The sequence below is a fragment of the Balaenoptera musculus genome, chromosome 19 (genome assembly GCF_009873245.2).
Source record: "Balaenoptera musculus isolate JJ_BM4_2016_0621 chromosome 19, mBalMus1.pri.v3, whole genome shotgun sequence".
Classification (NCBI taxonomy): Eukaryota; Metazoa; Chordata; class Mammalia; order Artiodactyla; family Balaenopteridae; genus Balaenoptera; species Balaenoptera musculus.
In genome coordinates, this window is record NC_045803.1 from 14,111,031 (window position 1) to 14,598,617 (window position 487,587).

Here is a 487,587-nt window from a genome sequence, read left to right on the forward strand (position 1 = left end):
GACAGTATGCATGGAATATTGCCAACCAGGGAAGCTCACCTGAGTTTATAGGGGCTTTATTATATGTTTCATCTCAGCCTCCAGGTCAACTGATTGAGTGAGGCATCCTAAACCACATTGTTGGTCTTCCTGGAGTGGCTTGCCCCCATTATAGACTATGTGGATGTGGCCAGTCCCCACCAAATCATATTTGCAGGCTGTCCAGTATGACCCAAGGTCCCCAGGCAAACAAGGTTAGTCCTGTCACACATAATATTCCAAGGGTCCCGAGATTACATCCCAGAAGCAGAGAGCAAAGACCATACATTTGGACAAGTCTATGGGAGGAGGTACTTTGAAGTGCACGGCTCTAGGTCATTATTTCTGAAATGAACGTGCATGCAGACAAGCTGGGGAGCTTGTGTTTAGTGCAGGTGGATTCATTGGGTATATGCAGGGTCCAAGCTGCCAAGTGACACTGATGGTGCTTGTCCTGGGGACCACATTTTAGATTTGCATACATGCACAGGCCATTCAGGTGAAGCAGGCAGACATCCAAAGAGATGGAGTGGCAAGTCCAGCCTTCAAGCTCTCCCTTCTCCCATAGGTGGGCTGGCCGACAAGGCACTGACAATATATATCATCTAATTATCCAACTTCTAGATGCCAACCAGTCCATCCTGGATCATTTCTCTTCTGTGCCTGTGCCCATTCGGCAGTGGAGAAACAATGTCTCCTTTGAGGTGAGTCTCTGAGAGGGGTGAGGGGAAAGGATGGTGGAGCCTACGATGAACTATTGTTGCATAACAAATTGCCGCAAAATTTAGTGGCTTGATATGAACAGCAGTCATTTTCTCACCTCTCATGGGTTCTAGAGTAGGGCTCTGCTGGCAGTTTCTAGTTCTGGTCTCTCATGTGGTTGCATTAGACACAGGCTGGAGCTGAAGGCATGTTGGGGTGTGAGTGTGTATACAGCAGCTGGTGGCTGGCCAAGCAGCTCTTGGTTTAGTCTCAGAGCTTGGCCGTGGGATCTCTCTGCTTGGTCTAGCTTGGGCTTCCTCACAGCATGGTGGCTTCAGGGCAGTCAGACTGCTTCTTGGTGGCTCAGGGTTCCACCATGAGGCTTCTGGAGAAACCAGCAGAAGCTGCATTGCCTTTCTGACCCAGCCTTGGGAGTCACTTAGCAAAAGTCACTCAGCATCACTTCCACCACACTCTTGGTTACAAGGAAACCCCTCCAGACTCAAGGGGACGGGAAGTAGACTCCACCCCTGGAAGAGGAGTGTCGTGATTCTAGAAGTACATGTGGAACTAGAAGTACCTGTGGAGACATTGTCGCAGCCATCTATGGAAAATACCACCTGTCAGAAGGCCCCCAACTCAGTGTTTGAAGGCACAATGAGACTTACCTCTTTTCCTTCCTACAGGTCAACCATGTGTTCTCCAACTTCAAGAAGGGCGTCTGCTTTGTGTCTTGTGAACACTGGGTCCAGGACATGGAGTTCTTGTCTGAACATTATGGAGTCTCTCTGCCCAACTCCAGTGTGATTGTGCGGGTCCGTCTGTCCTAGTCGTGGACTGTCCTTGCAAAACTACCTGACCGTACCTCCCAGGAGCTGGGCACATTGGCTGGGCCATCTCAATAATCAAGGGCTTGTAGCTCCCTGGCATCCTGGGATCTCCTGGGTCCAGTCGAGGGTCTAGATTCTTCTGCATGGGGCTGCAGAAGGGTGACAGTTATGGGCCATGTCAGGAAATTGTTGTCCACCTCTGGGAACAAATGTGACTGCCCACAGAAAATTCAGGAAGAAATTGAGCTTCTGATAGAAGGCAAGTGACTTGCCCAGCTCAGAGGGGTCTGAACCCCAGCACTGTGCCACCCCGTGGAGAGGTTGGTGTTAGTGGGGATGCAGTTGCCATTTCCCTAGAGAAGTAGACTTCTGTTGCGGACTCTGTCTCTGCATGGGATGGGGAGGTCAAGGGCTATGGGGATCCCCCTTGGATGATGGCCAACCTTTCTTGACCCTTTCACCCAGGGAGCATAATGATAATAATAACATTAGTAATAACAGTGCCCTCCCCCATCCCAGGCACTTTGCTGCTCATCTTAGGAGCACTATTTCATCAACTCTTCTCAACTCCCCCTTGATGCAGGCCTTGCTACCATCCCAGTTTACAAAATGAGAAAAAAAGCTTGGGGAGGGCAGCAGCCTGCCCAAAGTCACAGAGCTGAACCCCGGTCCACAGGGTGGAGACTCCTGAGCCCGCCTCTAACCTGCTGTGAGGGGCATCTGATCACGGCAGTGACTGGAGGAAGACAGTCTCAGCCAGGAGCTGGCTCTCCGGGGGCAGGTGGAGGCAGGTGCCCTGAGCCCCAGGCCCTTCTCCACCAGCAGTCCGTAAACTTGGCATGGAGCCTAGAGGAACCGTTAGCATCAGTTCTGAAGCCAAGACTGCCAGGTCTCAAACCTTAGCTGGGACAAACCAAACACTCCATATCTGCCCCCTCCCTCCAATGCCACTCCCCACCCCCAACCACTGTCCAGGGAAGGCACACGCTTTGGGTTACGTTCTCCTTTTTCTACATATGTTTGTCTCACAATTATTATATAGCATTTTTTTTATGTGTTCTTAAGTTTTATGGAAATGATATATTGTACTCATCAACCCAAAGCTTCATGTTTGCCCTGAGGATGTGCTTTTGGATTAGTCCATATTGTTACCTGGAGATCTTGTCCTCTTGTGTGTCAATACTTAACTCTTCTTTAATGCCCTTCAATAAAGTTTTATAAATTTTTTCATAAAATATTGTATATCTTTTGTTGGATTTATTCTGAGCCACCTTAAGATTTTGTAAATCGAATTTTAAAAAATTTTTAATAAAAAATATTCTTAAATTGTAAAATGTCACATTTAACCATCTTAACCATTTTCGAGTTTAATAATGTTAAGTACATTCACATTGTTGTGCAACCCATCTCCAGAACTCTTTTCACCTCGCACAGTGGAAACTCTGGACCCGTTAATCAATAACTCTGCATTCCCTCCACCTCAACCCCCAGCAACCACCATTCTACCTGGTCTCAATGAATTTCCCTATTGTAGGAACCTCCTATAGGTGGAATCATACAATTTTTGTCTTTTTGTGTCTGGCTTATTTCTCTTAGCATAATGTCCTCAAAGTCCATGTTGCAGCATGTATCAGAATTTCTTTCCTTTCTGAGGCCGAATAATATTCCACTGTGTGTAAACACCACATTCTGTTTATCCTGTTACCTGTTAAGGGACACGTGGGTTACTGCCACCTATGGCTGTTGTGAAAATTTATGTGAATATGGGTGTAAAAATATCTCTTCAAGACTCTGCTTTCAATTCTTTTGGGTATTTATCGAGAAGCAGAATTGCTGGATCATTTATGGAATTTAATTTTTTTTAACTTTGAAACAAGCTCACTTTTTTTTTTATGTTTGTGTTTTAAGTTTTTATTGAAGTATAATGTGCACACAGAAAAGTGTAACCCGAGCCCATCTATAAACAGCCACTGACTGAGAAATCAGACACGGCCTCTTGTGCCTTCAGGGTAACTGCTGTCCTGACTTTTAGCATCACTGATGGCATCTTTCCTGAGGTATTTTAAACAGAATCACATGGCACTTACTCCTTTGCATTGGTTTATTTCCCTTAACCTTAGGCTTCTAAAGTCCATCCTTGTTTTTGCAAGTGGCTGTAGCTTGTTTCTTCTCTTTGCTGAATACTCTTGATTTATTCATCTGCTGTGGGTGGACATTGGTTCATTTTTGGTTTGAGTCTCTGATCGATAAAGCTGCAGTGAACATTCTAGTATCTATCTTTTTTTAAAAAAATTATTTATTTTTGGCTGCTTTGGGTCTGGCTTTGGCAGGCTTTCTCTAGTTGTGGCGAGCGGGGTCTACTCTTTGTTGCGGTGCTCGGGCTTCTCATTGCAGTGGCTTCTCTTGTTGCGGAGCACGGCTCTAGGTGCACGGGCTTCAGTGGTTGTGGCACACAGGCTCAGTAGTTGTGGCTTGAGGTCTCTAGATCACAGGCTCAGTAGTTGTGGCGCACGGTCTTAGTTGCTCTGTGGCATGTGCAATCTTCCCCAACTAAGGATCAAACCCGTGTCCCCTGCATTGGCAGGTGGATTCTTAACCACTGCGCCACTGGGGAAGTCCTCTAGTATCTATCTTTATGTGCACACATTTCTCATACCTGGGAGTACAACTGCGCATGTGAAAATTAACAAAGAGAAACCTCGCTAAATTGGAGTCAGGGGGACTTCCCTGGCAGTCCAGTGGGTAAGACTCTGCACTCCCAATGCAGTGGGCCCAGTTTGATCCCTGGTCAGGGAACTATATCCCACATGCATGCTGCAGCTAAGAGTGCGCATGCCACCATTAAAGATCCCATGTGCTGCAACTAAGACCTGGCACAGCCAAAATAAATAAGTAATACATTTAAAAAATAAAAATAAAATAAAATGGAGTTGGGAGGCCAGAAAGGAGAGCTGTCACACAGGTACCCCTCCATGTCAGATCCCATAAGGAAGAGACCTACCTTGCATCTCTGGCAGGAAGTGACACTACTTTACTACAGCCAGCAGGAGGAAGAAAGATTTTCTCCTTGCCTGGCAACAGCTCAGCCAATGAGAGACTGTCACAACTCAGCCAATGAAAAAGCCTCTATACTTAGAACATCTCCTTTCCTCCAATGGACTTTTTGTTTATAACAGTCCCTCCAAACATGCCCTCTCCTCTATAAAAGAATTCTCTCTCCTTTGCTTTAGAGGACTTGCATGTGATTCACCATATTTTCATATCCCAAACTGCAATTCTTCACTGCTTCTGAATAACTTTGTTTTCCTAGTTAAATAACTGGCTGTTTTATTGTTTTAGATGAATACATGTCATGGTGTAGGTATATATTCAGCTCTAGTAGGTGCTGCCAAACAATTTTCCAATGTGATAGTACCATGTCGTCACTCCCACAGGTAAGAGAGCTCCAATTAATTGCACCTGTAGATGAAAATGCAAAAAAGCCAAACTGAGGATTATAACCCAGGAAGCAGATTCTCACAAAGCTCTGAGAACTCTTCTGCCTTTTAGAAGTCAAAGGTACAGTCGTACACATTTTCTAGACAAAGCATTACACATCAATGTAACATACTGATATTTTACATAAAGTTCACCAAGGGTACCTAGTCCAGGTAAGAATGTACAAAGCAAGCAGCTACTCACCATGACCCCCTACAGAGCTGGGAAAGAACGCTATTTTTTAGAAGTTACATTACCAGCATCAGAAGAAAAAAAATTGACCTTTCGGTTGAGCAAGCACTTTGGGGAGCTCTGATTGTGTGTAATGCATATACACATCCCACATTAGGGAGGCAGGAGGCCTAAAAAACCACAGAGACAATTTTATGTTTAATTTTTTCTTTTCCTGCCTCAAAATATAGATTTTATTTCATCATTTTCCCCCTTTTGATCATTAATATTCCAATAGAAAGCATTAGGTGATCAAATATTTGGCCTCTGATGCCATGGTGGTTGCTTACCTGCCCTGGATCCATCATGTCCTTTGCTGCCAGTCTTTTTTTTTTTTTTTAAATACTAGTTCTGTTTATCGGTAATATTTTAACTCATTTTATTTTATTTTATTTTATTTATTTATTTATTTTAAATTTTATTTATTTATGGCTGTGTTGGGTCTTCGTTTCTGTGCGAGGGCTTTCTCCAGTTGCGGCAAGTGGGGGCCACTCTTCATCGCGGTGCGCGGGCCTCTCACTATCGCGGCCTCTCTTGTTGTGGAGCACAGGCTCCAGACGCGCAGGCTCAGCAATCGTGGCTCACGGGCCCAGTTGCTCCGCGGCATGTGGGATCTTTCCAGACCAGGGCTCGAACCCGTGTGCCCTGCATTGGCAGGCAGATTCTCAACCACTGCGCCACCAGGGAAGCCCTGCTGCCAGTCTTAACAGCCCAGTTCTTCTTTTCCTTTTAGGGGTTATGCTAGTAGAATGCTTCACAAGGACTGATAGTTTTATCAGTCAGTTCCAATAGGACTTATGCCAATTTTACCCTGTATGTGCATTGTGCATGCCCTTTTATATAGAACAATAGATATGATCAATAGTTTCAAGTCATTTAGACATCATTATTTTCGTTGGAGTTTTGAATATATATACATTGAGATGTACAAGAGATTATTACTCTATAAATGATATAGAACACAATCGCCAGAACCAATAACAGTAACAAAGTCAGAAGTAGAGATTTAAGCCATGAATGCCCAAAACTGAACCATTTACCAATGATTTCATTTAGACTAGAAAGTGGGTTCTTCAATGTAGAAATTTTTATTTTGTATGAGAGTCATTAGATGGGTATATTAGAGGACTCATCTGATATGAAAGTACAACATTGTCTGGATTCTAGCACACTTCCTCCTACAAAGCAGTTTTAAAAATCAAGAGCTACTTGCTTTTGCAACATCACAGTCTCATCCCAGAAACTTCAGAATTGTATAAATTAATTGAATGTAGTAGACTTGGAGCTATATCCTGATGGGGAAACTTTTTGTAGATTACAGGAACATCTGAAAAGTCAATGATGAGAATTATGAGGGGCTTCTATTGGCCTTATTGACAGAGGAATTTAATGACAAATCCAACGATCATTTAAATTGCCCCCAGTAGTAATACTTTGTGATAGCATTACTAAAGGGTTTTGGGGCAAAAACATGGCTAGAAATAAAAAAACAACTTTTAAAGCACTTTTCTTTTTTATAGCTACTTTATTTATTTATTTTATTTTATTTTTGGCTGTGTTGGGTCTTCGGTTCATGCGAGGGCTTTCTCTAGTTGAGGCAAGTGGGGGCCACTCTTCATCTCGGTGCGGGGACCGCTCTTCATCGCGGTGCGCGGGCCTTTCACTGTCGCGGCCCCTCCCGTCGCGGGGCACAGGCTCCAGACGCGCAGGCTCAGTAGTTGTGGCTCACGGGCCCAGCTGCTCCGTGGCATGTGGGATCTTCCCAGACCAGGGCTCGAACCCGTGTCCCCTGCATTGGCAGGCAGATTCTCAACCACTGCGCCACCAGGGAAGCCCAAAAAAACAACTTTTAATTTTGATTTCAAGACAGACTTTTGGTAACAGTACATTTGAACTGGTAGGATGGGTCTTTCAGGCCTGGCCCAGACTCTTGGGTCAGCTGTTTGCTACTGCTGTTGTCATCTTCTCTTCCTAACTTGGTGATGCCTGTCTTAGTTGAAGTCAGGTGCTAGAAACAGCCATCAAAGTCCATTCAGGTGGAGAATGAGAGATGTGAATCCTTGAATTAATGTGTCTCAGTTTGGCTGTGCATGGATTAGTTAATAATATCTGAAAAGTTTCTTTCCATCATGGCTGCAAAGAATCTTTTATTTGATGTCCTTTCCAATAAGCAAAATCCCTGGGTTATAATCCATGATCCTTTCCACCTCCTGGGAGCTCTTTGTAAAAGTAGATCCCAATTTTTTTAAAGATTTAATTATTATTTATTTTATTTATTTATTTTTTAATGTATTTTTGGCTGCATTGGGTCTTAGTTGTGGCACACAGGATCTTCATTGAGGCATGTGGGATCTATCGCTGCAGCACGCGGGCTCTTCATTGCGGTGCGCGGGTTTCTCTCTAGTTGGTGCATGCGGGTTTTCTCTTCTCTAGTTGTGGTGCACAGGCTCCTGGGTGTGTGGGCTCTGTACTTTGTGGCTCGCGGGCTCTAGTTGAGGTGTGTGAGCTCAATAGTTGTGGCACACGGGCGTAGCTGCCCCACTGCATGTGGGATCTTAGTTCCCCAACCAGGGATCGAAACTGTGTTCCCTGCATTGTCAGGCGGATTCTTTACCACTGGACCACCAGGGAAGTCCCCCAATTTTTTTTAAGTATGTCAATAAGGCCTGCCAATAATGTAATATGTTTCCTTTGAACTATCATGGGTGAAAGTTTCCAAAATATTGTTTTCCCCATAAAACCGTTTTCTCAGATGCCCAGTGGGGTAAAGAATGTACATGCTGGAGTATCGGCAAATTGGGCTTCAATAGACACTGTAAGTTTTGTTTTGTTTTGTTTTGTTTTATCATATCTAAACCATATTTGTGTGGTGGGATCAAAATACCTCCTTTTTGTTGCCATATCTGTTTCTCTTCATTAGTGGTGATTTCTTGAACCTGTAGAAAGAAATCTTTTACTGGATTAGCAGGGTTAATGGAGAAGAGTGGACATTTTCAAGGCTGGACAGGATGAATGTTTAAAGCTAACTGTTTGGCTGCAGCATCAGCAAGCTGATTCCTTTTAGCTTCCATAGTGTCAGATTTGGAATGCCCTGGTGTTTTAATAATTGCTAACTGCTTTGGCAGTTATATAGCAATTAGTAACTCGGCATCCTGTTTTCTATCTTTTTTATAGGTTGCCCTGAAGTTGTTAAAAGCCTCATTGTTTTCATGGCATTCCAAAGTTGTGTACCACTACAAAAGCATAGTAACTGTCAGTATAAGTATTTGTTACCTGGTCTTTAACTAATTGACATCCTAGAGTTAAGGAAATTAATTTGGCATGTTGTGCTGACTTTGTTTCTGGTAAATAAGAGCTTTCAATTATGTCCACTGTGGGCGTTATTGTATATCCAGCTCGGTAATGTCCCTGCTCATCCCTTAAGTACGACCCATCTGTAAAATCTAATTACATCAGCATTATCAACAGGGACTTCTTGTAAGTCATTCCTGGGAGCGAGAATATAATCTGTTAACAAAATGCAATCATGATTTTTTTCTTGCTGTGATGCTGGAAGCAAAGTTGCAAGATTAATGTTATTACATCAAACCAGGGTAATATTGGGAATTCCCAGGGAATTCCCTGATTAGGACTTGGTGCTTTCACTGCCGGGCACCCAGGTTCGATCCCTGGTCAGGAACTAAAAGTCTGTCACGGCGCAGCCAAAAAAAAAAAAAAGAAGAAAAGGAAAAGGAAAACCAGGGTAGTATTAGGTGCAGAAAGCAACAATACTTCATAAGAAGTTAGTTGGCTTATAGAATTGTGCTGGGTGTGCTGAGAGTTTAGAAGAGACTCAACTGATGGTGAGACAGTTAAAGGAGACCCTATTACCACTTCCTCAGAAGCCTTCCATAAAAGTCATTCCTGGGACTTCCCTGGTGGTGCAGTGGTTAAGAATCCGCCTGCCAATGCAGGGGACATGGGTTCCATCCCTGATCCGGGAAGATCCCACATGCCGCAGAGCAACTAAGCCGGAGTGCCACAACTACTGAAACCCACCCGCCTAGAGCCGTGCTCCACAACAAGAGAAGCCACCACAGTGAGAAGCACACGCACCGCAACGAAGAGTAGCCCCCGCTCGCGGCAACTAGAGAAAGCCCGCACGCAGCAATAGAAGACCCAACGCAGCCAAAAATAAACAAATAAAAATAAATAAGAGAGTCATTTCTGAAATAACCATCATACAAAGTGAAAGTCCCTTTGCTACCAAGTCTAATTTAGTTTTGTAGTGTAAAAGCAACTCATCTACAAGCATGTTTGTAAAAGCATCAGAGTAAGACAATAACTGTCTATGAATGACAAAAGACTTAAAAAGCATGGTTGAAGACCGATTACAATGCAATTGTCAAGGAAATCTGGCTGTTTCCGTGACATACAACATTTTAAGATAATAACTAGGATTATGACTGACCACATAACAGGATATTTCAAATTTTAGGAACTTCATATAATTTCTAGAACATTTGTATTGATAAACGTCCGACAACGTCTTCCGTGTGGCATTCGGTTCCATATTAACCCCCCAGTCTAAATACAGTCTGATGGAGGGGGTATCTAGAGAATACGGGGGGTGGGGGGGGGGGAAAGGGCTGGCTTGTAAATTAGTGCAAGGTGAAGGGAGGAGGGGGCACGACAGTGAGAAGGGAGGGGCAGGCAGAGACTGGGAGACAGGTAAGGTGGGGCAGGGGGAGGGGCAGGGGGAGGGGCAGGGGTGTGGGTGGTGCTGGGTGTTAGGGAGGGGCAGGCCTATAAAAAGGGCAGACTTAGAGATGGGGGCACATGAAACAAGGTGAAGGCCAGCCTTCCAGGAGCACTGGCCGAGATGCAGGGTAGGACTCCAAGGGGTCAGTGAGGCCACAGAAGGGGTTGGCTGCAGGGAGCTGCAGTGGTCCCCTGGCAAGGACGGGCTGGGAGTCTGGGGACTTGAGGATGGGGCCGGGGGTGGTGAGGACGGGGAGGCGGCTGACGGGCTTTGGGGGGTGACAGTCTTGGGGTGTAGCTGGCAGGGGCGGGCTGTCATGGCTGCAGGTCTCTGACGTTTTGACACTGGCTCTCCCACAGTGGCAGCCGAGCCTGGAGAGGAGACCATGGGTGCCTCGGCTTCCAGGAACTGGCTAGTCGGTGTTTCCGCGCTGGAGCCTGAACCCGAGGAGGCGCTGGGTCTGGGCCAGCTGCCCACGGAGCTGCTCGAGATGGTGCTGAGCCACGTGCCCCCTCACGTGCTGCTCGGGCGCTGCCGCCGGGTGTGCCGGCGCTGGCGCGACCTGGTGGACTGCCAGGCCCTGTGGTTGAACATCCTGGCCCGAGACCACGCCGCCCTGTGGCCCGTCCTCCGCACCTGCCTGCCCCCCGCCGACGACCCCAGGCCCTGCGTCCTGGGTCGCTTCTGCGAGCTCCGACCCATAGGACGCAACCTCCTCCGGAACCCCAAGGGCGAAGGTGGGGAGCCCAGGAAAGGGGTCCTCCTCGAGGGAGCAGGTGGGAGGGGCCGGATGCGGGGGGCGCTTGGACTCCGTGGGTGGCGTGGAACTGGATCCCAAGGGAGGAGCGGGAGGTGCAGGTCCCCGCGGGAAACCCCAGGGGACTTATCCCTGGGTGGGTGGGATGGCAAGGAACGTGGGGAAAAACCGTTTTCATTTAACAGAAGGTTTCCTGAAATGGACGGTGCTGAGCAGTGAAGACGGCTGGGCGGCGGAGGAGGAAAACTCGGAGGTCATACCTAGTGCCTATATGCTAACCAGCTTCCTGTCTGCCTACAGGTGAATGTCCCTATTCCCCAAGGGCGGTTGTTGAGTACTTGCCTGGTCCTCATTGACCTTTCTCCCTCTTTCCTAGGGGGTATCACAAGAAGCAAGTGTTGGACCTGGAGAAGGAGGGTTTCTGGCCAGAACTCCTGGACAGTGGAAAGATTGAGATTTGTGTCTCTGACTGGTGAGTGTGATGATAAAAACAGCCCATTTTTTTAATTAATTAATTAATTAATTTATTTATTTATTTATTTATTTATTTATGGCTGCGTTGGGTCTTCGTTGCTGCACGTGGGTTTTTCTCTAGTTGTGGAGAGCAGGGGTTACTCTTCGTTGTGGTTCTCTGGCTTCTCATTGCTGTGGCTTCTCTTGTTGCGGAGCACGGGCTCTAGGGCACAGGCTCAGTATTTGTGGCGCACGGGCTTAGTTGCTCCGTGGCATGTGGGATCTTCCCCGACCAGGAATCGAACCCATGTCCCCTGTATTGGCAGGTGGATTCTTAACCACTGCGCCACCAGGGAAGTCCCTGGGTGACTTTATTTAGGCCTCCTAACAGCCCCTTAGGATAAAGCAGGTAGGGAAATGAGACTTAACCACCATCATAACTTTGGTACTTAGCAGAGTACATTCCCTGAACCCATCCCTTAACCCCCAAAGGGACCTGGATTGGAAGATGCCAGTTTGGATCCTATACAGAGGACTTGGGCCCAACTAAGTCTTGTCTGTGAATGAGATGCCCCTTGGTTTAGGAGGAGGCAAGATAGGAGAGTTGGCTAAAGGTCAGATTCTGGAGCCAGAACCTCTCAGGTTCAAACCCTGGCTTCCCAGCTTTGTGGCCTTGGGCAAGTCACAGTGTGCCTCAGTTTCCCTATCTTTATAAGGTAGGGTTATATGTCAAACACAAAGCCAGTGCTTTGAAGTTTGAGCTGTTTCAGTACCCTTCATGATCCTTGATCCTGTGGGAAAATTATTTTTGGAACCTCAAACTGAGAAGTTCGGAATGGGGAGGTGATTTTTCCCTGGTGGCACAGCTAAGACTTGGCAGGGCCTGGCATTAGACTCATACTTGTCTGACCCTTGTGCTCTGTAGTGATGGTCTTGAAACTGGGGTCCATGAGCACCTTCCAGGGGATACAGGACCCAGATGATTTTAAGCAAGGTAAAATCCAAGTCTTCTACAGTTTTATGTTCCTTGTTCTAAAACAACTCACTACAGTTCACATCGATAGTGGGAGCATCATATAGTTATCCTTTCCCAATTCCTATCTCACAATCCTTCTTCAGTTTTACAGAAAATGAAAGTCCCTCACTGTGTTGCGTGGTACCCAGATGTAAAGACTACTTGAGAGACAGGAAAAGTGACCATTTAAAATTTTGGCCTTACCACATTCACTTTCAATCAAGGCACCGTAAACTTCCTCCCTCTGCAAATCCATATCTTTAGGAGGTGTATTTCCAATCAACTTTTGTTTTTAATTTAATCCTTTATCAAACTATTGTAGCATGGTTGTGTGGCTTTGAGCAATGGTGTACCAGTTGATTGTAATAATCAGTGACTCCCCAGTTTTGTCATACATCACCCAAAATATCTATAACTCCCAATATCTGGGTCACACTCTATACCAATTAAATAGAGTGTCTAGGCTGAGAGAGCCAGGCATCAACATCTGTGAGAAGTTTAGAGCCAACTATGAAGTTAAAGGGCACAGTGTCAAGACCACCTTCCAACTGCCAGTTTGGAGGATTCCCAAAGCCACCCTCAGGCTCAGTAATTGACTAGAAAGACAGAACTGAATGGAAACTATTATACAATTAGTTTATTACATGGAAAATATGCAGATTAAAATTAGCCAAGGGGACGATCACAGGGCAGCATCCAGGGGATACCAGACTTCCATTGCCCTCTCCGCATGGGGTCAGGACACATGACTGTCCTGGCCTCCCTGGGTGACAGTACCCATGGAATATTGCCAACCAGGGAAGCTCACCTGAGTTTATAGGGGCTTTATCCTGTGTTTCATCTCAGCCTCCAGGTCAACTGATATTGCGTGAGGCATCCTAAGTCACATTGTTGGTCTTCCTGCTGTGGTTTGCTCCCATTATAGACTATCTATGTGGATGTGGCCAGCCCCCACCAAATCATATTGGCAGGCTATTCAATGTGACGCAAGGTCCCCAGGTGAACAAAGATACTCCCGTCAGACATAACAGTCCAAGGGTCCAGAGATTACCTCCCAGTAGTGGACAGCAAAGACGTTACCTTTGGACAGGTCTAAATGCTTTTCTATAAGGTATCATTTCAAGATTCCAGATGAGTCCAATCTGCAGCAATGTCTGGGAATCGCTAGTAGGAAATAATTTAATCCAAAAGAAAAAATGTTAATGCTTAGAGTTTTATGGTCACAGGAAAAATTTTAAATTTCTAATTATATTCTTTGAGTGTGTGTGTGGGCGGGGGGGGGGTTGGCACAAACAGTATGAAAGGTAAGTGAGAAGAATTTAAAAATATATTAGTACTACATTAGGACAAAATTCTGTGGGAGAAGTAGAATGGACATCTAAGTCCAAGAAGTGGAGTGATGTGAAATCTCTGTAAAAGGAGATACTTACTTGTTTGTGTATTTATACCACCTATTACTCTTGTTTTTAAATTTTTAATTTCTAACATCAAAAATGCACGTCTTGGTGTGCAACTCAGTGAATTATTACGAGGTGAATACATTCGCTAAATCAAGAACAGAATGTTGCCAGCAAACCCCACCCTCAGCATCCCTCATGCACCATTCCCCATCACTTTCAACCCAAGGGTAGCGCCATCCTGAATTCTGTTACCATAGATCAGTCTTGTCCATTTTGGTACTTAATACATATTGAGTCATACAGTATATAGTTTGTATCTGGCTTCTTTCAATCAATAACACATTTGTAAATTCATCCATAATTGTATGTAGCTGCAGTTAGTTTACTTTCATGGCTTTATAATATTCCATTACATGAATATACCGTAATCTATCCATTTACCGTTGAAGGACATTGGATGTTGTGTCTTTGAATATTGCTGGATAGCCCATCACCAATTTATCTAGATTCCTCTGGATGCTTGTAAATGGCTGATAAGAAAATTGTATCTTAAAACATCACAGTTGTACACATTGGAAATGACATCTTTTGCCACCAGTGAAATATAGAATGAGAAATAATATGGGAGGAGGTACCCTGAAGAGCACGGCTTTAGGTCATTACTTCTGAAATGAATGTGCATGCAGACCAGCTGGGGAGAGAGTTTAGTGCAGACGGATTAATTGGGTATGCGGAGGGGCCAAACTCCTAAGTGACACTAATGGTGTCAGTCCCGGGGATCACAAAACTATTTTGTACTTGCATACATGGGAAGGCCATTCACGTGAAGCAGGCAGACCCCCAAAGAGATGGGAAGGCAAGTCCAGCCTTCAAGGTCTCCCTTCTCCCACAGGCGGAAGGACCAACAAAGAACTGACTGTATATATCAGCTAACTGTCCGACTTCTAGATGCCAACCAGGCCATCCTGGATCATTTCTCTCCTTTGCCTTTTCCCATCTGGAAGTGGAGAAACAGCGTCTCTCCTCGGGTGAGTCTCTGGGGTGTGGGAAAGGACAGTGAGGCTTATGATAATCTATTGCTGCATAAAAAATTGCCCTCAAATATAGTGGCTTAATAGCATCAGAACTCATTTTATCACCTCTCGTGGTTTCTATAAGTAGGGCTCTGCTGGGTGCTTCTGGCTCCATTCTCTCATGTAGTTGCCTTCAGACACTGGCTGGGGCCAAAGGGCAGGGCAGGATGTGAGTGTGTATACGGCTGGTGGCTGGCCAAGCATCTCTTGGTTTAGTCTCAGAGCTTGGCCATGGGATCTCTCTGCTTGGTCTAGTTTGGGCTTCCTCACAGCATGGCAGCTTTAGGGCAGTCAGCTGCTTCTTGGTGGCTCAAGCCTCCACCATGAGGCTTCTGGAGAAACCAGCAGAAGCTGCATTGCCTTTCTGACCCAGCCTTGGAAGTCACTCAGCAAAAGTCACTCAGCGTCATTTCCACCACACTCTTGGTTACAAGGAAACCTGCCCAGATTCAAGGGAACAGGAATTAGACCCTATCCTTGGATAAGGAGTGGCATGATTCTAGAAGTACCTGTGGAGACATTGTCACAGCCATCTATGGAAAATACCACCTACCTGAGGACCCCAATTCAGCTTTTGAGAGGAAGCCTATGTCACATTGAAGCTTATCTCTTTTCCTTCCTACAGGTCAGCCACGTGTTCTCCAACCTCAAGAAGGGCGTTCGCTTTGTGTCTTTTGAATGCTGCACCTGGGACTTGGAATTCAGAAATGAGCAGTATGGAATCTCTGTGACGAATTCCAGTGTCATCGTGCAGGTCTGTGTGTCCTAGTCGAGGGCTGTCCTTGAAAACTACCTGACCGTGCCTCCCAGGAGCTGGGCCCATTGGCAGGGCCATCTCAGTAATCAAGGGCTTGTAGCTCCCTGACATCCTGGGATCTCCTGGATCCGGTTGAAGTTTCTACTGGGCCCTGTCTTCAGATTCTGGAAGCTACTATAAGAAAGTTCCTCCATCAGATTTACCGGCTGCTGCTGCTCTAAGCAGCCCCTGTTCTACTGAGTGGAGACGCAGTGATGAGCACAGGGAAACACTGGATCATGAGAGGACTTCTCACCTTCCACCCACACCAGGCCCTCTGTTTCAGCCCCAGTGCCCTCTACCCTTGTCTCCTAGAAGCTCATTCCTATGGCTGAGAAAATTCCAGCCCCCACGGGTGGTGAACTTAACCCCATGGCGTTTCAAGACTGGGATCAGGACTCAGAGCTGAAAGTCAAACTACCTCAAAAAAATGTATGGGGACAGAGGGTTCTGCCCACCCTGTGAAAAATCAAGTGGTCCCCTGAGTCCAGCCTTACCCTGAATTGTATGGTGTATAAAATTATTTTGTTATTTTGAAATTCTTTTCAAGCATGGAAAGAATAAATCAGGAATATATCGGCCAATCATAGGTAATAAAGGTATTATTTTGCCAATAGTGTCTCATGTCTTTTTAATAGAAATACAATGTTACAGCCTTGGTGACTACTTGGTAAGGAGTTGTCCCAGTTGAGGAGGGAAAACTGTACAGAAGAAAACACAATAGAAGGTGTTCTCCAGTCAAGAGAATGGAAGTGTTAGCACCCTGTTTCCCAAGCCCTAAGGAAATCATGGAGTCAAAGATGATCAATTAGGGTTAAAAGCATTAGGCAGGTGGTGGATGTGGGTACAGTGACACCACATTTGTGACATTCTAGTCATGATGAGGGTGAGAGAGAACCAAGCAATAGCAGGATCCGGCTGTCCCCACCCCAGTCCAGGGGTCGTGGCTAGCCTCACTGCTGCAGGATCCCTAAGGAGTTCCAGTCTCCTGATGTAATGCAGATGAAACCTGCTGCTGCCTTTGATGTAACTACCCTGAACTGCCCCACCCACCTGCAGTATAAGCATGGGACACACCCACTGGGGACAGTGTTTTGCCAGTATCATCAAAAGGGGAGTGTGACAGGTTGAAACAGACCTAAGGATCATGACCACATGTAGTGTGTGGTCCTGGTTCAGACAATTTAGCTCTGTAGGATATTTTTAGGTCAACTGGAGGAATTTGGATATGAGGAATATGAGACGGCATTTACAGGAAGGGAAAGGTGGAGACAATTGGCTCAACAAAAAAAGCAACCATATAATTTAATTTGGATGAATATATATTTCTATTTATATTGTACATATGTGCATATATGTAGGTATGTGTATATATATATGGCAAATTTAAATTATATACATATATATGTATATATATCCTTATATTTGTATTCTGGATTGCATTCTGGATATATATATATTCAGACAAATAAGAATATGAGCTAAATTTTTACAGGGTTACTGCAATGGTGCTCAAGTGGTGAAGATTTTTATACCTATTGATTTTGCTTATCTGAATTTCTCATTTCCTATGTGTGTGTAGAAATACTATGTTATAGACAAATGTAAAGCATCCTCCAATGCAATTTCCCTTCCTTTCCAGAAATAACCACATTTAGAAGGCACCTTTGCTGACAGGGTTTTTATTTTGTTATAGAGAATTCTAAATATAAGCAAATGTAGAGAGAAGAGTATTGTATGCTGCATGTATCTATTACCCAGAATCAATTATCAACTTATGGTCAGTCTTCAATCCAATCCCCCATCAATTCTCTCCTCTTCTATATATATATATATATATATTTAATATATTTTTATTTTGACACAATCCCAAACTTATAGAGAAGTTGTAGGAATGGAACATAGAACTTTTTTTTCCCCTGTGAAACACTGATTACCTTTCCAACTTGATGTGCCATCAACATCACAGCAAAATCCTTTCATGTGTATTTTCTACAAGTATGGACATTCTCCTACATAAATAAAATACAACCATTGGCATCATGATGGTCACATTGATTAAATAACTGCCTGATGAAATAACAGAAAGGATTAACAGACCTTGGCCTATCTGCCTAGAAAGGTCTGTTTTTGGCAATAGAGATCCTGAATGATACAATAAAACAGTTAGGCTTACTTGATATTTTCAGTATATTATATCAAAAAACAAAACAAAACAAAATAGGATAGACAGTGTTTTCAAGTGAACATGGGACATTGTCTAGGATAGACCACATACTGGGACACAAAACAAGCCTCAACAAATTTAAGAGAATAGAAATTATTTTAAACATCTTTTCAGGCCACAACAGCATGAAACTAGAAATCAACCACAGGAAAAATAATGACTCCATGGAGGCTAAACAACATGCTACTAAAAAATCAATGGGTCAACAATGAAATCAAAGAGGAAATTAAAAAATACCTTGAGATAAATGACAATGAAAACACAACCATACAAAATCTACAGGATGCAGCAAAAGCAGTTCATAGTGAAACAGGCCTTCCTCAAAAAACAAATAAACAAAAAAACTCAAGTAAACAACCTACATTACCACCTAAAGGAATTAGAAAAAGAAGAATAAAGAAAACCTAAACTCATCACGAGGAAGGAAATAATAAAGATCAAAGAGGAAATAAATAAACTACACTTTAGAAAATTTTTTTTAAAAATTAATAAAACTGGGACTTCCTTGGTGGCGCGGTGGTTAAGAATCTGCCTGCCGATGCAGGGCACAGGGGTTCGATTCCTGGTCTGGGAAGATCCCACATGCCGCAGAGCAACTAAGCCCGTGCGCCACAACTACTGAGCCTGTGCTCTAGAGCCTGCAAGCAACAACTACTGAAGCCCACGTGCCTAGAGCCTGTGCTCCGCAACAGGAGAAGCCACCACAATGAGAAGCCCGCACACCGCAGTGAAGAGTAGCCCCGGCTTGCCACAACTAGAGAAAGCCCATGTGCAGCAGCAAAGATCCAATGCAGCCAAAAATAAATAAATAAATTAATTAATTAATTTAAAAAAATTAATAAAACCAAGAGCTGGTTTTTTGAAAGGGTAAATGAAATTGACAAAACTCTGGCCAGCTCACCAAGAAGAAAAGAAAGAGGACTTAAATAAACAATATAAGAATTGAAAGAGGAGAAATGGGAATTACCTGGTGGTCCAGTGGTTAGGACTCTGAGCTTCCACTACAGGAGACACAAGTTCGACCTCTAGATGGGGAACTAAGATCCCACATGTGGGCAGCACAGCCAAAAAAAAATAATAATAAAGGAAAAAAAAGAAAAGAAAGAGGAGAAATAACAACTGATATTGCAGAAATACAAAAAACCATAAGAGAATACTATGAACAGTCATATGCCAACAAATTGGATAACCTAGAAGAAATGGACAAGTTTCTAGAAACATACAACCCAGCAAAACTGAATCACGAAGAAATAGATAATTTGAACAAATCTATCACTAGAAGTGAAATAGACTCTGTAATTTAAAAATTCCCTACAAACAAAAGTCCAGGACCGGATGGCTTCACTGGGGAATTCTACCAAACATACAAAGAAGAACTTATACCAATCCTTCTCAAACTCTTCCAAAAGACTGAAGAGGTGGGAACACTCCCAGAGTCATTCTATGAAGCCATCATCACCCTGATACCAAAACCAGACAAAGACACTACCAAAAAAGAAAATTACAGGCCAATATCTTTGATAAATATAGATGCAATATACATTTCAAGGACCTAATAAGAGTTATAACTTCAAGCTCTCTCAGAGGAATACTTTTATTCTCTTGGGGTCAGAATTTTGAAGAGGTGTTTTATCAAGCTGACTTTCTCTAGAATGTCAAAAGAACTCCCTCCGGGCCATTTAAAAGTTAAGTGCTCACAAGCATTGGCTTTGTTCCAATTGTACATGATGCCAGCCAGAGTTCCAGTGAGTGGCTGTTCATCCAGGAGCTTTCCTCCTACATGAAAACACACAAGACATTGGCTAGGAGGAGGAATCCACGATAGTTCTCCCCTGGGTGGCACTGTCCTGTGCATGGCTTCCCAATAGCACTCCCATTACTGTGACACCAAAATGCACCCATAACTTTCCCAAAAGGCTCCTGGGGTGCCTTGTACACCCTCCTCTTCTGGGAGCTATTACTCTCTAATCATTATCTTCTGGGTGGTAAGCCCTTTTGGAACCCAATTATATTTGGTTTCCTTCTTAATCAGAGTACCTCATGGGATGTAATTCCAAGAATTAACAGAGACTGTCTCTGAGGAGGAAATTAAAGAATGGAGAAGAAAATTTGCTTGTCAGTATCTGCCCTTTAATCTTACTTGAAGATTTTAAACTATTTTTAAACCACTTTTTGAACTCAAGATTGGGTCATAATCAATTTTAATAATCTCATTATCAAAGAGATTCCCATAGCTTAAACATTACATCAAAAAATAATGTATTGCCAAGGGCAGAAGGGTGTGGTTTCTAAGATTTGCTTCAAATTGCCTGGGGGAGCAAGTGGGTGGGAGTAGAGATGAAACCAGATCGGTGGGGAGTTAACTGTTGGCGCTCCTTACACTATTCCACTTTGGGATATGTTAGAAAACAACAATAGTAAAAATTTTTTTGACAGTGTACATATTGCAAAGAAATTTGGCCCGTATAATAGTCAATCCATCTCTCAGAATTCAGGGCCTCCCTTCCCAGACTGCTTCTGGCCCCATTTTCCCTTCCCTGCTCTATTTCGCAGAGCACTGATCACCTTCTAACACACTACACAACTTTCATGTCACGTCCACTGCTCATCATGGCCCATGTGAATTACAGTCTGATTTAATGCTTATTCCATTTTTTTAAAAAAACTGTTTTATTCTCTTCTATATTTGTGGAGAGGATTTGGGGGGATTGGTAGGGAATTTTTTTTTCTTCGCCGATCCCAGTGGCATGTGGGATCTTAGTTCCCTGACGAGGGATCGAGCCCGTGCCCCCTGTAATGGAAGCAGAGTCTTAACCACCGGACCGCCAGGGAAGTCCCAGGGGATTTTATTTTTAATAATTTCCCAACAGTATATAATTTGCTTACTATGCCTCCTGTTCACCATGTCTCTCCCCCTAGAAGGTAAGTTCCATGTGGGCAAGAATCCACGTCTAGTTTTACTTGCTGATATTGAAAATTATATGGGTAGCTCCCCTTTTATTTTTCTTGCATAGAGTTGGTATAGAGGTTAAAAGCAAGGATTCTTGAGCCAGCCTGGCTAAGTTCAAATCCCAGCTCTGTCACCTACTAGCTGTGTGAGCTTGGGTAGGTCACTTGGCCTCACTTGTGAAGCGGGGACACAGCCATACCTACGTCAAGGGGTTGCTACCCTGACTGGTAGTAAAAGACTCCATGAAGGTTGACTGGGGTTATTACTGGTTACAACACTCATTTAGGGAGTCAGATAGAAATGCATCTGGCTCCTGCTGGAGCCTGTTTTCTCCTGTGCAATGATCTCCAAAATGCTGGGTCCTTAAATGTGATCATTTTTACAGGAGCTAATGGATATGAGGCCTCCTGCCTTACTGAAATAGCAGCAGTTGTTCAGCACCAAGGGCCTTACAGCCTGGTTAGGGACACTCCAAGGGGCCACTGGTGTGCACAAAGAGCGACAGACTCTGACTCCCGGCGGCCCCTACTCTGGGAGGTTTGGTTGGGCAGTTCCCTCTCAGTCCAAATACAGCCTGAAGGAGGCGGGTTTCTGGAGAATACAGGAGGTGGGCACAGGAGGGGCTGGCTAGTAAGTGGGGGCAAGGCAGAGGGAGGAGGGGACATGACAGTAAGAAAGGAGGGGCGGGCAGAGACTGTGGAGTCAGAAGGAGCATGGGAGGGGGAGGTGGCCGGCAGTGGTGTTGGGTATTAAGAAGGGAGGGGCGGGCGCATAAAAAGGGCAGAGGTAGCGATGGGGGCCCATGACGCTAGATGAAGGCTTGCCTGCGAGGAGCACTGGCTGAGATGCAGGGTAGGACTCGGGGGTCTGCAAGGTTGCAGAGGAGGTTGGCTGCCGGGGGCTGTGATGCAAATGGTAGAGAGGGGCTTAGATCGCCTGCTGGCAAGGACGGGTTGGGAGTTTGGGGTCGTGAGGATGGGGCTGGGGGTGGTGAGGGTAGGGAGGTGGCTGAGTGGGCTTAGGAGGTGACAGTCTTGGGGTGTGGCTGGCAGGGCCGGGGCTGGTAGAAGCTGCAGCTCCCTGATGTCTTGAGACTGGCTCTCCAGCAGAGGCAGCCGGGCCTGGCAAGGAGACCATGTGCGCCTCAGCCTCCAAGGGCCTGCCCACCAGGGTCCCCACTCTGGACCCCCAACCCAAGGAGGCGCTGGGTCTGGGCCAACTGCCCACGGAGCTGCTCGAGGTGGTGCTGAGCCACGTGCCCTCACGTGCTGCTCAGGCGCTGCCGCCGGGTGTGCCCGCGCTGGCGCGCCCTGGTGGACTGCCAGGCCCTGTGGCTGAACATCCTGGCCCGAGACCACGCCGCCCTGTGGCCCATCATCAGCACCTACCTGCCCCCCGCCGACGACCCCAGGCCCTGCGTCCTGGGCCGCTTCTGTGAGCGCAGACCCATAGGACGCAACCTCCTCCGGAACCCCAAGGGCGAAGGTGGGGAGCCCAGGAAAGGGGTCCTCATGGGAGCTGGTGGGAAGGTGCTGAGGGGCAGGCACAGGAAAGCCGAGAGGCATGTCCCTGGGCGAGTGGGCTGGCGAGGAACTTGGTCACAAACCTTTTTTATTTAACAGAAGCCTTCCTGAAATGGACCGTGCTGAGTGGAGGAGATGCCTGGGGGGGCAGAGGAAAACTGGGAGGTCACGCCCAGGGCCTATAGGCAGAGCAGCTTCTTGTCTTCCTACAGGTGAATGTCCCTCTTCCCCAAGGGCCAGGGCGGTGGTGAGTACTTGCCTGGCCTCTTGACCTTTCTCCCTCTTTCCTAGGTGGTGTCACAAAAAGGAAGTGTTGGACCTGGAGGAGGAGGGTCTGTGGCCAGAACTCCTGGACAGTGGGAAGATGGAGATTTGTGTCTCTGACTGGTGAGTGTGATGATAAAACAGCCCTTTTGCAGACAGCTGACATTGGCATGGGTGACTTTATTTAGACCTCCTAACAACCCCTTAGGATAAAGCAGGTAGGGAAATGAGACTTAACCACCATCAGAGCTTTAGTACTTAGCAGAGTACATTCCCTGAACCCATCCCCTAACCCCCAAAGGGACCTGGATTGGAAGATGCCTGGTTGGATCCTATACAGAGGACTTGGGCCCAATTCCGTCTTGTCTGTGAATGAGATGCCCCTTGGTTTAGGAGGAGGCAAGATAGGAGAGTTTGGCTAAAGGTCAGATTCTGGAGCCAGAACCTCCCAAGTTCAAACCCTGGCTTCCCAGCTTTGTGGCCTTGGGCAAGTCACAGTGTGCCTCAGTTTCCCTATCTTTGTAAGACTGGGTTATATGTCAGGTACCTAGCCAGTGCTTTGAAATGTGAGCTCTTTCAACACCTTTCATGACCCTTGATCCTGTGGGAGAGTGTGTTTTGAAACATCAAATTGCGAAGTTCAGAAAGGGGAGGTGACTTCCCCTGGTGGCACAGCTAGGGCTTGGCAGGACCTGGAATGAGGCTCATACTTGTCTGACTCCAGAGCTTGTGTTCTGTAGTGATGGTCTTGAAACTGGGGTCCATGAAGACCTTCCAAGGGATACATGACCCAGATGATTTTAAGGGAGGCAAATTCCAAATTCTCTACGCTTTTATGTTCCCTGTTCTACAATTACTCAGCTACAGATCACATCAATAGTGGGAACATCATATAGCTATGCTTTCGTAATTCCTATCTCTCGGTCCTTCTCCAGTTTTACAGAAATAGCCCTTCACTATAGTGTATGGTCCCCAGATGTAAAGACTTCTGGGGAGACAGGCGAGGTGACCATTTGAAATTTTGGCCTTACCACATTCACTTTCAAGGCACCGTAATTTTCCCACTTCCTCATGTGCATCTCATCAGCAGATGTGTTACGGAGCCCAAGCTCGGTCTGCTTGCCACAGAACAGGCCAGTATATCTGGAGACGCATTGTTGGAACAGGAATAACGATTTTAATTGGAAAGCTAGAAGACCGAGAAGATGACAGACTAAAGTCTCAAAAAACCATCTTCCCTCAGTCCGAATCTGGGCTCCTTTTATCCACAAGAAGGGGAGGGGCCCACTGTGGCGCCAACTAATGGCTGAGCAGGGGCTGCTATAGCTCATGCCTGCCCCGCCTCTATTACAGATGTATTTACAACTAACTTCTGTTTTTAATTTATTCATTCATCCAACTACTGTAGCGTGTTTGTGTTGCTTCGAGCAATGGTGTACCTTTTGTTTGTGATAATCAGTAACTCTCACATTTTGCCAGGCATCACCCAGGAACACTGAAAACTCCCAATGCCTGGGTCACACTCCATACCCATTAAATCGGAGTGTCTGGGGTGAGAGAGCCAGGCATTAACATCTGTGAGAAGTTTAGAGCCAACTGCAAGGTTAGGGGGCACAATTCCAAGACCACCCTCAGGCTCAGTAATTGACTAGAAAGGCAAAACGGAATGAAAACTCTTATACAATTAGTTGATTACAGGGAACAGGTACAGATTAGAATTAGTCAAGGGGAAGATCATGGGGCAGCAACCAGGGGAAGTATCCAACAGCAGACTTCCATTGCCCTCTTCCCTTAGAGTCAGGACACATGACTGTCCTGGCATCCATGGGTGACAGCACGCATGGAATATTGCCAACCAGGGAAGCTCACCTGAGTTTTTGCTGGGGCTTTATCATGGTCAACTGATACGGCATACTGCATCCTAAGTCATACTGTTGGTCTTCCTGGAGTGGCTCACCCCCATTATGTGACTATCTAGGTGTATGTGGCCAGCCCCCACCAAATCCTATTGGCAGGCTATTTGTGTGTGTGTGACTGTGTGTGTGTGTGTGTGTGTGTGTGATTGGCACAGAACAGTGTGAAAGGTAAGTCATAAGAACATAAAAATGTATTAATACTAAATTAGGACAAAATACTGTGGGAGAAGTAGAATGGACATCTGATTCTAAGAAGTGGGGTGATGTGAAAGGTAGTTGTTTGTGTACTTATACAGCCCATTACTCTTAAGTTTTTAAATTTTAATTTCTAACCTCAAAAATTTATCCATCTACATTGGACGTTGTTTCTTTGAATGTTGCTGGATATCCCATCACCAATTTATTTAGATGCCCCTGGGTCCTTCTACATGGCTGATAAGAAAATTGTATCTTAAAACATGAACACTGTACACATTGGAAATGACATCTTTTGCCACCATTGAAACATAGAATGAGAAATAATACGACGGGAGGAGGTACCCTGAAGAGCACGGCTCTAGGTCATTACTTCTGAACTGAATGTGCATGCAGACCAGCTGGGGAGCGTGTTTCGTGCAGGTGGATTCGGCTGGATATGCAGAGGGGTCAAGCTCCCAAGTGACACTGATGGTGCTAGTTCCCAGGACTCCAGCACCATTTTGGGTTTGCATACATGGGAAAGCCATGCAGGTGAAGCAGGCAAACCCCCAAAGAGATCGGGCGACGAATCCAGCCTTCAAGGTCTCCCTTCACCCACAGGTGGACAGACCAACAGTACACTGACAGTTTGTATCGGCTGATTGTCCAACGTCTAGATGCCAGCCAGGCCGTCCTGTATCATTGCTCTCCTTTGCCTTTTCCCATCCCCCGGTGTAGAAACAGTTTCTCCTTTGAGGTGAGTCTCTGACAGGGGGGTGGGAAAGGACAGTGGGGCCTCTGTTGATCTATTGCTGCATAACAAACCGCCCCCAAAATTAGTGGCTTAATATCAACAATACTCATTTTCTCACCTCTCGTGGGTTCTATGAGTAGGGCTCTGCTGGGAGTCTCTGGCTCTGGTCTCTCATGTAGTTGCATTTCAGACACAGGCTGGAGCTGAAGGCATGTTGGGGTGTGAGTGTATATACAGCAGCTGGTGGCTGGCCAAGCACCTCTTGGTTTAGTCTCAGAGCTTAGCCTTGGGATCTCTCTGCTTGGTCTAGTTTGTGCTTCCTCACAACATGGCGGCTTTAGGGCAATCAGACTGCTTCTTGGTGGCTCAAGCCTCCACCATGAGGCTTCTGGAGAAACCAGCAGAAGTGGCATTGCCTTTCTGACCCAGCCTTGGAAGTCACTTGGCAAAATCACTCATCATCACTTCCACCACACTCTTGGTTACAAGGAAACCTGCCCAGATTCAAGGGGACGGGAATTAGACTCCAGCCCTGGGTGAGGAGTGGCGTGATTCTAGAAGTGCATATGGAACTGGAGACATTGTTGCAGCCATCTATGGAAAATACACCTGTCAGAAGGCCCCCAACTCAGCTTTTGAGGGGAAGGCCATGGCACAATGAGACTTACCTCTTTTTCTGCCTACAGGCCAGCCATGTGTTCTCCAACCTCAGGAAGGGTGTCCGCTTTGTGTCTTTTGAACACTGGGTCCGGGATATTGATCTCTGTTCTCAGCAGTACGTAGTCTATCTGTTCAACTCCAGTGTGATTGTGCGGGTCCGTCTGTCCTAGTCGTGGGCTGTCCTTGTAAAACGACCTGACCGTGCCTTTCAGAAGCTAGGCCCCTTGGCAGGGCCATCTCAGTAATCAAGGGCTTGTAGCTCCCTGACATCCTGGGATCTCATGAATCCAGTCGAAGTTCCTACTGGGCCCTGTCTTCAGGTTCTGGAAGCTACTAGGAGAAAGTTCCTCCATCAGATTTACCAGCTGCTGCCGCTCTAAGGCAGCCCCTGTTCTACTGAGTGGAGACGCAGGGGTGAGCACGGCGAAATGCTGGATCGAGAGTGGGCTCCTCACCTCCCCCCATGCCAGGCCCCTCTGGCTCGGCCCCAGTGCCCTCTGCCCTTGCCTCCTCCTGTTTCTGCATCAGAGGCTTTATTGGTCCCTTCCAGGAAGCCCTCTCCTCCTGTCTGAACTGGAACCTTATCCCTATGGCTGAGAAAATTCCAGGCCCCAACCTTCTGTGATTTCAAGACTGGGACCAGGACTCAGAGCTGAAAGTTAAACTAGCTCAAAACATGTTTGGAGACAGGTTTCTGCCCACCCTGTGAACAATGAAGCGGTCCCCCGAGCCCAACCCTACCCTGAATTGTATGGGGTATATAATTATTTTGTTATTATGAAATTCTTTTTAAACATGGAGAGAATAAATGAGCAATATATCTGCCGATCATAGGTAATAAATGTATTATTTTGCCAAAAGTGTCTCAGCTCTTTTTAATAGAAATACAATGTTACAGCCTTGGTGACTACTTGGTAAGGAGTTGTCCCAGTTGAGGAGGGAAAACTGTACAGAAGAAAACACAATAGAAGGTGTTCTCCAGTCAAGAGAATGGAAGTGTTAGCACCCTGTTTCCCAAGCCCTAAGGAAATCATGGAGTCAAAGATGATCAATTAGGGTTAAAAGCATTAGGCAGGTGGTGGATGTGGGTACAGTGTCACAGTGACACCACATTGGTGACATTCTAGTCATGATGAGGGTGAGAGAGGACCATGCAATGGCGGGATCCGGCTGTCCCCACCCCAGTCCAGGGGTCGTGGCTAGCCTCACTGCTGCAGGATCCCTAAGGAGTTCCAGTCTCCTGATGTAATGTAGATGAAGCCTGCTGCTGCCTTTGATGTAACTCCCCTGAACTGCCCCACCCACGTGGCAGGGAGACACAGCTAGAGGGGTTAGTGTTTTTCCAGTATCATCAAAAGGGGAGTGTGACAGGTTGAAACAGACCTAAGAGTCATGACCACATGTAGTGTGTGGTCCTGGAGTAGATACTGGGTTGGACACTTCAATTCTGGAGTGATTTGGATAATTTTAGGTCAACTGGAGAGATTTGGATAGGAGGAATATGAGACAGGCATTTACAGGGAGGGAAAGATGGAGACATTTGCCTGAAGAAACAGCCTTATAATTTAATTTTCGCATATATACTCCTACGTGTTGTACTGTACATATATGCGTATTTGTAGGTGTGTGTACATATATGCCGAGTTAAACTTATACATATATTTATTTAGATACATATATTTCCTTGTATTTGTATTCTGGATTACCTTCTGGATATATCTATTCATAATAAGAATATGAACTAACGCGTTACAGGGTTACTGCAATGGTGAACAGTGGATAGAGGTGATTTTTGTACCTCCTATTTTGCTTATCTGAATTTCTCATCTTCTGCGTGTGTGTGTGTGTAGAAACACAATGTTATAGACAAATACAAAGCGGCCTCCAGTGCAATTTCCCTTCCTTTCCAGAAATAACCACATTTAGAAGACATCTTTGCTGACAGGGTTTTTAAATTTTGTTTTGGAGAATTCTATATATAAGTAAATATAGAGAGAAAAGTATTGTAATCTCCATGTATCTATTACCCAGAAACAGTTTTCAACTTATGGCCAGTCCTCAATCCACACCCCCATCAGTTGTCCCCTCTTCTATATGTTTTTTTAATGTATTTTTAAATATATTTTTATTTTGACAGAATCTCAAACTTAAAGATACATTTTAGTTATAGCACATAGAGCTTTTCCCCCCTGAAACATTTAGTACATTTCCAACTTGATGCACCATCAACATCACTGCAAAATCCTTTCATGTGTATTTTCTACAGATATGGACATTCTTCTACATAACTACAATTGGAATAATGAAGGTCACATTGATAAAATAACAGAAAGGCTTAACATATCTTGTCTCTCTTCTTTGAAAAGCCTGTTTGCAAGGTGGGCTGGAATCTGGGAACTTGAATTTTGGAAGTTGTCCCACCATTTCCTAACTGATAAGAAGGCTCATTGTTCTTAGACTGTGCAAACACTGTGGTTTCTGCTCAACACCTGCTTTCATATGGGGAGCCTGGAATTTTGGTACATGCCAGGCAGAGAGGGTCCTCTGTGTCCAGGGCCCAGTGAAACCCTAGGGTGCTGGGTCCCTCATGAGATTCCCTGGACATCACACACATGTGACTGCATTTTTATTGCTGGGAGAAGAGAACATTCTGCGTGACCCCCCCAGGGAAGGGAGAGGACAGAAGGAAGAGGCACATGGATTCTTCCAGTCTCTGCTTGTGTGTTTTTCCCTTAGGATCCACCGTGCATCCTTACTGCACCCCTGGAGTGAGTCCAACTATATGCTGAGTCCCCCAAGTCCTGGCAAATATCCAACCATGGGGGTAATCTTGGGGCCACACAAACATGTGCACAGTTGTGGCAGGGGTGGCACTGCTAGAAGGATCCTAGCTATCTAAATTATGGTTACCCTGTTTGGGGGAAAGGGAGGGGGTGGGGAATGGTGAAACCCCAGGGCCTGGTGGCCATGGAGTTGCTCATGGTTTGAAACAGCTGAGCTGCTCTCTGTTTGAAACCGAGTCCCCCTAAAACTGTAACCCCTACCAAGTCTGTGATTAACCTCTCTACCCAAAACTTTAGTCCTTTTCTTGTTCCACTCCTGTTCCCCTCAAGACTGAGGAGTATCAAAGAAAAGGGGGGATTGAAACTGAGGAGGACCCCACAGGGCCCTCCCGAGTAAAAAGTCTTTCCAAGGCCCCCGTTTCTTGTTTGTAGGGAAAAGGCTTCAGCTTCCTAGACCTTCCCTGATTTCTGATGAAAGAAATTTTCACATATTGAGGTCTGGGGAAGACATTGTGGCTTATACATGATGTAACTCAAATTTTATGCTAACTAAAACAGCCTGTTTACGACCTATCAAAAATACATTGTACATCTGCTTTAATTATTAAAGAAAAAGGTGCATTGATCAGAAGTAAAAATGTCCATATTAAGAATAAAGATTAAATGCCTCCCTTCCTAGGATGCCAATGCTGGTACTGCTTCCATGATAAGACTCCCTTGCCAAGGCCATACTGACTCACTGTGTACATGTTGATCTTTTTCTTCTCTTTTCTCTTTTCTTTTTTTTTTTTTAAACCTTGAAGGAATGTATCCCTGACTTGTTTGGTGTTCTTTGTTCTGACAAGTTATTAAACCGTGTTGAAAACCATGCTTCTCTGGAGCAGTTCCCCAGAGTTATCTAAGAGGGCATCTCCCAAGCTATAGTCCTCAGTTTGGCTCAAATAAACTCTTTTCTATTCCTATTATAGATTGTTTATTGACTATTTTTGTCAACAGTTCCAAAGGGCAGATTCAAACAGTTACTAACTAGGGAAGTGAGGGAATGCAGAATGAAAGGAAAAGGAGTCAAGGAACAATAATGCAGGGAAAAAAACAGAGTCCTACTTCCTCCTCAAGGGATATACATAACAATCTCATACATATTTTTGAGTTCTTCTGCAGGAACTAAAGCCCCCATGCAGGCAGAGGATGGCAACTACATACTGAGACCCCAGACTTGTCAGAACCAGAAGACTGATGATTGAGATTCCTTGGACACCACCCTGTTACCTCACCACCAGCCAATCAGAAGAAAGTCATACACCCTGCAGCTCTCAGCCCAAATGTTACCTTTAAAAAACTCTTCCCTGAAAACCTCAAGGAATTCAAGTCTTTTGAGCATGGGCTGCCTGTTCTCCTTGTTTGGCCCTTGCAGTAAATCTCTCTGTGCTCCAAACTTTGATGTTTCCGTTTGTTTGGCCTCACTGTGTGTCAAGCTCATGAACTTGGGTTCAAAAACATGTTGTGAGAGGTAGAAGTTACCTATGCAATTAAAACAATAGGTCCAACCCCTGGGGAGTTGGCGCACAGGACCCCCTGGCTAACTTTGGCCCGGAAGTGAAGACGATAATGCAGCCTGATGATGCCTTTGATTTTTCCCACTTTCCTCCAGGTGGGAGTTTGGGGTGGGTCAAAGACAATAAACATTAGTTTGTAGTTGCTCCCTATTCTAGGTGGGAAGAGAAAAGGGCCAGACTTCCCAAAGATGGGTTTTAGGTGAACTAAAAAGTTTAAAAGTTTGCATTGTTCTCTCCTCTCCAAGTAGAAGGAAAATAGGTTAAAAGCCATTCCCAAGACTGGATCGAAGCTTTAGATAAGCCAGAGGAAAAAGAAGAAAGAAAACATTCCAGCTCTTAGGCCTGGAGGCTGCAGCAACCCTACCTATTCAGGTGGCCATGATGTTAACCCCGAATGCTGAACTTACTTCTAGGGATTTGAGTAAACTTCCAAGGAGGAAAAGAAAAAGGGAAATCTACAATACAATATTACCTCTCAATTATATCTCAAAGGAAAAGGGATATTTGTATTTTCTGGGTATTTCATCTGCATGTATGATTTAAAAAAATCAATGATCAATGTATACATATATATACATACATATGTATTTTATATATATATATATATATAAAATACGTATGTATTTTATACACATACACAATAGTTTGTTTTCTCTGTATTACTGTTACCAAAAGCTCAGCCTCTCTGTATACCAGTGACGAATCGAATCTCCGAGACAGAGTTTTGGGTGAAGTAGAAAAGAATAGCTTTATTGCTTTGCCAGGCAAAGGGGGCCACAGCGGGCTTCTGCCTCGAAAAACTGTGTCCCAACCTGGGAGGATTTGAGGAGGGGTTTTATAACAATGATTCAAAGGTGGGGTCTCTGAAAAGATTAGGGTGTGTGTAGGACCTGCACTCCTTCAGTCTCATCTCTCAGGTGTTCGGTCTTCTAATCTTTCTTTTTTTCAAAAAAACATTTATTTATTTGGCTGCACTGGGTGTTAGTTGCGGCATGCATGCGGGATCTTTTCTTTAGTTGCCAGGGATGGAACCCAGGCCCCCGCACTGGGAGTGCAGAATCTCAACCACTGGACCACCAGGGAAGTCCTGGTCTTGTAATCTTGATGAGCTTCTCTGGTCCCTTCAATCTCGCCTCAGGTGATTTCTTGGCTGCTCCTCCCCTCATTAGCAACTGTCCCTCTGGAACTCAGGGAAGGTCATGAAGGCTGGAGTCTTGCTTACAAGAAACGGGGACAAAAGGGCCGCACTCGGTTTCATTATGACATATTGACAGCTTTTAAAAGACGTTTCTGGCTGGGGAGAGACCACCCCTCCCAGGGCTGGCCGATTCTTCTCAGTAGCAAAGAACCCAGCCTGAGCCTCCCTTTGATATGCTAATGAGCCAATCCAGAGCCACACCTCCTCTATCTGGCCCCTGTATCCCAGGAGGCAATACAGGTATACCTCATTCTTCTTCCTTTTTTTTTTTTTTTTAATATTTGCATGGTACTGATACTTAAGACAAGTTTTTTTGTGTGTGTTTTTTAAAAATTTATTTATTTTTGGCTGCGTTAAGTCTTCGTTGCTGCGCACGGGCTTTCTCTAGTTGCAGCTAGCGGGACTACTCTTTGTTGTGGTGTGCAGGCTTCTCACTGTGGTGGCTTCTCTTGTTGCAGAGCACAGGCTCTAGGCGCGCGGGCTTCAGTAGTTGTGGCACGTGGGCTCAGTAGTTGTGGCACATGGGTTTTGTCGCTCTGTGGCACGTGGGATCTTCCTGGACCAGGGCTCGAACCTGTGTCACCTGAATTGGCAGGCAGATTCTTAACCACTGCACCACAAGGGAAGTCCCAAGAGCCAATCTTGTAAGCAGGTCCTTCTAAAGATAGAAACCCCAGGCCAGCTGTGTTGACTCTTTTCTTCACAGTTCCGCATTCAGTTCTATGTGAATGTAGCCACAGCCCCAAATCTCTTCTAGTTGCTGTTCTAAAATATGAGGAACTTCCTTTTTTATCTCTCTGACTCTTTGAGCAGCCCAACCCTCTCTCCCTTGACTAAAGGGTCGCAACCTTCAGGCCAGCTGAATCAATAGCTTGAGTGTGATGCCAACATCGTCCATATGATGTTTGCATCTGGGTTGCCTTCTACTGTCTCATGGAGACATTGTATGGAAGCTTTTGAGAAGTGGTCTGAATGACAAGAGCACAGAGTGTTAGCTTGTCCAACTTTACTAGGTGGTGAGTGTCTGGAGCCTTGTTATCTCAGACTACAGGCCACAGGCAGAGAAGAATCCCTTAGTAGAGTCCAGTTCCTTCCATCTCTACTTACAAACTGGCCAGTTCCTGCCTGAGCTCATCTCTCTTATAAGGATATTGCAAAAAGCAAAAATGGGCAGTATACACACCAACAATACTTTGAGTTTTCCAACCAGTTCCCTAGGGCTACAAGCTCAGGTGAACAATGGGCTGCTAACCTCATTGTCAAAGAAGAGAGTTCTACAAAATGTTTTCTCCTGGCACAATAAAGGTCACCGGTCCTCATCCTACAATAGCCAGCCTTTGCCACCTGCTGCATGATCACTAAGACAATGCCACATGTCTTAGAGATTTATTTTCTACATCAGCATTCCACTTCTGGTATCAATTTCTATATTAATTAAGATGCAGCCTAGGCTGTTGTAACAGACTTGAACACACAGTATCTACAACAACATGGAAGCTCATATCTTATTTAATAATTTATAGGTTGGTGGGCGGTCTGGGGCAGGTAGATGGCTCTTATCCTTGACTTATCATTTCTACCATCTTCAACATGTGTCTTCCATCTCCAGATCCAAGAAAGCTGCTAAAATTGCTCTGTCCCAACCAGTAGGTAAGGGGAGAAGGGGAAGTATGGGAAATTGGGTTTGTTTTCAAGGAGATGAGCTAGAAGTCACATACGATAGCTCTACTCATATCTCATATCCCATTGGCCTGAACTTAGTCACATGGCCACATCTAGCTGCAAAGGAGACTGGGAAAAGTAGTTTGTGGCTGGGTGGCCAGCTAAAACTTGGGGGCTTTTAATAGTAAAAGGAAGAAAGGGAAAATGGAGGGCCTCCCTGGTGGCGCAGTGGTTAAGAATTCGCCTGCCAATGCAGGGGACACGGGTTCGAGCCCTGGTCCAGGACGATCCCACATGCCGCGGAGCAACTAAGCCCGTGCGCCACAACTACTGAGCCTGTGCGCCTAGAGCCCGTGCTCCGCAACAAGAGAAGCCACCGCAATGAGAAGCCCACACACCACAACGAAGAGTAGCCCCCACTCGCCACAACTAGAGAAAGCCCGCGCACAGCAACGAAGACCCAACACAGCCAATAAATAAATAAAATTAAAAAAAAAAAAGAAAGAAAGGGAAAATGGATATGAGGAAACTGATGAAGTCAGCAGTCTCTGTCATGGACCATGTGAGATTAACTACTTGATGTCCTCCAATGTCCATTCTGCCCTTGATATCTCTGATCACAAGGCTTCCTAAAATAAAAGCTATATTTCCCAGCTTCCCTTGCAGCCAAGTGTGGCCATGTGACTAAGTGCCAGCTGGTGGAATGTAGGGAAAGTGATGGGAAACTTCTAAGATATGACTTTAGGGTGGGGGGCAGCATGCCCTTTCTATACTTTCTTCAGCATTCCTGCTTCTCGGAAAGTAGATGCAATGGCTGTAGTTACATCGCGGGTCATGAGGACAAGAGCCGCATCCTAATTAATGTTGGCAGAATGAGAAGCCAGAAGCAGCTTAGATACTAGAGCCACCATGCCCAACCTGCACAGCCTACTCCTGAATCTTCCCTTAGAGAGAAATAAACTTATATCTTTTTTTTGTGAACATCTTTATTGGAGTATAATTGCTTTACAATGGTGTGTTAGTTTCTGCTTTATAACAAAGTGAATCAGTTGTACATATACATATGTTCCCATATCTCTTCCCTCTTGCGTCTCCCTCCCTCCCACCCTCCCTATCCCACCCCTCTAGGTGGTCCCAAAGCACCGAGCTGATCTCCTTGTGCTATGCGGCTGCTTCCCACTAGCTAGCTATTTTACGTTTGGTAGTGTATATATGTCCATGCCACTCTCTCACTTTGTCACAGCTTCCCCTTCCCCTTCCCCATATCCTCAAGTCCATTCTCTAGTAGGTCTGTGTCTTTATTCCTGTCTTGCCCCTAGGTTCTTCATGACCTTTTCTTTTTTTTCCTTAGATTCCATATATATGTTTTAGCATATGGTATTTGTTTTTCTCTTTCTGACTTACTTCACTCTGTATGACAGACTCTAGGTCCATCCACCTCACTACATATAACTCAATTTCGTTTCTTTTATGGCTGAGTAATATTCCATTGTATATATGTGTCACATCTTCTTTATCCATTCATCTGTCGATGGACACTTAGGTTGTTTCCATGTCCTGGCTATTGTAAATAGAGCTGCAATGAACATTTTGGTACATGACTCTTTTTGAATTCTGGTTTTCTCAGGGTATATGCCCAGTAGTGGGATTGCTGGGTCGTATGGTAGTTCTATTTTTAGCTTTGTAAGGAACCTCCATACTGTTCTCCATAGTGGCTGTATCAATTTACATTCCCACCAACAGTGCAAGAGGGTTCCCTTTTCTCCACACCCGCTCCAGCATTTATTGTTTGTAGATTTTTTGATGATGGCCATTCTGACCGGTGTGAGATGATATCTCATTGTAGTTTTGATTTGCATCTCTCTAATGATTAATGATGTTGAGCAGTCTTTCATGTGTTTGTTGGCAATCTGTATATCTTCTTTGGAGAAATGTCTATTTAGGTCTTCTGCCCATTTTTGGATTGGGTTTTTTGTTGTTTCGATATTGAGCTGCATGAGCTTCTTGTAAATTTTGGAGATTAATCCTTTGTCAGTTGCTTCATTTGCAAATATTTTCTCCCATTCTGAGGGTTGTCTTTTTGTCTTGTTTATGGTTTCCTTTGCTGTGCAAAAGCTTTTAAGTTTCATTAGGTCCCATTTGAAAATAAACTTATATCTTGTTTAAGTTACTATGATTTCGAGTGTCTATTTTACACAGCCAAACCCAAATTCTAATGAACACAGAGAATGTCATATTTTCATATTCATCTTTTGCAACTTGTTTTTTTCACTCAACATTACAGTTCTTACATGTATCCATATGGATTTATGTGTATCTAATTCATTAAAAATTGTTTTTTTTTGTTTTTTTTTTTTATAAATTTTATAGCTACTTTATTTATTTATTTATTTATTTTTTGGCTGTGCTGGGTCTTCGGTTCGTGCGAGGGCTTTCTCTAGTTGCGGCAAGTGGGGACCACTGTTCATCGCGGTGCGGGGACCGCTCTTCATCGCGGTGCGCGGGCCTTTCACTATCGCGGCCCCTCCCGTTGCGGGGCACAGGCTCCAGATGCGCATGCTCAGTAGTTGTGGCTCACGGGCCCAGCTGCTCCGTGGCATGTGGGATCTTCCCAGACCAGGGCTCGAACCCGTGTCCCCTGCATTAGCAGGCAGATTCTCAACCACTGCGCCACCAGGGAAGCCCTAAAAATTGTTTTTACATGGTTCCCTCAGGAGTTGTTTCCCTGAGACTCTTTATTTTACTGTGGTAAAATAAACATAGCATGAACCATTTTTAAGCATACAATTCTGTGGCATTAGGTACATTCACAATGTTGTACAACCACCAATATCCATTCCAGAATTTTTTTATCATCTCAAATAGATATTTTGTACCCATTAAACAATAACTCCCCGTTCTTCCTCCCCACCCCCAGCCCCTGGTAACCTCTATCCTACTTTCTGTCTCTATAAAATTGCCTATTCCAGTCACCTCATAAAAGTGGAATCTTACAATATTTGTCCTTTTGTGTCTGGTCTCATTCATTCATCTTAACTACTCTATGACATAGCATCTGTCTCCCTGTTGAGGTCATCTTTGTCATCCTTTAATGAAGTCTCATAATTTACTCCAAAATGAACTTGAACATCTTTCCTTGGCATTTGGGCTATGCACCTTACTTTTCTGTTGTATAAGAGAATGGAATCTTTTTTAAGAATTATATTTTCTAATTGGTCATTGTTATTATTAGAGGAGTCTTAATGATATTTTTGTATGTTGATCTTTAATCCAGCAGACGGGCTGAAATTTCGTTTTTGTTCTTTACAGGGAATTTTTCTAATTAACTTGGATATTTTTAAGGTTTCCAGTGGGGTCCTTATATCACGCTGATGCTTCCCTTTTATCTCTAGTTGGTCACAAAGGTTTTGTTATAAATGAGTGTTGAACTCCATCTAATGTTTCATCTCCCTTAATTTGATAATATGATGTGTCACATTAGTAGATTTAAAAATTTATTTTTTGATGTGAAATTTTCATAGGTAGGAAAGTGGACTGGTTGCTATGATATGCCACCCAAATCCCCTCTTCAGGATGGAGGAATTCTTTCCACCAGCTGTCAGGGGTGTTGGCAGCTGATGGCTTAGAGCTGAGCGTCTTTCTGGGCAATGCCCTCAGCTGAAGAGAACCATCTCGCTCAAGCTTATGTCCCTTTCCTAGGAGCAGCCCATATTCCATGTCTGGTCAATGAGGGGACAAAAGCCTGGCTCCAGGGACTTCCCTGGTGGCCCAGTGGGTAAGATTCCACGCTCCCAATGCAGGGGGCCCGGGTTCGATCCCTGGTCGGGGAACTAGATCCCACATGTGCAACTAAACACGCCACAACAAAGATCGTGCGCAGCCAAAATTAATTAATTAATACATTAAAAAAAAAAAAAAGCCTGACTCCATGCCTCAATTAGGGACAACCCAGAAGGCCATCCACTCCAGTTTCCCTGTAGGATGGACTGAGGCCCTGCTGCAACCACGTCAACTTCTCCCTGTGCGTTTCCTGCCTCCTCTCTTCCTTATAAATGTTGCCCCAGAGAGCTCTTCCCAGAAACCAGCTGTTTGGACTGCAAATCTCTACCTCAAAGTCTGTTTCCTAGGAAACCCTACGTGTCAAAAATGTGGATGTTATGTGTGTTTATTTTTTATTTATTTATTTATTTATTTGTTTGTTTTTGGCTGTGTTGGGTCTTCGTTGCTGCGCATGGGCTTTCTCTAGTTGCGGCGAGCAAGGGCTACTCTTTGTTGCTGTGCACGTGTTTCTCATTGCGGTGGCTTCTCTTGTTGCGGAGCACCGGCTCTAGGCGCACAGGCTTCAGTAGTTGTGGCTCGAGGGCTCTAGAGCGCAGGCTCAGTAGTTGTGGTGCACAGGCTTAGTTGCTCCGTGGCATGTGGGATCTTCCTGGAGCAGGGCTCGAACCTGTGTTCCCTGCATTGGCAGGCGGATTCTTAACCACTGCGCCGCCAGGGAAGTCCCATGTGTGTTTATTTTTAAACAAAAATAAAATAAATATTTATGTGTCCACCAACTAAGTTCTGGAATAGAACATTGCCAGTGCCTTAGAAGCCCCTTGTGGGTCCTTCCCCGTCTTTCCCCTTCCAGCTTACTCAGAGATCATCAACATCTTGATTTTTGGTAATAATCTCTTGGTATGTGTGTGTGTGTGTGTGTGTGTGTGTTTAGTGTTTTGTATCTATGTATTTCATATATATATATATTTGCTTTTGAATTATACAGCATGTATTCTGTGACCTGCTTCTTTCATTCAGCAACGAAGTGGGATTCACCCATTTTGATGAAATAGCTATCGCTTGTTAATTTTGTTCATTATGTGAATAAACTACAATATGTGCGTCTCTTCCACTCTTGACAGACATGCGTGTTGTCTCCAGTTTGGGGACTATTATTACTCACTGCTGCAATGAACGTTCTCGTACATGCCTCTGGGGTCATGGGCACAAGTGTCTCTAGGGCAGGGTTTCTCACCCTCAGCACTACTGCCGTTTTGGCCTGGCTGATCCTTGGCCGTAAGGGGCTGTCCTGGGGTTCGTAGAACACTTAGCAGCATCCTTATTTTAACATTTAAACAATCATAAAAAATTTCAATCTGGGACTTCCCTGGTGGTCCAGTGGTTAAGAATCCACCTACCGGGCTTCCCTGGTGGCACAGTGGTTGAGAGTCTGCCTGCCAATGCAGGGGACACGGGTTCGATCCCTGGTCCGGGAAGATCCCACATGCCGCGGAGCGGCTGGGCCCGTGCGCCACAGCTACTGAGCCTGCGCGTCTGGAGCCTGTGCTCCGCAACAGGAGAGGCCGCGATAGTGAGAGGCCCGCGCACCGCGATGAAGAGTGGACCCCGCTTGCCACGACTGGAAAAAGCCCTCGAACAGAAACGAAGACCCAACACAGCCATAAATTAAATAAATAAATAAATAAATAAATAAATAAATAAATAAATAAATAAATAAATAAAAGAATCCACCTACCAATGCAGGGGACACGGGTTCGAGCCCTGGTCGGGGAACTAAGATCCCACACGCCACGGGGCAACTAAGCCCACGTGCTCTGGAGCCCTTCAAAATACATACAAAATCGGCCCCATCTCTGCCACCAGCTGGCTGTGGTCCCGGGCAGGATTACCTCTCACCTCAGTTATGATTCATCTGGTTCGGAGACAGCAGGACCCAGAAAGGTGCTCCGCACATAGTAGGCGCTGCATGTGGTAGGTGCTCATGGCCAGGCTGACTCATTTGCCTCCTCACCCCCTCTTGGCTGGGCTGTGAATTCACTTGGCCAGCGTCCTGCCACCCTTCCACTGTCCCCCTCCAGCGCCCCCCCAAGAGCCTGATCTCTGATCTTCCTCCACGTCGGCCCCTTGCATCCCCTCCTCCAGGCCATGGGGCCTCTGGGGTTTTTAAGAATTTGAACCTAGGGAATTCCCTGGCGGTCCAGTGGTTAGGACTCAGCGTTTTCACTGCCGTGGCCCGGGTTCAATCCCTGGTCAGGGAACTAAGATCCCGCAAGCCACATGGCACTGCCAAAACAAAAACAAAAACAAAAACAATTTGAGCTCAGCTGCTCCCCCCACACCCAGGGTGGTTAATTCCAGGCTGGTTGTACCCTTGCCACACTCCCATTCCGTTGACATAATAGTGAGAGTTGATCCATGCCAGGGACAATCTCCAAATCTCTGATCTCCAATCCCTGTGGGACCTTCTAAGACATCCCTGTTCATCTCCGGGTCACAGCCCTGACTTCAGCCTGGCCAGGAGCAGAGCCAGGCAAAGCGATGCTACACGATGCCATTAACACATTGGACATCATTTAGCTATCTCCAGGGGTTATGGCCAGGCCCAACAGTGAGACTTAGGAAAGAATGCAGAATAGAGCTGGGCAGTGGACAGACCAGCTGATGCCAATCCGGATGTGAACAACCCGTCTAGTGCCGCAGACTTCCTCTGATTTCACTGGCTGTGAAATGGCACACATGGCAGGTAATGGTACACCCCGACCTGGGATGCAACCCAGGGGACAAGAACTTGGTAGCCTGTGAAGCCGCTTTGTTTTGGTAACTATTTATAAAGGGCCCCGTGGGTTTTTTCATAACCAGCAAGTCAGAGCTCCTGTTCCAGTCCCAAATTCCTGGCCAAGAATCAACCTCACCTCACTAGTAAAATTTTCCTTAAGAGTGTCTTTTAATGCCCAGTTAGTTGTAAGAAGGCTTACAATCAGAGAAAGTCAGGTGAACCCACAGAATTAATACTTTTGTGTTATGTTTAAGAATCATCTAGGATATTTGGTATTTAATATATTTGAAATGTTTAAGAGAATTTGGCATAGGAGAAAATGTGACCAGTGTGTCCTGTAAATGTAAGTCTTCCAACTTAAGTGTGTAATTGAGTAATATATTATTTTAGACTTGTAATTTGTCACTGAAACGTGAAAGGGAATTTTTCAAACAGAGTAAATGGTACTAGAATATTTAAAAGATCTTGACACTATTGTAATTTATTGTAAGAGTTAAGTACTTGGGAAGGTTTCGCTTTTTAGAAGCTTCTGTTGGGTGTCCAAAGAAAATTAAACAGTTAAGGACTTCCCTGGTGGCACAGTGGTTGAGAATCTGCCTGCCAGTGCAGGCGACACGGGTTCGAGCCCTGGTCTGGGAAGATCCCACATGCCGCGGAGCAACTGGGCCCGTGAGCCACAACTACTGAGCCTGCGCGTCTGGAGCCTGTGCTCTGCAACAGGAGAGGCCGCGATAGTCAGAGGCCCGCGCACCGCGATGAAGAGTGGCCCCCGCTTGCCACAACTAGAGAAAGCCCTCACACAGAAACGAAGACCCAACACAGCCAAAAGTAAATAAATAAATTAATTAAAAAAAAAAATAAGTTGGGGTTTTATTAAGCCACACTGACGAAAGGCTTTGGATTTGACTGTATAGAAACAGGTCCTGCTCAGGGACTTCCCTGGCGGTCCAGTGGTTAAGAGTCCGCCTTCCAATGCAGGGGACTCAGGTTCAATCCCTGGTTGGGGAACTAGAATCCCACATGCTGCAGGGCAACTAAGCCCACGCGCCACAATGAAGAGCCCGCATGTCGCAACTAAAACCCGACGCAGCCAAATAAATATTAAAAAAAGAAAGAAAGAAGAAAAAGAAACAGATCCTGCTCAGAACAAAGAGTGCCAGCCTATCTGCTTGTTCAGAGCCAATACCGTGGACAGTCTTGAGGAAAGACCACGTCAGTGGGCCGCTGTGGTGGGTGCTCTCCCATCCCATCACTGGTCCTGAATCAACGGCCATCCCGAAACTGGTTCCACCCCCACCCAAAACCTCAGCAGCTCTGAGGCAATAACTCTGACTCTTTACATTGGCAAATAAAAATCATACTCCCAACAGGAAAGAAGAATACACATTGGAACAGCCATCGTAAAGAAGCAAATTCAAACCCATGGTGTCAGCACATTTGTTACATGTGTCAGTACAAGTAATTAGTTTTATAATCATTATAATATCACACAATTGCCTCATCTATTCGTTAAGGTATTTACAACATTTGCAAAGATCTGATATTAGATTTGTGAAGGGTTTAAGTGATTGCATTTGGAAGGAGTGTTTAATTGGTTAGGGAATTCTGATATAGAAGAATAACTGCTTAACGATTTTATCAAAGAACAAAGATTAGTTAGTATTCCTGTTTACACGCAAGCCCCATGGTTGTTGGCAAATCCAGCAGCATGGATAAATGGCTGTTTGCATACATTACTGGTGAGTAATGGGTAATTCTGCAGTAGCTAAGAAAATTTTATGCACATACTTTTTCGTAAGTATCACTTTTTTATTGAGATAGAATTCACGTAACAAAACAATTAATCATTTTAAAGTGTTTGAGTCTGTGGTTTCTAGTATATTTACAATCTTGTGCAATCATCACCACTACCTAATTCCAGAACATTATCATCTCCCCGTTCTCTGCAATTCCTCCAGCCCTTGGCAACCGCTAGTCTACTTTCTGCCTCTGTAAATTTGCCTATTCTGGTCATTTCCATGTAAATGGAATCAGTACAGCATGTGGCCTTCTGTGTCTGGCTGCTTTAACTTATCAACATGATTTCAAGGTTCATCCATGTGGTCACATGTATCCATACTTCATTTCTTTTTCTGGCTCAGTAATCCCATTTCAATAATTCCATTGCATGGAAATATCACATTATGCTTATCTATTCATTAATTAATGGACACTTGGGTTGTTTCCATCTTTTGGCTATCATGAATAATCTTGCTATGAACACTTGTGTACAAGTTTTTGTGTGGAGATAAGTTTTTCTTTCTCTACAGTATATACCTAGGAGTGGAATTGCGGGTTTTATGGGAACTCTTAAGTTCAACTTTTTGAGGAACTGTCAGATTGTTGTCCAAAGCAGCTACACCATTTTATGTTTTCACCAGCAGCAGTGTATGAGGGTTCCGATTTACCCGCACCCTCAACAACACTTGTCATTGTTCCTTTTTAAAGTTACAACCATGCACATATCTTGTGACCCAGCAGTTCCACTTTTAGAAATATACACATACTATGACGACACACACTGTATATGACAGCACTGTTGGTAACAACAAAATATTAGAAATACCCTATATTTCCATCATTAAAGGATGAGAGTAAAACATGGGGTACCCCCATACATAAAAGTAAATAAATAAGGAAGCTCTCTATGTAATGATATGGAAAGATCATCAAAGTATATTAAATGAGGGGAGGTGGGGGAGGGATGGATTGGGAGTTTGGGATTAGCAGATGCCAACGATTATATATAGAATGGATAAACAACAAGGTCCTATTGTAGAGCACAGAGAACTATATTCAATATCCTGTAATACACCATAAAGGAAAAGAATTTTTTTAATATATATTATACGGTAAAAGCAAAGTGTCAAACAGGGAGTATATGGTATGTTATTGTTTATTTGAAGAGCGTGTGTGTCTGCATTATTCCTTGTACATGTATAGAAAATCTCTGCGAGAACATGTCTGAATCGAGGGGAAAACTGGGGTAGCTGAGGGCAGTGGTAGAAGAGAGATTAGCCCTAGAAACCTTTTTTATACTTTTAAATTTTTATACCGTGTAAATATATTATCCAATTCAAAATAAATACAATGAGAAACTTTGAAACACTGAAAGCTAAACAAAACAGATCTGTAGGCCTGATAGAAGCTGGAGGTGACTTCTGCGTCATCCAGTTTGACCTTCATGCCACAAGGAAAATGACAACACAGTGAGACAACAAAGTGACCTGCCTTGGGTCACTCAGTAATCATCGGTGTCACCAGGAGATAAAGTCTGACCCAGAGCCCACCGTCTTAGCACCTTAGAGGTTATGATACACTCCCATTTCTATAAAGTAATGGAATAAAAAAGGAAATCAACTGACAGTACAAAGGGATGGGAGAGGAGACTGGATTCATTTCCTGTTGCTGCTGTAACGAATTACCATAAACTCAATGGCTTAACACAACAAAAGTTATTCTTTTACAGTTCTGGAGGTTAGAAGTCTGTAAAATATTTTGTGCCACATTCCGCAATATTCACGGGTCCCAAGGATTAGGGCACGGATATGTTCAGGGGGTCTTTATTCAGCCTACTACAGAGACCACCCACATGTAAGAGATTCCCACACTTTTCTGGTAGACAAACCTGGTAGAGGCTTGGGGACATGAATCAGAGTGAAGAGGTCATCGCATTCAGGACAGGACTGCAGGGAAGAGGGAGCCCAGCATGACCCGGGTTGTAGGGAGTAGGCAGGAGTGAGAAAAAATGGCCAAGGCAGGCTCAGATGATAGTTTTTCCACGCTTCCGTCACCCTCTCCTCCCCCCTTCCCCAGGGCACAGGCCACCCAACATTCATGGGCAGGAAAACAAGAATCTCAGGGCGCTTCGCTAAAGAGATCCAGCTCTCTGCCAGCCTGAGGCGGTAACTAGGCTAGGTGTCAGCTTCTGGAAAAAGCTAGTCCTATTTTGGCGCTTGTGGAGGAGGGGAGGGGCAGCCGGAAGTGGGGCTTCTGGTCTCTCATCATCCACATGTGAGGCCAGCCCGGCAGCAAGCCCCACACCCAGACACAAAGCTCCCATTCACCCTGAGACCTGGCGGGAAAACAGCCCAACATTTACAACAGGAAGCACAGTCCCATCACCTACCAGACACCAGCTTTGCTCCTCAGTTGAGAATGGCAAGGAACAAGCTAGATCATCAGACAGGAAAAGAAAACCAGCCCCGAGCAAGACAGAACCCAAAGGAAATCACCAATTCAAGACCCAGTCAAGGGGACTTCCCTGGTGGCGCAGTGGTTAAGAATCTGCCTGCCAATGCAGGGGACATGGGTTCGATCCTTGGCCCAGGAAGATCCCACATGCTGTGGGGCAACTAAGCCCATGTGCCACAACTACTGAAGCCTGCACACCTAGACGCCGTGCTCTGCAACAAGAGAAGCCACTGCAATGAGAAGCCCACGCACTGCAATGAAGAGTAGCCCCTGCTCTCTGCAACTAAAGTCTGTGAGCAGCAACAAAGACCCAACACAGCCATAAATAAATAAATTTATTTTAAAAAAAGACCCAGTCAAGGTGCACGAACTGTATCTGATTGTTATGTCTCTTTGGTCTCCTTTTTGGTTTTTCATATTGACTTTTTTGAAAAGTCCTGGCCAGTTATGTATATCCCGCGTGTTCAATACTGATTGCTTTCTCATTACTAAACGTAGGTTTAAATTTTTTTTTTAAGAATTCTGCTTAAAAAAAAACAAAAAAAAAACAAAAACAAAAAAAAGAATTCTGCTTAGGCAATTTTGTATACTTCCTATGGTGGTGTCACATCAAGAGACACTTGATGTCATGCTGTCCCACTACTGAGGATATTATTTGATCACTTGGTTAAGAGGGTGTCTGCCAAAACCTACCACCCCTCACTAGGTAGGTACATTTTTTCCCCTAGTGAATAAGTCATCTGCTGGGTAATAATTCTGGACTGTTCTCCAACAACCTTTTACAAATGGTTTTAACATCCTTTGATAATCCAATTATTTTCTTGGGAATACCCTGAGTTTTTTCTCATTTATCTCTAATAAACCAGTATTATGTGTTGAAATAAATCGTTTAGTGCCTGTAAACCTACATAATCTATGTAGCCTGCACCTGGTTCACAGCAGGTGCTTAATAATGCTATCAATTAAAAAAAAGAAAAGAAAAAAAACAAACTAGGGGACTTCCCTGGTGGCGCAGTGGTTGAGAATCCGCCTGCCGATGCAGGGGACACGGGTTCGAGCCCTGATCCGGGAAGATCCCACATGCCGCAGAGCAACTAAGCCCGTGTGCCGCAACTACTGAGCCTGCACTCTAGAGCCCGTGCTCTGAAGCAAGAGAAGCCGCCGTAATGAGAAGCCCGCGCACCGCAACGAAGAGTAGCCCCCTCTCACCGCAACTAGAGAAAGCCAGCGTGCAGCAACAAAGACCCAACGCAGCCAAAAATGAATAAATAAATAAATAAATTTATTTAAAAAAAAAAACTAGGGAATTCCCTGGAGGTCCAGTGGTTCGGACTCTTCACTTCCACTGCACCGGGCCTGGGTTCCATCCCTGGTCGGGGAACTAAGACCCCACAGGCTGTGCAGTGAGGCCCAATAAATAAATACATAAATAAATAAGTAACAACTTAAAAACATTGTTATAGTTTCTTACCCACAAACTTTCTTCATAAATTAGGCCCCAATCTCTTCAAGCAATAAGACCTGACTGAACTGACATCAGGTATTCATAACTATTCCACTAAGTATTTCTTTCTACACACGATTTAACGCAGAAATATCACGTGATCATGGAATGCTGCCCTGATCCTACTGGGAATACTGCAGAATGCTGTATATATGTTATATGCATTCTACTGCCTTCTAAATTTGAAAAATAAAAAATAAAAAATCCAGAATTCAAACCATCTAGTCCTAGGCCTTTCAGATAAGGGACTGTGTGTGGATTGATACTAAAAACGCTACCAATAATACACCAATTTTACAACCCGCCACAGAAAATGCTTCGAAAGGCAGATGGTACAAATAATGAGAGCTGAACGTTTACTGGGCACTGCAGTCACGGACCTCACGCCGTCCTCACGATGACGTTGTGGTGCCTTTCTGAGGCTTCCGGCAGAGGGGACCTGAGGAACCGAGGCTTAAACCCTTTCCTGTGTGACCACCAAGCAAGTGACTTGCACCTCGTGCAAAGCCTACATATCTCTGGGCCTCAGTTTCTCAGGAGAGGTGTCCATGGAATAATGCATATAAAGCATTTAGCATAGTTGATAGGGACAGAGTAAAGGGATAAAGTAGGTGATTAGTTAATCCCACTAGGGGATTTTAAGTAGAGAAAAAAGTATGGGAGACCCCTGTAAGTTAATGATCACTCAACAAAGCATGTTTGCGTAACCACAAAACCAAGCAGCCTTGCTTAGCAACAAAACCATGCAACAGAAGCATGAGACATGCCCCCAAACAACAAAACGATGGTGGCATGAGACCCATGTCTTGCCCAGTGAGCACAGTAGGTTAATGATTCCTAGGACATGCTCCTCTGGGCACACTGAAAACAAAAGTATAAGGAAAGGGTGACATTATACTGAAACCTGAGATGATTTACCATTTTTTTAGCATACATTACCGCCTTTTTGCTCATTTCCATTGCGCCATGACAGTCCCGGCTTGACCACGTAGGGACAAGAAAACTCCCCCACCTGACATGGAGGAGGAGCTGATGATGGAAGCTCGCCATCTACTCAAGAATGAGGAAGAAGGTGGTCTTCTCCCCCTCTCCACTTTTCCTTTCATTATAAAACTGTAGCCCACTAAGTTCTCCAGGCGTGGCACTCCCTTGCCCACCAGCTTGTAGGCCTCACAAGCGTGCTATACTAATAATGTAAACTCTTCTCTTATCTTTCACTCTGCCTCTCCCTGAAGTCTCTCTGCCGGGAGACAGAGGAACCTACACTCTACTAAGTACAGAGACATGTTCTCTCGGTTTCAGAGTGCCTCCGATGAGTGAGCGCTGGGGTAACTGGGACTGGTGACGATTTCCTAGGTTGTGGGAGGCCTGGAGTTCAGAAGACTGGCTCTGGGGTGGCTAAGACCAGTCCTTGAGGGTCCTTGTGCAATCCGAAAAAAACTGTGGAGGGCCAAGGGCAGAGGTCAAGAGAGAAATGGGTCTTGGCCCCATCCTTACTGTGAACCTCGGATTAATTACCTTGTCTGCAATTTAGGGGAGGGGGCAGCTTTCTGATGTAGGAGCGCCCAGGTTGTGGCCCCAGAGAAGTATGTGTGGCAGAGAGGCTCAACTTAAGAACAAGCCTGGGCTTCTGGGACACTATCCTAGGGACACAATGTAAATTCGAGAGAATCCCTGTGGATAGAAACTTCCATCCAAGTGTTTCACACCAGGCCCAGGGTCGAAGTCACAGCTCGGCCATTTACTAGAAGTTGACAGATGGTGGGAGAGATGTGAATGGCGGAGGCGGTTGTAGGCAGGTGGCGGGAATAAGAAGGAAAGACAGGATTTGGGGGTGGGGGTGGGGGCAGCTTGGACCATTCCCACGGCGGGAGGCTCCCCGGGAGGTGGGACTCGCCCACTGGAGGTGCCTGCGCTAAGCGCCGGGGAACCCGGGTTTCAGATCGCGGGGCGCCTGGGCAGCAGGTAACCACGTGGAGAAAATGTAGACTCTCCGAGGAGCGGGCCCTGAGATGCGCGAGGGCGGGGGCTGGGTCCCCTCCCCGCCAGCCTTGCGGCAGCTGGGCCCTCCTCCCGGCGCCTACAGCCTCCCAGACCCCGCCCCTCCCTCGCTCCGGCTTCGCGCAGCCGCCCGCCCGCGGGATCTCACAGCCGTCCGCCCCGGAGAGGACCGACTGCCCAGAGCGCGGGTCCCGGGGCTCCCTGGGCGGGGCCGTTCCCGGGGAGCCCCCCGACTGCCTCTCAGAGCAGGGTGGGGAAGGGGATCCTAGCCCGCCGCCGCCTCCGAGCAGGCCGCCAGGTGAGCGCCGGGACAGGTAGGGACCCAGGTCGGGACCGGTGTCCCGTCCCCACTCGCGGCTGAGGCGCCCCGGGAAGGATTTCCGCCCCAGGCCCTGCCCGGAGGGGCGTGTCCCAAGGGTCCTGCGCCCTAGTGCCCCTTCCCGGCCTGCCCCAGCCAGCTTCTGCCCCTTTAAGTCCAGAGTTACACAATCGCACGTTTGAAAGACCCAGATCGTTCGGAAAGGGCTTTGCAAAAAGCAGCCCTCTAAAGCCCTCGCCTCTCCGCTCGGCTGCTGGCCCGTGGAGGCCACCATTAAATAAATCCCCCTCCAAAACGTACCCGACCAACACGTGTTCGCTGCAGCTGGTGAAAGGCCAGACCACTTTTTACCAATTCTGGTTTTTGTTTCCTCTGACTGGCAGAAAAATCTGTGAATCAGAAGATCTTAGAGCGCCGTTTCTCGATTTAGCAACTTGGGCACAGTATGTTTTTAGCTGCGGCCGCTCCACCCAATTTCAATTTTGTTCTAAGTTAACTTTTGCAGTGTTCAGTAATATTTGTTAACGCTCCGTATCTTGCTCCTTCAACTTTAGACAGCAGCTGTTTACCCCCTATTTTGAATATTACCAATATTCAAATTTACAATATTACCAACCTACTTTTAAAATAAATAATAACAACTTTTTAAATGTCCCAGTAACACAAGAACAAAAGACAAACAGGACAAAGCTTTGCATGAAATATCAATCGTTTGAACAGCGCACCCTCCCCCGCAGCCAATTTTAAAACTGTGTAATTAAATTACTTTTCAGAAATGGCAAAAGTAACTTGTGATCCGTGGTGCATGGTTTTAAACCTTTCTCTGCTTTTTATTACTCTGGTAGTTACTTCCAAATTTTTAAAGCAAATTCTTCCATTGTTATTTCTTAGTTTATCAACTTTGAGACAATGTCTGTTAATCCTTTGCTAAAAATAGATGGAGACAGCTTTCATCATCTCCATGGTTTCCCTCCTTCCTATATAATCATGACAGTCCTTTTAGTTTCTCTATTGGCACTTTTGTAACAAAAAATAATTTTTGTAAACTTTTGTTTTCTTGTTCCATTAAATATATCTATATATAACTATATATATATTTGTTATATATATATATATATGTATATAATCTGTTGACTCCCATTTTTGTATGGCCTGGCTGAGGAATCTACTTTAAAAAATATATATATTTTTAATTTATTTGTTTGGTTGCACTGGGTCTTAGTTGCGGCTTGCGAGCTCCTTAGTTGTGGCATGCGAACTCTTAGTTGAGGCATGCATGTGGGATCTAGTTCCCTGACCAGGGATCGAACCCGGCCCCCTGCATTGAGAGCATGGAGTCTTAACCACTGTGCCACCAGGGAAGTCCCTAAAATATTTTTAATAAAGTTTTTATATTTATTTAAATGCTAATTTTTCAATCAAGTTATGCATATGGTTCACAAATCAAATAGAAAAGAGTCTGCCTTATTTTTTTCCTTTGATAAAAGAAATATAATCCCTTTAAGAAAAATGGAAAAGGCAGGGGCAGTGTTTTAGATTAAAAGATATTAGAGAGACATGCGCACCCCCAGCAGTGTGTGAGCCCCATCTTTGTTAGGAAGATACAGCTCCAGAAGACCTTGGGACAACTGGAAAAAGTGTTCATGGAGTGAAGATTAGATGGTAGAATGGATTTCTCTTAGTGGGTTAAGTGTTAGTATAGACTTATAGAGGGTCCTTATTCTTTCTTAGAAGATGCATGTTTAATAGTTCATCAAAAGAGACATTGTAAATCAACTATACTCCAATAAAAAATAATTTAAAAAATAAAACAAAATTTAAAAAACAAACAAAAACCCCTGTGGATCCCTGCAGCTACCCAAAGTCATCTTGCCTTGGCAACAGTAGCTAGTCCTCTGGAGTCACAACATACCAAGATAGAAAATGTAAAATGCAATTCAAATAAAATGCCACATGGTTCAAGGCCATCAAAAAACAAAAACAAAAACAAAAACAAAAAAACAAAAACAAAAACAAAAACAAAAAAAACAGTTCATCAAAAGAGAGGGAGGGAGAGAAAGCCAATATGGCAAAATATGGAACACATTGAGATATTCGTTTTAACTATTTTTTTCAACTTTTCTGTATGGTGGTGACATTTTTATGGTAAAATTTGACGTAAATAAAGTAAGACAGTTTAGAAACTCAGAGATGAAGGCGTGCACAGTGGCACAAACCCTGGAGTCCTCCACCCCAAGGTTCAAATCCCCGACCTGCCACCTTGCTTGTCAGGTGACCTTGGGTCAGTTGCTTCCCTCCTCCAAGCCTCAGTTTCCCCAGCTGAAAAATAGCGCCTGCCTCATGGGGTTGTTGATGAGCCTTCTGTGAGATCTTGTAAAGCACTTTCCACATGCCTAGAGCAGTTAGTGTGCAGTTAACAGTAGCTGTTAGTATTTTGTGAAGGATTTTTCTTAACTACCATGGTCTGCTCAGCTGGGAATAACTACTCATATCATCACTGCTCTTGGGCCCTTCTACTCCTTTTTTTTTCTGGAGATAGATTTTGAACTTGCCATTTTCTTTCTTTTCTCTTTTTTTTAATTTAATTTATTTATTTTTGGCTGCGTTGGGTCTTCACTGCTGCACACGGGTTTTCTCTAGTTGTGGCGAGCGGGCGCTACCCTTTGTTGCGGTGTGCGGGCTTCTCATTGCCGTGGCTTCTCTTGTTTCAGAGCTCGGGCTCTAGGCGCGTGGGCTTCGGTAGTTGTGGCTCGCGGGCTCTAGAGCTCAGGCTCAGTAGTTGTGGCGCACGGGCTTATTTGCTCCGCGGCATGTGGGATCTTCCCAGACCAGGGCTCGAACCCGTGTGCCCTGCATTGGCAGGCGAATTCTTAACCACTGCGCCACCAGGGAAGTCCCAACCTTGGCATTTTCTTTTGCCTTTTTAAAATTCACTGAATGGCTCTGACCTTGCCATTGGTGCAGTTTCATGTCCTGCTGTGTTTCGTTACTCCTTAAGCACAGATCCCCTTAGCCCACATTCCTCCAGTCATGGTTTCAATGGCTGCGTGATTCTGACATAGGATGGACTTAAGTGCTAATCATAGTCACGACGTTCACAATGGCAGCTAACACTTGTCGAGGGCCAGGCCTTGATCTCACTGAATTTCCCCATCACCATGGGAAGTGAGAGTTACTACAAGTCCACAGTGTCTTAGCCAAAACTTTTGAGGCCCAATGCATTTGGGAAGTGAATATGAGGCAAGCCATAAGGAACCATCCTGTACATTACATAAGATTCCTAGTGGGGCTGGAGAGTAATCAAACACACTGATATTGCTTCAGTGAAATGCAAGTTCATATCATAAATAAAACCTTCCATCAGTTCCAGGCAGCTCTGCCACCAGATGGGTCTGTGAAAGACTTGGTTTGCAGAGCTTTTGGATTTAGGGATTGTGGACAGGAGATGTGGACCTGCACATTTCCCATTTTCCAGAGGGGAAATCTACGCTTAAGAGAGGGAAAGCCATATGCCCAAATTCACGAAGTTTGAATTAGGGCTGGGGCTAACCCAGGGCTGACTGAATGTGTAACTGGCAACATTTCACCTCTCCCCAGTGCCACCTCCTCTGCAGGCTGTCACCAGCAGTTCCCAAAACCAATGTCCCCGGCTAGCCCTGTGATGCCCCAGAAATGTCAGGGCTGCCCCCAGGGAATGAGACGATGCACGTAAAGAATTTCTCAGGATGCCTTACACAAAGAAAGCATCGACAAATGTGAACTATTATTTGCACTAAGATGCAGTATGACTGTTTCCTTCTTTGACTTAAATAATCATGGTGTTCACTGATAGCACTAATAATTGTTAAATTGGAAAATATAACACTCATACAGAAAAGCACATAAAATATACATGTACAGTTTAACAAATAATTATAAAGTATATAACCAGCACCCAGGTCAACAAGGAGAACATTACCAGCCCCCAGATGCTTCTCTGGTTAGTAGCCCTCTCCATCTCCACAGAGGGAACCAGCGCCCTGACTTTTATAATGCTTGTCTCCCTGCTTGTTTTTTTTAATATGGTGTTAGTACCTTTTAATATGTGTGTACATCCATAAGTAGTATTGATTAGTTTAGCTTGTTTGTAGACTTTCTAAGAGTAGAACCACTGGTGTGAATATATAATTTATCATCTAAACCAGGGAATTTTGGAAGTGATAAGGGTCACTATTAACAATGACCCTAATTACCGTGGGACACTAGGTGTAGACAGGACTGCCCCAGGCCACCCAGCTGTCTGGTTGTCCTGGGACTCGCACTCTGGGTGACTTGTTGTGTCTGGCAACTTCACCCAAAATTATGCTTTTGAGGTCCATTTGTGTTGTTGTGTTTACTTGTCGTTAACTCTTTTTTATTGCTACTTAGTATCCCATTCTGTGACGGCCTTAATTTGTTTATACGCCCTACAGCGGATGGGCACCTGGGTCATTTCCAGGCTGGAGCTGTTAGGAGCAATGCTGTCGTGAATATCCTAGTATGTGTTTCCTGGCTCTGGGGTCGAATTGCTGGGTCATGGAGAAGGCACATTTCTAACTTCAGTAAAAAATGCCTTGGGACTTTCCTGGTGGCGCAGTGGTTAAGAATCCGCCTGCCAATGCAGGGGACACAGGTTCGAGCCCTGGTCCGGGAAGATCCCACATGCCGCGGAGCAACTAAGCCCGTGCGCCACAACTACTGAGCCTGTGCTCTAGAGCCCACGAGCCACAACTACTGAGCCCACGTGCTGCAACTACTGAAACCCGCGCGCCTAGAGCCCGTGCTCCACAACAAATTCCCTGGCAGTACAGTGATTAAGACTCTGCACTTCCACTGCAGGCGGGGCAGGTTCAATCCCTGATGGGGAACTAAGATCCCACATGCGCTGTGATGCGGCCACATAATAAATTAATTAATTAATTAATTAAAAAATGCCCAACTAGTTTCCAAAGTGGTTCCACCAGTTTTTACTCTCGTCAGGTGTGTATGGGAGTTCTCACTGGTGGCATTTTAAGTAAATTATGGTGACATTGCACTAGTTGGCTGGTTGGTTGGTTGATTTTAATACGCATGATGTTTATGACATTTAAACTAGAATATACCAGAATCAGAAGTAACTTTGCCTCCCATTTCACCCATGCTGTGGCCCAGAAGACAGTTGAATAACTGAGAGGGTGATGACAGTTGAAAATGACAGAGAAATAGGGAAATTCAGTGTCGTCTATTACTGTCTGCTATGAAAGATGGTGTTTAGCTCACTGTGTATTTGCTCCACTAATTTTTAATAATTGTACTTTTTAAAAGATCATTTCTTATTTACCTTTGTAACCTTAAATTTTATGCTTCACTTGTATTTCTTATTCTGGCAACTTTTGATTCCCATGATACTAAGTGAGTGAGAGAAGCGTCTTGGCTTCCCCTCTTCCCACCTTTTCCTTTCCCATCTTTTGTCAGTTGTACACTTGCTTTCACACTGTCAAGGTTGATTACTTCTACAGTCTGTTCTGTTACCCTATTTAAGTCTTACATGCTTTTTTTTTTTTTTTTTTTTTTTTTAATGCTATTCTTTTCTGCTTACATTCTTTTTATTTATGTATGTATGTATGGCTGTGTTGGGTCTTCGTTTCTGTGCGAGGGCTTTCTCTAGTTGTGGCAAGCGGGGGCCACTCTTCATCGCGGTGCGCGGGCCACTCTTCATCGCGGTGCGCGGGCCTCTCACCATCGCGGCCTCTCGTTGCCGAGCACAGGCTCCAGACGCGCAGGCTCAGTAGTTGTGGCTCACGGGCCGAGTTGCTCCGCGGCATGTGGGATCTTCCCAGACCAGGGCTCGAACCCGTGTCCCCTGCATTGGCAGGCAGATTCTCAACCACTGCGCCACCAGGGAAGCCCAAGTCTTACATGCTTTAACTGTAAAGTTTGCCGGGTTTGGGTTTTTTTGGACAGCTTTATTGAGGTGCAGTTTACATACCATAAAATTCAGCCCTTTTAAGTGTACAATTCAGTGATTTAGTGAATTTACAGAGTTTTGCAGCCATCACCACAGTTTTAGAGCATTTCTATCACCTCCAAAATATCCCTTGTGCCTATTTGTGACCACTTCCTGTTCCCATGTCCAGTCCCAGGCAACTACTAATCTTTCTGTATGTCTTTTCCGGACATTTCATATGAATCCATCATACAATATGTGGTCTTTTGTGTCTGGCGCTTTCACTTAGCATACTGTTTGGGGGTTCATTCTCATATTGTAGCATGTACCAGTACTTCATTCCTTTTATTGTTGAACAGTATTCCACTGTATGACTATACCACATTTTGTTTATCCATTCACTAGTTGATGGACATTTTGGATTGTTTCCAAAGATATAATGCTGCTATGCACTTTTGCAATCAAGTCTTTGCATGGACGTATGTTTTCATTTCTCTTGGGTAGATAGCCTAATAGTAGAATTGCTGGGTTTCATGGTAAGTTTATGTTTAACTTTTTTTTTTAATGTTCAACTTTTAGAGAAACTGTTTTCCAAAGAGGCTGTACCATTTTACATTCCCACCAGCAGTGTGTGAGGGTTCCAGTTTCTCCCTGTCCTTGCCAATCTTTTGGACAATAGCCATTCTAGTGGGCATGAAGTGGCATCACATTGTGATTTCAAATTGCATTTCCTTAATGACTAATGATGTTGAGCATCTTTTCATGTGCTTATTAGTCATTTTTATTTCTTCTTCAGTGAAATGTCTATTCAAATCTTTCGTCAGTTTTTAAATTGGATTGTCTTATTATTGAATTTTAAGTGTTCTTTATATATTCTAGATACAAGTCTTTTATCAAATATATGGTATGCAAATATTTTCTGCTAATCTATAGCTTGTCTTTTCATTTTCTTAATGGTGTCTTTTGAAGTACAAAAGTTTAAAATTTTGATGATGTTTAATTAATCCATTTTTTCTTTTATGAATCATACTTTTGGTATTGTATCTAAGAAATCTTTGCCTAACCCAAGATCATGAGATTTTTCTCCTGTCTTCTTCTAAAAATGTTATAGTTTTAACTCTTACATTTAGGTCTCTGATTCATTTTGAGTTGATGTTTGTGTATGGTGTGAGGTAAACGCCTAAATTCATCTTTTTGCATGTAGATTTCCTAGCACAATGCAAAGGATTGTCTTTTTTTGAAAAGACAATCTTTATGTTAAGAGACCAGATCTTAAATGTTCTCACCAAAAAAGGAAATAATTATGTGAAGTGATAAAGGCGTTGCTAATGCTACAGTGGTAATCATATTACAATATATAAATGTATCAAATCAACAGGCTGGAGAATTCCCTGGCTGTCCAGTGGTTAGGACTCCTTGCTTCCACTGCCGGGGGTCCAGGTTCAATCCCTGGTCAGGGAACTAAGATCCCACAAGCCACGTGCTGCGGCCAAAAAAAAAAAAAGGCTGTACATCTTAAATTTACACAATATTAATTATATCTTAAAAAAACAAAAACAATATTTTTCCCATGAAAACCAATAAACAGAGCTAGTATAAGGAGAATGCCCTTAGCCTCCAGGTCAAATGGATTCCTTTTTCTTGTACTTTATCAAATGGATATAACATGGATATGGTTTAGTGTATATCATATTTGTGCCATGACTTTCTTAAACAGTTTTTTGTTTTTCCTGCAGTTTTTTTTTAATAGCTTTACTTTTTCTCTTTTGAGAGAAGGATTTTCCTGTTTTTAACTCATTCCATCTATTTCTTGGAATTTTTTTTTCTTCTTGAAGACAGTCTTCCTTTTTTTTTTCTTTTTAAAGACATTCTTCCTTTTTTAGTATCCTGTTCTTGTTTTGCTTTGAATTTCTTCTCAAATCTATGTGTACTCAGGACCAGCTACATAATTTGCAGGGCCCAGTACAAAATGAAAATGTGGGCCCCTTGTTCAAAAACGATTAAGAATTTCAGGTTGGCAGTAGCAGACCATTAAACAAGCATGGAGCCCTTCTAAGTACAACTCCACAGGTCACACACCCATGAAGCCTGAAGCCGGCCCTGAGTGTACTAATTAGGGTTTTTCTTTTCCTTTACATTCTTTTGGCCCTCTGAACTGTCTCTGTTACCTCTGGGGTCAGTTCACTTTTGCTCTGCACGCTTATCTTTTTTTTTTTTTAATTAATTAATTAATTAATTAATTATTTGGCTGCGTAAGGTCTTTGTTGCTGTGCGCGGCTTTCTCTAGTTGCGGTGAGCGGGGCTACTCTTCGTTGCGGTGTATGGGCGTCTCATTGCGGTGGCTTCTCTTGTTGAGGAGCATGGGCTCTAAGCGCGCAAGCTTCAGTAGTTGTGGCACACGGGCTCAATAGTTGTGGCTTGCAGGCTCAGTAGTTGTGGCGCACGGGCTTAGTTGCTCCATGGCATGTGGGATCTTCAGGAACCAGGGCTTCAACCCGTGTCCGCTGCATTGGCAGGTGGATTCTTAACCACTGCGCCACCAGGGAAGCCCTGCATGTTTATCTTACTGGTTCTTTTTCAGGCTGCTGGTTTTCTTTAAGCATCTGGTGACCCCTGCTTGTCCAATCACATTTTCAAACAAACAAGGGGCTGGATGACTTATTTAAGTAACTGGTATGAAATTTGGGGCTTTCGTAAATATGGTCCTGCTTTCCCACTGGCCTCTTTGTCCAGCTGAAGGTATGACTGAGAACCCTGTGTTTGGAGGCAGCACTTGTCAGTGATAACTTGGGGGAAACCAAGCTGCTGGGAGCTCACTCCCAGATGCCAGAGTGGGGAAGGCTATCCTCAGGAACACCAGCAGCCTGGGCACTTCCTGGATGCTTCATGCAATTTTTTCAAAGAACAGTCATCCAGTACTGTTTTGTTTTTCCTGTATGTGAATGTTGGGCAGCTTGAGATCTGTGTGGCAAAGCATGGGGGAGGAAGGTGAAGGAACAGGGAGCCAATAGGCACAGGTTTTCAAAGATGGACTAACCTCTGTCCTCGCTCTGCCCTCTCGACTCCTGACCTGCACTTCTACCACAGCCTGGGCCCCTCTGGATCCTCAACTCTGGGTCCAGAGCCTCTGGGGGTCCTTGAGGCTCCATTGTCCCCACCTTGAGTTCTGTCCTAGCCCCTACACTTCTTTCTGCTTTCTGTCTTGCAGAAATTTATCGACATTTCTTTCTTGGTGATGGTCTCCCTCCTGTTCACTTTGCTTTTTAATTTCTTTGCTGTACGTAGGGAGGATGCCCTTTGAGAGGGAGACCAGACTGCCCAGATTCCCATCGCCACTCCACTTCTGACTGCTGTGTGACCTTTTGTGCATCATTTCACCTCTCTGGGCCTCAATTTCCTCATGGTGTGAAGATCAACTGGGATAATACAGAAGCCACAAAAGGCTACCCCCAATCAGTTCCTGGGTCTGCACATCTGTCTCACCTGGCCCACACTGTCCTTTTTTTTTTTTTTTCTTTAAATGCACTGCTAACATTTAAAAATTAGGTGATTTCACATAAAAACAGGGATTTCCAATCACTTGACAAACTGGAAAATGTAGCCAAACTGGGCCCACCTTCCTACTGGGCAGTAAATCAGCCAGAGTGAGCACTGCCACAGCCTCCAGGCTGGGCTCTTCTCTCTGGTTTGCTTCCACCAAGTTGGTCTCACTTTGGATACTTCCTGTCTCTTGTAGGCATTTGAACTTGGGATTCCTGGGATTCTGTTTTGAGAGCATCTAGCACAGAACCAGCTATTATTATTATGAGGCCAGCCGGGGGCTTGAATCCAGCCCTTGCTCTGATCACCAGGCCCTGCTACCCAAGGCTTGCATTCACCCAGAAAGGGTACCGTTTTTAAAAAATCTACCTAAAAGCTCTTACAGGCCAGTAGAGGCTCTGATTATCAATAGCTCAGTCTGCCTTCTTGAACGAGAAGACACACCAAATCTTTGTACATGCAGATAATTCTAAAGCAAAGAATTTTCGATCTTGTTTTATTGATGATTTTTCTGTAACCATTTGTCGCAGGTTAGAAACAACACTGGCACCACAGTTCAAGAGTAAAGAGTTAAAATTCATAAGGGAGAGGGTAATTCCCTGGCAGTCCAGGGGTTAGGACTGCGCACTTCCACTCCTGAGGGCGCGGGTTCAGTCCCTGGTCGGGGAGCTAAGATCCCACAAGCCGCAAGGTGCGGCCAAAAAAAAAAAAAATTAATAAAGGAGGATGTCAGGTAGAGGAAAATCTCCCCGGGGCAGGAAAAGGAAGCCATTCTGTCTAAAATTGAAAAGATTCACAATACAAGGTGCTGACAACTGCAACTCTCATGCATGGTTGATGGGATCACAAATGGCACGATCATGCTGAAAAAACGATTGGGCATGTTCTTGTAAAGTGAGATGCACACTTACCATGTGATCCAAGAACTCCACTCCTACATAGTTATTCATGAGAAGTGAAAACCTATGTCCACACAAACACTTGTATGTGAATGTTCATAGAAGCTTTTTCGTTTTTTAATTTAATTAATTAATTTATTTATTTTTGGCTGTGTTGGGTCTTCGTTTCTGCGCGAGGGCTTTCTCTAGTTGCGGCAAGCGGGGGCCACTCTTCATCGCGGTGCGCGGGCCTCTCACTATCGCGGTCTCTCTTGTTGCGGAGCGCAAGCTCCAGACGCGCAGGCTCAGTAGTTGTGGCTCACAGGCCCAGCTGCTCCGCGGCATGTGAGATCTTCCCAGACCACGGCTCGAACCCGTGTCCCCTGCATTGGCAGGCAGATTCTCAAACACTGTGCCACCAGGGAAGCCCCATAGAAGCTTTATTCATAATAGCCTCAAGCTGGAAACAACCCAAATGTCCATCATGGTGGGTGGGTAAACAGATCGTGGTTTAATCTGTTCAATGGAATACTACTCGGCGATAAAAAGGAGTGAACTACTGATTGATACATGCAACGATGTGGCTGAATCACAGAATGTTATGCGGAAGGAAAGAAGGCACAGGGGCACATTCTATAGTTATCAGTCAGGGTCCAATCAGGAGACTGGAACCACACAGGAATTTGAAGGGAGAATGTTTAATATACAGAATTATTAATTATAGCAGAGGATTCGAGTTAGAGGGATTAGCTGCTAAGAAATAAGAGAATGCTAAAGAATATAGAAATAGCAAATACAAGGAGCAGCCACTACCCCTAAGATCTAAGACAGACAGCTTGAGGAGGATGCCAGTCCCAGGCTGTCCGTGGCAGCCGCAGAATCCCTGCTGTTTTTGGAGAACACTTGGAGGTGACCCACTAAAGGGCAAAAGAATCCCTTTGGTGCTGCACCTGTAGAGCTTGCTGGAAATCCACCCTCTGGAACTTGCCAGAAGTCAGTCCTCTAGGATGCTAGGGAAAGCAGTTCCCAAGGAAGTATCTCACCAGAGGCACTCAGCTAGGAAACCAGCTGAGGTGGGTGCCAGGGGAGGGTGCTGGCTGAGGGATACTGCTGACTGCCAGACACCGGAGAAGCATGCGTGTACCCTTGGGAACGGGGCAGGAGAAGCTGCCTGTCCCGGCAGTCTGGAAGTGGGAAGCAAAACCCCTTCCTCTGTACGACAGACTCTAGGTCCATGCACCTCACTGCAAATAACACATATAAATGGAATCTAAAAAAAAAAAAATGGTACTGATGAACCTAGTGGCAGGGCAGGAATAAATACGCAGACATAGAGAATGGACTTGAGGACACTGGGTGGGGGGAGGGGGAAGCTGGGGCGAAGTGAGAGAGTGGCATGGACATATATACACTACCAATGTAAAATAGACAGCTAGTGGGAAGCAGCCGCATAGCACAGGGAGATCAGTTTGGTGCTTTGCGACCGCCTAGAGGGGTGGGATAGGGAGGGTGGGATGGAGGCTCAAGAGGGAGGGGATACGGAGATATATGTATGCATGTGGCTGATTCACTTTGCTGTACAGCAGAAACTAACACAGCACTTCCTCCTGCAATGCCTCTCTGGCTCCCTCTACTGGAAAAACTTAACATGTCAGCCGGCAAAGGGAAAAGATTTACATGCCCAGATTCCAATTTCTCAACTTGGAGCTGTGAGGAAGTAAATTAATAACTGGCACACCATATGATTCCATTTATATGAAATTCTAGAAGAGAAAACTCGAATTTATAGTGACAGAAAGCAGATTAGTGGCGGGGATGGAGGTGGGGCTTAACTGGGAAGGGGTAAACCTTTTAGAGTGAAAGAAATATCCCACATCTTGGCTGTGGGCATGGTTGTACAGTTGTACACAGTTGTTAGAACACAAATTGTGCACTTGAAGTATGTGCATCTTATTGGATGTAATTTATACATCCATGAAGGTAATTTTTTTAAAAAGGTACCCAGTCTAGGAAACAGGGCTCCCTGTGTGCAAATAGAAATGGAACATGTACGTGTACACACACAGCAGAAATGCACCACGAATCCCACCACCAAGATTCCCCAGCTTATGCAGGTGCATATCTCTCCATGGGGTGTTATTGGAAGTAGTTTCTGGCTTTGGCTTGGTGGTTTGCTCATGCATTCTCCCTGAGGAGTTCAAGTTCAACATGGGTGCCCTGGGTAGTTGGCAGAGTTTTGAAAGGGTGATGAGGTAGATGTGTGCCCACCCCCCTCTCCCATTTCCCTTCTCCCCAAGGGGGATCCACAGAGGGCATCTCACTAGGTCCCTGATTCTTTCAGGTTATCAAATCCTCATCCAAAGAGCGAAAGCCTATAGCTCTTTTATGACCATTGAGTCTTATTCCTTGAGTCCCAGGCATGGCTTAGGGATATTTGTCTTTCACTGCTCACATCCATCCTTTGAGGTAGAACAATAGTTATCCCCATGTTACAGACAAGAAAACTGAGGCTCAGAGGCCAGCAACATGCCTAAGTGATGGCCTGCCCAAGAAGAGGAAGAACCAGGGTTTGAACGTTGATTGTCTGCCTCCATAGTGGGAGCTCCTGACCATCAGCTATCCTGCTGGGAGCAGCAGCCCAGGAAACCTTCAGTTGCTCCCTGCCCTCGGCAGAGGGTCCTAATAGGCTTTACAGACACTGAATCTTTTTTTATTTTAATTAATTTATTTTATTTTTGGCTGTGTTGGGTCTTTGTTGCTGCGCGTGGGCTTTCTCTAGTTGCGGCTAATGGGGGCTACTCTTCGTTGCGGTGCGTGGGCTTCTCATTGCGGTGGCTTCTCTTATTGCAGAGCATGGCCTCTAGGCGCGCGGGCTTCAGTAATTGCGGCACGCGGGCTCGCTAGTTGTGGCTCATGGGCTCTAGAGCGCAGCCTCAGTAGTTGTGGCATCCGAGGCATGTGGGATCTTCCTGGACCAGGGCTCAAACCTGTGTCCCCTACGCTGACAGGTGGATTCTTAACCACTGTACTACCAGGGAAGCCTGGACACTGAATCTTTGACAGTTGGGTCTTTTCTACCCCCATGATTGTATTCTGAAAAAATTCAACGAGACAGAAAAGCTAATTCAAGCATCCAGAAAAGCTGATTTTTTTTTTTTTTTTTTTTTTTTTTGCCACGCTGCACAGCTTGTGGGATCTTAGTTCCCTGACCAGGAATGGAACCCACGCCCTCAGCAGTGAGAGCTCCGAGTCCTAACACTGGACCGCCAGGAAATTCCCAAAGCTGAAATAATTATACAGTGAATAAACACTGACTCCTAAGAAAGGGAGACAAGGGCAATACCCACGTATTTTTTTAGACCGATACTGAAGTATTACCATTCACAGTAACTGTTCAGTCTTCCAAATTCATAAAACAAAAGTTAACGACATGATATTTCAAGTACCAAAGTGTACCAGGGTTTGATCCCTGGTAGGGGAACTAAGATCCCACATGCTGCGCCGGGTGGCCAAAAAAAAGAGAGAGAGAGAGAAGGACAATTCCATCATCGTGATTTGTACAACAACAAAGAAAATAAAGTGTTTACTTTTATGTGGCAAAAAGCATTAAAAAAAAAAAAAAGAGTAGCTACTCAGGGAAAAGTATGCGCTAGCAGGAGACCACGTGGAGACGGAGAAATGCTGGGGAGCCCCCAGCTGTTTGAGTCCCCACTTCCGGTGCTCGACAGAGGCTTGATGAGCCTTCAGGTGACCCAGCGCCAGCCCCTGCCTGAGGACCACTGCATGAGAGCCGCTGAGAACTGCTTGGCTGAGCACAGTCAGTCCCCAGAGCCATAAAAAATAATCATAAAATAACGGTTATTATAAGTATATGCCACCAAACCATGGCAGTGGTATCACCACTGAATCACGGAGGTATTTTTGTGCAAAATTTTCCATCACTATAAAAAGACCCTACTTGATTGGAGGAACCACTGAGGAGAGAGAGAAGCTACCTCTTAATACTCTCATGGGGTCCTTAATTTAAAAATAATCCTATCGTGCTCACTTTGGCAGCACATATACTAAAATTGGAACGATAGAGAGAAGATTAGCATGGCCCCTGCACAAGGATGACAAGCAAATCTGTGAAGCGTTCCATATTTTAAAATAATAGTAATAATAATAATCCTATCTTTTGTTTGATAACACTGGGGAGAGCTTTTTGGACATCTTTTGGTTCTTTTCCACGGACTACCGTCTCTGTTTTTATTGTTGTTATCGTTTCTAGTAAACCTTTTCTAGAAAGTACACAAACTGTACAGCCTGATGAATTTTTACAAACGAACGCACATGTAACCAGCCCTCAGATCAAGAAACAGGAAGAAAGAAAAAAAAAAAAACCTTTCTAAATGTTTCTAAAGGCAAAGTTCCTCTGCCCAGATGGAACTTTTTTTAAACTTATTGAAGTAGAGTTGATTTACAATGTTGTGTTAATTTCTGCTGTACAGCAAAGTGACTCAGTTATACATATATACATATACATTCATTTTTATATTCTTTTCCATTATGGTTTATCACAGGATATTGAATATACTTCCCTGTGCTATACAGTAGGACCTTGTGTTTTATTCATTCTATAATATTTATAATAGTTTGCATCTGCTAATCCCAAACTCTCAGTCCATCCCTCCCCTACCCCCCTCCCTCTTGGCAACCAACCACAAGTCTGTTCTCTATGTCTGTGAGTCTGTTTCTGTTTCACAGATCAGTTCATTTGTGTCATATTTTAGTTCCACATATAAATGATATCATATGGTATTTGTCTTTTTCTGATTTGCTTCACTTCGTATGATAAGCTCCAGGTCCATCCATGTTGCTGCAAATGACATTATTTCATTCTTTTTCATGGCTGGGTAGTATTCCATGGTATATATGGACCACATCTTCTTTATCCATTCCAGATGGAACTTTTAATGCTGACTGGAATTCTCTTGGCCACCCTTTGTGAGTGGTACCTGTCCCCTGAAATACAGGTCACTGAGCATCGTTACGTTTAGCAAGTGCTGCATAACAGACCAATCAAAATGCAATGACTTAAAACAGTAACCATTTCTTTATCATTCTGATGTCTCTGGGGATTGACTGGGCTCAGCTAAGCAGTTCTCAGGGGCTCTCGTGCAGGTGCCGTCAGGCAGTGGTTGGGACTCGGTCATCTGAGGGCTCATTCACTCCTCTGTGTAGCACCTTGGCTGGGGACACCCAAGCAGCTGGGGCTCCCAAGCATGTCTGTCTCCCTGTGTATCTCCAATGTGACGACTTCAGGGCAGCCAGACTTACGTGGTGACTCAGGCGGTGGTGTGCTGGAGCTGGCTCGCACCGGATCCTGGGAGCACATTGTGGACAGCTCTTTCCAACTCCAAAGTCCAGGGACGTCGTGTTGGTAGCTTGCTGTCAGCCATGGAAGGTGTATTCACACCACAGAAGTCAGCATATGCTACACACCCAGACTCTTTTCTTTCTTTCCCCTACAGAGCCAGTTGTTAAACGTTTAGGAGCACACCACTGGACTCACAGCTCCCCATGCATGCATCCCCAGAGAGTCAGGTAGAGGCTGTATCCTCCTTCCTGACCCAGCCTCTGAAGTCCCTTAGCAATGTCACTTCTGCAATGCTCTGAAAGGCAAAGCAGTCCCAAAGGCCTGCCCATGTCAAGGGGAGGGCTGTGGACGCCACCCCTTAATGGAGAATGGTCAGTTCCTGGAAAAGAGCACGTCAGTTTGGATACGTTGTTATAACCATCTGGGGAAGATGTCTGCCATGCATCACAGGTCCCTGGAAACCGAATATCAGTAGCATGCCCCAGTCACTGTGACAACCAATACAATATCCTCCCCACCAAACACACACACACACACACACACACTCCCAAACACCCTAGCAGCAGGCAGTGCCGTGCCATTCTGACCCAGCCAGTAGTTGGCATTCAGCCGTGTTGGACGTGTTGGCTACAAGGCACCTCGTGGGCCTCAGGAGAGCATCACACACAAGCATTTTGAATACCCAGGGCTCGTATGGTACATCACTTGAAGGTCCTTGCCCCTCAGTGAAGTCTGGCTGCCCTTGTTGTGTGAGGGGACCACCCCCAGCTCCAGGGATCCCCTCTTTGCCAGTGATCGGCACATTCCTAAAGAGAGCCGACCCAGGGAACTACACTCTGGTGAGTTTCACATCCATACCGGGCAAGCTGGTGGATTCGCTTGTAAATTGCAGCTAATTATTAATGCAGCTAATAACCACCTGGGGCAAAGCACACCCTAGTCTCTAAAGCGTGTCTCCACAACTTCAGTTCTCTGTTGTGGAGGTGAAGGGGAATTGGGCTTTGTGCCACGTCCACGGACCACTGGCTTGATAGGGCCTTAATCCTTAACAAGACCTTAATCAGTTTATTTCAAAATAGTAGCAGCTGACATGAATGGAGCACTTACTGGCATTAGATAATATAACAAGCATTAGATCACTGAAGCCTCTTAACCCAGGGCAACCTCCAAGGATTGTTTTGGCCATTAAAACACGATGATGGGATTCAGTGCGATGATCCAGCTTAAATGCTCAGCACGGGTGGTTTAGTAAGGGCTCAGTAAATGTCACCAGATGAAAATATTGTAGCTAAATGGTTGCTCGCCATCTTTTTATAGTGTGTAATAATAATAGCAACTAACATAATTTAGTCTCTAATATTATATCAATACCACTTTTATTTATGAGACACCAGCGATTATTTAAGCGCTTTACAAATATTAATTCGTTTCATCTCACAATAACCCTATGAAGTGGGTAAGGTTAACATCCTCGTTTTCAGAAGAGGACACTGAGGCATAAAAAGGTGAAGTGATTTGCTCTTGAGGCAAGAGGCTTAGCTGGGACTCAAACCCAGGCTGGCTGGACCCAGGCATGAGCATTTCATCACTAAGCTCTTCTGCCTTGATGGGGAAATGAAATGAGTTTCTCACTAGGTCTTGAGTTAATCACTGAGTTCTTGTTAAATAAAGGTGTTTCACCTTGCTATGCCTCAGTTTGCTCATCTGTGAAGTGGGTTTCTTTAGGGAAGAATAAAGTAAGGAAATGGGAAGGAGGAGTAGGTGATGGTCATGAGGCCCTGAAATTGTAAATAATGTGGCCAGGGACGGTCTCATGGAGAAGTTGACATTTGAGCAAAGATTGAAGGGAATGTGGAGGTGAGCAAAGAAATGCTCTGGTTCCAGGTGGAGGAAACAGCCTGTGCAAAGGTCCTGAGGTGTGGAGGCCAGTGTGGCTGGGGGCAGAGTGAGTGAGGGGGAGATGAGGGCAGGGAGGTGATGGGTACAGATCGTGTGGGGCTTGTGGGCTGCATTGAGGACCTTGCCCTGACCCTGAGTGAGGTGGAGCCACAGAAGGGCTCTAAGCAGGGCAGGGACAGGACCTGACTCAGGTGTTCACACCTGACAGCTGGGGAAAGGAGCAGGGAGACAGTAATGGTCCAGGTGAGAGGTGATGAGAGTAGATGAGATCCCAAAGGGAGTACTCATCGAGAATACAGGAGGTTCAAAGACTCAGCCCTGGGACTTCCCTAGTGGCACAGTGGTTAAGAATCTGCCTGCCAATGCAGGGGACACAGGTTCGATCCCTAGTCTGGGAAGATCCCACATGCTACGGAGCAACTAAACCCGCACGCCACAACTACTGAGCCCCCGTGCCACAACTACTGAAGCCCACGCACCTAGAGCCTGTGCTCCGCAATAAGAGAAGCCACCTCAATGAGAAGCCCATGCACCCCAACAAAGAGTAGCTGAGTAGCCCCCGCTTGCCGCAACTAGAGAAAGCCCATGCACAGCGACAAAGACCCAATGCAGTCAAAAATAAATAAATTTATTTTTTTAAAAAAAGACCGATCCCTGACACTGAAATCAGAGGGAGGAGGAAGGAACAGCTGAGGAGATTGACTAGGAGCCACAGGCAGACGGGAGGGGTCCAGAGGGATGTGCCGGCCCAGAGCCAAGTGAGAAGAGAGTCACCTCACTGTGTCAGGTGCTGTTGACAGGTCAAGCAAGGTGAGGATTGAACAGTGACTACTGGCTCAGCACCAAGGGGGCGGGGTCATTGGTGACCTTGACATTTCAGGGTAGAGAAGGAGGGCAAAGTCTGATTAGAGGAGGTTTGAGAGAGAATATCAGTAGAAAATATGGAGGCAGTGAGTGTGACAACTTTTTGGAGATTTACTATAAAGAGGAGCAAAGAAATGGGGTCAGAGCTGGAAGGGGAGGTGGAGTCAAGAGGAGTTTCATTTGTTTTCAAATGAGAGATGACTCTGTGTGAGCTGACAGGAATGATCCAGTGCAGAGGGGGAAGCTGAAGGTGCAGCAGAGAGAGCGGAGAACTGTGAGACGGTGAGCTGGGGTGGGAGCAGTCACGGTGGGAAAGCACAGGGCAGGGAGGTGGTACATGGGGCGGAGGGGGTCTATGGACGTTCACTTCCCATCGATTTTATTTTTTCTGCAAAATAAGAAGCAAGGAGGGAATTCCCTGGTGGTCCAGTGGCTAGGACTCCGTGCTTCCACTGCAGGGAGCATGGGTTCTATCCCTGGTAGGGGAACTAAGATCCCCCATGCTGCGCGGTGCGGCCAAAAAAAAAAAATAAGAAGCAAAGAGAGAGTGAAAAGGTGGAAGGAAGTGTGATGTGTTGGGGATAGGGGAGAAGGTGTGAAATAGTTATCTACAGAGAGGAAGAGCAAGAGGATAAGAGAAATGTAATCTTGTTGCCAGGCAGCACTGTGGGTACGCTTGAGCGTCAAGTGCACAAACTTGAAGTGAGACCAGCCAGTGGAGTTGTGTGTTGTTCTTCAGCGGCCTTAAACTGTGTGGGTACAGGCACTGGCAGGTGGAGGGCTGGATTTAACCGGGTCATGCGTAGGAGGAAGCCAGAGGAGGCAAGGGTGTATGCAAAGAATGTTTTAAATGATTAACCAAGGAATTTAAGCTGGATAAGGAAGAACTGAGGACTTGAGGGGGTGTGGGGCAGTGAAAAAGAGGTAGGGACAAAGGACAGGAGATCACAGTGGGTTGGAAGGACGGTGGGGGGTGGAGGTCTAGGGCACTGGAGGGAGAGAGCTGGAAAGAGAGGAGGTGACGCGTGGAGAGTGAGAAGCCTGAGACTGAGGCTCTGAAGAGGCTGTGGTTACTGAGACAAGGTGTAGGTGCGACCACGGGGTGGAGGAGCCGGAAGAACAGCTGGTCAGGGAACAAGAGAGGCCTGGTGGCAGAAGGAAGGAGCGTCATCCTGGATATGGAAATCACCAAGAATGTTGATAAGAGCAGCCTGAGTGGCAGTGAGCCTGGAGCTAAAATCATGGAGAAGTGAGGAGTAGTCATCTGGGTCAGCAGATAATGATGACAAGGTGACAAACGATCTAGCCTGATGATGAGATTCATAGCTGCGGCGTTTGGGGGAGGATGGAGGGAGAACGGTCTGGAAACAGCACCAAGGAGCAAGGAGATTTACCCACTTGGAAGGCCCACAGGACAGCTGGGTTCTGGTTAGAGCAAGAAGGTGACAAGAATCTTCAGCGAAGAGATTGAGGAAATAGATTTTGCTGAAGGACAGGTCCTGGATTCCAAAGGCCCGAGAGTTGGGACAGGTTGGGGGATGGGGTGGAAATGGTTTCCTCCTCGGTGGATTTTTCTCATGGGCCTTCAGTGTGCATATGGTCATATGTAAAGTGCTTAGCCAGACACAGGTGCACCGGCCAGAGACAGAAGCCGTGGTTAGCAGTCCTGGTGGGGTCGTGATCAGGCCAGGGGTTTGTTGCTTGAGGGGGAAAGGTGGGGAGAAACCGGTCCCCGTCCAGAGCCAAGTGGCAGGAAATAGATGCTGGATTTTCTTGGTTATGGCAGTCCCCCGGTCGCCGTGTACCTGGTGAGGTCACGGTCAACTCGCAGGGGACTTGAGTCCTGGAAGGAGAGGTGGAGGGAGGCCGGGCTGCCCTGACCTGCCGACCCCTCTCGACCTGCAGGACTCTGGCGGCCGGAGATGGGCGCCCGGCCTTCGCGGCGGCGGCTGCCCGCGGACCCGCCCATAGCCTTGGACGCGCTGCCGCCGGAACTGCTCGTGCAGGTGCTGAGCCACGTGCCACCGCGCGCGTTAGTGACGCGCTGCCGCCCAGTGTGCCGCGCCTGGCGCGACGTGGTGGACGGGCCCACCGTGTGGCTGCTGCAGCTGGCCCGCGACCGCAGCGCGGAGGGCCGCGCACTCTACGCGGTGGCCCAGCGCTGCCCGCCCAACAGCGAGGACGAGGAGGAGTTCCCGCTCCGCGCCCTGGCGCGCTACTGCCTGCGAGCGCCCCTCGGCCGCAACCTCATCTTCAACTCCTGCGGAGAGCGTGGGTGCCGGGGGTCAGGGCCTAGCAGCAGGGGCGGGAAAAAAGAGACCAAAGGGATGTGTGGCCTGGAGGCCCAGGCGACGTGGAGTGAGTGGGCGTGGCCAGGATGAAGCAGACAGGGGCGGGGCCGGGAGCCAGGGGACGTGGTCGAGGCTCTTGGGAAACTGGGTGGGAGGAGCCAGGGGCTGTGGGCAGTATGGCGAGCCAAGATGGCTGGGCGAGACAGAGAAGAAGGATGCAGGAGACTGGGCCGTGGCAGAGGTGAAGCTATGTTTGAACTGTAGATTCGGTGGGCGCGGTTAAAGGGGGAGGAGCCAGGGGAGGCCTGGGAGAAGCCGATTGGGTGCTGGCAGGGGCGGAGCTTGCATAGAAATATAAGGTATTGCGAGGCTGTGGGGAGGGGAACTGAGTGAGTGGGCGGGGCCAAGGTAGGAGGGGCCCGGAAGCGGTGGTGTAAGGAGCCCGGGGCGGGGCCAGAATTGAATCCCAGTAGTTTGAGAGTGAAGGGAGGCAGAACAGGGGGCGGGGCCGAGAGAGGCTGCGGGGAAGCTGAGTGGATGGGCAGGGCTGAGTGACGCCGTCGTGGGGTGGGACCACGAATACAGCCTGCTGGGAGGGAGGAGCTGGTGGGCGGAGCAAGTTAGGTGGTGGCGGGCTCTCTGCGGGGCGAGCTGGCGGGCGAATCCCTGGTGTTCAACCCTTTTATATCTCACAGAGGGCTTCAGAGGCTGGGAGGTGGAGCACGGCGGGAATGGCTGGGCTGTGGAAAAGAACCTAATACTGGTGCCGGGCGCTCCTTCCCAGACCTGCTTCGTGACTTCTTTCGAGTGAGTGGCCCTTGATCCCTGGTGCGAGGGAGGGGGACCCTACCCTACCGTCCTCATCCTCACCCTCACCCACTTTCAGCGTCTCCTTCCCACATTCATTTATTCAGTCAGTCAATCAGCTAATATTTGTTGAGGGCCTACCAGGTACCAGGCACTGTTTTACATGCCAGAGATACAAGGAAAATTCAGAAAGATCAGGAACCTGCTCTTTTTTCATTTGCATTTTAGATGTAGGGTTGGGGAAGCCATTAAACGCATAAACAGTAAAATAAAAACAACAACATAATAAACATTTAGAGGGCTTACTCTATGCCAGATGCTTTACATGTAAATTTTTTAATCCTGGCAACAACCCTATGACACAAATACCATTATTATCTCCACTTTCTAATAGGAAACTGAGGCATAGAGGGTAACTAACATCTAGTAAATGGTGGAGCTGGGATTCGAACCCAGGTAGTCTGACTTCAGAGCTTCTGACGGTGATAAATGCTATGAAGACATAAAAACAGTTTGATTGGCTGATTCTCTTTATCCTCATACCCCATACCCATTTTCCTTGTGCCCTCCCCCCACAGTCAACCATTCTCATGGCATCTAGCTTTCTAGTAGTTACCAGTATATTAGGGGTGACGGGATATCTCATTGCTATTTTAATTTGCATGTTTCAGTTTACTAATAATTAAACATCTCTTCATGTGCTTGTTAGCTTTTTGGATTCCCTCTTTTGTAAATTGCCTGTTCATATTTTCTATTAAGGTTGATATCTTATTCTCGTTGATATACAAGAATTTCTTGTATATTCTAGATGTCAGTCCCTTGTCCATCCTGGACATTACAGAAATCCCCCACTCTACCATCTGCATTAACTATGTCCATGGTGTTATTTGGTATTTACATATGATCAAATTCATCTTTTTGCTTTAGAATTTGTTTTCTGAAATTTTGTTTAAAAAATCCTTCCCTACCCTTAGATCCTAACAGTGTTCTCTTATACTCTCTTCTAGTAACCTCATAGTTTTATCTTTTACATTTAGATCTTTAATCCACCTTGAATGTGATGTTCGGTAAGGATCCAGTTTTCTTTTTATCCCCCTCCTTATATTGAGTCAGCTTTCCCAGCACCATCTACTAAAGAATCCTTCCCTTCCCCCATGGAATGGCGGTGCCACCTCTATCATTTATGAAGTTCCCATACAAACCTAGGTCTGTCCTTGAGCACTCTCTTCAGTTCTGGTCCATTTATCAGTTCTTCTGATAAATCACTATTTCTGTTATTATGGCACATTGAAATTCGAGGAGAAGGACTGTTTACAAACGTGCAGGCAGAACACAAGAGATACTACAGGACCCTAGGCTAGTAACAGTGGGGGGAAGGGACATTACCACCCGTAGGCCTGGCAGGGGTAAGGGGAGGAAGCAATTACCGAAACATGAAGACAGAGAAGGCTGGGAGGAGAGAGCACTGTGGAGAGGGCCCTTTCGTTGAGAAATACAACAGTCCCACGATGATCCCTTGGGAGAGAGCCAGGAGAATTAAATACCCTGATTTCACTCTCTTCTCCCTTCTGTCTGCTGCTGGAGCTTCCCATTGGCTGACCCAACAGGAAGTAGAGGGTAAGGGAGACCCTTCCATACAGGCAACACAACCTTAGACCATGGGCCTCTTGGTGCTTGAGGAGACCCCAGAATTCTCTGCTCAGATGTCTAGTATGTGGGCTTCCATTTGTATTCATGTCCCAGTCCCCACAGATATTAGGGGCAGGCCTGCATACAGTCAGCCTCCTGGAGCCCACAGCAGAGTGAAGGGTGGAGGGGATCTGAGAGGCCAGCGGGGTTGCACAGCCCGTCATACATCTTGTCTGGTAGAGCAACCCTGATGGGCTGCTTTAGACAGGGTAGTCAGGGGAGGCTTCTGGGAGGAGGTGATTTCTGGGCTGTGACTTGAATGATGGGACTCTCTACCCCCCCACCCGTCCTATCATCCCCCCTTCCTAGATGGTGCTTCAAGAGGCAGCTTGTGGACTTGGTGATGGAGGGTGTGTGGCAGGAGCTGCTCGACAGCTCCCAGATCGAGATCTGTGTGGCCGACTGGTGAGTGGAGAACCCCCCGTGGTGGCAGCAGTTCTGCAGAAGGGAGTCATTCCACACCCCCATCAACCCCACGGGCTGGCACTGCTACTGTGCCCCCTTCATAGTGAGGCTGACAGAGGGGAAGCGATGCTCTCATAGTAGCAGAGCCAGGGAGGGGCAGAGCTTTGGTGAGCCCAGAGCCCCCAGATTCCTACACCCTCAAGCTCCTCCCCAAGGTTGTGGTTCCTCCCCAGAATACAATTACCCTCCCCACGCCCCTCCATATACACCTGACCCAAAGCCTCCTGAATCTGCCCCCAGGAGCACCCAGGCTCTTCCCCCAGGCTGGTTCCACCCCAGGGGCACCTAGGCTCCTCCCCCTAGGTTCCCAGGCCTGACCTCATCAAAGTGCAGGGAGGCCAGACCTCAGTCTCCCTCCCCAACCCAGAGACCTGAGCGGGTGGTGAGGCTATCAAGGCTAACTGCCACCTGGCAGGTGGGGTGCCCGGGAGAACTGCGGCTGCATCTACCGGCTCCGGGTCCGCCTCCTGGACATGTATGAAAACGAAGTGGTCAAGTTCTCGGCATCACCCAGCCCGGTCCTTCAGTGGACTGAAAGAGGCTGCCGACAGGTGGGTCCAGACTACCTTCCCTGACCCAAAGGCACACCCACCTCTCACCCTGCTCAAATTCTGCTCTCAGCACTGCTGGGTATCTATAACAACAGCTAGCAATCATTGAGCCCTTATTACAGGCCTGCCCAAGAGTTTCACCCATTAATTCATTTCATTAGCACAATGGCCTCGTTGTTCAACAGACATTTTTGAGCACCTACTGTGTGCCTGCCATACTCTAGTTGCTAGAAATGCAGCAGTGAACCAAAGTCCTTGCTCCATCCCCATTCTAGAGTTGGGGAAACTGAGGCATGGGAGGTTAGGTGACTGGCCCAAAGTCACCCTAAAGCGTGCAGGGCCTGATTCAACCCCAGGCTGGCTCCTGAGCCTAAACTGTCATGGTCATCATACCTCACTTATCAAAGTAACCTTTTAGGTGGTCTTTTGGTTTCCATTCCTGATCTCCTCCCACCCACCCCCAACCCAATACACAGACTCAGCATCCAGAAAGCTCCTATTAAAAAGTGAGTTGGGGCTTCCCTGGTGGCGCAGTGGTTAAGAATCTGCCTGCCAATGCAGAGGACACAGGTTTGAGCCCCGGTCTGGGAAGATCCCACATGCCGCGGAGCAACTAAGCCCGTGCGCCACAACTACTGAGCCTGCACTCTAGAGCCCGCGCTCCGCAGCAAGAGAAGCCACCGCAATGAGAAGCCCGAGCACTGCAACAAAGAGTAGCCCTCGCTCGCCACAACTGGAGAAAGTCTGCGTGCAGCAACAAAGACCCAACACAGCCAAAAATAATAAATAAATTTATTTTTTTTTAAAAAGTGAGTCAGACCACGGATCTCACCTGCTTGTAACCCTCCCGTGGCTACATCTCAGAGCAAAAGCCAATATCCTATAATGCAGCTATAAAAAGGAGTGAAGTACAGATTCACACTTCAACATGGGTGAGCCTTGGAAACTGCTAAGTGAAAGAGGCCAGACACAAAAGGCCACATATTGTATGATTGCATTTACATGAAATTTCCAGAATAAGCAAAGCCATAGAGACAGAAAGCAGATAGATTAGTGGTTGTCCGAGGACAGGGGGAGGGAGGAATTGGAAGTGACAGCTAATGGATTCGAGGTTTTTTTCCTGGGGTGATGAAAATGTTCCAGAATTAGATAGTGGTGATGATTGCATAACATTACGAATACACACACACACATACACAAACCACTGAATTGTACAGTTTTAAATGGTACATTTTATGTTAGGTGAATTTTAGCTCAATTTAAAAAATTAAAGAAGATTATAAAGCCAGAAGCCAGGGACTTCCCTGGCAGTCCAGTGGTTAAGACTCCACGCTTCCACTGCAGGGGGCGCCGGTTCAATCCCTGGTCAGGGGAACCAAGATCCCACATGCCGAGTGACGCGGCCAAAAAAAAAAAAGCCAGAAGCCAAAGTCCTTCTGTGGCCGATCTCAAAGGCCCCACACGATCTGCCTGCTACCTCCCTGACCCCATCTCTTACTTCTCCCCTCACTCTGCTCCAGGCACACTGCCACCTCAGGGCCTTTGCACTGACTGTTCCTCTGTCTGGAATACTCCAGTTCCCCACTTGGCTCCCCCGCCCCATCAGGTCTCTGTCATCTCAGTGGGGCCCTTGCTTTACAATCCCACCCTCCTACAGTATTTCCTCCGTCCTTTCCCCCATCTGTCTTCAGTGTCACAGTCTAGACTCTCAGCTTCTCCAGGATAGGATCTTTTGGCTGCTTTCTTCACGGCTATACCCCCAGCGCCTGGAGCAGGGCCAGGTACCTACTTGGTGTTGGGGAATATCTGTTGAGGTTGCAGAGGAAGAGAAGTCCATGGAACCTCACTCCCTCACTTTTCTTACTTGCACAGGTTTCCCACGTCTTTACCAACTTCGGCAAGGGCATCCGCTACGTGTCTTTTGAGCAGTATGGAAGAGACACACGTTCCTGGGTGGGGCACTATGGTGCCCTCGTGACCCACTCCAGCGTGAGGGTCAGGATCCGCCTGTCCTAGCTAACCAGCCTGATCCAGCCTTCCGGGACAGACTGCCATCTGCCAGACACCGTCATCAATCAAGGTCGGCTTTGCAGCCAGGAGCCGGAGGATGCCCGGGGACAGTGGGGTTCCCGTGTAGCCTGTTCCCGGAATGTTTCCAGTGAACCCCACTTGCTGCTGCTTCAGTGTGGTGGCCCCCATGCTATTCGAGAAACCAGGGATCCAACCAGGCTGGTCACTTGCTTCCCCAGCTTCCCAGGGGGAGTGTCAAAGAGTTAACTCAGAGACCTGTATTTTACTTGCAAATTTTTTTCTCACATGTGTGGATATCAGTTGACAGACTGAGTCAAAAAACAAAGGCCAAACCAGGATTTCAAATAGAGGAAAGCTGCTGACAATCTTGGCCAAGGACTCTTGTCAGCATGTTTTGGGGGCAAGGTGATTGCTGACAGGGAGCAGAGGTCCTTGAGGGGACCAACAGCACCCTCAAAGGGAACTCTTCCTGTTGTTTTGGGGAGTCTCTGGGATTCAGCAGTGGGGCCCGTGCAACCTCCTCCAGCACCGCGCCCATCAGCACGTCCCCTCTGGGCCAGACTGGTGCCATTTCTTTCAGAATTTCTGAGGCCAGTTCTGCGCTGACCCCCAAACTGTACCCTCCACCCCCACCTCCTGCCCCTGCCTCAGGGGCAGCTCGCCTCCTGTCAGGCGACAGCCTCCTTTTCTCCACACTTGAGCCCGCTTGGAGATGGACCCCAGGAGCAAGGCATGCTGTGAAGGAAAGCTCTCCTTTCCCCAGCTGAGCGCAGCCAACAAGCTCGCTCAATAAAATCGGTGCTAAGCATGAGGTGACGGGGGATTTTTGTCTGTAATCGATGCACTCGTTTGCCCCTAGCTCTGATCCTAAAAGGCCTTGTGGGATGTTTCCAATCGTGAGAACTTCAGGTGTGCTAAGTGCCGCGCAAGAAACAGAGGTGGGCTTTGAGAACCCAGAGACAGGCTACAAGGGCTCACCCAACAGCTCCTGTGCCCGATCTCAGCTGTTCTCCCAGCAGCTCTCACGGAGACACTGTCATCACTGCCATTTAGTCCAGACAGAAACGGGCTCAGGGTTTAAAAGGCCTGCCCAGCGTCACCTGGCCAGGAAACAGGGGAAGCCGGACTTACACCAGACATTGGGCTCCAAAGCCTGATGATATAAGCTCAGCTCCCAAATTTTAAAACCTAACATGGCCAAGCACATGATCGGGTGAGGTCAGCATCACTCTCAGTGCCATTTTCCAAGGGAGGAAACTGAAGCCAGAGGGGGAGGCAAATATACCCAGAGTCACAGAACAAGGAAGAGGTGGAGGCAGGATTTGAACCCAGGTGTGTGTGAGTCTGAGAATAACAGAGAAGAGCAGCACACACCATTCAATCCTTGCAACACCCCTTCGTGGCCAACATTACAATTACTGCCACTTTTCAGATGAGGAAGCTTGACAGCAGGGCTTTCGTGCCCAGGCCTGCAGCCTGCAGGAAGTGGAACTGGGCCTCAGTGCTGCCCACCTCACTCCAAAGCTTAAAACAGAGTGGCCATCGCATGTGTTATACACATAAAGCATCCAGTTTAATCTTCACCAAACCCAACAAAGGTGATACTGCAAGTGGAGCTATTTTTTTCTGCAGGAGGAAACAGGCCAGAGGGCATGTCGGTGCCCAAGACCACACAGAGGTCAAATACCATGCAAATACCACAGGGTTGGGGGGGGGGGGGGCGTGTCTGTGTTTATTGCAACCCCTTCCCAGTAGATGGCAGTACAGCGTCTTGTCCCAGCAGAAGAAGTCCCTGGTGCCAACATGGAAACCAAGGGTGTTGGGAGAGGGGCGCCTTTTTTCTGATTCACACCCAGGACCACTATGGGTTAAGGGTGGTCCTGATGGAAGAGGCGGCCAGGCTTTGAACCACAACCAGCTACTTCTAGAGTTGTACTAGCTTCCCAAGGACACTGCAGGGGCCCCGAGGGGAAGGTTCTTGTTCTGCGGTGAACACCCACCCGCCGTGTCCCGTGGGAGGTGGGGAGTCACTTCTTCTTCTGCACGTGGCCACAGTCGTACTTGCCCCGCACGATGGTGAGCTTGACGCCAGGCAGGTCCTGCGTGCGGCCGCCCTGCACGAGCACGACGTGGTGCTCCTGCAGGCTGTGGCCCTCTCCGGGGATGAAGCAGACGGCCTCCCGACCGGTGCTGAGCCGCACGCGGCAGCATTTGCGGTTGGCCGAGTTGGGCTTCTTGGGCTTGCGGATGAACGTGCGCAGGACCACGCCCTTCAGCTGCGGCCGGCCCTCCATGGGGCCCACTTTCGGAGGCGGATGCTTCGGAGGTCCCCGGCGGTGCATCTGGTTCAGGGTGGCCATGGGACGCGTGGCCCAAGGCCGCGGGGCCAGGGCTAGGCCTGGAGAGACACAACCGGGAGGGCCAGTTGGGGGGCGGGTGGCGGCGGTTATTATCCCAGCGAACAGATAATAGCATCAGCCACTCCGCTCTGCTGTTCTCGGCATCGTTCCAAGCACTTCGCCAGGCTGCATTTGTTTACGGCTAGGGGTACTCACGGCTGAGAGTAATATAACGTTTATGGAGTAACCACCACGTGTCAGGTTCTATTTTAAGCATTTTCTATGAATTAACTCATTTTATTCTGCAAAGAAGACATTAATTTTAATGCTGTTTAAACAACAGTAAACGCAAACAGGCTCCCACTGTGTCCTGTACTGGTCTATGCATCGTACCTACGTTAATTCATGCTGCTCCACAGCGACCCCACGGGGTATCCCTGGGAGCTGTCACTCCTCCTCCTCCCGTCACACCCACTCCTATCCCGGTGAGCAGATCCTGTCAACTGAACCTTCACAACCGATCAGAATCCCTCTTCTCCCTCCGCCACGGCATCCACCCTGGTCCTGTCCACCCCTGTCTCCCACTGGACTCTCCTGTACTCCTTCCTCCTCCTCCCAGGTCTCCCGACTCCTACTGTCTGCTCCCCACTCGAAGCCACAGGGACCCTATGGACACCTGGGTCAGATCACATCCCTCCCCTGCTCAGAGCCCTCTTGTGGCTCCATCTCAGTGAGGGTAAGAGCCAAATCCCACGAGGCCCCACATGGTCTGCGAACTATTTCTCTGACCTCATCTCCTCACTCGCCCCCTCGTTCTCCCTGCTCCAGCCTCAGCCCGTGTCCACAAACAGATCAACAGAAAGGAGGGCAGTGTGGCTGCAGTGCAGTGAGAGGAAAGGCAGGCGGGGGAAAAGGGCAGGAATATGGTTCTAAGGTAGATGACAGGATGTGCTCATAGACAGAAAATAGGACATAAAAAGACTCAAACAACTGGATTCTCTTCAACAAACATTCATTGAGCACCTACTGTGTCTTGGCCCCAATCGCTAATGGAGACACAGCGGTGACTGAGACAACCCTGGGCCATGTCCTCTTGGAGCTCCCAGGCCAGAGCTGTGAGGTGCATCCTCTCTCTGTGTCACTAGCACGAATGCCCTCTTGACACCCAAACGTCACACTCCCCTCTAGATTCAGGGCAGGTCCTGGCCCTACGGTTCATTTCCATGTGTCCTTATGCCTCAAGTTACAGCAGAATCCTCAGAGAGGATGAGACATTCCTAGAAGTCTCTTCCTACTGGTCTGCCCTTGAGCAAGACTGTTCACCTCTCAGTGCCTCAGTGTCCTCATCTGTATGGTGGGCACCACAGTCAGGTCTCCCTCCTGAGCACCGTGTGTGAGAGGCTTCCATGAAATATGCATGTCAAGCCAGCCCAGATTCCCCAAGCAGGGCACAGATCTGTCTTGTCCAGTCCTGTGACCCTTGGTGAATAAAGGTCTGCAGAGTGACTGAGTAGAATATTTCTCATAAGGGCATGGCCCAAAAGAATCATTTGATGTTCGTGCAAGAAATAGGTTCATAAATAAAGTGTCCCTCTCAGTGCCTGGTATGCACTAGGCTCTTGAAAAACATCAGTTGGGGACTTCCCTGGCGGTCCAGTGGTTAAGACTCCATGCTTCCACTGCAAGGGTGCAAGGGGCGCGGGTTTGATCCCTGATCAGGGAACTAAGATCCCACAAGCCGTGTGGCTCGGCCAAAAAAAAAAGGAAAAGAAAACGTCAGTTGAATGAATGACTTCAAAGTCTTGCTTGGATGTCTCACCCATGGGAAGTATTTAACATTATTTGCTGAAAAAAATAATTGACCCAAACTCCTGATACCCACCTGACGCCTAGCAGTCCTCAATGCTACTTCCTACCTCTTGCCCTTGCAACCCCAGCTCCGCCAAAACCCATCGTGTATCCATCCCTGATTTAAAACTCTGATTCCCTCGGGGCTATGGCAGAGGGACACAAGTCCCAGGGGAAATAACCCTCACGCTGCCTCGTCTCTGCAGCCCAAGCCCCCCACTTACCATGATTTAGGGACGTGCTGAGGCCACGGAGAAGGCCGGACCAGGACATCCCGCCGCCTGCAGCGTCCCTGTGTTAGGGGATAAGAGACTCAGCAAGCAGGAGGAGGGGAAAGTGGCCATAGTCGGGGGAGGGTCCAAATCCTCCCCATCCCGCTCTCGGAGCCTTCAGGTTAAATCTAAGGAATTTCCTCTCACTGTATAACCACAACCCCTAACGCTGCTAACAGAAAATCCCTCCGTAAATTTAGTCTTGCTCTGAATAGGCTCTCGCAACCGCCCCCGCTCACAAACAGAAGGAAACCAGAAACTGAGGGGAGGCCCGAGAAGTTTGGAGGACCCGAGAACTCTGTCGACCTTACCGATCCTAGCCGGGTCCACAGACACGCCGAATCCGGCCTCTAGCGCGGTCTGGGGATTATCCCGGCAGGGATTGGCTGGTTCTGCCTCTCGCGTACACTGAAGGGGCGGGGAACAGACGACGATTGGGCAACGACAGTGTCAATCTCGGTCAACTGTTCTCGCTGATCTTTGTTTTTTGCGGCATGAGAGGGGGCTCACCCCTTCCAGGCTCTGATTGGCTAGTCCCGAGAATAGCTGCTTTGCAATTAGTCTAAACGCGTAGTGGGCGGGACGAAGAGGGCGGGACGGAGAGTGCGTGACTCTTTGTCCCCCTTCCAAGATGGCTGCGTCCACAGTGCGGCGCTTGTGGCCTCTGGTGGCTGCTCGGAGCCTGCGGCTCCGGGGAGGCTGCGTTTGCAACCAGAGCCCAAGGAGAAGTTTCGCTACGGAGAGACGAGACAGGAACCTCCTGTACGAGCACGCGCGTGAGGGCTACAGCGCGCTCCCTCAGCTGGACATGGAGCCGCTGTGCGCATACCCGGAAGAGGCCGCGCGCGCCCTGGAGCTCCGCAAGGGGGAGCTGCGGTCGGAGGATCTGCCCGCGATCGTGAGTGCGCTTGCGCCGGCCGGTGGTTGCGAGGCCGGGCCGCTCTGTCTATTGGCTGTTCGTTTTACAGACGAAATGGGCTTGCAAGAAACTCTCCAACAGGGGGCGGTCTTATCGCAGGAATTTTAGTTCCTTCCCAAGTTTAGCTAACGTGTTGTGCTTGGCACCTAACTACGTGCCAGTTAGCCAGAGTGCTAAGGCCCTACTGTCTAGTTACCCATGATGCTCCTGTCCCATAAAGCGTGCTGGGTACCCACTCTGCGTTAGGAACTTACTGTCTGCCAGTGTCCTCTGTGCTTAGACCTCATGCCACGCTTATCCTAAGGCCACGAAGGAAAATGGGGGACAGGGGTGTGAATCAGCGGCGGGGGGTGTGAATCAGCGGTGGGAGGGGGGTTGCCTCTTGCCTCTGGAGAGTGAGAGGTAGAGTTGTGCACCTACCCCACAGGTAGCGGGCAGTTAAATAGTGTTATTTAATGAATGAATGTGCTTTTGAACAGATATGTAGGGAGCGCCCCTGTTATGTTCCAGATGTTGAGAATAAGGCAGTGAATAATAATAATAATAATAGTAATAAAGCTAACACTTACATAATACTACATGCTGGGGAACTAGAACCAGGGTCACTGTATTTCTAGACCCTGCTGGGGTGCTGAGGATGATGGGGACCCCAAATCCTCCCAGCCCTCTCTTGGTCCCCCCTACCATCCTATTTTAAGTGCTTTATACAGATGAGTCTCATTTAAATTTCACGACAACTCTATGAGGTGGGTACCATTATTTCTCCTATTTTATCAGAGGGGAAATTAAGGCTCAGAGAAGTTAATTAAAAAAGAAAAAATAGGAACTTACCTGGTGGTGCAGTGGTTAAGAATCCGCCTGCCAGTGCAGGCGACACGGGTACAAGCCCCGGTCCGGGAAGATCCCACATGCCGCAGAGCAACAAATCCCGTGCACCACAACTACTAAGCCTGTGCTCTAGAGCCGACGAGCCACAACTACTGAGCCCGTGTGCCACAACTAGTGAAGCCCACGTGCCTAGAGCCCGAACACCGCAACAAGGGAAGCCACCGCAATGAGAAGCCCGCGCACTGCAAGGAAGAGTAGCCCCCGCTCGCCACAACTTAGAGGAAGCCTGTGCGCAGCAAGGAAGACCCAATGCAGCCAAAAATAAATTAAAAATTAATTAATTTTTCAAAAAAGAAAAAGAAAAAATATATGACAGTTCCTCAAAAAATTAAACATAGAATTACCATGTATTTCAGCAATTCCACGTCTGGGTATATACCCAAAAAGAACTGAAAGAAGGTACTTAGATATTTGTATGCCCACGTTTATAGCTGCGTTAGTCACAGTAGCCAAAAGGTGGAAGCAACCCAAGGGTCCACTGATGGATAAATGGATAAACAAAATGTGGTAAATACATACAATGGAATAACATTCAGCCTTAAAAAGGAAGGAAATTCTGACACATGCTACAACATGGATGCACTTTAAAGACGTTATGCTAAGTGAAATTTGCCAGTCACAAAAGGGCAAATACTGTGTGATTCCAGTTGTATGAGGCACCTGGAGCAAATTCACAGAGACAGAATGTAGAATGGTGGTTGCCAGGGGCAGGAGGAGGGGAGAAAGTTTAATGGGTACAGAGTTTCAGTTTGGGAATGTAAAAATGTTCCAGAGATGGGTAGTTATGATAGCACGATGATATGAATGTACTTAATGCCACTGAACTGTACACTTTTTAAAAAATTTTTATTGGAGTAGTTGATTTACAATATTGTGTTAGTTTCTGCTATACAGCAAAGTGAATCAATTATACATATACATATATCCACTCTTTTTTGGATTTTTTTCCATATAGGTCATTACAGAATATTGAGTGGAGTTCCCTGTGCTATACATTAGGTCCTTATTAGTTATCTCTTTTTTTTCTTAATAAATTTATTTATTTATTTATTTATGGCTGAGTTGGATCTTCATTGCTGCCTGTGGGCTTTCTCTAGTTGTGGTGAGCAGGGGCTACTCTCCGTTGTGGTGCACGGGCTCCTCACTGCAGTGGCTTCTCTTGTTGTGGAGCACGGGCTCTAGGTGCGCGGGCTTCAGTAGTTGTGGCGCTTGGGCTCCAGAAAGTAGGCTCATTAGTTGTGGTGCACGGGCTTAGTTGCTCTGCAGCATGTGGGATCTTCCCGAACCAGGGATCGAACCTGTGTCCCCTGCATTGGCAGGCGGATTCTTAACCACGGTGCCACCAGGGAAGCCCTAGTTATCTATTTTATATAGTGTGTATAGGTCAGTCCCAATCTCCCAATTTGTCCCTCCCCCCCGAACTGTACACTTAAAAAATGGTTAAAGGACTTCCCTGGTGGTGCAGTGGTTAAGAATCCGCCTGCCAATGCAGGGGACATGGGTTCCAGCCCTGGTCCGGGAAGATCCCACACACCGCAGAGCAACTAAGCCCGTGTGCCACAACTACTAAGCCTGCACTCTAGAGCCCGCGAGCCACAACTACTGAGCCCACATGCCACAATTACTGAAGCCCATGCACCTAGAGCTCGTGCTCCACAACAAGAGAAGCCACCGCTATGAGAAGCCCACGCACCACAATGAAGAGTAGCCCCCGCTCGCCGCAACTAGAGAAAGCCCGTGTGCAACAATGAAGACCCAATGCAGCCAAAAATAAATAAATAAAATAAATAAATTTTTTTAATACTTTTTAACTTTTTTAAATGGTACGTTTTATGTATATTTTACCTCAATTTACTGAAGTGCTGGTTTAGAGACCCTAAGTTAAATTTATAACTCACAAATGGATCACATTCCAAAGCTTGAAAAACACTTCCTTAGGGCATAAGTATGGAGAAGGATATGGCGTGTGGCTTGTCAGGCAGTAGCAAGGCATGCAGTTTGTTCCTAGGGGCACTGGGGGCCTAGGGTGCTCTCAGGCAGGACAGGATTATATAAGAACTCTGGCTGGATTGGAGAAGATGAGCCTGAAGGCCAGGAGGCTGGCACAGGGCTTCTGGTGGGAGATGACGGGATCTGGGGTGGGGCAGGAGTGGGGAGATGAGGGAAGGACAGATCTGACGGGTGTTCATGAGGCAGAAAGGTCAGGACGTGGTACCTGGCTGCGGGGCTGGGGTGGAGGGTGGGCGTTAGTGGGGCTGTCCCTGAGGAGGAGGAGGAGCAGATGTGGGGGAGATACTTTTCGCAGAGTCACTGTTGCACACGGTGAGCCGTGAGGTGTCCAGGAGACATCCAGGGGGAGACATCAAGTGGGTAACAAACCATCCTGTGATCGCCCTCTCTCCGCTTCTGGTTTCCTCTCTCCCTTCCAGGGAGGTAGGACAGTGTTGCTTGCACCATTTTGTCCAAGGGAAAACTGCAACCAGAGAGGACAGAGGGCTTTGCTCGGGGATCTGGGCTCGCAGAGGGACTCCACAGCAGTAGGTGTGCCCAAAGAGTGAGAGCTGGAGGGGGCCAGGTCTCTCCCGCCCCTCCTGACCCCCCTGGGCTGGTGAGTGCAGGTATAGCTGCCGTGGCCGCCCCATAGGACACAGGCTGTTTTGCTCTCACGTGAGAGTCAAGAGGTAAGTGCTGTGCAGCTCCACATCCCCCAGCGCCCAGGTAGCCCCCGCTCACGCAACTAGAGCAAGCCCGCATGCAACAATGAAGACCCTTTGAAGACCCAGTGAAGACCTTTCATCTTCTTGCTCTGCATCCCTTAGGGGGTTGTCCTGTTCACCTCTCCTCAGGGTCCGTTGTCCAGTCCAAAGGGAGTGAGAAAGTCCAGTATGGGGGCTTATCTTTAAGGAGGCAACTCAAGAGTGACACCTATCACTTCAACTCATGTCCCTTGGTCAATCTTGGGCCCACAGACACATGTAGCTGCCCGGGAGGCTGGGAGCGTGTCTTAATTCTGGGCAGCTGCGTGCCCGGCTAAACATCAGGGGGTTCAAGTACTGAAGGGAAGGAGGGGAGAATGGCTACTGGGGGACAGTGAGTGGTCTCTACCTCACCCCACTGCTGGTCCAGGGGGCCGAGGGGACGAGGCTCCAGCCAGAAGGGGCAGGGGACAGTGGCCGCTTCACATCTTTCCCTCCTGTGTCCACCCCCAGATCGCGACATGGCAGGAGCTGAGGCAGCTGCGGGAGCAGATCCGGAGCCTGGAGGAGGAGAAGGGGGCCGTGGCTGAGGCAGTGCGGGCCCTGCTGGTGAGCGCGGGGGTCCTGGGTGGGTGGGGGTGTGGTAGTAGGATGCCTCTGGCTGCAGGTAACGGGAAACCCAATTTACGGAACGTGAAGGATGTGGACATTCATTATGTCACACAACAAGCCACCCAGGGCCAGGCATCCCTGGGGCTGATGAATTAGCAGCTCTCCCCAGCATCCCTAACCCTCTCTCTCCACCTGCAACTTCACCTTGTTGATTTGACCTCAGTTGCCCCCTCAGGGTCCCAGGGTGGCTGCCGTAGTACAGCGTCTCCTGGCATGTCTCTGCCAGAGGCAGAAAACAGGACTTCTCTTTCTTGAGTGCCTTTTCCAAGAGCAGGGAGACCTTTCCTGAAGCATCCAGTAGAGTCCCCTCATGTCTCAGGGGCCCAGACACCCCACAGCCACACCAGTCAATGGCAAGAGGCAACCTTGGCTGGGCCCACACTCCCTGAACTGCAGGCTGCCCAGGGGAGGGTGAACTGAGTCAGGGGTCTCTGGCTAGAAGGAGGAAGGAGGGCAAATGGTCTTGGGTTAGACAGCCAACAGCATCTGCCACAGAGGGCTGAAAAACAATCATCATCATAATAGCAGACATGTACGTAACCGTCGCTGCCTGCCAGGCACTGTTCTAGGGGCTTTCCTTACTCTTAATCGTCACAGCTCTGTGAGACAGGAACAATACAAACCCGGTTCTACAGCTGAGGAAACCGAGACCTCAAGAGGTTAAAATGTGCCTGTCTCACAGCTAGGAAGCAGGAGAGGTGGGATTGGCACCCAGGCATTTGGGCAGCTTTTCACCACTCTCCCAACCCTAACTACATCTCCCAGTGACCTGCTGTGTCTTGCCAGGCCCTGGGCTACATGTGTCACAGGCGAGCAGCCAGTGAAAGCAGCAAAGTTGATCACAGTTCATGTTCAGTGAGCACTAGCTCATCTTCTCAGGAAGCCAGGCAACAGCCCTCCTAAGGAGCTCCTGTTATCAGCCCGTTTCACAGACCAGGATACCAAGGCTCAGAGAAGGGAAGGGATTTGCCCAAGGGCGCACAGCTGGTAGGCACCCAACATTCAGACCCAGATCTGCCTGATTCCCTCTGGTGCTCAGGACCACAGAAGGTTCAGAGTATCACAGACCCTTGGCCTCAGGCCTCCAAATGCATGCTCACAGACTTTACCATTCCGAGCCTCAGTTTTCTCATCTGTAAAACGGGGATCACATTGATGCGCAAAACTCATGGAGTGGGTTATGAAGAAATAGGATCATATGAGAGTCCTCTGCACATGGCGAGGCATGAGGCAGCACTCAATAAATGGAGCTGCAGGCATGATTACTATTATGTTATCTTGCCTCCTCCCAGCTTTACTGACAGAGAAACTGAGGCACAGAGTGGAGGAGGGTCCAGCCAGGCACTGGCAGAGCAAGGAATTCAGATCCCCTGGCCCTGACCTTTCACCCCTCCTCCCCATCCCCAACTTCATCAACCTGATCACCCCCTCCTTCTCTTTTCTACCAGGTAAATCAGGACAACAATCAAGTGCAGCAGGTACTACAGGGAGTTGATATCCTGTCCCTGGTGAGGGGTGGGCAGCAAAGATACCATTATCAGCCATGAAGTCTCCATTGTATGTGATAGAAAACATAACTCAAATGGGAGTAAGGAAAATAACAACAACAGGCTCTATTGATTCATGAAACTAAAAAGACTGGCTTCAGGTACTGCTGGATCCAGGTCCTGGCCCATATTTGCTTCTGCTTCCTTCTTATTCCCAGACCAGCTTTCTCCCCTTGGGGCAAGGGCAGGCAGGGTCTGGTGCAAAGAGGACCATTTTCCTGACAGCTCCAGACACAACCCTGGGTCTGATTCTCATGAGTTCGTCTTGGGTCATGTGCCTGTCTTTAAGCCAATCACTATGGTCAAGGCAATGGAATGTTCTAGTAGACCAGGCCAGAGTCATGTCCCTGTGGACATGCCCTGTGGTGGTGAGGGGAGGTTCCTGAAAGGAAATTCAAGATGTTGAGCCAAAACAAGAAGCAGCAAACATCCACCACAGAGGTTGTGCTAGCCGGGATCAAGGTCAAACTGGTTGAGGGACCCCACCCGCTCCTGGGCTCACCCTGCCTGCCCCACTCCCAGGACCCCCAATATCAGAGTCTGCGGGCACGTGGCCGGGAGATCCGGAAGCAGCTCATGCTCCTGTACCCCAAGGAGGCCCAGCTCGAGGAGCAGTTCTACCTGCGGGCGCTGAGGCTGCCCAACCAGACCCACCCAGACGTGGTGAGCGTCGCGCTGGGCAGCGGCGGAGGCCAGGGGTCCACCTAGTGCCACCTTCCCAGTGACACCCACTGTTTCCCTGCAGCCCGTCGGGGACGAAAGCCAGGCCCGAGTGCTCCATGTGGTTGGAGACAAGCCAGGTGGACCACAGCCCAGGCCAGGGGACCCCAGGCTGGGGGCGGGGGCTCCTGGGGTCTGGGACCATGGCTGGAGCCTATAGAGCCCCAGGGCTTTCTCATTTCTCACCCTGTCTCGTATGCGTGTGTGTGTGTGTGTGTGTGTGTGTGTGTGTACACGCACACATGTATCTGTCTTTTTCTTCCTCCCCCCTCTCTTTTCCTCTCTCTCCTTTTCTCTCCCTCCCTCTGTCCTCCTCTCCTTCCGCTCTCTCTAATCCTTTCTCTCTGTCCCTGTTCCCTGTCTCTCCTCCCCCTCTTACCCCATCGCTTTTCATCCGTATATAGCTTTCTCCTTCCAACCCCGGGGCCACCTGGAAATAGCTGAGAAACTCGACATCATCCGTCAGAAGTGAGCCCCCTCCCAGCCCCCAACGCCCAGCCCTCCCAACCAACAGCTGGCTGCCGGCTCCGCCTCATGGAGCTCAGCATGGGGTGTGGAACTGCCAGGGCCTTGCCCGGCATGAATGTTTGATGCCCGGTCCCCCGCCTAGCAGCTGGCCTTCTGCCCCGGGGTGCTTGAGTCCCCCTCTTCCCCCACCAGCCCTGGCCCACGTGCCCCCGCCTGTCTGCCCATCTGTCTCCCAGGCGTCTGTCCCACGTGTCTGGCCACCGCTCCTATTACCTGCGCGGGGCTGGGGCCCTCCTGCAGCACGGCCTGGTCAACTTCACACTCAACAAGCTCGTCCACCGGGTATGGGCCTGGATGGGAGGGTTGCCTGGAGGGGGTGGCATTGAAGCTGAGCTCCGAAGGCTCAGGGTGGAGAGGAGGGGGTGACCTCTGCTCCAGTCACTGTTTTCAGAGCTTTACATGTATTATTGACATATTTAATTCTTAGGACAACTTTATGAGGTGAGTGCTATTATTATCCCCTTTAAAGATGGAGGAGGGGGTACCTAGCCAGGGTCTCCCAGCTAGCGTGTGGAGCCGCACCTGTAACCACTGCCCCTCACTGCCTGCTTGCAGTGTACAGGGAGTGTTGGGGAAATACAGCATCCGTTGAAACTGGAGGGGTCGGCAAGGGCTGAATGCAGGGGATGTTGGCGCCGGGGAGCCACGGAAGGCTTTCAGCAGGGGAGGGACATGGTCAGATCTAAGTGGTATATCCAAGTGAGGAAACCAGGAGGCACCAGCAGAGGGGGCCCCAGTGACAGGGGCCCAGGACCCTGGGTCCAGCTCCAAGCCCACTGCTCAGGCCTGCCTCGATTTCCTCTGAAGTGAAATGGACTTCGGAGTGACACGGGGGAGCCGTTGGCCCACCCTGCAGCGTCCTTTCTTCGGGCCTGAGCTTGGGGTCTGGTGGGGGTCCTGGCTGTGCTCCTCACCCCTCCCGTCCCCCCTCACAGGGCTTCACCCCCATGACGGTGCCAGACCTTCTCCGAGGAGCTGTGTTTGTGAGTGAGGACTCTCGGTTCCCCACGCCCAGCCGTGTGTCAGGCCCCATTCTGAGGGCTCCAGGTGGAGAGACCAGCCTGTCTCCCCCGAGGAACCTGCCCTGGGGCTGGGTTGAGGGGGTCAAGCCGTAACAGGGAGCTCAGGGTGATTCCAGATGCTTTTAGGGGAGGAGCAGGGGTTGTGACTGCACAGTGGGGGCCACCCAGGTTACCTGTCCCCTGACCTCTGTGGCCTGGCCTCCTCCCCAGGAAGGCTGTGGGATGACACCAAATGCCAAACCATCCCAAATTTACAATATCGACCCCTCCCGCTTTGAAGACCTTAACCTGGCCGGGACAGCAGAGGTGGGACTTGCAGGTGAGTTCTTACCTGGGGGCAAGAGTGGGGTGAGGACACCTCCAGTGTCCTCAGAGCAGGAGGGGATCGAAAGGGGACAGCCAGGAGCCTCCTGGGGGTGATGGCTGCACGCCCAGGATATCTCAGCGACCCCAGGGCCTACGTTTACAGTTGTGTAGGTTGTTTACTGCACAGTGGTACGGTGAGGATCCAGCCACATGTCCTGACTTGAGGTTGCGTCTGCTAGAGGGGACATCTTTTCTAATTCTCACAAAGGTTTCCTATGGCTGGATGGATGGTGGCCTTGGCTGACCCATTCTGTACCCCTCTCCTCCCAGGCTACTTCATGGACCACTCCGTGGCCTTCAGGGACCTGCCAATCAGGTGATGCCCAGTTCCTTTAGACCTTGTCCCCACCAGTGACATTGCCTCTCCTCTCCCTGACCCCACCTACCCTGCTCCCCCCAGGATGGTTTGTTCCAGCACCTGCTACCGGGCGGAAACAGACACGGGGAAGGAGCCGTGGGGGCTGTATCGAGTGCACCACTTCACCAAGGTTGGCATAGCTAGGACTGGCAACAGCCCAGCGCCCCAGCCCGTCAAGCCCAACAGCCTAGCGCCTCCTGACTCCTGTGCCCCCCGCCCTGCCCCAGGTGGAGATGTTTGGGGTGACAGGCCCTGGGCTGGAGCAGAGCTCGCAGCTGCTGGAGGAGTTCCTGTCCCTTCAGATGGAGATCTTGACAGAGCTGGGCTTGCACTTCCGGTGCGGGGAGGGGCGGGGGGCTGAGGTGGGTGGCAGAGGGTGGGGTGAGGGAGGAGGGAGGGAAGGGCTGGCTAGGTGCTCCCGCATCTTGAAAATCTTCACCACCTCTTCTCCCTCTGCCCTCTTTTGCCTGTGTTACGATTATATATAGGATGTCCGTGTACCTATCAATCTATAAAATCCCGTATAGGATCATAATGGCAGCATAAGTTGCGCAGGGCACTCCAGTGTCAAGACCAGGCCCCTTCCCTCCTGTTGCTCCCCATCCCTAGGGTGCTGCCTGGTCTGGGTGGTCCAAGACGGCTTTTCACCCTCCAGGGGGGCGGGCACACCCCTTCCCTTTAAGGGGGTGACTGGACGTCACAAGCCCCACCTCCTCTCACACCCTGTCAGTCACACGGAGCTTTCAAGAGAAGCTGAGAAGTGTGGACTTTTATCTGGGTGACCCATTACAAAATCTGAGGGTGCTGCTGTTATAGAAGGAAGAACGGCCATGGTGAACAGCCCGGAGGCTCGGCCACCTCTTCCCCTTTGCCACTGTCATCTCATTTATCACTTGCATTTCCCTCTTTTTGGCTACCTCCTCTTCCATCACCTCCCCTTCCCCCTCCTCCCCCTCCTCCTCCACCACCTCTCAGCCGCTGGCCTTTGCCATGTCTTTCTTCTGGGCTGCAGGGTCCTGGACATGCCCACCCAGGAGCTGGGCCTGCCCGCCTACCGCAAGTTTGACATCGAGGCCTGGATGCCGGGCCGAGGCCGCTTTGGCGAGGTGAGCCCCCTGCCCGGCGGGGCCACAGGGTGGGAAAGGACCCCACCGCCGCCGCCGGCCCATCCTCTCAGCCTACCCCACCCCTATGCCCAGGTCACCAGTGCTTCCAACTGCACGGACTTCCAGAGCCGCCGCCTCCACGTCATGGTCCAGACGGAGGCCGGGGAGCTGCAGTTCGCCCACACGGTGAGCTGCACACCCTCGCCCACCCTCCCCAGTGCCCCCGCGCCCCGGGCCCACCACCTCAGCCCCTCCCTGGGCCGGCCGGCCGCTGGTTCTGAGCGTGCCCCTCTCCCAGGTGAACGCCACAGCCTGTGCTGTCCCCCGCCTCCTCATCGCCCTCCTGGAGAGCAATCAGCAAAAGGTGAGGGGGCAGCGGGAGGATCTCACGCAGGGAGGCGGAGGCTGCAGGGCTGGCAGGGCAGCGGCCTGAGGCCTGCTCTCTCCCCAGGACGGCTCGGTGCTCGTGCCTCCTGTCCTCCAGCCCTACCTCAGCACCGATCGGATCACGACCCCCACCCACGTGCCTCTCCAGTACATCGGCCCCAACCAGCCCCAGAAGCCCAGGCTCCCGGGCCAGCCTGCCTCGAGCTGAGGACTCATCCTCGTTGGCCAGTAGGGTTGTCGCTGCTTCCTGGAGCTTGGGGTCGCTGGACCCCTGGGACCTGTTGTCCTGAGCCATCCCGACATTTGCCTTCATGTCAGCTCCCCGCCTGGGCCCCTGGACTGCAGAGTCCACCACTCTGATGCCCCTACTTCCTCGGGATCAGTCAGTGACCCTGTTGTCGTTGGAGCTCCCAGCCTGCGCTGGGAAGCAGTGGTTCCTCCAAAGGGACTTGGAGGTTCTAGGGATGGGGGAAGGAGAGGGAGAGGAGGCCTCCGTCCCTCCTTCCTTCTTCCCGCCCTCAGTGCTTAAGAGAAAGTCCGCCAATAAATGGTCGGAACAAAGGCATTTGTGGGTCTGTGAGTTAGGGAGGCGGCCTGGCCAACTTGCTAGGGATGCTGGGCTATTGCTCAGAGATGCTGAATCCTCAAGGGGTCTGTGGCTGCAGGGACCATGCCAGAAGTGTCCAGCATCCCCAGAGCACGTGGAGGTAGCTTGGGGGGCACCGAGGGAACTGAGAGGATGCCGAGGCCTCTCCCCTGACTCTGGGACAAGTGGCAGCTCACGTCCAACCTCCCCCGTCGTTCCCCAGCTCCAGGTGGGGTCCAGGAAGCAGCCCAAACTCGGTGAAGCCAGAACTCGCTCCTCCCCTAAGTGCCCTGTCTCAGTACCTGGAACTGCTCTCCCAGCTCCTCAGGCCGCAGCCCTGAGAGTCATCCTCGACTGTTCTCTCCTCTCCACATCCACATCCACATCCACATCCACATCCACATCGCGTCCTTCAGCAAACCCTGGCGGCTCCTCCTTCAAAATATTTCCAGAACCTGCCTTTGCCCTCTCGTCCCTGGCCCCTCGCTGGGCCTGTCCACTGCTATCTCCCATTTGGAGAGTCGCGGCAGTCTCTTGGCCGTCTTCCTGCTCCCTGTCCCCCACACAAAGCTAGAGGGACCCTGTGGACACCTGCGTTGGGTCACATCCCTCCCTGCTCAGAGCCCTCGTGTGGCTCCATCTCAGGGGAAAGGACAAGCTGTCACCATGGTCCATGGGGCCCCATGTGACCTGCCCCCCACCTTCCTCTTCAACCAGCCTCTTCCCTGTCATGCTCTGGCCACCCCCCAACCTGCCTTCCTGTTCTCACTCTCAGACTTATTCCCAACTCAGGCCTCTGCACTTGCTAGACCGCTCCCTGGCTACTCTTCCCCTAGATCTTGTGTGATTGCTTGCATTTTGTCACTCAGGCCTTAGCCCAGATGTCACCTCCTCCGAGAGGACTTCCCTGACCAGCCTGGCCAAAGTAAAAACCCCAGCACTCAGCATCTACGCCACTGTGCTGTGATGCACCGCAGCCTCCTTCCTTGAGTATTGTCTGTTTCCCCCTTCTCAAATGTCTGCTCCAAGAGGCCAGGGGAGTTTTTGTTTTTTGTTTTTTGTTTTTTTAACATCTTTATTGTTGGAATATAATTGCTTTACAATGGTGTGTTAGTTTCTGCTTTATAACAAAGTGAATCAGTTATATATATACATATGTTCCCATATCTCTTCCCTCTTGCGTCTCCCTCCCTCCCACCCTCCCTATCCCACCCCTGTAGGTGGTCACAAAGCACCAAGCTGATTTCCCTGTGCTATGCGGCTGCTTCCCACTAGCTAGCTATTTTACGTTTGGTAGTGTATATATGTCCATGCCACTCTCTCATTTTGTCACAGCTTACCCTTCCCCCTCCCCATATCCTCAAGTCCATTCTCTAGTAGGTCTGTGTCTTTATTCCCGTCTTGCCACTAGGTTCTTCATGACCTTTTTTTTTTTCTCTTAGATTCCATATACATGTGTTAGCATACTGTATTTGTTTTTCTCTTTCTGACTTACTTCACTCTGTATGACAGACTCTAGGTCCATCCACCTCACTACAAATAACTCCATTTCGTTTCTTTTTATGGTTGAGTAATATTCCATTGTATATATGTGCCACATCTTCTTTATCCATTCATCTGTTGATGGACACTTAGGTTGCTTCCATGTCCTGAGGCCAGGGAAGTTTGCCAGTAGCCCCATTCACTGTTGTAGCCCCAGAGTCTAGAAGAGGACTGGGCATGTAATGGGTGCTCAATAAAAATGACTGGGACGAAGGAGCTCGGACCTGTGTAGTTCGCAGTGCCAGGCACTGCCCAAGCTAACATATGTGCATTAACTTATTTAATCTTCCCCATCAAGCTGTGGAGTAGGTTGTCACCAGCCCTATTTCACAAGTGAGGAACAGGTCTTAGATTAAGCAGTTGTCCCAGGGCTGCGCAGCTGGTAGTGGAGGAGCTGGGACTCAGGTGGGGCCCAGATACAGCTCAGAGGAAGTAGATTTATGAGACCCATTTTGCAGAGGAGAAAATGGGCCAAGGAAGGAAAGGAGTTGCCTGAGGTTGGTCTGTAAGCGGCTGCCTCTGGATTCAAACCCAGGTCCTGCCTCCCAGTGGGGCCCTAAGCTCATAGACCCTGTTTACCTGGGTAGAGAATCCCCCACCCTCCGCGCTGGAGCTCAGGGCCCGGAGGCTGGAGGGGAGGGTGCAGGGACTGGGCCCCCATGAATAATTGAGGGTCTCAGACGGGTCTCCGCCCCGCAGCTGTTGCCCTCCCTCTGGCGGGGAGGGGGGGTGGTGACGTCACTTCCTCCCGTGGGGGCCACTGGGGGCGCGGGTTATAAGGAGCTGCCTCCCCGGCCGCACGGTGCCGAGGACCCTGGTCCGGACGCCCCACCATGCAGCGCCGCGAGCCCACCGTGCCGCTCTTGTTGCTGCTGCCTCCTCTGCTGGCGCTGCTGCTGGGGGCGGGTGAGCGCCTGAGACCAGGGCGACCCCACCGGCCAGCCTGGGGAGCGGGGGACTCGGGTGACCGGGGGCGGGGACGGTGCACCCAGCGGGGCCAGACTAGAGCTTTCATGGGCTGGGCTTCCAGGTGGAGACGGCGCACCTGGCAGGGGGGCTGGGGGAGGGGACTTGTGGGTACCGGGACGACCTCGGAGCTGGAATCAGCACCCGGGACAGCGCCGGGAGTACGAGCCCAGCACCCCTGTCCTTCCTCCACAGCCACCGCGGCTCCCCTGGCACCGAGACCCTCCAAGGAGGAGGTGAGGACTGCGGCCCTCTTGCCCTGCTTCATCTCCCTGGGGCCCTGGCCCCCCCTGCCCAGCCCCCTCCACGATATTTTGTCTCCCCTTCAACCCTCCCACTGCTCTCATGCCCCCCATCTGCCCTACCCTCAACCTCCCCTCTGACCCTTCACCCCCAGCTGACCCGCTGTCTGGCAGAGGTGGTCACAGAAGTGCTGATGCTGGGCCAGGCCAAGCAAGGCCCCTGCATGGCTCTCCTCCACAAAGGTAAGGAGGGCCCAGGCCCCAGTTCCTCTTAGGAGCTCCCACCCCACCAGGGCTGCCTGGAGGAAGGGGTGTCCTCTTCTCATCCTAGAGCCATTGTCTGGGCTGGCACGGCATTGTCAAGTGTGTCCAGACTGAAGGAGCCTGGCCCCCAGCCCCACCCTCGGGGCTCCCTGCAAGGGTACAGGATGGGGGCAGAGAGTGTCTCCCAGCACCCGACTCTCCCCTCCCAGGTCTGGGCAGTGCCCCTGTGGGGCCCCGGGCAGCCCCAGCACTCCTCTAGGGCTGTTTTCTGATCAGCTGCACAGAGAACATCCTCTCTTTCCACTAGAAACGTGTGAGACAGAGTCCTGTGGCTGTGGGTCCACTGAAGAGAAAGGCCTCCTGGTTGGGGATTTTAAAAAGCCAGAGGCTGGGAAGACAAGGTCCAGCCAGGAGGTGAGGGACGAGGAAGAGGAGGCAGCAGAAAGGACCCACGAGTCCCAAGTGCGGGAACAGGCCATGCGCGAGCAGCTCCACAGCCGGCTCCGCCAGGAGGACCACAGAGAGGAGGAGGAGGAAAAGAAGAGGGGGCCCGTGGAGACCTCTGAGGGCCTGTGGAAGCGGCGTCTAGAAGGTGGCAGGGCCCCCCAGAAGCGGGTGGCAGAGCAGGCCAGCGATGAGGAGACAGCGCAGTTCGAGGCAGAGGAGAAGGGGGTGCAGGTGCTGGGCAGGGGCCACAGCCTGTGGCAGGGGGCCGAGGCGGGTGGAGAGGGGCACGAGGACGGCCGCCACCTCCACCAGCCAGAAGCTGAGCCCAAGCAGGAGAAGAGAGAGGCTTCGGACAGGGAGGTGAGTGGAGGAGGCAATGGGGGAGTGGGGTGGACCAGATGTCAGTGGACTTCCTGCCAAACAGCCACCGGTGTTGGGCCACAAACAGCAAGATCCACCGCAAATGGGCCGTAGTGACCAGGACTGACATGAGGACAAGGTGGCAACATCCAAGCAGGGCCTTTACTTGACCAAGAGGGCTTCCATACTTCCTTCCATTACAGTAACCAAGAAGGCCACCATGACCACACAGAAGTGCCCGAGTTAGCCACCATCGCTGGGCTGTGACCAGCAAGTTGGCCACCATGAAAAGTAGCTGCCGCGCCTGGTTCACTGGGCTATAGATGGACACCACTGCTGGGTCATGGGAAGTAAAGATGTCACCATGATCGGTGGCAGTTACCGAAATGGCCATCACCTCACAAATGGGTCACAGCATCCCGGCTGAGCGCCTTTGCTAGTCCCCTGTCTGCCGCTGTTGGCTATGGCAGACTCCGTAGGCCTCGCCGCTGGCCATGTTAGCCGACGCGACTCTTCCAGGGTTGCAGCAACCAGCAGGGCGACCATCGTGGCCCGCGGTGACCAGGATGACCACGGCTGGCTGCCACTGTGTGAACTGACCTGGCCCACATTCATGGGCAACCACTGAGGTGTCCTGCCTTTGAAGGTGGGTGCTGAGCACCCCATTTCTGATCCCACCAGGAGCATGATGTGGAGAGGCTGGCGCACAGGAGAGAGGAGCTGAAGAAGGCGACGGAGATGCTGCGAGAGGAGCTCAGGAGGGCGGGCTGACCCCTGGCCTCGTGTCCTCCTTCCCCACACACCCTGCGGCCTAGGACTGTTGACCCCCAAACCCTTCCAGTCCGTCACCCCACTCTGCTCCCCAACCTGCAGGAGTAGGGAGAAGGGTGTGCCTTGAAACCAGGCCTGAGGGGCCAAGTCTGAGCTGGGTAGAGGGGCTGGGCTCAGACTGACTCAGGAAACAGCCCTGACACCCGTCTAACCCACTCCAACCCTCCCGAGTGAATAAAGCACAAAGAAAACCACCAAGGCTTATCGTGTAGCACTTGATTTTAGAGGGACGGGAGCTGAGGAGTGGACGGGAGGCCTGGGAAGGCGACTGTTGATCTAGTCACTGGTTGTCAGAACTGGGATTTTTTATTAAATTGGAAACTCTATTCACAATTAAGTCAGATGGGGTCGTCAGGGAGCGGTTTCGAGGCTGGGGTGGGAGGTAGCTGGTTTGGGCTCCGGCCACTGTGGACCACGATGTCGTCATATTCATCCTGGGGGCAGAGGGGGCCAGGCAGAGGGGCTCAGGCGGCTGCCACCTTGCCCGCTGCCCAAGTTCTCCCACCCACCCTGAGAACCGGGTGCTGCCTTGAAGCCCAAGTTCCCCGCTCCCAGTTCAACTTCCCTGCTCCTAGTTCTCTAAGCACCACTTTCCAGGTCACCTGTGTTCTCCCAGCGCTACTGCGTGGGCTCCGGTCCTGCTGCCTCTCCAGCCCTTCAGCCGCCGCAGCCTGAGGTCTCCCCCTCCGCCCCTTCCCTCTGCCTCTACCCAAATTCCTCAACCCCCACCGTTCAGCGACAACCCCTGCCCCCAGCAGTGTCTCTGCTGCCTGGGTTCTCCAATGAAGCCTCCTCACTGCTGGCTTAGGTCTTTCCCCACCGCTGCCAGTGTTTGAATCACTGCTGCCCAAGGCCATCTTACCACAGCCTAAATTCTCCAGCTCTTGCTCCCACAAAACAACTCCCCACGCTGCCGCCCTCTGCTGCCGATGTTTACCAACAACTAGGACCAAGGTCTTTTCTCTACCTCTGCCACTGCCTTAATTTCTCAACCGCCACTGCCTGAGTTCTCCCCGCCACCCCTGTCTGATATCACTTTCACTGCTGCCTGAGTTCTCTAATCACAGCAACCCAATGTCAGTCTCAACGTGCTGCCTAATTTCTCTTCTCCGCCTTCCACCTGGCCGTTTACCCTGACCCCCAAGCTGGGCCGCCCAGTCTCTCCTCCTGACTCACTCCCTCGTCCCCGCTGTCGCTGTCGCTACTGCTGCTGCAGGGGCCGGGCTTGTCCTCGTCCTCAGGCTCAGGGGCTCCGTGTGCACGGAGGAGGCGGGCGAGGATGGGGTTGGGCCGGAGCGTGGCGCTGCCGAGTGGGGTGCGGCCACCATACATGCGGGTGGCGGGGTTGGCACCGGCCTTCAGGAGAAGCTCCAGCACATCGGCTGCCTGGGCCTCCACTGCCAAGTGCAAAGGGCTCCGGCCACATGTGGGCTCCTGTGGGGTGCAGCAGAGAGGTTAGAGGAGACCCTGCCCCGCTCAGGGATGATCCCCACCCTGCCACGCCTTCTCCCCAGGGCGGCTCACCGGTTTATTGAGGTCAGCTCCGGCCTCCCAGAGCAGTCGGACCATCTCCGCGTCTTTGTGGATGACAGCCACATGGAGTGGGGTGTGGCCTGGGGACAGAGTGACCTATGTCAGACGATGGGGGGGGCCTGGGCCCCCAATGCCACGATCCTAGGGGAGGGTTTTGTGGCCTGAGGGTGATGGAGTTTGGGGTCTGGCTCCTGAATGCCTGGGTATATCAAAGAGGCTCCTGCATCCCAACTGCCTAAGTCTCAGGTGGTCTGGAACTTGCTGGCAGTGCCAATGCCTGGGTTGTGGGATGTCTGGGGCCTATGAGTGAAGAGCCCAGGGGCTTTAGACAGGAGGCCTGGATCTTGGGGCTAGGAGACCTGAGTCTCTGGTCTTACTTCACAAAGAACCAGGACCCCAAATTCCTGGGTCCTGAGTAGTTGAAGGGCCTATGACCTTGGGGGGTGGGGTGGGCCCTGAACACTGGGTCCTGCCCTTCCACCTGTGGAGGGGCCTGGTCCCAAGTAGTTGGGTGGGCTTAGAGACGGGGGAGCTGAGACTCAGATGCTAGGGCCCTGGGTAGACAAGGTCTATTTTCCCATGAGGCCTGGCTGAGGAGGGCTGTCCCTGAACTCCAGTGTCAACCTCTGGGAACCTGGGCTGCCAGAGTTTCACAGAGGGCTTGGCGCTTGAGTTCCCTTGTCCTGGGTGGGCTGGGGCTTGTGGTTCTCAGTAAGCTGGGGCCCGAGCAGGAGTCCTTGGTCCTGATGCCTGGGTTCCCTAAAGCCTCGGTATTATTTCCCAAGGGGCCAGGCTTTGAGTCTGGAGAGCCGAGCCCAGAGCCAGGCACGCTTCCCCTGCCTGGGAGCCCGGCGCTTCCCGGGGGCAGAGGACCCTCACCCTCATAGTTTTCAGCCTCCAGTTGCAGCTTCCAATCCTCTTCACTCTCGTCCTCTTCCTTCCCCAGGTCAGGTTCAGGGTACAAGGCAACAGAGGTGTGGTTGGTGTCAGGGGTGTGGTCAGAGCCCTGAGCGAGGTAGGTGTTGGGGGCTCCCCTGGGGCACTGGGGGCGGGGCTGGAGCAGCACACGAGCGCAGGCGTGTGCCCCGACGCGGCAGGCCAGGTGCAGCGCTGTGTGGCCCCCACGCTCCGCCACCAGCAAGCTGGCACCCGCCGCATACAGCTTCTCCACCGTGGATGCCTCTTCCAGGATGGCTGCCAGATGCAGGGCTGTCTGCAGGAGCACAAGGCAGGGGTTAGGGGTCACACAGAGAAGCCTGGCCCCCAAGCCCTACAGTGTCTACGGGTGGCTCACCTGGCCCAGGTCATTCTGCAGGTACAGGTACTCAGTACCAGCCGCGAAGCCTAGGAGGAAATCCAGGAAGGGCTCGTGCTGATGAATCACAGCCAAGTGCAGTGCCCTGAGGACAAGGACGGGGTCAGAAGGCAGAGGTCTAGTACTCTTATTTTGGTTTGCTTGGGTGTTTTTTTGTTTTGTTTTTCTTTTTGGTTTGTTTGTTTGTTTTACTTCTTATGAGGTCAAGTACTCTTGCATGCATTCATTCAACAAACATGGAGCACCTACTGTGTGCTAGGCATTAGGACCACAGTTCTGGAACCAGCTGTCAGGAATCTGGGAGGGTCAGGTCAGAGTTAATTCAGCAAATTTGCTTAATCAATGTTTTGTTTTGTTTTGGTTTGGTTTGGTTTGGGGTTTTTTTGGCCGCACCGCACGGCGTGTGGGATCTTAATTCCCTGACCAGAGATCGAACCCAAGCCCCCTGCAGTGGAAGCGTGGAGTCTTAATCACTGGACCAGCAGGGAAGTCCCCAATGTTTATTAAGTAGGACTTCTACTCCCTCCCAAGATGAAGTAACATGGACCGGATTTCACTACCATCTCCAACCAACCAAAAAAAATCAGACATAATACAGTATATGAAACAACAGTTCTCAAGATACTGGACATCATGCAATGAATGACAGCAATTCTAGGGAAATAGGCAGCACACTCGATGAGCCCTTCAGTTGACTGCCACAGCTTTCTGTCTTGAGAGTTTCCAAGCCATGATGCAGAGAGGGGGAACGCAGGCAGATTCGCCTGAGGTGAGGAGACAGAGCTGAGTCTCAGGAGAGCAAGGCAGCTGGAGTCACAGGACAGGGAACCAGAGAGGAGACAGCTGCCCAGAGATCGCAGAGGGGCCTCTTGAGTATTTAGAAGAATACTGGTCAGTGCAAGGGTGTAAGGAAACTACCCCAGTCTGGGGGAAAACCATCCAAAAGGATTAGAGAGATATGCCCAGTGCCCACACAGGGCCGGGACTAGGACAAACCCACAGTTCATAGGATATTGGGTAGACTACTCCGGAAGGTCTTACTTCATCAGTAATGGGGAATAATGAGCCCCAGATTAGGTGGGTGCTCAGGACCCACCTAACAAATCATAAAAGCAAAACCCCAAAGGATCAAACTACTTACAAGTGATTTAACTGCATCCCAGAACAATATTTAAGAGTATTTATAGGAATACAAAGCTAGCTAGCCTAACAAGGTAAAAATTACAATGTCTGGCATCTCATCAAAGATTAGCAAGCATACAAAGAAGCAGGAAATCATGATCCATTATGAGAATAATCAATCAGTTGACGCTGACCCAGAAATGACTCAGATGGCAGAATGAGCAAACGAGAACGTTCCAACTGTATCTGATACATTCAACAAGTTAAGTAGAGACGTGGATAATAAAAGAAAAAGACTCAGACTGAACTCCTAGAGATGAAAACTACAGCACCTGAAATGAAAAATACACTGGATGGAATTAACGACAGATTACACATTACCAAAAAAAAAGATTAGCAAACCTGAGGACTTCACAATAGCAACTATCCAGAATGGAACACAAAGAGAAACACTTAAAAATGGAAAGAACATCAGTGAGTCATGGGGCAACTTCAAGCAGCCCAACGTATCTGTGACAAGTTCCTAAAGGAGCAGGGGGATAGAACAAATATTTGAAGAAATAACGTCTAGAAATTTTTCCAAATTTGGTGGAAACTATAAACCCACAGCTCCAAGAAGCTCTATGACTCCCAAGAACAAGAAATATGAAGAAAACTATACCGAGGCCCAACATGAAAAACCTGTTCAAAAATCAACAATTAAGATAAATATCTTCAAAGCAGCCAGAGGAAAAGATACCTTAAGTATAAAGGAATAAAAATAAGCACGACAGCAGATTTCACAAAGGAAATAATACAAGAGAACACAACAGAGCCACATCTTTAAAGTTCTCAAAGACAGACTGTCAACCTAGAATTCTTTAACCCGGCAAAAATATCTTTCAAAAATGGAGACAAAATACAGCTGCTTTCAACTATACAGAAGCCGAAGGAACTCATCACCAGCAGACCCACATCACAAGAAATGTTCAAGGAAACCTGTAAGCAAAAGGAAAATGACATCAAATGAAAATACGGATCTACACAACAGAATAAAGAACACTGAAAACAGTAACTATACGGGTAAGTACATAAGATTTTCTTTCTTAATATGTAAATCTCTTTAGAAGATAATTTTTTTAAAAGAATTGACTGTTTAAGCAAAAATAATAACAATGTCCGGTGGAGTTTATAATACATGTATAAGTGAAATGTATGCCTGCAATACAATAAAGGCCAGGAAGAGACAAATGGAAATATACTATTCTAAGGTTCTTTTATGCTATGAGAAGCGGCATCATATCACTTGAAGGCAGACCATAATAAGTTAAAGTGGTACACTATAAGCCCTAAAGCAGCAGTCAGCAAATTTTTCTGTAAAGGGACGGATAAATAATTCAAGCTTAGTGGATGACATGGTCTCTCTTTCACCTACTCAGCTCTCCTGTCAGGATGCAAAAGCAGCCATTGGCGATATGTAAATGAATGGGCATGGCTGGATTCCAACAGAACTTACTTTATGGAGTCTGCAATTTGGATTTCATATAATTTTCACTTGCAATGAAATGTTATTCTTCTTTTGATTTTCTTCCAACCTTTTAAAAATGTAAAAACCATTCTTAGCTCACAGCCTTACAAAAGCAGGTAGCTGGCTGGATGTTGCCTGTCTTTGTTGGAAAAGACCATAGTTTGCCAACCTGTCTTTCAGAGCAACCACTAAAATAAAAAACAAAGAGTTAAAGGTAATAAGCCGGGCTTCCCTGGTGGCGCAGTGGTTGAGAATCTGCCTACCAATGCAGGGGACACAGGTTCGACCCCTGGTCCGGGAAGATCCCACATGCTGCAGAGCAACTAAGCCCGTGCGCCACAACTACTGAAGCCCGCACACCTAGAGCCCGTATTCTGCAACAAGAGAAGCCACCACAATGAGAAGCCCGCACACTGCAACAAAGCGTAGCCCCCACTTGCCGCAACTAGAGAAAGCCCGCCCGCGGCAACGAAGACCCAACGCAGCCAAAAAATAATAAATAAACAAATAAGACAGCATACATGAAAGCCCCTAACATTGGCTAGCATAAAAAACAGATACTCAATGAAAAACAAGTTTAAAAAAAAAAAAGAAAGCAGGAGTGAGTATTTTAATATCAGAGTAGATTTCAGAGCAAGGAATATTACCACGGATAGAGAAGATTATTTCCTAATGATAAAGAGGTCAATTAAGAAAGAAGACATAATAATCCTAAACATTTGTGCCCCTAATAACAGAGCGTCAAATTACACGAAGGAAAACCTGATAGAACAACAAGGAAATTCACAAATCCACAATTATTGTTGAAGATTTCAATACCCCTCTCTCAATAATTGATAGAACAAGCAGACAGAAATCATCAGCAAGGATATAGTAGACCTGAACAACAGAAGAACCAAAGAAACCAATGCAACCTCTAACTGACATTTGGAGAACACTACAACAACAGTAGCAGAATACACATTCTTTTCCGGTGCACACACAATGGAATTAAACTAAAAACCAATAAAAGGAAGATATTTGGACTATCTGGAAACTAAATAACATACTTCTAAATAATCCACCAGCCAAAGGAGAAATCAAAAGAGAAATTAGAAAGTATACTGAATTAAGTGAAAATAAAAACACAGCACATCAGAATTTGTGAGATACTGCTAAAGCACTACTCTGGGAAATTTACATGAAACACCTATACTAGAAAAAAAGAAAGGCCTCAAATCAATGACCTCAGCTTCCACCTTAAGAAACTAGAAAAAGAAGAACAAATTAAACCTAAAGTAAGCAGAAGAAAGTAAATAATGAAAGTCAGAACAGAGATAAACAAAATAGAAAGCAAAAAAAAAAAACCTATAGAGAAAATAAATGAAACCACAGCTGGTTCTTTGAGAAGATCGGTGTTTCTTGAGTGCCTCCTATGGGCCAGGCACTGTCCTGTCACTGGGGATACAACAGTAAACAGAACACACAAAAACCCCAGGTACATTCCCTCAGTTGGGCCTTTACGACATTGTTCCTTCTACCTGGAATGCTCTCCCCAGATAATCTACTTGTCTCACTTTCCTACTTTATAATATTCTCCAAAGAACTTACTATCTTCTGACATACCATTTTTCTTATTTTTTTTTTCATTTTTCCATCTTTGTTTCTTCCTATCTTTCTTCTCTCTCTCTCTCTTACTTTGTGTCTATGTGGTTTTCTGTTTCTTTCTTTCCTTCTCTCTACCTTTCTTTTTCGTTCCTCCCACCCTTCCTCCCTTCCTTTGTGTAAGTCTGTCTGCCCTTCCATCTATATACCCCCACTAGAACGTAGGCTCCACAAGTCATAAATTTTTGTGCTTTCTTCACTGCCTTATCACCAGCACCCAAAACAGGGCCTGAAACGTTGTCGGTGTTGGATAAATATTTGTTTAACAGATGAATCCCTGCTGTCATGGAGTTTACATTTTCTGTTTGAATGTAAGATTTGAAGATTAGTGCTCAGAAGGTGGGATCTTAGAGTCAAAAGCCAAGTATTAATTTCGGAAATCAAAATCTAAAGCGCCTAAGTTAGGAGCTAAGGATCAAAGATCATATTTAGAGGTCAGATGTCAGGAGGAGCCTGCCTGAACTTCAGTTCTAACATAGGTCTCAGGACCGCGGTCAGGAAGGTCAAATCGAGCCTTGGATGTGGAATCAATCAATGAATGTGGAGCTCTGAGAACCAGAGTTCCAGAAAGGAAGGGGTTAGGATCAAAATTAGATTGGAAATTGATTTATCAAAGGTTAGACTTGGGGGTTAGAGGTCAGGGCAAGCATTAGAAGACAGATTTAGGATTGAGAGGTTGGGAAGTCAGGATCAGAGACTAATAGGGAGTCAGATGTGGGATTTTAGGGCCCGGTGTGGCAGCCTAAGGTTCACTCACGTGTCGCCATCCTCAGTGACGTAGCCAAAGACGAGGGGCGCCCACGACAGCCCCGGGCCCAGCTCCGAGCCTAGCCCCGGTCCTCCGGGGGCCGCCGCGTCCGGACCCAGAGAGCCCAGGCCACTGTCGCACCATTCGTCGGCATCTGCAGCTTTCCCCAAGCACGCGACCCCGGCCATGGCCCCCAAAGCCTCAGGGGACCCCAGCGGCCGCCCGCCAGTCGCTGGGCTCTGCCTGGAATTCTAGCGCTTCCGCCCTGGGGGGAATTCCCCAACACTCCCCCCTGACTCATCCAATCAGAGTGGGTTAAATAGTAAACGCCCCGCCCCCATACCACACCGTGACCAATCAGAGTATTCAGATGCACTGCGACTCTCTACCCTTTCCCACTCTTTCCGCGCGCCCTTTACCAACATGGCTGCGGGAGCGGGGCACTCTGGGATTCGTAGTCCAGCCCTCGCGTGTCTTCCTTACGGCAGAGGGGCTCGCTCCGGGCGTTGTTGGCGGCCGCGATGGCTCCTGGGAGTTGTAGTTCTTTGCCCTGTCTCGGCCCCCTCCTGTTTCCGGTGCCGTCACGGGGCAGAGCAGTCGGTGACAGTACCGAGGGCCCCCGCCCCGCGCCCATGGCTGAGCCGGATCGTGAGTCGGGGGCCCTGGTGGGAGGGTCGGGCCGCGCCGGGGCCTGGCTGAGGGCTGCAGGCCCCGGGGCCCGAGGGCGGGCGTGGTGGGGCAGGAGATGGGGGCTGCATGGAGGGGAATGGGATTCAGGGGCCGTTGCAAAGTGATCCATATTGCTAGATTGGTGGGTTTCTGGGTCGCGAGGTTTTAAGGGTCCGTTTGCCACGTCCTCCAGGTTACTAATGATCGCGTCTTTCTCTCACCTTAGTTGCTAAGGACCCTCGTTGCTAGGGACTTAGAATGCCGCGGTCCCGGTTGCTAAGGGTACCTGGTTGTTAGTGGGAACTGTAGGATGCTAGGGGACCCCTGGTGTCCCCTCCTATCTCTTCCTTCCTCTCCTAAACCTACCATCCTACCCTCCCTGCCCCCCACCACCCAACACCTGTTCCAGGCGGAGTATCTCTTCTTTTCTTCTCTCTTCCTTTCTACGCTTCCCTCTGCTTGTAAACCTAACCCTTCCCGCACACACTCACACACTACTGCGTCCTTCCTAACTCCTCCTAAGTCTTCCCCCATACCCTGTATGCTTTACTTTCTTTTCCCTCTCCTAAACCTTCCCATCCCAGCCTCTTTGTCCCTCACTAACCACCTGTCCTCCCAGCACTCCCCACTCTGATAAGATCTGCTTTTCCCCATTCCCTCCCTCCATCTACTCCATTTTTACACTTCCACCCCAATATAACTAGGTTGGTGGGTCTTCTTGACCCCCTCTGCCCCCCGCTGCTTTGAAACCCTTCATTCCCCCTTAACCACTCCCTTCACCATAACCACATCTGCTCCCCCTCCTCCCCCAGCCTCTGACCCTCTGGAGACCCAGGCAGGGAAGGTGCAGGAGGCTCAGGTGAGATGGGGGGAAGGGTGGAGGGAAGGAGAGAGATGGACTTCCAACACCCCACACGGGGGGAGGTGGCAGAGGGGAGACAGTTACCCCAGGGCCCTCAGCTCACTGCCCCTGTCCCTCACCCCACCTCCTGGTTCATCCTCCCGGGGAATGGTGGATTCTGGGGACTGTCAGAGAAGGGTGTGCAGCCTCAACCCCAGGCCTGCCCTTCCAAACTTTCCTTTCTCCTTGCCCTCCCCGCGCCCCCCATCCCTTCTGAACCTCATTTGCACTGGACATGGAAGAGCTTTGGTCCCTGAACTCACAGATCTCACGGACAAGTAACTAGACAATGACCCTACGGGGTGATAATGAAAGTAGCTCAGGGCGCTTTGGGAGGCCAGAGTAAACTTTGTGGGGTCACACAGATTCCAGCCAATCCCTTCCCTGGAGGAATCCACAGGCTGATCTAGGAGTCAGACTGAGACACAGCACATGGCAGTTAGTGTAGAGTGATTTAGAATTTTCTTAGGCAAGGTGAGAAATGGTGTCCCAGGCAGAGGGTACAGCTTGTGCAAACACTGAGGGGCATGAAAGAATGTGATGTGTTTAGTAATCAGGTGGCTGGGGAGGTCAGCTAATTATATTCATGGTTAGCATTTATTGAGTACTTACTCCAGCCGGGTACTCTGCTTAGTGTTTGATGTGCCTCATCTCGTTTCATCTTCCCAGCATCCCTGTTGGGGGGCAAGGTCTACTGTAGCCATTTTATAGATGAGGAATTGGAAACAGAGTTGTTCAGTAACTTGTCCACTGTCCCTTGGCTAGAAGGGCAGCGACGGGTTTGCGACCCACGGCACCCGGCACATTGCCTCCCGGACGCTTCGCTGGAAGCGGGCTCACAGAGGCCCCACCAGCACCTCCAGCTCCCCCTCAGGCCGTGTTGCTCCCACGTGCTCAGCAGGGCCCTGAAATCCTTCCACAGAGCCTCACTGTCTGCAACCTGAAAGCGTGCCAGCCCACCCACAGACGCGAGTTCACAGTTCAGATGTAGGCCAGTGCAGAAGCTGTGATGAGAGCACGCCACAGATGCACGGCAGAGCCACACCGAGGGGATAAGAGCTTCCTGTCAGGCCGGGCTTCTCCCTCGCCTGGCTCCCAAAGCACGACCACTGTCAGGGAAAAAGGTTTAATGTGAAAAAGCGATCCTCAGTCCCAAAGAGAGAGATTCAAGGATGTAAATTGCAGCATTGTCTCATACAGAAAAACTGGAAACAGCCCAAACGGCTATCAGTTGATAAGTTAAATGAACTATGGTGCATCCTTACAATGCAACACTATGTAGCCGGTGGGTCTATGATATATTGTTTTGCGGAAAATGCAGGGTGCAGCATCGTACCGTGGTGTGACCCATTTCTGGGGAAATAATGAGTTTTACCCGCAGAGACAAAATCTGGAGTAATTACCATTGTACTGTTAATAATAGTGGTTAGCTTGAAGGCGGGGAACGGGTTGGGGGCTGTGGGTGAGGGAATCATGAGGCAAGTGCCCCCAAGTTATACATTGTCTAACGGTCAAAGTTTTTGGGCAGCTTACACAATCCGAAAGTAATGAAAAGTTTTAACTATGTTTGGAAGGGAGGTTTCTATTCAAAAAGGCTTGGAACCAGAGTTGTGAGTGATGGAGAGGGGTAGTTGGAGGAGTTTTAAACAGGAGAGCGAATTGGTTAGATTTTTTTTTTTTTTTTGGCTGCACCACTCAGCTTGCGGGATCTTAGTTCCCAACCAGGGATTGAACCCAGGCCCTTGGCAGTAAGATCGCGTAGTCCTGACCACTGGACTGCCAGGGAGTTCCCCAGAATTGCATTTCTACGAGGTCCATTGCAGGGCCCAGGCCTGGTCTAGCACACCGCACAGCAGGTGTCCATTTGTTCAGCGGTGGATAGTTCTGGAACTCCCGCCAAGTGCCAGACCCTGTTCTTGGTGCTGGGCATCCAGCGGTGACGACGAAAAATCCCAGCCTTCTTGGAGCTGACATCACGGTAGACTCCATAGATGTTCGTGATCAGATGATTAGACTGGAGAAGCCCCAGAGAAGGGCCTCTGAAGTGGAGGGGAGAGGGCCGACCGAGGCAGGCCGTCACACAGAGGGCGGTAGAGTAGGTCGGAGGTGAAGACTGAGGCTGGGAGCCTAGGGGGCAGGTCGGGGCAGGACCCCTGGGAGGACAGGCTGGACCCCGTGGAGCCCTGGAGAGGGGACGTGTTACGGCAGGAGGGCAGGGGAGGGAGGCAGGAGGCGTCTGGCAGACCGGGGGCTGGAAGCCACACTGAGATGGGGCCCAGGAGGAGGAGCAGGTTTGGGGGAGATGCTGAGGCCAGTTTGGGACGCGGTGGGAGTGAGGGACCGGGGGTCACTTAGAAGGAGGCATCCAGGAGGCTGCGGGAACCCTGGATCTGGGGGACAGGCCAGTGGCGTGGATGAGGCCGACCAGGGAAGGTGGACAGAGGAAGTAGGGAGGGCCCAGGACAGAGTCCCAGACCCTCAATTTGGGAGTCTGGCTGAGGGGAGGAGTCGATAAAGGAGATGGAAGGGTTGGAAAGGTGGAGTGGGGGGCTTCAGGCCGGAGGGCTGACGGCCGCAGGGTGAGGACCGAGACGTTACTCACAGGAGTGACTTAGGTGAGGAGGGCTGCAGGGCTGCTGGCCAGGGCAGGGGACAAGAGGGGTTGTGAGGCGAGGCCGTGGACGCTGGGAGGTGAGGAGAGCAATGGCCAGTGCTTCCTGAGCAATCACCGCCACACACCCGCCCCAGGGCTGATCTGAGCACCTCCCAGAGGTGAACTCACTTCATCTCACAGTAGCCCTCTGAGGTGAGTGTCCTCTGAGCTCCATTTCTAAGAGGAGGAGCTCGAAGACTCAGAAAAGCAAAGTCACCCACTGGAGACTGTGCTCCCTGCGAGTCGCAGAGCTGGGTTTCCCAGCACAGGCAGCCTGTCCCAGAGCCCACACACTGGCCCCCAGCGCTGTCCCCTCCACCCCTCACTTCCTCGGGCCCAGCTCCCAGCCAGAGCCTTTTCCCCAAACCCGGGTGTCACCCCCCCCTTCCCTCCCTCCCTAACCTCACTTCTGGGGCCTGATCACCCCACCCCCACCCCTTCCAGGACTCAGATTCAGACACTGAGGGAGGAGCGGCTGGCGGAGAAGGAGAGAGTGAGTATCTTCCTTGGGAGCACGGTTCTGGGGGGCGGTTTAGGGCAGGGATCTGGGTGCTCACCTCCGCCAGGGGTGACATTCAAGGTATGTGATAACAGACGCAGCGCCAGCGCCTGGAGGCCCCTGACCAGGCCAGGCATTGAGCTCTTAGTCGTGGGAAGGCGGCGGGGCCCCAGGGCTGGGCAGGGGCACTCGGGGCCTCTGGGCACCCTGACTGAGCACCCACGCACGCAGCTGCTGTCTCTCTTCTTTTTGGCCAGTGGACTTCCTGCGGAATTTCTTCTCCCAGACACTGGGCCTGGGCACCCAGAAGGAGCGTCTGCTGGACGAGTTAACCCTGGAAGGGGTGACCCGCTACATGCAGAGTGAGCGCTGTGAGTCCTCTGCCTGCACTGGGCCCCTTCCCTTCTCCTGGCCCCGAGTGGCTTAGCCCCAGCCATTCACAACTTTCATCTGCAAGTCACAAGAACCTCAACTCAAACTGGCTTACGCCAAAAAGGGAGTGTGTTCACTCTGTAACGAAAACCCTGCTTTAATCATGGCTGGATTCAGCGGCTTCCATGCTGTCGTCAAAAATCTGAACCCTCTCTGGTGCAGCTCTTCTCTGTGTTGGGGTCAAGGTTGCTCCTGGCAGTGGCAAATACAAGTTCCACCAGCCTAATGGCTCCCACTGAAGAGAGCATCTTTCTCCCAGTAGTTCAGGCAAAAGAGCAGAGATCGACTCCAATTGGCCCAGGTTGGGTCACATTCCTACCCCTGAACCAATCACCGTGTCTCTGATTGGCCAGGCCTGTTTGACAGAATGAAGATGCTAATAATAGTAATTGCCTTATAGGGTTATGAGGGGGTTACATAAATTCATAGATGTAAATGCCTGGAACCGGGCCTGGAACAGAGCAAGAGCTGCGTAAGTGTTCCCTGTGACGATTATGACAGGAGGCTTGTTTCAGGTGTGGTGTAGAGGTGCCTCTTTACGGGGTCACCATGTAATTTATATTTCTTGCCACGAGTTGAGGTCACCAGAGTCTGAGAAACCGAGCCCTCGGCAGTCCTCGACTAGAACAATCCACTCTTTGAGGGTCCTGAACAGCCTTTTGTTGAGGACGTCTTCTCCGGTTTCCCTGTCCTCCAGCCGCTGCCATCTCTCCTGGGGCAGCCAGGCCGGCCGTCGTGAGCCTCCCTCTCCCAGGGCAGGCCAGGCAGCTGTCTGCAGCCATCTCTTGGCTTGGGTGGGCCCCCAAGAGAACGAAGGCAGTGGCATCAAAGCTCTCATTCCTTCTGTCCTCCTGCACCTGGATTTTAGGATAATTGACTCATGAGGGCGCCTATGAGGGGATAATAATAAATAATAACAATGGGGACTTGCATGGCGGTCCGTTGGTTAAGACTTCGCCTTCCAATGCAGGGGGGTATGTATGGGTTCGATCCCTGGTTGGGGAGCTGAGATCCTGCATGCCTCACGGCCAAAAAACCAAAACATAAAACAGAAGCAATATTGTAACAAATTCAATAAAGACTTTAAAAATGGTCCACACCAAAAAAAACCTTAAAAAAAAAAATAATAACAATGAATTGCGCTCTCGCTGTTTGCCAGGCACTTGACAGGCGTCCCCGCCTTTGATCTTCACATGATACCTGTGAGGAGTGATCTGGACAGAGGAGGAAACTGGGGCGCAGGGAGGCTGTGACCTGGTACAGGGTCACACTTCTGGCAACAGGCAGAATCAGGGCTCGACGGCAGGCCGCCTGAATCCAGGGCGCACACTCCCTTCCACATGGCCCCTGCTGGGTCCACTGGGCCTAGTCCAATGGCATCCCGAGACGAAGCCAAGGGCTGTGGCTGTAGCAGGCCTCAGCCTTTGTCACCCTTGCTGTCCTCCTTTGCATAGAACACCCCAGAGGCGCCCGGTTTACAGGCGCCTCACACCCGTGTCTGTCCATCAGCTGATGGGCAGATGCCAAGGGTGCTGCGTGGCAGGGCTGCCAGCCAGCCAGCCAGCCACTGAAGAGGCAGCTGGGCTATTTCTGCACAGCCCCACGTCCTTGTGAAGTGATGCCACCCCTACCACGCCTCCCCATCTTCTTTTCTGAAAGCTGGTGACAATGGGGGAGCAAAGCACTTATAGGTATACGAATCATGGGGCTAAAGAAGTTGAGTACGAGTGACTTGAAGAATCATCAGTGCTGGGCACTGATCTAAGCTTCACAGGGATGAATTCATTCTCTCAGCAGCCCTGCGAGGTCGGTACTGTGATTATGCCCATTTTACAGAGCAGGAAGCTAAAGCCCAGAGTGGTGATCTGAACTAAGACGCGCCCGCTGGTGTGCAGAAGAACTAGGATTGGAAGCCCTTTTCCACTCTGCTGCTCACTGGGCATGGGCTGAGAGTGGCCAGTCTTTGGTCTTCACCTGAAAATTACCAGACTTCCAGTGGCTGACGTGCATTTGATTATGGAGGGAAGGAATAGGATGAAGGAATGTGTATCATACGCTAGAAATAGATGGCCATCCAAGACTGTGTCCAAAAGATGAGGGGTGGCCAGAGATTTTTTCACAATAACCTGCAGCTCTTCCGGGGGAACCCCCCACCCCACCCCTCTCACTAAGATCTCATGCATTTTTGTCTAGATCTAGCTAGGAGAAATTTCTCTCCAAGTGGCCTTTTCTTGAATCTTACTACATTGGTATAATTTCCTTTTTTTAAATATAAATTTATTTATTTATTTTGGCTACGTTGGGTCTTCGTTGCTACGCGTGGGCTTTCTCTACTTGCGGTTTGTTGCAGTGCTCATGAGAACATTGTGGTGGCTTCTCTCGTTGGGGAGCACAGGCTCTAGGCACGCGGGCTTCAGTAGTTGTGGCACGCGGGCAGTAGTTGTAGCTCGCGAGCTCTAGAGTGCAGGCTCAGTAGTTGTAGCGCACAGGCTTAGTTGCTCCGTGACATGTGGGATCTTCCCAGACCAGGGCTCGGACCCGTGTCCCCTGCATTGGCAGGCGGATTCTTAACCACTGTGCCACCAGGGAAGTCCCCATTGGTATAATTTCAAACAGTGGGTTCTTTGACCCCATGCTGGCTCTTCCATCAGTCACCTGTGTGACCCCTTCCCCTACCTGAGCCTCAGTTTCCTCATCTATAAAGTGGGATGTTAACACCTCCCTCCTTGAGATGGTTGGGAGAGCCATTCAGGGATCTGAAGTGCTTGCCCCAGGGCCAGGCACAGAGTAAACGGCTTCAGAGACTGTGATGGGTGGTATTATTTACGGGTAAGAAAGGGAAGGGGAAACTTTGGTCTTTTAATGTAATCATTACATCCAGTCTGTGATGATATATTTGATTATTAGACAGCAGTGCCACTAATAATTTTTTAAGTTGTCAGAAGTTCATTGTAAACATCAGTTCAGTACTTAGTTTATGGCAAAGACAACTGTCTTAAGACAAATGGCTCATATTTTGGTGCAGTGTTTGATGTTCAAAACAAAATGTTACAACAATAAACGAATGTAAACTGAAAAAAAAAACAAACAAAGAAAACCACGCTGCATAAACTCTTCTCCTCCAGGTCGCAGGGTTATCTGTTTGGTGGGAGCTGGAATCTCCACTTGTAAGTGCCCCCCTCCCCCAAGAGAACTCCCTGGTTGGGGGAGCCCCTTCGAGGAGCTGGGGAGGAGCCGTATGGGGGCCCTTGCCTGGGAGGGTCAGTGTGGTAGGGAAGGGGCCAAGGTCCCTCATCGATTGATTGCCCGCTGCCACTCCTCCCCCAGCCGCGGGCATCCCTGACTTCCGCTCCCCAAACACGGGCCTCTACGCCAACCTGGAGAAATACCATCTTCCCTACCCGGAGGCCATCTTTGAGATTAGCTACTTCAAGGTACGTGTCCCGCAGGGAGGAACGTCTGTAATGGGGGTGGGGGGGTGGAGGCGTGGCCGCCTCTGTCCAGCTCTCATCTCACCTGCCCTCCGGCTCTCTCTCCCACAGAAACATCCAGAGCCCTTCTTTGCCCTCGCCAAGGAACTCTATCCTGGGCAGTTCAAGGTGAGCTCTCTTTTGTGGAGGCGGGGACAGGAAAGGTTGGGGGCCAGCAGGCATGGGAAAGCCCCTCCAGGGCCCTTCAGACAAATATCCTATAGCCAATAAACACACGGGCTCTGGGGAAGTTCACTGGTGGCCTAGTGGTTAGGATTCCGGGCTTTCACTGCCGTGGCCCGGGTTCAATCCCTGCTTGGGGAACTGAGATCCTGCAAGCCGTGTGGCACCATCCAAAAAAATATATATATATATGTACATGGGCTCCGGGCCCAGACTGCCTGGGTCCAAGTCCTGGTCCCCCATTTCCTGCTCTTGTGTCCTTGAGCCTCAGTTTTCCCTTATGTAAAATGAAGCTGATAATAATCCATGAGAAAGGGTTGTCGTGAGGCTTAAATGAGTTAACGATACATGTAAGAGCCCAGACTCCAGAGCCAGTCCTCTCTGTGCAAACCCCAACTCCACAACCTGGGTGACTTTGGCAAGACAGTCACCCTCTCTGTGCCTCAGTTCCCTCACCTGTGAAATGGGGATAACGAAGGTGCGTACCTCACGAGGTCGGTGTGACGATTCCGTGAGGGAAAACAGGCGTGGTGCCCAGGACAGTTCCCGGCACACGGCGGTGCGCGGCCAGTGTCCTCTGTCTTCATCGGCACTGCCATGATTGCTCCCCTCCAGCCCACCATCTGCCACTACTTCATCCGCCTGCTGAAGGAGAAGGGGCTGCTCCTGCGCTGCTACACGCAGGTAGGCGGGACCGCGGGCATCCTGGGAGGAGGAGCGCGGGCTGGAGGGGCCCAAGAGCTCAGGCCACGGCTTCTCTGTCACGTGACCTGCAGGGACTCACGTCCCCTCTCTCAGCCTCAGTTTCCCTTTCGATAAAACAGAGGCCAGAACAGCTTCGCCCTCTCAGGCCTGTGGTGACGTGGCAGTGACCTCCCTCAGGGCCATCCCAGGAGTACTTCTCTGAGCAGACTCTATTGGCACCATAGATTTCGTATTTGGCAGGGCTTTCCAGCAGATGACTCCAAACTGAGTTGGTCTAATATGATCAGTACACCTGACAGTTTTCCGGCTGGTGGCTGTAAACTCTTAAGGAAGGGGCACTATTTTTTTGTGTGTGTGGGGCACCTTTTAAAAATATATGTATTTATTTATTTATTTGGTTGTGCTGGGTCTTAGTTGTGGCAGGCGGGCTCCTTAGTTGCAGCTTGCTGGCTTATTAGTTACGGCACACTGGCTCCTTAGTTGTGGCATGCGTGTGGGATCTAGTTCCCCAACCAGGGATCGAACCCCGGCCCCCTGCATTGGGAGTGTGGAGTCTTAACCACTGCACCACCGGGGAAGTCCTGGGACACCCTTTTATAATTTGCACAAAGGCCTGTGCGTACCGTGGGACCATGGCTCATACATGTCAGGTGCTTGGCTGAGGGCCTCGCCCAGGTGTCCTCAGGGAAGGACAGCTCACATTGTTGGCTTCCTAGTTGGTGAGCCTTTTAGGGTCTCGCACCCCTAATAGTGAAAAATGTTTGCACCTCTACCTTTGTTTCATAAATACGTATTGAAATTACATGATGTACTATAGGCCTGATACCATGCCTGCTCTAATTCATACCTCAGAACCCAAAATTATAAAATAGAGAGAGAACACATGGGTAGAAATAGGTGTTCTATTATTTTCTTCCTGCGCCCGGCTATCTGGAGCCTGCAGCCTCAGAAGTGGCCACCAGGGGGAGGATGAATTCTTTGTAGGTCCAGAACTCTCAAGTGGGGTACGTGCTCCCACCCAGGGCTGGCGCTCCCACCCACGGCTGGCGGGGGAGGGGATGGCCTCCTCCTTCCAGGAGGAGCCCCAGCTCAGAATAAACCTGACCTTTCTTCCCAGAGAGTCAGTTTTTTCCATGAGATGTGACTCAGACTTGATACGAACAGCACACCTGAAGCCAAATGCCTTCATGAAATCCTCACCATAGCCCTGCTGGCAAACCTGTTTGTAAGCTTCTGTCCCAATGTTTAGTGAGTGCCAACCCAGTGCCAGGCCCTGCAGGCAGTGAACGGAGGGAGCAGACATCCCTGCCCTCCTGGAACTGACAGTGTAGTGTGGGGAGAGACAACGGACGAGATGGGTGAGTTGCGTATCTGCTCTGATGCTGAGGGGTCTCTGGAGCGCAGCTGAGCAGGAAAGGGGAATCAAGCTCCGTGTGTGCGGCGTCGGGGGCTGCGGTAGTGAACAGGATGTCATGGAAGGCCTCACTGAGAAGCAGGACATTTAAACAGAGACCTGTAGGAGGGGAGGGGGGGAGCCATGGGATCACCTGTGGGGGGAGAGTGCATTCCAGGCAAAGGGAACAGCCAGTCCAGAGGTCCTGAGGGGAGACTGCATTTGGTGTGTTCAAGAAGCTAGATCTGGACTTCCCTGTGGTCCAGCGGTTAAGACTCCACGCTCTCAATGCAGGGGGCCCAGGTTCGATCCCTGGTCAGGGAACTAGATCCCACATGCCACAGCTAAGACCCGGCACAGCCGAATAAATAAATATTTAAAAAAAGAAAGAAGAAGAAGAAGAAGCAGCTGGATCTGAGTGAGCAAGGAGGACAGTAGTAGGAGAAGATGGAGGAGACGAGGTCAGGGAGGTGACAGGGGTGGACCATGTGGGGGCTTGGGGGCCACAGGGAGGGCTTTGTCCTTTCCCCTGAGTGAGATGGAACCACAGGAGGGATCTGAGCAGGGCAGGGACGTGACCTGTCCCAGATGTTCACAGGGTCCCTCTGGCTGCGTGAGGGGGGCAGACTGTGGGAGCAGTGGGGGGCGGGTACCAAGACCAGGGAGGAAGCTGCAGTGATGGTCCAAGCAGGAGAGGATGGAGGCTGGGCCAGGGAGGGGGCTGTTTAAGGGGAGAAGTGGGCGGCTTAGGAACCCGTTTTGAAGGTGGAGCCGGCAGGACTTGCCAATGGGTTGAATGTGAAACGATTCATGAGAGAAGGAAAGGAGTCAGGGATGACTGGCCCCCTCTCAGCCTGAGCACCTGCTGCCTTTTATTGAGATGGTGGGACGTGCAGGCGTGGGGGGCAGAGGAGGAGCTTGGCTGAAGGCATGTCGAGGTTGAGATGCCCATTAGACAACCACGTGGGGACATAGGCAGACAGCTGGACACAGGAGTCTGGACTCGAGCTGGAGAGCAGCAGATAGACGATGTTTAAACCCTCCAGACAGGATGAGATCACAGGGGTCCCAGCACGAGAAGCCCAGGCCCAGGACCAAGTGGCTCATCGGGGCTGCTCAGAGGGCTTGCTTCCCAGCTCTGTCTGAGGCAGAACCCCCTGCCCCAACCACGAAAGCACACCAGCTGTAGGCTATTTTTAGACGAAAGCCAACACCAATGCGTTGTGAGGTCAGCGTGAAATGTGGTGGCATTTCCCCCCAGTTGCAATTCTTCATGTGTGGATTTAAGCACGCATACATATTCAGAATGGCACATTACGTAACATAGACAAAGGTGGAAAAAATTTTTCCAGTCTCACGTTTCATGAAACCTTTTTTTTCTTTTTCAAACTCATCACCCTCTTCTTTAACCTCAGCCACTTTTTGAGTCACTGACCCAGTTTTCTGGAACACACTGTCTTCACGTCTTTCTGAATTGTGACGATGCAGCACTTTCGAAGCCACGCGCGATGCTATTTTTATCTCAAGACACAAGTATCCATTCAAACATGAGAACAGTTGTCGCCTTCATTCATGTCACTGTGATCTCCTCAGCAAACCAGCTTATCGCTCTTTTAAATCTATATCTATGGCATTTACATCATATATAGGGTTTGTACTTGGCTTTCTTTCATTCAAGCCCTGTCTGGAAGATCCTTCCATATCCGCACTCACATAGCAGCTTCATGCTTTTTTTTTTTTTGGCTGCGTTGGGTCTTCGTTGCTGCAGGTGGGCTTTCTCTAGTTGCGGCGAGCGGGGGCTACTCTTCGTTGCAGTGCGCATGAGAACATTGTGGTGGCTTCTCTTGTTGTGGAGCATGGGCTCTAGGCGCGCGGGCTTCAGTAGTTGTGGCTCGCAGGCTCTAGAGTGCAGGCCCAGTAGTTGTGGCACACGGGCTTAGTTGCTCTGTGGCATATGGGATCTTCCCAGACTAGGGCTCGAACCCATGTCCCCTGCATTGGCAGGTGGATTCTTAACCACTGCACCACCAGGGAAGTCCCAGCTTCATCCTTTTTAAAAGCATGTCAGAGATGTGATGTCTTGAAACCAGAAGTGAGCCAAGGTTTAAAATTCAAGAGATTGCAGATGACAACCCAGGCGTCAGGCTCCTCTTGAAAATCGGGAAGAGCTGGCTGAACCTGGGTGGCTTTCTGGGGGGGAAAGTCGTTGGCTGGAGCTGAGTGGCTGCTGCCCACCTTGCCCAGGGCCCGCCTCCTCACCAATGCCCTCTTTCCTGCCTGATGCTGAGGCCAGACGTCAGTTGCTGTGTGTTGCCATGCATTCATTGCTGCTTGGCCTTTATAGCGAACCTCTTGGGCCAAATTCCCCAGCCCCAGCTCCCCTCCCTGGGGGCCACTGCTGCTGCCTACTTCTTGGGTCTCCTTTGAAGATATTCCATACTTAGGCAAGCAAATACACAAATTCATATATTGATTTTTTAACATCCTGTACACACTGCCTTTGTGCTTTGGGCCTTCTAACATCTTGGAGAGATCCTTTTATACCAGTACATACGGGTTGACCGCATTCATTTTTGTTTGTGGTTTCTCCATCAAAAGTGGCATCAGGGGCCTTCCCTGGTGGCACAGTGGTTGAGAATCTGCCTGCCAATGCAGGGGACGCGGGTTTGAGCCCTGGTCTGGGAGGATCCCACATGCCGCGGAGCAACTAAGCCCGTGCACCACAACTACTGAGCCTGCACGTCTGGAGCCTGTGCTCCGCAACAAGAGAGGCCACGATAGTGAGAGGCCAGCGCACTGCGATGAAGAGCGATGAAGAGTGGCCCCCGCTTGCCACAACTAGAGAAAGCCCTCACACAGAAACGAAGACCAACACAGCCATAAATAAAATAAATAAATAAAATTTAAAAAAAGAAAAAAGAAAATGCTCCCTATTAAAAAAAAAAAAAAAAAAATGTGGCATCAGGGCTTCCCTGGTGGCGCAGTGGTTGAGAATCTGCCTGCCAATGCAGGGGACACGGGTTCGAGCCCTGGTCTGGGAGGATCCCACATGCCGCAGAGCAACTGGGCCCGTGAGCCACAATTACTGAGCCTGCGCTCCGCAACAAGAGAGGCCGCGATAATGAGAGGCCCACGCATCGCAATGAAGAGTGGCCCCCACTTGCCACAACTAGAGAAAGCCCTCGCACAGAAACAAAGACCCAACACAGCCATAAATAAATAAATAAACAAATAAATAAATAAATTTTTTTTAAAAAAAAAAAAAAAAAAGAAGTGGCATCAAGGGAATTCCCTGGTGGTCCAGTGGTTAGGACTCTGTGCTTTCACTGCTGAGAGCATGGGTTCGACCCCTGGCCAGGGAACTAAGGTCCCGCAAGCCGCACAGCATGGCAAAAAAAAAAAAAAGTGACATCAAAGGGTAGCACAGAAGCATGTAGGTAGACCTTTGACTTGCCATTTAGTTGTTTGCATGCACACTGCTTACTTACGTGTCAGGGAGCTGGTAGACTAAGTCAAGAAACAAAGGCAAAACTAGCATTTCTAGTAAAGGGGGGAGAGGGAAAGCCACAGAGATTCTGGGAACAGTGACTCTTGTCTGCATGTTTTGGGGATAAACTGATGGCTGGCTGGGAGCAGAGAGGGCAGTTGGGGCTGTCTGCCCTTGAAAGGGAACCCTTTCAGTTGTTCACGGAGCCTCCAGGAAACCTCGTCGGGTCAGCTGTGGGCTGCATATGCCCGGCCATCTCTGTAACATCTGCCGGTGTCCTCCAGCAGCACCTGCCTCAGCAGCATTCCTCGTGCGCAAGCAAAAGATGCTCCAGAGGGGCTGGAGAAAGCGCAAATGTCTATGTGGAAGAGAAGAATATTCTTGCCTGTTGAATAAGGAAATTATCTTTGTCTGAAAAGACTACAAGTTAATATACTATCTATGCAGCAGACCATAGTAAGGTTAAGTAGGAAAACAGTGTGATGAAAACCCAAAAAACCCTCCTGATTCATTGATTTATGTTAATGCCTGGCCAGGGCTGCCACAGACAGCTGTGCAGGTTGGGTACTGCACAAGGATGCCATATCTGAGGGGGCTGCGTTTACAGTGGAGACACTGGAGATTAGTACGTTTATTTCACCAAATTTCTGGCAGGTGCCACTAGAGTGTGTGGTTCTAACAAAACACATTTGCAGCAAAACAGAAGCAAAGTGGCCCAAATTTGCCAGGGCTGGTTGGTGGCAGTGGGTCTGGGCTCATAGACATTTGAGTTTGGGCCCCTGCCTTTACGTGTCCATGACTTACCTTTTCAGAGGCACCATCAGGATGAACAGAAGAGTTTTAGGCACACCCTGCCCCCTTGCTTCTCCCTCCCTCCCTTCTCCCCTGTCCCACTTGCTTTTCTCAGCCGCAACTCCTGGCTCTGCCTCCTGCCCCCTGGGGGGTGTGGTTCGCTCCTGACCCTCTCTCCTCCATCTCTCCCTCCAGAACATAGACACCCTGGAGCGAGTGGCGGGGCTGGAGGCCGAGGACCTGGTGGAGGCCCACGGCACCTTCTACACGTCTCACTGCATCAGCCCCGTCTGCCGGCAGGAGTACACGCTAAGCTGGATGAAAGGTGAGGGGCTGGAGGTGATTATCCCCGAGGGCAGGCCTCCCGTCCCCCGTCTTCTTCCCAGCGCCAGGGACAGGGTCTCCACGCGCGGATAACGGTAGCCCCCAGAGATTTGAGGTGGCAGCGGGGGTTCATTTCTCCCGACACCACCTCACAGCCAGGTTATGACGGATGCAGACTCCGGACACAGAGACGTGGGTTAGCAGACAGGCCTCCACGTGGTCATACAACCTGTTCTGTGAGGTCCTGAAACCCTAGCTCTTTGTCCTTTGGGTGCTCTGACCCCGTCTTACATGAGGGGCTCATCCAGGCAAGCGCAACTACACTCTAAGAAGAGCAGAAGTATCTGAGAGAACTTTCTGGGGTGTGGGGAATGTTCCATATCTGCACGGTCCAACACGGCAGCCACTTGCTGTGTGGGGCTATTGAGCTCTTAAAATGTGGCTAATGTGACCGAGGAACTGAATTTTTAACTTTCTTCAATTTGTATTAATTAAAATTTAAAAGCCACATGTGGCTCTAACCAGCATACTGGACGGCACTGCCCCAGAGGCACAGGATTCAACCAGCCCATCAGCTGGATGCAGGCGAGCAGAGGCCGTGGCGTGTGAAGCTGGGCACAGCCTTGGTTAGGAACGAAGACGGGTGGGTGGGGTGGGGGGGCTGTCCTTAAGGATGCAAACTCCAGCGCTTGCTAAAGTCATGTCCCTGTTCATGCATGGGCGGAGTGTCCAAAAAGAGAAGGAGGAGAAAAAAAAATCCAGCCAATCCACATTTCTTGAATGCCAGTGAGAGCCAATTTCTGACATCCATTGTGCTAATTGAGAAGCCACTTATTTCATCCATGGAAACCCATTTCTGACATTCTTTATGCTGATTTCACAAAGCCTGTGGTGTCCGTGTGTGATAAGGACAGCTGCAGCGCTGATAGTAGGGCCTCTGGCGTGTGGCCCTTCTGACCACGTGCCAGCTGACCGCCCCTGGGGTGAGGATTCCTGAATAGCCCAAGTGCACGCAGCTGGGGGTGATGTACAATTAACATTACCCCACTGTTTCTCTTACAGCAGTAGCACAAGCATCACCCGCAAAATGTCATGTACTGTCAATGCAAAAATATTTTCAAGTAAATGACAGACCTTAAAGCAGTGCTCTGTAAATATTTGTTGAAGGAATGAGTGAATAGTTGAATGAACAAGCCAGGATTCTGTGGGTTGCAAGTGACAGAATGCTTTCAAGCTTCCTTAATCAATAAGCAATGAGGAGGAGGATTGTCATAAGCATGGGGTGTGCGTGGGGGTAGGGGTGGGTCTGTCACAGAGCCCAAGAGTGGGAAGCACCTGCACCTAAGGTTTTGTCCCCGTCCCAGCATCATCTGCATAATTCTTCCCTGGCACCTACCAGGCCTCTCTGACCCACGATGAAGTAGGGCTGCCCTCAAAGACCCACTGGACGAGCTTCACTCCCAAGTCCAGATTCCCCAGGTCGGGGGTTGGTGGAACCCAGCGGCCCCTTTTAGGGGCGAGTGTCTGCTCATTTGTTTGTTCATTTAATAGCTCTAGGCTGGTGCTGGGAGCCACCCCAGGAGTCTTGGGGGCGGGGAAGGGACAGCTGTCTAAGAAGGGAGGTCCTTCCTGAGCAGGGCAAACACCCCAGGAGGCCCACCCGGAGACTGAGGTGTGTTTGTGTTGACAGTGAAGGAAGGGTGGGGTGGGCAGGCAGGCTGCAGCCCCAGCCCAAGGCCTCTTACCTCCTCCTCTCCCTCCCTGTTCCCCACGCCCAGAGAAGATCTTCTCCGAGGCGACTCCCAAGTGTGAGAAATGTCGGAGCGTGGTGAAGCCCGGTGAGCCTCGGGGCCAGGGACCAACCGAGGTAGACTCAGGCTGGGACCCCCTCAGCCACTAACCCCTTCCCAAGAAGGCCACGCTCCCTATCCATCCATCCACCCCGGTCACCCTCTCTCCCTGACCAGTGCCCGGAGTCTGCCCCAGGGAGAGTGGGTACCATAGCCCCTAGCCTGTCCCCAGTGCTCCACACTCCCGCCCCAGCCCTGGGGTCCGCCTTCTCTTCCTGCCTGTTCTCTCTCTCCCTCCCTGTCTCTGCCCCCCTGCTTTTTCACTGTCTCTATCTCTCCCTGTGTCTGTCTGTCCATCTGTCTCCACCTCAGATATCGTGTTCTTCGGCGAGAACCTCCCAGCGCGTTTCTTTTCCTGCCTGCAGTCAGTAAGTGTACCCGCCGCGCCCCCCATCTCGGTCCACACGGGGGCAGCCGGGGTCCTGCCCTGGGGAAGGTGGCTTCCGCAAGTAGCTGCGGGTGGGCTTGCGGCGGGGGACGGGGGCCGGCAGCCCAGCCTCACTGTCCGCTCCCCCTTCACAGGACTTCCTGAAGGTGGACCTCCTCATCATTATGGGCACCTCCCTGCAGGTGCAGCCCTTCGCATCCCTTATCAGCAAGTAGGTTGGGGGTCAGGGCCATGGGGGGCTGCTGGGCACTGGGGGAGCCGGGACAGGCCCTCACCTCTCAGCTCGCCCTCCACCAGGGCGCCCCTCTCCACGCCACGCCTGCTCATCAACAAGGAGAAGACTGGCCAGGTGAGTGCTTTTAGTCACACCCTGCCACCCCTGCACAGGGGCCCCACATTGCCTCCCCCCGGCCTCCTCGGGAACCAGGGGACAGGTCTCTGGGGAATCCCGATACTTTGGACCCCTCGGCTCAGACCTAAGGATTCTGGAATCCACAGGGGTCAGGTTCCAGACTGCCCTGACTATAGGATTCCACAGGCCTCTGTGTCATTCACCCTTTTTTTAAATTATTTATTTATTTATTATTTATTTTTGGCTGCGTTGGGTCTTTGTTGCTGCACATGGGCTTTCTTTAGTTGCGGTGAGCGGGGGCTGCTCTTTGTTGCGGTGCACGGGCTTCTCATTGCAGTGTCTTCTCTTGTTGTGGAGCACAGGCTCTAGGCGAGCGGGCTCAGTAGTTGTGGCTCGCCGGCTGTAGAGCACAGGCTCAGTAGTTGTGGCGCACGGGCTTAGTTGCTCCACGGCATGTGGGATTTTCCTGGACCAGGGCTCGAACCCGTGTCCCCTGCATTGGCAGGCGGATTCTTAACCACTGCACCGCCAGGGAAGTCCCTCATTCACCTTTTGAACGAGTGACAGAACCCCAGGTCAAAGCGACTTAAGCCAAAACAAGAATGTCGTGCTTCCCGTGACTGAAGAGTCCGGGCTAGCTGGCCCCTGGGCCTGCAGCAGTGCTGTCAGGAGTTACCCGCTCCCTCTCTCGGCTCTCTTTTCCTGAAGTAGCTTCACTCCCAGGCAGGGGCTCCCTCCTGGGGACAGATGTTTCTCCAACAGGCAAAAAACGTACGGTGTGCCAGATGCCGTGCTTAGCATTTCCTCTGTATTAACCCGCTGACAGTACAACCCTAGGAGTGGGTTTGATGATCACCCCCACTCTACAGAGAAAGAAACTGACGTTCAGAGAGGCCAGGCCACTTGAGCAAAGTCACAGAGCTGGGATTCCAACCCAAGCCACCTGGCTCCAGGGTCTGTGCTCCTAGCTCCCCCCGACTCCACCCCCTTCCCCACAGACTGACCCTTTCCTCGGGATGATGATGGGCCTCGGAGGAGGCATGGACTTCGACTCCAAGAAGGCCTACAGGTGAGGCCCCCCGCGGCAGTGGGGGGGCAGTGGAGCCTTCAAGGGACAGGGCCAAGGTGGGAGCAAGGGCACGAAGGCACAGGACAGGGCAGAGCCGGCAGGGCCCTGGTACAAGCCTGGGAGCTCTGACTCTCACCCGCCCACAGGGACGTGGCCTGGCTGGGTGACTGCGACCAGGGCTGCCTGGCCCTTGCCGACCTCCTCGGATGGAAGGTGAGGAGCCTGGGCCACCCCAGCCCACCCTAAGCCCAGTCCCTGGACCCCCGTCCCACAGGTCCTCTGACCTTATGATGCGTGATGACCTCTGACCTCTGTGAACTTTGCCCCCTGCAGAAGGAGCTGGAGGACCTTGTCCGGAAGGAGCATGCCAGCATAGATGCCCAGTCGGGGTCGGGGACTCCCAACCCCACCACTTCAGCTTCCTCCAGGGAGTCTCCACCTCCTGCCAAGGAGGAGGCCAGGACCACGGAGGGAGAGAAACCCCAGTGACAGACGCATCTCCCAGGCAGGACGCCCAGCTTTGGGACAGCTGAGCCCCAGCCAGGCCTGGCCCCCTCTAACTTACAGCTCTTTTCTGGGGAGCTCAGAACATTTCCTCAACCTACTAACTACTCCCTCCCAAAACTGGGGTCCCAGCACCCCTGACCCCAGCGAATCTCTAACATTCTTAGGGGCTGAGGCTTGGGCAGCCAGTCTCTAAGAGCCCGCAGCCCCTAATCACCCCTAGGGCCAAGGATCAGCCTAACTGCTCAGGGGGCCAGGGGTACCTCCAAACTGCTAACTGTCCCAGGACGAGAGCCCCAGGGCCCCCATGCTCTCTACTGTTCCCAGGGGCTTGGGGCCAAGTAGACGAAGTCTAACCTACCCTGGGTGGGGAGGTGCGCCCTCCAAACATAACTCACACCCAGTGGGGGGATCCAAGCCTCAAGGCCTCCCAGGTCTCTGCCTACAACTCCCAAAGTGGGTGCTAGGCCCCCTCACTCGGGACCCGCTTCCCAGGCGGGGGTGGGCAGATGGTGTCGCTTATTAGAGACAAATTAAAAACAATAAACAACTAACCATCAGCTGTCTGGCCTCGCTGTTCTTTCCTGTGGGCCCACAGGGAAGCTGCCGGAGGAAGGGGGTTAGACCTTGGGCCGCTAAGGAGACAAGAACATCCACAGGCTCTTATGAGAAAGAGTGAAGGGTGCCGAGAGGGGACTCCTGGGGCCGTGGGAGCCTCACGGTTCTTACCCCTGGACTCCCAGACTGCCAGGGTCCCTTCCTCCAAAGCCCGGTTACCTAAGGCCTGAGCCCCCGGAAAGAGGGAGGAGGGTCGATTTCAAATACCCCCAGCCCCGCCTCTTCCCCCTGCCCTGCTCAGCTTCCTCTCTCTGCGAGGAACACTTTCACTTCCTGCTACTCCAGGCCTCCCCTCGGAGAACAGGTAGGGGCCCCCAGGGACTGAACAGCTGGCATCATCACCCGCCCACTGACCCACTGCCTCCCTGTGGTATCAGGCAGCTGCCGCCATCCCACCCTGCCCAGCACCACCCATCTCCTTCTCCCCTTCTCATGGGACCCAGGCAAGCATCTGTCTCCCTCCCCCCACCCCTCCTGACTGCTCTCCCCTGGCCAGGGCACCTGCTCTCTGTCCCCCACTTCCTAATACCCTGGGCTTCTGGTCAGTGGGCTGATTGATTTGTTTAGCTGTTTATTTTCCATCCCCTATACCCCCCCCAAGAAGAATGGAAGCCCCTGGGAGCAGGGGCCTATTCTGCCCATCACCCTTTTCCCCAGGCACCCTTTCACCCTAATCTGGGCCTGTACTCAATAAATATTTGTTGGATGTATGGGCGCACGGATGGATGGATGGATGCATGGATGGACCTAGGACTCCTACTCCTGGGACTGCTGCAGGGAAAATATTTTAGAATGCCCACCTTAACTGATAACCCACTGTAGGACTCTCTACCTGGTTAAAAGGGTTGGGGTCCGATGGATAGAGGGACAGATGTGTGATAAAGCAAAAAGAATAACAGTAGAATCTAGGTAGTGGGTATATGGATGTTCCCTGTAAAACTATTTCAGTTTTTCTGAATGTTTGAAATCTCTCATAATAAAACGTTGGGAGAAAATATTTGAGGGCTCCTCTGTGGTCTGGGAAGGGAGGGAGAGGAAATGTTGTATAACATTTGTCACAGTTACAGAGTGCCTGCTATGGGCAGAGCCCTTTTCCGGGCACTGTATTTTGACAAGGGTTGTTAGTTAGCTGGTCCACATTCATAAGGCTGCACCGGATGTTATAATCTGAAATATTACCCTACCGCTTGGTAAATAGCTGTCATTTTGAGTCATCTTCCTCCCCCACTACGTCAAGACTCAAGACTCCTGGGATCCCCAGATCGCCCCACCATCCAGCAAATAAAGAATTAATACCTGGCACAGCAAGGGGTCTCAAGTCCATTCTGATTGGTCAAGGCCTCTGCCATGTGGGTTGTAAATAGACTTATCTTCCTCCCTGCCAGAGGCCAGACCATGGCTCACTGGCCTTCTGCATCCTGAGGATGATGGCACAGCCAGAGGACAAGGCCTCAGCAGGCCCCACCGATGGGGAGAGGTGAGGACTGCTGGGGCTGTCTCCAACTCCTGCCCCTGAATTCAGAAGCCCCTTCCATCCAGTTCCCACCCGCCACAGGACCCAGAACCCCATCTCTGACCCTTTGCCCCTGGGCTTCCCCTTCCTGTACCTTTGACCCCATCTCAGTGTCCAACTGCCTTCCTCTGTGCCCTGGTCTCCTGGTCCCTGCGTGTCCCAGACTAATCCCATCACAGGCGAATGGAGCAGGTGAGACCCCCTTAAGGGTCCTTGGGACCCCAGAGCCACTCCTTCGCCTTCAGAGGACATGGGGGGTGTGGCAGATCCCAGAGCTGGATGCCCAGGATGCAAAAGCCCTTCTGGAGCTGTGGCCACCAGGGGTAAGTGCTCACAGCCGGGGACCCTCTCTGACCCTCCCCATGACACTCTGAATCAGTTCGGACTCTGCTGGTTGCTAGTGACAAACACAACGCAGACCAGGCAAACTGAAAGGCTACTTATTGATTCAAATGACTGAAAGGCCCAGAAGTAAAAGTAATTTCAGGAATCTCTGGATCCTGAACATCAGACAATGTATACATTTCTCTTCATTCCACTTCTTGGCTTTGTTTTTTGTGTTTCTGTTTTTCCCTTTTTTTGTTTGTTTTTGTTTTTGTTTTTGTTTTGCCACAAGGCTTGTAGGGTCTTAGTTCCCTGACCAGGGGTTGAACCTGGGCCCTCAGCAGTGAAAGCGCAGAATCCTAACCATTGGACCGCCAGGGAGTTCCCTTGGCTTTGCTTTAAACTGCAGGGAATTCTAAATATTTGGGTATGCAAGTAAACACTTGTTCTATAATAGCTTAGATAAATAGGCATTTTTCTTTCTAACATAACCAGAAAGGTAGCTGCAGGCTCCAGTTCTGCTCCTCGGGTGACATCAAGGCCATCTTCTCTGCAATTCTCCTGGACTTCCCTCATGGTCATCCAGTGGCTGCCCCAGACCCAAGCACATGTGTGCATTCCAGGCAGGAGGAAGGAGGAAAGGAGGCACCAGTTGCATTTTTTTCTTTTACTAGGAAAAACAAAAGCCTTCACAATTGATTCAGAATATACGGATAAGGCCCAGGTAGCAACATTTTTAAAAGCTCACCTGGGAGTTATACAGAGGTGAGAACCACTGACTACATCAATTATTATCCATCTTCTATGGCTGGGCCTATTAATGCCCTGAATAAAGCTGGAGTTCTGCAAGGAATAGGGAATAGATCTGGATAAAGCAACTAACAGGTATACCACAGTTTCCTCCTCAGGGGGCTTTCTCTTTGTAGTGAGAGAGATGGCTGGCCCCAGCTCAGGGCCACATCTCACCAGCTTAGCAACCCCAGTGTAAAAAGAGGCCTCTTTCCAAAGAGCTCCAGCAAAAATCCTGTGGAAGATTTCTGTTGGCTGAGCTTGGTTCACGTGCCCATCTCTGAACCAATCACAGTGGTCAGAGAACACTGTCAATCCTATTGGCTAGGTCAGGTCATGGACCCACCCCTAGGGCTTGATGGAGAGTTAGTCACCCACAGGACCTAGAGTAGAGAGTGGAGTAGAGAGTTTTCTAAATGAAATTTGAGGTGTGGAGCCCAAAATAAGGGCAATGGATGCTAGGCAGGCACAAATCCTCTTCAAGCTGAACTTTGCCTCCATTCCCCCAGAGTTTCCTGGTCATAGGACATGATCCCAGACAGGTCCTTGTGTTGAGGACAGGACCTTCACCAGGGGAAATCAACACCTACCAGATCCAGAAGCTTCCTGGAGGTGAGGAGCCTATATCCCCAAGTTTCCAGTCCACAGCAAATTTATCACCAAGATTGGTCAGTTTTAATTCTAAAATATCTCCTGAATCTTCCCAATCCTCTCTACCTCCATCACCCTAATCCTAGCCACCATCACCTCTTGCCCAGACAATTTCAGTAGTCTCCTCTCTGGTCTCCCTGCTCCCACCCTTTTCTTCCATTCTGAACAGAGCAGCCAGAGTGATATTTTCAAACATCAATCAGATGTTATACATTCCTGCCCTAAACCCTGCAAAGGACATGCAACATCTTTAGATAAACATTAAACTCCTTACAGCCCATCATGGCCTATAAGGTGATGAATGATTAGCTCCTGCCCACCTCTCCATCTACAGCCCTTCATTCTCTCTACTCTAGACACACTGTTTTCTCTGTTCCTTGAGCATGCTAAATGTGTCCCAACTTCAGGGCCTTTGTATTTGTTTTTCCCGCATGAATGCCCTTCCTTGAATGGTTAGTTTAGTCTCCATCCTTTAGGCCTCTGTAGAAATGTAATCTTCCTTGACCACCACAGCTAATGAGAGCCCTGGTCACTTTCAATCACTCCATTTCATTCATAGCACTCAATACATTATACACTTATCTTTATTTGTTTACTCATTCATTTTTGTCTCCCTGCACTAAAAGGTAAACTACAGGAAGACAGAGAATGTATCTGCCTTTTGACAACTGTATCCCCAGTGCCTGAAAATGAATAGGTGCTCAATAAATATTTGTCTAATGAATGAATCCTATTTGGTGGCATAAGTGGAATGCAAGCATAAAGTCACAGGAGAAGATAGGGACTGCAAGGGTAGACATTTCCCTGTTCTGAAGGTTCTTGGGTGGACCTGCAGGACTGGGGAAGAGAGAGTCCCAGGGAAAAGAAGCTGCTGCCCCTCAAGTTGTCTAACTTGTTCCTCCTTGCCCTCTCCCCCCAGGTGTGTCTCTGGAGTCCTCTAACCTCTGCATGTCAGACCTGCCCCATCTCCTGGCCTTCCTATCAGCCAGCAGGTACAGGTCATCCTTCGAAAGGGCTAAGGGGGATCCTTCCCTATGATACCTCACCCATATTGTGACTCCTCATTTTTTTTCAGGGATGTTTTGCCCAGAACACTGCTCTTGCCCCCTCCCACTCTAGGGCCTGGAGACCAAAACACAGGTGAGGCATGATTCTCTAATGGAGGAAGAGGCCACCTTTCCACCTCCTTAGTCCAGGAGGATGGTACTTGAGGGACCAAACTACAGGGTTCGAGGGAGGATAAGGCTGGGGTTTGAGAAAGTTGGGGGGGGGTGGTGCTCGACTCCTGGGCCTGATTGTGCCAGGGACCTTGGTGCCAGGGACCAAGTCTCAGTTCTTCCAGTAACGAAGCTGGGCACTAAGTCTCCAAGGCTGGCCCCTTGGACACCTGGGACACCTCACTTCTGCTGGCCCCCAGGTCCTCTGCAGATTGGCAGCATCCAACTCAACACCTCAGGGAGGATGTACTTTGCGGTGAACAAGCTCTACCTGGAGACCCACAGAGGGTGGGAGATGGAGCAGACGCCCCCAGAGACAACTCCAGAGACTGCCGACAGACATGGTCCAGGTTAGATGAGCAGGGCCCTGGGCCCCTGAGGGATGAAGGAGCTGCCGCCGCTGTTTTGTGGAACTCAACCCTCTCTCCCCATCAGCCCCCAGGAACCCAGCCCCTCACCAGGTCTCCTGGGTGGAAGGCCCACTCAGCCCAGAAGTACACCATCCTAGGCCAGCTCTGGCCAGCCCGGTGGAAGAGAAGGAGGAAGAGGAGAAGGAGAAGGACGACTACAAAGACGAGGAAGAGGGAGCTGAGGATGCGCTCACGCAGCACATCCGGGCTCTAGCCGGGGCCCGGAGCAGCTACGTGGCCAGGCAGTTCCGGGGCTTTCGGGTGCGCCTCGCCTCAGAGGCTGAAGGTCCCCACAGGCCTGGGGACCCAGCCACAGAGCTGCTTCAGGATATGCGGCATCTCCTTGCTGACCTCCAAGATCGCTTAGCAAAGGACCCCGATGTCAGGGCTGTCTTTGAGAGCAGGGCGCCCGGGGCCCCCCAGAAGCACGAGGATCTAGGTAATGAGGAGGGCTGAGAGGGAACTTAAGGCCACTCTCCCAACCCGCACAGGTTCACGTTTGCCATCTCTTGGCCCTACATAGGTGTTCACACCCAACTTCCTTCTCTCCGTCTGCGTGCACATCTGTTTCCTTTTCTACTCACGCGCCCTTTCCTACATGTAGTAATACCTATTCTGTTCACCACTGCTCCATCTCACACATGTGTGACAGCCATACTCTCTCTCCCACGCGCTCGTTCACACCCAGGCTCCTTCTTCCACACGTGCTCACACCTAAGTCTACACAAGTGGGTGGCCACAGGCTAGGAAGGTGTTGCGGTTGGCGAGGGTGGGTCGCTGGAGAGAGAGGGTAGGCGTGGGTCAGCCCGGCGACCCTTCCTTCACCCGTCTCAACCCCTGCAGGCCCCGCGGTGGAGGCGGCCCTGTGCCGGGCGGTGCTGGCGCCTCTGAAGCCGGCCCTGTGGACTCGACTCCGCACGCTCCGCGCCCCAGCTCTGCGGCAACTGCGGCGGCGACAGATAGCCCTGCGGGCGGAGGCGGGGCCTCCGGGAGCTCAAGGGGCGGGGCATGAGAGGCGGGGCCCCGTCCCCACCCTGCGAAGCCGCATCCACGCGCGCTTGGCGCGCCTCCACTCAGCCTGCGCCCCGCGCCGCAAGGTGTCGCTCCTGCTGGCGGTGTGCAGTGACGTCTACGAGGGCCTGGCTCGGGACGAAAACCGAGGTAAAGGAGGAGTCTTGAGTCTACCTGAATGTGGAGTGGCTTGAGGGTTACGGGAGCCAGGTAGGAGGCTCCTGTGCACACGTCGAGGGGAAGATGGCATGCTCTAGCAGGAGGCGTCTACGCGGGCCGGGGGAATCCAGTAAGGGGCGTTTGCATGCCCGGCAAAGTGGAAGGGCAGCTAGCCCTCGCGGTCCTGGGGATCGGATGGAAGGTGCCTGCACGCCCCGTCCGCCCCAGAGCCTGTCCTCCGGCTCCCCTAGAGCCCCTGGGGGCCGACGCCTTCCTGCCAGCGCTAACAGAGGAACTAATCTGGAGTCCGGACATTGGGGAGACGCAGCTGGACGTGGAGTTTCTCATGGAGCTCTTGGATCCGGACGAGCTACGGGGAGAGGGTGACGCCCCAGCCCCAGAACGACGGGACCCAAGAGGGGGCGCCCTAGGCCGCCCGCCTGCAGCGGGAGGGAAGGCGGGCAACCTGCAGGGGGCCTGCAGGCGGCCAGGGAACCTGAGGGGGCTGCGCTGACCTCCCCTTCTTGCCCCTAGCCGGGTACTACCTGACCACGTGGTTTGGGGCCCTGTACCACATTGCCCACTACCAGCCCGACACGGGCCGCGCGCCCCAGGGGCTCAGCTCTGAGGCCCGGGCCTCCTTGCGCCAGTGGCACCGCAGGCGGACGCTGCATAGACAGAGCCCCATCGAAACCCAGGTGATCGCCCCTCTGGACTGCGGGTGGAGGGGAGGGCTGGATCTGTTGCCTTTCTGACCCAGGCTCCTGCCTCTCCCCACAGGCCAAGCTGCCCTTTGAGGAACCATGGGCAATAGAGTTTGTGCAAGAGGCCAATGATGATTAGAATCTCAAACCCTTCTGCTCCGCAAACAAGATTCGGGAGGCACCTAGGGCAGCACCAACTTCTGACCCCTGTAGTTTAGACTGGAGGCAGCAAGAAGGAGGGGTTCCCAGGAAAAGGAACCGGGTCTGAGGGAAGACCTCTGAGCCTTTGCATTGGCTGTCCCTGCTTCCTGGAATGCCATTCCCGAATATCCACACTGCTCCTTCCCTCCCTTCCTTCAGGTCTTTAGGCAGATGTCACCTTCTCAGTGAGGCTCTCTTCCAGACACCCCTGTCTAAAACCACAGCTTCTCTGGCTTGACCCTCTCTGTGGTAAACAGAATAATGCCCCCCCAAGATGTTCACCTCCTAATCTCCATAATCTGTGAATATGTTACCTTACGTGGTAAAAGGGACTTTACAGATGTGATTAAATTAAGGATCTTGGACTTCTCTGGTGGTCCAGGGGTTAAGACTCCGCGCTTCCACTGCGGGGGCTGCAGGTTCGATTCCTAGTGGTGGAAGTTCCGCATACCGTGGGGTGCGGCCAAAAAAAAAAAAAAAATTAAGGGTCTTGCGATGGGAAGATTACCCTGGATTCAGGTGGGCCCGATGTAATCCCCAGGGTCCTTATAAGCGGGAGGCAGTGGGGTCAGAGTCAGAGGAAGAGATATGATGATGCAAGCAGAGGTCGGAGTGATGTGTCCAGGAGCCAAACAATGTAGGCCTCCTCTAAAAGCTGAAAAAGACAAGGAATGGATTTTCCCCTGGAACCTCCAGAAGGAACTCAGCTTTCGATTTTGTTTTATTTTAATTAAAGTATAGTTAATTTACAATGTTGTGTTAGTTTCAAGTGTACAGCAAAGTGATTCAGTTATGTATATATATATTCTTTTTCAGATTCCTTTCCATTATAGGTTATTACAAGATATTGAGTATAGTTCCCTGGGCTATACAGTAGATCCTTGTTGTTTACCTATTTTATGTATAGTAATGTGTATATATTAATCCCAGACTCCTAATTTATCTCTCCCTCCCTACCTCTGCTATCCCTTTTGGTAACCATTAGTTTGTTTTCTATGTCTGTGAGTCTATTTCTGTATTGTAAATAAGTTCATTTGCATTTTTTTTTTTTTGGATTCCACATATAAGTGATACCATATGACATTTGTCTTTCTCTGTCTGACTTACTTCACTTAATATGATAATCTCTAGGTCCACTCAAGTTCAGCCTTTGATTTTAGACCCTAAGACATATTTTGGACATCTGACCTTTAGAACTGCAATAGATAATAAATGTGTGTTTTTTTAAGCCACTAAGTTTGTGGTAATTTGTTACAGAAGCCATAGGAAACACTCCCTTACCCTGATCTTTATTTTTTTCCATAGAAGCTTTCACTTCCAATCATTCCATATAATATACTTATTTACTGTGTTAATTGTCCATAATCTTCTCCCTCCCCTTAGGACAGTGCTGTCCAATAGAAATAGAAATAGAATACAAGCTACACTTGTAATTCTAAATACTCTCATAGCTACATTTAAAAATAACTGAAAAGAAACAAGTGAATTTAACTTTAATAACATATCTGATTTAACCCATTATATCACTTCAACATGTAATCAATATTTTTTTTTTTTTTTTTTTAAGGAGCACTAGTTTTTTTTTAAATTAATTAATTAATTAATTTATTTATTTATTTTTGCTGTGTTGGGTCTTCGTTGCTGTGCGAGGGCTTTCTCCAGTTGCGGCAAGTGGGGGCCACTCCTCATCGCGGTGCGCGGGCCCCTCACTATCGCGGCCTCTCCGGCTGCGGAGCACAGGCTCCAAATGCGCAGGCTCAGTAGTTGTGGCTCACGGGCCTAGCCGCTCCGCGGCATGTGGGATCCTCCCAGACCAGGGCTCGAACCCATGTCCCCCGCATTGGCAGGCAGATCCTCAACCACTGCGCCACCTGGGAAGCCCAATATTTTTGAATTATTGAGATATTTAACATTCTTTTTGTGTGTATCCTAAATCTTCAAATTCCAGTGTGTTTTACACTGCAACACATCTCAAGTGCTCAATAGCCACTCAGGGCCTGTAGCTACTATTTTTAGACAGTGAGTACAGCCTTAGAACGTCAGCTCCAGGAGGCTAGGGATCTCTGTTTTGTTCATAGCTGTATCCTCAGTGCCTAGACAAATGCCTGGCACACAGTAGGTGTTCAATAAATACTTGCTGAATGATTCAATGAACAAATTTTCTGTGGTAGGCTGAAAATGGCTCCCCGCAAAGATATCCGTGTCCTAATCTCTGGAATCCATGAATGTTACCTTATTTGGAAAGGGGTCTTTGCAGATGTTATCAAATTAAGGATTTTTTTTTAAAAATTTTATTTATTTATGGCTGTGTTGGGTCTTCGTTTCTGTTCAAGGGCTTTCTCCAGTTGCGGCGAGCGGGGGGCCACTCTTCATCGCGGTGCGCGGGCCTCTCACTGTAGCGGCCTCTCTTGTTGCGGAGCACAGGCTCCAGACGCGCAGGCTCAGTAATTGTGGCTCACGGGCCTAGTTGCTCCGCGGCATGTGGGATCTTCCCAGACCAGGGCTCGAACCCGCGTCCCCTGCATTGACAGGCAGACTCCCAACCACTGCGCCACCAGGGAAGCCCAAGGATTTTTTTTTTTTTGCACGCCCTGAGGCTTGCGGGATCTTAGCTCCCAGACCAGGGATTGAACCTGGGCCCACGGCAGTGAAAGCGCTGGGTCCTATCCACTGGACCGCCAGGGAAGTCCCAAATTAACGATTAAAATGGAGGGATTATCCTGGAATATCGAGGGGGGCTCTAAATGCAACCACATGTGTCCTTATAAAAGGAAGGCAAAGGAAGACTTGACACAAACAGGAGAAGGCAATATAAAGGCAGAGCAGAGAGAGGACTGAAAATGTTGGCCTTGCAGATTGGAGTGACGTGGCCACAAGCCAAGGAACACTTTCCAGAAGCTGGAAGAGGCAAGGAACGGAGCTTCCAGAACAAGTGTGGCCCAGCTGACACCTTGATTTCAGCCCAGTGATACTGATGTCTAATTTCTGGCCTCTGGAACTGGAAGAGAATAAATTTCTGTTGTTTTAAGCCACCGAGTTCGTAGTCATTCGTTACACCAGCCCCAGGAAACTTACAGAGTCTCAGCACTATTAATGAAAAGGCAAAGTAAGAGTAGAATTAATACTCAACTCAACCTCATTCCAGCAACAAGGACATTCATCTACTAGAAAAATAGGAAAATCCCTCTTAATCCATCTAATGAAGAGATGCATTGCCATTAAAATTTTACATTTTATAATGATCAAAATGCTGTAATTTTAGATGTCAACTGAAAAATGTCCCAGGGAATAGAGTTTTTTCACAATTGTTTTTGAAAGCCAAGAACCTTGAGGATGGCTGCGTTGGGCAGTGAAGCAGGAAGCAGGGATTGGAGAGACTGCAGGATACAGTCTCTGATCTTATGTTCATACAGCACCGAGGGGGGTGGCCAGACCCCAGGAGATGGGAGGGGTCATCTCTTGTAAGAAGGAGCTGACCTCCAGGGCAAGCAGGGCATCAAGAATTTCATTGATTTATTATGTGTTTATGTATGTATGTATGTACGTATGTATTTATTTATTTTTAAATTGTAGCAGAAACATAATTTATGCTCTTACCTTTTTTTAATTCTTATTTATTTATTTTTGGCTGTATTGGTTCCTCGTTGCTGCGGGCGGACTTTCTCTAGTTGGGGCGAGCAAGGACTAGTCTTCGTTGTGGTGCGCGGGCTTCTCACTGCGGTGGCTTCTCTTGTTGCGGAGCACGGGCCCTAGAGCACGCAGGCTTCAGTAGTTGTGGGTCGCGGGCTTAGTTGCTCCGCAACCTGTGGGATCTTCCCAGACCAGGGCTCGAACCCATGTTCCCTGCATTGGCAGGCGGATTCTTAACCACTGCGCCACCAGGGAAGTCCCTACACTTTTTTCTTTTCTTGTTTGTTTTTGTTTTTTGGCCATGCCGCATGTGGTATCTTAGTTCCCCGACCAGGGATGCGACCTGTACCCACTGCACTGGAAGCTCAGAGTCAACCACTGGACCACCAGGGAAGTCCCCCATCTTACTTATTTTTAAGTGTGCAGTTCAGTAGTATTAACTATATTCACATTGTTGTGTAACAGATCTCTGGAACGTTTTCATCTTTTAAATCTGAAACTACCCATCGAACACAGCTCCTATTTCCCCTTCCCCCCAGCACCAGGCAACCACCCTTCTAATTTCTGTTCCCATGATTTTGACAACTCTAGATATCTCATGTAAGTGAAATCATACAGCATTTGTCTCTTGGTGACCTGGTTTATTCACTAAGCATAAAGTCCTCAAGCCTCATCCATGTTGTAGCATAGGACAGGATTTCCATCTTTTAAACTTTTCTTTTTTTTCTTTCTTTCTGGCTGTACCACGCGGCATGCGGGATCTTAGTTCCCCGACCAGGGATCGAACCCATGTCCCTGGTAGTGGAAGCGTGGAGTCATAATTGCTGGACCACCAGAGAAGTCCCCCATCTTTTAAAAGACTGAATAACATTCCATTGTTTGTATATACCACATTTTGTTTATCTAGTCATCCTTCTGTGGACAATTGGGTTGCTTCCACCTCTTGACTATTGTGAGTAATACTGCAATGAACAAGAGGGTGCAAATATCTTTTTTGAAATCTTGCTTACATTTCTTTTGGATATATACCCAAAAGTAGCATAGCCAGATCATATGGTAATTCTATGTTTAATTTTTTACAACAGTTTTTAATTCAATTAAAATTAATTTTTTAACAGTTTATCTCTAGGCTGTTTTCCTTAACAGCTGCACCACTTTACAATCCCACCAAGAATGCACAAGGGTTCTGATTTCTCTACATCCTTGCCAACACTTATTTTCTCTTTTTTGGAGAGTAGCCATTCTAATGGGTGTGAGGTGATATCTCATTGTAGTTTTGGCTTGCATTTTCCTAATGATTAGTGATGTTAGGCATCTTTTCATATACTTGGGGCCATTTGTACATCTTCTTTGGAGAAATGTTTATTCAAGCCTTTTGCCCATAATTAAATTGAGTTATTTGTTTTGCTGTTGTTGTTGAGTTGTAGAAGCTCTTGATATCCTGCATGAGTATGTCTTGTGGACAGCCCCACTTGCTGGATTTGTCTGATGTTCCTTCACGATTAGATTCCAGTCCTGCAGTTAAATGAAGAATACTGTGTAGGTGATGCTGGATCCTTCTCAGTACCTCCCATCAGGCCCCCCATGATCTGTGATGCTAAGTTTGCCCGTTGAGTTAAGGGGTATATTAGTTTGATTGGGCTGCTGTAACAGAATGCCACAGACTGGGTGGTTAAAGAACAGAGATTTGTTTTCTCATGGATCTGGAGGCTGGAAGTCTATTAAGGTGTCAGTAGGGCTGATTTCATTCTGAGGCCTCTCTCCTTGGCTTGGAGATGCCCATTTTCTCCCTTTGCTTCATATGGTCTTTCTTTTGTGTGTGTCTGTGTCCTAATCTCCTCTTCGTATAAGGACACCACTCACGTTGCATCAGGGCCTGCCCATATGATTTCATTTTCACTTAATCACCTCTTAAAGGCTCTTTCTCCAAATATAGTCACATTCTGAGGCACTGGGGGTTAGGACTTCAACATATGAGTTTGGTGGGGGCACACAGTTCAGCCCATAATAGGAAGTGACTGTCAGATCTCTTCCCATTTGAATTATGATGTTGTCCGTGGGTGGTACATTGAGACCCTGTGAATAACCTGTCCCCCAACAACTTTTTTACCCAATGCTTTCAGCACCTCTTTTTGATCCTTGCTGAATCATTGGATTTATTTGTACTATTATATTCTATTCATGGCCGTTTTCCACTTCCTGGAGTAAAATGACGTTTCCTGTATAAATAAATGTGTTGAATTTTTTAAAAAAAACAGTGAATCGATTTAAAGAAAATGATTAAGTAGCTAAGCGTACAGGTGATGCGTGGATACGAGGCAAAGTATGGGAAAGTGAAACCAAATGGCTGATGTTTGGGGTATCACTGGTTTAGGGCTTTGGCTACACTTTGGAGCTCTGGGCATCGTGCTGGATGCCTCCTCTCGGGCTCCCACTCCCACGGTGTCCCAAACTGGCCACAGCATCTCCCTGAAACCCATTCCTCCTTCTAGTCCCCATCTCAGGTGGCCCCCCGATCCCCTGGTCCCTAGGCCAGCCAGAGCCTGAGCCTCGTCCTGCACCCTTCCTCTCCCCACTCCCTCCCACCCCATCCTCCCTTTCCACAGCCCCATCCTGGTCCAGCCCCAGCCTCCCTCTGCCTCCTGGCTCCCAGTCCTGGGGATCCTCTCCAATACCCACCCACGTGGCAGCCAGAAGGAAATTGTAAAAATAGATCTCAGAGGTCTACCTCTCAGGCCAGAAATTAGGTTTGCAAGAAACACTATTTTATTTTTTATTTAGAGAGATACACATTCCATAGGCAGAATGAGGGCCGTCTCAGAAAGTGAGAGCAACCCTGGGAGACACACATTCCATAGACAGAATGTGGACCGTCTCAGGTGGCTTGGTGGGGTGGGTAGTTGGTTTTTATAGGCTGGGTAATTTCATATGCTAATGAGTAGGAGGAACATTCTAACTATTTGGGGGACGTGGCAGGGGTTTCCACAAATTGGGCCACTGCCCACTTTTTGGCCTTTTATGGTCAGCCTCAGAACTGTCATGGCACCTGTGGGTGTGTCTTTTAGCATACGCTGATGTATTACAATGAGCATATAATGAGGCTCAAGGTTTATGGGAAGTCAAATCTTCTGCCATCTTGGGCCTAGTTGATTCTAACTAGTTTTTGTTGTTTTCTCAAACGGCTGCGTCATTCTTTTAACGGTTGTGCCCTGCCCCCGTCCCTCCTGCCTCACCTGGAACGTCTTCCCCAGATGCGTGCTTGTCTGACTCCCTTGTGTTTTGCAGGGCTTTGCTCAACTATCACCTTTTCTATGACTTCTCAAAAAGTACAGGCTCCCTTCCTGTTTTATTGTTAATCTTGTTAGGGAGCCGTTGACCAAAACTGCCCAGCTTGGTCAGGCAGGATGATAAATGCTTGCCTGAGTTGTCTCACAACAGAAGGTCCTAGTAAAGAACGAGGTGCTGCCACTGAAAACTAACTGGGAGAATTCGGGAGGGGCTGAAGGAGGTAGGACATGCCACCCACAGTATCTCTTGTAAAACCAGCCCAGAAAAGTTCGGGAGGGGCCAAAAGGTGGAGGGAAGAGATGATATATCCTGCCAACCTCCCAGAAACCCTCACGCTGGAATCCATCTTGGCTGAGTGATGTGCGTGCCACCAGGAAGGACCCTGAGTCACAACGATTGGCCAGGGACAACCCGGAAACTAACCCTATTATAAAACCAGAGACTGTGAGCCACATGGCAGAGCAGTTCTCCTGGGTTCCCTAACCCTGCTGCTCTCCACCCAGGTGCCCCTCTCCAATAAAGTCTTTTGCTTTGTCAGCGTGTGTTTCTCCTCAGACAATTCACCTCCGAGTATTAGACAAGAGCCCTCTCTTGGGCCCTGAAAGGGGTCCCCCTTCCTGCAACAATCTGATACTGTATATCAATGGTTTTCAACAGCAACTTGTTAAAAATGCAATTCTAGAAATAAACCCTGGCATGTATGGTCAAATGATTTTCGACAAGTGTGTCCATATCATTCAATGGGGAAAGGACAGTCTTTTCAACGAATGGTATTGGGAAAACTGGATGGATATCCACGTGCAAAAGAATGATGTTGGACCCTTATCTAACACCCTATATAAAGATTAACCTAAAATGGATCAAAGACCTAAATGTCAAAACTATAAAACTCTTAGAAGAAAACATAGGGGAAAAGCTTCATGACATTGGATTTGGCAATAATTTCTTGGGTGTGATGCCGAAAGAACGGGCAACAAAAGAAAAAAGTTAATTGGACTACATCAAAATTTAAAAGTGTGCATGAAAGGAAACAATCAACAGTGTAACATCAACCCACGGAATGGGAGAAAATATCTGCAAATCATAAAGGGTCAATGTCCAGAATACATATAGAATTCCTAAAACTCAGCAACAACAAAAACCCCACAAAAATCCAATTTTATTTGTTTGTTTGTTTATTTATTTATTGGCCACGCTGCGTGGCTTGCGGGATCTTAGTTTCCTGACCAGGGATCGAACCTGGACCCGGCACCCCCAGCTCTTCCCTGGGCAGTGGAAGCACGGAGATCCTAACCACTGGACTGCCAGGGAATTCCCTACAATCCAATTTTTAAATGGGCAAAGGACTTAAATAGATATTTCTCCAAAAAAGATATGCAAGTGGCTGATAGGCACATGAAAAGATAATAGACGTCACTAATCATTAGGGAAATGCAAATCAAAACCACTGTGAGCCACTATTTCACGCCCATTAAGGGACAATGTATGTTTCGCCTGTTTATTCTCTGGCTCCCCTCACCCCCCAGCATAGATAATAGCTAATGCTTAGTGGCTTGCATGCCTGTTGGCGGAGGTCATCAAGAGGACACACGTGACTGCCAGTTGACCTGAGAGCTGGGCCCGGGCAATCAGAGGCTCCTCACCCGCTCCCCTGTCCTTGGAATGTACACTGCCCACTGTTCCCACAGTGGGAGCTGTGCCAAAGACACAGCCTTGGGAGAGTAGGGTTTTGTTGAGACCATCTCGACGGTATGTGTGACTGAGCCCAGTTAAGGCCTCTGTATATAAACTTTGAAGATTCTGGCAGGTGGGTAAGGAGATCTACTTATCTTGTGGCTGCCCAAGATGAGCCTCGTATGAACCTTCCCTTGCTTCTTAAACCTGCCGTCTACCAATCTGGACATGCCTCTTTCCTGGGTCTCTCCTTGCCCTCTGTGTACAAGGGCCAGTTTGCGAACCAACGATGCCACAACCTTAGGAGGTAAAGATTGCATTATCAGCGCCCCCTTTTTACAGAATAAGACTCAGATAAGGGGTCTTGCCAAGGCCACATAGCTAGGAAATGGCAGAGCCAGGATTTGGACCAGGCCATCTTGGCTCCTCAGCACGTGTGTGGTCCCAACCTAGAAAACCAAATCATCTGGGCTGAGAGAAGATAAGTCAAGCATCAGCTCCCCGAGGGTGGGAATTTTGTGTGCCTTGTTCATTGCTGAATCCCCAGTGCCTAGAACAGGGTCCGGCACAAAGCACTACCCAGTAAATATTTGTCAAATGAAGGAATAAATGAATTAAAATAAATACTAAATTTTCAACTGGTTTGTTGTTGTTGTTAATAGTAATAGTAGTTGGACAACGTGGTACAACTACTTTGGAAAATAACTTTTCTTTAAAAGTTAAATATATAGGGCTTCCCTGGTGGCGCAGTGGGTGAGAATCTGCCTGCCAATGCAGGGGACACGGGTTCGAGCCCTGGTCTGGGAGGATCCCACATGCCGCGGAGCAACTAGGCCCATGAGCCACAATTACTAAGCCTGCACGTCTGGAGCCTGTGCTCCGCAACAAGAGAGGCCGCGATAGTGAGAGGCCCGCGCACAGCGATGAAGAGTGGCCCCCACTTGCCGCAACTAGAGAAAGCCCTCGCACAGAAACGAAGACCCAACACAGTCATAAATAAATAAATAAATAAATAAAAATTTATTAAAAAAAAAAAAGAGTTAAATATATACCTATCACATGATCCAGGCATTCCAATCCTAGGTATATACACTAAAAAAATGAACACATATCCACACAAAGACTTGTACCTTGATGTTCATAGCACCTTTATTTGTATAATTGCCAAAAACTGCAAACAACACATATGTCCATCAGTGAGTGACTTGATAAACAAATTGTGGTGACCTGATAAACTATTCCACACAATGGAACACCACTCAGAAATAAAAAGAATGAATTATTGTTAAACATGTATGAATCTCAAAATAATTATATTGAATGAAAAAAGCCAGACATGAGAGTACATACTATATAATTTCATTCTAGAAAATGCAAACTAACCAACAGTGATAGAAAGCAGATTAGTGGTTGTCTGGGGATGTGTGTGTGGAGGCATGAGGGATGAAGCGTTTATCAAGAGGCAGGGGGAAATTTGGAGATGATGGATATATTCATTACCTTTTTAGTCATTATCTTCTTTTTTTTTTGATGTTCCTGAGAATATACATTTTATTTATTTATTTATTTTTAATTTTTAAATTTTTTTCATGGTTAAGCCATTCATTCTTCTTTTTAAAATGTATTTATTTATTTTAATTAAAAAAAAATGTTTGGGGGGCCGTACTGTGTGTCTTGCGGGATCTTAGTTCCCTGACCAGGGATCAAACCTGCGCACCCTTGCAATGGAAGCACGGAGTCTTAACCACTGGACTGCCAGGGAAGTTCCCTCTTTTTATTTTTTTAATTTTTAAATTTTTTTTTTATTAATTTATTTTATTTGTAATTTATTTTTGGCTGCGTTGGGTCTTCATTGCTGTGTGCGGGCTTCTTCTAGTTGCAGCGAGCGGGGGCTACTTTTCATTGCAGTGCGTGGGCTTCTCATGGCAGTGGCTTCTCTTGTTGCGGAGCACGGGCTCCAGGCGCGCGGGCTTCAGTAGCTGTGGCACACGGGCTCAGTAGTTGTGGCTCGCGGGCTCTAGAACGCAGGCTCAGTAGTTGTGGCGCACGGGCTTGGTTGCTCCGCGGCATGTGGGATCTTCCCGGACCAGGGATCGAACACGTGTCCCCAGGGATCTTAGTTCCCTGACCAGGGATCAAACCTGCACACCCTTGCAATGGAAGCGCGAGTCTTAACCACTGGACTGCCAGGGAAGTCCCCTCTTTTTATTTTTTAAATTGAAGTATAGTTGATTTACAACATCATGTTAGTTTCAGGTGTACAGCACAGTGATTCCGTTATATATTCTTTTTCAGATTCTCTTTTTTAAAATTTTTTAAAAATTAATTTTTTATTGAAGTATAGTTGATTTACAATGTTGTGTTAGTTTCAGGTGTACAGCAAAGCGATTCATATATATCTATATATATATTTTTTCAGATTCTTTTCTCAAATAGGTTATTATGAACTACTGAGTATAGTTCCTTGTACTATACAGTAGGTGTCCTTGTTCCTTTTGGTCATCACCTTGATTGTGATGGCAGTTTCACAGGTTTATACATAAGTCAAAACTCATCAACAGTATTCTTTAAATATGTATGGTTTCTTGAATGTCAGGCATATCTCAATAAATCTTGGGGAAAAATAAGCCACAACTGTGTAATGCAACTGAGAACTTTTCCTCTACCACACTGGCTTCACCCATTGACCCTAAAGGCATCTGAGTTTTCAATCTGAGGCCCAATAGACCATGAAGCTATTTCCGCCTGGAGCCCTGAAGAGGCTTTAAAAAAAGAAAAGAAAAGAAAGCTGGCCTATTTCTGCTTTGGGGCCTGTCACATTTCTCTCCTGAGACCCTGAGCCCACAGGGGACCAATTTCTTGACTAGGGAAGAAAAAAATGAGAATACGCACAGGAAAAAAAAGAAGCCCAGCAGATGGGAACATGGCTAGCTATCCAACTCACAAGTAGGCAGGAGGAGGGTGGATATGGGGGGAGGGTGGCTGTAGTTCTCCCAGGAAGCAGGGAGAAAGTCACTGCTGAGAGTGACAACGAGGAAGACGCTGTTAGAGGTTTGAGGAGAAGATCTGATACATCATCTGGGAGAGTCAAGGGACCAGGGGCAGAGGCAAAATTTGTTAGACAGCATTCCAAGTCGGTGGGTATGAATTTAAGGCGAGAGCAGTTAGCATGATTGTGTATTTTTTTTCCATCCACATTCATCTGCACAGATGCAGGCATGCGATAGATGGAGCCTTAGATTTAACAAGGATTGTGGTTTTGCCAGATGAGTAGGGTGGAGAGGGGGAAGTGTGTAGAGAATGTGTGTAAGGAGGCGATTATAGTGGTTTGTCAAGGAATTTAATCTGTGAAGGTATGAGGGGGTGGAGGGGTCATGGAAACATAGTAGGGCTAATGGATTATCGGAGTTGAGCTTCTGAAGGGAGTGAACTAGAAAGACAGGTGATCAGTAGAGCGCAAGATGCACGAAACTGAGGTTCTAAAGAGGCTGTAGTGATTGAGACAAGGTCTAGGTGTGACCATGGGAGGGACACATAATACTGTACATCAACTATAATTTTTTTAAAAAGTGTTTTTTCAAAAGGCTACAAGCCAGGGGAATCCCCACCTCCATCTGGACGGGCTTGCTGTAGGTGTTTGAGAGCAGTTATGCACACTCGTGACACTGATGGGGATGGCTGGTCCTGGGAGGCCATGGAACAGGCCTGTGTCAAAGGGAGAGGGAGAAGAGATGCTCCTTAAAAAAGAAGCATCTCATAGTGGATAGAGGACCAAAAGGAGCTGGGGATGTTGGCCACCACTATGAACCCTGCAGTTGGGGTGGTTTTGAATCATGAGGAGTTTTGACCCCTCAGCCCATCCTATGGGCTCTACTTTCAAAACAGATCCATAACCTGTTCACTTCAATCCCTCCACGGCCCCCATCCTGACCCCATCCACCTTCTCCAGCCCATTCCCATTGAATTAGCCTCCTGTCTTCCTGCTCCCACCCCACCTCCCACAGTCTGTTTCCCACATCCACAGCACGCAGCCACAGGGCTCCTGTGAACACCTGAGCCAGATCAGGGCCCTCTCCTGCTCGGAACCCTCCTGTGGCCTCACCTCAGAGTAAAAGTAAAAGTCCTCCCCTCCCCATGGCCCAGGAGGACCCTCACAGACTGCCCTCTCCCCCTTTTCTGATGTCATCACTTACCATTTACCCCTCCCTTCCTCTACGCCAGCCACAAAGGTCTCTAGCAATTCCTGGAACACACCAGGCACATTTCACCGCAGGGCCTTTGCACTGGATGTTCCTTCTGCTTGGAATGCTCTTCCCCCAGTATCCACATGACCTCCTCTCTCTCCTATTCAGACCTTTGCTAAAATGTCACCTTCTCAGTGAGGCTTCCCCTGAATATCCTTTTGAGCAGAGCAAACTGCCCTCATGTACTCCTCATCCTCCTTCCCTGTTTTATTATCTTCATAGCAGTTATCACCTCTGATACATATTGTACTGATGTATTGTGCATCTTTCACTAGAATGGAACCTCCGGAAGGAGGGAATTTTTTCTTATCTGGTTCACCATTTTTATCCCAGATGCCCCAAAGAGTGTTAGTTCAATAAACATCAGATGAATGAGTGACTGACCCCAGGGTAGGTCCTTAGAGGGGTGAAAACATACCCACTTTTGGCCCCCAAAGAGCCCAGATTCTAGTGAGGAGACAAAAATTAAATAACTGGTTGTTTTCACATGGCAATAAGAGCAAAGAGGGAGATAAATGGGAAGCCATGATTGTAACTGTGTATGGCGACTAACTAGGCTGGGGTGCTCAGGAGGTGACATTTGAGCCAAGGCCTCTCAAATGAGGAGCAAAGATCTGGGAGAAGGGTGTTTTAGACAGAGGGAACAGCCAGTGCAGAGTCAGGAATGAGCTCTGGGTATCTGATAAACAGAAGGAAAACCAGTGTTCGTGCCATGTAGAGGACAAGTGGAAAGGGTTAGGCATGGATTTGGATGGGCCCACAAGGGTTGGATTATGCCACGGGGGCCCTAAAGAGGGGAGGACTTGTTCTTTCAGATGCTGCCCAGCTGTGGTGAATTTCAGTTGGTCCTTCCCCTCTCTGAGCCTCAGTTTCTGAAATGGAGGTAGACCTGAGGTCCCCTCTGCTTCCAGACATTCTCAGCACTTCTCAAGACCACCCAGCGTTGCAGGTGCTATTACCAACCTCCTACCGGATGAGGAAACAGAGGCCCCAGAATGCTAAATCACTTTCCCAAAGCCACAGAGTAAGTAGGTGCACCGTCCATATTTGAACGCTGGCAGTCTGACCCTAGGACTCATGCTCTTACCCTCCAAGGGATATTGCAGACCCCATCACTGTTAACAGGCACTGCAGTGCACTGGGTATGTGTCTTTGGTGGCAGACAAATCCTGCTATATGCCACTTACAAGCGGTGGGATCCCGGGTAGGTCGCTAGCGTCCCCTGAGCCCATTTCCCCGTCTGTACAATGTGCACCCCAACATTTACCTCAACCAACAGAACACTTGGCTGACCAGGAGGAATGAGGCGTGATTCCCAAACAACTGTGCGACTTTCTGTGAGGGATGGGGGGCGGGTATTGAGGGGCTGGGGATGTTTGGGGAAAAGGGACGCGGAGTCTTCCCGTTCCCTTTTTGCGTTGTTTCCTCCATTCAACCGCAGAGCAACTCTCGATCTCCCCCCCCTACCCCCCCCCAATTTTTTTTTCCCCGGGCTGGAAAGAGGTCGTGGTCCCTTTAAGTCCCGCCCCTCCCTCCCCCAAAACTTCCCAGTGTCTGCTCTCTTTTCGATCTCGGACGGCCGGCCAGGCTCGCCGCCGAACTGGTAGGGGCTGGGGGCGAGGGGTCAGGGAGGAGTGAGGGGGGATCCCAGGGAGGCGCCGCCCGGGGCCCGCGACCGCGGCCCGTGTGCAAGGGGTGGGGGAGGGGCGGAAGCCGGGAGCGCGGGTGTGCAGCTAACGCGGCAGCCCGGTCGCCAGCCGTGGGCGCGCTCGGGCGGCCGAGCTGCCTGGAACGTGCCGCGCGGGGGACGGTTCCGTCGCGCCCCGTCGGCGCGCGCCGGCGCGAGGGGCGTCCGGGCCGGGCGCGGGGGCGGGGAGGGGAGGGGCCCCTCTCTCCCCCTCCCCCCACCACATTCCTCTGACGTCTGGACCTCGCGACCCCGCCCTTCAGTCGGAGCCGCACCGCCTTAATTCCGTCGCACTGATCACGTGTTGGAGGCGCTGCGCCGTCCCCCATCTCCGTTCGGCCGGCTCTTTCGGATCTTTTCGGGGTGATTGGGAGCTGATTTACATCTCCACCAGCCCACCCCAACTTTCGTATCTCCTCAAACCCGCGTACCTACCAGGCCGGTCCCACTCTCTTAGTGCCACTGACCCCATTTCAAACTTAGTTTCCACTAGGACCCCTATTTCGGGAACCCCCTTTCACCCGAGTGGAAAGGTTCCAGAGCATCTTTGGTGGGCGTCCCCCGCATTTCCCACGTCTGTCTCCTCGCTTTCTAAGCGCAGCGTCCCCTCCTTCTCTCCCCCCTCCCCCCCCCAGCAGGCAGCCCCATAAGGTTAAAGCCCTTAGGGCGGGATCCTAGGTCACCCCCCCAGCCCCGCCCCCAGGTTCCGGCTGTTGGGCGTCGTTGCACCCTAGAGACTTGGGAAGGTGTTCTCTGCGGGGTGGCCCTACCCGCCTCGGAGAAAACAAGGCCCGCCAGACGCTCAGAATACCCTAAGTACTCCCCTTTGCAGAGTGCTGGCACTGTGCCGGGTGCTGTACCTGGCGCTTGGTAGGGTGGCCAGCTTCACTAAGGCCGAGGCAGAGACCACCGCTCCCTTGCTCACACAAGCACTTCCATGCTACGGAAAAAGACAGCCACCAAACTGTGACGACCCAGAGTAGTAAGGGCTGTCGCGTGAGAACCATTGGCCTGAGCGATCAGGGGTTATTATGGGGGAAGCCGAGATTCTGGGCTGGTAGGGACAAGGAACGCTTCTCAGAGTGAGCAGAGCACGAACAAGAGAAATTTATTCTTTAGCTCCGGCAGGAGGGATAGTGGAGAAAGTGTTCTAGGTGGAAGGGCCTGCTCGGGCCAAAGATCCAGAGGTGCGCGAAAGATCCTTCCCTTTCTGCAAATTGAAAGGAGTTATTTGTGGTTGAATTTAGTGGTAGAGTGGTGAAAGGACGCCGGGGAACTGGACTGGGTCATAAGATAGTCGGCAACAGCAAATGGTTTTATACTGAAGGAAAGGGTCAGATTGGGTTCAAAAATTTTTTCTCTGGCGTTGTGAAGGTTAGAGATGGAGAAGAATAGAATATAGTGATGGGGACAGAGCTGCACTGGCAGTTGCCCTTCTAACTTAGTTTGCCCTTGCGGGGCTGCTTACAGCAGTAAATAAAGACTCAGGGTACTTCAGGCCTTCCCTCCTTTAGAGGGTCGCCCCGCCTCCAGAGGCGCCTGAAAGCGATTCGCGCATGCGTCCTCTCCTCCGATCCTTTCCTAGACTGCGCCAAAGAGCGCCTACGGGTCAGGGATGGGCTCTCCTTTTTCACCCAATCAGGGGCCACCAGTGGTCCTACCGTCTGGTGAGAGGACTCTTTCCACTCTCAACTGACTAATCGGGCGTCTTGCAGAAGATGGACACCTGCAGTAGCCACTGGAGAGAGGCAAAAGGGAGGGGCCTCCTTGGTTCCTTGCGGAGAGGCGCGGGAAAGGTAGTCGCTGTGACGGAAGACTAAGGGCTTTCGGTTTGATGGATTAGCGAGAAGACCAATGAAAGTGGGAAGGAGGCGGGGCTTTTGGGGAGAGTGGGGACCGCCGCTCCTATCAGGTGCTCCTAACGAGGCCAGGCAGTGTCAGAAATCTGACCAATCAAGTTGGAGTTTATTTTAAGGCGGCGGGGTCGCAGAAAAGACTGGCAGAAAGCGCTCGCCTATAAGGAGTGCCCCAGACAAACAAGGGCGGGCACTCCTGCAGAACGGCGTGGGCTTTATCCAATAGGTGCGCAAGGCGTATGGAGGCTTCCCCTCCCCCAGCGGCGGGACCAGTGGCTCCCCCTATCGGGTGGGGGCGGCGGGTGACGGGCGTGTCCCTCCCCCAATGAGAGGCGGGGGGAGGCGGGTTCTGGGCCGCCATGTCGCGGAGGCTGCTGCCCCGGGCGGAGAAGCGGCGTCGGAGGCTGGAGCAGAGGCAGCAGCCGGACGAGCAGCGGAGGCGGTCCGGAGCGATGGTGAAGATGGCGGCGGCGGGCGGCGGAGGCGGCGGTGGCCGCTACTACGGCGGCGGCAGTGAGGGCGGCCGGGCCCCTAAACGGCTCAAGACTGACAACGCTGGCGACCAGCATGGAGGCGGCGGCGGCGGTGGAGGAGCCGGGGCGGCGGGCGGTGGCGGCGGGGTGAGGCCAGGGCCCTAAGCGCCGGAGACGGCCGGGAAGGGAGGAAAAATTTCTCACGTTGAGGGCCTTTATTTTGGGGGGGGGGGTGCTGTGCGCACGCGCCCAGGCCCTCGCGCCGTTGACGGGGTGGGGGAGGGGCAGGCGTTGGGGAAACGGCGGGGTTTGCGCGAGGACAGGCGCTTGCGCGTGCGCGCTCTACAGAGCGGGGTGTGGGGGCGGAGGAAACTGCTCGCGCTGCAGGTGGCGCAGTGCGCAGGCGCCGCGGGCTGGCTTGTGGGGGCCGGGCACGCGGTCGGGCCGATTTTTTCTTTATCATTTTCTTTTCTGGCCCCATGCGCAGGCGCACTTCTCCTGCCCGGGCCTTGTGGGCGGTTGCGGGGGGGGGGCACCGCGTGAGCGGGGAATGGGTGGGCGGTAGCCTTTTCTGTGCCTGAGTGGGGTATTCTGCCTGATCGCTTTTTGATGTTTGTAGCGTCATGGTTTGTCTTAGTACAGAAATTGATTTCTTTGAGGATATTCCCCCAGACCAGAATATCTGTCTAATTTTTGTGGGCATTAAAAACCGGAAGAAAGTGTTGTGAGAGGTCTTTTTAGCCGTTTGGAAGTTGACCAAGCTCTGGAGTTATCACAAGTTTGCTTACATTTTTGAGGGTTAACTGGGTGCGGTAGGTTTGATGAACCAAAATGTTCCCTGAGGGGTGGGCACTTTGTAAGGGGTTCAGCCTCTTCAGTCTTCTCCGCAAAGACAACCAATTGTTACTCCTGGCTTGGAGCCCATTCCCTCCTCCTTGGAAGTTCCTGAAGCCCTGTCCTGTTCAGCCATTTGCAGAGTTTTCCATGGTTTAGCGGTGCTCTGTAGCCGTGATTTACTAGCATTTAAACCGTGCCAGGCCTTGTTGCACGCATTTGAAAGGTATCTTAATTGAATTCTTAATACTCCTCTGTGAGGTAAGGGATGGGCTTACTGTTCTCCATTTACAGAGGCGAGGTAAATTTCTTTAGGTCTTGTAGCTAGTCTGAGGAGAGGCAAGGATTAGAACTCAGGGCTGTGGAACTCCAAATCGCTGAGCTGGTAACCATCAGGCGGGTGTGGCTCCTGTGGTTTGTGTGGTTCATTCCTGAAATAGATTCCAATTCTGCCCGTGTTACATGGGCTTCTGCTTGGTGGTTCTCACATGGGAGGCTGGGCCCAGAGCCCAGGAGAGATGAAGAAAGTTACTTTGCTTTTTCTTGATTCCCAGACGCTGTTGTCTGTGGGTGGAAAGATACTTCCCCTGGGAAGGGAACTGTCTTGATTTTTAGTGGTACAGGTTGGATCTTCTCTTCTTTTGAAGATTACTCTCTTTTTCATTAGTCTGACCTAGGTAGTATTTTCCAATACAGATTTTGGTGAGAGAGTAAAGACTAGAGGCAGTCAGGACTGGCCTGGATGCCACGGTGTCTGAGGCGCCTGCTGGACCTGGGGATGAGTGGTGGGGAACAGCAGTGCTTGGCTGTGTGGTGATGGTAGGTTCCTCCACTAGGGGAGGGGCAGAAAAATTTGGGTGAATGCAGAGGGAATGTCCTGGTTCAGGCTGCAGCAGAAAATTGAGTTCCCTTTCCAAGCCACTCTTTTCCCACATTTCTTTGACCAGTGGGAAGAGACTGGTGCTGGGAAGACTGTAAGATGGGACTTGGGACTTGTCTGGTCCTGCATTTTGCCTTCGTCAGAAACTACAGTAAGAGCCATTAGGCATGTGGCCATACACTCAGGTCTTCTGCTCTGCTGGCCCAGAATCCTTGTGGGGTGATTGGTTGAATTGCAGCCCCTAGTTGCCTGCCCTGTATGTCTTTCCTGGGTGACACACTCAAATGTTTTATCTGTTTGAGTCCCCAGTGGCACGGAAGTCAGTAATCCACTGTCTTGTACAGCAGAAAGTGAAGTCTTGTTTTTGCTTCCTTTCTCAGGAGAACTACGATGACCCGCACAAAACCCCCGCCTCCCCAGTTGTCCACATCAGGGGCCTGATTGACGGCGTGGTGGAAGCTGACCTTGTGGAGGCCTTGCAGGAGTTTGGACCCATCAGGTACTCAGCTCAGAGGCCAGGGGTTGGGCGTTCAGATGAGTCAACTCCTTGGTGTCCTGTGTGTCACCGGGTTTCTGGTTAGAAGTAACTTGGCCATTTCGGTCCAGGTTCCTTTAGCTAGGTCCTGGGGCTCCATTACTCCTGGGCTTAGCCATTGTACTTAGGATAAGTTACAGCAAGTTCCGTGTTTTTCTCTCCTTCCTTTAGCTAGGTCCTGGGGCTCCATTACTCCTGGGGTTAGCCATTGTACTTTGGATAAGTTACAGCAAGTTCCGTGTTTTTCCCTCCTTCCTTTTTTTTTCTCATTCCTTTTTTTTCTCTCTCTCTGCCTGGTAATTTTGGCACATGGTGAGTAATGGGAATAGAGGAGTGAACATCACTGTCTTGATTCCTCCCAGACAGTTGCCTAGCCAGAGTGGTCAACACTGTGATAGGGGAAACCCAGCCGTCTGTGGGAGGCATCTGACTCGATCAGGTGAGGGGTTGGGAAGGAAGGCTTCCCAGAGAAGCTGATGCCAAAGCCGCACACACCTCTTTTGCTTGTCGTGCCACTTATGGCAAGGGGGTGTTCACGTCAAGAAACCATGACGGGCACAGAGGAGTCCAGAGGCCAGGGAGGAGTCGGATCACAGATAACTGAGGTCGTCCTCTGACTCTTGTCTCCATCCCCCTGAGAGGATTGCAACGTGTGTTCTCTTTGCCAGTTATGTGGTGGTAATGCCTAAAAAGAGACAAGCATTGGTGGAATTTGAAGATGTGTTGGGGGCTTGCAACGCCGTGAACTACGCAGCCGACAACCAGATCTACATTGCGGGCCACCCAGCTTTTGTCAATTACTCTACCAGCCAGAAAATCTCCCGCCCCGGGGACTCGGATGACTCCAGGAGCGTCAACAGTGTGCTTCTCTTTACCATCTTGAACCCCATCTATTCGATTACCACGGTGCGTGCCAGTGGTTATTCGTTTAGGCTCTTCTATGGAATCTCCCTCCTGCCTTTTCTTCCTGTCTTCTCCCATGAGCCAGACTGACCTGCTAGTGTTCCTTCATCTTGCCTGTCTTTGGTTTTTACAGGATGTTCTTTATACTATCTGTAACCCTTGTGGTCCTGTCCAGAGAATTGTCATTTTCCGGAAGAATGGAGTCCAGGCTATGGTGGAATATCCTTTGCTAGGAAATGGGTGTTCCTTGAGATGGGAGCTCACAGGGCTCGGTCGGAGTCCATCTTTTCAACCAGCACGTGTCTCCTGAACACCTGCCATGTGCCAGATGCCTTCATAGAGCCCATGGTCTCATGGAAGGGATGGTTAATAAACAATCGCACCTAAATAGTTGGCCCTTGAACAGCTCAGATTTGAACTCTGTGGGTCCACTTAAGGTGAATCTCACTCACTAAATGTATACTACAGTATTATGCCATCTGTGGTTGGTTAAATACATGGATTTTCAATTGCACAGGGAGTTGGTGCTCCTAAAACACCCACACACACATGTTCAAGGGTTGTGTAATGTGAAAGTATGGGGTTTAAAGTGTGAAGGGAAAGAAGAGTGTGCCATGAGATACAAGAGGAAAGAATTTACAGGGGTTCTGGGAAAGTCTCTGAGAAGGTGCTATCCTTATTTCCATGTAGAGGTGGGAACTGATATTCAGGCCGAGGACACCACCTCTGCAAAGGTCCTCAGGTGGGCAGGAGCTTAGCGTTGGAGAAAGCGAGCAACCTGACAACTGAAGAGTAGCTGACGAGGGGGAGAGAGTTCCTTAGGACATTGGAAGAAGTTACAGCGTCCCAGGCAGTGGGGTGAAGCTTGGGTCGGTGTAGTGGGAAGTCACTGATGGGTTTGCAGGGCAGGAGTATAATCTAGTTAACGTTTCAGAGATCGTTCAGGCTTAGGGCGCGTAGAAGCAGGGGGAGGATGAGGCCGAGGAAGAAGGTGGCTCGGCCTGGGACGCTGGCAGAGAAGGTTGTTGCGGTGGGGCCGGGCGGGGGGAGTGCAGGTCTCAGAGGCGCTCTGGCCGTGTCTGCGCATTTGGGGCAGCACTCCAGCTGCGTCCGTACACGTGGCTGGTGGCTGTGGGCAGTGAACTAACCCCAGAGCCCGCTTGGAGCAGTCTTCGGGGTGCTGCTTGTCCTCCCTCTCTGGCGCAACTTGAAGCTCTTTTCAGAGAGCTCTTGGGATGGGACTTTCCCTTAACTGTACTCACATTTGACTCTGTGCAGAGTGCCCAGCGGGCCAAGGCCTCACTCAATGGGGCTGACATCTACTCAGGCTGTTGCACTCTGAAGATTGAATATGCGAAGGTAGGTCTGGGAAATGGCTGCCGCTTGTCAGCTTCCTAGGTGAGCCTGGAGCCTGGCTGACCTCAAGCTTTTTTTGTTCCTGCAGCCTACACGCTTAAACGTGTTCAAGAATGATCAGGATACTTGGGACTACACAAACCCCAACCTCAGTGGACAAGGTAATCCTGACGGCAGCTTTGTTTTAAACATACCCGCCTTGCCTTCACTTGACTAGCGCACTTCATAGACCTGGACTCAGGGTTATGTAATGCCATTGGGCTCCTGTGGACATGGGAGGGCCTTGGGGGTCAGCTCTTGGAAGATACACTCCAGTGGGAGGGGGTGAATGAGGGGCCTCTGTAGGTCCTAGCTGCTGCTTGTGGCCCTTTGATGCAGCAGAGGATGCAGGGTCAAGGCAGAGGCCTGGGTGGGGTGGGGAGCAGGGCCTCACTGAGCACAGGCCACGGCAATGGCTTACAAACCAGTAGCAGCTCCCAAACGGATTCTGCTGCTTTTCTTCTAGGAGCGTGCTTAGGGTCACTGACCCCATTCTCACTGGGCCAGGAGTGGTCCTCTTGCTCTCCACTATTGACAGGGTCTGCTTCTGGGGGGACAGATTGGGGATGTGATGAGGGCTCCCAGGCCCTCGCAGCAGAGCCTTTGAGCAAGTTGACCTTGTGGAGGTGAGACACCCTGGATTGGAGCAGGGCGGACACGCCTCACCTCACTTGTAGAGGGGATGCAACATCTCTGCAGGGGGCCCAAATGGACAACCCCCTTCCTAGAGTCTGTCAAGAATGGTTTGCCTTGGATAGGAGGGAGAGGTGGAGCCTTGCCTTTGAAAAACAGCGGCGCCCTCTCAGCAAGACCATCCATCTCTGTTTCTGTCTTGGTCTGATACGTCGGACTAGGCCGTGGGCTGAGGGAGGTGGCTGGTGGCTGACATCTCACAGGCCCTGGGAGGCCAGAGGCCCCTGTTCCTAGGCAGGCCTGTCTTGTTCGCCCTTGCAGCTGGGAAGCCGTGGGCCGGGTGGGCTAGGCTCTTCCCCAGGACCCTCACAATGGGCGCTGTGGGGCTCGCTGCCCCCTCCAGAGGTCAGAGACAAATTGGTGACCGAGTGAATGTACCAGAGCGGGCAATGGCATTACATGACTGCTAACAGAAACACGGCAACCAACCATTTCTTCTCCAAGGAACATAAATAGAAGATGTGCAGACCGGCAGGGGCTAGTGGCAGGGGCTGGCTGTGCATTGGTTTTGATGCCTCTCAGCTTTGGCCGCCCCCAGGCTGGGGGTCAAAAACGAGAGCTGTTGAGGTGACCTGGAGTGAGGGAGGTGCTTCGCCACCCCCTCGGGAACCAGACTTCAGCGGCTCTGCCTCTGCACATTGCTCACCAACACACAGGGTAGAAACCACTAGCTCTTCCTGGAGAGAACAGAACATGCAGCCTCCACCACGTCCCCAGAAACAGCCGCAGACTTGAGCTCACTACATCAAGAACACCACACCGCGCTCCAAGGAACAGCTACAAGCACAGAGGCAGACAGAGACAAAGAAAGAGACGCAACATGGCAGCAGACATTGCTTTTTTACTAAACATTAAAAAAATGTCAAAATCCAAGCAAACTTGAACCCGAAAATGTACACAGAAGTAGGAAACACAGAGAACAGCTCTCCCAGCCAGCCAGCGGCGCTCTTTTCGGAGAACGTTTCATAGACTGAAGTAGATTCCATGGGCCTCCAAGACAATAGGATCCTCTCCATTCCTCGCCACGTGGGTTTGGTTTTTTTTGTTTTTCGTTTTTTAAGTCCTTTGGTTTGGGGAGGGCCTTTTTTTTTTTTCTGTTTTGATATTTTTATTTTTTCTGCAGTCATCGGCTGCCAACATAATCTGCACCAACTGGAGATCAGAAACCAAAAAAAAAACAAAAACAAACTTAAACCACAACAGCAGCAAAAAATCAAAAAAACCAAAACAGACCTAAAACCAAACAGCCAAACAGCTCAGAGGTACACAGTTACCTGCTGGCGGGTAACTGGGAGTGCTCCCAAGGCCAAAAGCGCGGGCATAGTGGGGCCACTGGCACACCTCATAACCAGGAGACACGCACACGGAACGCTACACAGCCAGAAGCACCGCACTGCAGCACACAATGTGAGGAGGTGACAACATGGAGGGACACTACCCACTTCATACACCTTTATTTGCCACTTTTCTGATATCTTCTGAGGACAGAACATCTGTGAGCCATTTTTGATTTAATCAAAACATTGACTTTTAAAACAATTCTTTAAAAAAAAGTTGTGTCGGATGTGTACCGTAACTTGTATTTATGACTGTAAAACCATGTGATGCAGGGTCGCAGTGTATGTTTGATGGGACGCCATCTTTCAGAACTGTGCTAACTCACTGTTGAAGCGTCCAATGGTAAGAGAAAATACAGATTTGTTTTTTGTGACAAATGGACATTGTACTCTGTACTTCTGCTGTAAGTAGCCCTTTTCCATCTTTGTAATGACTGTTGGAAAACAAAACCCAGGCCGGGTGGCAGGAAAGGGCAGTGGTCCCGAGCCCTGGGTTTTTGGAGTCAACCAGGCCTGGGTTCAAGTCCCAGCTTGGCCACTAACTTGCTTTGTGACCTTGGGCCAAAGTGTATTATAACTGCTCAGTTAAAAGTTAAGTGCTCATTTTCCTTATCTGTAAAATGGGGCTAAAATAGTACCTACCTCATAGGGTTGTTGTGAGGAATTTAAGAAACGGTGATGTCTGTTTGTAAAGTACTTAGCACAGTGTTTGCCACTCAAGTGCTGAGTTAACGGTAGCGATTATGAACTGCAGCTGGGGTTGGGGCGGGGTGGAACTGCGCCATTGTCTGAGACTGTTTATGCCTTGTACATGACTGCTCATTTGAACTGATGTTGATGTCGCCCTGTTTGTCCTCTCCTACAGTCCCTTTTCTTGGGGTGGATGTGACTAGAGGGGAGGGTGACCGGTACCAAGATTGAGAAAATCTTCTCTCTAGAGAGTGGGCCCTAGCGCTCTTAGACCCTTGGGGCTTTGTGGGCCCAATTTTATTTTTCTACCCTTCCATGGGTTATTTTCTGGCTCTTAACTCCTCTCCCTTCATTGGGAGTTATTTTAGAAATCTGTTCCCGGCCCCCATATCAGCTTCCATAGTGGCTGCAACTTCCCCAGAGGGCCCAAGAGCTGGGCTTCCTGCCAGATCTCGGGAAGGTGAGAGGCCCGGAACCCGGCTTCATCCTTCACGGATAAAGGAAGGCAGCCTGCTTGGAGTGGGCGGCGGGAGGGACAGTGGGCTCCAGCCTTGAGGCTTGGGCTTCGTGCCCACCCTGGGTCCGGCCACAGGAAGGAGGCCCCAGTAACCCTTGTGAGGAAGGAAAGGCCACTGCCCAGGCCCTCAGGAGCCGAGGGACGCTGAGATCAGCCTCTGTAGTCAGGAGGGAGGGAGCTACCCCTTTTTCCAAGTTAGGTTCTAACTGTTCTCTCTGTCTGCAGGTGACCCTGGCAGCAACCCTAACAAACGCCAGAGGCAGCCCCCTCTCCTGGGAGATCACCCCGCAGAATATGGTGAGGGCAGGGGGTTCCCCTCCGTGGACTCCCGTGGCTCATGTGCCCCTGCCCGCCGCCCGACGCGCAAATTCTCACCCGTCCTCCCTCTCTTTCCTTCCCACCCCCCAGGAGGGCCCCACGGTGGGTACCACAGCCATTACCATGATGAGGGCTACGGGCCCCCCCCACCTCACTACGAAGGGAGAAGGATGGGCCCACCAGTGGGGGGTCACCGCCGGGGCCCAAGTCGCTACGGCCCCCAGTATGGTCACCCCCCACCCCCTCCCCCACCACCCGAGTATGGCCCCCACGCCGACAGCCCTGTGCTCATGGTCTATGGCTTGGATCAGTCTAAGATGAACTGTGACCGGGTCTTCAATGTCTTCTGCTTGTATGGCAATGTGGAGAAGGTGAGCTTCCGCTAGGTCCACTGCTTTCCTTATAGACCTGGCAGCCCCAGGGGAGGCCCCGACCTTTTGGCCCCCTAGTGAGCAAAGAAGGGGGAAGGAGCCTCTTTAGGAGCAAGCAGGTCCAGAGAGGGTAACTTGTTTAATCAGGTGACACTGCAGATGGATTTTATTTGGTCCTCATGCTATGTGGGTGGTTTATTTTTTTATTTTTCTTTTTTTTAAATTTTCAGTGTTATTTTTTTTGGAAAAAAACAAGACTTTATCACACGAAAGTGTTAGTACTTAATATTACGTAAATATTACGGTGTATAAAATTTACCCATCACAGTTAAAGATCATTATGTAAGGATTTTCTCTGGAACACTTCAGATGCTATGGCAACACTGAGCCTTCCTGCCTTGCCTGGGAGAACGGTCGGCTGGGGCTGTCTGGTGACTGCCCACCTCAGACTGGGTCATTTCTTCTGTCAAACCCATCTGGGTCCTGGAAGCCTTTGAGTTTACAGCCCCTGGCCTGGCCCATTAACATTAACAGCTAATAACGTGTCAAGCGTTTTTTTGGTACCACTGTTAAAAGTGCTTTAAATGTTGTAAGTTGTTCATTCTCACGAGAATCCGTAATGAGGCAAGCAGGGGAAGTGAAAGCATGGGGGGCAAATAACTTGCCCAGGTTCACATACCTGTATGTGGAAGCAGGACTCAGAGCTGACACTACTGTTTTTAGTGTTTTTATAACATAACCCCCATAGTCATGACTCAATATCTGTACATATGTCTGTTGATGGAAGTAGCTGCTTTTTTTTCTCCCACCATTCCTGCTTTTCTGTTGTGCTTCGTTAAATGACCCACTCATGGGTCGGGTCCTGAGGTTAGGGAAAGACTGCCTAGTCTCTGCTGCCTAACTTGGGCTGAGCACTTGCTGTGGGCCAGACACGCTTCTTTGTTCTCCTGACTCCTCACAAGTGAGGAAATGGAAGCCTCGATCCAGAGCAGGCGTTGACTTCCTTCTAACTGACTTGGAAGGGACAGGAGAAGGGTCTCTGACAGCTGGGCGGTGGTGCTGATCACGACTGCTTTCCTCAAGGTGAAATTCATGAAAAGCAAGCCGGGGGCCGCCATGGTGGAGATGGCGGATGGCTATGCTGTGGACCGGGCCATTACTCACCTCAACAACAACTTCATGTTTGGGCAGAAGCTGAATGTCTGGTAGGTACCCAGGCTCCTCGGGCTTGGGGAGCATTGGAGAGGGACTGAGGAGAGAAGGGAGGGGGAATGGGGCCCACTCTGGACAGAGGTCAGAGGAGCACAGAGAAGCCAAGTGCTTATCCAGGCTGGAGTTGGGCATGCAGGTGTGTTCCCAGATGTTCTTCTGAAGCAGTGGGCGAAAGTGTGTCGGCCTCTCCTCAGCTGTGGAGCAGTGCCCTCTGAGACATACATTGCTGTCGGACAGGAAGGAGGCCACAGGAGAAGGTGGGGGACAACTTGAGGTCTGACACAGGGCTCCCCTTCACTCCTGCAGTGTCTCCAAACAACCAGCCATCATGCCCGGTCAGTCATATGGGCTAGAAGATGGGTCCTGCAGTTACAAAGACTTCAGTGAGTCAAGGAACAATCGGTTCTCCACTCCAGAGCAGGCAGCCAAGAACCGCATCCAGCACCCTAGCAACGTGCTACACTTTTTCAATGCCCCTCTGGAGGTGACTGAGGAGAATTTCTTTGAGGTGGGTGCCGTGGACTTGGTCCTTCAGCATAGCCGTCTGAGGAGGCCATTCATTTTTGTATTTTAACAAATACCTATTGAGCTGCTCTGCTGGGCTCTGGGCTGGGTGCTAGGGACATAGCAGGGACCAAGAAAGGCTCAGAATGGCACCAGACTTCCAGCAACAGTGGAGTTTACCATGCTTCTTGTATTTTTGGCAAGTCAGAGTGGCTGCTCATTTGCCTTGAAAGATTCCTCCCTGTCTGGATGACGGACTGGTGATTGGCGTCCAATCTCGAAACATCCACACTGTCATGCCGTCTGGGGCCTAGATGACATTAGAAGGGAGGGTCCCATTATGGTGCTATCAGAGGGAACCGGGGCAGCTTTGGGGAAGGGTGGAAGTCTGACTGTGGAGTTGGACTTTGGGCCTTACTGTGGCCTGAGGTGTTGCTATTCGGTTTAGCGAACATTTACCTAGTGCCAGAACACACCCAAATAACAGCTGAAGATGGGAAATTTAAAAAGCAGTTTCCCGGTTTTAGGCAACAAAATAGTTAAGAGCAGTGTTTCTCAACCTTTGGGGGGATTACAGGGACACCTTAGAGTGTGTGATAAAAGCTTAGAAACTCTTTTGTCCAGAAAAATCCAAGTGTTCAGCTGTGGTGTGCTTGAATTCCACCATGTGGCACTCCTTGTGTTTCTAAGTCTGTCTGTTCTTTGTTTTTGTTTTGGCCACGCCGCATGCGGGATCTTAGTTCCCTGACCAGGGATCAGACCCATGCCCCCTGCAGTGGAAGCGTGGAGTCTTAACCACTGGACCGCCGGGGAAGTCCTTTGAGTCTGTTTTCTGTTTCTGTTGCAGATCTGCGATGAGCTGGGAGTGAAGCGGCCGTCTTCTGTGAAAGTATTCTCAGGCAAAAGTGAGTGAGCTGCCCCACCTCCTCCCCCATTCCTTGACTGTAGCTGGGCAGCTCCCTGGCTCCTGCTCAGTCAGCCTAAAACCTTTGTTTTTCCCGTCAGGTGAACGCAGCTCCTCTGGGCTGCTGGAGTGGGAATCCAAGAGCGATGCCCTGGAGACTCTGGGCTTCCTGAACCATTATCAGATGAAAAACCCAAGTGAGTGTCTGTGGGTCCTGCGGTCATCCATCCCCCTTGTGGCTTAATGGGTTGGCTCGCTTCGGGCCAGAGCCATCCTTCCTGCCATCAAGATAGGGCCCCAGGGATTTCCTTATGGTCACTGACACAGGCAGGTGGGACCTGGTGGCCAGGAGAGCAGCCTGATGTTTCATGCGGGAGGGCCAGCCTAGCTGCTTGCTGCCGCCCGCTCTGCCAGCTTGGGAGTTGCTCAGGCTTGTCCTCCAGGGAGCTGCCATTCTCTGTGCATCAGAGGCTGGCTCAGTACCCAGGAAAAGGGGCTGTAACAGCCAGCAGGTAAAATTTGCCCACCCAGTTCCTGGGCAGGCCTGTTGTTGTGCGCCAGCTGAAAAGCTGGGAATGGGATCCTCCATGGAATTGAAGGAAGAGAAGGAGAAATGCCTTGTGTGTTAGGCTTGTTTTTGAGTCTCAAAAGTGGCAGTGAAGAGTTAGACCCTTGCAGTTGAATTGCAGAAAATGAGAGATGTGTGCAAAACCAGGGGAACCCTGGGTGGGGGGAGCATCCAGAGAGGGGCCCAGTTACACCTCTGTCCTTTCTTTTGCAGATGGGCCGTACCCTTACACCCTGAAGTTGTGTTTCTCCACTGCTCAGCACGCTTCCTAATTAGGTGCCTATGGAGAGTCCCATCTGAGCAGGAAAACATTTCTTTCCTTTATGCTGGTTTTTTTGTTTGTTTTGTTTTGCAGATGTTCCTGTATTCCTTTTTTTTAATGCTAGGTTAGTAGAGGCTTAACCATAAAGGAAACGCTGGAAGTCTAAAGGGGGAGGGGAAGGGGAACTGATATCTCCCAAGATTAACCTTCACTTTTTAAAAATTATTGTACATGTGATTTTTTTTTTTTTTTCCTGTTCATACATTTGTGCTGCCCGTGTACTCTTGGCACATTTCAATAAAATTGTTTGGAAAATAAACGTAGCACTTTCTGGGATTCTGGGGTGTGTCTGCTTCCCTCACACTCAGTCTTCTGAAGAGGGGCAGGCCGGCCAGGACACAGCTGCAGCCCCTCCAGAGGGGCAGACCCAGCCCTGAGGAGCAGTGTGGGCCAGAGCTGCAGATTGGGAGATGATGAAAGGGTCTTGAAAATCTGGGAGACCTGGTGGCATCCTTCATGGGCTCTACCCAAGCAAGCTGGATCTAGTTGAGTCTTTTTTTTTTTTTTTAAGTAAATAGTTGAAAAAATTTAAAAATTGAAGAGATTTTAAAAAGAAGAAAGCCTTAATCTTACAAAGTAAACACCTGCCTTTCTTTAAGGTTGGAAAGTGAAACCTCAGATAAAAGTGAAAGTCATCTCCCCACTCCCCTTGGAAGCAATTTTTTTTTTTTCCATAAGGAAAGTTCTCCTATTTGGATATGTGTCTTAACAGAAAATGCTTTGTACTGTAAGATGTTCTCATATCACATGCAGGGCAACCTCATTATCTTTAGTCTTACACAGTATCTTGTGTGGATATGTCATAATTTACTTGGTTCTGAAGGTAGTTTCCAATTTGCTACTGCAAACAGTACTACTATGCATCTTCCTACAAATGTTAACCCAACTTCCTTGATACTGATCTGGAGGTAAATTCCTAGCAGTGGAATTGCTGGATTAAAGGATACATTCAATTGCAACTTGATAGATATTCCCCAGTCTTGGTGGGTGGGAACTGGTGCTTATGGTTGGGACTGGGCCATATGGGTGGAGGGCAGACGATAACCTGGAAGGCCTTGAGCCGCCTTTTAAGAACCTTGACTCATACTGGAGGGAAGAGATCCTGCAGAGAGGAGCAAGTCAAAAAGTCCAGTTCCTTGTGTGCGCTTGAAAAAACCCACTTTGTAATCTCCTGTAGAGTTTTTAAACATTAACATCTACTGAAGTCGAATGGCATTTATCAAAGTTTCATCAGGGAAAGCTTCAAACCTCTAGACAAGGAGAAACTACAGTGACCTTGCAGCCGTAACTTAAAAATCTAGGATTATTTTAAGCTAATCAAGGGGGGTAAAAAGTAAATTTCCCCATTTTGTCTGCCAGCACCCAGTCTTCATCCCATGTTAGTAGTTATGAGTCTCCTAGATATTCTATGCATATATTGTTTTTTATGAATGTACAGCCATCTATAACCATCTTTTTATAGCAACCTAAATGTTCTACATCTTTAAATTTTTTTCTCTCACATCTTGGTATCTGTGTAGTGGTTCCAGAGTTCTCCATTGTGTAGGTGACCAAACATTCTCTGTTTTCCAAAAGAGCCTTACCATCTGACACATTAAGAAGGCAAAATAGGACTTAACCTGGTGATCCTGTGGTTAAGACTCAACCCTTCCCTTGCAGGGGGCACAGGTTTGATCCCTGGTCTGGGAAGTTCTACATGCATGCAGTGTGCAGTGCGGCCAAAAAGAAACAAAAAAAAAGTCAAAGTAGGGCTTCATTGGTGGCACAGTGGTTAAGAATCCACCTGCCAATGCAGGGGACACGGGTTCCAGCCCTGGTCCGGGAAGATCCCACGTGCCGGGGAGCAACTAAGTCCGTGGGCCACAACTACTGAGCCTGCGCTCTAGAGCCTGCGAACCACAACTGCTGAAGCCCACGCGCCTGGAGCCCGTGCTCTGCAACAAGAGAAGCCACCGCAATGAGAAGCCCGCACACTGCAACGAAGACCCAACACAGACAAAAAATTAAATAAATTAAAAAAAAAGAAAGCCAAGTATTCATTACAACCCCATTTGCCAGAGACAGAGACCTTGAACTAATGACTTCTCCCCAGCCGGTTTCCTCTGCATACAACATAAAATAGTACAACCCTGCAGTGGTGTGGCAATTCAGATTATATAGTCAGCGCTTAATGTTGGCCGGCCTATATTCCCATTCCCTCACATGGATAAATTCAGTAGTAACTTTCTTCTTTTATTTTTTAAAATTTATTATTTTTTAATTTATTTTGGGCTGCGTTGGGTCTTCGTTGCTGCTCGCGGGCTTTCTCTAGTTGCGGCGAGTAGGCTTCTCATTGTGGTGGCTTCTCTTGTTGTAGAGCACTGGCTCTAGGTGCGCAGGCTTCAGTAGCTGTGGCTCGCTGGCTCTAGAGTGCAGGCTCAGTAGTTATGGCCCACGGGCTTAGTTGCTCCGCAGCATGTGGGATCTTCCCGAACCAGGGCTGGAACCCATGTCCCTCGCATTGGCAGGCGGAATCTTAACCACTGTGCCACTAGGGAAGCCCCCTGTGTTTTTTTTTTAGTTAATATGGTACAAATACATGATTGCAAACTTGCAGAGCTGCAGTTATTCTGCCATTATGCCCTTGGACATTCATCTGTCTTCAGTTTCTCCACCATTATGAAACAGCTGTGGTGAATTCTGTACAGAATGTCCAACAGCAGTGTGAACCATTTTCTTAGTCCGGGAATCTACTGGTCCAAAGTTTCCATGACCGAATCACTCTAATGGCCGGCGAACCTGGAAGGCTGTTTCCGGTTGCCCTTGGTAAAGATGGCGAGAAGAGGACCGTCACCGGGGTCAGGCTGCGGCTTCGATGCCCTCACCAAACATGGCGGCCTTTTGTGCCCGCCCCCTTCGCTTCCTCCTGTTGGTTTACTCCAGCGAATCAGTAGCAATGGCGGCGGTGAGAGCGGCTTCTCGGAGACTACGCAACTTGCTGACCCGGCGTGAGTTACCTCTTGACCTTTGGGGGTCCGTTGAGCTGTCGTGCTGTTATAGCGACAGTCGGACGGGGAGGCCTATCCCGGGTCTCGCAGGGTCCGAGCCCCTTATTAAACTCAGGGGTCCATGTGCCCCCATCCAAACGGCCTGTGTCTTACAATCGGGTCGCTGACAGCTCAGTGTTCCCAACCTGGAGTCAGTACCACGATCACGGGTCTGAAGTGGTCCTCATACTGAGGCCACTGATAAAGTGCACCCTAATCTTAAAGTCTGTATTTCCCTAAACCAAGGTCTCTAACAGGCCTGTGTTCCCCAATCTAGTGTCACTGGGATGTGTGCCCTCTGCTCTTGAAGGTGCTGTGCCCCCAATCTGGGGTCATCAATGGCTCTTCCTTCCTTCATCTCCCCAGGATTGACAGCCCGCACCAACCTGGGTCTCAGCCTTAACCTTCATCCCATGAGTTCCTTTGCACAAGATGGGGCCTCCAAAGCAGCCCCCGAGGAAGCCCCAGGCCACAGCTATGAGTCCCTTCGGGTGACATCTGCCCAGAAACACATTCTGCACGTGCAGCTAAACCGGCCGGAGAAGAGAAACGCCATGAACAAGGCTTTTTGGAGGTCCGGCCTGCAGATTCTGGAGGCCTGCCTGCAGGAGGAGGCAGGGGCTAAGGGACTGGGCAGGGGTGGGCCTGAGGGCAGGGGATTCCCACGCCAGACATAGCCCTTCCCCCTTTCCCCCACAGCGAGATGGTGGTGTGCTTCAACAAGATTGCAGAAGATTCCGACTGTCGTGCTGTGGTGATCTCTGGCGCAGGAAAAATGTTCACTTCAGGTACCAGGTGCTCTCCACACCCAACCCTGCCAGTCTCCCCTGCTCCTGGGAATAGAGTAATGCTTCATAATTAGTGTTTTAAGCAGCTTCTAACTTCCACTTTGATCATTTTCAAATACAGAAATTAGTCCATGGGACTTCCCTGGCGGTCCAGTGGTTAAGACTCCGCGCTTCCACTCCAGGAGGCATGGGTTCATCCCTGGTCAGGGAACTAGGACCCTATATGCCACACGGTGCGGCAAAAACAAAAGAAAAGAAATTAGTCCAACAGAACATGACAGGATCATCGGCTCTAAAGTCAGGGTTTTCATCCTGAATCTGTGGCCTTGATCAAGGCCTTTAATCACCCAGAATCTGTTTTTTTTTATGTCAGTAAAGCGTGTTGTAATCATTACATGCTTTCTGGGAATTCCCTGACAGTCCAGTGGTTAGGACTCAGCACTTTCACTGCAGGGGCCCGGGTTCAATCCCTGGTCGGGGAACTAAGATCCTGCAAGCTGCGAGTGGTGCGGCCAAAAAAAAAAATTGCATGCTTTCATGCAATTAATTACTCAATCCACATGAACTGATTTCCAGTTACATGTCTGTTAGATCTTTTGATTGTCCCACAGGTCTATTCTTCAGATTGGATAATTTCCATTGACCAGATTCATCGACTCCTTTGTCATCTCTGTTCTGCTGTTAAGCCCATCCAATGATTTTTTAAAATTTCAGATACAGGCATACCTCAGAGATATTGTGGGTTCAGTTCTAGACTACCACAATAAAGCGCATATAGCAATAAAGCAAGTCACATGAACTTTTTGGTTTCCCAGTGCATATAAAAGTTACATTTACACTATACTGTAGTCTATTAAGTGTGCAGTAGCATTATGTCTAAAACAAAAAGTACATACCTTAATTAAAAGATAATTTATTGCTAAAAAATGCTAACCATTTGACAATGCAGGGTTGCCAGAAACCTTCAATGTGTAAAAAACACAGTATCTGTGGGACTTCCCTGGTGGTTCAGTGGTTAAGATTCCCTGCTTCCAATGCAGGGATGCACGGGGCATGGGTTCGCTACCTGGTCAGGGAACTAAGATCCCACATGCTGTGTGGTGCAGCCAAAAAATCAAAAGAAAAAACAGTATCTGTGAAGCGCAGTAAAATGAGGTATGCCTGTATTGTAGTTTGCAGTTCTCAAATTTCCATTTGGTTCTTTTTTATATTTTCCATTTCTCTGCTAAAGTTTCATATCTTTTTGTTTGTCACAATCGTATTTTTAAAAAAATATTTGTTTATCTTTGGCTGCGTCGGTTCTTAGTTGCTCACTCGGGATCTTCATTGCCGCGTGCAGGCTTCTCTCTACTTGTGGCCCGCATGCTCAGTAGTTGTGGCACGCGGGTTTAGTTGCCCCTCGGCATGTGGGATCTTAGTTCCCCAACCAGGGATCAAACGTGCGTCCCCTGCATTGAAAGGCAGATTCTTAACCACTGGACCACCAGTGATGTCCCACAATCATATTTTTCTTTGCATCACTGACTGTAGTTACAGTGGCTGTTTTAAAATCCTTGTCTCCTAATTCCAACATCTGGGTCGCCTTGGCGTCAATCTCTGTTTCTTATCTTTTCTCTTGAAAAAAAATGGGTCTCATTTTCCTGTTTCTTTGTTTTCGGAGTAAGGTTAGATTGTATCCTGGATATTGGACTATGGGAGAAAATGATGTGGAAATTCAGGATCCTATTACATAATTCCAGAGTGTTGAGTTTCCTGTTTTAGCAGCTAAGTTGGAGTCAGTGTTTAAATCTCTTTGCTGGGCTGCCTGCCTGCTTCATGGGTCAACAAGAGATTTGGGCAGAGCTTATACACAGAACCTGGGGCTCCCCTCTCTGGCTCTCTGCTTTCTGGAATTTCCCCCCCTCACTTTCTGTCAGCTGAGGTCACCCTGGGCTCTGTTTGTCCTTTGGTCCTTCAAGCACAACTTCAGCCTGCCCTCAGGTTAACTTTTTTAAAAACAGGAAACTTGGCCAGTCACTTCTTCCAGAGTCTGCCTGGTGCCTTCAGGTAATTGGATCTTGTCCAACAAGGGCACATAGTTGGCACCTGTAGGAGGGTCCATACCAGAAGTGGAGGGTCACATACACTGATTTCTGCACAGGGCCCAGCCTAGTGCTGGGGTCCCAGTGGTGACTGAGGCAGCCCCAGGGCCCTGCCCTCATGGAGTTCCCAATTCAGTGGGGAAGACAGACAGTAAACAATGTATTTCTTTTTTTTTTTTTTTAATTTGCTTTAAAATATTTTATTGGAATCCTTTTGATAAGACCAAGTAAAGGCCACCTAAATGATTTTGGCCCCCAAATTTCTAGGCAGTCCCCTCTCCCCACCCCAGGAGGTTGACAGCTGCTCACACAGGTTAAGGCAGGAAAGATGTGAAGTTCCAAGGGTCTGTCCAACACCAGGTAGAGGACACCCTTTGTGTCAGCAAAATTCACAGTACCCAGGTAGAAGGCGCGCTGCTCTCCACTTCTTATCACAGCCTGTTAATGAAGTGGCAGGAACCATTACCGGGGCATCGCAGCTATCCCAACAGCACTTCTTCAAGAGGAGAATTCCAAACCTTAGGCCTTCAGTCACCAGGCTAGCCCTGAATCTCTGTGAAGGGGCACTGCCCTGGCTGGACTTCCAAAAGCTCTCCTGCTCTATTCAAGAATGGACGTCTTAAACGCCCTCGAGGCGCTCAGGAGCCTCCTTCAAGAATCAGGGGCCTGGGAAGAAACCAATGAGTCAGCAGAAGCCAGGGCGACTCCAGACGAGTGCCCCCTGCCCTGAGCTGGGTCAGTTCCAAGCAGTGGCATCACAGAGACATCAGACACTCTAGTCTGTAACGGTAGTTCATCCTGCTCAGGCAATGTATTTCTTTCTGTTTCGTCTGTTAACATCTCCGCGTGTCATGTCCATTGTTTTCTTTCTACAACTCTCTCTGTTCTCCTTCATTCCTTTGTTCATCCATTCAACATTCCAGCGCCAGCCCCCTTGCTGGGTGCCGCGGACCTCGAAACAGAGAGCAGCCCCTGTGTCTGAGCCCTGTCCTTCGTGGAGTGCAGGATGAGGGTTCACGTGTAGCCGTGCCAGGCCTGGGGTCCTCATCTTTCAGCTCACGGCTGATTGTGGCCGTCTCGTCCCATTTTCGATCTGAAGGCCAGAAAGAAGAAACTCAACTATTAGCAGTTTCAATGATAGAATGAAACTACTAATTTAAAAAAAAAAGAAAAAAAGAACTAGCCCACACTTATTTACATTTGCGGAGTGTCTCTGAGCACTTTACACGTATTAATTCTCACCACGACCCTGTGAGACAGGCTCAGTCCCCATCCCCATTTGATAGGTGAGGAAACTGAGACCCACAGAGAGGAAGAAACTTGCCCAGTTCTCACTGCTGGGATTTTTGAACATGGGCTGCCTTGCTGCAGAATCCTTGCTCTTCACGGCTAAGTGACTATGGCCCACGTGTCTGACAGGCTGGTTCAAAGTATGCCTAGCCGGAGGAGCCTGCCACCTCCCACCCCTGCCATCTCCACACACCTTCACCTCTCTGTGGTCTCATCTGAAGAAAAGGGAGATGCTCTGAGCCCCCACCTCATCAGGTTGCCGTGAGGATGAAACGAGTTAATAGGCACAAAACATTAATTCATGTGGAACTTTTATTAATGTAGCTGTTATTATTATTTTTTAAAATAAATTTATTTCTTTTTGGCTGCGTTGGGTCTTCGTTGCTGTGCGTGGGGTTTCTCTAGTTGCGGCGAGCGGGGGCTACTCTTGCGTTGCGGTGCACGGGCTTCTCGTTGCGGTGGCTTCTTTTGTTGCGGAGCATGGGCTCTAGGCGCGCAGGCTTCAGTAGTTGTGGCACACAGGCTCAGTAGTTGCGGCTCGCGGGCTCTAGAGCGCAGGCTCAGTAGTCGTGGCGCACGGGCTTAGTTGCTCCGCGGCATGTGGGATCTTCCCAGACCAGGGCTCGAACCCGTGTCCCCTGCATTTGCAGGCAGGTTCTTAACCACTGCGCCACCAGGGAAGTCCCTGTAGCTGTTATTATTGATGATTATAAATAATGTAATTGTGATGATGAAGGAGATCTGAAACATTTAGAGGTTCCCAGGGAACGAGACCTCTCTGGAATGACTTCTGACTCTGGAGGGGGACACCTTGTACCGTGGTCTGGGGCCCTTTATTCCAAGGGGTTGCAGACACCCGCGTCTGCAGATCCAGGTAGGGCGGATAAACCAGCAAAACCAGCGGGAGGAGGTGTGGCCAGGTGCCAAGCTGGGCTTGTTCTGGGGGTAAGCGTGGCTCCCACTGAGTCATACAAGCTGTGCAGGCCTAGTGGGAAGCTGGCAGATGCCTGCAGGCTGGTGCAGGCGGTCTGGCCTCGGCTGAGACGGAGTATATAATAATAGTAACTGTTGTGATGCCATTGCGTGCCAGGCATCGCTCAAAGCACCTCTGGGCTCTGTCGCTTGAATCCTTGCAGCCCCATCAGCTCTTGGGAGGATTTTAGGCTCATTTTACAAAGCAGAAACCCAAGACCCAAAGGATGGAGTGACCTGGCCAGGGTCGCACAGAGGAGTTCTGTCTTACCCATATTTAACTTGCACAAATTCAGCTCTACCCTGAGTCAACACTCCTCTATTCTCGTTCATTTAAACAAACTGTGGCGGCAACAGAGCCTCAGAGAGTCAGGGGTGTGGCTGAAGGTGGGAGTGATTTTTCAGGTTCGTCAAATAGCATTGTTCAGAGGGCAGGCAAAAGCATGAGAATGATTCACCTCGGGAAGAAGAAAATTCTGCTCAGAACCATCCCGTAGCTCCACCTCACTCAGAATCAAAGCCAAAGTCCTCCTCTTGGCCCACAAGGCCCCACAGAGTCTGCCTCTGTCACCTCTCTGACATTGGCTCTTCCTACTTTCCCCCTTGCTCACTCCACTCCACTACGCTGGCCTCAGTGGTCCTCACGCAGACACCGGGGGCATTCCTACCGCAGGGCCTTTGCACTGGCTGTTCCTGACACGTAGAACTCTCTTATCGCAGATATCCCTACAGCTCCCTCCCTCTGGTCCTTCAGATCTTTATTTATATGTCGCTTTTTCAGTAAGAGGGTCCCTGACCACCCTAGTTAATACTGCAAGAGCCCTCACTGTGCATGTGCACACACACACGCTCCATTCCACTTCCCTCCTTTAATTTTCTTTTAGTACTTATTGCCACCTGACAAAATGTATCTTCCTACCTGTTTGTTTCCCATAGAAGGGCAGCTCCATGGGGGCAGAGATTGTTGTCTGTATTGTTCACTTATTGAGCACCTGCTGTGTACTAGGCCCTGGTAGGCACTGGGGATACAGTGGTGGGCAAAAAGCCAGACTCCTTGGGGGTGGGGAGGTGGGGAAGACAAACTCCTCGGCTCATGGAGCTCACATCCTAGAAAGGGAGACAGGCACTAAACGAGATAAGCATACAATTATAACAAGAAGGCAGTGCGGGAGATACGGCAGAGAAAGGAGGTGAAGGGTGACAGGCTGCTATTTAGCCAGGGTGGCCAGAGGGAGCCTCTCTGAGGAGGTGACCTTTGAGCTGTGGCCTGAACGGTGTGATGGAGCGGGCCTTCTGATCGCTGGGGAAGGGCTGTTCTAGGCAGCGGCAGGAACAGGCACAGAGGCCCTGGGAAGCGAATGTGTTGTGTTGTTGGAACAGCTGATGGAGGCCTGCGTGCCCAGTGGAATAGGTTGGAAATGATGCTTGTGCAGGGCTGGTAAGGTCTTGGCAAAAGACCTGGCATTTCATTCTAAGTAAGACGGATGGGGGGCGTCGGGGAGAAGAGAGGGCCCTGAGGCGATCACAAGTGCCCTCTGGCCACGTGTGGGGAACAGGCTGTGGAGGCAGGTCAGTGGAGGAAAGGTCAGACTTGGGATTGTCTTAAAGTTGGAGCCACAAAAATTTCTCCATTTCCGAGCTTCCCGTCTCAGGAAACATTACCACCTCTGACGCACTTGCTCATGCCCAAAACCTTGACCTCCAGGCCATCTGGCATCACAGTGAAGAGCATGGCCCCTGGAGCCAGCTGCTTAGTTCTGGGTTTGAAATCGCAGCTCCACTGCTCACAAGCCAGTGTGACCTTGGGCATGTGATTTAACCTCCCCATGCCTCAGTTTCTCCCCCAGGAAAATGGAGGTAGTAATAGGACCTACCTCAGAGGGTCATTGTGAGGCTAAAGTGAGCAAAGACTCGATATACGTTAGCTTGCCTTGACTTCACACCCCAAACGCAGTCCCTCCTGTGTGAGTTGCTGTCTCCACTGTGGTGGTTTGCCTGGCCTCTGAACTCTAGTCAGGGCAATGGGTTGGGCCTGGGCGGCTAGGTGAGCCTCCTCATATCTCCCCACCAGGTATCGACTTCGTGGACATGGCTTCAGGCCTCCTTCAGCCCGCAGGAGGCGACGTGGCCCGCATCAGCTGGCACCTCCACAGCCTCCTCAGCAGATACCAAGAGACCTTCAGCGTCATCGAGAAGGTGACTCTGGGAGGCTAGCAGGGCATGCCCCCTGCCTGCCGCTCCTGGACCAGCCTTGACCCTGCCCCTCCTGTCCCCTTCCAGTGCCCTAAGCCGGTGATTGGAGCCATCCATGGGGGCTGCATTGGTGCAGGTGAGTCTGCAGCCACCCACCCAGATCTGTTGCTAGTTAGACTTTGGCCCAAGGTGCAACGCCACGGTCTGGGGGCGGGGGGGGTGGGGGGAGGGGAGCAGTCCTGTGGTTGTTTAGTGTCCCTGGCCTCTACTTCCCAGGAGTGGATCTTATCACTGCCTGTGACGTCCGGTACTGTACCCAGGATGCTTCCTTCCAGGTGAAGGTGAGCCATCTTCCCGAGCTTCTGCTTCCTTGGGCCCTGCTTAGAGCTGGGAAATGAGTGGCAGAGACAGGTCAGAGCAGGGGTAGAGCAGGGACAGAGCAAGCTAAGGGGGTGGGAGTGAGTCTAGATGGCTTCATGGAAGAGTTAGTTAGAACTGAACCTTAAAAAGTAACCCTTGGGACTTCCCTGGTGGCCCAATGGTTAAGACTCCGCACTTCCAATGCAGGGGGCGCCTGTTTGATCCCTGGTCAGGGAACTAAGATCCCACGTGCCACAGGAGCAAAAAAAAAAAAAGAAAAAAAAGTAACACTTGGCCAGGGAGGAAGTCAAGGGTAGGTCATGCAGTCAGTGTGAGGTCAGGAGTGAGTAAAGTTGTCAGGGAGGGGTTGAGGCTGGGGGCGCTGCTGGCGTCAGTGCTGGAGGGGGCTGGAGGCACGATGGAGCTCGTGCATGGAGGGGGGCAGGGCAGGGATAAGCAAGGCTTCCGTCTGGAGATAGATGCAGCTGACCTCAAAGAATTGGGAGGGCAGAGGAATTGGAAGGTGGGCTGTATTCTAGAGTGAAGGAACCTATATGGCCAAAAGTATGTGGTTGGGAATGAAACGGGGTGTTTGGAATGGGAGTCTCTGAGGTGGGGGTGGGGTGGGACCTCTGCAGTAAATGCAGAGTTTCATTGGCATTGAGGTTGCATGGGGGACAGTAGTGGGCAGAAACCAAGCACGGACAGGATTGCTCCCCCCAGGAGGTGGACCTAGGTTTGGCAGCGGATGTGGGAACCCTGCAGCGACTTCCCAGAGTCATCGGGAACCAGAGGTGGGTGAGAGGAGCCTGGGGAAGGGGACGGCAGGACATCTCCTAGACCTGGGATGACTGCCACCCCCGACACGCTCTGCCTTCTTGCAGCCTGGTCAACGAGCTGGCCTTCACTGCCCGCAAGATGATGGCTGACGAGGCCCTGGAGAGTGGGCTGGTCAGGTAGGGGCCGAGGCCTGTGCTGGGTAAGAGCTCAGGGGCAGCCAGACCTGGGTGGGGCTCTCTGGATCCCCGTGTACCTTAACTCATGGATTCCAGGTGGCCTCCTCTCTCTGGGTGCTCTGGAGTCTACTGCCCTGCTCTGATTGGTCCATTTCACTGCGGTATCTTCTGTTTTCTACTGTGATTGGCTACTTCTTCATCCATGGGAGGGAGAGGAGAGCTCTTCTCAGACCGCCGACTCCAAATTCCTTTCATCCTCAGCCGGGTCTTCCCAGACAAGGAGGTCATGCTTGATGCGGCCTTCGCCCTGGCAGCCGAGATTTCCAGCAAGAGCCCCGTGGCGGTGCAGAGCACCAAGATCAACCTGCTCTACTCCCGCGACCATTCGGTGACAGACAGCCTCAACTTCATGGTGAGACTCTCCGTCTGACCAATCACATCCCTTCTCTGATCCCAGAGCAACCAATCAGGGCACAGCGGCCCCTTGCAGGCCTTGTCCTCTGATTGGTGCGCTGCTATCTCCCATTTTGTCGTTGGTCCAATTAAAATCTTCCCGTATCCTTTCCATTCCCCGCCGCTGTCTTCATCCAGAAATCCTGGAACATGAGCATGCTGCAGACAGAGGACGTCGTTAAGTCTCTCCAGGCCTTAATGGAGAAGAAGGAACTGAAGACCATCACCTTCTCCAAGCTCTGAGAGGCCCTTCGTCCCAGGTCCTGGCCCAGGGTCTAGCTTTGTCCCATCTCATGCCTGCGCTTCCTCATTCACAGAGAGGGAGGATTAGTGAAGACGGTCCCCCTCGCTGTCTTCTTGGCCAGTCTCCCAGTTTATAACTTTATGACACAGATTTACTCATGCCTTGTCTTCGCCCCACGAACAATAAAGCAATATAAAGAACCCGGTGTCCTTATTGGAGAGAGAGGCAAGGCAGAAAGGGGGTTAACATGATCATCCTGGGGGCTCCAAGGACCACGGTTGTGCTGAAAGTTGGGGATAGAGATATGACCAATGGGAATGGGAGCCATGCAGGTGATGACCATTCAGAGTGGCAGTGGGCAGGCCAGGGCTGGTAGCAAGTCATGTGAAAGGCCACAGACGGTCTTCCTGCCTGCTCCAGGCTTGAGGGCGGCATTTCCCCTGCCTGGCCCCCACTCACTGCACAGCATAGTAGGTTCCGGTGCTGGAGTCTGGCTAGGGTTCTACTGCTACCCAATCTTGGGTCAACTGCCTCACTTCTCTAAGCTCTGAGTTCTCTTTTCCATATGTAATCCCAACCTCCTGGGGAATTCCCTGGCGGTCCAGTGGTTAGGGCTTTCACTGCGGTGGCCCGGGTTCAATCCCCTGTGGGGGAACGAAGATCCCGCAAGCCACATGGCGTGGCCAAAAAAATAAAAAATAAACCAACGTCCTGGATTTATGTTTGGAATGAGGGCAAGAGACCAAGCATTTATTTACAAGGTATTATTTTCCTTTTTTTCTTTTTTTTTTGGCCATGCCGTGCGGCTTGTGGGAGACTTGTGGGATCTTAGTTTCCCCGACCAGGGATGGAACCCAGTGCCACGGCAGTGAAAGCACAGAGTCCTAACCACTGGACCACCAGGGAAGTCCCCAAGCATTAATTTAGTGTCTCCTATATGCCACGTCCTGTTATGAATATTTATTAACTTAGTAATTCCTTTCAAGGGCCCTATGAGGTTGATACTATTAATATTCCCTATTTAACAGATGGGCAAATGGGCAAACTGAGGTTAAAGCACTGACACAAGATCAAACAGCGAAGAAGTGGCAGAGAAAGGAGTTTAACCCAGAACCTCAGGCTCCAGAAGTCAGTGATCTAAACCACTACATATACAATATAACGTACATACTAGAGGCATGCAGCAATAAATTTAGGTCCTTGAACAGTTCCTGGGAGTATCAAGAGTGCCCAGTTCCTCCTTGCTTTTTCACTTGTTTCCATTGCCCATCTGTCCTGGGCCACTCCTTTTAGCCTTACCCTGCCCAACCCTCCTGGCCTCACCCTCCCTCTGACAACAAAGGGTCAGCCAGGTTTTTATGGGCTCTGATAAGGCCCTTGAAGGGCCAAAGTTCGCCAGCACTTCCTCTTTGCAGAAGGGCCTAGAGGAGGCGGTCCTGAGCTGAGTACCCCAGGCCTGGCCCAGAAGATCTGGGTTCCGGTTGGTTACCAGTGAGGCTGGTAAGAGAAGGGAGACTGGGGGTGCCCTAGAAGATGTGTGCCTAGGATGCCCAGAAGAGGGACCCCGTGGACCCTGCCCTGCCAGCCACTCCCTTATCCTCAGGTATAAGAGCCACCCACCAGCCGCTATCTGCCACCATTCGCTACTCCTGCAGCTCTCCTCACCGTAGAAGCCACCAGCCCAGCCTCTCAAGATGGCCTTTGTTCCTGCACCAGGCTACCAGCCCGCCTACAACCCGGTGAGAGACCCTGGTCCCTGGCTTAGCTCCACCCTGACCTCCACGCACCAATTCACCCTCACCCTGATCCTCAGGGGCGCCCACCCGGCCGTTGTGGGTCTGATTTACCCAGTACTGACCCTGGGGCTTGACTGACTCCCACCCTGATAGACTATTTACATCCATCCCCAGCTCTCAGCCCTCTTCATCTTCACGCTGATCCCTCACCCCTTGGTTTCCTCTCCCTTGCTTAAGGGAGGGGGGCTGGAGGGGCTTCTGACTGAGTAGTAAGGGCTGCAATAGGCAGATGGCCTTTGAGGCCCCTCACCTGGCCCCTTCTGCAGACGCTGCCCTACCACAGGCCCATCCCAGGCAGTCTCAGCGTTGGAATGTCCATTTACATCCAAGGAGTGGCTAGCGAGCATATGAAGAGGTAAGACCCTCCCCCATGCCAGGCTAGGCTGGGAGGGGGCTACAAACAGGGGGCTTCCAACCCAGGTGCAGGAGGCCTATTTCCCTTCCTCCCCGCCGGCTGAGAAGAGGGCTCTATGCCACTGCACCTGATGGGCAAAGAACAGCTCTGGTCTGGGGAGTCCAGGGCTTGGTGATCAGATCAGGAGGGGGGCTGGGAGGTGTTAGGGAGACTCACCATGACAGGTGGCCCCAGAGTTGGGACACTGGATTGGAATTGATGGGTATGACAGCATGAATTAAGATCACAGGCTCAGAGCTGGTCCACCTGAGTTCATGTCCCAGCTCTGTCATTTACCAACCGTGTGACTGGGAAAGCTCTGTGTGCTTTAGTTTGTCATCTGTAAAATGGGTTTTGAGGATTCAATATGTTAAACATATAGTCGTATAGTCAGCACTACAATAACTCTTAGCTTTTTGTTTTCTTTAATTTTTTAGATTTATTTTTGGTTGCATTGGGTCTTCGTTCCATGCGGGCTTTCTTTAGTTGAGGCGAGCGGTGGCGGGAGGGCTACTCTTTGTTGCGGTGCTCAGGCTTCTCACTGCGGTGGCTTCTCTTGTTGCGGAGCATGGGCTCTAGGTGCGTGGGCTTCAGTAGTTGTGGCACGCGGGCTCAGTAGTTGTGGTGCACGGGCTTAGTTGCTCCGCGGCATGTGGGATCTTCCCGGACCAGGGTTCAAACCTGTGTCCTCTGCATTGGCAGGAGGATTCTTAACCACTGCACCACCAGGGAAGTCCACTTAGCTTTTTTATGGCTTTAAAATGGTGATGATAAAAAAAAAATGGTGATGATAATTGAATGATGTCATAGGACTGTTGTTTCTTTGTTCATTGTTTCTGTGTCCACCGAGTACCCACTCTGTGCCTAGGCGCTGGGGCCTGAGAACTCAACAGGACAAAGATCCCTGTCCTCATGGAGCTGACATCCTAGTAGAGGAGACAGATAAAAAATAAATAAGTCAGATATATAATAAGTCAGATGGCGATAAATGCTATGGAGACAAATGAGGAGGGAAGGGAGATGGGGAGCAGATGTGGGGTAGGGGTTGTGTGGCATTGTCTCTTTAAATAAGGTGGCCAGGGAAAGGTTCCTGGGAAGGGAATTTTTTAGCAAAGACCTGAAGGCAGTGAGGGAGGGAGCCTGGGGTGTATCTGAGGGAAGAGCATTCCAAGCAGAAAGAACAGCCAGTGCAAAGGTCCTGAGGCAGGTGTGTGCCTGCCCCCTTGGAATAATTTGGGGGATGCTGGTGTGAAGGGAGCTGTGGAAAGTACTCCGATTTGCATTTTCACAGGGTCCCTCTGGCTGCATGTGGGGAATGGCCTTCAGGAGCCAGGGAGGGGGCAGAGAGACCTGAACCGATAGATACCGGGCTGGGGTAAATGCAGGAGTCCCAGTAGCAGTCTTATTTGAAGCTGGGTCAGGGAAGGGGGTCTCATAAGGAAAGGGAGTGAGCAAAGGGGTAGCGGTGGGAATCTGCCCCTTGGAGTGCAGGGGCACGATCTCCCCCTCCAGTCTTGGGTCAATAGTGCGCTGGCATGTGCGGCCAGGGGAACAGCCCTTCGTGTCCCACCAGGTTCTTCGTGAACTTCGAGGTGGGGCAGGGCCCAGAGGCAGACATCGCCTTCCACTTCAACCCCCGCTTTGACGGCTGGGATAAGGTGGTCTTAAACACGAGGCAGAACGGCAACTGGGGCAACGAGGAGAAGAAAAGGAGCATGCCCTTCAGCAAGGGCGCCGCCTTCGAGCTGGTGTTCATGGTCTTGGCCGATCACTACAAGGTCGGAGCCTCATCCCTCCCTCCCTCCTTCCCTTCCTTCCTCCCTCCCTGCCTTTCTGCCTTGCCCTGATCCCTCCCTCTCTCCCTTTCTTTCTTCTTTCTTCCTCTCTCCCTTCCCCCTCCCTCCTCCCTTCCTACCTCACTTTTCTATTCTTTTCCTCCTCTCCTGCCTCTCTTTTTCTCATTCCCATTCCTCCACCTCGGAGAGCCTTCTAATGTGTTTCACACATAACCTCTTGCTCCCGTGTTCTTGCGAGGTATGTATTTTGGCCCTTTCTTATCAGGAAGTCTAAACACACACAGAAGCACAGAGTCCTGGGAAGCCCTCCTCCCCTGGGCCAGCACCGAGCTGTCCACTCCAGGTTCCTCTGCTCCTGTCTCTACCTCCCACTTCCCCTCCGGTTATTTAGAAGCAAATCCCAGCTATCATATAATTTCATTCATAAATTGAATGGAGTTCTCTCCATCCCCTGCCTGCCACTCCCCATAAATGACACACATCAGACACCCTGTGCACATCCGTCCCAGCCTGACCCGTGGGAGAAGTCTTCTGGGAGGATAACCTACCTGGACGTTATCTGCCCTCATGTGGACACCAGATATCTAACCTCATCACCAAGGTTAACATCAGGGCTTGAGCTCGGACAGACATGGGTTCAAGTCTGGGCTTTGCCTCTCCCCAGCATGTGACCTTGAACTGGTCACTCTACCACCTGGAACCTCTGCTTTCTTGAACAACAGGGACAGTGTTTTGTCCTCCCTCACGGAGCTGTTGAGCCAATCACCATGTTGATGCCAGCAGGTAAAGCGCTTAGCATGTAGAAAGCTCTCAGTCCTGGGGAGCTGGGTCTCGGCTGTGCCCATTGCTTAGCACTATAAATAGAACCGTGATGGCTTACAGTACTCTTGAGATGTGATGACAAGGCAAGGCTCTACATGGGATTTCCACAGTGCCTTTGACATGCCTTCCCAACAGTCCCAGAGCGAGATCCCATTTTACAGATGCAGAAACAAAGACTCAGAGAAGTGAGTGACTTACCTAAGGTCACACAGCCAAGACATGTCAGAGCTGGACCTGACACCCAATCATTTGGTACCAAAACCAGGACTCCAATTCAGTTATCTCCCAATCTCCATCCTCAGGCTAAATTCTCTAGTCTCGTCCGCCCACCAATCTGTGAGCTGACTTTTGACCTCAGCTTGACCTCTGACCGGTGGACTCAAGATTCCTGACTCTGAGGCTGTCCCAGCTCACCCTCAAAACTTGTGACCCCAAGTTAAAAATCTCCCTGTTTCCTGCTTCCTGTTTTCTACCTTCCAGGGTCAGAGGTGCCACCTCTGACCTGACCCCTGCCCTCCAGGTGGTGGTAAATGGGAATCCCTTCTATGAGTTTGGGCACCGGATCCCACTACAGATGGTCACCCACCTGCATGTGGATGGCGACCTGCAGCTTCAATCAATCAACTTCATCGGAGGCCAGCCCGCCCCAAACCAGGTGTGTGGTGTGTCCCTCTCTTGTTTGCTTGCTTTCTTCCTTAATTCGTCCCTACATTCACTTATTTCCTGAGCACCTGCTCTGTGCCAGACCCTTTTTTTTTTTAATTAATTTTTTTAATTTATTTTTTTTAGCTGTGTTGGGTCTTTGTTTCTGTGCGAGGGCTTTCTCTAGTTGTGGCAAGCGGGTGCCACTCTTCATCACGGTGCGCGGCCCTCTCACTGTCGCGGCCTCTCTTGTTGAGGAGCACAGGCTCCAGACATGCAGGCTCAGTAATTGTGGCTCACGGGCCTAGTTGCTCCGCGGCATGTGGGATCTTCCCAGACCAGGGCTCGAACCCGTGTCCCCTGCATTGGCAGGCAGATTCTCAACCACTGCGCCACCAGGGAAGCCCTGTGCCAGACCCTTTGCCAGGTGATGCCACAGACCCAGCGGCAACCAAGACAGTCTAGTAGTGGCCGCAAGTCGTCAGTGCGGGGGTGGGGCACATACAGGAGGTTTGGAGAGTCTTTTTTTTTTTTAAGGTATTTGCACCATTTTCTACACCATCATTTTATTTTATTTATTTATTTAATTATTTTGGCTGCGCCACGTGGCTTGCAGGATCCTAGTTCCCCGACCAGGGATTGAACCCTGGCCCTTGGCAGTGAAAGCGCAGAGTCCCAACCACTGGACGGCCAGGGAAGTCCCTGGAAAGCCTTAGGAAGGGCTTTCTGGAGGAGAAGTAGGTGTGTAAGCTGAGTCAGAAAGTGAAGATAGGGAGGGACAAAAACCACAGGAGTAGCAAACATGTTTCTGAGAAGTTGCCTAACGTCATTAGTCAGCTGGGAAATTCACTGACAATCACAAGGAGCTACCACTACACACCCACCAGAAGGGCTATAACGAGAAAGGCACATAGTACCAATGTCTGGTGAGGCTGTGGACTGGCCGACACTCCCATACCTCGGGAAATAACTGGGCAGCCTCTACGGAAGCTGAACAGACACACACCCAGTGACCAAGAAACCCCACTACCAGGTCCACGGTGAACAACTGGCCAAGACACAAGCACTAGAACCCCACAGCAACACTACTTGGAGAAGCCCAAACTTCAGAAACCTGGCATGTCCTTCAGCTGAGGGCTCTACCCTTCCCAACCTGTAAGTCCCCCAGCCCCTCCAAGGGGAAAGTACTCTGATGATCATCAGCCCCATTCTACAGATGTGGGAACTGAGGCACGGAGTGCTTCAGTAACTTGCCCAAGGTCATGGAGCTTGTAAGCGGCAGAGGCACGGATCAAACCACTCCTCTGCCTCCCTGATGAGGAAACGCTGGGAATGTCTTCATCCCTAAGGTGGCCTTGGGCCTATGGGTGTTCATTTTACTCTTGTGCTCCATCAGTGTATTTTATTTTATTATTTATTTACTTACTTACTTATGGCCGCACTGCATGGCTTGCGGAATCTTAGTTCCCTGACCAGGGATCGAACCCCGGGCCCCCACAATGAGAGTGCCAAGTCCTAACCACTGGACCACCAGGGAATTCCCTCATCAATGTATTTTAAAAAGAAAAACAACATGGGAATTCCCTGGCGGTCCAGTGGTTAGGACGCCTCACTTTCACTGCTGAGGGCCCGGGTTCAATCCCTGATCAGGGAACTAAGATCCTGCAAAACGCGCAATGCAGCCAGAATAAAAAGAAAAACAACAATGAAGCAATTTTTAAAGGACCTTCAGGATAGCTGGCTTAAAACGGAAGTCGAGGCAGAAATGAGTGCATCAGAAACAGAGAGAAAGAGTGAATAAAAATTGTTTGGTGGGGAAAGGAACCACTGGTGAGGAGGTGAGGACGAGAGAGAGGAACAGAGACAGAGACTGTGAGTAAGAGAGGCTGAGAAACAGAAACAGACACACACAGACTGAAAGAACTGAGACAGACAAGGGAGGGACAGGAACTTGGCTGGTTAAAGCGCCCCTAGTTGCCCCAGGGGTGCGCATGTAGAGTGAGGGGCAAATCATGGCTGGAGATGAGGTGAGCAGGGTGTTGTGTGGGCCTGGGGGTGTGTAATGAGGGTGCACACTTTATCGTGTGGCTCCTGGATTGAGCGGGAGGAGAGGAGTGGATGAGGGTCCTGGGTCAGCAGGAAGCCAGGACAGGGGTGGGTACAAAAACAGAATTTACCAGCCTTGTCCTAAAGGAGTGGGCTGAGGTTCGCTGTGCACTGGAGATCCCTAAACACGCGAGTTCCTCTCCATGAGTGAGCCATCTGGGTGCTACCCTTTGACCCCGAGTTCCCTTGGATGGTGGTGGTAGGCTGCCCTGGGGCGGGCATCCTTGACACCCTCCAGGACCTAGTTTAGGGTCCCCCTCATTGCCTCCTTCTCTTTCTGTGCCCACAGGTGCCCATGCCTAATCCGGTGTACCCAGTAAGTACCTGCTCGTGGGTGATGGACTTCCCCTTGAGGTGGGGTTCAGTGGCTGAGGAGGTCCTAGGGCAGCCAAAGGACCCCCAGCCTCTCTCCATTCATGCCTTCCGTCCATCTGTGTAGGGTCCGGGGCAGTACTACCAAGAGCCAAGTAACCTCCCAGTAAGTGGGAGGGTTGTGTGGCCATTTGGGGGTGGGTGGCAAGAATTGGAGGGTGGTCAGAGAGACTGGATCCCCAGTTGTACTAATCCAGCACCTAGAGCTACGCCTGCATGTAGTAGGTGGGCCTAATATTTGCTGAATATTATAGAATAATAACTCTTCCTCACTTCACAGACCATGGAGGGACCCCCAACCTTCAACCCGGTAAGGTCTCTGGTGGGAGTTTAGGGTTCTGTGGTGGGCAGTTTGTGGGGAAGCAGGAACTGGTGGTGGGTCAGGGGTCCTGAACCATGGGGAGCCCTGAGAAGGTAGGAAATAGAGTGGGCAGAGGGTGTTTGGGGCGGGAGGTGGGTGGGGAGAGGGTGAAGTTGGTGGTCAGAGGGGGTGGAGGTTGGGGGTTAGGGACATTTCCCAGGACAAGTGAGAGCCCCTCTCTGAAAATTTGTCCTTGCCTCTGGCTTCTGGGGACCTGAGAGATGATGGGACACCATGTTCTCTTCCCACAGCCTGTGCCATTTAATGGGAGACTGCAAGGGGGGCTTACAGCCCGAAGAACCATTATTGTCAAGGGCTACGTACCCCCCACAGCCAAGAGGTATGGAGTCTAGATTGAGGTGTGAATCCTTGGTCCTCCACATCCCTCAGTCCTAGGAGTCTGAGCCCTCAGCCTCCTCCTCCATTGGAGACCTGGGAATCCAGTCCCCAGTCCCCTCCTTCCTTGGGGAGCAAAGCGCTCCCCCACCTCCTCCCCACCCATCTTACTCCTACCTTTCTCTCTGCCCCCAGCTTTGTCATCAACTTCAAGGTGGGATCCTCGGGGGACCTGGCTCTGCACATTAACCCCCGGCTGAATGAGGGCACCGTGGTTCGGAACAGCTTTCTGAATGGCTTGTGGGGAGCCGAGGAAAGGAAGGTCTCCTACAACCCGTTTGGTCCTGGACAGTTCTTTGATGTGAGTCTGGGGTCTCTTTCCCTGCTTCCCTCCAAAGCCTCTGTCCTGGCCCTGGCCTCACGCCCGCCCCTCTCTCTGCAGCTGTCCATTCGCTGTGGCATGGATCGCTTCAAGGTGTACGCCAACGGCCAGCACCTCTTCGACTTCTCCCATCGCCTTTCGGCCTTCCAGAGGGTGGACATGGTGGAGATCCAGGGTGATGTCACCTTGTCCTATGTCCAGATCTGATCTATTCCTGGGGCCATAACCCTTGGGAACACAGAGGAAGATCCTGTAAGACTCCTTTCTAAGCCCCTAATAAAATGTCTGAGGGTGTCTTGTGAATGTACATGACCCCATTCGCCTCCCTCACTGTTCCTTCCTTCTTGGTTCAATCATGCACTGTCCATTCAGCCATCCAATCATCTGTCCATCCATCCTCTCATCATAATAAATCTAGGGCTTTATGTGTATGAACCTATTCACTCCTCACAATGCCAGGAGGTAGGAACTATTATTATTTTCCATCTGTAAATGATGAGGAGACAGGCAAAGAAAAATAAAGCTGTTGCCCAAGGTCACAGAGTCCATAAATGGCAGAACCAGGATCCAAATCGAGGTGGTCTGGCTCCCAAGGCTACGTGCTCAGCCACTATACAGCCTGTTGTCCCATCCACCCTGCATCCATCCAACCAAAATTCCATATACCCATTCAACATCCAACCATCTAGCCACTCACCAATCCATCTATCCGTCTGTTTGTCCAGCCATCTTTTCATCCATCCCTTCATCCATCCACCCATCCATTCATCCTTCCATCCATCTATCTCGTCATCCATCAATCTTTCCAAACATTCATCCAAGCATATGTTCATCCATCCATCTAAACATTCAACAATCCATCCACTCTACCTCTCCATTTTAGCTGTTTGTTCATCCATTCATCATTCAGCCATTCACCCATCCATCTGACCATCCATCCATTCAGACATCTAACTACTTATTTATTAGTCCATATGTCTATTCACTCAGCCATCCTTACGTCCAAATTTCATTCATCCTTTCATCTCTTCACTCCCTCCTTCATTTGTCCATGCAGTTCTCTGCCTTCCAGCACATCCATCCATCCATCCATTTGTCCATTTTTTATCTATCCAGTCATCCATTCTTCTCTTCATGATCTATTCCTCCATCCATTTCCAATTATTTATCCATCCATTTATCTCTTCATCTGTCCACTAACCATGTGTCATTCATTCAAACATCCTTTTATCATCATCTTTGTGTTGATTTAATAATTTGTTCATTTATTTACACTTTCATGCATCCATTTATTCACTCTTATTCATTCACTCACTCGCTTGTTCACATATCCAGTCATTTGTCACTGTCTGTTCAATTACTCATTCAGTTTATTGTCTCATTCATTCACCTAGTCTAGTTCTTAAACAGTCCTACATTGCAATCCCCTGGGGAGCTTTTAAGAAATATTGATACCTGACCCCAACCCAGACCATGATTAGGTTAAACCACAAAAATGCCATTTTTGTAGGTTAAAAGTGGTTAAATATCAATAATTTCATATGTTCTAGCCTAGTAAATCTGTAGTGGGTCCTGGGCATCAATATTTTCATTGAGTTCTCCAAATGATTCTATGGATTTGTCAAACATTGATCAAAGATGTTCTGGGGGCCCTCAGACCCTGGATGGCTGCTGAGGAGGTCAGGAAGGGAGGAGGGCTGCCCTGGGCAGCCTCCAGTCTGAGGCAGTCTTCTCCTTCTGGGCTCCCTCCTCCCTTACTTAACAGTCACTGCCCAGGGATGGCTGTCATGAGATACATCAGTCACGAGCCTAGAGGGGCACAGGGAGAGGGTCCCCCAGAGAGCTGGAGAGGTCATGTTTAGTTTTCTATCACTGCTGCAATATGTTTGAAGAAATAATGGCTGAAAACTTACCCAATTTTATGAAAGACATTAGTTTCTAGATCCAAGAAGCTCAATGAACTGCAAGTAGGATAAATACAAAGAGATCCATACCGAGACCCATCATAGTTGAACTGCTGGAAGAAAACAAACAAAAAAAAAAGACAAAGAAAAATTTGAAAGCTATAAGTGAAAAACAACTCTTCATGTATAGGGGAAAGCAGTACGATTCACAGCTAAATTTTCATAGAAACAATGAAGGCCAGAAGGCAGTTGAATGATTTATTCAAAGTGCTAAACAAAAGAAAACTGTCAGTAATTCTATACTCAACAAAACTATATTTAAAAACTGAAGGCAAACGTTAAGAAGAAAAAAAAAACCAACAAAAAACTGAAGGCAAAAGAAAAATATTCTGAGATAGACAAAAACTGAGAATTCATTGCTAGCAGACTTCCCTGTAGGGAATACTAAGGAAGTCCTTCACACTGAAAGAAAATGACATCAAATCCACAGGAAGAAATAAAGAATCCTAGAAATTATGAATATGTGGATAAATATTTTTCAAAATTATTTAAATAAAATTTCTTTTATTTTTTCTTCTATTTTCTTTAAAAATGTGATTGTAGAAGTGAAAATTATAACACTATATTGTAGAGTGTATAACATATATGAATGTGATATATATAACAACAATAGCACAAAATAAGGTGGGAAATGGAGATATTTTGGAGCAATGCTGCTATATTTTACTGGAATTAAATCTGTATTAACATAAAGTTGACTGTGATCATTTACAATGTATATTGTCATCCCTAGAGTGACCATTTAAAAACCAGCTTTCAAAATATACAGTTTAAAAAAAAACAACAGAGGAATTTAAATGGTATACTAAAAATTGTTTAACACAAAGGCAGGTAGTGAAGGACTAACAGAGTAAAAACAAATAGCAAGATGGCAGCCATGAAGCCAACTATATCAATCACAACATCAAGTGTGAATGAAATAAACATTCCAACCAAAAGTCAGAGATCGGGGCTTCCCTGGTGACGAAGTAGTTAAGAATCCGCCTGCCAGTGCAGGGGACATGGGTTCGAGCCCTGGTCCGGGAAGATCCCACATGCCGCGGAGCAGCTAAGCCCGTGCGCCACAACTACTGAGCCTGTGCTCTAGAGCCCGCATGCCACAAATACTGAAGCCCACACGCCTAGAGCCTGTGCCCCGCAACAAGAGAAGCCACTGCAGTGAGAAGTTGGCACACCGCAACTAGAGAAAGCCCACGCGCAGCAACAGAGACCCAACGCAGCCAAAAAAAAAAAAAAAAAAAAAAAAAAAAAGTCAGAGATCGTCCGTGGTGGTCAGCTTCCAAACTGGCCTCCAATGATATTCACACCCTTGTGTGAACCCCTCCCAAATGATACCAGGGTTGGTATGTGTGACTACATTTCATCAATAGAATATGGCAGAACTGATAGTATGTCACTTCTCAAACTGGGATATAAGAGACACTACAGCTTCTGTCTTGGCTTGCTCTCTTGCTCTCCCATTTCTCAATGACTCCCCCGGGAGGAGTCAGTAACTTCTTGAACGGTCCCACGTAAGTGTTCATGTGACAAGAAACTGAAAACTCCTGCCAACATCCATGTGTGTGAGCCCTCTTAGAAGAAGCTCCTCCAATCCCAGTCAAGCCTTTAGAGCAGGGGTTGCAGACATTTTCTATAATGGTCACATAGTAAATATGTTAGGCATTGTGGGTGACCCAGTCTCTGTTGCAGCTCCCGAACTCCACGGGTGAAGCACAAAAGCAGCCAGTAGGCTATACATAAATGAAAGAGCATGGCTGTGTCCCAATAAAACTTTATTTATGGACACTGAAATTTGAATTTCGCATCATTTGAAGTGTTAAGGAATGTTATTCTTCTTTTCATTTTTTTTCAGCTATTTTAAAATGTGAAAAACATTCTTAGGTTGTGAGCCTTACTAAAACAGGTAATGGGTGGCTTTAACCAACAGCCATAGTTTGCCAAAACTTCTTTCGGGTGCTAGCAACTTCACTTATAGTTTGACTGTAACTGCTTGAAAACTCAGCACCACAACCTAGTTAAGCCACTCCTAGGTTCCTAACTTCAGCAACTGTAAGACAATAAATATGTGTTATTTTATGATGTTACTGGGATAATTTGTTATGAAGCTACAGAGAATAATACATTTTCAGCCTGGATAAGAAAACAAGACCCAAGTATATGCTATCTACAAAAGACACACTTTAGATCTAAGACATAAATAAGTTGAAGGTAAAAGGATGAGAAAAGAAGTACTATGCAATCAGTAACCATAAGAGAGTAGAAGGACAAAATTAGTGTCAGACACAATAGATGTTAAAAGAAATTTTACTAGAGACAAAGGACGTTTCATCATGATAAAAGGGTCAATACATCAAATATACACATCAAACTATGCACATATATTGCTAAGTGACAAAAAAGAGGTGAGTAGGTGAAAGATGCTCAATTTTATGCAAGGAGGGAAAAAAATTGCATATACATGTGTTTAGAAGTGCAGAGAGTTTTGGAAAGATACACAAGAAATAAAGACACGGGTAACAGAAGTTTGCTCTTATAAAGGAGGACTTTCACATACATATTTTATATATTTATAGTTTTTTTATTTTGAAATGACTAACACAGAAAGTTGTAAGTACAGTACAAACATTTTTTTCCCTACACTCATTTGAGAATAAGTTGCCAACATGCTTCCTAATCACCTTCAAATACTTTATTGTGTATTTCTACAAACGAGAACATCCTCTTGCATGTCCACTGTAAGGCAACAGTGAGAATCAGGAAATTAACAGATGGATAACAGATTAAACAGATGGATAACTACCGTAATTAACAGATTAATAGATGGATAACTACCATAATTAACAGATTAACAGATGGATAACTACCATCTATTCCGAGACCCCAACCACCTTTACCAGTTGTGCCAACAACTATATTTTCCACTGCATACTTTGAAATTTGTACTGTAGGTATATCTTTAAATTAATACATATATTTTAAAAATTATATATATTAAAAATTATATATATATTAAAAGTGATAGTATATATATATAATTCCTTTAACAGGCAAATAAAAATAAAAATAAACATAATGAGCCCTGGGACCAGGGGAATTCAGACTTTCCTGGGTCCTCCAGTGGGAGAGGGTGTCCTTCATTCCACGACCCACCCAGAGATACACTCTCAAGGGCCGGGCATGGGGGTGAGGTGGCTTCAGCCGAAGGGTCTCAAGGGGCAGAAAAACGGGTCCAGAAAAAGCTCAAGTCCCGCGGCAGGGTTTGGTCTTCCCACCACCCTGGCTGTTTCAGGTTCAGTCGGCAAGCAGCCCCACTTGCTGAGCCTCCGTGGTTTTTTTTTTTAAGTATTTGTTTATTTATTTATTTTTGGCTGTGTTGGGTCTTCGTTTCTGTGCGAGGGCTTTCTCCAGTTGCGGCAAGTGGGGGCCACTCTTCATCGCGGTGCGCGGGCCTCTCACTATCGCAGCCTCTCTTGTTGCGGAGCACAGGCTCCAGACGCGCAGGCTCAGTAATTGTGGCTCACAAGCCCAGCTGCTCCGCGGCACGTGGGATCCTCCTGGATCAGGGCTCGAACCCGTGTCCCCTGCATTGGCAGGCAGATTCTAAACCACTGCACCACCAGGGAAGCCCTGAGCCTCCGTTTTTAAACCGCAACTTCTGCAGCGGCCCAAGGGAAGGGGGGAGATCTGTCTGTCACACTTTGGCCGGAGTCCGGGCCGGAAGCCTGAGGTACATCCGCCAGGGGTGCGGATCCGGACTTTCCGAGACCCGGGCCCAAACCCGGGCTGCTGGCACGCTGCCCGCCGCCCCCCCCCCACCCCCCCACCCCCCGGCTCCATCCGCAGCTGCGAACCACGGCAGCTGCGAGCCCCTCGCTGAGGGTGCGAGGCTGGGGGCGCTCGCTTGGTCCCGGCTCCCCCGCCAACCACAGCTATTCAAGGGCGACCCGGCGACCCAGCGACCCCCAGAAACCAGAAAATCCCCACCTGGCGGTCGGGGGTGACTGGGCGTCTGTATATACCCAACTCCCCCTACCCCCTAGAATCTCGGGGAGGGCCGGGGTCTCGGGGCCGTCGGGCGAGCCCAGATGGACGAAGTATGTGAACACGCTCGACGGCAGCCGGGACACAGGAGCCCGGCCGTTCGCGTTCCCCGTCTTCTCCGCGGGGAGGCTGCAGCTTCAGTGCGTGTCTGCCCCGGGGCGCGACCGTCGGAGGCCTGTCCTGACTCCTGAACAGATGGGAGGCAGGCGAGGCCCGGATCTGCCTCCAAGCCCCATCCCGCGCCACCCGTCTACAGGTGCCAGTAGGTAGGTGAAACCGGTGAGAGGCAAGAAGAGGGACATCGGCGCAGGTAGCCTGAGATTCACGCACCTGGGGTCTCCAAGGGACCTGTTTGCAGACGTACCGATTGGGGGGTCCCTTACACCCAGGGAGCGGGCGCCAAGGGATGGCTTGGGCCCCTGCAACTTCCCTAAAGTCGCCCCCCACCGCATTACCATCTGGCTGCTTCGCAAAGTGCTGCAGGGGGGCAAGCCAAAGCCCCACCCCCGCCAGATCGTGACACTTCTCAGGCCTCCAGGGACACAAAGTGCCCTCGGAGATCCAGGCCAGGACCCGCCCCGGCCACGCAATCGCTGTGTGACCCTTAGTCAGTGACTTCACCTCCCTGAGCCTGCTATCCTCGTCTATGTGAAGGAGACACAGACACACAGGAGGCGCACAGATGAGAAGCTAAGACTTTATTTGCCACCCAAGACCCCTGCACCCCGTCCTCACCCGCCCTCCTGGGAAGGCTCAGAAGATCTCCACCAACTCCAGCTGCACGTCCCCGCCCACCTCCACAACGAACGCGCGCTCTGGTGGGAGCCGGTAGATGAAGTGGTGGTATTCCGAGTCCCCGACCACAACCTGCAGGGGCGAGGAGACAGGGTTTAGGGTTCCCGAGGCGACTGCGGGGTCATTCCCGACTCGTACCCACGCTGCGTGACCTCGGCACCCACGCAACCCCGCATTAAGGAAAAGGGCTACTCTTGATTCTAAGCCCTTGCCGTGAGGATTCAATGAGTTCATTGTTGGCACGGGAGTGCTTTTTAAGCTTTGGCGGTGGATGTGGTCTCCGCGGTGCCCGCGTCCACCGCCTCACTGTGACGCACAGATTGAAAGTGGAGAACGGCCTGGGTGGTGGAGGGTCTACAGCGACCACTCCCTGCTGGGACTTATTTTGGGTCCTGTCTCCCAACCCATCCATTCCCCTGCCCCAGAGCCGCTACGTCAGACACCAGTGGACAGGGAATAGGGTCCGGGATGTCCACGCCTCCCCGCTGGACACCCACCCTTTGGGCTCTTGCTCTCGCGTCCTTGCCACCGCCATACGCCTGCCCTCAGTGCGCTTGCGCCACGGGAGGTGAGGGACTGGGGACGCCCTGCCCAGCCTTGGCCGCGCCTTTGCTCCCCACCTCCGCCAAGGGCCTTCCTGGCCTTGCCAAGGGAAGAGACCCGGGTGTTGGCGGCCACCCCTGTGGCAGAGACGCACCTTGAAGCCTTTTCTGCTGGCGATGAGGAGCAGGGAGAAGGGATGCCCACGATGGAAGGGAATGCTTAAGCCACGCTCCTCCGACCCCCAGGCACCACACTCCAGGGTGTTGAAGACCACCGAGGATTCATCCAGCCGGGGGTTGAAATGCAGGACGGTCTCACTCTCCGGCTCGTCACTGCACAGCAGGTTTATGTAGAACCTGGTATGTGGCGGATGGGAGGGGGCGTCGGAGAGAGGACTTACCGATTGCCAGAGCACATCCAAGTTTACAGGGACCTGAGAGCCACACGCCAGTGAAGGAGGGGTGGTGGACTGGGGGCCAAGGAGCCCAGATCCCAGGACATCCAGAAACCAACTGGGGACCTGGACACACATCCACCTAGGCGAGGGGCACTGGACTACGGCCTGGGTCCCCCTCATTTCCAGAGTCTGGGAGTTGCCAAGGAGTCATGGTCCTGAAGACCAGGGTGCTCCTGGTTCCCAAGTGTTCTCCTGTTCCCAACCAGAGTGCTCCTGATCCCCCAATGCCCAGAGGGCTGGGGACAACACCAGGGACCCCAGTATTCCCAGGCACCGTAGATTCCCAGAAATCCTGACGCTCCCGACCCAGGAAGTCATAGGTTTGATTGCTGAGGCCTCCCAGGTGCCCAGGGCACCTCTGACTCACAGGCTGTTTTTCCACAGTTGCTTCAGACTCAGACTGGAAGTCATAGGATTATAAGTAAGAACCTTGGATTGCCCTGGATCCCCCAGATTCTTAGAAGGATGCAGGGACCCCAGGTACACTGTCCTGGGACAAATGAGTGAAGACATCAGATTCCAGAAGGTGGGAAATAGCCTGGGGATTCCAAGATCCTGGTGGGCAAAGTTGGCCTGGGGCTTCGTTCTCTGGGCTGTAAGAAGTCGGGTCAGCTGAGCCTGGAGACCTCCCACCCCTTACTGCTGAGGCTTGGGGGTCTCACCTGTCAGCCCTGGTGTGCACAACACCACGAACAATCATCATGGTGCCGACTCCGAAGCCCTCGGGCACCAAGGTCCTGTAAGGCACATTCTGTAGCAGCAGGAGTGCGGGGGCCAAAGTGGATCAGGGAGGCAGAGGAGAGAGACAGATGGGTCAGCGCCGGGGAGAACATGACCAGGACCCAGACCAGCAGAATCAGAGAGCAGAAAGGGCACAGAGGCAAAGGAAAGAGAGCCAGGCGTAGGGAAAGGGTTGGAGAGCGGAACACAAAGAATCAACAGGAAGATATTCAGAGAGGTAGAAAGTAAGGGGGAAACACCAAGGGGGAGATGGGAGCATGGGATGGATTGGGTCAACCCAGAAGCAACAGCCCAGAACGTCATAGCACGCCCGAACACCCACTTTCTCCTTGAAACAGGAGACCTCAGCCAAGCCCCAGCCGCTACCCCATTCCGGTGCAGCCTTCGGTCCAAAACCTCCCCACCTCCACACCCCCGAAGCACTCACATATCTCCCTGCCATGGTTGGAACAGCGGACAGGCAGTGGTGGTGGTGGGTATGGCTGCTGGGACCTTAAGTAAAAGCAGGGCGTGGCTGGCCCTGATGACTCACCATCACCCCTTTCCACACCCACCACCCACACCTGGCACAGACCCTGGCCCTGGGGCCATGCTGGCCAGCACCCTCCTTCTAGGGCCTCTGACACCCCTGCAATCCCTGAGTATTCCCAGGTGTACGGTCCCTCTCCTCTGAGCTAATAATGATAGGAACAGTTAACAATAATAATAACATTATAGGGACTTCCCTGGCAGTGCAGTGGTTAAGAATCCACCTGCCAGGGGAGTGCACACAGGTTCGATCCCTGGTCCAGGAAGATCCCACATGCCTCAGGGCAACTAAGCTCGTGCACCACAACTACTGAGCCTCCGCTCTAGAGTCTGCGAGCCACAACTACTGAGCCTGCGTGCCACAGCTACTGAGCCCGAGTGCCACAACTATTGAAGCCCGCAGGCCTAGAGCCCGTGCTGTGCAACAAGAGAAGCCACTGCAATGAGAAACCCGTGCTCGCCACAGCTAGAGAAAGCCTGTGTGCAGCAACGAAGACCCAACACAGCCAAAAATAAATAAATACATTTATTAAAAAAAAAACACATCAGAGAAGGCTCATTGAGCCACCATCCCTCCAGCCTTACCTTCCTGGTGCCTGGCGGAGAGAAAACACTCTCATGCCCATTTCATCATGGAAAACTCGAGTCCTGAGAGGCTAAGCTGTGGGCTGCAACTCTGGACCCTCTCTCCCAGGTTGGGACCTGCTGACTAGGGCTAAGGATGTGTCTGCACTGAAATTCCAGTTTATGCTTCTGTAATATAATAATAACCATGGCAACAACAATAATAATAGAAAAGGGAGCTCAGAGGGGCAGGATATTTTGCCTGATGGTCAAGGCTGTCTCCTTGGTGCCTAGTGCAGTGCCTGGCACACATAAGTGCTCTGTTAATATGGATGAAAGAAGGAATAAAAGATAACACAGCTGCCATTAACGAAGCCTCCGGCCTTTTTAGCATGTGCGAGAGACCACTGATCTCAGACAGGCCACTGAAGGAGGGCCATTGATCCCCCTTATTTGACAGATAAGGAAACTGAGGCTCAGAAATGAGAAGCAGTTTGCCCAAAAAACACAGCTGTGCAGAACCATGGGGACTGTGTCTCTGGCTTCCTTGATCTCTGGAAGTTTCTCTCTGGTTTATTCTGTCTCCAGGATGCCCTAGTCTCTCTGACTCTCTGTCTCTCTGGCTGTCCTGTGTCTCTGTCCCCCCGCCCCCCGACGTGTTCCTGTTTCTCTCCTTTGAGTCTCTCTCCCTCCTCCTCCCAGAACCCTTCCTCTCTCCCATCCGATGTTCAGGACAAGGGGGCGGGGAAGGAGGGGTGTCCTAGGACCCTCCCCCCAACCAGACCAAGGAAGAGAAAAAAGTGGGACCCTCCACCCAGGCCCATTTCCACTCCCCACAGCCCAAAACTCCAGAAGAGGAATCCAGGTATGAAGGGTGGGGTCAGAGGGAGAATGCTGAAAGAGGGTTCTGGAAGACAGGGAACAGGCAGGTGGGGGAGCTGGGCAGAAGCCCCTCCTAGCAGCCCCCTCTCCGTTTCCACCGCCCTACTCCCCGCACCCCACCCCCATTGGCGCCCCACCCGGCAGAGGGAGAAGAGGCCTGGGGCAGAGCCAGGAACGGAAACTCTGGGTGGAGACAAGCAGACTCAGAACCTGAGCCACAGCCTCGCGGGCGGCCCAGCCTCCCTCCAGGCCCCTGACCACGCAGCTAGGGCAGTTGGAGGAGCCAGGGCCTCGGACAGGGAGGCTGGGCAGCTGCATTTAGGCCTTTCGTTGGGGGCTGCAGGCACCCCCATTTGCAGAGGAGAAAGCAGGCTTAGAGAGGGCCAGCCTCTCACCAAGGCCTCACAGCAAGGACGGGCCAGGGCCTGGGCTGGAGCCGCTCTGTGTGCCAAGGGCACCTCATCGGGACTTTCAATAGAGAGGACAGTGGAGTCTGAGGTGGTACCACCAACATCTACTCGGGTGGAGAGTTTCCCAGGATGGTGGACTCCATTACTCTGATCACTAAGGGTGTCCCTTTTCTATACCTCATTCTGTATATTGCTGTGTATCCCACTAGCTCATCTTTTCCCTGCTTTCCTCATTGTGGTGGGATATTTCTCCACATGCTTCCGCCCTGCAAGTCCTGACTTGACCTGGATGTTTGGCCAAATGTTTGCATTCAGTCTGTTGCCAGTTTGATTGCTAGTTCTTTTCTCAGAAGTCACATATGGGCATCCTGGCTGGATTCTTATTCATTTGTGTTGATTATCTTCGATCAGTTCTGGAATAATATGCTTAGGAGCATTTTTGTTTCACCTCTAAATAAGTGGTGGATGTCCTTATTTCCCAATACTCTTTTTGTTTTCTGGAGCTGTAGGTCACGCTCGTAAATCATCCAGGTTTTAGCAGAACACTTCCATGAGCCCTGACAATACACAGACCTGGGCAACCACCACCCCAATCAAGTTTTAGCCCCTGAAACAGCCAGTCCCCCTCCGCCTGCCCCAGGAAACACTGTCACTCCTCAGCATTGAAGAGCCACCAAGTTCATTTGCCATGAAAACAAAGAGAGGGCTGCCCAGCGGGCGGAGTTGGCTGGCTTTCCCCTCCTTCAGAAGTAACTGGGGCGAAGAGTACTAAGTGTACCACGGTGTTTGTAGGAATTGAAAATCCCAGGCTCTGTCCATGGCAGCTTCTTGGAGACTTTGGGTTGGTTTTCATATACAGTGAAGATAATTCAGGGGCTGGATTGGTTTTGTAAATTCGTTTACCAATGAGGAAAATGACATGTTTTAAAAATCTGACCTTTTTTTTTGGCCCTGCTGTGCTTGACTTGTGGGATCTGTTTCCCCTGATGAGGAATTGAACCCGGGCCCTCAGCAATGAAAGCACCGAGTCCTGACCACCGGACCACCAGGGAATTCCCCCAAATGTGACCTTTTTCTGAAGCTAGGAAGTCCACTGGAAACCTTACAGTTTTATTTATAAATATAGTAAATTGTATCAACCCAATCACTTGCTAAGGAGAAGCAGTTGCTGTCATATTTGGTTCCATTGATAAACTGAGTTCATTAAACCCCTTTAAACATTGTAATCAGAATGTGGGATTTTGACATGTTGAGTTTTAAGTATTTCCACTGTCTCTGCAAGTCCTAAGTAACCTTGTACATTTCCATCTTGCGCTGTGAGAACACTGATTTGCTGTTTCTCCTCCTCTTCTGCCTTCCTTTCCTCCTTCCGCTGAGCACTTGGGCGCTCCAGCTGTTATGCTGGTGAGTAAGTGCTGCCTCTGGGGGGTGGGGGGCCCACAGGGTAGGGTGAGGGGGCTGAGGGGGCGCCCCTCCCCCAGGGCTGGGTCAGCTGGGGTGTCAGAGGGAGCCGGGGAGGAGGGCGCTCAGCAGAGGCTGGCCCTCAGGAGGGGGGCGAGGAGGGCGGCGGGACAGAGGGGAGTGCAGCCCCGACGTGGGAGGAGGTGTCTGGGCAGGGGTGAGGGTCCCTGAGAGGTCCTGGAGCCCAGCGGGGACGGGGTCTTCCCCGGGGGCAGGAAATGCCATGTGGGTGTCAGCGATGGAAGGAAGCCCAGAGCTGCTCTCTCCCTGTCAGAGGAGGGACGTATAGATGTGCACCAAAGAAATGGGCCGTGAAGCCTGTGACATCGGACTGGAAATGGAGGTGTCCGTGTGAGCTAATAATTACATGATTAAATTTATGTTAGTATTTTTAGGTGTGATTTGTACTGTGGTTATATAGGAGAATTATGCTTCAAAAATGCACACTGAAGGGACTTCCCTGGTGGTCCAGTTTAAGACCCCGTGCTCCCAATGCAGGGGGCCCGGGTTTGATACCTGGTCAGGGAACTAGATCCCCCCTGCTGCAACGAAGACCTGGTGCAGCCAAAAAAATTTAAAAAAAACTGCACACTGAAGTATTTAGGGGTGAAGTGTCATGATGTCTGCAACTTGCCTTCCAATGGCTCCCAGAGAGAAATGGCAGGTGTGGGAAATAGGACGCACCTGGGAGCCTAGATGACGTCTCTGCAGGTGTTCGTTGTCCTCTTCTTTTAACTTTTCTGTAAGTGTGAACATTTTCAAAATGGTGGGGGAATAAATCAAACTTGGGGTTCTGATGTTACAGAATCCGGGCTTACCGTGGTTCCCAAAAAGAGCATCCTCTCCAACATCCCTACCCCCCAGATGAGGCCTTGGAAAGCAGTGAAGACAAGAAGAACCTCCCTGGAGGCAGAACCAGAACCAGTCTTTGATCTTCATGTCCAGTGGGCTTGACCTTTGCTATGGACCAGTGTCTGCTGCACGTTGCCCTGTTTCCCGTTTCCTGAATAAGAATGCCTTCACCTTAGTTTATTGGGTGTCTAGGGCCAGCCTTGGCTGGGCGTGACAAAGAGGACTGTGTGTGTCTTCCACCAAAATCCTGGCCTCTGGGCTGGACACAGTAACCAGATGGGCGCTTAGGGTTGTCTCCGTTGGAAGAGGAGGTGAGTGGTCTGGGGAGGGGAGGAAGAGGACAGATGAATGTTATTGTAGACAAAGGGGTGGCCTGTGACAGGGAGCACCAGCTGACCACCCAACACCCACTGCCACTTTCTTTCTTAATCAGACTCCTGACTCAGTCCAGGACGGCCATGTGGCTGTTGCATTTCCCCGGGTTCCAGTTACTTTTGTTGTGAAGCCAATTACCCAACGCTTTGCGGCTTAAAACAGCCATTGTGTGTGTGTGGGCTCATGGCTTCTGTAGGTCAAGGGTTCGGACAGGGCACAGAGGGAATGGCTTGTCTTAAGGTTCCATGGTATCTGGGCAACCTCTGTTACTACGGGGCTGGGATCATCTGGGTGACCTGCACACAGCCTTCCTAGGAAGCCTGTGCATCTTCAGAGTAGCCAGACCTCCTTCACGGCAGCTCAGGGCTCCAAAAGCCAGTGCCCTTTCAGCTCACCAGATGAAAGCTGCCTCCTCTTTTCTAACCTGCTCTGGGAAGTCATGCCAAATCTCTTCAGGCTACATTCTATTTGTTATGAGTGAACAACTGAGGTTGGCCTGCATTTAAGCCTCCACCTCATGGTAGCAGAAGTGCCAAAGAATTGGTGGAGGTATTTTTGGTATTAATTTCATACTTTTGTTTTTTTTTTTATGATTTAATTTAATTTTTATTTTTTTGGCTGTGTTGGGTCTTCGTTGCGGTGCGCGGGCTTCTCATTGCACTGCGGTGGCTTCTCTTGTTGCGGAGCACGGGCTCTAGGTGCGTGGGCTTCAGTAGTTGCAGCACGCGGGCTCAGTAGTTGTAGCTCGCGGGTTTAGTTGCCCCACGGCATGTGGGGTCTTCCCGGACCAGGGATCGAACCTGTGTCTCCTGCACTGGCAGGCGGATTCTTAACCACTGCGCCACCAGGGAAGTCCCTTGTTATTTTATTTTATTTTTTTCAAGAAATATTAGCTATTTTTACTGTTGCTCTTGAAGATTCTCAGAAGACAAACATGACCCCATTCCCAATTTATTTTTAAGAATTTATTTCCAGACAACACATGGATTTAGCAGGGAAAGAAATGAATGCTATTAGAGTTATTTCCTGTATTTTAATTTTTTTCCACTGCCCACAGGTGTGCCTCAAGTTTTAAAAGCAGAATGAAGAGCAGAAGCCACACAAGGACCCCCCATATGAGTTTCTCGTTGTCTTAGTTCAGGCTGCTATACCAAAAATACCATAGACTGGATGGCTTAACGGCAAACATTTTGTACAGTTCTGGAGGCTGGCAAGTCTAAGATCAAAGTGCCTACAGACTCGGTGTCTAGTAAGGGCCTGTTTCCTAGTTCATAGGTGGCCATCCTCTCACTTTGTCCTCACAGGGCAGAAAGGGTAAGGGAGCTCTTTGGGGTCTCTTTTATAACAGCATTAATCCCATTCATGAGGGCTCCACGCTCATGACCTAATCACCTCCCAAAGGCCTCACCTCCTAATATCATCACATTGGGGGTTAGATAGCATATAGATGGGTCTTGTTTTTGTATCCATTCAGCAAGCCTGTGTCTTTTCGTTGGAGCATTTAGTCCATTCACGTTTAAGGTGATTATTGATATGTATGTTCCTATGACCATTTTCTTAATTGTTTTGGGTTTGTTTTGTAGGTCCTTTTCTTCTCTTGTGTTTCCCACTTAGAGAAGTTCCTTTAGCATTTGTTGTAGAGCTGGTTTGGTGGTGCTGAATTCTCTTAGCTTTTGCTTGTCTGTAAAGCTTTTGATTTCTCCATCAAATCTAAATGAGATCCTTGCTGGGTAGAGTAATCTTGGTTGTAGTTTCTTCCCTTTCATCACTTTAAGTATATCATGCCACTCCCTTCTGGCTTGTAGAGTTTCTGCTGAGAAATCAGCTGTTAACCTTATGGGAGTTCCCTTGTATGTTATTTGTCATTTTTCCCTTGCTGCTTTCAATAATTTTTCTTTGTCTCTAATTTTTGCCAATTTGATTACTATGTGTCTCGGTGTGTTTCTCCTTGGATTTATCCTGTATGGGGCTCGCTGCGCTTCCTGGACTTGGGTGGCTATTTCCTTTCCCATGTTAGGGAAGTTTTCGACTATAATCTCTTCAAATATTTTCTCGGGTCCTTTCTCTCTCTCTTCTCCTTCTGGGACCCCTATAATGCGAATGTTGTTGCGTTTAATGTTGTCCCAGAGGTCTCTTAGGGTGTCTTCATTTCTTTTCATTCTTTTTTCTTTATTCTGTTCCGCAGCCGTGAATTCCACCATTCTGTCTTCCAGGTCACTTACCCGTTCTTCTGCCTCAGTTATGCTTCTATTGATTCCTTCTAGTGTTGTTTTCATTTCAGTTATTATATTGTTCATCTCTGTTTGTTTGTTCTTTAATTCTTCTAGGTCTTTGTTAAACATTTCTTGCATCTTCTCGATCTTTGCCTCCATTCTTTTTCCGAGGTCCTGGATCATCTTCACTATCATTATTCTGAATTCTTTTTCTGGAAGGTTGCCTATCTCCACTTCATTTAGTTGTTTTTCTGGGGTTTTATCTTGTTCCTTCATCTGGTATATAGCCCTCTGCCTTTTCATCTTGTCTATCTTTCTGTGAATGTCCCCTTGTTATTTTTTAATCAAAGTTATTCATGCACATAGTCTACAGATTCAAATCGTGGGTAAACAACATCTTTCCTCCCACCCATCTGTCCACTTCTCCAGCCCAACATAGCTCTTTTAAAAAGAATGATTAGGGCTTCCCTGGTGGCGCAGTGGTTAGGAATCCGCCTGCCAATGCAGGAGACACGGGTTCGTGCCCCGGTCCGGGAAGATCCCACATGCCGCGCAGCGGCTAAGCCCCTGAGCCACAACTACTGAGCCTGCCCGTCTGGAGCCTGTGCTCCGCAACGGGAGAGGCCGCGACAGTGAGAGGCCCGCGCACCGCGATGAAGAGTGGCCCCCGCTTGCCACAACTGGAGAAAGCCCTCGCACAGAAACGAAGACCCAACACAGCCAAAAATAAATAAATTAATTAATTAATTTAAAAAAAAAGAAAAAAAAGAATGATTATTATTATTTTGGCCTCGTCGTGCATGCCGGATCTTAGTTCCCCAACCAGGGATCAAACCCGTGCCCCCTGCAGTGGAAGTGCAGAGTCTTAACCACTGGACCAGCAGGGAAGTCCCCTGGTTGGTGTATTTTAAAACCACTACATCCACTTCCCTTTGCAACCACAGGTAGCTAAATGCATGTAAGTGGATATTCTGTGTGGGGCTTCTGGAAAATTCTTTGCAGGAAACTGACCCAGCAGCAGAAGAGCCATTTGACCCTCCACCTTCCTCGTCCTTCCTGTCTGAAACATACCATGATCAGAAATCTTGGTCAGGAAGTAAAACCTGTACCTGCAGACAGAATAATGTTCGTCGTGACCCAGAGGTTGTACTGAGTCCTTTTTCTCTCCAAGTTTAATATGGCCAAAAATATACATGCATAACATTTAAAGACACAGTTTTACAAAGCTTGGGGTGAAAGAACAGTAGTTTTCTCCCCACCCACCTCCTCATTTCCCCTTCAGGAGAGGCAAAGCAATTTTAGCTGGATCTTTCCCTCCATAGCTGTAAATAATCTACTTATTGCTACTTCTGGATCTTTCTGTTGGGGCATTATGTATTGAGACTCCCACTTAACAGGAAGAGGATGCAGCTTTCTTTCATTTCCTCACCTCCTCCCTCTCACTGTGTACATGTGCCCCCTTACTATTTACCAAGAGACTTACAAAGTCATTTTGGTTAGATCAGTGGTCAGTGTTTACATTCCTGTGACTCTGTTGGCACCATTCACCAGCCAGCCATGTGGTGTATCCGTGAAGGGTTCTCCTTTTTGCATATCTTTATGTTTTTCCTGGAGATAATGATCATCCTATTTTGTATTTGTTTCATTTTCTCTTATGAAAACGTACTCATATGTACTTCTTATGAACTGGAATCCTGAGTTCTCTGTCCCTTGACAAAATCTCTCAATACATTCAGATGCACCCAACTTTCTATTCGTTTCACTTTCGTGGAGATTTTGCCCCTAGCTGTCCTTTACGCCAGCCCTCCCTTTCCTTCCCAATGGAAAGGTGGTTGAAGCCCCCAGGTAGTTGTCTCTGTGTACAGCTGTCACCTCTCAGCCTCCCATTTTTTGTTGTTTTTTAATTCAAGACCCATTTATTCTCTAGTTCAGCCCACATGGAGACACCCTCCTTGAAAAGGTGTTAGATCCTTCCATTCACTTTAAGACCTTGTGCTGAAAACACGTGTTCCAAGGTTTCAACTATGAGATCCACATTCTTAAAGCACTAATTCTTAAACCTCATCTAGATCTCTCCCCTTGGATGGGGGCAGATGACCCAAACACAGCGAAGAACAGCTCAGGACTGTGGGCTCTGCTCGCCCAGAAGACCTTGTAGCTTCCCTGACCACCCGGCTGGAGCCAGGATTAGGGCCCTAAGACGAAGGGCGTCTGGTGGGTTACCGCCACCGCAGATGAGACACGCTTCCTTCGGGCGCCTTCCTGCCACCACTGCCCCCAACTCCTGTCCTCTTCACTAGGCTGGCTGTCACCTTTAGTTTCCCTGGAGTTTGGGGATTCCAGACGGTCTCTGCTCACACTTCTTCTGTATCCCGCCTGCTGCCTCAGCACTGCTGATCCCCACCAGGGGGGAAAAGCACACAGAACTGCTTTGCAACACACCAACGTTCCACACAAAAGTTATTTTATAAGCCTGCAGGTTCTTTTTTATCAGAGGACATTCCCAAGGCCGTGACTTGCCCCGGCTCCCCACTGCCCTTGCCAGTCCACTGGAGGGCCGTGGCCGAGGTGCTGAGTTGGCACACCCCCTGGCTCCACTCCGGCGCGCTCTCCTGGAGAACTGAGGGCGGTGCCCTGGGCGCATCAGCAGGATCTGTCCCGAAGCCAGTCCTAGAGTGACAAGAGCCACACCTGCAGGTCTCTTCCACTGACCAGCGCACAGGACCGAGCTGGGCGCACCGACCTTGGTCCGGACTGTGTCGGCTGGTCATTCTTGCCGAGGTTCACAGGCCAACAGCCGCTGTCCTCCCTTCCCTGCTCATCACCGCACCAGCGGCTCACTCCTACCTGCTGCCGTCACACGCCTGGCAACCTCGTGTTCCGGGGCCAGCCGAGAACTGAGACCCCAGCAGGCCCCTTAGTTCCCAATAGGCAAACTCCGCATCAAACTACTGCTGTCTAGCCGTGTTCTCGAGGCTTCAGAGCCGGGAAAGTGCGGAGAGCACAGCAAGCTGCGGAGCCCCCAGGCCCGGACCCGCGATGCTCCGCGAAGGCGCCGGAACCTCGCTGCATGCCACCCCCCAAAACAAGCGGCCTCTGCGCCCACCTGTCTCGCGGACCTGGGCGCACCTCCGGCCACCGCGGCCCAGGACGGAGGCGCGGGGCTCAGCCGGCCGGCGGCGGGCGCTGGGGCGGGCGGGGACCCGGGCTCCAGCCCCGAGGCAGCGTGGACCCGCCGGGCCCACCTCCGTTCCCGCTGCCCGGAAAGCCTGCCTCCCATTTTTTGTCCCACCTCCAGAAGCACCTGGTGCCATGGATTCCCGAGCTGTTTGGTGGTTCTGAATTCAATGAGTTTCTTCTATAGTTTTCCAACTCCAGCCTAGGATTCAATGTCTGGGGTTTACTAAGAGGTTACCACATATCCAGTACCTAAATTTGTCTTCGCTCTCCTTTTCTTTGTCCCTGAGGGTTTACAACTTTTAAAAATCCTTTAAAACATAGTGGTTAAGGTCCAGAGGCCTGGGATCATGTTTTTGGCGCTGCATTCCCTGACTACGTGATCTGAAGACAGTTGCTTTTCTCGTTATGTCAGTAAAACAGGGGTGACAGCAGTCCCTACCCCATAGACTCAATTAGATGACAGTGAGAAACTAAAGGGTGAATGTTGCTCAAGTGCCTAGAGCTGTGTGACACACACCAGGATATGCCATTTGCATGGGAGTAGCTGCTGCTAGTGGGTTTAGGAAGGGAGCCACATTCAAGTGACACATTCTCCAAGCTTGATGTGTCAGCCATACATTCAGATGACATTTTTGCCTGACCAAACTTGATCTAGTATTTTGTCTAGCTGAGTTCCTTTCCTATTTTTCTTGCCTAGCAGGGCTACAGATAATTCAAATGACACAAAGGGTCCACACATCTTCTGTCTTGCCTGACTTTGTTTTTTGTTTTTTAATTAATTACTTAATTAATTAATTTCTTTATTTTGGGCTGTGTTGGGTCCTTATTGCTATGCGCGGGCTTTCTCAAGTAGCAGCGAGCGGGGGCTACTCTTCGTTGCGGTGCACGGGCTTCTCATTGCAGTGGCTTCTCTTGCTGTGGAGCACGGGCTCTAGGCACGTGGGCTTCAGTAGTTGTGGCTCAGGGGCTCTAGAGCACAGGCTCAGTAGTTGTGGCGCACGGGCTTAGTTGCTCCTCGGCATGTGGGATCTTCCCGGACCAGGGCTCGAACCTGTGTTCCCTGCATTGGTAGGCGGATTCTTAACCACTGCACCGCCAGGGAAGTCCCTGTATACACATTTAAATGTTTTCCGTGATCCTGGAGCCCTCATAAGGAAATAAACGCAAAGAAACAGCTAAACCTTCAAGCTAAGAACAATAAAAGCAATTGTGGAAAAGTAACTAATATGTGGGGAGGCTAAAGGAAGATAAGAATTGTTTTAACAAGGCCTGTTTTCATTGAACTCTCTAGGTCTCAGCTTGCTGATAAAAATGTTACTTTCCTTGGGTACAAGTAGGGTGTCTTTCACGTAGCAGTTTTTATCTCCTGTTTTCAGGAGAAAAGGGGAGATTAGAATGCCCTTCCTGTATTTGCTGCTTTTCAAGTGCTTTTAGCTCAAAATAATCCTCAGGCCAAAGGGGCATATTCTGTTGGTGGTGGTGGTGTTTAATATTTATTTATTTAGGCTGTGCCAGGTCTTCACTGTGGCATGCGGGATCTTCGTTGCAGCATGCAAACTCTTAGTTGTGGCCTGCGGGATCTGGTTCCCTGACCAGGGATCGAACCCAGGCCCCCTGCATTGGGAGAGTGGGGTCTTACCCACTGGACCACCAAGGAAGTCCCAAAGGGTAATATTTTGGGTGGCATATTTGTCACCCTTCAACACACACACACACATATTTACATCCATCTTTCTTTCTCTTTTATGTGTATATAATACTCATCATTCACAGAGGGCAAGTAGGACTCCACTCATACAAGGTACCCGGAACAGTCAAATTCGCAGAGACAGGAAGTAGCATGGTGGTGGCCAGGGGGTGTGGACAGGGGAACAGGGAGCCAGTGTTTAGTGGGGACAGGTTTCAGTTGGGGAAGGTGAAACAGTTCTGGGGATGGATGGTGGTGAGGGTTGCACAACAATGTGAATGTACTTGAGCTCACTGAACTGTACATTTAACACAGGGTTATAATGGTAAATTCCATGGTTTTCTATTTTAACACAAATTTTAAAAACTTTTTAAAATAATCCTCTCCAGAAAAACCCCAACTCATGCAATCATTACTTCAAACGGATACTTCCATTTCCAGTCCGATGTCACAGGCTTCACGGCCCATTTCTTTGGTGCACATCTATACGTCCCTCCTCTGACAGGGAGAGAGCAGCTCTGGACTTCCTTCCATCGCTGACACCCACATGGCATTTCCTGCCCCCGGAGACGCCCCCCGCCCCCGCTGGGCTCCAGCACCTCTCAGGGACCCTCACCCCTGCCCAGACACCTCCTCCCACGTCGGGGCTGCGCTCCCCTCTGTCCCGCCGCCCTCCTCGCCCCCCTCCTGAGGGCCAGCCTCTGCTGAACGCCCTCCTCCCCGGCTCCCTCTGACACCCCAGCTGACCCAGCCCTGGGGGAGGGGCGCCCCCTCAGCCCCCTCACCCCACCCTGCGGGCCCCCCACCCCCCAGAGGCAGCACTTACTCACCAGCATAACAGCTGGAGCACCCAGGTGCTCAGAGGAAGGAGGAAAGGAAGGCAGATGAGGAGGACTGGAATTGGAAGTATCCGTTTGAAGTAATGATTGCATGAGTTGGGGTTTTTCTGGAGAGGATTATTTTAAAAAGTTTTTAAAAATTGTGTTAAAATAGAAAACCATGGAATTTACCATTATAACCCTGTGTTAAATGTACAGTTCAGTGAGCTCAAGTACATTCACATTGTTGTGCAACCCTCACCACCATCCATCCCCAGAACTGTTTCACCTTCCCCAACTGAAACCTGTCCCCACTAAACACTGGCTCCCTGTTCCCCTGTCCACACCCCCTGGCCACCACCATGCTACTTCCTGTCTCTGCGAATTTGACTGTTCCGGGTACCTTGTATGAGTGGAGTCCTACTTGCCCTCTGTGAATGATGAGTATTATATACACATAAAAGAGAAAGAAAGATGGATGTAAATATGTGTGTGTGTGTGTTGAAGGGTGACAAATATGCCACCCAAAATATTACCCTTTGGGACTTCCTTGGTGGTCCAGTGGGTAAGACCCCACTCTCCCAATGCAGGGGGCCTGGGTTCGATCCCTGGTCAGGGAACCAGATCCCGCAGGCCACAACTAAGAGTTTGCATGCTGCAACGAAGATCCCGCATGCCACAGTGAAGACCTGGCACAGCCTAAATAAATAAATATTAAACACCACCACCACCAACAGAATATGCCCCTTTGGCCTGAGGATTATTTTGAGCTAAAAGCACTTGAAAAGCAGCAAATACAGGAAGGGCATTCTAATCTCCCCTTTTCTCCTGAAAACAGGAGATAAAAACTGCTACGTGAAAGACACCCTACTTGTACCCAAGGAAAGTAACATTTTTATCAGCAAGCTGAGACCTAGAGAGTTCAATGAAAACAGGCCTTGTTAAAACAATTCTTATCTTCCTTTAGCCTCCCCACATATTAGTTACTTTTCCACAATTGCTTTTATTGTTCTTAGCTTGAAGGTTTAGCTGTTTCTTTGCGTTTATTTCCTTATGAGGGCTCCAGGATCACGGAAAACATTTAAATGTGTATACAGGGACTTCCCTGGCGGTGCAGTGGTTAAGAATCCGCCTACCAATGCAGGGAACACAGGTTCGAGCCCTGGTCCGGGAAGATCCCACATGCCGAGGAGCAACTAAGCCCGTGCGCCACAACTACTGAGCCTGTGCTCTAGAGCCCCTGAGCCACAACTACTGAAGCCCACGTGCCTAGAGCCCGTGCTCCACAGCAAGAGAAGCCACTGCAATGAGAAGCCCGTGCACCGCAACGAAGAGTAGCCCCCGCTCGCTGCTACTTGAGAAAGCCCGCGCATAGCAATAAGGACCCAACACAGCCCAAAATAAAGAAATTAATTAATTAAGTAATTAATTAAAAAACAAAAAACAAAGTCAGGCAAGACAGAAGATGTGTGGACCCTTTGTGTCATTTGAATTATCTGTAGCCCTGCTAGGCAAGAAAAATAGGAAAGGAACTCAGCTAGACAAAATACTAGATCAAGTTTGGTCAGGCAAAAATGTCATCTGAATGTATGGCTGACACATCAAGCTTGGAGAATGTGTCACTTGAATGTGGCTCCCTTCCTAAACCCACTAGCAGCAGCTACTCCCATGCAAATGGCATATCCTGGTGTGTGTCACACAGCTCTAGGCACTTGAGCAACATTCACCCTTTAGTTTCTCACTGTCATCTAATTGAGTCTATGGGGTAGGGACTGCTGTCACCCCTGTTTTACTGACATAACGAGAAAAGCAACTGTCTTCAGATCACGTAGTCAGGGAATGCAGCGCCAAAAACATGATCCCAGGCCTCTGGACCTTAACCACTATGTTTTAAAGGATTTTTAAAAGTTGTAAACCCTCAGGGACAAAGAAAAGGAGAGCGAAGACAAATTTAGGTACTGGATATGTGGTAACCTCTTAGTAAACCCCAGACATTGAATCCTAGGCTGGAGTTGGAAAACTATAGAAGAAACTCATTGAATTCAGAACCACCAAACAGCTCGGGAATCCATGGCACCAGGTGCTTCTGGAGGTGGGACAAAAAATGGGAGGCAGGCTTTCCGGGCAGCGGGAACGGAGGTGGGCCCGGCGGGTCCACGCTGCCTCGGGGCTGGAGCCCGGGTCCCCGCCCGCCCCAGCGCCCGCCGCCGGCCGGCTGAGCCCCGCGCCTCCGTCCTGGGCCGCGGTGGCCGGAGGTGCGCCCAGGTCCGCGAGACAGGTGGGCGCAGAGGCCGCTTGTTTTGGGGGGTGGCATGCAGCGAGGTTCCGGCGCCTTCGCGGAGCATCGCGGGTCCGGGCCTGGGGGCTCCGCAGCTTGCTGTGCTCTCCGCACTTTCCCGGCTCTGAAGCCTCGAGAACACGGCTAGACAGCAGTAGTTTGATGCGGAGTTTGCCTATTGGGAACTAAGGGGCCTGCTGGGGTCTCAGTTCTCGGCTGGCCCCGGAACACGAGGTTGCCAGGCGTGTGACGGCAGCAGGTAGGAGTGAGCCGCTGGTGCGGTGATGAGCAGGGAAGGGAGGACAGCGGCTGTTGGCCTGTGAACCTCGGCAAGAATGACCAGCCGACACAGTCCGGACCAAGGTCGGTGCGCCCAGCTCGGTCCTGTGCGCTGGTCAGTGGAAGAGACCTGCAGGTGTGGCTCTTGTCACTCTAGGACTGGCTTCGGGACAGATCCTGCTGATGCGCCCAGGGCACCGCCCTCAGTTCTCCAGGAGAGCGCGCCGGAGTGGAGCCAGGGGGTGTGCCAACTCAGCACCTCGGCCACGGCCCTCCAGTGGACTGGCAAGGGCAGTGGGGAGCCGGGGCAAGTCACGGCCTTGGGAATGTCCTCTGATAAAAAAGAACCTGCAGGCTTATAAAATAACTTTTGTGTGGAACGTTGGTGTGTTGCAAAGCAGTTCTGTGTGCTTTTCCCCCCTGGTGGGGATCAGCAGTGCTGAGGCAGCAGGCGGGATACAGAAGAAGTGTGAGCAGAGACCGTCTGGAATCCCCAAACTCCAGGGAAACTAAAGGTGACAGCCAGCCTAGTGAAGAGGACAGGAGTTGGGGGCAGTGGTGGCAGGAAGGCGCCCGAAGGAAGCGTGTCTCATCTGCGGTGGCGGTAACCCACCAGACGCCCTTCGTCTTAGGGCCCTAATCCTGGCTCCAGCCGGGTGGTCAGGGAAGCTACAAGGTCTTCTGGGCGAGCAGAGCCCACAGTCCTGAGCTGTTCTTCGCTGTGTTTGGGTCATCTGCCCCCATCCAAGGGGAGAGATCTAGATGAGGTTTAAGAATTAGTGCTTTAAGAATGTGGATCTCATAGTTGAAACCTTGGAACACGTGTTTTCAGCACAAGGTCTTAAAGTGAATGGAAGGATCTAACACCTTTTCAAGGAGGGTGTCTCCATGTGGGCTGAACTAGAGAATAAATGGGTCTTGAATTAAAAAACAACAAAAATGGGAGGCTGAGAGGTGACAGCTGTACACAGAGACAACTACCTGGGGGCTTCAACCACCTTTCCATTGGGAAGGAAAGGGAGGGCTGGCGTAAAGGACAGCTAGGGGCAAAATCTCCACGAAAGTGAAACGAATAGAAAGTTGGGTGCATCTGAATGTATTGAGAGATTTTGTCAAGGGACAGAGAACTCAGGATTCCAGTTCATAAGAAGTACATATGAGTACGTTTTCATAAGAGAAAATGAAACAAATACAAAATAGGATGATCATTATCTCCAGGAAAAACATAAAGATATGCAAAAAGGAGAACCCTTCACGGATACACCACATGGCTGGCTGGTGAATGGTGCCAACAGAGTCACAGGAATGTAAACACTGACCACTGATCTAACCAAAATGACTTTGTAAGTCTCTTGGTAAATAGTAAGGGGGCACATGTACACAGTGAGAGGGAGGAGGTGAGGAAATGAAAGAAAGCTGCATCCTCTTCCTGTTAAGTGGGAGTCTCAATACATAATGCCCCAACAGAAAGATCCAGAAGTAGCAATAAGTAGATTATTTACAGCTATGGAGGGAAAGATCCAGCTAAAATTGCTTTGCCTCTCCTGAAGGGGAAATGAGGAGGTGGGTGGGGAGAAAACTACTGTTCTTTCACCCCAAGCTTTGTAAAACTGTGTCTTTAAATGTTATGCATGTATATTTTTGGCCATATTAAACTTGGAGAGAAAAAGGACTCAGTACAACCTCTGGGTCACGACGAACATTATTCTGTCTGCAGGTACAGGTTTTACTTCCTGACCAAGATTTCTGATCATGGTATGTTTCAGACAGGAAGGACGAGGAAGGTGGAGGGTCAAATGGCTCTTCTGCTGCTGGGTCAGTTTCCTGCAAAGAATTTTCCAGAAGCCCCACACAGAATATCCACTTACATGCATTTAGCTACCTGTGGTTGCAAAGGGAAGTGGATGTAGTGGTTTTAAAATACACCAACCAGGGGACTTCCCTGCTGGTCCAGTGGTTAAGACTCTGCACTTCCACTGCAGGGGGCACGGGTTTGATCCCTGGTTGGGGAACTAAGATCCGGCATGCACGACGAGGCCAAAATAATAATAATCATTCTTTTTTTTCTTTTTTTTTAAATTAATTAATTAATTTATTTATTTTTGGCTGTGTTGGGTCTTCGTTTCTGTGCGAGGGCTTTCTCCAGTTGTGGCAAGCGGGGGCCACTCTTCATCGCGGTGCGCGGGCCTCTCACTGTCGCGGCCTCTCCCGTTGCGGAGCACAGGCTCCAGACGGGCAGGCTCAGTAGTTGTGGCTCAGGGGCTTAGCCGCTGCGCGGCATGTGGGATCTTCCCGGACCGGGGCACGAACCCGTGTCTCCTGCATTGGCAGGCGGATTCCTAACCACTGCGCCACCAGGGAAGCCCTAATCATTCTTTTTAAAAGAGCTATGTTGGGCTGGAGAAGTGGACAGATGGGTGGGAGGAAAGATGTTGTTTACCCACGATTTGAATCTGTAGACTATGTGCATGAATAACTTTGATTAAAAAATAACAAGGGGACATTCACAGAAAGATAGACAAGATGAAAAGGCAGAGGGCTATATACCAGATGAAGGAACAAGATAAAACCCCAGAAAAACAACTAAATGAAGTGGAGATAGGCAACCTTCCAGAAAAAGAATTCAGAATAATGATAGTGAAGATGATCCAGGACCTCGGAAAAAGAATGGAGGCAAAGATCGAGAAGATGCAAGAAATGTTTAACAAAGACCTAGAAGAATTAAAGAACAAACAAACAGAGATGAACAATATAATAACTGAAATGAAAACAACACTAGAAGGAATCAATAGAAGCATAACTGAGGCAGAAGAACGGGTAAGTGACCTGGAAGACAGAATGGTGGAATTCACGGCTGCGGAACAGAATAAAGAAAAAAGAATGAAAAGAAATGAAGACACCCTAAGAGACCTCTGGGACAACATTAAACGCAACAACATTCGCATTATAGGGGTCCCAGAAGGAGAAGAGAGAGAGAAAGGACCCGAGAAAATATTTGAAGAGATTATAGTCGAAAACTTCCCTAACATGGGAAAGGAAATAGCCACCCAAGTCCAGGAAGCGCAGCGAGCCCCATACAGGATAAATCCAAGGAGAAACACACCGAGACACATAGTAATCAAATTGGCAAAAATTAGAGACAAAGAAAAATTATTGAAAGCAGCAAGGGAAAAATGACAAATAACATACAAGGGAACTCCCATAAGGTTAACAGCTGATTTCTCAGCAGAAACTCTACAAGCCAGAAGGGAGTGGCATGATATACTTAAAGTGATGAAAGGGAAGAAACTACAACCAAGATTACTCTACCCAGCAAGGATCTCATTTAGATTTGATGGAGAAATCAAAAGCTTTACAGACAAGCAAAAGCTAAGAGAATTCAGCACCACCAAACCAGCTCTACAACAAATGCTAAAGGAACTTCTCTAAGTGGGAAACACAAGAGAAGAAAAGGACCTACAAAAACAAACCCAAAACAATTAAGAAAATGGTCATAGGAACATACATATCAATAATCACCTTAAACGTGAATGGACTAAATGCTCCAACGAAAAGACACAGGCTTGCTGAATGGATACAAAAACAAGACCCATCTATATGCTATCTAACCCCCAATGTGATGATATTAGGAGGTGAGGCCTTTGGGAGGTGATTAGGTCATGAGCGTGGAGCCCTCATGAATGGGATTAATGCTGTTATAAAAGAGACCCCAAAGAGCTCCCTTACCCTTTCTGCCCTGTGAGGACAAAGTGAGAGGATGGCCACCTATGAACTAGGAAACAGGCCCTTACTAGACACCGAGTCTGTAGGCACTTTGATCTTAGACTTGCCAGCCTCCAGAACTGTACAAAATGTTTGCCGTTTAAGCCATCCAGTCTATGGTATTTTTGGTATAGCAGCCTGAACTAAGACAACGAGAAACTCATATGGGGGGTCCTTGTGTGGCTTCTGCTCTTCATTCTGCTTTTAAAACTTGAGGCACACCTGTGGGCAGTGGAAAAAAATTAAAATACAGGAAATAACTCTAATAGCATTCATTTCTTTCCCTGCTAAATCCATGTGTTGTCTGGAAATAAATTCTTAAAAATAAATTGGGAATGGGGTCATGTTTGTCTTCTGAGAATCTTCAAGAGCAACAGTAAAAATAGCTAATATTTCTTGAAAAAAATAAAATAAAATAACAAGGGACTTCCCTGGTGGCGCAGTGGTTAAGAATCCGCCTGCCAGTGCAGGAGACACAGGTTCGATCCCTGGTCCGGGAAGACCCCACATGCCGTGGGGCAACTAAACCCGCGAGCTACAACTACTGAGCCCGCGTGCTGCAACTACTGAAGCCCGCGCACCTAGAGCCCGTGCTCCGCAACAAGAGAAGCCACCGCAGTGCAATGAGAAGCCCGCGCACCGCAACGAAGACCCAACACAGCCAAAAAAATTAAAATTAAATTAAATCATAAAAAAAAATAACAAAAGTATGAAATTAATACCAAAAATACCTCCACCAATTCTTTGGCACTTCTGCTACCATGAGGTGGAGGCTTAAATGCAGGCCAACCTCAGTTGTTCACTCATAACAAATAGAATGTAGCCTGAAGAGATTTGGCATGACTTCCCAGAGCAGGTTAGAAAAGAGGAGGCAGCTTTCATCTGGTGAGCTGAAAGGGCACTGGCTTTTGGAGCCCTGAGCTGCCGTGAAGGAGGTCTGGCTACTCTGAAGATGCACAGGCTTCCTAGGAAGGCTGTGTGCAGGTCACCCAGATGATCCCAGCCCCGTAGTAACAGAGGTTGCCCAGATACCATGGAACCTTAAGACAAGCCATTCCCTCTGTGCCCTGTCCGAACCCTTGACCTACAGAAGCCATGAGCCCACACACACACAATGGCTGTTTTAAGCCGCAAAGCGTTGGGGTAATTGGCTTCACAACAAAAGTAACTGGAACCCGGGGAAATGCAACAGCCACATGGCCGTCCTGGACTGAGTCAGGAGTCTGATTAAGAAAGAAAGTGGCAGTGGGTGTTGGGTGGTCAGCTGGTGCTCCCTGTCACAGGCCACCCCTTTGTCTACAATAACATTCATCTGTCCTCTTCCTCCCCTCCCCAGACCACTCACCTCCTCTTCCAACGGAGACAACCCTAAGCGCCCATCTGGTTACTGTGTCCAGCCCAGAGGCCAGGATTTTGGTGGAAGACACACACAGTCCTCTTTGTCACGCCCAGCCAAGGCTGGCCCTAGACACCCAATAAACTAAGGTGAAGGCATTCTTATTCAGGAAACGGGAAACAGGGCAACGTGCAGCAGACACTGGTCCATAGCAAAGGTCAAGCCCACTGGACATGAAGATCAAAGACTGGTTCTGGTTCTGCCTCCAGGGAGGTTCTTCTTGTCTTCACTGCTTTCCAAGGCCTCATCTGGGGGGTAGGGATGTTGGAGAGGATGCTCTTTTTGGGAACCACGGTAGCCCGGATTCTGTAACATCAGAACCCCAAGTTTGATTTATTCCCCCACCATTTTGAAAATGTTCACACTTACAGAAAAGTTAAAAGAAGAGGACAACGAACACCTGCAGAGACGTCATCTAGGCTCCCAGGTGCGTCCTATTTCCCACATCTGCCATTTCTCTCTGGGAGCCATTGGAAGGCAAGTTGCAGACATCATGACACTTCACCCCTAAATACTTCAGTGTGCAGTTTTTTTTAAATTTTTTTGGCTGCACCAGGTCTTCGTTGCAGCAGGGGGGATCTAGTTCCCTGACCAGGTATCAAACCCGGGCCCCCTGCATTGGGAGCACGGGGTCTTAAACTGGACCACCAGGGAAGTCCCTTCAGTGTGCATTTTTGAAGCATAATTCTCCTATATAACCACAGTACAAATCACACCTAAAAATACTAACATAAATTTAATCATGTAATTATTAGCTCACACGGACACCTCCATTTCCAGTCCGATGTCACAGGCTTCACGGCCCATTTCTTTGGTGCACATCTATACGTCCCTCCTCTGACAGGGAGAGAGCAGCTCTGGGCTTCCTTCCATCGCTGACACCCACATGGCATTTCCTGCCCCCGGGGAAGCCCCCCGTCCCCGCTGGGCTCCAGGACCTCTCAGGGACCCTCACCCCTGCCCAGACACCTCCTCCCACGTCGGGGCTGCACTCCCCTCTGTCCCGCCGCCCTCCTCGCCCCCCTCCTGAGGGCCAGCCTCTGCTGAGCGCCCTCCTCCCCGGCTCCCTCTGACACCCCAGCTGACCCAGCCCTGGGGGAGGGGCGCCCCCTCAGCCCCCTCACCCTACCCTGTGGGCCCCCCACCCCCCAGAGGCAGCACTTACTCACCAGCATAACAGCTGGAGCGCCCAAGTGCTCAGCGGAAGGAGGAAAGGAAGGCAGAAGAGGAGGAGAAACAGCAAATCAGTGTTCTCACAGCGCAAGATGGAAATGTACAAGGTTACTTAGGACTTGCAGAGACAGTGGAAATACTTAAAACTCAACATGTCAAAATCCCACATTCTGATTACAATGTTTAAAGGGGTTTAATGAACTCAGTTTATCAATGGAACCAAATATGACAGCAACTGCTTCTCCTTAGCAAGTGATTGGGTTGATACAATTTACTATATTTATAAATAAAACTGTAAGGTTTCCAGTGGACTTCCTAGCTTCAGAAAAAGGTCACATTTGGGGGAATTCCCTGGTGGTCCGGTGGTCAGGACTCGGTGCTTTCATTGCCGAGGGCCCGGGTTCAATTCCTCATCAGGGGAAACAGATCCCACAAGTCAAGCACAGCAGGGCCAAAAAAAAAGGTCAGATTTTTAAAACATGTCATTTTCCTCATTGGTAAATGAATTTACAAAACCAATCCAGCCCCTGAATTATCTTCACTGTATATGAAAACCAACCCAAAGTCTCCAAGAAGCTGCCATGGACAGAGCCTGGGATTTTCAATTCCTACAAACACCGTGGTACACTTAGTACTCTTCGCCCCAGTTACTTCTGAAGGAGGGGAAAGCCAGCCAACTCCGCCCGCTGGGCAGCCCTCTCTTTGTTTTCATGGCAAATGAACTTGGTGGCTCTTCAATGCTGAGGAGTGACAGTGTTTCCTGGGGCAGGCGGAGGGGGACTGGCTGTTTCAGGGGCTAAAACTTGATTGGGGTGGTGGTTGCCCAGGTCTGTATATTGTCAGGGCTCATGGTAGTGTTCTGCTAAAACCTGGATGATTTACGAGCGTGACCTACAGCTCCAGAAAACAAAAAGAGTATTGGGAAATAAGGACATCCACCACTTATTTAGAGGTGAAACAAAAATGCTCCTAAGCATATTATTCCAGAACTGATCGAAGATAATCAACACAAATGAATAAGAATCCAGCCAGGATGCCCATATGTGACTTCTGAGAAAAGAACTAGCAATCAAACTGGCAACAGACTGAATGCAAACATTTGGCCAAACATCCAGGTCAAGTCAGGACTTGCAGGGCGGAAGCATGTGGAGAAATATCCCACCACAATGAGGAAATCAGGGAAAAGATGAGCTAGTGGGATACACAGCAATATACAGAATGAGGTATAGAAAAGGGACACCCTTAGTGATCAGAGTAATGGAGTCCACCATCCTGGGAAACTCTCCACCCGAGTAGATGTTGGTGGTACCACCTCAGACTCCACTGTCCTCTCTATTGAAAGTCCCGATGAGGTGCCCTTGGCACACAGAGCGGCTCCAGCCCAGGCCCTGGCCCGTCCTTGCTGTGAGGCCTTGGTGAGAGGCTGGCCCTCTCTAAGCCTGCTTTCTCCTCTGCAAATGGGGGTGCCTGCAGCCCCCAACGAAAGGCCTAAATGCAGCTGCCCAGCCTCCCTGTCCGAGGCCCTGGCTCCTCCAACTGCCCTAGCTGCGTGGTCAGGGGCCTGGAGGGAGGCTGGGCCGCCCGCGAGGCTGTGGCTCAGGTTCTGAGTCTGCTTGTCTCCACCCAGAGTTTCCGTTCCTGGCTCTGCCCCAGGCCTCTTCTCCCTCTGCCGGCTGGGGCGCCAATGGGGGTGGGGTGCGGGGAGTAGGGCGGTGGAAACGGAGAGGGGGCTGCTAGGAGGGGCTTCTGCCCAGCTCCCCCACCTGCCCGTTCCCTGTCTTCCAGAACCCTCTTTCAGCATTCTCCCTCTGACCCCACCCTTCATACCTGGATTCCTCTTCTGGAGTTTTGGGCTGTGGGGAGTGGAAATGGGCCTGGGTGGAGGGTCCCACTTTTTTCTCTTCCTTGGTCTGGCTGGGGGGAGGGTCCTAGGACACCCCTCCTTCCCCACCCCCTTGTCCTGAACATCGGATGGGAGAGAGGAAGGGTTCTGGGAGGAGGAGGGAGAGAGACTCGAAGGAGAGAAACAGGAACACGTCGGGGGGCGGGGGGACAGAGACACAGGACAGCCAGAGAGACAGAGAGTCAGAGAGACTAGGGCATCCTGGAGACAGAATAAACCAGAGAGAAACTTCCAGAGATCAAGGAAGCCAGAGACACAGTCCCCGTGGTTCTGCACAGCTGTGTTTTTTGGGCAAACTGCTTCTCATTTCTGAGCCTCAGTTTCCTTATCTGTCAAATAAGGGGGATCAATGGCCCTCCTTCAGTGGCCTGTCTGAGATCAGTGGTCTCTCGCACATGCTAAAAAGGCCGGAGGCTTCGTTAATGGCAGCTGTGTTATCTTTTATTCCTTCTTTCATCCATATTAACAGAGCACTTATGTGTGCCAGGCACTGCACTAGGCACCAAGGAGACAGCCTTGACCATCAGGCAAAATATCCTGCCCCTCTGAGCTCCCTTTTCTATTATTATTGTTGTTGCCATGGTTATTATTATATTACAGAAGCATAAACTGGAATTTCAGTGCAGACACATCCTTAGCCCTAGTCAGCAGGTCCCAACCTGGGAGAGAGGGTCCAGAGTTGCAGCCCACAGCTTAGCCTCTCAGGACTCGAGTTTTCCATGATGAAATGGGCATGAGAGTGTTTTCTCTCCGCCAGGCACCAGGAAGGTAAGGCTGGAGGGATGGTGGCTCAATGAGCCTTCTCTGATGTGATTTTTTTTAAATAAATGTATTTATTTATTTTTGGCTGTGTTGGGTCTTCGTTGCTGCACACAGGCTTTCTCTAGCTGTGGCGAGCACGGGTTTCTCATTGCAGTGGCTTCTCTTGTTGCACAGCACGGGCTCTAGGCCTGCGGGCTTCAATAGTTGTGGCACTCAGGCTCAGTAGCTGTGGCACGCAGGCTCAGTAGTTGTGGCTCGCAGACTCTAGAGCGCAGGCTCAGTAGTTGTGGTGCACGAGCTTAGTTGCTCTGAGGCATGTGGGATCTTCCTGGACCAGGGATCGAACCTGTGTCCTCTCCCTTGGCAGGTGGATTCTTAACCACTGCACTGCCAGGGAAGTCCCTATAATGTTATTATTATTGTTATTGTTAACTGTTCCTATCATTATTAGCTCAGAGGAGAGGGACCGTACACCTGGGAATACTCAGGGATTGTAGGGGTGTCAGAGGCCCTAGAAGGAGGGTGCTGGCCAGCATGGCCCCAGGGCCAGGGTCTGTGCCAGGTGTGGGTGGTGGGTGTGGAAAGGGGTGATGGTGAGTCACCAGGGCCAGCCACGCCCTGCTTTTACTTAAGGTCCCAGCAGCCATACCCACCACCACCACTGCCTGTCCGCTGTTCCAACCATGGCAGGGAGATATGTGAGTGCTTCGGGGGTGTGGAGGTGGGGAGGTTTTGGACCGAAGGCTGCACCGGAATGGGGTAGCGGCTGGGGTTTGGCTGAGGTCTCCTGTTTCAAGGAGAAAGTGGGTGTTCGGGCGTGCTATGACGTTCTGGGCTGTTGCTTCTGGGTTGACCCAATCCATCCCATGCTCCCATCTCCCCCTTGGTGTTTCCCCCTTACTTTCTACCTCTCTGAATATCTTCCTGTTGATTCTTTGTGTTCCGCTCTCCAACCCTTTCCCTACGCCTGGCTCTCTTTCCTTTGCCTCTGTGCCCTTTCTGCTCTCTGATTCTGCTGGTCTGGGTCCTGGTCATGTTCTCCCCGGCGCTGACCCATCTGTCTCTCTCCTCTGCCTCCCTGATCCACTTTGGCCCCCGCACTCCTGCTGCTGCAGAATGTGCCTTACAGGACCTCGCTGCCCGATGGCTTCGGAGTCGGCACCGTGATGCTTGTTCGTGGTGTTGTCCCCAGAGGGGCTGACAGGTGAGACCCCAAGCCTCAGCGGTAAGGGGTGGGAGGTCTCCAGGCTCAGCTGACCTCACTTCTTATAGCCCAGAGAACGAAGCCCCAGGCCAACTTTGCCCACCAGGATCTTGGAATCCCCAGGCTATTTCCCACCTTCTGGAATCTGATGTCTTCACTCATTTGTCCCAGGACAGTGTACCTGGGGTCCCTGCATCCTTCTAAGAATCTGGGGGATCCAGGGCAATCCAAGGTTCTTACTTATAATCCTATGACTTCCAGTCTGAGTCTGAAGCAACTGTGGAAAAACAGCCTGTGAGTCAGAGGTGCCCTGGGCACCTGGGAGGCCTCAGCAATCAAACCTATGACTTCCTGGGTCGGGAGCGTCAGGATTTCTGGGAATCTACGGTGCCTGGGAATACTGGGGTCCCTGGTGTTGTCCCCAGCCCTCTGGGCACTGGGGGATCAGGAGCACTCTGGTTGGGAACAGGAGAACACTTGGGAACCAGGAGCACCCTGGTCTTCAGGACCATGACTCCTTGGCAACTCCCAGACTCTGGAAATGAGGGGGACCCAGGCCGTAGTCCAGTGCCCCTCGCCTAGGTGGATGTGGGTCTAGGTCCCCAGTTGGTTTCTGGATGTCCTGGAATCTGGGCTCCTTGGCCCCCAGTCCACCACCCCTCCTTCACTGGCGTGTGGCTCTCAGGTCCCTGTAAACTTGGATGTGCTCTGGCAATCGGTAAGTCCTCTCTCCGACGCCCCCTCCCATCCGCCACCTACCAGGTTCTACATAAACCTGCTGTGCAATGACGAGCCGGAGAGTGAGACCGTCCTGCATTTCAACCCCCGGCTGGATGAATCCACGGTGGTCTTCAACACCCTGAAGTGTGGCGAGTGGGGCCCAGAGGAGCGTGGCTTAGGCATTCCCTTCCAGCGTGGGCAGCAATTCCACCTGCTCCTCGTCGCCAGCAGAAAAGGCTTCAAGGTGCGTCTCTGCCACAGGGGTGGCCGCCAACACCCAGGTCTCTTCCCTTGGCAAGGCCAGGAAGGCCCTTGGCGGAGGTGGGGAGCAAAGGCACGGCCAAGGCTGGGCAGGGCGTCCCCAGTCCCTCACCTCCCGTGGCGCAAGCGCACTAGAGGGCAGGCATATGGCGGTGGCAAGGACGCGAGAGCAAGAGCCCAAAGGGTGGGTGTCCAGCGGGGAGGCGTGGACATCCCGGACCCTATTCCCTGTCCACTGGCGTCTGACGTAGCGGCTCTGGGGCAGGGGAATGGATGGGTTGGGAGACAGGACCCAAAATAAGTCCCAGCAGGGAGTGGTCGCTGTAGACCCTCCACCACCCAGGCCGTTCTCCACTTTCAATCTGTGCGTCACAGTGAGGCGGTGGACGCGGGCCCCGTGGAGACCACATCCACCGCCAAAGCTTAAAAAGCACTCCCGTGCCAACAATGAACTCATTGAATCCTCACGGCAAGGGCTTAGAATCAAGAGTAGCCCTTTTCCTTAATGCGGGGTTGCGTGGGTGCCGAGGTCACGCAGCGTGGGTACGAGTCGGGAATGACCCCGCAGTCGCCTCGGGAACCCTAAACCCTGTCTCCTCGCCCCTGCAGGTTGTGGTCGGGGACTCGGAATACCACCACTTCGTTTACCGGCTCCCACCAGAGCGCGCGCGCTTGTTGGAGATGGGCGGGGACGTGCAGCTGGAGTTGGTGGAGATCTTCTGAGCCTTCCCAGGAGGGCGGGTGAGGACGGGGTGCAGGGGTCTTGGGTGGCAAATAAAGTCTTAGCTTCTCATCTGTGCGCCTCCTGTGTGTCTGTGTCTCCTTCACATAGGCGAAGATAGCAGGCTCAGGGAGGTGAAGTCACTGACTAAGGGTCACACAGCGATTTCGTGGCTGGGGCGGGTCCTGGCCTGGATCTCCGAGGGCACTTTGTGTCCCTGGAGGCCTGAGGAGGGTCACGATCTGGCGGGGGTGGGGCTTTGGCTTGCCCCCCTGCAGCACTTTGCGAAGCAGCCAGGTGGTAATGAGGTGGGGGGCGACTTTAGGGAAGTTGCAGGGGCCCAAGCCATCCCTTGGCGCCTGCTCCCTGGGTGTAAGGGACCCCCCAATCGGTACGTCTGCAAACAGGTCCCTTGGAGACCCCAGCCTCGTGGAGAAGATGCGTGAATCTCCGGCTCCCCGCGCCGATGCCCGAGGCTTCATCCCTCTCCCCCGCTTCCCCGGCCTCCCGGCGCCTGCAGACAGGTGGCGCAGGGAGGGGCTTGGAAGCCAATCTGGGCGTCGCCGCCCTCTTATCTGTCCCCGAGTTGGGACCGGCCCCGCCAGTTCGCGCCCCGAGGCAGACGCGTACTGCAGCGACACGGGACGCGAAGGGCCGTGCTCCTGTGACCCCGCTGCTGTCTAAAGCGCCGTTCTCACACTTCTTCCTCCTCGGCTCACTCAACTGCCCTGCGACCCCGGCCCTACCCGAGGGATTCTGGAGGGGGAACGGGGAGCGGGGTACATACAGAAGCCCAGTCAGCCCTGAGTACCAGGTGGGGATTTTCTGGTTTCAGGGGGGTGGTTGGGTTGTCCCTAAAAGGCCACTCGTGGGAGAGGAGCCCAGACCACGGGAGCGCCCCCGAATCCCGCACCCACAAGGCACTCGCATCGGCTGTGGTTCTCAGCAGCGGACGGAGAGGGGGTTGGAGGGCGCGTGCCAGCAGCGCACCACGTGTTGGAAAGTCCGGAGCCGCGCCCCTGCCGGATGTTTCTCGGCCTGGAACCTTGTGAAACCAGTGACATGTTGCCCCCTCCTGGCCGCTGCCAACATTGCAATCTTGGCAATCGGTGCAGGAGCAGGGGCCTGTTTTCCTTGGTTTCACCTTAAAGAGAGGTGGAAAATCCTGTGGGACCACCAAGCCTGGGCGCCAGTTCGAGCCCTTTCAGGACCTGAGCTTTTTCTGCACTTTGCAAACCGCCTATAGCTACCTTTCCCCATGCCGGCCTTTCTGAATATGTTTCTGGGGGGCTGTGGAATGAGGGGTCCCCTGCGGAGATCTGAGAAAATCTGGCATCCCTTGGGACTCCAGGGCTCATTGTTAAATGAATTAATTTTTATTTTATGTGTGTTTTCATGTAGTTATTGAACATTAAAATATGTTTGTAAAGATAACATACTATACGGTTCGAATTTCAAAACATACAGTGGAAAGTAAGGCACTATTGGCACAATCACAAAGGGGGTTGGATTCTGCCGTTTAGATGGTAATGATTCATCAGTGTTAATTTCCTGGCTTTCACCTCTGTCTTATCGTGTATATAGTGGAGAATGTTCTTATTTATACAAAATACAAACCATTTGGAGGTAAAGAGGCAACATGATGGCAACTTATTCATAAATCGTTCAAGAAAAAACTGAAGTTTATATTGTACTTAAATTCTTTTGTCATTTCAAGAAATATATATATATATACATTATATCACATATGTATGATATGATCTTATATGTAGAATTCCCTAAAGATTCTCCCCCCCCCCCATTGCTAAAACTTGAATGAATGAATTCAGGAAAGTAGCAGGACACGTAGTCAACACACAAAAATCAGCTGCATTTTCCTACACTGAGACTTTGTTTTTGTAACGGAGATATATATATATATATATACTGCTTCATTCATTTTGCTGGCTTCCCAGGGCTCCACTGCAAGGAGTAACACAACTAAAGTCACTTGAACCCGCTGGATGTCTACTGGTGTCACAATCATCTCCTACATACAAACTACACTTCAGTGAGTTTCCTTGGACCTACCTACATTAGCCCAAAGCTTTTACCTTTTTTATAATCTCCACTGTGATTAGAAAATATATGCTTAAAAAAAAAAGTAGGAAAATATATGCACACTTATTGTACGGTTTTGAATAAGAATTTTAAAATCACCCATAATTTTACCACTCTGAAATAATCACTCAATATATTAGTGTGTTTCTTTCTAGTCATTTTTCTATAATAATTTATCTACATTGTACATTTTGGGGAAAATTGGAATATATATATTTATATACCTATTTAGCTAACATTTCCTGTGTCCCTACTATGTGTTAGTTACTGTGCTAACCATTTGTTCAATCCTTAAAATGACTCTCTGAGATACTTTCTTTTTCATTTATAGAAAGACAATATTTTTTATTTAAAAATTTTTAAAAATTTTTTTATTGAAGTATAGTTGATTTACAGTGTTGTGTTAATCACTACCGTACAGCAAAGTGATTCAGTTGTGTGTATATATATATACATATATATACACACACATTCCCTATTTATTTATTTATTTATTTATTTATTTATTTGGGGCTGCACTGGGTCTTTGTTGCTGAGCGCGGGCTTTCTTTAGTTGCGGCGAGCGGGGGCTACTCTTTGTTGTGGTGCGCGGGCTTCTCATTGCGGTGGCTTCTCTTGTTGCGAAGCATGGGCTCTAGGTGCGTGGGCTTCAGTAGTTGTGGCATGAGGGCTCAGTAGTTGTGTCACGCGGGTTTAGTTGCTCCGCGGCATGTGGGATCTTCCTGGACCAGGGATCGAACCCATGTCCCCCGCAGTGGCAGGTGGATTCTTAACCACTGCGTCACCAGGGAAGCCCCCCATTTTAATTAGATTGTTTGTTTTCTTATTATTGAGTTATGAGTTCTTTATATTTTCTGGATATAGTCCTTTGCCAAATATATGTATTGTGAATTTGTAATATGTATTCTCCTCTATGTAAACACAGACTAAAAACAAAAGACTAATTTTTTTTCATTTTTTAAACTGTGCCTTTCTCAGAGCAGAAGTGTTTAATTGATGAATTCCACCATATCAGGTTTTTTTTTTTTTTTTTCTGTTATGGTGTGTGCCTTTGTGTCTTATTTAAGAAATCTTTGGAAATACCCTAGCGGTCCAGTCGTTAGGACTCGGCACTTTCACTGCCAAGGTCCAGGCCCAATCCCTGGTGCAGGAACTAAGATGCTGCAAGCCTCTCATCATGGCCAAAAAGAAAAAGAAAAAAGAAAGAAAGAAATTTTTGTCTACCTAGGGTCACAATTTTAAAAATGTTTCTTTCTAGCTGTTTTATAGTTTTAGCACATATGCTTGGGTCTATGATCTATTTTTAGTTAATTTTTTGTACGGTGTGATGTAAGGGTTGCGGTTCACTTCTTACCATATGGCTTCTAGCTATTTCAGCACGACTTGTTGAAAAGATTGTCTTTTCTCCCATTGAATTACCTTGGCTATTTTGTCAAAAATTAATTGACCATATATGTGTATGTTTATTTCTGGCCTCACTAGTCTTCTGACTCCTTGGTCTTTTTGTTTACTTTTATGCCAATATGACACTCCTGATTTCTGTAGTTTTATAGTAAGTCAAAAATCACATAGTGGGGAAGTTCCCTGATGGCCTAGGGGTTAGAATTCTAGGCTTTCACTATTGTGGCCTGGGCTCAATCCCCAGTCGGGGAACTGAGATCCCACAAGCTGCGAGATGTGACCAAAAAATAAATTAATTAATTAATTTTTGGGACTTCCCTGGTGGACCAGTGGGTAAGACTCTGCGCTCCCAATGCAGGGGGCCTGAGTTCGATCCCTGGTCTGGGAACTAGATCCCACATGCATGCCGCAACTAAGACCCGTTGCAGCCTAAATAAATAAATATTTAAAAAAAAAAATCACATAGTGGGCTTCCCTGGTGGCGCAGTGGTTAAGAATCCGCCTGACAATGCAGGGGACATGGGTTCGAGCCCTGGTCCGTGAATATCCTACATGCCTCGGAGCAACTAAGCCCGTGCGTCACAACTACTGAGCCTGCGCTAGAGCCCGCAAGCCACACTACTGAAGCCCACGTGCCACAACTCCTGAAGCCTGCACGCCTAGAGCCCGTGCTCTGCAACAAGAGAAGCCACCGCAATGAGAAGCCCGCGCACCACAACGAAGAGTAGCCTCTGCTAGCCACAACTAGAGAAAGCCCGCGTGCAGCGACAAAGACCCAACGCAGCCAAAAATAAATAAATAAAATAAGATCTATTTTTTTAAAAAAGTCTATAAAAAGAAAATCACATAGTATAAGTCTTGCAACATTGTTCTTTTCAAAATTACTTTGATTGTTGTAGGTCTTTTTTGTTTTCATACACATTTAAAAATTTTTATCAACGTTTTTTAAATTAATTAATTAATTTATTATAATTTTTTTAAAAATTTATTTATTTATTTATTTTTGGCTGCGTTGGGTCTTCGTCACTGCACGCGGGCTTTCTCTAGTTGCGGTGAGCGGGGCTACTCTTCGCTGCGGTGCGCGGTCTTCTCATTGTGGTGGCTTCTCTTGTTGCAGAGCACGGGCTCTAGGCACGCGGGCTTCAGTAGTTGTGGCATTCGGGCTCAGTAGTTGTGGCTTGTGGGTTCTAGAGCGCAGGCTCAGTAGTTGTGGCGCACGGGCTTAGTTCCCCTGCAGCATGTGGGATCATAGCTCTCCGACCAGGGATTGAACCTGTGTCCCCCACATTGGGAGGCAGATTCTTTACCACTAGACCACCAGGGAAGTCCCTTGGAGACTGTTTTTAAGGAACTCACTCTAAGACACAGGGCGATTTAAATATATGTGTCTTTAAGTTAAACTCCAGGGGCCATCAGTTGGCCTAAGCTGGAATACACACTTCCAGAAGAGTCAGCCAGCATCTGATCAAAAGCCAAATAGGCAATTACCTCAAGGGCTTCAACTATCTTTGAGAAACACCAGACTTCACTAATTAGCATGATGAATGTTAGAAATGGCTTTTCATTTGCGTATTGAGTGGCTTATTAATAATTAACATAGTGGGTGTTAAAAATGGCCTGTTATTGATGAAATTGGTAGCTTGCAGTGTTGACTAAAGTATTTTAGACACTTTCCACCCTTGTTTGAATAGCGTATAAGAATCTAGTAAACTTTCATCATTTTCCGTAAGGTGAAAAAAGAAACCTACAGATTAAAAGCGATTTAAGAGGCATGTCCATCAATTTCAGTGAATCTACCTTATTTGGGTCCTGATCCAAATAAACTACTAATAATTTTATTACATTTATGAGGCAATTGGAAATGTGAATATTTGATGATATTAAGGAATTATTGTTAATTTTCTTGGTGTGACAATGGTATTCAGGTTATGGTTTTCTTTAAGAGTTTTTAATCTTAGAGAAATACATTGAAATATTTACTAAGGAAATGAAATGATGTCTGGGATTTGCTTCAAAATTATACAAGAGGGGTGGGGCAGAAGTGAAGCTGGATTTGAGTTAAAAATTGTTGAGTCTGGCTGATGAAGATACGAGGGTTCATTATATCCTTCAGTCTGCTTTTGTTTATGTTTTAAATTTTCTGTAACAAAAAGTACCTTTTAGAGAACAGTATCATACTGTGGGTATTCTTTTGAGGCTTGCTTTTTCACTGAACATTATGTTTCTAAGAGTCACCCATGCTGTATCTGCAGTTCATCCAATTTTCACTTCTGTGTAGTCTTCCCTTGTATGAATATGGCACTATTTTCTCATTTTGCTGACAAAAGATATTTGAGATGTTTTCAGGTTTTTGCTATTACAAACCATGCTGCTATGAACGTTTTTGAACATGTCTCCTGGGATACATGTCACATGCGTTTCTTTAGGATACGTATACCTGGGAGTGGAATTGCTGGGTTATAGCATAGGCATTTACTGAGTAATGCCAAATTGTCTTCTAAAGTGTTTGTACCAAGTTACACCTCTCCATCAGCACTTCTGTTGCTCCACATCCCTGCCAACACTTGGTATTTTCAGACTTCTTAACTTTCTTCCTCATCTAGTGGGATAATGGTATTTCATATGGTTCTAATTAGCATTTCCTTAGCATATGCATATTAGCATATGCTTATTGGCCATGCTGCTTATTCGGCAACTGCTTATTCATGTTTTTGCCCGTTTTCTATTGAGTCAACTTGTTTATTTACAGGGGCTCTTTGTATATTCTGAATACTGACCTTTTGAGAAGCAGTATAGTATAATCAGTAAGCCAGACCACCAGATTCAAATCCTGAGTGTGCAAAGTTGTGAGAGCATGGGCACAACACCACACTTCCCTGTATCTCAGTTTCCTCATCTGTAAAATGGGGTCACTATAAACCTTACCTTTTGCCATGGGCTGAATGTTTGTACCCCTCCCCACCAATTCATATGTTGAAGCCCTAACCCCCAATGTGGTGGTAGTTAGAGGTGGGGGCCTTTGGGAGGTAATTAGGTTTAGATGAGATCATAAGGGTGGGGGTCCCCATGATGGAATTAGTGCCCTGATAAGAAGAGGAAGAGAGGGAATTCTCTGGTGGACCAGTGGTTAGGACTCAGCACTTTCACTTCCGGGGTCTGGGTTCAATCCCTGGTCGGGGAATTAAGATCCCACAAAAAAGAAAAACAAAAAGCAAAAAACAGATGGGACATAGAATTAAATATAGTGAAAAACTATAGATCTTCCAAATGAAAAAAAATAAATAAAAAAGAAGAGGAAGAGACACCAGAGCTCTCTCTCTGCCATGGAAAGATACACCAAGAAGATGGCCGTTTGCAAGCCTGGAAGAGAGCTCTCAGCGGAACCCGACCATGCTGACACCCTGATCTGGGACTCCCAGGCTCCAGAACTGAGAAATAATCATCTGTTGTTTGAGCCCCCAGTCTGTGGTCTTTGCTATAGCTGCCAGATCATATTTATGATCTCTTGTGCACAGTCACAGCAAGTGCTCGGTAAATAGTAAGCATTTGTTATTATATGTGTAACAAATATCTGCTCTCTATGGTGGGTCTTTTCATTTTCATGATAACATTTAAATTTGGCTCAAGTGCAGCCTTAACTTGGTGAAACAGGAACACTCTACTTTGCTGGTTAAGTAAGGAAGCCGGAGTAGAAGCCGAGTAACTGGCACCAGACCCCTTACTCCATGACAGTGAAGGATTCCTTACTCCACAGGGAATTGATGTCCTCGACATTCCGGCTAGCGCACCACTGCAGAAATCATGCCAACTGAATTAGGAAGGTTTCTTTTGGTTGCTAGTGACATATATAAATAAATAAATAAATAAATAAATAAATAAGTAAGTAAGTAAGTAAGTAAATAAAATAAAATAAAATAAAATAAAATAAAATAAAAAATGGGAAAAAGAGAGGAGCAGAATTATTGACTCCGTTAACGTAAAAGTCTGGTTTTGAGCACACCCGATTGAGGGGTTGTCTGCTCTCAGGGATCTTGTCCCTGGCTCTGCTTCCCTCAGCGTTGTCCTCACTCTCAGGCAGGGTCTCCTGACTACGTGGCCAAGGTAGAGCTTAGCCACTCGGGACTTACATCCCGTCCGCTTAGTGGCCTCAGGGAAATAGAAGCCCTGTCCTGACTCCCAGGTACTGAACAAGGGGTGTGACCGAGGGGCGTGACCAGGGGCTGAGGTGCTCTGATTGGCTGTTCTGAGTCACATGCACTTCCCTGGAGCTGGAGGGAGGGGCCAGCCCTACCAGAGCCACAGGGCTTGAGAATAAGGGACCCGTGGGTCCCCAAAACATAATGGGGGTGCTGATTCCAGAAAGAGGTCGGCGGTGCTGGGCTCACAAAGCATCTACTCCAGTAACATCAATGCGTTCTTCTTACCTTGGCTGGGGAAAGCATATTTGGGACTCCGGATTCAAGGAGCGATGTGGGGAGTGATAATCAAGAGAACACTTGCTTGTGGGATGTGAGCAGAGCCCTGAAGCATGGCAGCCGGCAAGGAGCTAGGAAGAGCAGCAGCCTGGAGGGGCCTTGCAGGAGGGGCCGGGGAAGGGGCAGGAAGGAGGCCAGGGCATCTGACAGGATTTTTACATCATTGCAAGATGTCACTCAGGTTTTATTAAAAACTTCCTCCTACTGTTAGTGGTACTTTGGGGCAAATAAAGGGGAGAGGGCTGTGACCTCGCGGGGTGAGAACATGGAGAACAGATAATGGGATGGTGGAAGTGACTGTGGAAATGGCAGAGACAGCAGCCAGAGCCGGTGGTGATAGGTGACCATAGATGGGATCGCAGGACGTAGTCATGACATAGAACGTTCATTGAGCAACTACTGTGTGTCGGGCACTGTTCTGAACATGTCCCACATATCAACTCATATGTTTCTCACAACAACACCCAGAGGTAGGTCTTATTATTATCCCCATTGTAAAGATGAGGAAACTGAGGCACAGAGAGGATAAGTGACTTGCCCACGACACACAGTTCTAAGTGGCAGATCTGAGATTTGAACCCAGGCCCTCTGACTCCTAACCCTGTCGCCTGCCTCACGTGGAGGGTTGGTCTCTGCAATTCTATAGGAAGAAAACCTGTTTATAACCTCCTTTTTGTGGCCACACAGCCGGGAGTCACAGACAATATCTGTTGGTCCATCTGGGGGGAAAGATCCCAGAGGGCTGAGTGACATCTAGTATCACAGAGGAGACAAGGCTCTGCTGGGGCAGGAGACCCCCCTGCTGAGTGTGGAAGGGCTGTGGGGATGAAAACTGGTGCGTTTCGGCCACTTGAAACCTATTTCTCCCATTTCTTCCAATGGCTCTGAGGTAGGAGATAGATAGGCCCCAGACTCAGCAGCTGCAGCTGGTCTCCTGCTGATGTTTTAAGATGGGATACCAACGGGAGCATTGGGCCCTGATTGGGTGCATTCTTGTGGATTTCCCAGCCCAACACATGCGCAGAGAAGGCCCTCAGTCTAGGGGAAGGACAAAAGGAGGGAGAAGATGCCAGCTGGAATCCATCTTGGCTGAGAGATGGGCGCCCACCCCAGGATAAAATATGGAGATGATTGGCCAGAAAAACAACCCAGAAAACTCCCCCTATATGAGTGACCTAAGCCACCCCTATTGCTTGCAACTCACTCTGAGTTTGCCTGTGTGCTCTGCCACGTGTACTTTGTTTCTTCAATGTGTACTTTCCTCCATTTTAGACAATCCTCTTTTAAACACCCACCCCCCACTCTCAGGGAGGAAACTGAGCCTCTCCTACTCTGTATCCCCCTGACCAATCCCAAATCCTACCTCTCTATGCTCTTTTATCCGCACCGGTACCCCAGGATGAAAAGGCTAGTCCTGCTGAGGTAACCCATAGTGGGACTTCCTATCACCCAGGATCAGGGAGAATATGCCCTCTTAGAGAAGTGGCAAATGGCGAAGGCACAATCAGAGTACATGTGCCCTTCTTCTGACTTAGTCCAATGTGAACAAAGGCTGGGATGATTTTCTGGAGACCCTAGTAGATTTACTGAAGGATTTCAACCCCTAACCCTGGACTTTGATTTAACTTGGAAGGATGTCCAAATAGTACTATCTACCAGCTGTACCCAAGAGGAGAAACACAGGATTTAGACAGCAGTCCAGGGGCACGCTGATCAGCTCACCAGGGACCAACCTCACATTTATGATGTGGGTGAGGACGCAGTCCCAAATCAGGAGCCCACTTGGGATTATAATTCCCTGGGAGGGAATGAAGGCCAGGAACCACATGGTCCAATGCCTATTAGAAGGAATGAGGGAGACTTCCCTGGTGGTCCAGTGGTTAAGACTCCGTGCTCCCAATGCAGGGGGCACGGGTTCAATCCCTGGTCAGGGAACTAGATCCCGCATGCCGCAACTAAGACCCAGCGCAGACAAATAAATAAATAAATATTAAAAAAAAAAAAAAAAAAGAAGAAGGAATGAGAAAGTGCATCAGAAAGCCAGTTAACTATGAAAAGGTCAGGGAAGTGACCCAAGAGAAAGAAGAAAACCCAACTCTCTTTCAGGGACGGCTTGTGGAGGCTTTTAGAAAATTTACTAACATAGACCCCTCCACTCCCGAGGGTCAAGCTCTGCTGGGACAACATTTTGTCAGTCTGCCCCAGATATTAGGTGAGAACTCCAAAAGTTACAATTAGGCCCACAAACCCCTATGCACCAACGCTTAGAGGTGACCTTTAGGGTATTTAATAATCGAGATCAAATTCAGGAGGAGGAAAGAACTCAATGTGAGAAAAGGCAGGTCAAGGCTCAAGCTAAACAGGTAACAGTTGCTGTCAGCCATGCCTGGCAACCTCAGGGCAACCCAAAGGGGACAAGGAGTTTCAACCATCAGTCTCGAGGTAAAACCAACAAGAGGGAATGCTTCAAATATAAGTCAACTGGCCACTGGGCCTGTAAATGCCAGGAGCGCCCCCAGGCCATGCCCAGTCTGCAAAGAGACCGGTCTCTGGAGATGGGAGTGCCCTCAGTCCTGAAGGGGAAGGGGGGCTCCTGCTCCAGATGACCATGCTGGACAACTGAGGCGGTCCCGGGGATTCTGGCGGCTCCCCCATAGCCCCTCATGAGCTGTCTATCTCTGTCGAGGAGCCCCAGGTAGTCCTTGATGTGGCAGGTAAGAAGATCAATTTTTTAAATTGATACGGGAGCCACTTATTCTGTCTTGATTTCTCATGCTGGGCCTCTTTCCTCTAAAAGTTGCACAGTAACTGGTGTTGACAGAAAGCCTTGAACGCATTACTTCCCTGGGCCTCTCACTTGCCAGTTTGAACAGTGTTTGATCTCACATGCCTTTCTAGTTGTTCCTGAGTGTCCTACCCTACTACTGGGGAGAGACCTTCTGGGCTCCCTTGGGGCTATATTAGAGTTAAGGGTGGGCCTAGGGCAGCCCTTTATCTTGACCCTGGCTAAGGCAGATCAATGGGAAGAGCAAGGGCCTACTCTCAGGCTGATCTTCAGCTCTTGCCTTTTTAATCTGCTTGTTAAGTTTGCTTTTTCCGGGTTACAGCAATTCAAGATGATGGTGATGCAGGGATTCCATCCACTCCCTGAAACCAGTCCTGCCGGAATAACAGCAGAAGTTGCCCTGGGGCCCCTAACAAGGCAAGGTAAGAGTTCCGTGGCCCCAATTAGGTAGGGTCTATGAACCCAATGTCAGCCTGAAGAAGCTACAGAAGATGAACCATTGGTCTTCATCCTCCCAATAAGATTTTTTTGGGTCCACGTCTCTCAGGAGGGATCTGAGGTAGGAGATAGACAGGCCCCTGGATGAGCAGCTGCAGCTGGTCTCCTGCTGCTTCGAGGTGGGATACCAGCGGAGGTATTGGGCCCTGATTGGGCGCATTCTTGTGGATTTCCCAGCCCAAAACATGTGCAGAAAAGGCCCTCAGTCTAGGGGAAGGGCAAAAGGAGGGAGAAGATGCCAGCTGGAATCCATCTTGGCTGAGAGATTGGTGCCCACACCAGGACCAAATATGGAAATGATTGGTCAGAAGAAAAACCTGGAAAAGTGCCCCTATAAAAGCAACCTAAGCTGCGCCTATTGTGTGCAACCTCTGTTGCTCTGCCACGTGTACTTTGCTTCTAATAAACACTTTTATCTTTTTCATAATCTTTGTCTCTTTGCTGAATTCTTTCTTCAAAGAAGACAAGAACCAAGGTCCTTCTTCCAGCCGCTCCCCCACCAGAATCAGCTCCAGCATCCTTTTGGGGAAATACTATTCTACCGAACCCTGAGCCACAGGTGGGCAGGATTGGGTGTCATGGTCACTGGTGGGCCTTGCCCCAGCCCAGGGCAGGTAGGTGCAGAGCAGCCCCTCCATGGTCAGCTCTGCCTGGGGCGACCAGGCTGAGGTCTGCCTTGTCAGGGAGGGGAGAGATGGGGGTCCCACTTTGGGTGACTGAGGAGTTACAGGGACAGGGAGAAAAATGGAGAGGGACAGACAGTGAGGCATCCACAAGACAAATACAGAGAGAAAAAGAGACACAGGAAGAGATATAAAGAGAGAGATGGAGGGACTTCCCAGGCGGTCCAGTGGTTAAGACTCCACGCTTCCAATGCAGAGGGTGTGGGTTCGATCCCTGGTCGGGAACTAAGATCCCACATGCCGCGCAGCACAGCCAAAAAAAAAAAAAAAAGAGAGAGAGAGAGATGGAGACAGCGGGAGATACAGAGAGAGACACAGATACAGATAAACAAAAAATGGAGAAAGACAAAAGGAGACGAGAGAGATGGATAGAGACAGTGAGGTCAAGATAGAGAAGAGAGATAACAATGGCAGGCAGAGAGAGAAACTGTCAGATGGAGAGACAGAGAGAGAGAGATACAGCAGTAAAGATGCCTCCCTCCAGGATAAAGCAGGCTGTAAAAAAGGCAGATCAAAGGCACTAAAAAAAAAAAAAAAGATGCCTCCCTCCCCATCCCGGCCCTCCTCAACCCCACAGAGGGAGGCCTGCAGGGACAAGCTGGCAGAGATGCACCGCCCACACTGACCTCCTTCTAGGCACTCCCACAGCAGCAGCCGGTCCTCCTTCAGCTCTGCCCACGTTCCCTCCTGCTGCTGGCCAAGCCCATTAAGCTGCTACCCTGGCCACAACTGAAGGCCCCACGCCCTGAGGAGGAAAACACTGAAGAAGCATCCTTGCTCCCTGGCACCCCAAACCATCAATTAGTATTAACGAGGGAAGGTTCCTCTCTGCCTAAAGACCCCCATCTGGGCTCAGATGGAGGCGAGGCCCCACCCCCATGACTCAGGAGGTTAAAGGGCCTGGAGCCGGCCTGTGAGCCCACAGTGTCCGGATGGCGTGTGGCAGCAGGAGAGACCATGCAGCTGGTGAACGAGGAGGCAGGGCCTGGAACCAAGGGCCCAAAGCCCTTTCGGGGCCAGAACTACAAAGCAATCCGAGCAGCCTGCCTGGATGAGGGGATCCTGTTCCGAGATCCCTACTTCCCTGCTGGCCCTGATGCCCTTGGCTATGACCAGCTGGGGCCCGACTCGGAGAAGGCCAAAGGGGTGGAATGGAAGAGGCCCCATGTAATGTGTGGATGGGGCCCTGGACTCCTGGGTCTGAGGAAGGAGGTGTCACTGTGGGACCAGCTCAGAGCAGGTTCCGCAGTCCTGGGTCAAGGGAGGCCCAGGGAAGACAAACGGCCGCCCACAGGTTTTACAAGCCTCTCATGGGGTTGGAGGTGCTCATTACTCCAGAGCCGCGAGGGCAGGACGGGGCCCAGGCTTCTGACCCCCCAGCTGCTCCTTCCCTCCCCTTCCCGTCTGAGGTCTAGATTCCCCCATCTCCCCCAGGAGTTTTGCGCTGAGCCCCGGTTCATCTGTGAGGACATGAGCCGAACAGACATGTGTCAAGGGAGTCTGGGTGAGACCACTGAACCCATGCTGAGCCCCCAGATCTGGCAGGTCGCAGTGGGGACCCTGACAGCTCCGCCCTCAGCCTCCCCCTGCCCTGTCCCTGCCCCTCCCTCTGCCTCTCAGGCTCTCCTCTCCTGGTGCCTCGGTCTCCCTCTTTCCACCCTCCCCCAATCGCAGCCTTTCCTGCCAGGTGACTGCTGGTTTCTTGCAGCTGCTGCCTCCGTCACTCTGTACCCACGACTCCTGTCCCAGGTGGTCCTCCCGGGACAGAGCTTCCAAGATGGCTATGCAGGCGTCTTCCACTTCCAGGTAAAGCTCGGTTCCTCTGTTCATGCCTCAGTTTCCCCCAGGGTGACATGGATTTCATAGTTGACACTGTCCCCTTGGGGCTGTAATTCCCGGACTGGTACAGCAGGGTCAGGCGTCAGAGGTTGGGGCCCAGCAGGGTTGGAGGTGGGAAGCCAAGCCCAGGCCCCTCCCCTTCTCCCACCAGCTCTGGCAGTTTGGCTGCTGGGTAGACGTCATGGTGGACGACAGGCTGCCTGTGCGTGAGGGGAAGCTGATGTCCGTGCGTTCGGATCAGCGGAAGGAGTTCTGGGTCCCACTCCTGGAAAAGGCCTACGCCAAGTAAGGACCCCGATGCCACCAGCGGCAACCCCAAGTCCCAGCCAGCGGGCCCCAAGCCACAGGGGACGCCTGGAGTCCCCGGACTTCTGGGATCCTCCAGACAACCCGCCAAAGATCTCAAACCAAGGTACAGCCCACAGGACCCTCATGTCATACCATCGCCTGAGGACCTCCAAATCATAAACACCTCCCTGATTTTTTTTTTTTCTTGGGGCCGTGCCTTGTGGCATGCGGGATCTTAGTTCCCTGACCAGGGATCGAACCCATGCCCCCTGCATTGGGAGCACAGAGTCTTAACCACTGGACCACCAGGGAAGTCCCCCTCCATTGATATTTCACACAAAATATTCCTAGATACCCACTGAACACTCTTAATTCTGAAGGAGACTGAAATCTCGTTATCAGGCCCCGGAGTCACCAAATCTAAGCAATCCCCTTGGGGGACCTGTAATCTCAGACAATCTCTCCTGATCCCTTGAGAAACCCAAGACACCTCCAAAATATTGGATGTCATCCCTGGAACCCTTAAATCTTCGCTTTTCCCCATTCTGCAGCTCTGAAATCCCTGACAAACCCCATAGGGATCACCCCCCAAAGCAGACATCTCCCACAGACTCAAAGTGTCAGACACAGCCCCCAGGATGCCCAGAATTCTGACAGAGCTCTTCTGTGACCCCCAGATCACGCAGTCCTGGTGGCCCCAGGAGCCACCAGCCCAATTTCCCAGGGCTTCCCAAGTGCACCCTCCTTAAGCGTCTGCAAATTTGGGGGATAGCCCTTGGGACCTCACAGCCTGAGACAGAGGCCTCCCACATTCCCATGGTTGCCCAAGATACTCGCCCATGCCTCAGACACCCCACCCCAGACCTGCTCCCACAGGCTCCATGGCTCCTATGAGGTGATGCGAGACGGCCACATGAATGAGGCTTTCGTGGACTTCACAGGCGGTGTGGGTGAGGTGCTCTACCTGAGGCAGGACACTCTAGGCCTCTTCTCTACCCTGTGCCATGCCCTGGCCAAGGAGTCCCTCGTGGGAGCCACTGCCCTGGTGAGAGAGTCAGACTCCCATGAAGACCCCCGCCAGGACCAGAGTGCAGTCACAGCTAGAGAGGGGTGGTGTCCTGTGTCTTTCTCCCCTCTGCTTTCACTGTTGGCTTATTGTCTCTCACAAATCTAATGCCAGCAAGTCAAAAGGACATTTATTTGCTCTCATGACTAATGAAGCTTCAGGCACAGCTGGATCCAGGTGCTTAGTGGATGTTGTGAATGTGTTTTTCTATTCTTGCTTCTGGGTTAGATTCACTCACAGGCAGGCTTTCCTCTCATGGGCACAAAATTGGGCCCCACAGCTGCAGGTTCCTCCTACTGCCCCCGGGGGATGTGTGTGTGTGAAAAAAAAAGTGCCTCTTTCTGAGAATTTCAACAAAAGTCTCAGGACTGATTTTTCATGGGCTCAGCTTGGGTCATATGTCCATCTGTGACCCAATCACATATTCATTCACTGAGTCAGTCTAACTCATTCGTTCATTCATTTATTTAATCCTCTACTCAGTTACTGAGTGTCTTTTGCGTTTCTCCACCTCTTTTCCTCTCTGTTCTGTATCTCTCTTTGTCCCCGTGTCTCTATGTCTCTCCTCTTTATTTATTTATGTTTTTAGTAAATTTTTTAAAAAAATAAATTTATTTATTTATTTATATTTTTTATTTTTGGCTGCGTTGGGTCTTCGTTGCTGCACATGGGCTTTCTCTAGTTGCGGCGAGTGGGGACTACTCTTTGTTGTGGTGCGCGGGCTTCTCATTGTGGTGGTTTCTCTTGTTGAGGAGCACGGGCTCTAGGTGCACGGGCTTCAGTAGTTGTGGCTCGCGGGCTCTAGAGCGCAAGCTCAGTAGTTGTGGCACACGGGCTTAGTTGCTCCGTGGCATGTGGGATCTTCCCGGACCAGGGCTCGAACCCATGTCCCCTGCGTTGGCAGGCGGATTCTTAACCACTGCGCCACCAGGGAAGTCCCATGTCTCTCCTCTTTAAATCTGTTTTGGTCTCTTGTCTCCATCTGCCTCTCTCTCCTTCTCTTGCCTTCACTCGCCAAATCCCAGCCCCTCTCGGAGCCTGGTGCCATTCAGTTAGGTGCTCTGGGTGACTCCTGCTTTGGTGAAAGGAGGTGGGGATGCAGAGGGGAGCCCTGTCCCCCGCTATGGCTCACTGTCCTGTCCTCTTCCCAGAGTGATCGGGGCAAGTACCGTACAGAAGATGGGCTGGTGAAGGGACACGCATATTCAGTCACAGGCACACACAAGGTGAGGAACCCCCAGGGTGGGCTGGCAGGGGGTGTCCAAGCACCAAACCCCCACTGACCACGTCTCCCTTAGGTGTCACTGGGCTTCACCAACATGCATCTGCTGCGGCTGCGGAGCCCACGGGGCCGAGTGGAGTGGCCTGGGGCCTGGAGTGACAGGTGGGATGGATCTGGGGTGGGTGGGTGGCTCGGTCCCACCTGCCCACCCCTTACACCTCGGTCTCCCCAGCTGCCCACGCTGGGACGCGCTCCCCGCTGAGTGGCGAGATGCCTTGCTGGTGAAAAAGGAGGATGGCGAGTTCTGGTGAGTGGGGCAGGGTCCCTGGTCTGCTTCGGGGAGGGGTGCCAGGCCAGCGGGGTCAGGGAGGGGGCAAGTCCCGCTTGAAGGGACATGGGAGAAGTTCATGGGGGTGGGTCCTAATGGGGAGAAACTGTCCATATCTGTGGTAATTCGGGAGTTGGGTTCTACTTCGGGGAGTCAAATTAGAATTAGCAGTAACATTAGGGAACTTGGAAGCATAGTAATCTTTGGAGGGTTGAAGGGGGATGGGTAATATTTAGGGCAATTGAGGGAGGCTTGGTGACATTGGGGCATTTCTTGAGATTTGGCAGTATTGAGGGGCTGAAGGATACTTACTGGTAATAGAGAATCTGAGGGTCTTGATATTTGGGGGTTGAAGGCAATTTGACAATATTTGGGGGGAGTTTGTAGATCTTGGCTATTTGTAGGGCATTTCTGAGGACTTGGAGAAATCTGAGGGAGCTGGAGGGCTCTAATTTGAGGGTCATTTCTGGAGACATGTATTATTTGGGGGACTGAAGTGTACTTGGCGACATTTAAGGAATTTAGGGGCTTTGTGACTTGGGGGGTCATGAGCTATTTGGGGTGGGGGCCGGGCCAGGGTCTGACTGCCGGCCACCGTCCAGGATGGAGCTGCAGGACTTCCTCTGCCACTTCGCCACCGTCCAGGTCTGCTCGCTGAGCCCTGAGGTGCTGGTCCCCAGCCTGGCTGGAGGCGGCAGGCACATCCACACCTTCCAAGGCCGCTGGGTACACGGCTTCAACTCTGGCGGGGGCCAGCCTGGTGCCGGTGAGGCCTGGAGGGGCCCCTGAAGGCAAGCAAGGGGGGCCGTGGCACGCTGGGTAACCCTGTTTCTTTGTCCTTTACTAGAAACCTTCTGGACTCACCCCCAGTTCCGGCTGACGCTGCTGGAGCCTGATGATGAGGAGGAGGAGGAGGAGGAGGGGCCCTGGGAGGGCTGGGGGGCAGCAGGGTTGCGGGGCCCCGCACTGGGGGGGACGCACCCCCAAATGCACTGTGCTCCTGTCACTCATCCAGCGCAACCGGCAGCGCCTGAGGGCCCAGGGCCTCACGTACCTGACCATGGGCTTCCACGTGTTCCAGGTGGGACCCCGGGCTGGAAGAGGCAATGGGGGAACACAGAGGCATGGAGGTGCAGGAGGCCAAAGACGGGATCCGAGTAGGTAGAGGATGGGGGCTGTGGGTCAGAGTCAGGAGACAGCTGAGGCAATTGGAGGTGGGGGTCAAGGAGAGACTGAAGGGCTAGGGAGGGCGCAGAGGGAGAGGCTGGGGGTCAGAAGGGTAGAGGGGTGAGGGGTCAGAAAGGAGACAGAGAAAGGGCTGGAGGAAAGGCTGAGGATCAGGGAGGGGACCGAGGAGCAGAGGGCACAGATGGGAGGGAGGGGGTCCAGGAGGGGCTGGGTCAGGGACTAAGGGGCAGGGGCTTTAGAAGGGGTGGGATGGGAGGAAAAGAGAGGGGGGGGTGTGGAGAGACCAGGAGCAGGGGCACTCTGAGGGGCGGCTGCCTCCGCCTGGCCCTGACTCCCCCCTGCTCTTCCTTCTTGCAGATCCCAGAGGAGGTGGGTATCAGATAGGACCCCAGATTCCATCCACCTCTGAGCCAGCCCCAGCGGCTGGGACAACCTGGCGGCCTGGGACGCGCTTGGGGTGATGGGCGACCAGTGGGTTTGGACAGGGCGGTGTGGAGGATGCAGTGGGTCGGAGGCTGGGTGGGGTGAACTTGGACGGCGGTGGTCACGCCGCCCTGCCCCCCAGCTGCAGGGCCTGTGGGACTCCCTGCGCAGTCGGTCGCGCGCTCTTGCGGGGCCTGCCGCGCGCCGACCGCTCGCCCTTCTGTGCCCGCCGCGACGTGAGCCGCTGCTGCCGCCTGCGCCCCGGCCACTATCTGGTGGTAGCCAGCGCCGCCCGCGCCAGCGACGAGGCCGACTTCACGCTGCGCGTGTTCTCCGAGCGCCGCCACGCCGCAGTGTGAGCCGGGATCCCCTGCCCCGCCCCGGGATCCCCTGCCCCGCGCCTGGGTCAGCTCAGCGCCCCCAGGATCCCGCCTAGACCCCACCCGAGCCTCAGCTGAGACCCCGCGCGGCCCATATCCCCAGCCACGCGGTGAGCAGTCCCCTCCCCCATCTCCCGTCTGTAATTTGCAGGGAGATAGATGATGTGATCAGCGCCGACCTGCGTGCCCTCATGGTGAGGCGCTGCTCTGGGAAGGGGGTGCGAGGGTGTGTGTGTGTGCTGGGGGGCGGGGGTCCTCTTGGCCAGAACGAAACACCCCCTACCCCACAGGTCCCCTACATTCCCCTGGAGCTAGAGATGGAGCAGCTGTTTCACGAGCTGACAGGAGAGGTAAGGAGATGGGGCAGGCTAAGGGGGTCCCTCCCCTCCACTCCTCTCCCCTCCTCTCCCCTCCCCTCCCCACGCCATGTACCCCTCCCTCCCTCTCTCCCTCATCCTAGACATCTCATTTTGCTTTGGTTTCTCAGTCTGTCTGTGCTTAAATCTCATGAGCTTCTTTTCTCAAAATGCTCACAGCTCTTCCCTGCCTCAGGGCCTTTGCTCAGTCTATACCCTCCCCCTGGACTGCTTTCTCTCCCTTCACAACCCCTGCCAGGCTAAGGCCTTGTCTTTCCAACGTGCCCTGACCCTCCCCCAGGCTGGTCAGCTGCTTGCCCTCTGTGGGCTCCCGAAGCCCAGTGCTTCCCCATTGCAGCCCTGACCACTCTGGGGACAGGTCTCACTCCCTTCTGGGACCAGGAGCTCTGAGAGGGCAGGCCTGGGCCTCTCTCAGTCCCTGCTGTTTCCCAGCACCACCCAGCATGCTGTCTGGGCGGCCCCGGGCTGTTTGTTGAACGACTGCCTGAGTGCAGCCTCACAACCGGCTCTCTCCTTACCAGGAGGAAGAACTCAATGCCCCTCAGCTCCAGACCTTATTAAGCATTGGAGCCTGGTGAGTTGGGGACCAAGAGTGGACTCCACAGAGCCCCCATGTGTGTTAATCCACGATGCTTCTGGGAGTCAGGCCATGGGAACCCTGGGCTCAGCCTGCTGGCGTCTCCCCTGTAGCCAGACCTGTGGCTTCTGTGATAGGACCCGTGGCCAAGGCCATGGCCACTTATAAGCCCATCTTCCTCTACGGAAGTGTAACTGTCCTGAGCACAGACCCAGACCCCCGTGCCTGGGTTCAAGTCCCAGCTCTACTAGTTTCCAGCAGTCACATGGCTTTCTGCACCTCAGTTTCAGAAAGGATTATTGGGGATAACAATAATCCCTAGCACTTACAATGATGGCCAGTATGCAGGAAGTGCCTTTTTTTTTTTTCCTGTAGCCAGGGCCCATGCACGGACTCCCAGAGGAATCGGGCTCAGGACCTGTGAGCAGCTGCTGCAGCGTTTTGGGGTATATGACGGGGGCATTGCCTGGGTAGGGAGGATGGTCTCCGCTTCCCTTCTGGGGACATTGACCTTAACCAGATGCCGCATCCCCAGTATGGGCGAAGCCTCGATCTGTACCACTTCCAGCAGCTCTGGGGCCACCTCCTGGAGTGGCAGGTAAGATGGGGGCTGGGCAGGGCACCTCCTTCTGGAGGGAGAGGCACCTTTACTACATGGGCATGGGTGCTCTGTGGGCTAGCAGGGCCCCAGGGGAGAAGGGGAACTTGACCACACCATGCCAACCTGGAGGCATCTGGCTGGGATATCCCTGCCCCATACACCCCTTTGTTGTCCCTCTAGGGGCACTGAATAGCTCAAGGATCAAGAGCAGACTTGGATCCTGGGTTGGAATCCCAGCTCCCAGCTCAGGCCCTTTCTGGCTGTGTGACCTGAGGGGCCTTTGCTTGTCTACCACTGGGAGGCGATAATTCCCCACCCCCCTCCCGGCTCTGGATCCCTGTGAGGAGGAGATGGTCCCAGGCCTCCCCACACTGCAAGTGGTAAGCCACTGTTCACTGAGCCCTCACTAAGCCCTTTGTGGGTAGAATCTCACCTTGTCCTCACAACAACCCTGTTACTGCTGGTACTGTTATTCCCAATTTACCGATTGGGAAACAGACACCCAAAGTGGTTAAGCTGCTTGCACAGGGCAGCCAGGAAGAAAGGGAGGTGGGTGGGAACTCAGGCTGTCTGGCTCTGAGACCCCCTTTCAGCCTTCTTCAGGGTGCTCAGGGGCCTGGGTGTGGGACTGACCAATACCTCCCTGCCCAGGCCACATTTGACAAGTTCGATGAGGACGCCTCTGGAACCATGAACTCCTATGAACTGAGGCTGGCCCTGAACGCAGCGGGTATGGACAGAGGTCCTGCGGGATCCTGGGGACGGATCTGCTCCCCCTCCTCCCCTGTACTCCTCCCCTGCCATCCACAAAGCCCACACCTTAGTTGCCCACTCTTGGCAGGAACTGGGTGACCCTGAGAGAGCCCCAAAGGGGAGAATCCTCTGCGTGGGGGGAGGAGGGCACTGAGGGAGGGAGTGCGGCCCTCCTGGGAGGGGAAGCGGGGGTCGGGAGCTGGTGTCTGAGAGGCCCCAGCCCCCAGGACCTCATGGTAGAATGTCCTGGACTCCTGGACTTCTTGGGTGGCCCTGGGCGCCTGGAGCCTCCATTTCCCTCTCTGTAAAATGGCTAATACACAGGGTGGCCAGGAGAAGCCTGTGGAATGGAGCCCACAGGGTTTAGTGCTGGAGAATGCAGCGTCCATGACTGCGTGCCAGAGTGCCCAAAGGAAGGCTCCCACCGAAAGGCTGAGTTCTTCCAGGAGACGTAGAACAACCCCATTCCATTTGTGTGGGAGCACAAAAATCCTAGCCAATGAACAGAGGCAGAGAGCAACTTCTTCCCTGGGCTATGCAGTTAGAAAAGTGCGTGTGATCTGTCCCCCACCCCACCTTGCGCAGACGGGGTGTGGTCTGGGATCAGACACAGAACTCCCAGACCCCCCACCCCACCCCAGGGCTCATCTGCCACAGCAAAGGGAAGGGTGAGACATGGGGAGATGGGGGGCTGGGGGTGATGTGACCCAGAGTCTGAGAGGCAGGGGGAGACCCTGAGGGGGGAAGTCTAAGGTCCAGGGAGGTGCAGGAAAAGAAAGGAACTCAAGACACGGGGGAGATGGAGTCAGAGAGAAGACTGGGAGATGTGAGCCTGAGAAACAAGAGTCCCAGGTAGGCAGAAGCAGAGGCGAGAGAGGGTAGGGGAAGGTGGAAGGCTGTACTGTTCACGCGGTATGCCCGAGTGCCTGGTACAAGCCTGGTGTTTGTTAGTCTAGGCAGAGGAGCGCTCTAATGGGCTGACGTGCTGATGGTACAGACACACGACAAGCAGAACGTCTAGGGCAGATGGTGAGAGGTCCTACGGTGGCAAAAGGAAACAGGCCATGGTGCTGGGACCCGCAGCGGGTGAGGTGTGGGTTGAGACATGGCGGTCAGGGAAGGCCTCACTTGGGTGATGTGTGAACAGAGACCGGAAGGAGGGGGGAGTGAGCCTTGGGGACTCTGGGGAAGAGCGGTCCAGATGGGGAAAGTCAGTGTAAAGGCCCTGAGGAGGCTGGTGTGGAGGCAGCGGAGTGAACGAGGGGCCCAGTGATGGAGATGAGGACAGGGGGCCAGTGTGGCTGGAGCCAAGTGGGGAGGGGGAGGTGGTCAGAGAGGAGATGGGTGGAGGAAGACAGGAGAGCCCCACGAGGCCTTGGGAGGCCAGCTCTTTAAAATTTTTTAAATATGTATGAGAGGGAGGAGGGAGAGGCAAATCCAGGGTCAGGGACTTGTGTGTGAGCCTGGAGCTGACAGGCAAGGGAAAGGTGGTGTGTATGGTGGATGGAATACCAGGGAGCGGGCCAGCTGGAAGCAAGGTCTGGAGACCCGGGCAGTCCCGGGCTGGGGGGACGGACAGGAGAAAGAACCTGCTCCGATCCAACCCTATCCTCTGCTCCACAAAACCCCCCTGAGCCCCGCTCTGCTCCAGGCCCTGTGCTGGCTGATGCTGGGGATTCAGTGGTGACCAGAAGCCCTTCCCGGACCTCACCCACCACTCACTTCCCTGCCCAGTGCAGGCGCAGCCAGAGCCACCAAAGACAGTGACAGCCCAGAGGGCTCAGGGCAGGCATGTGGAGGCCTAGAGGGGTCAGGGCAGGGATGTGAGCTGTGGGACCCCAGAGGAGGAGCTTGACGCTGCTTGCTGGGGGCTGAGTATCTGAGAGGACTTCCTGAAGGAGGCGTGTATCAGAGTAGGAACACTCCGGGCTGAGAGAGGACATGGTGTTCTGGGCAGAGGGAACATCAAGTGCAAAGAAGGCAAGGCAAAGCCCAAGGTCAAGTAGAGAAGAGGGAGGAGGGGAGCTGGAGATGAGGTGCAGACTGTGCAGGCCACCAGGTGGCTGGGGACAACGGGGGCCCTGGGGAGGGGTAACCAGGAGGTCATGGTCACTAGGGCCCAGTAACCTAGGTAAGGGGTTTTACAAGGACTGGCTTTTAAAAGCTTCTGTTGAACGATTCCTCATCGGAGGTGATTTCTGAACTCCAGAAATCGCCCCTGATATGGAGCATCAAGAAATTGACTCCATACGGGGCTGACAAAAATGCTTTGCTGCACAGAAATATTCTCTAGTGTCTATTAGCAGAAATCCGGCAGAGTTTAAAGGAATAATAATACAATAGTTATGATGTGCCAGACACTGTCCTAAGCTCTCTACATATAATATCTTCACACGACCTTATAGGGTCAGGGCTCTCATAGTCCCCACTTGACAGATAAGGAAACTGAAGCCCAGAGAAGTGAAGGGAGTTGCCCGGGGCCTCACGGCTGGGATGAGGCAGAGCTGGGACTAGAGAGGTGGGACCAGGCCCCCCTGGTGTCTGCCTTCCCTGGGGAGTCGGAGGGGGGGGTATGACCCTGAGTTGGGGCTCCCGGGGCAGCCCAGGCTCAGAGGTGGCCTCCCCCAGGCTTCCACCTGAACAACCAGCTGACCCAGGCCCTCACTAGCCGCTACCAGGACAGCCGTCTGCGCGTGGACCTCGGGCACTTCGCGTCCTGCATGGCCCAGCTCATCTCCATCTTCCGTGAGTGCCATCCCTGGCACTGGTGGGACAGAGGGAGCATGTCTCCACGGTAGGGGGACCAGGGAGGTGGGCGCTCACCCTGCCCCTGACAGGCCACTGCAGCCAGCACCTGGATGGGGGCGAGGGGGTCGTCTGCCTGACCCACAGACAGGTGAGCCTGGGCTGCAGGGAGGGGTGGCACGGGAGTGTCAGGAGTCCCCGGCCTCATGCCTGCTGTTTCCTCTCGCCCACTGGATGGAGGCGGCCACCTTCTAGGACCCCAGCGGGGGAGCCCTGCCTTTCCCTTCTCCCAGCCCGGACCAGGGTTTCCTCCACAGGGAGGGGGCTGATGCCCTGACGTTAAGCCGTGATTCAGAGCGTGGCCTTGGGAGCCAGCCTGCCTGGAGCTGACTTCTGGCTCCACCACTCACCAGCTGGGTGACACCGGGCAAGTCACTGCACCTCTCTGGTAAACGGGCATGGTAACAGCACCTTTCTCGTGCAGGCTGCACGAGTTAGCCCACGTTACATGCTTAGAACAGTGCCTGGCCTGGAGTGGGTCCCCAACAGCACTCCTACTTGCACACACTCATGGGAACAGGGATTGGGGCACTCCCACGCCCCACCTCGCTCTGGGAAGAGGTGCTCTATCATCGCTCTCCTAAGAGGTGGAGAAGAGATAGAAAAACAGAGGACACTGTAGGAATCCTTCTTAAAAATATTACATGTTTTATTATCCTGTCCCCAGAAGGGTGGTTTATCCAGAAACCGAGAAAAAAATAATCAATCGGAATAAACTCAAAAAAAAGGGGGGGGGGAGGTGGTGGAGCGAAACCATCCACTAACAGGCAGCTAGGCCAGCAGCCCACCCTCCACCTCGGGGGGGTCCCCAGAGACCCACGCCGACGGCAGACATCAGAGAAATCAGTAAGGGGCTCGGGGAGGGGAGCAAATCAGCTATGTCTTCATTATGAGAGCAAGAGGCGGCGAAGATATGCTGCTAGGTGAATATATATTTATATAATAAATCCGTAAGTTAATAAAGTAAATAGTAATTCTCTGAAAGGTTTTTTTTCATAGTTTTTTTTTTTTTTGTGGATTTTTGTGTGTTTTTTTTTGTGTTTTGTGTGTGTGTGTGTGTTTTTTTTTTCTTTTTTTTTTTTTGCAGGTGGAGGGGGGTCCTTAGAAAATCTGAGAGATATGCAGGTCCAGACAAAGCAAGGTGGGGGCTGGCTGGGGGTGAGGGTGGGAGGCTGGTCTGCCCAACCCCACTCCTGGTGCAGAAGAGGGGGGACTGAGCTGAACCCCCTCATATCCTGGCGATGCCAAGTGAGGGGAGGGGACGGGGGAGCAGGGAGCAGGCTGGTCCTCTTTCCTGCCGGGCGGCTGTGGCACCCTCTGTGGGGCCCATTGCAGGCCCGGGCGGTTCCTGGACAAGGCACGTCGGGCTTTGGCCTGGATGTGGGAGGCCTTGAAGGGACCTCAGGGGAGAAGAAATGGACCGGGGAGGGGGGGGGTGGTGAGGGGTGGGCCTTTCTAGGGCTTGGAGGGGGCCTGTTTTGCTGTGAGGATCCACTGTCCCCTCCACAGAGTTAAAAAAACAAAACAAAACAACACATCATATATATTTACCAGACCAGAAGCGCTGACCCCGGAAGCCTCCCTCACCCCCGTCCAGGGGGAGGGGAGACCCTCCTGGCGCACCGACAACGAGAGAGGAGAGAGCCTGCCCCAGCCCCTCCCTGCCCACCCCGCTCCCGCCCAGGAAGGACTGACAGAGAGTGCTTTGCATAGATACAGAGTCAGAGGAGTGGGGCCAGGGGGTGCTCTTGCAGCGGGGAGGGGGGCAGAAGAGCTCCCCCAGCCCCTCCTGGAGGCTGTGAGGAGGGGTGTTTGGTCAGGGTTTCTCCGGTGGGGGCCTCACAGGTCGCTCTCGCCGTACAGGGCTGTGGAGAAGGACTTGTAGTCGAGGGCCCCGGGCACGGCATCAGGGCCCTGGTACGGGGCCATGCGGGCGATGCAGTACTCGGCCTGGTCGGGGGGCAGCTCTCTCCGCAGCTCCTCGGCTGTGATGAAGTTCTGGGGGCGGCAGGGCGGGAATCTGGGTCACCCCCGACACGGGCGCTGGCCCACCTGGCCCCTCACGCCCAGACCTGGCCGCGAGGGCCCCTCCGCGCCGGCCGCTGGGTGCCTCCCAGGTGTCTTGCTCACCTTGTCCCCGGCCAGGACCTTGAAGGAGGCGATGACCTGGTCGGCCGTGTCCGTGTCGGTGGTCTCCCTCGACATGAAGTCGATGAAGGCTTGGAAGGTCACAAGGCCGCTGTGGTTGGGGTCAACCACGCTCATGATGCGGTTGAACTCGGCATCGCCCTGTGAGGGGGGTGGGCGGGGGACAGGCGGCCTTTCAGCGGGGCAGGGCGGCCGGGCCGGCCCGGTGGCTAGAACCGGGTCAGGAGAGCAGTGCCCGACCCCAGCGCACACGACAGGCGTCATCAGCCTGCCTCCAAGGGTCTTGGCTCCCCGGCCGGCTGCCCCATCTGCCCCGGACCTGGGCCGCGCACCCGCTGCGCCTCCCCTCCCGCGTTTTTGGGAAGTGGGGAGTTGGGGAGTGGATCTAACAGGTCTACTGCTCCTCAGCCCTGGCTCGGAAGTTAGCTCCGGAGGGCGAGGAAGAAAGAAAGAGAGAAAGAGAAAGAGAAGGGGAGAGAGCTGGAGGCCTGACCTCCTCTCTCCGGAGACTTCCAGGAAAGGAGGTGGGAGGCTCAGGGAGTCATCGGAGGGACCCCAACCAGCAGATGCAGCAGAGGAGGAGGAGGGAGGCCAGGCCGCGCTGCTCTGGTGGAGGAGTGTCCCCGAGGACGCGGACATTCTGGAGGCGGCGAGGAGGGTGAGGGGGAGGGGGAGGGGCGGAGGAGGAGGGGGGAGGGGCGGAGGAGGGGAGGAGAGGCGCAGCAGCAAGGGCAGGCAGAGGCGGCGTACCAGGCTGTATCCCGTGGAGATAAGCAGAGCCCTGAAGTCATCGGAGTCCATGCTGCCTGTCTGCTTCTGCTCGAGGACGCAGGGACAGCAGAGGAGACCGGGCCCAGAGCAGGCAAGAGGGGCCGCCCCGTGTGCACAGCGGGGAAACAGGACAGTGGCAGGGAGCAGGGGAGACAGAGGCGGCCCCGAGAGACCAGGTAAGGGGGAAGGTGTCCGGAGAGACACAGGGCAGGGAGGAGGCAAGAGAGCCCGTGAAATGGCACACATGATGGCAAGGGGTGGGATGGCCAGAGGGAGGGGAGACAGAGAGAAGGAGAGAGAGAAAGAGAAGAGCAGTTAATGCCACAGTCCGCTGGGCCCAGGGGGCGCGTACCTGCCGGTCATTCTCCACGTCGTAGCCCAGGCTGATGAGGCAGGCCTTGAACTCCTCTGGCCCCAGCGCCCCGCCGTGGTCCTGCCGGCGTCCGAAGGCAGGTGTGCACAAGGGGCGGTGTGGAGACCAGGCCGGCACGGAGGCGGGGAGAGGGGCCCGGGTCACATGCAGACGGCGGGGGAAGGGGACACACGGGGGAGGGAAACACAGAGTTAGAGGTGACGTGGACAAGGTGATGGCCAGGGCGGGGCAGGTGGAGGGGCGTGGGTGGCCTGGAGGGCAGTCAGAGGCCTCCTCCCAGCTCCTCTGGGCCAGAGCAGGGGTGGGAGCTGAGAGGTGCAGGATTGAGGCTTGAGTCCCAGGACTCCTGGGAGGGAAGAGGGGAGCTCTCCTCACCTCCAGAATTTGGGGTGGGAGAAAGGGAATTGCACCCCCTCCTGCTGGGCCCCTGCCTAACGCCCAGAGCACATGCTACCCACAGAAAGCAGGCAGATGACACATCAGGCCCGGCAGGGCCCGGGGCAAACTGGTGCTCAGGGCCCCTCTAAAGGGGCTGCCAGACCAAATCTGACTTTTAAGGACACTGTGTGTATGTGTGGATCAGATTCCTGAGTCAGGTCTCAAATCCCTGGTGTGCTGGGACCTGTCTGTTCAGGGTTGCATCGGCAGGTGGGCGAGGATGCATAGCCCCGGGGGCAGGGCTTGGGACTCCCCTTTCTCTTCCTGAGGGAAGCTGCCCACGCTGTGGGTCGAGGTGATGCACCTCTGCACCCCCTTCAGTGGCTGGGGCCCTGCCGCCCCCTGTGAGTGGCCTCTGATTCTCAGCAACTGTGATGTGAACAAACGGACAGATGCAAAGACGGAGGGGGCAAGGTGGGAGGTGACAGTGGGGAGGGAAGACACCAAGGGGCAGAGGGAGCGGCTCACCTTGTCGAAGTGATTGAAGGACGCCCGGAACTCCTGCATCTGCTCTTGGCTGATGCCCTTGGCATCGCGGGTGAGGATCTGGTTCTCGACCTCGTTGATGGTGCGGGCGATGGTGGTGAGCAGCTGCTCCCAGCCCACGCGGATGTGCTGCGGGAGGAATGAGGGCGTGAGTGTGGGCTGGGCCGGCAGGTGGGGATGCTGGGACCACCGCAGCTGTAGCTGAGGGGGGCTCGGAACTGGCTTCTCCTTGTGCGGGGGTGTGTGTGGCCTGGAGTCAGGCTCGCCCTAACTTCCCCCCAAATGCCAACCCAGCCCCACACTCTCCCGTGGGGCTCATGTGCACAGGGACACAGGCACGGTGCCCGCCTATTGCCTCTGCCAACCAGCGGGGTTCACGTCACACCGGTGTATGTCCCAGTGACGGATGCAGCAGACAGCTGGGTCCTGATACCTGTGCCAGGATCCACAGGGAAACTTTGCAGAGACATGCTGGGCAATGTTTAACCAGCTTTCTGGGGAAACAGCCCTTCCCCCCTTTTATTTGGTGGTATCTTCCGATTTGCATGGTCTAATAAGCGCTGTCACCGCGGACCATTTCAAGCTACCGATAGGATGGCAACCAGCCCTGATGCTGTAACCTGGCGGCAGCGAGCCAGGGCATGGGATTCCCGCACATGCTGGCTGGATCTGCGTCCTCAAGTGAGGATGAAAGGGCTGAGGCCACACTGGGGGGCGGGTGCTGCCTGCCCTCCCAGCTCTCCAGGGGGTTGGGATAAGGCAGCCGGGCCCTGCGTGGGCTGCCACAGGGCACCCCCCCAAGCCCAGGGCAGGCGGGGCGGGGGCGGGGCGGGGCGGGGCGGGGCGCGGGCTCGCCTCCATGGTGTAGTTGGTGTGCTTGTTGTCGAAGATGAGCGCCTCCTGGATGAGCTGGTGCTGCTGCTCCAGCAGGTCCAGGCTCGGCTTGTAGTCCACGATGCTGCGCTCGTACTGCTTCAGGTGGCTCAGCTGGTCCTCCAGAGTCCCGTTCATCTCGATGGAGATGCGCCCGATCTCCTGCACAGAGGGCGGTGCTACTGGGGCGTGGGACTGGCGGGCCCTCGGCCACGACCAGCCACCCACCGGGAGGAGGTCTGTCGCCGGCCGCCCCAATGCCAGGGCGCCTCCCGCCCGGGGCCTCTGCCCAGGGGTCCCCTCCGGCCCACCCTCCAGGGTAACAGCAGCCACGATGCAGTTTCTGCACCAACGCTCCACAGGGCTAACCTCACTGCTTCCCCCCCTTGACTCCCTGTGAGGCCCAAGACTGGGACAGGCCTATTCCGCAGAGGTGGAAACTGAGGCCCAAAGGGGGTAACGTATCACATTAAGAGGCAGAGCCAGGATCGGAACCCAGGCCTGGCGACTTCAGAACCCGTGCTCCTGGGCACGAGCACCCCACGCCTCGCCTCCCACGGCAACCAAGCCGTGCAGGGGGCACTGAGCCCCGCGGCCAACCTGCCCGGTCCTCTCTCGGGCTGCCGTGAGTTTCAGTGAGGCCACTTTGGTCAGTGGGGTGCCTAGTACACAGTGAGCACTCGGTAAGTGGTGGCCCGAGTCGCAGTTGGCATGGTTACAAGCCTTCCCGTGGCTGGGTCACGAGGGCAGAGTGAGGGTGCGGTGAGGGTCTGAGCTCGGACCACCTTGATCACAGCTACACCACAGTGCTTGTGATGGGGCTGGCATAGGGCGGTGCCCAAAAGTGTCTGTTGAGGGAATGCAATAATGGTCTTCCTCATCCTTTTAGGGATGAGAAAACTGAGCCACAGAGGTTAAATTGTGCGTGACTCCCCGATCATTAAGTCAAGGGGAGAGTCGAGACTCGAACCCATCTCTACCTGACCCCTTAGCACAGCTTCCCTCTGGATGGTGCTGCCATTTCCATGAATATGTTATCGGCGCTCCTAATCCCACGAGGCCACGAGAGCTGGGTCCCCGATCCACCAGGCCCCCAAGTGCACCGGCCCCGCGGAGCACTGGGCCCTCCCACCAGGGGTGAGCAGCCTCCCGTTCAGTGGGGGCTCTTCCTCAACTCTGCCCGGAGAGTCTCCTGCGCCCAGCAGGGCTGGGGCGACTCGCCCTCACCTCCATCTTAGTCTGGATCCAGGGCCCCACGATGTTGGCCTGGCTGGCGAACTGGCGGCGGAGGTGCTCGTTGGACTGCTGTTTGCTCTGCTCCTCCAGGAGGGCGTGGTCCCGCTTGGGCACCAGCTGCTGCACCTGGGGAAGGGGACGCAGGCAGGAGCAGTCAGGGCGGCGGCCCCCTCGCCTGGCTGGTCCTGCCCCGGCCCTGCCGGCGGGTGGGTGCCGCCTACCTTCTCCCACTTGGAGTTGATGATCTGGGGGGTGACGGTGGTGTAGGGGTTGCTGCCTGACAGCTTGATGTGGTTGCTCTCGGCGATCCTCTGGGCCTCCTTGTGGATGGCCAGGATGGCCTCCCGTTCCCTGTCAGCGTCCGGCAGTGTTGACTTGAACTGGTCGTGGGCTGAGATCAGGCCCTGGGGGCGGGAAGAGAAGGGGTGAGGGCGCAGCCCAGCCCCGTGGAGGCCCCACGAGCCACGAGCGGGGCGGGAGGGGAAGGGGCGGACCTCGATCTCCTCGATGGTGTGGACAATGAACATGTCCTGGAGGTCCTCCATGGCGCTCTCCATCCAGTTGTTGAAGGGGGCTGCCCGCTTGGCGTACTCCAGGTGCAGCTGGTCGATGGTCTCCAGCTGCTTCTCCGTTTTCTGGTGCGTGTTGGGAGGGACAGGGACAGAGGAGGGAGGTCAGTCAGCTAGCAGGAGGCGTGTACGGTGGGGAGGGGCCCGGGGGCACCAGGGGGTCAGGGGAAGACCCCTGCTCTGAGGGCAACGAGGCATAGACCTCGGCGGGTGGCATCGCCCCCTCCTCACCTCCAGGGCTTCCCTGCGACTGTGGGTCAGAGAGCCAAGGGCGTCCCACTGGTCGCAGATCTTCTGGCAGCGGGTGTTGACGTTGTGGGAGTCGTAGTAATCCAGCTCGCTGTGGGCCGGGCAGAGGGTGATGAGACCCAGCAGGGGCAGTCAGGGTGTGCTGGACCCACCCGCCCCCAGGTGTCCCAGGCCCTGGTACCAGGGGATATCAATACTTAAGCACATCAGTCATCAATCACCCCTCTGGCCCGGGGCAGGAGGAATTGGGGGGAGAGGATAACAGAGCTTGCTGTCACTGTAAGCTGACGAAGGGCTCCCAGAGTGTGGCCCTCGACCATGCCTGTAGGCTGGCGAAATCTCAGTTGCCCAACCAGGGGTCGAACACAGACCCCCCAGCAGTGGGAGCACAGAGTCCTAACCACTGGACCACCAGGGAAGTCCCCGGGATTGCTTTTTCCATTTAAAGAAAGTCTAGCAGAGCGCACTGGTTACAGCATAAGGCTCTGGAGCCAAGTTCCTTAGGTGTGAATTCCAGCTCTCCGATTTTGAACTTGTGTGACCCTGGGCGAATGAACTCCCTCTGGATCCCTCGGTTTTCTCACCTCTGAAATGGGGGTGGGGTTATCATGGAGACCAAGTTACTGAACTCATGTGAACTGCCCAGAGCAGTCCTTTGCACCCAGTACGTAAAAGTAGCAACAGTTACCCATTAAAGGTTGTGTATTTACTTTAATGGGTATTAAGAAAAAAATGTACAACTAGCCTGCAATCTCATTGTACGCAACTAACAATATATTCAAGAAAAAAAAAGTGAGCTGATTAGGGAATGGGTATGATTATTGCAATGACTGAGGTTGGAAACACTAAGCTGATACCGTAGTTCCCGGCCCCCTGCCCCTTATTCCCTCTCTTCAGCCCCAGCATTCCTGCCTCCTGGGGTCCACACTTGGATACGCTTAGCAGCAGGCTCCTAGGGAGTCAGTGCACAGGGCTGGGGGAACAACTATGGGGAGGAACACGACATGGGAACCAGGACACAGGGATTGTGTCGCCTGCCTGGTGAGCCAGACGGGCAGGCAGGATACAGGGGCCGGGGGAGGGGAGCAGGCAAGGGCTGGAGGAGGAGCCAGGCTGTGCTTCACACAGGGACCAGGCGGCCCAGGCTCCAGTCCTATCTCACTCCCTAGCTGTGTGACCTTGGGCAGGCCCCTTGGCCTCTCTGTGCCTCAGTTCCCATTCTGTAACACAGGATCGCTGGGGGATTAAATGACTCAGACTCATCTTCGGGGGAATGGACAGCACCCCAAACAGCCCTCCCTTTCTCCTCCAGGGCTACTGTACAGAAAGCTGCCTCAGGGACCGCCTGTTTCCCGGCTCAGGGTAATGGGTTTCACATGGCTGTTCCCAGTGCCTGAGAAGTGGGCTGGCCTAGGATTTCCTCCAAGTCTGTTTCCCACCGGCTTCCAGGAGCTCGCCTGTCAATGGGGGGTGGGGGTGGGGACCTGCCCATGTCCCACCCCACAACCCCTGAGGGTGGTGGACGTCTGCGTCTGTGACCTCACTCTCCTCGGCCTGGGCAGGCCAGGTACAGGGGCTCGATCCTAGGGGAGCTGCAGGACCCCAAGGGGTGCCCCCAAAAGTGCTCAATGGGGACGCCGTGTCCCTGGTACTGTGAAGGCCCAGTGGTACTTCTGCCTCTGGGTGAGCAAATGGGGAGCCCCCAGAGCAGGTGGGCAGCGTGGAGGGCGTGAGTCAGGGAGGAAGCCAGCCCTGCCCGGCGTGGGGCTCCACCAGGCATCACTGCTAGGCCCCAGCCTTGCAGGAACAAGAACTTTGCGGGTGACTGTGACAGGGTAGGGGGTGTCTGTGGAAAGGGCAGATCCAGCCAAGGATCCTATTTTTGAGCAGACGGCTATTTTGGGAGCCCTGCCGCCCTCCAGGGCCTGTGGATTTTCCATGAAGTAATGGCCTGGGCCTCCCACTCCCTGGGCCCTGCTTGCTGCTGGCCGCTGTGCTGGTGGAATAAGGCCCCCTTTCACTGGCTCTGGAGGCTCAGTGTACTAATTGTGTGCACAAGTTTATCTGACTGGGGTGGGGAAGGGAGGGCAGAGAACCGACTGCCTGGAAGCTCTTACAATAAGTGTATTCTGAGCAGGAGAGGGAAGGGGCCGGGCAGAACAATGGGCTCTCTGTGCAGCCAGATTCCCTCAGGGAGCAGCGGGTGGGAGCGGTGGGGGCTAGGCCGCCCACCACATCAGGGGGCCAGGGGGTCTCCTTGGTGTGGCAGGCAGAGGAGGGGGAGCCCCAGGGACCCCAACAGCCTGAGGAATCAGGACAAGGGGTCAGAGACCTCCCTTCTGCTGGAGAATCTAGATCCCACTGTTTCTCATCTAGGGTAAAGACAAGGTGGGCAAAAGGCATCATCCTGTAAGGCTCTTCCCTGGCATCTGAAAGGAGGGTGAGAGGGTGGAAAGGGCTGGGGGACCCCATTCCACCACTGCCCCACCGCTGCTCTGGACTGGGTGCTGGAGGGGAAGCAGGTGACGGGGGACCACGAGCCCACACGTACTTGAGCTCCTGGGCGATAGCGGCGATCTGCTCCACGCGGTCCTGGTGTGCGGCCAGGTCGCTCTCGAAGGCCTCGTGCTTGCGGATGAGGGCTTTGATGTCCGACAGGGTGGCCGTCTCATAGTCCCGGTGCTTCAGCATGGCCTCCTTCCCTGGGGTGGGGCGGAGGGCAGGGGGTGCTTCGTCAACAGTGCCAGAGGGATGTCCAGCCAGAGTGATGTCCAACCAGAGGGAGGGAGACTGGGTGTGGACCCCACGCCCTGCCTTGCCGAGGATGGTGCCATGAAAGCTAGAAACTTCCAGAACCTTTTTCCTTGCCCTTTGCAGGAACCTCTACGCCCAACTAGATCCTGGATGGAGCTGGGAGACACTGTGGGGCTGGTGGGCTTGAGACATATCCCAATTCAAGCTGTGGGTTCTAAACTTAGTATCCTTTATTGGTAGACGGTAAGAATTTGGATTGTGCTACCAGGGCTGGAAATGTGGACACCCATCTGCGGACCGCTGTGATCTGGAGAAGCAGCTGGCGTTGCAGCCGTGCCTCAGCAGTGGGGGGAAGGGGAAGTCTGAGTCAGGGCTCTTCCAGGAGCCTGACCCCTGGCACTTGGGCGCCAGGCCCCCTCGGGGTGGGAGTCCTATCACACATCTGTTGCTCCACACTATCCTAAGGGCTTTCCATGTGCAGCGAGGCAGGGCCCACTGTCAGGCCCTTTGAAGGAAGGGAGGAACACTGCTATTAGTCCTGGAGCCTGGCTAATTATACACCCCAGGACAGAAGCTCAAGTGAGCCCTGCAAGCACAGTTAAGGGTACTGCAAAGAACCAAGGGGGAAACGCTGGCCGGGAAAGGTGGCTGGGACCCCCAACCCCTAAAGCTACCTCAGGCTACCCCTGGAGCGGCAGCTCAGAGACCCCCTCCTCAGCTGGCACCAAAAAATCCAACCAACACCTGCCTGCCTAGGGCAGGGGATGGCAGACAGCTCCTCCCCACCTGCTCTTCCTCTGTAAATGCGGCCAGTGCCAGCCCGAGGGTAAAACCTCAATGAGGTGACGCTGAGAAGGCCGAGTACCAGCCAGTCCCGTCTGCACCTCAGCCACCCCGTGGACAGGGTCCGGCACTGGCGGACAGGAGGTGGCAGCCTGGGACACTGACTGCACTGGCCCTGCCACTCCAGCCCCCAGGCAGCAGGCTCAACCACAAAGGCAAGCCTGCAATTCCCTTCTCCAAATTGCCTTCTCCCAAGGGTGGGAACCAGAAATAGTAGGTTACCACTTTTCTGCCTCAGCAGAGTTTCAGCAAGGGAGCTGCCAGGGGTGTGCTGGGAAGAATCGGGAGGAGGGGGCCACGGCCACGGCTGCCTGGGATCCAGGCCAAGGGGCAGCCAGGCCGAGGCGGGGGATGGGGGCTCATTTTTGCTTTCTCCCCAATCTAAGACCCTGTGAGAAGCATCCACATGGGCGCTCACTCCTGCAGGCTGTAGGGATGGTGAGGGGGCACAGAGTGATGGTGGCTCAACCCGCCCTCTGCCCCCCAACCCCCCACAGGGGTGTAGAGGGGTCGGGAGGCCGGTCTGTCCTCCTGTTTTGCATAATTGGGTGGTTCAGAGGACAGAGGCTTCAGGTCTTGGGAATGAGAGTGGACAGGCCTGCCGGGGGACTCCGGGCTAATGCAACGGGCAGGGCCAGATGCCAAAGTGCCTGTGGGGAGGTAGGGGTGGGGCAGGGGCGTGTGGAGGCCACTGAACCAGTTGGGCCCTGGCTGAAGACTGGGCCAACTTCTCCTAAATGCCTTCGGGTGAAAGCCGGCCAGAGTGGTTCCCAGGGAAGGAGGTCCGGTGGGCCGTCACACCCACACCCCTCGGCCTCAGGAGACCATCTTCTCAGGGCCTCTTGGAGCCCCAGGAGAGAGGCTGAAGGGCTGATAAGAGGCCCCCAGAAGGGAAATCCCCAGGGACGACACTCAGAGCCTAAGAGAGGATGATGGAGCTACAACCCGTGGATAATGACAGGAGACAGCTCAGCCCAAGCGTGGGACACGGGTGCTGATAAATCCACTTACACATCCAAGGGCCCTTGGACAAGAGAGATGTCAAAATCTGCAGTTCCCTGGGCAGGGACCTCACCTACCTGGAAATTGCTGAGCACAGCGAAGAGGCTCAAGAGGTGTTTGTTGAATGAATGAAGAACAAACGAATAAACTAAATGCCAACACCCCCTCCCTCAGGTCTGGGGGGCAGAACCCACGGGCGCCATTTCTGTGAGGCAGAGGGAGGTGTCTGCATCCCTGGCCCAGGCGACCTTTTCCTCGCCTCGCCTTCTGGCTTCTCCTCCTCTGCGTTCCTTCCCTGGCAGAGGAGGGATCAGGGTATTGCTCTGGATCGGGAAGCTGCTGTTGGAGAGCAGCGGCCTAAGCTAATGTGAGGAGGGCATTAGCAGGGCTGCAGCTAGGGACACAGGTGACACAGGCCCAGGTCTGCGGATCCTGCAGAGTTGCGTGTCCGCATGCCGGCAAGGGTGGGGCAGGCTCCGTATGGGTGCCTCTGGGTGGGTCTCAGCAACTGACCAGGGTTGGGGCTGCCTGCCAAATAGCTGGGTGGGTGGGGCCAGAGGAGCCCCCAGGGGCTCAGTGAGGATCTCACAGGGACCTGGGAGGCTGGGAGGGATGAAAAACCATACTGAGCAGTGCAAGGAAGTGTGAGACCAGCTGGGCAGTGGTGGCAGGAGGGCCAGGGCAGGGAGGGCAGGAGGCAGTCAGAAGTGGGAGGGTGGGAGTCCAGTGGAAGGCGCTCGGCTTTCCCAGGCGCTGGCCGTTTCCTGAAAGCTTTTGGGCCCCTGGGATCCGGAATCTCAGCCGTGGTGTGGGTCCCGAATGAGGGCCAGGGACGTGATGGAATTCCACATCCCGAGCCAAGGGAACAGGCAGCTGCAGAGCTGCCGAGAAACCGGAGTCACCGCTGCCCTTGTGGGAGAGGGCCCTCAGGGGAGGCACCGGGACAGGGCAGAGGTGAGAAAGAGCTCCCACGGCGGGCCACACCGAAGGGTGCGTGGCTGGTGGTCAGCGAGCAGCAGGTGCAAGTCGGGCAGCGGGGCCAGGAGGCGGCTCCCTGGCCCGCCCTAAGGACCGTGCTCAGGATCACAGACCAGCCAGCACTGGCTCTTCAGTGTGAAGTCCACAGTCTCAAAGGGTGCAGGGCATGGAAGGCAGGCTGTGTGAACCCAGGCTGCCAGAGAGGGGAGAGCATACCCCCACGCCCACCCTGGCCCGGAGGGGCGCCATACTCAGGGGAGACGTGGCAGAGTGGCAGGGACAGGGGCCACGTCCCTGTGCAGCTGGCACAGGGTCCAGTGACCCAGGAAGGAGTCCACCTGTAAGTAATCTCTGAGGCCAGGGCAGATTGGGCGGACCTGGCCCCAAACTGTTCCTTGCTGCCTGGGGCTGGATGAACCCAAAGCGGCATTTGTGACATGCATGTTCCCAGGCAGCAGGAAAGGGGGCCTGACAAACAGACGCTATGCAGGCAGGAGGGGCTCTGTGTGTGTGTGTGTGTGTGTCTGTGTGTGCGTACACGTGTGTGTGTCTCCGACAGACAAGAAAGGAGGGAGGGAGCTGGGAGGGTCATACCGTCGGTCCAGGCCTCGTGGATGGAGGCCTTCTGCCGGAACTTCTCTGCCAGGTGGTCGAGCCGCTCCAACCTGCGGATCTCATTCAGCAGCCACTCCTCGTAGCCCTTCTCGGCCTGCTCCAGGTGCTGCCAGCCGTTGTTGATGTCCTGTGGGGGCAGGAGAGGGCAGGGCTACCACGGGGAGCTGGGGCACCCAGCAGGGCAATGCCTCCCTGAAGGATGACGGGAAGGCAGCAGACATGGGCCGGGGTCACACCTCTCCCCGGCTTCGCTGTACCTGCGTGCCTGGACAGGGCCCAGCACATGGCAGGTGCGGTCAACACTTCTGGAGTAAATGAATGAGTGAAAATGAACGAATGTCATACGGGGCATTGGGAGTCAGAAGGTGACTGTCCAGTGAATACTGTCCCTCCCCTGAGAAGGGGCCTCAAGCACTGGAGGTCCTGGAGTCACAGCCAAATGAGGGTCCAAATTCAAACAATTCCACACAAACTATGGTGTGGTTTGGGGATGGGTGTAAAACTCTGCGGCGTGATGGGGGGAGAAGGAACACAGTAAAGCGTCCAGTGCATGCCCCACCGCACTCTGCACCCCGAAAGCTGTGCATTCTAGTTAAGAAAGACCACGCTGGGGAGATAAGCCTGTGGGTGGTGAGGAGCTGCCCCTCGCCCCTCACAGGGAATCTGCAGCTCCGCACACCTCCTGGGCCCTGGCCCACCCTCAGCCCTCCGGCACTCACCGAGACCATCTTGCCCTCGGAGGGCATGAAGGCGGGCCGGTTGCTGAGGCGCAGCTTGGTCTGCAGCGTGTTGAAGTTGATCTCCAGCTGGCACTTCTCCTGCACCTTGGGCGGCTTATGGACGCGCCGGTAGTCACGGAAGTCCTCCAGCTTCTGCTGCATCTCCTGGATGGTCTTCTGGGGCACGCGGTCCTCCAGCCAGGGGATGGTGCGCCGGATCCACTCCAGGAGCTGTGGGCCCACAGGAAGCTGTGGTGGCCTTCGCAGGGGCCCCTCCGAGCACAGACAGGGCCGCCCCCGGCTCATGGGCACGTGGGACCTGGATGTCCGAGGGCCCCACCTTGGGGAATCACCCCTGCTCCCCAGCTCGACTTCTCCATGATTCCCGATGGGAATCCCACGACCAGGAATTCTGGGAACGCATGCCCCCTCTGAACCGCGGGGCTGTCCTCTGGCTCCTTCCTGCTCCTGCCTTTGCTCTTGGTCTTCCTCCCCTCATCTAAGCGGGGCAGCCTCAATTCAGACGCCCCTCCTGGACGGCCGCCCCCATCGCGCCCCCATGAGAGCCCGCTGTCGCCGTCTGCACGGAGCTCCACGCTGAGAGCCTCACTGCGTCCTGGCCACTGACGGCAAGCGCCTCAAGGGCAGGGCTGGCTGCACGCCTGGCTCACTCTGGGGTGGTCAGTGCCAGGCACGGGGCCTGGGACATAGAAAATTAGAAAGTACAACTGAAAAAGAAAGTGACCTGTATGAGCCACTCATGTCTTCGATGGAGTGAGACCAGGGTACAAACAAGCAAACAAACTGGACATTCTAGAACAATCCTAGGAGAGGAAAATCGATTATTGTCCAGCATAGATAGGCCCGGGGAAGCGGTTCCCAAATGCCAACCTCTGGCAGGATGAGAAAACCAAGGACAAAGGTCTCCGTGTGTTGACATCTTGGCGCATGATGCCAACTGCCCTCTCTTGGGAAGGGCTGGGATTCTAAGATATAACCTTTAACCTTTCCTAGGTGTTAGAAATGATGGTGGGAACAGACGGTAGCTTTTTCTTTTAAAAATATCCTTAACTTGGCAAAATAAAAAGTTCACCACTCTAGGTGGGCTGGCAAATACTTTCCTAAATTTTCCTGGTCTGTGAAATCTCAAAGTCTGGGAACCACTGGTCTAGAAGAGCAGTCAAACTACTCCTCTTGGGGAGCTTAGATGTTTTTATTTTTTTAATATGGAAATTTTAAAAATGAAGGGGAGAATCTAGAAGAGATGTACTAAACACCCACATTCCCAACTGACGGTCCGGGTTCAGGTTCTGGAGCAGGGCTGCCTGGGTTTGAACCTCCGTCCCACCAGCCGCATGATGGTGGGTTTGTGCCTGACCCTCTCTGGGCCTGTTTCCTCACTTGGAAAAGGGGGTAATAGGAGTTCCCTCCTAACAGGGCTGTTGTGGAGATGGTAGATCCTGTTCGTGAAGTGCTTGCACAGGGGCCTGCCATGACAAACTGCTGTCCTGTCACCATATCAGCTCTCGGGTCTCCCTCCATCCTACGGAATCAAGTCTCTCCACGGGTGGGGCATGGGAACAGGAATTTTTAAAAAGCTCCCCAGCTGATTCTAATGCAGCCAGGTGTTCAGAAAACTCTGTCCTTGAGTACCTCTGTAGAAACCCAAGCTCGAGACCCCAGGAGCCAGCCAGCATAGTGACACAGCAGTCTGACCCCTTAGCCTTGTAAAATCAACCCGCAAGGTCACATACTGGCTTGGTCAAACTCCACAGCCTATATAACCTTACGACCTTTTCTAGAAAGTCTCGCTGCCATCCCTGCCCTCCCCTCTGCAGATGTCACATGACCTTTGGCAGAGCGTTAACAAGAGGTGACCTGATCTTTCAGCTCTGGCGGAGCCACCAGGGCAGGGGGGAGTGACACACTCACATCGCTGGCCAGCCTCTCATAATCTTCCATCAGGTGTTCATTCTCCTGGTTGACAGCCAGCACCTTGCAAATCCGGTTGGCGGCAGTCTCAGCCTGGGGCAGGGGAGGGGAAAGCACACAGTCAGGGCTGCCTGGGGGCTGCTGACCCTCCCTCCTGACAGGCACGTCCCCTGAAAGCTGGCTCATCCACGGCCCACACAGAAGTCCCCGAGGAGGGAAGGAGAGGAAGCACAGCTTCAGCAAGATGGGGCCCTGAGTGGCTGTGTCCCGACAGGCCTTTCCGGGGTCCCCAGAGCTTACTGCTGAGGCCCCCGCCAGGGGAGCTGGGCCTGGGGGCTCTCTCGACTTGGACCGTGGAGGTGCTGAAGGGGACTAGGGAGCCGTACGCCCACCCACTGTGGGGGAAATGGGACTCACAGGCCCTCCAAGAGGAGGGTTGGGTGAGGCTGGGTAGGGTCCTCCGTTAGGCCAAGGACCCTCCCCTTGGCTGGGAAGGGAGACTGCGGGGGAGGCCGAGCGCCAGAGCTGTGGCGGCGGGCAGAGGGAGGGGTGCTGGCGCCCCCCAGAGAAGTCTGGTGGTCAGTGCGCAGGCAGAGCATGCCTGGCCCCTTCCTAATCCTCCCCTCGAGGAGGCTGCTGACGGCTCAGAGGGCGGAAGTCACGATCCACAGGGCGGAGGGGAGCCAGGGCTTCGGAGAGTAGGGGGCGGTGCAGACAGTGACTAGTCTCTGCCCAGAACTACAGGACTATGTCCTGCTTTGTCCTGCTGGGGGGAAAATGCAAGGACAGGAGAAGGAGGGTGAGGGATGCCACACAGAGACCAGGTACCTTTCAGGAAGCACAGAAAGGGTCCAAGAAGAAGAGTTGAAACGGCAACAGAACAGGAACAGAAATAGTGAGGAGGGTCTACAGAGTGGTGGGGAAGGAAAACAGAGAGGCTTGGGGATGGCTCCAGACCTGGCTAGCTGCAGGCACTGATGCCCAGCCTCCCCCTTCCACACGCTGCTTCCGGGACAGGTGGGGAGGTGAGTGGGGGGCCAGCTGAGGGTGGTGTGTACACACACACACACACACGCACACACACCCTGCTTCATGCTGCAGGACACAGGCCAACGGCCACAGGCAGTGCTCCTCAGAGGTGAGGCTCACAAGGGCCTCGGCCAACGAACACCCAGCCCCTAGTGAGTGCAGGAAGCAGAGCCAAGATCGCAGCTTGTGGGGGAGTCGCGGAGGTGAGTCCCTGACCCTAAATCCGGAGAGACAGCCGGCACCCCAAGCTCAGCTCCACCGTGCTGTGCAGGCCCGCGAAGGTGCGGGCTGCTGGTCAGAAGTATCTGGGTTCACCGCTGACTTCCTGGCACCCAGCTCGGGGCTCGGCGTGTTTGAGGTACTCAAGAGTTGATGAATGAATGCGTGAGCAAAGGAACAAGGAGCAAATGCTTTAGTGACTAGAAATAAACTATCAGGAGAGAACGGGCAAACTTGGCGCTAGGGCGAGGGTTGCCCTTGCATTCATGAAACAAAACAAAACCCAGAGAGCGCTCTTTTAAGAGACTGGATTGAACCTCTGGGGAAAAGACAGCCACAACAATAAAAGCATTACAAGGATGTCCTGGGAAGTAAACACGGGCCGGGGGGAGCTGGGCTCGTAGCTGGAGAGGCCTGGATCCTGCAAGTCCCTCGGTGACGGGCAGCTCCCAATAGGCTGGCTTTTATTTCCTCCCTCACGAGAGGGGCCCAGCTGCCTCAGAGACTCCCAAATGCTCTGACCTGGGCTTTCCTGCCAGCATCCCCTCCCACAGATGCCTCAAGGCCTCCGGTCCCCCGCACCAGAGCTCAGCTCTAAGCACGAGGGGGCAGTTTGGGCAGAGAGAAGATACTCCCTCGAGGGCAGTGCGGTGGGCAGTGAGGCTGGCCTGGGGCCCGCGGAGGGGTGAGGCCAACACACACGTGCTGTTGGTTGGGGTTTGTGGCGAGGGATCTCCTATCACCGCCCGCCCCCACCCTGCCTTCCCGCTAGGGTGAGGGGTCCCCTCCACTCTCCCTGCCTGTGCCCCGCCACAGAACACTCCAAACACGAGCTCCGACCACCTGCCGGGCCGCGGGCGGGGCGCTTAAGGGGCCAGGCACCGTCCTGAGCCCTTCACCCGCACGAGCTCGCTTCACGCTCAGGACAGCCCTGAGACGGGCACTAGCCCGCTCCGCGTTTTCCACGTGGGAGAACGGAGGGGGAGGGACTTAGCCGAGGTCACACTGCTGAGAGGCGGCCCGAGCAGACGGCCCGTGGGAAGGCCCCCACTGGCCTTGAGGCTCTGAAGGAGGCAGCAAAGTCGCCGCCCCGTGACTTCAGGGTCCTCCTCTTGTAAGTGGGGATGACGGCACCCACCCCTCCCGGGGGTGTGCAGGGCACTCGCAGAGCCTGTGCGCGTGGAGTCCTGGGAGGAGTCCCTAGCACGCAGTAAGTGCTCAGTGAGAGCTCATTTCTTCTTGTTCTCCTCCCTGCCCAACTGCCAGCTGTGACACAAGATCAAGCTGCTGGGAATACACCGCTGGCCAAGACCAGACACCCAGGAGGCAAGTGGGGGGGACAGAGCCGGCCAGGCCTCCACGTGGGGGCAGCTGGGCACCGTCCCGCGGAAGCAGAGGGCTCCTGACAGGCGCGGCGGGGGCACGTGAGGTCAGCCAGGCTCGGGGAGGGCCGCCACCGCGAGCAGACACCTCTGACGGCCCTACCTGTGTCCGCGGGGCTGCTGGGGACGGCGGCCTGGCGATCTGGGTCAGCAGGAGCAGGCTCAGAGCCTTTCCTGGGGCCTTGGGGAGGGGACGGAGCTGCAGAGCGGGGCAGGAAAGCCAATGCTCCGGGCGAAGGCACAGCCAGGGCAGCAGGCAGGTGGCCGGCACGGGTCACGGAAAGAAAGGGCGGGGCGGCCGAGCAGAGGAGCACAGGCCCAAGCTGCGCTCTGCCATCTAAGGTGAGGCTGGGATTCAACTGCCTTGTCTGAGAAACCGGGATGCCACCGCCCATCTCACAGTGTGGGCTGTATTCACAGAGAGACTACCTGCGGCGTCTCGACACTGGGCCAGCACCAGCTCAGGGTGGCAATGGAGGCCCACAGTCACAAGAACCTGCCAGACTGGGTCGGTCCTCAGGCCGCAGCCCGGGCAGGGGGACGTGGGGGCGGAGGGGTGGCGAGGGCGAGTCTCCAGCCACAGCAGTGAGGGTGCTCCCGCCCCAGCTCACCTTTTGAGCCCCCGAGAAAGCGTGGTAGAAGCAGGACACGTAAGTCATGATGGCTTTCTCATCTGGCCTCAGAGTGCCTACAATATCTGCGCAGAGAGAGAGAAAGAGAGAGAGAGGCAGGAGAGAGTGAAAGATGCAGGAAGGGCGGCCGAGGCCCGAGGCTCATGCGGGAGGAATAGCGCTTGCTCGGGACTGGAAGCCAGACCCTGGCTCCGGCCTGGGTGGGCATGTCTTGCCGAGGTTTTGTAGAGGGGAAGGGGGAGGGTCCGAATAAGATGGATTCCTTTTTGAACCAGGCCTGAGTTTGTGAAACACTAGCTAGGAAGCCTTGTTTGGGGCTGGAAGGATCAGGTGTTATTTGATCTTCCTGGAAACATAAGGAAGATCATGTCCGGTGTGACCACCTACCACCTTAGCATAAACCCCTAATGGTCTCCTGAGCCCCCAGAATAAAACCCAAACTCCGGATCCCAGACTACAATGGTCCTACATGGCCTGGCCCTGTCACGTTCTCCGACCTCATTTTCCTCCCCTCTCCTACTCTTCTCCAGCCATTCCTTGAATAAGCCGCGCTTATTTACACCTCAGGGCCTTTGCACTTGCTCCCCCCTCTACCTGGAACACTTTTCCTGCAGCTCTTCACCGGGCAGCTCCTGCTCATCTCGCCTCCCCTGACAGCCCCAGCGAAGCAGCCCCCATGCTTCCCTGTCCCACCATCCTGTCCCATGCTCTCGACTGCACTTATCCCATGAAATTACTCTATCTGTGGACACGCCTGTTGTCTGCCTTGCCCACTAGAATGTAAGCTCCATGAGAGCAGGGACCGTGCCTGACTCAGTCACTGACTGTATCCTCAGTGCCTGGAACACAGCCTGGCACAGGTCAGGCCCTCGATAGACAGTGTGGGCAAAGACTAAATGGGCGGAGGTGCCAAGGAGCCGGGGGGTGGCTTCCAGTCGGAGAGAGGCCGCTGCCGTCTGCAAGAGAAATGAGGTGAGCACGGGAGGCGAGAGGCAGCAGCGGCATTGGGCAGTGGCAGCGAGGTGGGCCTGCCTGGCCCTGCCCGGTACCTTCTGCGCTCCCGAAAAGGCATGGTAGAAGCTGGACACATAGGTCATTATGGCCTTCTCGTCGGGCCGGGCCGTGTTCACGATGTCTGCAAGTGAACAACAAGGGTTAAACCGCCCAAGCAGGGGCGGGTGGGGCGGGGGCGGTCACCCACTGGATCCATAGGCTCCCAAGGCCACAGCCATCCTGGCAGAAGGACCCTCAGAGCTGATTCCACGGCCCTTGGCGACTCCAGTGGGCTTGGCTTGGCCACACCCTTGGCCCCTCCATCCCCCAGGGTCGCTGGAAAGGCCAAGCCTGTGGGAAATGGATTAAAACGAGGCCACTTCCTCTCTCTGAGAATGGCCTCAAGGGGCTGCTAGACGGTCAACCCCAAAGGCCACCAGAGGCCAGATGCATGGGTCCTGGCTGGGGGTGGTACATGGCTGGGAAAAGGAGCAAAGCCGGAAAAGGAAAAAAACACTCCACTTTGGTGGGCTCCAGGCTCCGAGGCTGCAGCAGGCAGGGAAGGCAGAGGCCTTGGTTATTTGCAGGAGTCAACGCTCCTGGCGACCTCCCTCGCCCCTCCGGAGGGAGGGGTGGGATCAGTCAGGAAGGGCTTTGGCAGGGCACCTGGGCCCAGCCCGAGAGGCAGCCCCTGAGAGCTGATCCTCTTCAAGGACCTCTTCCCCACCATCTCCATCCCTGGCTGCTCAGGCTGCGCCTGCTCTGGCTCCCTGGGTGACACCACTGTCCCCAGTTGACGCTGATTCATTCAGGCGCTCTGGCTGGCTCCGCCAGCTCCCTGAGGTTACCGCAAGACATGCCCACCAAACAGGGTGCTGACTGAACAAAAGGGATGTACTTACCCTCTGCATCCAACATCTTGGGGATGTCTAGGTATTTCTCAGCCACTTCAAAGGCATTGTTCAGGTTGGTGACGGGGTCGTCCTGGGGGAGGGAGGTGAGGGAAGGAGGAGAAACTTGGTCGGGGGCGGGAGGCACAGCAGAAGGAACAAGGGCTGGCCCGGAAGGGAGGGATCTCGGGAAGGGCTAGGACTGGAAAGCGTCCTTCGGGCAGATCTCAGCCACCTGTGCTGCTGCAGGGAGCGGAGAGGGGAGGGGGGACACCCGGGTAAAGTCAATGCCTCCCCAAAGGAATGCCTCTGGAAATCTTTGTGGGGCAAACTGTGGACCCTTTCTCCAGAGACAATGAGGGCGTGCTCTTTTCTTAGAATTCCCATCCATCCCCAGACCCCATATGAAGACCCCTGCCCTGAAACCAGACACTGTGGTCCAGACCTGAGAGAGCACTGGACGTGGGGGGTGGGGTAGGGAGGGAACGGAGAGCATCCACGTTCTAACCTCCCTACTCTGACTGCCCCGCTGCTTACAGGATGAAAGGCACTTCACCCTGACCCTCCCTCACGTGCCTTCACCTAGCCTTTCCAGCTAGAGCCCAGTACGATTACTCACTGCGGCTTGAACGGGCTAAGTGCAGGCCTGTTCCTCCCCTACCTGGGATGCCCGCTCTCTGGCCCTCGGCTGCCTCCTCCGCAGAGGCCCTGCCCCCGCCGGGCCAGCTCAGGTGTGCCTTCCTTCCTCTGGAGCATTTGTCCGGCCCCATCCCCCCTCCACCCCCATGCAGCCTGAGCACATGCACAGGGCCCTGTGCGGCTGGTTAGCTCTGGATGCAACTGTCCTGCCTTCCCCGCGAGGCTGGCAGCTCCTAGAGGGCAGAGCCTGGGTCTTACACGCTCTGTACAGGCGAAATAGAACAGGACCCCGCACGGGACAGGGCTGCCGGCGGTGATGGTTTAGAATTCTTTACCCCTCCCCAAATGCTTCCAGAATCTAGAGGGTTAAGGAAGGGCGACTATAAGGCACGGCCGGCCAGGCGCTACAATAACCCCAGGTAGCTGCGATGCCCAAGGAGGGAGAAGGGCAGTCCCCAGGGGAGCAAAGGAGGCGAGAATCAGCCACCAAGCCTGGCGTCTGCTGACAGCTGGCACAAGGCCCTCCCAGTCTGCCCATCTGAGCACAGAGTCCAGCTTCGGACGCCAGCACAAGGCCCTCCCAGTCTGCCCATCTGAGCACAGAGTCCAGCTTCGGACGCCAGCACAAGGCCCTCCCAGTCTGCCCATCTGAGCACAGAGTCCAGCTTCGGACGCCAGCACAAGGCCCTCCCAGTCTGCCCATCTGAGCACAGAGTCCAGCTTCGGACGCCAGCAACAGATGGGCTTGCGGGCGGTGGCCCGGAGTCAGGGTCAGACTCGGGGTGTCTGTGGGTCACTGAGGGGAGCAGGAGACGCATACCTTTCTCAGCTTGTCATACTCAATCAGCTCTGGTCTGTGCCGGTGGATCAGGGCATTGAAGGCAAGACCGTCCTTCCAGCTGGGGATGGAAAGGCCAAGGTTATGAGTAGAGCCCCCACCGTCATGGGAGGGCTGCAGGCTGTGGGCACCCACAGGAATGGTTAACTCCCACTCAGTGAGGTGGTTTAGAGCGTGTGCCTGGCACTGCAGGCAGACGGCGTGGCCGGCTGGCCGTGAACCTGGCTGCCGGAGCCAGACCATCTGAGGGAAATCCCAGCCCTTCCACTCACTGTCAGTGTGACCTTGGGCAAGTCCCATAATCTCCTGCTACCTCAGTTGCCACATCTGTAAAATGGGGTTAATACAGTACCTACACTTCACTGGGCTGTTGTGAGGATGAAAGGAGTAAATACGTGAGGCTTTGGCCGATACCTGACAAATGACAAGTGCTTTGACTGCTCGTTCCCAGGGTGGCTGTGACCTGCTGAGCGCTGTCCCTGCGAGGCCCCACTGAGCTGTGCAGGCCACCGCAGGCCCTCTGCACCTTGGCTGACCTGACCCGTGCGCTGGCTAAATGCCGGGATGTGGCTTGGCAAGAGGGGCTCTGTTCAGAGGAAAGTGATAGCTGGTCACAGCCCATACTGGTCACACTGGCTCTTTCATGGGTCAAGGTTAATGACACCTCCTTAGAAAGCCCCCCCCCCGCCCCCGACTGTGGTACTCTTCCCGTTACTTTCTATCACCTTATCCTACTTTGTCGTCTTTCTATGACTCCTCTCACTACCCGAAGTTACGTTGTTGGTTTCTTCACGCCTTTGTGAACTACTGGTTCCCCTGCTGCGGTGTTACCTTCCAAGGGTGGGGACTTTATTTTGGTGCTGCTGTATTCCCACTCTTGGCATGGAGTAGGCACTCCACAGACACTTAGTGATTGAATAAATAAATGAGTAAGAAATGCACAGGGACTTCCCTGGTGGCACAGTGGTTAAGAATCCGCCTTCCAATGCAGGGGACGCGGGTTCGATCCCTGGTCAGGGAACTAAGACCCCACATGCCTCAGAGCAACTGAGCCTGCAGGCCACAGCTACTGAGCCCACGCTCCACAAGGAAAGATCCCACGTGTGGCAACTAAGACCCAATGCAGCCAAAAAAAGAAAAAGAAATGCACAGAGGACCGCCAGCTGGTGGCAGGAAAAGGAAGGAAACACACAGAGGAGCTCAAGGGAGGGACCAAATGCTCTTAATGGCAGAGCACAATGGTCCCCAACGTCCAGTGCCAGGGCTCCAGGGAGCCTGAGGACACAGCAGGACCTCTGTGGATCCCATGAAGCCCCGTTCTTCATTCCTGCGTGTGCCCTCTCCCTGGTTCATCCACCCCAGGAGAACACCAGAGGCTTAGAGAGGTGAGGTCACAGAGTCACGCCAGATCTGACCTCGGGGCCACCCCCAAAGCCTGCACTCCTAACTCCCGGGCCATGCCACGCTCCCAGATCTCGTGTGGCACTGACCACACTCACCTCATGGACACACTCATTTCCCGCTCTCAACCGAGGAAGAACAGGCTCGTGCAGGCGAGTCTTGTTCCTCTAGTGGACACGGTACATTTTCCCCAACACTAAATTCACTAGCAACCGTAAAGGACGGCAGGTCCCTCTTGAGAGGTCAAAACAAAGGAAGAGCTTTGTTGTTGCTTCTGAGTTACCTTGCTTGGGGAAAAAGAAGATTCTAGAGGGCCTGCCAGAGTGCCGGGCCTTAATGCCTTTAGCCTGGGACGGCGAGGTGACTGCTGCCTCCCCCAGGGGACGCAGGGACCTTCCCAGGGGCTCACGGGGGCCAGTGGCAGGGGGAGGGGCTCCTGAGAGCTGGCACCTCACAGACCATGACAACACCACAGGAAAAGAGAGAGGGTGGGCGGACAGCATGTCAGGTCCCGGGAAGCAGAGTGGGAATGATGCGGGCCGGGGTGCTTCAGCCGGCGCTCACCTGATGTGGAAGTTCTGCACGTTGACGTTCTTGTACGGGGCCGTCTTTCTCTGGCACCAGAGAAGGAGCCCCTCCTTGGCAGAGGTCTCTGCAAAACACATGAGGACGGTGAGCACCGGCCCAAAACAAAACGCTCAGAAGCCAGGCCCGGGGGACTGCACTTTCGGCTCAGGCATGAGGGTCACACAGAACCTGGGGGAGAGGCCCTCGGACAGAGCAGCAGCAGCGCCCCTTCCAGACGCGGGCGGGCGCCTGCTGATCCTAACGGCACGCCAGGCCCCGAGGAGCGGTCACCTGCCTGGGGTCACCCCACAAGTGGCAGTGACAGGCCAGGGTGAGCGCCTGAACCTGCGCCATGTTTCTGACCCCAAAGCCTGTGCCTTTAGCTGGCAGGACACACTGCCAAGCAAGCCCCTGAGGCGGGGCTTGGCCTCTTCTGAACAAGGGGCATAAGCGCCAGGCCTGCCCACCCAGGGTCTCCAGATCTGGCCGCGGCTTCGAGGAGGCGGGGAGGGAGGGCCCCGGGAGGTCCCTCCGCTCCCCGTGGACGGCTCTGACTGTCCTCAACGCACAGGGAGTGCTACAAGGGCAGGGAGCACATCTGTCTGGTCACTGCTGTGGCCTGTCACCAGGAGCCCCCTCTGCATGCTGGCCCTGTGGCTTTTCTCATCCTGTGGTGGCCTGGACCAACCCCAGGTCCATGGGGGCCAAGGTCCGAGGGTGGGAGGTTGAGTGGAAACATAGGTGCTGACGCCCAGGAGAACGAGGCCAGGCCTGACTCTATCACTAGTTTGCTACTTGACTGTAAAATGGGGCCAATCATGCCCACTTGACAAGGGTGGTGTGAGGGTCCACTGAGACGGGTGGCTGCAGGGGGGACCCTTCACCTGCAGCCTGGGCCAGCACCTCTACTAACCACCCCCAGGCAGGGCATGTGAGTGATGTCTGAACACAGGAAAGAGCCTCAAACCATGAAGACAAAAAGCCCGAAATCCTAACTAAGTCCCCCCCAACTCGGGTGGAACCAGGGTGGGGAGGAAAGGCTGTTCTTTGCCCGTGAGCAGGTCCTTGGCTCTCACCTTCCACAGAGATGTCCTGGATGGCGAACCTGAGGATGATGGTCCAGATCATTCCCAGGGTCATCTTTGCGTTGCCGTCCACAATCTCTGCACACAGGGAAAGGGGGCAGAGGGCAAGAGGCCTGTTAAAACCAGAGTGGGACTCCCCAGGCGGCCCCCGGCCCTGTCTAGAGATTAACTCCGATCATCTGACAGAGCTGCCTAGGCCTGTCCTCCACCGCCTTCCCTGGGAGAAGATGTCCCCTGGACACTCCGCGAAGTGCTGTCCCTAAGGCCTTCTGCTGCTTGGCACCTTCGGCCTTCCATCCCCGTGTATTCTCGGCCACGCAGGCCTCTTCCTCTCTGGGCAGCTCATTCTCTTGACCCAGCCCAATGGACTGCTCCCCGCTGAGCCTCGTCCCAGGTGTTGGGCCTCCGTTTCCAGGCCCCACCACACCTCATGGGCATGCCTCTTGAGAGTCTGCCCACTTCCTTCAAATCCCACTGCCGCCACCTTCGTCCGAGCCACCGTCATCTCCCTCAGATCCTCACGTGCTGCCTCCTCCATCCCCACTGCGATCCACCCCACGCAGCAGGCAGGGTGGTCACTGGGACAGGTGGACTGGATTTGTGTCGGTCGCCTGCTTTGTGTTCTGGAGTCTGGCTTACAAGGCCTGCCCTGCGTGACTCCCGCCTCCCTCCCCAGCATTCTCCAGCTCTGTCCTCTCGACAAGCCAGCTCTCTCTTGCTTTAAGGATCTCACACCTTCTGGCCTGCCACAAAGCACACGCCTCGACCCTTTCCTCAGATGTCCGGTCCTTCCCAGTCTCTAAGGCTCTGCTTATATGTCACCTCCCGAGAATGGCTTCCCTGACCGTCCCGGTGCCTCTCTCCCCAGCACCCTGCTCTTCCCCTCACACAATGATATGTACTGGTTTGTCTACTTGTTCACTGTCTGCCTTCGTGATCACCTCTGCACCCCCAGCACCTGGACCCGGCCCTTGAGAAAGACACGGTGCTGCAGGAAGGGGAGAGCGGGTAGCACAAGGTCCAGCTGATAAGTGCCTGCTTTCTTAACTAACCGAAAACCAGCCACTCTCCCAAACTTCTGGGAGTGAAAGAGAAGGGTTTGGACCACACGTTCTTCAGCTTCAGCAACTCAAGAGAAAAATCACTTCTGCAACACTCAGGCACCGTGTGTCTGCAGCCAGGTGAGGGAGGTGCGTGCAAGCGGCCTCTTCCTGGGGCCCATGGGCCCGATGCGCCTTTGGCGGTCCTCTCAGGCCTGCCACCCCCGCGCCTCTCACACACCGGACGCGGGAGAGAGGGTGCGGAGAACGGAGGGACACTTCAAGAGAGCTTGCTCACCGGCCTCAAGAACAGAAAACTCTAGGTGGGCTTGATCTGGGAAGGAGGCACGATGGTCCCGCAGAGGATGGGGCCCAGCCTTCCCTGAGGACATGCTTGCTAGGAAAGGGTGGGTGCTCTTTTAGCCACTGGAGAGGCTCCCCACAGCGAAGCCATGGGCTGACGGCCGAGGGCAGCTCTCGGCTTGAGGGTTTCAGGAGAGGAGATATGCGTAGCCGGCCGCCTGGAAGCAGGGGAAGGACACGTTGTCTGTCCAGCCCTCTCCCAGGGCTAAGAACCCCACGGGTGGAAACAAGGCCGAGCCTTCCCAGCGTAGGGTGAGGGCGGTGATTCATTCAGGAAATCTATGCTGCGTTCCTCCCGAGGGCCAGGCACCCCAAAGCTGGGGACGGACACAAGCTGGAGAGGAGGCCGCAGCGCCCATACCCAGCCGGTGCCATGAGCAAGTTGGTCATGGAGGACTCAGAGAGTCCCTGTGAGGGGAGGAAGACGGCCGCTCTCATGACACATCCACCAGCTGCTTCTTGGACCTGCAGCTGTGCCTCCGAGTCCCGACCCCTCTCACAACCCCCACGGGGAAGCCATGTTCCTGCAACTGCCTAGATGGTGTGGAGGGACAGGGGGCCGGGGGCGGGCGGGGACTGGGGCGCTCAGGTATCCCAAAGCCCTCGGAACGGCTCCAGTCGGCTGCCCTCCAGAGGCCCGATGGCCACGGGGATTGGGAGTGAAGCAGCTTGGGCATGAACGGAAAACATTTTTAGACTGAGTTTTTCTCCAGATGAAAACTGATGACTGCCACGGGTCTCTCCTCTAACCCCTTCTGTATTTACAGGCTAGCATTTGAGCAAAATAAATGCAGCTGTGAGAAGCAGAAGGCTGGAGGGGAGCCAGGAGGAAAGATCCATGCAAGAACAGAAAATCTCAGGGCCTGATTGAGTTCAGGGTTTTGATTTTTTTTTTTTTTTAAACAAACACCAACCACCTCAACCGTGGCATGCGAGGCTTGGCAGCCCTCCCTGGAGAGGTCCCGGGTTGGGGCAGAGCCTTGGAATGCGGGATGTGCATTCTGGCCTGGAGTCTTGGCCAAATTCTCGGAGCCCTGTCATTAGCAGCAATTAGTTTTCTTTGTTTTTCTAAAAGCTGGGACAACATGGATATGGGGGTGTAGGAAACCCTACTCTGACTAATGACCAGAACTGGGAGCCCAGGCCGATGGGGAGCTTCTGGGCTCTGTCAGGCCTCGCCTGGTCTCCAAAGGCGTCTGTGAGACAAGAGCCTGCACTGAGGGAGGGAGGGCATGCCGTTGCTCTAGGGAGGGCTCGGAGACAAGGGTCACAGCTCCAGGTACCCGCACGGGGCCCAGAGGATCCTGGGTATCCTGTCAAGAGGCCACAGTCTCCCAAGCTGTGCAGCCAGCGAAGTCTGCTCGCTGACCTTTGGACTTACACTCCCTGCCCCAGAGCCCTGACACCGGGCCTCAAGCGCCCTCCCCTACTCTGAGCCCTCCTGCCTGCAGACACCAGACAGGGCCTAAGGGCGAAGGTGCTGCTGGCTCAGAGAGACGCCGTGTCCCTCAGGCCCGGCACCAGGAGGGCGAGTGAGGGTGTCCGGGGTCCAAGTCAAAGCCATTCCTCCCCCTGTGCCCCTCATGACCGGGTGAGCTGGATTTCCTGGTCTTGGGCTGGATTATTCTTTGGGGTAAGGGAGGGAGGTCTGTGGGCCCGGCATCACATCAAGGGCAGTCACTGTGGTCGCTGCTCGGTGTATCTGGGCTTTAAGCACCCCCAAGTGCTCTCTCTGCCATCAACACAGCTTCTGTTCCCAAGGCAGAGGTCGGGCCCCATCCGAGCTCACCTTCCGCCCCGATGGAGACCAGCTTGACTCCTTTGCTGGCGATGAAGTCCAGTGCCTTGTTCACATTGTTGATTTTGTGCACTCTCATCTTGCCCCGCTCCGGCTTAGGTAACCGCTCCCCTGAGGGCCGAACACCGAGAAAGAGAGGGAGAGGAGCTTCAGGGCCCCCGCTGCTCCCCGGAACAGGCCCAGGCCGGCGCAGTGCCGCTGCTGCAGCCGGTAAAGGCCTCGCTCTTCCCCGAGCAGCAATGGGACGGCGGCGGCGGGGGGGGGGCAGCATCCCGTGGGCACCCGCAGGAGGGGGGCCTCACCTGAAATGACCTCCAGGAGGAGCATGAGCTTGAGCCCGTCTCGGAAGTCCTCGTCAATGTTCTCGATCTGCGTGCCGGCCTTCCTCAGGTGGGAGTTGCACCAGGCTGTGAAGGTCTGGGGAAGCGGAGAAGAGCATGGCTTGGAGGGTCGGCGTGGCCGTCAGGGCTCTCTAGCAAAAGGGCCGGGTCACAGCCCTGACCCCGCGACAGCACGGCTGCCACGGGGCCCTTGCTCAGGGCCAGGTCCTGGGCCCCACCTTTTATCAACACTGACACTGTTTCCGGTCTTTACAGTGAGCCAGGCAGGTCGATGTGAGGACACTGAGGCTCAGGGCGGTTAGCAGACTACCACTTGTTAGCCGGGTGACAAGCGGCCGAGCGTGGACTGGAAACCACGTCTGCCAGCCTCAGAGCAAGTGCTGGCCCCACCACACCCTGAGTGGGCCCACTGCACGCGTCGGGCAAAGGTGCTGACGGAGCCGGGCCCTGAGCATGGAAACAAGCAGCAGGGGTCCAGCTCCCGCAGACACGTTCTTCTGGACAGACACACCAGCCCTCCATCCCCCTGGGCGGGCAGAGCAGACCACAGGTCCCACGGCCCTGGCTCCTTCCACCTGTCCCTCCCCTCAGGCAGGGGCAGCAGTTTCCCCATCACTGGCACAGAGATGACTTGGGACAGGAAAGCAGTTGGAAAACAAGCCTCCTGTAAATTCAAGGTTTGCTCAAGTCAGTCTCTCTTCGAACCACCAGTAGCCCAGCAGCAACACCTCCCCCAGAGGCCGGGCGCACAGATCCTCCGAGCCCTGTGGCACCCCTACCTATGCTGTTTCCCTCGAGGCCAGACACCCTCTATTCCCTGGAGAACATCCCACGCCCCACCCTTCCACATCTTAAAATCCAGTGTATCTCAGAGGGGGCTGGAAGGCAAGTGGGAGGCAGGCACCCACCCCCACCAGGGTCAGGCAACCACATCTGAGGACGAACTGCCGGAGGATCACAGGGCACGCGGGTGCTGGAAGGCGAAGGGGCCTCTTCAGGTGGAGAGGCCCGTGGACAAGAAGCCCAATCCCCAACCAGAGCACAGAATGCCCGAGTACGTAACCAGCACTCAGCCCCCTGCTGGCTGGGGCCCGTTATCAGACTTCAGCGCCAGGGATGCACGTCACATCAGTTAAGGTGCACGTGCCCAGACGCCTTCCGGGGAGACAGGCCCCCGCGGCAAGACCTGGGAAAAACCCGACGCCTGTTTCTCACGGGAGCCCCCCGCTCTGCCCTCGTCAATCCGCAGGGCCCGGCGTGGAGGTGGGCCCACAGCCAGGAACGCGCCAGAGCCCATGTGCACCCGGCTGCCGGCAGAGGCCGTGTGGGGCTGGGGGGCTTCCAAGGAGCCTCTGGCCAAGCACCATGTGTTCTGACAACCGTCGCCAGCCCTGCTCATTCAGAGACTCAACACAAGGCCCCTCCCAGACAAAGAAGCTGCCTGATCAATACGCTGCACCACAGGTACAAGGTTTCCTTCCAAACCCGAAGCGGGGGGAGGGCTGCGAACGGGCAGGGCACCCCGCCCGCCTCCCGCCAACACGAAGAAGAGTTCTTCCACCTCGGAGACAGACACCCGCATGAGGCCGTCTCCTCAGCGACGGGCCCCTGTGCCCCGCTTCCGCCTCGCCTCAACCCGCACCCACCCATCCCACAGAATCAGTCCCAAGTGCGGCTCCTCCCGACGCCCCCACTGACTTGCTTGCCCCACCCCGACTCTGACTCGGATGCCCCCTCCTCGTGCAGATCTAGCACAGCACCATTCTCTCCGCTTCTGCCTCCTCACAAGCATGAGCTACTTTGGGCTCTGGCCAGGAGCAGGTTCTCAGCAAGGCATCCGCCTTCCCCCCCCTCACTTCCCACGCTCCTTCCCCTCTGCAGCTCTCAATTCAGACAGACCAGGGCTACACCACTCGTGTGGGCAGGGTACCCAACCTTCCTAACGTCAGCTTCTTCATCTGCAACCTGGCGATGAAGACACCACCTGGGTCACGGTCAGTGTGAGGGTTTGAAGCGGCAATGCCTGTAGAGCACGTGGCAGGTGCTCATAAGCGGCAGCAGCTCTCCGCACAGCCCGTGCTTCCCGGGATCTCCTCCTCTCCCGACACCTGGCCCGCCTCTTCCACTGAGTGCCTTCTCCGTCCCCTGCCTGCCCCCGCCACCGCGCTCAACCCTTGGCATCTCTCTGACAGCATTCTCCAGTCATTTTGGGTCTTATTGGATGTTACGTGCATGTGTGCGTGCTCCCAGGGAGTAGGAAGTAAGTCTCACATCGCACATGCATTTAGAATGCCCAAAGCACAGCAGCCTCGGCGGTGGGCGGCGGGCGGGCGGGGAACTCGGCCACCCTGTAAAGCAGAGGGCAGCAGCAGGCCAGGCTGGGGCAGGAAGTGGCAGGGGATGCTGGGCCTCTGCTGGTGCATGTGCCTGAAAGATGCTGCGGGGCAGCAAAGTGGCCCATCACATCCCGTGGCCGAGGACGCAAGAGGGCAGCTCCCAGAGGGCGAGCGCCCTGGTGCTGTGGTGCTGCTGGGCCGAGATCTAGGCGCCTGGGCTGCAGGCAGAGCTGGGCACGTTATCTGAATGGCAACACTCTCTGCTTCGGCCTGCCTGGGTTACACCTGGGGTAACCCTTCAGGGTTTGAATGCCAGCCCCTCGGCTTACTTCTGTGTTTCCAACCAAGTGACTTGGCCTACTTCCACCTCAGCTTCCTTCTCTGTAGGATGGACTTACCAGAATCTACCTCCTGTATTTGCTGTAGGATTAAATGGGGGTGGGGGGGGGGAATGCTTTAAAACATCTGGCACAGAGCTTGGCATCAAGTGCCAGATGAACTGAGCATGCGCACACATGCGAACACAGCCACCCCGGCTGCTTCCCACTCCATTCCCAGGAAGGATGAGAGCCCGTCTCTCTGCAAAGGCCCTTACTCCACGGCCATGGTGTGGAGTGGTAACAAGATACAGCACACCCTCTCACTCCAACCTGTGGAGGCTCTGAACGAACCTCACCTCACTGGGTTCAGGCAGTCTGTCCTCAGAAGGTCACGACACCGTCCACCCTGCAAACATGCGTCCCATCTCTGCACCTTTGCTCATCTTCTCTGGGCAGGAAACAAGAGCTCTGGCTTGGGGCTCACACAGACCTGTATTCCAACCTTGCCTCGGCCACTGAGGCCACCTGCCGGCGGGGTAACCTTGGGCAAGCAATGAGCCTCAAGTTCCTTGTTGGTGAAATGGAGGCCATAATCTCCCCTCTTAAATGAGGATTAAATAAAACAATGCAAGTAAATCACTTATGACTGTGCCTGGCACAGATTAAGTATTCAGAGTTATACAAATCTCAGGGAAAGGACTATTTTTAAATAAATGGTAACTCTGCCCTGTACTTCTGTCTCCCTGGCTGGAAACAGGCAGAGCCCCAAGCAGAATACAGAGCAGGTGCTTAGGGGAGAATATCCACTGGCCTGGCCTCGGTGGTGAGGAAAAGCCTGTGGGTATTCTCCTGAACCTGACACATGATGGGAACCCCGCCGACAGGCCTCCCATCCTCACTCCACGGCCTGCGTGGCCCTGATTCCTCCTCCTGGAAGACGAGGAGCATCTACTGACACCGGAGGCTCGCAGGGTCCTGGGCTCGGGGCAAGGGGAGCAAGGAGTCACGAGGCCCTCCTCGGGAACGAGCCCACCATGCGCAGCCCCTGCTCCACGCGGCATGACTGGTGAGTAGGAGCTGGAGTTCCAATGGAACATGAAAAATTCATAGCTTCTTCTACTTGGTTACAAAAATAACATTCTGCTTACTCACTCCCTCTCCCTACCCAGTTTAGACTGAGCTGTGTGGGGTGGGTAGCGTGGAGGGTGGCTGCTATAGATGGACGTCTCGTGGGCCCACTGTACCCCCGCCACCATGCAGATCTGTCAGAGCACGAGCTACAGAGCCCGACTGCCCGAGCGTGGCAGGCCCCACTGGCTCCGCGACGCCCAGGTCACTGTGGGGCAGGACATATCCACTCCCTCGACAAGGGAGGGTTTGCTGCATGCCGAGCCAGGGCCAGGCCTGGTGCTGAATCCACAGTAGTGAGCAAAGCAGACCCAGGCTGCACTCTGAGGAGCTCCCGCTCTGATGAGGAAGAGGATCGATCTCATTAACCAAGCAACTACTCAACTACAGAAGAGACACCCTTAGGAAAAGTGGTAACAGTAACAACCACAGCAGATACTTCTATAAGCTAACCATGTGCCGGGCACTGTTCTAGGCACTTCGTCACACGTTAACATCTCTCATCTGCAAAGCTACTTTGTGAGGTAGTTGCTATTTCTGGCCCATTTTACAGACGAGGGAACCGAGGGTCTGAGAGGCGACGTGACTTGCCCGCAGGTAGTCACGCACCTGGAAAGTTGCAGAGCTAGATTTAAAGCCAGGTACTCTGGCTCCAGCAGCCACACTCTGAGGTATCATCCTGCATTTGTCCTCCTCTCTCCCACCCCCAGAGAGGGAGCTGAAGAGAGCGTTTAGGATGCTAGGGAACAGCTCCTGATCTACTGGCCGGGCAGACACGGGGAAGTTTCCCTATGGAGAATAAGTAAGATGAAAATAAGGGAGACTTTCCAGATAATGGGAACAGCATGTGCAAAGGCCCTGTGGCAGCGAGAACACAGCCCGGCTGGAGAGAGTAAGGAAGGGAGTGAGGGAGAGCAGGCTGTGTCATGAGGCTGGCAGGGCCACCCTCATGGGGCGGCTGCTGTGTGGGGACTGACCCAAAGGGGGCAAGGGTCAATGTGTGATGACCAGGGAAAAAAAAGAGGGTAAGGAGCCTCTATGAGAAACTTGGCAGGAGGAGGAAGGCAGAGGAGCCGTGCTGGAAATGCCAACACTTGTAACCAAGCAAGGCAAACTCAAGGTTTCGATTTCATCTGGGAGGGTCCGGAGCTACTGGCCCTCTGTGAGAGAAGGGAAAGGCAAAAAGCATCTCAAGCTCGTCTGGGTTTTATTGTCAAGGTCATTTTCCAGGGGCAGTACTGATTCTGAGCGGTGGCCGTGTCCCCAGCACCTCACCTAAGAGGCGCTCGATGCAATCACCGGGCTGACAAATCCTGACTTGGAGGCCCGATTAGGCACTGGGCATGGGAGGAAGCAAAACAGACACAGGATTTACATTCTGATGGCGGCGGGGGTGGGGTGGCCAGTAACTGCTAATTGCTAGTTCTTACCATTCACACATAGCAAGTCTTTAAAACCTCCAACCCCAAGGTCATGTGAGATATTATCATCTCCATTTTACAGATGAGGAAACTGAGGCAGGGAAAAGTTAAGTGACTTGCCCAAGGTCACACAGCTATTAACACAAATATGGGGCGGCCACTCATTCCTCTGAGGGGAATGCTACCTACGGGCCTGGCAAAGCAGAGCCCGCAGAACCGAGTCAAGAAGGGCCCCGCCCAGCCTCAGTCCCCAAACTGGAGCTGAGCTCACAAAGCGAGGCAGGCAGGGCTGTTTCCCTAAAAGCCTGCCTGCTTCTTAAAGGGTGGCCTGAGCCCAGTGTGCGAGGCCAATGCTGGCCTGCCATCCTGTGAAGGGAGCTTGCACCCAGCCCTTGACCTATCTAGGGAGGAAGGATGTGGACTCGTCTGCCTTTGAGAACACACGTGAAAAAAAACCACAAAGAGCCTTCAAAACTTGCCTCTGCACACTGGCAGCCTGTTAAAGATTCTTCTCTGGTTGTTAAAATAGCACAGGGTGTAGGGGGGAGGCGGGGTGGAAGAAGAGAGGACGAGCTTGTTGGTTTGTTTGGGATCCAGTCACCACTCCCTGTGCCGAGGCCCGAGGCCCATGCACTGGGGAACGCAAGCCTCAGAGGACACCCCCCCCCCCCCAGCTGTTTCTGCTTTGTCACTGTGTGTTGGGGGAGGGGGAGAAGGCCTAGCATCGTTGGTCATAAAGTCCTTCCTGTGTCACAGGGACCCCTCCCAGTTGCCAGGATGTGGGGTGGCTGTGTGAATGAATGATGGATATTGTTTGGGAGGTGAACTAAACGGCCAGGAATGTGGCAGCAGTGGGCTTTAATGAGCTATTCATCGATGACTCCCTCCCCCAACCCAAAGAGGTAAATTAAACCCTCTTGACTCTGGGCAGTCACCAAGTAAGAAACAAACATTCGAAAGACATGGGGCAACCCAGTGGTATTCCAGCGGGCAGAGTGATGCCAAGGGCAAGAAGGAAGGATCCTGGTGGGATGTGGCTAGCCCAGCTGAAAAAACTTTCCTTCCCTTTTCTTCTTACCGACTACGTGTCACAAAACATGTTCTTAGTACTGAAGGGGGTGGCGTGGAGGGAAATGTCAGTTGGAAGCTGGAATTCCACTAAACCCACACTAAAGGGAGTCTTTTACAAAGTCAGTTTGGACCTAGAAACGGGCTCACCTGAGACCTCAGGCTGGGGCAAGCGTGCTGGCTCTGATTATTAGCACTGGCGAAGGAGAGCTCCTGGACCAGGGTCGGGGGCTGCGCTATTTCTACCCGCCAGCAGATGCTCACATGTGGATTCCATTGACTCCACACTGGACAAGACTTCAGGAAAAACCGTTCGCTGTCTCGTGCTGCACCCCCCGCCTTCCGCTGTGTATACCGCCCACCCCCTTAGCAGAACATCACAGGCCAGCAGCCTGACCCAGAAGGACCAGCTGCATATCTTTGCCCCAGGACCAGGGCTGGCTGGAAGAACTGGCCACAGCAAACTCCCCCAGGGCACTCGGAGGCAAGTCGGGGTTCCTTAGGGAGCTGGGAGTTTTCAAACCTCGTCTCTGCAATACCGTGTTGGGTTTGCCGCTCCGCTGGGGCGTTGGCCGCTTTGAGGGGGAGGGCGCCGTCCCGCCTCCTGAACTCCCACCTTGCCTGGTGTGGCCTCTGACGCTGCCCCATGGTTCCTGCTTCACAGGACCTCAGGAAGGGTGTCCGGGGCTTGGACACAGGTGAGGGACAGCTATTTATTCCTAGGGTAGGCACCCACCCTTCTTATCACCCATCTGCCAGCTACTGCCAGGCTTCAGGCAAGGCCTGGCCCCAGTGGGGCATCTTCTCAGTTCCTGAAAGCAGAGACTGCTCCCCTGGCCCCTGGGCTTCATCACCAACTATAAAGGTGCTTTCAGGATCCGATGGCTAAGGCTTCCGGAATCTGGGTTACCAGCGGCCCAGGCAAACAGGCGATTGCCCTGGCAACATCTGCATGGATCCATCCAGGAAGTCCGCGAAGCCTCTGGAACGGTTTTGAGATTATACACGTGAGTGCTATTTTGAAGATCCACTGCCTTTACCAGATCCTGAAGATAAAAACCAGGGACCAGGCTGAGAGAAGAGAAAATGATCCGGCCATGGTGACATGACCACAGTTTAGACGGGTGCAGCAACATGGGACTCAGCCAGCCCTGCCAGCATGGGCCGGCGGCACAGCAGCACAGGGACACGCTGGCTGCCCGTCCAGGACCCAGCTCCATACCCAGCCAGGGGCAGAGCGGGTGTGCTGTGTGTGCCTGCCCCGTGACAACAGAACCTAATCTGAAAGCAATTACAGGGAAATACGGAATGCTTCTTTCTTATGTCCTGGCCTGCTGTTGCCTTATTCGGAGTTTTCTCGGCCTACATGAAAAAGCTGACTTCCCAGTCGGAGGAGAGGTATAAATACCGCAGAGTGGAGTAGCGAGCATTCCAAAGGTCCTGCGTGTCCATCCAGAAACCAGCTCTTTCCCCCACGTCCCCTCCCAGTAGCCAACATTCCTGCGTCAGCCAATCCCCTGCGAGGCACCAGAAAGCGTGTATGTTATTGCTGCAACAGGCTGATTCTGGAGTGTAGTCCCTTCTTCCCGAGAAACGCTGGTCTAAGACTTTCTTCTAGCTCTTTACAGCCTGCTTAGTTCTCATCACTCAGGGTTTCCCTCATGCCATCATCCCAGGGTGCCTTCCCTGACCCTGCTATCTCCACCATGCTGTCACTTCCCTCTGCTTTGTTTTATTCACTGCACTTATTGCTATCAGAAATGAGGTTCTTTGTCCATAACCAGTCTCCCTCCCATGTGTAACATAAGCTCTATGAGAGCAGGGTCCTGTTTGCTGCAGGACCCACTGCCTGGAACGGTGCGCCTTGCACACAGTAGGTGCTCAGTAAATCCTAGAATGAATGGAATAGGGTTGGTGCTTCTCACGGCCAGCCATTTAGGACTTCTCATGGTTTCCAATCCCATTTTATACTGGTGAGGGTCCCTCCTTAGGGATAAGCCTATTTTGCTTTCAGGAGTTCACAGAAATAATCCTAGAGCTGTAGACGTTCGAAAAACAAGCCAGGGAAGACAATGCCCTCGGCGTGCCACTCCAACGGAAGAGAGGAGCCCTCAGCAACCCTCTTCGCTCAGGCATCTGAGGCCACTGGACTTGCAGAGACCCTGGTTCATGGGGGTCGGGTCTGGGCCTAGACAGGGGCGGAGCAGTAGGTGGGCTAGAAGGAGGCAGTTTGAGGAGCTGACAGACATGTCAAGACATCAATCTGCCAGGGTCTACAAGGGTGAGGAGAGGACAACATGGCACAGTGCTCCAGAGCGAGGGCTCTCGAGTCTGAACAAACGTGGGTCCGAACCCTCGCTCTGCCACGCATTGTGTGTGGCTGCAGAAAATGAACTTCACCTCTCTAAGCTTCAAGTTCCTCCCCTGTAAAATGAGGGCAACAGACATGACGGGTGTGGGCACTCAACAGGATAACACAGAGAAAGCACTGCACACAGCCTGGCAGACAGTGAGCACTCAACAGAGGTTCCATTCATTACTGTATTATCCCTATTCCGGAAGGTGCCGTCGTTGGTAGCAGCACTGCAGTTGTTGAAGCCACACCTCCACCCTAGGATTCGCCAAGTTGACGGGCTGCTTTCTGGTGGCTGACATAAAGCGGTCTTCCCCCAAACCTCCCCTCGCCTTTGCCTGGCCTCTTGACTACCAAATGAGTAAAGGAATATAATGATCAGATCCGGTCCTTCCTGCTTCCAGAGATCCTTCAAATCCTGGCTTTACAACAGAATTACCCAGGCACTTTTCTGGTTCATTTGCATTTTCTCTCTCTAATATTTACTGCTTTAAGCCATTAAGCTTTGAAAAGGCAATTTGTTATGCAGCAGTAGATAACTAATACAACATAGAAGTAGAGTAGCTGGATCACAGGCGTGCAGGTACTCTTCTTAATCATGTTCATAGTTTGGAAAATCGAATTTTTAATTGAATTATAATTCACATACCATAGAATTCACCCCTTTAAAGTATAAACATCAGTGAGTTTTAGCATGAGACTGAAAAACTATCACCACTACCTGACTCCAGAAAATTTTCATCACCCCAGAGCTGTCAGCAGTAACTCCCCATTTCTCCTCCTCCTCCCCCCAAGCCAGCCCATGACAACCACTAATCTACTTTCTGTCTCTATGAATTCGCCTAATCTGGACACTTCATATGAATGGAATCATACAATATGTGGCCTTTTCTGTCTGGCTTCTTTCATTCAGCATGTTTTCAAGGTTCATCCACAGTGTAGTACATTCCTTTTTGACTGAAGATTCCATTGTATGGACATACCACATTTTGCTTATCCATTCATAAGTTGATGGACATTTGGGTTATTTCTACCTTTGCTATTATATATATCTGCTATTATGAGTAATGCTGCTGACACAACGTTTAAGCACAAATTTTTGTGTAGATATATATTTCTAGTTCTCTTAGGGATATACCCAGAAGTGTAATTGCTGGGTCATATGGTAAGTCTATGTTTAATCATTTGAGGAACTGCCAGACTGTTTTCCAAACAGGCTGCACCACTTTACATTCCCACCAGCAATGTATGATAATTCCAATTTCTCCACATTCTTGCTAACACTTGTTATTATCTGGCTTTTTGATTATAGTCACCCTAGTGGTTGTGAGGCGGTATCTCATTGTGGTTTTGATTTGCATTTCCCTAATGACTAATGATGTTGGGCATCTTTTCATGTACCATTTTCTAATTGTATATCTTCTTTGGAGAAATGTCTATTCTAGTCCTTTGCCCATTTTTAACTGGTTTATTTATCTTTTCATTATTGCATTGTAGGACTTCTTATATATTCTGGACAATTGACCCTTATCAGATGTATAATTTGCAAATATTATCTCCCATTCTGAGGGATGTCTTTTCACTTTCTTAATAGTGTCCTTTGAAGCAAAAAGTTTTTTTTAATTTTGGAGAGTACAGTTTATCTATTTTTCTTTGGTTGCTTATGGTTTTGGTTTCATATCTAATAAACCACTGCCTAACCCAAGGTCATGAAGATTTATGCCTATGTTTTCTTCTGGGTTTTATGGTTTTAGCTCCTACATTTAGGTCTTTGATCCAGTTGGAGGTACTTTTTTGTATATGGTATGAGGAAGGGGTCCAATTCCATTCTTTGCATGTGGATATCCAGTTGTTTCAGCACTATTTACTGGGAAGGCTATTCTTTCTCCAATGCATATGTCTTGGACCCTTGTTGAAAAACAGAGGACAATAAATGTATGGGACCAGAAAGCTTCTTAAAAATGCCTGAACTTCACCCCAGGCCAAATGAATCAGATTTCCTGGGGGTGGGTCCCGGAATAATGATATTTTACAAATGCTCTAACATGAAGCCAGGGTTGAGTCTAACGTGAAGCCAGGGTTGAGAACCACCACTCAAATCTGACCCTTTGTTCTAAAAATGAGGGATCTGAAGCCCAGGCAGAACCGGGGAGCCTTGCCACTGCATTTGTTAGACTGGACTAGACTCTTGGAGCTAAAAGAAACCCCAGAGAAGCAGGGTACAGGCAGCCCAGGGTAGGGAGGTGTCCCAGTCTGAGCTTGTGTCTGTTCTCAAATGGACCTTTCCAGAGCCATCTCACACACGGAAAACCAACCAACCAACCAACGAACCAACCAACCCAGAGCTACTGAGATTACACTCCAAAGAACTGGGTCCTCCCTGAGGGCGAAGAGCCTGCCCTCCCCACACAGAATCCATAGGGAGATAAGGGTCTCAACCACAGGCAGGTGGGGCCCACAGGGTAGACGCAGGAGGCAGTGCTCCGCTTTCAAAGGAGGGCTTTTCAGCAGGAAGAGGAGATGGGTGAGGCCTACCTTGAAATTAGCTACCTTTAAAAGAGAAAACTTCCACTCCCAAAAGGCAGTTTTAAAATTAGGGCAGCAGCAGAGGTTGGGGCCCTACCCTCCGCCCCTCCTCTGGCCCCATCTGGCATTTTGCTGTGAAACAATCAGGCACAGGGGGCCCTTCACCTGGAGAACAGGGAGGCTGAGCTACAAAAACCCCATTTATTTTCAATGGTTTACAGCTGAGCTCGGGTTTCGGGCTTGGGAGGGGAGATTAAAGATCGTCTGGTTTAAACTTTGATCCTTCAAAAAGATAGCCGAGTGAGCCAATTCTGGCCTCGAGACTGTGTGGCCTGGAATCCTAACAGGTGCCTAAGAGGACTGGTCTTTAGAATCACGTCTTAGCCTGGACAAATCCGCCCATGGACTGGCTCATCCAGATAACAGGTGTTTGACATTTGAGGAGAAGAAGTCAGAGGGGGCGCTGTGCTCCTTCCACCCTGGGCCACGGTGGCCCACCCCAGGAACTCCCGAACAGAATCTAGAGGTGCAAAGAGTGCCACAGGCCAGGGGCGCCTGAAGGCAGGGCAAACATTCCCATCACCCCCGCCGCCTTCTAGCAGACAGCTTGTTTTCTACAGCAATTTACATGATCCACAAACTAGGCCTTGTTGGCGGAAGGGCAAGCAACTGTGCCGGCCCTGGAGTGATCTCTAACAGTGGTGAGGGTTTCGCCTTTGACAACTGAAACTCCTCCTCGGTGACCCTTTTCCTTTTTCCTGTTTTTGGGACGTTCTGATTCATCGGTCTGCCGGTCAGGTCAGAAGCCTTCTCCTGCTCCAGTGAAAAGCAGGGGTGAGCGACATGGCTAGGGTGGAGTGGGTTGGGCCGGAAATCTTTGCTCTTGACATAACCAGGGGGAACCAGAGCCTGGGCCAGCGCTCACAGACATGCACTGCTTTCTATATACTCTGTCCCACTGGCTTCCCACTCTCAGAGCCTGGGCCTAAGAGGATCCCTTTGAGAAGCAGGGAGAGTGTGGAGACTGAGTGAATACAGGGCGTTTATCTGCACGATCAATTCCCCTCATCTCTGAGTGGACCAGCACTGGCAGGGGGCCTGAGGAGGTGCTGGGTGCTTGTCAGCAGGCCTGCTTTTTGCTGAGGCTCATACTGGATGAGAGTGTGAATGAATCCATCGGTCAATCTGGGAGGTGCCTCAGACCAGAAATTCCAGGCTTGGAGTTTAAAGTTTGCCAAGAGGCAACTGGAGGTGTTCAGAGTTATCCACTCTTGCCATCAGCCTTGCGTAAGCCGGTGCTGGCTCTACTTCCTGGCGTGGCACTAGAATGGTGCTTGGAGTGGGTGGGGGGAAGGCATCATTTCTGTGGGTTAAGAAATCAGTCTGGATTTGGAGTCTCTCTTTTTTCCCTTTACCATCGCCACTCCATCTTAGACCCCTTGGACACATGAGATGGACAATATGAACAGTGTCTTAGGATTTAAAAAAAGAAAAACCAAAATAAGGTTCTATAGCCAAAGGGTAATTATAGGATTGGGAGGAACCAGTAAAGAGAGACTGAAACCTCTGACTCATAACTGCTCTATTAAAAATGGTGAAACCATTTGCCCTGGCAGAGTGACAGCACTAGACTCTCACCCTGGCTCGCCCAACCTACAGGCCTTCCTGGAGCTGGTACTAAGGCCCGGCCAAACCACACAGCAGTCATAAGGGGCGGCTGTCTCCAGGAGCAGTGTGATGTCAGAGGACAAAGGGGCCCCTGCTGTGCTCTCGCAGAGCTGACTCCTGGCCCTGTAACAGCAGAGGAGTGGCTTGTTCTGCATGCGTGTGGGTGTGGGGGGGTGGGTGGGGGAGGAAAGGGAATGAGGTGCCACTGGGAAGTTGTGGGTTCAGTTTTCCAGGGAGGGACTCCGAGTACCAGCTCAATCTGCCCCATTAAAGCTACTAAGGGGCTGAGCCTCAAAGGAAAACAGCAGAGGTGTTTTTATGATTGGGTGGGGTATACCCTGACATGATTGTACAAATGACCCACATTTACTGATCACTTACTATGTACCAGGATTTGTTCTGAGTGCTCTACATTTTACAGATAAGCCATCTGCCTGTGGTCACACAGCTGGTAGGTGTCAGAGCCGGGGCCCACATCGTCTCCTAACCAACCTCAAGTCTGGCCAAGGCTACTTTGTGTTTCTGGTTCTCACTCTGTCAGGCCCCCTGTGAGGCACCTCACATAGTTTCTCTCATTTGAAGGAAGACACAGAAGCAAGCAGGTCCCGGAGACCCTCCCCCAATTCCACCAGCCACCAGGGCCACCAGCGCCACCCAGAGTGGCAGGCTTAGTGCTGAGCTGCAGGGTGAGTCATGGGAGAGGGAGGGCAAGTCAGGTGACCCAACGAGAATCAGAGCTATGCTGAGGTGGCCTGGTTACCTTGACATTCCTGAGATTCTGCCAAGGTAAAAAGTAACCCGAGGAGTTTGCCTTATATGGGCACAATGACAGATTTCGACTCGACAACATGTTAACTGACCCCGTATCAAATCCGTTCCCGGACTGCATAGGAGACACCCGATAAAGCTGCTCTGATAGTATAGGAAAAAACAATTTATGACGGGCTAGTGCCGATGACTCATAAAACAAAGGCGCAGCCCAACTGCCATTGTGTGCCTTTTAGGGAAGGGGGTGGAAAGGTTGGTGGCTCTCAGGCCAAGTGGCTCTATCACTCTCTTCCCAACACGTGGTAGGGGAGACCTGGCTTCAGCCCCTCCCTCTGTCCACAGGGCCTGGCTCAAGGCGGGGCCCGGAGGAAATCGATTTCAGGCTGGAGCAGAACGGCAAGTCCTGCCTGTGCTCAGAGAGCCCCAGCCGCCTGCTTTCTCCCAGAGGAGCCCAAAAGAGGAGAGCTAGGGGACAAAATGGTTAGGTCCGGGCTTCCCTGGTGGCGCAGTGGTTGAGAATCTGCCTGCCAATGCAGGGGACACGGGTTCGAGCCCTGGTCTGGGAAGATCCCACATGCCGTGGAGCAACTAGGCCCGTGAGCCACAATTACTGAGCCTGCGTGTCTGGAGCCTGTGCTCCGCAACAAGAGAGGCCATGACAGTGAGAGGCCCGCGCACCACGATGAAGAGTGGCCCCCGCTTGCTGCAACTGGAGAAAGCCCTCGCACAGAAACGAAGACCCAACACAGCCATAAATAAATAAATAAATAAATAAATAAATAAATAAATAAAAATGGTTAGGTCCGAGTGCCCTGACACTGCATGAGAACCAGAGAAGCCGACTGGAACTCAGGATTCCAGAGCCGTCCCAGCCTGGGCTCAGCATGCTGGCATCAGATCCCTCCTCCCCGGCATCCCCAGCCCCCACTAGGGGGAGACTCACTGCCCTGAGGCTCTCCCAAACTTCATTCACTCATTTCAATTACAAAATGTACTGGGCAGCCACCACCTGCTGCCATATTCTGAGCACTGGGATTAAACAAACATCCCTGCCCTCATGAAGCTTACAATCTAGTGGAGGAGATGATACATAAGAGGATAATGGGACTTCCCTGGTGGTGCAGTGGTTAAGAATCCGCCTGCCAATGCAGGGGACACGGGTTCAAGCCCTGGTCCGAGAAGATCCCACATGCCGCGGAGCAACTAAGCCCGTGTGCCACAACTACTGAAGCCCGTGCTCTGCAACGAGAAGCCTGCACACAGAAACGAAGAGTAGGCCCCGCTCGCTGCAACTAGAGAAAGCCCGCACGCAGCAACAAAGACTCAATGTAGGGCTTCCCTGGTGGCGCAGTGGTTGAGAGTCTGCCTGCCGGTGCAGGGGACACGGGTTCGCGCCCTGGTCTGGGAGGATCCCACATGCCGCGGAGCAACTAAGCCCGTGAGCCACAATTACTGAGCCTGCGCGTCTGGAGCCTGTGCTCCGCAACAAGAGAGGCCGCGACAGTGAGAGGCCCGCGCACCGCGATGAAGAGTGGCCCCCACTCGCCGCAACTAGAGAAAGCCCACGCACAGAAATGAAGACCCAACACAGCCAAAAATATATAAATAAATAAATAAAAATTAAAAAAAAAAAAAAAGACCCAATGTAGCCAAAAATAAATAAATAAATAATTTTAAAAAGAGAGAAGATAATTAGACAGTCGTGGTGCAGTAAAACAGGGTTATGCAAGCGAGAGTAACCGGAGGAGGGGGACAGCCGGGGAGGGAATCAAGTTCAGCCAGTCAAGGAAGACCTCTCTGTGGAGGTGCTATTTGAGTCTGAACCAACAGAAAGGGCAAACCAGTTGCCAGTAGGAGGAAGATCATTCCAGGAGGAGAGACCCCGGGTGGGAAAGGCCTCATGGGTGTGGCCGGAGCAGAGGGAGCCTAGAGGAGGAGCGGGAGCCTTACAGGCCCTGGGGAGGAAGGGGGGGGGGAGTTTGGGTCTTATTCTAAGAGTGGCAGGAAGCTCTTGTGGGGGGAGTAGTAGCATGACTAGATTTATGGGGTGGGAAGACCCCCTGGTGGCTGTGGGGATGGCAGGGTTACAGCAGTGAGGATGGAGAGAACCCTGAAGGCAGAGCCGCTAGGACGCGCTGTCCTTTGTCACAGCCCCCTCCTCCACAGAACCAGGAGGTGACCGTTATCCCACACAGCACGAAGCTGCATCCAACGTGCAGACGCAGGCCCCCCCCCCCACCCCGGCCCCAGCCATCTTCTTTAGAAACACACAGGCCCCAGGGTGAACCACAAAGGGACAGTGGAATGCCTCTTTCAGCAGAGAAGTGGACGTGATATCAAGGAGTGGTTTTCAAACAGCATTCTGAAAAGAGCTCTGCCGCGAGGGGTGCCAGGGGAGACAGAGGCTGCCCCCTACTCACATTTAACTTCAGCAGCTATTTAATCGATTTTATAATATGGCAGATCCACGTGAGCTTCAACTTGAAAGACAGCTGTGCCACTGAAAAATGTCACTGCTTTAAATCTTAAATCCCCCGTGCAAAATCTATTCCAAATGGCTGTAGCCCCTTCCACAGTAGCCCCTACATCCCACCAGATCGAAGGGAGGACGGGACTCCGCCAGGCCAAGCGATGGAAGGGGAAAGAGAAGTCTCTCTGGTTCCACTGACGCGAAAGCCCGTCAGTCTCCTCGCCTGCTAAAGCCTTTGGTCCTCTCTGCTCCGTGGGGGGCAGGCGGCTGGAGGAAGGCGGACACCGCATGTGCTGCCCTTTCCGTCTGAGATGGCCGGGGCCTGCTCCCTTCTGGAAGGCGGGGCAACAAACAAAGGGAAGATAAGAAGGCCTGTATCCCAAAGTGCCCCCAGCGTCTGGCCTGCTGCCCACAGATGGAACCTGCTGGAGAGAACCAGAGAAAGGCAACAGGAATTCACAGCAGAGCGGCCAAAGCAGGCAGCCGTTCCCCTGGCGGGAGCAGACCCTTGCCGTGAGTTTCTAACTTCCACAGCATCCTCTCCTCTTGGACAAGCACACAAAGAAAAAAGGAAGAGCTAAAGGCGGAGAGAACGAGAAATCCTCTGTTTACTTAACTAAATGTCTATGAAGGTGAAACTGGCCTTCAGGTAGCTTCCCACCTCCTGGAGGAACTGAGATTCAGGATGAGTAAAGAGAATCACGACCAAGAGTCTACGGAGATGTACAGAACCTGACGTTCTGTCCTGGAGGAGTGCACGGTCCGGCTGGAGAGGGACGCTGGTAAGCCAGTCACTGCAGAGCAGTGCGATCCGAGGACAGCAGAGGTCAGGTGACACCTGATCCGGGCCGTGAAAGAGGAGCACTATTCTGATAGGTGGTGACCTGGGAAGAAGGTTGTTCCACGTGGTGGGAACATCAAGAAGAAAAAAACATAAATGTGCAAGAAATGTTTGGGGAACCCCTAAGGGAAAGTGGCAGGAGATGGTGTCAGCTGGGGCCAGAAGGTAGAAAGGCCGAGGAACTCAGAACTTGTTCTCTGGGTGTCGGAAGGTTCCTCAGAGTGACCTGCTTAGATATGGGTCTCAGAAAGATAATGTTCGTGGAGCCACTGAGATGAGCTAGGGGACTGGAGCGAAGCCAGTCAGGAGGCTGCCGCGGGAGACCTGGACATGGTATAACAGGGGTGATGATGAAGGACGCAACATCAGAGCACTTCCTGTGTGCCTGGCATGGAGCAAAGGGCACACAGTATTAACTCACCGAAGTCTCACCACAGGCCCTGGAGGCAGACATTACCCTCACAGAGTGGTTAAGACATTTCCCCGCAGTCACGCAGCTCAAGGTAGCGAATGGCAGCACTGCAGTTTACACCCAGGCAGTCTGACTTTAGAATCTGCTCTTTTAAGCACTTACTACGTGGTCCTGCGTGAGGACAACGGCAGTAGCAAAGGAAAGGAGGAGGGTAAGGATTCTGAGAGACAGTTGAGAGAAAGAAATAAGTAAAATTTGGTGCCCGTGACGGGGTGAGGAGTCAGAAGATGATTTCAGTGTTTCTGGCTTGGATGTCGGACCCGGGTACAGTGAACCCGGGGAGAGGGGCTCGAGAATGAGTCTGGTTTGAGACACGCCGAGAGTGAAGTACATGCTGCACGACCAGCTGGTGTGCAGAAACTTACGTCTAAGATTCGGCAGAAAGGTCATTTGTTCGCACGTGCATTCATTCAGTCACTCATTCAAACATTTCCTGACCCTCTCCTAGGGTCAGGCGTGGCGCTGGTGCTGGGGATACAAAGAGAAATAAGATAGGGTTCCTCCACGAAAGACCTCAAGTCTAACAGGGGACAGAGACTTGCTGGCAGACAACTGCACCAGAGTGTGAGAAGGGCGTCAGGACTAGAGACGCGGAGTCATCCACACTGGTGTGGGACTTAAGGCCAGGGGAAGGTGGGAGATAAAATCCTCCTGGGAAAAGGATGTTGTGAGATGTCCCCATTTCAGAGGTGGGAAGAGGGAAAGGATTCAGAGACAGAGGATGAGATGGTGGAGAAGCAGAGAAGGTGATGTCAAGGAAGGCAAAGGGGAGAACTTTTTTTTTCTTAAGGCATGCTCAAAAGCATCCAGTACAGTGGCGTGCTGTTCCATCAAAGACACAGACACCCATATCCATTAGAGAAACACACGGAAGCATTCATGGGTGATGTCTGGGGTTGTCTTTAAAACAGTCTGAGGGGGGAGTGTGTTGGGAGAAGCCGATGAAACAAGTTTGGCAAAATTTTGGTAATTGTTGATGCTGGGTGATGGGTACATAAGGATTCCCTCCACTTTTGTATATGTTCATAAATCTGTTGGGGGGGTGTTTTTTTTTTTGAAAGGACCATGCACTGCAGAGAGGTTGAGAAGAGACGGCAGGGACCACTGCCTGCATCCCCAGCACCTAATACAGCGCCTGGCACTTAGGAGGCGCCAAGCACATCCAGATTAGGCAGTGCTGCGCTCACACCCTCAGGGATGGTAATTAGCCAGTCTCTGGAGACCTCTGAGAGGTCAGACTCAGGGGAGCTGCTGGGGCTGAGAAGTAATTGGGAAGTGAGGAAATGGAATCAGCCAGCAGAGGCTTACACATTTTTTAAATGCACCAAGGCCAATAGCCAAGCACATTTCTTCTCCCCAGTACAGAACCCAGCTGGTGGACCATCCAGCACCACTCTACTTTCCTACAGGAGAGAGACAGGCCGGGCTGCTCCGAGGTGAACTTCTCCCCCACCCCACGCCCACCCCCAGCTTCAGATTCCCACCAAGTTCCCCGTGTTCCTCTCCTCTCATTATCTGGCAAAGGCTGCTGGGCAAACGGGCCCTTTTCAAAGGCATATCGGAGTACACCTCACTATCGTCAAACGAACAAGCCATCTCTTTCCAGCTTTTCTCCTCTCCTGCAGAACAAAGTTGCATTTAAAAGGAGAAACAGTCTCAGGTTTTGTCTGCCGAACAGAGAGAAGGTCCCAGGGGCCTGATTCGGAACACAGAGCGGCTGATTCCCCGGCATCGCTCACACCGACAGCGAAGGAGGTGTGGAGGGACGTGGCAGACCAAGCCCAAGGCCAAGCCTGACAGCAGAGACAGGGCGGCTGTGTCGTTCTGGGTCCCATGGCCCAGAGAGTGCCGAGGAGCTATCGAATTCTGCTCAACCACACCGTGTAGCCTCTATCTTTCTCTAGATTTTCCACGGTACTGACTTCTCTGCCAATGCCCCATAAATAACAATGGCCACCAAAGATAGCCCAGGCTGCGCTTCCTTCCCTGGTACCGCACATCTCCAAGCTCAGCTCAGGACATGGAGACGAGTGGGCTGCCCCAGAACACGGTACCATAGTAAGCTGGGTTTCAGGAAGGTGGCCAGCCAGTTAAACCACAGGGCTATGTTTTTATGTTTGTAGCTATCTCTAGAAACAAAACACTTTATTGTCTCTTATTATACTAAGTTAATTTGCAATAGGTAGCAATCTCTGTATAAAAGAGATAAGTTTAAAAAAAGGAAAATTTAAAAAGGTCTCTCCCTGTGTTTAGCCTTGTGTCTCATTTTTTTGAGGGCAGGGGCCTTCTCTCGCGTTGCACCCCTGATGCTTGGACCAGTGCCTGGCACACGACACATGGACACCTAGCTTGGTATTTGCACAAAAAGGGATGAATTTTGCCCTAACAATGTTTTCCCCACTCTCCAGGTGACAGTGATGTCTCCCCTCCCTTCCGCACTTGAAAAGCGTCCTGTCTGTGGCTGGTAACTGGCAGGCACTGATGCAGAACTCCGTCAGGACAGCTGGCTGACCCACTGGGTCTGGAAGTGTCCTGGAGGAGGACGTCTTATAACCTTCCGGAGCACACAGCTTACCGCAGGGCCAGCTTTTAGTTGGGACTCAACTGGCCTGCAGAGTGACAGTGCCTTCTTTCTCAAGAGAAACTGAGGGTGATCAATCTTTGCCCCTAACACCAAGCTGTTCCACAGGAGGCACTCAAATAAGTGGGTGAACAGATGGGTGGCAGGTCCATTCCACCTGCCTGATCGGCTTGCTATTAATCCATTCATTCCATAAATATATATTTATTGGAGCACCTGTATTTGTCAGACATTGTTCTACATGCTAGGGACATAGCAGTGGACAAAAGAGACTCCGTCTCTACTCTCATGGCCCTCACAGCGCTGGGGGGGGTGGAGAGATCAAAGGATGGTTAGAGTTAAAAGGAGAAGTGGAGGTGAAAGGTGTGCCCCTAAGACAGCGACCTAGCCTAGGCTGGAGGGGTTGAGTACGACTTCCTCACCAACAGTGGGGAAGATCTAAAGAATTAGCAGGAGCTGGGTGGGGATTTGGCAAGGGAAAGAGGATTGCACGGGTAGGAAAGAGCATGGAGCAGAGAAGCAGCTGGTGTGCCTGGAGCACAGTGATACAATGGGAGGGGGAGAGAGATGAAGCTGGAGAGGAAAGAACAGATCCTGCAGGGCCCAGTGGGCTTCCAGATTTGGGATATGGATCAAGATTTCAAGCAGGCTATTATCTGGCTCCCATGTGGAGAATGGATGGGAGGGGTCCGGGGGCTGTTGCTCAAGCTTCAGCGTCAGTGCCTGGGCCACACTGGTTATGCTGCTGCACAGGGACAATGAGGCTGCTTCAGGGGAGCCGGTGGGACCTCAGGGCTTCCTGAGATGAAAAGCAGAGCAGAAGGGCTGCCTGTTTACCTTCCACATCCGGCCCCAGAGGCCCTGCCGGGGTGGAAGGCTTCCCAGAGGGAAGGACACATGGGGCGCTCTGCAGGACACAGTCATCTAGCCTCCTCTGAGGGCCGGCGGGGCCCGCTCTGGCCCACTTGCAGGACACTGCTGTACAAAGCATTCGGCCCCCCCTGGCTTAGCTTTCTCGCCCAGAGTCTGCCCCTCAACCACAGGGGCTCCGTCCTCCACCCTGGGTCTGAGACAGTCGGGGATGAGCAAGAGATTGCTGCCTCTTTCTAGGAACCTTACTTCCAGGCCCCCTTAAATGCTTAATGCCTCCATATCTAGCAGTTGAACTTGTTGGATCTCAGGGTCAATCTTCAAAGAGCAGCTGGCTTCAACTTAGACACCATAAGACAGCTCTATTATCTTACTTCTCTGGCTGCAGTTTCCTAATTGAAGAAAGGTTCCCTGGTCCCCCACTCCCCCAACCAATCACTCCAACTGGGACTCCAGATCCCACAGGATGAGACCTCAGAAAGACTCCATCCCAACCGCCCACCCCAGCAGACAGAGTAAGAATGAAAAGAGCCACCAGGTACTGATCTCTGCAACTCGGCAGACACGCCCCACCCCATCTCCTTACTGAATCCTGACCCTGAGGTAAATACATTATTGGTCCCATTTTGTAGACGAGGAAGCAGAGGCTTCCTTGCCCAAGGTCCCCCAGGCAGTAAGTATAGGGCCAGGTGCAGCATTTGAGCCACTCTGGCTTCATGGCCTTGTGTTTATGAGAAGCCAAGTCTACAGCCTCCAATGCAGGAGAGCTGGGGAACACACACGGACCCAGCTTCGGCCTCTGCTTGGCCCGGCCGTACACCGCAGGACCCCCTGCGTCCAGGCCTTGCTCTCTCTCTCTGCTACGAAGCCTCTTGACTGAGTGAAGAGTTGGGCCCATCCAGCTGACCCTTCATCACAAAACCCTCTGGTAGCGGCTGCAACCTCCGCACCTCATTAGCCAAAGTGCGCACAACAGCAAGACAGACTTGAGCCCTTTATGGCTGGAGGCCTCCACTGTCAGCTAGAAGGAAAAGGAACGCAGCTGGAGATGTTCACAAAGATCCTCCCTCTTAAGAGATATTTCTAGGCTTATTAAAAAGCAACAAAGTTGAGAAGGCGACACCCCAGCCAGGTTGGCTGTACCCTCACCATATGCTTTTCAGACCGGGATTAATTCTTTGGCTGGTTTCAGACCTTCAGTTTCAAAAATATCTAGTTTGTGCTTGTCTACAAAGGAATGTAGCTGGGCACCTCCCACCAGGAACACAGAAAACAACTCCTACTGCCATCACCTGTTCTTTGAGGCCAGGCCATATATAGGCAGACTGCACCCGCAAGGTTTGGCCAGAGAGCTAAGTCACTCCCCAGCTCTACACCACCACTTAGACAGGTTTTCCCAGACATGTGGGTCAGTCAAACGCTTGTCTCCAACCTAAGACGTTGTGGTAGAGATGAAATGCACAGCTCTAGGCTACTGAAGCAGGGATATCACCACCTCTGTCCTCTTGCCATACCCCATCCTGCAGGACCCAAGGCGTAGGTGTTTTGATGCCATTATATGCCTGGAGTCCAAGCATCACCAGGAGCCCTTGAATCTTACTACCAGGGGTATATAAAGTCAGAGAGAAGAGAACCAATCACTCAGCCCTGACATGGGAGAAATAACCCAAAAGGAGAAGAGCATGGTTTGATTCTTGGTTCTGTCATTTATTGGCTGAGTGACCCTGAGCAAATCACATAACCTCTCTGAATCTCAGTCTCCTCATCCATAAGGTGGGGATAAACACAAGTTGTTTTTTTTTTGGAAGCATTGTGTGCCTTGCAGGATCTTAGTTCCACGACCAGAGATCGAACCCATGCCCTCAGCAGTGAAAGCCCCGAGTCCTAACCACTGGACTGCGAGGGTCCCAAGGAATATATTTTATTTATTTATTTATTTTAATTAAAAAAATTTTTTTTAAATTAATTTACTAATTTTTGGCTGCGTTGGGTCTTCTCTGCCTCGCATGGGGTTTCTCTAGTTGCGGCGAGCAGGGGCTACTCTTTGTTGCAGTGAGCGGGCTTCTTCTCATGGCGGTGGCTTCTCTTGTTGCGGAGCATGGGCTCTAGGCACGTGGGCTTCAGTAGTTGTGGCATGCAGGCTTCAGTAGTTGTGGCTCACGGGCTCTAGAGCGCAGGCTCAGTAGTTGTGGCGCATGGGCTTAGTTGCTCCGCAGCATGTGGGATCTTCCCGGACCAGGGCTCGAACCCATGTCCCCTGCATTGGCAGGCGGATTCTTAACCACTGCGCCACCAGGGAAGTCCCTCAAGGAATATATTTTAAAGTGCTACATGCTTTACGAGCTATCGCGGGATCTGTCCCAGCATCAGAAAAGGACATACTTCCATGGAGTTCCACTTGATGGAGAGCCCCATGAGGGCAGGGATGGTTCTGTTTTGGTTTTTTTTTTTTTTTTTAAAGTAAGACTCTCTCTCTTTTTTTTAAAATTAATTAATTATTTTTAAATTTTTGGCTGTGTTGGGTCTTCGTTTCTGTGCGAGGACTTTCTCTAGTTGCGGCGAGTGGGGGCCACTCTTCATCGCGGTGCGCGGGCCTCTCACTGTCGCGGCCTCTCTTGTTGCGGAGCACAGGCTCCAGACGCGCAGGCTCAGTAGTTGTGGCTCACGGGCCCAGTTGCTCCGTGGCATGTGGGATCTTCCCAGACCAGGGCTCGAACCTGTGTCCCCTGCATTGGCAGGCAGATTCTCAACCACTGCGCTACCAGGGAAGCCCGTTTTTTTTTTTTTTTCCACAATTACATACCCAGTGCCTAAAACAGTGACTGGCCTGAAGTAAATATTTGTGGAATCAATGTTTTCTCATTCATTTGGGAGAAAATCTAAGATCCTCACTGGAGGCATGTTCTGGCTGCTGTCACCTTTCTGATCTCACCTCACACCACCCTTCCCACTCGGCCCCAGGCACCCTGGTCTCATTCTCTCCTCCCACGCTTCTCAGCTTCTCAGGTCCCCCTGCCCGGGACACTCTTCTCCCAGGGTGGCTCCTGCCCAATGTATGGCAAGTTCCCCACTGTGCCCTCTTAAAGGGCCCTGCTCTTTTCCTTCAAAACATGGATCACAATTTGGAACACTATATATTTGGGGTTTTTGTTGTTTTTGCTGCTGTTTAATGCCTATCTTCCCCACTGGGCCGTAAGCTCTATGAGGACAAAAAGGACTATTTTGTTCACATCTCTTTACCCAGTATCTTGTTTATGGCACATACTGGATAAATGCTCAGTAATTGCTGAATGGATGGACAACGCCATCTTCTTCATCAATTGTGCTGGGATCAATTATTTAAAAGTGGTGAGAGGGCTTCTCTTCCTTATCAGTCTGTTGCCCGACCTCTCCTCCCCTCCATAATTAATTTCCTTCCTCCTCCATTCATTCCAAATCCACCAAAAAGGACACAGATCAAAAAAACAGAACCTCCTGTAACAAACACCCCTGGGTGGTCCATATGGCTAGCAGCGAAGCCCACTTATGAGAACTCCTACCGATTTGGTCTCTACCCTAACGCACCTCGGGCGGCCGATCTGTGGTGAGCTGGAAACTTTCTCAGCCCAGTCACTATGGTACAGTGAGAGCCCTGCTAGAATAACGTGATAGGCCAGGCGGGGTGATTGAAGTCTTCTCCACCCAGCTCTTTTCCTGGGTGGAAAGCCCTTTCCCTTGCGGAGAGAGTTTCCATCCACCAGAGAGGCAGTGAGCAATGCAAAGCATTACAACCATTTTTCCTCCAGCTATTTCTAGGCACACAAATAACATCTCAGGACTCAAGGCCAGCTTGAGAAAACAATTGAGCCAGGAAATACTCAAACCAGCAAGGAGGCAACGGAGCCCAAAAAAATTAAAGTTGAGGGCAATGCCTTTAAGGGGAGTTTCCTGGCTTTTCCCAGACAGACAGATCCAAATGCAAAGTTTGATAAGGATCTTTCTCTGTGGGGCCATTAATCCAATAAACAGGGAACTTAATTAGAGCTTAGGAAAAAAACTGCATGAATTTTTCAGGGATAAGTGTCTTTTTTTTCTTTTTTTCCAAAAGTTAACAAATTTATTGCACACCTAGTAGATCCCGTTTTTCTGAAATCCATCAACTCTCTCATCAGTGATTAGTGCTGTGTTCTGGCTTTTCTGTCTACACAGACCTTAGAACTGATCTCTTTCACAAGACCTGGACTGCCAATATCTTTCAGAAGTCAAATTTAGCTGAACAATCCTAAATGAGTATTTCTGCACAACTGCCACTTGGGTGCAAAATTTGAACTAGCAGTTAATTTTGAAGGCTGGCATTGTTCACCAGGTTATTGTGTGTGCAGAATAGCTGCCTTTGTATGGAAGTTGTTTGGGGCCTTCTAAAACAAAAACAAATGAAAAAAACTTACCACTATTTCTGTTCACAGAAACGTGGAGCCAGATCCTAAAAATACGTATATGGTGAGAGGAATTTTGAGGAGCCAACTCTTTTATCTACAGTAATGGGAAAAAGGAAAGAGTCCGGAGATGGAAAACCAGCTAGGGCAAGCCCTTTTTACCACCATTCATTTCAACCACCGTTTATCAGAGCTGTCACCAAGGAGCAAAAGAAAATGGATTTTCTCCCTCCCAGTAAGAGGATTAAGCAGCAGCAATCCAGTCAAGAGGAAAGAAGAAACTAAAGGAGGGTCAGAGACAAAATCAAGACCATGCAAATGTTCAAGGTCAGAGGTCACAAATGGGTAGCTTTGGGGACCAAATAGGCCCCATTTTGTATGGCCTGCAGATTTGGGGTTTTTTAAACTGAATTAATTGCCCCATAAAACTCTGGATTTCCAAATTTCTGGAAAATAAAGTCCCAGGCCCACAATCAGCGGAAGCTGAGTAGTGGCTGCCCCTGTCCCCACCCAGGCTACTTTACTGGTTTTTGTCACCTGCCCTACGATAAGCCAAGACAGCAGTCTCTCCGCTCCAGAAGAAAACCAGGAGCACTCACACCCATTCCAGCAAGGCCCAAATGACAGGGCCACCCACCCGGAGTGACAAGCTACATGCCAGGACAGAGCCAGCCCTGTCCTCACTATTCGTGAAAGAGGACTGAGGGCAGGGCTGCCCCAGCTCAGCTTCCAGCCTCCTTTGACCCTCCCTCCTGGATCCCACCATCTCCTATGCGCCCACATACAGCCTGAAACCCCAGGTCGGGGTAGAGGGTGTTATGTGGTCCCCAACTCCCCCGAGTGGAAACATTAAATTTCCTGGGGGACCTAGAAGACATGTTTTCCAGGCACTCTATCCAAATGATGGGGCTGGGAGGCTGAGATGGGACAAATGGAAAAGAAAGGAATGGTCAGGAAAACGTTAGGAACACCAGATATATCAGCTCCGAGGGGCCCTGGAGGAACGACCCCCTTTAGCTGTCAACAGTTTCCAATGGGTGCTAAGAGTGAACAGCTCTTGCCACGAAAGATCAGAAAAGCACTAAAGTTTTATACATTGGAGATTTTTGGCTGGGCTGCAACTATTACCTCTCCTCCCTTCCCTCAACTCTTGCTTTAAGATACCCAATGAGCAAGTAAGCCAGCATTCCAAGAGACGATTTCCACGGTGTCCCCAAAGAACAAAATCCCGGGGCTACGCCCATGGGGTGTCAGTGCTGGTACTGTCACCAGCCCCTCAAAAAGCAGTACTAACCTCACCAACTTCCTGAGGCCACGTGGGGCTCAGCTTCCTAGTAGTTACCACAAAACCGTGGCTCTCAGTGCACAAGGCAGCTCCGGAATGGAGGAGCAACTCGAGCAATCCACGGGCAACCATCTCCCCAGGCAATGGTTGTGGCACCTGCCACCACCCCCACCACCATCTCCACCAGCTCCTCCCCACCTGCCCCCTATACACACTCCGTCTTAGCAAAAACAGCAGGTCGGCGGCTTCTAGACCAGGCCCCTGTTCACCCACTCCAGACCAGACTGGGCCACTGAAGCTTTTCCCACACAGAAATTCTAGAGACGCCATTGATGGGGGACACCTGCAAACTCTGGTTTCCTTGGCTAGGAGATGCATCCTTCTTGCCTAGGTCTGTCAGCCCTTTCCAGCAATGTGTCCTAAGCCAGGATAGTTCCAGGAAAAGCTGGATCCCAAGGCGACTCCTCAGCCCTGGGGAACTTATGAAACTGCACACCAAGAACCAAACACGCGGGATTCAGCCGGCGGTGGATTTCTTAGAGAGGTAGCCTGAACACCTGAGCTCCTAGTCACATATGGCTCGTTGGGAAGATCCTTTCTGAACCCAGGGAGGCAATGTCAATGGGCCTATTTAAGTTAGACTGCAAACTCATTCAACCTATCGTCCACCTTCCCCTCCAGAATGGAACTGCTGTGAGGACAGGAGCTAGGCTGGTTTTCTTTCCCGCTGTATCTCTAAATCTAACCCTGTGAATGTCTGGGTAAATGTCAGCCGAGTGAGGGGAAAAAAAAAAAAAGAGCACTAACAGATCACAGGATGTGAACCACAGGATGCTTATGGCTCTCTTATTCAATCCTCAAACTTCCTTTTGAAGCTGTTAGGATGTTTTTTAAGGAGGGGAGGGTGCAGTGGGGCACTCTAAACTGTATCCTGATCCTGCATTAGCATTTCAGAAGTTTCAGCAAGAGACTGAACTGTGCAAAGCATGAAATGAGACACTGCATTTCAACCCCATCTGAGTGAATCACCCGTGGGTTATTTGGAATTCTAAGGAACAGGCACCTCAGAAGACATAACCCTCCTTAGCCAGGCCTAGATCTCCTTATGATTGCCTTCTGCCTTATAAATAGTAAGTCAGCTTGCATACTTGGCATTAATGTCTTCACGCGGGGCTGGTTTGAGTTTATTTTTGTTGCTTTCATTTTAAGACTGTGTTTATGCCTCTCTGTTAGACTTCCAGCCAGAAGAAGAATGACAAGATGCAAAGTTTGTCCTTTTTTTCAGAGATGCTCCAGACGCTTCCTGGAGGCACATGGGAAGGTTAACAACTCATAGATGCCAACTCGCTGGCATTGGGTGGTTTTCCAAAATGATTTTTGTGGAAGAGACAGGAACATTAACCTAGTCCTGTGCCTCCATTTCCACACTTCTTAGCAACGGACTCGCGTCCTGAGAAAAGCAGTAGTGAGCATTTACCTGGTGCCTAACTCCCTGCCTTGTGGGCCACAAATCCCAGACTGTAAGAGCCAGTTACCCAAGAAAGCACTAAATGAGGAATGGCTCAGAAAAGGCTGTGTCTGAAAAAGCAACAGCATTTTGAGGAGCAAAAATAGTAACAGAGAATTTGTTTAAACTTGGAAAAACAAGTAAAGTTGAACCTAGCTAAGAATATTTCAAAGACCCCCACTTGTGATTTCTCTCCTGCCCAGATTTTCAACTGACTTCCCTTAGAGACAACTAAACACACACACACACACACACACACACACTTTTCTAATCCCACCAACCCTCCTCCTCCCCCAAGGCCAGGCTTGGTGGTGACAGCTTCAAACAATGACATCACCCCAGGTTTGCCTCTTTGGCAGGGTCACCAATATTGTTTGCAGTGAATTTCCTGTAAAGGCTCTTAAGGCAGGAAACTAGTCCTGTGCCTTGAGTCCTCCGCCTGTTCTAAGCCATCCTGTCAAGTCAAAACAAAGGCTTTTTGTGTTTTTTCCTTAAAAAAAATAAAATAAAACTTCCCTGCCCTTTTAATGAGCACCTTAATTATAGCAAAAGAATTAGATATATTTATGGATGACCTCATGCCTGCAGATAATTAGTGATTTGAAAGACCTGGCACATCCCTAGACCTGGTTCCTTCTCCTTCATCCCCTCCCCGAAGCGTTCAGGTTAATTACTAAGCTTGACCTTCCAAAACAAGTAGGTCTGGCTCAGCAGAGAGGGGCTTGTCCCTCCTTCTCCATGGAGAGAATGGAGAATGGAAACTGAGTCGGGACAGGGTTGATTTGTCCAGGATAACGATGTAAGAGGGGTGACAGGTTTCTGGGGCTCTAAGTGTTGACAAGTTTTAATTAACGCCAGGGCTAATTTAACCCTGGCACCGTTGATGGGGAAGAAAACTGCTCATCTCAGAGGCAAAAAGTGTCTGGATTTGCAGAGTCCCAGTTGCGATGGAGGGGAGGTGTCTCCGAGCGGACTCTCAGGTTGTGCTTCACGTCCCCTGAGGCGCGGCAGGTGCGGCTGACCCTCGGCTGTTACTTTCCACACAGCTTTTGTGTGCGAGAGGGGTGTCAACCACCTGATTCAGAAAGCGCAAACCAGGTGGCCCTCCCGCAGGGTCCCGCCTGCTGCGGACAATGGGCAGCTCCAGAAAATGGGCCCCCCCACCCCCCCACCAGTCAGTTGTCCTTCCCGTTGTCGTAACATTTTCCAAATTCGCTTCGGGCCTGCGCCCTGTTAGGGGAGAGGCTGGGAGGTGGACATTCTCCTCATTCTTTTGCCTTATTAGGTTGTGGATTTGATTGCTTTTGGGGGGGACAGGGGCTAAGTTGAGGAATGGCATCAGGAAGTGACCTCGGGGAGGGGGCAGGAGGCCGGCGGAAAAGAGGATGGAGCCGCAGGCGTGAGAAGCGCTGGGGAAGGAGGCAGCATGGCTCCGCAAAGCCTTCTGGAAGGCCCCATATTCTGGGCCAGCAGCTAAGCACAGGCTCCTGCACACCCCTAGGCCCTGTCTCACAGCATTTCTGGGCAGTTATTTTGAGGGTTATCAGTGGGAGGCCGTTCTTCTTTCTACATCATTACCACTTGAGAGAAGGCGGCCTGGCTCGAGGCTGTGGGTTGTTTCTAACTTGAGTTGATAAGGACTTTTTTTTTTTTTTTGCTCTGGGGGAAGGGGACAGGGAAAGAAGCGGACGTGAGGAAGAGTCCCTCGGCTGACTCCAAACTTAGTAACAAGCTGAATTGCTCACAAAAAAGCCACTGCCTACGGCTCATCCAGACACAAAACTGTTTAGGGCTTGCAGCTCAGAAACAAGAAGCCACGTCCCGGCTAATGAGGCCCAGACGGACCCAGAGGCTGGGGAGAGGGCTTCGTCATGTCACCTGCATCTCACATTCGGGTTGCCACTTGACAGTGGATGCTGCTTTGAAGCCGCTGGCCGGGTTTAGGGTTCAGAGCTCTCTGGGGGAGGACTTTAGGAAATGGGGTATACATTTTGGTTTTCCACTGAGCTGCACATTTCAGCAGACCCTTTCAACTCCTTTAAAGAGGAGACGCAAGCAGCAGACCCCACCTGGATGCAGGATGGTGAGCTGCTGAAAGGATTTTGAGAAGCTGCATTTACTGAGCACTGACAACGTGCCACGCACTGGGCCAAGTGCTTCATACACACTATTTCTCTTGTTTAATCTTAGAATCATCCTGTGAGGTAGGATGATGGCCCTTTTCAAAGGAGGACAACGAGGCTTAACCCCTGTCACCTGCCCACAGTCACGCAGCCAGCAGGTGGAGGAGATGGGTGCGGAACCCAGTTCTGTCTCCCTCTAAAGGCTGTGATCTGACCATCTCCCCACCCCACACCTCTCACTACCTCCTGGTTCTGTGGCCAGAAGCGCCCTCCCACAGGAGCTTCAGCGCTCTCAACACCCCCTCCCGGGTTGCAGCTGCTTGAGCCAGGAGACAGCCTGGATCCCAGTGACAACTGAGCCGTCTCCTATCGTCTGGTGGGCAGGCTGGGTGCTATCGGCTCACCCACCGGCTGAGCAGGCATCTCCTCCCAGAGCCTGGGTTCATGCAACAAACATTCTGATCCTGAATATTCTTCAACGTCTCCCCCAGAAACCTCTCCCAAAGTGTGGGTAGAGCAATGCATTCCCCAACTGCAACTAGTGAGCCACGGGTTCTCTCCTGGAAGAAAGTCCACCTCCCTCCCATCTCTGCCTTTCAAAAGCAGGGAAAGAGGCACCTCTTAAGGATTAAGGCAGACCCTGACTGGAAGCCATAACAAGCTGGAAAAGGCAACAGAAACTGGCTGTACTCATATCCTGCAGCTCTTAATGGCAGAAGCACTGCTTCAGTGCCCAAGCTACACAGACTGGCTCATTCCAGGCGACACCTGCAACCCCACCAAATCCTTCCATGGCAAACCTACTGATCCCGGGCAGTCTAAGAGATGGAGGCCAGGTTCTACTGGATGATTTCAGATTTGCATGAGCTGTGCTGTCACGGCTCTCAAGCATCCTCTGAAGGGAGAAAAAGCCCAAACTGAAACCATACAAAGAAAGAGGCACGGGCCAGCTACCCCAACCTTATCTCATGGTGGGGCCAGAGTGCAACTCCAGTATGTCAATTTTGGGAAAGCAAATCAAGGGCACTAGAGTATTTGAGTCACACATTTGGTCATGAGCATCCGAATGAGGAGGTTTCTTTTTTTTTTTAAACAGACTTGAGTATTTCTTGGGATGGGAACTCTTAAGTTCCACGAGCCAGTCTAAGGCATTTATTTAAAGAAAAGAATAGCACCTGGAAGCTGCGCTTGGCAGGCAAGAATAAACTCTCAGGACAGAACACTTGGAGGCTACCCTCATCCAGGGATAGCGTGTTTACTGTGGCACACCAAACCTGCCAGCCTGCCGGGACTCAACCCCATCCATTTCCACGATCAACACAGAATCGCCATTCCCAGCTTTGAGTGTCATCTAGACTGGAAGGCAGTGGCAAGCATCACATACCCAGAGGGGCCGTAAGGCACAGGTTTGAAGAAACCCTTGGACGTAAGAAGGGGGTCTCTCTCTGCTCCTCTTTTTCTGAAGCCTGCACTTATTCTAAAGGGACCATCAGCAAGCTGAAAGCAAATGCCTCACAAGGATTAGTCAGAGCAGCTGCCCACCTGGGGAAGGGTCTGGCCTGCCCCCTAGAGCCCTGAAAGCGACAGGACCTGCGAATGGATACGGATTCAGAACCTGGGGTCCTCCAATTCAGAAGTTCCAAGGCATGGCTAAGACATACTGAACATGGTGCCTCAACTGGGAAACTCCCCATAGACAATACTCTCTGAGGGAAGGAAGTGGTAGGACTGCTCATGAGAGGCAGCTAAGGAACCTGTTCAAACTGCACATGCGGGATGGGATCCCCCTAACACTTGCCCCCAGAAACCTGCCCGCGGCCACACTCACCTCCTTTACGAAAGTTTCCATGACTGACCCCACCTGCCCTTATTCACCCCCTTTCCTCTCCTGGGACACAGATAGAGTGCGGTGGGCTTGTCCGTGGGCCGCTTAGTGTCCTCCTGAGGTCTCATGTGGCTCTGCTCTCTCCCCAGCTACACCACAAGCTCCTTGAGAGCATGGGCCGGGTCTCCGGTTTCTCTCATACCCCCAAAGGCTCAGTGCGGAGCTCCGCTCTGCAGAGGGGCCCAGCGAGGGCTGTCGTCTGGCCCTGGCGGTCATGTTTCTACCTGAGTGCTGGACTCCAGGGCCCACGAAGCCCCTACTCATGTTACACAAGATGCTGGTTGGTATAAAAAGCAGAACCACTTTGGTCAGTGGCCCCTAATTCTGCTACCCAAGTGACGACTGCTGAAGTCTTTCAAGAGACCTTCCAAGTCTCTCCGGTGTGGTGCAAAGAGACAGCTTCCCCCCCACCCCACCCCCACAAGAAAGCCTTTTCTATCCGCAGGAACAGCTTGGAGCAGGTTCAGCTCAACATAAATGCATAATAAGCCACCCACCGTGGAAACTTACAGCTGTCTCCCAAACGTGGGGTAGGACTCAATATAATCGGACACATTTTCCACTCGCCATAGACTTTCTTCCCACTCTGAATCAGTTTCATAAAGGGGAAGTTTTATTTTTATATTTAAGGAGGTAAGGATAACAACACACACACATCTCCCCTCCTATACAGCTACTTAAAAGATTTAACAAGTTCACATGGGTATGCTGCCAGGAAAATGGAAACCTCACCATCTTCTTTCCAGCTGAAGCAGCTGGGCTGGCCGGGCCATTACAGGACACCTTCATACTCATTCGCTCCTTTGCATTCTGTCAGAAGGCATGATTTTTGCTGTTGAATTGCATCTAGGGCAGGGCAGAGAGAACCCCAGCCCATGTTCACAACAGACACTTTATGATCCGTGAACTTCGCTTCTTGCTGGGTGCAGTGTGTGCAGTCAGAAGTGCCCACTGAATAGCTCCGAGCTCTGTCACCGTTCCTCCCTTCCTGAGTAAAAGCCACACAACTAGTTTGACAAGGTGTGCCTTCCAACCTAGAGCCATGGGCCAAATGAAATCTACCACGTTCCTGGACTGGCTTCCAGCGGGAGACAGAAAGCTGAATGCCTCAGAAGGAATCAGCCTGCACATCTGTCTTTCTGAACTAGAACCACCCTAGCTACAGCCCCACCTGACCAAAGGAAACGAGGCGGAAATACTGAATAAACGGAAGAGATTTACAGAGAAAGGGGGACCTAGAAGAGCCAGTTTAAAAAATCAGGCTTCCGGGCTTGCCACTTCAAAGAGGGAGACACAACATTTACCAAAGATGCTTTGTAAATCAAGCAGCCTCCTGATGGGACTGAAGGGAGCTGGAATTTGTTCATGGGGTAGAAGTTAAGCTAAGAGAGAGACTACAAAGCCATATGAGTACACAGTGCCATAAAACTCCAGATTCAGAAGTTACCAACACTTTAATCAAACACAGGTGTCTTCTGCAGCAGTGATCACAGAGATAATTGAAGCTTTTGTTCGGTTTAATGTTCTACAGTCCTGGGGTTCCCACTTTAGAAGTCAGTTCTGGTCTGGCCTGTCCAGCGGGCCTGAGGGGAAAGGGTTGTAGGGCCAGAGTTCTGGAAGCATGAGGTTCCTGGCCTACTGGAGTCTAAGAAGAACTGAATTTGCAGACCTGGGCCTCATCACCACTTCCAACAACAAACCTCTAAGAGGCCTGGCTGCGCCCATGTTTTCTACATGCCCTGCTCTGACCACTCTGACCCTTCTGCTCCACAGGGCCTCCACACTTTCATTCCCGCTTCTTGGAACGGCCTTCTCCCAGTGCGTTCTTGGCTCCCTCTTTCTCATCCCCTAGGGAACAGCTAAAATGTCATGTCTTCAGAGATCTTCCTCTTGATCTAAAGTACCTGCACTGCCCTCCTCCCCTCAGCGACCTCTCCCCAGGCCATTCCCAATCACTAGACTCTAGTGTAGTGTAGAAATGAGAGCGCAGGCTTGAAAGGTTCAAATCCTGGCACTGTCACTTAGGCAAGTGACTTCAACTTCGACGGATCCATTTCTGCACCTGTCCTGTAAAGGTAACAACACCTACCTACCTCACAGGATTACATGAGTCAATCCACGTAAAGCTCTTAGAATAGTGTCTAGCACAGAATCATATGCTAGCTGTTATTATTATTATTAAATTCATAGTGCATAATCCCATCTGAAATTACCTTGTTTTATTTACATGCTTGCTCTCTGTCTCCCCCACCAGCCTGTGAGTAGATCAAGAACATAAATGAGGACTTCCCTGGTGGCGCAGTGGTTAAGAATCTGCCTGCCAATGCAGGGGACATGGGTTCAAGCCCTGGTCCAGGAGGATCCCACATGCCACAGAGCAACTAAGCCTGTGCGCCACAACTACTGATCCTGTGCTCTAGAGTCCGCGAGCCACAACTACTGAAGCCCGCGTGCCTGGAGCCCGTGCTCTGCAACAAGAGAAGCCACTGCAATGAGAAGCTGGCACGCAGCAACGAAGACCCAATGCAGCCAAAAATTAAAAAAATAAAATAAAAAAAAGAACGTAAATGAGTTGGAAGATGGTTTGCATTTGGTCAGCTGATTTCCTTGGTGGCCACTGGCCAATCCCAAAGTGGGGAGCTAGGCTCCCCAAAGACCCTCAACTGCCCACACTCTGACATAACTGAACCCACAAGGCCTGAACTGCTACTCACAAGTCTCATGTTTAAACTATGCTTGGAATGTTCGATAGGAACATACACTTATTTTTAGGCAAGAAAGTTGTCTCCTAAGCTAACCCTGTGGCCCTGGAGCTGGCCGTATTTGGCAAGGCCTGCCTTGTGGCTGTTTATTAAAGAGGCCCAGAACTTTCTCAAGTCTAAGGTAGCTGCGAAGAGAACTCAATGAGCTGGGAGTCTTGTATTTTTATGGTCAAAGCTTGTTCCCTTTGAATCTCTGGGGTGTTTCTGTGCAGCGGGTAGGAGCCGAGGGCCGCTCCCTGACCTTCCACAGCTTTGGGCCATGCTCCATCAACCACAGTCATCCCTAAAATGGTTCACTGCTTTCAGTGGATTGAATTCTCTTCCGTGGGTTGTCCCTGAGTCAGTGAGTCAGTGAGTTAATGAAAGTTACAAAAGGAAAGGGAAAATTCGTGTCCCCAAACGGTTAAGAAGGTTCCCCCACCCCAACTGGTCTAGGTATTTCCTCTCACTCCACCAGCAGACACAGTGCTGGGCGACTCTACAGGCCTGACATCTCTGAAAAAGACATCTCGATACAGACCTTTCTGTCTTACAGAAAGTCAAATCCTACCAGACTTGGCAGTGAAGCTCAAACGATGCCCCCACCCACACCCCGTCCTGCAAAGAAAAAACTGCCTGACGATCCTGGTGATGTTTACGGGCTGGACACCTTCCAGGATTGGTTAGCAGACAGCCTGTAAGAAGGGGTGATTCATCAGACTGCCCTTGAACTAGCCTGGCAAGCCAGCTGCTTCCAGACATTTTGAATTTTGAAATGGAGCTTATTTCATAGGCCAGAACTGGAAGATCATACCAGCCTATAAAATTAAAAAAACAAAAAACAAAACACAAAACTGACTCTTCCAAACATAATCCATGCCAGCAGCAGCCAAAGAAGCATTTAATATTTTCATCAGACACAGAGTTTAATGTAAAGATACTCATTTCCTTAAAGTGGGGGGGGGGGCGGGAAGGGGGGATGATAGGGAGAAAAAGGTTTATTTATTGTCAGAGTTGGAGTAGGAAGGATGTGGATTTTTAAAAAAATGTTATCACGGAATGAACTGTGCTTGGGATTTGCTGGAAACTTTAGAGTTCTTTTTAGTTTGTCAGTGTTTGCGAAAACAGGGAAAAGATGCAGGCACATTTTGCCCTGCTATTAAGAAGTCACATAGCTGAAATTCCAACTCTAAATGCCTAGAGAAATAGCACACATCCCAGCCACAAAGCCAACGGCGGCTTTCATGGTGTGCTCTTGTTCTTCTCTCCCTCTCTCTCTCTCTCTCTCTCTCTCTCTCTTGCGCAAATACACACCCCCTCATCGATAAAACAATAAAACGGGCTGGCCTGACTCCTGCGCCAGGGAACAGAGGCCCCTCGTCCCCCTCCCCAGCGTGGCCACCACTCACGTGGATATCTTCTGCGAGACTGGCTGGCAGCAGCCTATTTCTGCCCAGCAGCCCAACATTCCACCACTGGTGCTGCCTCTAGTACGGCGCCGCATCCCCAAAACAGTAAGCAACTCAGTTTCCACGGCGACATCAACTAAATACCTTTTACCCACACCCTGATTTAGACTGATCATAGAGCACTGATGCGTTGATGGTTGCACACGCGCATACCGAGGCCGGTGACACTGGTGACACTGACCGAAGCCGGCTTCCAGCACTGCCCCTCGGGGCTTGGTAAAGGGAAGCCTGTCTTTTCAAGAACGCAAGCTGAAGACCCACAAACCCTCCTGGAGTGACACCCCCTCAAGCAACCTCCCAGCGTGGTGGCTGGTTGTTCAATCCCTTTCAAGCTTCCTCCTGTGATGTTTCTCCTAACCTCAAACTGGCCTTCTCTGCCATTGAAATGAAGTGTATATTAAAAAAAGAAAGAAAGGAAAAAGAAGAAATGCATTTCTTTGGCTTCCTGCAGTGCCCCCATCCTGGATGGCTGCTAATTAAGACATTCTTGGAGCTGGAATCAGAGTCCTTACTGGTCAGGAGGTAAGATATGGAAACCCTTCATCCTGGGCTCTTCGGAGATTAAAAAACCAAATGCGTTCCCTTCACATGTGGAGAACAAGGAGGAAGGCGTACTGCCTGCCTTCCGCACTGCCTCCCATCCACCTAGACTGTGGCTTCCACCCACTCTCAACAGCCATCAGGGAGGGCGAAAAAGATGAAAAGAAAAACCCACTAGAAAGCCAGTAACAAGACATCACTCAGCCCCACATCTTTGGGGGGAAAACTTTAAAAAGCATAAAACAAACCACAATGTCTTCTTTATTCCTGCCCAAAGCTGAAGACACAAATGCTGTTGTATTGATGGTGTTCTAGCATCCCATTCAATCATTTCAGCACTGTCAATGATATTTCCCGAGATGACTTCACTGTGTTCTGCGGAGTTGTAACTGCCCCTTCCAACTACTTCTGCCCCATGTCTATAGTTCCATAGGAGACAAAGAATCTGTTCTGCTCTGATATCTGGAAGCAAAACATTTAAATCAGCCCTTCTTAACTTGGCAGGAGGGCACTGCTTTCCTTTCTGAATCTAGGACGCAAACCCAGACAGGGTAGCAGGGTGGTTTATTCATGGGAGCAGCCAAACTTTAAGTGTACAAGCGTTAGAAAGCTGGAGCCTTAAAAAGAAAAAGCGATGTGAGTAGCAAGGGATAAACCCACAATTCTTGTATTTAGAACATGGCCCTAGCTACTTAAAAAAAAAACCAGAACCCAAGAAATCTTAACATTTGAATGCAGAGATAAACCCAGTGCCATCCACTCCTGCTCAAGGGTAGTACAGTGGGACGCTGGGCAAGCAGGATGGGCTGTGTGTTCCTGGGTAAGTCACTCTGCCCCGCCATTCGCGGAATGTTTCAGGGTCAAGTGAGATAAAGTTTTTTCCAAGTGCGGCACGCACACATGGGAGATTTTAAGGGTTACCCACACTCTCCATTAAACCTTGAACAACAGCGAGAAGGTTATTCCCCTTGATTCTCTTGAAAACCTTCTGATCAAAGAGAAAGTCTCTGTTTGGTACGCTGGGTCTCTAACACCTCACCAACACTTGCCAATCTCCTTTCAACAACAAAGGGAGCATGCCTCAGGCCCAGAGCCTGCAGCAGGAATAGTGCCTAGCTAGAACTTAACAGCACTGTTTTGTTTTCAGCCTGTTTACTTTTGCAGTTTCCTTCTATTTACGGCCAGGGAAGCTAGGTTTTCCATTTGCAATACTCATATAAATTTCCCCTTTAAAACTTAAGTTAAAAAAGGCAGGGACTTACCTGGTGGCGCAGTGGTTAAGAATCCGCCTGCCAATGCAGGGGACATGGGTTCGAGCCCTGGTCCGGGAAGATCCCACATGCCGCGGAGCAACTAAGCCTGTGCACCAGAACTACTGAGACTGCGCTCTAGAGCCCGCGAGCCACAACTACTGAGCCCACATGCTGCAACTACTGAGACTGCGTGCTGCAACTACTGAAGCCCGTGCACCTAGAGCCCGTGCTCCGCACAGCAATGAGAAGCCCATGCTCACTGCCGCTAGAGAAAGCCCACACACAGCAACAAAGACCCAATGCAGCCAATAAATAAATAATTTATTTTTTTAAAAGGGCAAATTGACTTGAAAGAATATTATTAAGTATATAAAAGCAAAAGTGGCTAAGGAAAAATCACAAATGACTGAAGTTTAGGAAATACGGAGACAAGCGTGGGTTGGGGGTGAGGAGGGCTGCTCTGGCTGGAGAACCACTGTCCCTTCTGGAAACACAGGATGGTCCCTCGCTCTTGGGGAGATGGGGCTCATCCCACTCCAGGAAGGCAGGAGCCAGTACAGAAACAGGTGGCAAATAGCAAATCCCAAGTCAGCTCTATTCACTCACTTTTAGATACCACTTCAGTAAATTACATCTAAGAAAAAAGGCCACTGGCCTCTTCCGGAGTAACTCCTGCTCGGAGTAAAGAGAAGGCAACCAAGTTACACCAACCAGCTTTTAAAGACTTTCCGTGGACATTCCAAGTTAATGCATCTGTTGTTTACGAGGGAAAGGGGAGGGGGAGGGACATGAAAGAACAACACAACCAAAAAAGGCACAACACCAAGACAAATGTCTCTGGGATTTTTATAATCCCAGGGAGACCACTTCTTGGACAAAACTTCCCAAGCACTGATAAAGGTCACTCTTGCCAGTTAAATGTATGCAGAGTTTTCACTTTCTGGAGGAGGCGGGATCCTCCTCCCAGCAGCGGGTTAATTTTTCCTCCCAATAAGATCACTCTTTAAAGGGAGGCTGGAATTTTAAATGATTCTGTTTCTCTTAACTCACTGAACCCTACACTCCCTGATACCTGGGTTACTGACTAAAATGTAACTCATAAACCTTCCTGAAGAAAAGCAAGTGTTACTTGTGCCACTTTCAGACACTTTATAACAACTTCTGGCGTCTAGACAGGCAACACTGTAAAACTAAGTTTCCTTATAATTGCGCTTGATGCTTTGATGTTTCAAAGTTTAACCTCATCCTAAAGGAGACTGATTTTGAGCTCTCAAACTACCCAGGACATAAAGGCTTCTTTCAAACCTCCCTGGATGACAGGATTTGTAGCTGCTCAAGTAGAAGCTTCCACCCACCTTTTAGTAGGTCAGTGTTTCAATTACCACTGCCATTGAATTACCAACTTGCTATCACTTGCCTCCTATTTCCATGAAAAAAGAAAAGGGGGGGAAGGGAGACTTAAACAAGGTAACGTGAGTGCGTTTGCTATTCTGTAAAATAAATAGGTAAATAAAGGCAGCGGAAGGGAACTGACCATGACTGATGAAAACACAGACATCACTAAGTGAAGGAAATAAGGATAAAGCTGGGGAAACCATTGATCTAGAATATACCAAATGCCAGACAAGAGATAAACATGTTGATAATTCAGCCATTCAGAAAACCTGAATGAGCAAGTGATACCAGAGCAAACAGCTGTTCCTTATTTTTGCCCTTTCCGTCTCCCCTCCCCCAAAAATAAGAGCAAAGGAATTTTTTTTTTTTAAAGAACAACCCTAAGATCTGGTCAAAGGCTTGTACAATTCCCAGCACACTATAAATCAATATGGCAAAAGCCAAAAGCGTTCATCTCAACAGTCTCAGAAATTCCTTGAGCCTTCCCCAAATCAGTTCCTTTCTGGCTCCATTCTCTTCGCTGTCATCTGCTAGACCAGCACTGCCAAATAACTTGTACTACTCACTCAGTTAACGCTGTAGAAGGGTGCTGTCTGGCCAAAGTCAGCCGTGACTGGAATATATGTTTAAGCGGCAGAACTCCCCACCCCAGAGGCTTAAGATTGGAATCCAGACTTGTCCCTGCTCCCCTGACATCTGATTAAGAGGACATTTTGAGAGTGCAAGCCTACATTTTAACTGACCTCCCGGACTGCATCTCAGGAGTTTAATAGCACCAGCAGCACCTGGATATTAAAACCCCACCCTCATTTCCAGGGTTGTTTTCCTCCAACACTTTCACCAAACTTTTCCCACAAGGCATCCCACTCTAGGCCAGGCAATCGGCTGCCATTAAAGGAGACCATTTAGCACCAGTTCCAACTGGAGAGTGAGTCAGCTCCCGGCTGCCAAAGCAGCCTCCTTGTTGGTCTCAGGGAGGGTGTTTCAAAAGGCAGAGGGCAATCCTGGGCCCACGCCCTGGAGCGCAAGGAATCAGATGAAGCAACAGGCGCCACTCCATGGCACCAACCGGATTTCAACTCTCAGCTGAGTGAGTGTGAGTGAGTACAAGGGGCGCTGTACTCCCAGGCCATCCTCCCACATCTCATCTCTTCCGCAGTCATCAGAAAAGCCCTGTTCTTAAAACACATGGGGGGGGGGAGGACAGAGGCTAGCAGCTGATAGCTTCCCCTACCCCTCTCCCAAGAAGGCAAACAGGATACCTGCTGCCCTCACATATTTACAGTCTTTAATTCTAGATGACAATTGAGTTTAGGTTTTTTGGTTTTTGTTTTTGTTTTTGGTATGTAACTTATTCAGTTTTTAAAACTGCTAAGGATCTGCTAGTCTTAGCCAGATCCTAACAGGGAAGCAATTAGAGTAATGGAACAAAATAACAGATGGCTACTTTGAGGTCTCTATCATCAGCCTAAGGAAAAAAAAAAAAAACAACAAACCCTACTTGGAGAAAAACAAGACACCATCAGAACTTTCAAATAATTAACTCAAATCTAATAGAGCCCGAGCCAAAGGTCAGGGTCTAAACACTGAGGCCCTGTAAGCAGTGATGTTTCAATGAACAGGCAACCTTAGCAAAGGAGGCAATTCCTCTTGCTGTGATGAGAAGTTCTAGATCAGCTATCAGGTGACGTCACCTGTCCAGCAGAACAGGGCGGGCAGGGCTACCCAGGCCCCTTTCAGAAACTGGGAGAGAGAACTCTGGCCCAGAGCTATAATTGCTCAAGAATTTGCTCAAAGGCCAGACCAGTCCTTCCCCCACACCCCTGGAGAAAACACATAGAGACTTCCCAGATCAGAACTGTTGCATAAGCTACTTATCAGGTAATGCCTTGGTTACAAGGGTCCTTAGAAGGGCTTCAGGTAGAAGTGAGAACCACCAGGAATCACACGCACCCTGACTTGGGCCAAACCTTGCTTAATTCCTAGAAGAATTCAATTCCACACGCTTTAAGGGCCTACAGCTATCCTGGATAATGATTTTTAGGGTATGAGAGTACGCACAGGACACTCACAGTACTGCCACTCTCCCTGTGACCAGTGGCTCAGCCTTGGAGGGGCAAGAAGGGCAATCTGTCATTCACTAAAGTGACACTGCAGCGCAGAAAAACCCAGCCAGCCTGTCTGGGGGGAATGGGGGTGGGGGGTTCCTCTTAGAAGGAAGACAACAGCACAAACTTGTGTATATATTCCTTTCCATTACTCCTTCTCCCACTTCAGAAAGGATCCCCACCCCATAATAGGTAGGTGCACAGCAGTGAAGCGATATTCCCCCCAAAGTACAGCTATGTGTAAATATTTGTCGCAGTTGTATAAAGCAGGACACACTAGAATCTGCCCCTTATTGAGAATCTAAAACATTTAGTATTAGAGGGGCTGTGAGCCACCCTTTCCCTGAACCTTGCCTGGTCCTTGTGGAAGGGAGGAGGGAGGATGATACAACAGCAGCAAGGCCTAGGGGTTCCGGTGAGTCCCCTAGGGGGTCCCGCCCAGGCCTGAATGGTGCCTCAGCCTCACCCAGCGTGCAAGGGAGACTATAACCACGGAGGAGCACACACCCTAACTCCCAGAAGGGAGTGGAAGTGAGCTAGCAAAGGGAGTCACCCTGGGAGTCGTAGAAGTCAGGAAGGGAGGAAAAGGGAAGGTCCCCACTCCCACCACCTGAGTAAAAATGTTCCGAAGCTCATTCTCCCCAAGCACCTGGAGCTGGAGAAGACAGATCCCAGACATGCTCAAAGACAACCCTGTGGCCCCCTGTTCCCCTCCCAACTTTCCAAGTCTCTTGGCAACTCTTAACCTTTTCCAGCCCGGCACTGCCTCCGGCAATAAATTGCAGTTGAGACTGCAGGCTAGGTCTCTCCCCTTAAAAAGAATTTTATGTCAGATTATCTCAACCTGCCCACCCGGAGGTAGGTGGGGCAACAGATAAGGACACCACCATCAAGCCGCCACCCACCCCCCCCAACTACTGATGAGGAAATTCAAGCAGAGGTTGGTAATTTACCCAAGGTCATGCCAGGCTCCACCCCAGGCTGCCTGGAACAGCTGCTCCCTTCACCCTTTCCCCTCCAACCCGGGCTGCCTGCACAGAGCCCCCAAAGCACCAACTCACACCCTCAAGAGGCTTCCAGCCACACTTGCCACTCAAGCCCCTTGCCTGAGTTGGCCCCCATGATCCTGAGGAAGCTCCACCAAAGCTACCCTCCCGAAGTCCCAACACCACACACATCTGTCCTTGTAGAATCACAGAAGGGACCCCTTCGACCCCTCCTCATTTCACAGATGACAGAACTGCCCTGAGATCAAGGGTCTTGCTCCAGGCCACAGAGCTGACAACAAACCTAGGAAGAAAATTCCGATCTCCGGAACATATTAAACGCCTCTAAGTGCAAGTACTTCCCACCCTCTTCACACACAACACTTTTAAACAGCCCCCTCCCAACACACACACCCACTCAACACCCTCCTTTCTTTAGCTCTTGCTGCACACACTCAAACCCTCTCTTCTATCAGCTTGGAGCTCTCCCCTCTCAACCACCCTGGATTACACACACACACACACACACACACACACACACACACACACACACACACACACACACCCCACCTTCTCTGGGCCTCCCACTCCTTCTGATCTCCCTTTCCCCACCGTGGGTCCCCCCCACCCCGCAAATTGCTTCAACACCCCAACGTGCCACCTGAAAACAGACCCTGCTTTAGAAAGAGCTCTTCACCACCACCCCCAAAAGACACAATTCTTCTGGACACTCTCACCTCTTCCTCCCCAAACAATTTATTCTCCCTTCACAACACACACACTCTCTCCAGTCCCGGGACTGCATGTCCAGAAGCCCCCACCCCCAGATTCCTTTCTCAGCCTATCCATCACACACTCCCTTTCTAATGAGACTTTCATTACTACTCTAACCTCCCTCCCACCATCCGCCATTCCGCTCATTCTCTCCCGCCATCCTCACCTTGTCCAGGCTACCTTAGCCTCCGGCGCCGCCAACCCTTTGCTGAGCTTTGTCTACGTTCCATCAGTTCTTCAGAACCCCTCCTCAAAACACTCCAGATACTCTCTGTATCCCCCCTTCGGCCTCTCCTCATCAGTGAGGTCTCGGCCTCATCAATTCCTCTTCTTCTTCCTATCTCCCAATCTTCTCCTCTTCCCTGTAGAACAGCACACCCCAAATAAAACTCACCCCCTTCAAAACCTCTTATTCACAGCTCCCTAACTTCTCCCTTCAGACCCGGAGTCCCGGAACTCCTTAGCAGCCCTCCCCGTCCTCACCCCCCAAGCTCCGGGTCCTTTCACACCCACTTCTTTCCTCAGCCCCTCTCCTCCTTCCATCTCCCCAGTCTCCCCAGTCCTCCCACTACTCTTCAGACTTCATAATCCCTTCCTTGGTACCCCTACTCCATCTTCAGACTTCCAGAATCTTCATCCCCTTTAGAAGTCCCCCAACCCGGGGCTCCCTCAATTCCAACCCTCTTCAGAGGATTCTGCAATCAAAATAACCCCCTCCATACTGGAGCTCTTCAGACTCCCCCGATGCCTAATTCTATCCTGACCCACAAATTCCGGACTCCCCCGTTTCCCTCTGAACACCCCCAGTCCATCCTGACCCTCCAGTCCCGCCTCAGACCCCATTCCATGTTAGAGTCTCCAATCATCTCGCCGGTTTCCCCCAATTCCCCGCCCAGACCCTCCAATTCCTTCATCGGGCTCCCTGATTCCTTGTTTTTGATTTCCATATTCCCTGTTCGGCCGCCAATTATTTTTTCAGACTCCCAGTTCCTTGCTCAAGTTCTGCAACTCCTCTTCAGGACTCTAAACCCCTTCCCAGACCCGCCGGTTTATTCCCAGGACGCCCAGTTCTCACCACAGACCCTCCAATTCCGTCTCAGGACCTCCCAGCCCCTTTCCGGCCCCCAGCCTCCCTCGGAAGCCCCCCTCCAGCCCGTTCGGCCCGCGGGCCGCGCACCTTGCGCTGCTGCTTCTCCCAGGCCGGGTCCAGCAGCAGGTCCCGGTCCCAGTCGTCCTCCTGGGCCATGTAGTCGCCCATGCTACCCCCGCCGCCGGCGCCATTGCTCCCGCTGCTGGGGCCGTATTGGTACGACTGGTTCGCCGCGTGGTAGTCCACCATTCCGCTGCCTCTCCCGAGCCCGTCCGCTCCCGCCTCTGCTCCCGCCCCTCTGCCCGAGCCGCCGCCGCCGCCGCCGCTGCCGCCGCCGCTTCAGCTGCTTCAGCCCGCCCTCCGCTGACGCCTGCGCACTGCTCGCTGCGCCTGCGCACCGCGCCGCCGCCGCCGCCCTCTCTCGCGCGCGCGCCTCCTATGCCAAAACGCACTGAAACCCCGCCTCGGGGAGCTCGGAGCCTGCGCAGAGTGCACCTCCCCTCGGCCCTTCAGCTCATGGACGAGCCGCGCCCCTTCTCCCGCGTGAGCGCGCGCGGCCTCTGCGTGTGGGCGGGGCCAGAGCATGGATGATTCGTAAGGCGGGTCTCGACATCAGGCTTGAACCTGCTGAGGCGTGGCTTGTATTCCCATTCAGTAACAGAAATTTAACAAATATTTATTAAGCGCCTACTGTGTGCGTTGCCAGGAAACAAGATAGACAAAACTCCCTGGCCTCATGGAACTACCTTCTAGTGAAGGGAGACAACAAACAAAATTTTAAGTACATATATATTGAAAGGGGTAAGTGTTATGGAGAAAAATCAAGCAGAGCTGGAACGTAAACGAAGTACTCAGGGTAGCCTTTGCGGAGAAGGAGAACATTTGAACAAACATCTGGGGGATTCACGAAATGAACATGGGAGTTAGGTAGACTGGAATAGATACTGGCTGACGGGGAAGGTAGAGGATTTTTTGGACTTGTCTATCTTCATTCATTCAACAAACATTTATTGGGCACCTACTGGTGTGCCAGGCCCTGTTCTTGGGTGCTGGCGATATGGTGCTGAGCATGATAAATGTGATTAGTTCTCAAGTGGCTAATATTGGGGGGGGGGGGTGTGCAACAATAAACAAATAAATAACAGATAAATGACATTGTTACACTGAGGCATGTCAAGTGTAAATATCCAAAGCTGAGCTCCTCGTCTTCCTCTCAGACCTGGTCACCCCACCGTCATCCCCATCCCAGTCAATGGCGCCTCCATCCTTCCAGCTGTGCAGGCAGCAAAGCTTGCAGTCCTCCTTGGCTCCTCTTTGTCTGCACGCCCCACATCCAGTTCTTCAGGAAATTCTGTCAGTTCCATCTTCAGAGTACGTCCGGGATCCACCCACTTCCCCTTTCCCCCACGGCCACACCCTGGTCCTGTCCAGCCTCGCCTCGTCTTCGCTTGGACCACTGCAGTAGCCTCCTCACCATCTCCCTGCTCCTCCACTCACCTCCCGACTCTCCTTCTCACAAGAAGCCAGAAGGAGCCTGTGAACACTTGAGTCAGATCAAGTCCCTCCCTCCCTGCTCAGAACCTTCCTTTGGTGCCACATGTCAAAGTCAAGGAAAGGAGGAAAGGCTGCTGGAGTCTTCCTTGCCCTGGTGCAGCCCAGCCCAGCTTTTGAAATAACCGAGACTCCTGGGGCCTCAGTCAAACCCACAAGGTCTTCCACGTCCTGGTCATCCTGGTCCCCATTCTTATCCCAGCTCACCTCCCACTCTCCCCCTCCTCTCTGAGCTCCCGCCACACTGCTGGCCTCCTAGCTGTTCCTCCAACACACCAGGTATGCTCCAGCCTCAGGGCCTTTGTATACGGTGATACCTTGTTACCACTGTTTGGAACACTTTCCCCGGATACTGGATCCCCAGGGCTCATAGCCACCTCACCTGCAGATCAGCGGAAATACCACCTCCTTAGTGAGACCTCCCCTGACCACCTTTTTCTAAATAGCATCCCACACCTTCCCAGCTTTATTCTTTCCAGAATACTGATCACCATTTCATATACTACATGACTGGTTTACTTATCATGTTTGTCTCCTTCCCAACAATGTCAGCCCATGAATGGTGAGGATCTTTTGTTTTGGTCACTGCTGTATCTCTAGCCCCTGAAGCAGTGTCTGGCACAAGACAGAAGCTTAATAAATCCCAGATGAATGAATAGACTTAAAATCATACTGAAGTATCTGAGGAGTTTATTTTGTTTTTTACTATTTTTTTGCCTGAAAAGAAGTTTTGATTTTATTCTAAGTACAGTGGGGACATATAATGAATTTTATTCTAAATGCAATGGTAAGTTAGGAGAGGACTGCAAGCAGGGGTGGGGTCTGATTCAACTGTCCATAGGGTCCGTCTGGCCACACAAGGGGAACAAACTGTAGAAGGTGGAGTGAGTTCAGGGAACCCAGTGAGGAGGCTGCTGCGATGGTCCTGACGAGGCTGGACAGACAGACAAGAGGGTGAAGGAGGAGAGTGCTGAGGAGGAAAGGCAGTGGGAGGATGTGGGGAAGTGGAGCCTCCAAGACTTAGTGTCATGAATTTGATGGGGGTGGGAGGCAGGGGTGGGAAAGAGCAAAGAATCAAGACTCAAGGTGGCTCTAGGTTTTGGACCTAGAGCCACCTTGAGGGGAGTGGGTGGGTGTTAGGGAAGGTAAGAAGGTAAGGGTTTGACTGAAGCAGAGCCTGACCGGCAGTACAAAAGGACTGTGTTGCAGTCATCTGCTGGGGATGGGGATTAGAAGACATGGCTTCTCCAGGTTATGGGAGCTACCAGGATCTCTCCTCTCCTCTCTCAAAGGCACTAGAAGAGATCCAAGGGCAAGCAAAGGAAGGGGATGAGGCCTAGGTAGCAGCCCACTTTCCCAGGTAATGCCATGACCTGGCCAAAGACGCGGGTGTTGGCTGTTTCCAAAGCTGGGCTGGGCTGGGGCTGGGTTGGGGCAAGGCACCCTCTTCCTGCCTAACCTGCAGAACGAGCCCAGGACTCTTGTGCTGGGCTCGCTGGGCAGGGAAAGGCCGCTCAAACAATGGGCCATCTGCCCCTCCCTGCGTGCTCCCGGTTGACACTGAGAAACCTCCCAGACCAAGGGCTCAGAGATGAAGTGGATGTCCCCAGCCAATGAGGTTTAAATTAAAGGCTCCCTTTAATTGCCAGCTTTGAGGCCACTTCCCAGCAGCCATCCATGGACAGTGCAGTAATAATAGCTACTGTTTATGGAGGGTCAAGGCGCAGCAGGTAAGAAGAGGGGGCAGGGAGAGATCCCTGAGTGAAGGAAGGGTATGGCCAGTGGGTCCTGGTATTAGGTTCACCATTTCCACATCACCATTTCTTGGAGTTCTCAAGACTTCAGTCAGAACTTATTAAATGCTGTATCCCATTACTGGGAAATCCCTGGCAGTCTAATGGTTAGGACTCAGCACTTTCATGGCTGTGGTCCAGGTTCAATCCCTGGTCAGGGAACTAAGATCCCACAAGCCTCATGGTCAAAATAAATAAGTAAATAAATGTTGAATTAAAACAAATAAATGCTGTATCCCATTATTAACGCTACTTAGATGAAACAAAGGAGAGAGGGCTGCATCCTCTCAAGAGTAGGAACATGAACAGGTCCTGGGATGTCTAGAGGTGACTGTGGAAGCAGCTGAAACAGCAGTCCTAAGCCCGAGCCACCATGACAGGTGACAAGTTGAGTGCATTAACTCACAGCAATGACTGAAGTGGGTACTCTCCCCAGCTGTAAAACTGAAGCACAGAAGGGTTGACTAACACACCCAAAGGTCACTAGGCTGGTGTTTGAACTCAGTCGTTCTGCAGAGCCAGGCCTCTTAGCTGCTCAAAGGATGATCCTCCTGGAGCAAAAGCAGGTTGGCAAAGCAGGACAAGTTGTGGCTTCCAAAACAGATAAAGGTCATTTCCTCCTCCCCTGCAGGGTGGCCATGGCCCGTTGCAGCCTACACAAGGGCAAGTGCTACGTGGGTGAGTGGGAGTGTGCCCACCCAGAACGGGTGCCTTTTGCTGACTCACACAACCAAATGGGTGGGTAACAGCACCCCAGTCTCCCCTCCCTCTACCCCCCTTAGAGCTAGCTCCCAATTCCTGAGCTGCAAAAGCACCCTTTGTCCCCAGGGTTTGGGCATGTCCTAATTCCTGGCTCCTGCTCAGGTCTGATCCCAGGGCAAAGGGTGTCCCGTTCGGCCCTGGTTCCCCAAGTCAGGGCCCTCAGAGAACGATGGGTGTGAGTGCTGGCAAGTGTGGAGGGCTGGGAAGGCTGGCAGCACAGGCTCACCTGCCCTTTCCGTGGGCAGAGTCCACACATACCGGTCATTTGAGAATGAGGCGCTCCCTCAGGGGCACCTGCAGTCTATGTAAAGGGATGTGCATCCATTGTGGCATTTGATTTCCTCCATTTTCCCCAGTCACCGTTGTCCCCACTCCCTCTTCCTGCAGGCAACAGGCTCACAGGTGAAGACACCCGCCCAAAGTCACTCCGCCTGAAAGTCTGGAATACCTTATAAAATGCGAATAACCAACCTAAGGTCACTCTGCCAGAATGTCTGGAATACTTTGCAAAATGCGAATAACCAACCCAACTAAGGATCATGTGACGTGTGCTAGGCCTCCTGGCCACTGTAGGCTGGAACTCGGCATGGGGTATGGGGGGAAACGGCCTGGCCTCAAATCCCAAAAAATCTCACCAAACAGAAGAGTGCTGGGGACTAGTTTGCAACACTGGGAACAAACTCTTCTGACCCTGAAATTAACGACTCCAGTTTTCTAAGCGCCAAAAACAGGCTAGGTCCTGATCTGAGAAATTTACTGGCCAGAGCTCACAGAATCCTCATAATTCTGACAAGGGTGCATCATTCTCCCCCTTTCACAGATGAGGAAACTGAGGAACAGAAGGCAAGGACACAAAACCGCTTGAGCAAGCAGCCAGAATCCCGCCCCCCACCCAGCTCACCCCTCCAGCCACTGCCTCGGGGCCACTAGTGGCTGGATCCGTGAGGGCCAAGGGCAAAGCTGGTGCCTCTCTCTCCCTCACCAGGAACCCAGTGGCCACACCTGTTCGCCTAGGTTTTCAGGACAGAAGGGCCCAAGCTAGCCCCAGGTGCAGGGCTGGGCTCCTACATCCCATTCATACCCTCCTCCTTGCTGACTCACCCACAGCCCATTCACACCCTCCTTGCTGACTCACGGCTGCGTGCCCTCCACTTGTGACCTGACAGGTCAGGAAGGTGGTGATGGAGGTCAGTTGCTGGGTCGGGGCGGAGGAGGAGATCAAAGGAAGCTTGGCTGCTGGTGGACGTGGGTGTGGGCAGCCAGAACAGAGGTGGCCCCAGCACAGGGCCATGCGAGGCCTGCTCCCGGTCCCCACCCCGTGGGAGAGGGGCAGAGTCAGGAAGCCAACGAGAAGATAACAGGGCTAAGAAGTCAACAAGTCTTTATTAAACACCTGCAAAGTTACTGGGAGGAGGCCATGATGCTGGACACACCTGTTGAAAGGGAAGACCAGGGTCAACGTGAGCAGAATGGGAGACGAACCTCCAGCCACCAACCACAGCGCCCATGATGGTTTAGGGGCAGATGATCACAAACCCCCTCAGTCACCATCACAAAGGCAGTAGAGTTAAAAGTCTGGAGTCTGGAACAAGGAGGCCTAGGCTCAAGTCGCGGCTCTGCCCTGTACCGGGGGTGGGGGTGGGGGTGGGGGGCAGGGGTGACCTCAAGCAAGTCACTAAACATCAGTTTCCCACCTGTAAGAACCATCTGCCCTATGGGATTAAATGATGGCCTTAGAACAGTGCCTGTTACTAAGTAAGTGTGGCTTGCTATCATCATCACCGTCATAGTGACATTTATTACGTACTGTTTGCAAGACACTCTGAGCACCGAACTTGCATCTCCTCACTGCAGAACCCTTTGCTCCAGTGAGTTCTCTCAGAGAACCCCACCCAGTGGGCACATCTCATTTAGAGTGAGGGTCCACAGCCCCCAAATGTGGAGATGACTGCCCGCTCAATCTTGTTTCTCGATTAAGTAGCAACTTGGTTTGTACTCAGAGGCTACACCGTACCAGTCCATACCTTTAAAACACCAGAACCACACTCAAGAGGGCAGGGAGGAGGCCCAGGGCCTAAGGAAGCAGCCCTTCCCTGTCCCCCGGTTCTCTCTCACTCCAAGACATCCATGCAGCGCAAAGGTGAGAGAGCGTGTGCTAATGGAACGGCAAGTTTGCTCCAGTTGAGCAGCCAGTGGAGTCTGTGTTAGGTAACGTATGCGTGATGGTGACAACAAGGGTAACATTCAGTGAGCTGTGGGACTGGTTCCTTGCTAAGTGGTGCGCATGGGTTGTCTCACTTCACACTCACAGCTCCACGAGGTGCCTATCGTGGTGTTGTTCAGTTACTTACAAGGCCCCTCCAGACCCCGGGAAGTCTTACTGAGTGCTTCAGAGCAGGATACAGTACCCAGAATTCCAGGGGAGGACACCCAGCATCCTCTGCCATTCCTCCCTGGGCAGGCAGCCTGGGACCGAAGAGGTCAGGGGAGTCTGGCAGATGCCAATTTCCTGGCCTTGAACCAGAACTTATTTACCGGGGTCCTTTGGGGCCCCAGCCCTGGTCTGTCAAAGGGCACCTCCTCAGGCCTACAGCCTGAGGCCTCAGGCCACCACTCACTGTCAAAGTCGATCTTCTCCACAATGTTCTTGGGCTTAATGCTCTCTTCCTGGCTGCAGATGAAGATCTGTCCCGACTCATCAGTGCTCCAGCCGTACTTGCTCATCCACACCTTTAGCTGGCTGTCTGCAGGGGACACAGCAGCACAGGGGCTTTGCGCACTCTGATCCCACAGCACCGGGGGGCCAAGGTGTCCTCCCCTCCTTCCCTGCCTTCAGCCGACCTGGTCTCCTGCTGCCGGCCCGGTGCTTCTACAGTTCATTCTCCGAACAGCCGCCAGAGGGAGCCTCTTAGCCTTCTCATCCTTCCCATTACAGGGCTTTTGTCTTAGCCGCCTTTCATTGTCTATTTACCTCTCCCAGTTAAAAGCTCGGCTCCTTAGGACAGCAGTGTACTTACTTACCTGCCCTTCCCCACAATCTACATGAAATGGCTTTAAAATTAGGATGTCATCATTACCACTAACAATAAGCTTATGGCACCAGGTTTAAGCATTTCTTTGCAGCTCTTTTTTGCCTTTAGAAAATATGCCTGTAAGTTTGCCCAGCCAGAGAAGTATTCTGTTCCTTGAAATAATTCTTTTCTGCATGACTATTATTCAGCTGTTTCTCTTTACATTCAATTCTAAGGGTTGTTTCATCCCCTTTTGATTTAATTTCACTTTTAAATATGTAAAACATCTATCCGACGTAAAGCACTTAGTATAGTGCCTGACGCAAAGTGCCCACTAAAAGTTAGCTTCCACTGAAAACAAACAAACATCCCACAAAAAACCTACCTGGCTCAAAAGGCAAAACTATCCAAGATGGTACTCAGAGAAATCTCTCCCCCAACCCACCACTCTCCTCCCTGTTCTCACTTTCGGCCCCCAGGGAGTAACCATTTTCCTTAGTTCTTTTATTTTTCCTTCTTGCGTTTCTTTTTGCAAAATGAGCAAATACACACACATTTTTTTTTTCTTTTCGGAGGGATCTTTAAAAACATAAATCTGATCATGTCCCTCTCTGCTCAGACCCTCCAGTGGCTCCATCTCACTCAGGGTAAAGGACAAAGTCCTCAGGCAGGAGGCCCCTCAGTATGTGAAGCCCCTCCCACCACCACCTCTCTGCCCTCAGCTCCGCCCCCTCGCTCCCCCTGCTCCAGCCTAGGGCTTCCTGGCTGCTCTGTGAGCACACAGGAGCCTCACATTCGCTCTGCCCTCAGGCTGCCCGCCTCACTCCGCTGAGGTAACCGGTCGGACGCTGCACCTCCTCACCCCCATGTGCCTCCTGTCGCCCCGCCCCTCGCCCGCCCCAGCCCTCTCTAGGGGCTGTCATGCATGAATTCCCACTGGACATGTACATCGTCATTTGTCATCTGTTCTGCCAACTCCACGAGAACGAACCTGAGTCATTCTGTGCTGTTCACTGCCGTGGCCCCAGGGCCTTGAACTCAGAGCAGGCATTGAATTAATTTACGCAGAATTAATGAATGAATACCATAGGATCCCCGCCATGGAAGGGAACGTTTTATACTAATTCCTTATTCCCTCCCTGGGCCTTCAATAATGACCTGGTGAGGCAGGGGTGGGCCCATCTGAGAAGCTGGCTGAGGCCCACCGCCCTCCTCACTCCCAACCTCCTAAACGGGCACTAGGGACCCAGAGGGGGCCTCACCTGTCAGGTCCCCGAGCATCTCGGCCAGCAGCCGGCGATCAACGTGCTGATAAGTAATGCCCACAACATGGCAGATAACTGCGGACATTAGGGGCAAAGATGGTGAAGGGCCACCCCCAGAACCCTGCTGCCACTCCCTCCCCCGCAGCAGGGAGCCCAAGCTCAGAGAGGGACTTACATTTTCGGACAGAGTCTTCAAAGCCAGTTATACCTTCCAAGAGGTCCATGTTTTCATCCAGGGCTTGCTGTGAGGGGATTTACAATGTTGAAATAACATTAACATCAATAATGTCAAGAATATTAACACTAAAAAAAAAAAAAAAAAAAAAAAAGAATATTAACACTGACATTAACAGAAGTGAACACCCCAGCATTCACCCCACATGCCAGCCCTCCTTCTGTGTGCAACCTTATGATGGAACAGTTGCTGTTTTTTTGCCCATTTTATTTTTTTCTCCGGCTGCACCGCGCGGCATGTGGGATCTTAGTTCCCTGACCAGGGATCAAACCCGCACCCCCTGTAGTGGAAGTACAGAGTCTTAACCACTGGACCGCCAGGGAAGTCCCTTGCCCATTTTAGAGATGAGGAAACCAAGGCTCAGAGCAGCTAAGTGATTTGCCCAAAGTCACAGAGCTGGGGTTTGAACCTGGCAGGCAGAAACCACAGTCCCAAGAGAGGAGACAGATACAGATTAGCTTCCTACACTCACCCACCTCCTCTTGGCTCCCATCTCCGAGAAAGGGCAACAGTCCTACCACAGCCCACGAGGCCCCCCAGGATCTGCCCGCCACCTCCTCCCACTCACCCCCTCACTCCAGCCACAGGGGCTCCTCGCTGCCCCTTAGAAGTTCCAGACACCCGCCCACCTCAAGGTTTCTGCGCCGGCTGCCTTGGGGGCTGGAACTCTCCTCCCACACGGCTAGCACCCCTACCTCCTTCAGGCCTCTGCTCAAATGCCACCTTCCCAGCCAGGGCTCCCCCCAACATCAGTGAGAGAAACGAGGAACCCGCAAGGACAACGGGAAGGAGCAGCCGGTGCCGCGGGAGGAAAGCCAGGAGAGCCGCTGTCCCGGAGGCCAAGCGATGCTGGCCTGGCAGCTGAGCCGGGCCTGCGAACTTCCTACCGGATCTAGCAATGGGGACGTCACTGTGGGTCTCAACAAGACTGGTTCCACGGCCTGCGCGTGGGTTGGGGGGGCAGAGGCTTGGTCATAAAAGCCTGAATGCACTGAATGGCGTGAGTTCAAGTGAGCAGGGGGAGAAGGGGAGGCCGAGCACAGGCAACCTGGCCCCGGGGCGGGCCGACCAACAGTCCCGATTCACCTGAGACTGAGGGTTTCCTGGCATGTGAGACTTTCAGCTTGAAAACCAGGAAAGCCCTGGGCAAACTGGGCCAGCCAGCGCCCCAGCCGGGAGCATGGCTGGAAGGGGAGCAGAGGAAGCGGGTGGGAGGCGGAGCTGGTGGGGAGTGTGGAGGTCCAGGGAGCATTCTCTTTTACAGGCTAGAACTCACTGCGCGGTGGACGTGTTCCGTGGTGACAGAAAGAGTGCGGGAAGGCCAAGTTTGCTGCTATCAGAGACTGGGGTGAACGGCTGGTGTGCTGCTGCTGAGTGGGCGAGGGAAGGGGGTCGGTGCACCGGAGCAGGGGTGCCTGCGATGGGAGGAGGGACAGGTCGCCCACGAAAACAGAAAAGTGCTCCGTCAGCTGCCGGTAGACATGGGGCCAGGGGCAGGAAGTTCTGCTTTGGCTGCTTCTATTTTCCCATGAAATGAGAAGCCCGATCGATCGTTAGCTGAGGTGGGGAGAAACTGGTGGTGATGGGCAGCTGTGAAAGGCCGTCCAGGCGAGGGGGAGGGAAGCAAGGCCCCAGGCCCGGGGGTCTGGGTCGCTTGCTGGGTCTCCTCCAGCCTGGAGCGTCCCCTCAGACACAGGTGTGGGGGGGGGGGGAGCGCGCGACTTGCGCTGAAGGAGGAAGCAGCACAGAGGACTGGGGCTGCTGGTCAGGCCCAAGAATGTCGGGTCAGAGACTTGACCTCATGGGGGCGAGCTGGGAAGCGAGGAGGAAGTGGTCCGAGGGTGGAAACGTTTGACATTCATGGGCAGAAGAGGAGGCAGTTACTGGTGAAGACCAGTACAGGCCGGTGGCTCCCAGCCTTAGCCGGCGATCAGAATCACCAAGGATAAGTATTTAAAATCCCTAAGCCTAGACCACACCTGGACCAATTACATCACATTCTGTGAAGGCAGGATTCACGTGTTAGTATTTGTTTTTTTAATTCCGCAGGGGTCCAATGTGCTGAGAACTGGTCTAGGATGTGACTGGGAGTGAGGGGCTCGGGACACAGGGAGGACAAGAAATCCGGAAACTGAGAAGTCAGGGTGGGGGAAGGATCACAGATCTGCCCTTTCAAGTATCTAAGAATAAAGACAGGAGTGGTAAAGAGTGGCAGTGAGCTAAATTCTTCACAAAAATGAGGAGCAGTCATGGGGGGTGGGCGGGGGGTGCTGATACCAACAAAGTGGGGCAGGAAGTGCTAACACAGGCGCTTCAGGGCTGGGGGTGGGGGAGGGGAGAAGGGTCTGGGAGTGGCAGTGAGAAGCTAGGAGACCACCTGGCCTCCCACTTGGGAAGCTGCAGGAGTGGGAGGCCAGGCTCAGTTAGAACAAGAAAAGGGGGGAAGAGTACGTAGAGGATGGAGGACTTTTACTGGAAGAATGTGGGAAGGGGGGGAGGGGGGAGGGAGAGAGGGGGAGAGAGAGGGAGGGGGGGAGGGGGAGCGAGCGGGAGAGGGGGAGCGGGGGAGAGAGAGCACGTGCCCACACGAGCACGCTCCTGAGCTCTGCGGGCAGAGGAGAGGACCTGGGAGTCCTGGCTCCGGGTGAGGATGACCATTCCATGTGACCACACACACAAAGCTCTGAGCACTGGGCCCACTGCCACGGAGGCAGCCAACAAATGTGCATGGCCGTGACTTTTAGCAGTCTTTTCCGCACGGCCCAGTCACCACCCTGCCCACGGACCCAAGGGAAGTTACCCAGAAGGCCTGGAAGTGGCATGTCTCCAGCAAGTCTCCGAGGTACAAAATCTGCCGGATGGGCCGTTCTTCTTGCTGGGAGGAAGCGTTAAGGGCAAAAGGCCTTGCAGCCCGAGGAGGCTGCTGCTGACCCTAGACCAGCCGCCCACCTTCTGTGCACCGCAGCACGTTCGTAATGGCAAAAGTGAGAAACACCCTAATGACCCAGTGATGGGGACAATTCAACCGTGGCCGCTCCACACACTGAGATCGAGTCACCTCTTACAGAAGTGACATGGAGAAAGCGATGAGACACACTGTGATAAGAAAAAAGCAAGATGCAGAACGACGTGTGTAACAGCCCACCATTTGGGCGGGGAGGAATATGTGTCTATAAACACCCCTACTTACGTACCTGTAGGGTATCTGTGGAAAGGTAGCCAAGGACTGCAAACAACTGCTGTCTTCGGGGAGGGGAGTAGGTGGCTGTGGGATGGGGAGGGAGGAAGCCTTGGCTTTTTCACTGTACACTTTGTTGTACTTTGAACGGTGGACAACGTGCCTTTTTTAAGCCACCGGAACAGACCTCTGGGGAAGGTGGACAGTCTCTCAGAAGGCAGGTGCTCCCATGGACACACCTGGCAGAGCAGGTTCAATGAGGAAGACCATTTCTCAGCCCAGCCGCCAGTGAGCAGGCCAGTTCATTGATTTTTCACTCAGTATTTCTTCACTGAAGACCAGCACTGTGCCAGACACTGTGCCAGGCCCTGAGGTTTACATACAATGAAGTTCAGCTGACAATCTAGCTCTTCATGGCTCCTGCCTTTTGCCTGGTGGTCTTTACTCAGCGAGGAAGCCTCATGGGAATCTTTCTAAAGCATAAATCTACCCATATCACTCTGCAGCTTTAAAGCCTCCTACGGCTCCCCAGTGCCCTTTTTGAGTTTGACCAATTCTGTGGCGCAGCTATGCCGAACTCCCTCTACTGCCTCTGAAAAACAGCACTGAGCTCTTTTCCTCCTCCTTTCCCTACAGACTATTCCCTCTGCCTGGATCACCCTTCCCTACCGCTTCACCTAATTCCTCATCTTCCATATGTTCCCTCCTCCAGTAAGCTTTCCTAGCATCCAGGCAGGTTCAGGTGCCTCTTGCCCTCTAACCCCAAGCCCTGACTATTTCAGGCTGTCACCGACAGGACAGGTCTCGCCCACAGGACTGTGAGCTCCGTGAGGGCAGGGGGCCAGGCCTTCCCCAGCCTCCATGGTGCTCCAGTCCCAGCCAGCACCGGGCCAGGCTCAGAGCTCAGTGTCTGTGGCTGAACTCAGACCACTTCCCCATGAATTCAGCTGGCCTGCCCCGCCCCCTCCCACACACCCAGCCCGGGAAATGGGAAGGATACATGGGCCTGGTCGATCATGCACTTGCACAGCGTGAAGTCGGTGTGGGGCAGGTTGGTGAGGGCCTTTAGCAGGATCTGGGCGGTGACTGTGGTCTGGAAAAAGGCTGGGTTGAACTGGTACCTGAGAAGGGGAACAAGAGACACAGTAGCAGTGTCGTCTCCAGGTCCCTGGGCCTCACCAGGTGCCAGACAGGCTGCCCACTGCTTCGGCCCAGAGTCTTGGAGCTGGACACGCCTGGGCTCCGATCCCTGGCTGCGTGACCTTAACCTCCCTGACCCTACTTTCCTGCTCTGCAGATGGGGACAGTGAACCCTCACAACCACGCAGTAAGGCAGACAGTGTTGAGTGATCCACAAACAAATGAGTACATAAGAGGCAGTCTGCAGTAGTGGTCAAGGCTCTGGAGCCAACTGCCTGGGTTTAAACTTCACTGCTGAGTGACCTTGGACTACTTGTTTTATTTATTTATTTGTTTGTTTGTTTGTTTGGTGGGGACTAGCGGACTACTTATTTTAAATGCTCTGTGCATCGGCTTCCTCCCTTGGAAGAGGGGACAATAACAACCATATCTAGCTCTCAAGGGCAATTGAACTCACAATTAACTCACATCTAAGTGAGTTAATACACACAAAGCTTACAGCACAGCAGCTGCCACACGGGGAGCACTCACTAAGCAGCGGTTATCACCAATAACCACCCAAACAACCTCACAAATACAAGTGTCGTTATCTCCATTTTATCGATGGCAAAACCGAGGCTATGCAAGCTATAAAAATTACACAGCTGGTAGTATGTCAATAAAGCACTGAGGAGGAAGAAACCAAACGCCCACTAACAGGAGAACAGATAGTTAAGACACAGACACACATGGAACACTATACAGCAATGACAACAAACAAACTGCAGCCACACAGAAAAAGGATGGATCTCACAAACCCAGGGCCAAGTGGAAGATGCCAGACGCAGAAGAGCTCCAGCTGTATAATTACACTTATGTCAAGGTCAAAGCAGGCAAACCTGAACTAAGCTAATCAGGATGCGTGTGAATGTGTGCGTGTGTATGTGGGCGTGTGTACGCGCACACGCAGTAAATTCACATAAAGCCAGGCCATGAGAGCACACCACGAGAGTGGTTACCAGGGTCAGGGTGCTTGGCACAAAGCATATGGGGCAAAGGACCAGGGGCACTAGCAACACTCAGTTTTTCAATTTGGATGGTGATTACATAGGTGTTCATTTATAATTGCTTGTTAAACTATACATTCGTTTTATGTACTAGGCTGTATGTGTGTTTTTTTTAAAAAGCCATCCCTCCTCCAGTCCCAACTTCTCTAGCTTCCTAGTCTTGCACATTAAGAGAAACCACATCCTATCCAAAATATCAATATATAAAGAGCTCATACAACTCAATACCAACAAATAAACAACCCTATTAAAAAATGGGCAGAAGACCTGAATAGACATTTTTCCAAAGACATACAGATGGCCAACAGGCACATGAAGAGATGCTCAACATTGCTAATCATCAGGAAAATGCAAATCAAAACCACAATGAGATATCACTTCACACCTGTCAAAATGGCTATCATCAAAAAAAAACAAAGCATTGGCGAGGATGTGGAGAAGAGAGAACTCTCATATGTTGTTAGTGTGATGTAAATTGGTGCAGTCACTATGGAAAACAGTATGGAGCTTCCCCCCAAAATTAAAAATAGAACTACCATATGATCCAGCAATTCCACTCCTGGGTATAGATCTGAAGAAAATAAAAACACTAATTCGAAAGATACATGCACTCCAATGTTCAGAGCAGCACCATTTACAATAGCCAAGACCTGGAAGCAACCTAAGTGTCCATCAACAGATGAATGGATAAAGAAAATGTGGTACATATAAACACGTACACACAACGGAATATTACTCATCCATTAAAAAAAAAAAAAGAATGGAAATTTGCCATTTGCAACAACATGGATGGACCTCGAGAATATCATGCTTAGTGATGTAAGTCAGACAAGGAAAGGCAAAGACCATATGTTTTCACTTCTATGTGGAATCTAAAAAATAAAACAAACGAATGAATATAACAAAACAAACAGACTCATAGGTACAGAGAACAAGCTAGTGGTTAACAGAGGGGAGTGGGGTGGGGGAGTGGCAAAATAGGGGAAGACAGGGGATTAAGAGGTACAAACTTCAATGTATAAAATAAGATACAAGGATGTAACGTACAACACAGAGAATATAACCAATATTTTATAATAACTTTAAGTGGAGCATAATCTATAAAAATATCCAAACACTATGTTGTACACCTGAAACTAATACAACATTGTAAATCAACTATACTTCAATTTTGAAAAAGAGAGAGAAGCCACATCCTGCAGGCTACCCCCAACTCCCACCCCACCCAGTGGTGGGCGTGCTGGCTACTGGCATGGGGGTGGGAATGGAGGCAGACACTCACAGCTTCAGGACAGCCAGGTTGGCTTCCAGATCATAGGCATTCTCCTTGGCTTGTGTCTCCACATAGCGCTCCAGGGTGGCCAGATTCTCAGGATTGTACCTAGAGTAGAGGAGAAACAAGATGGGTAAGCAAAGAGGAGACAAGAGCTGAGGCCGTCACTCTATGGAACCCGGTGGGGGAGTGGGGGGCACTGTAGCCTGCTCCTCCCTCTTCCTTTCTTCCCTCCCTCTAGATCTGTCACTGGCCATTTGCTCTACCCAAATATTGAATCAGCTCTATAATCTCTACTGAAGCTTATCCACATCCCAGACCTAAGCCTAAGCTCTAAACCCCGTCAGAACCCTGGGGTCTTTTCTAGGATGCCTCCTCAATCTCTCAGCCAACCAGCCCTTGCAGCCTGTATACCTGGCCCCCTGGGCATCTTTGCCACCCACCCCTTCCTTCTGTCCCCAAACCCCACTGTGGTCTAGCCCCATCCTCTCCTGCCTAGCTTCCCTCATCCCAGCCCCGACCAATCTACCTGTGCTTCCCCCATCACCGCTCTGACCACTCCTGGCTATCACTGTCTATTGTCTGGTCTGCCTGGACTCTGAACTAGGAACTGCATGAAAGCATGGCCTTTGGCTGTTTTTGTCACCTCTGGTCCGCAGCATTGCCCAGAACTGACCGAGTAGATTTTAGTAAACATGTGTTCAATGAATGACATGAGGGAAAAAAGGGGGAGCGATAAAGAGGCACTGAGAGACACAGTGAGACTGAGGAACAGAGAGAGGAAACTGAGGGGCTGATAGAGGGAAAGTTGAGGAGCAGAGAGGGCGGGCTTAAGGCAACTAAAGAGGGGGAGACTGAGCGGTAGGCAAGGCTACCTCCTGCCTTTAGGCCTTTACAGTGCTTTCCTTAAACATGTCCCCCAGGATGACTGAAAAATCCCACCCCTTGCTGTCTCCAGAAAACCCTCTCCTCCAACCCTCTTGGCCAGAAGCGCTCCCTCCGACCAGGCTCAGACCTGTCGATCCCCTTGAGCAACTTGCCCACGTTCGCTCTCATCTGCTCGAACATCGCCATGATGCTGTCGCCTCCCACACCAGGGCTGCAGCCGAAGTCCCTGCCGGCACTGCGTCCTCGAGAACTGGAAGAGGAAGAGCTGGCGGAAGCGGAAACTACGTCTTTGTTTTCTCTCCAGCCCGAGGCGCGATGAAGGTGTGGGGAGGCTCTGGAGGCTGCTGCCACGCTTTCCGGCTGCCACGTGACTTCTTCCCAGCGGCTCAGTTAGCGCGTGCGCATACGCTCTACCCGAGCAGAACCAAAGGCGCGAGAAAAGACCTAGTCTAGCCCAGTGCGCAGGCGCCTCTAAAGGCGAGGAGGCGGGGCTAAGCTCTTCCGGGGCCTCGCGTGTCCAGTTCCAGTCCTTGGGAAGTGCGCGGGAACTCCCAGTGAAGGAGACTGTTTCCTGGCGGCTTGCACCCACGTCGCGTTGCGCGCGGCCGTGAACTCAAAACTGTGTTGGAATGCACGTGTTAGATATTCCTTTTGGGCCGTGGCCAAGTCCCGAGGAATGTGCTCTCTGAGGTACCCTTTGGCCCAGGCCTCAGCCCCTGAGGCAGGATCCTGAGCTCCTCGCACTCCATCCTAACGCCAGGGGTAGCGGCCCGCAAAGCCGTTGTTCTCTGCCCGGCAGGGGCGGGGTGAGGGGTTTCCTGGACCCCTCCGGCTCGTTTTGTGGGTGAAAGCGAGTGCCCCGTGTGTGCCGTCATGAGATGTGTGAACAGATTCTGCACACTGCAGGCATGAATACACATGCATGTGTCACACGTATATGCTCTGGGTACATCCACATATGTGCACACGGATATCCAGGCATTTGCATGTCGACTGGTCTTCGCACCGCCCAGGAGGTTACCACTAAGTGCATGTATGTGCCCCCGGTGAGCAGTGATATACATTGCATGGCCATCTCTGTGCAGACCTGCCATCTCTGAGTTGTGGCCCAGCACTCAAGCACTCAGCAGAGGTTCAATTGTAGTTTTTTGCCGCCGCCCAGAACGGGGGAGGGAGTGTTAGGGCACCCCTCCAGGTCACAATTAAGATAGTTTGCATCTGGTTTACATGCAGCCCAGGGCCCTGGAAGTGGAGGGGGGGTCCCCTGGGTCCCAAGGCAAGCTGCCCCTCACAGGCTCTTAGGGCCCAGGGGACAGGGGGTGGAGCCGGCTGCACAGCTCCGTGCTGGGGCAGGAAGCGAGAGTGGGGAGGGGGGAGGCCACAGCCGGTGGAGGCAAGGCGGGTGCAGGGCGTGTGGGGAAGGAGGGAGGTGACAGCATTCCGAGCCCTGAGGCCCTGCTGGCCCCTGGGCGCAGGCCCAGCTCCGGGCCCCAGGAATGGACTTCGTGGACCCTGACATCTTTAATAGGGATCCCCGGGACCACTATGACCTGCTACAGCGGCTGGGTGGCGGCACCTATGGGGAAGTCTTCAAGGTGAGGAACCCCCTCCTTCTCCAGCACCCTCAAACCGGTGACCTTTGGGGTGAGGCCCAAGAAGGGAAGGGGATGTGAGAGGGTCCCAGTCCTTGGCTTTGGTTCAGGGATGCTGAGGAAGAACTCAGGCGAATGGAGCCCGCCTGACTGCCAACTTCCCCTTTACAAGGCTCGAGACAAGGTGACGGGGGACCTGGTGGCACTGAAGATGGTGAAGATGGAGCCTGGTGAGGAGAGGACCTCAGGAGCTTCTTCCCCACACGCCCACCTCCTGGGACACTGGGATCTCCCCCATACTCCCTCCCTGTAGCAGCCTTTTCTCTTCTGCCCCTCCTTGCAGACGATGATGTTTCCACACTTCAGAAGGAAATCCTCATCTTGAAAACTTGTCGGCACGCCAACATCGTTGCCTACCATGGGAGTTATCTCTGGTGATGAGCCTCAGACCTGCCCTGACACCCAGCCCAGCCCCTACCCGCGAGCTCCCATTCCTGACCAGGGTACCCCCTAACCTGACCTCTAATCCTGGACCCCCATTTTTAACTGGGGCACTCCTAACTTGATCCCCAGCCCAAAGTCCCACTTTTTTGACTAGAGCACCCCCAAATCTAATCTCCAATAAATAACTCCCATTTCTGACTAGGGGTCCACCAAACTGATCCCTTCATAGTAACCAAACCTGAAACCAGGTCCCCTAAAACTAATCTTTCATCATCTTGCCCTTCGGGTCCCCTAGTTTCACTTTCATTTCCTTTAATACGAACCCCTAAATTCCCTGACCCCCAAATTAATATCCCAGATGCCCCAATAATGTCCTCTGTCCCCCAGACCTGGTATCCTAGCTCCTCTGTCCCCTCTGAACTTCCACAACCTGTGAGGTCTCTACCCTGTCTCCTAGGTTATCATGGGACGACAGAGGATGCCATGGGTCAGGAGCCCAAAGACCTGGGTTCCATTCCAATTGACCCTAAACATATATTTCCTCTCTGAGCCTCAACTTCCCCATCTGTAAAATGGGATGATCTCACTGTAGTGGGCAATAGAGAGATGACAGCTCTTACATTAAAGTTCTTGTTGAACTAGAATAAGATGGACAGTGAGCCAGGAGGTACCCTATAATAATTTATTACTGCTGGTATTAGTATTGCTCTTGAACTGTTATAGGCTGCAGAAGCTCTGGATCTGCATGGAATTCTGTGGGGCTGGTTCTCTCCAGGACATCTACCAAGGTGAGAGGAAGGGCAAGGGGATCCAGGTAGCCCCTGCCCCCCCCCCAATTCGCCTGTCCTGTCTCTCTGCCTTTGTGTCTCCTGGGACTGTCTTTACGGTCCATATTTCACACAGTGAGCCAGCCCCTCCTCTGGGCCTGGCCTGGCCTGGAAGATGCTGGGGATACTGTGGTGACCGAGCGGGCCCTGAGCCCTGTCCTCCGGGACCTGAGAGTCCAGCCCCAGTCTTTCTGCATGCAATGATTCCCTCTCCTTCCTCTGCCCCATCTTCCCCGTGTCTGCATTTTCTCACCAAGGTGTATTCATGCATTTGAGTATTTCTGCATTTCTGGCTCATCATCAGTGCCCACATGTTCATTTAATAGTGAATGCATTTCTGATTCTCTTAGCCTGCTTTTCACTCTCGGAGCATTGGAGGGTGTGGGCGGGGTGGGGCTCTGATCACTTCGAGATTTCTGATGCTCTCCTCTATCTTCGACCATCTCCCGGTCTCCCTCCAGCCTCAGACCTCAAATGCCAGGAAGGAAGGACTTCATTAAGAAGTCCTCAGAGGGGGAAACTGAGGCCCACAGAGAGGAAGTGACTTACCCCGCCAGCCCGTCAGACCTGGTCTCTGACCCCTCTGTCTACTGTCTCTCTCTAGTGTATCCTCTTCACCCCTTTGTGTCTCTCTTTCTCACCGTGTCTGTTTTCCCACTTCTTGTTCTCTGACCATGTCTGTCTTTCTCTGCCTCAATTTGGGTCTGTTCCTGATTCTCTTTCTCTCTCTGTCTCTCTCCCTGTCTCTCTCTGCCTTTCCTCATTTTACAAAGTGACATCACCCCCTGCTCAGAGCCCTCCCATGCCTTCCAGTTCCCTCCAAAGCCAAGCCCAAATTTCTCATCACAGCCCACGAGTCTGACCCCCACTGGCACACCCCAAGCAGACACACCTCATCTCCGCTCCATCCACTTTACTGCTTTCCAGACCCACCAGGCACTCTCCTGCCTCCGGGCCTTTGCACTTGCTGCTCCCATCTTCACCCCCGTCACCTTCTCAGGGTTGATCACCCTGTGTAAAATGTCATACCCCTTCCCACACATATTTCCTGTTGTCTTTTCTTGCTTTATTTTTCTTCTTACTATTTATTAGCATCTCACGTACTGTATATCTTACCTGTTTATCTTGTCTACTGTCCATCTCCCCCACCGGAATGTTCTCTCCATGAGGGCAGGGATCTCTGCCTCTTTTGTCCACAGCTGTATCCCCGGTGCCTGCCACGGTGGCTGGCACACAGTAGACACGCGGTAAATATCTGTTGAATGAATCTCTCTCTCTCCGGCCTCTGGTTCCCTGCATCGCTGCCCCTCTCTCTGTTGCCGACCACCCCTTTGCCTCCTCCCCCTACTTGTCCCATCCTGTTTCCCCCTCCCTATGTGGCACCCTCTCAGCTGGTGTGGGTGGCAGCCAGGGGCCTGGCCCGCACCCAACACCGCACCGGGGTGACCTTTGCAGTGACAGGCCCCCTGTCAGAGCTCCAGATCAGCTACGTCTGCCGGGAAGTGCTCCAGGTGAGGAGATGCTCTGTGGGCTTGGGTAGGGGCAGGGCCCTGCTCCAGCCCCCGGACACTCACAGCCCCCGTGTCCACCCTCCTCCCCAGGGACTGGCCTATCTGCACTCACAGAAGAAGATACACCGGGACATCAAGGTGGTCTAGGGGCAGAAAGGTGGCCTTGGTGGCTGGGGAGCCCAGGATATGGGAGTGGTGCTTGGACGGCTCAGGGTGGTGTGGGACCAGGGAGTGGCTGCAGCATTGGACTTGGGGGGTATCTCTGACAGCCTCTAACTGCCCCCTCTTCCCCAGGGAGCCAACATCCTCATCAACGATGCTGGGGAGGTCAGACTGGGTGAGTGTGGCTGGTGGGGGTCTGGAGGGGGACTAGCTGGGGGCCCAAGGGGGCAGGGGAGGTCACTATGTCTCTCCCTCTGCCTCTAGCTGACTTTGGTATCTCGGCCCAGATCGGGGCAACGCTGGCTCGACGCCTCTCTTTCATTGGGACACCCTACTGGTGAGGAGTGCCTGGCTGGCAGCTAGGGGTGGTACAGGGGGCAGTGGCTTTTCCCAGCCTGGATCTCTGGGAATCTCCGTCCTGGCTTTTTGCCCTGCCTCTACCTTGCTCTGTTGAATGTTCTGTCTTCTCTTGGGCTCCCTGTTGAGTTTTCCATTTACCTAGGGCTCCCTGTGCCCCCTCCACCTGTTCCTCTCAGTGTTTGTGTTGATTTTTATCCCGATCTCTCTGTCTTTCCATATCTGTCCACGTTTGCCTCCCTCTCTCTCTGTCTCTGCCTCTCTGCCTTTACCTCGCTCCGTCTTTATGTCTGTCTTTCTCCATCTTTATGTTTCTCTCTGCATCTGTCTCTCTGTATGCCCCGTTCTCCTTCTCTCTCTCCTACATCCCCCCAAAAGTCTCCCCTCCCCCTCCTATGTCAGCCTGGGCTCTCTGAGGGTCTCTGCCCCCAGGATGGCTCCAGAAGTGGCGGCCGTGGCCCTGAAGGGGGGATACAATGAGCTGTGTGACATCTGGTCCCTGGGCGTCACAGCCATCGAATTAGCCGAGCTACAACCACCGCTCTTTGACGTGCACCCTCTCAGGTAGGCAGATGTGGGCAGGTCCCCCTAGTCCCAGAGACCCCACTCAACTCTGACCCTGGACACCAGCCCCCAGCCTGCTTCCCCACCACAAGACCCCCTACAGGAGACACCCCCTTGCTCTGAGCTCCATCCGAGACCCTCAGGCTCCCCTCAGCCCAGAAAGCCTTTTCTGCAGCCCTCCACACCAGGAGCCCCCGATACAGGGAGCACCATCTTGAGGCTCCCCCCGAGACTGCAGGAGCTCTGTCATGCGATAAGCGGTATCCCCTAGAAGTGGCATCCCATGCCTTGGAAATCCTAACCCTCGTTCTCATTCCGTCCCTCACTTGGCTCTCTGCTGATCTTAGTGCTACTGGGGTTCCCTTGAGCCACGAGGTCTGACCTCCACTGGAAAGTCTGAACCCCATATTCTGTCCTACTCTTATAGAGTTCTCTTCCTCATGACCAAGAGTGGCTACCAGCCCCCAAGGCTAAAGGAAAAAGGCAAATGGTAGGAGAGGTTGATGGGAAGGAGGGAGAGGGAGGGTGGAGCCAGGGGTGATGGTCTGAGGGGAGGGTCTCTGGTGCCCTCACCGCAGAACTTGCCTTCTTCCTCCCAAGGTCGGCTGCCTTCCACAACTTTGTCAAAGTCACCCTCACTAAGAGCCCCAAGAAACGACCCGGCGCCACCAAGATGCTCAGTGTAAACCTCCCCTCCCAGAGAAGCCTTCCCAGACTCACCCCCGGAATCCCCCAGGGCCTCCCACAGCTCCCTAGAAAGTTGACAATTTCATTCCACAGAACCCTCATGGCCCTTTCAAAGTCCCTAGTCCCTCCGAATTCCCCAGGGATCCCCAAGACTCTCCAAATTGTATCCCAGACCTTTGTCCAAGATACACTGAGTTCTTAAAACTCACAAATTCCCAGGGGCTTCCGGACCCATTCCTGGGTGTGCTTTGGAATTCCAGGGGAACTCCAGTCCCCTCTAAGACACCTCTGGAATTCTCCAACTACCCTAAATTCTTTTTTTTTTTTTTTTTTTGGCCGCGATGTGCGGCATGAGGGATCTTATTTCCATGACTAGCGATCGAGCCCGCGCCCCCTGCAGTGGAAGCGGGGACTCTTAACCACTGGACCGCCAGGGAAGTCCCCTACCCTAAATTCTTCTAATCCCGTCAGACTCCTCAGAATCCCCCAGGTCCCCAGAATTCCCTGCCTTCTTCCTCTGTTGGCAACTTCCCCACCAGATTCCCTTAGATGGGTTCTCCAGCCCCTCGTCCCAACCCTCTCTCTCCAGCCCAGCCCTCTGTCTGCTGACACCCTCCTCCCCTCCCCCAGCATCAACTGGTGTCCCAGCCTGGGCTAAACAGAGGCCTGATCGTAGATCTTCTTGACAAACTGAGGAACCCAGGGAAGGGGGCCCCTGTTGGCGAGATTGAAGATGAGGAGCCTGAGGTGAGGGACCCGCCCCTCCACTTTGCTCACGCCGTTCCCCTGCCTGGAGCACCCCCTTGCTGCCTCTCTTAGAAGGAAAAAAGCCAGTGAGGATGGGGAGCTTGGCACAGGGCTGGAGGCACAGAGGTTATGGGAGGGCCAAGGGCTCCAAGCTGGGCCCACAGGGTGGTGAGGGCTGCTAGAGGGCATGGGCCTGATGCAGCCGCCACTCTGCCCAGCTCCCCCCCGCCATCCCTCGGCGGATCAGATCCACCCATCGCTCCAGCTCTCTGGGGATCCCAGACGCGGATTGCTGTCGTGAGTAGAGAATCCTTACGCTTGGGGACACCTGACCCTATAAGCCCAGAGATGCCCCCTCATCAGATTGCCAGGGACCCCAGAGACCCCCATCACCATCTGACCCCGCAGGAGACCCCAGAGAAAACCTCATCACCACCTGATCTACAAAATGACTCTAGAGACCCCCACCTCTCTGTCCTGCACACAGACCCCCTGAGACTTCCCACAACCACCAGGACTCCCAGAGACCTCAGAAATCTTTGTCTGATCCTTGGTACCCAGGTGGAACCTCAAAACAAACACTCTGTAACCATTCTGAGCCCCCAGCTCCCTGATCTCAAACCCTGACCCCCAAATGAGACCCCTGTAAACCAAGATCCCTCCCCTGTAGGGACAGCTCCAGTTCTAAGACCCTGATCCCAGACCCCACCCCCAATTCTACTCTTTCTGTTCCCCAATCCACGTCCCCAGCTCACTGTGTGTTACCCCCAGGGCGGCACATGGAGTTCAGGAAGCTCAGAGGCATGGAGTCCAGACCCACAGCCGACACGGTGAGAGGCCTCCCCTGCCGCCCAGCCGCCCTCCCCTCCCCCTGGGCCACTGCTGACCCTTTACTATCCCGCAGGCTCGCTTACAGCCCCCTGGAGACTTCAGGAGCAGCAGTCCTAGGTCAGGGACCCTCAGGGTGGGAGGGAGGCTGGGCTACATGTGGGGACCACCCGAGGCTCATACCTGTCCGTCCTCAGGAGGCACCTGTCGGAGTCCGATGATGATTACGACGACGTGGACATGTAAGACAGCTCCACAGGCCCCTACCCAGCTCCCACCTTCCTACCCCGCCTTCCTTCCACCCCGACCCCAGCCTCAGCCCCTGCTTTCCTTCTACCACTCAGCACTGACCGCTGACCCCTGACTGGACCCTCAATGCCCCCACCTTCCTTCACCCCGGACTCCTGACCCTCAACCCCACCCCCACTCCACCCTGGGCCCCCTGCTACATCTCAGTCCCCAGCTCCTGCCAGATTTTGCTCCCACCCCCAGGCCTCAACTGCAGCCCTAACCCTCAACCCCCCAGCCCTCATCCTTCTTCATCTCACCCAGTCTCAGGCTGAACCTTTCCCCCATGTCAGGCCCTCAGCCCCAGCAGTCGGCCCAGGCCCCCATCTCCCCCAGCCCCAGGCCTGTGTCAGCCTCAGGGCCCACCCATCCATTCCACACGTCTCGTCTGTCATGGGCTCACGGGCAGCGCGCCCGGCACCAAGTGAGAACCTGACCCCCAGGAGCTCACATGATCTGTGTTCCTAGGTGGGCGTAAAGATGCAGAGACTTGATGCATTGTCAGCACTCGATATCCAAGAGTTGCTGTTACTATTATCATCATGGCTATCAGTCCTTTAGCCCTCAGCCCCAGCCCAGACCGCGTCGCCCTCTGAGGCTCCTGAGCTCAGACCTCTGGCCCCAACCCTCCCCAGTGCTTGTTCCCCACACCCGCACCTGCTTACCCCATCTTTGTGTTCCAGCCCCACCCCTGCAGAAGACACACCTCCTCCGCTGCCCCCCAAGGTAAGGCCCTGGGTCAGAGCTGGGGGCCAGGGGGCCAGGAGGCCAGAGTCCATAGATGCTGGGATACTGAGCCCTCTAGTGCTGGAGTCTGGGATGCCGGGTCCTTTGAAATCTGGGAAGACTGGGTTGTTAAGCACATTGGGATCTGGAAGTGGTAACCCTGACCCTAGGGGTGGGACTCAAAATATTTAGCCCGATGGACACTGGTCAGTAGCTGGTCCCTGGAAATGCCTGCTGCACCCAGCACTCACCCTTTAGTTGCTGGCATGTGTTGATGTTGGGCGTGGGTTAGAGGGGAAGGCTGGAGTGGTGGACGGACATCGTGGGGAAGGTCAGAGCCATGACCTACTGTCAGTTCTGGTGGAGGCAGATTGCAGGGCGCCCTCTCTCTCAGATCATCTAATGTATTCCCCCACCCTCCTTCTCTCTCTCCAAAGCCCAAGTTCCGTTCTCCATCGGACGAGGGTCCTGGGGGGACTGGGGATGAGGGACAGCTGAGCCCGGGGGTGCTGGTCCGATGTGCCAGTGGGCCTCCCCCACGCACCCCCCATCTTGGGCCTCCCCCAGCCACCCGAAGCCCCCACCTAACTGCCCACTCAGGTGACAGGGCAGGCTGGGGTGGGAGGTGGGTGGAGGTGGGGTGGGGCAGGGGTAGGGGGGTTTTGGGGGCTGATTTTCCCCACCCCATCTCAGAACCCTCACTCTGGAACCCAGCCCCCCGGGAGCCTGACCAGCCCCCACTGTTGCCCCCCAAGAAGGAAAAGATGAAGAGAAAGGTGAGCCAGCCATGCTGAGGACTCTCACCTCTGGATGGGGCTGGGGACGCCTGGTGGGAGTCGGGGGGTCGGGCTGGGAAGACTAACAATATAACAAGTGACATATGTTGAGCAGTTCCTCTGTGCCAGACACCGATCTCGTGTCTTTGCAAGGTGTATACCTTCACAGAAAGCGGTAGATGTCGTAGAGATAGGTATTATCCCCCATTTCAAACTGGGGAAACTGAGGCACAGAGGGGTAAGTAGCTTTCCAAGGTATAAACCTTTGAGGAAGCAGAGGCAGGATTTGAACCTTGGCACTCTCGCTTCCGAATCTTAACCACCCGCCTTCCTGTCCCCTCCCCCCTCCTGCTGGATCTGCTGCTGCCCCGCCCCCACGGCCCACCCAGGGATGTGCCCTTCTTGTGAAGTTATTCAACGGCTGCCCCCTCCGGATCCACAGCACGGCAGCCTGGACGCACCCCTCCACCAAGGGTGAGCATTCAGGAGGGTCATGGAGAGTGTGGCGGGGACGGGGAGGGCCCTTAATGGAAGGCGCAAAGGCAGGGACAGGGGAGGGTAGGGAGTGGCAGAGCTGAGGCAGGGGCAGAACCAGGAGTTACAGGTGGAGTTGAGGGATCAAAGATGGGTAGAGCGAAGATGGGTTTGAGAGTGAAGACTAGGAAAATTAGAGTTTGGAGGCCAGGAGTGTCAGATATGAGACTTCCCCGGCGGTCCAGTGGTTAAGACTCCGCGCTTCTGCTGCAGGGGGCACGGGTTCGATCCCTGGTCGGGGAACTAAGGTCCCACATGCTGTGCGGTGTGGCCTAACTAACTAACTAACTAACTAAATTTTTAAAAAGGAGTGTCAGATATAGCAGAAAGGTCAGAGTTTGGGGTACAAGATCCAGGACAGTTGGACCCCATTAACCTCAGTTGTAGGTTTTTGGGGCCAGGAGTTTTAGGGGTTAGAATGTAGCACAAAGGGAGGGAGTCTGGGGATCAAAGATGTGGAGACAAGGTCAGTGAGGGATAAATGTTAAGGAAACAGTATTAGAGTTTTTGGGGTCACACTGGACAGAAAAAGCCGTATGTAGGGCTGTCTGAGGATCAGTGTTGAGATAGGATTAGCATTCAGGGACCAGAACTGGGGAGAAAGAGGGACAGAATTTAGAGGGCTATTCGGGGAGTCACATCTAATGTTGGGGGCAGAATTGAGGGGACAGTGGGTCAGGATTTGCGAGTCAGGGATGGAAGAACCACCAGAACCGGTGGTGATCAGAGGCTGGTGAGAGTGAGATCAGCTCAGGGGAACTGGTCGGGGTTTGAGTTCAGATTTGGGGAAACAGAGGCCGGAAGTGTCAGTTTGGAAGGAGAGCAGAGAATTGAGGGTCAGGGCTGGGGAACAGAGTACCAGTGTTTGGGGCCATAGGGGGGTCTGGGAGGTCCCCCACAATGAGGCAGGTCCCAGCATCCTCACGTCTGTGCTCCCCAGACCAGCACCTGCTCCTGGGGGCCGAGGAAGGCATTTTCATCCTGAACCGAAATGATCAGGAGGCCACGCTGGAGATGGTGAGGGGCAGCACCTAGGATGGGCCAAGGGTGGGGGCTGGAGTTGGGGTTGCTGGGGTCTTACAGGAGCCATCTCCCCTTCCTCTGCAGCTTTTTTCTAGCCGGACTACCTGGGTGTACTCTATCAACAATGTCCTCATGTCTCTCTCAGGTCTGGCTATGGCTGGGTGGGAGGGTGGGGAGTCAGAACTTAAGGAGTCAAGGGTCAAGGGGTTGGGAGATAGATGGGCACGGCTGAAAAAAAATTAGGCTACCCCTTCACAGAGCCTACAGTTCAAACTCCAGCCACTTTTCCACTGTGGGACTTGGGGCAAGAGACTTCTCCCTGAGCCTCAGTTTCCCCATCTGTAAAATGGGGCTCACAGTAGTGCCCACCTCTCAAGTCAGTTTTGAGGTAATTTCCACAAGAAGTCAGTCTTTACATTTCTTTGATGTTCAGATGACAGTTAGTACTTGTTCCATGCTTTACTAAAATAGAGCGAGCAAGTTGTAGATTAAAATTACATGTCATTGTTTTATAAACACTTTGTGTAAAAGAATTTCTAATTTATGAGGAGACCCCAAGCCAAAAGTTTGTGATGACAAACTTTTGCAGAATTTGTAGATATGTTTCTTCTTAAATTTTGTAATGTGTGTAACTTCATCTGACTGGTTAAGTGTTCATCATTTGTCATATGGCTACAAGCACCGTGAGGGTAGGGAACGTAATTATTTTACTCACCATTGTTCACCAGAGCCAAGCACAGTGCCTGGCCTACAGTGGGCATTTAAAATATGTTGCATGAAAAATGAGTGAATAAAGGTGCTTGAGACTTGAAGCCTTGGGCATTTTAAAGGGATGGGGCCAAGTGATGGGATAGGGAAAAGGTGGGGGTGTGCAGTGTCCTATAACTGCCTGCTTCCCCTACATACACACACTGCAGGAAAGACCCCCCACCTGTATTCTCATAGCATCTTGGGCCTACTGGAACGGAAAGAGGCCAGAGCAGGAAGCCCCATCGCTCACATTAGCCCCCACCGGCTACTGGCAAGGTACCAGCCCGCAGTGGCACCTCTGACCCCTCTAATGCCTCATTTCTGCCGTCCCTCCCCCCATTCACGCCTCCCTTCTTCTGCAGGAAGAACATGGTCTCCACTAAGATCCAGGACACCAAAGGCTGCCGGGCGTGCTGTGTGGGTGAGAGAAAACCCCATGGGTGTGCAGAGTGGGGGCGGGGCCAGGGGCGGGACTTGGACTCCCTCTCGACCCGAGAGGATTGCAGAGTTAAGGCAGGGTGAACAGAGCCCGGGGAAAGATGTGTGGCCTTTGGGGGGCGGAGCAGGGGAGAGAGGATATACCCTAACCCATCCTTACCTCCACAGCAGAGGGCACGAGCTCCGGGGGCCCCTTCCTGTGTGGGGCATTGGAGACATCCGTGGTCCTGCTTCAGTGGTACCAGCCCATGAACAAGTTCCTGCTGGTCCGGGTAGGGAGCCTGCAGACGCTGGGGACTTTGTCAGATTGGGTGGCCAGGGCCATCCACTCTACGCTTCTGTTGAGAGCTCCACGAACCCGGCCTTCCACCCGAGGCCCCGCCCCAATCTCCCCAAGGCCCCGCCTACCTGGAGGCTCCTCACTGATCTTTCAGCTCCGCTCCTCACCCCTGGTCTAATTATTCTTCAGGCCCTATGCCCCTCCCCCCATCTCTAAGGAGACCCCATTCAGGTTCTTTGAGTCTCTAAGGGGACTTTGCTGCCTTTGGGGCCACAGCGCCCGGGGGCCCTGCCTCTCTGTCGCCAAGGCGGCACGCCCCCAAACGGAAGCTACGCCCACTCTGAGAGCACACCCGTCAATTTCTAAGCCCTCTGAGGCCTCACCCCCTGAAGTTTCTTGGCAAGAAAATACTTAGGAAATACTTCGGAAGCCCCACGCCCACTGTCCTCCAAGACCCCGCCCCTTCTCAGGCCCCGCCCCAAGCCTCCTCTGAGCCCGCCCCTCCCTGCGCGTTCCGCAGCAGGTGCTGTTCCCGCTACCTACGCCTCTGCCGGTGTTTGCACTGCTGACCGGGCCAGGCTCCGAGCTGCCCGCCGTGTGCATCGGCGTGAGCCCTGGGCGGCCGGCGAAGTCGGTGCTCTTCCACACCGTGCGCTTCGGCGCGCTCTCCTGCTGGCTGGGCGAGATGAGCACAGGTGCAGGCTCTGGGAGGGGTGGGGCTTATCAGTTTGGGAGGGTTGGGTCTGGGTGGCTGGACGGTGCTTAGCCTGAGGCGTAATTGAGAAAGGGGTTGAAACGAGAGGGAGCGGGAGAACATTGGGTATATATAATTGGTGAGATTGATGATAGGGGAGTGGGGAACTCTATGATGGGCGAGGTTTAGCCCGCTTGCTTGGGAAAGGCGGAGTGAGGTGGAATGGGTCCTTGAACCCCCCCGCCTCTCAAGCAGAGCACAAGGGACCAGTACAGGTGACTCAGGTCGAGGAAGACAAGGTGATGGTGTTGATGGACGGTAAGAACCTTCCTCCCTCCCTTTCCCCCACTATTCCTAGATCTCCGACCCCCAGAACCCGTACCTCTCTCAGAAACGCTGAGCCCCTCCAGTCCTTGCCCGTCCTGCTTTGCTTCTCACGCTGAATTTATTGTCTGGTCCCTCCGTAACCTTCTAAGTCCCGCTTACTGCTCTTAAAGCCCCCGCTCTACCTCCTTCTAGGGTCTCTGAAGCTGGTGACCCCAGAGGGGGCCCCAGTCAGGGGGCTTCGAACTCCAGAGATCCCCATGACTGAAGCAGTGGAGGCCGTGGGTATGTGCCGGGATGGTAGGGTCCGGGGTCCAGGTTGGAGGCTTAAGTGAAAGCCAAGGGTAACAGGCACTGCTTTCCTCCCAGCTATGGTCGGAGGTCGGCTCCAGGCCTTCTGGAAGCATGGAGTGCAGGTGTGGGCTCTAGGCTCGGACAAGGTAAGCTCCTCCATCCCAGCACCCGCAACCCAGCCCCTCCCATGTCAGTCATCTCATTCATCAGATGGACTGGGAGAACCGAGTCAGGGTGTGAAGTCCTGGAGGAGAAGCTTCCTCTAGGCTCAGTTCAGACAGGTCCCCTTCTCTACCCCAGTGTCTCTTAGGTCCAGACCTCATCCAGGGTCACTGTGTGACCTTGTGTAAGGGACTTTGCTCCTCTCTGAGCCTCAGGCTCCCAACTATAAAATGGGGTCACTGTAGAGATATGTGGGTTAAGAGCGTGGCCCAGACTGCCTGGGTTGGAATCCAGCTGAATGACCTTAGGCAAATGACTTAATCTTCCTGTGCCTCACTTTTCTCATCCGGAAAATGGAGTGGAAAATGGAGTGAAAAATGGTGCTTAGCTCACAGAACACCATGTGTCAGGCCCTGCCCTTACAGTTTTGTATTTTACTTAATCTTTGTGATTGCCTATCAGGTAGGTACTATGATTTAAAAGGTTAGTACTCTGAGGTGCAGAGAGGTTAAGTAACTCGCCTGAGGTCACACAGCTGATGAGCGGTGTTAGCAAGAATGATTATTTCTGGACCTGAGGAGTTCAGAGACCTCGTCCCCTGCTCTCTTTAAAGGAGAGGGGAGGAGTCTTCTAGGCACTGACACAGCACCTTTCCCCCCAGCTGCTGCAGGAGCTGAGAGACCCCACCCTCACCTTCCGTCTGCTTGGCTCCCCCAGGTATGAACTCGGGAAGGGGGGGGCTTCTGATGTGGAGAGGGCATCCGGAGGTATCCCCAGCCACCTGTATCTTGGCCTGGACATCCTCTCACCTGGTCTCCCTGCTTCCATCTCTGCCCTCATAGTCCATTCCCCACATAGCAGCCAAGGTGGAATTTTCATTTTTTAAATTTTTATCCTAACCTTTTATTTTGACATAATTTTAGACTCTCAGAGAAGTTGCGAAAATTTAAAAATTGTGTATCCCCTTCACCCAGATTCCCCATATATTACTTTTTTAACCACATTTGCTTTATTCTTCCCTTTCATATATGTATAATTTTTTTCTATTTGCATGTGAATTGCAGACGTGATGCCAATTTACCCCTAAATACTTCAGTGTATGTTTCCTAAATGAAGGCAAGGACATACTCTTACAAACCACGATACAGCTGTCAAAATCAAGAAAATAATACTGAACTATCACTACCTTCTAATTCACACGCTCATTCAAGTCTCACCAGTTGTTCCAATGATGCCCTTGCTCTCTATAACCAAAAAATAATACTTTTTTTCTCGTCCAGGATATAATCCAGGATGATGGGCTGCATTTTCGAGTAATGTTTCTTTAGTCTTGAGCCTAGGACAATTCTTCAAACTTTCCTGGCTTTTCATGACCTTGACTCTTTTGAAGAGTACAGGAAATTTGTTTTACGGAATGTCCCTCAATTGGGTTTGAGGTTTCCAGGTTAAGCGTTTGGGGCAGGAATACCACAGAAATGATGGTGTGTCCTTTCACTGCATCAGATCAGGAAGCACATGTTTTGTCCCATTACTGGTGATGTTATCTTTTTTTTCTTTCTTTATTTTTGGCTGTGTTGGGTCTTCGTTGCTGCGCGCAGGCTTTCTCTAGTTTCGGCGAGCAGGGGCTACTCTTCGTTGCAGTACACGGGCTTCTCATTGCGGTGGCTTCTCTTGTTGCGCAGCATGGGCTCTAGGCGCGCAGGCTTCAGTAGTTGTGGTGCATGGACTCACTAGTGTGGCTCGCGGCCTCTAGAGCGCAGGCTCAGTAGTTGTGGCGCACGGGCTTAGTTGTTCCATGGCATGTGGGATCTTCCCAGACCAGGTCTCAAACCTGTGTCCTCTGCATTGGCAGGAGGATTCTTAACCACTGTGCCACCAGGGAAGCCCAGAGGGGTCTTTTAAAATCCAGATCTGATTGTGTCACTCTCCACCTGTTTAAGTCCTTCTCGTGACCTCAAGATAAGTACCCAATCCTGGTCACAGCCCACAAACCATGACTTCTGCAGTCAAACCCCAGGCTGTCTCCCACCTCAAGGCCTTTGCACAGGCTGTTCTCTCTGCCCAGAACACTCTTCCCTGCCTTTTCACCAAGTTCCCTCCTGAGCCTCTTTCAGGCTCCACCATCCATTCTTTGGGGGCACCTTGGCTGACCCCTTGGGCTAGGTTTCCCTGCTATGTGCCTCATGCTTCTTTGCACTCATCTGATTCACTGATTCATGTTGGTCTCCTGCTCTAGATTGAGCTCCCCGAGGGCAGGGGCTCATTCACTGCTATAGCCCAGCATTGTGCTGGCAAAGACTCTATAAACTCCTCTGCAGATGAAGGAATGAACAAATGAATGAATGAACTGACTTCTCTCTTCCTTCCCCAGGCCTGTGGTGGTGGAGACACGCCCAGCAGATGATCCTACTGCCCCCAGCAACCTCTACATCCAGGAATGAGTCCCTGAGGGGGTGTCAGGAACTAGTCCCCACCCCTCCCTCCCCAGCGGACACACATTAGTGATCACGACATGCCCCTGTCTCCGAATAAACATGACTTCAGTCTCTGCTGCCATCTTGGTTTTCTTGGGTTGGCGGGGGAGAGGAGGGCAGAATTCCTGTATGCCCACCCACCCCACAAATGTCAACAATCCAACACAATGATATCAGGGGTGTAGCACAGACTTTATTTTGCCAGTACATGGTCACCCTCCCCCAGCCGCCTTGGGGGGAGGGATTTGGGGGCTAAGGGGCTTGCTGTGAGAATAAGGACCTTGAGGTGGGGGTGAAGGGCCAGCTGGGGGTGTCTCAGCTAAGCTGGTCCTCATACTGCTTGCGGAAACAATCGCCAGCTGGGAAGAAATCCCAACATCTCTCTTGGTACATCTTCCAGACGTAAGACTCCTAGGGGTGGGGGATGGGGAAGGGTTGGTTGGTCACATCTTCAAATGCTTCATATTGATATGAGCTTTTTACTGTCACCTCCTGATTGACCTTATATTAAAATTCACCATGTCGGGACTTCCCTGGTGGTGCAGTGGTTAAGAATCTGCCTGCCAATGCTGGGGACACGGGTTCGATCCCTGGTCCAGGAAGATCCCACATGCCACAGAGCAACAAAGCCCGTGCGGCACAACTACTGAGCCTACGCTCTAGAGCCCGCGAGCCACAACTACCGAGTCCGCATGCTGCAACTAGTGAAGCCCGCGTGCCTAGAGCCTGCACTCGGCAACAAGAGAAGCCACCGCAATGAAGAGTAGCCCCCGCTCGCCGCAACTAGAGAAAGCCCACACGCAGCAACGAAGACCCAATGCAGCCAAAAATAAGTAAATAAATAAATTAATTAAAAAAAAATTCACCATGTCTCTGCCCATTGTCGTCCCATTAACACACCCTTACCTGACCCGTGTGTTCTGTCTCATCCTTGTTTATCAGATACATCAGGAAAAACCTGGGGTTGGGAGGCAGCGGTAGACAGGTCGCAATCACCCTTACTTTCTCCTGATTGGCTGGCTGGGAATCCACCCACATGGACACCATACCCCCTCCCCTAACTGGCCAGTATCTCGAGCCGGCTGTCGGCAGCCACGCCCCCACCCTCCTGATTGGCCAGTGGGCCCACACTCACATGTAATTGGCCAGGTTGTGCTCCTCTAGTGTATGAGTCTCGAACCCATGCGGTGTTGAATCAAAGTAATCGCTGCCGATACCACAGATGAAGCACTTGGTCTGTGCATGGCAGGAGACATCAGAGTCAAGGCCCATTCAACCCCCCAGGGTCCCATAATCCCTCTGGGTCGCCCCCCAGATATGACCTACCTCCATATCTTCCTTCACTTGCTCTTGTTGGTCTCGGAGCTCACCAAAAGCGTCAATGATCAGACCTGGGGTGGCAGGGCGCAAGTCAGTGCCCAACCTCTGACCCAGTTCAGACTCCCTCCTCTTCTGGCTACCTACGTCTGAGTCCTGCCTCCCATCCTCATCTCCCTAATCACACCCTGCTTCCTAAAAATAATAATACCTAGCATTTATTGAGCACTTATCATGAGCCAGACATTTACCACCTACGAATTGATTGAATTCTCACAACAACCCTATGAGGCTAGTATAATTTAAAAAACCCCATTTTACAGATGGAGAAACTGAGGCTCAGAGTGGTGACTTGCCCAAAGTCTCACAGTAGAGAGAGGCAGAGCCAGGATGTGAATCCAGGCTGATGTGATCCTGGGCCTGCACTCTTAAAGGAGCTAGTCTGCCTCTGGGCACAGAGCCCCCACTCCCACAACCCCGAAGAACACTGACCCTGGATGATGGCCAACAGGATGACGATGACAAAGAAGAAGAAAGTGATGTCGAAGACCACCCGGTACAGCTCATATTCATCGCCTGCTGGGTCCTCAATCTCGTCCCCAATGCCCCCACCAGCTCGGACACCCACATACATGTGAAACAGGTAACACTGCGGGGGCAGGGTGAGAAGCACATTAGTCATGCATTCAATCATTCGACATTCACCGAGTACCTACAGGGCGCTGGGCTAGCTGCAGCAGGGCACACATGGCAATGACTGAGACAGCACTGAACCTTCCTCTTACAGGGCTCACAAACTTGGCATCAGACAGTGACAGCCCAGAAATGATCAGGGTTGTGATAGGGAGGGCTCAGGGCCAGGACAGGGAAAGCACAGTGTAATCAGCGGTGAGATGGGGGAAGCACAGGAAGCGTTGAAGCTTTGAAAGCCTGGCCCAGCCTGCGGTGATTGGGCAAGGCTTCCTAGAAGAGGGGACATGTGTGAGCTGGAACGTGAAGAAAATATTAGGTGGGAGAGAGAGTTCCAGGCAGAGAGAACCACATGTGCTTCATCACCATTTGGGGAGGAAAGAATGCATCTTGCTCTTGTGAGGAACTGAAAGAGGTTCAGTGAAGCTGGAAAATAGAGTTCCTGTGAGCACGAGCAGGGAGATAAATGAGGTCCAGCCAATAGTCATGGAGGGCTTCCTGTAGGAGGCAGCATTTAAGTTGAAGGTGAAGCATCAAGTGAAGGGGTGTGTGTACATAGGGCCGGGGAAGGGAGGAAGAGAGAATGTCAGATGCAAAGGGCTTGGGTTGGGAGGAAACACATGATCTTAGGGGAACTGAAGGAGGACCAGGCAGCCAGAGAGCAAAAAGCAAGAAGGACTCTGGTTAGACTCAGGCCAGGCTGGTTTTTCCCTGGCTTTGTAAGCCATGGTGAAGGCATCAGGAAACCACAAGAAGGTTCTGAGTAGAGGGAGGGATGTGTCTGCCTGGCACTTGGGAAAGACTTTACACTGTTCTTTCTGTGTCCCTGGGAAGTGAGAGAACCCAGTTCTCTTGGGTAAGAGCTAAGACCAGTGACTGATGGGAACAAGGCTAAGTGTCAAGACCAGGTCTGGTGGGGCCTCAAATGTCAGGCTGAGTGGATCCTGCGAGCACAGTGCCAGATTATAGGCCATCTCTGAGATAAAGCCCTGGGATGATTCTTTCCACTGTGGCCCATGCCTATAGTAGGTTAAACTTAATTTGGGGGGAATTCCCTAGCGGTGCAGTGGTTAGGACTCTGCGCTTTCACTGCCAAGGGTCTAGGTTCGATCCCTGGTCAAAGAACTAAGATCTCACAAGCCGCACAGTGCAGCCAAAAAAAATTTTTTTAACTAAATAAATAAAAATTAAAAAAAATTCACAAGTGGAGGAAATGCTAAGGTTCAGTTGGAGTATAATAAAAATAAAGATGGAGTCTAGTGGAATTCCCTGGCGGTCCAGTGGTTAGGACTCTGCACTCTCACTGCCAAGGGCCCAGGTTCAATCCCTGGTCAGGGAACTAAGATCCTACAAGCCGTGTGGTAAGGCCAAAAAAAAAAAAAAAAAAGATGGAGTTTAGAAAAAAAAAAAAACAACTCAGTTTGGGTTATGACCACCACTACTAGAATAGAAGAGAAAACAAAAACACGGATAGCATGCTTTGGGTAAAACTTTTCATTATAATGATGATAGTAGCTCACATCTATGGAATCCTTAATACCTGCCAGGCACTATTCTAAGACTTTTAAATCTTAGATGGTCAGGGAGCATCACTGAGTCCTAAAAGCAACCCGAGGATGTAGGCACTGTTATTATACACCCATTTCACAGGTGAGGACACCAGAGCATGGGGAGGTTGAGCAGCCAACCCCAAATCACATGGCTTGTAAGTCAGGCACCGTGCCCGAGCACCTTTCCAATAAGGATAGCTTGAAAAGCTCAGATACTATTACAACAGTGGCTACCATTTATTGAGCATTGTTCAATGTACCTCACAAGTGTCAGCTCACTGAACCCTCACAGTAAGTCTACAGGTAGGTTCTATTACTAACCCCCTTTACAGATGGGAAAACTAAGGGTCAGGGATGGTCAGTAACTTGTTCCGAGAGCGCTGGGGGGAGGGGCTTACCGTCATCATGTCGTCACACTTCATATCAGGCTCGTCCTCATCCTCACTCTTGTTGTAGAACTTGCGGAAGAAGTTGAAGGCCACCACGGTGTACAGGTAGACCACCACCGCCAGGAGGCCCACAGTCATCAACAGCTGGGGATGGGCAAGGGGCCATCAGCTCCACTATGGGCTTGCCCCTCCCCCATGCCCAGCCTTCTCTACCTTTTTAAAAAAATATTTATTTATTTATTTGGCTGCGCTGGGTCTTAGTTGCGGCACGCGGGCTCTATAGTTAAGGCATGTGTGATCTTTAGTTGCAGCATGTGGGATCTAGTTCCCTGACCAGGGATCAAACTCAGGCCCCCTGCACTGGGAGCGCAGAGTCTTAACCGCTGGACCACCAGGGAAGTCCCCAGCCTTCTCTATCCTTGCCCCAGTTCGGCCCAGGTGGCCTTCCCCCTGGGGTCTCACCACCCACACCCGCCCTGGCTCAGCCCGCCCAGCCTTGCCCCTCCTCACCCTACCTGCCCAGCCCTCACCCTCCACCCCTCCTCAGACTGCCAAGCTCATCCCTCCAGGCTCACTCCCCTCAGACAGGTCCCCTCCACACCTGTTTCCCATTGTGGGTGACGGAGGAGAGGATGGTGCGCAACGTCTTGACCCCCATGGCAATGTCCAGGAGGTGGGCGGCAAAGAAGAAGTTGTTGTAGTGACCCAGGAGGGACATCACCATGTACCAGCCCAGATACAGGAAAGACTGTGGGCACACAGAGCCGGGGTCAGCGTGCATTCATGAGGGTCAAGGAGTACTCTGGGTGCCAGGGAACAGTTGAGAGTGTTGGGCATGCTCTGGGGGTCAGGGTGCCATCTCTGGCTAGGGATTATTTGAAGGATCAGGAACAATGGGGCACTCTAGGTGGGAAGCCATTCTGCAGGGAATTGGGGAACCCTCCACAGAAGGACATAGTCTGGGAATTCAAGAGTGTTCTGGGTGGTAAGGAGCCTTGGGTGGGTCAGAGGTGCACAGGGGTCAGGAGTCAGTCCCTGGTCAGGGATACCTGGGGGTGGAGCCCCCAACACCCTCAGGCCCTTCTCCTGCAGGCCCCTCACCCCCCACAGGGCCCTCCTCACATTGTCTGTGAAGATGACCCCAAACTTCCAGATCTGGTACTTGATATCGATGGACATGAGCCTGTAGGGTGGAGGGAAGAGGGATGGCCAGATGCTGGAGGGTCAGACCCTGGCCACCTCCCCTGCCTGTCCCAGGCCTGTGCAGGGTCACCCCTGGCTCACCAGGTGAGCAGCCCCGGCGGTGGTTCAGGCTTGCGCTCATTGTGCGCTGTGATCTCCAGCGTGGCCAGATCCATGCCCAGGAGCTCGGCGATCCGCTCCCTCCCATAGATGTCCCCGTGCTTGTCCAAGACCTACGCAGGGGAGCATAGGGCCGTGCAGACACAACTAGAGTGGGGAAGGTCATAGCCTGCATGGTTGGGGGGTTCTGGGGACACTCTGAACTTTGTGTGAGAGATCGGGGGTGCATTTTTCTGGGGAGAAGGGCCAGAGCTTTCTTCAGATCCTCAGGGAGAAGGTCCCAAAGTGATAAAGGTCCAGTTTACTCAGTAGCCAAATTAATTGGGATAAGTTATTAATATTAGGCAGGTAGGCAAGGAATCCTATATAACTGGCGCCCCCACCCCGTCATCTATGAATTCATCTCCTCCCACTCAACCCCTCACTCACTCTGCTCCAGCCACACTGGCCTCCTCACAGCTCCTCAAATATACCAGGCACATTCCTCCCCCAGGACCTTTGCACTGGCCGTTCCCCCTGCCCAGGACACCCTTCCCCCAGATTCCCACCTGCCTCACTCCCTCACCTCCTGAGCACCCTGCGCGAAAGAGCAACCTGTCTGGGCTGATACCCGCGCACTCCCCACCCCTCTGTGGGGCTTTTATCTTCTACAGCACTTATCACCACCTGAATGCTATAAATGTGTTCCTCCTCTGTCTTTCCAACTTGAGGGTCCAAATGTGTTTACTGCTTGGATTCCAGGTCCCTAAAACAGGTCCTGGCACACAGTAGGTGCTCAATAAACATTTGTTGAGTGACTGAATGATTGTAACTGAATGTTTTCCTATGTGCCAGATACTGCTCCTGTAGTAGGTCATATAACCTTTACAACAACCTGGTGGGGTCGGCCCTCATTACTTCACTTTGAATATGAGGGAAACTGAGGCACAGAAAGGTTGGCCCTGCTAGGAATAGAAAAGCAGACAATCTAGCACCAGAGTCTGTGTGCTGAAAATAGGATGCCTTACTTCCTCCCTCAAATCTAATATTCACTGAGTATTTACTCTGTGCCAGGCACTATGCTGTGCTTGTTACATGTATCGTCTCATTACAGAGCGGGAGGGGTGACTGTCATGCCCACTTCCAGACTGGCAATCTGAGGTGCTCCTCAGACAGTCAAAGCCTCTTGCCCAAGGTCACACATGAAGCAAGGGCCTGACGGGGTTTGGATGGCCTGGTGGCAGCAAGGAACCCAGCCCGGGAGGCCCTTCCACCTCCCCATCCACATCCTCTCACCTTCCGCTTGACAAATTTGTCCCAGTAGTTGCTGGGGAAAGACCTGCCAAGAGAAAGAAGCCACAAGACATTAGGGTAGGAGGGAATAGGAGCCACCAGCCAGGCCGGGGTGGGGGGGGGGATTGGAATTCCAATGCTTTTCTCACAGGAGACAGGGGGGTCACATCTCACTCAGGGTCAGGCTCTAAAGACCCCAGGCCAGGTGACTTTTGCCCAAGGTCAACTCTTACCCCGCCCTCCCCCGCTGCTGTTGTTGGTGGAGCCCAGGTGAGGCAGGCGGCTCGTATTCGGAGCTGGGATGTGCAAAGGCCCCAGAACTGCACTCAGGTGGGGGGGAGTCGGGACCAGCAGCCTGGCCCTGCTCCAGCTCCGGGGTGCTTTCTCACACTGTTTAATTTTATTTGATGATTCTGGCCCTTTATTTACCAGTTTTCTAATTTATGAGTTGATGTCCCAACATCCTGCAAAGGTGGGCCAATGAGTTTTGCTGGGGGGGGGGTGGGGGGTGAAGTGGAGATTTATTATGAATCCATGGATTTAGGCCTATTTGATGTGTGTTTCAATTTGTGGCACTTCCTATCCTTATCAGTGCTCAAACTGTCCTTGATTTGTCCACGGGGAGCCCCTTCTAAGCTGGCAGCAGGGTCCTTTCAGCATGTCACCATTTTTCAGTGAGCACACCCTTGTTTCTGACATAACAAGATAATCCAGGCTCATCTTACACTTCCCCAACCCAGCCCTGAAATCTGCCACTTCTTCATGGAGTTTGGTTCCTTGTCATGGGAAATGGTATTTAGAAGTCAAGGTCTTGGGCAGACACCATTTTAAATAGGTGTCTCTCTCTCTTTTAAGCATGTGTACTTGAATGTGTGTAAGTTAAATGTGTCTTTGATGGTGACAATGAGAGTATAGGATGTCCTTGCTATGGCTTCTCTCTCTCCTTGCACCACTTCACTAGGCAGGACCCCATAAGAAAATAACTTCCGGGACTTCCCTGGTGGTTCAGTGGTAAAGAATCTACCTTCCAATGCAGGGGACGTGGGTTCTATCCCTGGTCCGGGAAGATCCCACATGTCACGGGGCAACTAAGCCCGCACGCTATAGCTACTGAACTCGCGCGCCTCAACGAGAGAGCCTGCATGCCGCAAACTACCGAGCCCTCGCGCCCTGGAGCTCGCGCGCCACAGGGAAAAGCCTGCTCGCGGAAACGAAAGATCCTGCATGTGTGCCTCAACAAAGATCCTGCATGCCGCAACTAAGGCCTGATGCAAAAAAAAAAAAAAAGTGTCTTCATTAAAAAAAAAAGAAAAAAGAAAATAACTTCCAACCCTTACCTAGGGCTTACAGTGCCCCAGAAACCACACTAACTCATTTCATTGTCACAAGGTCCTAGTGAGGTCGGTGCTATTATATATCCCCACTTTACAGATAAGGAAACTGAGGCACAGAGAGGCCAAGTAACTGGACCAATAATTCCCAGCTAGAGTGAGGCCAACCCAGGGTTCCAACCTGACCTGGTGTTCTTACTCTAGACATGCCTCCCTCTAAGGATGCAGCCCCATTGTATGAACACATAAGATGGGACTTGACCTGGGGGAAAATGGAATGGGCTGGGAGTGTACTTTGGGGATCCAGAGTCCCACCACGTTGCCCTCACAACCCTCATTTCCTCTCTGGGCTCAGTTTAAAAACCAAATGAGTTCATATATTTCCCACTCACGGCACCTGGTGAGAATCGCGCGTGGGGACAGAGTTTAAAATGCAGGTTCCTGGGCGCCACCTCAGACTCACTGAACCAGAATGCCCAGGGCTGGGGCCCAGGAACCTGCATGTGTCAGCAGCACCCCCAGAGGTACTTTAATGCACGGGAAATTTGTCTGTACTACTAAGAGGAGGACAAAGGCTTGGGGAGAATGAGTCAGGACCGGCAGTGACTGGAACTCCGGTCTTTTGAGGCCTGGGCTGGGACTGGAGTGGAAACCCAGCTCTGCTTCCCCAACCCACCACGAGGCTGGGGTGGGCCCTTACGGAGTGTTGAGCACCAGCCGGTCCCACTGCCCCTTCACGTCATCGTCTTCAGGCTGCTCTGTGATGTAGAGGCCATCAAACTCCAGCTTCCGGGCCAGTTCCTTCTCCCGCTTAAAGATCACCAGGGGCACCTAGATCATCCAGGGAGGCAAAGGGGTGGGTGTCAGGAGACCACAGCCTCGGCAGGAGCTAGGACATCTTGCTGGAGCCTTCGTGAGACCCCACATCAGAGGAGCTTTCCCAGAGTGATCAGGGTAGTAGTGGGGAAACGTGGTCAGAGAGTCAGGGCTGGGATGAGGAAAAAACCCGAGAGAGCCCAGAACTGGCACCTGCTGCAGCCTGGGGCCTCCCAAGGGAAGGAGGAGGGAAAAAACAGGCAGGTGAAAGGAGGTGGAAGTGGGGCAGAGCATTCCAGGCAGAGGGAACAGCACCTGCAAAACTTCTAAGCCAAAAGAGCTCTGTTCGTCCAATTGTAAAGTATCAAGATTTGCTGAACAGTCAGTTCTCATGGAACCCATACTGAAGTTTTCGTAATACACCTTACGGGGCATCACAAGCTTCAGGCATAGTCGATGTCAGAATCCACATCCCCCTGTTGGCACCCATGTTATGTCTGAGGCCCACAGACCCTCACAGATATTAATTCACCAACTGACCAACATGCAGAAAATAAATATTCCCGAATGACAAATTTTGCTTCTTGATCCAGAAATTAACATCGTCACAGGACCCATCTCCTCAGCTGCGACCCGTATCAGTTCCCAGTTTGAATATCACCCTTGCTAAAGACCCCAATCCTGTACTCAGTCCCCCAGCCTTACCCCAACCCTAGACCCCCCTCTGTCCCAATCACTGTGTGAGATGCCCCAGCCCCTGTCCCGGCACACATCCCCTCCAAACACACACACACACACACACACACACACACACACACACGCCCCAGCCCCAAGACTGTGGTCATGACCCACCTTGAGACAGTTGTAGCCAATGATGCAGAGAAAGGCCACCAGCGTATGCAGAAGGCTCAAGCAACGCAAGGCAGGTTCCATGTAGCCCGTGCTCTCCTCCAGGAAGTAGTACACCATGTTCTCATCCTCGTCGCCCTCTGCTTCCTCTCCGGCCCCCGAGCCCCAGCCAGAACCTCCACCTGACCCTGCTCCTGACAGGTCCCCAGCTGCTGAGCTCTGCATATCATCCTCCCCTGGTGGAGAGTCTGAGACCTAAAGGGGGACAGAGGTCAGTCAGGGTGGGGACCCGGTGTCCTGGTACCTGGTCTGCCACACCCAGAACTGGGCCCTCGTCAGATACAGTCTCGGCAGGACTGTCCATCAAGATCAAAGGGTGGGCCCAGGACCCTAGCTAGCAAATCAGATTCTGTCCTGGGAATCTGACTATTGAACTGAGTGACAGGAGGACTGAAAACAGAGTTGATTCGTCTTGATAGTGGAGCCCTAAAGAGACTACTTTTAACACTAATATTAACACTAATACTAAAATTAGTAGTAGCTATCATTTATTTATACAGCACCTTTTTTTTGCCAGGTACTATTCTGAGTACTTTACATACATCAACCCTCTTTTTTTTTTTGGCTGGGCCTCACACATCTTGCAGGATCTTAGTTCCCTGATCAGGGACTGAACCCGCGCCTTCAGCAGTGAAAGCGTGGAGTCCTAACCACTGGACCGCCAGGGAATTCCTCATGTTAATCCTCTTTTAATTCCCACAGCTCTAAGATGTAGGCTCTGTTATTATCCCATATTACAGATGAGGAAATTAAGGCACAGAAAGGTTAAGAACTTTGCCTAACATCACGCAGCCAGTGAATGTTAGAGCCAGACTGATCCTACAGAAGCCATGCTCTGACCATTCTGCTAGACTGCCCCTCTGTCCTGTTATCTAGATCTCGCGCAAGACCCCGAGGGTCCCTTTGTCCTTTGGGAGGCCTGCGTCTTAGCCCTCTCCTTCTCTTCCGTGAGCTGCCCATTTCCTCCTCCCCACAAATTTCTCTTTAGCTTATGTGAGAACAACGAGATGTAACCAAATCAGCGGGTATTGCAGAGAGGGGACGGCCTCCACCCAGGGGCACAGGGCTGGCCAGTGGCAGAGCTGAGCGTGGAACCCAGGACTGATTCCCTGCACTAACTCCCACAGGGCACTCAGGCATCTGTTCCAGATGGACCCAGACACCCATACTCACCACCACAGGGGTCTTAAGCTCAAGGTGTTCAGCCTGAACCTTCCTGGGGACCCTGAGCCCAAGACCTTGTCCCTGGTGAACTGCAAGGGCCCTGGGAACCCGTTAGGGGCTGAGCCTGCCGCCCCACAGCCCAGGTAAGCGCCTGATTCTCCCGGCCCCTCTTGATCAGCACCTTATAAAACAGCAGGATGAAGTTGATGGCAAATGCCAAGAAGAGGGCAAGGAATCGCAGAGTGTAAAAGTTCCGGGAGAGGTAGTTCTAAGATGAGGAGAGAAAGAAAAAGACAGAGCTCACGGTCCACTCGCTTCCCGGGAGAATTTATCCCAACATTCACCCACAACCCAAGCACCGGGGTCCTTAATATCTGGTCCCACAATCTCCCATTTATTGACTGCTTATTGTATACCAAGGCCTGGGCTAAGAGCTTTATATACATGAACCTGTTTAATTCTCACCACAACCCTATGGAGTAGGTACTGCTGACAAGCCCACTTTCTGGATGAGGAAATGGAGGCTCAGGGTGGTGCGCTGTCTTGTCCAAGGTTTGGCAGCCAAGAAGTGGCAGACCTGGGCTTTGAAGCCAGGCGGTCCAGCTCCAGAGTCCACACTCCCAACCACTCTGCCATGCTGCCTCCCGGGTGAGGGGACCCTGTCTGCTTCATCCCAGGCAGAGGACATCTACTTCCACCTCTCCCTTCCTCTTTTTCTCTCCATCGTTCTCTCCATCCCCCATTCTTCCCCCGAATCCTCACTGAACCACCCTCTGTCCAACATGTTTCCCTCAGCCCCTCATGTCAGGCTGGCCTGGAGAGGAGATAGGAAAGATGGAGCCCTGGGCCCTGACCTCCCTTCTTCCGGGCTGGATGAGGAGATGAATTCTCCCCCCACAGGAGGAGCTGGGGCTGGTGTGGCAGCTCCTACCTGAAGGCTGGGAGCCAAGAAATAGGCCACGGTGGAAGGAACAGCGCCACGGCCTCAGTTGGATTTAGCTTTGGATAGAGGATGGGGGTGGGAAGCTGAGGCCGGTGGCCCCAGGTGCGCAAAAGCGGGGAGGCTGGAATAAGGATTGTGAGCGGGGAGAGGCCGAAGAGCCAAGTGGGGACCACCTGAAAATGCTGCCCTGTGCCCAGGTCCTGCTCTGTCTGGGGACATCTCTGCTCTCTGCCCATATCGACTTCCCCACGGAGATGAGCCTGGCCCAGGTGGGCTCAAGGACAGGGTTGGGGGAGAGGTGGTGTGAGTGTTTTCTGGGAGAGGAGGCTTCAGGGTGCCCTTGCTGGGTTCCTCACCAAGAACTTCACCCTCTGTACTTCCAGTTCTCCCCAGAATTCCAGGCCCCCGCCTCCAGCCCCCTCCTTCTTTGGAGGCGGGGGAGGAGGAGCTGTCTTCTTGGGGGGTTCTGGTGGGGGTTCGGGGACTTCTTTCTTCTCCCCATTCTCAGCACTGCAGGGCAGGACACAGAGAGAGTGAGCAGGTGCCTGGGGAATGCATTCATTCATTCATTCAAAGCCATGCGCTGGGGCCCACCCCATGCCTGGTCCAGGTCTAGATGGTGCTGGGGACACAGTGGTGAGACAACTTCCAGCCCTGTCCCCATGGGGCTCCAGTCCAATGGGGTACAGACCCATCACCAGACAGTGGCAGCCCGGAGTGGTCAGGGCTGGGACGAGGGTAGCTCAGGGGCTTATGGGAGCCCAGAGGAGACACCTCTTCAACTTAGGGGGTGTGTCAAGGTAGGCTTCCCAGAGAAGGAGCCATGTGAGCCAAGATGGGGAGGAGGAGGAAGGCTGAGACAAAGCACAGGGGAAGGTGTCACAGGCGGAGGGAACGGCTGGGAGGAAGGCTTGCAGGTAAGAGAGGGGCATTCATTTCTCTACTGCCTTTCACAGAGGCCCTCCTCTGGGCCTGGGCCTGGGATGGGTGATGCTGAGGTCCCAGAGTGACCAGGACATCCTCAGGCCCTGACCTCAGGAGGCTTCTAGTCCAGGAGGGAGGCAGTGAGAGGGGCTGGGCCCCTTGGACCCACGGCCACTCACTCGGCTTTCTCAGGCTCGGGCTCTGGAGGCAGCTCCCCTTCCTCTCCATCCACCTGGCGGCAGGGCAAGTATCAGGGCTGAGCCTGCACCCCAAGCGCCTCTCAGACCTGCCTATTCCTCTCTGTGTCCCTTTCTGGCCGTTTCTCCTGGGCAATCTAAGTTTTACTCCCCCCCACCCCGCCCCAGAAGAGGGATTATGATTCTCATTTTACAGAGGGGAAACTGAGGCTCAGAGAGGTGGAGTGCCTTGGCTAAAGCACTGTGCAGAGTCAGGCTGGCTCCAAGTGGAGCTCTTCTCCCCTCATGGCCTTCCATCACCTTGACAACCGCACCCCCATGGCACTTACTGCACTGAGGGCCTGAGGATGCTTTAGGGGCCTCTGTCACGTGGACTACTTAATTCCCCACAACCGCCTGTATCTCTGAGGGTCTTTCCCAGTGTCTCTGACCCTATCTTCGGTCTTTTTAGTTCTTGGTCCTGCTTCTCCTCTAATTTGGTCTCTGGATCTCTTGCTCTTTCTGGCTCCAGATATTTTTTTCTCTGTCTCTCCCAGAATCACTACCCTCTTCACTGGGAGACTTCCTCCAGGTCTCCATCTCTGCGTCCATCTCTCAGTGTGTCTCTCTTTGTCTCTGCGTATCTCTCAGGCCCTCTCTCCGCCCTTTTCCTCTCTCTGTGCACCGCTCTCCAACCTCTATTTGTCTCTCTTTCCCTCTCTCACCCTGCCTCCTACCCCAATCTCTCCAAAACCCTGAAGCCCCAGCCCCCGCTCTCACCCCCAGCTTCCTCTTGATGATAGGGGAGCCCTCGGGCGTGGGCGGCTCCACCGGCGTCAAGTCACCCATGTCCCCGAGGCCGCCGGCCCCTTCGGGCCGGAAAGGGCCATCCTCGGCCACGGCCACAGTCCCGTCGGCGCCTCCCGGGCCGGCCTCCTGCGCCGCCGCCTCCTCGTCGCCCGCGCCCTCCGCGGAGTCGCCCGCGCCTTCGCCCGCACCCTCGCCGTCCGCGTCGCCTCCGGGCCCGGCCGGCTGCTCGCCGCGCACCTCGTCGCCCGTGGGGTCGGGCATGCCCGCCAGGAGCTCGGTCATCGTCACCTTCTTGGCGCCCTCCACCAGGCCGCCGCCGAAGAGCGAGCCCCAGAGCAGGCGCAGCGCGCCCGCCGCCGCCCCCGCGCACGCCGCCCCCGCGCACGCCAGCGCCCCCCAGAGCAGCGCGGCCACGGCCGTCGCGGCCTCGCGCGCCGTCAGCCGCCGCAGCCGCCGCACGCGCCGCCGCAGGCTGCGGTAGCTGAGGCCCCGCAGGGCCCGACTCGCCGCCGCCGCCAGCCGCGCCGTCGCGCCCGCCGCCGCCGTCCCCGCCGCGCCCTCGGGCCCCGCCGCGCCCTCCTCTGCGCCCTCGGCGCCCGCCTCCGCCGCGCCCGCGCCCTCGTCGTTGTCCTCCCCCGGCCCGCCCTCGGTCTCCGAGATCTGCGCGGCGATCTGCATCTCGAAGATGGTGTCCTCGCAGAAGCTCACGAAGAGCTCCATCTTCTCCGACTCGCCGCCCTCGTTCACCACGTCGAAGATGAACTGACGCTTCGACTCCTTCACCTGCAGCGCGGGACGGAGGGGACGTGATGGGGGCGCCGTCGGCGGGGACTTGGGACAACAGCGGTGGCAGCCACGCGCGTTCGCCGCTGTTCTAAGCATCGTCGTTTTTATTTTTGAAAGCGAACCTATATAGCGCTCGCTGTGGGTGCACTTGTAAGAACCTCAGCAAGGCTAGGCCCTGTATCCAGCATTTTATGTATGGTCTCTCATTAAAACCTCACAAACCATCCTAGAAGTAGGGGCCGATATCCCCATTTTACAGGTGAGGAAATGGAAGCCCAGACAGTCACGTGTCCGGGGTGATGCAGCTGAGAGGTGGCAGGTGTAGGATTCGAATTCCCAACAAGCTGGTTCCAGAATCGATGTTCTTGGCTTCGACAGACGGAGCATAGTGGTTGAGGGCAAAGATTCTGCAGCCAGCCTGCCTGGGTTCGAATGCTGATTCTGCCACTGAGTTAGACTTAACTCTCTGGGCTTCGGTTTCCCCTTATGTAAATCGGGGAATAATAGTAGAACCCATGCGTAAAAGGGTTGGCGTGAGGATTAAATGAGTTAATAGATGCTGAGTGATTAGGACAGTGCCTGGCACCTGCCAAACGCCGTATAGTGCTTGCTATTGTGGTACTGCTGCATGAGCGCTAGAGGGCCACGCAGGCAGACATGGACTCCGGACCGGCGGGAGAACGTGGGAAAGGGAAGGAGTGAGCAGGAGGAAGTGGGTGTTTGGAGGAATAACACTAACAGAAAGAGTGTGCACGTGGGGTGCACGTGAGGGGCGGAGCTCCCACGGGGTGTACTAGAGTGTGAAGCGCCAGTGGTGAACCAGGGCTTCCTGCAGAGGCAGGGATGTGCAGACGTCCGGGGTGCAAGGATGATGCAATGGCTTTTAAGCCAGATTGGAGAGGAGGAGTATACAGTGGTGCCCCAAGGGACACAGGTGAGTGTGCAAAACCTTGGGCGTTCCGGTGGAGTATGTGAAAGGGCCGATGTGCAAGAGCCTTGTGAGAGGGCACCGGGACTAAGGGAGGAATCCGGCGTGAGGAGGGCGTGGCGGCATGGGAGGACATGGGAAGAATGTGACCATGCCCGGCTCAGTGTGCTCGGCGGACATGGGCATATGGGGCAGGCATGCAAGGGCCTGGGTGAAACCGCGGGTGGGGAGTGTAAATGTGGGAGGGGTCTACAATTCATATGGTCAGTGCATGTGCGGCAGGATGAGTGTGCAAGAGGACCTGGGAGTCAGTGTAAGAGGGCCCAGAACGTGAGGGCAGGGCTCAGGGTAGGGCACAAGCCCGGGCGTGCATGAGCCAGGTGTCACTGAGGAGGAGACTCAAGGGGCCCAGGTGTTGAGATGATGGGAGTGCAAGTCTCATGAACTGTGTGTAAGGTGGGAAGGGTGTGCAAGAGCAAGTGGGAGGAGTGTGCAGGTGCCTGGGGGCATCTGAGGAATAAAAGGGAAGTGGGAGTGCAAGGGGCAGGTAAGGAGCACGCAGGCTTGGTGTGCACGGTGAGTGTGGGCAGGAGGGCCACCTGGACAGCAGGGGCAGGGCCAGGGGCCGAGCGTGCATGAGGGGCACATGGGAGGGTGAGAAAATGGGGGATGGGAACCGCATGCAGGCTAAGTGTGTAAGGTGGGCTGGGGGCGTGCCAGGGCTACATGAGCATACTTTGGAGCAAGTGAGTGTGTAAGGGGCATTCAAACACTTGTAGGCTGGGCATATTCGGGGCACATCAGGTCAAGGAGTAGGCCTGGCCACCAAGGACACGCAGGGGCTCTTGCGGGTGAGTTGGTGAGGGTGGTCCAAGTGCTCATGATTGAGCATGGGTGTGCCAGGGCATGTGTGGGTGAATGAGTGAGGGCGGGCAACCATATGGCATGCCAGGGCTGCAGGAATGCACACTGGCATCCTCAGAGTGAGTGTGCAAGAGAGGTGCACACACATGTGGGCCCAGCATAAGTGGGAAGGGCATTGTGTGCTAGGAACTCAGAGGGCATTTGGGGGCACAAAATGCCAGTCACCAGTCATCAGGGCACCCTAGAGCCCCCGTGGTGAGTGTGCAAAAGAGTGGGCATGGGCAGGCCAGGGCCAAGAGAGGGCACACCAGGGGCTGCTGGTAAGGTGAGCAAGGTGTGTGTAACCACGTGGGTTCAAGTACAAGAGTGTGGGTGTGGTCACATCAGGATTATAAGAGCTCCCAGGGTGAGTGTGCAAGTGGCAGGCGTGGTGTGCGAGCAGCCACAGTGAGGGCCCACAGACGCTGCTGCATGTATAAGGGTATATGTCCATGCCGAGTCTGCACGAGGTGGGCATGGGAGAACCAGGGGTGCGCAAGGGCACAGCAGCACCCATACAACGTGTGCAGAAGGGTGGGCATGGGCTTGCACGAGCAGAGCAGGGGCACACCAGGGTCTGCAGAGCGGATGTGCGAAGCGTGCACAGCCCCATGTGTGGTCCAAGCGTGCGAGGAGCATGCCCCGAAGCCCCGGGAGGCAAGCATGCGCGTGTGCGGGGCCACCGACCTGGGGCATCTCCCACTGGGCGCGGTTGGTCTCCGAGATCTCGAAGTAGATACGCTCGATGCGGCGGGAGGCGCCCATGATCTCGATGCGGCCCAGGTAGGGCCGGAAGTACTCGAGGATGCTCCCGGCCAGCTCGAGGAAGTTGCGCAGGCGCGGGTCGTGAGGCACGTGCTCCGACAGGTTGGTGAGCAGCACGGCCACGTTGAAGCCGATGTCGCGGGCTGGCTCCTGGAAGCGGTTGGCAAACTCGTCGCAGTCGATCATCTCGTTCTCATCCGCTTCGGAGCACGAAAGCAGGAATTGGATTTCTGGACCGGTGAACTGCTTCTGGCTGTCCATGGCCTGGGGGGTGGGCAGGGGTGAGCGGGGGAGGTCAGAGGGGTGGCCTAGGGAGCCCCAATGCCTTTCCCGAAACAACTATGGACTTTTCATAAAGGGAGAAAAATCCAGAATCATATAACCAGCACCCAAGGCTGACGCCCAGCAGGTTGGTATGGGTGAGGCTGTACCAGCTACTAAAACACTGAATGTTATGGGACTTCTCTGGTGGCGCAGTGGTTGAGAATCTGCCTGCCAATGCAGGGGACACGGGTTAGAGCCCTGGAACAGGAAGACCCCACATGCTGCGGCGCAACTAAGCCCGTGTGCCACAACTACTGAGCCTGTGCTCTAGACCCCGCAAGCCACAACTACTGAGCCCACGTGCCACAACTACTGAAGCCTGTGCACCTAGAGACTGTGCTCCGCAACAAGAGACGCCACCACAATGAGAAGCCCGCGCACCGCAACGAAGAGTAGCCCCCGCTCGCCGCAACTAGAGAAAGCCCGTGCGCAGCAATGAAGACGCAATGCAGCCAAAAGTAAATAAATAAATAAATAAATCTATTTATTAAAAAAAAAAACAAAACTGAATGCTGCATTTCCACAAAGCTGAGCCACCATCCACTGTCAGATAAAGTTCATTTTCAGAGATGGTAAGATGTGAATTGATGAAACTCAGCGCTTGTGTAGCAGCTGGTAAAGAGATGCTGCCCCAAGCTCCCTGCCTGCCGTGCTGGTGAGTCCCCGCAGGCCTGCTCTCCACCCTTCCTCCCCCCACGTGATGGCACCTGTGGTCTGTACCACAGGCTTTCTTGACCCTCTGGCTGCAGGTGGGGCCTGTCCAGTTGAGGTCAGAGAGCAGGAGGAGAATGGAGCTGTGGCATTTCTCTCCCTGGCTTCCTCCCCGTGCTGGTTGTCTCTCTCCCTCAAAGGTCAGTCCTGCCATCCTGTCCACACAGCTCCTTCTATCTCGGAGTTAGATAATTAGTCTTTCCTCCAGGCCAGCCCCCTTCCAGCTAGGGCCCTGACTGATACATGCCACCACCTCTGCCCCTTCCCCAAGGCCCTTTGGTCCCCCCATCCCACCATTTCCAGCAACTAAATAATTGGCACCTGACACAATGGAGGCCTCCAAATTTCAACTGGGAATAAAGTCGTATGCCCATCACCCCAGAACATATTTTCAGCTACTCTATATTTAAGAACTGTAACATGACAGGTATGGTTGGAGCCCTCTGTGTACCCTTCTCTTGCTCCATTACCCCCACCCTCCCCCAAGGTAACCACCAAGGAGTTGGTGTATCCTTGCAAAGAACTATGTGTCACATGGGTGGACCTAGTGGGTATTATGCTTAGTGAAATAAGTCAGACAAAGACAAATACTGTATGTTATCACTTATATGTGGAATCTAAAAAATAAAACGAATGAATATAACAAAGCAGAAACAGACTCACAGATATAGAGAACAAATTAGAACAAACCAGTGAGGAGAGGGCATGGGGGGAGGGGCAAGATAGGGATAGGGGATTAAGAGATACAAACTACTATGAATAAAATAAATAAGCTACAAGGACATATTGTACAGCACAGAGAATATAGCCAATATTTTATGATAACTTTAAATGGAGTATAATCTATAAAAATATTGAATCACTATGTTGTACACCTGAAGCTAATATAATACTGTAAATCAACTATACTTCAATTAAAAAAGATGTGTCAGTATTTCTACTACTTATATTCTGCCATTTTCTCACACAAAAAATTTGGTGTCCTGTGCATTATTTTGATTTAAAGAACTACTATTATAATCATGTAATTTGAAACTTGCTTTTTTCACTCAGCTGTACGTTTTCAAGATCTATCCATGCTGATATATAGATCAAATGAATGCATTTTCACTGCTGTGTAGTATTCCTGTTTTATAAACAAACTATCCTCCTGATGACAGACATTTAGTTTATTTCCAGTTTTTAACTTTACAGACACTTTCATTGAACATTCTTGCGCTGATCTTCAATGCACTCTTTGCAAGAGGTTCTCTGGGGCAGTCTTTCAAATGTTTTGACCACACCTATAGTAAGAATGCATTTTATAATGTGACTCAAAAAAAAAAAGATTTCACGACACAATTCTGACTTCTGCTATGTAACACGGTCTGCAATGTCCTATTCTATTTTATTTTTAAAGATGCTGGTCATGACTTAACTAAATTTCATGACCAACAGATGGGTTGCAACATGGTTTGAGAAACACTGCTCTGGGGTATGAACAGAAGCGAAATTTTCTGGCTCTAAAAAATGCTTTGTAGCCAAGAACTTTGCAAAATGCTTTCTAAATGAGTAACATGCTTTGCAAATCATGAAGGGCTCTAGAAACCACAGAGCGTGGAGACAATCACACAGGAACTCTTCACCTTCTACCGTCACGCCATCAACCTGACTCCTTCCCTTATGATACAGTGTGACACTGTCCCTCTTAAAATCTGACACCCCCCCCCCAACCACGCTCCACATTGTCCATTTGCCTATCCCCTTCTTCTGAAATACCTTTTTCTCTGACTGTTGTCAGTTTCCTTGGCTGGAGTCTCCTTCTCTTCCAGACCTCTAAAGGTTGGAGGGGCTCCAAGGCCTGGAATTTGCACGCTTTTCTTGAGATATACACTCGTCATGGAGATGTCATTGAGGCCCGAACCTCTGAAAGCCATCCCATGCCAATGACTGTAAAGGCTACATCCCAGCCCCGACTGCTCCGCAGAATCCATACACTTAACAGTGGAAGCCTTATCTGACATCTCTGTGTGGAAATGGCCAAAACTGAACTCTTGATTTCAAAACCTCTCCTCCCACAGTCTTACCCATCTCAGGAATAGCATCACCACCCACCCAGGTGCTTGAGTTAAAATCTTTGAGTCAGCCTTGATTCCTCTCTTTTATCTCACTACCCACACCTAATCCATCAGCAAATCTGTCAGCTCTACTTTCAAAAGATCTAGGGCACATACACTTCTGCCCCCTCCATGGCCCCTACCCTGGTTTTGTCCCCCATTGGACCATCGCAGTAACCTTCTCCCTGGTCTCCCTGCTCCTCTTCTGTCCCCACAGTCTCTTCCCCCCGCCCACAGCTGGAGGGACCCTGTGAACATCTGAGTCAGGTCACATTCCTCCCCTGCTCAGAATCCTCCCTTAGCTCCATCTCATTCAGGTTTAAAGAGTCCTCCCTCTGCCAACCAGTGCCAGCACATCTGCCCCCCTCACCTCTCAGACTTAAAAGTTTTCCTCTCCCCGCCCCCAACAGCCCTCTCCAGCCATACTGGCCTCCTTTGCATCCCTCTTATTCCCACTTTTCAACCTTTACACTTGTTGTCCCTTTTCCTGGGGATGCCACAACCTCCCCTACCTTCACAGGGTAGCTTTCAGCTCTTGGCTTCAATGTCCTCTTCTGGAAAGACCTTCCCTGACCACCCAATTTACAGGGCTTACTCCACGCATGCTCTCTTGCACACCACCCTGCTCATTTCCTTCAGACCACAGATTATAACCTGAAATTATTTTGTTTCTTTACTTATTTTCATCTGTCCCTCCCCACTGGGCTGTCAGTCTCTGTTTTGTTCACTGCTACACACAGTACGTGCTCAATGCATATTTCAAATGAATTAAGCATCTTGAAAACTGAAAAGACTTTTTAACTCTGTTACAATTTTTGAAAATTAAGAAGTCCTTAAAAAAAAACAACCTAACCTTGTCTTTTAAACCATAAAAAAATTGAAAAGCATATTGTAAAATACAAAGATTTGTAAAGAGTCTGGGAATCATATGATGCTTTGGGTTTGGGAAACCATATGATGTTTGGTAAAGGTCAAACATTTAGAAATGAGAATATTGCCATTTTGCAACCTCTAATGAACTAATGTGTCTGGGCATTGAATATCAGTGGTTGCTGACATCACAAAAGGAGAGATGACGGGACAGGATGTGCCTCTTGATGGACGTATGAAGCACCACAAAGGAAGGTGTTGGCGAAAAATAAAAATAAAAACAAAAACTCCAAACCTGAATCTGATCGAGCTTCTTGACCCAAGTCCCAGTTTACAGGAAATGCAGGGGACAGAGGAACACATTAAATGACACCACAAAGTTGCATCAGCCAGCTCAAAACTGTGGGAAACTCTACAACTAGGAGAGCACTATCTAATGACAGCTATGAGCCACATGTGGCTACTGAGCCCTTGAATCATGGCTGGTGCAAAGTGAGATGTGCTGACAGTGTGAAATACATATGGATTTTAAAGACTTAGTATAGGACTTCTCTGGTGGCGCAGTGCTTAAGAATCCGTCTGCCAATGCAGGGGACGTGGGTTCAATCCCTGGTCCGGGAAGATCCCACATGCCGCGGAGCAACTAGGCCCGTGCATCACAACTACTGAGCCTGCCCTCTAGAGCCTGCGAGCCACAACTACTGAAGCCCGCGCGCCTAGAGCCCGTGCTCCGCAACAAGAGAAGCCACCGCAATGAGAAGCCTACGCACCACAACGAAGAGTAGACCCCGCCTCGCCACAACTAGAGAAAGCCTGCATGCAACAATGAAGACCCAACACAGCCCAATAAATAAATAAATAAATGTTCCTTTTAAAAAAAAAGGCTTAGTATAAAAAAAGAATTTAAGATATCTGATAATTTTTACATTGACTATATGTTGAAATATTATTTTGGTAGAGTAGGTTAAATAAAACATTGTTAAAAATAATTTCACGTGTTTCTTTTTACTTCTTTTTTTAAGTGTAGGTATTAGAAATTTCTTTTTTTAAAAAATATTTATTTACTTATTTTTGGCTGTGTTGGGTCTTAGTTGCGGCACGCGGGATCTTTCCTTGCAGTGCGCGGGCTCTTCGTTGCGGCACGTGGGCTTCTATCTAGTGGTGCGAGAGCTCCAGAGCGCGTGGGCTCAGTAGCTGCAGTGCGTGGGCTTAGTTGCCCCATGGCATACGGGATCTTAGTTCCCCCGACCAGGGATCAAACCCGCGTCCCCTGCATTGGAAGGTGGATTCTTAACCACTGGACCACCAGGGAAGTCCCAGAAATTTCTTGATTATATGTGTTGCTCTCATTGTATTTCTATCGGGCAGCGCTGCTCTACATGACCAGCAACCCAGGTATCCATCAGATAAACTGCCAGGTGAGGGAAAAGTGATGGAGGGGCAGCAGTAGATAAAAGGAGGTTTAAAGAAAGAGCAACCAGGGACTTCCCTGGTGGCACAGTGGTTAAGAATCTGCCTGCCTATGCAGGGGACACAGGTTGGAACTCTGGCCTGGGAAGATCCCACATGTTGTGGAGCAACTAAGCCCGTGCACCACAACTACTGGAGCCTGCACTCCGCAACAAAGAGTAGCCCCCGCTCTCCGCAACTGGAGAAAGCCCACGCGTAGCAACGGAGACCCAACGCAGCCAAAAATAAATAAGTAGATAATTTTTTTTAAAAAAAAGGAGAATTTAAGAAATAGCCACCAGTAGCACTGGGTGGCCTTGTTTGGATCCTGCTGCAAAGAAATTACAAAAAATTATATGTGGTCTTTAGAAGATCTGGAAATGTGAACATTGGCCAGACATTTGATGATTTAATGAACTATGGATCTTTTTCATTTTGTCTTTATTGCTTTGTTTTTAGTTAGGAGTGATAATGATATTGTGGTTCGTTAAATAGAAGGAAAGCTTTTTAAGACCATGTATTGTACAGTTCCATTTACATGAAGTGTCCAGAAGAGGCAAATCTATAGAGACAGAAAGTAGATTAGCTGCCAGGGGCCTGAGTGGGGGAAATGGAAGTGACTGCTAAAAGGTATGGGGTTTCTTTTTGGGGTGATTAAAATGTTCTAATTACATTGTAGCGATGGTTGCACAATTCTGTGAATATATCAAAAAAACATTAAATTGTACCTTTTAAATGGGTGAATTTTATAGCATATGAATTATATCTCAATAAAGATGTTTTTTTAAAGGAAGTCTTTTAATTTAGAGATAGGTACAAAAACATTTGCTAATAAAAAACAATAAAGAAAACCACAAAATAGTACTAACTAAGAATAAATTAGTAGCCTGAAATGTGTTTTCACCCACCAGGAAGGGCTTTCCAAAGTGTAGTAGATGTTTTGGAATCTGCAAAGTACTTACCATTGGAGACATGTTTTGCAGACTGTCAAGAACACTGTCAACCACGAAGAACTTGGGAAACCCTAAAATAATTCTATATATTTTTCTTTTTTAAATAAATTTATTTATTTATTCATTTATTTAATTTTTGGCTGCATTGGGTCTTTGCTGCTGCACGCGAGTTTTCTCTAGTTGCTGAGAGCGGGGGTTACTCTTTGTTGTGGTGCACGGGCTTCTCATTGCGGTGGTTTCTGTTGCAGAGCACAGTCTCTAGGCACGCAGGCTTCAGTAGTTGTGGCACACTGGCTTCAGTAGTTGTGGCTCGCGGGCTCTAGAGCGCAGGCTCAGTAGTTGTGGCACACGGGCTTGGTTGCTCCATGGCATGTGGGCTATTCCCGGACCAGGGATCAAACCAGTGTCCCCTGCATTGGCAGGCAGATTCTTAACCACTGCGCCACCAGGGAAGCCCTCTATATATTTTTCAGTGCAGATTTACATATGAACGGAAATGCAGAAATAAATGTCCAGAGATATGAACATCAAGAGGATAACTGTGGCAGCCTTTGAAGAGGCGGGATGAGAGTAGGGTTGGGTGTGGGGACCAAAGATAACCTCAACCATAGCTATAAGTTCTGAATTTATCTACAAAAGGACTGTATCCCTGTATTATCTATTCTGTTAAAAATTAATAAAATATTTTAAATGATTTTCTACATAAAAATCAAGTCTTATGCATGGCCAACCCTCTCCCCCCAAAGCCAACCAGCCAACCAACCAACCAACCAACCAACAAAACAAACCACCATAAGAAAGTCAAAAGACAAATGATGAACTAGAAAAAAGAAGTACACCTCATATCACTAACAAAGTTATAATCAGCCAAATATAGAAATCAAGAAGAAAAACACCAACATCCCAAAAGAAAAGTAAGCCAAAGCCATGGTCAGTTCACTGAACAAGTAATACAAAAGAAGTAACATGAAAAGATGCCTAATTACACTCGTAACAGGAGAAATGTGAATTAAAACTGCACTCAGTACCCCTTTTCACCTATCAGATTGGCAAAAATCCAAATATTTGACAATGCGGTCTGGTGGTGAGGCTGTGGGAAAACAGGCAGTCTCACATTTTGCTAATGAGAAGGAAAAATGCACGGCAAGATCTGTCCGAATGACAAACGCATTTACCCTTTAACCCAGCAATCCCACTTTTGGAAGTTTACCTTTAGATATAACTGCACGTACAAAATGATGTACATACAAAGGTAATTGTTCTAGCCAGCATTGCTAGTGGCCCATATAGAGCCTTCCTCAACACTCTTACTTCCATCTGCTGGAAATCAGCAGTACAAATTTACAATATCTGTCCTATAAACGGCACCTTTGTACAGTGCACAACTTGCACAACTATCCATGGCCGCCCTAATGACAGCATGTGTTGTAATGGCAAAAGACTGGGAAAAAGTGAGTGTCCATCAACAGGGAATAATCAAATAAACCATAATATATACACAAAGTGGAGTACTGGATACCTATAAAAAATAATCAGGACACTCCCTATATCTCTAGAATATATTGTTAAGTGATACAGGCCAATGTATATAGCTTACTACCTATTATGTAAGAAAAGAGGAAAATAATATCTGGAGAAAATGATAGAAGGATACAAAAGAAACTAATGCTTACTCACAGCAGTGGGGGTGAAGGAAGCGTAGGTTGAGAGAGGGGTGGGAATGAGACTTCTCACACTTCATACTTTGTTATATTTTACTCTAAAAATTATGTGAATGTATTATTTATTCAAAAAATAAAGCCAATGCACTTTTAAAGTTACAGATTGTTTGTGACTTTGTGAAACAGATATTGAGCTACAAAATGTTGTGTACATGACATCAAATCTTGTGATTTGTGAAACCCTGAATAGTCAGGAGGGATCTTTACCCAGTTTTTAAAAATTCACCTTATAACTGAAAGTTTGTACCCTTTCACCAACCTCTCCCTTTTTCCACCACCTCCCAGCTTATGGAAACCACTCACTTTTCTACTCTCTGTTTCTGAGTTTGACTTTTATTTTTAGATTTCACATAAGTGATACCATGCAGTATTTGTCTTTCTCTGGCTGGCTTATTTCACTTAGCATAATGCCCTCCAGGTTCATCCATGTTGCTGCAAATGACAAGATTTCCAGCCTTATCCAAGGCTGAATGATATTTCACACACACACATACACACATACCACATCTTCTTTATCCATTCATCCATTGACAGATACTTAGGTTGATTTCACACCTTGGCTATTGTGAATAATGCTGCAATGAATGTGAGAGTGCAAACATCACTTTGCAATTATAGTCTCATTTCCTTTGGATAGATACCCAGAAATGGGATTCCTGGGTCCTACTGTAGTTCTGTTTTTAATTTCCTGAGGAACTTCCATTCTGTTTTCCATAGTGGTTGCACCAGTTTACACCAGTTCCCACCAACAATGGACAAAGATTCCCTTTTCTCTACATCCTTGCCACACTTGTTATCTCTTGTTTTTTTGATAACACCCATCCTAACAGATGTGAGGTGACATCTCACTGTGGTTTTGATTTGCACTTTCCTGATGATTAGTGATATTTAGCACCTTTTCTTGTACCTGTTGGCCATTCGTATGTCTTCTTTGGAAAAATGTCTATTCAGGTCCTTTGCCCATTTTTAAATTGGGTTATTGGTTTTATTGCTTTTGAGCTATAATGACTTCTTTGTATATTTTGGATATTAACCCCGTATTAAATATGTGGTTGGCAAATATTTTCTTCCATTCCGTAAGTTGCCTTTTTTTTTTTGTCGATGGTTTCCTTTGCTGAGTAGAGTCATTTTAAAATTATAAATGATGGGACTTTAGCTCCTGCATCGTCGTTTTTGGTTCTCTTGCAGTCCCTACTGAGACTCTCACCCTAACCTGCCAGTCTTGAGAGTCGAGCTGGGACTCCCCAGAGAGGGCCTGGCACCCAGGAGGTGCTCATTGACTGTTTATTAGGCTAGATTAGTGGATGAATCTGGAGGCAGTGTACTCTGGAGCCAGACTGCCTGAGTTCTAATCCCAGCTTTGTTACTTATCAGTTGTGTGACCTTAAGCACAGCACTTTAACCTTCCTGTGCCTCATTTTCCACTTCTGCAAAATGGGAATAAAAAATAGTCCTTACTGGGACTTCCCTGGTGGTCCAGTGGTTAAGAATCCGCCAATGCAGGGGACACGGGTTCGAGCCCTGGTCCAGGAAGATCCCACATGCCGCGGGAGCAACTAAGCCCGTGCGCCACAACTACTGAGCCTGCGCTCTAGAGCCCATGAGCCGCAACTACTGAAGCCCACACGCCTAGAGCCTGTGGTCCACAACAAGAGAAGCCACCACAGTGAGAAGCCCGCGCCCCGCAACAAAGAGTAGTCCCCGCTCACCGCAACTAGAGAAAGCCCGCGCGCAGCAACGAAGACCCAACGCAGCCAAAAAAAAAAAAGTCCTTACTACCTAAGGGTTACTGTAAATTAACATTCATTTACACACAGGACCTGGCACAGAGTGAGAACATCATACATATTAGCTCTTCTTCCTGAAGGTGCAGGGCTCAGGGACAGCGATGTTTAAGAGGCTGAGAGGGCGACAGGAATAAAGATGCAGACTTACTAAAGAACGGACTTGAGGACACGGGGAGGGGGAAGGGTAAGCTGGGACGAAGTGAGAGAGTGGCATGGACATATATACACTACCAAATGTAAAACAGATAGCTAGTGGGAAGCAGCCGCATAGCACAGGGAGATCAGCTTGGTGCTTTGTGACCACCTAGATGGGTGGGATAGGGAGGGTGGGAGGGAGGGAGACGCAAGAGGGAGGAGATATGGGGATATATGTATATGTATAGCTGATTCACTTTGTTATAAAGCAGAAAGTAACACACCATTGTAAAGCAATTATACTCCAATAAAGATGTTTAAAAAAAAAAAAACGCTGTGAGGGATTGGCAGGGAAGGTGAGGGTCCCACGAATGCGTGGCACAGACGCCCAGGGGAGCAAGGCATTGCCGAGGGGGAGGAAATGGCCGACTGTGGCAAATGCTGCCAAGATGACAAGTCAGAGGAGAGATTTAGGGTGAAGAGATCACTGATGATCTTAGCTGGCGTAGTTTCAGGAGAGTGACAGGGACAGAAGCCCCGAATCAGAGAAGGAGTGGGAGGTGAGAAAGGAGTGAGCGAGGGTAGATAGCTCTTGGGAGGCGTGGCTGAGAAGCGGGGAGAGAGAGAGGCAGGGAGGCTCTCAGAGGACAACTGGGAGGCATGGGGCACTTTGTATTCAACTCAGGAGACCCTGGGTTTATTTAAATGCTGACGGACAACAGTGATTGCAATCTCTAGAATAAAATAAAAAGCCATGAGTCTATACCCATACAAATGAATGAATGAATGAATGAACAAACAAACAAGCAAATAAATAAATGGAGGAGAAGGCAAAAACTCTTCCTTACAGTAAAATGGTACCTAATGTGTGGAGAAAAGGGAACCCTCTTACACTGTTGGTGGGAATGTAAATTGGTGCAGCCACTATGGAAAACAGTATGGAGGATTCTCATAGAACTAAAAATAGAGTTGCCATATGATCCAGCAATCCTACTCCTGGGCATACACCCAGACAAAACTATATTTCAAAAAGATACATGCACCCCTATGTTCATAGCAGCACTATTTACAATAGCCAGGACATGGAAACAACCTAAATGTCCATTGACAGATGAATGGATAAAGAAGATGTGGTCCAAATATACAGTGGAATATTACTCAGCCATAAAAAAGAATAAAATAATGACATTTGCAGCAACATGGATGAACCTAGAGATTATCATACTAAGCAAACTAAGTCAGAAAGAGAAAGACAAATACCATATGATAGCACTTATGTGTGAATCTAAAATATGACACAAATGAACATATCTGTGAAACAGAAACAGACTCACGGATATAGAGAACAGACTTGTGGTTGCCAAGGGAGAGGGGGAGGTGGGGGAGGGAAGGATTGGTAGTTTGGGATTAGCAGATCCAAACTATTACATGTAGGATGGATAAACAACAAGGTCCTACTCTATAGCACAGGGAACTATACTCAATATCCTGTGGTGATCAAACATAATGGAAAAGAATATGAAAAAGAATATATATATATATATGTATAACCGAATCACTTTGCTATACTGTAGAAATTAACACAACATTTTATTGCAATATGGTAAGTCAACCATACTGCAATAAAATGAAAAAAGGTACCTGGTAAAGGTAAAGGGTACAGGGAAATTAGAAAACCACCATTTATCAACTGCCATAGTAATAATCGTGGAGACAAGTATCACTGATAGATGGTAACCCTGAGAGGGTGCGCAGGATATTTACATAGTCTCAAAGCACATCTTCACAAGATACCAAGGGGAACGACAGTATCATTACAGTGGAGACTCTGGTAAACACCACCTTCACCATGTGACCAAGCTAACACCAACTGTAATGGGAAGAACCAACATCACATGCCTCCTGATACGACGCACTGAGAAAGACATAGCCCTCCTCTGATAGTCCTGCCAAAGGCGTATAACCTGAATCGAATCACAAGGAAAACTCAGACAAACCCACACTGAGGGCCATCCTATAAAACAACTGGCCTCTATTTTTCAAAAATATCAAGATCATAAGAGGCAAAGACAGATCAAGGAAGGGTTCCAGATTGAAGGGAGCTAAAGAGACAGGATGCCTAAGTGCAATCCCTGATCCTGGACTGGATCCTTGACAAGGAAAAAAATTTCTTCAAGAGCAAAAACTGAATAAAGTCTGTAGATAGCAGGATTGTCTCAGTGTTGGTTTCCTGATTTGCATAATTGTTTTGTGGTTATGTAAGGGAATGAACTTGTTCTCAGGAGATACACACTGAAGTATTTAGAGGTAAAGAGGAATCATGATAGAGCAAATGAGGTAAAAAGTTAACATTTGGGGGACTTCCCTGGTGGTCCAGTGGCTGAGATTCCGAGCTCCCAATGCAGGGGTCCCTGGTCAGGGAACTAGATCCCACACGCCGCAACTAAGAGCCTGCATGCCGCAATTAAAGATCCCATATGCTGCAACTAAAAGATCCCGCACACCGCAACGAAGACCCTTGTGCTGCAACTAAGACCCAGCACAGCCAAATAAATAAATAAATAAATAAATAAATAAATTTTTAAAAAAGCTAACATTTGGGCAATCCGGGTGAAAAGGTATTCAGAAATTTTATGTACTGTTCCTGCAACTCCTCCATAAGACTGAAGTTATTTCAAAAGAAAAATTTAACAAAATGGTGATGGAAAAGATCTGGCAGTAATAATAGTAATAATAGGTAACATCTCTTGTACTCTCCTGTGTTCCAGGCACTGTCCAGGCTCTGTTCACCCACTGCCTAACCTCAAAGCAGTCCTGTGAAACAGTTAATGTTATTATCTTAGTCCCATTTCACAGAAGAGCCTGAGGCTTAGAGCGGATGAGTGGCTTACCTGGGGTGGAAGGGTTGGCAGAGGCAGGTGAGTGGGCTTCTGGACAGAGCTGGTTCCTGCTTTTCCCTCCTAACAGCCTCATTATTTAGACCTGCAATGGTCATTAGTGACTGCCTCTCCCGTTAGTCTATAAGCCCCATGAAGGCAGGGCTGTGTCTGTCTCAGTCATTGCTGTGTCCATGGTACCAGCACAGAGCCCAACACAGAGGAGAAACCCAATAGATGTTTATCAACTGAATAACTGATCTCTATTTATAATAATGATAATATTATGACTGTTAATAATGATAATAGAAATAAGGTTTTCATTTGTGTTAATGCATTTCGTCTTCAAAACAAGTCCAAGGATGGTTTTATCCCCATTTTACAGATAAGGAAACTGAGGCATCCAGAGAAGTCTCTTGCCTACAGCAGGCAGCCAGGAAGGGCATGACTGGCACTTGGCACTCCACCCATCCGCCTTCCAGTACTCACCTTCTGGAAGTCCTTCTTGGAGATGAGGCCACGGGGATCAGTGACGTAGTCCTGGAAGGCCTCAGAGCCCACAATGTCCTTGAGTTTCAGGAACATGTCGAAGAACTTGAGGATCATCTCCACATTGGATGAGGATTCCACAAGCATGTCCACCATCTGCCGGGCAATCATGCCGTTCACCACGTTCCCTGCAGGCAGCCCCAGGTCAGTGTGGCTCAACAGAGCCTCCTTTCTGGATCCCCATTGGGCTTGCCTCCCTCTCCAGCTCAGGAGCCACCAGGATCCACTGTGCTGGTGGAAGCTTCCCTGGCCAGCTCCTGTACCTCCCCTCAGAGGGCAAGGGTCACTTTCTGATCTGCCTCAGCATCAGGTGTGAACCTGGCTGATTCTGTCTATGTCCTCCTCCCCGGATAGCTGGGGGAGTCATCAACAAAGATAACAATGGCATAAACTAATGGCGGGTCCAGATGCCATGCCAAGTGCTGCACTGACACGACCTCATCTTTGTAAGGAACGTGTGTCACTATTCATTTTTATAGATGAGGAAACAGACTCAGAGAAAGTCTCAAACTCAGGTTTACACAGCCAGTAAGGGGGTGGGGAGGACTTGAACCCAGAGCTGCATGACCTCAGAGCTCACACCACCTAAGCCTTCCACTAGCCCACAGAGGCCAGGCGGGTCCACAGATGAGTGAGGTAGGCCAAAGACAAGACAACAGGGAGAGGTGGAGACTGTGGTAAACTGGGACCCCACACCCCCTCTAAAGCAAACTGGTTCCAACTTCTTTTTTTTAACAGAATTTTATTTATATTTATGTTTATTCATTTATTTTTTGGCTGTGCCACACAGCTTGCGGGATCTTACTTCTGCCACCAGGGACTGAACCCGGGCCACAGCAGTGAAAACCCCGAACCCTAACCACTGGACCGCCAGGGAACTCCCCAAACTGGCTCCAGCTTCTTTTTGCACCTTTCAATTTTCATATAATTTCAAATTTACATGTAGCTCACAAGAATAGTGCAAGGGGACCCTCATGTATTCCAGATTCATCAATTGTTTACATTTTGCCATGTTTGCTTTATAATACCTCTCCCTATTTTTTTTCACGGAACCATTAAGGACTAAGCTGCAGACACGAGGCCTTTTTACCCCTAAACATTTCCACATATATATTCTTAAAGACGAGGACATTCTCTTATATAATCATAGTGCAGTCATCAAAATCAGATTGAACATTGATATGACAGTTATTTAATCCAGTTCAGCTGATTTTTCCCATGTGAGAATGTGGACGCGTGGTCACCGAATCTTTCAATTTTTCAAGATAAATGTTTAAAGGGATTTTTGATTTTTAAATCGGATTTTTAAAAAATTAATTGATTATTTTTGGCTGTGTTGGGTCTTTGTTGCTGTGCGCGGGCTTTCTCTAGTTGTGGTGAGGGGGGGCTACTCTTCCTTGCGGTGTGTGGGCTTCTCCTTGCGGTGGCTTCTCCTGTTGTGGAGCACGGGCTCTAGGTACACGGGCTCAGTAGTTGTGGCTCACGGGCTCTAGAGCACAGGCTCAGTAGTTGTGGCGCACAGGCTCAGTTGCTCCGCGGCATGTGGGATCTTCCCGGACCAGGGTTGGAACCCATGTCCCCTGCATTGGCAGGTGGATTCTTAACCACTGTGCCACCAGGGAAGTCCCTTTAAATCTGATTTTTAAAAGCTGATGACTAGTTACCAAAAATTTAAAACATTGTAGGAGGATTATTCATTGCAACATGGTTTGTAATAGCAAAATGTTTTTTAAGAACCTTGAATGTCCATTGATAGGGGTGTGGTTAAATGAATCACTGTATCCCCATGCAATTAGTACTATGCAGCCATATAAAAGAATGAGGATGCTGTTATGAACCTCTATAGAAAAAAGTCTTTGTCTACAAGTTAAATAATTTTATTAATTAGTAATAAATTATGGTTGTTTTAAATCACTACGTTTTGGGGATATTTGTTAGGCAGCAAGAGCTAACTGACATATTCAGCAAATAAATAAATAAATAAATAAATATTCAGTGCATAAATTTTAAAAAGTGTCCAGGCCACCCACCTAATTAAGATTTCTCTGGCAATTCAATAAATTACTATATCTACAGTCAGGACCTGGCACATAATAAGTGCCCAATAAATGTTTGCTGGGCTTCTTATAGCAACTTAAATGCATTGACCCTCACATGATATCAGATGGGGTTGAAGGTTAGGCTCTCCTGGGTCTCAGAGGGCCATTTTCAGGATCATCTGAACATTTGTACCCTCCCCTTACCCCCACCCACTAGGAGTTTACCTTCTAGTAGTGACAGCAACATCACCACCATGTCCTTCTGTAGATCCAGCAGCTCCTTCAACAGCTCGATCTGGCTCGAGTCCTAGAAACCCCACATCCCAGCTTCGTGAGGGCTCTTCTCAGCAGAGATGCCTCCCTCACCTCCAGCTGCTTCCACCCACCCAGCAGGCCCTATGACCCCTTTTCTTTCCCCCTCTTACCTCCGAGGGGACCCGAGTCCAGACATGTTCCTCGGAAGCAGGGGAAAAGGCAGAGAGACAAGACTGTGGGGTGGGATTGGCACTTTGGGGGAAGTGGGCCCAACAGGTGACGTGTAAGGACAAGGGCTGGCAGGCAAGGAGGACTTGGAGGAGTATGGGGATCTGAGAGCAGATGCTTGGAACCAAGAGAGACAGAGACGGACAGGGGCAAATGCTGGGGACAGTGACACAGATCTGGGAAGGGATGAGAGTTCAGCACTGCGCCTGGCCTATGGTGGGTGCTTGACACATGTTTGTTGAATGAATGTGGGATAGAAAAAGTAGGACTCTGGGTTCAGGAAGAAGGCTGTGGGACACAGCTATGTGCTTTCTGGTAAGCCATTTGGGAAGAATGGCTCTCCTGTCACAGTGTCTCATGTAGGGCCCACAGAAGTCTCCAACATGGTCAAAGTTCTGCCCCATGGTCCCTATTTGTATTAGGTTGAGCTACATAAAATTGCCAGTCTTCAGTCATTTCTCACCAACAAAGTGGTAATTTCATATAGTTCTACCTAATGAAATGGAGGAAGGGGAAGGGTACCAGATAAATGGGATGTAAGTCTCCTTCTACCCCATGCTAGTTCTAGAGTTGCTGATTCTAATCCTAACACATTTCCACAGTTCCAAAGCTCTGCATTCTGACTCTAAGATTCCAACATTCCAGGATCTCAAGATCCTAAAATGGGTGAGTCCTGTGGTGTGTGCCTGTCCATGATGTAGCCCCTTGATTCTCTCAACAATCCCACTCTCAGAGCATATGGGACTAACCCCATCTTCCGGGTTCTAGGGGTGGGTATATAACCAGGACTGGCCAATCAGAGCTTTCTTTCCCCTGGCCAGGGTGATTGGTTCAGGAATGGGCATGTGACCTAGTAGTCCAATAAGAGAATATGGCAGATCTTTTCCTGGATCTAAAGAGGTGTTCTCTTCCCTCTGGAGCTGTTAGTGGAGCTCATGAAAGCCCAGGGCATCATTTTCCCAGCCCGTGGGGAGCACCTGCTTGAGAATGAAGCTAGAGAGGAGAGGGACATTTCTACTAACAGCACTATAGGCCCTGGATCTGATCTGTGATGTGAATTGATAAATTCTTTTCTTTTTATTCTTTTTTTGTAAGCTACCATTTTGAATTGGATTTCTAGCCCTTGCAATTTAACCTAGACTATGGCTGAGGCATTAATTCTGCAGGATTTGGAACTCTACATTAAGATACCAATATCCTCTAGAATTTTAAGATTACATCAACAGCCCCACTTGAACTCACTGACACTAAGAAATTGCATTCTTAAGTTCAACTCCTTTCAAAAGGTCAGATGACACCAGACAGGGTTTCTGCCAGCCCCTGTGGCACCTTTGAGTAAATTAGAAAAAGGCTTCCCTTCTTCAAGACTCTTTCCTGTTGGGAAATTATAATATACAGAATATTGCCATCTGCTGGAAAACTACTGTAATAAATACACCGATATATGTATGATGTTTAGGATGTGGATGGTGCCGTTTCAGATGCTGGGCCCTGCTGCAGCGCATATGGCAGCCTTGAATATGTGTACCAGACAGAAGCAGAGCAAATGGATAAGGTGTTTGTGAGGCATTGACAAGGCTGCAAAGGGGCGGGGGTGGTGGGGAAAAGGGGAGCACGAAGATGCTAGAGATGGGAGACGGGGCTCGACAGGGACCTTACATCATGGATGCCCTGGATAGATGTCATCTGCCGCAAGCAGAATAAAGAAGCAAAACACCCCTTCAGCCCCAGGCCCAGATCTAGAAGCCTACCCTCATCCTATCCCTAGTCCTGTCCGAATCTGGGTGACCTCATCAGAGAGGAAAGAGCACCAACCAATCATAGAGGAGCTCTGGACCAGAGCCGGCGGGCCCCAAACGTCAGACCAAGGGAACTGTAGATGGATAACCAGCCGACTGGCGGTGGCAGAGGAGGAGGCGGGGTCATGGAGAGAGCCAATCCAGAAGAAAGATGGATTTGGCCACGGAGAAGCGCCAGTCTGCAACCTGCCGGGAGCACTGGGGTGCGACACGGACCGATGGGACAAAACTCGGAAACGTGCCAGTTGGGGGACGCCTGGAAGCAGTTGGATGAAGAACAGAGAGGCCCGAACCTGAGCGAGCTTCATCATCATGTGGGCAAACACGTGCAGGAATCCCACCACGGCGTCCCAGAGGCGGCTGTGCGCTAGACTCTGCTGGTTCCCGGTGCAGGGCCCCTGTGGGGCAGAGAGAGGCTCTACGTGAGCACGAGGCAGGGCGCGGGATGCGGAACTGCCCCGCCCCGCCCCAGCGGGCGAGCCCTACCTGAATGTATTCGGTGAGGCTGTTGAACACCTGTTTAGCCACCGACATGGCCTTGGAAAAGTTCCTCTTGCCCTGCTCCTCAATGACATCCTTGCCCGAGTAGTACCAGTAGAAGTCGCTGATGGATTCCTGGGGGGCAGACACAGTGTGAGGGGCTGCTGGTGCCAACCATGGCCCAACAGACCCCGACCCGGGTCACACCTGGACGGCCTCACATCCTCACCTGAAGCCGCAGGAGGTAGTCCACAGTACAGATGATGATGTTAATAGTGGTTGTATTCCCTGTCTGTGTCCGTAGGTAGTTCTGGAAATCTAGGGAGATGAAAAGTCACTCATTTATTGAGCATCTACCATGTGCTAGGGGAGGTGCACAGGGAGTCCTTTATTCATTTATGCAATAAATGTTTATTGAGGGCCTATTGTATGCCGGAAGGCATATAATCATTAATTTACTTAATAACTTTATCAGTACCTACTATGTGTTAGGGGAAGATGGAGGATCATTTATCCATTTGTCTAATAAATATTTATTGAGGGCCTACTATGTGCCAGATGTGGTGGAGGGCCAGTCATTTACTCATTTTTTTCCCCAAAATATTTATTGAGCACCTACAATGTAGCAGGGGGAAATGGAGATACAGCCTTTGTTTGTTCACAAAAGTTTTTTACTGAATGCCTACTATGTGCCGGGGAGATCGGAGATTGGTTATTTATTCATTCATTTATCCAAAAAATATTTATTGAGCACCTACCAAGAACCAGAGGAGATAAGCATTTGTTATTTATTTGTTCATTTATTCAATATATATTTATTGAGCATATACTATATGCTAACGGGAGATGAAGATTGGTCACATACTTTGATACTACAAATTTCCTGAGCATTTATTATGTGCCCTGGAGATACAGCAGTAAAAGAAAACAAAGTCCCTGCCCTTGTGAAGTTTATATTATCATGTAGTAATTTTTCAGTCTTTTCTAACTGCAACCTACAGTAGGAAATCCAGTACATATTTACACTGAGACCCAGTACGCATGTCTAATCTGAAATTACATCCACATATACCTGAAACAGAAGTTTCACATACCCTTACTATGTGCCATACATTCTGCTATTTTCTGTCTTGTACTCGTCTAGTTAACTACAAATGAATTCTGAACTCAACCCACTATATGTGTAGTTCTCAACCTCCCAACCCTGATTGCACATTAGAACCACCTGGAGGATTTTAAATATCCCAGTGCTCAGACCCCATCCCAGACCAATTAAATTAGAATATCTGAGTGAAAGCTGATCTTTAGTGTCTTGTAAAGCTCCCCAGGCATACCAATGCGCAATTAGGAATGAGAACCTCTGTGATAAACTTGATTCACGACCCTCTGGTGAGTTGGTTCCCACTATGAAAAACATTGTTCTATGGCAGAAAGCTGATAACTGTTAGAGCTGAGTGATGGCTTCTTGGGGGCTTATTATACCATTCTCTCTACTTCAGTGTGTGGTTGAGGAGTTCTGGAATAATAATGATGATGATGATAAAGGTTGTGATGGGGGAAGCTCAGGGGGTTGGAGGAGCCCAGAGGAGATGCCTGACCCAGACAAGGTGGTCAGGGAGGGCTTCTTGGAGGAGGGGACCTCTGACCTCTGACCTGAAAGATGAGTAGGAGTTGACTGCGCAAATTCCTCGCTGTGTGACCTCAGGCAAGTTATTGAACCTCTCTGTGTGGCAGACTGTGCCTCGGTTCCCCCATATGTAACACGGTGGTCACAATAGGCCCTACTTTAAAGAGCTCTGGTGAGGTTTTAATGCTTTAGCATATATAATGAATTGAGGACAGAACCTGGTACATAAGTGCTCAATAAACAGTAGCTGTTCTTAAAGGGCCTTAAAGAGAGTGCTGAGGTTAAGAGCTGCACTTTGGAGCAGTGACTCTCAAAACATGGGCCCAGACCAGCAGCGTCAGCACCTTCCGGAAGGAAACCTGTTAGAAATGCAAATTCCTGGGCTCCGCCCCAGAATTACTAAATCGGAAAATCTGGGATGGGGTCCAAAAGTCTAGTTTAACAAGGCCTCCTGGTGATTCTTAGGTACGCTTGAGTTTGAGAACCACCTCTGTAGACTCATTTGCCAAATGACCAATTCATCAAATTATCAAGGCAATGAAAACAAGCTTCAGTTAAATCCTTTTGATGTTATAGCAATGTCATGTTGCCCAGGACGGCTTCAACAGCCCTTGAAAGTTTTTTTCTCCCAAAGTTTTACTTCCACCTGATTTCCCTATAGCCACTTCACAATCACTATATCAGGCTGAATGTCCATTTTGCCTGGTTTCACATTACAGATGAAAAGTATACTCAGATATTCAAGATTTTATAAGCAAATGGACAGGCTTTCCCATCAACCCTGTTTTCTAATTCCTTTTTCTGTGTTCATTTAAATCAGACTGTATGCCTAAATGGTTGATATGGCTCCCCGGCTTTTGTCTGCTCTGAATGGCACTGAATACTCAAGACATGCAAGGCCTCTGAGATTTGAAAGATATTTCAAATATTTATTCGACTGGGCTGGTTAATGAATCCACAAATTTGGGCAGAGGACCAGATTGCAAATTTGGTGGGAGAGAGAAATCCCACCGTAAGAACATTCTCATTTCCAAAAAGTCATAGACCCAGGGAATAAAATTCATTCTAAGCCCCAAAGACTGATTCCACCTTTGTTAAAGAAAGAAAACCCCAGTCACATGGCACAAAGGTATTTAATAAACCTTGAAGAAAAACTAGCTGTGGACATAAGAGCTTATGATAATACAAAACAATGGATCATGCTTTATCCTTTGTTGAAAAGAAAAAAGTAAAGATTAAAGATGTTTACCTTGAAGAACACTAGCCAAGTGGGGTGCAGGTTCTATGGAGGTTTGATTTATAATTACTCCCATTCTTGTCGTGAAGGTTAACTTCTGGGCAGTCTGTGGTTTCTTATCACCCACTAAGTGTTATAACCACAACCTTGAGACCGTACATGTTTGTCATAGGAAACTGCGTCGGGTACAATGTTTACTGTTCAGAATTTCAACTATTCCTTTAACGTAAGCTGTGTGCCACACGAGGTTATGTTTTCTCACCAATGATGTATTTAATTAACTTGCTGTGTCATCCTTGATCTGGTTATATTGCCTGAACCAGAACAAAAGTTGTGAAAACTCAAACTTGTTTAAGTTAGGAAAGAGTCTGTAGGCCTTCGTCGTGGCCAAGTATTTTATAAGCAAAATTAATAGGTGGTTCTAACAGATTCATTTAAAAATGCCAGGCAAATTTTCCCTCTACTGACCCAGAGTATGGCAATCTACCACATTTACTGAACTTTGGCAGCTGCTGCAAAATGCCTGTGGAAAAATGGCATGTGGCGAATTGCTCATTTGTGAAAATTGATTTTGGGCCAAATTGGGTTTTGGCAGATTGCTTTTGGGGAATTGGACTGGCTAGAGGAGGTGAAAGTGAAGCAAAGTGGCTAGGCTCCAGACATTCAAGAGAGATTTAGGAAGGTGGGCAGGCAGCACTTGACACTGGCTGAAAGTAAAGAATGAACGACAATGGGATTGAGGACAAGGCCTGGATGGGGGGGATTGAGGCCATCACTGATAAAGGGAAGAGGAGACTGGAGATTAACTCAGGCAACCCTTCCAGATCGACCCCAAACCCTGGCCTTCTCTCTCTGTCACCCAGCCCTCCTCCTCACCATTATTGTGCCCCTCGCAGAGCAATTGCAGGAATCGGAACAGGTCTTGGGTGAATTCATCATCTGCCATGACCTTCTCTCCTGGGTGGAAGAGGGGGGAAAGGGCCAGAAGGGATCAGATGCGCCAGGACACAGCACGCATGCACACGGCCCATGCACGCTGCACACGCATGCACGTGGCCCATGCACGCTGCACACGCATGCACACGGCCCATGCACGCTGCACACGCATGCACACGGCCCATGCACGCTGCACACGCATGCACACGGCCCATGCACGCTGCACACGCATGCAGAAAGCATGGGGCGCGCAGGGAGGAGCAGCCATCACTTTAAAGACAGCATGAGGTCCACGGGCATCCATGACACCAGAGTCCAGGACATCAGCAGATGGAAACTGAGGTGCCCTGAGTTATGAAGCTGGGGCCTCAACTGTCTGTCTACGATATCAGTGTCCCTTTGATGTCACCACCTGTGTGACAGCTGGGAGTGTCTGTCGACCTAGCAGAGGTTCGGGCTGCTGTTACCTCCCTCAGCCCCCCTCCAGGACGGCGTGGGGCGGTTAATGGATTATGGGGGTCAGAGTCACTTTCACGCAAAGGCTCTGAGCTGGAGGGGATTGAGCAGGGGGATGGGAATCCAAAGCCAGCCAATTGGCTCTGATGCCTTGAAAGCAGCCAATCCAGGAGAAGCAGAGGGGGAGGCGTGTAAACATGGGCCAATCAGAACGGGCATCTGAAAGAAGCCAATCACTGTGGGCTGTAGGGGAGGGAAGGCTAGATAGTGAAGGTTCGGGCCAACCAGAGCAGGCGCAGAGGAGGCACGCACACCAATCAGAGTGGCTGCTTGGGGGCAACCAGTCTGGTTGGTGGATGGGAGCCGCAGACTCGATCAACATGGGGTCGCGGGCGCAGACAGCAGGGCAGGTGGGAGAGGGGTTCACCCCACCTCGGGACTGAGAATCTGGGTCTGGAAGTCCGAGAACATCCGGCTGGAAAGGGATCTTTGCCATCTTCTCTAGCTTCTATTTTACACATGGGGAAACTGAGGCTTACGGAAGGTAAGAGTCCCATGTGTTGTTAGTGGCTAATCTGGGACCCGAATCTTGGTCTCTGGACCCCTGATCTCGAGACTTTCCTCGGGCATGGACCCTCCCTCCCCTGGGTGACCCAAATCCTCAGCCCCCAGGTGGAGGGGATGGTTCGGGGTTAGAAGCAAGGGGTGGCAGTAGCACAGCACGGGAAATGGACTAGGGGAATTACCGTTCTGGCGGTTGATGACTGGGGCAGCCAACAGGATGAGAGGAAGAAGCAGAAGAAAAGAGGGAAAAAGAAAGGCAGAAGGGGACAGAGAGACAGACAGAAAAACACACACAGAGACATGGTCAGGGATGAAGGCACAGACACAGAGAGAGAAACAACCCACAGAGAGAGAGAGCGACAAGGAGCAAGGAAGCAAAGAAGAGAACAAGAAGAGGGTAAAAGCAGAGAGGAAGAAAGAAGAGGGAAGAGAAAGAGAGAGATGGGTAGGTACAGGTGGAGAGGCAGGAGGCGAGGATCAGGGCAGAAAGGTTAGGCACGTCACAACACGGCAAAGAGGAGACTCGATTAACTCAGATTAGGGACATTAATGAGAGAACAGCAAGCAGGGCTGGAGACTTGGGGCATGTGGAGGGTGGGGTCCATGTGGTGATGGGTGAGAGAACACAGAAGGACACCCAGGGGTGGGACCATGGGGAGGGAGACTCTGGAGGAATGGGGGGGGGGCAGGACTGGGGACCACTGCAGGGGGGAAACCTGGGCATGCTCTTGGGGAGGGAAGGTGTCTTGGTGGAAGGGAGCTCTGGGCAATTGGGGGGGAGGGGGGTGGATCCTGAAAGAAGGGGATGCCCCAGGGAGAGGGAAGCCCAAGAAGGCCTCACCGGTTCCATCCTCATTCACCATGCCCAGCCCCTCTGCCTTGTTCTGTCTCTCGAAGGCATTGAGATCCAGGACACTGAGGGAAAGAAAGGAAAGATGGTGAAGATGTGCTGAGGCCTCTGCCCTCCTCTCTTCCAGAGACTGGTAGCTCCCCCACGGTGGAGGGTGGTGAGCTATCGTAAACCATGAGTGAGCTGAAATCAAGAGGAAGCAGAAACCAAGAGCTGAGAGAAGCTATGCAGTGGCAGCTGTGAGGTCAGGTGGGGCAAGGATGAAATGTATAAAAGTTGAAATCAGAAGGAAACAGAAACCATCAATTAGCAAAAGCTTCAGAGAGGCAGTGAAAGTCAGTCAACCGCAAGAGGAGAACAAAGGCAGACGGTAGTGGAGCCACACGAATAGGGGTCATCGGAAAGAGCCCCAAGTCCCTGCTGCCTGAGTGTCCCTTGAAGACTCAACAACCTTCCGGCTCCAGCTGTCTGGATCCTTAATACAACCCGTTCTTAAAGTCTGTGGCATTTTGCCTCCCTTATCGTTCCATGTGAATCCTTATAATAAACTCCCTATTATTTGCGCTGGTCTGAGTGTGTCCCTGTTCCTGGAACCAAGAGAACAGACCTGGAACCGGAGGTGGCGCGGGGACTGGGGGCTCAGCCACGCCAGGCAGCTTCACTAAAGACGTGCACTAGAGCCCACCTGCAGGTTTGCATCAGCGCCTGGATACTCTGGAAGAAGCCAACTTCCTTCTTGTCCTTCAGGTAATCCAGCATTTTCTGCAGAGGGGGTGGGAGTGGAGGGGGAACTGGGGGTCGCACAGGAACCTCCCACCCCTCCCAGCTCCCCTCCCAAGTCCCTTCGCCCATTACCTGCTGCACATCGGCATTGCCTCCGTTCAGGATGGAGATGCCCAGCTTCAGGGTGGAGGACACCATGGCGCCCGTCTCTCCTGGAGGGGATGGGTTGGGGGGTGGGGTAGGCAACGGATGGTCCACTCAGTTTGGGAGCAGGGTTCTTCACTCACCAGAAAACAGCCATCCCGGGGGATGTCAGAGAGTGGGGCAGAGGAGAGTGCAAGGGCGCGTATGCAGGGGTGATCAGCATTGAAGGAATTGGTGAGAAATTGCAAGGCAAGTGCGTGAGTGCAATCCACATGCATGAGGGGTGGGAGAGTGTGCCCGCTGGGTCCACAGGGGATGGGTGGGCTGGGGACAGGATGGGTTTACTCAGGAGGAGCTGAATGCACGTGCAGGGCACCTTTGCAGGCACTGATCATCTGGAGCACCATCTCCGCGGTGCCCCGGTTGTGCAGCCGCGCCTGCTGGTACAGGAGCCTCTGCTTCTCCATCTCTTTCTCCTGCAGCAGAGCCCGGCCCACGGAGCTGAGTGAGTCCAGGCTCACCAGCCCAGCCTTGCCCTCTCACAGGCTTGCCCTCACCGCTGCCCTTCCTGCTCCAGCCACATCCCCTGGCTCATTCCTTCAACTGTAAGCTCCTTCTATCATCCCCTGGGACTTAAGTCTGCGATTTGTCTCCTGCACCTACACAGGGCTGGGCATGGAGCAATTGTAACCTGGCCCCATGCACCTCCAAGGGGTCAACGGATAAAATCCCAGGGGTCTGTGAACATGGATGGGGAAAAAAGTTATATTTTTATATTTCCCACCCTCCATCTGAAATGTAGCATTTCCTTCCATTATGGATGAGGCCATAAATCACAGCAGTATTAGCAGAATCCATGGCTGTGTCATCCATACAAATCACAGATGTCTCCATATCACATCATTTTTGAAGACATCTCGAAACATCACTTTTTTTTTTTTTTGGCCGCACTGCGCAGCTTGCGGGATTGAACCCAGGCCCCCGGCATTGAAAGCACCGAGTCCTAACCACTGGACCACCAGGGAATTCCCTCGAAATATCACTTATGTTCATCACTACTTATCAGTTACCGTAGCTACTGGATCCACTGTTAGTTCTTGTTATTTGGTAGATTAATAAAGAAGTACAGCGATTACTGTATCACAAATTTTTAAAGCAATATTTTGACAACTATTTCAATATGCTTGTTTCCTCTGCTATGGATTCGTTTTATATATTTAAGTACATGATTCTGAGAAAGGATTCATCGGATGCCACAGGGGACCCTGACACAAAAAAGGTTGAGAAACTTGGGGAAATGTTTGCTGATCACCTTAATGAGTGAAAGGATGGGTTAATTGCATTTACTAGCTCTTTCTCACTGCCTGGCCTTTGCGTATGCTGTGCCCCTACCTGGAACACCTTTCCCTTTTTCTTCAACTGGCACATTCCTTCTATCCTTCTGCTCAGACATCCCTTCCTCTGAGAAACCCTCCCTGAAACCCTTGCCCCCGGGCTGGATCAGGCGTCTTGCCTGGGCCCGCATGACCCCCTGAGCTTCCCTGGCTTCCCCCTGCCTTGACCCCTCTGCCCGTGCCTCCCCATTCCCGCCCTGACCATTTTGCTGGAGCTCCCCTCATCACCACGGTGGACACTCTGTGCTGTTACTGTCTGCTTGATGTAGCTGTCTCCCCAGTAGACTGGCCTGGCCGCTGCTATGTGCCCAACATCACCCAGCCCAGGGCCGGGCCCAGAGCATTGCTCTGTGAACACATGCTGACTGAATGGGGGATAATGAAGTCAGGATCCCCCATCCCTTTCTTCAGGGACTACTTGATCCCACCTACCTCAAAGGAAAGCTCAACCTCCTCTTCTTCAGCTTCGCCATTCTCCCCTCCCTCCTCCAGGTGGCAGCTCTGGGGATAGGGCATCAGTTAGAGATGATGGTGAACAGAAGAGATACCCCAGGCCAGTTCCAGCCCTTTCAGTGGACAGGCATTGCAGCTGAGGGGGAAGGGAACCTGCCCTAAATGGGGGCAGGGCCTCACCTTTGCCATGATATCGGCATACGCTATATACAAGTAATCTTCATCCAGTTTGCTGAGGAAGTAAGTGGGGAGACAGTCAGGACCCAGTAAGAGGAACCCCATCTTATAACAGCTTCCAGTTTTCCTTTGGAGAGCCACCCCTCCCCATGCTCAGGCTGTGTGGTTCAGATGGGGTAGGACTCTCCATTGCCAGACTGGGCATGTGATCAAGGCTGAGCCAATCAGTACTTTCTATCTGCTTGGCTACAATAATAGGTAAGAGATGGTCATGTGGTCCACTCTGGTCCAGTGGAATTCATTCTGGGAGTTTTGCTGAAGCTATTGATAGAGCTGCTCCCTTTCCACTGGGGTTGCTGTGATGGTGTGATGGAAGCCTGGAGCTTCCCGGGCCATCTTGCCACCTGACAACTGGTTGGCTCACCTGACAACTATGACCAACCACCTCCTTAGGTCTCCTCTATAATAATAATACTAATAACCACAGAAGTAATGGCCAACACCCATTGAGTTTACTCTAGGTTGGTTTCTGTTCCAAGCGCTTTGTATATAATAACAAATTAATTCTCACAGTAATTCAATTAGGTAGATATATAGTTAACCCTTGAACAATATAGTTTTGAACTGCACAGGTCCACTTATAGTGCATTTTTAAGAATAAATACTGCTACAATACTATACAATCCATGGTTGGTTGAATCCATGGATGCAGAACCGCAGATACGGAGGGCCAACTATAGAGTTATACCTGGACTTTTGACCACATGGAGGGTCAGTACCCCTAACCCCTGCATTGTTCAAGGGTCAATTGGATTACTAGCCCCATTTTACAGATGAGGGAAACTGAGGCACAAAGATCCTTCTTCGCCAGGGTCATAGAGCTTGTATTGGTCATAGAACTTGTACTGGGATTCAAACCATAGAGCTTGTACTGGGATTCAAACCTGGATAGTCTTAACTCCAGGGTCATTGCCATCCCAGAGGACAGAAAACAGAATACTCAGCTTCCCAGTATCCCTTGCAACTTGTGGTGGCCTGATGTCAGAATTCTGGCCAATGAAACATGTGCAGAAGCCCACCAAGGAGAGCTTTCCTTGGACAAAAAGATTTTGGTCTTGCTTAAGGGAAAGCCTTTCCCCTTCTTTCTGCCTGACATGTGGTCATGACGCCTGGATGTTCAGCATCCATCTTGTAACCACCAGGCAACAGCTCAGAATGGCAGGGCAGACATCCTGAACGAGCCTGGGTCCCTGTCAGTGTCATTGTGCCACTGCCCAGCCCTGGACTCTCTACCTCCTGACTTGATATTACATAAGAAAAACAAATCTCTGTGCCTCCACTTCCTCATCCACAAAAAAAAGTTGATAATAATATCTATCTCATAGTGTGACGATTAAGGGAGAGGATCTATATGTCAAGTGTTTAGCATGATGCTTGACACATAGAAAAACATTTAATAAACACTGCTATTTATTCCCATGACTGCCACTAGCCCACACGAAGCTCTTGTGTGAATTAGAAAAAGGCCCCCCTTCCTCACTGCCATCTGTTGGAAATTTGTCATGATATTCTGATTTTCTCCCTATAATATACTGTAGTATACTGATTTTGTTTGAGCAAGACATTTTCTTCTAGAAAAAGCCTAAATCAATATTGCCTGTGATGTGAACACTTCAGAGGAGATACCCTTGTGAAGTGCTCAGTCTGCACAATGGTACGTGGGAGCTCTGCCTGTCCTAGTAAAATGATATTAGAAGATCCGCTATGGGGCTCCCACACAGAGGGTCTCTCTTGAGTAACAGGGAGGTTGCGGGAGTGGGCAGAGGTAGCGGGTTTCTCTCTGGGACCTAGGAAGGGGCCTCACCTCTTTTCAGTCAGGGCGGTACGGCTGAAGTGCAGGACCAGCTGGTGCAGGGGGTCTGGCTTCTTGTCCTCCACCTCTTCCTCCTCCTCCTCCTGCTCACCAGCTTTCTGGAGGGAGGTGTGGGGCTCGGGGGAGGGGCTTCTAGGGTCCCCACCTGTCTCCCCTCTAGCCCTGCTGGGCTGTTTTTTTTTTCTCTTCCCCCACATCCTGCACCCTCCCCTGGTTCTGCCCAAGCCAGGGGCCCTGGTTCCCATACCCCCCAGTGCGAAGGGCGACCCACCCCTGGAGGTGTACAATGGACGGCTGGGCCCCAGTCCTATTCCACTCTGCCCCGACACTCCCAGGCAGGCCCCAGCTCACTGAAAGGTCATCTATCATGCGGTCCTCGAAACTGTGGTCTTCAGTCAGGATCCACGCCGCCTTGTAGCTCTCCACAAACATGTTACAGGCCCGGTGCCTTCGGGGGAAAGATGTGCGGTGTCGCCGAGACCTCCCCATCCACGCCTCTCTGTCCTCCCACACATCTCCGCTCCCCAAGACCCCACTGGGGTTGACACTCCATCCTCTTGCCTCTTCAGCCACTCTTTCTCCAAGGCCCCTAGAGGTTACCTCCTCCATGGGGGGGGGGTCTTACGTGGGCAGGTTGTACAGGGGGGTCATGCGGAAACAGGCGACGACCGCCCTCCGGCGCTGCTTGGACAAGAGCTTGTGCCACACGGCCTTCCTGGACTTATAAGGGTGCTCGATCTGGAGGCGGGATTATCTGTCACGTCTCCAGACTCTGCCCCTGGTCTGATTCTCACTTCCAGCCCCGAGTGAAACTGCCCATCAGTGCCCACGTCCAAATTCAGGCCCGACTCACAGGGCCGAAGAAACACCCTGGCTCCACCCACAGAGTCAAGGTTCTGACCTGTACTACTCTGCTTCCAGACTGAAATTTCCCTCCTACGACCCGCCCGCAGACCCGGGGCCACTACCCAGACCCCGCCCCAATCTCAAGACCCGCCCAAGGCACTGCCCGCAGAGTCAAGGCGTCTTCACTGGGCCTGACTCGCTGACCCAAAGTTCTGCCCCTGTCGCCGTTCCCAGGCCCAAGATTAAGCTCCAGGTCCTACCCCCAGATCAAAGTTTCCATTCTAAGTCTCGCTTTAAACTCAACTGTCACCACCCCCAACAGATTAAAGGCCCGCCCCTTGCCCCGCTCAGAGTCCCAAGGTTCAACCGCAGGCCCCGCCCACAGGCTCAAGGACCGCCCCAGGCCCCGCCCAGAGACGCAAGCTTCGGCAACTCAGTAGTAAGACACCTGCTCCAGATGATAGAGCACTGCAGACACTTCCTGGACTCTGCGCACGATTTTCTCCGGGTTGTCAGCGTCCTCCTCGCGGCCCGGGAGGCCCCGGTACAGGGCCATCTGCCAGCGTAGAGAAGGGGAGCCTTCGACCTGAGAGGAGGAAGGACGGTCAGCATGAGGCCCCTCCCCTGCCCGCTCCCTCCTCTCTCAGCCGGGCTTCTCGGAGCGCCCCTCTGCGCAGAGTGGGCTTCTCCGGCCGCTCCGTCCCCCATTCAATGCTGTGATGGTTCACTGGGGTGCCGAATACAAGGTCCCTCTTTCGATGCCTGATACATAGTAAGTGCTCAAACGTGGGCTGTTACTCTTGCTATTAACCCGACATGCCCGTTTCGTTTGCACGTTAAGGAGGAGGAAGCGTACCTTTCCCTGAAGGTGAAGGTTGTTTTGCAGAAATTCCCGGACCTCCTCATCTGTGTCTTTCTGGGGAGACATGACAGGCTGGGTCACTCTGGAGGGCCAAGCGTCCTCCTTGACCTACAACCCTTTCCCTTCCAGCCCCATCACCCCAGCAACTGGTGAGAGGCTTGTGTGGGGAAGATCCGAGAGAAACTGAAAGGATCCACAGGTCAGGAGTGGTCAGAGAGGAGTCCTAGAGGGCGCCAGAGGCCACAGAGGCACCTTGAAGAGACAGGATTAGAGGGGCCTCGTTGGGGGTGTGAGAGGAGGTAGGGGGTGACATGAGGCTATCCCCAAAGGTCAAAAAAGGTCAGAAGAGGGTCAGAGTGGGGCTGGGAGTAAGTAGGAGATGGGCAGGGACTTTCTGAAGATTAAGAGGTGGGTGAGGGGGATTAGAAGGAGACGATAAGGTCAGCAGAGGTCATAGGGGGTCAGGCAGATCACCCAAGTCACTGGTGGGGTTTACACGGAGGCTAAAGGAGGGATCAGTAGGGTGGGGTTTCCTTAGGGTCCCAGGAGAGGGGGCCCTCATGATGAAGTTAAGTGGGCAGAGGGGCCCAGGAGGGCTCTTAGGGATCTCAGCAGTACTCAACAGGTCCTAGGAGGAGAAAGGGGGTGCTTGTGATATCAGGGGAGAGTCAGTGGTCTTCAGGGCCCTGGGGGTTAGTAGATTGTCAGGGTGCTTAGCAGGGTCCTGGGGTTCTAGGGTCTTGGGGCAAGAGTCCTGGGAGGGCTTCTTGGGTCCCTGAGGCCAAAAAGGATCAGGGAGGGGGTTGTTTATCCCATACGATGGATTAAAAGGGGTCCTGGGAGGCCTCTTTGGGGCCCCAGAGGGCTTAGAAGGATTCAGGGGCAGGGTCAATTGATCCCAATCACCCTTGAGACCTCAGAGGTTTCGGTGTGGTCCTGCGGAAGAAGCCATTAGAATCCTGGGGGCTACTTGGGGTCACAGGGTGCTCACTGGGCCCCTGAGAGCCTTTGGGGGCTCAGTTGGGTGTCAACAGAGTCCCGGGGGAGGGGTCAGCAGGGTCCTGAGGGAAAGATGTGGTGAGCTGGAGAGGTCAGTGGGAACCCAGAGGTTCAGGGGGGGGGCCAATGGGGTCATGAGGGGCTCAGTGGGTCCTGAGGGACTTGGGGAGGTCCTGGTAGAGGGCTTGGGGGAGTCTCAGGGGGGCTCATGGTGTCTCAGCTGGGGTCCTCAGGGTCCCAGCAGGTTTGGCATGGCAGGGGGGTGGTGCTCAGTAGGGTCCCTGAAGGCTCAGTGTGGTCCTTGGGTCCCAAGGGTCTTAGTGGCCTTTCCAGTTTCCAGTGGGGTCCCAGTTAGGGTCCTTTGGTCCCAGAGTTCTGAGAGCATCCCAAGTAGGGTCCTCAGCATCCTGCGGGAAGGCTCAGGGCATCCTAGGAGGCCCAGTGAATCCTCAGGCTCCTGGAGAAGGGCTCAGTAGGGTCCTAAGGGAGGGCCCTTAGTGGGATGCTGGGAGTTCAGTAGGGTCCCAGGGGCTTAGTGGTGAGTGCTGAGTGGCATCCTGGTAGGTTCTCAGAAAGGGGCTGAGCAGGCACCAGGGCATAGCGGGTCTTGGCCAGTGTAATGAGCTCCTGGTCAGTGGGTGCACACATATTCAGGCCGATGGGCAGCATCTTCTTGAGCGTGGCCACAATCAGCGATGTCTGCACGGAGTACCGGTCCCCCCGGCGCTTCTTCTTGGTGCGTTCCTGGTCTGAGCCACCTGACTGTGGGGACACGGGGGCTCAGCGCCAGCCTGAGTCTCAGCCTGGCCCCTACCATTGTCCACACTCCAGCCCCCGCCTGAATACTAGGCAGCCCCGTCCCATCCCAGTTTCCACCCCAGACCTTGCTGATCTTTCACTTCAGACCCCCATCCCTGACCCTAGACCCTCCCAGACCCAAGCCTCTATCCCAAATTCCAACTTCTATCCCAAATCCTTCCAGATTTCCCTCCATTCCAGGCTTTCTCAACTTCTAGCAGTCTTCTCCCAGAATCGCCCCAGAATTTTCAGTAGGACACCCCTCCTGCCCCTACACAACACTTACAAGCCCCCCTTCAGAGCCCAAGACAGAGTTCCCAAGAATGAAATGAAGATGTAGAACTGTAAAGAGTCCCAAGAGACAAGAGAAGTTGGAAGAAAAAGAGAGAGAGAGAGAGACACTGAGAGACTGAGACAGACAAGGAGACAGAAGATGCAAGAAAGATCCAGAAAGATCTGGAAGCAGAAGCACAGAGCACAGAGTCCCACAGCCATGTTCTGGAGCCTTGGGTGCAGACCCACGGCCTGGGCCACCCCAGTCATGCCAATGAGAAGCCCCGGTGACAAGCTTCGGCCGGAGCCGCACCCACGCCAGCTTGTGATATGGAGCATGGCCCATGTGCCAGCACTTGCAGCACCTCACTGGGTCCTCACGAGCCCTGGGGCTGGGGGGCCACTGACTGGATGCCTTCCAAAGCTCAAAAGGTTAATACACTTGTCCAAGGTCACACAGCTAACTGCCAAGAGTCAGGATTCCAACCCAAGTGCATCTGATTCCAGAGCCCAGGCCTTAAACTCCAACCATGCACGTGACTTTCCCACCCCCATTCCCATTCCCTGGGACCTCAGTCCAAAGTGCTTTGAAGCTTTGGGGAAAGCTGAGAGGGGAGTTGGTTATTTTTTAAACAAATGTTAAAAAAATTTCAACAGCCAAAAGTTGAGGGCCGGGAAGGGAATGGTTGGTGGGAGGTGGGGTGGAGGAAGAGAAAGAGGATGGGGGCTAGGAGCCAAGGATGAGGGGTGGGGAACCAGGGGCAGGGGTTTTCTGGAGGCAGAGCAGAGGCTGGGGTTGGGAGCGGGGTAGAGGGTGTTAGCCAAGAGCCATGCGGAAGGTCCCAGACGTGGGGCTGACCTGTACATCTCCCGCCTGCTTCATCAGGTTGCAGACAGAGACAAGAAGTGTTACCCCAGTTCCTCCGAGAACCCCAGGCCCCCTCCAAGTCAGCCCTAACCGCAGCTCCTCTGCCCCACCCTGATGCAAATCCCCCAGCTGGGCATTTCCAGACCTCACTCAGGGTGGTGGGTTTGTTCTTTAGACCCTGTCCTTCTGGGAAGGATAAGGGGAGAGGAAAGGGGGAGATGTGGGATAATGGGATAGAAGGAAAGAAGTGGGTGAAAGGAGAGGAGGAAACTGGGATGGGGGAGGGAGATGGGGAGGAGGGAGGAGTAAGATGAGGAACAGGGAGATGGGGAGGGTGATGGGGAGGAGAAAGCATGTAGGGCGGAGGGAGGAGATGGGGAAGAAGAGGGAAACGGGGGGAAGGAAAAAGACGGGAGGGAGGAGATGGGGATGAGAGAAGGGGGGGGAGGAAGGAGGCGGGAGATGGGGCTGCTGTGAGGGCTGCAGGGAATGCGACTAGGACAGGGCAGGCTGGCGGGGTGAGGAGGGGTCAGGTAGGAAGCCCAGGAGGCTGTTCCCTCCCTCCCCGCTAAGTCCTCCTCCCAGAGCAAAGCACCCACCTTGGCCATTTTGCTCTTGCTGTCTGCAGTCAGAAATGACATGTTGTTGATCTCATTCTGGACCACAAAGTTCTGCTCTTCGCGCTTAAAGTTCTGGGGGTTGGGGGAGACAGTGTTGGGGATCAGACAGAGTGGGGGAGGGCATCTTTGGGCAGCAGCTTCTCGGCTTATAGAGAGGAGGGGCAGGGCGGGTGGGCACTCACGTGGGACTTGGACCAGTAGATGAAGATCTCGCCCACCATCCTGAACAGCTCCTCCGCACTGGGGTTGGGCTCGGTCAGCCAGTGTGCCCTGGGCAGGCAGGGGGAGGGGCTGGTGAGGGATGAGGGCAGGGACCCCCACAGAAGGGGGCCACGTGGAGAGACCTCAGGGGAGGGGATCGGAGACTCCAATGGGAGGGATAGAGCTTTCTAGGGTAATCTGGCCATTCAGATGATTTAAAAATTATCAATGAGGGCTTCCCTGGTGGCACAGTGGTTAAGAATCCGCCTCCCAATGCAAGGTACACAGGTTCGAGCCCTGGTCTGGGAAGATCCCACATGCTGTGGAACAACTAAGCCCGTGAGCCACAACTACTGAAGCAAGCCCACGCGCCTAAAGCCCATGCTCCGCAACAAGAGAAGCCACCTCAACGAGAAGGCCGCGCACCACAACGAAGAGTAGCCCCCCTTATCACAACTAGAGAAAGCCCGCACGCAGCAGCAAAGACCCAACACAGCCAAAAAAAAAAAAAAAAAAAAAAAATTATCAATGACCATTCCTTAAAAATTGTTTTTTCTTTCTCTAACCTTCTTATTGAAGTATAACATATATACAAAGTTTCAACTTGATGAATTATCACCAAGTGAACACACTTGTGTAACTGCCACCCAAATCACGAAATAGAACATTTCCAGTCCCTGGTCTGAAAGATGCCCTTATCCAGACTTCTAGACCATGAATTTTTTTTTTAAGATTTAAAAAAAATTTTATTTTATTTATTTATTTTTGGCTGCATTGGGTCTTCGTTGCTGCACGCGTGATTTCTCTAGTTGCGGTGAGCGGGGGCTACTCTTCGTTGCGGTGAGCGGGCTTCTCATTGCGGTGGCGTCTCTTGTTGCGGAGCACGGGCTCTAGGCGCGCGGGCTCAGTAGTTGTGGCTCGCAGGCTTTAGAGCGCAGGCTCAGTAGTTGTGGCACATGCGCTTAGTTGCTCCGCGGCATGTGGGATCTTCCCAGACCAGGGCTCGAACCCATGTCCGCTGCATTGGCAGGCGGATTCTTAGCCACTGGCCACCACGGGAGCCCCTAAAGATTTTTTTTGATGTGGACCATTTTTAAAGGCTTTATTGAATTTGTTACAATATTGCTTCTGTTTTATGTTTTGGTTTTTTTGGCCGCGAGTCATGTGGGATTAGCTCCCCATCGAACCTGCACCCCCTGCATTGGAAGGCGAAGTCTTAAGCACTGGAACACCAGGGAAGTCCCCTAGCCCATGAATTATTTTGGTCTGTTCTTGAATGTTACATAAATAGATGATACGATATGTACTCTAAAATTTTCTGGTTTCTTTCATTCAACCTGACGTTTGAGAGATTCATCCATGTTGCTGGGTGTTGCAACAGTTTGCTCACTTTCACTGCTGTGTAGTATTCCACTGTGTGAGTATACCTCACTTTACTTGCCCATACTTTTTGACCCAACACTCCTACTCCTGGGAATCTACCCTATAGCGATACCCACTCATGAGAACAAAATTGGGTGTACAAGGATGTATACAGCATGCATACCACTGCTTTCTGCTTCAGCTTCCATGACAGACATAGCTAATCAATCCAAGCACCCTTTCTCACAAAGCCCTGATGCAACCTTAAAATCTTTTTCAACCCACAGGGAACTTGGAGTTGAATCTTGCTCACTATCCCTGGATTTGGCTGCATCTAAGACTCAATAATTCTTTAAACTTTGCTTCTGATTTTAGGGAGATGTTCGCAATTGGTTGATACCTGCGCTTGCCCTTTTATAAAGACCTATGTTTCTGGGGGAAGTTAGTCTGGCCGGATCTGGACTATCTTCCTTTCTTCTCTCAGTGATGGAGGAGGGCCTGACCATTGGACTTCACTGCACAAATCAGGCATCCTGTCTACCCAAGCCTGAAGACGCAATGCTGGAGGAGAGAAGTACGGCTCCTTATGGCTGATAGTGCAATCCTCACAGGGCCTCAGATTCAGGAGGTTTAAAGGAGCAGAAGGGGAGAAAACGCAGGCTGGCTTTTATTGGTCCATAAGCAACAGGGGCTGGGGGTCAGAAGGTTGGGTAGGACTGAGTGAGAATTGCAAGAAGTTTATAGCAAGTCAGAGGCGAGAGGTCAGATGGGGTCCGAGGAAGCCGGGGGTCAGGCTGGGGTGTGTGGGGGGACGGCTGGGGACATGCTGACCTGTTGTTGTCCACGTAGCGGATGAGCAGTGGATAGAGGGCGTACAGGTCCCGGCAGAGTACGGAGAACTCATCCCGCACCAGGAGCTCGCCCTCCTCGGCTTCCGCCTTGGCCTCTAGGCGCAGCTGCTCCTCCTCGGACACCACCTTCCCCGCCCGCTTGCGCAGCCGCCCGATGGTGGGGATGAAGTGTGAGTGCAGGAGCTCAGGCCGGGCCCGGCTCACGATGGGCTGGGCAAACACTGCAGAACCAGAGGGGGCGCAGGTGCTGCTGGCCGGCCACTGACTCCAGCACCTGACCTAAGACCTCTGATCGCACCCCTGACCTCTGTTCCCATCCCACGACTTCCGACCTGTACCTCTGACCCAGCAGCTGTCATCGACCCCAGCCTGACCCTGGCTTCTGACCCCAGCCTCTACCTCTGATCCCACTCCTCACCTCAGGTTGTGACCTCTGACATAGCCCCTGATCCTGGATCCCAACCCTAACCCTTGACCTGAAACTGTGACCCCTCAGCCCGACACAAGTCCTTGACTTCTGACTCCAACAACTGAATCCTAACCTGATATCTTACCCTAGCCTATGACATCTCACCCCAGTCTTTAACCTCTGACCTGGTCTATACCCCGACATACCTCACCACATGATTTCTGACTATGACCCTGGTTTCTTACCACAGCCTCTGACCTCTGACCCTGACCTCTGACCTCAGCCCTGATCTCTAGCTTGGCCCTGATCCAAAACTTAACTCCTGACAAGGAACTTACAAGTCATGATTTTTTTTTTTTTTTTTTTGGCCACGCCACGTGGCTTGTGGGATCCTAGTTCCCCGACCAGGGATTGAACCCAGGCCCCTGCAGTGAAAGCCCAGAGTCCTAACCACTGGACCGCCAGGGAATTCCCCTGACATGGAACTTCTGAACCAGGAGCCCCAATCTTTTAAAGATTCACTTCTTGACCTCTGACCCAGAACCCTAACTGTCCATATCGGGGACCCTGATATTTGACCTGGTCCTCTGACCCTTTGTATAAGGAACTCAGCCTTCTGACCCAGTTTCTAACCCATGACCTAACCCTCTTCAAGGCTCCAGAAATTCAGACTCCAGCCTGGAGGACTCCCAGGACCCATGCTTCCACCTCAGACCCTATGAGCCTGAGATTCTGACTCCTTAGGATGACCTCTGGCCTTGTGACCCCGAGAAAACTGAGCTCTGACTCCTCCCCACTCCCAGAAAACCATGGACCCCGGGATCTCCCTCTGAGACCATCAGGTCCAGGGACCTGAGCCCCAGTACTCAGGAGGCCCATGCCCGCCAGACCCACCAGCCAGCCGCTTCATCCACGAGGCCTCGTCAATGCCCAGGTTGTTGACGATGATCCGCAGGATATTCCCCAGCAGGGAGTTGAGATGGTCGGAAGTGATGGCTGTGCAGGGTGGAGGGGCCCCTGCAGGCAGGGCAGGCGGGAGTGCCTCGGGTCCGCGCTCCCACCAGCGGGGCAGGTAGCTGCACAGCATGGGCAGCGTGATCTCGATGACGTGCGGCATCTCTGTGTAGCGGGCCCCCGACTCAGCCAGCCCCCCGATGTCTGCCATGAGCCGCTCCAGCACCGGGATGTCAGGACACATCTCCTCCACGCTGTTGGGGAGCCCCAAGACTGGGGTGTGGGGAGGGGGTCAGGGCACGCCAACTCATCATGCCCAGACCTCAGTGTCCACACCATAATCCAGAGCACCCACAAACTCTGGGGTTCCCCAATCTGGAGCGCCCCCAACCTGGGGAATCCTCAGCCCCTCAGAGCCCAGACTGGGCCACACTACCCACAGTGGGTCTCCCTGGAACCCGTGCAGGTGGAATATAACCCTTGACAGCTGCCCCAGCCCCGCCCGACTTACTGGCCCGCTCCCGGGGAGATTTGGTGGTGTACACTGAGCAGGCATTATACTCGTTCAGCTGAGGCTCCAGGAACGCCACCGGCATGGCCGCTGCTAGGCAGGCCAGGCACTCGCCCAGGGCTGGCCGAAGCCTGGAAGACGAGGCTGTGCTTAGCTCCCACGCCCCCTCTGCCCTGTCCTGGATCCCAGTCCCTTCCTCCACAGAAGTGCCTCTCCCCAGGACACTTCGGGGCAGAGATGCCATTCACTGGTGGTCACCCATGCGGCCGTTTCCCTGGGTTTCCTGAGTGCCCTTTTGCTCTACCGGTGATTCTGGCACTGCCAGCGGCCCTCCCCAGTGCCCCCAGCATGCCTGGCTCCTGTGGGCCGCCAGAGTTTCTGCGTGCCCCCTGCCAGCCCAGAACAACCTGGCGTCCTGGCCGCCAAACGCCTGTGCCCACCTGGCCCCCAACCAGTGGCCTCCACTTTCTTCACTGGCCTTCCTCTGAGCGCCCTCACGTGGCCATCTTGAGGAACTGCAGTGGCCACGGTGCGGACGTCTTTTGAAGACTTTGTGACCATTTCCCGGCTTTTCATTCACCCCCATCTTCTCCTGTGCCCTCCCCTCCCTGGGCCCCCACGGTATCCACCCCGGCCCCAAACTATGGCTGTCTCTCCTTACTTTTCCACGTAAGGGCTCTTGGTGGTTCCCAGAGAGTAGATACTGCACAGCGTTCGGTAGCAAGAGACCTGGACATCATCCACTGAGGGGAAGAGGGAGGGTGAGGGTCGGTACCAGTTCTTCTCTAACCCCCTCCCTTGTCTCCAAATGACGGGTGAGAGCAGGGGCTGTAGAGCCAGCCTGCCATTTACAAGTTTTGTTACTTGAGCAAGTACCAACTCTCTCGCGGCCTTAGTTTCCCTCTCTGTAAAATGTGGATAATTATAGTATCTTCCTCATGGGGTTGTTGTGATGATTAAATGAGTTAATACTCAGAAAGCAACTGGAACAGGGCACACAGGAGGCACTCAGTGAAGCCTAGCTGTTCTTGGAGAGGAGTCACGGATGTCTTTGATGATAGTGATGGACACTCTCTCCAGAAAATGCAAACAGATATCCAATTGTGACTTCAATATCGGTTATCCACACACCTCCCCCACCCCAGACGGCCAGGTTAAGAACCTTGTCAACTTCCTAAATGTCATGAGGCAAAAAGAGGGCAGGGGGACTGTTCTAGATTGAAAAGAGACGACAGAGACATAACAACCAAATGCAATGAGAGAAACTTCACTGAATTCTGAATTTTAAAAAAAAATCAAAGACATTTTGAGGGTAATAGGGAAATTTAACTATAGTCAGGTTAGGTGTGATACTGATATTGTGGGTACAGGAGAGAAGGTTCTGCAACATTCAGGTGTTGCAGGCTGAGTGAGTATTTAGGGATGAGGTGTCACTGTGTGTGTGCAACTCACATTCAAAAGTTCAACAAGGGCTTCCCTGGTGGCGCAGTGGTTAAGAATCCGCCTGCCAATGCAGGGGACACGGGTTCGATCCCCGGTCCGGGAAGATCCCACATGCCGCGGAGCAACTAGGCCCGTGCGCCACAACTACTGAGCCTGCGCTCTGGAGTCCACAAGCCACAATTACTGAACCCGTGTGCCACAACTACTGAAGCCCGCGTGCCTAGAGCCCGTGCTCCGCAACAAGAAAAGCCACCGCAATGAGAAGCCCGCGCACAGCAACGAAGAGTAGCCCCGCTCGCCGCAACTAGAGAAAGCCCGCGTGCAGCAGCAAAGACCCAATGCAGCCAAAAATAAATAAAAATAAAATAAATTTAAAAAAAAAAGTTCAACAGAAAGTTTGGAAATACTTTCACTCATAAAGTGAAAGGTAAAACAAATGGGGCAGATTGTTAACAATTCTCTTCTTTCTACTTTTCTGTATGTTTTTAAAATTTCAGAATAAAATGTTGGAGGGATTCCCTGGCAGTCCAGTGGTTAGGACTCCTCGCTCTCACTGCCAAGGGCTCGGGTTCGATCCCTCGTTGGGGAACTAAGATCCCACGTGCCCCATGGCGCGGCCGAAAAAAAAAATATTGGAGCCGGGGAAGAACCCCATCCAAGTGCTACTTTTTTAATTTTTGTCAATGTCAAATCAGCAGTGAACTGAGACAGGCCTCCCCTACCCCTCGGTCCCCAGAGCCCGTCCTGGACGCCTCCGATCCCCTGGGCCCCTCACAACCACCGAACCCCAAACTGACCTTGGCATCTCCCTCAAACTTGTTATTTCTCCCAACTTGTCTCATAGAGGCCCCACTGTCCCCAGGTCCCCAGGCCAGGGCCTCACTCTGGATGCCTCCTCTCCACAGCCTATCTCCTCGGCCTCCAAGACATCTCTCCCACCAGCCCTTCCTGCCCTTTCCTGCCTCTGCCATGCTCCACATCTTGTAGGGCTTTTTGAGTACCTGAACATACAATGTCATCACCCCCTATTGGGTGTTTTATCTTGCCCGGGTCTCATTAACAACATTATGTTACACACTGTATGCATTATGTTACAAGCTCCCAGGCTGGGTCACACACTATAGGTGCCATTTGGTAGGATAAATACAGCAGACACTGCTAATTGACTCCCAATATCTGCTCTTACCTTCTTTCTGCTCTTCTCTTCTTCCTAGTAAGAGACCTCCATACTTAGCTCAACACATGAATAAAGTCTACCATCCTAGCCTTCCTTACAGTGACATGTGGCCATATGCTATGTTCTGGCCAATAGGATAAATGTGAGCAGAAGTGATGTGGGCCATTTCTACGTTGTTCCTTTAAAAGAACTGAGGTGCCCTCCTCTGTTTTCTCTTGTCTCCTACTGGCTAGAATGAGAAGGAGATGGTGCACCATCTTGGACCAGATGGATAAAGGCAATATTTCAGGGATGGCAGAGCAACAAGATGGAAGGAATCTGGGCTTCTGACGTCATGATCAACCTACCAGTAGACTGTTACATGAAAAAGAAATATATCTGTCACTTGTTTAAGCTACTGTGATTTAGGTTCTTTTGTTAGAGCCAGCCGTGGAATTAATGCTCTGATTAACTCATTCTCTAACCTACCGATTTTCTGAACTGAATGCACACTTTGCTTATGACAATGAATCCTCTCAATAAATATAACGCTGAAACACCTGCAGATTCTATCAGGCACACTGGGATGGGTGGTGTTGGTTGAACTGACACCCCCCCAACACACAACTGCCCTTGAGATCAGGAGCCCTTACGGATAACATCGTCTCCAAACTGGTGCTGGGCGATGTGCTGGAAGAGGGTGGTGAGCACGGGCAGCAGGGCCACGGTGGTGTAGGTGAGGTTCTGGCCCACACCCTTCACCTGCGTGTGTGTCTGCGACACCTTGCCTAGCCGCAGGTTCTCCACCATCTTCTCAATGTCCTCCGAGGCACTCTCAAAGAACGAACGGAGGCCAGCCTTCACGATCTCGGGGCCAGACTTCATCACGGTCCTGACAGGGAAGTGGGGGCAAACCAGTTCCAGAATCTGAGATTCAAGATTGAGGAGAGTCTAGGAGAACAGGGGCTGGGGGTGGGAGCACGGTTAGAATGGGAGTGGGCACCATGACCCTTAGCCCCACCTGGCATCCAGGGAGCGTGCCAGGATATGAAGACAGTTGACCACAGCTGGGGCATCCGTCCCTGGGGGAGGAAGTTGGGCTTGGGTGAAGAAAGGGTTATGGGGACAGTACCTCCCTCTACAGCCAACTCAGCTGCTCTCTCTTCATCCACCCCCACCCCACCTAGACTCCCATAGGCCCCTGTCCTTCCCTCATCCTGGCTGTGATCCCTCTGCCTGTCCCTCCCCCATCCCGGCCCTGACCCCTCTTCCTGTCCCTCCCCCATCCTGGCCCTGACCTCTGGGCCGTCACCGTCTGGTTATGAGTCTGAGAGTTCCATGATGGCAGGGCCCAGGACTATCCCAGTCACTGCTCTGTCCCCAGGACCACCCACTCCATGTCCAAGTTCAGAGGAAGAACACAGGGAAAGTTGTTCAGATTAAGGCATGAACCTGGGCCATATTTCTTCAGGGCGAGGTTGTGAAGAGGGGAAGAGAGGGAAGATTGGGGAGAAGGGCTCGGGAGCAGAGCTACTTACCAAAGAGAGAGACTCGGTGACGGACAAGAGCGGCAAGCTTGCAGAAGAGGCTGAAGAAAGAGAAAGAAACAGGACAGGAGAAACAGGGAGCGAGGACACCAAGGGGACACAATGAGAGGAGGAGGGACAGGGAAGACAGGGGGAGAGGGACAGAAGACAGAGCCAGGAGGAGAAAGCATGATGGGGGAGAAAACGAAGGAGACAGAGGGGTGCGGAGAGGCAGAGAGATGAACCAGCTTGAAAGTCACAAGCAGTAACTGGTATGCTGGGGGTGGGGACGCTGGTCTGCCTTTCTGACAGGGTGACCAATTCGTCCCAGGTTGCCTGAAAGCCCCGTGTCCTGGGGCACACCAGGGCAGTTGTTCACCCTAGCCCTTCCATCACCTCTGCAGGTAGACTGATCAGTGCCCAGCGCCTAGGACAGAGCCTCTAAGGTCCAAGGGTGGGAGGAAGAGATCCAGGATTACAATGCCGTGAGGTCAGGGGTGTGAGTCACAGGTCCCAGGGGGGCGCACCTGGTGATCATTTCCTTCTCCTTGTTGGAGGCGTGGCCACCACTGCCCAGCACTTTGGCCGGCGTGGACAGGAAATAGAGGCAGTGGTTGGTGAAGTACTGGTTGATCAAAGGGAGCAGGATCTGGGGGCATGGGGAAGAGACGAAGGGGATTTTGGGTGAAGAGAGAGGAAAGCCCACCAGTCCCCAGCCTCCTCCAGCTTCTGAGCCCACCTCTCACCTTGGCAAAGAATTTAATCTCCTGTTCATGAGGGGACTTTTCCACTCGTCCACTGCTGAACACAGCCTCTGGTGGGGGAAGGCAAATAGGGGTCATGGTGGCTTCAAGGCTAGGGAACTCAGGGTTTTCTGAGGGGGCAGAGTTGGGATATGATAGGAGATTGCCTCCTGGTATGAAGTCACTTGTATTGGCTTTGAGGTAAACCTCTCTCCCCTATCTTTCATCTGATCCCCTTAACTCCTTGATCAAACCCTTCCTGAGGCTGAAAATGGGGAGGAGGACAAACTGGGATGGGGTAAGGCCATGGAACATCCCCCTCCTCACCAATCACAAGTCCTTTTCTTTCTGAACTTCAATATCTGGCACTGAGTAAATGTGGAATGAATGAATGAAACAAGAAGTCAATATAGACACATTAGATTCAACTTTAAAGTGGAAATCTGTTTCAGTCATCATCATCATCATCGTAGTGACGGTAATAATTCATATTATTAAAATAATAATACTATTAAAATAATAATAATAATAATAAATAAGGCTCCAATTACTAAACACTTGCTATGTCCCCTGGCACTGTGAGAAATGTTCTTGCACAATCTCCTCCCAACCTGGAGGCCTGTATACTTGGTCCTTCATTCCCATTTTACGGATGAGGAAATTGAGGTGAAAGAGCTCACTCCAGGTCACTTAGCAAATAAGTGACAGAACTGTAGCGGGTTATGGTGAACAGAATCCCCCTTTCACCGATGAGCAAACTGAGCTTCAGGGAGGAGAGGGAATTGCCAGGGGCCTGTGCAGCATGGAGGTCTGGCTCACGTGGGATTTGGGGTGAGATGTATGAGTGAATCCTGCTGGGCCACTCACTCACCTGAAGGGAATTTGGGGGTTCCTGGGTGGCTCTTAAGGGGAATGCTGGGGCTCTCTGGGGGAAGCTGGAAGGGATCATAGGGGCCCCAGCTGTGATTCTTAGTGATATGTAAGAGGCATCTGCAGGGCATCCCAACAGCCTCAGCCTTCAAAATAGATCCAGAATCTGCCCAGTTCTCACTCTCTTCTGCTCCTGCCGCCCTCAGTCTGCTCCCACAGGCAGCCAGAGGGAGCCTGTGAACACCCAAGGCAGATCAGGGCCCTCTCCTGCTTAGAATGCTCCCGTGGCACCATCTCACTCAGAGCAAAAAGCCACAGTCCTCACCATGGCCTGCAAAGCCCGTCATGATCTGCCTGTCACTGACCCCGTTTCCTCTCACTCTTCCCCTCTGTCACTCTGCTTCAGCCACATGGGCCTCCTAATACGCACATCAGCGACCTCTGCACTGGTTGTTCCTCTCCCTAAAATACTCTCCCCAGATGACCACATAGCTCTCTCCCCAGCTTCCTGGAATACTCTATTTATTTATTTTTATTTTTTTTGACTGCACAGCAGGGCATGTGGGACCTTAGTTCCCCGACCAGGGATCAAACCCACTGACCCCTGCAGTGGAAGTGCAGCATCTGAACCACTGGACCGCCAAGGAAGTCCTGGAATACTCCATTTAAAATTACAAGCGGCCCACACTCCCAACCCTCTTTAGCTAGCTCCAGTGTATTCCTCTTCCCATAACACTAATCACTTTCTGACACACTCAGTGATCTCCTTATTTCCGACTTTAAATGGCTGAATCCACCACAGGAATGTAAGTGGCAGGAGGACAGGGATCTTTGTCTTCTTGTTCACTGTCTTATTCTCAACCCCTAGAACAATGTCTGGCACAATGATTAGATGAGGGGAGGAAGGAGAAATGAATGAACTGGGTGCCTTTGTGAAACTGCAGCTAGGGCGGGGACGGGGAGGGAATTCTCCGTACCCAGGTGGGCGATAAACTCCTGAGAAATGTCCATCCAGCGGAGCAACTGCTGCAGGAAGCCGAAGGCGAACCGTTTCTCAATGGAAGACGTGTCCAGTTCCATGTCCTTAAGGCCCCTGCGTGCAGGCAGAGCGAGAGGTCAGCCCAGACGCAGACCCGCCGTGTTTCCCGCCTCTTTCCAGTTTGGCCTGGACTCCCCCAGGCCCTGCCTCCGCTTTCCAGGCCCCACCCTTCTTAGGCTCCTCCCCTCTATGGCCCCGCCTCTGCTCTCCAGGCCCCACCCCTCTATGGCCCTGCCTCTGCTCCCAGGCCCCACCCCCATCATCTTCCTTTCTCTGGCTCCGCCTCCACTACCTAGGACTCGCCACTCCCAGCTTTTGCCGGGGTTCCGCCCACTTTCCCTACCCCTCCCGGGCCGGCCTTCCAGCCCGCTTGCCTGGTGACCGCGTAGCCGTTCATCTGCAGGAACTTCAGCAGCTCCTGGGCCTTCTCTCTATCTCGTGACTTCTCCTTGGCCGTGAGCGTGTCGTAGGGAACCAGCAGGGGGTGGGTCCCACCACCTGGGGCAGCAAAGACCAGAAATCAGGGGCGTGGGGGGGGACCCAGGCCGCTCATTGAAGTGGTTCCTGAAGTTCAGGGTGTGCATAATTATAGTAATAAAGACAGAGATAAGAATAACCAAACATTGCTTTCAGATGCTCCTCACATCCTCACCACAGCCCTACAGGAGTAAATGCTGCGATTATCCCCATTGTAGAGACACAGAAACGAAGGTTCAGTGGGGTGAAAGCAACTGTTCAAAGTCACACAACTCTAACCCAGGCCCTTATGACTCCGGAGCCTGTGACTAGGGGAGTACGGCGAAGGGGAGTCTGTGCGGCGTGGGGTGGGTGCCTCACCCTTGGCTTCCAGCTCCTGTTTCTTCTTCCGCCCCCATGTGTTGTGGTAATTTTCCGCCAGTTGTTCTGCCATGGCCTGAGAGAGGATGCAAAGGGTCAAAGCCCACATTCAGAGGATGTCTTCCTCTCCCAACAGACGCCTCCAGTCCCCAAATAAAGGACCAGAAGACTCACCTGCAGCTCCCGGGACAGGGTAACTCCGGTGAGGTCGGGGGGCTGGGGGCTGTAGCCTTCCCGTGGATCATAGGTCTGGGGAGACAAGGGAAAGATGAATGGACTAGCAGGAAGCCCAGCCCCCAAGCCAATTTATCCCCCCTACCTGGCCCTACACCCCTCCTCTGTGCCCTCTCCTTAAGTCCCTGTCTCTAAGCCACCCTCCTCTCTTCTGCCCTTTGCAGTTCTTCAGACCCATGCCCTCTCCTTCCCAGATCTCTCAGCCTTCTCCTGCACCCCCTCCTGGCCTTCCCCCTTCCGCTGACCCCACCTTTTTCCTGTGACCCTTATCCCCCTCTCGACCCCACCTCCTGCCTGGCCCCACCCTCTCCTGGCCCCGCCCCTTATTCTAGCCGCTCACCACCCCCTCATGACCCCGCCCCCTGTCCCAGCCCCGCCTCCACCTGGGCACTTTGGGATATCTTCCGGGTTTTTTTCTTCTCCATCTTCTCCTCCTCACCCTCCCTGGCTTTCTCTATCGTCCATTCCCAGGCAATCATGGCCTTCAAGGACTCCTTGATGGGCCAGCGGTAAATCTCTTTGTCCTGGGGTGGACAGAAGGGAGTGGAGTTGGTGGAATGGGGTGAGAGGGAGGTGGAGGTAGGAGCCCCTGGCTCAGCCTCACTGGCCTCCAGTATCCCAAGAAGGGGAAAGCCCTGACCATGTGGCTAGGAGTGGTCCAGTCTGAATTCAATCCCAGGTGTCTTACCTGTTCTGTAACAGAGCTTCCCAAACTCTCATTATCCCCTTTTATACATGAGACTCAGAGAAGTTAAGTTGTATGGTCAAGGAATCAAATGCAGTCTCTCCAACTCTTTCTAAGAGAAGGGACACTAGGAGTCTGGGGTCTAGGGGAGGCAGCCAAGTTTGAGGGAAGACTAAGTCCATGGATGGGGAGCCTTAACCCACAGATCCAGCTAGATCCAAGCCCATGAAGCTGCCTCACCCCTCCCTGATCCCCCAAATTTTGGACCCCCAACTTGGGTGCCAAGGCTTGGTCACCTTCTCCGAAAATGTCTTGTAGGGCCTCAGCATGGGATGGGTCTTCAGTTCCTCATCTATGTTCTCCCCATAGGACCAGTTGTTCTGGATCTGGAGGTGGAGAGGGGACAGGTGGGGGCAGTGTCACTATGGAGCTGGGAGTGGGAGCAGGATGAGGTGTGGACAGACACTGAGCGGGAACCCTGGAGGGGCTGAGGGTTCCAGAGGAGGCTGTGAATCCCAGGAAGAGTTATGGGTCTCAGGGAAACCTAGGGCCCTCCGGGAGGATCTGGGTCTGGGGGAAAGCTGGGGTCTTGAGGAAGGCTGGCAGAGGTGGGGGTTCCTGGGGAGGGGAGGACCATGACGCCAACCTTGTCGAAGGCCCACTTCTCGTGTGTGTACTCCGCAAACTTGTTAATGAAGGAGTCCAGCTTCTCTGGGATGATCACACTATTAGGGGGATGGGGTCAGCAGATGTTAGGGCTGGCCCCTCCTTCCACCTCTGAAACCTTCTTCTTCTCCCAGCCCCCAGGCCCCCCCCTCCTGCCCCCAGGCCTCACTTGAGGGTCTCCACAGGCCGAGGATCAAAGTTGCCTTCAGCGTCCACCGTGGCCTTTTTCTCAGCCTTGGATGAGTATGAGGCATCCACGTAGTCGGGGGGCAGGGCCCCTGCGATGGCACACACGCAGGGCATAACCATGCGGTACAGCTCTGGGTCATATTTCTGGGGAGGTCAGGGCGTGGGGGGGGTGGTCACTGCAGGCCTGACGGAGCCTTCAAATCCTGGAGCACCAGGACTTCAAACTCACCCCTCCAATCATCACCCTTCTTTCTTGAGCCCTCAAACATGAAGTATGGTCTCTCTCCCTGAAACCCAAACCTCAGACCCACCTGGACTCTCAAACCACGCCTATGTTACCCCCTCCAAGCCCCCAAACTAGAGGCCCATTCCCTCTTCCATAATGTTCAAACCGGAGACCCAACTCATAGATTCTCCTAGATCCAAACCTGCAGAACTGCCTCCCTCCCTGAACCCCCAACTTTGAGGATTTCATTCTGGATCCCTGACTTCGGGCCCCAGACCCTCCAAACAGGCTTCTTTCAGGGCCCTTGGGTGCCCAGACCTTATGGGCCAGCGAGTCAAAGATGCCCCAGAAGAGTTTACGGGTGAGGTGCAGCTCTTCCTCCGAGGTGACCCCATAGTTGGCCCAGCCTGTGGGGAGGCAGTAGTACTTCCAACAACGCTCATAGTGGTTGGTGAGGAGCTGGGGGGGAACAAGAGGGGGACACACAAATGAGGGGGACATTAACAGGTGGCAGGCGAATGAAGGCCCAGGGAGGCCCTGGGGTGGGGGTGGGGGGTGGCAGTGCTTTTAAATTATGAAGGAGGTGTGGATTATGCAAATGATATGCTAATAAAGGGGAAATGGCATGCGTATTGGGAAGTGGTCCCGGACAGTTTATTATGTAAATTTGGCACTCTAATTCAGAGTCAGGATGGGCATTAAATCAGAGCTGGATTTGTCTGGTGTTCTTTACACAAATAAGCATGCAGATATTAATCCATGGGTAGGGTTATGTGCAAATGGGCATACGGATGAAGTGATCTGTGCTTATGTGAATTAACATGGCAAATAGAAACATAGGCAGCACCCCATGGAAACACGTGGTAGTTGGGAAGAGAGCCTCCACCAGCCAATATGCAAATTTGAAATGGGGGCTGATTTAGATGTATTACGCAAAATAGTTAAAATATCTGAGTTGGGGGTATCTCCTTATGCAAACTAGCATGCAAATGAAAAAATAATAGGAGAGACAGTGTGCAAATATTCAGGATAGCTGTGGTACTATTTACTGAAATAAATGCAGTCATTTGAATAGTGGAAGGCCGGTGGTCTAAGCATGCGAATAAGCATGCTAATTAGAAAAAGTGTGCCCCACGCAAATATATGCTAATTAAGATGGGGGTTGGCTCACTGTTATGCGAATTAAACGCTAATTAGGGAGTGTTAGAGGCACCAATGACGCAAAGTGAACGTTAAAGAGGTTTCTATGGGGCCCGCTGCCCGCGCGTTTGCAGGTTAACTGGCCTGGGCGGTGTGATACAAATGAGCCCCATAGTCCGAGGGCGGAGCAAGCCGGTGGGTGGAGCATGGAAATACGCAAGCGGAAGAGGGCTTGCCCTCACCTTGAGCGGCATCTTGGCGAACTCGTTAAGGATGGGCACGTCGAACACCAGGCGCCGCAGCAGGTGCTGCAGCATGGACGGGCGGATGTACCTGCGGGGACATGCACAAGACGGGGTTATCTCACCCTGAGGTCCGCCCCACCCGTAGCCCCGCCCACCAGGGTCCCGCCCCACCTGCAGAGCGCCATCAGGCATTCCTCGATGACGTCGCGCTGCGCCTTGGTGAGCGAGCGGCCGCGGGACAGGCGGTACACCGTGTGAAGCATGGAGTCCACCATGATGGCGCGATGCTCGGTTCCCGCAAAGAGTGGCGCACACTTGGTGATGAGCGGCAGCACCGCCAGGCACAGGTAACGGTTCAGCGCCAGCGCCATCTCCGTGGTGCTGAAAGTGGCCTGGGGCGCAGGGTGGGGACATCAAGCCCTGACACCCGCCCAGGATAACTCTGGGCAAACGACCCTGGCTTCTGATCTTCCCCTGAAACCTGCTTCTCCCAGACTCCACTACCCTTAGTACTTTGGACTATGCAAAATTTCAAATACACGCAAAAGTCCGGGAGCCAATTAATGAACCCTCATTACCCAGATTAGGCTGTTCTGCAGATACCCACCTTCTGCATGCTTTTCCTCTCTACCCTCGCCTTTTTTTCCTGTAATATTTCATGCAACCCCCAGCCATATATCACTTTATCCAAAGATACTTCAATATGTATCTCCATTCAGACAAGTATCAATACTTCTATTTAACATTCCATGCTGCCATTATCACACCTCACAGAATTAACGAAATCTGTTAATAATCATGATCAGCTTTCTCTAATTGTCTCAAAAATGGCTTTGCATTTAGCTGCGATTGTTTGGATCAGGGCCCCAAGAAGACCCCCATACTGTACTTGGCTGACAGGTGTCTCCATCAGTAACTGTCCCTTTTCCTCCCCCCCCCCCCCCCTTTTAAGGCTATTTATTTGCTGAAGAAACTGAGTCATGGGTCCAATGGAATTTCCTACATTTTGGCCTTGGTTGGTCGCTTCCCAGTGGTGTCAGGTAACTAGTTCCTCTGCCCCCTGTATTTCTGATAAACCGGTAGTTATAGATTCAAGTTCCGGGGTTCCCTTTCCCAGTAGGGAACAGTCATTTCTCCCATCTTAAGAAGAGCCTCCTCTTGACCAAGTTCACCCGGCCAGCACATCGCCATTTCCCTGCCTCTTCTGTCACCAACTTGTGTAGACTGTCAACACTCGCTGTCTCCAATACCTCACCTCTCAGCCTCTCTCTCTGAGAGGGGCTCGCTCTCTCTCTATATATATATTTTTTGGCTGCACCGCATGGCATATCGGCTCTTAGTTCCCTGACCAGGGGGCAAACTTACACTGCGCCCCCTGCAGTGGACTGCCAGGGAAGTCCTCCCAGGCTCTCCTAAACCCTTTCCCATAAGGCTTTAGCCCCACCACCTCACTGAAACTGCTTCCTCCATTTGGCCAAACCAATGGTGAGTTATCAGTCTTCATCCTAACGTGGCATTGTCACCTTCTATTATTATTGTTCTTGTTGTTGGTGTTGTGCATGGGTCTTTGTATCTCCACGGTGCTGAGCCATCACTGAGAATTCTTTCCTATAACCTGAGGTGTTGGAGATTTCCACCCACCCTTTCCCAGAACTCAGAGTTTTTCTTGGTTTTTGTTTTCTATCTTGATGGTGGAGGAGGGAGGATTATGATATGTACACAAGTTCAGAACAAACAAAAGTGCTGCCACTATTCCCATGACACATCCCACTCTGGAGGCCGGGAGAGTGGCCAGACTACTAACCGTGTCCAGCGAGGCGGCCGCCCGCATGTCGGGCAGGAAACCCACATCTAGCACATGCAGCAAGAACTCCTGGTTCTCGATGCCGTACACGCGGTCCAGGAAGAGCACCATCGACGCCTTGTGGTCCGGCACAAAGGATGCCGACATCTTTGGCTGTACCAGAGCCCCATCTGTGGGCAAGAGAGCAGGGTCAGGGCTGCCCTTGGGGTCCCTCTGCTTCCTCCCCAGCGTCACTCCCTTGCTGAGTCCCGCCCCTCCGCACCTTTGCCCAGGGTGGGGATCTGCAGTGGGAGGCTGATGATGCCCACGAGGTCGTCCAGGGGCACGAGGGAGCGCAGGATGGCGCGGATCCGCAGGGCCTCGCCTTTGCCGGCTTGGATTAGCTGGAGAGGGGAGGTGGGCATGTCATCAGGCACCCCCTGCCCCATGTGGTCATTACCCCATTCCATCCCTTCCCGACCCACTGGCAGGTAAAGACTCTGTCTCGTGGAGCTAACTCTAGAATTCCCAGCCCTGACCCCTCTGCCTGTGCTTCTCCCCTGCAGCCCTGACTACCACTGGCTTTCATTGCTTGATCTCCCGCACTGGACTGAGAGCTCTGTGGGAGTGGGGCCAGGGGCTCTCTCGGCCACTGGTGTGTCCCCAGCATTGCCTAGCCCAGGACCACACGCATAGCAAGAGCTAAATCAATGTTGTTGAATGTCTGAATGAAGAGGTTCAAGGTTGGCTGTGCCCGCCCCCCAGCCCAGCCTTCAGGTCTCACATGCATCTCTGGTGCACAGCGTCCCAGCAGGTCGATCAAGGCAGCGTAGAAGGACATGATGGCGTGTCCAAGGTGCACCCGGTTTTCTTCGGGAGGCTCCTCCCCGAAGCTGCAGAGGAAGGCGGGTGGTGTGAGGAGGCAGCAGGGGCTCGGGGAGGGTGGTGGTTCTGTCAAGGAGGGGGCAGGAGACTCACAGCTCACGCCGCCGGTCCCTGCGGACTCCTGGGCCATCCCTCGCGGGGTCCTCGGAGATGCGGATGGCCTCTTCGATGGTGGCCAGCAGCCCCGAGCTGCCCTCGCCCCGCAGGGCAGGCCCGAAGCACTCAGGCTTGCGGATCAGCAGACGCACCACCACGTTGGCATTCTCCTCCACGCTCTCACCTGGTGGCTCGCGGGGTCAGGAGGCCTCATGAGCCACAGCCCAGGGTCCCTCCCTGGACGGCCCCTGACCTGGCACCCCAGGGGTGAACGTCAGGCCCCTGTTGACCTCCAGACCCTGCCCCGTGCCCACTTGCAGGCATCCCTGCCCAGGCCAGGCCTGTGGCCCAGTCTGTGGGCCACACCCGAGGGAGGCTTTAGCCAGTGACCCCCAGCCTCCCGCCCTATTACCGCCGCCCCTTGCCTCACCGTTGACGAAGACAGCAAAGCGCAGGAAGTCCAGGTAGCGCTCGCCGCCGCAGGGGTTCCAGCCGATGTCTGGGTACCCTTTGGCCAGGAGTATGGGGCAGCTTTGGAGGCCACAGCCTGCCAGGTAGGACACCACCTGGGGGCACAGGAGGCTCAGCCAAAGGCTAGACCCACACCTCCTTCCTCCCCAAGGCTCAAGTCCCTGCCCATCCCTGGAGCTCTGCAATCCAATTTGGATCCCTCAGCAAACAATAACCCTCATCCTCCACCATCATTTCCCACCTGGACCATCACAGCCACCTCCTCCCTGGGCTCACTGTTCCCTTCAACCCCTAGTCTGTCCCCCACACAGTCAGAGAGACCCCTACTGTCTCACTTAGGGCTAAAGCCAGAGCCCTCGCTGTGGCCCACAGACCCTCCACACAATCTGCCCTTGTCAACTCCCTGCCCTCACATCCTAGCACTCACCCTGTCTCCCTCTGCTCCAAGCACACTGCTCTCTCTGCTGTTCCTCAAACTCATCAGGTTCACTCCTGCCTCAGCGCCTTTGCACTGGCTGCTTCCCAGCTTGGAATGCTCTTCCCCCTCATGTCCATATGGCCCCCATCTCCTTCAGAGCTTTACCTGAAGGTCACTTTCTCAGTGAGGCTTTCTCTGACCACTTGTGTCTAAACTCAGACACCCTCCCGACACTTGATATTTCTCTCCCTTGCTCACGTTTTTTCTTCCTTAACACTTGTCATTAGCTAATACACCACATATTTTACTTCTTCATCTTGTTTATTATCCATCCTCCCAACTAGAATGTCAGCTTCACAAGGACAAGGATTTTTGACTCTCAATCACTGTCATACCCCTACTGCCTTGGACGGGTCCTGACACATAGTAGGTGCTCAAAAACATTTGTTAAATAATAATACTATAATAGTAGATAACTGTCAGAGAGTGCTTACTGCTTTGTAAACGCTTTCGTGAGTTAACTTATTTAATCCACAGAACAACTGTATGAAATTGTTTCTATTATATTCATTCTACAGATGAGGAGATGGAGGCCTGGAGAATTTAAGCCACTTGTCCAAGGCCACACAGCAAGAGAGTGGGGCTGGGAGTGGGGGTGGGGGCGGGGAGTTGAATCTAAGTTGCTGAACTCCAGAGCCCATGCCTTTCACTGCTACACACAGAAGCAGGGAGCACAGAGGGCCAAGAAACGTGCCAAGCCCACATGGCTGGGGAGGGTGGGGTGTAGATTTTCACTCAGCCCCGTGAGCGAGTGACTGGGTCCTGTCCCTTTGCTGCAAATTATTCCCCTTCTGATTCAGTTCTGGACCATGCACAATGGCACCCGTAGAGTGGGACCCAAATGAGCAGGTGCCCCAAGGGGCCAGGTATGGGCCAGGCCTTCTCCCTCCACACCTTCTCCAGATCCTGCTCCTGCAACGCCAAGGCCAGCTCGTTGTTGTCAATGACAGAGGCAGCTGCCACGTCCAGGGGCGTGGAGCCCTTCATGCCTGTGGGGGTGAGAGGCAGTGAGAATGCTCTTCAGAGGTGCCTAGCTGACTGTCTCACTTTTGCTTGCCTCACCTCCTCCAGGAAGCCCTCCTTGACCACCCCTTTTCCAGCCTGGGTCAGGTGGCTCCTCTGACTGTGCTTCTCCATCCCAGGCCTGATCAGTCCAGGCTGACACTGTCTGGGATGGGTTTGTCTACCCCACTCCACTGTGAACCCCATTAGGGCCAGGCCCAGGGCTGTCTGGGTATCCCCAGCACTGCTCATTACAGGTCCAGATCCAGGGTGAGTTGAGAGTGAGTGTTTGTTAAATGACTAAGTGAGCCAGCGGAGAGCGGGGCCAGCCTGGATGGACCGCCAGGAGTGGGCTCAGAGTTACTCACCCAGGCCAATGCCGCTGTTCTCCAGCAGGTAGCTCAGGTGGTCAAACATGGAGCGCTGGTTCTGCCGGCTGATGCGGCAGAAGTAGCAGAGGAAGCGGCAGCAGCTGGTCACCATCTTGGGGAAGCGGATCTCCTGGGCAAGCAGGGTGGGCTGGTGGTCAGTGCCTGCCCTCTGGGGCCCCCTCCCCTGAGCTCCCCAGCCCACGCAGCCCCCTTACCTTGGATTCGCCGCCCCCAAGGACATTCACCATGACCTCCATGACTGTCTCATGCATGCCCAGCGCCCGCATCAGGTTCGGGTGTTGGTAGAAGACTCTGTTGTTCATGATGTTCCTGTGGACAGGTAGAGTGCATGGGGTCAAGTCCACGGAGAGCCTCCAGACCCCTGCGGGAGCCATCACCACCACTGTGGTAACAGTTAACATTTACTGAACTCCTAGTCTGTGCCCGGCACTACTCCCTTTACAGATCTGAACTCATTCAATCCTTATGTCCACTCTGTGATGCGGGAACTGGAATTATCCCTCTTTCACAGACAAGGAAACCAGAGGATCCAAGGTGGGCTCCCCCTGGGGCGGAGATCTTTATCATGTTGCATGTTGTAACCACAAGTGCCTAGAAAGGGCCTGGCACACAGTAGGTGCTCAATAGATGTTTGCTGAGTGAATGAATGAGGCTCACTTGGCGCTGAGTGCTGAAGATTATTGTTATCATTATTATTATTACTGTTATTACCACTACATGAGCTCACTGAAGCCGCACCACAACTCTTCAGGATAAGCGTGGCTCTTCCCCAGTTTAGAGGTGAAGAAACCGAAGCTCAAAGAGGGTAAATCTTGAGCCAAGAGTCACAGGTGAGTAGGAGCTGTTACCCAGGGATGGGTGGAGAGGTAAGAGGGGGGGACATTACCTAGGGAGATGGGCTAGCTGCTGGGAGGAGCACACCACCCTGAGGATGGGGCAGAAGTGGGGAAGGACACATTATTGCATCCAGAGGACGTGAGCCAGTGGACAAGCTTGAGCTGGAAGGTCTCCCCTCCCTTCCCCGGGGATGTGCAGAGTCAGGGGAGGGGCGGGGCCTCACCCAATGCTCTGGATCATGAGGTTTTCCTCCTGGGGGCCCATCTGCACAATGAGCAGTGACCGGATCTGGCCAAGGCACTCAAGCAGACTCATGGTGTCCTCCACGGAGGAGGGTGAGATGGTATAGGCCCGGGGCAGGGCACGCAGCAGCTCCCCGAGCCCATCGTACTGCCGGTGCAGGAGGCTGAACATGGCCCGTACCAGCTCGGGGCTCTGCACGAAGTCCTCTTGGGCCCAACGCACCACTGTGTGGGACACCAGCTCCTGCAGCGACTCTGGGAAGGGGACACAAAGGTAGGAACACTCTTCCTGACCAGGGCCTTGAGCAAAAACGGTACAGAGGGCGCCCCTCTTTCCAGAGGGCTTCTCAGTTGCTAACCATTCACCTCCCGCCCTCCTCCTGCCAGGAGTGGGCAGATTCTGGCAGATTTTGTTCTGTGGCTCTAGGAGTCTCCCTATCCTCTTCACCCTATACCCAGACCATAAGTGCCCCCCTAAAAGCTTTAAGAGGAAAAAGCACTTGTATCACTGCAAAGTACCAGAGCATTATTCTGAGCACCTTTGAAAGTGCAAGTGGTAATTCCATTTGTTCTGTAAAAACACTGCTGATTTTTCATCACGGGAGACAACAGACACAAAGAAAAACGGTGAAGACTTTGGTGTCATCTGAAAATTATGTCAAAAATGAACTCTTTTATTTTCCCTGGCGATGTCCCCGGGACTCTCCTCTCCTATATCCAGCATCCATTTCTCTCCCTGTCTCTCTTTCTCTCCCAACCCTTTTTCTTCCCAGGATTTCTGGGAGAGAAGACAGATGTCTCCTGTGTCTCAGGGTCAGAAGAAACCTTCCTGCACTGGCACTGAATGATGGTGTCAGTTCATGACCTGTGACATGTCCTACCTTCCTTCCATCTGCTCTACACGATCTGGACCCATCACTTCTGACTTCATATTCTGTACCTCCCCTCCTGCTCACTCTGCTCCAGCCACACTGGTCTATAAACGCGCCAAGCATGTTCCTGCCTCAGGGCCTTTGCACTGGCTGTTCCATCTGTACCAATCATCTTTCCCCAGATCTTTGCACACCTCACTCCCCCACTCCAACCTCTCCATCTTTGTCCCTCTCTCTCCTCTCACTCAGCTTTAGTTTTCTTCTTAATATGTATGGCCATCTGATATTATGGTATATGTATATTTGTATCTTTTGTAATATTCTAAACTCCTTGAGGGCAGGGACTTTGACTCTTCCCCCTACTATATTCCCTGGCCCTACCAACAGTGCCTGGCCCAGAGTTGGCCCAATAAAATTTCTTGAATGTTATAGAATAAACCCTCCACCAATGTTAGGGACTCTGTCCTTGTTATATGGTGTTAATATATAGTTTGCCTAATGACCCATGGGCCCAACATTTATCATGACTGCTTTCCTAACCCCTCAGCATAGTAATCACTTTCACCAAGAAATAAGGGAAAAACAAAGAAAAGCCACAAGTACATGGAAGCCACGGTGGTGCAGGAGTTGCCCCATCCCAAGGTTGGATGTATGCCTCTGCTCTGGCAGCCATGCACCACGCTGTTCCAACACACACACTGTGCAGCCCCAACTTTGGGGCCACGCCTCCAGCATGCCTCCTCTCTCACCCCTCTCTCCACTCCTCCTCTCTCATTAATACCCATCCACCCATCTCTTGGGCTACTCTTGGTGGCCTGTCTTGGACCCAGAAACTCCCCAAGCGCAGGGCTGCTTGGCCCACCCCTGTGCCATCCCTGGTGGCCCCAGTCCTCACGGGGTTTGTGCTCCTCGGCAGGTGGCTCCTCCTCCGGTTTCTCCTCCTTCTTCTTCAGCAGCCGTACCTTCTCCAACAGGCCCATCAGGCGGCTGCCCAGGGTGGCTTCTTCCTCCGGTTCTTCCTCCTCCCCGGCCAGCTGAATTCCTGGAGGTGGTCAAGAAGGGAGGGCGTGTCATTCATCATTCATTGCTTATTAATCGCCTCTATCATTTACTTCTTTGTTCATTCATGTGTTCACTCACTCATTTCTCATTCATGTGTGCATTCGTGGGGTTTTTCATTTGTTTCTTTATATGTTCATGTTTGTTCATTTATTCATTCCTTGAATCATTTGCCTTTTAAATCAACTATTGCAAGTATTTTCAAAGAACTAAAGGAAACCAAGTCTAAAGTATTAAAGAGAACTATGATGACAATGTCTCATCAAACAGAGAATATTAATAGAGGTAGATAATGTAAACAATAACCATATAGAGTTGAAAAGTACAAAAACTGAAATTTAAAAAACACTAGAGGGGTACAACAGCATACTTGAGCTGGTAGGAGAAAGAATCAATGAACTTGAAGATAGAACAACAGAGGTTATCCAGTCTGAAGAAAAACTAACAGAGCCTCAGAGACCTGTGGGACACCATCTAGTGTACCAACATACGCATAATGGGAGTCCTAGAAGGAGAGATGAGAAAGGAGCAGAAAAATATTTGGAAAAATAATGGCCTCAAAGTCCCAAATTTGATGAAAAATATTAATCTACACATCCAAGAAACTTGGTGGCCTAGTGGTTAGGATTCCTGGCTTTCACTGCCATGGCCTGGGTTCGATCCCTTGTTGGGGAACTGAGATCCCACAAACCGCATGGTGCAGCAAAAAACAAAAACAGCTCAAGTAGGATAAATTCATTGAGCTCCACACCTAGATACTTCATACTCAAACTGCTTAAAGGCAAAGGTAAAGAGAAATCTTGAAAGCCAGCCAGGGAAAAATGACTCATCACATATAAGAAAATCTCAGTAAGATTATCAGCTGACTTATGAGAAAAAATAGAGGTCATCCATCCATCCCTCCAGCCATCCTTCTTTTCATTCATCCAAACCAGTCAGCCATCTCTTCACCCATTTCTTTATTCGGCCATCCTTCTCTCCATCAATTCACACACTCTTCCATCCAGCTATAGCCTACAGCCATTTGTCCACATATACATCCACCCAAATACCCATATAAACATATCCTTCCACTCATCATCTACCTGTTCACTAACATGTTCATTCATTCAGTCACTCATTCATTTTACCAACAGTTACTGCACAAATACTGTAGATATTTAAGATCAGGAAATCTTAGGAAAACTTCAAGACAGGTCTCAAGAACAAGTTTGGGAGGAGGATTCTCTGATCTCCTCTCTTACCACAGTGTGTCAGCAGGTCTTGATGAAATTCGAGCAAATCCTGTTGGATCTCTTCAGGGACAGGACAATCTTCCTCATCCTCAGCATTTTTGAAGTTCAATAGCATGTTGATCTAGGGGAAGGTCAAAGATTAGAATGAGGGTCAGAGACCCCAGAGCAGGAACTCTGAAGTCAAGGATCAAAGATCCAATCGTGAGTTCCTGTCTAAGGTCATTAGTGAAGAATATCTGGGCGACTAAAGGTTCGAAAGGAGTCAGGGTCAGTCTGCGGTGACTCAGAAGTCTGGTTCAGAGAGAGGTAGAAGAGTAACAGATAAGTATATGGATAGGGTCAGAGGTCAAGCTCAGATTGAGAGGTTAAGTGAGTATCATCAGTGATCAGAGTAAGGGGAGAGGTTGAGGTTGGGTTTAGACAGTAAGGCCAGCTGGGGTCAGGGGTCAGAGGACCTGCTCCTGGGGTGGGGAGCGGAACTCGCGAGTACGTCGGGCAGTCTCAGCTGCAGTCATGGTGAAGGCTTTCACAAGGGTGCCGTAGCGGTCCCTCTGGTTGGCCTGGAGCTTGTCCACGTAGCGCTCTGCAAAGGCTGCAAGAGACTCCACACGGTGCTGCAGCTCTTGGTCACAGAAATACTCCAGCAGGTGACACATCTGTGGGATGACAGCCATGCAGTAGGAGGGATGGTGGTGAGACCATCAGGACTTCCTTGAAACTTTTCTTGCTTTCTCTCCCCACTCCATAGCCCTGCTCTGGTCCAGCCACCACTGTCTCCTGCCTGGATCCTCAAGCCAGCCATCTCCATGGTCTCATCCCTCTAATTCACCTCCCACATGGAAACCAGATAGCTCATTCAAAGCCAGCAGCACGCCACTGCTTTATGCCCTTCCACAGCTCCCCACTGCCTTGGGACAAAGTCCAGACTCAAGTCCCACCAGACCCTGTATGCCCTAGCCCAGAGAGATGGAGGCTGGAAAACAGAAGAATCAGCCCACCTGTAACTTCACAGACTCCGGCAACTTCATCTGGAGCAGCCCCTCCTCCAAGTCGTCTTCTTTTTCCCCTTCTGCTGTCTCCTCTTCTTCTTTTTCCTCATCTTCCTTCTCCCGTGCCTCTTCCTCCTCATCCTCCTCCTTCTCCTCCTCATCCTCCTCTTCCTCCTCTTCTTCCTCCTCCTCCTCTTCCTCTTCTTCCTCAGTGAATACTTCAGGCTCAATCATCTTCAAGATCTGTTTCACATCCTCATCGCCAAAGATGCCCATCACCTATGGGACAAAGCCTGGGTCTGTCACTGTGGCCTGCAAGGCTTCCATAATCAAGACCCAGCCTCACTCTCCAGATATGTTTCTCCTGCACAGGCCAGATTCATTCCTGCATTGGCTGTATATGATTCCTCTTACAAGCAGGAATGGCATCCCCCTGCCCTGCCATCCATCCTCCTTAAGATCCCCCCAGATCCACACCCTGTGTCCCACGTACATGGCCCAGACTACATAGCCAAACATGAGCACCTCTCCCTTCACAAGGAAGTGTCCTTTTTCCCAAGCTTGAGCATTTGTTACTCTGTAACAGGACACACCCTACACCTGAGGCCCTCATATCTCCCAGCATATGCTAGCTCTCAGTCAACATAATGAAGATGCTGTCAGATGGAAGGAGAGCAGGTAGATAAAAGGGAAAAATAGTGGCGAAAGAGAGAGAGATGAATGAATTGGGGGAGGACTGGGTGACTGGGTGGATGAATTAACAGATGGAACAGTAGAGGTTTGACGGGGAGATGGATGGATGGGTGGATAATGAACTGAGAGGTGAAGGTAAAGGTGGAAGAAGAGATGGTGGGTAGATGGATGACAGGATAAATGATGTATAGATAGGTGGGTGGATAGATGGTTTGACAGACGCATAAGCAAGTAAATGAGTGGATGGGCAAATAGATAAATGGGTAAATAACCAGGCACTGGGGTAGGATGGATATGTGGATGGGTGGATAGGTTTGTGTATGAAAAATTGGATGGATGGATGGATATATGGATGAGTCATTAGATGGGTATGTGAATGAAAGGGTACATGAAATGAAGAAAGGATAGAAGGATGGAGAACGAGTGAATTAAAGGGTGTAGATGGTTGGATGGATTTGTGGGTACGTGGATGGGTCTTAATATATATGGATAGAGAGATGCATGGATTGATGGACAGATAGGTGGAAGATGGAGAAATGGATGAATCTGTGGATGGGTGGATGAATGGATGCACAGGTGGAAGGAAGATGATGGTTGAATGCATGAAGGGAAAGATAGATTAATAAATAAATGGGTAGGTGGATGGATGAATAGATGAAATGGTGGATGTAATGATGTGTGAATGAATGGAAGAATGAATGGACAACTAGATTGAAAGTTAGATAGATGGATACATGTATGGATGGATGGATAATTGGGTGGAGACTGGAAGGATAAATAGATGAGGAACTTTTGGATGGAAAGGTGGGGGTATGTTTGAATGAATAGGTGGATGGATGGAAAGGGTGGTGGAGGATGGATGAATGATGGTTGGATGGATGAATGGAAAGAAGGAAGTGATTACTAAACAGATGAATAGATGGCAGACGAATGGATGGAAGGAAAAGTGAATGAGTAGATGATAGAAGGATAAGTTGGAAGGTGAAGGGTATATGGACCGAGAGATGAACGGGCAGTTGGATGTATAAATGGGAGGGGAATGTATGTAGGTATGTATGTACGGATGGATGGATGATTTGGAATGTGAAAGAACAGGACAGAGGGAAGCAGGAGGAAGTCATTACCAGCAGGGTGGACACAAGCTTGAGCACGGGCACAAACTGGAACTCCACGGAGCCCCCGACAGGGTCACGTGCGTGCTGCCCACCGTCTCGCACTGCCTCCCCCAGCATTCTTAGTGCTTTGTCCCGAAGAGCCTCCAGAGGGATGCTGGGGCTGAGACGGGCTGGAGCTTCTGCCACCCCAGCAGCTGGCAGGGCAGCCACAAAACAGGGAGCTAAGAAATGGTGTGGAGGCCGCAGCGAGGTGGTGACGCCGACACCAGGAAGGCCGTAGCGGCGGGGACCATTATCTGCTCTTTTTCCAGGCGGGAAGAGGGTGATGGCACGGGTCTCAGGCGTGAGGGGCACGATGTACTCAGAGAGCATGGAGCGGCGGCTGCGGCAGGCACTTTCGAGATGGATGCTGATGAGGAGGTCGTAGTAACCTGCACGCAGGGGGCCGGGCAGGTGCGCGTCTTCCAGGGCGTGCAGCAGCTGTGCCTGGTCCACGTGGCTGCACAGAGCATGTGCCACGCGGTTGTTGCCCAGGGCGCACACAGCGCGGTAGAGGCGGAGGGTGTGCGAGTGGAACCGCTGCAGGTCCAAGCGCTCCGACAGCTCCAGGATGTCCATGCATCTGCAGTGGAGATGGGCCACGTTCAGGGACTCAGCAGTCAGAGGAGGTGGGAGACAGAGACACAGACCACAGAGAGGCAAAGAGGTGCTCAGGTGAGTGTTGGTGGCCCCAGCAGCGAATCCCAGTGTTCTGCTGGGTCAAGGTTCTGTGAGGTCTGTGGAGCTGAGTCTAGGAGACTTTTAATGGTTCTGGAAGTCCCTCAGTGGTCTGGGGGCTCCCTGACATACATCTGGGATTTGTGGGATGGTCTGGTACTCTGGGGATCTAAGAGGCCATGGGAAATATCTGGTGACCCTGAGATGTATCTAGGATCCCAGGTTGGGTCTGAATCCCCCTCTGGCAGGTCTGAGTACCCTGGTTATATCTGAGCACCACCAGAATGTAAACTCCACCAGTACAGGACATTTCTGCCTCTTTTGTTTATTTGTTTGCTTGCTATATTCCCAGCACCTAAAAAGGACTTAGCGGGCTTCCCTGGTGGCGCAGTGGTTAAGAATCCACCTGCAGGGGACACGGGTTGGAGCCCTGGTCCGGGAAGATCCCACATGCCGCAGAGCAACTAAGCGAGTGCGCCACAACTACTGAGCCCGCGAGCCGCAACTACTGAAGCCCGCGTGCCTAGAGCCTGTGCTCCGCAACAAGAGAAGCCACCGCAATGAGAAGCCTGTGCACCGCAACGAAGAGTAGCCCCCCGCTCGCTGCAACTACAGAAAGCCCACATGCAGCAACGAAGGCCCAACACAGCCATAAATAAATAAATAAATAAATAAATAAATAAATAAATAAATAAAGGAATTAGCAAATAGTATGTGCTCAATAAATATTTGTTGTAGGAACAAATGAATAAATGGGTGTGTCTGAGGCCCCTGGGGATGGGTCTGAGTCCTCCTGGGCAGGTCTGAGTCCCCTGAGTTATACAAGAGCATTACTAGAATGTCCGTTCACAAGAGCTTGGTGTCTCCAGGCTAGAATTCTGCTGTCACACAGGAGGAGCTCAGAGCTATTTGTCCAATCAGTGAATAAAGGAAAGATGAAGCATCTTCCTGGGGTGAGTCTGGGATCCTGGCCACATTTAGAGTCCTTAAAAGCTTTCCTGTCATCCATGTGAATACTCTTTAGCCCGGTGTGTCTGGGTTCCCTGGAGCAGGTTAGATATCTCCAAGGGATACCTCTAAAGTCTCCTGGGTATGTCCAAGAGAACCTGGGGTGCCTCCAGGCCTGTCTGACTAATGTGCAAGACTCTCTGAGGTGCACTTGAGGCCCCTGGGGTGTTGTGTGGTCTCCTTGATGTGGATCTGGACTCCCTGCGATGGGTTTGGAGCCCGTGGGTGAGTCTGGAGTCCACTGGGGTGTTAGCTGGGGATGCCTGGGCTGAGTCTGGGTCCCCTGAGGTGGGTCTGAGCCTGCTGAAAGGGATTTAGATCCCCCTGGAGTGTTATCCGGGGATGGTAAGGTAGGCCTGGGGCTTCCTGGGGTGTTGTGTGGAGTCCCGGGGTAGTGGGGAGGGGCACCGGGGGGGATCCAGACCCCAGAGGGCTTGCAGTATCCGCCCCACCCCTGGGCGCCGGGGCTGTCCCTGACCGGTTCTCCTCGGGGATGTGCAGCGCCATCATGGTCAGCGGCTCCGGGCACTGCACAGCCCAGCCCAGCCGCTCGCCCGCACGCCGCGTGTCCACCTGCAGGAAGTGGTTGGGCATGCGGCTCCACGACACGGGCATCAGCATCTGCATCTCGAGCCGCGGCGGGCACTGTGGGGTGGGGTTCTTGCGCTCGCTCATAAACATGGCGGCCGACAGCGGCATGATGTTCTGGGGACACAGGGGTACGCACATGTCAGGATTCCCCACCCTGTCTCTCCTGCCACTCTGTTTCCAAGAAGCCCTCCCGGATTTCTCCCCCCACTTCAGCCGCTCTGCCAGCCTGACCTCCCATACCTCTGTCCTCAGCCTGCCCCCCTTAGTGCCCCATCACTGCACCCTGACCTTCTGCTTCCCCAGCTCAAACTGGATGACGTTCTGGTGTGTCGGCAGGACAAAGACAGCAGGAAACAGCTTTGTATTGGGTTCCACCTGGGAAGGGAGAAGAGGGCAGGGTGAGGAAGAAGATGAACTGGAGGTGGTATTGACTCTGGATCCCCGACTCGGGAGCCAGTTGCCCCAGCCTGATGCTGCTGGTGTCTACAGATCCAAACTCAGGCACTGGAGGCTCCACAAGAGCCCTGAAGTGGCTCATGGGCTGCACCACCTCTGATCCAGTGAGGCCAGCCTCCTCCACCTCCCCCAGGGCAACCTGTCATCCGGGTCTTCGCGCACATCATGCCCACCCCCACCCACGAATGCCATTCCTGTTTCTCTCCCAAGCACTTATTTAATCTTCACAGTTCAAAAAGCGTCCTCTGACTGCCTTTCCCTGCAGCCCCTCTGATCTTTTTTTTTTTTTTTAATTTTTATTTATTTATTTATTCGCCTATTTATTTATTTGGCTGCGTTGGGTCTTTGTTCCTGCACACGGGCTTTCTCTAGTTGAGGCGAGCGGGGGCTACTCCTCGTCACAGTGTGCGGGATTCTCATTGTGGTGGCTTCTCTTGTTGCGGAGCGTGGGCTCTAGGCGCGCGGGCTTCAGTAGTTGTGGCACGCATGCTCAGTAGTTGTGGCTCACGGGCTCTAGAGTGCAGGCTCAGTTGTGGCACACGGGCTTAGTTGCTCCGCGGCATGTGGGATCTTCCCAGACCAGGGCTCGAACCCGTGTCCCCTGCATTGGCAGGCGGATTCTTAACCACTGCGCCACCAGGGAAGTCCCGCCCCTCTGTTCTTTGAAGAGAAACCCACCCAGGCTCTAACACAACAAACACCACTATCTGTGAAGCAGTCTTGCCAAACCGGAATCTAATCCAATCTAATCTGGACCCATCTCCCGGTTTGCAAGAAAATCCAGGGGACAGAGGAAAATGTTTAAATGACACCTCAGGTGTGCATTGGCCAGATTCCGCCTGTGGGAAGCTAGGCCAGCACTCTTCGGGTGGTAGTGTGCACACGAATGCCCTGAGACTTATTTAAAAAATCAGATTCTGATTGGGCAGGTCTGGGTAAGAGCCTGAGATTCTGCATTTCTAACAGGCTCCCAGGTGATGCAGAGCCTGCTGGTCCAGGGACCACACTTTGAGGAGCAAGGTTCTACCAGACGGACAGCTGGTTTCTTCAATGAATACATTTCAAAGGGGAAAAAAAGAAAAAAATGGAAGGGAAATCTACATACGAAAAGAGACTGAAGGGACTTAGCAACCAACTAAAACATATCGCCTTATTTAGGTTCTGATTCAAACAAATGGTAAAAAGACATTTTTGAGACAACCAGAGAAGTTTGACCATGGGCTGGATATCTGGGGATACCTAAGAATTCTTGGGGTTTTTTTTAAGATAACAGTGGTATTGTGGTTATGTTTTTAAAAAGAATCCTTAACTTTTAGAGATACATACTGAAAAGAGACAACCCATATGATATCTGGGATTTCCTTCAAAATCCTCCAGTGGGTGTGGATAAAGATGGATCAAGGTTGGCCGTGAGTGGGTACTAGCTGGAGCTGTGTAATGGGGACATGGAGGCTCATTATGCTATTCTAGTTTTGCATATTTTTTAAATTCTCCATTTAAAATAAAGTTTTATAAAATAAATAAAGTTAGATGGATTAAGGGATGGATAGCAGATTCGTGGTAGTAGGTATATGGGCATTCATGATACAATTCCTTTAATTTTGCTGTATGCTTGAAATCTTTCATAATAAAGTGATGAAAAGGAAAATCCCACCTTAGAATTTTGGCCCATCCTAGGATGTTCCCTGATTGGTGAAAAGGTGGCGACTGGTATCACCCAGCCCAAGAGGGATATGGACCTCTCTCCAAGGTCAAGGCTCTGCTCTGTCTCCCCCTTTCTGGATGTCAGTTCGATGAATGGTTCACCTAGGTGGTCTCCCAGGAACCTCCCAGCTCTGGCCTGTCCTGAGGCTGTTTTATCCTGTCTCTCTGGGGTCTGCCCTCAGAGGGTGTCTGGGAGGGCTGTCCCGGGATGCTGAGACACGAGGACGCTGTCGCTAAGTTGCTGAATGAGGGCTGGGCTTACCTGGAAAAAGGTGTTGCTCTCTTTGCCGTTGGCGGTAAAGGTCATTAGGCCAGTGGCCAAGTCCACCAGGCAGCCAATGACAAGGTCCGTGTGGCTGACCCGGCCCTGCTGCCCGGGGCTCACGAAGTCTCCACCCCACACCATGTAGCAGTTGCTGCACTTGAGGCTAGAGGACACAGGAGTGATCAGTGCCCGGATCGTCAGCCGAGGCGCTCTGGACCCTGGACACCCCCTTCCCTGAGCTCCCGGAATACCATGACTCAGAGCCCCACCCCCAAACACCCGCCACCTGCAGACCTGAGTGCTGAAACCCCTCACCCCAGACCCTGAGCCCCTCGGAGCTAGAATTCTTAGAAGCTGGTGGGGGAAAGGGGTGTTTCCAGAACGAGGAGAAGGAGAAGGCGAGCAGGAGGAGAGAATAGAAAAAGGAGGTAAACGAGTAAGAGGACGGCAAGATGGAAGAGGAGGAGAAAATGGAAAAGAAGAAGTGGACAAAGAAGAGGAGGAGGGAAAACACAGAGCAGGAGCCGTGGGAGGAAGACGAGCAGGAAGAGGGGAGGAAAGGAGGAGGCGCCCAGCGCTGACCTCCGGTCTCCCACGGCCCCCGCCCCTCCCCGCACCTGCTGTGGATGTTGCCTTGCTCGTCCCCCATGGTCACCGTCACCACCCGGACCTTGCTGAGGTCGAAGTTCATGTCGTGCTGATGGTAGTCGGGGGTGACCCAGCCCACCCACACGCAGCTGGGCTCCTGGCCGGCGAAGACCCTCACGGAGTAATAGTACTGAAGAGGCAAAGGGGGGACCGGTGGTCAGTGGGCTTCCCTGAGACTCTGAGTTGATTTCTCTGGATTCTCAGTGTCCTCTGGGAGTTTAACAAGAAGTTGCTGGATTTGAGGCCCGCTGGGTCTGTGTCCCTCTGCTTCTGTGTTTACTGATGTATTCCTAGATTCGGGAATCCTTTGGGCCTGTTTTGTGATACACCCAAATTTGGGTCCCTCCCCAGGTTATACAGCAAAGTTATAAATAAATAATAGCTAACAAATAGCTCACAAATGAACTCACTTAAATCCTTACAATCACCATCAAGTGGATACACTTTTTATCTCCATTTTACTGATGGGGAAACCATAGTGCTTCCCCAGAAGAGAAGACATAGAGCCGTGAAGTGACACCCAGGTAGCCCGCGACCCTAACCACTAGACTGTTTGTCTCAGAAAAGTTTCCAGATTTGGCGAATCCCCAAACTGTATTGGAATAATTGTGAATTTTGGTTCCCGGGAATATACTAGAATAGCTACTAAATTTGGGGTGTTGAGTTTATATGGGTGAACCCAAATATTGGAGTGCCGAGTCTATGTTGGCTTATCCCTGGGATTTGGGGGGCCCTGGGAGTTATACCAGTGTGCCCCATGGCTTCATTGTGTTCCCTGCAATTTTTAGGCCCCTAGCTATACGGATTTAGGGGTTCAAAGGGTTAAATTGATGTGTACTGTATTTTGTGGTCTCCAGTACATATTGGGGTGTCCCCAGATAAGGGCAATTACTGGGGATTACGGCATGAAGTTTGGAGATCTGGGGGGGGGCTGAAGTTGAGGGTCCCCGGTTCGCACCGTGGTGGTATTGAGGATGATCTCAGGGTCATCACGGTCGTCAGCAGGCACCACCTCGTGAGGGAGTCGGGGCAGAGTGGGGGTGGCTGGTGGCTGGGTCATCATGGCGGCCTTCTTGGCCTTGAACAAGAACCTGGTGGTGAAGAGGAGAGGCTGTCATGAGACTCACTCTCAAGCCCAGCTCCCCAGCCTTCTCCATCACAACGTTTGTGCCTCCACATCCATCCTAAATAAGCCCCGTTTCTAATACCCAAGGCCTCGCCTCTAGAGGGATGAAATTCCCAGCTGCACCAGCAAAGTCCACCCTGGAGGAGCTCTGTGCTTTCAGATGCCAGGTTACCCAGATTTAAAGGTGCCTCTGGGAACATGGAGGTTCCCTTGGGGAGCATACAATGGTCCCCTAAGTCACCATTTCTCATACGGGTGCTAAAGGCATTTGGGAAAGGACAATTCTTCATTGGGCACTGTCTTGTACCTTGAAGACATGTAGAATCCCTGGAGCCCCCAGCAAGCAGTACCTCCCCCCAAAACTGTGATAACTAAAAATCTCCCATCATTTCCAAACATCCCCTCAAGAGACACAGAACTAAATCCCACTGAGAACTACTGCCACAGTAGGGGAAAAGCAGATTTAGTTTCATTTCAAATTTAATGCCCTTTGAGGGTCTCCCTTGAAGTTAGTTTTTGGGGGGTACATTTGAGACACAGAAGTGACCCCAATTTAGAAGACCAAAGATGTTCACTGGGATACCTTGGGGTACAGTCAACTTTCCCAAGATTCTGAGGTCCCCTTTAGTGTTCACAGATAATGAAGTCCATTGGATGAAAAGCTTTGGTACCCCAAGGACCGTGGAGTTCTCCATAGATATAGTGGGGCATCCCGATTTTACATTCTCAGGGAAATTAGAGCATCCCAGGGAAATAATAGCGTTCACTCAAGACATAACAGGATCCCTCAGTAATCTGACCCCATTTAGCATATATGGGCCCACTTTGGGATACAGTGGGGTTTCTCAAGTTATTGAGGTTGCCTAATTGGGGGTCCCAGGACAGACCCCCAAACCCCACCCTGCCCCACCCTTGACTCACCCTCTCTTCTTGTTCTTCTCTGTGGTAGCATCCTTCTCATTCTCTGCCCTGGGAGGCTGGGCCTCTACCCCAGCCTGGGCGGTGCCCCCGGACGACCCATCCTTGCCAGTTCCTTCTTTGCCCAGCTCAGCCTCGCCCCAGTGCCCAGCTGAGCGGCGCAGGTTTTCATAGTCGGGATCGGGCTCCGCTGCCCGGGCCTCATCCTCAGCAGGAGGCTGCAGGCCAGGGGGTGCCAGAGGGGTGGCCCCCGCGGTGCAGCGGAAGTGCTGGTGGAACTGGACCGGAAGGCTGAGCCGCAGAAAGAGCATCTCCACCAGACTGTTCTGGGAGCCCCACGTGCGGTGGGTCAGGCGCAGGCAGGGGGGTGTATCCACGGTGCCGTCCACACGAGTCACCTGTGGGGGGGAGGCAGGAAGCACTGAGCCAGGAGGGTGAGCTAGGCCATTGGTCCTAAACCTTATTACACACAGAGTCACCATTAGGCCTCAGAGCACTGTGGGAGAATTAGCCAAAGACTCACTCCTCCGAGCGTACGAACTCCCATGGGACACACAGCTTGGCCGTGGGGTGCATTCAGCTTTCTGTCTACCTTTGTCTGGACACCTTTGTACAGTGGGCAGCCCTGGTCAGACACTGGAATCACTTGGGGAGCTTTCAAAACCTTCCTGCGCACAGGGCTCACTCCAGACCAGGTCATCCACCCATCCACCCATTCATTCTTCCATCCTTCCGTCCACCAATCCATCCATCCATCCATTCACCCATCCATCCATCTAACACTACACGAATATTTCCTGAGCACCTACTGTGTGCCAGGCACTGTTCCAAGTGCTGGGAACACATCAGTGAACAGAACAAGGTCTCTGCCCTCCTGCTCTCTTGGGGAGACGTCTTGGGGAGAGCAGCCCAGAAGGGTCAGATTTTTTTAAAGGCTCCCCAGATGAATTTTTGTTAGACTTGTTGTTTGTGGAAATATAACACTCAGAAGAACACACACATCGTAAGTGCACAGCACAATGAGGTTCTGGAGGGACCACGCCTGTGTACCCAGCACTCAGATGGAGAAATGGAACACCACCAGTCCCCCTGGGAGCCCCCTCGGTGCCCGTTTAGTCACTACACTCTCGAAGATAGTGAGGGATTCTGATGAGGGAAATGCACCGACCTGGCCTAAATAAAGGGCAGGAGCTGAGAGAGGGACAGGCGTCTGGCCTGTGCGCTCCAAAGGCAGACTCTCAAGTTTTCTGGAGACTGCATAAACAACTGGAGCAGTTCCCTTTCTTTGATGCCCCACCTCAAGTTGACCTCCTCAAGGACCAATTGCCAAGAGAGACCTCTGCACTCCTCACCAGCCAGTGAATTCACCCCAAAACTGTGCAACCAAGACTGTCTGCAGGGTCGTTTTCTCCCCTCTCTCTCATCTCTCTTATAAATCCTGTTTTGCCTCTGCTCCTTGGCAAGCCTACTGACCATCTCCTTCCTGTGATTGGTATGCAAAGTAACTAAATGTCCGATTATTCGTTCACAGTTAACGCCCTTCTGACTTAGCACATCACAGATTAGTTTTGCCCATCCTTGAACTTTCTGTGAATGGGATCCTACAGTATGTGCTCTTTTGTGTCTGGCTTCTTTCATTCAACATTACGTCTGTGAGATTCGTCCATGTGGTTGTGGGTAGGTTAGTTTATTCATTCTCACTGCTGTCTAGCATGCTGTTCTTTGGGTGAGAACACCATCTGGCAGTGGCAGGGATTGGGAGGTTCATGTCTTCCCCACCATCCTCTCCCGCCCCAGGCACCTCTCTGGTCTTCGTGCTCCCACTCTCGCCTCCTACAATCCACTGTCAATAGAGACCCTTCCAAAACTCAGATCTAGACTGGACATTCCCCTGTTTAAAACCCTTCCGTTTTTACCTAGCCTTAAAATGCCTTCCCACAAATTATTTATTAATTATAAAGAGGAAAATAGTAACTTGATGGTGGAGAAACTTGGCAGACTCCACCATAACCAAATAGTCAAAGTTAATGTAATCAGTAATAAGACATAATGATATGATGTGCTGCCCTGATATTCTGCATCAAGAAGAACACAACCTCTTTGCTATGGTATTCGCGCCAAATACATGAGGAATATTGTGCAAAATAACTGGTCTGTACTCTTCAAAAATGTCAATATCATGACAGACAAAGAAACACTCAGAAACATTCTACATTGAAGACTAAAGAGACATTAACAGCTAACTGCAACGTGTAACTGCGGATTGGATTTTGGACCAGAAAAATAAAAAGAGACATCATTGCCACGATTAACAAAATTTGAATATGGATTGTAAATTAGGCAACAGTATGTATCAATGTAAAATTTCCTGATTTTCATAACTGTAGCTCTGTAAGAGCACAGCCTGTTCTGAAGAAATGCACATTGAAATATTTAGGGATAAAGAGGCGTGATGTCTCCAACTTACCTAAATAATTCAGGAAAGAGAAAGAGAGAGAATGTGAGAGGGAGATCTGAACGATGCCTAGGATGGGAAAACTGAGGCTCAGGAGGAGACAGTCACAGGCCCAGGTCATACAGCAGGTAAAAGGCCAACTCCAGGTCTGATTCTAAAGTACCAGCTGAAGCTTAGCCACGTGGAATTCAAGTTCTTCCCAGGTTGAGAAAAAGACTATCACTTCGATTTATGTGGGTTTTTATTGTCAGAATCTGACCCTGAGTTTAACCTTGGGAAAGAAAGGCACTAGGGTCTAAAAATTAGGATACCAGATTAATGAAGAGTTACTAAAAATAAATAAACCCATGGGAATTCCCTGGCGGTCCAGTGGTTAGCACTCCTTGCTCTCACTGCCAAGGACCTGGGTTCAATGCCTGGTTGGGGAACTAAGATCCCACAAGCTTACTGCTGTGCTCTCTGGCGTGGCAATAAATAAACAAACAAACAAACAAGCAAACCCCCAAAATACCACCATAGATAACAGTTAGTAAGGAAGGTGTCAAAATGTACCCAGTGATTTATATTTCTTCAAACCTTGTTGTAGGATTAGATAGTTATAAGGGCTGGAAATGTCCACTGGGGTCACTTAATCCAGCTTCTCTTTTCTCCCTTCCCCCATTTTGTAGGCACGGTACCTGGAGCTCAGAAAGGTGTAGTTTGCCAAGGTTATACCCTACAAGGCAGCCCTGGGAGCCCATGATCCTGACACCCACTTCTACACGGTTAGTGGGCTAACAAAGAAGCCAAAGAGTAGCCTGGGGAAGAGAACTGTGGGGAGAATGAGATTTGGAAGCAGATCAGAGCGTACTGAGCGGGGTTGGTCCTCACCTCATAGTGGGGATGCTCAGGGCGCATGGCCTCAAACTGGGGAAGGCTTTTGCTGAACCAGGTAGTGACCGGGCGCTGCATGTTGATGGCAAATGGCTCAAAACCTTCCTGGAGGCCACAGATGGCAAAGAACCGCAGGGAGCTCACATCCTGGCCCAGGTTCAGGTGACCCACCTGGCCAGGTCCCAAGCTGCAGACGGGCAGGAAGCCTAGTGGGAGGGGATAGATGGGCAGGGGTGAGGATAGATGATGGGCAGGGGTGAGGATAGATGGGCAGGGGTGAGGATAGATGGGCAGGGGTGAGGATAGATGGGCAGGGGTGAGGATAGATGGGCAGGGCAGGGCAGGGGCAGCCATGGGGAAGGAGGTACTGTGGAAGGAGGTACTGTGGATGGAAGAGCGGCGGGCTGGAGGGGACAGCGTAGGGTCAGGTGAGACGGAAGAAAACCAGAAAGGGGCCACAAGGCCAGCCCTCACCATCCCCAATCTCAATATCCCGGAAGGCTGTTTCAGAGCCTGAATCGGACATGAGGACCTCGCCGTTGAGGGTGAAGATAATGGTGTTCTCTGTGAGGTCGATCATGCAGCCCACGACATCACCTGACTGCCAGGGACGCCCAAACAGTTCACTGCCCAAGTGCCAGCGCTGACCCTGTGAGGAGGCAAGGGGAAGATGTGGTGCAGGAGAGACACGCAGAGGAATGGAGAGATACAGAAGCAAGGGGAGACGTAAAGATACAAGTGTCAGGTCCAGGGCATGTGGGACAGAAGAGGGTTCACCCCCACGGTGTCCCCCATCTTACCCCATGTTTGCATCCATGATCCTTAAAGGATAAGCTTTCATGCTTTCCCCTCCCACTAATCTCTGTATCTCATCCCTTCTGCCTGGGTTCTCTATTGTTTCCATGACTGGGGCTGGGGTTACACAGACCACCAAAGTGCTAGTGGAGGGTTGGGGACAGCAGCAAGTAGAGGGGTGGAAAGGAAAAACTAACCTGTCAATGTCCCCCATACGAACCCAAATATACCCATATGCCCCCAGAATAGATAAATGGATAATGAGATGGATGGACAGGAAGCAGGGTATATGGCTGGATGGAAGAACGAAATGAAAGCTGAGAGTCTACCTGGGTTGATGCAGGGAAGGAAGAAAGTGTAGACAGACACATAGGTAGATGGATGGGTGGATGGATAAATAGATGATGTATTTATGCATTAAATTATTGGATAGATGAATGGATAAATGAAATCACAAATTGATTAAACAGGTGAATTGCTGAACTAACAACTACATGAATAGATGGCAACGTGGATGACTAAATGATTGTTTGGACAGATGAGAAGGATGAATGAATGGACAGACGGATGGTTGGATAGAGAGATGGATGATGGATGGACATATGCGTGGACAGAGAGAGGGAAGGATACGTGGAAGAATGATAGATGAGTGGGAAGGTAGAGTCAGAGATGGGCGGACAGAGTGAGGCACAGGTAGAGGCAGGGCTGGAGCATGTGAGCTGTGGGAAGGACCACAGAGCCAGGCAGAGTGGAGCCCAGGGAGCAACCCACGCGGTGCCCATTGAAGACATAGGCCAGCTCATCAGCTCCCAGCTCCACGTCAGGCCGCAGCTCAGGCCTCGCCCAGCCCACTCGCATCTCGCCGGTGGTGACTGCCTCAAACTCGAAGTACCAGCGGCCGCTCTGCACCACATAGGATTTCTCTGCCCTGAAGATGCGCACCCGGTCCCAGCGAGACTGCCTTTCCGCCTGACCTACAGATGGGGTCAGGCAGAGTCAGAGAGGCTGGGTTGGTGGGAGAGACCAGGAAAGGTGAGGGCCTTTCGGGGGCTGGGAGGAAAGGGACAATTCTTGGTGTTAGGGAAGAACTGGGGAATCTCAGAGCAGTCACAGAGAGGCAGGAGGGACCCACTGAGACTTCTCCTCCATCCCTCTGCAGTCAGAGCTTCACAGAGGAACTAGTGACAGAGGCATGGAGGAAGAAAGTCGGGTCAGTCACGGTCATGGTCTGGGGTGAAGGGTCAAGATTAAGGTCAATGGCAAGAATCAAGGGTTGAGAGCAGGATCAGGAAGAGAGAGTCAGGGTCAGGGAGGGGATAGAAATTGCGGCTGGGGACAGCGGTTAAGAAATTGAAAGTTGAGGACCACAGTCAGGGTTAGGGGTTGAGGCTGGGATTGGGGGGTCAGTGATAGGTCAGGAGTCAAGTTAGGAGCAGGGATTAGAGGCTCTCTAAGTCCTTGGTTGGGTGGCTCCATGTTATAGCTACAGTCGAGAGGTTAGGAGTTAGGGGTCGTAGCTGGGGGTCAGGAATTGGAGTCAGGGTCAGGGTTAGCGCTCACTGGGTTCCTGGTCTGGCTGTTCAGTGTCGCAGCCGTAGCCCAGGCAGGGCTTGAGTCAGGTCAAGGTCAGTGGTCAAGATCAGGTTCAGGGTCAGGGACAGAGTGTCAGGGTTGGGGGGAGAGGGTCAGTGCTGTAGATGTAGCCCATTGAGAGGCGAGTTGGGTCAGAGATCAGGAGTCAAGGGCCGGGGTTAGGGTCAGGGTAGGGGTCAGGGTCAGGGGCCTGTGGTCAGCACTCACTGGGCTCCTGGTCGGGCGGTTCAATGTTGTAACCGTAGCCCAGCAGGGTGCGCACGGCCTGGCAGAGGCTGTCCCGGTTGCTGCGCTTGGTGGCCTCGTCCAGCAGGCGGTAGGGCACAAGGCGAGGGTTCCGGCGCGCAGGGATGTCCTGCACAGAGCTGTAGGTCCAGCCCTGGGCCACTCGGTCTCGTGCCCACACATTGTGTCCGTTCTCCGCCAGCCGGTCCACCAGCATCGTCTGCGCGGGCGTCAGTCTCACGTGGCTCAGGTCCAGAGGCGCCGGCTTGTACCCATTGCTCATCATGTACCTGCGGGTGTGGCGGGGTTCGGTGGGACAAGACCCTCACCTCCGCTTCTAGGCTCTGTGCTATGGGATCCCTGACTTCTGACCCTTGTCCTTAGGATTCCATGATCTTTAGCCTTGAGCTTTGAAATTTCTGACCTTTGGTCTCTGACATCAGGGTTCTATGACTCCCTTAAATAAGCTTTGATATACTTGACTTCTGACCCCAGGATCCTGTGACCCTAGCAAGGGCTTTGACTTCACTGACCTCTGGCCTCTGTGACCCCTTCATCTTGATTTTGGGAGCCTCGTCTCTCACCCTGGAACTCTCTGACCCCTCACTTCTAACTTTGAGGCTTCTTACCTCTGATCCCAGGACCCTATCATTCCAAGCTCCTGGCTTTGGAGTCCTTGACCTTTGAACCTTGGCATCTATCCCCAGGACCTCTGATCTCTCATCTATAATTTTAGGATCCCATACTTACAACTCTAACAATTTCTCACCTCCTTCCATTGACCCCTCACCTCTAACTCAGAGATATTACCTCTGTTCTCTCATTTTCCCGGACTCCATGGCAGACCCTGACCCTGGGTCTGACTCACTCCCACTCTCTCTCTGGAATGCCTAACTCCGCATTCCTGACACCTCCCCAGGACACTCACCACTGACTCCAGAGCCCCGACCCCTGGTCCTATGACCTCCACCCTAACCCACAGCCCCTTGGTTTCTGACCTCAGCCTCCCCCCACCTCAATTGCTCCAGCCCTCACCACGGCATCCCCGGCCCCCTACTCTCTTCCCCAGGTGGGGTCCGGGCCGCCCACACTCACGTCTTGGGGAGTTTTGTCTTCTTCAGGTTGTCTTCCGCCTTCTCGTCCGCCATGCCCACATGGCAGCCCAGCGCCAGCAGGGTCCTGGGGCGGGGGGTGGGGGCAGGGGGACAGGGTCACCCCACGTGGCCTCCCTGCCGCTGGCGTCCTCTCCCCCAGCCCAGCTCCGCTCATCCCCCAGCCCCTGTCAGCTGTCTCTGGGTCACTAGCTCTCTCCACCTCTCTTGTTCTGGTTTTCTGGGCGTCTGTCCCGTCTCTCTCAGTCTTGGTGTCTGTGTCTCTCTGGCTCCTGACTCTGTTTCTCTGTCGCTCTATCTCTTTGACTGTGCTTGTCTTTTCCTGTCTGCTTCTTTCCTTGTCTCTTCCCTCTCTTTCACTTACTGAGCATCTCTCTTTATGCCTCTGTCTCTTACTTGCCCTCTGTCAGTTTCAGCCTCACAATCCCAGTCTCCCTCTCTCTCTCTGCCTCTCTTTTGTCTCTTTCTCTCTGTCTCCCTCAGTCTCGGTCTCGCTCTCCCTGTCTCTCCTTGCCCTCCCGCCCAGCGGTCAGGCCCGGGCCCCTGCTCCCTGGTCACCCCCTCACTTGAGCGTCTCTCCCGACATCTGCAGGTTGTAATTCCTCTCGGGCTCCGGTAGGCTGTGGAAGTCCACGAGACACGGATGCAGCCTCTTATTGTCATCCCGAACCTGGAGAAACTCCAGAGTCAACTCCTCGGTTCCCCTTCCCTCCCCAGCACTCCCAGACTGTGACCCCTGGCCTCCCCGACCCGTTCTACCACCCAAGGAGCCCCTGGTGTCCCAAAGTCGCTTCCCCCAGCCGCCAGCCCCTCCCAGTTAGTGAGCAGTTGCCACTCCACCACAGCCAGCCTAGCCTCTCTGCCCCACACTGCACGCAGCCCCCTCACCGGGCCGTAGGTCCAGCCCTGCTCAATGCGAGTCAGCGCCCAGAGCTCATGGATGTTCTCCGCCAGCTTCTCCCGAATACGCTCCAGATGGGGAGGCAGGACAATCTGGGGGCAGGTGACATTGGTGAGGTCCCTGCCTCCCCTCCAGTCTCCGTCATGACCCCTCTTCCCGAGAACATGTGCGAGCCCTGAACAGTTCCCCAGAGAGCTATTTTGACCTTTCCTACTGCCGAGCCTTGGTCCCCATCACCTCACCCTGCCTCCAGGGTTGATGTCCGGCTGAGTAAGGACTTAGCAGCCTCAGAATTAAGGAACTATCTGGGAATGGGTCTGTCTCCCCCTGTGGGCTGGGAGCTCCGTGAAGGCAGGGCTGGGGCTGTCTCTGTCTCCAGCATTTTCCCAGCCCTGTCCAGCCCAGAAGGGGATGCTCGTGAAATGTTTGCTGAATGAATGGATGAGTCTCTTTCCTTCTCTGTACGATGAGAATCAGAACAGTATTAACTCATGATACTTACTTTATAAGGGTTCAGTGAAATCATTTACATAAACTACTAAATGTTATATACAGTGGACCCTCAAACAATGTGGGCTTGAACTGCGTGGATTTTTTTTCAATAAACATAAATAGTACCTGTATTTTCATTTTACAGATCTTTAACTTAGTGTGGGGAAAAGCTTGTGTTTGATTAGAGATCACAATATGCGGAATCGAAAGAACTGGGGCTTGAGTCCTGATTCTATCCAAACTATTTTAGCTTCCTGCCCTAGGGTGTGTCATTTACCAATTCCTTTGTTTTTAAGACAGAGAGAGCAGTGCTGGGACTTGCGACTGTGCCGGGGTCGGTGCCCCTAACCCTCTCGCATAGTTTGTATAAATGCATGGCACGTGGTAGGTGCCCAGTAATATTTATATTGTTGGTGTTCTGCAGGCAGAGATAATGACGGTTGGACCAGGGTGGGATGTGGGGGGAGAAGGGATCGGGAGGAGGCGGAGTGGACAACCCCTGAGGCGACCAGGTGGGTGGCGGAGGGGAAGGGTGACATCCAGGAGGAGGCCCAGGGCTCTGGCCTGGCTACAGGGGGATGGCAAGTTCACCCCTGCAATAACACTACTACCACCAATAATGACAGTAACTCTACTGAGTACTTACTGTTTCCTCAGGACCATGCTAAGCACTTCACATGTATTAATTCATCTAACCTTCACAACAATGCTAGAGTGAGGTTCTCTCGTTCCCCCCTTTTCCTCACAGGTGAGGGAACTGAGGCACAGAGAAGTGAAGCCGCATGCCCATGGTGACATGCTGAAAGTCAAACCCTTGTGATCAGGCTCTTAAACAGGACTTATATTCCCTCCTATAGGGACATGCCTGGAGGGAAGGTGGGGAGCTAAGATTGGGATAGGAGGAGTGAGAGAGGTGTGGAATAGAAAAGATGCCCAACAAATTGTGGTGGATAAGATCACAGGCTTTGGGATCAGACTGCCTGGGCTCAAATGCTGTGTGACTTGCACAGGCTGCTTAACCTCTCTGAGCCTCACTTTCCTCAGCTGTATATTGGGGGCAATAATAGTCCTTTTTAGGGAACTCCCTGGCGGTCCAGTGACTAAGACTCCGTGCTTTCACTGCTGACGGCCCAGGTTCAATCCCTGGTCGGGGAGCTAAGATCCCACAAGCCACTCGGAGCAGCAAATAAATAAATAAATACTTTTTAAAAATTAAATAAATAATAGTCCTTTTTTTAGGGGACTATACTGAGGACTCCCTGAAACCGAGATTCTGCCTTGAGAGATTCCTTTGCCTCCTCTCTGCCTCAGTTTCCCCACCTGTTAAACAACAGGGTCCCCAGCTTCCAGCTCAGCTCCCCATCTCCCTGGCTCCTAAGGGAGTCTGCCTCTCCAGGAAACCCTTGCAGAGCAGGCAGTACCTGGACAGTGTCCACAGGGCAGGGCACAAAGTCGGTGTGTGAGAGGCAGCGGCTGGGGCCCACCAGGTGGGGCCCCCGGGGCCCTTCCCGCCGATACTCCTTGATGGGCTCCAGATGGAGTCGCTCTCGCGGGAGCACAGCCTCATGACAAGGGGAATAGCCAGGTGGAGGGAGGAACTTGAATTCGCCATGGCGGCCACCAAGGAGGAACCGCACCCTAGGTGGGAGAGTGGGGGTCACTAGTGAGGGCAGTGTACAGAGGAGAGTCTGTACTCAGTTGGGGTAAGGGAGCAATCTTGGGATCAGTGGAAGGTTCTGGGGAGACCTGAGGTCACTGGACAGTCATAGCGTCATGGAGGTCATTTAGGAGTCAGGAAAGTCTAAGGTCAAAGAAAATGTTGGAGGCCAATAGGAATCTTTGGAAAACTAAAAAAGGAAAGTGAGGGTCAGGTCACTGGGGACTTAATCCAAGGTCATGGCAAGGTCCTTTGGAGGAGGTCCTGCATCAACAGAGCATTTAGAGATACCAGAAGGTTTGGGGGAGACCAAGAAGAAGGTCATTTGGAAGTCACTGAGAGTCTGGTGTAACCTTGAGAAAATCATAATCACCACTGAAATGGTGAGTAACTCATTCACAGAGCTTGGGGTCACTGGGGAAAGACTGGGCCACTGAGAGGTCTTTGAAATAACTGTGGTCGTTGAGAGGTCAATGGGAAATTACGGAACTATTAGAATATCGCTGGGAGATGCTGGGGTCATTGAGAAGCTGTTAAGAGCATGGAGTCATTGGGAGAGTCCCAGATCACCGGGAGGCTTTGGGGTCATTGGAAGATCACTGTCAGATTCTGGGATCATTTGGAGGTCATTGGAATGGCATAGAATCATTGGGAGAGTCAGAGGTCATCTGGGAGGTCACTGGAAGAAACTTATTAATCATTAGAAGGTCACTGTGAAACTTGGGGACACTTGGAGACTGGGGTGAAGCTGAGGTCATTGGGAGGGTCTGGGTCATTGGGAGGACACTGAGAGTGTCTGGGATCATGTAGAGGTCACTGGGACCTTCATGTAGGGGTCTGGCCCGTCAGTCCTGAGAGAAGGCTGCTGGGTCCTGGCCCCATAGAAGGCCATGGCGTGCTTGCAGAAGCTGTCTCAGGACAGTCCCAGGTCTGGGGACTGGCCAGGGGGCTGGGGCAAGTCCTTACTTGACACCAGCTGAGAAGCTGACAATGGGGAAGAAGAGCCCATCAAGGTTGAAGGCCTCGAAGACACCCTGCACAGGACAGCCATTGATGCGGAAGGAGATGGATGGCACGCTGAGGTCCAGGCAGCAGCTGACCACGTCCTCGGGGGCCAGGAGGTGCTGCCCTGGGGAAGTCACCAGGCGTGGCACGTGTCCTGCACCAGGATCACCAGGGAGAAGTCAGAAGTCAGAGGTCCAATGAAACCAATGGTCTCAAGAGACAAGGGGCAGGTATTAGAGGATCCTATGGGGTCTGGACCCTAGAAACTCTAAGCTCAAGTGTTCCTTAGAGATTAGAGGCAGAGGTCAAGTTTCCCCTGAGGTTAGGTTCCTGAGAGGTGTGGGGGTCAAAGATTAAAGTCGTCTTGGAGTTAGGATTCTGGAACCTTTGGGGGCATAAGTCAAAGATCAGAGATCATAATAATCAGGGCAGTTTTCTGGGATCTCTAGGGTCAGAGATCTGACATCCTCTGGGGTCAGAGTTCTGGAGGCTATGAAGAAACAGGTTCGAGCCAAGATTCTGAAAGCTCTAGGGTTAGGGTCTTGGGAAATGAGGAGTAAGGGGTCAAAGTTAGCCTGTTTGGGGGTCAGGATCCCAAGAACCCCAAGGCATGTGGTGAGAGCCTAGAAGCCCTGGGTCAATGGTCAGGGTTGAGGGTCCCCTAGAAGGGTCCAGGTACCTGTCCAGAGATGCAGCCCATCAAAGCCGTAGGAATAGAGGTCATCGCCGACCCCGTTGCCGCCCCAGCCCTCGCCGCCCCCAGGGTACGGGCTGTAGCCCTCAGTGAGGGCCCAGCCCACCCGCAGGTGGGTGGCCTGAGCTGTCAGGAATGGAACCACCTCGTCCACCATCACCTCAAAGTACCACTTGAGGTACTGCGTGGAGCCCTCTGCTCGGCCCACAAAAATGTTGGGGCGGATGCTGTAGGAGAGACAGGACAGGAGAGGAGGATGAAGGAGGGATGGAGAGGAGACCCAGGCCAGTGGGGGGCGGGAGAGGAAGGGAGAAAGACAAAGATATACATACACAAGAAAAAGAGAAAAGCAGAGACACAGAAACAGAGAGAGAAAGCAGAGACAGAGACAGAGAGGCATCAAAGGACAGAGAAGAGAGAGATGGGAGAGAGACCGGGAAAAAGAGATGGAGGAGAAAGAGAGAGAGACAGACAGACGAAGACAAAAAGAGCAAACACAGAAAGAAAGAAAGAGGGAGGAAGAGACAGAGGCAGAAATGGAGCAGGGAGAGAGGACAAGAGGAATGAGAAGCCAGGGGTGAGCTGGGGACAGCTGTGGGGACCGGGGTGGGACATGGAGGAAGGCCCATCCACCTGGGTGTGGAGTCTGAGTCAGGGAGGGGATTGAGAGGTTCTGAGTTCTGGGGTCAGGGGTTAGGGGCCAGACCTGGTGACAAAGTTGATGAGGTTTGTCTGCAGCAGAAGCTCGCGGCCAGGGAGCAAGTTCTCAGTGATGAGATCTTGGTTGGAGCGCACGGCCACGCCATTGCACACACACAGGGAACACAGCACATCCAGCACCTGGAGGTCAAGGTCAGAGGTCAGGGTGTGAGGGCACCTGGGCGGGGGGGCGGGGGGCGTTGTCCATGGAAGACCCAGAGTGGGAAACCAGAAGGATGATATGCCAGGATGGGAGATGGAGCTTTTGACTGAGAAGAGGTGGTGAAAGTGGGAGGTCAGGGGTCACAGAGAGAGATCGGGGTCAAAGAGAAACATCAGGCAAGAGGCGGGGGCCGTATGAATTGGGATAAGACATCAGCAATGTAAGAAAAGAGAGACTGAGGAATTCCCTGGCGGTCCAGTGGTCAGGACTCTGAGCTTCCCTGGGTTCGATCGTTGGTTGGGGAACTAAGATCCCGCAAGCCACATGGCTTGGCCAAAAAAAAAAAAAAAGACTGGGGTAAGAGGTCAGAGGTCAGCGGGAAGAGTGAAAGGGTCGGTCAGGGAGAGAGCACAGATGAGGTTTAGATCAGTGGAGGTTGCGAACTTGCGTCTTCAGGGGCCAGGTAGATAATGTAAATATGTGAAGTGGTTAGAAATAATTCAGTGGGAACCAGTAGCACTTGGGGCAAACTGGAGAGTGTCTATGCAGCCCCCCTAAAGGCTACAAAATTAGAAATTGAAAAAATACTTCAAAGAGCTAATGAAGCACATCTGTGGCCCAGAATCCATTTAAGAACCGTGAGTTTGAGACCTTTGTGTTGAGACGGAAGCTTGTGGTAGAGGAGTCCAGGTAAGAGATAAGATGGGGAAATGGGGGCAATTTGAGGGCCATGGGGAAAGGTCAGGGTTCAGAATTCAGGGGATAAGAGGTCAGGGATGAGAGGCCAACCTTGTGGTTCCTCCCATGCTTGTCCAGGAGGGAGATGATGGACTTGATGTGGTTCTCCTGGATGATGTTCAGGACCTCGGGACTCTCAATCAGGACACAGTACAGCACCTCCAGGATCCCTGCACACGGATCAGAGTGAGAGGTGAGGCGGCTGCAGTCCTCCCATCCCCGCAGGTCCCCATCCCCTCCGCCTGGGTTCTCCTACCCGAGGAGGCCTCCAGCCGATCCAGCTTGCTGACCAGCCAATCCAGGTTGTTGGAGAAGAGGGCACAGTTGGCACGATTGCCACGGATCAGAGAGGCTGAGGGTGGAGAGAGGGGTCAGACCCAGTAGGACTGGGAACCTGGGGTGCTCCAGGGGGAGTCAAGTCTGGGGCCCCTCACCCAGGATTTCATAGAGCAGGTTCACAATCTCTTTCCAGGACTCGGCTGCCTCCTCCCCGGCAAATTCGGCAAAGTGGGCAGCAGTGGTGTAAACATTTAGGCGGTCGATGCAGTTCAGGACCAGGGAGAGCATCCCCTGGGGTAGAGAAAACAGGGGGTTTCATCACAGGAATCCCAGGCCCTCCCTTCCTTGCCTTTCTTGGACTTGCTAATTCATATTCCTTCAACAACTAGTGACTGGGTGTCCCCAGGTCTAAACCAGAGCCATCTGTGTGCACCTTCACTCCCAACTCTCTCCTCTCCTCCTCGGCTCTCCAGACCTGGCCTTGTCCCACTCTGCCTCTGTCCCCAACATAATACAACCCTATTAACATCAGGACTGAATCTGTGCTTCTCCTTCCAGTATTTTCTTTCCTTCCTTTCCACCTCCAAGGACCCTACTCCTGGTCCCACTGGCCCAGCTCACTCTCCACACCAACCATCAGAGAGATTTTTGCCTTCTCTCTCTTTTTTTAAAAAACATTTTAACCTTTCATCTTCTTTTATTTTGAATTATAACAGACATACAGAAAAGCACATAAAACATACACAGTCTATTCTTGTTTTTCATAGTAGTTAGGTTCTGCAAAGTCGCCGTGAGCACTGAGTGAATCCTGAGAACCAAGGCTCCCAGGGGAAACACAGGGGGTTTCTCTGAGTCTCTGAGCACAACATTTTCATCAATCCATCAATCAATACACACTCTCGTTTTATGTGCGTTTCTGTTTAAAGACACTAATTTAATAGACGTTGTTGATTCATTAACATTAAACTCACAACCAACAGCACTGTAACTCATGCTTCAGTGAAGCTTTTCTTTAACACATATTTTCTCAGTAAGGCACATCACAGCCTTCTTGCACTTAGGAACACTAGACAGCGCTTCGCCACTGTGCTTAGGGGCCATTTTAATCAGTGAAATTAACAAAAAGCACAAAAATGTGAAAAGTGTGGCACTAAATACACCACGAAAAGGACACTTGCTTACAGGTGAGAGTTGAAATAACAAGGCAGATCGTCGCCTTGTTCAACCTCAGCTGGAAACACAACATCAAATGACTTAAATTTTTGGCCTCTCTGCACATGTCCACAAATGACTACAAATATTCTGCAAGCATCGATTTGGAGGTTACAGATAAATTTTAGCAAGTAGGCATATTTGCAAATACAGAATCTGGAAATAATAAAGATCAAATGTATATGGTTTCACAAATAAATATGGAAGAACACTTGTGTAACCATGACCGAGGTCAAGAAAGAGAGCATTGCTAGCCTCCCAGAAGTCACCTCGATGCCCCTCCTGTTACACAACCCTCTCTGCTAGGGATAACCGTTATCCTGACTTTTATGGAAATCCTTTCCTTGTTTTTCTATTTTTACTACCTATGCCTGCATTCGTAAACAGTCTAGTAAAATTCTGCCTGTTTTTGAACTTGAGATGTACAGTAAGTATTCTTCTGCACATGGATTCTTTTGCTCAACATTACTTTAAAAAAAAAATTTTTTTTTCTATTTATTTATTTGGCCGCACTGAGCGGCTTGCAGGATCTCAGTTCCCCGACTAGGGATCGAACCGAGACCTTGTCAGTGAAAGCGCCGCGTCCCAACCACTTGACCACCAGGGAATTCTCTCAATATTACGCTTTAAGATTAAGAGCATTGTTTCATGGGGTTGTCGTTTGTTCATTTTCATTGCTGAGTAGTATCCATAGCCATCGTACGGATATGCCACGTGTGTGGATTCGTTCCAGTGGTGGTGGACAACTGGGCTGCTATGATAATTGTCTTATCTGTATCCTGGGCCCGTAGTAAGAGATGCAGTGCATCAACCAGTTGGAGTCACACACAGTGGCTCTGCCCCTAACTCGTTGTGACTTTCAAAGACCTAACCCTTCTGTGGCTCCCAAACCGCAAGTCCTCACCATGGCCTGGCCTTTGTCACCTCTCTGTGCTCGTCTCCTCCCACTCTTGCCCTAGCTCACCCAGTTCCAGTCATCCCGGCCTCCTTGCTATCCAGGCACACTCCCACTTCATGGTCCGTGTACTTGCTCTATCTCCCCTCTGTCCCTCCCTCAGGTGTACACATGGCTGCCTCTCTTCATTCAGGTGACCCTCCCTGACTACTGTATTTTAAACTGCAACAACCCCAGCACTCCCTACCGCTGCCCTGCTTGCTTTTTTTTTTTTTTAATATTTATTTCTTTATTTATTTGGCTGCGTAGGGTCTTAGTTGCGGAGCCTAGTTGCAGGATCTTTGTTGCAGCATGCAGGATCTTTCGTTGTGGCACGTGGGCTTCTCTCTAGTTGTGGCGCGCGGGCTCCAGAGCGCACAGGCTCAGTAGTTACGGCACGTGGGCTCTAGAGCGCACAGGCTTAGTTGCCCCGCGGCATGTGGGATCTCAGTTCCCCCACCAGGAATCGAACCCGCGTCCCCTGCTTTGGAAGGTGGATTCTTAACCACTGGACCACCAGGGAAGTCCCTGCCCTGCTTTGTTTTTCTCCTTATCATCATCTAATATACCACATAATCCTCCTATTTTATTGCTCATTTATCCTCCCGCCCCACGTCAACTCCATAAGGACAGGGATTTTTGTCTGTTTTCTTGACAGCTATATCCCCCCTGGTATATTTGTTCAGCAATGGCTGTTATTTAATCTCTCTGCGCTTCAGTGACCCATCTGTAATATGGGAATTACAATCCCCCATGGGGTTATGGGGAGGATGTCAGGTATATAACACCCATAACACACAGTAAGAGCTAAATTCAAAGTAACAATAACCACTGACATTTATTTAGCATCTACTATGTGCTGTGACTGTTCTAAACACTTTGCATATACTAATCCCACTCCATTAGTAAGTTTTGTTGTTGTTACTATCGTCATTTCTAGGTCTGCCACCCCCATCACAATGGGAGCCCCTGGAGAGGAGCGGGGCCAACTTCGAAGCCTTTAAATGAACATGCTCCCCAATCACCCTGAGGAGACATCAGACCCCGGACCTTTGTGCAGCCCGTCTTCCACCCCTCTCGGCCCCTCGCACTCAGACTCCGTGCTGAGCGGAGCCCACCACGTCTCCTCTCACAACACACAGACCCCCAGCCTCTGACCCAAGCTGAGGTCCCGCCCTACACTATCCTCCCACCCAAAAGCCCACCTCTCTGGCCCTGCCCCCCACCATGCCCCACTCTGGTTCTATCCTCCCACCCCGCAGGCACTACCCCTACAGACACCGCCCCCTGAGTCTAGTAGCTCAGCCTCGGACTTCTTCCCAAGGCTTGCCTCCACCGGCTTGCCTTGGCCCAGAGCTTACCCTCACCCCGTCCCGTCCTCCCAGGAGAGGGAACAAGTCCTGCCCCCGCCTTCAGGTTCCGGTTCCACCTTGCTCTCACAGGCCCCGCCCCTCACCAAAGCCTCGCCCACCAACCCGCTCCGGACCCGCTTCAAGGCTCCGCCCCCTCGCGTGTCCCCTACGACCCGCCTCCCCGCCCTGTTCACCCAGGCCAGGGCCTTCCTCCTGCCCCTCCACCTGCCCCGCCCCCTCTCAGACCACTGCTTCCCCGGGTCCGGCAGGCTCCGCCCCTCTGAAGACCCCGCCCCCGCGCCCACAGACCCCGCCCTCCCGGGCCGCGGCCGCACCTCCTCCTGGAAGAGGCTCTGGCGGTTGCGCAGGCTGCGCAGCTTGCTCTGCTTCTCCTCATGCTGCAGCTCCTCGGAGGGTGGCTCGAAGTAGCCGATGAGGTCCTGCAGGCTCAGGATGACGCCCTCGAGAGGCAGCGCTGTGCCAGCCGGAGACCCCGAGCCCCTCGGCTTTCCGCTGAAGCTGTCCAGGCCCCTGCGGAGACGGCGCACTGATCAGTGAGGGTCCGGGAACACTGTGAGTGTCCCGCCCCCACCCACCCCCGGTCCCTGCCAGACTCCCACAGACACACCTATTTAACAGAGAGAGAGACTGAGACGCAGAGAGAGAAGGGCATTGATTGGCCCGAGGTGACACAGTGGCCAAGGGCAGAGCTGGGCCTGGGACCCACGCCTGCGTAGGGACAGGTCATGAAAGCAGAGGTCAGGGCTAGGGAGGTCCAGGGTCGAGGGTGTCAGGGGTGTGAAGTCAAAGTCATAGCTGTCGAGGTCAGATTAGGGGTCAAGTATGTAGAGGTCAGGAGTTTGTGTATGTAAGAGGGGTGAATGTCAGAGGTAGAGATTAAATGGTCGGGCGCATGAACACCAGGAGCGTGGGGTCAAGGTGTGTGGCCTGGCCCCCCAGGGCAGAGCGGGCGGGGCGGCGCACTTGATGAAGTGGTTGTAGAGGCCGCCAGTGCTGTAGATCATGCGGGCGGCCTGGGATTCCTCCTGCTGACAGCGGGTCAGTGACAGAGTATCGTCCATGTGGCCCTCCTGGTGCAGAATGGCCTGACAGTGGTGGGAGAGAGACGTCAGGAGGGGGCTCAGCCACCCAGGGCCATGCTCCCCAGGCCTCCACCCAGACTCTAGCCCCCAAATTGCCCCCATCCTCTACGGAATCTCTCTGCCAGCTCCGCCCCCAGTCCCTCTTCATCTGTCCCTGTGTCTTTCATTCTCAACCCCCTCTCTTTTCCCCCCCTCTAGGTCTCTCCTCTCACTCTCTGTCTCTGTCCTCTTTGTTTCTGTCTGTCTGTCTTTGTCTCTCTCATGCCTATCCCATGCTCTGTCTCTTTCTCCCTGTCTCTCCCTCTCTGTCTCTATGTCCATCTCTCTCTCTACCTCTGTCTTTCTTTCTCTCTTTCTCTGTCCCTCTTTGATTCTCCCTGTCTCTCCCTCTCTGTCTCTCTCTATCTTGTCTGTCTCCAGGCCAGACCCTCTCCATTTGTATCTACTACTGACTTAACATCCCCCCACCAGAAAGCTCTAATGGCACCCCAAACTTAACATGTCCCAGACAGAACACCTGAACACCTTTCTGGGAGGTGAGACCATCATGGCTGCCGGCTTTCCCCTGAGCTGACCTCCCCAGGACCCCATCCAGTCCAGCAGCTGTAAATACCATCCACCTGCTGACGACTCCCACATTGCCCTCCCTGGCCCAGGCCCGTCTCTACATCCTCTGCTCTTGTATCCAACTTCAGCCTCATTTTTCACAAACAGGTGCCGCCCTAGTCTTCTCACTGATTCACTCAGCAAGTCTATTGAGTGGCTCTGTTCTAGGCATTGGGGCCCGTCCTCCTGAGCTGATACTTGGCTGTCCCTGACTTAGTTAATGGCACTTCCCTTCTTCCAGCTGCTCAGGGCAAAAAAGGACAAAAATCATGGTCTCATCCTCAATCCCTCTCCCTCTCACCCTGATATCCAATCTGTCAGAAAATCCTGTTGGCTCTGCCCTCAGAATACAACCAGACTCTGCCCCCTTTCCTCACTCCACAGTCCCCACCCTGCTGCTGTCCACTGTCATCCTCCCCGTGCACCAGTGCAGACCTGCCCTGGTCTTCCTTCTCCAGCTCTGCCCACCCCCATAGTCTGTTCCCATAAGCAGCTCAAGAACCCTGTGAACCTGAATCAGGTCGCCCCCCGTGCCCTGGCCTGCTCAAGACCATCTTGTGGCTCCATCTCATCCAGAGTAAAAGCCAGGACCCTCCCCAGTGGCCCACAAGGCTCTACCTGATCTCTTCCCATCCCCTCTCTGTCCCCATCTCCCACGACTCACCCCTCGCTCACTCTCCTCCAGCCAAACTAGATCTCCTTTCAGTGATTGCAACAGACCAACCTCATCCCAACTTCAGGGCCTTTGCACGTGCTGTTCCCTCTGTCAAAAGTAGCTTTCCCACTGTTTGGTTGTGAAACTGTGTACTTCATTAGAGAGGGTTTAGTCACAGTGTCTGAGCACAGGAAGGCAGGGAACAGGTTGTAAAGCTCACCTATTTGTCCACACATACATCCACAACAACTGGGGTACTCCATAATTGGTTTGGGGTACTCAATAATTGGTTGAATGTTATTCTCAGTCTGTTATTATTCATCTTTTTCTCTCCACCTCTGTCTTTCTTATTTCTGTCTCTCTGTTTCTATCTTTCTCTATTTGTCTGTCTCCATGTCTGTCTATACTTCTCTCTCTCTCTTCATATATGTATTCTTTCTTTTTTCCTGTCTCTCTCAATCTCAGTTTCTCTCTCAGTCTTTGTCTTTCTCTCAATCCCATCCTCAAACTCCTAAAGGCTCAAGCATCATCACCCCCAGTCCCCTTCCTGCCCCAGCCTGTACCCCACCCCTTCCCTCTGCCAGGTGCCCACCTTCTTCTTGAGCACGCCGAGCCGCAGGGCCTTGGGGTCCGAGGCAGCATAGGTGAGCCACAGGCCTGAGGCCACGTGCTGCACAAAGCACAGTGACTCCCCGTATTTGATTTCAGGGGGGCCCATGCCCTCCACATCCCGCTTGGGGGCCGTATCCAGCTTCTCCTACAGGGGCAGGGGACAGAGGTCAGCCTCCTCTGCTTGTGCATTTAATGGGGGAGCCCCCCCAAGATACTGCAGAGTGGTGGGGGGCTGGGGCGGGATTTGGGACTCCAGCTGAGGGAGGGTATCCTGACCCCACCGACCTTGGAGATTCGGAAGCAGAAGGAAGTGGCCTTGGTGTGGGCCTTGCTGGCGTCAACCACCACTAGGCCCTGGTCCTCAATGAGCGCCAAGTACCGCCCGGTGGTGACATGCCGGATGCGGAGTGGCTGGCCCCAGCGCAGGTGGCTCCCACTCCAGCTGCAGAGGGTGAGGACGAGGGAGAGGTCAGAGGCCCCCCAATTCTCCCATGGGCACCATAGTCTTGGTTGAAACCTCCTCAAGCCCTCAGCCCTGTTCCAGGGTGCCCAAATCTTCCTTGGAGCCCTCAAATCCTTCTTAGGACCCCCAGCCTTCCTTTAAGAACCCCAATCTTCTCTCAGGCCCTCACCACTTCCTCAGGGCTGCCCAGATGATTTCAGTGTCTCCAGTTTTCCCAGATCTGTCATTTTCTCCCCTCCTTTCCCCACAGTTTCACTCGAGACCCTGATCTCTCCCTCAGGAACCTCCACTACCCCCAAGACCTCTTTTTCCTCCAGGATTCTAGGACCCTGAGGACCTTTATTGCTCTCCTAGGCTCCCCAGATTTTCCCTCAAAACCCTCCAGACTCTTCCTCAGTTCTTCCTTCAAGACACTCTTCTCCTCCCAGGGCCCCCAGGAACCCCAGCCCCTCCCCCAGCCTGCCTCCTCTGCCCCTGCCCCCTACCTGATTCTCAGTGGCTCCAGTCTCCAGAGGGAGCGGGCGTGGGTGCACACAGATCCCCCCTCATAGTAGACAAGTCTGGGTACATGGAAGAGGGTGAGGTCAAGAGTTCAGGCTCCAGCCCCCCAGAATCTGATCCCTAATCCTAGGGTTCCAGGCCCCCCTAGCCAACCTTTGCCATCCCCCTTCTGGCCCGAAGACACCAGACCCTCTTGTCCCCAAGCCCAGACCTGCGCTGGTCATCACTGTCAGCAGGGGAAATGGTCAGACATTCATCCATGTGTCCGTGAAAGAGGCGGAGCACGTGGCCCCCGGTCACATAGCCTGGACAGGAGCAAAGGAAAGTGGTCATCGGGAAGCTGGAGCCCCAGAAAGGCCTGGGAGCCACAGTGGAGTTTGCAGGCCCTGCTTCTGCCCTGTGGGAAGCTGGGGGCTGGGTTTGGGGATCTGCAGATGGAGATCTGAGTTTCAGGGTACAAAGTGGTAGTCTGAGATTTGGGCTCAGATTGAGGCCTGAAGTAGGGGCATGAGATTTGGGGTCTGAGGTTGGGGATCTAATGTTGGGGGTCTGGGTGTGCAGGGCTGAGGTTGGGAGGTTTGTGGGTCTGGGGTTGAAAGGTCTCAGTCTGGATTGTCGAGGTTGGGTTCAGAGAATGTCATTAGAGATTTGGGTCTAATGTTCCCTGATTCTGAGGTTTGAGTTCCAGGGCTTGATATGGGGGTCTGGGTTTAGAGGTAGGATGGTTGGGTCTGAAGTCAGGGTCGGAATTTTGAGTGTTATTTTGGAGGTCTGAGGCTGGTATCTGAGGTTTGAGGTCTGAGGTTTGGAAGGGTTAGCTCTGGGGTCTGAGTCTGGGGAGATGTGAGCTTTGTAGTTAGAAGTTGGTGGGTCTGAGTTTCAGGGTCTGAGATTAAGGCCTGAGTTTCGAGATCTGTGGCTTGAGTCTCAGCTTGGGTCTGGCTTAGGGCTCTGAGGTTTGGGGTGTGAGAATTGGGTTCAAAGTTTTGGGTTCATGCTTTAGGGTCTCAGCATGGGGGTCTGAAAACTGGGAGATGATTTTGGAGATTTGAGGTTAAAGTTGGAGGTGTGAAGTTGATTGGCTGAGGTTTGGGGTCTGAATTAGTGTTCTTAGTTTGGGGATCTGAGTTTGAATTTGGGGGGCTGGTTTTGGGGGGCTGAGGTCGCATGTGCTTGTCATCTGAGGCTTGGGGTCTGAGGGATAAGCTACAAATTCGATGTTCTAAGCTTTGGGTCTGAGTTTAGGGGTCTGACCTCCAGGACCTGAGTTTGGCATGTGAGCTTTGGGGTCTGAATTAGGAGTCTGATACTGAGTTTTAGCTTTCGAGGTCTGAGCTCTAGGGTTCCAGATTGGCGGTCAGTTGGAGATCTAAGTGTGAGGTTCATAATTTGGAGATCTTGGTTTGGGGTCTGAGGGGCAATGTTGAAGGTCTGTTTTGGGGGTCTTAGGGGTCAGAGGTCTGGGGTCCTCACCCTCTTCGCAGCCGGAGCAGATGGGGTTCATGTTCCACAGTGTCTGCATGAAGGAGGCGTCAACCTGGAGCTCCCCACTGGCCGTCGACAGGTGCTGGGGGCAACCAGGATGTGGTGGTCAGAGGTAATGGGGGGTGAGCAATAGTTCCAGAGTGAGTCAGAAACCAAGAGTGGAAGCCAGGAAACCGGCAGACAGGAGGCCAAAAATTAGAGGTCACAGATCAAGAAACCGAGATCAAGTCAGGAAATGGGGCGTCAGAAACCAGAAATTGGATGGAAACTGGAAATTGGGAGTCAGGACGTTGGGGCCAGAGACCAGGCAAAGCAATGAGGAGGAGACGGGGTGGATCCCGTGTGCCCCCAGCCCCGGGGGCAGTAGGAGCTGTGGTGAGGGAGGTGCTACTCACCAGGTAGCGCTCAGAGGAGACGCTGACGAGGATGAGGTCATCCCCAACTCGGACCTTCTCTCCTTCCGACCTCTGCTTGGAGGCCGGGTGTGTCGTCCACCAACAGGCCTCTCCTATGGGTGGGGGCGGGGTGAGGGCTGCCCAGAACGCTCTTCCCCAAGGCATTCCCAGCCACGGAGGCTCCCAAGCCCTCCGTCCCAAGCTCTCCTCCCCAAGCTCTCCTCTTACTGCCCCCAACTCTGCCTCACAGTCCCCCGTTCCTGTCCTCAGACTCTCTGCCTGCTTGCCCGAGTCTCTCTGTCCAGAATGTGTTCATCCACACCCCCAGACTCTCAGCCCCAAAGCCCCCCACCTTTGCCCCTGGAACACCCCCATGCCCGCTCCCGGGGTTCTGCAGACCTTCGGCATCCCAACTCCCTGCCTGCGGCGTCCCCATCGTACCCCCTCCCTCCAGCCCCTGCACCTATTGCATCCTCCTGCAGTCCCACGTCGAAGGCCAGCTTGTCAGTCATGGAGCGGGAGGTGGTGAGGCAGCTCAGGTACTAGGGTTGTAGGAGGGAGTCAGCCACCTGGCGGGCATTGCACTCCCTGGCCCCTGCCCCCGCCCCTGGCCCCTCCCGGACGCACTTACCATGCCGCTGTGCGAGTGCCGGAGCAGGATGGCATGGCCATACAGGAGCGTCCTGTGTCCCCCACCCTGGGACGACTGCAGGGGGCAGGGGAGGACACAGGGTGAGAATAGACCCCCCTGAAACATCTGGCCTATCTCAGGTGGGAATACACTTCCCAGAAGACACCATGCTCAGGCCTGGATGCGAAGAAGCCTCAGCTCAGACCCACAGCAGAGTCTCTGCCTCAGTTTCCCTGCTTCCAGGGAAAGCAAGGTCTGTGTCTCTGAGAAGCCTGTGGATGGGGTGTTTTCTGTTCCCCAAAGCCCACTCTGTCCTCCTTCAACCTGTTAACTAGGCCCCAAAGTCACTCAGGGGGCTGAACCCCTCTTCCAGAGGTTCAGATACCTGGGGTCACTCAGGGAAGCCCTCGTATCTCGTGTTCCACGGACTTCAGCCCCCTCTGCTCTCACCTGTCATAGCACAGCTGTACACCGGTACTGTCCTACCAGTTGTTAAACATTGGAGCATCACCCGCAGGGACCTGCCCTGTGCTGCCACACACCCCCGGGCCCAAGGAGACTCAGCGCCTCTTGGGAGTGGGTGGGTACACCCAGCACTCGAGGGCATCATGCCCCCCATCCCAGCTCTCACATGCCCATGCTCTGAGGGGACCATGTGATGGGGCCACGTGATCACATGGCGGACCCACTCCTGGACCGGAGGGGACTCACACTTGGGATGGAGGGAGGTGATGAGGGGAGAGGTCCCATGCGGAGAAGAGCTAGGAGGGTTGGAGGAAAGGATGGAAAAGAGGAGAAAGGAGCAGGTGGGAGAACAGGGGCTCAAAAGCCCCCACCCCCTTCCTTCCTGCCTGCCTGGCCTGTTCTGGGTTCCACAGACCCTGACAACCGGGGTGGGGAAGACTCCCCAGCCCCTGTGTGCAGGATGTGGACCCAACAGGCCCACCTGGGGTCAGGAGAGGTGGCAAGGACAGATGACACCCAAGGCCAGACCTACCCACTTATCCAAATTGAGGGCCTGTTGGGGGGCAGGGCAGAGAGAGGAAGAAGAACAGATGGTAAATGACCCCCAGGTCCTCCCACCCATCCCTGCCACCCATCCCACCTGGGTGGGAGCCTCACCTCCACGCCGGCCTCCACGGTGTTGGCCAGCATCTCCTGCAGGGCTCGGACGGACAGGGACTGCTCCAGGACAAAGCAACAGATGGCCAGATCGGGGGGCACATTCTGGGGGGGTGGGGAGATGTGAATGGGGGACCTGAAGGCTCCAGAGCGCTGGTGCACGCCCTGCCCCTAGTCTAAATACCTACACCCCTTAGAGACCCAGAGCCGACCCCAACCCTCCAAGAAGCCCTGCCCTCTGCCTCCCGCTTCAAACATCCTGAATTCGCACCAACATCCCAGAAAACACCTCTGCCTCCTCCCTCTACCCAACCCGAACCTCACAGAAGTTTCCACACCACACCTAATCCCATAGGAAGCCTCAGCCCCTGTCAGACACATTCCACCCATCCAGCTCCGGGAGCCTCCTCCTTGCCCTCCCGGCAGAAAACCCAAATCTCTCCAACCCCAAAGGAAGCCCCAGCTCCCACTGTCACAAGCAGACAGGCCCAGCTCCTGCCCTCTCCCTCAGACACCTGTGAACACTGCTTCAAAGTCCCAGGGGCAAGGTCCCACCTCACACCTCCCGCCTCAGTCTCCCACCCAGGCACCTCAAGCACTTAGACACCCTCCCCCTTGGACCCAAGACTCTGCCCACCTCAGGCCCCTGGCCTCTTCCCCCATCAAACTCCAGGTCTCCTCCCTCTCCCAGCCTCCACCGCATCCCCCCAGGTCACCTCCTCCCTCAGACCCTGAGTTCACCTCAGGCTCAGACCCCAGGCTCCCTCCACCTCTCGGCCTCCAACCCCCTCCCCAGTCAGCCCCCTGCTGGCACCCCCTGACCCTCCAGGCTGTTCTGCTTTGGATTGAAGACCCTCTGCCCCCTCAGACACCTGCCTCCTAAGACCCCCTGCCCCTCCCTCCTCAGACCTCCACCTCCACCCACCTCAGACCCCTGCCCCTTTCCCTCGTAAGCCCCCTCCCATTTTCTCTCCTATCAGCACCCCCTTCAGATCCCCTCTTCTTTGAACTCAAGACCTTCTATCTCCTTAGCCCCCCTCCCTCTTCCCCCAGGACCCCAGCTCCCCTCCTCAGACCTCCAGCTCCCTTTCCCTCTTAGCCCCCCTCCCTATTGCCCCTCCTGTCAGCATCCCCTCTCCAGACTCCCAGACGCCTCTTCTTTGGGCCCCAGGCTCTCTGCCCCTCAGACCCCCTCTTCCTTCCGTCCTGCACAGACCTGGGCATTGCTGGTGGGCTCCAGGAAGCAGAGGCGGTTGCCAAAGCCCTCGGCGGCCAGGCAGAGCTTGAGCTGCTCCTTGAGCACCATGGCGCTGCACTGCAGGACCATCTCGTCGTCCTGGGGACGGGCAGAGGGTCAGGGTGGGCGCCCGCATCCCACCCGCATCCCGCAGACACTGTACCATGGGCCACCCACCTGGCCCTTCTCCTCGTGAAAAAGATGTGACTAATAATAGCCACCCTCGCCATTTATCAAGTAGGGGCCCGTGTTGAGCACTGTACGTGCTTCTAACACCCCCATGAGATCCAAGCCAGTGGCATCCCCACGTTCAAATGGGGAAACCGAGGCTCAGTGAGGGGACATGGCTTGTCCAAGGCCACACGGCTGATAAGAGAAGCAGCTGGGATCTGAACCCCAGTCCAACTGACTCCAGAGGACTCCCAGGTGGGGGTCCACAGGGTGAGTCACTGGAGGGTGGGAGATATGAGCGCCTCAAGTTAAATGGCTTTTAAGTTCAGCCTTATCTAATTATTCTTTTGTGTGTTATTTTAATAGTAGCTATCATTTAAGGAGTGCTGTCTAATGACTCCTGAATGCAGTGTCAGAGTCTGGACTGGATCCTGGATGGAGGGGAAATGCCATAAAAGATGGTATAGAGACAAGTGGTGAAAGGTGAAACAGACTGTGAATTAGATGATGGTATCATAGCCATACGAAATCTCCTGATTTTGATAACTGTGCTGTGGTTTTGTGAGAGACATCCCTTGTTTTTTTAGGAAACAGACACTGAAGGATTTAGGGGTTAAGGGTATCATGTCCACAGCTTACTCTCAAACAGCTTAGGAAAAAAATAGGGAGAGAGGGAGGGAGAGATGGAGGGAATGATAAAGCAGACATGCTACATCCTAACATTTGGGGGAAATGACTGAAGGCCACATGGGAGTTCTCTGAGCTAACCTTGCAACTTTTCTCTAAGTTTGAAATAATCTCTAGGGTATAAATTAAAATTTTAAGTAAAATAAACAACCTTCTGAGGTAAGTCCTAGTATGTGAACCTGTGGAAACAGAGGCCTAGAGAGGTGAAGTGATTTGCCTGAGGTCACACAGCCGGCGCAGCTTGTGGGATCTTAGTTTCCCTTGTGGGGTCTTAGTTTCCCGACCAGGGATTGAACCCGCACCCCCTGCAGTGGAAGTGTGGAGTCCTAAACACTGGACCACCAGGGAAGTCCCAATATGCCACTTTTAGAACGTTAGACCACCTCTTGATATGTTAGTAGAATAGCCCATATTACATTCATAACTAATATAAGTGTATGTGGGGGCGTGCTCAACATTTTTACTGATAGAGGTTTCAATCAAAATTGATGGGAAAAAAAACAGATGGAGATGCAGTGTTTAACCACAGTTAAGACAGTGATTATTCCATTTTACAGCAAAGGAAACAGGTTCAAGGAGGCTAGGCGTTCTGCCTGAAGTCACACAGACTCCAGCCCTTCCAGCAAATCCTGGGCTTCACCCCACACAGGCAGCCCTCATTCTTTCTGTCAGCCTGGGAGGAGGGAGAGAGATTCATCCTGTTGGCCGGAGGCCCCAGGACTGCTCTGTCCTATTACCCACAACTCCGACATCTTGGCATATGCCGTGTATTCATACAGCTTGCATTTATTAAGTACATACTCTCTGCTAGACCTCATGCTCAGGGCTTTACATTCATCTAATAGACACTGATTAAGCATCTGCCATGTGCCAGGCACTGATCTAGGCACTGGATATAGAGCAGCGAATAAAGCAGACAAATTCCCTGTCCTTGTGGAGCTGACATCCTTGTGGGGGGAAATGCAATGAACAGGTGAATCAGTTTATAATGTTAATTTCAGTGATAAGTGTTATGGAAAATATAACCCAGGGTGATATAAGAGAGTGGCTTTTGGGGTAGAGATGACATCAGTGAGGGGGGTGAAGTGACAGCCTCTCCAAGGAGGTGACATTTGAGCTGAGCCTTGTCTGAATAACAAGAAGGAATCAGGCCCGATCATCTCTGGAGGAAGAAAGTTCCCGGAAGAGGAGTCGGCCTGTGCAAAGGCCTGGGGCCGTGGGTATTCAGGAAAAGCAAGGGAGACAGCCTGGCGCTGCTGCCATCAGGAGCAAGGGAGAAAGTGGGAGGAGACGAGCCCAGAGAGATATTTGCATGGACCCACTGAATCCTTATGGTACATATTTTTGTCACCATTTTCCAGATTGGGAAATTGAGGCTCAGAGAGAAAAATAAAAATCACTTGCCCAAAGTTAGGAAGCAGGCAAATGGCAAAACCAAGATATAAACCAGGGACAGGGAGCCTAATCCCTACACCAATGATTCTCTAACTTTCTCCTGCATCAGAATGAAGGGGGGATCTCTCCTCGGCCTTTTGGCTAAGATCAAGTGTAGAATGAAGGGGGGTAGCCTGGTTAAAAATGCAACTTCCTTGCTGCCCCAGTCTCCCCCTCAACACCAAGAGCCTGATTCAGTAGATCTGGGGTCAGCAGGGAATCTGGACCATTAACCAGCCCCCAGGAGGTTTTGACATGGGCCATGCTTTGAGGAACCCCAGCCTGGGCAGGGCTGGATGTTGCCACCCATCAAAAGGAAATGAAATGAACTTGGGGGCCATGCCCATCATGCTTAAAAAGTGAAATAAAAGTAGAGCAAGAACAGAAAATAGCAGCATGCCCCTTGTGTTCTAAGGGCTACCTACATTTTATGAAACTTGTTTCAGTTAAAAATAGTTGTGTGCGAATGCACCTAATTTGAGCATAATAGCATGAATTGGAGGCAACCCAAATGTCCATCAGCAGATGAACTGATAAAAAAATTGTAGCATATTCACACAATGGAATACTACTTAGCAACAAAAAGAAATGAATTCTTAATACACACTACATGGATTAATGTCAAAAATGTTACAGTGTGCAAAAGAAGCAAGACAAATGAGCATATATTTTATATGAAACACTAGTTAGTGACTTATGGAATCTATGTTGACATAAAGCAGATGGGCAGGGTGATTACTGCAAAGAGCCAAAGGGAACTTTCTGGGGTAAAGGAAATGTTCTATTGATTATGATAGTGGTTACATGGGTGTGTACAGCTTGTCAGCTGTAACACCTAAAAGGGGTACAATTTATTGCATGTCAACTATAGCTGAATAAAGTTGACTTTTTATAACGTATGTGAATATGTGCATGTACTGGGTTGCAATATAAAATACATTTCTTATCAGTGGGATGAGATCCAAAAAGTTTGAGAAAACCACCACACAACCTCAGTAAAGTTCAGGAAAATGGACCCAGTCTGGGGCCAAGAGATGCCAAGGCCAGACTTCTAGAATCCAACACTGGCTAGCCAGGCAAGTCTGAGCTCAGTTTTCCTCTTATGAAAGCAGGAGGGCTGGCCCCCAGGGGCATCCAGAGATGACACTTCCTGGCCTTAACCTTGGTCATTGACTCCCACTCAGGCCTCAGTTTCCCTCAAAACTCCCAGGGAGATAAAGATAGGGCCCTACCTCAGAAGATAGGGCAGTGAGGATATAATTAGATGCCTCAGGAGGCTGAGGCCCTGGGCATGGGGCCTGACGTAGAGTGGCGGCTCAGGGGCTCAAGGCCATGGCCACGGTCTTATTAGGGCTGGGGAGGAGGAGAGAGCCCAACCCATGGTGTCTGCGAAGGGACTGGAGCCAGTGCAAGAGTCTAGGGTGAAGCTAGGCCTCCTCCCATGGCCGAATGTCCAGCTGTCCCTATCCTTCACTACCAGCCCCAGCTGTTCATTCCTCCCTCCCAGGAAACCAGAGCCGGCTCACCAGGGTCCTATTCTGGGGCCAGAATGCTGTGTCAGCATTTCCCAGGGCCTGGAGCGGGTGGGGAGGGGCTAGCGCAGGATCAGCAGGACCTGGCCCGGAAGAGAGAATGTCCCCTCCCATATTCACAGCCCCACACCCGGTAGAACCACTGGGAGGGAAAAGTGGGAAGGACTTCGAGATGGGCAGCCCCTCCCCCCATCCTCTCCCTGTCCCCTGCCCAGGCCCCAGAAAAGCGGACTATTCTGGGAGGGACACCTGTTGTTCCAATTCCCATCCCTGCCCCCCACCAGCCGAGGGTCAGAGATGCAGAGAGAGACAGAGTTGAAGACACAGTGAGAAACACAGAGGGCCTGAAGCCGAAGAACAAAGCCAGAGACAGAGACAGTGAGACAGAGATGGAAAGAGACAGAGACACAGACAATCCAAAGAGACAGATAGGGAGAGACACCAGCCAGAGACCATTAGCAGCCATATCTGACCCTCCTCCCCAAAACCAAGTGGGGGAAGAAAGAAGACCCAGAAACAGGGGGACCCTCAGGAGACCCTCAAGGGCTGGGAGTTCAAAGGAGTTGTGTCCTTCAGCCCACCACAGCCCTCTTCCCAAGAATTTAAATAGGTCAGAGTCTGGAGCAAAAAGAGAATTAGGGCTAAGTGGGGGGTGGGGGAGGGGGACAGCTAAATTAAGCTCAGGAATTAGAACCACCTTCCCCAAGTGCCTGCTTCCAGAGTGGTGGGAGGGGGTGCTCTCCCAGCGGCCCCCTTCTCTGGGACAAATCGCTAGTGTCAGAAGAGAGGGTGGAGGAGGGAGGATTCTCCTCCCCATCCTGTAGTCCCAGATTCTGCTAATTCTCTGACGAGAAAGATGGGGGAGACTAAGAGAGACAAAAACGGAGAAAGACGGAGTGACAGTCACCCAAAGGGACAGAGGAGAGACCCCAGAGTCTCAGAGACCACCAGCAATCAGGACAAAGACATCGGAGACAGAGAGACACTCAGACCAGAGAGATAGTCCCAGAGACTCCAACACAGAGATACGCACCGTCCGCAGAAACTGGACCTCATCCTCGCCCTCTCCTCCGTCACCCATGATGTCGAGGCCAGAGGTGCTGGGGCTGAGGTCGGTGACTAAGAGGAGGGGGCCGAAGGCTGGACGGGTGGGCTGGGGGTGAGTTGGGGTCGGAGACCTCTGCGGACGCCAGAGGCACCCGCGGCGTAGATGGAACTGCGTGGAGGACTCGCGTGCTGGACAGAGCTGGGAGGAGGTCCCCGCCCCCGGGTCCCCATTGGAGCAGGACGGCCAAGGCCCCGCCCCTTTGACGGAGCCCCGCCTACAAACCCCAAGCCTTGGCCAAAGGTGCGCTTGGGGTGGGGGGGCTTGGTGGAGTGTCTTTAAGGCAGCTACCCTCTCTCCCCCTTCGCGATAAGGAAGGTGCCATCATTCTATTTCACAGAGAGCAAACTGAGGCTCTGAATGGGGAAGCCCCTGCTTGATGTCATACAGCAGAGGGGATGCGCACTAGGTCTCCTGGCTTTAAAAAGCACCATACACAGTGATTAAAAATATGGACCCTGAGACAGACTGGATCCAAATCCCTGTCTTACCACTCCTTTGTGTGACCTTGAACAAGTCACTTCGCCTCTCTGTGCCTCAGTTTCCTCAATTGGTAAGGAGGATATTAATAGTACCTACCTCACAGGGCTGCTGCAAGGATTAAATTAGATTATTTGCAGCACTTAAAACTGTACCAATACAGATGCAGCCACTGTGGAAAACAGTATGGAAGTTTCTCAAAAAAACTAAAAATAGAACTACCACATGACCCAGCAATTCCACTCCTGGGTATGTATCCGAAAAAAAAAAAAAAACCCAAAACACTAATTCAAATAGATACATGCACCCAATATTCATAGCAGCATTATTTACAATTGCCAAGAGATGGAAGCATCCTAAATATCCATCAACAGATGAATGTATAAAGAAGATGTGGTATATATATACAATGGAATACTACTCATAAATAAAGAACGAAATTTTGCCCTTTGCAGCAACATGGATGGACTTGCAGGGCATTATGCTGAGTGAAATAAATCAGACAGAGAAAGACAAATACTGTATGATATCACTTACATGTGGAATCTAAGAAATACAACAAACTAGTGAATATAACAGAAAAGAAGCAGATTCACAGATATAGAGAACAAATTAGTGGTTACCAGTGGGGGCGGCGGGGGGCGGGGAAGGAGCCATAAAGGGGAGGGGAAGTGGGAAGTACAAACTACTGGGAGTAAGATAGGCTCAAGGACATATTGTACAACACGGGGAATATAACCAATATTTTGTAATAACTGTAAATGAAAAGTAACCTTTAAAAATTGTATTTAAAAACTACCTATACAGGGCTTCCCTGGTGGCGCAGTGGTTGAGAATCTGCCTGCCAATGCAGGGGACACGGGTTCGAGCCCTGGTCTGGGAAGATCCCACATGCCGCGGAGCAACTAAGCCCGTGCGCCATAACAACTGAGTCTGCGCTCTAGAGCCCGTGCTCCGCAACAAGAGAAGCCACCGCAATGAGAAGCCCGCGCTCCGCAACGAAGAGTAGACCCCGCTCGCCGAAACTAGAGAAAGCCTGCGTGGAGCAACAAAGGCCCAACGCAGCCCAAAATAAATAAATTAATTAATTAATTAATAATAAAAAAAACACTACCTATACATAGAAAATGTTAAGTAAGTGCTGCTAGCATCATCATGGTCTTCGTCATCATCATCATTATTATAAAAACTTATGAGGCAGGACTAATAGGCATAGTATCTACTATCTACAGTCTTTTGTGTGCCTGTCACATTTCAGGCCCTGGGCTATGACCTTTTCACTGCATTTCATTAGTTCTCACAACAATCCTGCTATTATTTACATTGTTTAGAGGAGGAAATAAAAATGTGTGGTCCTTGCCACGTATGGTTTTAAGGACACGACCTGAATAAACGAGGTACAGCCGCCTCCCCCACCGATATCTGTAGGTTTCCCATTTGCAGATTCAACCAACTGCAGATCAAAAACAAAATTTTTTTTAATTCCAGAAATTTCCAAAAAGCAAAACTTGAATTTGCCACAGGCCCGCAACTATTTCCATAGCATTTGCATTGTGTGTACAACTATTTCCATAGCATTTACATTGTGTGTACAACTATTTCCGTAGCATTTACATTGTGTGTACAACTATTTCCATAGCATTTACATTGTAATAGGTATTATAAGTAATCTAAAGATGATGTAAATTTTACCAGAGGATGTGCGTAGGTTTATGCAAATACTACACCATTTTATATAAGGGACTTGAGCATCCACAGATTTTGGTATCCAAGGGCGTCCTGGAACCAAACCCCTGTGGATGCTGAGGGGTGACTGTAGTTCTCACAGTAATCTTGTGAAGTCAGTACTTGTATGGTGCCCGTTTTCCAGATGAGGAAAGCTGAGCACAGAGAGGTGAAGTAACTTGCCCAAGGTCACACAGAGGCTGAGCCAGGGATTTGAACACAGAGCCAGGGTTCTTAACCATTCCACTATACTGTCTCTATATTTGCATAAAATCTCCCAGTTACAACAAAAAGCCACTTCACCAGGGCCAGGCTACACCCCCCCAGAATTCTAATCCTCTGTCTCCCCAGGGGCTGCCTGAGCCAATGAGGGCCACTAGCTGGGCCACCCTTATGCAGATGAGCACCCTGGGCTTTGTACGTAAGGGAGCATTGAGAGGGGCAATCAGCTCCTTCCTGTTCCTGGTCACCTGGGGGGAGGCGGGGCTGGAAGAGGCTTGGGATCTGGGGAGCTGGGGCCAAGGGCCTCTGCAGTTCCCTAAAACTGGCAGCTCTGGGGACTAGAGGCCCAACACAGGATGCCACACACACCTGGACCTCCTGCCAGGCAGGTAGCTTCATGCCTCTAGGCCTCAGTTTCCTCATCTGTCAACTAGACTAATTTAGGATAGTCCCCACTGCTTGGGGTTGTGGAGAAGATTCCATGAGGAAACCGATTAGCGCCTACCACATGGTAACTGATTGATACAGGGATCTATTAAAATTATTATTGGGACTTCCCTGGTGGTCCAGTGGTTAGAATTCCATGCTTCCACTGCAGGGGGCATGGGTTTGATCCCTGGTTGGGGTGCTAAATTCCCACATGCCGCGCGGTGTGGCCAAAAAAAAAATTACTAACATGTAATGGTATCTAATAAGTTATACAAAACAATATCTTGCAGTTCAATAAAATTATACATAAAATGTTAAGGTATAATAGAGTGTTACATAGTTAAATATTGATTTATTGATACAACTGTAATGGCACATACGTTTGTACCATATTATTAGATTATATAATGCATAATTATATAATTAGATATTTAGGCTAATATAATTATGTAACACAACGATATGTTTATCTGTCATACACTATATAATGCACACTTGTATATTAAATATGAAGTTTTCCCTCAGAGTTGTATATATAACAGAAAATTATTCTGTGTCATTGTGCATTACATCATAAGATATTAATAGCGTTTCCTTTTTCTGTCAGTCATCATTATGTGTTTTAGGACCTACCCATGTTGCTCTGTGGACACCTGGTCTGTGGCCACGGGGGTTTTGCAGGCCTCCCTGGTGACTGTCCCCTTCTGTTTATTCCCCCTCCCAGGCTGCCCCCACCTCCCCCAAAACAACATTGCAGTGAACGTCCTTGTATATGTCCCCGCGTGGAACTGAGGAAGAAGGTCTCGGTATGCACACCCAGGAGCTAACTGTGGGGTCACAGCTCCACACACACATTTAGTTTGACTGCAGCGCCAAGCGGTCCTCAGGAAGGGCTGTCCCCTATCAGTACATAAGGGTTCCTCCGTCCCCAAGGCCCCAACCTCCGCTTGGAATTTTTCCAACTTCTAATTTTTGCCAGACCAATAGGATGACTCACTGTCATTTCAATTTGCACTTCCCTGATCTCCTACCAATAATTTCTAGCACCTTCTCAGGTGCCTGTCAAGAGAGTTTTGGGGTCTCCTCCTGACCCTCATCCTCTTTGCCCATTTTTCTATCAGAGTGGCTGTCTTTTTCTCTTGCAGACTTGCAGCTGTCCCTTTTCCATTCTAGATATTAATCTCTCCTTGATTTTAAACTCTTTTTTTTTTTTTTTGGCCACACCACGAGTCATGCAGGATCTTAGTTCCCCGACCAGGGCTCAAACCCATGCCCCCTGCAGTGGAAGCTCGGAGTCTTAACCACTGGACCGCCAGGGAAGTCCCGATTTTACACATTTTAAATACTGTTTTTCCTCTCTGTCATCTGATATTTGTTCCATGGTGTCCTCATTAAAAGAAATCTTTATTTGGATGTTATCAAATGCATCCTGTTTCTGCCTCATGAGTTCTTGTGGTTTACTTCAGCAGTCTTTTCCTTTGCGGTTGTTGGTGTTATTGTTGGTATTAACCATCCCCGAGGGCCATGAGGGCGGCACACGTTTATACCAGTGCCAGGGACCTTTGCCTGTCTCCCTCTCTGAGGCTTCTCTGAGTCCTGGGGGCCTGGAGACACTCTCCCACTATAAGCTGGGCTCAGCCAGGGCTGTTACATCACCTCATGTAAAGCAGGTGCCGAGGAGATAGGCTGAGAGTCAGACAGACAGCACATCACGGAGAGCACTCTTGAGAGCAAAGGAGAGAGAAGAGAAAAGGCAGGTGGAGGAAAACATGGAGAGGGTCTGCAACCATACGGCATGGCGTGGAATGGAAAAGCTAAAGAGAATGGGCTCTGTGCTTGTCTAAATGTTCTGGCCTAAAAAAAAAAATCCATGGTGACTTCTTTCAGTGCAAAAATAGACTTCTAAAAGAGCTTTGGTTGAATGGACTCACTTACTAGGTTTGGCAGAATCATACTAAATACTGTGACCATTAATCCACTCTTGGGTGTCTACCCTACAGAACTGCACACCGCAATGTTCACCAAAAGTCAGGGGCTAGAATGACAGCAGCAGCATTATTCACAGCAGCCCCAAACTGGAAACAACTCAAATGTCCATCACAGGAAAATCAATCAATAAATCATGGACTAATCACATGATGGAAGACTATACAACAACCAAAGGAATGAGCTACAGCTAAATATAACATGGAAGAATCACAAAGACATGATGTTGAATGAAAGAAGCCAGGGACTTCCCTGGTGGTCCAGTGGCTAAGACTCCCCACTTCCAGTGCAGGGGGCCTGGGTTCGATCCCTGGTCAGGGAACTAGATCCCACATGCATGTCACAACTAAGAGTTCGCATACTGCAATAAACGATCCTGCATGCCACCGCTAAAGATCCCGCACACCACAACTAAGACCTGGAGCAGCCTAAATAAACAATTTTTTTTTTTTTTTAAAAAAGAAGCCAGGGCTTCCCTGGTGGCGCAGTGGTTGAGAATCTGCCTGCTAATGCAGGGGACACGGGTTCGAGCCCTGGTCTGGGAAGATCCCACATGCCGCGGAGCAACTAGGCCCGTGTGCCACAACTGCTGAGCCTGCGCGTCTGGAGCCTGTGCTCCACAACAAGAGAGGCCACAATAGTGAGAGGCCCGCGCACCGCGATGAAGAGTGGCCCCCACTTGCCACAACTAGAGGAAGCCCTTGCACAGAAACGAAGACCCAACACAGCCAAATAAATAAATATAAATAAATAAATAAATAATAATTAAAAAGGTGCTAATAATTAAAAAAAAAAAAAAAGAAGCCAGACAGATAGTTGTTTGCATTTATATACAGCTCAAAACCAGGCAAAACTACTCTGTTAGAAATCAGGTTACTGGTAACTTTTGGGAGATAGCACTGGGAAGGAACACAAGGGGGCTTATGGGGAATGGAAACGTTCTATTTCTTGATTTGTGTGAATGTCACAGGGGAATATTCGGTTTGTCACCATTCAACAACCTAAACACTTATGATCTGACTCTTTTTTGTACTTCAATTTAAAAATGTGTCAAAAAAATATGTCAAGCATGACACACTTAGGTAAGCGAACACAAGCATGCATACTCAGAAGTCGGTATTTCTATGAGCATGTGTCTATGTACTTAAAAGCACAGCCAACAGATCAGATGAAACCCAACCATGTATGATATTGGTCACCCCTGCCTAACAGGGACAGTGGGATGGGGAGGGGGCTCCCCAAGGGTTAACTTCCATCTGCAATGTTTTTATACTAAGATAAGAGTCTTTAAGATTATGTGAGGACTTCCCTGGTGGCACAGTGGTTAAGAATCCGCCTGCCAATGCAGGGGACACAGGTTCGATCCCTGGTCCAGGAAGATCCCACATGCCGCGGAGCAAATAAGCCCGTGCGCCACAACTACTGAGCCTGCGCTCTAGAGCCCACAAGCTACAACTACTGAGCCCGCGTGCCACAGCTACTGAAGCCCACGCTCCTAGAGCCCGTGCTCCGCAACAAGAGAAGCCAGCACAATGAGAAGCCCGCACACCGCAACGAAGAGTAGCCCCCTCTCGCCGCAACTAGAGAAAGCCCACGCGCAGCAATGAAGACCCCAACACAGCCAAAAAAAAAAAAAGTTTGTGTGAGAATTAAATGAGTTAATATGTTAAGAGCCCTTAGAACAGTGTGTGGTATACAGTAGGTGCTACATAAGGTTTTCTTACAATAAAAGGAATAAAGTGAAAATGTTTTCTGGGGTATAAATGGTATTATTAAAACTAAGCTAGAAATAAAAGAAACATAAGAAGAAATATACAAAATATTGTCTTGTGACTTTCCAATCAAACTGCTGTGCATTATTATACATGAATATGTCCTCATAGAAATATAGACTTTTCTTTTGAGTGTGTTTACACAAATGTGTCATATTAGGCATACTTTTTTTAAAAAACTGCTCTTATTGAAGCTTGACAGTGACAGAACAGAGAATCACGGGTCTGGAGACCGAAAGATGCAGGAGATAGAGTCCGCTGGGTGATTGGGGGTGGGGGCCGGCAGCACCGGAAACCTCAGCTTGAAGGGATCCCCATGTGGGGGGAGGAGGGACCTTTGGTCTCTCCCCAGCCTCTTCCTTCCCCCTGGCCTGGGGCTGGGTGGGGAGGGGCAGTTCCTCTTTCCTTCCCAAGCACCGAGGAGGCCCCAGCTCCCTAGGGGCTAAGAAGCTGGAGCATTGGCGAGGGGGGAGGAGCTGAGCCACACTCTTAAAAGACCCCTTCCCCTCAAGGAAGCATGAACAGGAAAGACAGCAAGAGGTGAGGGGACCCTTCTCCAAGAGACCAGGAGCGCCCTAAGCCCCTGGGTCTCGCTTGGGCTGCATGGGAAGTCTGGGGAGCTTCTAACGAGGGGCATAGGGTGTCGGGCTACTCTCGGGGCAGCAGCAGGAGCTGGGGGCGCCAGGTGGAAAGATGCTTCAGGGAGTCCAGAGCCAGCTCAGGCTGGGGCTATTTGCTTGGGCGTCTGTGTCTTATCCTTGCTCTTCTGGAATTTGAGCTGCTCTGATCCCATTCTCCCCGCGCCCTTCACGCCCCCATCCTAATTCCGTAGGCTGGGTGTCTCTGTCCTCCCTGGGGTCTTCTTGGCTGCCCCCAGAACTGGAAACTCCAGACTCCTGCAGGGCCCTGCCCCAGGGGAGGGGAGTGTGACGCAGGGCAAGGAGGCTCCCCGGCCTCTTAAGCAACTCCTGGCTGCTCCAGACGCTGCAGGGGGCAGAGAGTCCGAAGGTAAGGGCCTAGCAGCTGGCTATGCCAGCAGGTTCTGGAATCGGCTTCCTATCACCTGCCCTCCTGTCCTCACAGGGACCGTGGTGGCTGGGTCCATAGCCTAGGCAGCTTCTTCTGCCTCCCCCAGCATGTCTTTGATAGGCAAAGGGTCCCCTCCCTATAATCTCCAGGAGTTTAATGGTGGAGACCTGGCTGCCTCATTTTCTGGCTGTGTGACCTTAGGTAAGTCACTTACCCTCTCTGTGCCTCAGTTTATTGTGTCAATAGAATAATCATAGTCCCTCCTCGGAGGGACGCATGAGTCCTCGGTGGTACAGTCTAGACCTGTGGTTCTCAAGCTTGGGCACACATCAGGACCACCTGGAGGGCTTCTAAAACACAGGCTGCTGGGTCCACCTTCAAGGTGTCTGATTCTGTAGGTCTGGGGTGGGGCCTAAGAATTTGTATTTCTCTCAAGTTCCCAGGTGATGCTGTTGGGATTGGTTGGGGACCATGCTTTGGGAACCCCTAAACTGGATAGATGCTCAACCCTCTGCCCGGTACACATTCAGTGCTCAGTAATGCCAGCTGTTACTCGACAACATTCAATACTGATTACCGAGCCTTTATGATGCACCAGGGACACGGCAGTGCCGTTGTTATGGGGGTCTCCCGATTTCTGGTTTCACCCCCATTCCCCATGCCTTGCTTCTAGTTTGCTCCATCACATTCTCTCTCTGCATCTCATATTTAACTTTCTCACCTCTGGCCACTTAAGAGCCTAAGCAAACTAAATCCCTTATTTAGCACTTTTGAAGAGCAAGGCATTGAATGTTCATAATAAATTCTTGGGGAAGGTCCAAAGACGACTCTCATTTTTCACATGAGGAAACTGAGGTCCAAAGAAATTATGTGATTAACACAAAGTCTCACAGCCAGCATAAATTCCTCCAACCCAGTTTTGTCTGACTCTTGTGGAAGCCAAGGCCTTCTGCCTGGATTCTGCTCCCTCCTTCCTCTACCATCCCTGTGTCTCCATTACCCTCTTTCCCCAACTGGAACAAGAGCCTTGGGGAGGCACAGGGCAGAGTGAGGGTTATTTTTAAACTTTCCTTGAAGCTGCCTCAGCCCCTGGGACCGCGCCCAGCTCTGAAGGGCTCGGTGAGGCTACTTTGCACCTATATCTTCTCTCCAGGCTCCAAATCTAGGGACCCAGGCTTGCAGCTAAGACTCCAGTCCCACCGAAAGGCTGGCTTGGGGGAGGGGTGTGTCACCTTAGTGGCGGTCAAGGTGGGGGAGGAGGGAGAGATGGAATCTCAGGGGTCTGCTTCTCTCATTAGGGCTGGGGGGAGGAGGGGGTGGGTGTTGGAAAGCAAAGGGGAATTCTGAGGAGTGCCCCTGAAGGCAGAACCTCCCATGATTCCCCCTGGGGAGCATAAGAATAATTCTGGGGTCTTCTCCTATGATTCCCTGGGAGGTCAGGAGTAACCCGTCTGCCAACAGGAAGTCTCTCCCATGATGTCTTGGGACCCTACAGTCAAGGGGAACTGGGGGACAATGCCTGGAGGAGAGAGCTCTTATGATTCCTGGAGGGTCCTAAGTAGTCCTGGGGGTCTTCTCCCATGATTCACTGGGGGCGGGGGTTCAGGGTAGTCCTAGGGTTTTCCCCCCTGATTCCCTGAAGAGGACAGGCGTGACCCTTGGAGTTTACCTGTAGGAGAAGGCTCCCATGATCTGGACTACTCCTGGGGTTTTCTCCTATGGAACCACGGTAGGTCAGGACTAATGCTAGGACCTTGCCTTTAGGATGCCTTGGGGCTTTGGCGTCAAGAAGAATTCTGGGGGTCTGCCTCAAGGAAGGGGCTCCCATGATTCCCCAGGGAATGTGTCCACAGGAAGTCCCACCAGGAATGCCCGGGGAAGACAGGGGGACGGGGCCGGCCCCGACAGGCCCGCCGCCACAAGACGTGCCCCAGCCCCCGGGAAATCAGCAAGGTCATGGCTTCCATGGCTCTGGGCATGCTGAATGAGGGCGGCTGCAGCGAAGATGACCTGCTGGAGAAATGCATTCAGTCTTTCGGTGAGTGTCCCCTCCCTGGCCAGCCTCCCCAGTCCTGAGGTTGGGCCAAGCACCCACCTCTCTCTGGGCTCAACTTGAGGGGTATAAATAAAATAGAAGCAGGAGTACGTGGAATGAATCTCAATCACTACAGTAGGAATAAGAGAGACACCTACCTGCGTTTCTTTTTCCTGAGCTGCGGGGGGAGGAGGTCTGATGCTATTTCCATCTTCAGTATGACTTGCCAGGCACGATGCTGGTCCAGGCACAGTACAGACAAGGAAACTGGAGTGCAAGGAGGCCAGGTTGTTTGCCCAGGTTCATACATGGAGTCACTGGTAGAGCTGGGGTTTGAACCAGGCTGTCCAACCGGCTCTGGAAGCTGTGCAGTCCATTGCCCAGGGGCCATTCTGACACAGTGTCCCCTTCTCCTGCCTTCAGACTCGGCTGGCAGCCTGCGCCGTGGGGACCACATTCTCAACATGGTACTTGCCATGCACAGCTGGGTGCTGCCTTCTGCCCACTTTGCTGCCCGTCTGCTGACCTTATATCCTCCCGGGGCCATGAGCAGTGGGTGGAGGGCGGAGGGCAGAGATGAGAGAGCCTGGTGGGGACGGGGTGAGAAGGCAGGTCTGAGATGCTGGATAACAGAGCCTTGACCGGAACTTAAGTACCAGGAGGCCACAGGGAGCACACAGGAGCTGAGGAGGCTGCAGATCTGTCACCTGGTCAGGTAAGCCTGGGCCAAGACCTACACTCCCATGACCCAATATCCTCACCCTACTGCCCCCCCCAAAAAAAAACACTTCCCAGAGACTACCCATCCTGCTCCTGCAAATCCCACTCTGAGAATCCCCTGGCTTGGTCCCTAAAACCTCCCAGTTCTCTTCCTTTGAACCCTCACCTCTTAGAGACCCCTGACCAGATCCTATGGACCCTCTCCCAGCTGGTACCCCAAGACGTCCAGCTCAGATTCCTAAAACCCCGACCTCCCATATACCCCAGCCTAGTTTCTAAGACCCCCTCACTCTGTTCCCCCAAAATCTCACCCCTAGAGGCCCCCAACCTAGTTCCTGAGACCCATCCCCACTACCCTGCTTCCTAGCCATCCCACTTCCAAGAGATTCCCCAGTCTATCTGCCATAGATCCCTCAGCCTGTGTTAAGAGGCCCCCAGTCCTACTCCCAGAGATCCTCCCAGCCTGGTGTCTCTCTGAACCCTGGCCTTCCAGAGACCCCCTGCACACATTTAGAGACGCCCCCAAGCCCAGCACCTAGAGATCCCTCAGCCCAAGAGACCCCTTTCAGAGACCTGCCTCACTCCACCATCTCTAAACCACCCTCAGGTACTGGCTGACCCAACACCCTGAGACAGTGCATCAGGAGCCCCAGTTAGAAGAGGTTATAGGTCGCTTCTGGGCCACTGTGGAACAGGAGGGTAACGCAACCCAGCGGAGCCTGGGAGACTCCGCCAACCTGTGAGTCAGTCCCTTCCCCTTCCCTCCCACCCCCACTCTGCCTTCTCCCTCCACACTCCCACACCCTCCACCCCAGCTCCTCCCCCTGCCTCTCTTTGCCCCCAGGCTGAGCCCCGGTGGCCCTGGCCCCCCTCCCCCCATAAGCAGCCCAGGCTTGGGCAAAAAGCGCAAAGTGTCCTTGCTTTTCGACCACCTGGAGACTGAGGAGCTGGCAGAGCACCTCACTTACCTGGAGTTCCGGTCCTTCCAGGCTATCACGGTAAGGACGCCCCTCCTCCCAGCTGGGGAGGGCTTGGGGTGGGGTGAGGCCTGGCTGGGGCCAGGCAGGACTGAGGAGGACCCAAACTGTCAAACTTGGGTGCTAGAGGGTCCAGGAAAATGAGTTAAGCTGGCTGAGCACAGAGCCCCGGGTTCAAATCCCATCAGCCCCTTCCTACCTGTGTAACTTTGAACTAGTTTCTCAACCTCTCTGGGACTCAGCTTTCTCATGTGCAAAAAGGAGGTCATAATATTTCATTGGCTGGTTGGGGAAATTAATATGTCCATTTAAAAATGCTTGTCACAGTGCCTGGCACATAGTCAGTGCTCAAAATATTTTATTAATTGTTCATTTATTTGAGAAGCATTTAAATTCACTGTGCCTCAGCCCATTACCTGTAAAAGGGGGACTTAGTTCCTGCCTCAAAAGATCAGTGGCTGGTCCAGAGTAAATGCTATATAGTTGAACCATTTGAAATTGCCATATTTTGACATATTTTACCTACCCAAATGGTAATTTCAAATGCTTCAATCTATATATGTGTTTAGCTATTGCCATCTTGCCATCATTGTTTTGAGGGTACTTGGGGATCTGGTTCCTTAATGGGAAAATTTCCTGATTGTACACATACACACACACACAGTGCAGTGGATGTGGGTATGTAATGTTGACTCCTTGAGCAGAACAAATAGAAGTTAGTTTCGTGTCCTCTTCACCACCCTTCCCTTTGCTGACTATATACCAGTCAGGTATACAGTTAAGAGCAATAGACTGGGTTCCCACCCTGACTCGGGCCTGTGTGACCCTGGGCAAATTACTTAGCCTCTCTGTGCCTCAATGACCTCATCTCTAAAATGGGAATAATATAGTATTCACTTCATAGACTTGTTGTGAGGCTATGAGGAAGGGCACAGAATAGTACCCAACTTTCTTTAAACATTTCTCCTCAGATGGGAGAGGGCCATGGTGACCTCAGGGACATGTGATGGCTGAGCTAGGACATCAGAGGTCGTGACTGCTTGGGGATGGCGTGTGAGGGGCAGGGCCTGAGCGTGAGGGCCCACCCTGACACCCACCTCACCCCCAGCCCCAGGACCTGCGGGGCTACGTTTTGCAGGGCTCCGTGCGGGGCTGCCCGGCCCTGGAGGGATCCGTAGGTCTCAGCAACAGCGTGTCCCGCTGGGTGCAGGTCATGGTGCTGAGCCGTCCGGGGCCTGCACAGCGCGGGCAGGTGCTGGACAAGTTCATCCACGTGGCACAGGTGAGGTCCGCCCCGCCGCTCTGCCCACTTTCTGAGCACCTGCCCCGCGGGGCTCCCGGACGGTGACGTCACCATCTCGTGGCCCCTCCCGAATGCATCACGCCCCACCCTGGCCGCGTCCCCGCGGCCTCAGTCCTGTCGTTCTAACCCGGGACTGTGACGGCACTTCTTCCCTGGCCTTGATTTCACCACGTCCAACCCGCCCTGGCCCCACTCCTTGGTCCCAGACGTGGCAGTTGACGACGTTCCTCCTGACCCCGTCTCACAAGCCCAATGACCGAATATTCTATCCGCAGGGCAATGAAAGAGGAGACTCTTTCTTGCCCGCACCTTTGCGTCATCCCTACCCCGGTCCCTAGGCCCCAGCTGTTCCTTTAGGACAGTGACAGTATCCGTCCCCATCACTTCAGGTCTCCCTTGGCCCGCCCTTTCTCTTCACCTTCCCCCCTTTCCCCCTCCCCCTTTTCCCCTCTCCTTTCCCCCTCCCCCTTCTCCCTCCCCCTTCCCCCTCCTTTCCAGCTATGTTCCCTCCCTTCTGGAGAAAAGGGAAGCCCTCCTTCCCCCAGTGTGGCCACGCCCCTTTGCGTACTTCCTCGCAGACCACGCCCTGCCTCTGGCGTCTTCCATCTCCTTGCTTCCCCTGTCCGGCCCGACAGACCAGAGTGTTCTGGCATCTACATGGGGTCTCCCCGGTCTGAGCGTCTTCCATTCCTCCCTGGCCCCACCTTCTTCCCCAGCAACCTCCTCTCTTCAAACCTGAGAAAGGGGAGGGCTGACCTCACACCTGTCTCTCATATCTACCTGACCCCTCTGTATCACTCTGGACGATTTCACCTCTGCCCAGCTCCCAACTCCTGCCCAGAACCCAGGCCTTCTGGTCTCCCCTCACCTGGCTGACTCCCAGTGCGGAGGCCGCCTAGTTGTCTGACACCCTAACATCTGTCTGAATCCTCCACACCTGGCTGACACAGACCTGTTGAGTCCCCAAACCCGTCCAACACCCCATACTTGCCTGACTCCCCCCACTTTTTTTTTTTTTTTTTTGGCCATACCACGTGGCATGCGGGATAATAGTTGTCCCACCAGAGCTCCAGCTCATGTCCCGGCAGTGGAAGTACACGCTGAGTCCTAACCACTGGACTGCCAGGGAAGCCCCTGACTCCCCCCACTTTTATCTGACCTCACATTAGTCTATCATCTGCCAGTCTATCATCTGCCAGACCACACACATCTGTGTGTGATGCCCACATACCAGCTTGTGGCCCACTCCTGCCTGACACATCTCACCTATCTGATGCCTGCAGTGGCCCATCCCCACACATGCCTGACACCCCAACTCAATGGGGATGCTGTCATTTGAACCCCCAATTTGCCTGTCCTCCATGTGGTACCCACCACTTCTGCATCACCCTCCCTTCCTAGAGGCTCCTCCAGCTGCAGAATTTCAACACGCTGATGGCAGTCACTGGGGGCCTGTGTCATAGCGCCATCTCCAGACTCAAGGACTCCTACACCCACCTGAGCCCTGACAGCACCAAGGTGAAGTCCCACTGCCCTCCCCAAAGTTCCAGTGGTCAATTATCCTGAACCCACACACTTTTCCCCAGCCCCCTCCATCCCTTCCCAGGGGCCCTGGAGCCACCCAGAGGCCTTCTGCTCCTCCAAATCCGACAGACCCCCAGGCTTTGTCCTCTGTCATTCTTCCTCCCTCCTCATCCATGGTGCTGACCTCTCTCTACTGTGTGTCTGGTCCTGAGCAGGACTGGAGGGAGACAGATAAGAGATGCTAGCAGAGAACTGGCAGTCCAGGTGGGGAGTGAAATGATGCCCCCAGGGATGCCAACATTTGGGCCACCCATGGGAGGAGCATGGGTTGGGGGTGTCCTGAAAGTGTCTAAGGAGAGTGAATCGTTCATGAGTCTGGTGTGTGGCTGAGGTCAGGATGTGGCAGGATATTGGCCTGGAGATGCCGGGGCAGGGGCGGGGGGAGATCCTGTTGAGCCTTTTGCAAGCTCAACTAAGGTGTCTGGGCTTTATCTAGAGGGCAGTGAGGAGCTAGGAAGCGTTTGGGAATGCTGAGAGCACCCATGATCAGATTTGGGTTTTTGAAAAATCACTCTAGCCTGGGGAATGGGAGATAGTGGGGCCTTTCTGAGATGGGGGCCCAAGTGGAAGAGCAGTCTGGGGAGATGCTGAAGCCAATGTGGGACATGGAGGGGCTTGGGGAGAGGTCCAAAATGCCATTGGGCCCCTGGGGGGGTCCAGAGCCACACAGGATGCTGCTAGGTACTCCCCTTCAAGGAGCTAGGGGAACAGAACTGGCCTCCCCGATAACATGCCGCTCCCCCCCCCCCAAAAAAACATGCCCCTCCCACACAGGCCCTGCTGGAGCTGACTAAGCTCCTTGCTGCCCACAACAACTACGCCTGTTACCGCCGCACCTGGGCTGGCTGCACCGGCTTCCGGCTGCCTGTACTGGGTGTGCATCTCAAGGATCTGGTGTCCCTGCATGAGGCCCAGCCTGACAGGTTGCCTGACGGCCGCCTGCACCTACCCAAGCTCAACAGCCTCTACCTGCGGCTGCAGGAGCTGGCAACCCTCCAGAGGCAACACCCCCCCTGCAACGCCAATGAGGACCTACTGCATCTGCTCACGGTGAGCTGCCCTGAGCTGCCCAGGCTGAGCTCCCAGAGGCTGCACCTGCGGGGTACTGAGATTTAGGGTCTTGGGTGGGTGAGGGTCAGGATAGAACAGTAGAATAGCGCTGGAATGCATGGGCTTTGAAGCCAGAGCTTCTAGGGTGTTTTTGTTTTTGTTTTTTTCTGTGTGGTCTTGGGCAAGTCACTTAACCCCTCAGCCTCAGTTTCCTTAACTACAAAATGGGAATACGAATAGGACCTACTTCAGAGAGTGGTTGAAAAGAATCAGTAATATAATTCATATAATTCACATTAAGTACTTAAAATAGTATCTGGAACACAGTGAGCTCTATACAAGTAATGCACTTTTCCCCCAGTTCCCCCAGCAACTCAAGTATCCATTGATCTGAGCTCCAGAATTGCTTTGGGCTTTTGCACTCCTGAACTCCAAGGTTCTGAGCTTCTCATGCCACTAGTCCAAAATTCCAAGTTTTATCATATCCAGGAATCTAAGCAAAAAGCTAATAACAGTTATTGACCACTTATTATGTGCCAGGCACCATATTAAACAGTCCCCAGAGAGCACTTCATTCCATCCTCACAACCCTACGAGGAGGGGATCCTTATTGTGTCCATTCTACAGACTGAGAAACTGAGACCCACAGAGGTGAGGTCACTTGCCCCCTGTCCCACAGCAGGCCAGCTTCAGAACATGTATTAACTATCACACTATGTCCTAAGACTGCAAGTGTGCGATTCTGGCTATATTTTATTTTACATAGATGGATAGATAGGTAGATAGATGATAGATAGATAGATAATAGAGATAGAGAGGTAGAGATATATATATTTCATTCTAAAGAGCTATAAATTGAGAGAGACTGGGATTCTGAGGACCAGGTAGTCTAAGACTGAAAAGCTGACTTTCAGATCCTAGGACAGGACCACCTGCAAATTGAAAATGTGGGGCTCCTTGTTTGAAATTATTAAGAATTTCAAGATGGTGACAGCAGGGCATTAAATGAAGTGGAGGCCCCTCTAAGTGTGGGGCCTGCCTGTGAAGCTGGTCCTGCCTCAGGATGACTGGTGCCTAAGCTGCTCTGCTATGCTGACTCTAAGAGGCCATCAGCCCAAATATTTATTGAGCATCTGCTGTGAGCCATGCACTATTTTAGACAGTTAGGCTCACAGCAGTGTGCAACATCAGAAAAAAATTGCTGTCTTGTGGGGCTGACTTCCTAGTGGGGGAGATAGCCAGTGAAAAAAGTAAATAAGTAAATCATATGGTCTTTTAGATAATAAGTGCTATAGAGAAAATTAAAGCAGAAACAGGCATGGAAAGTGACAGGGGTTTGCAATTTTAAATAGGATCAAAAGAGCCTCAATGACAAGATGGTGTTTCTGGTCTAGGGGACCAGCGGTGTGCAGAGCGAAGGGAGGCTCAGTGGGAGAGGGGACCATGGGGGTCCCAGAGAAGAGGGGCTTTGGAAAGAGGAGGAGATTGGGGGTCCAGGCAGGCATGGGCTGTAGGTAGGAGGATAGAGACAAGGAGGGTCCGTAACGCCCTGCCCATCCTCCAGCTTTCCCTGGATCTCTTCCACACGGAGGACGAGATCTATGAGCTTTCTTACGCCCGGGAGCCCCGCTGTCCCAAGAGTCTGGTGAGACCCCAGCCCTGACCTCTGACCTCCAGCCCAAGCCTCTGCAATGACTAACTGTGACCCTCTGTCCCTGCCCCAGCCACCCTCCCCCTTCAAGGTGCCCCTGGTGGTGGAGTGGGCCCCTGGCGTGACGCCCAAGCCCGACAGGGTCACGCTGGGTCGGCATGTGGAGCAGCTGGTGGAGGTGAGGAGGAGCCCTGGGCGGGAGGAGGGATCTAAGACCGTGGGGCCCCTGACTCGGCCTTACTCTCCCCTTCCCATGCTCCTCCGAAGTCTGTGTTCAAGAACTATGACCCTGAAGGCCGAGGCACCATCTCTCAGGAGGACTTTGAGCGACTCTCAGGCAACTTCCCCTTCGCCTGCCGCGGGCTTCACCCACCCCCCCGCCAGGGGTAGGTGCTCCCGACTCCTGGGTTCCCTTAAGACGAGGACCTGGGGTATCCAGGACTCCTGGGTCTGGGAGAAAGGGGCCAGTCCTGCTGAAGCGCAGTCTCTCCCCCAGGAGTGGCTCCTTCAGCCGAGAGGAGCTGACAGGGTACCTGCTCCAGGCCAGCGCCATCTGCTCCAAGCTGGGCCTGGCCTTCCTGCACACCTTCCAGGAGGTCACCTTCCGCAAGCCCACCTTCTGTGGCAGCTGCAGTGGCTTCGTGAGCACTCCGCCCGCTGTCACCCTGAGGGACCCCTGGAGCGCCCTAACTCCTCACAGCCTGGGCTGGAAAAGCCAGCCCTGCCCTGGAGGGCTCACATTCCCCAAGCCCCGGATAATCCCCAAATTCCAGAAAATCCTCTAGCCTCAAATAATCCCCATATTTCACAGCAACCCTAAACAATGGATATTCCCTACATCTTGGATAATTCTGAAGTCTAGATAATGCTCGATTCCCAGACAATCCCCATCCTGGATAACTGCCAAACGCTGGAGAATCTACAAACACGAGTAGATTATCTCCAAGCAGAATCAATCTCCAAGTCTCTAGACCCCAGATAATTCAAACCCTGGATAATTTCCAAATTCAGGGTATCCTCAAACTCTGTATAATGGACAAATCTGTCAATCTCAAACCAAGAGCAATTCACAAACCTTGGATTACTTTCCAAATTTACTTTTTCATTCATAAATATATACTGGGCACCTGCTGTGTGTGCCAGGCACAGTTATAGGCTCTGGGTGGGTGGGAGCACAGGAGGAAACAGAACAGACACAATCCCTGCCCATAGAATTTATGCTTTATTAATTCCAAATTTTGTCCAATTCTCATATCACAGATGACTTTCCAAACCTGAGATAACCTCCTAATTCCTTTAGTCTCCCAGATCCCAAATAAGCCTCTAGCCTTGAAAACTTCCAAAACCTGAATTGTTTCCTCCAGACAGACCCCAGCCCCACCCCAATCACAGCCCTCCTTCCCCTAGCCTAGGTAACCTATTCTGCTTTCTCTTCCCAGCTTTGGGGTGTCACCAAGCAAGGCTACCGCTGTCGGGGTGAGCGGGGCATGGGTAGGGGGAGGGAATCCAGGACCCGCGGGCTGGAAGAATAGAGGACACAGACTGGGCCTCTGGCACTAACCTCTGAATTTCCCCCAGACTGTGGGCTGTGTTGCCACAAACACTGCAGAGACCAAGTGAAGGAGGAGTGTAAGAAGAGGCCAGGGGCCAAGGGCGACGTGAGCCCCCCAGAAGCCCCTGTCCCACCCACACCAGTTCCCCATGCCGGCTGTGGTAAGACCCAGGGTGTAGCAGTCCTGGGAAGGGGGCCTGGTGGATGGATGGAGATTAACTCCAAGGTCATGAGGTCTTTCCTACCATACCCACATCCCTCCCATCCACACGCCCACGAACAGGCTCTGAGGACAATCTCTCCTACACGCTATCCCTGGAACCTGAGACCGGGTGGCACGTTTGCCATGCTTGGACCCAGACAGAGCCCTCACACCCCTCCTGGGAACCAGAGACGGTGAGGAGGAGCTGCCCATACCCACAACTGGATACAGGGAGACCAGCCTATTTGCCTGGGGGAACCCAGACAGATTTGGGGAAGCATAGGAAAGTTAAAATATGCAAAAGTCCTCAATTGCTTGGGTAGGAGGGCATAGATAGTGGTTAATTTTTAATGTTAATAGAAAAATAGAAATTACAGTATGTTGTAGGGAGGGGAAGGGGTAACCACTAGTAGAAAAGAAAAGGGAGTTTAGGAAGAAAAAAAGAAAGACAACTGTAAGATGGCTAGAATAAGGCCAAATATATCAGACACTAATAGTGGAATAAATGCCACGATTCAAAAGTGGGGACTCTCAGATTGAGCTAAAAGAAAATCCAGAGGGGACATTCATCCATCCACTTTAACAAGTCTGGGTGAGGCTCTCCCCCTGCAGTGAACCATCCCCTGGACATCGTGCACTCCCCACATCACCCAGTGTCTTCCTCCTTCCAGGTCCCTCTGCCAGCGACGGCCCCATCACCCACCCAGTCCTCCAAGCTGAGTTCCTAGACGTTGCCTTGGTCTGCTCTCTCCCAACTCCCTCCACCAGAGTCAGTCTCGAGTCCTGTTATTCGGCCTCCAGGCCTCCAGCAGAACCCCCAAAGGCATCGCCTCCTTCCCATCCACACTGCCTTTGTTGAAGCATCCGTCGTCTCTTACTCCGAAAGAAAGTTACTTTCTTCTTTTGCATCAGAGTGGCTATTAATCGTACTCCCTTTTCTTGCATTTAATATCTGTGCAGCTCTGTGTTGGATGCATTTAGACCTAGGTATCATCTCGCCACCTCCTTAAATCTCCATTTTACAGATGAGGAAACAGGCTCAGTGAAGTTAAACTGCTCACCCAAGGTGGCAGAACTCCTAAGTGCTGGAGACAGGACTCACACCCAGGTTTGCCTGCCTCTAAAATGGAAGCTACTGACCAATATGCTACACTGATGTCAGCATGGGTCAGGAGGGGGACGGTACAGGGTGGGTAAAGTTCCAAACTCTGGAGTTCCAGAGACAGGACAGAAGGCCAGAGGAAGGGTGGAACAGGGAGGGAGCCTTTGAACACCTGAGTCCAATCACATCCCTCCTCTGCTCAGAGCCCTCCCATGGCTTCATCTCACTCAGGGGAAAAGCCAGGGTTCTCGCTGTGGCCCCCCCAGCACGATCTGCCCCCATCACCTCTCCGACCTCCCCTCCCACCACTCACCCCCTCACTCATCCGGCTTCAGCTACACTGGCCTCCGATGGTCCCTGATCATGCCCCAAAATACTCCTACCTCAGGACCTTTGCACTGGCCACTCCCTCTGCCAGGAAGGGAAGGCTCTTCCCCAGAGGTCCACATGGCTCCCTCTTTGGGACTTAGCTCAAGTACCACCTTCTCAGTGAGGCCTCCCCTGATCATGCATAAAGGTGCAATCCTGCCATGGTCCCAATCCTGCCTTCCTGCTTTATTTCTCTCCAAAGCCCTTTCCCCATCTGACAAACTAAACTTTCTTGTCTGCCCTTCCTCACCAGAAAGGTCAGCTCCGGGAGACCAGGGGTTATTATTATCTGTATCCCCAATGCCTAGCACAGGGCTGGCACATGGTGGGTACCTGACAGATGTTTGCCCAATGCCTGCATGTCTCCTCCCCCATGCCCATTGGGAGGGAAGGATGTTGCTGAAGAGAAAAGTGCTTTAAGGGCCAGAGCAGCAGGGGCCTGTTCAGACCCAGGGGACAGAGACCCCCTACCTTTCCTCAAACCTGAGCACCCCTGACCTGGCCCCCAAAGAGATAGGTCCTAGGGCTGTCATAAATTAAGTTTAGGACTTCCCTGGTGGCGCAGTGGTTAAGAATCCTCCTGCCAATGCAGGGGACATGGGTTCGATCCCTGACCTGGGAAGATCCCACATGCCGCGGGAGCAACTAAGCCCACGCGCCACAACTATTGAGCCTGCACTCTAGAGCCCACGAGCCACAACTACTGGGCCCGAGTGCCACAACTACGGAAGCCTGTGCACCTAGAGCCCATGCTCTGCAATAAGAGAAGCCACCGCAGTGAGAAGGCCACGCGCAGCAACAAAGACCTAACACAGCCAAAAATAAATAAATAAATTTTTAAAAATAAATTAATTAAATTTATTTTCCAGAGAACATGGTCCTTGGTATTTAATGGTAGATGGGGGGGGGGAGGACATTTGGGACCTCAGGAACAGGGGATATGGGGCTGGGGTGCCAGGTGCCAAGAGAAACCCTCACAGTGACTCCTCAGAGATTATCAACGTCAGCATCTCATGAAGGACCCCTCCCCCAACCACCAGTCCCCCTTTACTTCTTCTTCTTGCGGCCCCAGCACTGGCGGCCTGCCTTCTGCCCGCCTCTGTCCTCTCTTCTGCTCTGCCAGCTGGGCATGGGAGCCTCCAGCTCATTTGGGCGGCCCCCCCGGTCTGGAACGCTGCCCATAAGCACCTGAGAGGTGATTAGACTTGAGTTGCAGAGAAGAAAATATCTTGGACAAGGGGGCTAGAGAGCCAAGAGAACAGCATGAGGTTGAAAAAGGAAGGGCAGATGTTGGGACTTCCTTGGTGGCCCAGTGGTTAACACTCCTTACTCCCAATGCAGGCTAAATACGTAATCATTTGAACAGAGGGTAGTTTTGCTTTAAAAATGGTTAAAACCCAATACAACAGACAGGGTGAGTGGTGGGAGAGGATTCTAAGCCAAAGCAGGAGAGGTGGGCAGGGGCTCAGTAAATAGGTGGACTTTGTTCTGAAGGCACTGGGGAGCCATAGAAGGGTTTTGAGCTAGGGAGGGACATGGTCAGATGTTTGAGTTAGAAACATCCTTCTAACTGCCATGTGGAGGGGGCAGATTAGAGGTCGTGAGTCCAGAGGCCAGGAACCCAAGGAGAAGGCGAGAGCAGGAGCCCAGGCAGAAGAGGACAAGGTTTGTACAAGCAAAGGCTAAAAGGCCAGTTTGAAGGCCAAGGATGCTGGGGCCCTCCCCCATCCCCAGGTGCTCACCTTGTGGATAGCACAGCAGGTCCCTCGGCGGGCAGTCTTGCTGGTGGCTGGGACAAGGCGTGACAGGTCAGCTCGAGCAGCCAGGACGTGTGCAATGGAGACATCCGATTCTGGGGTCAGAGACTCTCGAATTGGGATCAGCACTGCCTTCATGGCCTCTCCTTGGGCCTAGTGGGTAGGGGTAGACATGGAGAACGTGCCCACGAGACCTCCCCAGATGGGATGGGTAATCTTGAAAGCATCTCTTCCCGACTCAGGGCCTCACTTCCCACATCTTTTTTCTTTTTTAATATTTCATTACGTTTTTTGTTTGCTTTATCGAAGTATAGTTGATTTACAATGTTGTGCGCTTCCCACATCTTTTAATAAGGAGTATTGCTCTAAATACACTCCCAGCTCAGACCAGGGAATTCTAGAATGCCCTGGGGGCCCTGAGATTCCAGACCCCAAAACCTCACAAGATTCTAAAATGTCCTGGGCCTTCGAACCAGCAAGAGGGTCATATCCCTGACCCTCATTTCTCCTCCCTGCAGCTGCAGCCCTCACAACTGCTCCTGCCTAGGTCTTCTGCCCACACCTCTGCCCGATCACTCCAGTGGAAAGCAGATGTTGTGAGGTCCAGGCGCTTGAGGAGGAGGCAGCGGCGGCAGCAGTACTGATCTCGCAGGCTTTGGGACAGAGACTCCAATGCTTCCTGGGGATAAAGGTCTCAGTCATGCCAGGGGTCCCCCTCACTCCCATCTCTGTTCACATACATACAGCCATACACAGCCTTACCCATCTGGGTGCATCCAGCGGGTAGCTGAGGAGGGGCTGCAGGGACCCTGCGGGCAGGGAAGGCAGCAGCTCCGCGATCTGATGAGAGAAGAAGGAGGCTGGGGTTGACTGGGCAGAGATCGGATAGACTCCTCCATGGACCCCAGTTCCCCACGACCCTGAGGACCCCGGCCATAGAACCAAGAATGGCAGTCACAGTTCTAGGAAACATCCGTGGCTGTGCACTCCTCCCAGAGCCACTTTTGAAGAGGGGGCTGTCCCCCCTACGAAGAGGGTGAGGTGACCCGGGTGCGGAGGGGACTCCAGCTCTCTACCTTGGCATGCAAGTCTCGAAGCAGCCGGCTGGCTGGGGTCCCCGGCATGGGTCTAGGCAGCCCCAGGGCTTGGAGAGTAAGGACCATTTCCTGGACCAGGCCAGATCCCTCCTCTGCCCCCTCCACACCAGACTGCTCAGGGCTGGGATCCAGACGGGATTGCAGGCGGAGGAGGCGAGCAGCCTGGACCTCTGAGCAGAGAAAGCCTACAAGTAGGGAAAAGGAGCAGTGCAATCAAGGAGGGCTGCCACCCCACCTACCGGGGTCAAAAAGTTCAAGCGGCTTCAAAACCTCCCGCCTCCTAGTTCCGCCCACCTAGAACCCTGCTTCTACCTCCAGAATAAGCCCCACTCACTTCGAGACCCAGCTCCCTCTGCAGATTTCAAACCCTGCCCACTTCCGAACCTCCTGTCCCGCTCCGTCTAACCCAACCCACGTGAGCTTCAAGACCCACCATCAAAATACTAACCCCGCCCATCGCAGAGCCCTTAGCTTAGCCCAGTGTTCGGACCCCACCCACCTCCGTCCGGTCCTCTCGCTCGTCTCAAAATTCTGGCCACGCCCCCTCGGGATCCCTGGCTCCACCTCAACGCGCAGAGCCCGCCCCCCTCGAGGCTGTAGCCTCGCCCCCTTCCGCATCCCGGCCAGCCCCCGGCTCACGCAGCAGACGCAGGCGCGCGCCGGACTCCCGCAGCGAGGCGGCGCAGTCCCCGCCGCAGAGCTCGCGGTCAGGGCAGTGCAACTCCCGCAACAGGCCGGCCAACTGTCGCAGGAATTCTTCCTCGGGAACAGGACCTGCCGGAGGCAGGAGATGTCAGGGCGTGGCGGCGCCACCCATGGCTCCAACACTCCCAGCCTCCCGCTACATGCGTACCGTCGCCGGCGCTCAGCGCCTCCGTGCCCTCCTCTCTCTGCCGCTCCAGGGCACCCAGAGTCGCCAGCTCCGCCGCCAGCCGCGCGCACAGAGCCCTGAAGTCTGGGCACGAGTTGCCCAGCGACGCCGCCCCCGGAAAACCCTCATACCTGCGGCGCGGCCGAGGCAGCGGGAGGGGGTGGGGGAGGTTAGTAGGAATTTCTGAGGGCAAACCTGCCCCTTCCTGCACCCCCAGCCACATCCCGCTCCCCTTACCCCAGCGCCAGCAGGTCCCGGGCCACCGCGGCCCACTCCCGCTCCTCCGCCTCCGCCCCCTCCATGAAAGTGTAGCCCCTTCGCCTGGCGCGCGCTCCCCCTGCCGGTCGGTGGGAAGCTCCGCCCTAGGAGTGGCGTGCGCACCCAGCCCCCGTAACTGACCAATCAGCCTCTTCATGCTAAGGGCCTTCGTCATTTCAATTGGTGCAGAAGGAGGCAGAACCCGCCCCCGGGCTCGCCTCGCTAGCCGAGCACTAGAGCGCCGCCCTTCGAGTAAGCAGTCAGGACACTGGAAAACCCCCTGGCTATGTAAATCCAAAGCGGGCGTTCTGGATCCCGGCTGTCGCGACAGACCAGCGGTGTCGCTACTGCTGCGACATAG

The 487,587-nt window shown here is 51.5% G+C and overlaps 22 protein-coding genes, 2 long non-coding RNA genes and 1 other non-coding gene across 59 annotated transcripts in view; 18 read left to right on the forward strand and 7 right to left on the reverse strand.

The window, feature by feature from the left end:
* The window catches only part of LOC118885458 (F-box only protein 27-like), a 4,210-nt gene extending 2,660 nt beyond the window's left edge, over window positions 1–1,550 (forward strand). The window contains exons 4-5 of the mRNA XM_036834094.1: window positions 587–722; window positions 1,407–1,550. Of these exons, the coding sequence (XP_036689989.1) occupies window positions 587–722; window positions 1,407–1,550 (280 nt within the window). The remainder of the gene's footprint in view (window positions 1–586; window positions 723–1,406) is intronic.
* An 8,834-nt stretch (window positions 1,551–10,384) lies between these two features.
* On the forward strand, window positions 10,385–15,675 carry LOC118885459 (F-box only protein 27-like). The gene is made up of 6 exons (XM_036834095.1): window positions 10,385–10,736; window positions 10,942–11,056; window positions 11,133–11,228; window positions 14,517–14,652; window positions 15,323–15,451; window positions 15,616–15,675. The coding sequence occupies exons 1-6, from the start codon at window positions 10,385–10,387 to the stop codon at window positions 15,673–15,675; spliced, it is 888 nt and encodes a 295-aa protein (XP_036689990.1).
* Window positions 15,676–21,805: 6,130 nt separating this feature from the next.
* On the forward strand, window positions 21,806–26,134 carry LOC118885460 (F-box only protein 27-like). Its single transcript, XM_036834096.1, is given in 5 exon segments — window positions 21,806–21,936; window positions 21,938–22,243; window positions 22,485–22,580; window positions 25,172–25,307; window positions 25,991–26,134. Coding segments are annotated over 5 exon segments (813 nt in total).
* A 21,450-nt stretch (window positions 26,135–47,584) lies between these two features.
* FBXO17 (F-box protein 17) lies at window positions 47,585–74,905 on the forward strand. Of its 14 annotated transcripts, none has more exons than XM_036832549.1 (9): window positions 47,585–47,771; window positions 68,166–68,531; window positions 69,247–69,358; window positions 70,366–70,425; window positions 70,943–70,975; window positions 71,357–71,452; window positions 71,928–72,063; window positions 73,755–73,844; window positions 73,936–74,905. In XM_036832549.1, exons 2-9 carry the CDS (start codon window positions 68,183–68,185, stop codon window positions 74,077–74,079), a joined length of 1,020 nt encoding a protein of 339 aa, XP_036688444.1. In that variant the 5' UTR covers window positions 47,585–47,771; window positions 68,166–68,182; the 3' UTR covers window positions 74,080–74,905. The 14 variants fall into 14 exon arrangements, with proteins under 14 accessions (XP_036688444.1, XP_036688445.1, XP_036688430.1 ...); XM_036832535.1 differs by having other exon boundaries at window positions 47,630–47,755; XM_036832539.1 differs by having other exon boundaries at window positions 47,630–47,755; window positions 70,396–70,425.
* Window positions 62,179–62,285, forward strand: LOC118885988. Its single transcript, XR_005017620.1, has one exon. It is a non-coding gene; the product is annotated as a U6 spliceosomal RNA (small nuclear RNA).
* A 738-nt stretch (window positions 74,906–75,643) lies between the features above and the next one.
* On the reverse strand, window positions 75,644–78,929 carry MRPS12 (mitochondrial ribosomal protein S12). Its single transcript, XM_036832552.1, has 3 exons — window positions 78,865–78,929; window positions 78,506–78,573; window positions 75,644–76,492 (listed from the first exon to the last, which is right to left on the reverse strand). Exons 2-3 carry the CDS (start codon window positions 78,552–78,554, stop codon window positions 76,122–76,124), a joined length of 420 nt encoding a protein of 139 aa, XP_036688447.1. The 5' UTR covers window positions 78,555–78,573; window positions 78,865–78,929; the 3' UTR covers window positions 75,644–76,121.
* A 241-nt stretch (window positions 78,930–79,170) lies between these two features.
* SARS2 (seryl-tRNA synthetase 2, mitochondrial) lies at window positions 79,171–93,317 on the forward strand. Of its 4 annotated transcripts, XR_005017361.1 has the most exons (18): window positions 79,171–79,451; window positions 83,570–83,665; window positions 85,177–85,206; window positions 85,798–85,938; window positions 86,021–86,075; window positions 86,400–86,463; window positions 86,700–86,805; window positions 87,459–87,506; window positions 87,756–87,864; window positions 88,182–88,227; window positions 88,312–88,399; window positions 88,497–88,606; window positions 89,282–89,375; window positions 89,469–89,561; window positions 89,674–89,739; window positions 89,827–89,990; window positions 93,052–93,092; window positions 93,254–93,317. XR_005017361.1 is itself a non-coding variant. In XM_036832533.1 (17 exons), the coding sequence occupies exons 1-16, from the start codon at window positions 79,185–79,187 to the stop codon at window positions 89,968–89,970; spliced, it is 1,557 nt and encodes a 518-aa protein (XP_036688428.1). In that variant the 5' UTR covers window positions 79,171–79,184; the 3' UTR covers window positions 89,971–89,990; window positions 90,572–91,429. The 4 variants fall into 4 exon arrangements, 3 of the variants coding, with proteins under 3 accessions (XP_036688428.1, XP_036688427.1, XP_036688426.1); XM_036832533.1 differs by lacking the exons at window positions 93,052–93,092; window positions 93,254–93,317 and adding an exon at window positions 90,572–91,429; XM_036832532.1 differs by lacking the exons at window positions 93,052–93,092; window positions 93,254–93,317 and adding an exon at window positions 90,428–90,564.
* CCER2 (coiled-coil glutamate rich protein 2) lies at window positions 91,925–95,194 on the forward strand. The gene is made up of 5 exons (XM_036832551.1): window positions 91,925–92,796; window positions 93,052–93,092; window positions 93,254–93,341; window positions 93,670–94,169; window positions 94,851–95,194. Exons 1-5 carry the CDS (start codon window positions 92,724–92,726, stop codon window positions 94,938–94,940), a joined length of 792 nt encoding a protein of 263 aa, XP_036688446.1. The 5' UTR covers window positions 91,925–92,723; the 3' UTR covers window positions 94,941–95,194.
* Window positions 95,195–95,284: 90 nt separating this feature from the next.
* Window positions 95,285–103,145, reverse strand: NFKBIB (NFKB inhibitor beta). The gene is made up of 6 exons (XM_036832534.1): window positions 102,879–103,145; window positions 97,828–97,933; window positions 97,413–97,746; window positions 96,525–96,613; window positions 96,177–96,434; window positions 95,285–95,434 (listed from the first exon to the last, which is right to left on the reverse strand). The coding sequence occupies exons 1-6, from the start codon at window positions 103,055–103,057 to the stop codon at window positions 95,339–95,341; spliced, it is 1,062 nt and encodes a 353-aa protein (XP_036688429.1). The 5' UTR covers window positions 103,058–103,145; the 3' UTR covers window positions 95,285–95,338.
* Window positions 103,146–103,410: 265 nt separating this feature from the next.
* Window positions 103,411–123,099, forward strand: SIRT2 (sirtuin 2). 3 transcript variants are annotated; one of them, XM_036834179.1, is made up of 16 exons: window positions 103,411–103,517; window positions 104,351–104,397; window positions 107,537–107,585; window positions 107,849–107,962; window positions 111,149–111,190; window positions 111,351–111,457; window positions 111,566–111,622; window positions 112,292–112,360; window positions 118,249–118,378; window positions 120,156–120,215; window positions 120,540–120,595; window positions 120,750–120,826; window positions 120,913–120,964; window positions 121,966–122,036; window positions 122,183–122,249; window positions 122,370–123,098. In XM_036834179.1, the coding sequence occupies exons 1-16, from the start codon at window positions 103,502–103,504 to the stop codon at window positions 122,523–122,525; spliced, it is 1,170 nt and encodes a 389-aa protein (XP_036690074.1). In that variant the 5' UTR covers window positions 103,411–103,501; the 3' UTR covers window positions 122,526–123,098. The 3 variants fall into 3 exon arrangements, with proteins under 3 accessions (XP_036690074.1, XP_036690076.1, XP_036690077.1); XM_036834181.1 differs by lacking the exon at window positions 107,849–107,962 and having other exon boundaries at window positions 122,370–123,099; XM_036834182.1 differs by lacking the exon at window positions 104,351–104,397 and having other exon boundaries at window positions 103,415–103,517; window positions 122,370–123,095.
* On the forward strand, window positions 123,095–130,610 carry RINL (Ras and Rab interactor like). Its single transcript, XM_036834183.1, has 11 exons — window positions 123,095–124,635; window positions 124,835–124,994; window positions 126,294–126,396; window positions 127,355–127,427; window positions 127,511–127,575; window positions 127,853–128,002; window positions 128,088–128,501; window positions 128,906–129,223; window positions 129,484–129,615; window positions 129,767–129,930; window positions 130,013–130,610. Exons 1-11 carry the CDS (start codon window positions 124,583–124,585, stop codon window positions 130,073–130,075), a joined length of 1,695 nt encoding a protein of 564 aa, XP_036690078.1. The 5' UTR covers window positions 123,095–124,582; the 3' UTR covers window positions 130,076–130,610.
* Window positions 130,611–144,515: 13,905 nt separating this feature from the next.
* On the forward strand, window positions 144,516–159,248 carry HNRNPL (heterogeneous nuclear ribonucleoprotein L). 5 transcript variants are annotated; one of them, XM_036833280.1, is made up of 13 exons: window positions 144,516–144,576; window positions 149,084–149,202; window positions 149,907–150,144; window positions 150,275–150,360; window positions 151,404–151,500; window positions 151,586–151,658; window positions 154,999–155,070; window positions 155,182–155,462; window positions 156,546–156,667; window positions 156,981–157,182; window positions 158,026–158,083; window positions 158,184–158,279; window positions 158,864–159,231. In XM_036833280.1, the coding sequence occupies exons 3-13, from the start codon at window positions 149,920–149,922 to the stop codon at window positions 158,920–158,922; spliced, it is 1,371 nt and encodes a 456-aa protein (XP_036689175.1). In that variant the 5' UTR covers window positions 144,516–144,576; window positions 149,084–149,202; window positions 149,907–149,919; the 3' UTR covers window positions 158,923–159,231. The 5 variants fall into 5 exon arrangements, with proteins under 5 accessions (XP_036689175.1, XP_036689173.1, XP_036689172.1 ...); XM_036833278.1 differs by lacking the exon at window positions 144,516–144,576 and adding an exon at window positions 146,858–146,971 and having other exon boundaries at window positions 158,864–159,223; XM_036833277.1 differs by lacking the exon at window positions 144,516–144,576 and adding an exon at window positions 146,876–147,136 and having other exon boundaries at window positions 158,864–159,248.
* Window positions 149,219–149,564, forward strand: LOC118885015. Its single transcript, XR_005017423.1, has 2 exons — window positions 149,219–149,323; window positions 149,414–149,564. It is a non-coding gene; the product is annotated as an uncharacterized LOC118885015 (long non-coding RNA).
* Window positions 159,249–161,850: 2,602 nt separating the features above from the next.
* Window positions 161,851–171,535, forward strand: ECH1 (enoyl-CoA hydratase 1). Its single transcript, XM_036834333.1, has 10 exons — window positions 161,851–161,959; window positions 162,365–162,572; window positions 162,698–162,786; window positions 169,201–169,325; window positions 169,410–169,458; window positions 169,599–169,663; window positions 170,406–170,476; window positions 170,567–170,638; window positions 170,900–171,050; window positions 171,230–171,535. Exons 1-10 carry the CDS (start codon window positions 161,908–161,910, stop codon window positions 171,332–171,334), a joined length of 987 nt encoding a protein of 328 aa, XP_036690228.1. The 5' UTR covers window positions 161,851–161,907; the 3' UTR covers window positions 171,335–171,535.
* Window positions 171,536–171,658: 123 nt separating this feature from the next.
* Window positions 171,659–180,654, forward strand: LGALS4 (galectin 4). Of its 5 annotated transcripts, XR_005017510.1 has the most exons (12): window positions 171,659–172,835; window positions 172,939–173,074; window positions 173,398–173,486; window positions 175,099–175,303; window positions 176,664–176,798; window positions 177,819–177,940; window positions 179,181–179,207; window positions 179,331–179,369; window positions 179,544–179,573; window positions 179,876–179,964; window positions 180,156–180,321; window positions 180,403–180,533. XR_005017510.1 is itself a non-coding variant. In XM_036834334.1 (11 exons), exons 2-11 carry the CDS (start codon window positions 173,030–173,032, stop codon window positions 180,547–180,549), a joined length of 972 nt encoding a protein of 323 aa, XP_036690229.1. In that variant the 5' UTR covers window positions 171,659–172,835; window positions 172,939–173,029; the 3' UTR covers window positions 180,550–180,654. The 5 variants fall into 5 exon arrangements, 3 of the variants coding, with proteins under 3 accessions (XP_036690229.1, XP_036690230.1, XP_036690231.1); XR_005017511.1 differs by lacking the exon at window positions 179,331–179,369; XM_036834334.1 differs by lacking the exon at window positions 177,819–177,940 and having other exon boundaries at window positions 180,403–180,654.
* A 6,371-nt stretch (window positions 180,655–187,025) lies between these two features.
* LOC118885668 (galectin-7-like) lies at window positions 187,026–189,417 on the reverse strand. The gene is made up of 4 exons (XM_036834523.1): window positions 189,311–189,417; window positions 188,805–188,893; window positions 187,840–188,041; window positions 187,026–187,214 (listed from the first exon to the last, which is right to left on the reverse strand). The coding sequence occupies exons 1-4, from the start codon at window positions 189,323–189,325 to the stop codon at window positions 187,101–187,103; spliced, it is 420 nt and encodes a 139-aa protein (XP_036690418.1). The 5' UTR covers window positions 189,326–189,417; the 3' UTR covers window positions 187,026–187,100.
* Window positions 189,418–214,011: 24,594 nt separating this feature from the next.
* Window positions 214,012–216,386, forward strand: LOC118885667 (galectin-7-like). Its single transcript, XM_036834522.1, has 4 exons — window positions 214,012–214,104; window positions 214,522–214,610; window positions 215,373–215,574; window positions 216,201–216,386. Exons 1-4 carry the CDS (start codon window positions 214,090–214,092, stop codon window positions 216,312–216,314), a joined length of 420 nt encoding a protein of 139 aa, XP_036690417.1. The 5' UTR covers window positions 214,012–214,089; the 3' UTR covers window positions 216,315–216,386.
* Window positions 216,387–229,186: 12,800 nt separating this feature from the next.
* Window positions 229,187–249,785, forward strand: CAPN12 (calpain 12). Its single transcript, XM_036833610.1, is given in 24 exon segments — window positions 229,187–229,206; window positions 229,208–229,421; window positions 229,689–229,758; window positions 229,942–230,060; window positions 230,245–230,378; window positions 231,258–231,426; window positions 232,599–232,673; window positions 232,746–232,831; window positions 232,902–232,976; window positions 233,600–233,763; window positions 233,845–233,966; window positions 233,968–234,078; window positions 234,543–234,554; window positions 234,751–234,780; window positions 234,782–234,963; window positions 235,140–235,182; window positions 235,279–235,338; window positions 235,887–235,939; window positions 236,295–236,388; window positions 236,478–236,540; window positions 237,195–237,273; window positions 239,925–240,041; window positions 240,134–240,192; window positions 247,910–249,785. Coding segments are annotated over 24 exon segments (2,181 nt in total). The 3' UTR covers window positions 247,940–249,785.
* Window positions 240,727–314,014, reverse strand: ACTN4 (actinin alpha 4). Of its 6 annotated transcripts, XM_036833608.1 has the most exons (22): window positions 313,785–314,013; window positions 269,266–269,380; window positions 268,955–269,074; window positions 265,754–265,840; window positions 264,675–264,762; window positions 262,692–262,770; window positions 261,245–261,326; window positions 260,399–260,484; window positions 256,088–256,180; window positions 254,156–254,386; window positions 253,416–253,563; window positions 249,796–249,946; window positions 247,227–247,335; window positions 246,921–247,061; window positions 246,648–246,830; window positions 246,418–246,552; window positions 245,173–245,352; window positions 244,300–244,446; window positions 243,373–243,453; window positions 243,000–243,065; window positions 242,232–242,390; window positions 240,727–242,099 (listed from the first exon to the last, which is right to left on the reverse strand). In XM_036833608.1, exons 1-22 carry the CDS (start codon window positions 313,944–313,946, stop codon window positions 241,941–241,943), a joined length of 2,802 nt encoding a protein of 933 aa, XP_036689503.1. In that variant the 5' UTR covers window positions 313,947–314,013; the 3' UTR covers window positions 240,727–241,940. The 6 variants fall into 6 exon arrangements, with proteins under 6 accessions (XP_036689503.1, XP_036689501.1, XP_036689500.1 ...); XM_036833606.1 differs by lacking the exons at window positions 243,373–243,453; window positions 260,399–260,484 and adding an exon at window positions 259,329–259,414; XM_036833605.1 differs by lacking the exon at window positions 243,373–243,453.
* A 5,144-nt stretch (window positions 314,015–319,158) lies between these two features.
* On the reverse strand, window positions 319,159–330,222 carry EIF3K (eukaryotic translation initiation factor 3 subunit K). The gene is made up of 8 exons (XM_036834590.1): window positions 329,967–330,222; window positions 328,961–329,059; window positions 326,493–326,613; window positions 325,115–325,189; window positions 322,255–322,321; window positions 322,077–322,154; window positions 320,422–320,547; window positions 319,159–319,236 (listed from the first exon to the last, which is right to left on the reverse strand). The coding sequence occupies exons 1-8, from the start codon at window positions 330,023–330,025 to the stop codon at window positions 319,205–319,207; spliced, it is 657 nt and encodes a 218-aa protein (XP_036690485.1). The 5' UTR covers window positions 330,026–330,222; the 3' UTR covers window positions 319,159–319,204.
* Window positions 330,223–330,309: 87 nt separating this feature from the next.
* On the forward strand, window positions 330,310–346,393 carry MAP4K1 (mitogen-activated protein kinase kinase kinase kinase 1). Of its 2 annotated transcripts, XM_036834589.1 has the most exons (32): window positions 330,310–330,529; window positions 331,368–331,434; window positions 331,604–331,661; window positions 331,775–331,865; window positions 332,599–332,663; window positions 334,158–334,213; window positions 334,304–334,351; window positions 334,508–334,550; window positions 334,640–334,712; window positions 335,165–335,296; window positions 335,724–335,786; window positions 335,897–335,978; window positions 336,614–336,730; window positions 336,949–337,027; window positions 337,502–337,560; window positions 337,635–337,678; window positions 337,756–337,800; window positions 338,530–338,572; window positions 339,010–339,172; window positions 339,266–339,348; window positions 339,738–339,822; window positions 340,823–340,899; window positions 340,990–341,050; window positions 341,823–341,931; window positions 342,018–342,076; window positions 342,262–342,365; window positions 342,894–343,068; window positions 343,323–343,385; window positions 343,587–343,676; window positions 343,761–343,831; window positions 344,509–344,564; window positions 346,219–346,347. In XM_036834589.1, exons 1-32 carry the CDS (start codon window positions 330,516–330,518, stop codon window positions 346,286–346,288), a joined length of 2,445 nt encoding a protein of 814 aa, XP_036690484.1. In that variant the 5' UTR covers window positions 330,310–330,515; the 3' UTR covers window positions 346,289–346,347. The 2 variants fall into 2 exon arrangements, with proteins under 2 accessions (XP_036690484.1, XP_036690483.1); XM_036834588.1 differs by lacking the exon at window positions 330,310–330,529 and having other exon boundaries at window positions 331,264–331,434; window positions 346,219–346,393.
* Window positions 346,394–346,494: 101 nt separating this feature from the next.
* RYR1 (ryanodine receptor 1) lies at window positions 346,495–463,164 on the reverse strand. Of its 2 annotated transcripts, XM_036832498.1 has the most exons (106): window positions 462,984–463,164; window positions 458,106–458,225; window positions 456,890–456,994; window positions 455,768–455,842; window positions 455,600–455,678; window positions 455,137–455,249; window positions 454,730–454,823; window positions 453,468–453,561; window positions 453,241–453,315; window positions 452,578–452,734; window positions 452,273–452,437; window positions 450,301–450,422; window positions 449,652–449,847; window positions 445,974–446,109; window positions 445,796–445,891; window positions 445,591–445,709; window positions 444,646–444,779; window positions 443,925–444,166; window positions 443,207–443,399; window positions 442,005–442,221; window positions 440,079–440,183; window positions 439,757–439,860; window positions 439,174–439,257; window positions 438,061–438,368; window positions 437,032–437,234; window positions 435,940–436,114; window positions 435,463–435,671; window positions 432,141–432,535; window positions 431,052–431,184; window positions 430,063–430,223; window positions 429,443–429,608; window positions 427,309–427,395; window positions 426,908–427,134; window positions 424,714–425,326; window positions 422,906–423,175; window positions 422,363–422,563; window positions 421,917–422,028; window positions 420,509–420,655; window positions 418,723–418,996; window positions 417,857–417,971; window positions 417,639–417,771; window positions 417,163–417,257; window positions 415,750–415,885; window positions 415,317–415,503; window positions 415,123–415,231; window positions 414,622–414,742; window positions 414,360–414,529; window positions 412,727–412,947; window positions 412,553–412,643; window positions 411,489–411,629; window positions 410,925–411,088; window positions 410,736–410,814; window positions 410,386–410,475; window positions 409,788–409,928; window positions 409,345–409,419; window positions 409,171–409,246; window positions 408,708–408,831; window positions 408,272–408,387; window positions 406,428–406,495; window positions 406,209–406,330; window positions 405,694–405,743; window positions 405,177–405,237; window positions 404,809–405,047; window positions 402,218–402,299; window positions 401,557–401,687; window positions 400,986–401,318; window positions 399,663–399,903; window positions 397,451–397,538; window positions 397,248–397,340; window positions 396,640–396,654; window positions 395,301–395,471; window positions 393,705–393,764; window positions 393,297–393,434; window positions 392,628–392,740; window positions 392,354–392,450; window positions 391,994–392,100; window positions 390,133–390,184; window positions 389,932–390,000; window positions 388,482–388,581; window positions 388,094–388,173; window positions 387,924–388,000; window positions 387,230–387,303; window positions 386,571–386,588; window positions 385,309–385,389; window positions 381,798–381,886; window positions 381,575–381,703; window positions 381,382–381,486; window positions 379,032–379,113; window positions 376,708–376,895; window positions 363,219–363,560; window positions 359,885–360,697; window positions 359,108–359,160; window positions 358,361–358,514; window positions 357,243–357,329; window positions 355,841–356,092; window positions 354,873–355,003; window positions 352,845–352,887; window positions 351,552–351,682; window positions 351,390–351,450; window positions 350,869–351,015; window positions 350,277–350,411; window positions 348,131–348,287; window positions 347,648–347,712; window positions 347,457–347,557; window positions 347,228–347,279; window positions 346,495–346,732 (listed from the first exon to the last, which is right to left on the reverse strand). In XM_036832498.1, exons 1-106 carry the CDS (start codon window positions 463,029–463,031, stop codon window positions 346,637–346,639), a joined length of 15,111 nt encoding a protein of 5,036 aa, XP_036688393.1. In that variant the 5' UTR covers window positions 463,032–463,164; the 3' UTR covers window positions 346,495–346,636. The 2 variants fall into 2 exon arrangements, with proteins under 2 accessions (XP_036688393.1, XP_036688394.1); XM_036832499.1 differs by lacking the exon at window positions 396,640–396,654.
* LOC118884704 lies at window positions 385,556–387,800 on the forward strand. Its single transcript, XR_005017360.1, has 2 exons — window positions 385,556–386,368; window positions 387,366–387,800. It is a non-coding gene; the product is annotated as an uncharacterized LOC118884704 (long non-coding RNA).
* A 6,948-nt stretch (window positions 463,165–470,112) lies between the features above and the next one.
* Window positions 470,113–482,578, forward strand: RASGRP4 (RAS guanyl releasing protein 4). The gene is made up of 17 exons (XM_036834655.1): window positions 470,113–470,209; window positions 472,552–472,736; window positions 473,157–473,262; window positions 473,386–473,448; window positions 474,061–474,192; window positions 474,298–474,451; window positions 475,539–475,712; window positions 477,135–477,251; window positions 478,092–478,367; window positions 479,932–480,012; window positions 480,092–480,196; window positions 480,286–480,404; window positions 480,515–480,659; window positions 481,458–481,494; window positions 481,597–481,731; window positions 481,854–481,966; window positions 482,444–482,578. Exons 1-17 carry the CDS (start codon window positions 470,187–470,189, stop codon window positions 482,498–482,500), a joined length of 2,022 nt encoding a protein of 673 aa, XP_036690550.1. The 5' UTR covers window positions 470,113–470,186; the 3' UTR covers window positions 482,501–482,578.
* Window positions 482,579–484,089: 1,511 nt separating this feature from the next.
* Window positions 484,090–487,321, reverse strand: FAM98C (family with sequence similarity 98 member C). Of its 2 annotated transcripts, none has more exons than XM_036834658.1 (8): window positions 487,206–487,321; window positions 486,951–487,099; window positions 486,737–486,871; window positions 486,077–486,282; window positions 485,763–485,840; window positions 485,563–485,679; window positions 484,986–485,153; window positions 484,090–484,431 (listed from the first exon to the last, which is right to left on the reverse strand). In XM_036834658.1, the coding sequence occupies exons 1-8, from the start codon at window positions 487,268–487,270 to the stop codon at window positions 484,291–484,293; spliced, it is 1,059 nt and encodes a 352-aa protein (XP_036690553.1). In that variant the 5' UTR covers window positions 487,271–487,321; the 3' UTR covers window positions 484,090–484,290. The 2 variants fall into 2 exon arrangements, with proteins under 2 accessions (XP_036690553.1, XP_036690552.1); XM_036834657.1 differs by having other exon boundaries at window positions 484,090–484,485.
* Window positions 487,322–487,587: the final 266 nt, after the last annotated feature.

What these genes read in the sequence shown, in the direction of transcription:
- LOC118885459 (XM_036834095.1), top strand. Translation starts at nt 10,385, where the DNA reads ATGGGTGCCTCGGCTTCCAGGAACTGGCTAGTCGGTGTTTCCGCGCTG. An exon ending in CCGGAACCCCAAGGGCGAAG is followed by an intron (nt 10,737 to 10,941) that starts GTGGGGAGCCCA and finishes TTCATTTAACAG; the next exon opens with AAGGTTTCCTGAAATGGACG. An exon ending in GAAACAGCGTCTCTCCTCGG is followed by an intron (nt 14,653 to 15,322) that starts GTGAGTCTCTGG and finishes TCCTTCCTACAG; the next exon opens with GTCAGCCACGTGTTCTCCAA.
- FBXO17 (XM_036832549.1), top strand. Translation starts at nt 68,183, where the DNA reads ATGGGCGCCCGGCCTTCGCGGCGGCGGCTGCCCGCGGACCCGCCCATA. An exon ending in CACCTTGAATGTGATGTTCG is followed by an intron (nt 70,426 to 70,942) that starts GTAAGGATCCAG and finishes CTGCTGCTGGAG; the next exon opens with CTTCCCATTGGCTGACCCAA. An exon ending in GACCCAACAGGAAGTAGAGG is followed by an intron (nt 70,976 to 71,356) that starts GTAAGGGAGACC and finishes CCCCCTTCCTAG; the next exon opens with ATGGTGCTTCAAGAGGCAGC.
- MRPS12 (XM_036832552.1), bottom strand. Translation starts at nt 78,554, where the DNA reads ATGTCCTGGTCCGGCCTTCTCCGTGGCCTCAGCACGTCCCTAAATCAT. An exon ending in CAGCACGTCCCTAAATCATG is followed by an intron (nt 76,493 to 78,505) that starts GTAAGTGGGGGG and finishes GTGTCTCTCCAG; the next exon opens with GCCTAGCCCTGGCCCCGCGG.
- SARS2 (XM_036832533.1), top strand. Translation starts at nt 79,185, where the DNA reads ATGGCTGCGTCCACAGTGCGGCGCTTGTGGCCTCTGGTGGCTGCTCGG. An exon ending in AGGCAGTGCGGGCCCTGCTG is followed by an intron (nt 83,666 to 85,176) that starts GTGAGCGCGGGG and finishes CTTTTCTACCAG; the next exon opens with GTAAATCAGGACAACAATCA. An exon ending in TGTGGTTGGAGACAAGCCAG is followed by an intron (nt 86,076 to 86,399) that starts GTGGACCACAGC and finishes ATCCGTATATAG; the next exon opens with CTTTCTCCTTCCAACCCCGG.
- CCER2 (XM_036832551.1), top strand. Translation starts at nt 92,724, where the DNA reads ATGCAGCGCCGCGAGCCCACCGTGCCGCTCTTGTTGCTGCTGCCTCCT. An exon ending in GGCGCTGCTGCTGGGGGCGG is followed by an intron (nt 92,797 to 93,051) that starts GTGAGCGCCTGA and finishes CTTCCTCCACAG; the next exon opens with CCACCGCGGCTCCCCTGGCA. An exon ending in CATGGCTCTCCTCCACAAAG is followed by an intron (nt 93,342 to 93,669) that starts GTAAGGAGGGCC and finishes TCTTTCCACTAG; the next exon opens with AAACGTGTGAGACAGAGTCC.
- NFKBIB (XM_036832534.1), bottom strand. Translation starts at nt 103,057, where the DNA reads ATGGCCGGGGTCGCGTGCTTGGGGAAAGCTGCAGATGCCGACGAATGG. An exon ending in TGCAGAATGACCTGGGCCAG is followed by an intron (nt 97,747 to 97,827) that starts GTGAGCCACCCG and finishes GTGCTCCTGCAG; the next exon opens with ACAGCCCTGCATCTGGCAGC. An exon ending in GCGACAGCGGGGACGAGGGA is followed by an intron (nt 95,435 to 96,176) that starts GTGAGTCAGGAG and finishes CTCTGCCCCCAG; the next exon opens with GATGAATATGACGACATCGT.
- SIRT2 (XM_036834179.1), top strand. An exon ending in TTGAGATTAGCTACTTCAAG is followed by an intron (nt 111,458 to 111,565) that starts GTACGTGTCCCG and finishes TCTCTCCCACAG; the next exon opens with AAACATCCAGAGCCCTTCTT. An exon ending in TCTTTTCCTGCCTGCAGTCA is followed by an intron (nt 120,596 to 120,749) that starts GTAAGTGTACCC and finishes CCCCCTTCACAG; the next exon opens with GACTTCCTGAAGGTGGACCT.
- RINL (XM_036834183.1), top strand. Translation starts at nt 124,583, where the DNA reads ATGATGGCACAGCCAGAGGACAAGGCCTCAGCAGGCCCCACCGATGGG. An exon ending in GGCTCGGGACGAAAACCGAG is followed by an intron (nt 129,224 to 129,483) that starts GTAAAGGAGGAG and finishes CGGCTCCCCTAG; the next exon opens with AGCCCCTGGGGGCCGACGCC. An exon ending in AGAGCCCCATCGAAACCCAG is followed by an intron (nt 129,931 to 130,012) that starts GTGATCGCCCCT and finishes CTCTCCCCACAG; the next exon opens with GCCAAGCTGCCCTTTGAGGA.
- HNRNPL (XM_036833276.1), top strand. Translation starts at nt 146,876, where the DNA reads ATGTCGCGGAGGCTGCTGCCCCGGGCGGAGAAGCGGCGTCGGAGGCTG. An exon ending in CAGGAGTTTGGACCCATCAG is followed by an intron (nt 149,203 to 149,906) that starts GTACTCAGCTCA and finishes TCTCTTTGCCAG; the next exon opens with TTATGTGGTGGTAATGCCTA. An exon ending in TGAAGATTGAATATGCGAAG is followed by an intron (nt 151,501 to 151,585) that starts GTAGGTCTGGGA and finishes TTGTTCCTGCAG; the next exon opens with CCTACACGCTTAAACGTGTT.
- ECH1 (XM_036834333.1), top strand. Translation starts at nt 161,908, where the DNA reads ATGGCGGCGGTGAGAGCGGCTTCTCGGAGACTACGCAACTTGCTGACC. An exon ending in ACGCAACTTGCTGACCCGGC is followed by an intron (nt 161,960 to 162,364) that starts GTGAGTTACCTC and finishes TCATCTCCCCAG; the next exon opens with GATTGACAGCCCGCACCAAC. An exon ending in CTGGAGAGTGGGCTGGTCAG is followed by an intron (nt 170,639 to 170,899) that starts GTAGGGGCCGAG and finishes TTTCATCCTCAG; the next exon opens with CCGGGTCTTCCCAGACAAGG.
- LGALS4 (XM_036834334.1), top strand. Translation starts at nt 173,030, where the DNA reads ATGGCCTTTGTTCCTGCACCAGGCTACCAGCCCGCCTACAACCCG. An exon ending in GCCAGCCCGCCCCAAACCAG is followed by an intron (nt 176,799 to 179,180) that starts GTGTGTGGTGTG and finishes CTGTGCCCACAG; the next exon opens with GTGCCCATGCCTAATCCGGT. An exon ending in GTCCTGGACAGTTCTTTGAT is followed by an intron (nt 180,322 to 180,402) that starts GTGAGTCTGGGG and finishes CTCTCTCTGCAG; the next exon opens with CTGTCCATTCGCTGTGGCAT.
- LOC118885668 (XM_036834523.1), bottom strand. An exon ending in GTGCACACCAGGGCTGACAG is followed by an intron (nt 188,042 to 188,804) that starts GTGAGACCCCCA and finishes GCCACATACCAG; the next exon opens with GTTCTACATAAACCTGCTGT. An exon ending in CCAGCAGAAAAGGCTTCAAG is followed by an intron (nt 187,215 to 187,839) that starts GTGCGTCTCTGC and finishes TCGCCCCTGCAG; the next exon opens with GTTGTGGTCGGGGACTCGGA.
- LOC118885667 (XM_036834522.1), top strand. An exon ending in GTCCCCAGAGGGGCTGACAG is followed by an intron (nt 214,611 to 215,372) that starts GTGAGACCCCAA and finishes GCCACCTACCAG; the next exon opens with GTTCTACATAAACCTGCTGT. An exon ending in CCAGCAGAAAAGGCTTCAAG is followed by an intron (nt 215,575 to 216,200) that starts GTGCGTCTCTGC and finishes TCGCCCCTGCAG; the next exon opens with GTTGTGGTCGGGGACTCGGA.
- ACTN4 (XM_036833608.1), bottom strand. Translation starts at nt 313,946, where the DNA reads ATGGTGGACTACCACGCGGCGAACCAGTCGTACCAATACGGCCCCAGC. An exon ending in GGATCCAGACTAAGATGGAG is followed by an intron (nt 245,353 to 246,417) that starts GTGAGGGCGAGT and finishes CCCTCTGTGCAG; the next exon opens with GAGATCGGGCGCATCTCCAT. An exon ending in TCTCCACGGGATACAGCCTG is followed by an intron (nt 242,391 to 242,999) that starts GTACGCCGCCTC and finishes CCCCCCTCACAG; the next exon opens with GGCGATGCCGAGTTCAACCG.
- EIF3K (XM_036834590.1), bottom strand. Translation starts at nt 330,025, where the DNA reads ATGGCGATGTTCGAGCAGATGAGAGCGAACGTGGGCAAGTTGCTCAAG. An exon ending in GCATGATCGACCAGGCCCAT is followed by an intron (nt 325,190 to 326,492) that starts GTATCCTTCCCA and finishes GCTTCCTCCCAG; the next exon opens with CAAGAAGAACGGCCCATCCG. An exon ending in GGAGAAGATCGACTTTGACA is followed by an intron (nt 319,237 to 320,421) that starts GTGAGTGGTGGC and finishes CCCTTTCAACAG; the next exon opens with GTGTGTCCAGCATCATGGCC.
- MAP4K1 (XM_036834588.1), top strand. Translation starts at nt 331,336, where the DNA reads ATGGACTTCGTGGACCCTGACATCTTTAATAGGGATCCCCGGGACCAC. An exon ending in TCTGCCGGGAAGTGCTCCAG is followed by an intron (nt 334,214 to 334,303) that starts GTGAGGAGATGC and finishes CCTCCTCCCCAG; the next exon opens with GGACTGGCCTATCTGCACTC. An exon ending in GATTACGACGACGTGGACAT is followed by an intron (nt 337,801 to 338,529) that starts GTAAGACAGCTC and finishes TTTGTGTTCCAG; the next exon opens with CCCCACCCCTGCAGAAGACA.
- RYR1 (XM_036832498.1), bottom strand. Translation starts at nt 463,031, where the DNA reads ATGGGTGACGGAGGAGAGGGCGAGGATGAGGTCCAGTTTCTGCGGACG. An exon ending in AGAGCAACACCTTTTTCCAG is followed by an intron (nt 427,396 to 429,442) that starts GTAAGCCCAGCC and finishes CTCCCTTCCCAG; the next exon opens with GTGGAACCCAATACAAAGCT. An exon ending in AGACAGAACACACGGGTCAG is followed by an intron (nt 346,733 to 347,227) that starts GTAAGGGTGTGT and finishes CCCCACCCCTAG; the next exon opens with GAGTCTTACGTCTGGAAGAT.
- RASGRP4 (XM_036834655.1), top strand. Translation starts at nt 470,187, where the DNA reads ATGAACAGGAAAGACAGCAAGAG. An exon ending in ATGTGGAGCAGCTGGTGGAG is followed by an intron (nt 480,197 to 480,285) that starts GTGAGGAGGAGC and finishes GCTCCTCCGAAG; the next exon opens with TCTGTGTTCAAGAACTATGA. An exon ending in GTGGCAGCTGCAGTGGCTTC is followed by an intron (nt 480,660 to 481,457) that starts GTGAGCACTCCG and finishes TTCTCTTCCCAG; the next exon opens with CTTTGGGGTGTCACCAAGCA.
- FAM98C (XM_036834657.1), bottom strand. Translation starts at nt 487,270, where the DNA reads ATGGAGGGGGCGGAGGCGGAGGAGCGGGAGTGGGCCGCGGTGGCCCGG. An exon ending in TTCGAGACTTGCATGCCAAG is followed by an intron (nt 485,841 to 486,076) that starts GTAGAGAGCTGG and finishes TTCTCTCATCAG; the next exon opens with ATCGCGGAGCTGCTGCCTTC. An exon ending in CCTGCTGTGCTATCCACAAG is followed by an intron (nt 484,486 to 484,985) that starts GTGAGCACCTGG and finishes TTGGCTCTCTAG; the next exon opens with CCCCCTTGTCCAAGATATTT.